This window comes from Nyctereutes procyonoides, unplaced genomic scaffold (assembly GCF_905146905.1).
Source record: "Nyctereutes procyonoides isolate TBG_1078 unplaced genomic scaffold, NYPRO_anot_genome, whole genome shotgun sequence".
Lineage (NCBI taxonomy): Eukaryota > Metazoa > Chordata > Mammalia > Carnivora > Canidae > Nyctereutes > Nyctereutes procyonoides.
The window spans coordinates 76,267,811-76,819,859 of NW_026575146.1; the positions used below are offsets into that span (position 1 = coordinate 76,267,811).

Sequence of the window (552,049 nt, forward strand, 5' to 3'; positions counted from 1 at the left end):
GCTCGGGTAAAAATGGACGCGGCGCCGCGCGGGTTCCCGAGGCCGTGCGCGCCCCCTCGCCAGAACCGGGCGCCGGGGGCGCGCGCCTGAGTCACCTCCCGCCCGCCCGCCCCCCTGCGCGGCGAGGAGCGCGGCCCGCCGGCCGCGGACGCCTCGCATCCGCTCGAGCCTCCCGGGTTCCGCTCGCCCGGGGCGCAGAACATTCCAGGGACGTCGGGACGCGTCCACCGGGGCTCGGCGGCCGCGGGCGGGCTGTGGGCAGGGGCGCCGCGCCCCCTGGTGGCCGCCGCGGGGATCGCAGGCAGGAAGGGGGCCTGGGGCCACCTGCCCGCGGACCCTCTTCACTAACCACGACACTGAGGCCGGAGAGGGGCCTTGCAGCATGAATTGCGAGGTACGATCCCTCTGCTTCAGCCTGGAAGCCTCTGCCAATGGGGAAGCTTACTGCCTCGCAGAAGTGACGTTTATCTCGTGTTCAAGGAATATTTATCAAGGGCCGCCTGTGTGCCAGGCACTGGGGGCAGGTGACCGGGGCAGAGCGGTGAACAAGATAGGGATTCCCGGGATCCCTGGGTGGCGCAGCGGTTTGGTGCCTGCCTTTGGCCCAGGGCGCGATCCTGGGGACCCGGGATCAAATCCCACATCAGGCTCCCGGTGCATGGAGCCTGCTTCTCCCTCTGCCTGTGTCTCTGCCTCTCTCTCTCTCTCTGTGACTATCATAAATAAATAAATTAAAAAAAAAAAAACAAGATAGGGATTCCCGATTCCTGCCCTCCTGAGGCTACGTTCTTTTTTAAAAAAAATATTTTATTAAAAAAATTTTATTTATTTATTCACGAGAGACACACACAGAGAGAGGAGCAGAGACACAGGCAGGAGGAGAAGCAGGCTCCATGCAGGGAGCCCGATGCGGGACTCTACCCGCGGGGTGGGATCACGCCCTGAGCAGGCCTCTCATGGGACTGACGTTCTAATGGGGAGGCAGAAAGTAAATAAGATGCTTTCAGATTGTGATTAAGTGCTATAAGGAAAGTAAAATGCGATGATTTGTTAAAATAAAGGGGGACGGGGCACCTGGCTGGCTTGACCTGGGAGTAGTGAGTTTGAGGCCCATGCTGGGTGTAGAGATCACTTGAATGAATGAATGAATGAATGAATGAATGAATGAGGATATTTTGGCAAGAGGAGTCAGGAAATGCTTTTCTCTGAGAAGGTGAGCTGACTGCAATCTGATGAGAAGAGGCATCTAAAACAGCCTTGTGTTTTAATCCAAACTCTCTTCCCATTTCACAGATCTGGTGACAGAAGCCTGGAAAGAAACCATTTGGGCACTGAGCTTGCAGGAGGTAGATTGCATGAGCTTCCAGTGTGTGCTTGTTCAATTTTAGGTCACATCCTGTGCCTGGGAGCTCATGACCTCCCAGCATACAGATTCTGTTCATCCTCAGCAGTGGCAGTATTGATTACTATTTTATTTATTTTTAAAAATATTTTATTTGTTTATTCGTGAGAGACACAGAGAGAGAGGCAGAGACACAGGCAGAGGGAGAAGCAGGCTCCATGCAGGAGCCTAATGCGGGACCTGATCCCATGACCCAGGGATCATGACCTGAAATGAAGGTAAATGCTCTCAACCACTGAGACACCCAGGTATCCCATTATTATAATTTTTAAATTAAAATTAAAATTAAAATTAATTAATTAATTTAATTTTAAAATTTAAAATTTTATTTATTTATTCATGAGAGACACAGAGACAGAGGCAGAAAGAAGTATTTTAAAAATAATAGCTGCAGAGGCACCTGGTTGGCTCCCTGCATGGAGTGTGTGACTCTTGATCTCAGGATATAAGTTCGAGCCCCATATTGGGAGTAGAGATTACTTAAAATCTTAAAAAAAAAAAAAAGGTGCCATTTATTCACCACTTAGCTATTTTTCACAGAAAAGTCTGCTAAATGCATCACCTGCATTATTTCTCTGAATCCTCTCTCTAGACCTAGGAGATAAGGTACTATTCCCATGCCTCGTTAACAAATGAGGAAGCTGTTTCCCCGCCTACCATTTCTCTGAGCCTTATGGACATCTGTAGCTTTGCCAGCCTTCTGCATTCTCCTTGTCCTTTGGGAAACCACCCCTGCCCAAATTTCAGTTCACCTGTATATCTCACCCCACTCTTCCTTTCCCGGGAAGGGAACATGATCTAGGATCAGCCAATCAGAGCATTCCAGTTCTGCCTTCTGATGAAAGTGCTTGTTTCAAGGGTGGACATGTGGCCCAATCCAGTTTGTGAGTGATGGAACCACAGGGCAGGAGACCTTTCTTCCCTTTGGGGTCACTAAGAGGGTGGGATGTAAGCTCTAAGCTGCTGGGGCCATCTTTACTACCTCAAGGAAAGTCCTCTGGAGGAGAAAAAAAAATCAGAGAAAAATGGAACCTAGAGATTGGATAGTGACTTCATGTCATATTTGAGCTCCTGGATCAAGCTGTGACTGAAGGTGGTATTACCCTTGACCTTACTTACTATTATTATTATTATTATTATTATTATTATTATTTTAAAGATTTTATTTATTTATCCATGAGGGACACACAGAGAGAGGCAGAGACACAGGCAGAGACAAAAGCTCTGTCCCTCCCTGTAGGGAGCCTGATGCAGGATTCGATCCCAGGACCTGAGCCCAAGGTAGATGCTCATCCACTGAGTCACCCAGGTATCCCATTATTATAATTTTTTTAACATGAGACAATACATTTCCCTAAATGTGTTTGCACTTGAAGCTGAGAGACTTCTAATTAATTCCCTTTCCAAGCCCCTTCTAGGAACTGGTCCTGACACTTGCCCTGTCCCTAGTCCTTGGGAATGGATCTCTGTACTTCCTGGAGCCCACGTTCATCATACACTTCCCCCTGTGGAGGCATGGACTGCTTGTGTGCATCTGGGCTCTTCCACTGATCAGGCTCTCCTGTGGGGCTCTGGGCTTACCCATCTCCATGTCCCCAGGTGTAGACAGACATGAGAACCTGGGGGCCAAGGCTGCTGTGCTGAGCAGGGCCACTTCCCACAGTCATGGTTGCCTGATGTGAGATTACCCTGCTGCACCCTCCACCTCCCACTGTCAGGATTTCAGCCCTGTCTGAACTCTGACAGCCTCCTGGTCTCAGCCTGGCCAACTCTTCTGCCCTTTAGACTCAACTGTCTGGGCAGCTCTTGGATGTTGCCTCCTGGATGTCCCACAAGATTTCACCCTGACCTCAATATCTTCCTTCCTGTGCCTCCTCCTCCAGGGTCCCCAGCTCAGGCATAGGCCCACCACTGACCCTGTCTCCTGGATCAGAGGCCTGGCCTCATCATGGATGCCTTCTTTCTCTTTCCCCCCATAGCTTGTCCCTCCTCTTCATTCTATTTTTTAAAGATTTCATATGTTCTTTTTTTTAAAAAAAAAATGTATTTATTTATTTATTTATTTATTTATTTATTTATTTATTTTTTATTATTGAGAGAGAAAACAGAGCGAGCATGAGAGGGGGTGAGAGGCAGAGCCAGAGGGAGAAGCAGACTCCCCGCTGAGCAGGGAGCCTGATGTGAGGCTCCATCCCAGGACTCTGAGATCATGACCTGAGCCAATCAAGAATCGGATGCTTAACCAACTGAGCCACCCAGGCGCCCCAAGATTTCATATGTTCTGGCTCTTCCCCCTTCCAACTTGATCCCCTATCCCCACTTCATCCTGCCCTCCACTCCTCTGTTTTCCTGCCCCAGTACTACCTACCTCCCATCCAGAAGGATCTGGCAAAAACACAGACTTGCTCCTGTCAGGTCTTTCTCCTGCTCAGAGCCTGCTATGGCTCCCCAGTGCTCCAGTCCTATGACCTACGAGACCCTCTGTGCCCTGAATGCTGCTGCTTCTTCAACCTCATCTCTTGCCCCCTGCTTTGCCCCAGCACACTTTAATTTTGCCCTCAAATCATACCTGAACCCCCTTGCCTTTTCCTGATCATATTGTGCTCTGGCATGCTACCTGAACTTGAACTTTGGTTCCTTCTGCCAGGATACTTTCCCCATGCTTCTCCACCTAGTGAATATTTCTCCATCCTTCAAGGCCCATCTCAGCCATCCCCTCTGCTCAGAACCTAGCATGGAATCCCTCTACCTAAACTCCCACTTCCCCCCCTCCCTGCCTAAGAAACCTGGTCAGTGTAGATTATTTTCTGCTAGGCAGTGTGCTGGGCACTTTGCACATTCTACCTCATGGAGTTCCCCCCAATAACCCTCGGGGCCAGGAACCAACATTCCCAGTTTCTGGATGAAGGCATTGAGCCCCAGTGAGAACAAGTGACTTACCGAAAGAATCACAGCCAGGAAAGGGACAGAGTCTGTAGTTGACCTCTGGACCTTGAGGCAGCCTGGCTTGTCCAGTTATGTCGAGCATGTATCTCAGTTTTTTAAGTTTTTGTTTTATAGCATTCTCCGTAGAGGCACACACTTACATGAATGAAAAATAAACTCTAGGGATGCTTGGGTGGCTCAGTGGGTTAGCATCTGCCTTCGGCTGGTCATGATCCCAGGGTCCTGGGATCCAGCCCCGCATCAGGCTCTCTGCTCAGCTAGGAGCCTGCTTCACCCTCCCCCTCCCTCTCTCTAAAATAATAAGTAAGTAAATAAACAAGTCTTTTATTTTTTTTAAATATTTATTTATTCATTCATGATAGAGAGAGAGAGAGAGAGAGGCAGAGACAGAGGGAGAAGCAGGCTCCATGCCAGGAGCCCGATGCGGGACTTGACCCCGGGACTCCAGGATCGCACCCTGGGCCAAAGGCAGGCGCCAAACCGCTGAGCCATCCAGGGATCCCCATAAATAAGTCTTAAAAAAATAAACTCTATATATAGAGTGACCATAAAATCCTATATGTGGTACTGTGGCCTCTCAATCTGGGCATGGTGGTGGAAAGGATTTTAGAAATTCCTTTAGGGGGCACATTTTGACCTGAGTATCAGTCACTCTACTTGACTTTGCTTCTGGGATGGATTGTTGTAACACATGGGAAGAAATCTCAAGGTTCAGTGGCCCCAGAACAAATGGCACCCCAACACCCAATGTCCTCCCGGATGGAGAACATGCTAATGGCAAATTCCGTGGACCAGAGCTGCCCATGATAAATACGATGCAAGCCACCTGTGTAAGTTTAAATGTTCTAGTAGCCACCCTAGAAAAAGTAAAAAGAAACAGGTGAAAATAATGTTGTTCATGTATATTATTTAAGCGGAGAGCTGCAAAATATTATATCACCATGTGCTCAATATCATCAGCATATTTTTAAGTTTATCTTTTTTTAGTAGTCCCTACATCCAGCACGGATCCTGAACTCTTAACCCTGAGATCAAGAGTCACATGTTCTTCTGAATGAGCTACCCAGGCATCCTTCAAAACCAGCAACTTTTGGGACACCTGGGTGGCTCAGTGGTTAAGCGTCTGCCTCTGGCTCAGGGTGTGATTCCTGAGTCCGGGGATGGAGTCCTGCATCAGGCTTCCTGCAGGGAGCCTGCTTCTCCCTTTGCCTGTGTCTCTGCCTCTCTGTGCGTCTCTCAAAATATATTTATTTAATTCATGAGAGACACAGAGAGAGAGGCAGAGACACAGACAAAGGGAGAAGTAGGATCCCCATGAGGAGTCCTATGTGGAACTTGATCCCTGGACTTCGGAATCACACCCTGAGCCAGAGGCTCAACCGCTGAGCCATCCAGGCGTTCCAAATCAGCAATTATTTTTTTAAATTAATTATTTATTTATTTATGATAGTCACAGAGAGAGAGAGAGAGAGGCAGAGACACAGGCAGAGGGAGAAGCAGGCTCCATGCACCGGGAGCCCAATGTGGGACTCGATCCCTGGTCTCCAGGATCGTGCCCCGGGCCAAAGGCAGGCGCCAAACCGCTGCGCCACCCAGGGATCCCCCAAATCAGCAATTTTTAATGAAATATTTTACATTTCTTTTTCTGGCTGCCCTGTCTTTTGGACCAACCATGTTTCAAGCACTCAAGAACGCCATGCAGCCAGTGGCTGCCCTATCTGACAGCATAGCTGGACAATTTTCTGAGCACAGATCTAGGAGTGTGGTTTCCTCAAAGTTCAGATTTTTTTTTTTAAGATTTATTTATTTATCTCAGAGAGAGAGAGAGAGAGAGAGAGAGAGAACATCAGGGGGAGGGACAGAGGGAAAGGGAGAGAATCTGAAGCAGACTCTGCATTGAACTTGGAGCCCCATGTGGGGCTCGATCCCAAGACCCTGAGATCATGACCTGAGCTGAAATCAAGAGCCAGCCACTTAACCAGCTGAGCTCACCAGGAGTCCCCTCAAAGTCCAGATTTTTTACATGTGACAGTTTATCTTAGGTTACAGTCAAGCCCCCAGACTCTGCACCCAGACTGCAGGGTTCCAGTATTAGCTCTGTAACTTGCAACCTGTAATTGCAACCTCCTGGCACCTCAGTCTATTCTTCTATAAAAGGACCTCAAAGGGATTTCGTGGGGATTAAGTGAGTTAATAGATCTTAAACGTTTAGACCAGGGCCTGGCATAATTAAGTGCTGTGTGAATGTTGCTTTTTACTATTGTTTGCTGCTTTTGTGTAAGAGAAGGTCCCTTGACCCCACATTAACAGTTGAAGAAGGGGGGGGGCCTGGGTGGCTTAGTCGGTTAAGCGTTCAACTCTTGGTTTTGGCTCAGGTCATGATCTCAGGGTCCTGAAATCTAGCCTGCTCTTAGCACATAGTCTGCTTGTCCTTCTTCCTCTGTTCCTCCCTCCCCCCCCTTTCTGTCTGTCTCTTTCTCTCTCATTCAAATAAATAAAATCTTTAAAACAGTTGAAGAAAAGCTCCCTTCAAGACTTCCCATCCTCTGGTGACACCCGGGTGGCTCAGTGGTTGAACGTCTGTCTGCCTTCTGCTCAGGGTGTGATCCTGGGGTTATGGGATAGAGTCCCACATTGGGCTCCCTGCATGGAGCCTGCTTCTCCCTCTGCCTGTCTCTCTCTCTCTCTTTGTCTCTCATGAATAAATAAATTAATTTAAAACATTAAAAGACTTCCCATCCTTGGAGTTGAGGATGTCCAGGAGTAAGTAGGCAGCACACACACAGCCTCTAACAGTGATATTCAGGTCACTTGGGTTCTCAAGGGAGGGTCTCCACCATTCCATGCTGGAATAGGCATGTGCAATCACGAAGTTTTGGACACCTCCCAGTCTAACTGCCACGTATTCATTTCCCTGTTATGGGTTTTCCCGTTTAATCTGTGTCATGGGTTGAATGATGTACCCCTCCCCACCCAAGATATGTCCACCTGAGCCCTGTGGAGGTGAGCTGATTTGGACAAACGGTCTTTGCAGATGTAATTAAGGGGAGGATCTTGAGGTGAGATCATTTTGGATTATCCAAGCAGCCCCTAAACCCAGCGGCAAAGTGTCTTTAGAAGAGAAAGGCAGAGGGCGATGGGACTCGCTCGGTAGAGGAGAATCTTTGTGAAGAGGAACACAGAGACTGGAGTGATCCGGCCACAAGCCCAAGAGTGCCTGGAGCCACCAGAAGCTGCAAGGGTCAAGGAAGGATCTCCCCAGAATCTTCAGGGGCATAGGGGGTGGGGACTGTGGCCCTGCTGCCAGACACCTGGATTTAGGATTTCTGGCCTCCAGAACAAGTGAGAGAATAAACTGTTGCTTTAAGCCTCCAAGTTAAAAAAACAAAAAACAAAAAACAAAAAAACAAACAAAAATAAGCCTCCAAGTTTGTGGTACTTTGTTAGGCAGCCACAGGAAATGAACATGATCTATTTGGGGGCCTGTCTCCTCCACTCTGAAGGCAGAGTTTCTGTGGCTTTCAGATACCATCTTTTCCAACCCTCCATCACCAGAGGAAACTGAGTCTAGGCAAGGGGGTGGAGCCAGAACCAGACCACAAGTCTCCGGCTCCTCATCCAAAATTCAGAGATGCCTGTGGAAATTTGCAGAGTATTTTGCCTGTTGAAAAAAATATGCTTATTGAGTTTTCTTTTAAGGCAGTGGTTGAGAACACAAGCTTTGATTGTAATCCAAATTTGACTGCTTCCTTGCTGTGTGGCCTTGGGCAAGAGACTACCTTCTCTGTGCCTCACTTTCTCCCTCTGTAGAATGGAGATAATGAGATGAGTCATATTCGAGTGTTGTAATGTGCAGTGCATGATAATCGATCAACTTTGCCATTTGTCACAGTCCTGGAAGTCTTTGCAAATGCGTATAAGACAAGAAAAATAAACGAGATGTAAAGATCAGAAGGCAAGAGAGAAAACTGCCATTTGGATCATTTTATTTTATTTTATTTTTTAAAGATTCTTTATTCATTTATTCATGAGAGACACAGAGAGAAAGAGAGAGGCAGAGACACAGGCAGAGAGAGAAGCAGGCTCCACGCAGGAAGCCTGACGTGGGACTCAATCCCAGGGCCTCCAGGATCTCGCCCCAGGTTGAAGGCGGTGCTAAACTGCTGTGCCACCTGAGCTGCCCCATGTGGATCATTTTCAAGGAAAAACTTAAAGAATCAACAAACTATTTTAGTATGAGAATTTGGCCAGTTTGCCTGTTAGAAGGCCAACCACCAAATATTTGTGTGAGCATCCAACTCTTGGTTTTGACTCAGGTCATGGTCTCAGGGTGCTGGGATCGAGTCCCATGGCTGCTGTCCCTTTCCCTCTGCTCTTACCCCCACCCACACTCTCTGTCTCTCAAATAAATAATAATAATAAAAATCTGAGAGTCACCAGTGTACATGCAGTTGGTATTTTTCTAGTTTGCTAACTCCTTATTTTTATTATAATTTCTAGCTGATTACTGCTACTAGACATTGTTGGTTAAAGACCTGCAACTATTGGGGCACCTGGCTGGCTCAGACAGAAGAATATGTGACTCTTGATCTTGGGTCTGAGCCCCACCCTGGGAGAGCTTACTTAAAAATATTTTTTTTAAAAAAAAGGTCTCCAGGGATCCCTGGGTGGCGCAGCGGTTTGGCACCTGCCTTTGGCCCAGGGCGCGATCCTGGAGACCCGGGATTGAATCCCACATTGGGCTCCCGGTGCATGGAGCCTGCTTCTCCCTCTGCCTGTGTCTCTGCCTCTCTCTCTCTCTCTCTCTCTGTGACTATCATAAATAAATAAAAATTAAAAAAAAACTCTTAAAAAAAAAGGTCTCCAACTATCTTTGTATTTTTAATAATAGATAAAATTCCGTTCACACAAATATTTGGTGGTTGGCCTTCTAACAGGCAAACTGGCCAAATTCTCATACTAAAATAGTTTTAGCTTTTAATCTTTTTTTTTTTTTTTTTTTAGATTTTATTTATTCATTTGGCAAAGAGAGAAGAAGCAGGAGGAGCAGCAGGCAGAGGAAGGGGGAGAAGCAGATTCCCCACTGAGCAGGAAGCCTGATGAGGGGCTGGATCCCAGGACCCCGGGATCCTGATCTCAGCCGAAGGCAGACACTTAAATGACTGGGCCATGGAGGCACCCCAGATTTTAATCTTGAACCTGGAACTCCCTTCTATCTATTTGACATTTCCCCCTAGGATGTCTTAGAGGTTTCAACAACCTGAGGAGGCTCAGCCGGAATTGTCAACTTTCTTCCCCAGTCTGCAAATGTGGTTCGTGTTACTGCCCTCAAACCTAAGCTTTGCCCTTGACTTTCCATCACCCCAGTCCAGGTTACCATCTGACAATGGCAGTCCCTTTTTCACGGGCCTTCCTGCTTCCATCTTTGCTCCCCTATAGTTCATTCTCCACTCAAAATAACATCTAAAATACTTACTATATAGCCTTCAAGGAATCTGGTCCCTTAATTGCTCTGCCTTATTTCTTGCCACTCTCCCCTTTGCTCCCTGTGCTCCAGATACATGAGCCTTCTTAAAACTCACCTACTGGGACACCTGGGTGGCTCAGCAGTTGAGCACCTGCCTTTGACCCAGGGCCTGATTCCAGGGTCCCTGGAACGAGTCCCACATCCCCCTGTGGGGAGCCTGCTTCTCTGTCTGCCTGTGTCTCTGCCCTTCTCTCTCTGTGTCTCTCATGAATAAATAAATAAAATCTTAGAAAAAAATAAAAAATAAACTCACCTAGCAATTACCTATCAGCCTTTGCATAACCAGCCTTTGCATAAGCTGCTTCGCCACCTTGAAAGCTCTCCCTCCCTTCACCTAGCCAATTCCCAATCATCATTCCATTCTCTTCTTTTATGTATATATGTATGTATTTAAGTAGGCTTGAACTCACAACCCCAAGATCAAGAGTTACATGCTCTACTGACTGAGTCAGCCAGGTGTCCCTTTAGGTCTCTTCTTAAATGCTACTTTGACAGAGAAACCTCTCCTGTCCTCAGTGGAAATGATGTATAAAGGACAAGAATGTCCTTTATATAATACTTACCAAGTATACATGATTATTAGTTCAGTGATTTGTAAACTTTTGGTCTCAGGACCCCTTATGCTCTTAAAAATTATTGAGGACTCCAAAGAGTTGGGCTTTTTTTTTCTTGCAAAGAGGTTTTTTAAATATGGATTATATCTATCAATATTTACTGCATTATAAATTAAAACTAATTTTTAAAAATTATTTATTCATGAGAGAGGCAGAGACAGGCAGAGGGAGAAGCAGGCCCCCTGTAGGGAGCCTGATGTGGGACCCAATCCCAGGATCCCAGGATCACAACCTGAGCTGAAGGCAGATGCTCAACCACTGAGCCACCCAGGCACCCAAAACTGAGAAATTTAAAACACATTTGATTCATTAAAAAATAAACAATTTCAGGCAGCCCAGGTGGCTTAGTGGTTTAGTACCACCTTCAGCCCAGGGCCTGATGCTGGAGACCTTGGATCGAGTCCCATGTCAGGCTCCCCGCATGGAGCCTACTTCTCCCTCTGCCTGTGTCTTTCCCTCTCTCTCTCTCTCTCTCTGTGTGTCTTTCATGAATAAATAAAATCTTTAAAAAAATTTCATGTTAACATAAAATCATATATATATTTTGAAATATTTATTTATTTATTATTTATGATAGACCTAGACAGAGAGAGAGGCAGAGACACAGGAGGAGGGAGAAGCAGGCTCCATGCCAGGAGCCCGACGCGGGACTCGATCCCGGGATTCCAGGATCACACCCTGGGCCAAAGGCAGGCGCCAAACCATTGAGCCACCCAGGGATCCCCAAAATCATATATTTTTTGATTAAAAATAGCCATATATCCCCAAACCAGAAAAATTTAATGAGAAAAGGGTCATCATTTTATAATTTTTGCAGATCACTTTAATGTCTGGCTCGCTGGAAGATAGTTATGTGTTGTCCTCACACCTGCTTCTGTGTCTAGTGTATTGTGATATTATACAGGCTGCACCTTGCACACATGAGACAGTGAACGTGAAAAAGGCAAGTAAGTGTCTTTATATTATTATAAACATTTTAACCTCTTGAACTCCTTGAAAGAGTACTGGGGAATGGGCCAGGGTTCCATGGACTGCACTTTGAGCATCATTCGTTAGCTTCGGGTTTGACAGAGCCCAGAGACAGTATGCTGGGAAACTGAACATCTTTGGGGACCAGGGGCCTGGTTCAAGAGACAGCTTTGACTACAAGCAATATGAGCTTATATTCTTTGAGCTGAGATACTGTCTGAGCTCAGATATTCTCTGAGCTGTGGTTTCTTCATCTCTAACGTGGGGATAGTAATCATTAAAATAGTAAAAGCACCTCTCCCTGCTAAGGTTATAGTGAGACCCGGGGGAGATGACTCTCCGACTCATGCCTGGCTTGTAGCATATAATAAACACTTGCTATTATAATTTGGGGAACGTCATTTTATTTTATTGCCAACATTTTTTATTCATGTAGTTAATTTCTCCAGAGGCCTGTCTTGTGCTGGGCAGTGCTAGGGACATAGTGATGACTGACACGGGCCTGGCCCTGCCTTTGTGGTGCTCCAAGTCCTGTGGGTCACAGAGTTGTCATTTGGGAGGGACTGCCTTTAGCACTGGGTCCCTGAGGGACACAAGTTCTTATAAATGGGGAAATAGGGAAAGGCATGCTAGGCAGTGGGAAGAGCATGCAAGGAGCCCTGGAGAGATGGACAGCTCTGGTCTGGTGACTGGCCAGGTTATTGTTTCTCTGTCCACAAGATGATTTGGTCCTGTCGCTGGTGGGAAATAGGTGTGTGTGTGTGTGTGTGTGTGTGTGTGTGTGTGTGTGTGTGCATATTCTAGTTCTTAAATCTTCCTTCCTTCCCAACCTCTCTTTTTATATAAAGTTAGTTCCTGGAAGGGCACCTGGCTGGCTCAGTGACTGGTAGAGCAGGCGACTCTGGATTGCAGGGTTATGGGCTCAAGCCCCGAGTCAGGTGTAGCACTTATGTGAAAGAAGGAAAGAAGAAAGAAAAGAAAGAAAGAAAGAAAGAAAGAAAGAAAGAAAGAAAAGAAAAAGAAAGAGACAAAAGAGAGAAAAGAGAGAAAAGAGAAAAAAGAAAAAGAAAGGAAGGAAAGAAAGGAAAGGAAGGAAGGAAGAAAAAGAAGAGGAAAGAAAAAAAGGAAAGAGGAAGGAAGGAAAGAAAGGAAGGAAGAAAGGAAAGAGAAAGAAAAGGAAAGAAAGAAAGAAAGAAAGAAAGAAAGAAAGAAAGAAAGAAAGAAAGAAAGAAAGAAAGAAAGAAAGAAAGAAAGATCGTTCCTCGATGATTCTGGGCCCTTCGGCGGAAGTCCCACCTCTGATCTAACCTCAGTGTCTCGCGCTGCAGATCCTCACTTCTGCTGCATATCCATCCCCAGCGACGGGTGGAGACTTGGGACGGCCGGACAGAAGAGGTGCCCGGGATGGCGCGGGGTCGGGGCCGGGCGCCTCCACTGTCCCCCCATCCGGGGGCCGCCGCTCGGGGCCGGGTGAGTCAGTCCCCGGCGGCTCCCGCGTCATGCAGGCCGCTCGGCTCCGCGCTATTTCGGGCTCCGGGCGCTATAAATAGAGGCTCTCGGAGCCGAGCCGCCCCCCTCCGCTCCGGCCCCCCTGCGTCCCCAGCCCCGCCGCGATCGCCGGGCCGCGCGTCACTGCGGCTAAGTTTAGAGGCGGGTGGGAACGCCGGCCTGGTCACTGCGCCCCTCGGCCGCACCCCGCTTCCAGGGCCTTCGGATGGCGCCTCCGTGCCCCCCGCCCAGGGTTCCTCCGGCGGAATCGGGGGCGGGGGTGCCCGTAGTCTCCATCCCCACTCCAATGCCTCGGAGGCGCCCAGGAACCTCGACGTTAGGGTTAGGGGACGCTGTGGGAGTGGAGCTGGGGCCAGATTCTCGGGGAGTCCCCCCCCCCGGGAACTCGAATTGCAGTTGGAATTTAAACTTGGAGCGTTTGGAAGGAGGACGACGCGGAGTCGCAGTGAGGACAGGTGGAACGTTCCAACTCGCAACTCTGGGAGCCGGGAAGCTTCCAATCCAGGATCTGAAAGTTCTATTGGGGAATCGAGGAGAAATCAAAATGGGGGGGGGGCGCACCTGGGTGGCTCGGGGCATGATCCCGGGGTCCTGGCATCGAGTCCCACATGAGGCCCCCCCACAGAGCGTGCTTCTCCCTCTGCCTCTGTCTCTACCTCTCTCTCAATGTGTCTCATGAATAAATAATAAAATAAAATAAAATAAAATAAAATAAAATTAAATTAAATTAAATTAAATTAAATTAAATTAAAAAGGAAAATCAAAACTTGGAAATGATGTAGAACCGAGGGCAACGTGTCCCGGCGGCAACTACCCCTGACAGGCTCCCCATTACGTTAACCGCAGGTGGCAGGGCCTTCGCTGCACTTCCTGCCACGAAGAAACGAGAGGGAGGTAGCGAAGGGGCTCCCTGCGCAGGGTCCTCTGTGTGTGTGTTGGGGGGTGTTTTGGGGGAATCCTAGCGGAGCAGGTCTCCGCGCCCCGGCACCCCAAATCCTCTTGTGGGGCGCCATCGCCCCCTGGCGGAAAAGGCTTGAGTTGCAGGTTTGTTTGGCAATTCCATTCTCCACAGGGAGAAACTAAGCCCACCCAGGTTGGCCTCCTTCTAGAATAAACTCTCTCGCCCTTGGATTCAGGAACACATTGGCATGGTCCTTCTCTGTGTCACTGAGGCCTCAGTTCCCTCGCATGTCAAGTGACCTATGAATGCCTAAGGGGAAGATTATTGTGAGGCTAACTTAGCTCAGAGTAAGTGCTCTATCTATTTTGATGGTACTCTATGTGGCGGCGGTAATATTTTTATTATTTATAGAGCTCCTCATCCTGTGACAGTGTGACCTTCCCTCCTGTATCACCTGCTTCAGGGCACCGTGCTTTATCTTCTTCATAGCAATGTGGCCCGCTGAAACTCTCTTATTTGTATGCTGCTTTTTCTTTTTTCTAAAAGATGTTATTTGAGGGGCACCTGGGTGGCTCAGTGGTTGAGCATCTGCTTTAGGCTCAGGTCGTAATCCCGGGGTCCTGAGATGGAGTTCTGCATTGGGCTCCCCACAGGGAGCCTGCCTCTCCTCTGTCTATGTTTCTGCCTCTCTCCCTATGTCTCTCATAAACAAATAAATAAATAAATAAATAAATAAATAAATAAATAAATAAAATCTTTAAAAAATTATTTATTGGGACGCCTGGGTGGCTTAGCGGTGGAGCATCTGCCTTTGGCTCAGGTCGTGGTCCCGGGGTCCTGGGATGGAGTCCTGTATCGGGTTCCCTGCATGGAGCCTGCTTCTCCCTCTACCTTTGTCTATGCCTCTCTCGCTCTCTCCCTGTCTCTCATGAATAAATAAATAAAATCTTTTAAAAATTATTTATTTGAGAGAGAGAGAGAGCTCACAAGCAGGGGAAGCGGCAGGCAGAGGGAGAGGGAGAAGCTGACTCCTCACTGAGCAGGGAACCAGATGCAGAACCTGATCTCAGGACTCTGAGACCTGAGCTGAAGGCAGACACTTAATGAACTGAGCCACCCAGGTGCCCTTGTGTGCTTCTTTCTCATGGTGTGTCTCCTCCATGAGACCACCAGCTCCACAGGGCAGGGACTTGGGCTGATTTGGTCACAGCTATGTCCCCAGTGCCTGGCACATAGTAGGTGCTCCATATATAGTTATTTAAGGAATGAGTGAACCATCCATCTCTTTTTTTTAAATTTTTTTAAATTTTATTTATGATAGTCACACACACACACAGAGGCAGAGACATAGGCAGAGGGAGAGGGAGAAGCAGGCTCCAAGCACCGGGAGCCCGACGTGGGACTCGATCCCGGGTCGACAGGATCGCGCCCTGGGCCAAAGGCAGGCGCCAAACCGCTGCGCCACCCAGGGATCCCGAACCATCCATCTCAATACAGTTCTCTGTGGTCCTACTGAGTCCTCAGTAGTTACAGATGGGGAAACTGAGACTCCCAGCAGTGCAGTTGCTTGCTGTAGCACTCGGCCTCTGTTCTCTGTTCATTCACACAATACAAAGTTTGGTAGCCTATTCTGGTTGCCAAGCGCTTAGGGGTGGAGGGTGGGGAGTGGGAGGTGGGGGGGGAAAGGGGGACAGCATAAGAAGGCCCACTGTGATACAACAGTGGTCCAAATAGCTCCAGCCCCTGCTGGCCAGGACTTGGTTATGGTTATTTATTTATTTATTCATTTAATATTTTATTAATTTATTCATAAGAGACACACACACAGAGGCAGAGACATAGGCAGAGGGAGAAGCAGGCTCCCCGCGGGGAGCCCCATGTGGGACTCGATCCCAGGACTCCGGGATCACGACCTGAGCCAGGGCAGAAGCTCAACCACTGAGCCACCCAAGTGCCCTGCCCATCTTATTTATTTTTAAAGTTTATTTCATTTATTTTTAAGTAACTTCTGCACCCAACACGGGGTTCAAATTCACCACCCCAAGATCAAGAGTCACACACTCTACCAATTGACCCTCCCAGGTGCCCCAAGGAGATTCCAATTGTGAGGATGAAACGAAGGCATTTTGAGATGAGCAAGACTCAGAACATGATTAGCCAGGATGCTCTCTGAAAGAATTAGAAGTGAATAGACTCTGTAGCAAGTAGTCAAATGAATCTAGAAGGAAGAAGTTTATAAAAAGTAACAGAATTGTGGGTTAACTCCTGTCCTCCAAAAAAGATACGTTGGAGTCCTAACCATGGTACTTCAAATTGTGACCTTATTTGGAAATAAGGTCTTTACAGAGATAATCAAATTAAAATGAGGTCATTAGCATGGGCCCCAATCCAATATGACTGGTGTCTTTATTAAACAGGGGAGTTTAGACACAGAGATAGACACACACAGAGAAAAGACCACCACACAGGGAGAAGGTGGTCCTCTATAAGTCAAGAAACTCCTGACACTACCAGCAGCTAAGAGAGGGGCCCGCAACAGATCCTTCCCTTGTGCATTCGGAGGGAACACAGCCCTGTCAACACCTTGGCTTTGGACCTCTAGCCTCTAGAACCATGAGACAATTCATTTTTGGGACCTAAGTCACCCAGGTTTGGGTACTTTGTTTTTGTTTTAAAGATTTTCTTTATTCATGAGAGACACAGAGAGAGGCAGAGACATAGTAGAGGGAGAAGCAGGCTCCCTGCAAGGAGCCCCATGTGGGACTTGATCCCAGCATCCTGGGATCCGTACCTGAGCCAAAGGCAGACACTCAACCAATGAGCCACTCAGGTGTCCCTGGGTACTTTGTTATAGCTCTCCTAGAAGACTAGTACAAAAATGTATTTATGAATCAGTTGTGCAAATAAAAATTATTTACAAAAAACTTTTAATAGTAGGCTCCTAACAAAAGCTGGAATCATTGGAGAGATAAAGGCAATCCGTATATTCATGTATATGAAAAAGATGTTAGGGTGCCTGGGTGGCTCAATCGGTTAAGTGTCTGCTTTCAGCTCAGCTCATGACCAGGGTCCTGGGATCCAGTCCTGCATTGGGCTCCCTGCTAGGTGGAGAGCCTGCTTCTCCCTCTCCCTCTGCTGTTCCCCCTGCTTGTGCTCTCTCTCTCTCTCTCTCTCTCTCTCTCTCTCCCCCTGTATGTCAAATAAATAAATAAAATCTTAAAAATAGAAATCAAACTTCTTTTAATTAACCCATCAATTCATTGAAACTCCAATATCAATCTCAGTAGGATTCTTAATGGAAGTGGAAAAACAGCTGCTAAAATCCATCTAGAAGAGAAAAGGTTGGAAGAATGGTAAAGGCAGATTTGAAACTGAACAGAGAGGAGACTTGCCTGCTGTGATCACAAAACATATCCAAATAAAATCTTTGAACAGGGCAACATGAAAAAAAAAAAACCAGTGTAGCATGGAGGCAAGGAACAGATATAGAGATTAATAAAACTTAATAGAGGGGCCCCATGGCTCAGCTCATGGTCCTGGGTTCCTGGGATGGAGTCAGACAGGGAGCCTGCTTCTCCCTGTGCCCATGTCCCTGCTTCTCTCTCTGGGTCTCTCATGAATAAATAAATAAAATCTAAAAAAACAAAACCAAAACCCCCACTTTAATAGAAATGTCAGAAATAGATGCCTGTATATGAGAATTTGGTTCATCAAAACTAGGGAAAAGATTGATTTTTAAAATAAATGGTTTGAGGACAATTGGCTACATTCATCATAAATTCCTGCCATAGTGCAGTTTCAAAAATAAGTCTTGTATAGATTAAAGACAAACAAAATCCAGAGTCGGAAAGTACTAAAAGTAATTACAGGATATATTTATGACCTTGGGGTACTGCAGGACTCAAATAATACACCAAAAGCCAAAGTCAGGATGAACAGACTGATAAGTGGTGTGAATAAACACTAAGAATTTCTCTGTGACATAAATAGTTAAAGTACAAAGTACAGACTAGGAGGGAACACTGGAAATACACACAACTAAGAATTAGAATCGGAATCCGTAAAGTATCCTTGCAAATAAATACTAACAAAAAAAAAAAAAAAGAAAGAAAAAGAAAAAAAAAGGCATACAACCCCATTTAAAAAACTGGGCAAAGGATATGAGCAAGCCATCCACAGAAGACAAACTACCTAAGACCAATAAACTAAAAAAAAGATGTTCTCTCTCCTTAGTAACCAGAGAGCCGCAAGTTAGAACAGTGTGATACTGTTCTTTCAGGAAATGACTAATACTAACTCATCGACCAGGTCTCTGCTCAGATGTCCCTTCCTCCAGGAAGCCCTTCCCTACCCTGGGGCTGGGCTGGGCGGCCTCTCCCCTCTCCCCGGCCATCGTGGGGTCTCCCATTCCAGCCTTGCCCTCTCCGGGTGGTCACTGTTGGGGAACCAGTCTGTCTCTCCCACTGGACCACTGGACGGGGACCCCTCCAGGAGGACAGGAGGGCGCTATGGTTGTCAATCAACGGTCACCGCTGAGTCGCCAGCACTGCCCCGCACAGGGCGGGGAACAGAGGCGGCGCTGGGGGAATGCGTGTGGAATGCAAGAATGAATGAATGCGGACGCCGAGGCCAAGCCAATGGCAGAGCTGGGATGCCAACCCGAGCCTGGGCTTAGAGGAGGAACCCGATTTGATCTCCTTCCACCCCTCCCACACTCCCCACCCCCACACTGAGTCCTGTCCAGAGGTCGAGCACAAGGAGGTGCTTAATAAGGACATCCAGGGACGCCTGGGTGATTCAGTGGTTGAACGTCTGCCTTGGGCTCAGGTCTTGATCCCAGGGTCCTGGGTTCGAGTCCCGCTTCAAACTCCCCGCAGGGAGCCTGCTTCTCTCTGCCTATGTCTTTGCCTCTCTCTGGCTCTCATGAGTAAATTAAAGAAAAATCTTAAAAAAAAAAAAAAAAGAGCATCCAAATGGAACTTCTTGACAACCAGAGACGACCAGGGGGTAGGTCCGCGGCTCTCTCCCACCCAAACCGCCGCAGTCCTCCAGGACCATAGAGAGCGGCGCGGGGACCGCCCCTCTCGAAGCTCTACCCGTCTGGGGAACGAGGAGGGCGGGATCGAGGGCTAGAGAGGCCGGAAGTGCGGCGAGCCCGGGGACGCGCTGGCCGCGTCGGCGGTGGGTCGCCTCGCTGTCTCTCCGGTCTTCCGCTCCCGGCTCGGGGGCAAGGAGGTGAGTTCTCCCGGCGCTCCGACGGCGGGGCTGGGTCGTGAGGGGCGGACGGGCGGGGGGCGGGAGGGGAGGCGACTGGCACCCGCAGAAGCCAATCAGTTGTCGCAGGGTCTGAGAGATGGACGAGATGGGGCGAGCGGAGGGTATCAGGTGCGAGCCTGGAGGCGGGGCGGAGGGGACGGAGGCTGGACTGGGCAAACCCAAGGCGGGGAACCGTGAGGGCGGGGTGGATAGGACGTGGGGTGCTTGAGGGGCGGCGCTAATGAAAAGTCTGGACGGTAAGGGGCGGGGCGAGCTGGAGGTGGCGGCTCCTTGTGGGCGGGGCCTTAAAAATCTGGGGCACCGGCTCTTTGCAACTTGATGCTCTGTGGAGCCCTGGGGTTTTGAGGGCGGGATGGCAGTGAGTGGGGGTTCCTGCGGGGAGGATGGGAAGGCAGACACTGGTGTCTCACTCGCTCCCGCCGCCATGTCTTCATCTTCAGGCCCCAGAAGAACCCTGGGATGGACGGAGACGCAGTGCGGCCCCCCGCCGAGCCACCCACGAGGAAGAAATTCTTCATACCACTGGGCGAGGATGAGGCCCCTCCTGTAGGGGTAGGACGAGGAGATGGGGAGAACGCTGGGAGGTAGGGGGTGATTGAGAAGAAGGGTCCGGTCCGGTGGCCGCCGTGTGGGTTAGGAAATGTGGCCTGGGTCACCTTGGGAAAACACCTTTGCTCTCCGCAAGTCTGTTTCCCTGTCTGTCACATGTCATGGTGATTCCAAGAGGGGGCTCCGGCAAGCAGCCTATGGCCTTGGCATGTGTTTTCTGTGGCCAGCACCCTGCCTTGCAAAGCATGAATTTGTTGCTGACATTGGAGAATTGGAAGGCTTTGCAATTAAAAAAAAAAAAAAGTCTGCCTTTTGACATCTTTTGGTAAATTGAAGGATCTGACCACACTGTGATCGCATTCCCACAGGAAAACAATTGGCTGGTGTTGAGTACTGGCTGCTCCCTATGGGCTAGGAAGGACAACAGAGTGGGCTAATAAAGATATAGGGGATGATGGAAGAGAGGGACTGCTTCTCTGAGGAGGTGACATCTTGGCAGTGAGGTGAAAGAGCGAGCTATGTGAGGACATCTAGAGGCAGAGGGGGCAGCCAGTGCAAAGGCCCAGGGTCAGAGAGAGCCTGACAATGTTGAGGGCAAGCAAGAAGGACAACGGGCCTGGAAGAGAGAAAGCAAAAGGAAAGAGGTAGGAGGTGAGACCCCTGAGGCAAGGGGGCAGGGACTCTTTTAGAGTTTTGTGGGCTACAGTGACAGCTTTGGCTTTTGCTCTGAGATGGGAGCCGCCAAGGTTCTGAACAGAGGGATGTGAAATGACAGTGAACAGACTGTGGGGAGTAAGGGTGTAGGCAGGGAGATGGTGAGGAGGTGACTATGGTGGTCCAAGGGAGAGAAGATGGTGGCCAGGACCAGTGCAGAGGCTGGGGAGTGGGGAGAAGCGGCTCAGACTTAGATTTTGACACTCCCCTCCCCTGCACAGGTCAAGCCCTTATTCAAATCCACCCGGAGCCTGCCCACTGTGGAGACCTCGGTTCAGGCAGCCCCTCAGACCTATGCAGAGTATGCCATCTCGGGACCTCCAGGACTGGCTGGAGCTCCACACCCCACCGGGCCAGAACCCCTGACAGGAGAGACCCCCAATCAGGCCTCCAAACCAGGGGCAAAATCCAACAGCATCATTGTGAGCCCCCGCCAGGTGAGGAGGGGATGGAGAAGTGGGGCTTTGAGCTTTCTGGTTGGGAATAGGGGTTCTGGGGGGGGCATTCTGGAGGACGGTGGAAGGAAGTCTGAACTATGGCTGTTGTGCTCTGAGCTGTGCCCCTCTTGCATTATCCATTCAAGTATCCTGTGTACCTTGAGATTGCCCCATATCCTATTATTTTGTTATAACAAAAATACCATAGGCTGGTAGTTTATTTTATTATTTATTTATTTTTAAAAATATTTTATTTATTTATTCATGAGAGGCACAGAGAAAGAGGGGCAGGGACACAGGCAGAAGGAGAAGTAGGCTCCCTGCGGGGGACTCATGTGGGACTCGATGCCTGGACCCCAGGATCATGACCTGAGCTGAAGGCAGATGTTCAACCACTGAGCCACCCAGGCGCCCACATAGATTGGATAGTTTAAACAGCATATATTTATTTCTCATGGTTTTGGAACCTAGGAAGTCCAGGATCAAGGCACTGGCAGATTCAATGTCCAGAAAGGACCCACCTCCTGGTTCATAGACTGCTGAACCTTCATAGAAGAACTATTCGTAGTTCTCACTGTGTCCTCACTCGGCAGAAAGGGTGAAGGAGCTCTCTGGGGTCCCTTTTATGAGGGCACTAATCCCATTAATGGGGGCTCCACCCTCATGACCTAATTGCCTCTCTTTCACCACCTAATACCATTACATTGGGGATTAGGATTTCAACATGTGAATTTTGGGGGCACACGAATGTTTAGCCTGTAACATCCTGTCTTGTCTTTTTGGGGGATGTGACCATGTTAGTGCAGCTAAAATTCCTGTCCCTGGGTTTGTTCATTCATTCAAAAACGGTTTCTTGAACACAGGTTTGAATTCAAATCCTGCTCTGGCATGCAGTAGCTGTGTGATCTTGAGCAAGTGACTTAACTTATCTGTGCCTTTATTTATTTATTTTAAAGATTTTATTTATTTATTCATGAGAGACACAGAGAGAGAGAGAGAGGCAGAGACACAGGCAGAGGGAGAAGCAGGCTCTATGCAGGGAGCCTGATGTGGGGCTCGATCCCGGGTCTCCAGGATCACGCCCTGGGCTGAAGGCGGCGCTAAACCGCTGAGCCACTGGGGCTGCCCTATCTGTGCCTTTATTATTACTATTTTTAAAGATTTCATTTATTTATTCATGAGAGACACATAGAGATGCAGAGAATAGGCACAGGGAGAAGCAGGCTCCCCATGGGGAGCCCGACGTGGGGTTCGACCCCAGGACCCCAGGATCACGCCCTGAGCTGAAGGCAGACACCCAACCATTGAGCCACCCAGGGGTCCCTCATCTGTGCCTTTAAAACAAGGTTTTGTTCACTTGTAGTCCGCAAATATGTTCAAAAGTTGTCCGGTGCTGTTCTAGGCTCTGGGGATAGAGCAATTGGAAAGGCAGCAGGTGAGGTCTCTGCCATTGGTGGAGCTGCCATTCCGGAGAAAAGCAACTACTTACAGAGATAATAGTAGGACTCAAGAATGTGAAAAGAAGCTCAATATTATCAGCTACCAGGGAAATGCAAATCAAGATCACGATGAGATGCCAGTTTACACCCTCTAGGTTGGGTGTAATCAAAAGGCCAAAGGACGATCTCAAGGCTGTGGAGGAATTGGAACCCTCAAAGGCTGCTGGTGGGAATGTACAGTGGTGAGACACTTTGGAAAACAGTCTGGCAGTTCCTCAAACATTTAATATAGAGTTACCTGGGTGCCTGGCTGGCTCAGTCGATGGAGCATGCAGCTCTTGATCTTAGGGCTGTAGGTTCGAGCCCCATGTTAGTTGTAATTACTTTAAAAAATACAATTCTTGGGGATCCCTGGGTGGTTCAGCGGTTTAGCGCCTGCCTTCAGCCCAGGGCGTGATCCTGGCTGGAGTCCCGGGATGGAGTCCCACATCAGGCTCCCTATATGGAGCCTGCTTCTCCCTCTGCCTGTGTCTCTGCCTCTCTTTCTGTGTGTGTCTCTCATGAATAAATAAATAAAATCTTAAAAAAAAATACAATTCTTTAAAAAGATTTTATTTATTTATTTGAGAGAGAGAGCAAGCATGGAGAGGGGCAGAGGGAGAGGGAGCACCTCAAGCAGGCTCCCCGCTGAGCATGGAGCGCAGCTTGTGGCTTGATCCCAAGACCCTGAGATCATGACCTGAGCCAAAACAAAGAGTCAGATCTTTTTATTTATTTATTTATTTATTTATTTATTCATTCATTCATTCATTCATTCATTCATTCATTCATTCATTGAGAGAGAGAGACAGGCAGAGACACAGACAGAGGGAGAAGCAGGCTCCATGCAGGGAGTACGACATGGGACTCGATCCCAGGTCTCCAGGATCACAGCCCGGGCTGCAGGCGGTGCTAAACCGCTGCACCACCGGGGCTGCCCAAGAGTCAGATCTTTAACCCACTGAGCCACCCAGGTGCCCCCCAAAGATAAAATTTTAAAAAATAAAAAATAAACATAAGCGTTGCCGTATGACCCAGCAAGTCTATGTCTAGGTATATGTGCAGGAGAGATGAAGACATACATCCATACAAAATCCTGTGCACGGACTGTCCCAGCAGCTTTGTTCACATTAGTTAAGAAGTGCAAGCAACTCAAATGTCTATTGCCTTTCACTCAGCACGAGGTAGCGTGTGCCCATGCTTCCTTCCTTCCCATTGCTGGCCGAATAGTATTTGTTGTATGCAGGTGCCATGCTGTGGTCTCCATCCAACCACTGATGGGCTAGGCATTGGATTGTTTGTACTTGTTGGTTATTCTAAAGATGCTGGCGTGAACATTTGTGTTTGGGCTTTTTGTAGACATGGGTTTTGAGTTCTGGGTATTTATGCAGGTGTGGACTTAATGGGTCGTGGGGTGACTATTGAGTTTTTGCAGGAGCTCCCAAACCATTTTCTTTTTTTTAATTTTTTAAGGTTTCATGTATTTGTCTGAGAGAGAGAGAACACAAAGGGGGGAGTGGCAGAGAGAGGGAGAAGCAGATTCCCCACTGAGTAGAGAGCCTGACGCGGAGCTCAACCCCAGGACCCTGGAATCATGACCTGAGCCAAAGGCACACACTTAACTCACTGAGCCACCCAGGTGCCCCTCCCAAACCATTTTCTAGATGCAGCATCATTTTACATTCCTACCAGCAGCTTGCGGAGGTTCCATTTCCGCCAGATGTCCTTGTCTGCCTTTTTAATTTCAGCCATTCTAGTGGGTGTCAAGTGGACAAAGCAATCCTTTAAAAATGAAAATAGGATCCTGTCTCAGGATCCTGGGATTGAGCCCCAGGTCAGGCTCCCTCACTCAGTGGAGAGTCTACTTCTCTCTCTCTCTCTCTTCTTTAAGATTTTATTTATTTATTAATAGAGACACACACACAGAGAGAGAGAGAGAGAGAGAGAGAGAGAGGCAGAGACACAGGCAGAGGGAGAAGCAGGCTCCACACAGGAAGCCCGACGTGGGACTCGATCCTGGGTCTCCAGGATCATATCCTAGGCTGAAGGCGGCGCTAAACTGCTGAGCCACCCAGGCTGCCCATACTTCTCCCTCTCCCTCTGCCCCCCACTCATGGCCCCTCTTTCTCTCTCTCAAATAAATAAAATTTTTTTTTAAATTTACTTATTCATGAGAGACACAGAGAGAGACAGAGACCTAGGCAGAGGGAGAAGCAGGCTCCTTGCAGGGAACCTGATGCAGGACTTGATCCTAGGACCCTAGGATCACAACCTGAGCCAAAGGCTGCCACTCAACCACTGAACCACCCAGGAGCCCTAAATAAAATATTTTAGAAAATAAAATAAAATGAAATAAAACAGGATCCTGCTCCTCCTTTCTTCAAGGCCCTTTTCTGGCTCCCAGGTGCCTCACTTCAGGCACCTGACTGGCCCCATGGCCTGTGGGACTTGGGACTTCTGCAGACCCTGCTCACCCCAGCTGCTCTGCCCCACCCACACCCTACCTCACATAATAATTACTTACTCATCCGTGATGTGATTTTCTTTAGTGTCGTGTCCCCTGCAAGGCAGGGATCTTTGTATCTTGGTCCCTGCCATGTCCACAGCACCACGACACCCAGTGGGCACTCAATAAATACTGATGCGATGGATTAGAGCCTGGCTTGCTCAGAGAATTTTGGTCTTAGGCTATGTTTATTTTTTATTTTATTTTTTTTAAAGATTTTATTTATTTATTTATTCGAGAGAGAGAGAGAGAGAGAGAGGCAGATACACAGGCAGAGGGAGAAGCAGGCTCAATGCAGGGAGCCTGATGTGGACTTGATCCTGGAACTCCAGGATCACGCCCTGGGCTGAAGGCAGGCGCTAAACCGCTAGGCCACCCAGGGATCCCCTTGAGCTATGTTTATTTATTTTTTATTTTTTATTTTTTTTGAGCTATGTTTAGAGTGGAGTGAGAGGCAGGAGACTGCTCAGCTGCAGGGCATACCTGACCTGTGTTTAGGGGTCGCAGGGCACATGGGGCTTCCGTGGGACACTGGGAACCACAGCAGGGTTGAGAGCAGGCAAAGGGCAGGTTTGTGCTTTAGGAAGATCCCTATGGCTACTGTCTAGAGGCCAGGGGCAGGGGCTGTGGCAGTGGATGGGGAGGCATTGATGGGGATGCTTAGGAGTTAGATCTTCCTCCTGGAGAAGGAGGGGGAGACGGATGTGTCCATGGCCAGAGTGTGGGGTCTCTGGATGGTGGGGCTGTCCCTGAAGTGGGGCCCGGAGGAGGACAAGTGTGATGGCTGATGCTGAAGGCACTCGGGATGCAACAAGGCAGGCATCCTGGAGGAAGTTCCCGTAACCCCAGGACACACACATGGGGCGAGCGGAGAGGGCTGAGCTGGAGAGGGAGACTCAGGGACCCTTTAGTTAAGGCCCAGGGCCAGGGGGAGGAGCCTAGATCAGAGCCAGAGCACCAAGGACATTTCAGGCTGAGGAGGTGGGCTTTGCCGGGAGACACCCTGGGATGGCAGTGATCCCAGGGCCATCGTGGTTAATCGCCTCAGCTCTTCCTCCCTCCCCAGAGGGGCAACCCTGTGCTGAAGTTTGTGCGGAACGTGCCCTGGGAATTTGGTGACGTGCTTCCCGACTATGTGCTGGGCCAGAGCACCTGTGCCCTGTTCCTCAGGTGAGCTCTGAGGGACTGCCCCACCATCCAGGACAGCCTGGGAGTGCATGCTTCTGTATTTTGGACTATTCAGTGGGAGACCTTTGGGTGTGGCCCTGTCGGCTCTAGGCCTAGGTGGGACCTAGTATGGGAGGAAGGGGTCTTAGTCTGGAGGTGCCCAGAGCAATGAGAGGTGCAGGCCCAGACTCCAGGTCTGAGGGAGGAGGGACTGGGGGCCTGGACTCCTGGGTCTGAGGGATGAGGGGGCTGGAGGCCTGGACTCCTAGGTCTGAGGGAGGAGGGGCTGGGGACCTGGGCTCCTCAATCTGGAGGAGGATACTCAGTCTAAGGGAGGAGAGGGTCGGGTCCCCCATGTCCTAGGCATCCAGGACAAGTTGATGAGAGCCAAGATTCCTGTAACCTCTATCCCAGTTAAGCATGCTCCTCCATTCCCTGGGGCTCCTCTCCAGACAGCTAGGGGGAAGTGAAACTTCTTTTTTTGTTTGTTTGTTTTTTTGGAAGTGAAACTTGTAAGTTTCTATCTTCCCTGCAAGGTATGAGAGCTGGCAGCTCCTGGGCAGAGATGTCCCTGAGTTCCCTGGGTGGAGAAGCCACCCCATCCCCTCCCTGCCAGTGGCCTTTGAGGTCAGAGCAGATATTCCCTGGGATGGCCTGCCTCCCAAGACCCAGTGTCCCCCGTCCATACTCTCTAGGGTCTAGTCTGTCCTCTAAGCATAAAGCTCAGGTCTCTTCCCTTCTGCAGTGAAGAGGGGTCCCTCCCTCCAAGGAGCCAGAGCCAGAGCCAGGCAGCCCTGACTGCCAATCCCCCATGCCCTTTCCTTGATGGGAGACCGGGGCAAGTCACTTCTCTGAGCCCCAGGTCCCTATGTTGCCGGTGCCCTCTGCATCCAGTGAGAGTGAAGAAGGGTTCTCGGGGTCTCAGGGAGACCAAGACCTCCCAGCTCCTCCCTGTCTTCCATTCCCCAGCCTCCGCTACCACAATCTCCACCCGGACTACATCCACAAGCGGCTGCAGAGCCTGGGGAAGAGTTTTGCGCTGCGGGTCCTGCTGGTCCAGGTGGACGTGGTAAGCAGCAGTTGTTTCCCCACCAGCCTCATTGGCCCCATCTGTGAAATGGGGCACATTGGCCCTCCCAGCAGCCAAGTGGACTGTTGAATCCTGAGGGAAAGTACAAGGTGAAACCTTAGTGAGAACCATTTCTCATATCTGAGATGGACACCCTGTGTTGGTAAAGGGGTAGAAGGGTAAAATTATCTGGCTCCTCCTTCTCCGTCCCATTTCAGCCGATCCCAGTCCTCTGTCACCTAAATGTATCTTGAACCTGTGTCATCCTCTCTGTCCACACAGCCTGGCCTGCCTGGGCCCCTGCTCCAGCCTCTCTCCTTGTCTCCTGGCCTCCAGCCTCAACTCCTCCCATCCTTACAGCAGCCAGAGGGTTTCCCTAAAGCACAGATCTGATGTCCAGATCCCTCCATGGCTCCCCAGTGCCCTCTGTGGTTCGTGAGGCCCTGTGTGACCCCCTCGCTTTCCACTCTCTACGTTCATTTCTAAGCTTCCGTGTGGTTACCCCTTCACATTCTCTATCACCTGCTGTGTGAATTGCAACTCCTCAAGCCCTCTATCCCCTCCCATCCTTTCCACAAGCTGTTCCCTATGTCTGAAATTCCCTTTTTGCTCTCCTTTGCTTCCTTCCCTCCTCCTCATCTTCCTTCAGGTCTCAGTTCAGATGTCCCCTCCTCCAGGAAGCTCTCCCTGATTCTCTAGGCAGCTCAGATGCTCCTGCTCTCCTATCCCAGTCCTGGCTCATCACTGTATGGGGACAGTCTTATTCACCAGATCAGACTGTGAGCCCCAGAGGGCAGAGCCTGGACTGTCCCCACGGGTGGGCACCCAGTCAGAGCTTATGGAGTGTCAGTAGAGTGGGAGGCTCTTGGCATCCTAACCTACTATGTTTTCAAGACTATAATTCCTTGCTTTCGACCAGATTGCTCATTCTGCTTTTCTGTTCTACCCAGAAAGATCCTCAGCAACCCCTCAAGGAGCTGGCTAAGATGTGCATCCTGGCCGACTGCACCCTGGTCCTTGCCTGGAGGTGAGACCGAGGCTCCCCGCCCAGGTCAGGCTCTCTCTGAGCATCATTCCAATGCTTTGCCCACCCCCAGGCCTTCTCCAGCCGTGAATTTCCTGTACGACCCTGGTCTAGGCACTGCCCCTCCCTGGGCCTCAATTTCTTCATCTTTAAAATAGGGTCTTAATATCTTAGAGCGCTGTAGTCACAAAAGCAGGTGATATAGATCAAATTGCCGGGACCATACTAGGCACTTATGAGTTAGACATTAAGTCTGTCTGAATAATTAATTCCACATCTAGGTTTCTAAAGACTATTTAGATTGGCTAATTTCCTTTTTTTTTTTTTTAAGAATTTATTTATTGGGATCCCTGTGTGGTGCAGCGGTTTGGCGCCTGCCTTTGGCCCAGGGCGCGATCCTGGAGACCCGGGATCGAATCCCATGTCGGGCTCCCGGTGCATGGAGCCTGCTCCTCCCTCTGCCTGTGTCTCTGCCTCTCTCTCTCTCTGTGACTATCATAAATAAAAAAAAAAAAAAAAAAAAATTAAAAAAAAAAAAGAATTTATTTATTTATTTATTAGAGAACATGAGTAGGGGGAAGGGCAGAGGGTGAAGCAGGTTCCCCACTGAGCAGGGAGTCCTGAAGTAGGACTCCATCCCAGGACCCTGGAATCATGACCTGAGCTCAAGGCAGATGCTTAACCACTGAGCCACCCAGGCGTCCCTAGGAAAAGTCTTCTAAAGCAATACCCAAAACCCCAGAGCCATAAAGGAAAAGACTGGCTAATTTGAGGATATTAAATTTTAAAACTTCTGGGTGGTTAGAGATACTGTAAACAAAGTTAAAAGACAAGTGACCAATTATGAAAAACTACTTGTGTGTCGGTGTATATATATACATGTGTGTGTGTATGTGTCTCTATATAAATATATATTTATGTATTTAAAATATATATTTATGTATTTTATATATAATGTATATATTTAAAATATATTTATATATTTATTAAATATATATTTATATATAGAGAGACACGTATACACAGACAGCATTTCTATTTTAAATGTGTATGTATAAATTATATTTATACAGTGTGCAAATACATTTAAATATTAATACTTATATGCATATACTTAAATATAGTTATATATTTATGTATGTAAAAAACTTCCCACAAGTCAATAAGAGCCCAAATAAGAGGTTGCCAAGACACATGAAAAAAAATATCAACCTTATAGTTTATCAAGGAAAAAGTAAATATTATTTATTTATTTAAAAAATTTTTTTAAGGATTTTATTTACTTGAGAAAGAGCACGAGTGGGGTGGAGCAGAGGGAGAAGGAAGAAGGAGCAGACTCTCTACTTAGTGGGGAGCCTGAAATGGGGCTCAATCCCAGGACCCCAGGATCATGACCTGAGCCACCAAGGCACCCCCAAAAAAGTATGTTTTAAAAAATGAGGTGTCCAGGGATGCCTGGGTGGCTCAGCAGTTGAATGTTTGCCTTTGGCTCAGGGAGTGATACTGTATTCCCGGGATGGAGTCCTACATTGGGCTCCTTGCATGGAGCCTGCTTTTCCTCCCTCTGCCTATGTCTCTGCCTCTCTCTGTGTCTCTCATGAATAAAAAAATAAAATCTTAAAAAAAAAATGAGGTGTCCATTTTTCACCCTTAAATTTGGTGAAAACTTCTCAGATGGATAGTATGAAACGGGCACTTGCATGTTTGGTTGGTGGGAGACTTGATTGGCTATTAAAACAAAATAGACATCCGTCTTCAACGCAGACCAGGATTAGCTACACCAGGATTAGCTCTGCTTGTGTGCAGATGTGCATCCACGATGACGTGGGCCATCTCTGCAGCATTGGCGGGTGAAAGCCAGAGTTATAGAACCAAACAGCATCATATTTTTATATATAGACAGAAGGAGGGAAAAGGAGCTGCGTTTATGAACAGACATGTATGTGGATACACTAGAAAGGGTTAGAGTCACCAGGTCCTGGACAGTGTTGACCTCTGGGGAGGGTGTGAGGAGTCGGCAGTGATAGGAAGGGGACTTTCTCTCTCTCTCTCTTTTTAAGATTTTATTTATTTATTCATGAGAGACACACAGAGGGAGAGGGAGAGACATAGGTGGAGGGAGAAGCAGGCTCCCTGCGGGGAGCCGAATGCTGGATTCGATCCCAGGACCTCAGGATTACAACCTGAGCCAAAGGCAGATGCTTAGCCACTGAGCCACCCAGGCGTCCCTCTTGTGTTGCTTTTACTACTGGTACAAAACATACTTCTGACCACTAGATGTGTTGAGCTTTTTCCCACACCAAGCTGTTCTCTGCAACATCAGCCCGGTGTGCTAGCATCTAATGCAGTTCTGACACTGTCTCCGTGGAGATGGAGTCAGGTCACTCCGGTGAAGGGCTCAGTCCAAGACTGCCCCCCACTTCACCAGCCCAGCTTGTACTTCTGACCAGCCCACTTCCAGTGGCCCCCTCCTTGGGTTTAGTTTACTAGAGCAGCTCACAGAACTCGGAAGCTCGTAAGGGGTATGATAAAAGGTCAGAATCAACAACAAGATGGCAAGAGACATAGGAAGAGAGGTCTGGGAGGGTCCTGAGTGCAGGAGCTCCTGTTCTTGTGGAATGGGGGTATGTGCCCTTCCCTCATGATCATGTGTTTGCCCATCTGGAAACTCTGAACACCCTGATATCAGAATTTTATGGCACGATCAACTGTTAACACCATTTCCAGTCCCTAAATGGGTGGGGCTGGAACCTCCCAGCTTCTAATAGTTTCTGGTGACCAGAGCCAACCTCTGGAACCGGAGCTCCCCCTCCCGGAACCAACTCAGAATCTCCTCACAATAGAACAAAGACACAGGGCACCTGGGTAGCTCCATTGGTTAAGCATCTGCCTTCAGCTCAGGTGGTGATCCTGGGGTCCTGGGATTGAGTCCCATGTTGGGCTCCTTGCTCAGCAGAAAGTCTGCTTCTCCCTCTTCCCCTCCCCTGCCTCATTCTTTCTCTCTATCTCTCTCTCTCAAATAAATAAAATCTTAAAAAAAAAAAAAAGAACAAAGACGTTCCTGGTGCTCTTATCACTGAGGAATTTACAAGGGTCTCCAGGAACTCTGTGCCGAGAACCAGGGGCAGAGACCATAGAAATTTCCTCTTACCTCCCAGAAGCCTTTTCAGATTGGCTTCTCTCACTTGGCAATATGCTTTTAAGGTTCCTCCATGCCTTCTCATGCTTTGGTAGGTCACTTTTTATTGCTGAATAATATCCCATTGTCTGGATGCACATTCTTTCCCAACTGTGTAACATTCCATTGTGCAGCTAGGCTGGGTCACAACCTTGAACTCACGATTCTGAGAGATTAAGAGTTGAATACTCAACTGACTGAGCCAGATGGGCACACCAGTGTTAGTTGTATATTAAAACAAAAGTCGGGATGCCTGAGTGGCTCAGCGGTTTGGTACCTGCCTTTGGCCCAGGGCATGATCCTGGAGTCCCAGGATCGAGTCCCACATCAGGCTCCCTGCATGGAACCTGCTTCTCCATCTGCCTGTGTCTCTGCCTCTCTGTCTCTCGTGAATAAATAAATAAAATCATAAATAAATAAATAAATGAATAAATAAATAAACAAAAGCAAGCGTAAGCATTACGCTATTTTGTGGGAAGTCACGCCATGTAAAGTTAAGAGCCCAACTTGGTGACTGTGCTATTTCTTCTCCTGGCTAGCTGTGTGATTTTAGGCAAATGAGTCCACCCCACTAATCTCTGCTTCCCCCTCTGTATAATGGTTTGAAAATAATAAGTGCCTTAAAGGATTGCTCAGAGGAGGAGGGGTTCTGGAAGCTTCTGAGCCTAATGAGTTAGAACAGTGCCTGGCATGCAGCTAGACCCCCACAAGGGGAATGTTTCCTGTGGCTTAACATCCAAATCATGGAATGTTTTGCAACCGTTAAAAGAGGTCAAGCTCCTTCTGCTGACATGGAAAGCCATCTGCTTATATCTCAGAGTGCAAAAACGAAAGCAAATTCTAGAACTGGACACAGCGTGCTAACTTGGGGGGCTCTTGAACAAATTATTAAGAACCATAACAATAATCCTGCTGCAGTAAAAAGCTACAAAGCCCATTTAATGGGGAAAAAACAATTAGAAAAATGAATGTTTCTTTCAAGAATATAAACCATTGCTTAATCAAAAAAAAAAAAATTGCTAATGGGGCGCCTGGGTGGCTCCATTGGTTAAGCATCTGCCTTCAGCTCAGGTCATGATCCTGGGGCCCTGAGATCAAGCCCCACATCTGGCTCCCTGCTCAGCTAGAAGCCTGCTTTTCCCTCTCTTTTTTTTTTTAAAAAAGATGCCCCTACTCATGCTTGCTCTCTCTCAAGTAAATAAATAAAATCTTTAGAAAATTGTTTATTAGCTAGGATCTGAAGGCCAAGAAGATACTCAACCTGAATCCTTTATTTACTTCGACTTAACTCCTCACAAGTTCCCCAAACAAAAAAAGGCTTGTACTTCTGACCAGCCCACTTCCAGTGGCCCCCTCCTGGGGTTTAGTTTACTAGAGCAGCTCACAGCTCACAAAAAAAGGCCAGCTTTTTCCCAGTGCCGATGAAATTCTTGAGTTACTTTCTTCTGCACACAGACCCTTTTTAAGATTTGGCTGTGTCACCTACCTTTGAAGCAGTTCATTACATGTCAGAAAAACCAGTGCCTGACGTGAAAATTAATGGCAATTATTAGATCCCGTTTGCCGCTATAAAGGATTCAGCAGTCAGCTCACCCACAGCCTTTCTCTTGAAGGTGTGCTCTATTAAAAACCTTCAGTGGGAACGGAGTGCCTCCTGAGTTTGTCTTCCGTGGCTGGGAAGAGAATAACTGTTTTTGGTTTTTCTCTCTTTCAAACTCCACATACCCACTTCCCTTCCAGAATAGCTCATGTTTCTTAAACAGGTCTCTGAGTGTCAGGTGTGGCTCTGAGCGCTTGGAGCTGGCACTGGTGTAATTGTCACAATCCTACCATCCGCTCCACTTTACAGATGCGGAGGCTGAGGTCCCGAGAGAGAGAGAAAATCATGGGCCCGGGGTCACTCGGGTGTGAAGGGGGAACCTGAACCCAATGGCTCAGGCTCCCAAGCTCTGCCCCTTAGCCAGCAAAGATGCGCCTGGTTGGGGTTATTGCCAGGGAGGCATTTAGGGCAGGAGAGATCATTTTTCTTCACATTAGAGTTAGCATCATGATCTGAATCTAAAACATAACCCCCTCACCCTGGCTGACCCGAATGTTCTCACCCCAGCCCCGAGGAGGCCGGGCGGTACCTGGAGACTTACAAAGCCTATGAGCAGAAGCCGGCCGACCTCCTGATGGAGAAGCTGGAGCAGGACTTCGTCTCCCGGGTGAGGCCCCCGCATCTCCCTGCCTTGGCCTCCCCCCAGCTCCTTCCTGGTGCCTGAATCCTCCTCTCTTCTCCCCAATCCCTCCCTCCTTTCTCACCCAAAGGGCAGCTAGAGGGATCTTCCTAAGCACAAAGTTGGTTCTGCCCTCCCTCTCTCAAAACCCTCCCATGGCTCCCCAGTACCTGCAGGGAAAGCCGGGCTGCTCACCACTCTATAGGGCCCTGCCTCTTCTGCCCAGCAGCCCTGTTCACCCCTGGCTTTGTAATCTCTGTCACTTCTCCCAGACCTGGCCCACTCCTCTAAGTATGTGCCCTTCTGTTCCCCCTACCGAATTATCTGCCTAATTCCATCTTTCACATCTCAGCTCTGAGACCTCTTTGTCCAGGAAGCCCTCCCTGACAAGTGCCCCTGTTGGGGTCCCCCATCCCAGCCCTGCCCATGTGGGTCACCACTGTCAGGAGCTGATCTGTCCTCCACACTGGACTGGGAGCCCCAGGAGGGCTGGGCTGGGGCTGGCTCCGTTTCTGCTGTGTCCTCAGAACTATGCAGCACTCAGGGATACTCAGGGAGTACTGGCTGAATGAAGTGTGTAACCTGGGCTCCAACCACTAAGTAACGGTGGACGTCCACCACCACCCCTGAGGTGGGTGCTCCTAGGGCCCCCATTAGCCTGAAAAGAGGCCCAGAGAGGTCAATTCCATTATCTCATAGGGAGTAAGTAGTGGGCCCTGGTTTTAGACTCAGATCTGCCTCCAGAGCCTATGGGCTTCCCCTGGGCAGCACCAGCTCAAGAGAAATGGTATTTATCTTATGTGATCGACACCCTCTCACCTAGTTGGGGACCACTCTGAGAACTTTTATTTTTTAAGATATTTATTTATTCATGAGACACACACACACACACACAGAGGCAGAGACACAGGGAGAGGAAGAAGCAGGCTCCATGAAAGGAGCCTGATGTGGAACTTTAGTATATGTGCCGTCGAAGCGAGCACCCAACGTGGAACTTGATCCCGGGTCTCCAGGATCATGCCTTGGGCCAAAGGCAGGCGCTAAACCGCTGAGCTACCCAGGGACCCAAACTTTTATTTTTTAAAGATTTATTTGAGCACATGCACGCTTATATGAGAAGGAGAGAGAAAAGAGAATGAGCATGAGGAAGAGAAGCAGACTCCTTGCTGAGCAGGGAGCCCTACGTGAAGCTCATGTAAAGCTCAATCCTAGGACCCTGCACCCATGACCTGAGCCAAAGGCAGACGCTTAACCGACTGAGCCATCCAGGTGCCCAAACTGAAGTTTAAAAAAAAAAAAAAAGGCATTTATTGAATGCGTTCTGGGCAGTCTGGGGACACATTGGGGACCAGTGCTACCACAGGGGTTGTTTGTCTTGCAGTTATTTCTTCTCGTGATGCATCTCTGCTTCCTTCTCCCCTTCCAGGTGACTGAATGCCTGACCACTGTGAAGTCAGTCAATAAAACAGACAGCCAGACCCTCCTGACAACTTTTGGGGTAAGCCCTCGTCCCAATGGGCATTTTGACCCCCTTGCCCTTTCAATTAACTCCCCCTCCCCTCATCCTTCCTGGTTCCTCTGCACTCCCACAGGACCTCACTTCCTTTCAGGGATGTCTTAGATCCCTGGTCAGCTGGGCATGCTAGTTTTGTGCTCCCCATCTCTGACCCCTCACTCCCATCTTCCTCAGTCTCTGGAACAGCTCATGGCTGCATCGAGGGAAGATCTGGCTTTGTGTCCAGGCCTGGGGCCCCAGAAGGTAAGAGCTATGGGGATGGGCCTGCTGGGTTGGGGACAGGAGGGAGCTCCAAATAAATGGGACCTCGGATCCCAAAACTCTGAGGTTTTGGAAGGCCCACAGTGCTTCTCCTACAGATGGGGAAGACTGAGGCCCAGAGAAGGTGGGGACCAGCCCAAACTCACACAGCCAGTCTGGGATGGAATCAAGATCTGGCTCTTTCTCTCCTAGCCCCCAGAGCCCCCTCTGAGCTGAGAGAGAAAGAACCCAAGTCCACCCCAGATGTAGAAAACAAATGGCTCATTTAATGACTGGTTCCATTTCTCTCTTGCTCTCATCCAGGCCCGGAGGCTGTTTGATGTCCTACACGAGCCCTTCTTGAAAGTGCCCTGATGACCCCAGCTGTGAAGGAGGAGGCCCTAAGTGTAACAATAAAGCATTTTTCCTGGCCCAGGCTACTGCTGGCGTGCTGGGGCAGTCACTGGGAGGGGGGTTGGTCCTCTGCTCTTGCACTCTGCTGGCCCAGGCGGTCACCTCCAGCTTTCCTTAATTGCGGCCGTTTCCCTGGAAGAGTCTACACAGGACCCTGCTGTAGCTTTTTCCGCTTTTTTTCCCGTCCTGTGGGAGCCACCTCCACAGACCCCAGATCCAGCGATGGCTCCAGCGTCTTCTCCTGGGTTGTGATCTCAGGGACCCTACTTCCCCAGTCCTGCTTCTTCCTCTTCCTGGTGGATGCAGGATCTGCCCTGGCCTCAGGCTCACCCTCAGCTGGCACCTCCAGCTCCACCACCCAGCCCTCCTGTGGGCCAGCCGTCTCAGCCCTTGGCTCTATTGCTTTCTGCCCCCGTTCTTTCCTCTTCTTTTTGGTGGGTGCTGGAGCCATGTGAGGCTCAGGGTCACCTGGCGACTTAGGCTCCATCGGAGGCTCCATCACCTCTGCCCCCAGCTCCAACATCTCCACTGTCGTGTTTTGCCATTTTTCTTTCTTCTTCCTCTTTTTGGTGGGCACTAAAGCTGCCTCAGCCTGAAGCCCAGCTTCCTGTAGTGGCTCAGGCTCCATCATCTCACCCAGGGGCTCCAGAAGTCCCATCTCAGGCTCTGCAGCCTCAGTCCCTGGCTCCATCATTACTTTGTATCCCTTTTCTTTCTTCTTTTTCTTCTTCTTTGAGGAAGGCAGTGGGATGGCTTCCTCCTCTGGCTCCACCTTCAGCTGCAGCAGAGACTCACCTGGTATCCCTTCCCCTGACTCTCTCCCTTCTGTCCCCTTCTGCCTCTTCCTCTTCCGGGTAGGGGACAGGATTGGCTCTTCCAGGGGCTCTGTTTTAACCATGAGTTCCAGCTCCACTGTCTTTTCTTCGGGCTCTGGTGTCTGCTCTTCTGTTTTGACCATTTCTGCCTCTTTGGGCTTCTTTTTCCTCTTCTTGGCGGGAGACGGGAATGGTGCTACCAGGGGTTCCGACATCTCAGGGGGGGCTTCTGCTGCTGCTGGCTTCAAAACCTCTAGTTCTTTCGGCTCCTGCTTTTTTTTCTTCTTCCCCACCTCCGTATCTGGGGACCCCAAGACTGTGTTCACCTCCAGGGCCCCAAGCCCATTCACTGCCTCCTGGGCAACTGAGGCCCCTGGCATATGCATCTTCTTCTTCCTCTTCCTTGAGGCTGGTGAATTCAGTGTCAAGACTGATCCAGGCCCTGTTACTGGTAGGTTACCTCCAAAGGCACAGAACCGAGGCCTCAGGCCAGGGGGGATTTGTGGAGGGGGGCTTGCTGGAATGGGCTGCAGCAAGGTCCCTGATGAGGGTTCTGGGGGACTATCAAAGATCCTTAGGCTGCCCTGGGGGGCTGGGGCACAGGTGAGTCCCCCTGCTGCCTCCTCGGAGGGAGCCAGCAGGATTGCTTCTTCAGCCTGGGGGCCACTGCTTTTGAGGACCCGGTAGCGGCGCCGCTTGCCTGCCAACTTGCCCTTCACAATCTGGGAGCCTGAAAGAGGCACTAGCCGCCCATTGAGGCTGGAAGGAGAAAGGGGAAGGCAGAGTTTCATCAGTTTCTTGTGGTGAAAGGGAGGAAAGGAGCTGAGAAACGACATTTAAAAAAAAAAGATTTTACTTATTCATTTGAGAGAGGGAGAGGGAGAAGCCGACTCCTGCTGAGATGGAGGAGCCGAGGTGGGGCTCCATCCCAGGATCCCAGGATCATGCCCTGGGCCAAAGTCAGATGCTTAACCACTGAGCCACGCAGGCATCCCAGAAAAGGCCTTCTAAACTTCCCGCCAAGTTCAGCCACCGGAGTGAGGGGTAGTATTCCCAGGAGGTGGCCTGGGACCACTCACCAGTCTGGGACAAAGTCCACAGGAGCCTGGATAAGCCACAGTTCCGTATCTGGGTCCTTTAACGCCTCCAAAGAGAAACGAGTGGGTTCTGATGCTGGGGACGTCGCGGTAAAGTTGGAGGGACAGGAGAAGGGAGCAGCACCTGCAGAAGAGGAAACGGGGGTCTGCTGACACTGCCCCGCGGCTCCAATCCTCCGGGGCGCCTATCGGCCCCTGGGTCCCAGCCCCCTGAGCGCCTCGATCCCCTCACCCGGTCTGTTCGCTCCTGCCTGTCTCCCAGAGGCACTCCAGTCTCCGCCGAGCCAACTGCTGGGGGCGCCCTTCGTACTTCCCCTAACCTGTACCCGCCGTCGGTCCGAAGTCCCTTCCTCGGGGGGAGATACTCTCTCCGCGAGTCCCGTCTCCGAGATGTCCCTTTTTCCGTCCCAACCCACCACCCGGGGGCCCCTTTCTCCTCCCCGGAGCCAACTCCTGCACCCCGTCGGCCCGCCCCGATGCAACTCACCGCCGACCGGGGTCCCCGCCATCCCGGGACGCGTGCCTCCCTCAGCCCCAGTCGCCAGAGCCACTCGAGCCGCGCCGCAGACCACGTGAAACCAGGGGGCGGGGCCTCGCCCGGGAGCGCCCATGTGGTGCAGGAGCGCGGGGGTGTCCCTCGGAGCCCGCGCGCTCTGCGAGCACAACTGGGGGAATCTCCGTTTGTGCCGAGCAGACAGCCGAGGAAGAAGTCTTTCTCCGAAAACCTGCTCCCCAGAGCAACTGACTGGCTGCTGGGCGGGAGTCAGAGCCTCACCGGGTCCCGGCGGGCGTCCCCCCAGTCTCAGCCATCATTGGCTCCACCGTCGCCTTAAAGGGGCAGCCACATTGGTAGCTCCTAACTCTTAAAGAGACAGGAAGCTCGATTGGTCTGAGATTCTTAAAGGGACAGGTAAGAGTCGAGGTAGGCAGGGCCGTGCTTTCAGTGTTACAATCCCTTCTTGGGCGGCCTGGATGCCTGGGAAATTCGGAACTTGAGTGGGACAGGTGGGAAAACGGAGAAACTGGGTCGTTCCTCCGGAGGGCGTGAAATACCAGCTAGGGGCGGGGCTTGTGAACTCCTTGGGAGCGGGAAACGCAGAGGGAGGAGCCTGTGGGCCACGGGGCGGGCTAGACACGCGTGGGGCGGAGCGGGCTATGGGGCGGGGTTTGTGGACCGAGGGAGACCGATAGACGCCCCCGAGGACTTAGTCTAGTGCGTGGGGGACTTTTCCGAAGGCTTTGAGGATGGGAGAGGGAGTGGAAAGTTCAATCAGTGCCCTTTCTTCCCGGGGGGGAGGGGACTAGGGGGGGCGCGTGTAAACAGCGGCACGTGGATGCAGACTTGGGGGTCGCGTCCACGCCCCTTTCCACGGAGACCGCACAGCTCGCGGCGGCGGGCGGAGCCGGGGGACGGCAGCTAGACAGGGTGACCCGACTGCATTCCTGGCGCGTGTGTCAGCGCCACTGCCCGCCTCCTCTGCCGTGATTTCGGATCCTGTTCGAGAATCGGGGCGTCCCCTTTTCCCAGGGTGTGAGCAGCTCCCCAGAGCGGAAGGACGGTCGGGGGAAGGGGACGCGTTCCCTCCGCCGGGGATCACCGGGCAGTCCCCCCAGCGTGGGCGAGACTCCAGGGCGCCGCCCCTGCGGGCACGGAACTACAATTCCCAGGCGACTGGAGGAAGGGAGACGCCCGACGTCCGTCGCGGAAGCTGCTGGGGATTGTAGTCCCAGCCTACAACTCGGGACTCGGTAGCTGGGAAAATCTGTAAAGATCCAACCATCCTTTTCACCGACGGGGAGATCGAGGCTCGGAGACTCGAGCGAATACTGATTTAGCGAGGCTCTCTTCTCGCCTTACGGGCGAGGCATGTGAGTCCCTTCCCAACCTCTAACCTTTTTACTCCTTTGGTGGCGTCCAAATCTTTCTAGAAGGGGGAAACGAAGCCTGGAGGGGTCGGGCAGGGACTCGGGAGTCTGTCTCCCGCTGTCATGGCGAGATTAAAGTCTGGATTCTATCTACGGAGTCAGGTCGCCCTCGGCTTCCGGACCTCGCCTTTTCTGTCTGTGAAATGGACTCTGAGTGATTCCCAGTGGGAACGTCCCAGGCTGCGTACTGCCCCTCCAGGACTACAAGTCCCAAGGTGCTCGAGGCGACCCCTACTCCCCCTCCCCGCTGGGACCCGCCTCCCTCCTGCCGGAGTCACGTCGTCTAACCTGTTCCCGGCGCCTGCCCCGCCCCGTCCTCGGCTCCCCGCAGCCGGAGCCTGAGCCGGAGGAAGTCCCCCCGGTGCCAGGATCTGCCCCGGATCCGTGAGTTCCACCCGCCCCCCTGGGGTCCAGCGGCTCTGGAGGAGGCCGACATCTCGTCCCTGGGAGGACTGGGAAGGGACTGGGACGCCAGTCCCAGGGCGGAATTGGGGGTGCGCAGATGAGTTCTTATCTTCGGAGGAAAGAACTCAGATTTACTAGGCAAAAGGAAAGGGGACTCCGATGCCTGCGTTCTTGGGATGGAGGGCTCGGACCCGTGGTCCCGGGGACACGCTGGAGCTGGGACTCCTGGGTCCCACCAATTGGGCGCTCCCAGAAGCCCGAGTCTTTGAGTAGAATGGGGGTATCGGATCCCTGAGTCCCGGGCAGAAATGACAAGACTCGGGCTGGTGGGTCTCTGGAAAGGGTGTGCCGCCCTCCAGCTGTCTTCTCCACTGAGCCTCTATCTCGAGGCAGAATTAGGCGTGGGATGGGGATAGTGGAATTAGGGTCCCTGAGATGCAGCAGGACGAGCCCCCGGGGTCCCTCTGGAGGCTGGGTTCCGGCGCTCCCTACACTTTCCGGCCCTGGGGTGAGGGCCGGCGGCAGGGGTGTGTGTGGGGGGACCGGGGCAACTCTCCAACCTGTGTGCGCCTGCGAGATCCCCAACATATCATTAACCCGGGCGTCAGACCTGCCTAACCAGAGGAGGGACCGCCACCCCAGGGCGCCCCCTAGTGGGGGCGGGGGCGTCCCATTACCCGGTGGAGGTGGGAAATATTTGGGGTTTGCACAGGGGGTTCTAGAACCCAGGGCAGAATTCCAGAAGGTGGGATTGGATTCTGGGAGGCTTGCATGGCTGGGTGCTACACAGCCACCACGCAGAGAGGAGCATGGGGGTAAACGGAGGCTAAGAGGTCACACAGGTAGAGTTGATTAGAGTTTGGCTCCTATCTTCTGTGACCCTCTCAGATAGCAGAGTTGTTAAGAGTTTGGCTTCCACTTCCTTCTGCAGCTGTCAGGGGACGGGATTCCATCCATTCCCACCAGATTTTCTGACTAACCTTCTCCCTTCTAGGGCTCCTTGCCCTGACCCTGAGGTGAGAAATGTCACCTCCACCCCCATCTGTCTGACCTGAGGTAGTGTGGGAGATAAGCGAGGGATAGAGGCTAAATCTGGAGGTGTGTGTCTGTCCTTGAAGCTGGGGGAGGGCAGGGACCAGCACCTCCCTCTGTCTCCCCTTCTCTCCACCCCCCTGTGTCATGTGAGGGGATGGAACAGGGCCGTGGAGGAGGCAAAGGGTTCTGATGAGAGAGGGAAGAACTTCCTAGTGTCTGGGCTTGAAGGGCATTCGGTGATAGCCTGAGATGAAATTAAAAATAATAACCAGCGTGGCTGCCAAGACAGAGCTCACAGCGGGCCGGGCTCAGCGCTGGTAGGTAGATGGGGTGGTTCCCACTGTCTACAGAGGTCTACACCCTACACCTACACCCTGGGCTTTTGCCACCTTCTCTCTGGAATCTTCCAAGGCACCCCATGCCCCTCTGCCTGAATTTTTGGGGATGACCACTAGCCAGAGCTCACTAATGTACAGGAAGAACTTAGGGCTTAGGAAGTTGAGACTCCAGAGGTCAAAACCCATGGCTTTTAGACTCTCAGAAAGAGCTGAAAGGGCTCTTGGGGTGGAGGGGTGGGGATAACTCCGGGTCTTGAGCCCTCGCTGTGTCAGATCCTATGTTATCTTAATGAACAGCCGGGGAAGGTCCGTAATTAAGAATCCAGTATGTGTGAACTTTATTTGGTGCCCCACATCGTTCCCAACACTGGACAGAAATTATGTCACTCAAACCTCACACCCTTTGGAGATGAAGGTATTAATTTCCCCTTTATACACACGAGGAAACTGAGGCATGGAGAAGCTATATAACTAGCCCAGGGTAGAGACTTAGACAGGGGAAGGCCCTAGCCTGTTGCACAGTCCTCGGCAGAGGGGAAAACCAAGTCCCAGAAAGGGTGGGGTCTCTTCCAGAGTCAGTCTGTCGGGACAGAAATGTAGGATTCTAACCAGGGTATTCCCAGCCTAGCCTGGCGCTCTGTCCCAGTTCCCACTGAGGATGATTCCTCCAGGAAGCCCCCCGGGATCCTTAACCCCCAAGAAAGTGCTTGGCCTGGCCGCGTGCACGAGTCCCGGGGAACGAGCGTTAGGGGTGGAGGGAAAGGGGAGGAATGGGAGCTGGGGTTAGAGGGTACCTAGTGGTGGACTAGAGCCCTCCGGAGGGGGAGCGGGGAGCTGGAAGTGGACGGCAGGGGCCTGGGAACGGAGGGCGCGGCCCGCGCCGTCCTGGTGCCCCGCCCGGTCCCCGCTCCCCGCTCCCCTGCCGCGGGAGGTGAGGCACCTGCCCGGGCCCGCAGCGCATTCCCAGGGTCTGAGCTCAGGCGCTGTCCGCCCGCCCCACTGGGGTCGGGCCGTGACCCGGAGCGCCCCCTGGTGGCCCCGACAACCCCTCTGCCCGCACCGGCCCTGGGAGGGCCCCACGCCCAGCCTTGGCATTTCCTTAGAGCCAGAGGATGTCAGCATGGAATAGGAGAGGCTTAGAAATTTGGGAATCCTGAAATCCTCCCAAAGAACATCTCGTTGCCAGGATGCTGGCACTGGAGGCTGCATAGAATTGTTCGTTATTATATTTTAACAGAGTTCCTTGTGGATCTGAGGTTCTTTTTTTTTTTTTTAAGATTTTATTTATTTAAGAGAGAGAGAGAGCGAGTGAGCAAGAGAGAGAGAGAGAGCACAGGAGCAGGGGCAAAGGGAGAAGCAGATCAGGACCCCAGGATCATGACCTGAGCCAAAGGTGGCCATGTAACCAACTGAGCCACCCTGTACCTCTATTGGTCCTTTTTTTTTTCTTTTTTTTTTCTATTGGTCCTTATATCTGAGGTTTTAAGAGCCCCAAGTTCTGATTCCTGTAGTCTCTACTTTCTCAGGCCTGAATTCTCAGAACCTTAATTCTTCTTGCATCTCCCAGCCAGTTGGATTTTCACTATAGTCCTCCTAGTGAACTGCTATATATCTTCATTTTACAGATCAAGAGGCACTCTTGTCTGGGTCATAGTGGTGCCACCAGATGTGAACCCTGGAAGTCTATCTCCTTACTTGTGATCTTACCTGCTCCACTACCCATGCATTCAACTAGACTTGTAGGACAGCGGAGCCTGGGATAGATAGAAAAACATGGTGCAAGAAGATGGAGAAATCTAAACTAACAAAACTGGAGAATTCTAGAATGTTCCAAAGATAGACTCTAGAACTTAGAACTTTTGGACAAGAGACTCTCAAGCTGAGAGTTTTAGGCTTTGTAAAGTTTTAATTACACCCTCAAGGTCCTTACAATTTCAGAATCTAGGCCTCTAGATTCTGAGAGATTGAAGAGGCCTCTTAGAATAGCTGATTTGCCTCCTCCTTTCATTGTTGGGGAAACTGAGGCCCTAGGAGTGGATGGGACTTGTTGCCCAAGGTCACATGCTCCCAGTACACCCAAATGAACCACCAGCCCCAACAGGTTCTGTTCTGAGGCTTCCCAGACAGAGGCCAGAATCAGCATGCCCCAGCCCGCCCTGCTGCCCACGCCTGCACCTCCAAAGCTAAGCAGTTGGTGCAGCCTGGGGAGGTGCAAAGCCACCTGGGCGTGGTGGCTACCATGGGGATGGGGATGGTGCTGGCTTGACCGGTTCCTTGTGGCCTGGCTCCTTCCCACTGAGCCAGTGACCACAGCGGCCCAGCTGCCCCTAGCTACTTCCCTCCTCTTCCTGTTAACACTGGGTCCCATGAATAAGGTCGGCTCTGGGGAGAGGAAGCTGAGTGGTCCCTGCCTTCTGGGATTCTTCCAATCTGGTGGAGGCGACCCAGACTAACAAGTTAGATTCAGGTGTGAAACCTAGTACTGCTGACTCCTTACAGGGTGATCTTGAACAAACAGTTCTGAGCCTCACGTTTTTGCCTGCCACTGTGATTTTGGCCACCAAATGGAATGTTGGGTGCAAGCACTCAGCACAATTCTAGGAGACAGTGGCCACTCAGTTAATAGTCATTATTTGATTTCATTATGGCCTCAAGCAACTATCACAGGTACACGGTAGGCGGCACAATTATTATTTTTAAAAATATCCCTAGCATAAAAAACAAATGATATCCCTAGGATCTAACACACTGTCTCCTGGTCCGTACTAGGCACTCAGTAATTGATAGTTATTTTGCATCCTTTGTTCCCCAAAATGCCTGGCACACAGTAGGTAATCAGTGGAAAATTGCCAAAAGAGTGATTTAAGTCTTATTAGGACTGATCTAGAAAGATGAGCAAGGAGCCACGTAAAGAGAAGGAATTGTCCAGGGCCATGTAGGAGGATTTGAAGGAGTTGGCATTTCCCGGCCCGGGAAGTGGAGGGGCATAGCGCTTCCAGTGGAAGGAACCAGGAAAGTAAAGGCTCGGTCTCTGGTTCCCAGCGGGCGGGGTCTGAGAAGGTCCCCCCACCCATGCCCCCGCAGGCGCCCCGCTTCGGCCGGCACCATGGACAGCGAGGCATTCCAGAGCACCCGGGACCTTCTGGACCTGAACTTCCAGTGTGAGCTGGGGTAGGGGGCGGGGCTTGCCCCCGAGGGGCCCTCCAGGGTAGAGGCGGGGCGCTGCCTGGAGGCCCCCCGCCGTCCTCACCGCTACTCCCCTCCTGCCCAGCTCTGGCCATGAAGCACATGGACCTGAAGCAGATGGAGCTGGACACGGCGGCGGCCAAGGTGGACGAACTGACCAAACAGTTGGAGTCGCTGTGGTCAGACTCGCCGACGCCTCCGGGCTCGCAGGCTGGAGCCCCTACGAGGGTGAGCCCACTCGCCTTGGGCCCCACCTTGGCCCCCAGAGCCAGCTTCTTTCTGCCTGACGTTCTGTCCCGTAGGGTTATAGGCGCCGTGAGCTATTTAAAGGGCACTTGAAAGAGGGAGCCAGTGACCACAGCCAGTGGTCTACATGGAAATCTAACAGGACCCTCGGAAGAAAAAAGACTTTTTCTAAGAGGCAGAAAGGCGCTGTATGGGCCAGCCTCAGCCCTGATTTCAGGGCTCTCTCACCAGGACCCGTCACCAGGGCTCCCCGAGCCGCCTGAATCTCCAGCCCCGGTCCCAACCCCCCAGGTTAATTTTCAAAGACCTCTTTTGATCTACTCACCCCTCTACTAAAGTCTCCTTTGACGCTTCAATGTCCCGGCCTCCCCACAGGTGTCCCGGTACAGCTCCAGCCCTGTCCCCGAGCCCTTCAGCAGCCGCGGGTCTCCCCGGAAGGCGGCCACCGACGGTGCAGACACCTCGTTCGGACGCTCCGAGAGCGCGCCGGCTTTGCACCCCTACAGCCCGCTGTCCCCAAAAGGCCGGCCCTCGTCACCGCGCACCCCGCTCTACCTGCAGCCCGACGCCTACAGCAGCCTGGAGCGCGCGCCCTCGCCCCGGCCCCGCGCCTTCGATGGCGCAGGGAGCCCCCTCGGCCGTGCGCCCTCCCCGCGGCCCGGGCCCGGCCCGCTCCGCCAGCAGGGTCCCCCCACGCCCTTCGACTTCCTGGGCCGCGCCGGTTCCCCGCGCGGCAGCCCCCTGGCCGAGGGGCCCCAGGCCTTTTTCCCCGAGCGCGGGCCCTCGCCACGCCCCCAGACCTCCGCCTACGACGCGCCCGTGGCCTTCGGGGGCCCCCTACTGGGCGCGGGCGGCAGCGCTTTCGCCCCGCCCCTGCGCGCTCAAGGTGAACGCGGGGGCCTAATTTTGGGGAGGGGTGGGAGGGAACCGGCCTGGGACCAGCGTCCCCCTATATCCCGATCTGCCACCTCCCCCCAGACGACTTAACGCTGCGCCGGCGGCCCCCCAAAGCCTGGAATGAGTCTGACCTGGACGTGGCGTACGAGAAGAAACCTTCGCACACGGCGAGCTACGAACGTGAGCGCTGGGAGGCCAGAGGAGTGGGGGAGCCGGAGAGGCAGCCCCCAGACCCTAATGATTCCCGCCTTGCAGGCCTGGACGTCTTCTCGCGGCCTGCTTCGCCAGGCCTGCAGCTGCTACCCTGGAGAGAGAGCAGCCTGGATGGGCTGGGGGCCACCAGCAAGGTGAGGGGCGGCTGGGGAGGGGGCCAGTGGAGTGCCGTCAGGACCATCTCCTGCTCCCGGCTCACCCCCAGTCTCCATCCACCCCAAGCTCTTCTTTCTGTACCTCTCCCTGGATTGCCGCCCTCTCCCTGACTCTCTTTCCCGCATTCCCTCTGGCTTCCTTCACCTTCTCTCCCTTCTGACCCTTGTCCTTACCTCCTTCCTCCTTCCTCCTTACCCCTCCTCCTTTATCATGCCCTCCCCCTCACTTCCTCCCACCTGAACCCTTTTTATTCTCTTTCTCTTTGTCCCCCAGGACAACCTCACCAGCGCCACTCTGCCCCGCAACTACAAGGTCTCTCCTCTGGCCAACGACAGGCGTTCTGATGTGGGCAGCTACCGCAGATCCCTGGGCTCCACGGGGCCATCAGGCACTTTGCCCCGCAGCTGGCAGCCCGTTAGCCGCATCCCCATGCCCCCTTCCAGCCCCCAGCCCCGGGGTGCCCCGCGCCAGCGCCCCCTTCCCCTCAGCATGATATTCAAGCTGCAGAATGCCTTCTGGGAGCACGGAGCCAGCAGGGCCATGCTCCCTGGCTCCCCCATCTTCTCCCGAGCACCCCCACCTAAGCTGCCTCCCCAGCCCCAGGCACCTCCCCAGCCCCAGGCACCCCCCCAGCCCCAGGCACCCCCCCAGCCCCAGCTTCCACCACAGCCCCAACCACAGCCCCAGCCTCAACCGCCTGCCCCAGCCCCCCAGTCTCCCCCACAGACTTGGCCCCCTGTGAGCGAAGGTGAGTCAGCAGTGGGGGGCCCTGAGGGCTGGTTAGAGGGAGGACAAATGGCTGGGGACCAGAACAGCTGGGTGAGCCAGCACAGCCAGACACCTGTTCAGACACTGTCCCTACAGAGAGCTGGGCTAGAGGAGCTTGGGAATTTGCTTAGGAGCTAGGGATAGCATGGTGGTTAAGCACGGACCCTGGAATCAGACTGCCTAGCTCCATGCTGTGTGACCTTGGGCAAGTCACTTAACCTCTCTGGACCTCAATATTCTTGAGTGTAAAAAATCTAATACCACCTTATTGAAATATGGTATTAGATTATTTAATCCATATAAAGTCATTAAAATAGGGCCTGATGCATAGGAAGATCTCAGTAGCTCTTATATGAATTAGAATAGTTATTAATATGTTTATGTGCATAAAACTAGCACAAGGCAAATAAGATGCCGACTCCAGGTCTTGGAAGTTGTGGACTTAGAGAAGGGAATCTTGGGGTTCTCACAGGGACCCATTCTCTGGTGAACTTCTTGTTCCTTCTAGGTCCCCCCAAACCTCCCCCTGAGCTGGAGCCGGAGCCAGAGCTGGAGGGGCTGCTGACACCGGTGCTGGAGGCTGGTGATGCAGATGAAGGCGCTGTGACTCGGCCCCTCAGCCCCACAAGGCTGCAGCCAGCACTGCCACCCGAGGCACAGTCGGTGCCCGAGCTGGAGGAGGTGGCACGGGTGCTGGCAGAGATACCGCGGCCCCTCAAACGCAGGGGCTCCATGGAGCAGAGCCCAGCCGTAGCCCTGCCCCCCACCCACAAGAAGCAATACCAGCAGATCATCAGCCGCCTCTTCCATCGTCACAGTGGGCCTGGGGGGCCTGAGCCCGAACTGTCCTCCATCAGTGAAGGATCTGAGGCTAGGGCAGGGCCCCCTGCTCCTGCCCCACCAGCTCCCATACCACCCCCGGCCCTGCCCCAGATCAGCCCACCAGAGCAGCTGCAGAGCATGGTGAGTAATACACAAGGACAGCCGGGTATAGTAGTTAGGGGATGGAAGTGCCCCTTCCCTTTTAGGACCGAACCTGGAAATTGCACACATCACATCTTCCATTTGGTCAGGAACCCAGCTGCAAGGGAGACTGGAAAATGTAGTCTTAAGGGGTTGCCTGTGTTCTAAAGACAGGGGAAGTGTCTATGGAGAGGCATTCAGAAGTCTTGGCAACACAGAGACTTTCTCTGCTGCCCCCAAGGGTATCCGATCTTCAGGAATCTTTGAGTATTACAACATGGAAATGAGTGTGTCAGTGGGTTTATTCCAGGACCCGAAAAACCTGCCTGAATCAAGACAGTCACCATTTATCTCCCCAGCTGCTGCATGGTCTCTTTTGTCTACATTCTCTGGGGATCTGTGCTTTCTCCTCTGACCTCAGCAAGCCGGTGCTATGGCTAGAAATGGCCCGTCTAGCTATTGCTAGACTTGCGAGAGCAAGTCTCCGGTCTCTGAGGCTGTGGGTGTTGTGATTAAGGGTACCAGCTGCAGGACAGCCCTGGTGGCCCAGCAGTTTAGCGCCACCTTCAGCCTGGGGCGTGATCCTGGAGACCTGGGATCAAGTCCCACATCGAGCTCCCTGTGTGGAGCCTGCTTCTCCCTCTGCCTGTGTCTCTGCCTCTTTCTCTCTCTGTGTCTCTCATGAATAAATAAATAATCTTTTTTTTTTAAAGGGTTCCAGCTGCAGAGCTAGGCTGCCTGGTTCAAATTCCAGGTCCATAGGACTTATTAGCTATGCAGCCTTGCCCAAGATATCTTGCCTCTCTGGGCCCCAGTTTCTTCATCTGTAAAATGGGGATGAGAACAACCATAGGGTTGCTATGAGCATTACGTATATGAATATAGTGCTTAGAACAGTGCCTGGCACCTTTTAACCACTGTGATTATTGTTAGCATTTGACCTGGGGATGGTCTCCTGCTAAACTTGCTCCAGTCCCTGCATCTTGGCTTAGGGTGGGTGGTGTCACATGGAACAGTCCTGTTCTCTCCAAATAGATGGACAGAGAGAGGGGAACGATGCCCAAAGAAGAAGAAGGGACTGGGTAGACACCCTAATATACCTATTTCCAAACCCTCCTAATAGGAGAATGGAGCCAGGAGATGTTGAGATTCAGGATCTTGAAACCAAGAACAGAAGAATGAAAATCACCTTATAAAATCACAAAGTCCTGGCCATAAAGAAACTTGAAAACTCACAGAATTCAAGAATTAAATCCTGTTATCAGTCTCAGAACAGTGAAGCTTCAGAATCCTAGAGCGCAGAAGGTTCAAAGAACAGGATCTTAGAATTTAAAAGTCAGTAACACAGACCCTGATTATTAACTGATTTGTGAAGTCACCAAAACTGAAAATTAAAGACTCATCTCATTTGAGTCAGAAAAATCACAGATTAGTGCACTAATATGTTATAGAATTTTATTTTATTTTTTAAAAATATTTTACTTATTTATTCATGAGAGACACAGAGAGAGAGGCAGAAACACAGACAGAGGGAGAAGCAGGCTCCATGCAGGGAGCCCGACATGGAACTTAATCCCGGGTCTCCAGGATCACACCCTGGGCTGCAGGGAGCACTAAACCGCTGCACCACCAGGGCTGCCCCAAAATGATTTTATTCTTTTGAGTAATCTCTCCACACCCATCATGGAGCTCGAACTCACAGCCCCAAGATCAAGAGTCTCATGCTGTGCCAACTGAGCCAGCTAGGTACCCCCGGAATTATATTGTAAATGAACATTTTTCACTAGAAAATACACAAACACCATAGTAACTAGGAAGACATAGATGAAAAAATGAAGAGGCCAAATTCACAGCATTCAGAACCATGATTAACATTTTGAGTATCTCCTTTCAATCTGTTGGAATGAAATTCTAACCATAAAATGTTAAGGTTCCCAATCATAAAATCTTGGGAATACAATGTCTTGGGTCTTCAGCAATTTGACGTGGCATAACTTAGCATTTCTGGACTCACAACATATTGGAGATTTGAAATAGCTGAACCTCAGAGAATTTTGAAATCAGTGGCTCTTGGGATCTCCAAATTCCAGGATCTTTAAGTCATAGACATCAAAGGCCAGAATCACAAATCCGACATGCTCAGAAGAAATGAATCTTGTAGGAGGACCCATGAACATCAAAAATAAGAAAGTACGGGGAATGTTAGGCTAAATATTCTCATCCCAAACATCTGGAATTAACACTGGGCAACATTTTGTTGGGTGTGCTTCATAGCATTTTTTCTTTCAAAGATTTTATTTAGTCATGAGAGACACACACAGAAGGGCAGAGACATAGGCAGAGGGAGAAGCAGGCTCCCTTTGGGGAGCCTGATGTGTGGCTCCATCCCAGGACCCTTGGATCATGACCCCAGCCAAAGGCAGATGCTCAATCACTGAGCCACCCAGGGGCCCCAGCATTTATGTTTTATAAAAGAAATCTGGCTTCCACCATCATAAACTCATTGGTCTGCCAGCTTCCTTTCAGGTGTCAGGGCCCAAGATCCTATGATCACCCAATTCTCTATTGTAGGGAACAATAGCTGTGGAGCTGAGGCATCCCCTTCCCTAAGCCCCTCTGGACTCAGGCTCTGTACCTCCTTGCGTTCCAGCCCCAGCCCCACTTCTGGCTAGTTGGATGACCTGGGGCGGCTACTGCGGAGTCCCTGAACCTCTGTTTTCCTCTCCAAGTAATGGGTATATTAACAGTCTCCCTAAATCACTGAAGCCCCCCTCCACCGCCCTGTCCCCCAGGAGATGCGCTCGGTGCTGCGGAAGGCGGGCTCCCCCCGCAAGGTCCGTCGCGCGCGCCTCAACCCGCTTGTGCTCTTGCTGGACGCGGCGCTGACCGGGGAGCTGGACGTGGTGCAGCAGGCGGTGAAGGAGGTGAGTGCTGCAAAGTGCAGGGCAGGCGGGGCCGGGGTGGGGGGTGATGCGAGGTGACCCCTGCCGCGGGGACTGAGCCTCCGCGTCCCCGCCCCGCCCCTCCCAGATGAACGACCCGAGCCAGCCCAACGAGGAGGGCATCACCGCCCTGCACAACGCCATCTGCGGCGCCAACTACCCCATCGTGGACTTCCTCATCGCGGCCGGCGCCAATGTCAACTCCCCCGACAGCCACGGCTGGTGAGCCCTGCCCTGACCCGCGCGGGGTGCAGTGCGGGCGCGGGTGCGGGCGGGACAGCGCTGCCGGGGGGCCGGGGCACCCGCTGGCGACCGCGCGGCCACTCACGCACGCCTCCACGCCCAGGACACCGTTGCACTGCGCGGCATCGTGCAACGACACGGCCATCTGCACGGCGCTGGTGCAGCACGGCGCGGCAATCTTCGCCACCACGCTCAGTGACGGAGCCACCGCCATCGAGAAGTGCGACCCCTACCGCGAGGGTTACGCTGACTGCGCCACTTACCTGGCAGGTGCGAGGCAGCTCAGGGGCGCCTCTGCGGTAGGGAGGAGGTCTTGGGGACTGGGCCGCCCAGCTGGCAGCTGGGGGGGGGAGGGGGGCTGACTGCCAGTCGCAGGAGAGAAGATGTGAGGGCTGTCCCAATCAAGAGGCAGGATTACAGAGGAAGGGTGGAGGGATGAACCACCTCCCGTGTGGGGGGGACCGGGCCTCACATCTGGCAGGTGCAAGCGGGGTGTGTGGGGTGAGCAGACTGCCAACCTGAGGGGTGGTGGGGAGACATGGGCAGTGTGCCGTGCAGACTGGAAACCCCTGGGGAGAAGAGTGGTTTTGGAGATTGCACTGTTTACCTGCTTTCTCGCCTTTGGGCATGGGGAATTGTACGTTCCAACTATACCATTGACGTGGTGTTGGGCAGCACAGGTGGGCTGTGCTACCTGTGGGAGACACAGTGCCACACAGCTGGCGGGTAAGCAGGCCACCCCCTTGGGGCTTGGGGTCTCTTCCACTTGCAGGGAGACACGAGGCTTCCCTTAGGAGGAGGGTCATATCACCTAACCAGGTGATTGGAGGAAGTAGGTAGCCTGGACCATGGGAGTGTGCAGAGCGTCTATATTGCACACCTGGAGTGGGTGGCCAGATTGTATCATAGGGTGACGTTAGGAACATCCCACAGAAAAAAAAAGGAACATCCCACAGCTGGAGCAAGTCAGGCTCCAGGACCTGGGGGTGGGATAATGTTTCCGAGAGGTGAGCCTGGATGGCCACAGGACAGCCTAATGGCAGACACTGGCCGAGAGCCTTGGGGCTTGTGGGTGAACAGGGGTAGACAGGGACTGCACCACTGGCGCCAAATAGGCTGTAGGCTTTGGGGAGCAGCGTTGGGCCAGTGCACATTTGTACAGGTAGGCGGAGCCTATGAGACATGGGTGGGGATCACACCGTTCTGCTTGCCTCGGACATGGAGAGTTCTGTGAGGGTGAAGTAGAGGTTGGGCATCACACCTGGCAGGGCAGGCAGGGACCCTGGAACCTGGTGGACTGCCCCACTAGAGAGAGGGAGCATGGTGGACTGTACCATTCAGAAGGGGGACTAAATTCTTGACGGAGATTTTACCACTTATGGGGTAGGGCCGGGGGTGGGGTTCGAGCAGTTGCGCTCTACCCTCCAGAGAAGTTATTACATCCTCTTTGGAGATTTCTGTCTCTTGGGGAGGGGGAAGCAATGTGGACTCACCATCTGGGAAAGGGGGAGATGGGCTGTGCCATCGGAAAGAGGGGTTGAGGGCAGCCCCAGGTGGCCCAGCCGTTTAGCGCAGCCTTTAGCGCAGCCTTCAGCCCGGGGTGTGATCCTGGAGACTCAGGATCGAGTCCCACGTCAGGCTCCCTGCATGGAACCTGCTTTTCCCTCTGTCTGTCTGTCTCTGTCATGAATAAATAAATAAAATCTTAAAAAAAAAAAAAAGGAAAGGGGTTGAGGCTATGGAAACTATAGCTTGCTGAGGAGTGAGGGGTGCAGTGCGCAGATGATTGCATCTCTGGGAGTGACACAGGGACTTACTTGATGATGTTCCAAGAGGGGATGGGGGCCAGTGACCCTGCCTCTGGGGGTTGGAGGCCCAGTCTGCTGCACCCTGAGCATTCTCAAATTTTCGAGACTGCCAGTCCTGGCAGCTGACTCCAGCTTAGGCAGACAGGGGTGCACAACTTTGCAGGTGGCTCATCCCTCAGCTGTGGAGGTGGTTTGCCAAATCCCAGGGCATGTCCCTGTCCTCAGCATGTCTTGTGAACCTGAGTGTTGAACCCCACCCCCACCCTTCCACCCAGTGCTCATAATCCCTGCCCTTTTATGTTTCAGATGTGGAGCAGAGCATGGGGCTGATGCACAATGGGGTGGTGTATGCCCTTTGGGACTACAGTGCGGAGTTCGGGGATGAGCTGTCCTTCCGTGAGGGCGAGTCGGTCACAGTGCTGCGGAGGGATGGACCAGAGGAGACGGACTGGTGGTGGGCTGGGCTGCATGGCCAGGAGGGCTACGTACCTCGTAACTACTTCGGGGTGAGCCCAGAAGAGATACTGTCCCGGCCTCCTGTGGCTATTTGGGGGAAAGAGTGATTCTGGGAAAAAGAGGGGCAAGAGGGACAGCCCTTTCATTATATTGGGGACAAGGTAGGTCAGAAGAATCCATTCAAGTTTGTGGGGAGATGAGGAAAATTAATTTTTTTTTAATTTTTTTTATTGGAGTTCAATTTTGCCCATCACCCAGGCACTCCAACCTCCTGCCTACCTCCCTTTCCACTACCCCTTGTTCGTTGGAAAATTAATTCTAATAATGAGGGAGGTAGGGAGAAGCAGGTGTTGCTTTCATGGCAATATGGAAGACCCAGGAAGTTCCATCTCATCAACTGGGCTGCTGACTCTGTCTCCATCTGGTGCTTGGTGGTGACACGGCCCCCGGGGATTCTAGAAGTCTGTTAGGAAGGGAGAAGAGGATGGAGACAGCCCATCTGTTTGGGGGTGGATTAGGTGACTCCATTAAATTTGGGGGTGGGATGAGGGAGTGAGCATTCCTCATGTCTAAAGATCCTGTCTTCCTCAGCTCTTCCCCAGGGTGAAGACTCAGAGGAATAAGGTCTAGCTGCACAGAAGGACATTTTCAAGGGAGGCAGGATAGAGCCATCCTGCCTTTGCTTCAGACCTCTTCATCAGTAACTGCTGCCTCTCCTTGGGCTCCTAGTCCGACAGGGCTGGGGTCCTCACCTCCAGCTCTCTGCTTCCCTTGAAGCCCAGGGGAAAAGGAGAACCCCAGCCTTAAATTTAGAAACTGCCTTAGCCATGGGAGATCGCCTTGGGGTTGGGAATCATTGGAGGCAAGAGACCCCACCACCAGCACCAGCACCAGCACCACCACCACCTCCATTTGCCAGATCAGATCCCGTCCAAAGTGCCTCCCACTCCTACTGCCAACCCCCCTCACCCCCTCAAAACAAGCCAATGCACCATTCCTAGTGGAGCCTGGGATGAATCACCTCCACTGGATTTCCCTGGGAGTCACCTCTGCCCCCATCTCTCCAGGGCTGGGTGAGATACACTGGCCTCTACCAGGACCTCTGTCCCACCTCTCTCCAGTCAAGGGCTTTCACACAGTGCTGGTTTTATAACCAAATGGGGGACATTTTTCCTTATAAATAAAGGTAGTTTGCACAGAAATTGACTTCCCTGTCTTTGGATCCCCATCTGACTTAATAAGTGCTCATCATTATTACTACATTTGGCAAACCAGTCTTTTTTTTTAATACATATATAAAGATTTTATTTATTTATTCATGAAAGACACAGAGAGGCAGAGACACAGGCAGAGGGAGAAGCAGGCTCCCCTCGGGGAGCCTGATATGGGACTCGATCCTAGGACCCCTGGATCACTACCTGAGCCGAAGGGAGATGATCAGCCCCTGGAACCACCAGATAGCCCCACCTTCTGGGCTTCGTTATTCAGTCCAATCTCTCACAACAGAGGTGTGTCGGTTTCCTATTATTGTCATAACAAATTACCACGAATATAGTAGCTTAAATAACACAGATTTATTATAATTTGGGGGGTCAGAAGACTGAAATGGGGACCCCAGGAAGCGATCAAGCCAATTTAGGCTGCTCACCTTGGCCTCAGAGCGGCCGCTGCCATGACCAACCGTGGCAGGGCATCTAACAGCTGCTGCAGGCCTACAGGTGGGCTGCTGAGAAGGTGTCCGAGGCCTACAAGCCAAAGAACTTGAGGCTAAAGCAGGTGGAAGGAGCAGCTGAGGCTAAAATTGAATAGTACTGCCTGCAAAGAGAGAAGGACTTCAAGGCCAAGGAAACTCTAGCTCTGAAGTCCCTTGGCAGCTGCAGCCTCGAACTGGAGAAGGCGACACAGGAGAAGATGACCATCCTCCAGACTTACTTCCATCCCTTCCAACAGGGACGAAATCCTGGATAACTTCTTGGCCTTTGTCTGTGACATCCGGCCAGAAATCCATGAAAACTACTGCATAAATAGGGAAGGAAGGAGCAGCTCTGCATGTGGATTGGCATTTTACTCATTTTTAAAGGTTTTATTTATTTATTTTAGAGAAGAGGTGGGGAGAGTGCAAGCAGGGGGAGGAGCAGAGGGAGAGGGAGAAGTAGACTCTGCACTGAGCAGGGAGTCCCATGTGGGGCTGGATCCCAGGACCCTGAGATCATGACCTGAGCCGAAGGCAGATGCTTAACCCATTGAACCACCCAGGCGCCCCTTTTTCTAGTTTCTAGAGGCTGCATTTCTACCAAAGGTCTATTTATGATGATTTAGGTATTCTCTGAAATGATCCAGATTTTCTCTACCTTGCTCCTCACTACCTTCTGAGCCCCCACCAGCAGAATTAATATCCATACTTTACTAACAGTCTGTTCCAGGCAATCTAGGCTTTTTTCCATCATTTTCTCAACATTCTTCCAGCCTCTGCCCATTGCCCAGTTCCAAATCCACTTCCGTGTGTTTAAGTATTGGTTACAGCGACACCCCACTTCCAGGAGCAAAGTCTGTATTGGTTTCCCATTCCTGCTGTAACCAATTCTCACAAACTTTGAGGCTTAAACAATAGAAATATATTATGTTACAGTCTGGAAGTCAGGCATCTGAAATGAGTCTCATGGAGCTAAAATCAATGGGTCAGGACTGCTGAGTTCCTTTCTAGAGTTTCCTTCTAGACACTAAGGAAGAAGCTCTCTCTTTGCCTTCTCCAGCTACTAGAAGTTGCCTGCATTCCTTGGCTCAGACTCCTCCCTCCATCCTGGTGCATGGAGCCTGCTTCTCCCTCTGCCTATGTCTCTCTCTCTCTCTCTCTTTGTGTCTCTCATGAATAATAATAATAAAAAAGACATCTTTCTTCCCCGTCTCCCCGCTTGAGCAAAGTAATCATGGATAGGCTGGGGGAGCCCAGAGAAAGTGCCTGGCCTAGACTGCGGGGGGGGGGGGGGGGGGTCAGAGAGGGCTTCCTGGAGGAGGGATATCTGAGACCTGGAGGAGGAGGGAGGGCAGGATAAGGTGGGGGAGATGGCACAGGACACCATCAGAGACAAGTATAAAGCAGGAGAGTGAGCAGCAGGATGGGGCTGGTTACTGCATGGGGGGCACAAAGAGTGGGAAAGCATTACCATGATTTACTCCCAATGATCTAAAGTCATGCTGTGCAGGTTCTCTGTTTTATTCTCCTTGGACGTGATACTGCAAGGAGCATTAGTATATGTGTAGCTTTGGTTCAGGCTCAGGGTCATGTCAACAAGCTCATGAACTGGCTTGACCCCGGTCCCCACCATCAGCACCACTCTGAATCCTACTGGCTCCCTAAGACCTATTTTTAGAGACTTTGTCTAACTTTGGAAGTATGCTATCATTCGTATGACTGTAGAACAAATGTCATTTGTTGATATAAGCACCAGTTATTCCCATCCCACGCCTATTCCAGCCCTGCTCACTGTGGGTCGTCACCATCGGTCTGTTCTGTCTCCTCCACTGGACTATGTGCCCCAGGAGGACAGGGCTGAGGCTGTCTTGGTCACTGCTGGGTGCCTTTTGCCCTCGCAGCTCAGAATGTACACAAGGTAGGGGCTCAGGTAATATAGGATGGGTGAATGAATTAACAAATGAAAGAGCAGATTTTTTATTTAAAGATTTTATTTATTTATTCATGAGAAAAAGAGAGAGAGAGAGAGAGAGAGAGAGAGAGAGAGAGAGAGAGAATGAGAGAGAGGCAGAGACATAGGGAGAAGGAGAAGCGGGCTCCATGCAGGGAGCCTGATGTGGGACTCCATCCCAGGACCGCAGGTTCATGACCTGAGCCAAAGACAGATGCTCAACCACTGAGGCACCCAGGAGTCCCAAGAGAAGATTTTGAAGGAAGTCACAACCTTGGGTGGCCCACTCCCTCCAGCCTTGTGTCTCTCTTGCTGAACCCTGTAGTCATGTTAATGAAGCTCCTTCTCTAATCTCAGCTCATCGGAGAATTCAAATTCAAGCCTCATTCTCCTTCTCTGCCCAGACCAGCTCCAGAAACTATCACGGCAGAGACACAGACACACAGATACCGGAATAAAATGGGCTCGGAGCAACTCACCTCACCTGAGACCGCTTTTTCATCTCTGAAGTGGGGGTAATAAAATCACGTGATTTATAGGACCACCACGAGGATTCAATGACATAATTCTCTCCACTACCCTAGCCTGAGCCACTGACTGGTTCTGTTTGTCTTACTCCTTCTGGTTCATGTGACACGAGGAACCCCCAGTGACTTAGGGGTTCAGAATGCAAATTTGGCCATTCCCCCTTCCACCCCCACCCCTCGCTTATTTTGCCCTTTCAACAGATATTTGTTGATGCTCCATTGTGTGACAGGCACAGCAGCAAGGACCGCAGATGCAGGAGTGAGTAAAATGGAAAAAACCCCTGTCCTTATGGAGCTGACCTTCTAAACAAAATAAATAAGTCAGGGGCACCTGGGTGGCTCAGTTGGTTAAGCATCTGCCTTTGGCTCAGGTCATGATCCCAGGGTCCTGGGGATTGAGCCCCACATGGGGCTCCCTGTTCAGCGGGGTGTCTGCTTCTCCCACTTGTATTCTCTGTCAAATGAATAAATAAAATCTTTTTTAAAAGTCAGATATTTGGTATGTCAGATGCTTAGATGGGCTCTGAAGAAAAACAAAGCAGGCAAAGGAACTGCAGTGGGTAGCGTATGAGTCCGTGTGTGTGTGGGAGGGGTTGAATTTAATTTGGTGCCACTAAGGAGGTGACATTGGAGGCAGAACCTGAAGGATATGAGGAGGTCCACCCATGTGGATGTCAGGGGAAAGAGCATTCCAGGCGGATGATGTAGCAGGTGCAAATGCCTAAAGTAGGATGTGCCTGGAGTGTTCTGGAAACAGCACAGAGGATGATGGGACCGAAATAGAATGAGCTAAGCAAGAGAGGAGGGGATCACAGAGGTAAGGTGGGCTGATGCGGGGTGAGGAGGGGGTATACTGGTTAGGATTCTGAAGGTGAATCCTAAGAATCTTTGGATCTTTGGCCTGGCCCTATCGCTCTCTCCCTCCAGCTTCATCCTTCAATTATACAGGCTTCCCTTCAGCGCTTGGACACATCAGCTTTCTTCTAGCGGCAGAGCTTTTGTATACAATGTTCCCTCTGGCTGGGACACCCTTGCCCTTTCTCGCATCTATCTCCTTTGGTTGGTTGTTTCCTTCTCATACTTTCTATGTCTACTCAAGCCTCATTTCCTCAAGGAAGGCTTTTCTGACCACTCCACCCACCCTCCTTTGGTTGACAGCATGTTTCCCATACATAGCCCTTATGGTTTTCAGAATTTTCCCTTCAAAGTACTTGTCATACTTGTAACCATATATTTACTTGTATGTTTAATGTCCGTTCTTTGAGGACATGAGCAGGGGCTGTCTACCGCCTAGTACAGTAGAGATCCCATATCTATTTGTTGAACAATCACATAAAAGCTACTAGCTACTGAATGCTAAGGATGCGCTAAACCCAATTTTAACTGCTTTATGCAGGTTAATTTAAGCATCACCTACAAGGTAATCTTTTTTTAAGATTATTTATTTATTTATTCATAGAGACACACACACAGAGGCAGAGACACAGGCAGAGGGAGAAGCAGGGACCATGCAGAGAGCCTGACGTGGGACTCGATCCAGGGTCTCCAGGATCACACCCTGGGCTGCAGGCAGCGCTAAACCGCTGCGCCACCGGGGCTGCCCCTGTAGGTAATCTTTTTAAAAAATATTTTTTACTTTTTTTTTTGTAACGTAAGGTCTGTGCCCAATGTGGGGCTTGAACTCATTCATGACTCTGAGATCAAAAGTCCCCTACTTTACCGACTGACCTAGCCAGGTGCCCTCATGTTATAGATAATCTACTCATCCTACTTTGTGGATGACAAGTTAATTTGACCAAGGTCACACAGCTGGTAGACACTGGGGCCAGGATTTGGACCCAGGCATCCTGGTTCCAGAGCCCACACCTTAGCCACCAAGCGACAGTGCCTTTGCATGACTGCCTGATAAGGACAGTGTCTGTCTGGCAAACCATGGGCGTTCACCAAATAGGAGGACTTATTTATCCCAGAGAAGTCTAGGACACGTCAGGCATTTTACAGGTGCACGTTAGTCTGGTGCGATGAAGCCATTCCTAACTCGTGGGCTCCGTAAATGTCCTCAATTTCCTTGTCGGTTTTTTTTTAAATTTTTATTTATTTATGATAGTCACAGAGAGAGAGAGAGAGAGGCAGAGGGAGAAGCAGGCTCCATGCACCGGGAGCCCGATGTGGGATTCGATCCCGGGTCTCCAGGATCGCGCCCTGGGCCAAAGGCAGGCGCCAAACCGCTGCGCCACCCAGGGATCCCTCCTTGTCGGTTCTTTTAGAGGATCCGCTGCCAGGTGATCTGGGCAGACGCCCGAAGACCAAATCCTAATGAATGGGATCGATGATCTCGGTTCTCTTCCTTCAAGTGTTGCTCTGGGTACTCTGCGATCCTCAGCGACGCCTCCGCACCTCCTCTCCCGGGAGCCCCCCCCCGCATTGCTGTGCGCATGCGCATGAGCCCGCCCCAGTAGAGTGACAGGCAGGATCAGCCAATGGAGTCGTGAGAAAGGTGGAGCGGCACCTCGAGGACGCCCCACGGGTCCTGCTTTCTGAATATTTATGAGGGAGGCGGGTCGACGCCGCTTCTCGCAGCGGCCGGCGCCATGAAGTGAGGGGGGTCTGGGGTTCGCCCCTCGCGAGCCGGCTGGTGGGGGTCGGGCGGGGGGCAGGCTAAGAAGTTGGGGAGGCCCAGGCGGCGCTGCCGGGGTCCCGGCGGGGCGAGGGGGTGCTGGGGGAGTGGGGTGGGGATCGCCGCGGGGACCCGTGGGGCGGTAACGGGCACGGTCAGCGAGGTGATGCCGGAGGGACCCGAGGCTCCTAGGGAACTGGGGGACGCCCGGGTGGTGGTGGGGGGGGCCGGCGCCCGCAGGTGACGCCTCCGGGCCCCACGGCAGGGGAGCGTGGCGGCTGGGGAGGGGCTGCGGGACGGGGCGCTGACCCGGCCGCCCCCGCCGCCAGGCTCAACGTGGACGGGCTGCTGGTCTACTTCCCTTACGACTACATCTACCCGGAGCAGTTCTCCTACATGCTGGAGCTCAAGCGCACGCTGGACGCCAAGGTGGGGGGCCCGGCCCGCCGCTGCCCAGCTGGCAGCCGGCGTCTCGGTCTTGGGCACGTGCGGTCCTTGGGAAGCCGGCGCTCCCAGACCTCCGGTTACCTAAAAGGATAGTTCGTGATAGCAGCACCTGACGTTTATCAAAGGCTGCGCCGCCTGGGAGCCGGCTGTCTGGGTTGGAATCCTCGACCCACAGCTGTGTGCCCTTGGGTGAAGCCCTTCGTCTCCCTGTTTCACAGTTTTCACCTCTGTAAAACGGGCTTAGTATGATTGCCTACTCTCGGAGGTTACGGTGAAGGTTATGTGGGTTAATTTCAGTAACTTAACCCGGGATGATTTTGACACCCCCCCCGCCCCCCGCAGAGACCGTGCCTTGGTTGTCATATTATTGGAGTGGAATGCTAGTGGCATCCCGTAGTTAGAGACCATGGACGCTGCTAAACATCCTGCAGTGCGCAGTTCAGCCCCCCACAACCGGGTATTATCTGGCCCCCAAAGGTAGAGCCTAGGTTAAGAAAGCTGGATGGAAGACTCTTAGAAGTGGTGCCAGGCACAGAGTAAGTGCTGTGGAAATATTTGCTAAGTTAAAAAAAATGGATTGCTACAAATCAGTTATTTTGCCAAATATTCAACCCTTAGTTTCTCATTAGTCCTTAGTCATGATCTGAAGAAGTACTTATGAGCCCAGTTTTATTTATTTTTTTAGTTTTAACTTTTTTTTTAAAAAAGATTTTATTTAATCATGAGAGACAGAGATCTCTGAGAGAGAGGCACAGGCAGAGGGAGAAGCAGGCTCCATGCAGGGAACCTGATGTGGGACTGGATCCTGGGTCTCCAGTGTCATGCCCTGGGCTGAAGGTGGCGCTAAACCGCTGAGCCACCAGGGCTGCCCTAAAGTTTTTTTTTTTTAAACATTTTAATTATTTGAGAGAGAGAGGAGCGAGCACACACACAAGCACGGGGGAGGGCAGAGGGAGAGGGAGAAGCAGGCTCCCCACTGAGCAGGGAGCTTGATGAGGGGCTGTATCCCAGGACCCTGGGATCATGACCTGAGCTGAAGTCAGATGCTTAACTGACTTAGCAACCCAGGTGCCCCTAAAGTTTGTTTTTAAAGTAATCTCTACACCTGACATGGGGCTCGAACTTGAAATCCTGAGATCAAGAGTCACATGCTCTTCTGACTGAGCCAGCTAGGAATCCCTCGGCCCATTTTAGAGGTGAGGTGAGGCACTTGCCTAAGACCACTCAACAATGAGGTGGCAAAAGTGGGTTTCAAACCCATTGCCCCTAGGGCCTAGCTTTTTACCTGCTGTTGTCTCTATATGTCAAGGTGGTGGCATTCTGGGAGTGGTCCCCAGAGTTTGTATCCCTGAAGATCTGTCTCTCTCAACACTTAGGGTCATGGAGTCCTGGAGATGCCCTCAGGCACTGGGAAGACAGTGTCCCTGTTGGCACTGATCATGGCATACCAGAGGGTAAGTGCCCCCTGGGCCCAGGGAGGGAAGCAGAGGGAAGGGGCCCCAACAGGGGCTGAGCTCATTGTCACTGGCAGGCATATCCACTGGAAGTGACTAAACTCATCTACTGCTCAAGAACTGTGCCTGAGATTGAGAAGGTGAGCCAGGGCCATCCTGGGGCTCCGCCACTCCCACAGGACTTGCTGGACCCCCGGTGGCTGCCCTCATAGCTTTCAGGGGGTGTTGGGAAAGCTGGGGAAGGACCAGGCTGGGCAGGGTCTTATGCTGGAGTCCCCCTCCATCCTTGACTGGAACAGGTCATCGAAGAGCTGCGAAAGTTGCTCAACTTCTATGAGAAGCAGGAGGGTGAGAAGCTGCCATTTTTGGGGCTTGCTCTGAGCTCCCGGAAGAACCTGTGTATTCATCCTGAGGTGCGTGCGCATTTCTCATTTCTCCCCTTGCCCTAAGCCTCCATCCAACCAGAGTCCTAAATCCCCAAGACCAGATCTCTCAGACAGTCACAGACTTCTCACACGTCAAATTCTGACTCCTGATGAGGTGGCCCAAACAAACACACCTTTTCCCCAGCCTTAGAGAAGTTAAAAAGGCAGTTCTTGGAGTCTTGCACTCCAGCTTATTTGGCTTTGAAACTTAATAGTTGTGTATTCTTAGGTGATTTTTATAGTGGAGCTTCAGTCTTCCTGTCTGTAAATGGGGATAATTTCCTGCTTTATACAGTTGATAAGACTGGACAAGAGGAGAGAGGGTGGGTGAGATGGGCAAAGGGGGTCAAAATGTACAAACTTCCAGTTATAAAACAAATTGGTATGGGATGTATTGTACAGCATGGTGACTATAGTTAATACTCTATTGTATATCTGAAAGTCACTAAAAAAGTAGGTCTTAAAAATTCTCATCATACGCAGATGCCTGTATGGCTCAGTAAGTTAATCATATGACTTTTTTTTTTTTAAAGATTTTATTTATTTATTCATAAGAGACACAGAGAGAGAGAGGCAGAAACATAGGCAGAGGGAGAAGCAGTCTCCATGCAGGAAACCCGATATAGGACTTGACCCCAGGACCCGGGGATCACTCTTGATTTCAGCTCGAGTCATGATCTCAGGGGTCTTGGGATTGAGCCCCACGTTGGGCTCTATGCTCAGCAGGGAGTCTGCTTCAGGATTCCGTCTCTTCCTCTGCCCTCCTTCCTACTTGTGCTCTCTGTCTTCGTCTCTCTCTCTAAAAATAAAAAGTAAAAAGAGTTCTCATCATAAGAAATTGTGGGGTGGGGGATCCCTGGGTGGCGCAGCGGTTTGGCGCCTGCCTTTGGCCCAGGGCCCGATCCTGGAGACCCGGGATCGAATCCCACATCAGGCTCCTGGTGCATGGAGCCTGCTTCTCCCTCTGCCTGTGTCTCTGCCTCTCTCTCTCTCTCTCTGTGTGACTATCATAAATAAATAAAAATTAAAAAAAAATTAAAAAAAAAAAAAAAGAAATTGTGGGGTGCCTGGCAGGTTCATTTGGTAGAGCATGCGATGCTTCATCTCCAGGTCATGAGTTCAAGCCCCGTGTTGGGTGTAGAGCTTACTTCAAAAAAGAAAAAAGAGGAAAAAAATTGTAACTCTGTGGTGATGGATACTAACTAGACTTAACTGTGGTGGTCATTTTGCAATATTTACGAGTACCGAATCATTCTGTTGTACATCTGCAACTAATACAGTGTTTTATATCCATTTATATCTCGATAAGTAAAAAGATTGGGTGAGAAAATGCACGTATAGCCCTAAGCATGTACAAAATAGTAAAACAACATTAGAAATTATCGTGATACTAATATATATAATAACATATGACACATAGAATATTGGTATTAAATTATGTTACAAAACTGCGGTAACTCACGGAAGATATATTCTATAACATGAATTGTAAGAATATGAGAAACGGTGGATGTGATGGGTGATAATTATAGTAGCACAGGCCTTGGCAGGTGATGAAAAGGGAAGGGAGAGGGAGGGTCAGCAGCCTCAGAGCCTGCCCCTTGGTGACGGCAAAGGTTTTGTTGTGAGAAAGGACAGTCCTGGGCCGTGAGAGTGTCACCCATAGAACCTCGGAGGGGGCAGGGCAGGGCAGGGGCTCTCAAACCATTCCATAGAACCTCCTCTGATTCTTAGATTTGCCAAGGTTCTGGGTGTTTTAGCATTTAGAAGGATGAAGCAGTTATCCTTAATCTACATGCTAAACATTCTTTAAGGCTTGATTTTTTTTTTTTTTAATCTGGCAAAATTGACCTATAATGTTAGTTTCAGGTGTATAGTGTAATGATTCAGTATTTGTATATATTGCAAAATGATCACGGTAAGTCTAGTTAATATCTGTCACTTAACATAGTTACAAAAGTTGTTTTTCTTATAAGGAGAACTTTTAAGATCTCCCTTAAGAACTTACAAATGAAAAAAAAAAAAAAGAACTTACAAATGTGCATTGTGGTATTATGAACTATATAGCTCCCATGCTGTTTGTTGCATTACATCCCTAGGACTTAATTATTTTATAACTGGAAGTTTGTACTTTTTGATCCCCTTCACCCTTACCCCCGACCTCTGACAACCACCAATTTGTTTTCTGTATTATTTTTTTAAGATTTTATTTTATTTTTTAATTTTTAAATTTTATTTTATTATTTAATTATTCATGAGAGAACAAGAGAGGCAGAGACACAGGCACAGGAAGAAGCAGGCTCCATGCAGGGAGCCTGACGTGGGACTCGATCCCAGGTCTCCAGGATCCTGCGCTGGGCTGAAGGCGGTGTTAAACTGCTAAGCCACCCAGGCTGCCTTAAGAGTTTATTTTTTAGTAATTTCTACACCCAACATGGGGCTCCAACTCACAACTCCAAGATCAGTGTAAGAGTCCAACAGTTGCACTGCTCTTACACTCCCGGGGTCTAAGTTCCCAAGTGTCTTAACTGTTTAATAATGAAACAAGTTGAGGTTTCAGTTTCCCCCAAAATTCCTGATTCTTATCCCAGACGGAACAGGACAGCCCCCCTCTTCCATCTAGCTGGCAGGTATAGAAACCTAGGTATAGGGATCCCTGGGTGGCGCAGCGGTTTGGCGCCTGCCTTTGGCCCAGGGTGCGATCCTGGAGACCCGAGATCGAATCCCACGTCGGGCTCCCGGTGCATGGAGCCTGCTTCTCCCTCTGCCTGTGTCTCTGCCTCTCTCTCTCTCTCTCTCTCTCTCTCTCTGTGACTATCATAAATAAAGTTAAAAAAAAAATTAAAAAAAAAAAAAAAGAAACCTAGGTACAAGGAATGGTTCTTATGACCCCCCCCCCAATCCTGGTCCCCGCCCCAGGTGATGCCCTTGCGCTTTGGGAAAGATGTCGACGGGAAATGCCACAGCCTCACGGCTTCATACGTGCGGGCGCAGTACCAGCAGGACTCCAGCCTGCCCCACTGCCGCTTCTACGAGGTGCCTGCCAACTGGGTTCAGGGAGGGAAGGGCAAGACGGTGGCAACGGCCTACCTCCCTGACCCCCAGGTACCCTCTCGCCCCCAGGAATTTGATGTCCATGGGCGCCAGGTGCCCCTCCCTGCTGGGATCTACAACCTGGATGACCTGAAGGCCCTGGGGCAGCGCCAGGGCTGGTGCCCGTACTTCCTTGCCCGTTACTCGGTGAGAAGGCTGGTGGGGGCCGGGCAGAGGGGCAGGCGTGTGGGTTACGGCCTGCCTTCCTGCCTGCCTGCCTGCCTGCCTGTGTGTCCCTCTGTCTCTGTCCATTAGCTTATATCTCTGCCTTGCCTGTGTCTGTCTCGCCTTGCCTCTCTGGGCCCACGAGGGGGTGACATGGTGGGGTGCGGGCAGCGGGCGGCAGGGCAGGGTGCTGTTAGGTAGGCTGGGCTAACCCTGCCCTCCTCCACCCCCTAGATCCTGCACGCCAATGTGGTGGTTTACAGCTACCACTACCTCTTGGACCCCAAGATTGCAGAGCTGGTGTCTAAGGAGCTGGCCCGGAAGGCTGTCGTGGTGTTCGATGAGGCCCACAACATTGGTGAGGCAGGAAGGCAGGCCACAGGATGACGCTGGCTCCTCGGGCTGCTGCTCCGCTGCTCCAGCTGCCTGACTGAGCTCGGCCTTCTCCCCTCTCTGCTCCAGACAATGTCTGCATCGACTCGATGAGTGTCAACATCACTCGCCGGACCCTTGACCGCTGCCAGGGCAACCTGGAGACCTTACAGAAGACGGTGCTCAGGTGGGCTCAGCGGGGCTGCATGACCTGGTGCCTGCCCCTGCCCCCTGGCCCCACACCTCTCCTGGGGCCCTGTGTTTTTCCTGACTTACCCCCGGGGACCAGCCCTGTTCTAGTGACCACCTCTGCCCCCAAATATCCCCCACTCTTCCCACACCCAACTCCCCCCTCCCCCACCACAGGATCAAGGAGACAGATGAGCAGCGTCTGCGGGAGGAGTACCGACGCCTGGTAGAGGGGCTGCGGGAGGCCAGTGCTGCCCGGGAGACCGATGCCCACCTGGCCAACCCCGTGCTTCCTGACGAGGTGCTACAGGGTAAGCTGCTGCTTCCTCCTGCCACCCGCTCCCTGTCCCGCTCCCCCCTCCACCCCATGGTGGCTGATCCCCTCTTCCCACAGAGGCGGTCCCTGGCTCCATTCGCACGGCTGAACACTTCCTGGGTTTCCTACGGCGGCTGCTGGAATACGTCAAGTGGCGGCTGCGGGTACAGCACGTGGTGCAGGAGAGCCCCCCTGCCTTCCTCAGCGGCCTGGCCCAGCGTGTGTGCATCCAGCGCAAGCCCCTCAGGTGTGGCCCCATGGCAGCTGGGGGTGTTGGGTCCCTGTGGGGGGTGGAGCAGACCCCAGGCCCTCTGTGCCCGGGGCCACCAGGTTGCCAGTGTGGGATGTGGAAGGATCCCGTGGCTTCCTCAGAGAGCTTACCTGAGGAGCACTTGGTGGAGGGGCTACTGACCAACAGGGGCCCCTCGGACTACTAACAGAGGGTCCCCCAGGGGTCCTGTAAGAGCTCAGGTATTACAATGGCAGGGGAGGGGGCGGCCCAGAGGGGGGCTCTTGTCAAGACCCAGCAGGGTGGGAGCTGAGGGCTGAGAAATGCTCTGGATCCCCTGGACCCCTGTCTCTTCCTACCAGTGCTTCTCATGTCCCCCAGAAGCCTGTGGGCAGGAACACCCCAGCAGGCAGGTGGGGGGTGGGTTGGTCTCCCCAGCACAGAAAAGGCAGAGCATGGACCTGGCAGTGGGGTTCGGCCTTCTGTCCTGTTCCTCTGCTGTTTGGGAGAAGTCCTGGGTCTTCTCTGAACCTCAGCTTCCTCCTCTGTTGAATGGATAGGGCGTTACCACCTTTCCTCTCTGGTTTCTGTGGTGGTTAAATGAGAAAGCAGTGATAGAAGTAACCCCCTCATGTCTTGGGCACCGATGATGAGCCAAGTGCTAGACGTTCCGTAGCTTGTGGAATCTCTGTGCAGCGTCCCTGGCTGTGGATGAGGACAGTGTGGCCCAGAGACGGGAAGCCATCACCCAGGGTGACATGGCACCTCGTGGGGTAGTTGTCTGAAGCCAGGCCTCTAGGGCTCTCCGAAGCCCCTGGCTGCCCTGCATCTTGGGGTGGGACGGCCCTCGGGGTGGCTTCATCTGTCCCTCTTCATGAGAGACTCGCGAGGGCAAGGATGGGATCTTAGTCATGTTCCCTGAGCACCTGCTCTGTGCTGGGGCCTCTGCTCTGTGACCAAGACCATGTTGGACTCTGCTCTCCTGGGGCTCAGAGCCCACTGGGGAGACAGACCTGTCCCAGATTAGGACGACCTCGAGTGGTACGGCGGGGATGGGGGAGCCCCCAGGAGGTGCCTGATCCAGCCAGGATGTGGCCACAGAGAAGGTGGACTTGAAGCAGTGATGTCCAGAGTCTGGTTCTAAAACTCTGACCCTCTGCCTGGCTCTGAAACCAGGCGCTCCTGTTCTAGGACCTGCCCTCCTTGAAGGGTGACAGCCTCAAGACTGACTGTCAGTGTTTGTGACTGGGTGACCTTGTGTGTGTGTATCCATGAGGGTGTGTGGGATTGTACCCTGTGAATGTGTGGGTCTCTGAATGTATGTGTCACTAGGGTGGCCGAGTGTGACTGACACAGTGGGAGGGGTCCTGGGCGTGAGTGTATGTGTGGCCATGCAGGATTCAGGTTGTGACTGGGATTCTGGATGTAGCTGTGGGTCTCCTCTTTGAACCAAGAGCCTGCGTGAGATTGTGTGACCACGTGGGACATGTTTCCATGTGACTCAATGTATGGTCACTGCTCCGTATGCACCATCATCTGACCGTGGCTCTGTAGGACATGCAGCTGTATGGTGAGGAGACATTGGTGACTGAAACGGCTCCAGTCTCTCCTCATGGAGCACCCAGTCACCTGGGGAGGTGTGTGTGGCCGCGCGCTGACAGTGGGTAGAGAGGGACTGACCTGACCTCACATGGCTTCCGCCCCAGATTCTGTGCCGAACGCCTCCGCTCCCTCTTGCACACCCTGGAGATTGCCGATCTTGCGGACTTCTCTCCCCTCACCCTCCTCGCTAACTTCGCCACCCTTGTCAGCACCTATGCCAAGGGTAAGCTCATCTCCTGCCTCTGCCAGGCCCCCTGGCAGCTGGAATCAGGATCCCAGCAGAGTCCAGGGGGTTGGGACTGGGACCTTCAGGACTTCGTAGGGCTGGGCTCAGGAGTTTGGGTTTTGTTTCGAGTACAGTGAGGTTCCACAGATAGTCCTTGAACTAGTGAAGCCTTGTGCTCAGATGTATATTTTCAGAGGCTCCCTCTGGCTGCAGAATGGAGTAGGATGGGGGACGAGGCCAGACAAGCTCTGTGGGGTCACTTACACTGTAGGGTATTGTGGTAAGGAGTTGGCCCTTCTACTTTTGGCAAGTGGGAAGCCATGGAAGGTTCCAAGCAAGGGAAGAGCAGAGGCAGGGACCTGAGGCAGGATGGGAGGATGAGAGGGGCTGGAGAGAGATGTGGGACCTGGTACCTGGGATTAGGGGGCAGGAAGGCATGGCAGGGAGGGGACAAGGAGCTGAGTATAGCACTCAGGTGCCAGGGAGAGGGGACCAGAGACTTTACTGGTCAGCACTACATCCCCTTTCTTAGCATTAATCTGGCTGAGGGCTCAGTCTGATCCCCGGGGATTACTACTCTATCCCGGAAACCAGGTCAGGCTTCCTGATACCCTGTACCCAGCCTAGAGGATAGAGAGGCTGTCCCCCAAACCAGCATCCATCAGCAGCAAGTCCCACTAGAAGCTTCCTTCCATGTCCATCCCCCTGTCCTTCCCCATCTTCCTTCTGGGGCTGGCTTTCTCCTCTTCTGCCCACTTCCCTGTCCACCAACACCTCACATTCTTCTGCCTGGAATGTCTATCCCGATATTCCTTAGCCCCCAACTACCTCCTACCCATCCTTCAGTTCTTGGCTCGTTAAAGATGCTCCCTTCTCCAGGAGGTCCTCCCTGACCCCCTAGGGTGTGTCTCTTCCTCTTGGCTCTCCTGTTCCGCTCTGTCTACTCTGAGTGGTCACTCTCTGTGGACAGGACTATGAGCCCTGAGAGGGCAGGGCCAGAGATGTCATGGTTCCCACTGTGTCCCCAGTACAGGGCCAGGCACAGAGGATTTTTTTTTTAAGATTTTATTTATTCATGAGAGACAGAGAGAGGCAGAGACACCAGCAGAGGAAGAAGCTCAGAGGGACTCGATCCCGGAACTCCAGGATCACACCCTGAGCCAAGGTCCGACGCTCAGTCACTGAGCCACTCAAGCATCCCAACTTTTTTTTTTTTTAATTAAGTAAAATTGAATATGTGAATTCATTCATTTGCCTATTTTTAAGAAAGATTTTATTTTTATTTATTCATGAGAGACACAGAGCGGCAGGGACACAGGCAGAGAAGCAGGCTCCCTGTAAGGAGCATAGTGTGGGACTGGATCCTGAGACCCCAGGATCAAGACCTGAGCCGAAGGCAGATGCTCAACCACTGAGCCACCCAGGCATCCCCACCTATTTTTTCTTTTTTTTTTTCCAACAAATGGGCCCTGCCCAGCACTGAGGAAGTGGCAGGAACCAAGAGAAACCCCATGCCTGATCTCCTGGCAGTTATACTGTAGAGAAGAAGATAAGTAACAAAGACTCAAATAAGAAAGATAATTCCAGAAAGGGATACTTTTTCACAAGAAAAATTTTGCCATGTTGGAGCATGCCTGCAGTGGCCAGGATGGCCAGGGAAGCCCTGAGGTGCTGACATTTGAGCTGAGTTCCAAATGACCAAATGGAACCAGCTGCCTTGGGAAGCTTTTCAGGCTGTGAGGCCAGCAAGTACAAAGGCCCTGGGGTGGAGTGAGCCTGGTGGTTTTTGAAACTTAGGAGGCCTGTGAGCTAGGAGGAATGGGTCAGCGTGGTTGGGACTCTCAGGTAATTTTGGACTCCGGAAGGAGTATGGGGAGCTGTGCAGGGCTTCTGAGCAGGGCAGGGATGTGACCTGAATCAAAATTTCACAGGGTCCCTCTGCTTCTGGGAGGGGAGCAGGGGCAAGAGCTGGATGCCCAGTGAGGTGACTGCAATGGTCCAGGCTAGAGGTGATAGTGGGGGAGGGAGTGGGGACAGTGGTCAGATTGCAGATAGGCTTTGGAGGCAGAGCTTGACCCATGGCTTAGATACCATGATCATGGAAGGCTCCAGGCTTTGGCTTGAGTGGTGGTGTGGGTTCTTGCAGCCTTGAGAGTGTCTGAGGAGTAAACCTTTAGTGCTCTCTGCTCATGATGCTCCCTGAGTGGATGTCAGCCCTGGGAGAAGCGGGCAGGTTGGGGTGTACTTTGGACTCCCAAAGACTGGGTTTTAAGCTTGAGCAACTGGTGGTTGGCCCCAATCACTAATGGGGGGAAGAGGTAATAGCCAGGTGGGCTTGGCTATGACCGGTGACCTGGAATCTCACCCGGTTGTAGGTTTCACCATCATCATCGAGCCCTTTGATGACAGGACCCCCACCATTGCCAACCCCATCCTGCACTTCAGGTGAGACCCAACCGCAGTGTGAGGCTGTGAACAGACCACGGGGGCCCAAGCATGGTCCTCACCACCCTCCTCTGCTTCCTATAGCTGCATGGATGCTTCACTGGCCATCAAACCTGTGTTTGAGCGTTTCCAGTCTGTCATCATCACATCTGGGGTGAGGACCCTTATCTGCCCTAAACTCCCAGTCCTCTACTACGGGGATCCTGGATTCTGCCCGGTCCTGCTAAGATCCCTCCTGCTGTCCCTGCTATAGACGCTGTCCCCACTGGACATCTACCCCAAGATTCTGGACTTCCACCCTGTCACCATGGCAACCTTCACCATGACGCTGGCCCGGGTCTGCCTCTGCCCCATGGTGCGTGGGAGAGGGTGGATGCTGGGCCAGGGGAGATAGGCCAGCTCTCCTCCCCCTGTTCCCTCTCAGGCTGCTCAGGCAGGAGAGTATTAGCCTGAGGGCATAGACTCTGATTCAGACAGATCTGGGCTTGATGCTACTGCTTTCTGTGCGTCTGACTCCCCAAGCCTCAGTTTCTAACCTGTAACGTGGGGATGCATCCTCCCTGACCTCCCAGGGAGGTTGAGGCGATAGTGAGATAGTGGATACAAGATGCTTATGTGGCCCAGGGCCTGGCACTGGTCGGCCCTCAGTCAGCATCTTGGTTAATGGTGGGCTTTGCCTGGTTCATTATCTGGTCATGACCTTGATGATGACCCTTCTCTGCCTCAGGCTTCTTTGTAAAACAGGCATCGTAACATGAGCCCTTAATTCCTTATCTGAATCCCTTGGGCCAGATGTGTTTTAGAATTGAGAATTTTCCATATTTTAAAGACAAACCACATGCTGTACAGTATGTGACATCCCCAGCAGGGTCTCGGCAGCTCCCTCCAGTGAAAGTTTTATTTCAGCAGGAACATGTTTTGAAACGTCAAACAGGGAGGTAAGTCAGGACTCTGAATAGACTCAGGTCAGGGCAGATTTTGCCACTAAAGGAGTTTGCACCAAACTTAAATATCTGGAGTTCCTTGGGTCTTGGAATTGCCCTTCAGGGGTTGTGGACTGGTGATGGCCACATTCTGCATCATGGTTTTGTGCAGTTGCTGGGGGGAAGGGGAGGTGCACCTGTGGCTGGCGGTTGGTGAGGTTGTGGTGGGACCCTTTCTTCTGGAACTGCGTGGCTGGGAGGCTGAGGCCAGTAACATGTATTTGCTGGTTAGCAACACAGACAGACTTGGGTTCAGTGTCGGCTCTGCCCTTGATTTGCCATGTGACCTTGGGCAGGCAGGCAGCTCACATCTGGGCCTGAGGTCATCCACCCGTGCAGTGCAGATAACAAGGGAGCTGAGGGTTCACTCAATGACGTTGTGTCTATAAAAAGCTCAGCCCGGCACCAGCAGGCAGCTAACACATCAGAATGGTGCTGTTTGCTTATTGTTTGCTTATTGTGACGTCTGTTGCTCTCTGCAGATCATTGGTCGTGGCAATGACCAGGTGGCCATTAGCTCCAAATTTGAGACCCGGGAAGATATTGGTATGCTGCTCATGGTGGTTTGTGTGGCTCCTGAGAGGGGAGGTGTATCAGTGGGCTAAGTCATGCTGCAGTAACAAACATCCCCAAATTACAGTGGCTTGACACAGAGGTTACTTTTTGCTCACAGTATGTGACACTGTGGACTGGTGGGGGCCTGCCCCGTGGCTTCTCACTCCAGGAACCCTTACCACGTCCCCTAAATTGTGACGGCAAGGATCCTGGTAATGGTGCTGGGCCTCAAGAGGGTTTACCCAGAAGTGACACATAGCCACTTCATGCATTTCATTGGCTAGGGCGAGTCACATGGCCACACCTAACTTCAGGGGTGGAGGGGGGAGGGGTGCAGTTCTCTCGGGCCAGAAAGAGAAGTGGAAAGTGTGAACAACCCTACGGGTGGCCTCTGTGGGATTTCTAGGAACTCCAAGTTCAAGACAGGGCATTAGTTAAGAAAGCTCTGACGAGGGAGGAGTAGGGAGCAGGACCCAGGCACACTCTGACCCCTACCTCCCCACCCCTAGCGGTGATCCGGAACTATGGGAACCTCCTGCTGGAGATGTCTGCTGTTGTCCCTGATGGCATCGTGGCCTTCTTCACCAGCTACCAGTACATGGAGAGCACCGTGGCTTCCTGGTATGAGCAGGTAAGCCCAGCCACCCGCTCTCCAGGAAGGCCCCACTCTCCTCTGTTCTTGGCTCTGTTCCTCTGTGTGTTGGCTTTGTCTTGTGTTTTAAGTGGTAACGTGGATCTAAAACATCTGAACTGTTCAAAGAATAAACGGCATCATACCCTGGTCCCCCCCTTCCTCCCACATCCTGGTTAAAAACTTAAGAGCCCCTGTGGGACAGTGCAGGGGTGAGGTCATAGAGCATTCTGGAAATGGGGCTCACCACAGCCAGGCCCTGGGTGGCTGCAAGGATGGGAGTGTGGAGGGGCCTGCCGTGACATGTCTGCTTCTAGGGCACCACGGCCCAGCTCTTGGGTGGGTGAAAGCAGGTGCTTGTTAAGGGTGAGAGGAGAGAACTTGGCTAATCACTAGAAAGCACTCGCCCCCCTGAATGGTACAGGTGACCCATCGCTGTGGGGGTGTGTTTCTGCACCATCTGTCCCAGCGTCTGTCCTTGATCAGTGTCGCATGGCTAGTGTGGGGTCACTGAAATCTCTGGGCAGCCGTGGCCTGGCCTCCATCAGCCCCTCCACTAACCACCAGCTGGAGGGGTGGAGTGTCCCAGTTGGCCATCTTGAGCGCTCTGCCTGCCCCACTTATCTGAAAGATGGGGGGCAGGGGTGGGTTCTTGCCTGGATTGCAGAGCTTCCCGCAAGGAGTGAGGCCAGCCTCAGCCTATACCACCTCCCCCCTCCCTCCTCGAGTTTCTACTGGCCTGCCAAGGCCTGGGAAGACAAGTAGTCTGTAGCATGGGAATCGGAGCAGAGTTGACTTTAGCCAGGATGCCTGTACCAACCCCCAGCCTGACCTGCCTGCTGTCTGTCCTTCCCTAGGGCATTCTTGAAAACATCCAGAGGAATAAGCTGCTCTTCATTGAGACCCAAGATGGGGCTGAGACCAGCGTTGCCCTGGAGAAGTACCAGGAGGTGGGTGGGGGTGTGGGAGGGTGCCCCAGGAGACTGTGTGCAGAGGGCCCGAAGGAGGCAGTTCTGAGCATGTGTCTCCTGTCTCGGCCTCCCCTCCCCAGGCCTGTGAGAATGGCCGTGGAGCCATCCTGCTGTCAGTGGCCCGAGGCAAAGTGTCCGAGGGAATTGACTTTGGTGAGTGGACAGGCTCTCCCCTTCCAGGTGCCTGCCTGGAGCTCTAGCTGTTTGTTCACATGGGACCCCCCCTTCCACACACAGCCTGGGCACACAGGGACCTCCCCTCCCCTCCTCTCCAACCCTGGGCACCCAGCTGGGCCCTCGAAGCATGCCCATGCTTTTCCCCACTCGAACAGCACAACCTTCTGGGCCCTGCAAGGTTGGCCCCTCCAGTGTACCACACTGGTAACCCTGCTCCCCTTCCTGTGCTCCCTCCCCCAGTGCACCACTACGGGCGGGCTGTCATCATGTTCGGTGTCCCCTATGTCTACACCCAGAGCCGTATTCTTAAGGTGAGCAGCACGTGCAGTTGCTAAGGATGTTTGGGCCTCTTGGGCCCTCCTGGGACTTGGGTGGAGGAGGCAGGGGGACCACTCTGGCTTCTCTGGGCAGGCACGGCTGGAGTACCTACGCGACCAGTTCCAGATCCGAGAAAATGACTTCCTCACCTTCGATGCCATGCGCCACGCAGCCCAGTGTGTGGGTCGTGCCATTCGGGGCAAGACGGACTATGGCCTCATGGTCTTTGCTGATAAGGTGTGTGCATAGGGGCCTCTGCCTGCCAGGCTCTTCCTGGGCCACGCCCACCCCCACCCCCACGGTCCTGATGTTTCCCTCTCTTCCTTGCCCTCTTGCTGAAAGCGGTTTGCCCGGGCAGACAAGCGTGGGAAACTGCCTCGCTGGATCCAGGAGCACCTCACTGATGCCAACCTCAACCTGACTGTTGACGAGGGAGTCCAGGTTGCCAAGTACTTCCTGAGGCAGATGGCTCAGCCATTCCACCGGGTGAGCTGACGTGGCCTGTGCTCACTTCCTTCACCTTCCCAGGCTCAGCTCCTCCTTCAGGAAGGCCCCAACCCTAGCCTGCCCTCAACAGAGGGGTGTGTGTATGTGTGCCCACACGCCAGGTCTGGGGACATGGGGTTGGGGCACAGCCAGTCCTCCTCGAACTTGGAAACTGGTTGGCTGCTTACAGGGATAGGCTGTTCCCCCTTAGATGGGCGTTTCTAGATTCCAGCGTCCTGCCCATGCCTCTGTGCAGGCCTCCTCCTGTCAAGGCTCTCAGGTCTTGTACCCCTGTGTCCCACTGGGGCCTGCGGGGAATCGCTACAGCCGTCTGGCCCTCTCTCCCCTCCAGGAGGACCAGCTGGGCCTGTCCCTGCTTAGCCTGGAGCAGCTGGAATCAGAAGAGACGCTGCGGAGGATAGAGCAGATTGCTCAGCAGCTGTAGCTCCAGGTGGGGACAGGGCCATAAAAGTGTTTGTGGTGACTCCGGAGTCTTACCTGGCCCTGGGTCCCAGCGGCTTGGAGGTGTCCTCGGGTCCTTACAGGAAAGCTGAGGCAGACATTTCTGGCTTCCAAGTCTATAGCCTTTAATCGCAGGGAAGCCCCGTACAGAGGGTGCCCCCCCAGGAGGTGTGGGGGCAACTCGGAGAGACAGAAGGCCGCCCCCTCCCCCCCCTTTCTGAGAAGCAGCAGCCACACTGTCCTGTCAGCTTCAGCGGGGGCCCAGGTCCTGGGTGCTGGCGCTGAGGGTCCGTGCGGCCTCGCTCAGGTGCTGATGGGGGAACTGTGGACACGGCAGGGGATCGGCAAGGGGCAGGATACAGCTGTGCTTCAGTCGCCACGAGGGCCTACCCCCTAGCATCCTTGCTGCTGGCTCGTCCCTCCCGTCTCTATCCCAGCTAGAACCTGTCCGTTCTGACCCTACCCACCTCTCCCTTGCGTCTGGGCCTTCCAGCATGGCCTCCTACTCCATCCTTGCCCCAGGTGCCCCGTCCCCTCTCACCTGGGTCCCAGCAGCCTTTGGACCATCTGTGTTCAGCATGTTGAGCGACATGGCTCTCTTCATCCTGTAAGGAGAGGGTGGGAGGATGAGTCTGAATGTCTGCCTCACACTTTGGGGAGGACTTCCCTGACACTGGCTTTGACTGTGTGGCAGAGGAGATGGGAACCCTGGAAGGTTCTGGAATAGGACAGGGAGCGGGGTGGGTTGCAGAAGCTCCAGCCCTCGGGGCTCTTTGCTGCCCCACTTGAACACTCACCCGGCTGCCCCTGCCACCCCCTCGCCTCGGAGACGGGAGACCAGCTTCTCACTTCCACGCCTTAGGGACTCACGGATCTTGGAGAAGGAGCTGCTCCGACGGAGGGTCTGGGGAGGGCGCCAGGGACACCGATCAGTCCCCCCTTCTCATCTGGTCCCCACCCCAGGAGCCAAAGCGAAGCCCCTCCTCCATCCTCACCTGTTCTGCATCACCAGTTGTGCCCACGTTGGGGGCTCCTAGGAACAGAGAGGGGACAGTGCAATGGAGACACTGAGAATGTCACCTGAGGGGGGAGGGGGGAGAGGCCGGGGGCTCACCCAGAGGAGCAGGCAGGTCCTCCCGGCTCAGGATCTCTTTGTACAGCTCTTCTGCTTGCTGGTACTTGTTCTGTTTTAGGTAGGCCGAGGCCTGCGGGGAGGGTGGGTGATCAAGGCTCAGATCTGGAGCTCCCCAGGCATATCCTCTCCCTCTCCCCCCTCATGACCTAGGGCAGGTGATTGGTTCCTGCTCCACCTTGGGCTAGTGATACCACCGTTGTGCCTCAGTTTCCTCATTTGCAAAATGGGGTGACAGGAGCATCTACCTCCTAGTGTCCTTTAAGAAATGGACAGTACAGGGAAAGTATTAAGAAAGGGGGTCCAGAGCTCAATAAATATGAGACGGTCATCTGGCCCCACCAACTTGTGTGTTTCCTGATTTTTCTATGTCCTAGCTGTGCTGAGCAAGCTCACCAGTTGGGGCCCAGCTCAGAGGCCAGGTCTTCGGGGACTCTTGCACCGGGAGCTCAGCAGAGGGCTCCAGGGTATCCCACCCATGAGCCAGTGGGTGCCTCTCCAGGGGAGCCCCTGGCAGTCGGCCCCAGGGCCCTCACCAGGTTGTTCTTGGTCTTGGCCACGTTTGGGTCATGGGGCCCTCCCAGGGCCTCATAAATGCTCAGGGCTCGGGCATAGTGCTGCTCCACCTCCTCGAACTTGCCCTGGTTCTGGCACAGCAAGGCCAGGTTGTTGAGCTGCTTGGCCACGTCCGGGTGGTCAGTGCCCAGAACCTAGGGGTGGGGGCATTGGTGAGCCACAGGATGCCTGTAGCCATAACAGGGGTCATGAGTTAAGGTTCATAGGATCAGTGGGGAGAGTTACATGAGGTTGCAAGCCAGAGGGTGGAAGTGACACAAACGGGATTAATTGGGTCAAGATCAGGCTGGTCACATGGGATTAGAAGGTTAGGACTGGGTTGGGGGACATAGGAGGTGACTTCTACAAAGGATCAGAGTCAAGATCGGGGAAGTTCACAGAAGGTCAAGGGTAGTGGGTTGTGAGATTGGATCATCGAGGCTCAAACTGCGGCCTCACGGTATCAGATGGGAAAGACATAGTAGGATCAGGGTTACAACCCGGGAGCCAGTGAATTGAGCGCATCAGGATCAGGTGGGAGGGGCCGGTGGCCTAGGGACTCCGTGGGGGCTGGGCAGGAGGCAGGACCTTCTCGCGGATCTCCAGGGCGCGCTGGCACAGGGGCTCTGCCTCCCGGTACCGCCCGCGCTTCCCGTAGAGCACAGCCAGGTTGTTGAGGGTGGCGGCCACCTGCAGGGTCGGGGAGGCAGGTCAGGGGTGGTAGGCTCCGCCACACGGCCCTCACTCCTGGGCCCCCACTCACCGCAGGGTGCTCAGGGCCCAGCGTCTGCTCCCGGATCTGCAGGGCGTCATGGAGAAGGTCTGTGGCCTCTTTGTACTTGTTCTGGTCCCTGTGATGTGGCCCAGGGATGGAGGAGGGTCAGCCATGCTGGGGCAGCACCTGCCGGGCCAAGCCTGGGTGGCAGGCACCCTTCCATGGTCGCTTGTGGGTCTCCCCACACTTTCCAAGTCTGGCACAGGGTCCCTTTGCTGTCAAGCCTCCAGCCCCCACAGGTCTCTTGCCTATGGTTGTCTGACTCCTTGCTTGGATCACAGTGGCTTCTCCAGATCCCTGTCGACACCCCCTGCTACCACCAATCCAGGTGCCCCATGCTGGCAGAATGGGACGCCAGCTCCCCTGCCCCCAGCAATGGGTCCGTGGCCGGCCGCAGCCCTCACCGGTACACCAGCGCCAGGATGTTGAGCATGGTGGCCACATCGGGGTGGCAGTGGCCCGAGCTCCGTTCCAGGTCCTCTAAGGCCTGGCGGCACAGTGGCACAGCAACCTCGTAGCGGCCCTGCCCTGCGTACTGGATCACAAGGTTGTGCAGGGTCCGAAGGCGGGCTGGGATCTCATAGCCACCCTGCTGAGCCGCTGCCGCCCCCGCTGCCTCAGGGCCTGTGAGTGGCAGATGGACATCAGGTCACTGCCAGCCTCCTACCCTTCCCATCCCAAAATAGGGAACATATTCCAGGGCTATAGCTGCCTCACTGGCCCATTGGCCCCTGGGATGATGGGGCCCCGCACTGACCTTGGAGATTGGTTCATGGGATGTGAACGCGGGGTCCGCCTGGCGGGTGCAGCTGTGGCACACCTGGTTTCACAGCTTCCAGCCTCGGGTGTCATGCGCCCTGGCCCGGCCCCTTGCCTCATGCTCCTGCCACCCTGCCCTGACATCCACCTTGGGTCTCCGTCCCTCCCCAGCCTCAGCCTCTTATCCTCCGTGGCCGAGTGGCCCAACAATTGCGTGCTCCCCCACACCCACCTTTCCTCTCTTCCTCCTCGCTGGAGAACAGGGGGGTCAGGCTGTCTCGTCGAGGAGGGGATTCAGGCCGCTGCAGAGGGCAGGAAAGTGGGGAGTCAAAGAGGGCTGGGAGTTTGCTTTAGAGACCAGGGTCCTGGATCTCCGAGTTTGAGGGGGGTTTCTGAGGGCTTGGGGAAGATCTGGGGATTTTGTGGAAGCTGGGAGGGCTTCTGTGGAAATTTTACTGAGTCTGGGGGTTGTGGAACCCTGTTGAGGGTCTAGGGCTTCTTTGGAGGGTCTAGGGCACTGGGGGCTCCATGGAGTGGTACAGGTCTGTGGGGGATCTAAGGAGGATGGGGGCCCCCAGTGCTTCAGGCCCCCTGGCTTGCCCAGCCCTGCAGCACCTGGCTCTCGGCAGGGGGGTCATACTGGCGCAGCTGCCCCAGGAACTCCAGGTGGCTCTTCTCCTCCTCCAGTTGGGCCACGGCCTCCTCGCTGGCCCGGAGGCGCCGCTGCGTCTCCTCCAGCTCCTCCCGCAGCCACGAGTTCTCCTGGGCCAGCCGCCGGGCCTGTGCTCGCAGCCGCTGCTTCTCCGCCTCCAGGGAGCCCACGTGCGCGGACAGGGCCAGCAGCACCTGCAGGGGGCCAGGGATCAGGGTCCCAGTCCCTCTCCTACCAGGCAGACCCTGGCCCAACCCAGGGCCTCATGTCATGCCAGAGCACCCCAACTCTAGGCCCTTCCAAGTGACTCTGAGGATGTGCAGGAACTCCCAGGGGCACACCCAAACCCCACCCAGGGACCCTTCTGATTTCATTCAGGCACACAAATCACGTGTAGGGCCACTTCATATCCTACCCATGTGACCCCAACATCTCCCTAGAATCTACAGTTCTATAGATGGATGCCATTGGTTCAGGGGCTCCTGTCACACAAAAGGACCCCCTAATGCCACCCAGGGATCCCATTTCCAGCCTAGAACCCCTCCCCCCCCAGGCCTGGCTCCCCTAGGCCTCCCCTGCTCCAGGCTCATCACCCCCTACATACTCGCCTCCCTCATCCCGGGCCTCCTCCCAGCTATCCATGGCTGGATAGCTGCCCCCCTCATACCTGGGCCTCGCCCAGTCCCAGCTCGATGGCCTCCAGCGCGTGGCTCACCACCTGCTGCTTTTCTTCCAGCAGTTCCAAGCCAGCCACCAGGCCCTGTCCTGCCAGGGCCTCCGCCAGGTGCCTGGCCAGGCCATGGTGCTCTGCTCGCAGGGCCTCCAACCCCTGCACCACTTGTCGCGTCTGCCGCACCAGCTCCTCGGGGCTCAGACGCTCCGGGCCCAGCCCCACACTTCCAGGGGCTGCCACCTGCACGGACATTGCTGTTCCTGGGGTGGGTGGCAGGGATTGGGGGGTCAGGGCCAGGCAAGCGGGCCCATCAGCCTCTACACCATTCCAGCCAGTAGAACCCTGCCCGACTATCTGTCCGGCCAGCCCGGCCAGCCCTCTGTCTCCGCACCCTCCTCACTCCGGCCGGCTCCCTGTCCCGCACCCATCCCAGCCAGCTGGCAACTGGAAACATTCTAGTCTAGCTTTGCCTGTCCTCAGCCATGGGCCCTGCCCTGAGGGCCACTCAAAACCTGGGGGCAACCAGTGGTCTCGTGGCCTCTCACCTGCCCTCAGCTCACCTGGCCAGCCCTGTCTACCCCAAAGGCCCCAGACACCTGGCCCCAGGACTCCCCGTGTGACCTGGACTGGAGGCACCCGCCTCTGCTGGGTGTGTGGGGCGGGGCATGTGGAGGCGGCCTCTCCGTGAGCTCATTCTTAGGGTGTTTTTGTTGGGAACCAGTCGGACCACTGGGGCTGGAGAGGTGGGGCCGGAGGAGAGGGCCAAGGGGCTGGGGCACTGGAAGCAGAGGAGCCCTCTAGATTTAGAGGATGGGGGGGTGCCTGTGTGTCAGCTCCCAGGGCCTGATGGATCCCAAGAGAACAGGGACTCCACCCTCCACTGCAGACAGGCTCCGCCAGCCCAAGGCATGTTGGGACACACGTGTGACAGGCACGGCCCGTGGATGTCACACTAGCCCTGTGACAGCTCAGAGTCTGAGGCCTAGATGCTAATGGGTGGGGGTCTCATGTGTGGCACTTTATGTGGTTGTATGTAGGTGACAAAGTCAATGACACAGCTGCTGGAGCCTCTGTATTCACACACAAGCACACTCACTCCCCTCCCAGAAACAGACCCCAACACACGCACACCCTCCCTTCTTAAATACACAATGCGACACACACGTTCTCCTCCTCTCAGAAACTGAATACATGCTCTTTCTTCTTTCAAATGCAGTGCAATATACGTACTTTCTCAGAAACACACCTGCTCGTACACACACACACTCCCCTCTACAAGAAGACGGCTCAACATGCACACACTCCTTTCTTAAAAACATAATATAGGGATCCCTGGGTGGCGCAGCGGTTTGGCGCCTGCCTTTGGCCCAGGGCGTGATTCTGGAGACCCCGGATCGAATCCCATGTCAGGCTCCCGGTGCATGGAGCCTGCTTCTCCCTCTGCCTATGTCTCTGCCTCTTTCTCTCTCTCTGTGTGACTATCATAAAATAAATAAAAATTTAAAAAATATATATATACATTTTCTCTGAAGCAAGACATACAGGACACTCTCTTTCTCCTCTAAAAAATAAAAATACAATCCTACACATCCACATTTTCCTTTCAAAAAACCTAATCCAGGGGTGCCTGGGTGGCTCAGTTAAGCGCCTGCCTTCAGTTCAGGTATGATCCAGGGGTTCCAGAACTGGGCCCCACAATAGGCTTCTCCCTCTCCCTCTGCTCTTCCCCTGGCTCGTTCTCTCTCAAATAAAATCTTAAAAAAAAATAATGCAACACACTTACTCAGGCTCGTGAACGCACACCCACATACTCTTTCAGAAACAACACATGTATGCTCTCCCCTCTTGGAAATACAATCCCACACACTGATGTATTTTCCTCTTGGGAAAAAAAGCCAACACACACAGAAACTCTGTCCCCTCTCACTAGTGAAAAGATAACCAAATCTCAAATCACACACATTCAGGCTATCTCTTTGCAGTTACCCCCATGACACACCTTTCCCGCACTTATAAGGTCCTGCAAGCAGCTAGCTCTCCATTACAAGCCCATCACCTTCTCCATGCGCGTGCACACACACACACTCTCTTGGGATTCACTGTGGACCTATCATCTCCTTCCCCACTTCCCCCAACACCTTGCCGGGCCAGCCAGAGATTCACGCACCTGCACGCAGCATACACACAGATACACAGACCTTCAAACATGGACATACAGACAATTCCTGAACTCAGATTCAGTTGTGGAGACACACAGAGGTGTTTGCATAGACCCTCTCGGGCATATGCCTCACTCAAGCCACCAGGGCGCCGTAAGCAGCCTAGTGGTTTGGGTACCTACTTACCTGCTCACGACCATCATACACCAAGACACACAGGAAGGCAGGCACATAATAAACGGATTTTCTACACTGCAGGCTCTCCCCTGCCATCAATCTCTACGTATACGTGTGTGCAGACACCAGTCTCTCTCACTATAATGTGTATATGTGTGTACATGTCTCACCATACTCCGTGTCACACACAAGCCCCACAAAGTTACGATCACACGTTCATGGAGTCATTCAGACAGCTCCATTATTCCCATGATTTTTGCCCACACTCAGTCCCGTGAACAACAAACTCCCTTTCACACACGTACAACCGCACAGCTGACAGTGTTAATCACAGGCACACCCTCCCCGTCCATGCGGGTCCCACATCGCCCACCTCCCTGCGGCTCCCCGCGCCTTAACAGGCAGAAAGACCGCCCCAGCCACGCAAGCTCTGAGTCACGCACCTAATCCTATAAACAGAGCAACTCCCTCCCCTACACACGGCCCCCACCCCCATCATTAGACGCACAGAGGTCCGCCCACGTGTTGCATCTGAGACGGCTCCACGTCGTTCCCACAGTCCCTGGGCGCCCGCACACGGTTACACGGACCGTCCCTCTCCCTTCCTCGCCCGCACCCACCGCCGGAGCCCGTCGCGCACACACCTGAGCTTCGTACACCATCACACACACCTGAGCCTCGCACACCGCCTCTCATACGCCCCATCTCCACGCCGGCACCTGCAGGCCAGCCCCCTAAACCGCACACTTTACCGCGGCCGGCCTGGCCCAGCCCGCGCACCCCGGCTTCCCCGGCCCCGCCGTCACAAGGGCCCCCGCCCTCCCTCCCCCCAGGCCCCGCCCCGTCTTCGCTCCTGTTTACCTGCGCGCCGGGGAGGGGGCGCGGCCCCAGCTGGGCCTCGGGACCCGGGAGGGGGAGCCCCAGGGCGGGACAGGAGGGCCCAGGGGGCCCAGGAGCCCCAAGGCCCGTCCCCGTCGCCAGGCCAGCGGGCCCCAGGGTGCGCGGGGCCCAGCCCTCACCCTCCGCCCCCATCCTCGCGGTCCCCGGGACTCCCCCGCCCAGCACTCGAGGGGCCCACCTGGGCGCCGGCGGCTCCGGGACCCGCTCCGCCGAGATGCGCCGGGCCGCGTCCCGCACACCGCGCACGCCCGGCGGCTCCTAGCTGCGCCCTGGGTCTCGGGCCGCGGGCGGCTCCTCCGAGGGGCGGGGCGGGCGGAAGCCCCGCCCCCCGCAGGTGAGCCCGCCCCGCCCCCGCCAGCTCCCGCGGAGCCCAGCCCGCCCGCCGCGGGGGGAAGCGCCAGCGCAGCAGCGGACCCGCGAAGCCCACCGCGTGCCTGTCGGGCCCGTCGAATCTGAGCACGAGCCCAGCGCGCTGGAGGCTGCAAAGCCGGGATGCAGCGAGCTCGACCCTTGGAAACTTGGGATCCCAGGCCGAGGGCTTTCTAGCAGCGCCCGCCGCCCGGCCTTGCCTTCGGCTGTGCCCGCTGCTTGGGCCCTCTATTCCCACAGAGGCCATTCGTTAGTCTGGTAGCTTCACAAAGGCCGCTTCCTCCGAGAGGCCTTCCCTACTGCCCTTTCTTTTTTATTATTTTTTTTATTGGAGTTCAATTTGCCAGCATATAGCATAACACTCAGTGCTCATCCCATCAAGTGCCCCCCTCAGTGCCCGTCACCCAGTCACCCCCACCCCCCACCTCCCCTTCCACTACCCCTTGTTCGTTTTCCAGAGTTAGGAGTCTCTCATGTTCTGTCTCCCTCTCTGATATTTCCCACTCATTTTTTCTCCTTTCCCCTTTATGCCCTTTCACTATTTTTTATATTCCCCAAATGAATAAGACCATATAATGTTTGTCCTTCTCCGATTGACTTACTTCACTCAGCATAATACCGTCCAGTTCCATCCACGTTGAAGCAAATGGTGGGTATTTGTCGTTTCTAATGGCTGAGTAATATTCCATTGTATGCATAAACCACATCTTCTTTATCCATTCATCTTTCGATGGACACCGAGGCTCCTTCTACAGTGTGGCTATTGTGGACATTGCTGCTAGAAACATTGGGGTGCAGGTGTTCCGGCATTTCACTGCATCTGTATCTTTGGGGTAAATCCCCAGCAGTGCAATTGCTGGGTCGTAGGGCAGGTCTATTTTTAACTCTTTGAGGAACCTCCACACAGTTTTCCAGAGTGGCTGCACCAGTTCACATTCCCACCAACAGTGTAAGAGGGTTCCCTTTTCTCCGCATCCTCGCCAACATTTGCTGTTTTCTGTCTTGCTAATTTTCCCCATTCTCACTGGTGTGAGGTGGTATCTCATTGTGGTTTTGATTTGTATTTCCCTGATGGCACATGATGCGGAGCATTTTCTCATGTGCGTGTTGGCCATGTCTATGTCTTCCTCTGTGAGATTTCTGTTCATGTTTTTTGCCCATTTCATTTTTGGATTGTTTCTTTGCTGTTGAGTTTAATAAGTTCTTATAGATCTTGGATACTAGCCCTTTATCTGATACGTCATTTGCAAATATCTTCTCCCATTCTGTAGGTTGTCTTTGAGTTTTGTTGACTGTATCCTTTGCTGTGCAAAAGCTTCTTATCTTGATGAAGTCCCAATAGTTCATTTTTGCTTTTGTTTCTCTTGCCTTCATGAATGTATCTTGCAAGAAGTTACTGTGGCCGAGTTCAAAAAGGTGTTGCCTGTGTTCTCCTCTAGGATTTTGATGGAATCTTGTCTCACATTTAGATCTTTCATCCATTTTGAGTTTATCTTTGTGTATGGTGCAAGAGAGTGGCCTAGTTTCATTCTTCTGCATGTGGATGTCCAATTTTCCCAGCACCACTTATTGAAGGGACTGTCTTTTTTCCAGTGGATAGTCTTTCCTCCTTTGTTGAATATTAGTTGCCCTTTCTAATGACCATGTCTCACCAAAACACTACTCCATTTCCCTGCTTCATCTTCTTTTTTAAGGATTTAGTTATTTGACAGACAGAGAGAGCACAAGCAGGGGAGCGTCAGGCAGAGGGAGAGGGAGAGGGAGAGGGAGAAGCAGGCTCCCCACTTAGCAGGGAGCCAGACTTGATACCAGGACCCTGAGATCACGATTTGAGCCAAAGGCAGACGCTTAACCAGCTGAGTCACACAGGTGTCCCTCCCCTGCCTGATGTTTACAAAACTTCTCAGGACTTAAGATTATTTTATGTAACTTGGTCATACGATATTTCATTCCATAATATATTAGTGAGGTAATTGTAAGGACTAGAAATTGGGCTCTGGGTTCGAAGTTGATTTCAGCATTTACTGGTAGTGAAGGCCTTGGGCAAGAAACTTAACCTCTGTGTGTGTCAATTGTCTGAATCTGTGAAATGGGGATAAAGTCTGCGAAGACTGAATGAGTTAATGTATGGACAGGGCTCTGGATGGTCAGCACTGCATCACTAGCGCGAATAGAGTCCGGTGCAAAGTGCCTGCTCACTGAGTAGTTGAATGAATCAAGTCTTAGAAACTTAAATCGGCCAAAGCTGGGCGCACAGGAATCTCAGATCGTAGAAGTTGGTTCAACGCCAAGCTTTTCCAAACCCCTGCAGTACCTCGACCGCTCCCTACAGGATGCTTCCAGCAGAGGGCGCTGCTGGTCCGTGATCCCGGCCTCAGGCTGCCGCGCAGACCCGCCCCTTCCCTCAGAGCCAAGGCCCACCTGCCCTCTGCTCCCGCGTTCTCTGAGCTCCAGTGCAGCTGTTCCCTCCTCCAGGAAGCCCTCTCCGCCCCCACAGGGGCCTGGCAGCCGCCTGGGCTCCCCCACGTTTCAGCCCTGCCCACTCTGGGTCATCGATGTCTTGAGGACAGGTCTGTCTCCCACGTTGGCATGTAAGTCCCAGGAGGGGACTGTCTCAGGCACCACTGTGTCCCCAGTGCTCCCCAGCACAGGCTGAACACAGAGAAGGCACTTGGGCGAATAGCTGTTGATTGAGTAATAGCAAATAGAACTCAAGCTCCTGCTCTAACATCCCCGGGGGGGTTCTAGGGAACAGGGTAGAAGGAGGCAGACAAACCCTACCCTCCTCCCCACACTGGGCTGGCCTCAGGGTGCTGGGCACCAGTTCTGGATCTGCCACGTGCTAACAAAGAGGCAGGGCAGGGGCACATCCCAGCTCCACTGCGTGCTGGCTGCGTGACCCTGAGCCAGGAATGAACTTCTCTGGGCCTCAGGCTCCTGGTCTGTAGAATGGGACTCACAGGTAACCTACTTTGTGAGGCTGTTGTGGGGATTAGTGAGTAATCCCTGTAAAAGGCTCAGAACAGAGTAGCACGTGGTTAACACTGTGGGGGAGGCAGTTAGATAGAGCCTGGCAGGTCTGAGTTCAAATTCTGATCCTGCCATTTCCTTTCCATGTAACCTGGGGCAAGCAATGTTTCTGAGCACCTATATCCTCCTCTATAAACCCTGAATGATCATGCTCCCCACATAGCATAGCAGTTGGGATTAAATAGGATCAAGGCTGAAAGGAGAAAGTGTCAACTGAGGTGACTGTTTCTTTCAGGTGGCCCCGTGCCAAGCATTTTTGCACAACACCAACGAGGGCTGGGGTTTCTGAGTTCTTACCCAGGGTGGGCCCGAGGCCAAATCTTGTAAATTAGCTCTGTGAATGTACACCAACCTGATAGGGTAGGTGCCGCGATTATCCCCATTCTACAGGTGAAGAAGATGAGGCACAGAGAGGCCAAATGACTTGTCCAAGATCACACAGCCAAGGATTAGCAGAGCCCCTGAATCCAGACAGCCACCCCCCCTTAGGTAGGCATCTCTAGCCCTATCTAGAGATGAGGAAGTCGAAGCTCAGAGAGGGGAAATCCATTGCTCAATATTATGGCCAAGAAGGCACTTAATGGAACCCCCATCCTATTACTGAAGGCCACAGTTTGCCATGACAGGAAAATGGATAGATGGGTTAGGAGCTTTTCTCTTTTCACCCCCTGGCCAGTTTTTATTTGTGTTTATTATTTCTTTAAGATTTTATTTTTAGGGATGCCTGGGTGGCTCAGCGGTTTAGAGCCTGCCTTTGGTTGGGGATGTGATTCTGGAGTCCTGGGATCGAGTCCCACACTGGGCTCCCTGCACGGAACCTGCTTCTCCCTCTGCCTGTGTCTCTGCCTCTCTCTCTCTCTCTCTCTCTCTCTCTCTGTGTGTGTGTGTGTGTCTCTCGTGAATAAAAAAAAAATATTTAAAAAAAATTTAAGTAACCTCTACAGCCAGTGCAGGGCTCGAACTTACAACCCTGAGATCAAGAGTTGCATGCTCTACCGACAGAGCCAGCGGGCGCCTGTTTTGGCCATAGTTTTTAAAAAGTTCACCACTTTCTTTTTAATTTAAAAAGTTAAGCACTGGGATCCCTGGGTGGCTCAACGGTTTAGTGCCTGCCTTCAGCCCATGGCATGATCCTGGAGTCCCTGGACCGAGTCCCACATCAGGTTTCCTGCATGGAGCCTGCCTCTCCCTCTGGCTGTGTCTCTGTCTCTCTGTCTCCCTGTGTCTCTCATGAATAAATAAATTAAAAAAAAAAGTTAAGCACTGTCAGAGAGTTTTACAGAGAGTAAAAGACTGAAAAGTAGATCTTTGTCTCTTCTTGATCCCCAGACCCCTTTCCCAGAAGCAAACATAACTGCCAGTTTCTAATATCCTTCCAGAAATATTTCATGGATATGAATTGTATGTGCCTGTATGAGAGTGAGTGCCCATTTTAGAAAAAAGCACAAAAAGACCCTTACCTGAGGAGGTAGGCTTGAATGATGGCCTCGATGTTGGGTGTGGTCATGTGACTTGCTTTGGCCAATGGCAGAGTGACTGTCACGCCAGGCCTGAGCTTAGACCTTCAGGGGCTGTTTCCTTTTGTGACTGACATAGGCAGGAGAAAGGTTTCCCTTGTGGGGCTGCCCCTCTTCAGCCTACACCCCACAATGTTGAAAAATACACTGAGGCATATTACATATTTTAATAATTTATTTGAGCAAAAATCTATTTGAGGGCAGCCCCGTTGGCTCAGCGGTTTAAGCACCACCTTCAGTCCAGGGATCGAGTCCCACATCAGGCTCCCTGCATGGAGCTTGCTTCTCCCTCTGCCTGTGTCTCTGCCTCTCTCTCTCTCTGTGTGTCTCCCATGAATAAATAAATAAAACCTTAAAAAAAAAAGTTTAAAAAAATCTATTTGAATGAGGCAGCAACCAACCTAGCAGATAGAAAGGAGGTTGTGTGTGGGGGGGTGCTGTTCAAAATGAAAAAGACCTTTTAGGGGCACCTTGGGTGGCTCAGTAGTTCAGTGTCTGCCTTTGACTTAGGTCATGATCCTGGAGTCCTGGGATCGAGTCCTGCACTGGGCTTCCTGCATGGAGCCTGCTTCTCCCTCTGCATGTGTCCCTACCTCTCTCTCTGTGTCTCTCGTGAATAAATAAATCAAATCTTAAAAAAAAAAAGACCTTTGAGGTGGAAGGGAGCAGGAGCAAGGAATTTAAACTATGCAAAAAAGTGGGCTAATTATTGCAAGTTTCTTTTTCCTTTAGGGGGTGACCGGGGTCTATCAAGCAGACGACCTAAATTGTGCTGATTAGGTGATTCCTGACTGAGTGGTTTAAGATTCCACTTCTGGGAGAGCCGAAACAGTCACAAGTCCCAGTTTGGTGACATGGGGCTTAGCATAAGTAACTCTGTCTTGGGCAGTGTCATCTTGTTTTTAACAGTATGGGGCAGAGCTTCCCAGCTGAGCCTGGCCCAGATCAGCCCACTCTGAGCCAACCCCACAACTGTTTTAAAGCTACTGCCTTTTGGGTGGATGTGTTTCACAGCATTTTTGTAGCAAGAGGTATATATTTTCCCCATAGATCTTGGTACTATGGTCTGCATGTATGTGTTCCCTCTAAATTCATATGTTGAAATCCTAACCTCTAAAACTGTTGGTATTATTCTGTGGGTCCTTCAGGGGGTGATTAGGTCATGAGGGTGGAACCCTCATGAGTAGGATTAATGCTCTTAGAGACCCCAGGCACCTGGGTGGCTCAGTCGGTCAAGCGTCTGACTCTTGGTTTTGGCTCAGGTCATGATCTCAGGCTTGTGAGAGGGAGCTCCACATCAGGCTCCCTACTCATTGGAGGTGGAGGGGGCTACTTGGGATCCTCTTCCTTCCCTCTCTTTCAAATAAAAATAAATAAATCTTTTAAAAATATCTTTTAAAAAAAGGCTCTATAGAGCTCCCTCATCCCTCCTTCCACATGAGGATACAAGAAGTCTGTGTTCTAGAAGAAGGACCTTCACTCCACCAGGCTGGCACCCTGATCTCAGACTTCCAGGCTCCAGAACTATGGCAAAAATTTCTGTTATTTATAAGCCCTCCAGTCTGTATTATAGCAGCCTGAATGGACTAAGACACTTGGCAATTGTTCCAAAGCAGTACCTTATTCTTTTTTAAAAAAACATTTTATTTATTTATTTATAGTGTGAGTGGGTGGAGGAGCACAGAGAGAGAGAAAGAATCTCACGCAGACTTCGTGTTGAGTGCAGAGCCCAACATGGGGCTCCATCACTCGACCCTGAGATCCTGACTCAGGCTGAAATCAAGAGTCTAATGCTTAACCGATGAGCCACCCAGGTGCCCCAAGGGACTAAAATATTAAGAAATGTGACCATCCATACACTCCAAATATAATATTTTCAAAATAAAGGATAAATTTGAAGTAAGAGAATGCAAAAACCAGTATTAATAGATTAAGATGTAGCTAAAGCAACACCTAGAGGAAAATGTATAGTTATGTTGATAAAGATTGATTTGGAGGGAGTGGAGTGGGGCGGGAGGGGAGTCATGAAAGACTATTTTATTTGCCTGTCTTCCCAGCAGCATCACCACCATTGGGGACTGGGGATCCAGTTGATTACAGGGCTACAATGGGCTTGCCTTTGGGGAAAGAGGAGGGGATGGGTCTTTAACTCTGGTTCTCCAGTTCTGGGGCTGGCTTTGATTTATAACTTGTCTTCCCTGAACCAGTTGGCATCATGGACTGCCAGGATTGGCAGAAGAATTTGGGAGTTGAATGAGGAAAGCATTCGGGGGTGATGGGCCATGGTGGAGGGATGCCTCCCAGAGTTTCTGCCCCTAGAGCAGCCTCATCCCTGGGTGAGGAGAGATGGAGGATAAAAGGGAGGGTTTGGGAGCAACGTTGCTCTGTAACACCAGGGCCTGGGGGTGAAAGGAAAAGAACACGGACTCTGAAATTTTAGAATACTGGCTGTCAACTTGGGCAACTCCTTCCTTTTTTGAGCCTCAGCTTCCATCTTCTATAAAATGGGGCTTCAGCTCAGGGAGGTGGGATTGGGGAGGGATGAGAAATACAAACTCAGGGATTAACTACCTGGTCCACTTTGGTTCTGTAATCTCCCAGCTGTGTGACTCTGGGCAAGTGACTTGACCTCACCGGGCTTCACTTTTCTGACTTGTAAAATTTGCACCTCATAGGACTGCTGGGGAATTACACCGTTAAATACACATAAAGTGCTTGGGCCCTGAAACCAGATGGACGAGGTGATAAAGAGGGCATGGGGAAGTAGGTTCAAATTACCAGGGCCTGAAGACCCACCTGCAAAGGGACTCTTGGGTGACAATATGACTTTGTTGAGAGGCCTGTAAATTATCTTCACCGAAGCCAGAAAACCCACTCTTGGCAGCCCTGTGCCAATTTGATTCCCAGCTCTGCCCCTTTCCTGGCTGTGTGACCTTGGGTAAGTCATTTTACCTTTTTTTAAAATTTTTTTTTAAATTTATTTATGATAGTCACACAGAATGAGAGAGAGAGGCAGAGACATAGGCAGAGGGAGAAGCAGGCTCCATGCACCGGGAGCCCGACGTGGGATTCGATCCTGGGTCTCCAGGATCGCGCCCTGGGCCAAAGGCAGGCGCCAAACCGCTGTGCCACCCAGGGATCCCTCATTTTACCTTTTTGAGCTTTATTGTTGGGAATGTTAAATGAGTTGATATATGCAAAGCACTTAGCATACTACTTGATATTTGGGACTGTTCCATAATAGTGGTTAGGGTGGGGACTGTGGAGTGGCCACTCAACATCCATGCTAACCTCTCTCTGGCATGTTCAACTTTCCAAATGGAGCATGGTTCTGGGGGTGAGAGATGTTCCTAGTGGCTCAGCCCAGAGTGTGCTCCTTCAATCCTTTCAATTATTTTGAAAGACCCTAATATCTGGGGTGAGGCCCTTTCTGCATAAACTGGGGAGAATAGTTTCCAATCGACTGAAAAGGTTACTATTATTTCCTTAGTCAACAAATACTCATTTATCCTGAGGGCGCTGGGAAGCCACGATGGGTTCTAAGCAAGGGTAGTCAGAAGGCAGGGATGAGGTGGGAGGGGACAGACTGGGGCTGACCAGGGGGAGGCTAGGGTAGAAGGGAATGCGGAGAGGTCTGGAGCTAGGGTAGGAGGAAGGATGGATGGGCCTTGGAGACTGGCAGGCTTTGGAGGGTTGGGGGTTGGGGTAAAGATACACCATGGGGGTCTTGGCTCCCCAAAGCCAACTATTTCTATGAGACTCAAAGAAGATAAAGGAGGGATCCCTGGGTGGAGCGGCGGTTTGGCGCCTGCCTTTGGCCCAGGGCGTGATTCTGGAGACCCCGGATCGAGTCCCACGACGGGCTCCCGGTGCATGGAGCCTGCTTCTCCCTCTGCCTGTGTCTCTGCCTCTCTCTCTCTCTGTGTGTGACTATCATAAAATAAATTTTAAAAATTAAAAAAAAAAAAGAAGATAAAGGAATAGAGCTCATGACCGAAGTGTTGGGGGGGGGGTGTCCCTCAGCCAGGTCACATGACTAGAATGTTGCTGCAAAGGATTCTGGGAAACTGAGTTTCTGACCTTTTTGGCTTCTCTAAAGGAGGCTGTTATAGGGTGGGAAACTCCCCAAACACAGAAAGGGCTGTATGGCCAAATGGAATGTCAAAAATCCCAGTAAGTGGCTACTAGGGCTCCAGGGTGGGGGTGGGGGCTGGGCTGGATCCTATGTGTGCATGTGATGTGGCTGGATCGTGTCTCTCTCCTGCTCACAGCCCTCAGGGGCTCCCATCCATCCGCGGTGGGGTGGAAACTCCTCCATGGCCCCTAGGGTCCTACAGGTCTGCTTCTATCTCTCATCTTCTTCTTTCCACTCTCCCCTCTGGCCCATCTGCTCCAGTCCTCTGGCCTCTTCCCTGTCTTTCAGATATGCCAAGCCACTCCTACCTCAGGGCCTTCGCACCTGCTGTTCCCCTTCCAGATCCTCACATGGCTGGCTCTCACCTCTCCCTCAGGTTTCTGCTCAGATGTCACTTCCCCCTAGAGGCCTGACCTGACCTCCCCTGCTGTGCCATCACTCTGACCCCTTACTCTCTTTGATTTCCTGTCAAAGCCCTGTTGTCCCTGCCATGACAGCATATACTTACTTGTTCATGCTCACTACAATGTCACCTCCATGAGACCAACGGTTTTGTTTTCTGCTGTGTCCCCCATAAGTGCTTAATAAATAATTGTTGGGGCACCTGCATGGCTCAGTCAGTTAAGCCTCTGCCTTTGGCTCAGGTCGTGAGTCCAGGGTCCTGGGATGGAGCCCAGGGCTCCCTGCCCACTGGGAAGTCTGCTTCTCCCTCCCCTCGACCCCTCCTCCTGAACATCATGCTCTCTCTCTAATAAATAAAATCTTTTAAAAAAATTGTTGACATGATACATGCCTTCCTATTCTAGTCTGGTTCCTTTTAGTTCTCTGGGCCTGGAACAAGAACTTTGTCACTCTGACCTTGGTGGGAAGGGACAGTGGGTGGAGAGATCAGGGGCTAGACCCCAAGGCAAAGTTTTCTAAGCGCCCCCTCCCCACCAGGAATCTGGGGAAAAGACAAAGAGGGGCCCCTTTCCCTAGATCAGACCCCTCCGGCCTAGGAAGAAACCTGGGAGACCCGGGAGGAGGGAGGAACCCTGGAGGGCAAGGGAAGGTGTCTTTTGGTTGTAATCCGGGGGGCTCCCTGGACTTGCGCTGCAGTCGGGAAGGACTGCGCTCCCCAACCCTGGAGGTTCCCCAGGGCGGGGAGCTCCTGCTCCCGGGGATCTGCAGGCGCGTGAGTCCGGGGTGCCCAGCCCCCTTCCCCTGCGGGCTGTCGGTGGCTGCCCTTGTAAGGAGGCGAGCCCGGGACACCCGACACGCGGTTATAATTAACCCAGACACGTGGCGATCCCACCCCCCCAACACCTGTCCCTGCCTCCCCCCAGCCCCAGCGCCTCGGGTCTAGGTCTCTGCAAAGGCGACATCGAAGCGCCCTCTAAAAATAAGCTCCTCTCCGGGATGAGTCCCTCTCTGTCCCCTCCGCCGCTGAAGCGTCCCAGGGTCAGCGGCAGGGACTGGAGTTTGAATCTTCTCAGCTCAGGCAAGACTCAGTTTCCCTCCCACTCACTCACCAAGAGGAAAGTGCGTCCAAACATGGATTTCTGGGGTCAGGCAGTTCTGCCTTCAGACCTGGGCCTTGGCCAAGGGTTTCCCATAGTTGGGTGACAACAGGCAAGTGTCTGGAATACCAGATACCTGGCTCTCGTGGGACTGTTGCAAGGTTTCCCCAGGGGCCCCCGGCTCAAGACCTAACTTTTACCCAGGTCAAGGCCACTGGGGGCTGAGGAGAGGCCGGGCCATAGGAGGGGCTGGAGGGCCAGGGGAGGGTGGCTTCTACGTGCCTGGGACGTCCCCTGGCATGGTCTCGTGTCCTGGGCAGGGGGCCAGCTGTCCTTGCCAGCCCGACTCAGCACTTGGTCGGGGAATCAGCTTGATGGGGGGTGGGCGGGGATCTGGGCTCAGCCCCTGGGGCGGCCCATACAAGGCCCGATAGGGCTGGGCGCAAGGCGTGCCTGGGTTCAGGGTGGGCACCGTGCCCGGGCAGTGAGCTGGGAGGCTCAGCTGCCTGCCCTCCAGCTCCTTTCCCTGGGGGCAGTCCCTCCCAGCCAATAGCACAGCCCGGCCCCCCTATATAAGGCCTGGGCTGCGGGCCCTTCCTTTGGGTCAGTGTCACCTCCAGGATACAGACAGCCCCTTTCTGCACAGCCCAGCCAGGTACTGATGCGGGTGGGAATCAGGGTGGGGTCCAGACCGGGCCAAAGTGTGGGGGGGTGCATGGCACCAGCAGCCGATCTGGTCTCAGGAGCCTACCCCATATCCTCCTATACAGAGGAGGGTCAGTGTGTGGGAAGGTTGACCCCGTGTCTGGGAGTTCCCTCCACCTGTGAGCCCCCCTGCCTCCCACAGGGTCTGTGGCACAGGGTCACGGGAAGGGATCTTGGAGACAAAAGGAGTCCTGACAGCTGCCAGCTGTCCCCCCTGCAAGGGGCTACAGGCTGGGCCCGTGTTCATGATGGTTTGTCACCAGAACTGGGCGCCACAAGCCGTGGGAGGTGTCTGTATGTCAACTGTCGTGGTTTGCAAGAGCAAGCACTGTGGGTTAATTGCACTTGCAATTCTGTGGGTCCCTGTTGCGTCCCACAATGGTGTGACCTTGTGTCTGACTTTCTGTAGCTCCTGCACGGGTGCCTGTATGCTGGGTGTGTCCCTGAGCTTGGAGGGATGTGTGTGTGACTCTGTTTACTGTGTGATCTGGGGGTTATGGGGATGTGTGTGTGGGTGTGTGTGGCTCTGGGGCTCCCCCCCCTTGCCTCAATGCCCTCTGCTAACGTGTTCCTCGCAGGGTGGGGTGGGACACCCTGAAGTGGGGGGCGGTTCTGGGCTGGAAGCCCTGGAGCCCCGAGGCCTGGATGCATGTCCTCCTGGCCACCCTGGCCCACCTGTCTCCGGCCTGCTGACTTGGTGCAAGTGGAGCCCCTGGAATGTGGGGGGGTTGGTGGGGGAGGAGCAGTCTGCCAGATTCTATAAATAATCCCCAACCCTGGATAGTAGCTCCAAGGATCTTTCGTGAATTCCATCCGCCCCTGGCCTGATGCCTCAGCCTTCAGCTCGCCTGGTCCCGATTCCCTTCTCACCGTCCTACCTGCTTCCCATCCCTGGGGCCGCGGAGTGAGCTCCCACGCTGACCACCACCACCTCCTTCCTGGGTCCAGTAACGACAGCCACCCCTCTACGGAGCAGGCCCCAACTCCATGTGAGGGCACGTGCTCAGCCGGCCACGTGCCCGAGCCAGAAGAATCTTCTTGGCAACCCCTTAGGCCAGGCTCAGTTCACAGGCGACAGAGGCTCAGAGAGGCTGAGCACCTGGCTTGGGGTCACACAGCAGGGGAAATGGCAGAGGCAGGATTTGAACCCAGCTCTGCTGACTTCAGCTGCTGGGCTTTTCTTCTCAACTGAGCCCTGCAGGAGAGCGGTCAGCAAACAGAGGTGGGGACGGCCACGCAGCCTTCCCTTCCACCCTCCCCCTTATCCCTTGACCGAGCACCCGGGACCCTTCGTGGAGAGAGTGTCCCTTCCCTGCTTGCACATATGTTCCCAGCAACACCCTCCACCTTCTCCCCAGCTCCTTACCCAGACTTTTAAAGTAATAGCAACAAAAATTATAATAATAGCTAAGCAAAATACAGCTTATCGTGTGCCAGCACTATTCCAAGCGCTTTACATACATGAACTCCTTGAAGCCCCCCCAGAGATGAGGGTTACTATGACCCCCTTTGTAATATGAGTAATCTGAGGCACAGAGAGGTTAAGCAAGGTGCCCAAGGTCACACAGCTTACTGTATGTGACAGAGCTGGAATTCAAACCCAGGCTATCTGATTCCAGAATCTACACTCTTATCCATGCCAATATTACTGCTCCATCCCAAAGGCTTCCCCCTTCATCTTTCAGCTGGAGAAGCTGTCCCTAGCAAGGTGACTCGTCTGGGGTCACCCATCAGGGTGTAGCAGAGCTGGGATGTTAACCACAGAGTCCTGATGCATCCTGTCAGGACACAGGGGCTCAGAGAGGGGCCCATTCTTGTTCCAAGTCACACAGCACATGAGTCAGGACTGGCCATCAGGGCAGTGGCTCAGCGGTTTAGTGCTGCCTTCGGCCCAGGGCCTGATCCTGGAGTCCCGGGATCGAGTCCCATGTCGGGTTCCCTGCATGGAGCTTGCTTCTCTCTCTGCCTGTGCCTCTGCCTCTCTCTCTCTCTCTCTCTCTCTCTCTCTCTCTCTCTCTGTCTCTCATGAATAAATAAATAAAATCTTCTAAAAAATATTAAAAAAAAAAGGACTGGCCATCAGGTCTTTCTGACCCCAACGCCTTGTCCTTGCTGGTCTCTGCTGGATGCGGGATAACCTTCTTCACCCCCCACCCTACTCCCCAGGCCCCCCCACGCCGCCACCATGCCGTTCGGTAACACCCACAACAAGTTCAAGCTGAACTATAAGCCTGAGGAGGAGTACCCTGACCTCACCAAGCACAACAACCATATGGCCAAAGCGCTGACCCCTGAAATCTATAAGAAGCTGCGGGACAAAGAGACCCCATCCGGCTTTACTCTGGACGATGTCATCCAGACAGGTGTGGACAACCCAGGTAAGCCTCCTTGGTGGAGCACGGACAGGGGCTTGGATGGGCGGGCGGGGCTGCCTGCCGGGGACTCTGTTTCCCCATCTGTGAAGATGAGGATCTTTCAAGCCTCTTAGGATCTGTGGGAGCTGAGAATCTAATATATTTCGAAAATTTTTCAGGGAAGAAAGAGTCTGTGATCTGGGGGCTCTCAAATAGTAATATTTTTAGGACCTTGTAACTGACCCCCCGAGACTCTTTCTCCTTTGCCCAGATGCCACCTCCCCATCCTCACAACCCTCAGTCTCTGCAGCTCCGACTCAGGTCTCGAATAAACCCCTGCTGACCACACATGCACACACACACGTACTCACACATGTGTGCACGTGCACATACAGTTTCTATAGGATCAAGGAGCCTGGGTCTTCCTTGCTGGGCACAAGCGCCTCTGACCTTACCCCAAACCCCCAGGTCACCCTTTCATCATGACCGTGGGCTGTGTGGCCGGTGACGAGGAGTCCTACCAGGTGTTCAAGGATCTCTTCGACCCCATCATCCAGGACCGGCACGGGGGTTACAAACCCACCGACAAGCACAAGACTGACCTCAACCATGAGAACCTCAAGGTCAGCTGCCCGCAGGGGAGGGGAGGGATGGAGAAGAGAGGGAGGATGACGGAGGTGGGAAGGGATGCTCCAAGAGGCAGAGATGGAGGGCAGGAGGGACAGAGAGGCATGCAGGACAGACAGGGAGACCAGGACACAGAGGGGGAGACTCAGATGGGAAGAGAGACAGGGAAGAGATGAAGAGAAACCAGACCCGGGACAAAAATGGGATAAGAGATGTATGGAGGAAAGGGGCAGATGAGAGGCTGGGAGAAACAGGGAGGGGAGAGGCCGAGAAGGGAGAGGCCGAGCTAGTGTGGCGGTGGGAGAAGCCAGTGGGCAAGAAGGAGCCGAAGGAAGTAGCAGAGTCAGAACTGTGAGCCCTGGGTGGGGGGGCCAGGGAGGACATGAGCTTGCAGTGGAGGGGCGGCTTGGGGGGGCCGTGCCCAGTCCTGACCCCCCTCCTGCCCTCCAGGGTGGAGACGACCTGGACCCCAACTATGTGCTCAGCAGCCGCGTCCGCACGGGCCGTAGCATCAAGGGCTACACACTGCCCCCCCACTGCTCCCGGGGCGAGCGCCGGGCAGTGGAGAAACTCTCCATAGAAGGTGAGAACCCCACCCTGCCCACCACTGGGTAAATCGTGGGTGCTTGATGAGTGACAGCTGACATTACCCCTGCTGGAAGTCTGGGGGCGCTGTCAAGGCACCCTGAGCAGATCCATGCAGACATTCAATTGCACCAGGGTCCTGACCTCCATCCATCCATCCATCCATCCATCCATCCATCCATCCATCCAAGCAGCCAGCCAGCTAGCCAACATTTACGGTTGTCATGGTCCTGAGTAGGGGGCCGGGGCTCCCATGATGAATAAGATGGACAAGGTCACTTTTTTCACAGAGTGGTCAGCCTGGTGGGGAGATAAGAGGAAACACAGAAACCAACAAAAGAATGATTAATTCCAAAATGCCATGTAGCCGAGAAACAAGGGTGCATCATAGAATGACTGGGGGGGAGCTCCCTGAGAAAGGAGGAGTTGATTGACAAAAAGGAGCCTGAAGATTTCCAGGCAGGTGGAGCAGCAAGCGCAAAGGTCCTGAGGTGGGGAAGTGTGTTGGAGGAAGAGCAAGGAGACCAGTTGTGGCCAGAGCTGAGTGGACCAGGGGAGGAGATGCAGTCAGAGGAGTATGGGTGGCCTGCTTGTGCAGAGCCTTGTGGGCCATCAGGGGGGCTTTGGCTTTGACTCTGAACAGATGGAAGCCATGGGAGGATGGTGATCGGAGTAAGTTCAGACTTACATGGGCAGTTTCCTGGCTGTTGAGTAGGGAACAGACTGTGGGCAAAGGTAGGAGCAGAGAGGCTGTAAGGGGCAACCACAATGGTGCAGGCGTGGGGTGAGGGATAGGCAAAGGGATGGAGAGAACGAGCGGTTTGGGAGGTAGGATCATCAGGACTCACAAGCATGTTTGTTCTAGTAAATGTCTAACAACCAGCTCTTAAGAAGAAAAAAAAAGCCCCAGTTTGTAGCGACTGCCAGTTTCCATGGTATAAATTCTCCTGCCACAGCCAATTTTAAACTATGAACATGATATCATAGAGAGATGGGAAAAGATACACATCATTACATACTATTCCAACCAAAGGGATGGAGATGAAAAAAGCTTCAAGAACATAGATAATAAAGATGTAGTAAAATAATTAGGAAGTGATAATTTTGGATATTTATAACCTGTGGCAGTTTTGACTTTATGTTTTATTTTTATTTATTTATTTTTGAGAGAGAGAAAGAGAAAGAGAGATAGAGAAAATGGACAGAGGAAGAGAGAGAATCTTTTTTTTTTTAAAGACTTTATTTATTAATGAGACACAGATTGAGAGAGAGAGAGAGGCAGAGACACAGGCAGAGGAAGAAGCAGGCTCCATGCAGGGAGCCCAACGTGGGACTCGATCCCTGGTCTACAGGATCACACCCTGGGCCGAAGGCGGCACCAAACCGCTAAGCCACCCAGGCTGCCTTTTTTTTTTTTTTTTTTTTTTTTTTTGGAGAGAGAGAATCTTAAACAGGCTTCACTCCCAGTGCGAACCTGACTTGGGGGCTTGATCTCACAACTCTGAGATCAACCTGAGCTGAAATCAAGAGTTGGATGCTTAACCAACTGAGTCACCCAGGCACCCCTTATTACCTGTGTTTATAAAATAATTTATTTTATTGTAAGTTTATATAATTTTTTAAAGTAGGCTCCATGCCCAACATTGGGAGTCACATGCTCTACTGACTGAGCCAGCCAAGCGGCCCCAGATAAATTATTTTTATTGTACTTTATTTTTTAAGATTTTATTTATTTATTCATGAGAGACACAGAGAGAAAGGCACAGACACAGGCAGAGGGAGAAGCAGGCTCCCTGCGGGGAGCCCGATGCAGAACTCGATCCCAGGACCCTGGGATCATGACCTAAGCCAAAGGCAGATGCTCAACCACTGAGCTACCTAGGTGCCCCAATAAATTATCTTTAAAAATATAGTATATAATATGTGATACATAACATTATATACTACACTATATTAAGATGTATAACATGTATATAAATACATATTGTATATTGTGCATATATACATAGTAAACATTTATTCTACATATGGATATATGATATATGCTACATACTAGAAATGCTATTTTATAATAGTTTTTCCTGTTGGCTCCCCAAAATCCTAAGATTTTGATTGTCTGTCTTCCAGCCAGTCGGAGGGGCTCCAGCACACTGCTGGTCATAGGTGGAGAGGATGTGAAGGTCAGGGAAAGGGCAAATCCATGTTTCCTGGCTGAGCACATGGCTTGGCTGCTCCCAAAGCCTGGGAGAGGTCGCAAATTTGGGTTTCATCCTAGTGTTCAGGAGCCATTAGGGCATCCACGGGAGCATGCCCCAGGCTTGTGTGGGCAGCAGGTTGGGGTCCCCAGGCCTCCACACCCAGGTTGTGGTGGGGCAGGTTGCTGACCACTGCCTTATATGGCCCCTCAGCCCTCAACAGCCTGACAGGCGAGTTCAAGGGGAAATACTACCCTCTGAAGAGCATGACCGAGCAGGAGCAGCAGCAGCTCATCGACGATCACTTCCTGTTCGACAAGCCCGTGTCCCCACTGCTGCTGGCCTCAGGCATGGCCCGAGACTGGCCCGACGCCCGTGGCATCTGGTGAGGTCCCCACCCCACTACCCTCCCTGTTCCTCCACCAAAGCCAACGCCATAAAAACAATCATGTTTCCAGATGCCCTAGAAAAATGACCTCACCTTCCACCCCTTGTGACCTTGGGCACAATATTTAACATTTCTCTGTCCTGGTTTCCCTATCTGTAAAATGGAGAGCACAGTAATTGAAAATAGTGTCTGGTATATAGTAAGTGCCCAACATCTTGGCTATTAGTTTTATCTTTTATTGTTGCTAGTTAGGTTTCTATGAACCTTTGAATCTCTGATTCCAATAGTCAAAGATTTTCAACGGTTTTTCAAAACTTAGGTTTCAGATGATTTGGAGAGTGTGAGTTCTAAGATATACAGATGGGATGATTCTAAGTTTCCAAGATTTTGAGTATTTTTAGGTTCTCGGATTCCACTAGTTCCAGATTCTGTGATTCCATGGTTTCAGACCTTTCCACATCTTAATGGTTTATGGTTCTAGGATTCTGTTTCTGAGATGTCGCAAGGTGATGGGAAGATTGGTCTTGAGACTGGATGTAGGGTTTCCAAGACTTATCAATTCTGATTCCCAGCTTCTGTTTTTCAAAGATTCTGAGATTCTAATAGTCTGTAATGTAATGCTATCCAAAAATCTAGGACCCTGAGAGTCCTTGATCCTAAGATTGGCGATTTCTCAGATCCTGTGCCCTTAGGGTCTCCAGGGGTAGAGTTTCTGAGATTTTGAGGTGCCCATGCCACCACCTCGCTCTCCTCAGGCCCGCTGCCCCCTAGCGGTGGGTGTGTTTGCGAGAGGCCAGGAATGGGGTTGCCACGCGGAGCTGATGGGTGGCCTCTTCCTGCGCCCCACCCTAGGCACAATGACAACAAGACCTTCCTGGTGTGGGTGAATGAGGAGGACCACCTCCGAGTCATCTCCATGCAGAAGGGGGGCAACATGAAGGAGGTCTTCCGCCGCTTCTGCGTGGGGCTGCAGAAGGTGGGTAGCGGGCCCCTCGGGGCCGGCCCCTGACTCCCCCTGAACGCCCCGCCCCCCGGGGCAACCCGGCTCCACCCTCCACCCAAGCCCCGCCCCCAAGATGACCTCAAGCCCCGCCCCGCCAGCATCCCGCGGCGCCCGGGTGGTCCCCGCCGTCCAGGCCGTCCCTTCAGAAGCTCATCCCGGGCGGTTTTGCAGCCCCGCCGTCTCGGAATTCCCCCCACTATCCACGTCCTCACGTCGTGTCGCTCCTAATCCCGTCGGGTTGCGGGAGTATTTGGGGACCCCCGCTGGCGCTGACCCCAGGTCCTCTCCTCTTACCTCAGATTGAGGAGATCTTCAAGAAGGCCGGACACCCCTTCATGTGGAACGAGCACCTGGGCTACGTGCTCACCTGCCCATCCAACCTGGGCACCGGGCTGCGTGGAGGTGTGCACGTCAAGCTGGCGCACCTGAGCAAGCACCCCAAGTTCGAGGAGATCCTCACCCGTCTGCGCCTGCAGAAACGGGGCACAGGTGCGGCTCTGCATCCGCGCACCGCTGCGTCGGGGCGGGGGGGGGGGGCGGGGGGGGCGGGCCCTTTGCGGCGGCGGAAGGGGAGGCGGAGCATCCACGCGAGTTCTGGGGTGGACGCGGGCTAGTCCTCTGTGAGCCTCAGTTTCTTCCTCTGTAAATGGGTGTCAGCACGCTTTCTCTCATAGGACTCGATAGGATATCATGGCTATATGATATATATTGTGTCTGTCCCCTGCCCCTAGGGACCTCGGTCTCCCATCTGTAAAGGAGAGGATGGTCAGGATTCAACCCCAGGCAGCCTGGCCCCAGAGCTCACTCACAGCCACCACGCTGTATTTTCATGTTGAATGGTTGAGGTGTGAGGTACCTAAATTAGCCTGAGATGTGAACCTATGAATAGCCATTTAGGAGACTCTGAATGCCGTAACCTGTCACACCGTAGGCACTCAGTGCGTGCGGCCGTCTCAGCTGGCACGGGGGCAGCATCCTGGGCCCTGCTTCCGCATCTCTGCTCCCTCCTCATGCCCCTGCCCCCTGCTCCTGCAGGTGGTGTGGACACAGCTGCTGTGGGCTCAGTGTTCGACGTATCCAACGCCGATCGACTGGGCTCATCCGAAGTAGAACAGGTGCAGCTGGTGGTGGACGGTGTGAAGCTCATGGTGGAGATGGAGAAGAAGCTGGAAAAAGGCCAGTCCATCGACGACATGATCCCCGCCCAGAAATAGGCGTCCAGCCCGCCCGCCGCCGCCTGCTGGAGCCCCAGCCAATGGGAGGACTCGGCCCCTCAGAGGCCCGCCCCTTTCCCCGCAGCTCCGCCCACAGGGGGGGTGGGCCACCTGGGGGCTCTTTCCATCCCTCTCGGAATTCCAGGTCCAACCAGAGTTCCGACCAATGGGCTTCGGCCTCTGAGTTCTGTTTGGCCAATGTAAAACCTCCCTCACACCTTCCTCTCCTTTCCCCGGAGCTCCGGCCACCACCAGGAGCTCGGGGTCGCGGAGAGCTCTCCAACACATCTGGAGCTCATGCTTTTTCTACACCCAAAGCAACAAATAAAAGCAATGGTGGCCCTAGCTCTTGTGCGACAGTTACTGAGCAAGAGGAGGAGGGACGTTTGCCCTCAGCTGCTGTGTGACCTCGAAGTGGCTTGCCCTCCCTGGCAAAGTTTAGTGTCCAGTCTAATGCAAAACTTCTAAGGTTCTAGAGGAATCCGAGACCCAGGGACGTGTGGCCCCTTCCAACCTCAGCTCCTAATCACGCATGCTCAGATCTCAAGCACAGGGTCCGCACGATGGGGAAACGTAAGCCAAACAAAATGCCTGAGACGTGAACTTGGCCCGCGGGTCTCCAGTTTGATACCTACCGTGCATCTCATCATATACACTTCGTTGTATTTTTCACTGGCCTCCTGTGTGATCTCACTTCATCCCTCTACAGCTGTTACCACTCCTCTAAATTTCCCCTTCTGTGCTCAAGAACCTCCCATAGTTTCCCTCACCTCCTAGAAGGCACTCCTATTATTTGCGATTCTTCAAGATCAGACTCAGATGTGCACTATTCACTGAAGGCTCATCTTTCCCGTTCTTTCCCCGTTATTCTTCTATACACTCCTGCTCCTTACACCCTGCAATTCCCACCTTAACATCTTTGCCCATGCTCTTTCCTCCTTCGGACTAGGGCTTGGCTCACAGCATCCCCATGACATCTTGAGAGATCTACTTTTTGGGGAGTCCCAGGAAGGGGGGGTGGGGCGGTGGGAGGGGCAGGTAATAGAAATCAGGAGACATCTGAACACGTTCCGGGTTTTGGACACATCAGTCACCTCTACTCGACCCAATATGCTGAGGCCTCCATCAGCAACGGCAGCGTGGTGGCCTCAAAAACAGACAAAAGTTTCAGAAGGAAATGTGAGGCAGAGTAAGTGGAAGACAGAGCCCCAGGGACCTGGAAGAGGGACTTTTTCAAACCTGAAGTCACACCGCGAAAGGGCTCTTAGAAATCAAGAAATGTACTCTGTTGTAGAGGGGGAAACAGGCCAGGGGATGTCCCTGAGAGTTCCTAGAGATTAATGGAACAGGAAGGCTACAAGAGAAAGACAAGACCTGTCGGATGTCATGGTGTCCTTTACAATACGGTTCCTAAATGAAGATCCCATCACCAGCCCTCGCTCCACCTCCTACCCCGCCTCTGAGGCCACACCGGCAAGCACGCCAGTGGGACCTCTGAGCCTAACCTGCAGTGCAGGCACCTGCAGCGACCGTGCCTGTCCTGCTTATCTTTACTCATCAGGCGTAAGTGCACCCCTTCTCTCCCCACCTTCTATCCATTTGACCTCCTCCCTACTCTCCTGACCAGTCTCCTTCCCTCCCTTTGCAGCATAAACCTGTCCCTGCCTCACAACCTCGCCAGGACTCCCCGGTGTCCTTGGAAGAAAGCCCGGGCCCCTCTCCATGTCCTTCAGGCTCCTGCCAACATCTCCAGCCTCTTCTCTCCCAGTGACTCCACTCACTGCAAATTATATGCCATTTGCTGTACTGTCGTTCCCCTGCCTCTCGGCCATTGTACAAGCTGTTCCATCTGCCTAGAACACCAACCCCCTCCCCGCCGTGTTTAGCTCTCCCAGGTGCAGCTGGGCTGTTCCTCTTCCAGGAAGCCCTCCCTGGCTGGGACAGACACCCCCTTGGCCTATCCCCAGCCTCTGCCCTGCCTCCCTCCCACCCCAGCCTGATCACTGATGCAGCTGCCTCCTCCACTGGACTGAGCCTCACGAGGGCAGGGCTGGGGCTGCCTTGGTCACTACATCCCCAGCACAGGGCTGGGCACACAGGAACACCCCCCCCCCCCCGGGCAAGGATTGAAATTTCCAGACGGAGTTGGTTGTTTCCCACTCCCCAACCTCCGAATCAATAAACACTTTTCAGCAGATCCCTGTTCTGGCCTCTCATAAGACAGGAATGCAGTTCTGCCCCAAACCCTGAATTTTTCAACACTGACCACTCAGTCTCTACCACCCTTCATTTCTCACTCGACTTTCCTATGAAGTCCCAAGAACAGAAGACAAGGATTGACCCTACCATGCCCCAAGTGGGCAACTGAGGCACAGCAGACTAAGCCTCCTCCACACATACAACCCTCCATGGCTCTTAAGTGCCCTTGGATGAAGCCCAGCTTGCTTTGACCTCCGAGGCCCTGTGTGTACAAGCCCCGCCCTCTACTGCTCAGCTTTATTGAGCTTCTATTCCCTTCCTCTGGCTAAGGACCCTTGGCTTTCCTCTTCCCTCTAAGCCCAGCTCTAGGTAGGGAGCTGGTGGCTCCAGAGCAACACTGACTGGTTCGGGGACAGTCATGTGTTCTCTGGGCCAATAAGAGTCCATCTTGGGACTTTTGCCAAAAGTTCGCAATGAGGAACTTACTGGGGTGGGAATTAGGCAAAGGGACGATAGGTTGCAACTGCTGGGGTCATTTCTGCCATCAGGGAGCGCCAGGTGAAACTCTGGGGTGAAACTATTAAACTGCTAAATTCACACTAAAAAAAGCCAAGAGGAGATGGCCGGCTACCCAGATTCAGCCTTACCTGAAGTCAGGCACCGCCACACTATTAAGGAACATAAGCCAAATAACCTTTTTGCTTAAGTGTAGATGGATTATTAGTCCTAATACAGCATTTCTCTTGCTAATTCTCCACCAGCCCCCACACTGCACCCACATCGAAATTACCCACAGTTTTCTGAAGGTCTGTCATGCACTCTGACTTCCAGGCTTTTGCCCAGGGCATACCCAACACACGGTCAACTCCTACTCATCCTTCAAAGCCCAACTCCAGCATCATTTCCCCAACTCCCCTCCTGTTCTCTTCTGGACTCCCCAGTGCAACAGTCTCTCCAGTGTTTTGTGTCAGAACCCACATCCCCCACAGACAGGGGCTCCTTGTGTCTCCGTGTCCAGCACCGGGCCTGGCATGGAGTAGGCACAGGTCAATGACTGTTTATTGAATAAATGTACTACTGGTGTAAGAAGTGGCTTAGAGTCCGCTATAACATGTGGGTGGGCATGTGAGTGAATGAATGGGGGACCGATATAGGAACTGGGGGCCTCGTGGATGAGGCCGAGTTCTGTCCTGCCCTCCACCATCATCATCCTTGACCCTCACACCCCCACTAGGCCCATTCTGCAGCTGAGAAAATTGAGGCTCAGAAAGGAGGAACCACTGGCCCAAAGTCACACACTGCCTCCTCCTCGTCTCACTCGCAGGTGAGGGCAGGGAAGGAACAGCCTGGGGTCAGCGTGGGGGAGGGGGACTCTCCTAAGTTTATTGGGCGACAGGCTGCAGGTGAGGGGGCTGACAGGAGGGGGGCGGGTGTAATAACTTAAAAACCGGAGGTGACAGCGGCAGCTCCTCGTGAGATCTCTGCAGAGGGGAGGGGGTGGGGGTATTTACAAGGTTTGTACAAAGTGCCCCGCGCCAGCCTGGGGCAGGAAGGGGGGGGTTCCAGCGTGAGGGGAGGGGTGGGGAGGGGAAGGAATCTGCCTCTCTGACCCCCCCCAATTCCAGCCCCCCCCTCCATTCTCCAGTCTTTAGGCTCAGCAACCTTTCCTACCCCTGCCCAAGGCCTAATTCTTGAGCTGCTTGGGGTGGGGGGATGGGGCGGGATGGAAGAGGTTCCTCAGTTTCCCTTTCTGCCCCTGCCCAGCCCCCAAAGTCTTTTCGGGTGCCCCTCCCCGCAGGGGGAGGGGGGACAGGACCAGCTGGAGGCTCCAGGAAGGTGCCAGCTCCCCCTGCTCAGCCCCCTCCCGCTTCTCCCATGCCGGGCGGCCCATGGAGATTGGGCCCCTGGGCGGACCATCTCTGTCCCCACATCGAATTCGCGGGAACCGAGGTGATGACAGAGGGGAGACTCCCCTCCCTGACCCCTCTCCCCCGGGTGGCAGAGGTGAAGGGGACGAGGGGGAGGAAGGGGAGGGGACCCGGGCCGTGGTGGCTCAGAGCTCGAGGTCGTTGGAGATGCGGGTGACGAGGGTGCGGAAGGCCAGGGCGGTGCCGGCCACGCGGCGGAACAGAACTCCCCGCAGACCGGGCCGGGGCAGCTGGCAGACCTCCACTTCGAAGTGGGACAGGGGCTCGGGCCCGCCCGCACCCCCGTGCAGGCAGGCCAGCAGGAACGGCTGTGGCTGGCGGCAGCGGCAGCGGGCGGCCGCGGTGGCCTGGCGCAGGGCCGCCATCAGGGCCTCGGGCGGGCGCGAGCTGGTCAGCTTCACACTCCAGGGGAATCGGAGTAGCCGGGGGGCGGTTTCCGTTTGATCCCAAGGTAGATGGCAACTGGGGCGAGAACACGGTAGCGGTCAAAGGCGGCGGGCGGGGGAGCGGAGAGAACGGTGCCCCGCGGCTCCCACCCGGGACGGACTCCTCGCCGCCCTCTCTCACCGCAGGGACAGCGACAGGCTCAGCTGTACACACCGACCGCCAGCTGGAGCCTCCATCTCCCAGTGCCCCCCGGTCTCTAAATCCCTGGAAGGGAGTGGAGGCGACGCAAGCAACCTCCTCCTATCGCCTCCTCCCATGGGGCAGCTGGAAATTTCTGGGGGTTTTTTGATTATTGCAATATCTTGGGATGGGGGTGCTGCTGGGCACGCTCAGGGAGGACACAGGTTCTGCGGTGTGTGAGAGGGCCCCGCACAACAAACGAATGTCCGGCCTGAAGGGCCGAGGGTGCTCCTCTTGGGAAGCATTGCACACCTTGTGCTCCTGGCTGAGGCTGGGGGGACTAAGCCTCAGCCCCAAGCTGAGCACGAGACTGTTCTGGCCAGTGAGAGCATTCCGCCCCCCCCCCCCCCCGCCTGCTGTGATTGGTTCAAAGAGGAGTGCTTGACCGGGTCCTACCAATCAGAGTATGCCACCCTTCTGGCCACAGGCGTTGGTTGAGGGGTGGACATGTGACTCAGTTCCAGCCAATGAGAGTCAGTCCTGGGACCTTTGGAACTGGTGGGGAGGTCCTTTATTTGCATAGGGAGCTTTACAGGGGGTGGTGTGGAACTGAAGCAGGTTGTGGAGGGGCAGGGCCGCCTGCTTTTGTAAAGCATGTTAAGGGAATCCCACGGCGCCCCCTGGTTTTTGTCCTGACTGTGGCTGTTTCTGCACGACAGACTATGGTGGAGCCAAAACGGCAAGACAGAGATTACCTGGCCCTCGAAGCCTCAACTATTTATCATCTGGGGCTGTACAGGTAACCTGTGCCTGAGCTGTTGGCAACAGTGGTGCTTCGTTGGATGATGGGGGGAGGTGTGTGGTCATACGTGGAAGAGGCTGGACGTTGGGATGGTCAAGGGACGGTGTTCACAGATTGGGGGGTGAGGCACGAGAGGAACACGCAGAGGGGTGCCTGGGGGGCTCAGTGGTTGAGCATCTGACTTTGGCTCAGGGCATGATCCCGGGGTCCTGGGATCAAGTCCCACATTGGGCTCCCTCTCTACCTCTTGCTTTGTGTCTCTCATGAATAAATAAAATACAGCCTTAAAAAATAAATAAAGAGAAGCGGGCAGAGGAAGGAGGGTCCGAGGGTGAGTTCAAAAAGCTGGCTTGGAGGATGAGGCTTAGGTCTCATCTGAAGGTATGGGGGTGGTGGATGGGGTGGTGTGGACACAAGTGGGGTCTGAGGCACGCAAAGGGGTAGGCACATGCACTCACCTTGTGACCTCAGGTCCCCCGATTCTCTCAGGTTCGTCTGTGACCCTAAAGGGGGGAAGGGGGGCAGGGTGTCTGATTTGCACCTCCGGCATCCCCTCCCCCAACCCACTGCCTCCAGGACTCTGGGCAGCCCCTGCCTCAGCCCTGGTCCCGGTCCCTCCCTGCTGGCTGGAGCTGGGCTGGGAGTCAGGATTCGAACTCCCTCTCCATGCCCAGCATGGGAACCCATTCTGAAAGGGTTAGTGGAGGTCAGAGGAGAGATACTGAAGAATTTGGAAGGCGAAAGAGAAAGGGGGTGGGCAGAGACACGCACCTACATATAGAAGGACACGGACACACACACGCACCCCTCCTTCGGGCTTTGCTCAAATGGCACCTCCTTAGTGAGGCCTGCTCCATTTAAAACTGTACCTCCCTTCCCTGCTCTATTTTTCTTCTCTGTACACTGTCTGGATCTCCGAGGAGAATATCGGCTCTCCCTGGGCTGGGATTTTACACATTCTGTTCACTCCATTCCAGGGTTTTTTTTCTTTTTCTTTTTCTTTTTTTTTTATGATAGGCACACAGTGAGAGAGAGAGAGGCAGAGACATAGGCAGAGGGAGAAGCAGGCTCCATGCATCGGGAGCCCGATGTGGGACTCGATCCCGGGTCTCCAGGATCGTGCCCTGGGCCAAAGGCAGGCGCCAAACCGCTGCGCCACCCAGGGATCCCTATTCCAGGGTTTAAGAGAGTGCCAGGCACACAATAGGGGCTCGGTGAATAAACAAAAATCATTGTCCAAGGCAACATTCTAAGCTCAGTCCATAGATCATCTCATTTAGTCCACATGACAACCCTAGGAGGAAGGCACTGTTATTGCTATCTCCATCTTACAGAAGAGGAAGGCGAGGCCCAGAGAGGTTGAGTGACTTGCCCAAGGTCACTCAGCAGAGCTGGGGTCTGAATCTCAAAGGTCTGGCTCTCGAGGCCAGACTACTGCTTATTAACAGCACATGGACAGCCAGACCCCACAACCAGTCCTCCTCCCGCACGCACACGTTCCCCCCCCCCACCCCCCTACACTCAGGTCGGACATGCAGACAGGGAGGCAGAGCCAGGGACAGCAGAGGCTGGACGGGACTTACTGATCTTGGATCCCTGGGGCAGAGAGGCGCCCGAAACACAGCGGTTAGAGTTCTGCCGTTTAGAGGGATCGAGGGTAACCCTGTAGTGTGAGGGGGGAGGTGAGGGGTGACGGAGGAGGAGGAGATAGAGGAGGAGGAAATGATGTGGGGGTACAGGAGGCAGAGCAGAGCAGAAGACAGGTTAGGCCCCATTGCCCCCCACCCCACCCCTGCCCCCCACATCCCATGGGGCTCACCTTCTGGTCAGTTTGGAGGTCAGCTTGGTGAAGAGGTTGGTGGTGGGGCGGGGCCGCCCAGTGGGCAGGGGGGTGGCCTCGTGGGCTAGCGTGGGAGAGGCAGGGGGCCCATTCTGCACACCCCCGCCTCCCCCGCCCCCTGCCCTCCGGTCCCGGACCTGGCCACCGTGGAAGGTGCTGCGGATGGTGGAACCGCGTGCCAGGCGGCTCCGCTCCCCCGATGGGGGAGCCAGGCTGTGACTAGAGGGAGAGGCGGGGGGCACCCGTGGGGTACCCGAGCTGTGGGAAGAAAGGGACAAGTCAGAGTGGGGCCTTGAGGCTGGCCAAGGCCTCAGGTCCTCTGATTCTTTACTGTCTTGAGATCACATTAAAAAACCTAGTTCTCAGAGACAAGGCTGCCACGTACAGCTGGGCAGGCTGTGTACTATACAACCCTAGCTATTTTACTGACTCTTCTTTCTTCCTAAGTCGGCTGTCCTTAAACTGTCCTTTCTTCAAACCCTACATACCCCAAATGTATCCTAATTCTCCTCTCTCTGAACTCAGCAGTTGAATCGGTTCAGATACATTTTTTGATGAATCTCTTGCCATTTGCCATCCAAACCCCAGGAACCAAAGCAACTTTGCAAATACTTTGCTATCTGAACTTTCATTATTCAAACTTGGGACAGGAATAGATGTGAACATCAAAGGGACTTCTACTCATTACAATGATTTTTTGACAGGTAAGAAAAGACTCTCTTCCTAATTGTCTCAAGGTGTTGCGTGGGCAGTGGTGGCTCCTGCGTCCCAGGACCCTCCTCCAGACCCTCCCAGTCCTGACAGGAGGGGCCAGAGCTACAATTCCTATCCTTCGGAGGACTCCAGGACCAGCCTGGATCTCAAAGAGGGAACCCTGACGGCGGCAGATGCCACTACCTCTCCCTTGGAATCTGTCCTCCTCGTTTTACTTTTAGTAACCAAACTTCTGAGCCTATGAGCAGTGCACATGGCCACCTGGCCAGAGACTACATTTCCCAGCTCCCTTGCCGTGAAGGCAGGTCACATGACTATTCTCTGGCCAATGGGATACAAACAGAAGTATTTTGTCCCATTTCTGGGTCAGGCCTCTAAAAAGAATGCAGCTTGCACTCCATTCTTTCCATCCTTCTTGCTGGTTGAGAAATGGTGGCAGCTGGTGCAGTGGCCTCGGTGCCAGAGCTGGAGCTTCAGGTTGAGTTTGGCAGACTCAATCTGGGTCTTTGGAGGACCCTGCCTGCCTGCCTACCTCTGGAAGGCTCTATCGGAGAGGACTACACCTCCTTCTCACTTAAGCCACTGTACCTTGGTTTCTTTTTGGTCTACAATCTAACTAATACACTGTCTCTCGACCAGAGCTGGAAGGCTGTGCATTATAGTGTTTACAAATACGCTGGAATCAGTCTGGAATCTCTGCTCCTTGATTTACCAGCTGTGTGGCCCTGCACAAGTTACCTAACCTCTCTGTGCCTCATTTCCTTAGCTGTAAAATGGAGGTACCAGGATCTACCTCACAGAGTTGTTAGGGGCATTCAGCCAGCGAACTAAGGCCTGGCATACAGTTCCTGCTTGATGAATACTCACTACTGTTTTTATTTAATGACCGTGAAATAAGCACTCACTCATCGAATGCCTTCTATGTCATGGACCTCGTGCCAGGTACAGGACGCACCTGATATCCACCGGATCCCTCTAACAGGGCCTAGAGGCAGAGAACATCAGCCCCATCTTACAGAGGAGGAAACAGAGGCTCAGAGACTTGCCAAAGGTCATCCTGCTAGCAGAGTGCAGAGGCAAGATTTGACCTCAGAACTTAGTAGCCACAGAAGCACTGCTCTCAACCACTCCATATCCTGTCCCCACCCAACAGTAACCCGTGTTGATCAAGTGTTCCCTAGACCCCACCAGGACTCCTAGTGGGTGTGAGTGTCATTATCTTGAAGCCTGCCCCACTCCTGAACTTGAATCATGATGTGAACTAATTCATCCCCTGTGCCTTTTTTCTAAGTAGGCGCCACACCCAACGACCCAACGTGGCGCTTGAACCCACGACCCTGAGATCAAGAGTCACATGCTCTACCTTTGGAGCCAGCCGGGCACCCCTAATTCATCCCCCTTTTATGCTCCAGCCAGTCTGCACTGGTTTCCCTCCCCTGCCAGCTGAGACCGAACAGACTCAGGAAAGCTAGTTTGAAAACCAGCCAGCAAGAGGATGTTGAAGCTGTGACATTCTGGGGCTTCTCTCAAGTTCTAAAAATTGATCATTCAAAAAAAAAAAAAAATCAACTCAGTTTCCCAAGGCTCGTAGGCGGAGAACAGGGCAGACTGCTTTCTTGGGGCCGATGACTAATTAATTAAGAGGGGAAGATTATCACGGGGTCGGCAGTGGTGGGATGGGTAGGAGATGGGTAGATTCAGCCAAGGGAAGGGCAGACGCACACTCCCCATTCCCCATGGTGCCCCCCTCCCCACAACAGTTATCATCTTCTATAAAGGAGGGCCCCCCTCCCCTACACCCCACTCCCCACTACTGCCCCCTCTCCGTACCTATTCTCTTTGCCATTTGGCAACAGGGACGGGCGCTCAGCCCCAGGGCGTTCTGTGCAAACGTAGGTGTTTCTGCGGGTCATCATGCTGGGAGGGAGGTTGTTCTGTGGAGACACGGCCAGGAGGGAGTGAGGGGGTGAAGGGACACCCCTTAACTCCCCACTTATCCTCCCTGGCCTCCCTCATTATAATCGAGGCAGGGGCCAAGGCTGAGTAGGTGATGGTTTACTCCAGGAGAAAAGGGAAGGTAACGAGGCATCCGGGCAGCACAGGCTAAGAGTCATGGGGCTGAGACAGGGGTGCTGAGGAAGAACGGGTCAAGGGCGGTGCCTGGGGGGGGCAGCCTCACCCACTCCTCTCCCAGCTCTGTCCCACCTGGGTACAGTCCAGCCACGTCAAGCTTTTCGCAGCATACTTATTCATGGCACACTTGGTGTCTCCTCCTGGCCTTTGCACGCCCGGCCCCCCTACTTGGATATTCCTCCCACCTTTCCCCTTGACTCCCACCTATGTATCTTTCATAATATATCTGGCTGAGTCAGCTGCCTTCTTGGGGTCCCCACCTGCCACCTTGATCACTCTGTATTGTCAATACCTGTCCCCCTTTATCCGTCCCTACCCTGCCCTGGACTGCGAGCTCTCTCAGGTCAGGGAGCGCAGGTGGATGCTGCCTCCCCGAATGTGCTGGAAGTGATCCCTCATTTCCTATCCTCTGGGAGTTTCTCTAAGGTTGGTGTTATTCCTTCCTTCAGTGTTTGGCACAATTCCACTTAGAGTCAGGAATTTTCTTTCTGGGAAAGTTTTAAGCTATGGATTCCAGTTCTTGAACAAGAATATAAGACTGTTCGGATTTTGTTTTTTCTTGAGCCACTTGTGATTTGAAAGACATCTGTCCATTTCATCTAAGAGGTCACACTTATTGGCATAAGGTGGTTCTGATACCTTCCGTCTTTTTGCATTGGGACAGAGTTTTCCTTTTCATCTCCAATATTAGTAATTCGTGGGGCCTAGTGATTGTTTTACTCTTCCTAAGAACTGGATTGCAGCTTTGGTGGGTTTCTCTAGCGTATAGCTGCTTGTTCCCTTATTGACTTCTGTTATTTCCTTCCTTTTACTTTTTTTTTTGGGGGGGGGGGGCTTATATGCTGTTCTTTTTTTTTTTTTTTTTTTTTTACGATTTTATTTATTTATGAGAGACACATAGAGAGAGGCAGAGACATAGGCAGAGGGAGAAGCAGGTTCCCTGAGGGGAGTCTGATGTGGGACTTGAAACCAGAGCCCCAGCATCACGACCTGAGCCAAAGGCAGACGCTCAACCGCTGAGCCACACAGGTGCACCTTTTTTCTATCTTTTTAGGTATGGGTTTAATTTAACAGCAACCAGAGCCTTCATATATTGAGGGCTTACTGAGCTGGACACTGTGGGAGGTTAGTTTATGTCTTATGAGAGCCTGACAACAATCCAAGTCCCCTAATGCACCCATTTCACAGGGTGGAGGACAGGCTCAGGAAGGGGGTCACACACCTTGCCAATGCAACTTAAGCTCTGGCCTGTGTGGCCTCAGAGGACTGACCGCTTGCTTATGACCTGCCTCCACTCTTGTCTCTGATGGGGAGGCCGCTTTCCTTCCTCAACCTACTGTTCTGAGGAGCTGCAGAACAGGAGGGTCAAGTACTACATTCCCCAGACTCCTCTGCAGCTCAGGATCCATGTATGAACGGGTTCTGCCCACCCTTGCATTCCGGAAGATCTGGAAGGTGGCAATGGGGTGGCAGTCACCTTCCTGTCCCCTTTGCCTTCTGCTTACATGGGCAAGGTCATGAGGTGAGGCTCTGGCTCAGAAAGACCCCAGTCCCTCTTTTTAGACTTCCTGGCATCGTGGGCCCTTCTGTTAGAGAACAATGTTTCTGAGCCTTGAATTACAGTCATGACCACGTGTTCTGGAATTCAACCGTGCTAGGGTCCGCCCCAGCGGTGGCAGTTCCCTTGGCGGGTCAGTTCTGCCATGCTGATGTGTCATTCCTGTGGGGTTGAACTCACTGCTTGCTGCACCAAGCCCTTCCTTCAACTTTGTAAGTACTTCCTTCCCTGTATGAAATCCCTCCTGCCTAAAGCAAGTGGAATGCTTCTTTCTGACACTGAATGCTAATTTATACACTAGCATCCAGCGCAGGCTCGGGCCAGAGAGAGCACTCAGATGTCTAAGGGATGAACGAATGAACAAAGAGAACAAGGAGTGCTGTGTGGTGGTCTGGGGAACAGGACGGGGAACAGCAGGGTCTGCAGTATGTGAGCCAGGCGGGCAGACCCCCAGCCCTGGCCACTCACAGGGGTGCTCGTGCTGTCCTTCCGCCGCTCTGGGATCTCTGCCTTGTTGGGGTTGTGGGCGCTGCTGACCATGGGGCTGGAGGGGGGCAGCCCCCGGCTCCCGCTTCCGGCAGCACTGCAGCTCGCCTTCCGGCCTGGCAGTCGCTCCTCCTTCAGCTCCGCGTCCCCGGTGCTGGTTGGGCTGCGCTTGGGGTGTAGGGGTGCGGGGGATGGGCCACCTGGTGGAGGGAGGGGACAGTTAGGGCTCGCGTCACCTGGAAGAGCCAGAGCCTACTCTGAGTGATCCTGAGAACCTCAGAATTCCTCACATAGGCTGCAAGCTCCAGTGTGATCCATACTGACCCTATCTGTCCAAATGACAAATGTGCACCCTGACCCCCAACTCCATGTAAATGACATGATGCATGAGCAGGTTATTCACTGCATTGGCTTTTTTTTTTTTTTTAAGATTTTATTTATTGGGTGGGTGGGGGGGAGCATGAACAGGAGGAGGGGCAGAGGGAGAGGGAGAACCAGACTCCACGCTGAGTGTGTAGCTCAACATGGGACCCGATCCCAGGACCCCAGGATCATGACCTAAGCCAAAGTCGGACACTTAACTGACTGAGCCACCTAGGCACTCCTCGTCATGATTTGTTTTTAAGGCCAAAAGACTGAGAGCAGCCTAGGTACCCCTTAGGAGAGGAATGGCTAAATGAAATTAAGCTATTTCTATACGATGAAATACTCTACAGCTATGAGGAGGAAGCTGCTTATGTATCTTATGATCTTTAAGACTGCAGAGCAGAAAAGGCAGGGCCTGTAGTCTAAGGCATGCTGTCATTTGTAGAAGGGGAAATGTGTAGATCTCTACATTTCTATTTATCTACTTGCTTATGCGTGAACATCTTAAAAGGCTCTCATTTGTCTTAAAAGGTGAGAATATGGGCAGCCCAGGGCCTGATTCTGGAGAACTGGGATCGAGTCCCACGTCGGGCTCCCTGCGTGGAGCCTGCTTCTCCCTCTACCTGTGTCTCTGCCTCTCTTTCTCTCTGTGTCTCTCATGAATAAATAAATAAAATCTTTTATTTAAAGATCTAAAAAAGAGAATATTACCTTATGGTATGTGAATATGTTAGTATTGTATTTATGTATCTTTATGTCTCTCTTTTTTTTTAACTTTTTTTTTGGAGGGGAGGCAGGGCAGAGGGAAAGAGAGAATCTCAAGCAGACTCCTCACTGAGCATGGAGCCCAAGGCAGGGCTCAATCTCATGATCTGAGCTGCAATCAAGAATCGGATGCTCGGGCAGCCGGGGTGGCTCAGTGGTTTAGAGCCGTCTTCAGCCCAGGGCCTGATCCTTGAGACCCAGGATCAAGTCCCATGTCAGGCTCCCTGCAGGGAGCCTGCTTCTCCCTCTGCCAGTGTCTCTGCCAATCTCTCTCTCTCTCTCTCTCTGGTCTCTCATGAATAAATAAAATCTTTAAAAAAATAAAATCAGGCGTTATATTAAAGTATATTAAAAAAAAAGAATCAGATGCTCAAGGGATGCCTGGGTGGCTCAGTGGTTGAATGTCTGCCTGTAGCTCAGGTCATGATCCCGGGGTCCTGGGATCAAGTCCCGCATCAGGCTCCCTGCATGGATCCTGCTTCTCCCTCTGCCAATGACTCTGCCTCTCTGTGTCCCTCATGAATAAATACATAAAATCTAAAAAAAAAAAAAAACCCCAAAACCAAATCTGGTACCTTGGAACATCTTAGGAAATTGTAGTTCTAGAGCCAGTGGGTTTAAATGCATTCATGGGGCTGAACTGCCCTTTGAACTGTCGAAACTTCTACCTATTAAGTCCCCAGGAACCTCAATGCTCCAAGGTCCCAGAAGCACAACAAGTTTTGCAGTGACGGACACAGGGCACCCATCGACAATCCCCTGAGAACCTTTGGAACCCAGAAGGTTTCCACGTGGGTGTTAAGATTACCATGCTAGAACCAGAGGATGTTAGAGTCATAAGTTTCTTAGTGACTTTCTGTGCCAATCTGGCTATTTTATAGGTGGAAAAAGGAAATCCAGGGAAGGGGAATGGCTTGACCATCCAGATCCCACACTTCCTGCTCAGGACAGAGGCTTGAGTTTCCCCAACACCCCCCTCCCCATGCTAGTGCCTGTCCCAGAGTTAAGCATTGTGAAGCAGGGCTGTAAAGTCAGGGAGAGTTGGAGACCACGCTGGCAGTTCCTCCCACTGCTAAACACAGCGTTACCAAGTGACCCGGTCCATTCCTAGGTACCTGCCCAAGAGAAACGAACACGTGCGGCCATATGGAACGTTGTACTCGAACGTTCACAGCGCATGATCCACAATCGCCAAAAGGTGAAATCAACGCAACGTCCATCAGTTGATGAATGGAAAAATCAAATGTGATAGACCCACGGAATGGAATATTACTGGGCCATTAAAAGGGACGAAGTGCTCGTTCATGCTTAAACGTGGATGAAAATGTTATCCTGAGTGAAAGAAGCCAGACGCAGAAGGCCACAGCTTGTATGATTGCTCTTACACGAAATGTCCAGAATAGGGGAATCTGTAGAGATAGGGAATAGACTGGAGGTTGTCAGGGGCTGGGGTGGTGGTGGATGGGGATTTGGAGGTCGATGGCTATCTAGGGCTTGTGGAGTTTCTTCCTGGGGTGATGAAAATGTGCTAAACTGTGTTGTGGTAATGGCTGCACAACTCTGAAAATACTAATACCATTGAATCGTCCACTTTGCATGGGTGAATTATACGGTATATGAGTTATATCTCAAAAGAGCTACTGCAAGAATAGGTGGGAGGGTTCACCTTTGAGGAGGGTGTGGGTGAGAGACCTCTTGGAAGTTTCCATGCCTCATCTGTGGTGGTGGTGATGGGGTCTGTTTTCTGTGGGTGATGAGATCTCTTTCAGTTACAGAATGTGGGGTACAACTAGGTGTCTGCCCAGCCCCTTTCCACTAGGAAGGGCCTCTCAACATTTCAGTGTGGAGGAGAGCCAGAGGGCAGGCTCTCAGCAGCCACTTTGTGCAACGTGTCCTGATCACAGTGGCTTAATCCCAAGTGGACCCTGATGTGAGTGCTCTATCCCTGATAAGTGGACCAAAGGGATTCCAGCTATCATTTGGGCTGGTCTCTAACACAGAGAGATTGGGAAAAAGATAACGTGAAATAAGTAAGAGAAAGGGAAAACCAGGGGAATAGAGAGGAAGCAAGAAACAGCATCTGCTCTGGCTGCTCTTCCAGTTTCTAATCCCTTCCTGATCCTGTGTGTTCCCACCTCCCCTATAATGTCTCTGCATCTTTATGCAAAATTCCTCCCTTCTCTGCAGCTGGCTCGAGCAGAGGTTTCCATTGCCTGCCAGCCAGACAACCCCAATGTAAGGTAGGTCTGAAGCCTCGGGGCCCAGGATGGCGTGTGAAGGCATGTGGGGGCCATACTCACAGAAGTCGCTATGCCTGCGCTGGCGGTGGTAGGTGGAGGAGGAACTCCGCTGTCCTTTGCTGTGGCTGGTGCCTTTGCTGGAGCCTGTTCCATTGGTGGTGTCGCTGGGCGCCCGCACCCGTGCCAGGGCCAGCCCCGGGGTGCCCCGGTCCCCACCCTCCTGCAGGAGGATGACAGATGAGGAGGCTCAGCCTCCATCCCCTCTGCCCCAGAAGTCCCTCCACCCCGGGCATCGCGCATCCCAAATGCCCCTGGCGCCTTCTGACCTCAGTCTTCCTGCCCAGCAGGAGGTAGGTGGCGGTCACTTCGTTGTACTTCTGGCTGGTCAAGGCCTCTTTGATTTCTTCCCGCGTGTAGCCCATACCCACCATCACCTCTGGGAGAGGGGGATGGAGAGGAGGTTCAATCTCCCCAGACCCTTCCCTTCCACTCGTTTCTGTGTCACATAGCAATGCCTGTTCTTTGGCCTCTTTAGTATCCATTCCTCTTTTCTACCAGCAGCACCCTGATTTCTTTGCAAGATCTCTTTCCAGCTCAGATCACCTGGCTGACTCCTGCCCACACTGAGCCCCACAGGCAGGTATATAACCCAGGTCTGATCAAATAGAGTATTCCATCCCCAAGGCCACACTGATTGGTTCAGGGGTAGCCAATGGGCACCAGCCTAGAGCTTCTATCGGAACATTTAGGGAAGTGGCTCCTCTTCTTGTTGGGGTGTCCAGGCCACTAGGATATGCAGTTGCCAGCGTGTTCCTGTGGCCAGAGCTGCCTGGGAGAGAAGCCACCACTAAGATTCCCAACGACTGTCTCTGAGCACCTGAATCCAGCTGTGCCTGAAGCCCACATACCCTGGCCTTTATAGTTATGTGAATGAATCAGTGATGACTGTGAGATTATAACCATATAAAATTGCTGACATTAACAAGTTTTCGCCTAGTTTCAAATGGCCCAGCCTATTATTATTATTGGCATAAGCCCGAACAGCTTGGATTTTCTCTTATGTACAACCACGACAGTCCCAATTAATGCAGCCAGCTCTAATGGTGGCCTTGGAGGGTTACTGGATAGTTCCTAAGGGGCTCTTTCAGGGCTAATGCTTTGGGGAGCAAAGAGTTCAAGGGTTCCAGGCTGGAGGATCTGGGACCAAAGGGTTGGTGGGTGAGGCACATGTCCACATGGGGATTTGCCCCAAACGTGTGCTTTACCAATGACTTAGGCCTAAACACTTCTGGACATGATCTATGATTTCCTTTTGTGTCTTAATTGTCAAAACACTTTACATAGATTAACTCATTTAATATATTCACAACCCTATGATAGGTTCTACGATCATCCCGTTTTACGGATGAGGAAATATAAGCACTGAGAGGAAAAGCCACTTGCCCAGGGTCACACAGCTAGAAAAGTGGCAGCACAAGGATGAGAGCCTAGACTTCTCCGCTGTCCCTAATTGCCTCGCAAATTTCTCTCATGCGCTGACCAGAGGGGCAGGTGCTGGGAAACTCCTATAACCCCTGGCTCGGTGGCACTGAGCAGCTAGGGCACCTGCTCTCCCTGACCCTCACCAATTCGCTTGGTGTCCCCGAAATCCTCTTCGGGCTCCGTGTATGGCTTCAGCTCCTCACCCTCATAGCCAATGTTGATCCATTTGTCTTTCATGATTTGCTGCAGGGATTGGGGGGCAGGATCAGGAAGGGGGAAGACAGGTGTCAGAAGCAATTAAGGAAAATAAGGCCCATGTAGGGCCGCCTGCCCTGCCCCCCACTTCCAAGACCTAACCCCCCAGAATCGAGGGCTTCCTGAGAGCTGGCGCCTCCTCACCCATACCCCTAGTGCCCCTGCCGGAGCCTCCCGATGTCACCTCCCTCCTCCGCATCATCTGGGTCCCCAGCACCCTGTAATCAGCCTAGGAGCTCATTAGCTAATTACTAGCATGGCGGGGAGTGGGCGAAGCTGTTTGGGGGTGGCGCTGAGACGGGCCGAGGAGCCTTTTCCCTGGGGCTGCCTGGCTTCCCTCCCCCTCCCAGCTGGGATCATAAGCAGATGGGACACAGGAGAGGAAAAATGAGGGCAAGAAGGCTGCAATGTAGGGGTGTGGGGCTGGGGCTTACCTCGAGAGTACAGCGTTTAGCTGGGTTCAGCACCAAAAATCTCCGCAGGATGCTCTCACAGTCTGTTGACATGTAGAAAGGGACCCGGTACTTCCCTCTGAGGACTCGCTCCCGCAGCTCCTGGGGGATGGGGTTACTGGAGGCGGGGTCCACCCCACTTCCCCACCCATCACAGATACACACACACACACACACACACACACACACACACACACACACACACACGCTCATCTTTCTCCCAATCCCTTCACAGAAGCAAACAGGTGGCAAAACCCCACCCCTCCCTCCTGACCGCAATTCCCCATCTGTAGAATGGGAGCCCTATATGCACCTTCATTCAGAGGAAATCTCTCAGGGGAAGCGACTTCTACAAGGCCCGGTCAGAGGCAAGTCAGCATCCGGGGTCTCAGTCTCCTCCTCTGTACCCAGCGCTCACAGCACCCACTTCACAGGCCGGGGTGTAAGTAAGTTAAAGTCAAGTGCCCAGCACATGTGTGGCCCAGAGTAAGTGCTACTTCAGTATTAGGTTTATGGAGGGGGAAGAGCGGGGTGTGTGGGGGATCCTGCCCACCCGGCTCCCCCCTCCCCTAGGCATCCCTGAGACCCTGGCAGTCTCAAAGAATGAGAACTGATTTACATGCAGACTTTTTTTTTTTTTTTTTTTTTGTAAAAGGCCTTTTATGAGGTGTCCTGCCAAGACAGAGAAAATAAATTCCACTCGCCATGGCATGGTGGACCAGAGAGAGCCCCTCCACCCTCAGGAAATGGAGGGGGACAGGTGATGTGGGTGCGGGGGAGTCTCCAGGTGAAGCTCTGCTCTGCGTGGGGACTGGGGACTGGCCTGGGAGCTCCCTTCCCAGCATTCTCCTAAAAGGGCTAGAAGAGGCATGTGCCCGGGAGCCTCCTGGGTCCACAGAGCAGCCCAACCCGAAGGGTCGTGAATATTTAATTATAATGAGTATCACTTTCGGAGCAGAGCACTCACCCAGGGCCCAGGCAGTGTTCTGAGTCTTTATGCAAGGTACATCTGTGCTCACAACAGAGCTGTGATGCAGGCTATGATGTCCATCTTTCAACAAGGAAACTGAGGCCCAGAGAGGGTAAGTCACCTGTGCTAGGGGCGTGCAGCCAGAAAAATGGCAGGGCCGGGGCTGAAACGCAGGCAGTCCGGCTCCGGAGCCTGTGCTGTATAACCACCGCACCACCCTGCCTCTGTCACCAGGGAGTGAGAAGCAGCCACTAGGCCATCGACACCTCCACCAGTGCGGCTCCCGAGTGTAACGGCCTGGCCAGATGCCGGGTCCCGGAGGTGGGCTTTAGACACCCAGTTTGGCTCTAAGTGGATGCTCTTAATGGCCCCATCTTACAGGTGGGGAAACTGGTCCAGAAAGAGGGTATGTGCCCAGGCACTTACAAGGAAATGACAGAGAGGCGACCTGCCCCCAGCTGCCTGTCTTCCTTTGCCCAGAAAGGTTTTGGGGGCCCTGGTGGTGAAGCCAGGAGAGCAGGTGACAAGGGCCTGGGGCAAGTGAGACGCCGGTGTGGCCCTCTGAAAAGGTCTCTTGGCTTCATGCTTGGGGCTCAGAGAGATTATTCAGTGATAGCGAGCACTTAGCACACCCCACCTCAGCTACAAGGCCGCTCAGCTGAGGCCTCTGCATAGAAGGGGTTCCCCCTCCTAATATTGAAGTAGCACTTACTCTGGACTCTAGGGACAGAGGGACATCGTGGGTGCCACTAACCCCCACAGGAACAGTAACGATGTGCTGGGACAGGCTGATAGGGCCAGAGTGTCCCCACACTAGTGACCAGAGCATCTCCTAAAAGGCCCCACCACGGATCGTTCGTTCTCGTCCTGTGACCCTTCTATAGGTGATGTTTCCCGATAAAAAGGTCAAAGAGGAGAACCCCATGGGACCCTGCCACTCAGTGCACACTTCCCACCCGTTCCGTGTCCCCACCCCACCCCCACCCCCAGCACTGGCCAGTATCTGACATGATACACATTTTGCTTATCTATTTTGTTTTCGGCCCAGCTCTGCTCTTTCCCGGGAGGGCAGGGATTTTTCCGTTTGAAGTGCCGCCCCATGCAAAAGGTTTTCAGTAGGTTCACCGAGTTCTGTAGACCTCACCGGTCAGTTCTAGAACATTTTCACCCCCCTCCCTCTCTGAAGAAAGCCTGTTCTCCAACTGCCCCCAGCCTGTGGCAACCACTCATCTGCTTCCCATCTCTCTGGATTTGCTTGTTCTGGACATTTCATAGAAATGGAATCACACAATGGGTGGCCTTTTGTGATTGGCTTTTCCCACTTAGCGTGTTCTCGGGGGTCAACTCAACCCATGGGCTGGCATGTTGGAAGGCAGAGATTTTTGTCTCTTTTGTTCATACTGTATCTGCAAAACCTAGAACAGAACCTGACACCCCCCTGCGCCTGATGGCAGGTAATAAATATTTACTGATTGAATGAGGGAGTGAGCTGGGATTTGAACCCAAGCCTGGGCTGCAAACCCTGGGTACTGGACCCCAACACAGCCCGATCCACTTGGGCTGGCCATGCGACTGACCATGGGGACCTGAGTCCTGCCTCCTCCCCGCCCCCACCCGTCTTGCTATATGACCTCAGGCCAGCCCCATCCCTCTGGCCCTCTACAAAGCAGGTGTAGGGAGAGAGGTTGGGGGCCCCGATTGCAGGGGGGTACAGAGAGACTCTCTCTGGGAGATGAAGAGCTCCGTGCCAGCCCCACCCAGCACCTTGAGGTTGTGCCCATCGAAGGGCAGGGAGCCGCTGACGAGGGTGTACAGGATGACGCCGAGGCTCCAGATGTCCACCTCTGGCCCATCATATTTCTTGCCCTGGAACAGCTCTGGCGCAGCATACGGGGGGCTCCCACAGAACGTGTCCAACTTCGAGCCCAGAGTAAACTCGTTGCTGAAGCCAAAGTCAGCGATCTTGATGTTGGCCTCGGCATCCAGCAACAGGTTCTCGGCCTGGGAGAGGGTAGGAGGTGGGTGTGTGTGGTGGACAGGAACACAGGCTCTGGAGCTGCCCCCCCCATGGACCTATACTGACTGTGGCCTGGTCCGCCACTCCCTATGCGACCTTGGGCAGTGACTTTTTCTGTCTGGGCCTCGGTTTTCTCATCCATGGACGGAGGATAATCATAGCTTCTACCTCATGAGGCCATTTGAGAATTAAGTGAATCCTAAAAGGCCTAGAACAATCTTTCGCTATCCAGCAAGGACTATATAACATTGGCCATTATTATGCCATGTGGTCTGCAGAGCTGGGGGTTCTCAGGCAATCTCCTGGCCCTTTCTTGAACCTCTGTTTTCTGAGCAGGAAAAGAAAACATGAGCACTGGCTGCTCAAGACTCATAAAAATGAAAAAAAAAAAAGTCATATTTTTAAACATTTTTATAAACGCCATTTCATGAGCGAGGAAACTGAGCCTTAGGGAGACCACCTCATGCCCACAGCAAGAAAGTGGCCCAGCCAGACTCCAAAGGAGGCCTGGCCTCGGGATGCCTGGGTGGCTAAGTGGTTGAGCATCTGCCTTTGGTTCAGGATGTGATCCTGGGGTCCTGGGATTGAGTCCTGCATTGGGCTCCCTGCAGGGAGCCTGGCTCTTCCTCTGCCTGTGTCTCTGCCCCTCTCTCTCTCTCTCTCTCTCTCTCTCTGTGTGTGTGTGTGTGTAAAATCTTAAAAAAAAGAAAAAAGGTGGGGGGGCCTGGCCTCCTCATGGCTGGAGCGTGGGAGTCTCCAGCTTCCTGCCTCTTGCAGATCTGGGTATACATACCCACTTTTCAAAGTACTGTCCACGTCTGGCCTGTCCCAGCCATTGCCTCTCCGCAGCCAGGCCACTGGCACCTACAGCTTCCTCACAGTCTCCTTACCTCCTGGTTGATTTGGATACCATCCCTCCCACCTACAACCCAACGGGGCAGAGAACCAACAAAGACACATGTTTCAGAGAGAGTTTCCCCCAACCTCAGTGTAATGGCATCTCACTCTTGCTCAGGAGTGACACTTCCCTTCCTGGTGTTTGAGGCTCCACAGTCCAGCCTGGGCTGGCCCCCTCTGGGTGCCCTAAACCAGATCCCCTAAACTCCTTCCAGCCACTTCCAGGACCCTCCACCAGGGGGCGTGCCTCCTCCAGGTGAGGGCAGACTCCCAAACCCCAAGGGGCTTTCTCAGAGGGTGGGTATAGACAAGGCAGAGAGTCTAGAAACTTCTACAGCAATTTGACAGTCGATTTTTATGGCTTTTCTGAATCTAATAATAATAGTTTTTAAAAATCGGTCTTGCGTTTTGGATATCTTTTCTGTTGTTGTTCACTTCATCTTTACCGTACTTCACAAAAGTGTGTATCACAGTGGCCTGGGAATTGAAAATATTAAACCTGGTCCTTCACTCTAGATAACCTTCTTAAAAAAAAAAAGACGACTTGATTGAGCAGGACAAGGGTTTCTCTCTCCGGTCTGGGACAAGAAGCCCTGAGACAGGTGGTTCTCTCCGGGTGGGGGGTGTGGAGCAGGGGTCCAGGCTGGCTGGCGCTTGCTTCAGGGGCTCTCTTTCTCTCTCTCAAAAATCCTTCCTTCTCAAGTTCAGAGATGCCTGTGATTCTAAGGCCCAGAGGTCATGCAACCCTGCAGCTCTAAAACCTTAGTTCTTGAAGGTTCCTGAGAGATGCCAAGGCTCCAGAGGCTCTGAGAGTGGGTGAGCCCTTTATGGTGTCCTGTGTCCTTGCTCAGCACACACGTACTCGTGTGGGATGTCCTGGGACATTTTGTTTCTTTCTTTCAATTCTCCCCTCCTTCCCCCACCTCCCTACCTGCTCCCCCATCTGCTGGCCTTCCTTGGCCACCAGAGCTTGGGAAAGAGTCAAGGGGCCCTGAATGCTGAGGGAGGAGGATGGGAAGGAAAGAAGGGGAATGTGGAGGCCCTAGGGGATCCCCAGGGCTGCTGGAGGTGGGACTGGGGACAAGTGTGGGTGGGTGGTCTGTGGGCTGAAGTCGGGGGGCTCACCTTCAGATCCCTGTGCACGATGTTTTTCTGGTGACAGTAGTGCACAGCCGATACAATCTGGAGGGGAGAGAAGAGAAGCTCAGTCACCTGTGGCCCCAAAGCCCTTGGCCTCTCTCAGACCCCAGGAACCTACTCACAATAGAACCCCAGAGCCCCAGAGCCCCAGGCCTCCCCTAGGCACAGGCCGAGATGCTGGGGCCTGATGCTCTGATTCCATGACAGCGGAGACCCTCACAGACACACATGTACACTCAGACACCTGGACACCCTCAGACATCTGCACACCCTCCCAGCAGGGGCACCAGAACCAGAACATCACAACTAGTCCCCTCCTGACTTGCACATCTGGAAACATGCATAAGGACACCACGCAGCTATAGACAGACACTCGGCCCCCACACACCCAGTACGGCCAACCAGGGCGTCTGGACAGTCCCGGACCAGCCCCCCGGCTCAAATCCCTTCACCCAGCAGACCTTCACGGCTCTTAGCATGCCCCCCGTACCCACACACCTGGGCACCCACACACCTGCATACCCTTTTCCCAACAAACATACATGCCCACACCTGGAGCTCCTCACACATACACTGGGGCTGCCATATGCTTTTTTTTTTTTTTAAGATTTTATTTATGTATTTATTTGAGAGAGAGAGACGACGAGCAGGGAGAGAGGGAAAAGCAGACTCCTCGGAGCTCAATCCCAGGACCTCGAGATCATGATCTGAGCTGTAGGCAGATGCTCAACCACTGAGCCACCCAGGTGCCCCTGCCATATGCACATCTACACTGCACATCTGTATCTGGGCACCCACATACCTATTTCCCACACGCCTCATCCGCACTGCTGTACTCACACGCTCCAGTACCCTGGCCCCCACGCGCCCGAGCTCCACTCCTACACATGGGCCCGCCCTTGCACCCACCTGTCCGGACACCCTCACACCTGCATCAGGGCAGCCTCTCACACCTGGGCATCTGCATGCTCACGGACACCCAGCTCTCCATCTTCACTCCCACCCAGACTTAAGCCCCCAGGTCACTGGACAGCACAGACCCTCCCCTCCCCTGAGCGCCCAGGCCCTCCTCCCACCCGGGGATGGACGTGCCGCCCCCAGCCCTGCCCCCCCTCACCTGTCGGAACTTGGCTCGAGCTTCCTTCTCCTTCATGCGGCCGTGGGACACGAGGTAGTCAAACACTTCTCCTGCAGGGTAGATGCCAAGTGGGATGAGCAAAGGGTGTGGGGGGCGCAGGGGGCAGGGCAGGGAGGGAAGCCTCACCAGCACTTGCGTATTCCATCACCAGGTACAGCGTCTTCTCCGTCTCGATCACTTCGAAGAGCTTCACTGCAAGGATCCGGGGAGAGCAGGGTTATGTGGGGAAAAGACCCCCCCCCCAGCTCCACCCACATTCTAACTCTGCGTGTGCTGACCAGAACACCCCTTATTCCAGATTGTTCAATGGCTCCCTACGGATGGCAAGATTTTTCAAAATCCTCAGCCCTACATCACCACCTTTCCTACTTTCTCTCTCACAAGAAAGTCGGCTCTGTGAGGCTGAGATTTGAGTCTGCTTTCTTCCCTGCTTATGCCAGAGGCCAGATGTCCCCAGCATCTGGCATAAAGCGGCCACTCAATAAACACTTCCCGAGTGAACAAACACACGGATGGATAAATGCTGTGGCCACATCCAGGCCAGGTTAAATCCAGCTTCTCTACATAAAGATCCCCGTCTCCCCCCTGCCTCATAACAATGACAGTGCTTGCTCCTGATGACAGTCATCAGACCAGCTGCCCCCCACCTTAGCTCTAAATGGAGGGTTTCGAATGCTCGATCTTAGCCAACCCCCAAGATGACCTTGAAGTAGGCCCTCTTATCAGCCTCACTCCAGAGGAGGAAACAGAGGCTCAGAGAGGTTAAGTGACTTCCCCAAGGTCACACAGCCAGTGAGCAGTGATATACAGCTAAGAGAAAACAGGTCTTTCTAACTGTTAAAGCTGCCGGTTCTTCTATCCCCCAGCTCTCTCCTCTGCTGAGTGCCCCATTTGGTAGTCTCTGAGCCCACACTCTTCCTCTCCTCACCGATGTTGGGGTGGTTTAGGCCCTTCATGATGCGGACTTCTCGGAACAGCTGGGCATGGCCAGAAAAGAAGAAAGAGAAAGATGGGGGTGGGCGGTTTCAGTGACCCTCTTCCCAACCTTGGCCCCACCTTGCTCCCTCTCCCGAAGCCTCACTTTCTGCAGGCTGCTGGGGTTCAGCTGGGTTTTGTCAATGATCTTGATGGCGACCTGGAGGTAGAAGGAAGGCATAAAAGATCAAGGTGCCAAGGGCTTGAGTTGGGGAAGGGTCCCCAACCCAGATTGCCCCCCTCACAGAAAGTCCTCCATCAGGGCCTCAGGACCTTTGCATATACTGTTCCCACTGTGTTCAGTGCTCGCTGACTTCTATAGGGAAATATCCCTTATCCTGCAGCGTGGCCTGGGTGGGACTGCTCCAAAGGCCTGTGTGAATGTGTGGGACAGTGACTGAGACCTTTCAGGGGGGCCTCTCTGTGAGAGCCCTCAGACCATTCGCCCAGCACATCTCCTTTGTTTTGAACATGTGAACTGTGAAACAATAAATAATAACCATAGCTAACATTTCCCGAGGAGTCACCCACCTGGCCTCAGTCTGGGTGCTTTACAAGGGAGAACTCTTTCAATCCTCACAATAGTGCTAGTATTATCCCCATTTTACAAACTGGGAAACTGAGGCACAGAGCTGTTAAGTCAGTTGGCCAGGGTTCCATGGCTAGTAAGTTCCTGGGCTGGGATTTTAACGTATGTAGCCTGATCAAGTTTACCTCTTGAATACTTAAGAAAATAGAATTTATTGATTATATTTAATTTTTTAAAATTTTAAAAAAGATTTTATTTATTAAAAAAATATTTCATTTATTCATGAGAGACACAGAGAACGAGGCAGAGACACAGGCAGAAGGAGAAGCAGGCTCCCTGTGGGGAGCCCGATGTGGGACTTGGACTCGAACCCAGGACCCCGGGACCATGACCTGAGCCGAGGGCACATGCTCAATCACTGAACCCCCCAGGTGTCCCAATTTTTTTTTAAGTAATTTCTACAGCCAACGTGGGGCTCGAACTTCAGACCCCAAGATCAAGAGCCACATGCTCTTCCAATTGAGCCAGCCGCCCCTAGTTTTAAAAGAGCTGTGAGGCAGTCACCATGCGGGAACAATCAGAAAGTTCATGAACTCTCCTTTCTGTTTGTCTTGCGGCGTGGTTTAAGTTTTTATTTTGAATCGCACTTTGGGGCAGAGCCGCAGAAATTTTTCAGTAATGAGGGGCTGTTTAAAGTCTTGACTCAGCCCTAGGTCTACAGCTTTCCCAGAGGTTTTGGGGGCCACCCCCAGATTCCCTGGATTACAGAATCCTTCACTTGGGAGGCCCTGTTTCCTTAGAAGCTGGTCCTCTAGGAAGCCCCTGGAATCATGTTCAAGTTCCACACAAAGGGAATGACACGTTCTTCGTGCAGGAGAGGGTCTGTTAGCGTTCCTCATATCCTCGCGAACAGGTTTTTAATTTTGTCAAGCATTTTTTACGCCAGTATTGAGACGATCATATGGTTTCTCTCCTTGAATCTGTGAATGTGCTGAAGTACATGAATAAATTGTCAATTTGAAAAGAACTGTGCATTCCTGGGATGAACCCAGCTTTGTCATCACACGGCTTTCTTTCACTGATGTGCTGGGTCTCTTTACTAATATCTTGCTTCAGATTTTTGTACCTATGTTCCCATGTATGACCGGCCCATAATTGCATTCGTATCTAGTTTTGACATATTGGTCATCGTCCAGCTAGCATTTAAAATCAGCTGGGCAGTGGAACCCTCTTTCCTTAGTCTCTGGAAGTACTGGCATAAAATTGGAACGTTTGGTGGAATACGCCCATAAAACCATAGGGGCCTGGTGTCTTTTGTCTGTCTGGGGTAATGGCGCGTGGGCAGGAGAGAGTTCATCCAAGGCAAGAGAAATCGCTCCAGCCACAGCCTCTAAAATTAAAGGGGAACAGAGTAGCCATACCCTCCCCCCAGGTGGGAGTGAGAGGCTTCCTATCTAGGTTACAAGGTCTGTGTGGGCGCCTCTGCTATAATGTTGCCATCCTCCGAACACATGCCCACTCTGGGAGGGGAGGCGGGGAGAATGGGACTGTGGGTAGCTGAGAACTCCAGGGAGATGGTGCTGTCATCTCATGAAGATTGCTGCAAGATCGGATGGAACCAAAATCCACCCCTGCAACAGGCAGGTGGTCCAGGTTTAGACACAAAAGCTGCGTGAATTCTTAGAAATACAACACATGGCTCTGCCTGTGACCTGAGAGTTCCCGACAATTCCGGGGACAATGAGAAATACTTGACGAGCCCTGGCCACTCATGTGCCATCATCCCTGTTTGAAGGTGGGGAAAGTTTACTCCAGAGTGGATGTTCTTTACCACCACTTTACACTCCTACATCATTTTTTTTTTTTAAAGCTCTAGGCCCAACGTGGGGCTTGAACTCAAGACCCGGAGATCATGTTCTACCGACGGGGCCAGCCAAGCACTCCACCCACGTCGTTTTTATTACACAGCCTTTACCACGGGCCAAGTCTTGGGCAAATACGGACCTCATCTACATTTAATTCCCATGGTAGTCCGTCCAATTCTACTTGGATTGTTCTGGACAAACCTGAGATGTCCTGACCTGTCCCGGGGAGAGTCAGGGACTTACCTGAGGTCACAAAGCAAAGCGATGGCCAAGTCTGACCTCGCCCCACCTCCCACCACCTCGGCGCTGGCACTGGGATGGCAGGACTGGGCCCTGCGCCCCGCCCATCTCCCCACTCACCTCGCGGCCTGTGAGGATGTGCCGGGCCAGCTTGACTTTGGCGAAGTTGCCCTTCCCGATGGTTCTCAGCAGGCGGTAGTTGCCCACGTGGGGCTGCTCCTCCGGACAGGAGGCGATGGAGTTCCGGCAGCGGGCACCCAGGGAGCGGCTGGACCAGGATGGCCCTTTGTCTGAGGAGCGGCCACTGCCCAAGGTGCCATGCTGGACGGGGGAGACGGAGCGTGAGCGGTGGCCAGCACCCGTCCCATCCCGCCCTCGAGGTGGCTCCCATGGGTGGGTGGTCCACTCCAGCCGCGGCCACCAGCCCCTTCACGGTCCTTCTCAAACCCAGGCCAGAGAGAAGCAAGCTGCTTTCGGGGGTCCCCCCATTCCTTTCTACAAAAAGATGCCTCCAAGAACAAAAAACGCTGGGGACCCCCCCAACTGGGCAGCATCCAGGGTCCCAGACATCAGGCCTCCTCCTCGCACCTCCCAGTACCCCCAGCAGTTGGTCTACCCCCCAACCTCCTTTTCCATGTGCTGGGACCACAGCATTTTACTCTAAATGCTGCAGCCCTCACTTCCAATCCGTGTCCTCGATCTGGGTTCAAGCCCCAGGTCTCTCTCAGGGCTCCCGGCATCCCGGGTCACCCATCACCTCCCCGTCTGGGCGGCCCAATTACCCTCTGAACCCCAAAAGCAGCATCTCATTCCCAGCTTACTGCCTCTAACATTGCCCCCCAATTCTTACTGCCCCAAATTCGACTTCACACACTGTAACCAAGACTCTTTCATTTTGCCCGGACCTTCTGGCCCCACACCGCTACCTTCCTCCTGTGGAAAACACTGCTGCCTCCCCCGTGGCCCCCCACCACCCTGCGAACCGCTGTGGCTCCCACGCCAGCGCTCCCATCTGTCCCTGATGTTCTGTTCCTGCCGTCCTGTCCCTCCTGGGCCTCTCTCCCCCGCAGGTCACTGCCTGCTCCAGGCTGCCCTGTCCTGATTGTGAGCCCTAGGGACTGTGCCTCCCTTTCAGCGCTGAGGCCCAGGGTGCAGGCGACAGAGGGGAGCCACAGGTCCCAGCCAAGGTGGCTCTGTGCTGCACCCCTGCCTGTGCCCTTCCCAGGGCGGGGGTGGGAAGCAGGAGGGCGAGAGGAGCTGAGGAGGAGGAGGAAGGCCAGGTAGGCAACAGGGAATCTGCACGGCTACTTAGCATGGATGAATCGATCCGGTCATCATTCCCATCTTAAGGTAAGGAAACTGAGGCCCAGAGCTGGGCAAAGTTTACACCAGAGTTGCTGTCCTTCACCCTCACCATATCACACTGACTCACACTCCTACGTGTTTGCATTACGCTGCTTGTACTACGGGCCAAGGCCTGGGCTAGTAAGCGCCTCATCTGCATTTAATTCCCACGGGAGCCCACGGAGGGCGGTGCCTACATCCTCATACTCCAGAGGAGAAACTGAGGTTTGGACAGGGAAAGGGGACCCTGTCAAGGTCACATGGTTCACCCACAAGACACAGAAGGACCACCGGCACCACGGAAGCCCTGACCACATGCCGGCTGCCTACTGTGCCCTCCCCTGAGGCCTCCCTCGTGGGTCCCAGTTACTATCCACATTCTCCAGACAGGGGCCCCTGAGGCTGAGGCAGGGTGAGTGCCTCGGCCAAGGTCACAGGGCAAAGAAGCAGTGCCAGGGATTGATCAGGCCTGCTGGATCCTGAGTGCTGAGCTCTTTCCCACATCCCACTGGGCTGCTCCCAGTCCCAGGTCTCCTCCCAGGGGAGGGAGGGTGGGAAGGGAGGTGGAGATCCCAGCTGATAAGGCCCCTGATCTTCACAGAGATAAGGCCTTGGAGAAGAATCCCCATCAGGTGGCACCAGGGGAGCAGACTGGGGATGGGCTGGCACCCCACCGAGAGCGGCCTGCCTGTGGGATCCCTGCAAAGGGCGCTAGGGCAGTGGGTGACAGAGCCCCCCAGAGCCGGGGGTGGGAGCTAAAATTGGCCAGCACCACCAGCTGGCCCGGCTCCCTCCTGCCCGCCCGGCTGGCGCCCCAACACCCGGGCCTGTTGCTAGGGAACTTCCAGAGAGGCCAGGGCGGTGGCCCCCACCCTCCCAATCCGGGGTGGGGGAGCATGACCCCACATGGCTGTCGTCCTGGTAACCGGGTGGCAGGGGAGGAGCCTGCGACCTCCAATTCCAGAGGGAGAGGTGAGTCCCAGCCAGAACCCACAAACAGGATTTACACACTAGTTGTGAGGAGAGTAGATAAGAGGAGAGGAGGGGAATAGTCCTCCTCGAATGCCCACCAGGTGAGAATCTGGACCACAAAAGGGGAGGGAGTGCTCGGATGAGCCCCATTTTACAGATGCGGAAACCGAGGCTCATGGAGGTGACGTCACCTGCCTGAGGTCACGCAGCTAGGGAGGGATAGAAACTGGATTTGAACCCATGCTTGTCTGAATAATCAAAGCAATAATAATAGCGCGGCTACTTGTGCACCTTACTCACATAATCTCCTTGGCTCCTTAAAACATGCCTAACAGGGAGGTGCTACCATCAACCCCATTTCGAGATAAACTGAGGCTCGGAGCAGGGAGGGGATCTGCAAGCTCCCTCAACAACCGATGATGACAGCCCCAGGTGGAGAATGCACGGGCCAGGCCGTCTGACTCATATCTATAGTCACAATAGCAGCCGACATGTGCGGAGCCCGTCCTAGGTACCAGGCTTCACCCGTGTCATCTCGAGTAATCCTCAGAGGGACTCAAGTGATCGTCCCCATTTTTCAGAGCAGGAAACTGAGGCTTAGAAAGGGAAGAACTGGTAGTCTGAGGACACAATGCAAACTGGCTGGCAGAGAGAACCAGCATTTGAACCGGGGCCCGTGGGCTCCCTGGCACTTCCTGAGTGATTTGGGGGAAGGGTGGGTATCTCATTGGAGACTCCAAATCAGAGTCTGGTCTATAGTCTGTGGGCTGCGGCGGCGGTGGGGATCTCTGTGAGGGAGGGTCTTGCAGGATGAAGGGATGGAGCTGAGGCTCTCTGGTGGGGATGTGGACTGAGGGTGGCTGGCGGGGGGGGGGGTGTCCAGGGACTTGGCAGGGGCTGAAGGGGAAAGGGACAGTGACCCCACCTAGGGAGGAGGCTGGCACTGGTTGGTGGGAGGCTCTTTAGAAGGGTTGAGAGTAATCAGAAACTGGGGAGATGGGGAGGGAGGTGTCTCTTAGGCTTGTTCTGGGCTGTGGTATAGGGACAGGGGGCCTGGGAATAGTGGGAAGGATTAAAGCCATGGGGCAGTGGAACTCAGACACCAAGGAAACTCCTAGAAGATAAAGAAAGGGGTTTCTAGGAGTTTCTAGTCTTTGGAAGTGGAGAAAGGTCCAGGAGAAGGGGCTTTTTGGCCAAGGGGCAGCCCAGAAGAATAAAGCCTGAGCCTTGTGGAGGTCAAAAGGACCTAGAAACTTGGGGAGGAGGTTTCCTGCAGACAGATCCCAAGAGAAGAGGGTTTACAACCAGGGCAAGACCACAGGCTTCGAGTGCAGGAGTCTTCTAAAGAAGGATTTGGGGCCCAGCCTTGTGAGTTGGGAGAGGCCTCCAAAGCTGAGGAGGGGGCTTCCCTGGGAGGCCAGACCCCCTGCAAGGAAGGAGGAGGCCCTGGGACAGAACAGATGGGGGCCTGGAGATTAGGGGAAGAGGTGGTGCCCTGGGAGGTAACTCCTGGCCTAGGAGGTGATCAAGGGGTTGGGGACTTCGGGAGGGGGCTTGCCTGAACCTGAGCAGTTGATACAGGGAGGATGAGGCCTGGAGTCAGACTAGTCCATAGTCCAGGGCCTAGAAATCCCAGACTAGGCTAGGAGCCTGGACGCTGGAGGCCAAGGCTGCTTGGGAGAAGAGCCCAGGGAGGGTCTGGGGTGCACAAGGAGGGGGGGACCTGGGGTGCTGGGAATCCAGGGACAGGGCTGCTTGGAAGACAGAGACCAGGCCTGGGAGTGGAGAGACCTTGAACAAGCCAGAAAGGGCCCTGGGCCCAGGAAAAGGTGGAAACCGGCTTCCTGTGAGGGGGTGCCCACAGGATCCGGGAGGATCCAGAGGGGCGGAGGGCTGAGAATAAGAGGGGGGCTCCTGGGGAGCCCGGCACCCACATCCAGATGGGGAAGGCCGGCGCCAGAGGCGGGACTGGGCCAGGCCTTCCTGGGAGAGGGCCAGGGCCGGGCCTCCGGGTCAGGAGCCCTGCAAATCCGGGAGGGGGCGAGTTGTCGGATGCGGGCGGCCAGGAGGGGAAGGGGCTTTAGAACACGCCGGGGAAGGGAGGGGCTCCTGGAAGGCAGAGGAGGGGGCTTCCTGGAGGGAAGGGACCCGAGCGGAAGCGGTCTGCAGAGGGACAGGAGAGGGGTCCCGAGAGAGGGGCGCCCCCAGGGGTCGGGCTGGGCCGGAGTGGGGGAGGGTCGACAGGCCTGGAGTCCGGGCGGGGGTCGGGAGGTGGCCAGCGGGGCCGGGCACGGCGAACCAAGGTAGGGGCGCGCGCGGCGAGGGGCACGCCAGGCGAGGGGCTCGGCGGCTGAACCCGACCGGCTCCCCAAGGGGCCGGGCCCCACTCACCGTGTCCGAGTTCCGATCGTTGCCCGGGGCCAGCGCCGTCCGCGAAGACATTTTCTCCGGGTCCCGGGGGACTGGGCGGCCGGGTGGGGGGGGCGGGGGTCCCGGGGTCCCCTCTCTTCCCCTCCCCCCCCGCTGGCCTGGGGACGCGAGCTCAAAAGCTGGGCGCCGTGCACACCGGGGTTCGCGCCGCGGGAGAGGGGGCAGGGCGGGGAAGGGAAGGGGACGCCGAGGGTCCTAGTGGCCCCGTGCAGCGGGGGCCCGGGGCGCCATGGGGGCGGCGGGCGGGCGGGCGGGCGGGGGCCGGGGAGGGGGCGCGGAGCCGGCCGGGGCGGCGGCGGAGGGAGGCGGTGGAGGGGCCGGGGAGGAAGGGACGTCAGGGGGAGGGGCGGGCAGGGCGGGGCCGCCGAGACCCCGCCCCCTGCCGCCGGCCCTTAAAGGCGCAGGCCCGGGCTAGCCGGGGGCTCTGGGGGCGGAGGCAGGTCCGGGCGCGTCGGTGCCGAGCGAGTTCGCACAGGAGAGAAGCGACTCACCGGAAGAGAAGGGGAGAGGAGCCCCGGGGCAGAGCGCCAGAGACGCAGGGAAAGATCCTGAGAGACGCAGAGATAGAGAGACAAAGAGACCCCAGGAGAGAGGGACAGAGGTAGGCAGAAACCCAGACACACAAAGAGATGTAAAGGGAGCCAAGAGATCGGAGCGACAGTGAGAGAGAGAGAGAAAGAAGGAAAGAAAGAAGAAAGAGGGAGAAAAGGCAGGGAGAGAGCCGCACACAAAGAGACCGGGATTCAGAGAGAACAGAGACACAGCGAGCGACGAAGACCCAGAGACCCGCACACGGGGACGGAGGGAGAAGCAAAAAGAGACAAAGAGATCCAGAGACTCGGGGACCTGGGATGAGAATGGGGACAGAGGCCGGGAAGCCCCCAGGACGCGAACCAGGTGGCCGGCGCTGTCCACCTGCTCCCTCCCAGCGCGTCCTCTCTCCGGCCCAGGGGCCCAGGAAGTTCTGCGGAGCGAAGGGCTCAGGGTCCCGGGGGCATAGTGGGCTAAGCACAGCCTCTGCCCCAGGCTGAGCACCGTCTCCAGCACGGCTGCCTCCCACCTCCCAGAAAACTCCAGAGCCCGGGGTTGTGGCTGCTGCTCCTCTCCTGCGCACCCCAGCTGGGGTCTGAGGACTCTCCCTATGGCTCTGGGACTCAGGGGGGACCTCAGTTTCCCAATCTATAAAGCGAGGGGGAGGATCTACATGTTGCCTTCCCTGGCAGGGCTGCAGCAGGTGCCAAAGAGCCCTGTGTAAGTATTCACCTGCAGGGGCGCAGCTGCTGTCTGGATGGGCAAACTGAAACCGGAGAGGGCACGCTTGGCTCAGGTCATCCAGCCCTGTGGGCACCACCCATGCCCTCCAGACCGGGGTGGGATGAGAGAAAGAGGGGCATTGCAGAGCCCTGGCCCCAGAATCTGGCCCTTGGGCGGGGTCCATGCCCAGCCCCTGTCTATCTGACCATCTTCTCGCCTCAGTTTCTCTTTCTAAAGTAGGGGTGTGGTGCTAACAGCAGCGTGTTGGAGTCAGCTCGAGTGAGCTGATTGTTAAAGTCTCAGGAATTTTGGAACTGGTTGTTAAACAGGCATTATAAAAAATTAAATTATGCAAACACATAATTAAATAAATTCTGTTTAAAACAAAGGTAATAAATACTCATCACAGCCTAATTATTTTTACTACATTTTACTATTATCTGTGATCCTAAGGTTATTTACACCTTAATGACACAACTGTATAATGTGCTTCTGTGCGTCTCTCACCCCCCAAGTCCCTCGGCCCCTGAAACGCTTTCAGTGACATCACGGTGGCTTGGCATCACTGAATTCAAGCTTGAATCAGCCAGTGCAGGAATATTTATTTACACCATGGAAATTGGCAAACGCCACAAATCCAGCAACCCCCCCCCCCCCCCGCCCCAGAGCTGGTTGTTAAACATTTATCAGCATGTCATTGGCTGATACTATCAGCTACAGAGACTCACAGAGGCTTCCTTTGTGCCAGGCTCTGAGCACTTTATCCTTTCTGCCACCCTGTGAGGCTGGACCATCATCATTAGCCCCACTTACACAGGAGGAAACAGAGAGCCAGAGAATTTAAAAAAATAAAATAAAATAAAAAGTCACATGCTGAAGGTCACATGGCTGGTGAGTGGTGGGACTGGGATTTGAAACCAAGTGCCTCCAAATTCTGGAACTTGGGCTCTTAACCGCTGTGGCTTCCTGTCCCCGAAAAATAATAGCAACCTCAGTCAGCAGTTAAGTTAATGAGGCAATAAACGTAAATGCTTCGCCTGTGAACAGATTAGAACTTCATAAGTGGATGACATTACTATTATTACTCAGCAGATGGGGCCCAAGGCGTCTCAGGGACGGTGGGATGCAGAGAAGGAGGACTTCAGGCTGGTGTTCTAAAGTTTTGAGATCCCAAGGGCTCTGCAGGATGAGGGGTGGGGTCTTGGGGATGGGTTGGGGGAGCTGAGTCACTCCTTCCCAGGCTTAGCACGGAGGGCTGCACTTCTCCCAGACACCACTCGGGGGCAGCAGATCACCTCCCTACAACACACCTGCCCACCACACCTCAGGCCCCACCCTGGCTCCGCTGACCCCAATACTGTGCCCACCCCACTTCCCAGATGCAGGGACTGAGGTTAAATGAGGCTACAAAACGATGAACCTTAAAATTAGTATGCTTAGCAAAAGTAGCCTGACACAAAAGACCACTTACGGTTTGATTCCTTTTATATGGGATGTCCCCGAATAGAGAAATCCACGGAGCTGGGAACACAGGGTACTGGGAAAAGGCTGCTAACGGGTTACAGGTTTCTTTTTGAGGTGATGAAAATGTTCTGGAATTAGATAGTGGTGACAGTTGCTGCATCTTGCGAATATACTTAAAACCACTGAATCCTGCATCTTAAAAGGGTGAATTTTAGGGGTGCCTGGGTGGCTCAGTCAGTTAAGCAACCCACTCTTGATTTCAGCTCAGGTCATGATGTCAGGGTTGTAAGACTGAGCCTTGCGTGGGGCTCCGTGCTGGGTGTGGAGTCATCTGCTTAAGATCTCTGTCTGCCCCCCCCACCCACCACACACACAAGGGTGAATTTTAAGGCATATGAATTATAACTCAATAAAAAATTAAATTAAAAAAAGAAGGGGAGATCTGATAGCTGTGACAGCCCACACCAGGTCAACTGGTTCCAGCCAGGGGCAACTTGCTTGCTGCCTTCAGATTACCATGGGTCCACGCTGACCTGGCCACACTGACCTGGCAAGGACAAAGCCTTCCCCTCCCTTCTTGGCCACTCAACCACCCATTGTCTGGCAAATCCAACCCTTGATCTGAGGCCTTCAGACCTTGGAATCTTAACCCCTGACCCACTTCTCCCAGCCTAAGTATCTATAGGGCCCTTACTGGGAGTGGGGGAGAAGCAGTGATCCCTGAACCCAGCCCTGACCCTAATCCCACACCAACCCCAACTTGTCTAGGCAAGTGATCCCTTGTCCCAGGCCTAACACCTGTGCCTGAGCCCCTGAAAGCCCACCTAAACCTAAAACTCAGCCTTAAAAATAACCCTAATCCTGCATCTAACCCCGCCCAACTCCTAACCCATTCCTAGCCCCCACTTCACCCATCATATACATCCCCAACTTCCAATCTTTAGCTCTAATGTATCCCCATGTGCACATTTGGTTAATAAATCTTTACTGAGCATCTACTATGTGCCAGGCACACATCTAGGAATATAAAGATAAACAAGGTGACCAAAATCGGCTTTGACTTCACATTCCAGTGGGAGACTCAGAAACTCTACAAGGGAGACAGAAATCTTATCATTCAAATTGAGGAAGGTGATATAAAGGAATTGACAAATCAGAGCCAGTCCCTGGAGGAGAGAGGGGGTGGGGGTGGGGGAAGAGAGCTTCTGCTGCTCAGGGAAGGTCTCCTTTGAGGAACGGATGCTGGAGCTGAGGCCAGGGCAGTGTCGAAGAGGGGGCCATGCGAGGACCTGGGGACGGGGCTTTTAGGCACCACAATTCCAAAGCCATGACCAGTGTCACCCCCTTTTGGCCTCTAATTCCAGCTTCTGGGCCAGCAGAACCCCCATCCATGTCATTACTCCAGAGCGAGGACCCCAAAGGAGAGCTCTGGGCCCGTATCCAGCGCTGCGTGTCTCCCCAGGGTGCCCAGGATGGTGTTGTCACCTTGGAAGGCGTGAAGAGCAGGCAGGAGGGGGGGCCGATTCCGGGTGGGGGTGAGGGTGGGGGCCCGACTCTGTGGCCTTGGCCTTCCCAGCCCAACACCAGCTTGGCCTAAAAGGGCAGACAGATAAAGAGTCCTTCCGGCCCCTGGCCCCAGAGAGGGAGGGGTTTCCTGACAGGAAATTGACCTCCTCTAACCCCCCCTACCCCCCCCCAAGTTCCAAGCTCTCAGCAGTTCTGGCCCAAGTGTCCTCAGGGCAGGACAGCAGCGCAGGGACAGAGGCAAGGAGGCATTGACTAGGAGGTGAGTGCCCCCGAGGAGGGGGCGGGATCCACATGCCCCAGGCCTGGGCTCCCCCTGGATCCCGGCTGAACCAGAGGTGGTGAGAACACATGCCCTGAGGCCAGGAGAGGCTGGGGGGCAGGCAAAGAGAGAACGTGGGACCCCGACCTCAGGAGGGTGCCAGCGGGAGGGCAGGAGGAGCTGGAAGTAGGAGGGGGGTTGGTGCGGGGGGGGGGGACAATTTGGGGGCCCTGGGGATCCAGAGAAGCTTTGAAGACCGCAGGGAGAGCTTGGACCATCAAAGGAGAAGAGACATGAACCACGGTTGTGTCCGATGCCTTCTGAGTTCAGGTGGGAGGATGGCCCAGAGAGGGATGGGTGCTTTGCTCCTTCCCCAAGAGATGGGGGCTTGGAGATGGGAAAGAAGACAGGGCTGGGATGGAGACGGAGCTGGAGATGGGGCTCAGAAGGAAGGTGTGCGTGAGCTTGAAACAGGCTGGGCTGGTGACAAGACTGGGGGCGAGGTCTGGATTGGGGTTGCATGGTCCGGGTCCAGCGTGGACACAGTTTGTAAGGGCTGCTTTCTGATACAGATTTGGGGACTGGAGGTACTGACTTCTGCAAACAGGGTCAGGCTGTTCCTCCATGGAGGGTTCAGGACTTTAGGGAAAGGCTGGCAATGAAGGGGGGGGGGGGAGGGGGAGGAGCCGGAGCCCAGAGAGGAAAGCTGGTGGCCAAGACATCCTGTGGGAGGTCGGGAGGCTGGGGGCTCCAGGGATGCCTCGGAAGTGAGTCAGGGGGCCGGGCACTGGGGGCAGTTGAGGAGGCTGGAAGGGGCAGGATGTTGGAGCCAGTTTGCAGAGGCGGCTGTTGGAGCCAGGAAGGGGAAAGACAGAGGGGGCCAGTTTTCAGAAGATGTTGCAATGGGGTCTGGGGATGTTGGGAATGGCTTGGGGGTGGGTTATGGGATCCAGTTTAGGGATGGATGTGGGAGCCAATGGGGATTGGCAAATCCAGTTGGGGTACTGTTGACATCCCATTAGAGGGGAAGTTGAACCCCCTGTTTTGAGGGAGAGGTGCAGTTTTTTTGGGGGGGAGGTGATGGAGGCAGTTCTGGGGGACGGGATGAAGCATGGAGAAGCCTGTTTGGAAAATGAAAGATGGAGAATTAGAAGGTGATGTGTGTTTGTGTGTGTGTGTGTGTGTGTGCATGGGGGGGCCAGTATTGATTGCCCACAACCATGGGGGCTCCAGGCAAGGGTTGCCATGGAGACTGCCTCCCTGGGGGACAGGGGACCATGAAGACCCGGGGAGGGACTTGAAGAACAGGAGCTGAGGTCCAGAGGCTGAAGTCAGGGAGGAAAGAAGGGGGTCTCCACCATGAATGGAGATGCTCATGCCCACGGCCCAGTCACCCCAGGGCTCTGTGAGCATCGGCCTCCTTCCAGATGCTCCACACCCCCGCACAGCTACCCCTTTACCTGCTCGGGACCTGTCCCAGGTCCAAACAACCTAGCAACAGGAGAACGTGTGAACGTCTGACAGATGGCAGAGTTTTGCCACAGCCACACAGTGGAATAGTATGCAACGCTTAAGAAAAATCAACCAGGGCCACGGAGATAGGTGTGGAAACATCTCACAAGTATGTGAGCCAAAAAACAACCAGCAAACAGCAAGTTGCAGGATACGCAGGGCACGGTAGCATTTTTAGGGAGTTTGAAGCCACGTAAAACAATACAGGATTCCTGGCTGCAAGTCTGTTTTGGCAGAGTAAATGTCTGCGTGGATGGGGAGATACACGTGCCGGATGCTGCAGGATGCTGCATTCCTCGGGGGAAGGCTAGAGCAAGCAGGGCCAGGGGGACAGTCGGGGTGGGGTAGGGTGGGTGCGTCTGTAATGCCGGATTCTTTTTTTTTTTTAATATTTTATTTATTTATTCCTGAGAGACCCACACGCAGAGAGGCAGAGACACAGGCAGAGGGAGACGCAGGCTCACTGCAGGGAGCCCGATGTGGGACTTGATCCCAGGACCCCAGGATCATGCCCTGGGCAGAAGGCAGACACTAAACCCTTGAGCCACCCAGGTTCCCCTATAATGCTTGATTCTTAAACAAACAAAGAAACAAACCTGAACCAAGTGGAGCGAATGTTTGCATTAGATGCTAAGATTGGAGGCACAAGGGGTGTTTGTTTTCTAAATTTTTTTGAATTTCTGAATATTTGAACTATTTCATCATTTTAAAAAGCACCCTTCCATGGTTCCCCAGTGTCCTCAGGAAAAAGCCCAAGTCCCTCCTCGTGGCCCTGCGAGGCCTTGCATGGCCTGCTCTTTACTGACCTCTCCAGCTTGACTCCTCCTCACCCACGAGGAATGAGGTCCTTCCCTCCTTCGTTTCCTGTTTAGCACCCATTCATTTCCTGAGCGCCTGCCCTGGGAGCTGGGGACACTGCAGTGACTGTAACAGCCTGACCCTGTCCTCTCAGGGCTTCACAGTCCAGTGGGAGGGCACAGACTCATCCCCAGACAGTGACAAGTCAGAGTGGGCAGGGTTGGGATGGGGGAAATTCTGAGGGGGGCAACTTGACCCAGCCTGGGCATCAGGGAGGGCTTCCGGGAGGAGGGGGATTTGGGACTGGGTCCTAAAGCATGAGTGGAGCAGGGGAACAGGTTTCCCTGTAGAAGGATCAACAAATGCTACACGCAGAGGAGCCTGCAGTGAGAAGCACAGCTGGCAGGTGAAGGCAATCGAATTTTGTCCCCAGGGCACTGGGGACCCATGTAAGGTTAAAAGAAAGAAAGGAGCAGGTCTGTGCTTTAAGGAGGCCCTCAAAAGTGGGTTGGGATGTGTGTGGGGGGGCAAGAGGAGCCCAGAGACCCAGGAGGAAGTGAGGAAGCTGGAGGGCTCTTGGATTGGGGCAGGGGGCCATGGAAAGGGAGGAGATGAGGGATTTAGGAGGTAGGATGAGCAGAATTTGGGAGACTTCAAGCCCCAAGAGGGCAAGAACAGATCTGCCTTGGCCACCGCTGTGTCCCCAGTGCCTGCACCGGGCAAATACCTAGTAAGGTTTTGTGTTGTTTTGTTTTTGGAGGGCAGGGAGGGTAGTAAAATATACATAACATAAAATTCACTTTATGAGCCACTTTAAAGCATACAATTCAGTGGCATCTGGTACATTCGCAAGGCTGTCAACCATCACCACTATGTAGTTCCAGAACATTTTCATTCCCAAAAGGAAACCCGTCCCCACTCCCTGGTCACCCCTCATCTCCTTTCTGTCTCTATGGATTTATCCTGTTCTGGACATTTCCCAGGAAGGTTTTGCTCAAGGAATGAACAGGGTGGGGTGGAGGTGACAGGTGTGTGGACTGGAGAGGGGAGATGAGGCAGGTGCCCAGGTGTGTGCCTGGCTGACCGGGTACACGGTGGGGCCCGAGTCCCCACACAGCCTCTGGCCTTCGCTGGCTGTGCCAGCTTGGGAAGGACACTTCCCCTCTGTCAGCTTGCTTCCTTGTGGAGTACGAGGGTCTACAAAGATGATGAACCCTCCAGGCAGGTGTAAGGCATGAAAAGGGTCTGAATGGCAATGCTTGGGGGGAAAAGAACCCCAGCCCCAGAATCGACAGGTCTGGGTGTGAATGCCAGCGTCGTCCCTGAATCACTGGGGGACCTTGGGCAACATCTGCAAAATGGACATAATATAGCCCTAACCTCATGGGATCCGTGAGTGCCTAGACCAGGGCCTGGCACGCAGGGGCATTATCGTCGATCATCAACACCACTACTGCTGTCGACCCCACTGATGGTCCCTTATGTTCTCCCCAGGTCCCGCCTGCCAAAATGCCCATCCTGAAGAGTCTAGGGGTGGCCGACTCTAAGGTGCCCCGGGCAGGGACCCTGCCCCTGAGGTCCTCCCGAAACCCCTTTGAGGAAGTTCCAGGACTGGAAGAAGAGGAGGTTGGGGAACTGGGGACCCTGCCCAATGGAACGTCTTGTCGCCGCCGCCGGGCCACTCTGGAGAAGCTGGCTGGCCTGTCCCCCTTCCGGTTGGGCTGGACCCCTGGCCGGCGGGTAGGCAGCCCCGGAGAAGGGCCACCTCGCTCTTTCCTGGGCCGCATGCTGACACCAGGAATACGCAGGAGCTCTGCAGATTTTGGCCTCCTGGCCAGGCTTCAGGGGACCCGAGCCCAGGGCGACGAGGAGGCGGCCGGGGAGGCTGCCCGGAGACTGGCCTTCCTGAGACTGGGACGCGGGCCCAAGCCCCACCGTGCATCACTGGCTGAGAGGGTGGTGCCTGCAGGCGAGGCGGCCCCTGAGCCCCCGCCCAAGGTCCCTGAGCCCCCAAAGATGAAGGAGCCTCTGTCAGGTGAGTCAGGAGCCCCTGCCCAGCCCCGGCCTCCTCCTGTGACCCCATCTCTGCACACTTCTCCAACCTTTGTCTGTCCACATCCCGCTGCCCCCTGCAGTCCTCACTTCTATCACCCAGCCCGGCTCCAGCTCCAGCTCCACACCCACCCCCAATCCATCCCCCCTCCACCCACCACCGTGTCCTGTGATAAGTGAATCACTAACTTTGGTCCCAATCCCCAATTCCCTCCCTACCTCCAATTTTTTTTCCTATTTTATTTATTTATTTATTATTTATTTCCAAATTTAACCCTCCTTCCCTCCCTCCCTTCAAATTCAACCACTATCCCATCTCCTTTCAAAGTATCCACATCCAACCTTGACCTTCTGCCTCCCCCTAACCCCCAGACCCCGCCTGCTTCCCATCCCCAGCCCCAATACTGGCCCCAGATTGCAAAGACCACCTCTACCTCCTCCTTCATCCCAATCTCTCCCCTTTCCATCCCACTCTGGACCCCAACCCTAACTCCATCCCACTCCCAAACCGCCAGCCTCTACCCACTGTCCAAACTTCATCTCAAACTCACCACCGTGGCCAGTGCCTACCTTCTACCTGCATCTACTGACTGTGTCCCCCACGGCCTGTGTTCTTCGGTTCCCTTGGATGCGGTAGTAATCGAACCCCACAAACCAGGCGGCTTAAACTATAGACACCTATCCTCTCCGTGCTGGAGGCTAGAAGTCTGAAACCAAGGTGTCGGCAGGGCCACGCATCCTTGGAAACTCAGAGGGGAATCCTTCCTCATTTCTTCCTGCACCTGATGCTTTGCCAGCCATCCTCGGAGTTCCCTGGCTCCTGGCCACCTCACTCCTGTTGTCGCCACGCGGTCTCCTCGCTGTGACTTCACATTATCTTCCCTCTGTGTGAATGTCTGTGTCCAAGTCTTCCCTTTGTATAACACCAGTCATGGGACACCTGGGTGGCTCAGTGGTTGAGCATCTATCTGCCTTCAGCTCAGGTGGTGATCCTGGGGTCCTGGGATCAAGTTCTGCATCAGGCTCCCTGCAGGGAGCCTGCTTTTCTCCCCCTGCCTATGTCTCTGCCCCCCCGCCCCGTGTGTCTCTCATGAATAAATAAATAAAATTTAAAAAAAAAACACCAGCCATAGTGGATTAGAACCTACCCTATGACCTCATTGTAACTTGATTACCTCTGCAAGGACCCTGTCTCCAGATAAGATCCCATTCTGAGGTTGTGGGGGTAGGACCTCACACATCTTTTTTCTTGGTGGGGGGGGTGGGGGGGCACAAATCAACTTAAGACACCCCTCCACCTGTATATTCACCCCAAACTACTCCAAGCCCCAGTGTGATGCCTTTGTGGTTTGTACCTCAAACTAATTTCAACTCCATCAGCCATCTCCACCTTGGGACACATACACATGCTTATCCCCAACCCATTTCTCTGTCTAAAGGCAATTTTTGGGCAGCCCCAGTGGCCCAGCGGTTTAGCGCCACCTTCAGCCGGGAGTGTGATCCTGGAGACCCAGGACCCTGTGTGTGTGTGTGTGTGTGTGTGTGTGTGTGTGTGTGTGTGTCTCTCTCTCTGTATCTGTCATGAATAAATCAAATCTTAAAAAAATAATAATAATAAAGGCAATTTTTAACCAGCTCTGTGCCCAATGTTGGGACAACCGCCTGCCAGACCCTCAACCACTGAGCCACCCAGGTGTCCCTGCCCCCTTCACTCTTTTTTTTTTTTTTTAAGATTTTATTTATTGATTGATGAGAGACCAAGAGAGAGGCAGAGACACAGGCAGAGGGAGAAGCAGGCTCCGTGCAGGGAGCCTGATGCAGGACTTGATCCCAGGACCCCGGGATCACAACCTGAGCCAAAGGCAGACACCCAACCACTGAGCCACCCAGGTGTCCCTTCCCCCTTCGTTCTTAATCCCATCTCCACTTGGACCCTGAGTCTGCGTCTGAACCCCCATTCCCAACCTCCACCCACGTTCCCAGCCCCAACTCATGTCCACATTGCATCTTCAAATTCACATCCATCTCCACCTGTTTTCCATCCTCAGTTGTCACTTAATTCCACTTCCACCCTCATCTCCGCACCCCACAAAATGCAGATGTCCTTCTCAACTCCTTCCCTGTCCCCTCTACAGATGTCACCCCAAACTCATCTTCACCCCTTCCAGCGGTCCCCAACCCTGGCTCCATCCCCCTTCTCACTGCTAGCCACCCCCCCCCCCATACTGCCTCAGTGGTGTGGACTTCAGGAAAGCCTCTTCTGAGCATCCTCTACATCCTGGCCAGAGGCTATTTCAGCACCAGCTCCCTAGGGACTGGGAGGGCACTTTGGCGAGGTGAGGAGGGGGTGACTGGAGCCCCCGCCTTCTGGAAACGGATGGGCAGAAATAGCGCTGGCCAGGAAACAGTTTTTCTGCCAGGGAGGAAGTGGAGGGGGGTGGAGGTGTCGGGGTAACCCTGGGCCACCAGGACCCTCCCTTTGCCTTCACTCACAGCAACCCCATGGGGCTGTGTCTTGGGGAGTCTGAACTCAGAGTGCCAGATCACCCCCCAGAAGACCCCATCTCTGGTCTGGCTAGCCTCTCCCCACCTCCAAGCCTCCACCTTGCCCCCTGATCCACTGCTTCTCTCCACCCTCTCCCCCTACCTGGCTCAGGCTGGCTTTCCCCCAGCCCTCCCATTGCCGGGATCCCTTTCTGTAGCTCTGATGGACTTTTCCTGTCCTCACCCCCCAAATATCCTGACCCCTTTCCATATCATAACCCATTCCCCAATACCTTCTGTCCTCCCCTGTGCCCTGACCCTCTCCCTCTGCCTCAACCCCTTACCCCCATTTCCCTTGACTTCTCCCCATCCTCCCCCCCTCTCCCCATCATCTTGCTAGTCTCCTAATGATGCTCTTGTCCTTTGACTAGCTTCCCTTATCCCGACACCTATCCCACTGCCTACCACCCTCGCCATCCCTAACCTTCTCCTGTCCCCTCCCTCAGGTCCTGGCCCTCTCGCTCCCCTCCTGAGCGCCCCTTCTCTCCCCCGCACCCCCCTCCCCTCTCCTACCCCTCTCTGGCCTTCCTGTCTCCCACCCTCGTCACCCTCCACCCCTGGGTCCCCCCTCCCTCCTCCCTCCCTCCCTCACCCGACCCTTCTCTCCGCCCGATCCCATGGAGCGTTCCCGACTCCTTCCTGGGCCCGTCACCTCCCCCTTCCCATCCTCCCGGCCAGCCACCCCCCACCCTACTCTCACGCCACCGGTTTGCCTCCCCCTGACCTCCCGCTCTGCCCCCACAGTGCTGGAGATCCTGAGCCTGATCCAGCAGCGCGAGCTCGCCCGAGCCGACGAGCACATCTTGGAGTTGGAGGCCGAGGAGCTGGCGTCGTCGGGGGGCGGCGCGCCCGGGCCTCCCGCGGCCGAGGGCGCGGGCGGCGGCCGCCGGGCGCGGGACGTGGCGCTGCTCTACGAGGCCCTGCAGCGCGAGCTGTGGGCGCTGGTGCGCGAGACGCTGGCGGGCCCCGGGCCGGGCGCGGGCGCCGGGGCGGGCGCCGTGGCGCAGCTGGGCCAGGTGCTGCTGCAGGAGGAGGCGGCCGACGGGCGCCGGGGGCCCGGGGCCGCCCGCAAGCTGCGCGTCCGCTGGGCCGAGGCGGTGGGGCGCGCGGCGCGGGAACGCCTGGAGGCGGCGGCGCCCGGGGCGCCCGGGGGCCTGGCGGGGCAGCTGGAGGCGCTGCGGGCGCGGCTGCTGGAGGATATGGGCGTGGTGCGGGGCCGCCTGGCGCCCGCCTACCCCGCCGGCCTGGGCGCCTTCGGCGTCTACCTGCGCGGCTACCACGGCGCGCTGGCCGAGTGGCTCGGGGCCGCCGCCCGCCGGAGGCTGCCGCTGGGCGACCGCTACGCGCTGCTGCATTGGCACAACCAGGTGTACCCCAGGTGAGGCGGGGCCGGCTGCCCCCGGGTCGCGCAGAACCCCGCCACCCACGCGCACGCTCCGCACCCAAGCCCGCGCTCCCGCACCTCTTCAGATGCTAAGTAAGGACCCTGGACCGTTGACCCTTCCGGTCCTCCTCGGTCCTCAGCACTGGGGACACTGAACGCTCTCCCCCTGCCCGTGCTAGAACCTTAGCCACGTCGGTCCTTCCAGTGTCAAAACCTCAGCACCTTCCAGTCTGAGAACCCAAGGACCTCAGCATCGTCAACACTTCCACCCTTGGACGCGTGGCACTGCCCACCCTTCCAGTCCCAGAATCACTAGTGATCTCTCCAGATCGCGAACCTTTCCATGGTGGAAAGGTTCTATGACGCCCCTAGAACCTTAGCACCGTGGACCTTTCCAGTCCTAGAACTTCAGCACCGTTCCACTCCTGCATCCGTAACACGCGGATCCTTCCATTCCTCAGCACTGTGACATTCACAATCTGAGCATCTGAGCGCTCTCCACGCTCCCCGCTCTCCACCCGTTTGTGCTAGAGCTTTAGCAACATCAGTCCTCCCAGTTCTAAAACCTGAGCACCCCCAGCCCGAGGACCTCAGCATCTCAACACTTCCACCCTTGGAATCACAGCGCTGCTCACCCTTCCTAGAATCTAAGCATCGTTGATCTTCTTGTTCTAGAAGTCTTGCCTTGTTATCTTTTCATTCTTAAAATCTTGGCACCACTGACCCTTCCGAGCCTAGAACCTTCACATCATTGACAAACTCCCGGAATCTTAGCAACCTGACCATTGACCCCTGCAATCCTAGAACCTTAACACCTCCCACTCTTCCAGACTTAGAACCTGTTAGCACCAAAGGCCCTTCCAGTTCTAAAATCTCAGCACCATTGACCATTTCAGCCCTAGAAGGTCAGTGCTGTGGATCCCTCCAGGCCTAGAACCGTAATATCATTGACACTTATACTGTTAGAATCTCAGTACTGTTCATCCTTCTGGTCCTAGAGTTTAGCACTGCTGATCATTCCCATCCTAGAATCTTGGTACCATTGACTCTTCCAGTCCTAGAACCTTAATACCACTGATTCTTAAATACTAAAACCTTAGTACCATCATCCCTAAAATCTTGGCATAATTGACCCTCAGAATTCTAGAACCCTTACACTGCTTTCCTTAGATCCTAGGACATTAGCACTGTTGATTCTTCCAATCTTAGAACTTAAGCATCAACACTTTCAATCCTAGAGCCTTAGTACTGATGAGATTTCAAATCCTAAGCCTTAGCCTTAGCCCCTTTAGAGCCTAGAACTTTGATACTTTGGATCTTTCCAGTGTTGGGACTGTAAGACTCTTGGTCCCTTGAATTCTAAGTTTATAATCTTAGCATTTAGAACCTCAGCACCATTGATGGTTCCAGTCCTAACATCTCCAAACTCTTGAGGCTTTGGATCCTTTGGATCCATTCCTGTGGCCAGGGGATGGACTATGATTAGCCATGACTGAGTCACCTATGCACTCCAGGGAAAAGGGAGCTGACCACACCCAAACACATGTTGGCCAGCGAGAGGAGTGGGTGGTTCCTCAAACAAAATCATCATGGTGTCACTTAGAAGAACGGGAAACAAACAGGTAGTGACATCGGACCTCCTAGATTCCCTTTGGGGATACGTGTTAAGGACACTCTCACACCACCTATGAGAGATGGAGGCAGGACAGGGAGTCTGGAAAGCTTCCTGGAATAGCAGGACAGGAGTAGGAAGATGGTGCTTGTGGCTGAGAAGATGCCATGAGCAAAACCTTGGGATGCGTGTGGGTGGGGCGGGGGATGGGGGGGTGATGGTATCACCCAGGCCAGGTGTGCAAGACTGTAGCATCAGGGAGTGAGGGCTGGACTGGCGAAGCCTCCAAGGCCAGGTGAGGTGGTAGGGACGAGATGTGGAGGCGGAAGGGAGCTTCCATCTGATGAAGCTGATCTTGGGTGAGATCTTGCATGCCAGACCATCAAGCCTGGACTTGACCCCTGCAAGTCTTGCCCGGACACCATTCATCAGGGAGCTGACTCAGAGAACTGGAGCCAGGGGCTCGACAATTCCAGAGACTTCCTTTGAGGGATGAGCAAAGCTGGCCTCTAGAGAGGAAGGGAGTGGCCCAGGGTCAGAAACACACTGGGTGTAAAGAGGTAGGGGTGGGAGGGGGTTCAGCTGCCCAGATCCCTTTCTCACAGACCTCCTTGTCTCTCGCCCCCCTTCCCAGAGAGGTCCTAGGGCTGGTGGACCTGGTAGCCCTGGAGAATGGAGAGCTCGGGCCCCTGCTGTCTCCTGGCACCCTGCGGGGCTTGGAGGATGAATGTGTCACAGACGTTAAGGTACTGGGGGTGTGGGAGCCGAGGCACTCTGCAGGGAGAGAGTGGTCATGCTGGGCTTGGGGGCCTCCCCTCTCTCCCTTCTGCTACTTTCATTCCCCTTTTCCCTCTGTGGGGACTTCTGAGCTCAGCCCAAAAGACACAGAAATGTCAGCCCATATTGATCACTCTGTCTTAGGTTCAGTGTTGTTACCCAAGCACCCAGCCAGGCAGAGGGGGACCATCAGTAAAGGTTCGAGACATTCCCATACTTCCAATCATGGAGCAAGAGTCAGTCACAGAAGCTCAGCTCATAGTCCCAGAGATTCGGCATCAAAGCCATCTCTGCACATAAGCGAGGCAGAAACTCAGCATGGTTAGTAACTGGCCAGGCACAGGCACCAGTCAGCAGAGTGGCCCGGCCTTGAACACCCAGCCTGGCCATGGGGCTGCTTCCCACCCGAATGCCAGCCCTGCCTCGGCTGCTGAAATTACAATCTTTGTAACCTAAGAGCCCAGAATCTTAGACTCCCAACACACCTAGAGTCTCAGATTCATTGAAGGGAACACTGGACCAGAGGGTCAGAGATGCGTAAACCTTAGAATCCCAGACCCTTGGCATTCTGGAATCACAGAATCTGACTCTCTTGAGCAAATTGTTTTGCAGAATCTGGGGAGCGGAGCCTTAGGACCGTCAAATAATGAGAGACAAGACCCTCAAACTCTCTGGCTATCAAAGGGAGGAAGCTTAAAACTACAGACTCTTAATATCAAGCTGCAAATCATGGACTTAGGGATGCAAGAGGCTGGGGAGGTTTTCTGGTCCAGCTTCTCTCCTCAGGGTAACCTTGAGAAGCTTAGGGGTAGAACCCAGACCTGCTTGAGGCTAAGGTGTGGGGACCATGGTGGGGGGAAGAGGGAGAGGCTCCTGGGCGCCCCTGACTCCTGCCTTTCCCCCCACCTTCCCACTCCAGGCTCAGACACGAGCAGCCCTCCTTCGAGTGCTGCAGGAGAATGAGGAGCACTGGGCGAGGACGGAGGACCGGCCCAGCAGCCTGGCACAGGACGTGTGTGAGGTAGGGGGTAGCGGGAGGAGAGTCAGCAGAACAGTGCCCCGGGGAGGGGAAAGCAGGACCTCCCCCCTTCTCACCTCTTCTCCTCTCCGTGGACCACGCAGCTGCTAGAAGAGCATACAGAGCGAGCACCCCGCATCAGCCAGGAGTTTGGGGAGCGGATGGCCCACTGCTGCCTGGGGGGGCTAGCAGAATTCCTGCAGAGGTAATGGAGGGTTGGGGCAGGGGTGCAGGGCTGGGGTGGAGGCATCAGTACCCAGGATCCAACAGAGAGAGGAGGGATGATAGGAAACCGAGGATGGATGGGCAGGGGCGTCTCGTCGGTGAGGATCACAGGCTTTGCGGGGCTGAGTGCCCAGCAGGAGACCCCCCTCCAGCTGCCGCCCCATCTGTCATACACCCTCCCTTTCTCCTGTCCCCAGCTTCCAGCAGCGGGTGGAGCGATTCCATGAGAATCCAGGAGTTCGGGAGCTGCTACCTGACACCTACATCAGCAGGACCATCTCCCTGGTCAACTGTGGGCCCCCCCTGAGGTGAGAGCACCCCGTGTGTGGGGGACAGGGCCAGTCGCCATGACCAGCTGAACTGGGATGCCCAGATCCCGGGTGGGGAATCACAGAGCTGGTCCAGAGCGAAAGGCACATGGGGCCTTGGAAGCAGAAAACCCTGGGAGTCCTAGAAAGAACCTCAGCATCACAGAGCGCTAGAATTACTGAGTGATCGGAACACTGGAGGGTTGTAATTATAGAAACCTTAGAAGCCAGATTCAAACACTCTAGGAATTACAGATTTTTTTTGCCTTTTTATCTTCCTTTCCTTTTTTTTATTAAGTAATTTTTAATGCATTTACATGGTTCAAAATTCGAGATACAATGGGGCATGCAGTGAAAAGTCTCCCTCCAACATGCTCCCCACCTTCCTTATTGCTAGAGCCTGCCATATCTCTGCTGGGGCGTTTGATATATTTACCCGTAAATATGTGTAAATAAGTTTATGTGTGTATATGCATACTTCATGCATATGCATATCTTGTGCATATTCATATGCATATTTCATATGCACATTCCATACAGATACAAGTAAATATATTTCACTGTGTGCATACATATTATTCTTTTTCCTTAAAAAAAAAACCCACAAGTGGTAAGAATGTTGGACACACTTTTGTGCCTTTCCCCTTAACAGCTTGGAGATCTTTCTGTCAGCACGTGGTGTTCCCACACTCCCTTGTAAGATCTGAACTGTTCCCACACTCCCTTGTCCACAGGGTAGGATTTTAGAATTATAGGTGTTTTGAATCACATTCCATGGAGTTTCCACGTCCCACCCCCCCCCAGCCTCCCAGGCATCCCTTGATATTTCTTAGCCCCCAGACTCTCCCCAGAACTCCTGACTTTTACCAGCTCCCCATCTGACCCATCACCCCTGTGCTTACAAAATAGAGTCCATCTAAGGAGGGAGCGAGGTCCAGGCAATTGAGCTGAATATTGGGGCTCCTTCACTTTGGGCTCCTCTGATCCCCACAGGGCTCTGGCAGAGCGCCTGGCCCGGGTGGGCCCTCCGGAAAGTGAGCCGGCCCGGGAAGCAGCAGCCAGCGCTCTGGACCGTGTGACCCGGCTCTGCCACCGAGTCCTGGCTGACCTGCTATTCCAGGAGCTGCAGGTGAGTGAGGCGGGGTGTGTGTGTGTGTGTGTGTGTGTGTGTGTGTGTGTGTGTGTGTGAAGTGTGTGAAGGGGGCAGCCGGGACTGGGGAGTACCCTGCCAACCGGCAGGTCCTTTCAGCCCAGGACTCAGTGTTCTTCGGGAAGCAGGCAAGGGTGGGGGTAATAGCCTGTTTGGGTCATTTGGGGGGGCAAAGGGGGGTGCAGGAAGGAAGACAGGGGAGGATATGGTCAAGGGGAAGATGGAGAACCAAGGGGCCTTGAGGATTGGGTGGAGCCCCTCCCCACTGAGGCCCCCCAAATCCCTGCCCAGCCTCTCCTAGATCCCTGCACCCTGTTGACCTCTGGGCTCCTGTGGGAGCCCAGAGGGGACTGGGGTCAGAAGAGGTGGATGAGAGTATGTGGGGAGAGTGGTGGGAGTACCTGTGAGTGAGCCAGAGGGGTGCATATCCCTGGTTGTAATGCAGGCTCATTCATGTCGTCCAACCCAGCTCACTCAGGGCAAGAGCCAAAGCCCTTGTGGCGGATGGATGGAGGCCCTGGATGATCTGACCCTCCCCTCTCTGACCTCGCCTCCCCCCACCTGCCTCCTCCCGCCATACCAGCCCCCTTGATCTTCCTTAAACTCACCACACACAGTTCAGTACCTTTGCACCTGCTGTTCCCTTTGTTTGGACCACTCTCCCCACCTCCAGTAGCCACATCGCTATCCCCTCACCTCTTACAAGTCTTGACTCTGATGTCACCTTCTAGGTGAGACCTCCTCAGGCTGCCCTATTTAAAACAGAATCCCCAAGAGGAGACTCCCTTCCCCTTCCCCATTCCCTGCTATGTTTTCCTCCAAGTACTTACAGCCACCTGCTGTCCTACGGCCTTTGCTTCAACCCCCCCCCCCATCCAGCTCCATCCACTGGAATGTGAGCTTCTCAAGGCAAGGTTTGTCGGAATGTTTCTAAAATAACTTTTTATTATGGAAAATTTCAAACGTACACAAAAGTAAGCAGAATGACAGAATGACCTCCTGGTGGACCAGCTCCAGCAAATATCAACTCCTGGCCAATTTTGTTTCACCTTTCCCCCACCCCCTGAGCCCTCCCCATCCCTGACATCCTGTCATCATCCATCAACACTTCAGCCTGCATCTCCAAAAGATAAGAAAGCCTTTGTAAGTGAACATAACCACAGTGCCTTTTCATACCGAACAAAGGGAGCGATAATTCCTTAATATCAGCAAATATCAGACCGGTAATCAGATCCCCATCCCCACCCCGACCTGTTTAGGATTATCAAATGTTTGAAGTTTTGTTCGTCTCATTCTGCTCTGTGTCCCCGAGCATCCCCAAGTGTCCCCAGCCACCCACCCCTGGCTGAGCCACAGGAAGAGTGTTTGTTGAATGACTACATGGATAGGTGTGTGCATGAAAGTGAGTCGGAGGTTATGGGGGTGCCGAGAAGGGGATGCAGTCTTCATTCCAGGCCTGGCTGCACTTTTTCCAAATAGGGGGACCTGGGCAAGTTACTTGTCCTCTCGGGGTGTCTGTTTGCTCATCTGGAAAATGAGCACAGGAATTCCAGGCTTCTCGGGTGGCTGTGAGGAAGCAATGGGATCGTGTGGCTGTACAGTGCTTAGCTCCATCTCAGCCCACGGGTACTGGCTGAAATCTTCCTAAAAACAGAGAGTTTATAGAAACAGTGACATGCCTGGAGCCAGGTGCTGCAGGGAGAGCATCAGCTCATTTAATTCACACCCACTTTTCAACAAAAGGCCCTATTCGGGGAGATTCAGACACCTGGGCTAGCAGGCTACTGTAGGAATGAGAGCAGGACAGGGGTGCGGGGTAGAGAGAGATAGGACCTGCTTCAGACCCCACTGGTCGCCTACCCCGGGTACCTCACATTCACCCCCTCACTGCCCCAGATCCATTTCAGGGACAGACCCAGTGCCCTTCCCACCTCTTGGATCACATCCAGGTGCCTCCCTCCCCCACCCCCACAGAAATCCTAGGAATTCTACTCCTAGGGCTCTGCTTTCCCCCTCCTCACCCCTCTTACCCACTTCTTTCCCCTTTTCTCCTCCTTCTGGTCCCTCCTCCCCATTTCTACCTCTGCCTGGCCCCTCCCATCAAGATCTCGGTAAAGTATAAGCCTGACCCTCTCCGTCTGTCTTGAAGTTATTAATAATTTTGAATAAGGGCATTCTGTTTTCGTGTTGCACCGGGCCCCACAAATTATTGTATAGATGGTCTTGTCAGCCACTTGGACCCTCTTTCTGACCCTCTGACAGGCAAACCCATCCGAGCAGCCTTCACCCTGGCTCTTCCCGCAGATTGAGCCACTCTCTTCTTCGTCCCTAGCCCTGCTAGCCACACCATCCTTCCACCCCAGCTCTGGTGCCCCTCCTCCAGGAAGCCCTCCTGGACTCTCTGTGCTGACCCAGGCAACTCCTCTGGGCTTCCTAAAACTCCCGGGTTCCCTCCTCCCAGCCCCCACCACTCTGGGTCCATCCGTGGGGAATGGTCTGTCTCCCTCCCTGGACTGTGCGCCCCAGGAGGGCACAGCTCTGCACTGGTTCAGCTCTCCTCTGCTGAACTGGTAAGTGGAGAAAGAGGGTGGAAGGTAGGAGAGCTACAACCATCCCCCCCATGCTGTCCCCCCCAGCCCTACTTCAACAAGTTGATGCGCAGGAAGTGGCTGAACAGCCCGGAGGCCCTGGATGGCATCGTGGGCACGCTGGGCGCTCAGGCCCTGGCGCTGCGCAGGATGCAGGATGAGCCCTACCAGGTGCGCGGGCTGGTCGCGGGCGGGAGAGCGCGGGGAGCGGGGGCGCTCTGCAGGGGGAGACCCCTTCCAGGTGCGGGGCGCTCTCTCAGGGCGAGATAGGCGGCGCTCTGCGTGGGGTCTGCGGGGAGGCAGATCGGCGGGTACAGGGGTGTAGAGTGGGGCGCATACAGGGTCTGGGGGGCCTCTGGGAGGTGGAACTCCCCACCCAGTGGGGAGAGGACTGGGGTGGGGCAGCCTTTGGGGGCCGGCAGGGGAGGTCGGCGAGCTTATTAGGGGGCAGAGGAGGGGATCATCCGGCAGGACAGAGGTCACCCACCCGTTGGGAGTCGGGAGGGCTACTGGGGGGGGCGCTGGGGGCGACTAAGAGGCCTGGCGCCCTGTGGGCGGGGTAGGGGGTTCCGATGGGGGTGCCGGGAGTGGGAGCGGGGAGAGGGTCGCCGGCGGCTCACTGGCCCTCGCGTCTCCCCCGGTCCCCAGGCGCTGGTGGCCGAGCTGCACCGGCGGGCGCTGGTGGAGTACGTGCGGCCCCTGCTCCGCGGGCGCCTGCGCTGCCGCTCGGCACGGACCCGCGGCCGCGTGGCAGGGAGGCTCCGGGAGGACGCGGCGCAGCTGCAGCGGCTGTTCCGGCGGCTGGTCAGTGCGGCCCGGGGGCGGGGGGCTCCCGAGAACCCCTGGACCCGATAGCGGGGGGGCGGGGCATTAGCGTCGGGCCTTCTCCCGACTTTCAGTCAACAGGGACACTTCGATCCTGGCCTCCCTCCGCGCGTAAAAATCGGCTTGCTTGCGGGCCGAGCTCGCCTCCCGGCGCAAACCGGATTCGTGCTCCCTACACCCGGCGGTGGGGATTCATTGGATCCGTTCAGTCCTGTGAAGTGCTTAGGACCCTACCCGGCGCCCAGCGAGCGCTCCGTAAGCAGGAGCCGTTCTCCTGAGCACAGAGAGGAGCCAAACGCAACGGAAACCCAAGAATTTAAAACGACCAACTTTTATTTCTACCCAATCGTAATCCTCAGGACAGGAAGGGCTTCGCTCGGCCGCGAAGTTTCCAGGATTTTCTAGTCTGCAGTACTTGGAATTGCGGGGGTGGGGTGGGGGCGGCCAAGGGTGTCTCATTTTATTGAGAACGCAGGGAGACCTGTCGTCCAAGCAATCCAGTGTCCCCGGAGGGTTACATTTTGCAAACGAGGACTAGGTTTTGAAGGGTGTCCCCGAGCCCCCAAATTATCCGCAAAACTGAGTATAGATAAATTTCGATTGTTTTTTTTTTTTTTCCTTCAAGTTTCCAAAGCTTCCAGGTCCTTCCCAAACCCTCTGATCCCAGTCTGTCCTCTGCCCGGCTTCACAGAGAAAACCGAGGCCCAGAGGGGTGTGGTGTAGGAGGAGGGGGACCTGGGGCCCGAGTGTGAGATGGGGCCTTCCCCTGCAGGAGTCCCAGGCTTCGTGGCTGGACGCCGTGGTGCCCCATCTGGCCGAAGTCCTGCAGCTGGAAGACACGCCCAGCATCCAGGTGGAGGTGGGGGTGCTGGTGCGGGACTACCCAGACATCAGGTGAGCGCCCCCCGCCCCGCTCCGGCCCCTCGCTGCCCGCGCCGCCTGCGCCACCAGGCCGAGGACTCCCGGCCTTGGCATCCGTCCCGGCGTTTCCTGCTCTTGGGCGAGGGAGGGAGGCGGCGAGCGTGTCTGACGGCCGTTTCCTGCTGGAACCAGGGCATTATTAATACGATTTCCCTCCTTCTCCTGCCGCCGCCGCCGCCACCAGGGCTCGCAAACAAACAGGCAGTCACAGGAAGCCCAGGGCAGGGGGGCGCGGGGCCGCCGGCGGCAGGAAGGGCCGGCCCAGCCCGGGAGCCGCGGGGGACACGGGGACACGCACGGGCACACGGGCGCACACGCACTGGGACAGCTGCAGGCGCCGCTCAGATCCTGGCGGACCATTTCCTTTGTGTGGGACCCTCTGCGGGCGCTCCCGTGGGGATCACGGCACTCTTTTCGTAGGATTATTGGGGGATTTTGCATCGTGCGTCACAGCAGCATTACCCTCCTCATCCACGGTGACAGGCGTACCAATACCAAGGCCTGTGTATTGAGTGCTTATGTCAGACCTGAGAAAGCATGTTATCCACCCACACTCTATAAGTAAGCCCTATAATGAAAGTTATTTTAGAAAATTATATGCAGGTAAAAGGCAGTGCTGTTCTAAATGCTTAGCATCATCTGAGGCAGGCAGGAATTAAGTAGATTACCCTAAATGTCACAGCTAGCAAGTGGCAAAGCTGGGACTTGAACCCGGGCAGCAGGCTGCCTCTAAAGCTGGTGCACTTGATTACCCCCGCCACCCCCACCCCACCCCACCCCACCCCACCCCTGGGGGAAATGCGGATGGTGGTGGCAGTCCTGCAGCACTCTGCATACTCAGACTGAGGCACCAGTAGGGTTTATAAGCTCCAGGGTTGAGGATTTGGGACTGAGGGTGAGGATTCTGGAACCATTCCAGGATGGACAGTTCTGACTCTGAGATGTGGGACACTTTGTCCTTGGGAAGGCACAAAGCCCTGGGGTGCATGGGGGGTGGGAGTCCCAGCATCCCTCCTGGATTGGGGTTTCTGATTTGGGATCTGCCCTTGAATGTGAAGCTCAGTTTGAAAAGCTCTCAAGCTTTTGGAGTGGTTCCAAAGCCAACTTTGGGGCTGGGTCTTGGAGCTTGTGTGAGCTGGAAGGTTCCTAAGTCACATTTTTGGATGAGCAAACATTGGAGCCGTGGTGATTCCAAACCTGGGGTGTGGGGAAGTGAAGACTCTGAGCTGCTGTTGAAGGAAGCAGTGAAGGCCACAGGGCTGTGTTTGAAATGAAAGTTCTGGAAATGACTGTTAGGTTCAGGATCTTGAGACCCGAGAGCTGTTGCTGAGATGCCTCTCTTGGATTTAAGGGCAAGGTTTGTAAAATAGAGTTAGTTTTGGGACAAATTTCTGGTTGAGGTGAAGCCCCCCGCCCCACCCCCCATTAATTTTAGTTCTGGAGTGGAACTTTGGCTGAGCAGGGTTCTGGGAATGGTGTGTGTGTTGGGGTGGGGGGGGTGAAGTGAGTCTTCCAAGGGGATGAAGGTTCTCTCATGGGTGGGCTCTGGATTGAGAGATCTTGAGTTAGTTTTGGATATGGGGCAGTGGAACTACAGTGGTGGAGAGGCTTCTAGACCTTGCCTCGGAGGTGAGGGGTGAGGTGAGGGTTCAGATGGGAGTGCAGGTGAGCCCTCCTGGGCAGCCTCTGAGGGACAGTGGGGACTGTTGGAGGTGCAAGTGAAGAAAAAGTTAGGGTTGCAGCTGATTCCAGAGCCTATGCAGGTATGAGGGGACCAGAAGGAAGTCCAGGGGCTTCCTTTTGAGCTGAGCTGGGGCTGAAGATTGAAGGTTAATCGGGAGCTAAGACCAGGGTGAAAAGGAAGACTCCTGTGCTGGGTGTGGAGGTGAGGGTTCTGGAATCAGTCACGAGTGGAAGGGTTTGGAAATGGTTGGCAGAGGGTTCCAGAGGGCGTGCTGGTCGGAGGAGGGTTTGGGAGGACTAGAAATGGGGAGGGCTTGGGAGAGGGGAGGGCTGGGGGTTGCGGGTCTGGGGAAGGGACCTCGGAGCAGGGCATAGAGGCTCCAGAGCCAAGGCAGGTTGTGGGAAGGATGGGGAACAGGGGGGGTTCACAGATGGGCTGCTGCGTCTGGCCCGGAGAAGCCCATGCACCTGTCCCTTCTCTCCCCAGGCGGAAGCACGTGGCGGCCCTCCTCGACATCCGTGGCCTGCACAACACAGCCGCCCGCCAGGAGATCCTGGCCGTGGCCCGGGACCTGGAACTGTCCGAGGGGGGAGCCCTGCCACCCCCTCGGGACCGCGCCTTCTTCTCCGACATCTCCGTGCCCCGCCCACCCTTCTGCCTCGGCCTCCCTCCCTTCCCGGGCCGCCTTCCCCTCGGCCGGCTGGCCAGGCCTGGTTTGGCCTGTCTGCCCCGGCTTCGGCCTCCGTCCCCATCGCGGCCCCCCAGCCAACGCTGAGACTCTAGCAGCCCTCCACCTCACGGCCCCCCATCTTTGCTGCTGACAAACCATCCTCCTGTATGGCCCCTTCTTGATTCCCTGCCTGGGACCGCAGATCCTCCTATTCCCCTCCCCTGCCCCCGGGATGGAAAGATCCTTGGTCTTCTGGGCCACCCCTACACTCCTGTGGCAAAGAGAAACAGGCCGGAGGGAGCAAGGACTTTCCCAAGGCCACGAAGCTCATTCCCAGCACCAGCTCCCGGCCCGGTGTGTGGTGGGTGGCGTTCTGGAAGGCTCTACAGAAGTATCCCAGGCTCCCCTCCCTTCCCCCTCACCTCAAGGTCTGGCCCCAGTCCAACGTATTAAGGAATGTACGATACTTAGAATAAAGAGGTTTCTATTTAACACAAGGAAGGGCTGAGTCCCCAGTGTGTGGGGGAGGAAGGACCAGGGGCAGGGCCCAGGGCCAAGGGCTTCTCACACGCCCCAAGGCTGGGCTGGGGTCCAACTCCTGGGCAGGGCAGTGGGAGGCTGAGGGAGGCCCTGCAGGCCAGCAGGAGGCAAGCCATCCCACTTACCCTGAGTCCCCAGGCCGCAGGACTCCAGGGCAGGCCCTTGGCCATTCTCAGCCAAATGTGCCTCTCTTCGCTTCTGAGTCTGGTGGCTCCACCTTGGCACCCCCCCCCCCCATCCATCCTTAGCGGGAAGCTGTGTCAAGAGAGGAAGGAGGTTGGGGGCAGGGCCGGCGGCATCCAGGGCGCCCTCCTGGGTTGATGCAGGAAAATCTCAGGGTGGGAAACATTCTAGCCTCTCACCCCCAGCCCCACCGGATCCTGGTCCCCACGGAGACCTTGAGGTCACCTCCTTGCTGACCCCTGCCTCTCCGGCCTGGTTGGACAGCCTATGATGGATATTTCCTGGTGTGTGTGTTTCTCTGAGAATTGGAAAGGAGGAGGCAGCCAGGGGTCAGCTTTGGGGCTGGGGATGGAACCTCACCCATGTGTGAACTCAGGAAGGTGGGGACTCAGGACTCTTGGAGCCTTGGGGCTGTGTGACATTGGGCAGGAAGCTGCCCCTCTCTGGGGAACTGCGTAACCTCTCTTTGCCCGGGACAAGGTGAGATGTCCAGAGGACATACCCTCCTCACTTCCACTCCTAAGAGGACGCTTTCGGTGTCCCTTATGTATGAGACAGGGGTTGAGGAGTTAACGACAGGTTGTGGTGTGTGGGCAGTTCGTGAAGGACGTGTGAGCCTCAGCGTGGCAGTGTTCTTTCCAGATTTGGGTCCCCCATTTGAAACAGCTTTACGGAAATAGGATTTGCATGCCAGACAGTTCAATCCTTGAAAGGTTCGATTCAGTCACCCTTGGTATATTCGCCGAGTTGTGCAACCAGCACCACAGTCAATTTTAGAACTGTCATCACCCCCAAAAGAAACCCTGTACCTCTTAGCTGTCTCTCCCCCTCAGGTCCTGCTGATGGCTAGTCTTTGTAGATTTGCCTATTTTGGACATTTCATTTAAATGGGATCACAGATAGGATGCCTGGGTGCCTCAGTGGTTTAGCGCCTGCCTTTGGCTCAGGGTGTGATCCCAGAATCCTGGGATCCAGTCCCGCATTGGGCTCCCTGCATGGAGCCCGCTTCTCCCTCTGCCTGTGTCTCTGCCTCACTGTGTGTGTCTCATGAATAAATAAGTAAAATCTTTAAAATAAATAAATGGGATCACAGAATATGTGGTGTGTGTGTGTGTGTGTGTGTGTGTGTGTGTGTGTGTAACACTTAACATGAGATCTGCCTTCCTAACACATTTTTAAAAAAAGATTTTATGTGGGGCAGCCCTGGTGGCTCAGCGGTTTAGCACCGCCTTTGGCCCAGGGCCTGATCCTGGAGACCCAAGATCGAGTCCCACGTTGGGCTCCCTGCATGGAGCCTGCTTCTCCCTCTGCCTGAGTCTCTCATGAATAAATAAATAAAATCCTTAAAAAAAAAGATTTTATGTATCTCCAGGATCACGCCCTGAGCTGAAGGCAGATGCTCAACTGCTGAGCCACCCAGGCGACCCTATGCTATTTTTTTTTTAAGATCTTATTTATTTATTCATTCTCACTAAGCAGGGAGCCTGATGCAGGACTCAATCCCAGGACCATGGGATCATGACCTGGGCCCAAGGCAGACACTCAACCACTGAGCCACCCTGGCATCCCTTAAAACATTAAAAAAAAAAGTTTTATTTATTTCATTAATCTCAACACCCCATGTGGGGCTCAAACTCACAGCCCCACGATCAAGAGTCACGTGCTCCTCCGACTGAGTCAGTCTAAGTGTATAATACAGCATCGTTAGCTCCAGACACATCATCCTACCGCAGATCTCTGGAGCTCACCCAGCCTGCTGACCAACTTTATCTCCAATAAACACCTCCCCGTAGCTGCCCCCGCCCCCCGTCCTGGGATCGCCATCCTATCCTGCTTCTGTGAGTTTTTTTTTTGTTATTTTGTTTTGTTTTGTTTTGTTTTGTTTTTTGCTTCTGTGAGTTTTTTAGAGAGCTCAGAGAAGTGGAATCGTGCAGTCTGTCCTACTGTGACTGGTGGGTTTCACTTAGCATAACGTCTTCCAGGTCCATCCATATGGTCACAGACGGTTAGGATTTCCTTTTCTGAAGCCTGAATATTATTCCATTGCGTGGCTAGACCATGTTTTCTTTATCCGTTCATCTGTGGATGGACGTGGGGGCTCTTGCAGTAGTTTGGCTATTTGTGAATAAACATGCGGTCTTTAATGTCTCTCTTCTTTCACTTGGCACAGATATGTTCCAGGTTCAGCCACATTGTGGCTTGTGTCAGTATGTCCTTCCTTTTTTTACTGTTGAATAGTATTGCAGGTGCATGTGTGCACCACATTCTATTTACCTGTGTATCAGCTGAGGGATGTTTACGTTGTTTCTACTCTTTGGTTGTTATGGTATGCCACTTTTTTCTAGGTAGCAAACAGCTTTTTGGTTCCCTGAGCAGCTCTGACCTTACTCTGAGCCTCAGTTTCCATTTTTGTAAAATGGGGGGGGGGAAGGTCTTAATGGCTGCATTAATTCAGTGTCTACTGCATGCCAAGTCCCATGCTCCGGAGGATTCACTCATGCCCCTTCTCAACAAACATGCAGGTTTGGAAACAGAGGGGGAAGAATGTGGTCAGAGTCATCACCCAGCCAGTATACCCCAGCCTTGGACAACAGCCACTCCTCTGAGCAAGGTAGCTGGGAGGGCACAGCAAGGCAGTCCCTGGTGAGGCATTTGGGCCAGGTCCAGACTCATGGAAAGTGCTAGGAAATACTAGCTGTTTGGACTCAGAAGGAGGTATATTCAGTTCTGATTCCACCCGTTTCTGGCTGTGGCACTGGGAAAGCACTGTAGCTATTTATTGGTAGGTGCTCCTTGGCGGGCGCCTGGGTGGCTCAGTTGATTAAGCGTCCAACTTTTGATTTCAGCTCAGGTCATAAACTCAGAGTCATGAGATCGAGTTGGGCATTGAGCCCCGTGTTGGGCTCTGTGCTGGGTGTGAAGCCTGCTTAACATTCTCTCTCAGGATGCCTGGGTGGCTCCATGGTTGAATGTCTGCCTTCAGCCTAGGCGTGATCCCCAGGTCCAGGGATCGAGTCCCGCATGGGGCTCCCTGCAGGGAGTCGGCTTCTCTCTTTGCCTATGTCTTTGCGTCTTTCTCTGTCTCTTATGAATAAATAAATAAAATCTTTAAAAAATCCTCTCTCTCAGGGCACCTGCATGGCTCAATCAATTGAGCATCTGCTTTCATTCCAGGTCATAATCCCAGGGTCCTGGGATGGAGCTCTGGGTCGGGCTCTCTGCTCAGCGGGGAGCCTGCTTCTCCCTCTCTCTCTGCCTGCAGCCTCCCCCTGCTTGTGCTGTCAAATTAATTAATTAATTAATTTTAAAAATCTTAAAAAAATTCCTTCTCTCCCTTTCCCCCTCCCTCTCCCTTCCCCATCTCCAAAAGAGAGAGAGAGAGAGAGAGAGAGAGAGAGAGAGAAAGAGAAAGAGAAAGAGAAAGAGAAAGAGAAAGAAAGAAAAAAGGAGAAGCTCCTTGAGTGTGGCCCAAATGTACAGCATCCCATGGCATTATCCTCTGGCTCTGGGAGAAGGAACTATTTATCTCAGGCAGAAAGCAGACTCAGAAGGTTAGGAACCAGCTAGGGGAGAGTATGTTAGAGGCAGTGGCTGAGATTTGAACTCCACACAGGTAGATTTCAAGAGCTCTTAGCCACTATCCATGAGGCTCCTTGTATGCCAGGCCAAGCATGTGCCTAACTGTGCCTGCACCTTGCTTCCTGGAACCAGGTCACCCTCTCCCACTACTCCCAGGAGATGGATCTTGTCACTGTCCCTGATGTACTCATGAGATTCCCAATCCCTGACAGTCACTCTATCTGGTCACACAGCCAGGAAGTGGCCAAGCAGCCTTGTCACTGGAGATAAAAAGAGGAGCTAGACAGGGAGAAGAGTCTTCATATGGGCCATGGTCACATGAAAATCCCTTCTAGTCCTGGTTTGGTGAGAGTTTTGGGGGGGAATGGGAGATAAAATGTGCTTGATGCTTTTTCTGTTTCTTGAATTGTAATCCAATTATTTTTTCTTTATTCTGTGGGATAGATTACTTGGATTAATTTTTTGACTGTTAATAGATCAGATGGACTTTGCCTAAATTAAAAACTTTTGGGTAGCCCTGATGGCACGGTGGTTTAGCGCCGCCTGCAGCCTGGGGCGTAATCCTGGAGACCCAGGATCGAGTCCCATGTCAGGCTTCCTAGAGGGGACCTGCTTCTCCCTCTGCCTGTGTCTCTGCCTCTCTCTCTGTGTGTGTCTCTATGAATAAATAAACAAAATCTTAAAAAAAACACTTTTGTGGATCAAAGGATACTATCAAGAGAATAATAAGACACCCCATAGAATGGAAGAAAATATTCGCAAATGATTCATGTGAGAGGGGGAGTCATATCCAGAATATAAAAAGAACTCCTTGGGGCGCCTGAGTGGCTCAATCAGTTAGGCACTTGACTCTTTTTTTTTTTAAAATAAATTAATTTTTATTGGTGTTCAATTAGGCACTTGACTCTTGATCTCCACTCGGGTCTTGATCTCAAGACTGTGAGTTCAAACCCTGCACTGGGCTCCACACTGGGCTTGGAGTCTACATACATACATACACACACACACACACACACTCCTATTATTCAAAAACAAAATAACTGACAACCTGATTAAAAAATGGTCAAGGGACTTTAAAAGATATTTCTTTTTTAAAAGATTTTATTTATTTATTCATGAGACACACACACACAGAGAAAGAGAGAAAGGCAGAGACACAGGCAGAGGGAGAAGTGGGCTCCATGCAGGGAGCCAGACATGGGACTTGATCCCGAGTCTCCAGGATCATACCCTGGGCCGAAGGCAGCGCTAAACCGCTGAGCCACTCAGGCTGCCCAACTTTAAAAGATATTTCTCCAAAAAAAGTGTATTTGTTCTAGCAAAGCAATCTGTTTAAACCAACAAACAAAAAGACATTCTTCCAAGGAAGACATATAAATAGCCAATAAGCCCATAAAAAAAAGCTCATCAGGGGAATGCAAATCAAAAGCACAATGATATAACCACTTCACTTCCATTAGGATGGCTATTAATTAAGAACAAAAAAAGGAATATCACAAGTGTCAGTAAGGATGTGGAGAAATCGGAACTCATGTGCATTGCGGTGGGAATTCAAAATGGTGCAGCCACTATGGAAATCAGTATGGGAGTTCCTTGTGAGGTTAAACATAGAATTACCAAGAGATCCAGCATTTTCACTTCTAGCTATGTGCTCCCAAAGAATTAAGGGGCTCAAACAGTACTCGTACACCAATGTTCATAGCAACATTATTCACAATGGACAAAAAGGTGGAAGCAGTCCAGGTATCCACTGACAGATGAATGGGTAACCAAAATGTGGTACATCCATACAATGGTATATTATTCGGCCTTCAAAAGGAAGAAAATTATGATACATGCCACAAAACGAATGAACTTTAAAGACATAATGCTAAGTGAAATAAGCCAGACACAAAAGGACAAATACTGTATGATTCCCTTTAGATGTGGTATATAGAATAGTCAAATTGAAAGAGAAAAAAGGATAGTGCTTTTCAGGATCTGAGGGTAGGAAGAAATGGGGAGTTGGTGTTTAACGAGCACAGAGTTTCCGTTTGTACTCACAAAAAAGTTCTGGGGTTGGATGGTGGTGAAGGTTGCACAGCAATATGAATGTATTTAATGCTCATGAAATGTGCATTAAAAATGGTTAGGACGGTCCATTTGTGTTCTATTTTACCACAATTTTTAAAAATTTAAAAGCTTTGGGGATCCCTGGATGGCTCAGTGGTTTAGCGCCTGCCTTTGGCCCAGGGCGCGATCCTGGAGTCCCGGGATTGAGTCCCACGTTGGGCTCCCGGCATGGAGCCTGCTTCTCCCTCCTCCTGTGTCTCTGCCTCTCTCTCTCTCTGTCTATGATAAATAAATAAATAAATCTTTTAAAAAAATTTAAAAGCTTTAAGAAACTGAAGGCAAAAAAGACTTTTCTTGACATTCCAAAGCTTAAAGAATTTATCACCAGCAGACCCGCAAAACAGGAAATGTTACAGAAAGCCCTTCAAGCAGAAGGAAAAAGATACCAGATGGAAATCTGGATCTACATGAAGGAATGAGAAACACTAGAAATGGTAACTATTTAGTAACCACCAGAAATGGTGGGTAAGTACACAAGCTGGGTTATTATTATTATTATTATTGTTATTATTATTATTCAAATCTCTTTAAAAGGCAATTGATTGTGTAAGCAAAATTAATTACAATGTTGTGGAGTATATAAAATATGTAACAGTAAAATGCATGACAACAGCACAAATGTCAGAAGGGGAGACATGCAAAGGTCCTGTTGCAAGGTTCTTAGGCCATATGTGAGTGTTAGTAGGTCACTGCACATAGTCTGTGATAGGTTAATGCTATAACATAAACTAAGCAAACACTAAAAGAACGGGAAAAGAGAGCTAGAGCTAATAAACCTAAAAGAAGATAAATTAGAATCATAAAGAATACTCAGTCCAAAAGAAAGGTGGAAAGGAGAACAAATACTTCATAAGATATATTTTTAAAAATCAAGATGACAGATTTATACCTTACCAAACCAATAATCACATTGAACCTAAATTATGGAAACACCCAATTACAAGACAGATATTGCCAAGCTGGACTATCTGTTTTGAACTGTATGCTGCCTATAGGAAGTACATTCTAAATATAAAGATTACATATAAAAATTAACTCAAAATTATATATTTGAATGTTTATATTAGAAAAGAAGAAGGGTTTAGGGGTGCCTGGGTGATTCACTTAGTTAAGCATCTGCCTTTGGCTCAGGTCATGATCCCAGTATCGGGGGATTGAACCCTGCATTGGACTCCCTGCTCAACAGGGAGTCTGATTCTCTCTTTCTCCCTCTGCCCCTCTCTCGACTCATGCCTGCTCACACATGCTCTCTCCCAAATAAATAAATAAATTCTTAAAAAAAATAAAATAAGGGGGGATCCCTGGGCAGCTCAGTGGTTGAGCGCCTGCCTTCGGCCCAGGGCATGATCCTGGAGTCCCGGGATCGAGTCCCACGTCAGGCTCCCTGCATGGAGCCTGCTTCTCCCTGTGCCTCTCCCCCCCCACCCCGCCCCGCCCTGTCTCTCATAAATAAATAAATAAATAATCTTTAAAAAAATAAGAAAAGAAAAGAAAAGAAAAAAGGTTTAAAATCAATGATCTAAGCTTCCACTTATGTAAGAAGCTAGGAAAAGAAGAGTAAATTAAACCTAAAATAAATAGAAGGAAAGAATAAAGAATGGATCCCAATGATATAGGAGACTGACCAAAAACAAGGAAACTCAGTTTTTTTTTGTTGTTTTTTGTTTGTTTTTTAATTTTTTTTAAATTTTTATTTATTTATGATAGTCACACAGAGAGAGAGAGAGAGGCAGAGACACAGGCAGAGGGAGAAGCAGGCTCCATGCACCGGGAGCCCGACGTGGGACTCAATCCCGGATCTCCAGGATCGCGCCCTGGGCCAAAGGCAGGCGCTAAACCGCTGCGCCACCCAGGGATCCCCGGAAACTCAGTTTTTAAAAAAAGTTGGTTCTTTGAAAAAAGTAAACAAAATTAATAGATTTCTCATTAGATCAAATCAAGAAAATAATGATAAAATTTTCTAAATTCAAAGATGGAAGAAAGGACATCACTGCATTTCCCAAAGAAATTAAAAGAATTGAAAAAGAATAGTATGAACAATATTATGCCAATAATATGACAAGTTAGTTGAAGTGGACAAATTCCTTGAAAAACGCAAAGTACCAAAATTGACACAGAAGAAATAGGATATCTCAATAACATTAGAACTATTAAAGAAATCAATTAATAGTTAAAAACCTTTCCACAAAGAAGGTATGAGAGCCAAAAAGCTTCACAGTTGAATCCTACCAAACATTTCAGTAAGATGTAATGTCAATTTTACATAAACTCTTTCAGAACAGAGGAGGAGAGAGTGCTTACCAATTCATTTTATGTGGTCAACATTATCTTGAAATCAAAATCAGACAAAAACATTACAATAAAAGAAAAGTAGAACCCATGTCCCCCATGAATAAAGATATGAAAATCCTTAACAAAATATTAACAAATCTACCACAGCAACATATAAAAAGGAGGAACACTTCATGACCATTGGGGTTTATTCCAGACTGCAAAGTGGATTTAACCATCATAAAACTATCAATGAAATTAGCCACATTAATAAAAATTTTGGAGAGAAACCACATCATCTCAATAAATGACAACAATGTGACAACAATGTGACATCATAAAACTATCAATGAAATTAGCCACATTAATAGAATTTTGGAGAGAAACCACATCATCTCAATAAATGACAACAATGTGACATTCAACACACATTCACAGTAAAAATTCCTAGAAAACTAGAAATACAGTGAAATCTCCTTAACTTAACAAAGGTATCTACAAGAGCTACACTAATATTTTGCTTACTGGTGAAAGACTGAACACTCTCCCTCTAGGATCAGGAATAGGATAAGGATGTCTGCTGTCACACTTTTATTAAATATTGTAATAGAGATCCTGGCCAGGGCAATAAGGCAGGAAAAAGGAAATAAAAGGTAACAGATAGGAAAAGAGGAAGTAAAATTCCATTTGTGGTGATATGATTATGTAGTTAGAAAATCCTAAGTATTCTAGCAAAAAAATAATAAAGTACTGGCACTAATAAATTATTTTAACAAGGTTGCAAGATACAAGGTAAATGCAGGAAATTAATTGTATTTTTAGATACTACTAACAATTGTTAAATAACATTTAAAATTATCATTTATAACAGTGTCACAAAACATAAAATACTTACATGTAAAGATAACAAAATACATGTAGGATGTGGGCACTGAAAACTATAAAACATTAATGAAAGAATTTAATGAAAACCTAAATAAATGGACAGCTAGATTATATTCATGAATTGGAAGCTCATATTGTTGTCAATTCTCCTAAAATCTATCTATAGATTCAATGCAACCCCAATAAAAATCCCAGCTATCTTTTTTTTTTTTGGTAGAAATTGACAAATGTAGAAATTCTCAAATTCACATGAAAACACAAAGGACCATGAATGGTTAAGACAACTTCAAAAAACAACAAAGTTGCAAAGCTAACACTATCTGATTTCGAGGTTTATTTTGCAACTGCAATAATCAAACAGTGTGTTATTGCTAAAAAGACAGAAAAAAAATAGATCAGATACAGAATAAAGGGCCTAGAAATGAACCCAAACAAAAGCCCAGAATCTTCTTAGGGAAAACTATAAACTGATTCTAAATTTTTTATATAAATTCAAGGACTTAAAATATTAGAGATGGAGCATCTGTCTGGCTCAGTCAGTAGAGCATGTGACTCATGATCTCAGGGTTGTAGGTTTGGGCCCCATGCTGGGTGTAGAGATTACTTTAAAAAAATAAATAAATAGGGGTACCTGGATGGCTCAGTTGGTTAAGTCTTTGCCTTCAGCTCAGGTCATGATCCCAGGGTCCTGGGATCAAGCCCCACATTAGGCTCCCACATCTGCTCAATGGGGAGTCTGGCTCTCCCTCTCCCTCTGCCCTTCCTCCTGCTTGTGCTTGATTTCTCATAGATAGATAGATAGATAGATAGATAGATAGATAGATAGATAGATAGATAGATAAAATATTTTTAAAAAATCAGAGATGGAGAGCTTTACTACTTGATTTCAAGACTTCCTATAAAGTTACAGTATTCAAGATGGTATTGGTGTAAGGATATATATATCACACAAACAGAATAAAGAGCCCAACATAAACCCAAAGTTGATTTTCTAAATATATGTCAGTATAATTGACAGGAGGTAAAGATAGTCTTTTAAATAAATGGTGCTGAAACAACTGGATATGTACATGAACAAAGCTGAACCTGGCTCACACAGCATACAGTAATTAACTCAAATGAATCATAGACCTAAGTATAAAGGCCAAGACCATAAAAATTCTAGAAGAAAACACTGGGGAAAATCTTTATGAACTTGGGGTAGGCAAAGATAATTTTATTTTATTTATTCATTTTTAAATATTTTAGTTAATTAATTCATTAATTAATTATATTCATGAGAGACTCAGAGAAAGGCAGAGACATAGGCAGAGGGAGAAGCAGGCTTCCTGCAGGGAGCCTGATGGGGGACTCAACCCCAGGACCCTGGGATCACGCCCTGAGCTGAAGGCAGATGCTCTACCACTGAGCCACCCGGGCTCCCCTAAGATTTTATCTTAAAACAAGATAGGCAAAGATATTTTAGACAGCACACTAAAATCACTAGCCACAAAAGAAAAAAGAGGAGGGGACGCCTGGCTGGCTCAGCCAGAACAGTCTGTGACTCTTGATCTTGAGGTCATGGTTTCAAGCATTGTGTTAGATGTAGAGATTACTAAAAAATATAAACTTAAAAAAAAAGAAAAACAAAGATAAGTGGAATTTCATCAAAGTTAAAAACTTCTGGGGGTGCCTGGATAGTTAAGTCAGTTAAGTGGCTGCCTTCAGCTCAGGTCATAATCCCAGGGTTCTGGGATGGAGCTCTATGTTGGGCTCCCTGCTCAGCGAGGAATCTGCCTCTCCCTCTCCCTCTGCCCCTCCCCCCACTTCTGTGTTTTCTCTCTGTCTCAAATAAATAAAATCTTTTTGTTTAGTTTTTTTTTTTTTTTTTTTTTTTTATGATAGACATACAGAGAGAGAGAGACAAGCAGAGACACAGGCAGAGGGAGAAGCAGGCTCCATGTACCGGGAGCCCGATGTGGGATTCGATCCCGGGTCTCCAGGATCGCGCCCTGGGCCAAAGGCAGGCGCCAAACCGCTGCGCCACCCAGGGATCCCAAATCTTTTTGTTTAAAGATTATTTATTTATTTACTCATGAGAGACACAGAGAGAGAGAGAGAGAGAGAGAGAGAAAGAGAGAGAGAGAGGCAGAGACACAGGCAGAGGGAAAAGCAGGCTCCATGCAGGAAGTTGGACGTGGGACTCGATCCCAGGTCTCCAGGATGAGGCCCTGGGCCGAAGGCGGTGCTAAACCTCTGAGCCACCCGGGCTGCCCCTCAAATAAATAAAATCTTTTTATTTTTATTTTTTTAAAGATTTTTATTTATTCATAAGAGACACAGAGAAAGAGAGAGAGGCAGATACACAGGCAGAGGGAGAAGCAGGCTCCGTGCAGTGAGCCCGATGTGGGACTGGATTCCTGGACTCCAGGATCATGTCCTGAGCCGAAGGCAGGCGCTAAATCGCTGGGCCAACCAGGGATCCCCAAATAAAATCTTTTTTAAAAATTTAAAAATCAGTTCTTTAAAAGGCATAATTAAGGAAATGATCATCTAAGCCAGAACCTGGTAGGAAATATTTGCAATATGTATTTCTGCCAGAGAAGCTGAATCCAGAATACATAAATTATCTGTACACTTCCATAATAAAAATATTTTTAAAATTTATTTATTTAAGTAGTCTCTGCACCCAAGGTGGGGCTTGAACTCATGACTTTGAGATCAAGAGTTGCATGTTCCACCAACTAAACCAGCCAGGAGCTCCAATAATAAAAAGATTTAAAAAATCTAACCTTCAAGTGAGCAAAAGTGTTAACACTTCCAAAAAGAAAATATACGAAAGGCCAACAGACACACAAAGATATTCAACATCTATAATCATCAGAGAAATTCAAATTAATACCACAAAGTGATATCGCTACACATCTTCTAGGAAGGCTAAAATTTTATGAGACTGACAACACTAGACATTGGCAAAAAATGTTGAGTACCTGGAACACTCACATATTGTTAAAAGAATATAAAATTGTGCCTCGCTTTGGAAAACAAGTTGACAGTTTGTTTTCAGGTTGAACATATTTTTACCTGATGACTGAAAAATTCCTCTTGGGTATTTACCCAAGAAAAATGAAAAAGCATATGTTTACAAGGAACTTTACACAAATGTTCATGGAAGATTTACTCATAATATCAAAAGAACTGGAAATAATCCAAATGTTCATTAATAGGTAATCAGAAACAAATCACAGTATAGTCATACAATGGATACCACTCATCAATAAAAAGGAATAGGCTACATCCAGATAACAACACTGGTGAATTCAAAACCATCAAAGAAAGAAGCCAAACCCCAAAAGGGTACAAACAATACCATTTCATTTAGATGAAATTCTAGTCCATGCAAAGCTAATAAATCATAACATAAACCAGATCTATGATCGCCTGGAGGAGTTAATTCATGAGAGACATAGAGAGAGAGAGAGAGAGAGAGAGAGAGGCAGAGACACAGGCAGAGGGAGAAGCAGGCTCCATGCCGGGAGCCTGATGTGGGACTCGATCCCAGGACTCCAGGATCATGCCTTGAGCCAAAGGCAGGCACTGAACCACTGAGCCACCCAGGGATCCGCTTCCTGTTCAGCTGGCCTTCTTCCTTTGTCTCGACTTCACATGGCCATCGTAATAAGGACACTAGTCATAATGGATTAGAGGTGCACCTTATTTCAGTATGACCTCATCTTAACTTAATACATCCACAACACTATTTCCCAATAAGGTCTCATTCTGAGATCCTGGGAATTAAACTTCAACATGTCTGGAGGGTTTTTTGGCGGGAGGCACAATTCAATCCATAACAGATGCCAAAAGACAATGGAATAATGTGCTTAAAGCACCAAAAGGAAAAAGAAATTGTTACCCTAGAATTCTATGTCAGTAGTAACAGCCTTAGAAATGAAAGTAAACAAAGGGGAAAATAGATAAACTGGACTTCATTAAAATTAAAAAGATTTGTGCTTCAAAGCATAGCATAAAGAAAGTGAAAAGAACACACAGATTAAAAGAAAATATTTGCAAATCATAGATCTGATGAGAGACTTGTATTTACAATATATAAAGAGCTCTTAAAATTCAATAATAAAAAGAGGATCCAATTTTAAAATGGGCAAAGGATCTGAGTAGATGTTTCTCAAAAAAGATATGCAAGTGTCCAATAGGCCCATGATGAGGCACTCAAAATCATTAGTCACTGGAAAAATGCAAGTCAATACCACAATGAGATATCATCTCAATCCCCTAGAATGGCTAGAATTAAAAGGACAGATAGTAACAAGTGTTGGTAAGGATGTAGAGAATTCTGAGTCATGCAGATGAGCCACCCAGGAGTTCTGAATTCAGAGAAACTAGAGATAATAAATTATTGTTCTTGATTTAAGCCTATAATTTTGGGGTGATTTGTTACACAGTGATAGATAATTAATAGTAATCTCAAACAACATATCCCTAAATGTATTAAATGTAAATGAAAACTAGCACTCCAAGGAAAGGAAAACATTGCCAAACTGGATGAAAAACAAGATCTTAATACATATTTTTTAGATTTTTAAAAAATATTTTGTTTATTCATGAGAGACACAGAAAGGCAGAGACATAAGCAGAGGGAGAAGCAGGCTCTCTGAGGGGAGCCTGATGCAGGACTCAACTCCAGGACTGAGATCATGACCTGAGCCAAGGCAGACCACTGAGCCACCCAAGCATCCTTTTTTTTTTTTAAGATTTTATTTTTAAGTAATATCTATAGTAAGAAAGTTCAATATTTTGAATTACTAGTTACACCCAACATGGGGCTCAAACTCACAACCCTGAGATCAAGAGCTGCACGCTTCACTGACTGAGCCAGCCAGGCACCTTTATTCTTTTTACCTTAAATATAAAATCACAGACAGATTTAGAGTAAAAGAAAGGGAAAATAAGTACAATGCAAATACTAAGTAGAAGAAAGAAAGCTGGTGTGGCCATATTAATATCAGACAAAGTAGACTTTAGATAAAAGTATTAGGAGTTAGGAGGGACATTTCATAATTTAAAATGATTAGGAACATATAATAATCTTAAACCTGCATGCATCAAATAATGTACCTTAAAAGCATAAAGCAAAAGTTGACAGAACTAAAAGGAGAAGTAGACAAATTCCCAATCATAGTTGGATATTTTAACATGCTTCATGTAGTAACTGATAGGACGGTCCAAAAAAATCAGAAAAAATATAGGTTTGAATTATGCAGTTAATCAACTTGAACTAATTGACACATACAGAACACTACATCCAACAACTGCAAAATACACTTTCTTTTTTTTTAAGATTTATTTATTTATGATAGACAGAGAGAGAGAGAGAGAGAGAGAGAGAGAGAGAGAGGCAGAGTCACAGGAGGAGGGAGAAGCAGGCTCCATGCGGGGAGCCCGACTTGGGACTCAATCCCGGGACTCCAGGATCGTGCCCTGGGCCAAAGGCAGGCGCTAAACCGCTGAGCCACCCAGGGATCCCCTACACTTTCTTTTTTCAAGTAAATGGAGCCCTTTAAGGCAGTTTCTGTTTTGCAGTTTCACAAGTGAGGAACTTGGAAGTCACCACTCCCTCTTAACACCAAATAAAAAGCTGAACAGACTAAAAAGTCGACCACTCTGCTAGAATCCTTAAGAGAATTGAGGACATAGGGCAAACCACTGCCCCCATGACTGGAGAGACTGACGGGCAAATACAGAGAATAACTTATCAGGGCAGACTCCTGAGCAGAACCCAGTGCTGGGGAAACCAGTGCTGGGGCAGGAAAAACAGAACAGTAATTGATGGGTTGCTGGAGGCTCAGAGTGGACTATTCTGAGAGTTAAAAAATCCAGGAGGGATCCAGTCACTGGAGAACCCCATAATTTTATTTTTTGGTTGATTGATTGATTGACTGATTGATTGACTTATGAGAGACACACAGAGAGAGGCAGAGACACAGGCAAAGGGAGAAGCAGGCTTACTGCGGGGAGCCTCATGCAGACCTCGATTCCAGACCCTGGGATCACTACCTGAGCCAAAGGCAGACACTTAACCGCTGAGCCACCCAGGCATCCCAAACCCCACAATTTTAAGAGATTTACCTCCAGGAGCTCAAGCCAAGTTCCCAGAGTAAATATTAGAGAAAAATCCACTTGTGCTTCTGGCAGGAAGAGGAGAAAAAGGACCATTTTTGAAATTCAGCAGAGCACTCTGTTCTTAATGAGGCTCACCCTGAGGAGAAACTAGTTAAGGAGAGCCTAACCCACCTGGGGGGAGGGAAAAACCCAACTCCGGCCCATCCCAGCTGTCCACCCTGACTTAAGAGGAAGAAAAAAAAGTAAAAACACTTGTGAAGTTCACAGTCTAGTGATGCAGCCTCGCTAATCACAGGACTAGAAGGCTTCTTCTCCCCACAACACCTCAGACATTTCTTTTTGGATTTTTTTCTTAGGATTTCCATCTTTCTGCTGACATTGCCCATCTGTTCTTGCATTCTGTCTACTTATCTATTACAGCCCTTAGCATATGAATCATAGTTGTTTCAAATTCCTGGTCTGATAATTCCAACATCCCTGCCATGTCTCACAGAGCATCATGCTTCTGATGCTCACTCTGTCTCTTCAAATTGTATTTTTTGCCTTTTGGTAAATGCCTTGTCAGTTCTTGATAGCCCCGTGTTGGGTGTAGAGATTACTTAAAAATAATCTTAGAAAAATAAAATAGAGGGGTGCCTGAGTGGCTCAGTTGGTTGGGTGTCCAACACTTTTTTTTTTAAAGATTTTATTTACTTATTCATGAGAGACACAGAGATAGAAGCAGAGACACTGCAAGGAGGAGAAGCAGGCTCCTTGCAGGGAGCCTGATGTGGGACTTGATTCTGGGACCCCAGGATCATGCCCTGAGCTGAAGGCAGATGCTCAACTGCTGAGCCACCCAGGCGTCCCGGTGTCTGACTCTTGATTTCAGCTCAGGTCATGATCTCAGGGTCTTCGGATTGAGCCCTGCATTGGGCTCCACACTCAGCGGGGTGTCTGGTGGGGATTCTCTCTCTCCCTCTCCATCTGCCCCTACCATCCCTAAGATGAATAAATAAACCTTTGGAAAAATAAAATAAAAATTTCAAGGGATGAAAATTATATTTCATGTATAAGAATTTCATATATAAGAATATATTCTTCAATCACTTTTAAATTTTTATTTTAATTCCAGTATGTTAGCATACAGTGTTATATTAATTTCAGATGTACAATATAGTGATTCAACAATTCTATACATTGCTCAGTGCTCATCACGAGAAGTGTACTCTTAATCCCCTTCCTATTTCACACATCCTCCCACCCACCTCCCCTCTGGTAATCTTCAGTTTTTTCTCTATAGAGGAGTCTGTTTTTTGGTTTCTCTCCTCCCCTTTGTTCCTTTATTTTGTTTCTTAAATTCCACACATGAGTAAGATCATATGGTATTTGTCTTTCTCTGGCTGACTTATTTTGCTTAGCATAATACTCTCTAGATCTCTGTTCATGTTGCTGCAAATGGCAAGATTTCATTATTTTTATGGCTGGAAAAAATATATATCATGTCTTCTTTTTCCATTCATCTATCAATGGACACGAGCTGCTTCCATATCTTGGCTATTGTAAATAATCCTACAATAAGCACAGAGGTGCATGTATCCCTTCAAGTTAGTGTTTTCATGTTCTTTGTGTAAATACCCAGTAGTGTGATTACTGGATCATAGGGTAGTTCTTTTTTTAATTTTTTGAAGGCCCTCCATAGTGTCTTTTACAGTGGCTAAAGCAATTTGCGTTCCCACCAACAGTGCAAGAAGGTTCATTTTTTCTCCATATCCTTGCCAACACTTGTTCACCAGTCGCTTTTGAATTAAGTCAGAGCACTGCAGGGGTGCTTGGGTGGCTCAGCCAGTTAAGTAACTGCCTTTGGTTCAGGTCATGATCCTGCGATCCTGGGATTGAGCCCCACATCAGGCTCCCTACTCAGCAGGGTATCTCCTTCTCCCTCTCCCTCTGTCCCCTCTCCCCTGCTCAGGTTCTCCCTCTCTCTCTCAAACAAACAAACAAACAAACAAATAAATGAAATCTTTAAAATAAATAAATAAATCTGAGCACTACAATACTTACATAACTAAAATATCTCCACGTTTGGATATTAAGCAGCATACTTCTAAATAGCTCATGAGTCAAAGAAGAAATAAAAAATCATTTTTAAATGAGTGAAGGTAACATGCAACATAGCAAAACTTCTAGATATCGTAAACATTATGTTTAGAGGGAAATCATCTTTAATGTGTGCATTCGAAAAGTAAAATTTAAAAATCCAATATCTAAGGAGGTAGATAAAGAACAACAAAAACAAAGTAGAATATAAAGTAATATAGATAGGAGCAGAAATCAGTGAAATAGAAAACATACAATATAAAATCAGCAAGGCAAAGTCATTTATTTAAAAGGTTAGGGAAAAAAATAAAAATAAAAAATAAAAGGTTAGGGCACCTGGCTGACTTAGTTGGTGAAGTGTGGGATTCTTGACCTCAAAGTTGTGAGTTCAAGCCCTGTGCGGGGTGTAGAAATTAACGTTTAAGAAAAAAATCTTTAAAATGAATAAATAAAAGGTTAATATACTCAATAAATCCCTATTAGGGGCAATGAAGAAGAAAAAGAGAAAAAACAGATTATCAATATCAAGAATCAAAATGAGGGGGCACCTGGGTGGCTCAGTGGTTGAGTGTCTGCCTTTGGCTCAGGTCTCGATCCCAGGGTCCTAGGATCAGGTCCTGCATCAGGCTTCCTGGGGGGAGCCTGCTTCTCCCTCTGCCTACATCTCTACCTCTCTGTGTGTCTCTCATGAATAAATAAAATCTAAAAAATAAAAAAAGAATCAAAATGAGACATCATTAAAGATCCTACAAGCATGGGAAAAGTAATAAAGATGATATTAGGAACCACTTCATGTCAATGCATTTGAAAATTCAGATGAAGTGGATAAATTCTTTGACAAGTAAAACTTAACCACAACTGACCCAAGGAGAAATAGGAAATCTGAATTGTCCTATATCTATTAAGGAAATTTAACCCCAAATTAACTTCCCCACACAAATCCAGGCCCGGATGGTCTCACTGGTGAAATCTTCCAGACACTTAACCAACAACCAATCTCACAGAAGCTCTTCCAGGGAATCGAGAAAACAAGTCACACTTCTCTGGTGATTTTGTGCTGTGTCAACGGGGCTGAGCTGCGCCTACTTTTCTCAGAATCCCTTTCTCCCTTATGGTTCAAGGTTAGATCAGACTACAGAGAAAACCACATGAAAACTCAAAGGAAGACATGAAGCTTGGTCACTGGTCCTGGGTGGTTGATTCTATTCAGACATGGCTAGACACAAATATGGCTGTGCCAGTGGGCTCCAGCTCACTCTTGCTCTCCATTGCAGTGAGAGAGACGGACAGATGGACAGACAAAAGCACAGGCTTTGTGACCTGTTTCCCTCACACTCTGTTCATCTCAACTTTCTGCCCTGCTAACCAACAGTAATCCCAGGCCCGCCATTGGATGCAGAGGCAACAGCCTTCCAGATACTTCCTCACACCGGTTGTCCTTTGAGATCCTACTCTGGCAGTTGGATATACCAGCTTCCCAGATTTTCCTGAAAGCTCTGACTTGTCCACCTGCACCAGTGCTTCAAGAGGGTTGGTTGGTGATTTTCCACCTCTCCCTCAACTCCCCTTTCTAGACCTTTTCCCACCATCATCCACAATTGCATAAGATCTCAGTCCAATAATAAAACCCCAATTCCACAAAATTCACAGTGTTTTTCAACTTCAAAACAGTTCTGCTTCAAAGATCTTCATGTCACGGAGCACAAAGGAACGATGAGAAGTGGTACAGATTAAAGGAGACTAAAGAAACGGGACAACTAGATGTAATGTGTGATCCTGGATTGAAACCTGGACAGGAAAAATGAGACTAAAAAAGACATTTTTGTGACACTTGGAAATTTTTTTTTACACTTGGAAGTTTTTTATTATAGACTGTGTACTAAAAATAGTGTCTTGGGACCTGGTTGGCTCAGTTGGTGGAGCCTGTGACTCTTGATCTCCGGGTTGCAGGTTTGAGCCCCATGTTGGATGTAGAGATTATTTAAAAAATAAAATCTTAGGGGCACCTGGGTGGCTTAGTGGGTTAAGCGCCTGCCTTCAACTCAGGTCAGGGCCCAGAGTCCTGGTATTGAGCCCCACATCAAGATCCCTGTTCAGTGGGGAGTCTGCTTCTCCCTCTCCCTCTGCCTCCCACTTGTGTTTGTTCTCTCCCTCAAATTAAAAAAAAATTTTTTTAAAATAACATCTTAAAAAAAAAACAGTTCATGTCCATGATAAATTCCCAAAATCCCATCACTGTCTTGTTGTCTTTAGGATAATGTCTTTGTGGGATGCCTGGGTGGCTCAGTGATTGATCATCTGCCTTCGGCTCAGAGCACGATCCCAGGGTCCTGGGATTGAGTACCGCATGGGGCTCCCGTGTGGAGTCTGCTTCTCCCTCTACCTATGATTCTGTCTCTCTCTCTCTCTGTCTCTCATGAATAAATAAATTAAATCTTTAAAAAAAAGGATAATGTCTTTGTTCTTAGGAATTACTCACTAAACCATTTAGAGGTAAAGGCTTATGATGTTTAAAATTACTTTCAAATGAGCCATTCATCATCATCATCATCATCATCATCAGATAGGTATGGAGAGAGATAAAAGCAAGTTAAGCAAATATTAATGAGCAGTGAATCTAGATGAATAGTACATGGATACTATTCTTCAAAATAAAAAGTTAAAAATAGCCCCACCTGTTCCAGAGATGCTGGGTCTCCTTTCTGTTCTTCAAAGGTACCCAGCTCGACTGCACTCTCATCCCCATCGCTGGATAGGTGGGTCTTCGTGGTATGTTCCTAAAGGGGCATTGCCAAGTGGGAGAGAAAATGCATATGTTGTTTTGTTAGTTAGCTACTGTCGAATTTGTCCCAGGAGGGTTATCATTTGGCATGCTCCATCAGCAATGCATGAGAGTGTGTTTTGCAGCTTATGAGTTTTTGCTAGTTTTATAAGGGAGAAAGGCTACTTCAGAGGAGTTTCAATTGGCATTGTTCTTATTATGAGCAAAGTTGACCATCTTTCCATATAGTTAAGGACTATTCATACCTGTTTTTCTGTGAACTGTCTGTTCATTTATTTATTTTTTATTGTATTTATTTATTCAAGAGAGACACAGAGAGAAAGGCAGAGACACAGGTAGAGGGAGAAGCAGGCTCCCTGCAGGGAACCTGATGTGGGACTTGATCCCGGGACCCCAGGATCATGACCTGAGCCAAAGGCAGATGCTCAACCACTTAGCCACCCAGGTGCCCCTCATCTGTTCATTTCTTTTGCACATTTGTAAACATTGGGTTTGGGGTTTTTTTCTTATATATTAGGGAAATAAACATTATATGTGATGTAAGTTGTAAATATTCTCTCTGAGATTGTCATGTTTTTACTTTGCTTATGGGATTATTTTAACCAATTTCTAAATCTGCTTAAGTAGTTTTGTTTATAAATTTGATTTCATTGTCCCTGAATTTCTCTCAGCATTTTATTATGAAGATTTTTCAACATACAGGAAAGCAAAAGAAGTGTACAGTGAACACCCACGTGTCTGCCACTTAGATTCTAACACTTTACCATTTTTGTCTTATCATATTTCCATCTACTCTATGCATCCCTCTATCCATCCTTTAGTTCATCTAACTTTTCAGTGCATTTCAAAGTAAAGTTGCAGCCATAGATACACTTGGTTGGGGGGGAGTCTCTATTTGAAAAATTATTTTTATCGAGATATAATTCATATACTATAAGATTCACTCTTTAATGGGTACAATTCTCCAGTTTTCAAAATATTCACAAAGTTTTGCAACCATCACCACTACAATCTTAGATCTATATATAATTTCGTTTTCTCTCCAAATGCCTATCTGGTTGTCTGAACACCATATGTTAAAAAGCTCCATCTTTCGTCAGAGGCTGAGATGTCCCAGTTGTCACTAAATGCCCAGATGTTTGGGGGTCTAGTTCTGTTCCATCGGCCCGCTTGTCCCTCTATGTCCACGTGTGGGATTTCTTCGCTAACAACAGCCCTGGCCCTGGATGGGGAAGGGGGGACAGGTGGCCACACCTCTCCAAGGCCTATTATCAAAGACCTTTGCGTTATATGAGCTCGTCATACCCAGCTGAAAACTTTACTCCCAGCGACAGAGAAACCAACGGGGCAGGAGGAGGGGCAGCAAGAAACCCCAGGAAAGCTGGGTACCAGGGATCTGGAACACCTCACCCTTGGGTCCCGCTTCTCCAATCCTCTCTCCCCAGCCCGGAGCTGGGCCAGGGAATGTGCAGCTCTCTGCCCACGGCTGCCCACGAAGGCATCTGTGTACAGTGTGGCTGAGGCACCCAGAGGCTTGGGGTAAAGCCAAGGGTGTCCAAAATCTTGCCGAGCACTCTTCGGAATTCACCGCGAGCAGCCCTTATTGCGCGTGTCTGCCCATATTTGTGTCGGCCGTAAAGGGCTCACTGTCTGCAGCAGGGGGGTAAAGAAAAGCACTCTGGTCCCCACCAGCCCAAGCTCTGCAGAGCCTCAGAATCCCAGAGTCCTATCCGCCCCACGCTCGACCCGCAGGTCTCTCAGGTCTCCAAGCTCCCCGGGCCACGCCCCGAGTGGGCGTGTTCCACAGAGGCCACGCCCCCGCGAGAACCCACTCCTTGCGGGCTCGGCATCCCTCAAGGCCTCCTGTGTCACCGCCGGGCCCCCGCCCTCCAGCCTCCAAGTTCCCTAAGCTCCTCCCCCTGCCGGTGCCCCTCCCCCTCGGAGCTGCCCACTCTGGCTCGGCTCCCGCATGATGACCCCCTGAGAGGATCGCTCTGCGCCCACTGAGGCGGAGAAGCTTCTCGTAGAGGCCTGCCGAGGAAGGAGCCAGCGGGCCCCAGGACCGAGACGGTTCCCTGTGCAAACTCCTCCAGCCGACTTCTGCCCGGCGCTGTCCTGGACCCTAGAACACCGCAAGGCTCCAGAAAGCCCCCAGACTCAGGACCCCAGTCCTCACCTTGACGCCTGAATGTTTGCTTGTTCTAAGCCCTACCCCTGTCCCCATACACCCGCTCTCCGTTCTAGTTGGGCCGGACTCAGGACTTGACCTAGAGCCTCCTGTTTCTCTTTTAAAACAAAACACCTGGGGTAGCCCGGGTGGCTCAGTCCAGGGCGTGATCCTGGAGGCCCCGGGATCGAGTCCCACGTCAGGCTCCCTGCGTGGGCCTGCTTCTCCCTCTGCCTGTGTCTCTGCCTCTCTCTCTCTCTCTGTCTCTCATGAATAAATAAATAAAATCTTTAAAAAAAAAACTGCCCTTATTCACTGGACTGTACCCCAGATGTCCGTCTGACCTATTAGTAGCTCCAGATGCAGGTGGCACTTTAAACACACGCGCGCGCGCGCACACACACACACACACACATACACGTGCGACTTTGCACCATAACTTCCAATGCGAGAACAAAGGGCTATATCAGCACGGCAGGACGGCTCTTGGCCCGGTCTGCCGGGTCTGAGTACATTGCTAATATAATAGGGGTTCCTGTCAGTCATTGAAGACACGTCGGTGATGATTCTTTGCCCCTGGAAGAGGAAGCCTCAGGAAGGCCTCAGGAACGCAGTCACCGCCAACGAGGTCGAGAGGATCCGGGTGGTGCTCGCACCTCCACCCCGTAGCCCCGCCCTACTGTTGAGTCAGAGGAACCGAGAAGAGCTGGAAGGCGGATGGGACAGCTGGGGAAAAGAAAAGGCCTAGAGGGTGGGTGGAGGGGGACCCGGAGTGGAAGAGAAAGAGACTGCCTCTTACCTGGTGACCATGTGGGGCAAGTCATGAGCAGAGAAGAGCCGGGAGCACCGCATCTTTCCCTTTCCAATCCGCTACCTGCCTCTCCTCCTCAAGTCCACCCCCATCTCTCTACCCGCTCCCCATTCCCGGAATCTCCTCCCCATCAGGCCCAGCGCTAGGGGATGCTGCCTGGGGACTCTGCAAAGTGGCCAGAGCTACGCTGTCCTTAAACACCATCTTTTCCAGCCTGGTTTCACCTGGACCACCAACACCGTGTTGAGTTTATATTATCCAAAAGTTTCTAGGGAAGAAGATAGAACCATTCAGCCCATCCCTTCACTGGCCTTGCCACACACCCCCTTTTTTTGATCTCTTAGCTTACTTTTCTTTGAGCATTGAAATAATTCTTCTTCTTCTTCTTCTTCTTCTTCTTCTTCTTCTTCTTCTTCTTCTTCTTCTTCTTCTTCTAAGTAGCAGCTGCTACAATTTAAAATGCACACACCCTTTGACCCATCAAAAACTCCAGTTCTGGAAATTTATTGCTTTCCAAGATACACGTGCGGGAAATGAATATGTCCAAAGATGTTGGCTGCAACACTATTCCTGGTTACACATAACAGGAAACATCCTGAATGTTCATCAATGGAGAAATAAGTACAGTGTAGGCAGTGGATGGATCACTGTGCAGCCTGGACAAAGGGTAGGCGGGTTGTTTATTCTGCTTAGAACCATCCTCAAGATAAACGCATACTGGTAAAAAGCATTTGCAGAACAGCAAGATGCCTGCCCTCCAGACTTATATATATATAAAATACACACAATGTATATTATACCTATATACATATATGTATATGTGTTATTCATATATATATGTACACACATAACACAGGTCATACATAATACATATACATAAGCCATGCCATGTGTATATAATATGTAACATGTAATATATACTATTAAATATATTTTTAAGTTTATATATGTCATGTTATATGTATATGTATGTCTAACATATGTATATATAATATATAACATGTAATATGTACTATTATATATTATATACATATATACTATATACTATTACATATTATCTATTTATATATATATGTATATATATACTTATATGTGAATAGAGAAAAAAAACTACCAAATTTTTAATTGAGGGTCACTTTTGGGGAATGAGATAGAGAAAGAAGGGAGATTTCACCTTCATTCCATAAAATTCTCTTTCTGGATTTTTTGATGTATAAACTTTTTATAAAAGTGTACCATACACACACCAAAGTGCACAAATCTTTAACATAAAAAATGAGCACAAATCATTAACTTCTACCTATACAAAGAAATAAGGTAGTGAGTTTCTCAGATTTTTCCCCTCTTGCAGTCATCCCCCCATGCCTCCTCTATGGTTCACTGCTGTTGTGACCTCTAACGTGCTCTGGAATAGTTTTGTCCAGTTCTGAACTTCATATAAGTGGACTCACGTAGTATGTACACTTTAATCTCTGGTTTCCTCCATTAAACATAATGTTTCTAAAATTCATCATGTTGGGTCTAGCAGTTCATTCCTGTTCATTGCTGTAACTTTCCGTTGCATGAATACAGAAGACTTTATTTAGCTAACCAACTATTGATTAACATTTAAGTTGTATCCAGTTTGGGGTTGTCACAAATAATTTATCTAGGAGCATTTTTGTATGTGTCTTTTGGAGCCCAGGTGAACTCACATACAACCACGAGTGAAATGGAGAGATCATAGAGTATGCATATCTCCAGTCTTAGGAGGTACTGCGAGTTTCCCCAATCATCCAAATTTATATGCCCACTAGCAAAAGCTTAAGGATTCCAATTGTTCCACATCCCTGACTGCACTTGGTACCATCAATAATTTTAGAGTGAACCATTTTAGTAGCTGTGTAGTTGAATCTTACTCTGGTTATAATTTTAGTTTCCTCAGTAAGAATAAGGTTGAGAGGCACCTGGGTGGCTCAGTTGGTTAGGTGTCTGACTCTTGATTTCAGCTCAGATCATAGTCTAGGGATGGTGAGATTAAGCCATGCATTGGGCTCTGCACTAGGTGTGGAACCTCCTTGGGATTCTCACTCCTCTTCTGCTGCCCTTCTCCCCACTTTCTCTCTTCCTCTCTATAAAAAGTGAAGCAAAACAAAACAAAACAACAAACAAAAAAATAAACTTTGTCAAATTTTAATTTGTTATTAAGCCTTCTTAGGACCTTCCTACATGTTTATTTTTTAAAAAATGTATTTATGAGAGAGAGGGGGAGAGGGGGAGAGAGAGAGAGGCAAAGACACCAGCAGAGGGAGAAGCAGGCCCCCCTCAAGGAGCCTGATATGGGAGTCGATCCTGGACCCCAGGATCACACCCTGAGCCAAAGGCAGATGCTCAACCACTGAGCCACCCAGGCATCCCCTACATGTTTAATATATCCAGCAATACCCTCATTTTTCTTTAGTTATTTGTGTCTTTTCTCCCTCTGATCTTGATCAGTCTTATAGGATTTTGTTAGTTTTTCAGCACACATTTTTGAATTTCTAAATCCTCTCTTTTGCAAGTTGGTGTGCTATTGCATGAATCCCTGCTCTCTTTATTATTTCCACCCTTATGTTTTGCTTGAAGTTCTTCTAACTTCCTGAGATGAGTACTTAAACAATTGATTTTCCAAATTGGGTGTCTCCAAATTTTTAAATAATGTATTTCTAGCTTAACTTCACTATGGAAAGAGAACAAACTATCATTTGGAGCCTCTGAAAATTGTTGAAAATTGTTTTATGACTGAGTAAAGGGTCAATTTAGTGAAATATTCCATACACTCAAGAACACAATTCAAAATCCGTATTTGCTGTGTGTTCTTAAGCTTTATAACTTTGGTTTTAAGTATTTTACTAGAGCATGCCTGATGTGGTTTTTTTATACTGCTGGTGAGAGGGGAGTCAAAGTGATTCTGGAATTTGGCTTGATATCTATGGTTGAGATTACATAATATGTAGCCATTATATTTTTAACCTTACTTCATCCCCATTTGCTCTTTTTTTTCCTCTGGGGCTGTAGTTACCCACATGTTGGGGATTTTCACAATACCTCACACATATTTTCTTTCTTTCATTTTTTAAAGATTTTATTTATTTATTCATGAGAGACACACAGAGAGAGGCAGAGACACAGGCAGAGGGAGAAGCGGGCTACATGGAGGGAGCCCAATGTGGGACTCAATCCTGGGACTCTGGGATCACGCACCGAGCTGAAGGCAGGCGCTAAACCGCTGAACCACCCAGGCGTCCCTTGCACGAAACTCTGATTTTATTTATTTATTCATGAGAGACACAGAGCGAGAGAGAGAGAGGCAGAGACACAGGCAGAGGGAGAAGCAGGCTCCATATAGGGAGCCCAACACGGGACTTGATCCCGGGACTCCAGGATCACAACCTGGGCGGAAGGCGGCACTAAACCGCTGAGCCACCCGGTCTGCCCCTACTTAGTAAATTCTTAGTTGTTGTTTATAATATGTTAAATATATTCATCATAGTTATTTTAAAATCTATGCCAAGCAGAGCATAACACAAAATGGCAAAGTAGACAGTGTGAAGGATCAATTCTTTCAGGAAAGCAACCACTGAGTGAGAAAGAACAATTGGAATAAACTCTTTGGGAGCTCTGGAACCTGACTGGACATTAATAACAATCAGAAGAGTACTTCCTGTAGAGGCTGATAATCTTTCATAAGTGAGTGGTATGGGCAGACAAGCCACCATCCCCCCTTCCTTAGCCCCACTGTGGTTGTGGGAATAGCATCCTGAATTCCTGAAGTGACTGGCTAGGGAGGGCAGTAAGGACCTTGTCCTCTAACAATTTGATGTTGTGCATTTTGGTTAGTTTGGTAATATCCTGAGGGATGGGTATGGACACTTGCCTTGGGTTTGGCTATCTTAGAAGCAGAATCTTCCCCTGGCAGTATCTATCATAACATCTCAAAAGACAAATAAGACAGTACCTCTCCCCATTTTTGGAGACAGATACTTAAGGAAATTTTTATCAGGTCACTGGATGACACAGAGATAATAGAACAGAAATGTCAGTGACCACACACAACAAGGAATACATGCTTGGCAAAAATAGTTTGGAAAAATCACAAATAGCTCCAACCTCAATAAGCAAAAATCAGCAATCTTTGAGGAGTGGAAAAGTTAGATTTCAAGAATTAACACATAATATTCAGAGTGTCCAGTTTTTAACAACAAAAAAATCATAAAACATACAAAGAAAGAAGTATGGCCTATTAATAACAAAAAAGAAACCATGCCTATTTCACAGAAACCATCCCTGAGGAAACCCAGACACTGGAACTGCTACTTAAACACATATCAACCATCTTAAATATGCTCCATGAGCTAAAGAAAACCATAGACAAAGAACTAATGTAAGTCAGGAAAATGATATATGAACAGAATGAGACTAGCAATAAAGAGGGAGCAATTATAAAAAGGAAACAAATTTTGTAGCCGGAAAGTTCAATAATTAAAATGAAAAAAAATCACAAAGGGGATTTCAACAGCACATTTTGGTAGTTGAGGGGGAAAAGTCAGTATTCTTGAAGATAAGACATTTGAAAGTATCCAGCCTGGGGCACCTGGGTGGCTTAATGGTTGAGCATCTGCCTCTGGCTCAGGTCATGATCCCAGGGTCGTGGGATCAAGTCCCACTTTGGGCTCCCCGTAAGGAGCCTGCTTCTCCCTCTGTCTATGTCTCTGTCTCTCATGCACAAATAAATAAAATCTTTTAAAAAAAGAAATGCTAAAGGGAGTCTCTCAGGCTGAAATGAAACAAGCAAACAAAGTAGAAAATAAAGCTGTAAGGGGTGCCTGTGAGGCTCAGTCTGTTAAGTGACTGACTCTTGATTTTGGCTCAGGTCATGATCTCAGGGTTATGAGGTAGAGCCTCCCTCATGTTGGGCTCCATACTGGCCATGGAGCCTACTTGAGACTGAGCTGTCTCCTTCTGTACTTCCTACCCCACAGGAGGAGGAGGAGGAGAAGGAGGAGGAGGAGGAGGAGGAGGAGGAGGAGGAGGAGGAAGGAGGAAGGAGGGAAGGAGAGAGAGAGAGAGAGAGAGAGAGAGAGATGTAAGAAAAAATAAAGAAACACACTAAGATAACTACATAGGTGGGGATGCCTGGGAGGCTCAGCCAATTAAACATCAACTCTTGATTTCAGCTCAGGTCATGATCTCAGGGTCATGAGAACGAGCCCTGCATCAGGCTCTGCGCTGGGTGTGGAATCTGCTTAAGATTCTCTCTCCCTCTTTCTCTGCCTCTCTCCCTACTCACTCTCTTGATACCTAAATAAATAAATAAAATGTAATCTCTACAATAATAATAAACACAAGAAAAGCCCACAACTAACTTTATACTCAATGATGAAATACTGAAAGCATTTTATGCTTTTGCCATTTCTATTTAACATAGTGCTGGAAATTTTAGCCAGACCAATTAGGCAAGAAAAAGAAATCAGGGGGATCTAACTTGAAAAGGAAGAAATAAAATGATCTCTATTTGTAGATGTTAAGATCTTACATGTAGAAAATCTTAGAGCCCACAAAAATGTGAGAATAAACATATCCACAAAATAAATCAACCCTCCCTCCAAAATCAGTTGCATTTCTGTACGCTAGCAATGAACAATCCAAAACGGAAGCTATGAAACAGTTACATTTATGGTAGCATCAAAAAGAATAAATATACTTAGAAATTAACCAAGGAGGAAAGATTTATATATTGAAAACTACAAAACATTACTGAAAGATACAGTAGTCCCCCTTTCATCTGTGGAAGATCCATTTCAAGGTGCCCAGCAGATGCCTGAAACCACAGATAGTACTGAAACATGTATGTTTCATGTTTTCTCCTATACATACATACATACATACATACCTATGACAAAGTGCAATTTATACATTAAGCACAGTAATAGATTAACAATAATAACAAAATAGAATAATCATAACAATATACTATAATAAAAATTATGTGAATGGGGTCTCTGTCTTAAAATACCGTATTGAACCATACTCATCCTTCTTTTTCTTGTGATGATGTGAGATAAAAATGCTAGATGATGAGATGAAGTGAGGGGAAGACCACAGTTGGCTGCAGGTCACTGAAACCAAAGAAAGCAAACCTGGGTAAGGGGGGACTATTGTATTAGAAAATAATCAGAAAAACAGCCCGTAAACATGCGTTGGAAGGCTTAATATTGCTAAGGTATTAGTACTACACAAAGCTATCTATAGACTCAATGCAATCTCTATCAAAATCCTAACAGCATTTTTGGCAGAAATGGAAAAACTCACCCTAAAATTCATGTGGAATCTCATGGAACTCGAATAGCAAAACTTAACCTAGCATCACCCATTTCCACTTCTGGGTTTGTGCCCCAAAGAACGAAAAGCAGGGAACGAACAGCTGTTTGTATAGCAACGAGCACAGCAGCAACTTCATTCTAGCCAAGAGGTGGAAGCAACCCGAGTGTCCATCAATGGATGAATGAATAAACAAAACCTGGAGCATACATACAACAGAATATTATCCAGCGTTTAAAAAAGAGGAAATTGGGGGATCCCTGGGTGGCTCAGCGGTTTGGCACCTGCCTTTGGCCCAGGGCACGATCCTGGAGTCCCAGGATCGAGTCCCACGTTGTGCTCCCGGCATGGAGCCTGCTTCTCCCTCCTCCTGTGTCTCTGCCTCTCTCTCTCTCTCTCTCTCTCTCTCTCTCTCCCTCTGCGTGTCTATCATAAATAAATAAATAAATAAATAAATCTTAAAAAAAAAGAAAAAATGAAAAGGAGGAAATTGTGGCACATGCTACAACACAGATGGATTTAGAAAATATGCTAAATGGAATAAGCCAGGCACAAAAGGACAAATACTCTATGATTCCACTTTTTAAAAAAGATTTTATTTTTTCATGAAAGACACACAGAGAGAGGCAGAGACACAGGCAGAGGGAGAAGCGGGCTCCCTGCTGGGAGCGGACCCTGGGATCACGACCTGAGCCAAAGGCGGAGGCTCAACCACTGAGCCACCCAAGCAGGCCTATATGATTCCACTTCTACGACGTACCTAGAGCAGTCAAATGCATAGAGACAGGAAGGGGAATGGTGGTTTCTAGAAGCTGGGAGTAGGGAGGAATGGGGAGTTTTTGTTGAATGTGTACAGAATTTCAGTATGGGACACTGAGAAAGTTCTGGGGATGGATGTTGGCGATGGTTTCACAGCAATGTAAACGTGCATGTTGCCACTGAACCGTATACTTACGTATAGTTCAAATGGCAAATTTGATGTTGCCTACATTTAGCACGGAGCCTGGCACAGGGCTTGACCCTCAGATCATGACCTGAGTCGAAATCAAGAGTCAGACGCTTAACCAACTTAGCCACCCAGGTGCCCCAGCATGTGACTCTTGATCTCAGGGTTGTGAGTTCAAGCCCCACATTGGCATGGAGCCTACTTTAAAATAAAAAATAGGGACGCCTGAGTGGCTCAGTGGTTGAGCGTCTGCCTCCGGCTCAGGGCGTGATCCCGGGATAGGATCCGGGATCGAGTCCTACATCAGGCTCCTTGCAGAGAGCCTGCTTCTCCATCTGCCTATGTCTCTGACTCTCTCTCTGTGTCTCTCATGAATAAATAAATAAAATTTAAAAAAATAAAGAAAAGAAGTTCCCATATTCGGATGGGTGAAATTGAAAACATTATGCTAAGTGAAATGAGCCAGACATAAAAAGAAAAATGCTCTATGATTCCACCTGTACGAGGCACCTAGAATCAGCAAGTTCATAGACACATAAGATAGAACACAGGCAACCAGGGGTCGGGAGTAGGGAAGAAGGGGGTTATTGCTTAATAGGTTCAGAGATTTTGTTTGTGATGAGAAAGTTCTGGAAATAGTGGTTCTGGGTAACACTGTGAGTGTACTTAATGCCATTGAGCTGTACACTTTAAAATAGTTAACATGGTAATTTTTATGTTATATATATTTTATCACAATTTTTAAAGTATCTATGCTAATATTTCCATTATCTTGGTCACATGTGGACCTGTTTACATTAATCTATTAGTTCTTTTGTTTTCACTCATGATTTTTCTGAGTGATGAATGTTTAGTATTAAAAAAAGTATTGCTAATTTGAGGCTCTGGACTATATCATTTTCCTCTAAAGATGATAGGGTGTTTTTGTGGGGTTTTTGCCGCCTGCATGCATTTGGCTTCTTCCAGGCAGCTATACTAGGGGGCGCTAAAACATCATTATCACCATAATCCTCACAGGGATGGTGATCTTTGAAAACTGACTTCAGTGCCTAGTTTATTTGGCTTTACCCTAACTCAGAGATTAGAGTTCTTCCGGGTCCTAACCAAAGCCTTGGGTATTTTCCAAAGCTTTGAACTACATTATTTGTTGCAGCACCAACAGTATGTTGAAAGCTCTGGTTGGCTTCTTAAACTCTCAGCCACCTTGAAGGCAAATGTTGCTCCAAATATCAGATCTGCCTTTCTTGGATTCTTTCCTCCCTCAAATCTTGGTGCTGCTTTTCTTCATTGCCTTTGTAGTTCTGCGATGTCTTCAGACATTTTCTTTTTTAAGTTTATTTATTTATAGTAAGTAATCTCTACACCCAAAGTAGGACTGGAACTCATGATCCCAAGATCAAAAGTCACACGCTCTACCAACTGAGCCAGCCTGGTGCCCCCAGACAGTTATTATTATTATTTTTTTAATTAATTAATTTATTTGGCACAGAGAGAGCACAAGGAGGGGGAGTGGCAGGCAGAGGGAAAAGGAGAAGCAGGCTCCCTGCTTATCGATGTGGAGCTTTATGGGGTCTCATGCTGGGATCATGACCTGAACCAAAGGGAGACACTCAACAGACTGAACCACCCAAGTGCCCCTAGACAGTTATTTAAAAAATATTTTATAGGGGCATTTGGGTGGCATAGTCGGTTGCGCAGCCGACTTATTTTCAGCTCAGAGTGTGATCTCAGGGTCCTGGGATCAAGCCCTGAGTCTGGCTCTGTGCACAGTGCAGAGTCTGCTTGAGATTCTCTCTCCCTCCCCGCCCCCCCGCACTTGTGCTCTCTAAAATAAAATCTTTAAAAAATGAAATATTTTATCCAGCTTTCCTAATTGTTCTCATCTGCATAGTTAGTCTCAAACAACAATTTCCTCTAATTCCAGAAGGAGAATACACAGCTAGATTCTTTCCAAATTTTATAAAGTGAGCATATGCATTATTTTTGCAATAATATTTAAAATTAAAAATTTTAAAACTATGTCGATCTTCTGTTTTATCTATGTCTGATAAAAAAACATCCAACACTTGCAGAGCATCCAACTTAGGTTTATGTGGATTATTTCATTCCATTGTTATAACAGCAAAAATATTTATCCCCATTTTATAGCTATTTGAAACTAGCTAAGAGAAATGAAGTCAAAACACCTAAGTCATGTAACTGTTAGAAAACAAGGGCTGAAAAATCTCCACCCATACATCCTAGATCAGGAGGCTACTGGAGGATATGCTCCAACAAAATGAGACCATAAAACAAAAAAGTGCTGTGATATTTCATATGACACATGAAAACAGGGGCTTCCTAGGAAGAAGAGAAAGGGAGGAACAGGATTTGCAGCACAGGGTAACCAGTCCAGACAGAAGCAGGACAGATGGCACCTGGCTGGCTCAGTCAGAAGAATGTGCAACTCTTGATCTTGAGGTTGTGAGTTCAAGCTCCATGTTAGGCATAGGGATTAAAAATAAATAAACTTTTGGGGTGCCTGTGTGGCTCAGTTGGTTAAGCATCTGACTCTTGATTTCAGTTCAGGTCATGATTTCAGGGCTATTGAGTTGAGCCCCATGACAGGCTTGCAGCTCAGCATGAAATCTGCTTGGGATTCTCTCTTCCTCTTCCTCTGCCTCTTGCCCTGCTCCCTCTCACCCACTCTCAAATAAATAAAATCTTTATAAATAAATAAATAAATAAATAAATAAAATAACTTCTCTAGTGCAACTATATGATTCGATTTACGATAAAATTATATTTTATTTTTAATTTTTTTATATTTTATTTTTTAAAGATTTTTTTAAATTTATTTATTCATGAGAGACACACACAGAGAGAGGCAGAGACACAGGCAGAGGGAGAAGCAGGCTCCATGCAGGGAGCCCAATGTGGGACTCCATCCCAGGACTCCAGGATCACGCCCTGGGCCAAAGGCAGGCTCTAAACCACTGAGCCACCCAGGCGTCCCTAAAATTATATTTTTTAAGAAAGATGAAATTCCTTGAACTTTATTATATGTTGAAGTACCAGGAAGTAGCCAGCAACCCAAGCAGAAGAAAAATGAAGGCAATGACTAACTCCAGGCAGAATGAAAAGTTGTGAAGGAAAGGAAAAGATCATCATAGTCCAAGACATGACTTGGCCGTGGACAGTGTTTTCATATGCACATGTAGTGATTCTGTGGCCTCATCTATGAAATACAATGGGGGATGGGAAGCTTGGGAGGGTGTGTGTTTGTGGTGTAGGCACAGGTGTCTGTGAATAGGAAATAATTCTCATCTTCCATCGTGGGTAATTATTAGTAGTGTCTAAAACTGACAAATCAAGATGAATACTACAGACATATTAGTTAAAAGTATGAGTCATATTTTTTTTAAAAGTTGAAAGTGGTAACTTCTACATTGTGGTTCTCAACCAGGTGTGATTTTGCTCCCCAGGGGATATTTGGAAACATGTGAAGACATTTTTGGTTATCACAGCTGGAGGATGTGTGCTACTCACATCTAGTGGGCAGGAGCCAGGGATCCTACAATGCATAGACAGCCCCAGAACAGGGCATCATTGGCCCCAAATGTCACTAGAGCAGACGTTGAGAAATCCTGCTCTAGGGAACAGGAAATGAGAAAGCGGAATGCTGTTTTTTTTTTTTTAATGCTGTTTTCATTTACAACCCTTGGAATTATTTGACTCTATAATTTTTATTAAACACAACAACAACAACAACAAAATAGGGGTGCCTGGCTGGCTCAGTCGATATGGGTATATGTGTATGGATGATTAAGAGAAAAAAGCCATGACCTCAAGAATGATCCCAAATAAAAATCTAGAAAGCCACACACTCCAAATGTCAGGTTCTGGTTTTCCCATGGGGGTCATCTCCCCTTAGAGTTAGCACCAAGGAATATAAAAGGTTAGAATCAGACTCAGCTTGAGCAGTTGTACAGGTTGGGCACTGCAGAAAGGCGCTCCATGGAAAGGGACTTCCTTCGCGTCCTGGGCATCACACATTAGTAGCTTTTTAAAACAATTTTCCAGCGGAAGGAATAGAATGTCTTGTTCCAACAAAGCTAGTGGGCTGCGTGGGTTTTCCAACTGAGGGCACCAGAGTGAGCAAGAGGGGCTGGGCGTTGGCTTTGGCGGCCTCCCGCTGGAGCAGTTTTGCAAGCCCGGGCATACTGCGTGTCACATCTTTCACTGAACAAGAGGGGACAAATAGTTTGTGTCACTCCAACAGCCTCAGGCAGATCAGGTGGGGGCAGAAGGAAAGCGACCACAAGAGGGCTCCGGGTCAGGGTGACAAGGAGGCCGTGAAGGGCAGGGTCCCTCACAATGGGCCTGGAGACATACCCCAGGTCTCCGATCTTCAGGTCCTTCAGACCTGCCTCAGTGGCCCCATAGGTCCCTAAGCCCTGGATGAAGTCGGCCCAGGGGACTGGTCCTGCCATGGAGCTGCAGTGGGAAGGGGGCAGTGGGGGGCAGGCCCTTCGCTGGAATCCAGTCCCACCCCAGCGTCCATCCCACTCCATTCCCTGCCCAATTCCAGCCCCCCCACCGCAAAATCCTTCCGTGGCGGGGATGACGGCGCCAGTCTCCTCTCCACCGCCGTAGCCACGCCCCTGGCCACGTCCCCGTCCCCCCCCCCCCCCCCAGCCAACTTTCCCAGGCCCTCTGGCTCTCGCACCTGCCTCCTCTGCCCTGTGCTCCAACTTGCTGAAGCTTCCTACTGATGAGGCCCCTGTGCAGACCGCATTCATTCATTTATTCACTAATTCCACAAACACACCGTGGGGACTGCGTGTTGCCCAGGGTGGTAGCTGCTGTGGATGCGGAGGGAGCAAAAGAGGCGAGCGAACGCCTGCCCTGGTGGCGCATGCGTTCTGGCGAAGAGTATTCCAGGAAGACGCAACAGCAAGCGCAAAGGCCCTGGTACCAAGGCTGGCAGTTTACAGAACAGCGTGGAGTCCCAGCATGCCCTGGGCCAGGCTGCTGTTTGTGTAACAGCTCAGCCAGGTGGGCAAGGAACCGGGTCATGGGGCCTCGAAGGCCCCCAGGAAAAGCTTTGACATTTATTCCCAGTAATACACGAATCCAATAGTGTTCATTTCTTCCTTCCTTCATATATATATATATATTTTAAATATTTTATTTTTTTATTCATGAGAGACAGAGGGGGAGAGAGAGAGAGAGAGAGAGAGAGAGAGAGAGAGAGGCGCAGAGACACAGGCAGAGGGAGAAGCAGGCTCCCTGCAAGGAGCCCGGTGTGGGACTCGATCCCGGGACTCCAGGATCACGCCCTGAGCCAGTCAGACGCTCAACCACTGAGCCACCCAGGTGTCCCGTTCATCCATATATTTATTCCAAATGCACCTGCTCTTTGCTGAGTGGTGCTGGGAACACAGGGGGCCCACAGCAGACTCAGCCTCTTCTCCCCTTCACCCACCACCGAGGGGCCGGAGGGCTCTTTCCAAAGCACAAATATGCCTCTGTGTCTCCTCTTCAGAACCTGCCTTGATTCCCCAGGACCCTTGGGACAAAACCATGTTTCTTACTCTGGCCCTGAGGGGCCTGGCTCCCGCCTGAGTCCTCCTGGGCCCCTCCGGGCCTCTCCTAGAGCAGAGGGCTCATCTAGCCTCGAAAGCAGCCCTGAACTTTCCTGCCTCTGGGCATTTGCTCATAGGGCACCTTCAACACATACTCAGATCCCTTCGACCTAATGGCTGGGGTGACAGATTACACGGGACTGAGGATCCATCAGCTTTGGCAGGAGGCTGGATGCAAACATCTCAACAGCTCCGTGCGTTTGAGGGGTCGATGCTGTGTGATAGTGTGAAGGGCATTCATTAATTCAACCCACTTGCCCAGCATCTCTGTGCCTGGCCCTGCGCGGGGTGGCAGTGGCTGCCCCGCCCTCACCGGGCTCGGTGTGCAAGGGTGGGACAGACACCCTTTGTCTGGGTCCCTGCGCTCACCTTGGCTGCTGGTGGGGGGCCTGATCCTACACCACCAATCACAAGAGTTTGGCCAACGCGTCCAGCAGAAAAACTTGACCTACGGATGTCCTGCTCGGGCAGGGTCATAGCCAAAGCCCTGGGTCATAGCCAAAACCCTTACAATGGCCTCCCACGTGACCTGGTTCCTCATATCCCGTTTACAAATTCTATTTTCTCCCCCACTGTTCTCAGTGTTTATTATTATTATTAGAGTAAATATACACAACATTAAAATTTGCCATTTTAACTCTTCTTAGGTGTACGATTAAGCGATGTTAATATAGTCACCGTATTATGTAACCACCACTGTTCAGCTCCAGAAATATTCCATCATCCCAAACAGAAACTCTGGACCCAATTCAACCATAATTCCCCATTCTTTCCCCCCACCCCCAGCCCCTGATAACCCCTACTTTCTCTCAGGAATTTGTGGATTCCAGATGCCTCATGTAAGAAAAAAAAATCACACATATCTGTCCTTTAATGTCTGGCTTATTCACTTAGCATGTTTCCATTTGTTCTTCTTGCAATGTCGCACCAGACCTTTATTCCCTTTTAAGGCTGTATATGATCTCCTCGTGTGGCTCCACCACACTGGGTCTCTCCATTCTTCTGTTGCTGGATGTTGGGTTGTTTTCACCTTCTGGTCGCTGTGACTAATGCTACGATGAACATGTGTGCAGGTCTTTGTTTGAGCCCCTGCTTTCAATTCCTCCTAGAAGTAGAGTTGCTGGACCGTGTGGTAGTTTTATATTTAACTCTTTTGAGGAACTCCCATGCTGTTCTCCACGGCGGCTGCACCATTGTACGTACTCACCACAATGCACCAGGGTGCAATTTCTCCACAACCTTGCCAACATTTGTTATCTTCTTCTTCTTTTTTAAGATTTTATTTGTTTATTCATGAGAGACACACAGAGAGAGAGGCAGAGACATAGAGGGAGAAGCAGGGTCCCCATGGGGAGCCTGATGAGGGACTTGATCACAAAGCCCTGGGATCACAACCTGAATCGAAGGCAGATGCTCAAATGCTGAGCCACCTAGGTGCCCCCATTTGTTATCTTCTGGTGGTGTTTTTCACAATAGCCATCCCAGTGGGTGTGAAGTGGTATTCCACTGTGTTGTTTTTTTTTAAGATTTTATTTTTAAGTAATCTCTCCATCCAATGCAGGGCTCAAACTCAGGACCTCAGGATTAAGAGTCATGTGCTCCACTGACTGAGCCAGCTAGGTGCCCCTCCCATTGTGCTTTTGTTTTGTTTTAAAGATTTTATTTATTTATTCATGAGAGACACACACAGAGAGAGGCAAAGACACAGGGAGAGGAGAAGCAGACTCCCTGCAAGGAGCCTGATGTGAGACTTGATCCCAGATCCCAGGATCACACCCTGAGACAAAGGCAGATGCCCAACCGCTGAGCCACCCAGGTGTCCCTCCCATTGTGCTTTTAATTTGCATTTCCCTAATGCCTAGCTTTTCATGGGCTTAGTGGCCATTTGTGTATCTTTTTTGGAGAAATGTTTATTCAGGTCTTTTGCCTATATTTGAATTGGATTTGTGTGAGTTCAGTTCTTTGGGTAGAGCGACTCTTGTAACTTTTGTTGGAGTGCTCTTGCTCCTTGTTCTTTGCTGTTGAGTTGTAGGAGTTCTTTATATATTCTGGATACTAATCCCTTACCATATATATGATTTGTAAATACTTTCTTCCATTCTGTGGGTTGCCTTTTCACTCTGTTCATAGTGTCCTTTGATGCACAAAAGTTTTTAATTTTTTAAAGACCAATTTATCTATTTTTTTTTTTTTGCCTGTGCTTTTGGTGTCCTATCTGTGAAAACCTTGCAAAATCCAACGTCCTGAAGTTCTCCCTTGACTTTTTTTCTAGTCGTTTTTTTTTTAAAAACTATGATTAAAAAAAAACAAAAACAAAAACTATGATTTTTCTCCCATCTTCACAATTCATCTAAGAATCGTGTGGTTTTAGCTCTCACATTAGGCAAATTCCCCTTCTCTGTCCTCCATGCGCCCCTTTATCTCCAATGCCCTATCCCTGAGGCCCTGCCCCTAATCCCTGCCTCCTCCAAATCTGGCCTCACCTCTGCAGCAAATTCCTTCTATCCCTAAACCTCCTCTGACTTACAGAAAATCCCTCCTACACCCAGCTGCTAGCATGAACGCTCCTTTCCCCATGAGAATTCCAGAAAGTACTCTGGCCTGATGTCTGGACCCAGGGGACACAGGTTAGATCCACAAGTACAGACACAAACGAAGATAATTTGGCAGAGGCTCGGGGGAACATGGCCCTGGCCACCCGAGGACTCCTCCTGCTTCCCCAGGGCTCTGTGGCTCCTTAATCAAAACCCATCAGCTTCAGGCCTTCCCCTGCCATGCACTTCCTGGGTGCATCCTGGACCCACCTGCTGAAATAGCTTCTAGCCCCTGGACAGCAGGAGCCCTTTCAAACTACAGAGCCCCGGGGGATCCCTGGGTGGCGCAGCAGTTTGGCGCCTGCCTTTGGCCCAGGGCGCGATCCTGGAGACCCGGATCAAATCCCACATCGGGCTCCCGGTGCATGGAGCCTGCTTCTCCCTCTGCCTGTGTCTCTGCCTCTCTCTCTCTCTGTGTGTGTGTGTGACTATCATAAATAAATAAAAAAATTAAAAAAAAAACTACAGAGCCCCTTCCCTCCCACTTTCAGAAGATGCCACCTAATTTACAGAGAAGTTGGAGACACTATGGTCATTTGTAACGTGCTGTTAGGGAGCCTGGCTTTTCAGGGGTGTCCTTTCCACCCAAGATTATTATTTTTTAAAGATTCTATTTATTTATTTATTCATTACAGAGAGAGACAGGCAGACACAGGCAGAGGGAGAAGCAGGCTCCCTGCGGGGAGCCTGATGTGGAACTTGATCCTCGGTCTCCAGAATTATGCCCTGGGCCGAAGGCAGGCACTAAACCACTGAGCTACTCAGGGATCCCCGACCCCACCCAAGATTATACTGTAGCTATATGCCAAGGCCTCCTGGAGAAAAAGCCCCACTCTGGGGAAGCAGGTGGCCGGAACCTCCAGCCCTCCTCCAGATGACCAGGAAGTGACACAGGTGGACACACTATTCAAGGCGCCACAGGACTGATCCTAGAGGCCTTCCCCCACCACAGGTGAACCTGGCCTGGAGTTCAGGTTGTGCACTCCGAGGTCGATGCCCCCTTTGCCTTTGTGGATGTGTTATATCAGGCTTCGCAAAACCACTGCTTCGCACCCAGAAGCCCCAGAACACAGCCATCTTTTCATTTCCACTTTAATTGGAAAATTTCTCCCTGTTAGAAAGAGGCAAATCCCAACTAGTGTGGTTGGCGGGGCTGGACAATCTCTCAGCGCTCTTACAGAAACTGCTTTTCGATTCTTTGAAAACAGCTTGCAGGGGAGCAAGAGGGAAAAGGAATGAAAATCAATGGTCCTTGCCTGGCACATAGAGTCTTTAGAAAAACAGAAGTTGACCCTGGGAGTAACTCAAAGTCCACCCGTTTCTCTTGCCAACCGCAGAGCTTCACCTGCTTGTGTCAAGACAACTGTGGACACTGCAAGAAGCCAAGGCCAACGGGCGCCTGGGTGGCTCAGTGGTTGAGCGTCTGCCTTCGGCTAAGGGCGGGATCCTGGGGAGCCTGCTTCTCCCTCTGCCTGTGTCTCTGCCTCTTTCTCTGTGTCTCTCATGAATGAATAAATAAATAAATCTTAAAAAAAAAAGAATCTTCCTTGGGCTCAGGTCACGATCTCCGATCTCCGGGTCCTGGGATTGATCCCCTCATCGGGCTCCCTGCTTCTCCCTCTCCCTCTGTCCACTCCCCCTGCCTGTGCTCTCTGTCAAATAAATGGATAAAATCTTAAAAAAAAAAAAAAGGTCCCAATTAGTCTTTGGGCCTCATATACAAACAGAGTCGAATTACTATTAAGTGCAGAACCCAGATGCATTGCCTGGAAAAGGAATAAAGCTTTCCCAAGGGGGACCATCTCCTTCCTCCTCTCTCCCCCTCCCTCCCTCCCCTCCTTCTCTCTCCCCCACAACAGGTGCAGAATAAGGAATTGAACCCATAAGACTCTATTATAGCAGGATGTCCTGATCTTTACTTCTTCACCCTGCGATACTCCAATCTCACCCATGAAAAAGGAGAGGAAGCTTGATCCAGAAAAGAATCAAATCTACCAGTTTGTACCAAACCGAAGAGCCAGGAACTCACGAGGTTCTGGCGGCCCTTTGGGCACCCCCCTAGCCTCCACTGTCATCCAGCCTGGCCCGCAGGAGGGACCCCTGCTCGGCTCTCTTCCCAGTGCCTCCCCACTCCCCACTCGAGATTTCTCTTTGCCTCATGTTCAGAGGGAGACGCTGAACAAGCCTTGCATACCTCGGGGGTGCTCTGAGTGTCCCCAATTCCTTAAAGCTGCCTTAATTATATACACATTACATACACATTCTTGAAAGATTTTATTTATTTATTTTAGAGCTAGAGAGGGAGAAAGGGAATGGGGAAGGAGCAGAGGGAGAAGGACAAATGGTCTCTGTGCTTAGCTCCCCATGCAGGGCTCAATCCCATCACCCTGAGATCGTGACCTGACCTGAAGTCAAGAATCGGGCACTGGACAGGATGAGCACTGGGTAATATGCTGTATGTTGGCAAATTGAACTCCAATAAAAAAAAAAACTTTTTTTAATTAAAGAAAAAAAGAATCGGATCCTCAACCGACTGAGTCACCCGGGTGCCTCTCTTGTTTGATGTATAGATGACCTCGTACTCTGTAATTAGACCAAGCAGGGGGACTTACAGACTCCCTTGTCCCCCTCAAGGCACTAACTGAACGAGGCCATCATGCCTCCAGACCTAACTTCTGTGGGTGCAAAGTGCTGTCACCTGCTGAGGACCTGAGATGCCTCTGCCCACTGGAAAACTCAAAACCGGACCCCAACACCTCAAATCATTTCTGTCTGTCCTTCCCCAGCTAAAACTGCGCTTTGTAATCTCCAGGGGCAGCTGGCTACTGCCGCCCACGGATGGCTATTTCTGCTGCTCCTGCCAAACCTCTACATGCCCTCCTCCCAGATGCTCGTCCAAGCCCATTTCCTGGCCTTTGGGGGGCAGGGACCTCCTTTGAAGTTGAAAATGAGCCATCGTCCACAGCCCCCACTCTCAGCCTCCCTAACTGTGACAAACCTCTTCACCTACGCTACCAGGAGGATGGAGAAAGTGCAGTGGGCTTCTAGGATGAGCTTCTGTCCCCCACGTGAGTCCTGGGGCCCATGGCATCAGGCACACCCCGGACCTGCCAGCACATCCAAACAACAAAGCCCAAAGCCGGGGCTCTCCCAGTAGAGCCCTCTCACCTCTACGATCCCGAGACAGCATCTGTCCCCTTAGAGGTTCCTGGGACATGGCACCCTCTCCTCTGCTGGCAGACCTCCTGTGAGCAGCCTCCTGACCCACCCCTCCAGCATCTTTCGGGGCTGTGACACTGACACCTGCGCTCTCCTGTCCCTCCCTGCTGGGGAGTCCCTGCTCTGTCCACCAGCTGATTGCCTTGCCAGCACACTTTGCAAATGGTCTCTGAGCCACCAGGGGACCGCCTAGCTGCCCTGCAGACAACCCAGACTTGCTTCTTCCTTTTTTTTTTTTTAAGATTTTATTTATTTATTCATGAGAGACAGAGAGAGGCAGAGACACAGGCAGAGGGAGAAGCAGGCTCCATGGAGGGAGCCTGATGTGGGACTTGATCCCAGAACCCCAGATCACACCCTGAGCCGAAGGCAGACACTCAACCACTGAGCCACCCAGGCGTCCCCCAGACTTGCCCCTACCTGTGACAGCTCCTGTGGATGAAGCACGGGAAGCAAACACTCTCCCCACCAAGGCGCCCAGCTCAGAGATCCTCCTAGAGCTTCCACAGCAGCAGAGGAGAAAACGGCCACCAGCACACCAATTCCGGATCCACTTTTAGAACCTGCCGGGCTGCTGACACATCTAGAAATCCCGCAAGTTCTTAACCTCTGCTGGGACTCCTGCTGCCCCTGGGAATAGCCATGCTGGCTACTCACTTCCCTGCTAAAACTGCTACTGTCCCCCCGGGAGGCCGTACCAAGGACACTGACACTGTATCTCTAAGGAAGGACAGAGCTGACAAGGCTCCTAACCACACGGCCCAAAAGGGGTCCCTTGTCCACCCTATGGATAAACCTGCCTTTGTCCCTGACCGATATTAACAACGAGTCAGGCAAATGCCACACAATCTGACCGAGTGGACACCAAAGGCTACTAAGCAATTAGGGGGAGGATTATGCATCAGCCCCCACGGCCCCCCTTCTTTTGACCTTTTGGCTTGTGCTTATCTCCCATCAGATGGAACCTGTGTACAGACGGGGGTGGAGGGGATGGCAAAGGAGCTACAGGATAATTGGTTCTGCGGTAATTTTTTTTTTAAGATTTTATTTATTCATTCATGAGAGAGAGAGAGAGAGAGAGAGAGGCAGAGACACAGGCAGAGGGACAAGCAGGCTCCATGCAGGGAGCCTGATGTGGGATTCGATCTCCACGGTCTCCAGATCTCCACAATCTCCAGGTCTCCAGGATCACGCCCTGGGCCGAAGGCGGCGCTAACCCACTGAGCCACCCGGGCTGCCCTGGTTCTGCTGTAATTTCTGCCCAAGTTCTTTCCCAACGCATCTTTTGTGAACCTCACTGAACTTCTGGGGGAGAACAGCAGACGCAGGTAACCCTGCAGGGCCCACAGGGATGGAGGATCCACAAATGGGTCTCACAGACTTACCTCTGGCTTTAGGCTTCTCCCCCATTTGCTCGTTGTCTGTGTGCTTAGTGAACGAACTGGATGCTCTCCAACAGGACACATTAACACTCTGACAGGCTTCTTTCTTTCTTCCAGTTTCTCCAAGGTTAAATTTGGGGAAGGGATCCAGCAGCCCAGACTAGTTCATCACATTATCCTCGGGTAACCTATGCAGTTTTCGACTGTGTCCTTAAATACGGTTGACCCTAACCTGCTCTGACTCTGCATGAAGCCACTTATGACTGGGTTCCCTGGCTTCAACCAGAGCTCGCCTCCAGTTCATTTCTATGCTGGGGGTTTCCTGGACTGTTATGCAAGGGTAAATCCAAATCCCAGTTGAACTGGTGGTTGTGAAGTCCCCGAGGAAACATTTTCTCCATGCAGAGCCGAAGCTGAGATGGGCAAGTTTCATAGGTGTGCCTCGAAAGTATCAATTTGCCTTTTTTCTATCACATTCTCTCATTGGAGGTGTAGCTCTTTGAGGGACCGACTTTTATGCAGGGGCCTCTGCTTCCCTCCAAACTGCCGGGCCCAAGGCCTGGCAGTTGTTCATTTCCAAGGCCTTGTGTCTCTGGTATGGGCAAATATTGTCAGGGCCACCAGTTCGAAGCTACCTCTGCAATATGGGCCCGGGAGATTTCCCTTGCTCCCTTCTGAGTTCCTCTGTACATTTAAAGGATGTTTGTTTATTTTACTTTTAAAAAGGTTTTATTTATTGGGGTACCTGGTGGTTGAGTGTCTGCCTTGGCTTGGGTCACGGTCCTGGGGTCCTGGGATCAAGTCCCGCATTGGGCTTCCCCCAGGGAGACTGTTTCTCCCTCTGCCTATGTCTCTGCTGCTCTCTGTGTGTCTCTCATGAATAAATAATTTTTTTAAATCTAAAAAAAAAGATTTTACTTGAGAGAGCATGAGCGGGGGGGCGGGGGGTGGAGGGGCAGAGAAAAAGGGAAGAGCAGATTCCCCACTGAGCAGGGAGCTGACCAGGGGCTGGATCCCAGGACCCTGAGATCATGACCTAAGCCAAAGGTAGACGCTTAACTGACTGAGCCACCAGGACACCCCAGTTTATTTTTAAACTGGCATTTCTGGGTATTTTTCCAGAGGCATCCACACTGCAGAAACATCAGTCCCAGAATCTCCTTCACAAAAGACACATTCATTGGCACCATTGTCTGCTTACTGGTTGTTGGATAGAGGCCGGCCGAGTCCTTCCTTACCTGGTTTAAAAGCCCAGCTTTGTCTGGCCTCTGCTGGTGACAACACTCACCCACCTCCACCCCCTCCCCCCAGCGCTACTGCTATCTCCAGTAGAGGATGTCACCTTTTTCTGCTAAATAGGTTATGCTCCCTTCTGACTCTGGGCCTTTGCATACACTGTTCCCCCCCGCCTGCAACTCTTCTCCACTCATTACAGTTTCACCCATTTACAGCTTCAGGGCTCAGCTCAAACTCATGCATCACTTCCACGGGGTGGCCATGTGACCTCCCCCCATCTGCCCAGACAAGGTCAGAGAGATCTCGGTTATACCTTCACAAAACTGTACTCTTCACGGCCCTAATTACAGTGTCAGAAAAACTACAGCTAATATATAAATTGATATTAAAACTATCCATTTATTTAGGAGAAAATTTTATTAATGTCTGTCTCCCCCAGTGGGCTGGGAGCAACGTGAGGGCCTGGGCTGGATGTTGTAGCCTCAATGCCCAGCACAGGGCAGGCGCTGAACAGGTGCTCAGTAACTATGTGAATTAACAATATGTAAGTAAATGCAGAACCAGGGCAAAAAACAAAGGGTCCCGATTACCCGGCGACAGCTTCACCTTCAACAGGCCAGGCATGAAAGATCTCTTGGGACTCCCATTCTCAGAGAAATAAATCATCAACGAACCTATCCCATAGCAGTAAATGTTCTGAGTCTTAATGAGATGGGTACAGCGCACTCTTCTTCACTTCTCTATCCCAGGAGGCTCGGATCTCAGCTTCAGGTTGGGATTATAAAGTGGGGGAGGTGGATAAATATGAACGGGACTGAGGGGCCAGGGCTGGGGGCAGGAGAGAGAGCAGAGTCTGCTAAGCCCAGGCCCTGAGCCAAGCCAGAAACCCAGGTCCCTGTAGCCTCCAGGGGCCAACACAGGGAATAAAACACCAAGTGTGTGGTGTTTTATTATCTGCAAATCGGTGTCACAATGCACCTAAAGTACTGGGGCAAGACTGCATTAGGCCCTAAGTGCCAGAAGAGTGCCCCTGTCAGCCTGGACAGTCAGGAGAAGACCCATGTTATATCTAGAGCTTGGACACAAAAGCCACCTTGGTTTGGAAGGTGGGGAGGACATGACCACTTGGTCCAGAAGTTCTGGAGGAGATGCCATCTTCAGCCTGGAAAATTGGGAAGACCCCCTTGGGCCGGGTGGGTGGGGCAAGGGGGAGATCTTGGGCCTGATGAAGGAAACCATGGGCAGGTGGGGGGAGGGAGTCTGTGAAGCTCAGGATGAGGTAGGTAGTACAAGCAGAATGGGGAAGGCAAAAGAAGCAAGACTAATCCTAAGGGTACAGCTGGACTCAGGACATGAGATCAACCCCAGGGGCTGGAGCTAAGCCCCAAGGATTGGAAGCTGGGAGACAGCAGAGCAAGGACCAGGAGATGGAACCAGGGCCCAGCCTATGGGGACGAAGTTCCAGAAGTGGGGCTAGGACCAAAGGCAGAGCCAGGGGAGTGAAGGAAGATGCCATGGAATCTGGGCCAGATTCCGAGGCGCCTATGGGAAGAAGCAAACCAGCCCTTGTGAGCAGAAACCAAACTCAAGAAAGGCAGAGCACAAGGAAACGTGAAGCAACGCGAGAGCCCGGCATGGAGAAAGATGAGGGAGCTACTGGTTACCAGGGCCTGGAGCCAAACCAGGGAGCGGAGGACAGGGCCAGGGGGAGGAGCCAGATGCTGGAGACAGGGCGGGGCTTGCGCCGTCACCACGCTCCCCAACACTGCGCTTTCCTGCAGGTGACGCACGTCCAGAGGGTGACAGCAAGACGCGCGGGGAGCTGCACAGGGGACAGGGCCGGGTCGCAGAGGCCTCAGGACTCCCCCCAGGGCGCAGAGTCAGGCCGGGGAGGGGGAGCCGGCTAGGCCCGCGGTCCCGGGTCTTGCTCAGGTTCGGTCCCCGGCACGCCGCGGATGTCGGGCAGCAGGCGGCAGCCGGCCACGATGTCCAGGCGCTCCGCCAGCGCGCAGAGGTCCCCCCGCGCCAGGCGCACGCTGTGGGCCGCCGCCAACCCCGCCGCCTGAGCGGCCGCAAGCCTCCCGGCCAGGGCGGCCACATCGCGGCCCGCGCGGCGGTACACGCCGCTCACCGCGGCCGCCACGTCGTGGTCCAGCCGCGCCTGGCTCTCGGCCAGCCGGAGCTGCAGCAGCGAGCGCGCGGGGGCCGGCGCCGGGGCCTCCTCCGAGCCCCAGGCCTCCCCGGCCGTTTCCCGCTGCACCACCAGCGGAGGCAGGTCCCCCGGCGCGGCGGTCGCCTCCGGCTCCGAGTCCGAGTCGGTTTCCGCGGCCTCCCCGGCCACCCGCAGCCCCGTGGGGCGGCCGCGCGTCGGGCCCGAGGGGCCCAGGTACAGCTCCTCCTCCGACGAGGACGCAGAGAGCTCCGAGTCCGTCTCGGCCGCCTCCCCCGGCACCACGGTCTCGGGCCTCCGCGGCGGCCTCCGCCGACGACCCTGGGACGCCATGCCGCCGAACTAGGGAGAAGAGAGGCGCCCGGCGGTGGTTAAGAGGCGCGGGTGCTGGAACCCCAAGCCCTGCACTGACTAGGTTAGCGATTTGGGGCCATCTGCTGCCCGCGCCTGGGCCTCAGTTCCCTCTTCTGTAAACGGGCTCGTCGGCCCTGCTGCCAGAGATAATGGAAGCCACTGGACCCCACCCTCTTTGGGGAAACTGAGGACCGGGTGGATGAAAGCCCCGTGGCCCGCGTCCCCGAATCCCAAACCCAGCTCTTTCCGATTTTGCCTCCTAGCAGAGGCCACACCCTCCCCTCCGTCCTCCAAGCCTCTGTCAGATCCGGAAGTACACGGGCTCCTGAGCTGCCCAGGGGCCAGTGCCAGGGTCACAGAGAGGGTGACAGCCCAGCTGGACTCCCGGGAGGGTGCACTAGCGCGGACGCGGGGGAGCGCTGTCACCGGAGACCGTACCTGGCTTACCGAAGCTCGGAGCCTGCAGGATCCGCTACGCAGCCGGAGCGCGCCGTCTTTCCCGAGGGAGGAGGGTGACAGCCCCAACCAATCGGGGCGCACGTAGGGCGGGCATGGCGGCCACACACGTGGGCCGCTCGGCTACCTACCAGGAAAGCTAGCCCTCAAAACCAGCTGTGTGCAGGGGCGAGGAGGGCGGGGGCGTGAGCAATCACGTGAGCGGAGGCCTGGCCAATAGGAAAGCGGCTGGGCTGGCGCTTCCGGATTGCGCTGCGTGGAGAGTGGACGAATAGAAATTTTTAAAAACGGGGTTTGTCTCCCGTGACCAGTGATCCGGCCAATGGGAAGGCTCGACAACCCGGAAACAGCGAGGAGGCGAAGGGGAAGGGCGGAGACGCTGTCACGTGTGGCCAATGAAAACAGGCCCTCCCCCTGGGTCTCCCGGGTTCACGCGCGCACCATGTGAGCCCGGGAGGCGGGGCTTAGTGTGAAACACCAATGGGGGCGGGCTCGCACCAAGTGCGGGAGGCGGGGCCTGCCCAGCCGGGCCAATGAGAGCACGGAGCGCTAGCCGGTCGTTGGGCGCGAGGCCGGCGCATGGCGGACGCGGCGCTATTCGAGTTTCTGCACACCGAGATGGTGGCGGAGCTGTGGGCGCACCACTCCGACCCTGGCCCTGGGGTGAGCGCCGGGACCCGGGGGGAGGAGGCGCGGGCCGCGGCGGGAAGGCCGGGGCGTGGCCCTGGGGAGCGCCGAGGGCGGGTCGACGGCCCGGGTCGAGCCGCGACCCCGCCCCTGCCCTCGCGGGGCGCTGGCTCCGTGGGCATCGCAGCAGGGCCGGCCTCGCGGGTCCCTGCTACAGGTGAGCGAGGCAGCTCCGGCTAAAGCCTAGCTCAAGGCCTAGCACGGAGTCAGCAGGTAGTAATTATGGTAATTACTGTCCATTGGATGTGTACCAAGGACTTAACTGCCCGGGTTGGATCCACGCCTGCTCCACTATGTAGGTGGGAGAGCCAGTGACTCAATCCCCTGTGTGCCTCAGTTTCCTCCTTAGTAAAGTGGGTATTATAACAGCGCCTCAGTCTCAGAGAGGGGCATTTACTCATGCAATAGACACTTATGAGGCACCTATTGTATTCAGGTACTGTTTCCCTGTCCTTGGGAAACTTAGTAGGGGAGTCAAACAAACAAGAATATGCCACTAGCTAGTGAGAAGTCCGATCAAGAAAACTTCCATAGAGGGGCGCCTGGGTAGCTCAATTGGTTAAGCATCTGCCTTTGGCTCAGATCATGATCTCAGGGTCCTGGGATGGAGCCTCAGGTAGGGCTTTATGCTAGTGGGGAGCCTGCTTCTCCCTATGCCTCTGTGCCCTTTCCCCTGCTCATGCTCTCTCTCTTTCTCTCTCAAATAAATAAAATCTTAAGAAAACGAAAAGAAATTCCATAGAATCATGAAAAGAATAGGGATGGAGTGGTTGATGGTGGAGGAAAGCCCTTCTGAGGAACAGACTGTAGGAATTTAGCCATGCGGTGAAGGCAAGAGGAGTGAAGGGGGCATCCCAGAAGAAGGAACAGCAGGTGCAAAGCCCTGAGGTAGGAGCATGCTTGGCATTTTGGAAGTTGGTTCTTAGGAAGAACAAATGAGCTCGAACTTTAAAGCACTTGGTGTGATGTCAAGCACCTAATCCACCCCCAGAACATGGAAGCTCTTGTAAAATCTGTTACCAAGAAGAAAGGGTAGGGGGGAGTTAGGTGTTTGATGACTGAGTGCCGTGATCAAGTTTTTTTCATAATTATTAATCACTTCAATCATCATCCTCATCAATATGCAAGATTTTTTACTGGCTTAAGTTTTCTGGTTTAGGAGCTGGGGAGGAGGATGTTGCTTCTCATCTCAACATAGTTTCTTTCAAGTTCATTCATTCCACAAACTTCATCTCAAAGCTACCAAGTGTCAGGCTCTGTGGCAGGCTCTGGGAGTTCCTCAGTGAACTGTATAAAACTCCTGGTCCTGGGGCAGCCCCGGTGGCGCAGTGGTTTAATGCCGCCTGCAGCCCAGGGTGTGATCCTAGAGACCCTGGATCGAGTCCCATGTCAGGCTCTCTGCATGGTGCCTGCTTCTCCCTCTGCCTGTGTCTCTGCCTCTCACTTTTTGTGTGTGTCTCTCATGAATTTAAAAAATAAAAAAACTCCTAGCCCTCCTGGAGCTTAGGTTGTCATCGAGGGACACAAAGAAGCTAAATGAATCAAGTATAGTGTGGTAAGGAAATGCTATGAGAAAGATGAAGGGATGGGGATGGGGAGTGTGCATGGGCCTGTGTGTTGGAGAGGGGGTTGCAGAGTCTCCGTACCCCATCCAGCCTGGCTTTCAAGCCACAATCCCCAGTGTCCCTGACATCAGCCTTTCCTCCCAGCCAGGCCCTGCTCATTCTTTCTGATCATGGGTGCCACCTCTCCTCACCCCTGCCCTACAGTCCAGGCCCCTCTCTGCCCCTGTACCAGCCCCTGTACCCTCATCTCTCAGCTCATTTCACCTGTTGTATCTTCAATGCATTCCCATCTATTAATCCTTTGGACCTTGGCTCAAATGCCTCTTCCTTGGGGAAGCCTTCCCCAAGCCCCCAGTTCAAGTCAGGTGTCCTTGTGACGTTCTTGCAGCCCCTTCCCATTTGTCCTTAGTAGTCCTATCACACTCAAGTATACATCTGAATTCTAGGCTCCTATGAGCCTTTGATTCATGTCTGCCCTCTGCCACCCCACCCCCGACTGCACTCCATGGCCAGGTCTACACTGATCACCACACAGTAGGTCCTTGGCCTGGGTTTGTTCAAGTGGACTCAGTCCCCCTGCTGTGGAGGGCTGGGGTGGGGACTGAGATTTGTAATAATAGGAGCGCCCTACCACAAATGAATGTTTCCAGTGCCCGCTCATGGGCTTCACACTCCTGATTTCATTTGATCCTCCTACCGACCCACAGAGGTCAGCACAATCCTCCCCGCTTTGTAGGCTTTGGAACCTGAGAAACAGAGGCTTTGATGCACAGGAGTGCTTGCCCTCAAGTGGCAGAGTCAGGAATATAACTAGGCCTCCCGCCTCCAAACCTGCGCTGTAAACGCTGGCCCGCATTTCCCGGTGAGCCTTCCCTGGCACGCTCCGGGAGGATTTTAATGGGTTTCTGTGGTCAAGCAAGTGTGGGAAATGCTGGGTTACTCAGCCGTGCTCACCTCGGGCTTTCAAAACACACAAATGTGCCTGGGACCCCGCTGCCACTGGGATTCCGTGCTGAGTCCTGAGTGCTTTCCGGGTACAGCCGGGGCTGAGGTCTGCAGCGGTTCCCCCACCGCCCTTCCACCTGGGAGCCCCATTTTCAGGGCTGTATCAAGAGAACTGCTGTTTGGGGCGCCTCGGTGGCTTAGTCAGTTAAGTGTCTGCCTTGGGCTCAGGTCATGGTCCCAGGGTCCAGGGATCAAGCCCCATTTTGGGCTCCCTACTCAGTGGGGAGTCTGCTTCTCCATCTCCCTCTGCCCAACCCCACTTTTGCTCGCTCTCTCAAATAAAATTAAAAAAAGAGAGAGAGAGAGGAGAGAAAGAGAGAGAGAACTGTTATTTGCTCAACCCTGTCTCTTCCACTCCCACTCTTCCCTCCTCCTTCTTCCTCTTTCTGTTCTTTCTCTTCGGCCCAACAAGTGTCCCATATGAACCAGATGCGGGCCTCCTGCTGGGGACTTACCGTGTCCCCAGCACAGTATTGTGTTGGATTTAGTCCTCAGAACAGCCTTGTAAGGTAGACGCTATTACCCCATTTTACAGAGAAGGGGCTGAGGCACCAGAGGTGGGGCTTTCCCTGGGCTGCAGGTGGCAAGAATCAGAGGGGAAATAAGGACTCAGGCATCAGGCTCCAAGGCTTGTCTGTGGCTTCAGGTCTGCCCCTCCCCCCAGCCACCACCTTCCTTGAGCCCAGGGACAGTGGGTGGCTCGTTCATCTGTCCCCAGAGCACACATGCCCAGGAGTTTGGGGGATTTCCGTATCCTGCCTGGCACGTTGGTTATCTGTGGCTGTTGAATGGATCCTTCTGGAAGGGTTACAGGTGGAGTGGAAGACTAACCCGAGGAGCCGAGGAGCCACGAGTTCAAAGGGCCTTTGTTACCAGAGCAGGAAAAACCCGGGGAGGAGGTGCCTGTGGTTTCTCCACCTCAGCAGCTTTGAAGATAAGGAAAGCCTGGGGGCAAAGGAGTTAATTCCTCTGCACACCAGTAAGCGTGGGTCTCACCTACTGTCACCTACTACTGTGAGCCCTGGCAGGGGGCCCAGGAGCAGCCCTGCTGGGCCAGACCTTCCTCCACCCCGGCCCAGCCCAGCGAGCACCCGTGCCAGCCCAGGCACCTGGGGTGGGTGCAGCAGCTGTCAGATGGAGCCCCGGCCCTCAGCCAGCGCCTGGGAAACCCACCGACCGGTTCCTGGCAGAGTGGACCCCCTGGGGACATAGCCCTGCAGGGGACACAGTGCCCTTGAGGCCAGGGAGCTAGTGGTGGGAGCAAGGGCTCTGTCCTGAGAGTGGTGGGAGCCATATAAGGTTTACACTGAGGTGCACGGGCTTCAGCTCTACTTTTTAGAAAGGTCTCCCAGGCCACGTGAATGAGCCTGAACCAACCTGAGGGAGGTTGGTGGCTATAGGGGCCCAGAGCACAGGCAGGTGCTCAGCCCTGGGGGAATTAGGACTGGGGGGCCTTTGGGAGTATTGGGGGGCGGGGAGAAGGCGGGATCTGGGGTGTCTAGGACCGCCTGGGTGGATGTGGGCAGTGAGTCCTGGGCCACAGGGTGGGAGGCGTGCTGGCTTTTCCCGCTTGCTCATTCTTACTCATGGGTTCACTCTCCGCACTCTTGGATCTTCTGGGGCCATGCACCTGGGGGAAGCCAGAATGTTCCCTCTCCCCGTGCTCCTCTTAAGGGAGGAGCCCGAGCAGCTGGCCCCTGGGCCCCCCTCCAGAACCTGCACAGATCACGGAGGGGCAGGGCTGCAGAAGAGACGAGAAGGAGCCTGGCACAGGCCCCCCTCCCACCAGCTCCCCAGCTTTAGTCCAGGATATTCTCTGGGAGTCCAGGGCTCAGGACGTGCGGGCTTGTGGGGTGGCTCAGTTTGCTTATTTTCCTGTCATCCTCCTTGGGGCTCGGTGTCCCTTCTCTTTTCAAACACTTGAACCTTCCTGTTGCTGAGCACCCTCCTCTCTTTTCGTCTCTTTGATTCTTCTTCCACATTGTTCCAGCGCGTCCTTGGCCCTAGAATGCTGGACTTTCTGGGTCCCTTCCGTGTGTCTTATACCTTTCCTGCCATTTGTTCCTACCTCGTGGCTTTTCCTTGACAGGAAATGTCTGTCCTTGACAGCTATGTCTGTCTGTCGGCTCCCTTGTTAACAGAGGTTATTGGTGCTACCGTACTTTCCATTTCCCAGGGCTCCCCTCCAGTTGCCCCTTCCTCCTGGCTCCCATGCTGTTGGGGGGACACTAGGAGAGCCTTCTCGAAGGGGTTCTCCTCTGTTTCTGCACGATCTTGTTTCTTCTCCGTGGGCTGTTGTGCAAACTCATTTGAGGTTGGGGGTGAGGGTGGCCAAGAACCCAGAAGCGCCCTGGCCCTGGGATGGGCCCAGAGGATGAGCGGCCCGCCCTGCGTTTCATAGGAATGATAAACCTCTAATCCCTGAAGAGCTTCTGCAGGGACTGGGGGAGGCAGGTGGTGATGGAACAGGGGAAGCTTCTGGTCCCTTCCTCCTCCACCCTCTTTTCACTTGCTCATCCTTGACCCCTCCCTTGCACTGCCTCTCTCCCTGCCCTTTCCTGTTGGTCCTACACCCCATATCCCCCCGCCCCCGAATCTTTCCAGTTCAGCACCATGTCATTGGCCCCTAGTTGAGTACAGCGGGGCGGGTGGTGACAGCAGCTGGGCAGGACCCATTGCCCAGTGCCCGTCATGCCACCGCTATGAGGTGGGGCCTGCTGTCAGCCCCCTTTCACACATGAAACAGGCCCAGATAGCTTGCCCAAGGTCAGTAAGCAGCGGAGCCAGGCCTTGAACGCCGGCAGTCTGAAGCTCACTGAAGGGACACCTTTCCAGAACCCCCTCCATCCCCATCTTGGAGCTCCCGGCCTGGCTGAAGACCCTGCAGACTCCTGGGCTGTCCCCTCTCAGGGCCACTATCCTGGCTGTGACCAGGCCTTGGGGTGCCACCCCACTCCCTTCCGGGCTTCACTCTGCTTCCTTCAGACTTGGCCCCAGAGGAGCTCTCACAGTCCTGCTTTTCCCCTGTGGGGCCCCCACCTGGGCTGGAGCCCGCTTCAGTTCCTATGGGCTCCCCGCTCCCTCGGGGCAGGGACTGTCATGCCCTCTCCCACTGTGTCCCCCTCAGTCTGGTCTGCAGGAGTCCCCTCCCCCACCTCTCACCACCCTCCCCCATCCTTGTGGCCTGAGCTGCACCCCCCAGGGCTCTTCCTGCTTCCTTGCCTTTGCACCAACCCTCTGCTGGGAGTTCCCTACCCCGCCCTCCTCTGAGAAGCACCCCGGGACCCCTTCTGGGGGAACTGGCTCTGCCCTGCTCTGTGCTGCCCGGCTCCCCTGGCATAGGGGTTGCCCATCACCTGGGCACCTGTCACCCCACCAGGCACAACGGCCGGCTCATAGAGGCCACCAGGACATGTTTGTGGAATGAATGAGAGAGTCCCCCTTATGCCTCGGGAAGTCCTCAGGGACACAGATGTGCTTGGTCACAGCAGAGCCCGGCCCTGCCTCTTTGAGGTGCTCCCCTCTGGGAGGATGGCCACCCGGCCACCACCCGGCAGAGAGGGCTAGCTGAGGCCATTCTTGGTGCTGAGATAAGTCAGCCCATGGAAGAGAGCTGCTCTTCTCTGGGGCTTTCCCTCCACCAGGGGCTGGTCACCCAGGTTGACCGACAGGCGGTGTGTGACAGGGACAGTAACACTTACTGAGCTCAGCGGGGAGTGCTTGGCCTGCATTTCATCCTTTTAAGGACCCTGGTGAGGGAGGCAGCGCTGCGAACATGGTCCTCTCTGTACCCGAGAGTAGCTGGGGGCACAGGGCAGTCAGCTCCTGCCTGGTCCCCCAGTGGGGTTGCTCAGCCTCTGGGCCGTGTCCCCTGCACTGGTGTCACACCTGAGCCCATCTGTGCACACCTTGGTCACCAGAGGTCGGGCCTGAGGAAAGCAGAGACGTGCTTATGGGGTTCCAAAGAGCTGGCCAGTGTTGGCCAGCAGGAAGTTGTGTCGTCACCGGGTCCAGGTCCTGCAGGAGGAGCACAGGAATGCGGGCAAGGGCCTAGGAGCCCGGCGGCCTGGCAGAGAAGAGGGCCAACTTGCTCAGGGGCCTGGGTGACCTCTACTCGGGCCTCCCTACTCCCAGGCACATCCCCCTCCCTGCCCCCCGAGGTGGGCCACAGCCGTGGCCACCCCACTGAGGCCTGGACAGCCATAGGTGTCGGTCTGGCCTCCCACCCACCCACCCTGGCCGCTTAGGCTTGGGAACTAGATCCGCCCAGGTCAGAAAGAAGCCCTGTGGCTGCGGGTACCTGATACCTCGCTCTTCCAAGTGCCAGCTTCCAGAACCTACCTTACAGGGTTGTTAAAATTAAACAAGAGGTTTGTACAAAGCACCTGGCACACCGTGCAAGCTCGAATCCTGACTGCCCGCTTTGTTCAGTTAAGGGCCTCCCGTGTGCCGAGGCCAGTGTTGGCTGTGAGGGTCAGCCTGGGTCCCCACTCCACAGACTGGCCTGGGCTGGGATCTCGGACCTAACCTGGGGGGGCGGGGCAGGGAACAGTGAGTGAGCCCAGAGGCCCCTCTTCTGGACGATGGAAGCTGTCCCAGGGGTGGGGCAGAGGGTGGGGGGTGGACAGCTGGGTCCCCAACGTCTGTTGAAGCCTGCTGAGGAGGCCAGGACATCCTCCTGAATGGGGTCTAGGCAGAGAAATCCTCCCCAGCGTTGGGGAGGCCGTGGTGGCCTGTCTGACCCGGAGAGAAGATGGGAAGTTACTCCCAAGGGAGTGTGGTGGCCGGAGGAAGGGTGGGAAGGACTCCGGCCGGTGACTCCTGCCTCCTTCCCAGGGCGCTGCACCTGCCTCCCACCTCGGCCCTGCCACATTTTCTCTGAGGAGAGCGGCACCTCCCTGCATACACTGTCCTGGTATTTCCGATGTCCCCAGCCTGGGCCTCCAGCACTCAGGGTCCTCAGGCCACCCCAAGGAAATCCGTGCAAGCCGACTCCCCTCGGGGCACACCATCAGCACGTGCAGACACGTGGACAGACACCAAGTACAGCCCACCTGCTGCCCCCTCCTACTGCGGGACCTTGCCTCTGCTCTCGGGAATGCCACACTTGGCTGCTACTGCCTTCCCCGAGCACCCGAGGGAGCATCTCCCTCCCGTGTGTCCCTCCCAGGGGTCTTGGCTGATGTTTCAAGGCATAATGATTACAGTTGATTTTTATAGCTTCCTGCTGGCCAGGCCAGGAGGGTGGGCCCCACGCCCTGCGGCTCCCTTGCTGCTGCCACACGAGCCCCGTGGCAAGTCACCAGGAGTCCCTGGGGTGATCAGAGTGCTACCTACCCACAGTGTTGTAAGGACGCACATTGGAAATGCCCGAGCTGAGTGATAGGTGTTCTCAGGAAAGAGCTGACAAGCAGGTCTGAAGCTGAGCCTGGGGCGTACCCCCACCTCTCGTGAAGCAAGGGGGGCTGGTCTCAAGAGCCTATGGCATCCGCAGAGGCATGTTGAGGGACTTGAAGACATCGTGTGGCGGGGGACAAAGCCAGCCTGCCAGTCAGAAGGCCTGGACCTGTCCCCGAAGGCCCTCCCTCCTGGCTCCCCTCACCCCTGAGCTGGCAGGGATGGGCACACTGGTCTTATTAACCCAGGTGGTTCCCAGGTGGAGGTGGCCGAGGGCCCCTGAGCCTCTCTTCCCTGACCTTTTAGGGACAGAAGATGAGCCTGTCTGTGCTGGAGGGCATGGGCTTCCGTGTGGGCCAGGCCCTGGGCGAGAGGTGAGAGCTGGCGCTTCCTGCCTTTCCCCTGCCCCTGCTGGCTACAGGCAGGCAGGACCTGAGGTCGGTCCCCCTCCTGGGCGTGCCTGGACGGGGAGGGTTGTGTTGCTCCGTAGAGGAACCCAGCCTGGCTTCCTCCCTCTTCCTCACCCTGGGCTCCCCATCCCGGCCCTCCTGGCCCCACAGCATCAGCCTGGCCCAAGCGCCTGTCACTGCCACCACCCGCCCCCCCCCCCAGGCTGCCCCAGGAGACCCTGGCCTTCAGAGAGGAGCTGGACGTCCTCAAGTTCCTCTGCAAAGACTTGTGGGTTGCCGTGTTCCAGAAGCAGATGGACAGCCTCCGCACCAATCACCAGGTGTGTAGCGCCGCCCGGGGCCCGAATCCCGACTCCAGCCAGAGGCGGAAACCAAGAGGATAGGGAGGCTGGAGGGGAGCCCTTCCAGAGGGAGGTTGCCCAAGCTGATAGGCGGGAGGCAAGCTTCACCACTGGCAACACGGCCCCTCTCCCGGCCTCTGCCCAATTCTCCAAGGGAGGCCAGGAGGCTGCAACTGGGGTGGAGGGGTGGGGGGTGGGCAGGGTGTCACAGCTATTTCTAGAATTTCCACAAGCCTCCTGAGATGGGGCCTCAGGGTAGGCAGTAGGCTCTCCCATGGTTAGCAGCATCTCTCCTGGGCCTGACAGCTGGCCCGAGCTCCAGTTCGGTGCCCACTCTGCTCCAGGCCCTGGTGGGCTGCTCCACTGTTTACTCCAGAAGCCACGCAGCTAGGGGGGCAGGGCCAACATGCCTCGTGGGGGACCCCTGGCCTGGGCTGGGAAGCCCCTGAGCCCTTCTGTAGCCCTGAAGGATGGGGCCATGATGACAGGGGTTTTGAGGTCTTTCCAGGCCTCAGCTCAGCGGGGCAGGGGGCAACGGCTCCCAGCCTTCCCTCCCCCACCACAAGTGCACAGGTGCCACCCCAGCACCCCCCGACCCCAGGCTCTTCTCTGTTCCCAGGGGACCTACGTCCTGCAGGACAACAGCTTCCCCCTCCTCATCCGGATGGCTGCGGGTCTGCAGTATCTGGAGGAAGCCCCCAAGGTATGGAGGGGCTTGGACTGGATCTCCCCCTGTGTCCTCAGCCCCCGCCCCGAGCTGGGGGGCTAGCCCAGGACCCGGGGGGGTGGGACTTGCCCCCACTGTGGAACCCAAAGCCCAGCATGGCCGCTGTCCTGGGTGCTGGCCTCCCCACTTCCCTGGGTGACGTGTGCCCCTCCACCCACCCCTAGTTCCTGGCCTTCACCTGCGGCCTCCTGCGAGGTGCCCTCAGCACCCTGGGCATCAAGAGCCTGGTCACCGCCTCCGTGGCATCCTTGCCCACCTGTGAGTCATGGGGGAGGGGGCCCTTCCCGTCCCTTGTGTGGTAGGGCTCTGGAGGTCTCCTGTCCCTGCTGCCAAGGCTTTGGGACCTGCGGGACCCCACTGGCAGATGGGGAGTTTGAGGCCCAGAGAGCTTAAGTCCCGTGCCCAGGCTATGTGGCTGGAGCAACCTGGCTATGCTGCTGGACCTGTGCTGTCCCCCAAGCCTGCTTCCCTAGGTTGTGCCAGCTGGGAGCAGAGAACCATGGATGGGACGAGGAGCTGGTCTAGTGGTGGCGAACATGATTCCGGGTGGACGTAATAGTAGTCAGCCTGCTTGATGCTCTAATGGGGGGCCCTAAAGGGCAGCCAGGGCCTATGGATTGCAGCCTACCCTCTGCTGCCCCCAACCCCAGGGCTCTTCCCTCTGCTGGTGCCCCAGGCCTCCTCATGGTGGGGACCTGAGGCCAGGTAGGCAGGACCCGAGAAACACATGCCACAGAAGCCTGTGCTAGGCCTCTCCTCAGCACCCTGCATGCTTGACCTTCATGCTCCTAGTCACCCACATAGCTCTAGGATGCAGGCCAGGTGGGCGGGGAGCAGCACCCCCTTGGACCACCCCTTGGTCCCGCCCCAGGCCAGCCAGGCCACTGGTACAGGGCAGGGATGAGTGTCTCTGAGCATCTCTGAGCTGTTCAGGTGCTTTCTGCCTCGGGCCTCAGATCCCCCAGCCTCAAGCTAAAGCCAGCCCTTCTCTTCCAGGTAAGTTCCAGGTGGTGATTCAGAAAACCTGAGGAGCCCCAGGCCCCCACCCCAGGCTGAGCCTCACAGCCACCGCTGGCCCAGGGACCTTGGAGCGCTGCCAGAGGGCTGGTAGTGGGTGATAAACAAGCAGGGGAGGGGGGCAAGGGTCCAACCACTCCAGGGCATCACGTGTTCAACAAGTGGGTGTCACAGGGAGGTGGGGGTGTCCTAGGAATGAGGTGGCCCAAGTTGGGGCCAGTGTGAAGGGATCCCCGCATCAGACTCCTCACCTTGCGTGGTAGATGCCCAATAAAGGTTCTGTATGTGGAGCCAGATTTAAAGTGGAAGGAGGAGGGGGTCACTCTGAGCGCTGAGGGGGAGGGAGCATCTGTGAAGCAATGCCTGTCACAGGTCCTGGGCGGGGAGCAGAGCCCCCTGTGTGGCTCTCCATCCCTCACTCCCTGCCCTTACAGGCCCCTTCCATCACGGCTGGCCGGCCCAGGGCCTGCCGCCTCTGCCCTGCCACCTGGTCCGGGGCGGGGGGGGGGGGGGGGGGAGCAGAGGGGCCGGCACTGGCAACCCTGTCCGCGTCAACAAGTCTGGGGCTGTCCTCCACCCAGTGGGGCACGCACAATGGACCTCTTCCTGGGGAGCAGAGTGGGGGCCACCTAGAGTGTGGGCAGGGGCAGGCCTGGAGCTGCCAGGACCTTGGATGGGCAGAGAGGGGGAAACGGACCAGACACCCTCATTCGGCCCCCAACACACACACTCGAGGTAGCCGGCAGATGGAGGTCATACCCAGAACAACAGGCCAGCGGACCTGGCCCTGGGCGCTGCGGCTCCCTGCCCCCCTTACATTCATGGCACCTGAGGGTCCCACACACCTGGACTCTGCCCAGGCCCTGCTGCCTGCTGTGGGTAAGTACCCCCGCTTCAGAACTGTGAACTGAGGCTGGGGTGAGACCCAAACAAGAGCAGAAAGATCAGTGGGTGGAGGCCCCTCTGGCTCTAGAGTCCTGTGAAGACACCCCATGTGGCCCTTGCATCGGCCTGCCCATCCCCAGCCCAGAAAGCTGCGCTCCGCATTTGCTGGCCTTTGCACATACCGTTCCCTGCCCAGGCTGCCCTGCCCTGTGCCCCACTCCCAGGCTGCCGCCCCCTCCTCGGCCTCCTGCAGCCACCTGGCCACCACCCCCTCAGAGCAGTTATGCACTGTCTGCGCCCGCAGCCCGGGAGCACCCCTAGACAGCTGCTTCCTGCCTTGTGGTGGTCACTTATGTTCCGACACACATCTTGGGTCCTTTTGGATCCTTCTGCTGGGAGCTGGCTCTGCCCCGCACAGAGCCTGGCAGATGTTTCCCAGAAAGAATTGGTTATTCAACCAATCTGTGTGTGCAGGTGGGCAGGGATGGCAGAGGATTGGCCCCACCTGCCCTCAAGAAGCTCCTGGGCACATCCTGGAGGTTCCCCCGCACCCTTGCCCCCCTCTCAGACATACTAGCCCTGCCCCCCTGTTGGCTGGATGGCTGTGGGGTGGGGGTGGTGGGTAGAGTCCCCAGCTGGTAGAGGACAGGGAGGAAGCCTCCCAGGAAAAGCAGCTTGAAGGCCTGGGGGGGAGAGACAGGACTGGCCCCCACGGATGGAAGGAGGCCTGGCTCTGGCTACAGGGGGCAGTTTGGTCACCCAGGTGGGACCCCTGGAGGGGTGTCGCCCAGGACCAGATGGGTTCCTTCTCTCTTGTCCCGGGCACTGTTCCGTAGTCACCTCCCCCAGCCCCACCAGATCACCCGTCTCCCCGGGCAGTGTCTGTCAGCCCCGTGGCGCCCGCAGCTGAAGGGACACGGGTCTGGACAGCAGGGACCCCCCCCGTGCTCCCCACTCTTCCTGAGCCCTGGCCCTGCTCTCACCTCTCAGAGAATGTCCACAAGGAGCCTTGCACCCATCAGCGAGCCTGCGGCACAGCCCGCTGCTTTCAGGAGCCCCACTCTGCTTCCGTGAGACCCGGGGCAAGGAACCTCCTCTCTGGGCCTCGGTTTCCTCAGCTGTGACGTGGGCGTCACGGCAGCCCCGCTCGGGTGTGGTGAGGAAGGGGGTTAACAGCGGGAAAAGTGCGAACGCGGTGCGCGCCTGGGCAGCCTCCGTCTGCGGGTCGCTCCGCTATGAGGCATCTGGGCAGCCGGCGCCCCGCGGAGGCCAGCTGCTGTCCTGAGTGCCCCGCTCTGCCCAGTGGACTCCTGACAACCACGCGACGTTGGTCGTGCCGGGCCTACTCAGCAATGAGGAAGCCGAGGCTCAGAGAGGTGAAGTCACCTGTCCAAGGTCACACAGCTGGGCCCTGGAGGAACTGGCATCTGAGCCCAGGACTGCGTCTCCTCCCGGCCCCGGACTCAGTCCCTGCGCCAGCTTCCTCGCCTGGTCCCACGGACCGGACCGGGGCAGGCAGGGTCTGCAGAGCCCCCCGCAGGTGGAGCCCCCGGCGGGCACCGTGGCCTGCCCCCTCCCTCCCTTATGTGGGGTACCGGGCGCGGGTGGGGGAGCACCCCCAGTCCTCGAGAGCAGAGAGCAGCCCCGGGCAGGGCGGGGCGGCGCTCTGGGGAAGGGGCGGGGACAGGGCGGGCAAACCGGTCGGGCGGCTGGCACCCAGCTCGGGGCCTGTTTCCATGGGGCCTGAGCACAGCAGCTCAGCAGGGCAGGGAGCCGGGCTGGAGGCCGCCACAGGTAGGTACGGGGGACCCCAGGCGAGGGGCGGGCGGGCAGGGGCCAGGCGGCGGGGCCCCCACCCCACTGAGCCGCGACAACCCCCTTCCCTCTGCCCCTGGGCCCCACCTGCCTCCCCACACACGCATCCTTCCTTCCCTTCTGGCTTTCGGCTCCCCACATTTTAGACCTGTGCACCCCATCTCGCCCCGAGTTGCTGAGCCTCTTCCCAAATTGGGCCAGCCTGATTGAATGTGCTCCCCCAGAATTCCCCTCCCCACCCTCGCCCTCCTTCAGGCCCTAGATGTCTCAGTTGTCCCTCGGGTGGCGGTGGCCCGGGGCTCCCAGCTCTCTCCGCGCTGGTGACCTGTCCCTTCACACAGCGCCAGCCGGCGCCTCCCAACATGCCATGGTCCCCTGCAGTTTCTCAGCACCCCCTGGGGCTACCATGTCTCCCCAGCCCATGTCTGCCCGGCACCCCCATTGTCCTGGCTTCTTGGGAACTCCCAGGGGCTCCCAAACACCCAATCACCAACCTTGGAAATCTCACGCACCCCAAATTAGCCCCTAGCGTTCCCCCCCCAACCACTCTCCTTTCTCCCCCATCCAGCTGTCCTTCTCCCCACCTGACCACTCCTCCTCTGAAGAGCACCTCCACCCCACCTGGTGACCCAGAGCCCCAACATCAGGGACGGGGGTCTCTCGCCTGCCCCAAGTCGCATCCCGGGGGGGGGCCTCTTCCCACTGGCACCTAACGGAGCCGGCGCTGAGCCCCCCTCCGCCTCCCCTGGAGCAGGCCCCCCGCCTCCCGCCGCCACCATGCACAAACACTACACCGTCCGCTTCGCCAGGGGCGCCCTGCCCCTTCAGACCCCTGCTGAGCGCTACTTCTTGGATCCGGAGTTGGGGCACCAAAAAGGTAGGGGTTCGGTTTGGGGGGGTACTAGCAGGGAGCGTGGTCTGGGAGTGGGGGGCTGCTGAGTGTTGGATGGTTGAGCAGGAGAACCTTGGGCCCCAGGGGGGAGGAGTTACTGGGCCTCCCCACAGAGGCTTCTACATAAAAGGGTTGTGGGGGGGCGGGCACAGGTCCCGGGGAGCCCAAGATGGGGATGTCAGCAGGGGAGGGGCCCACCCGGCCTATCCCTCCCCCCAGCATGGGTATAACTCCCCCCACCCCAAATCGCCAGGCCTGTGAAGACAACACCCCTGACCTACGCCCAGCCCGGGGGTGGGGAGGGATCAATGTGGTGGGAGAGCAGCTCCCCCCTCCACTGAGTGTGTATGAAGGGGGGACAGCTTCCAGGGGGTTGGTGGCCACAGGTCCTCCTGCTGTGGGGCTGGGAATGGGAACAGTTACTTCCCACGGGGCCCAGCCTTCCAGGGCAGCCCCTTTCCCACCAGCCTTCCCCTTGCCCACCCCCTTCTTAGTCCTCACCCCGTCCCCTCTCCGTGGTCCCCTCTCATCACTCCAGGCTCCTCTGGACCAAGCAGGCGGGTTCCTCTCTGCCCCCCACCAGCCCCAGGGACTCCAAAAGGCACTGTCCCCACTCTAGCCCCTCGGCCAACTCAAGCCAGGGCCTCTGTACCTCTTCTTCCCCTGGATGGAAGAGCACAGAGACTGCCCCCCACCCGCTCTGCCCACACCCCCTCTTCACTTTCTCTGACCTCTCCCGGACCTCCGCGGAGGGACCAGCCCCAGCCTCCACTTGAAGACTCGACCTGGTGGTTCCTGCCAATGCCCCCCAGGGGTCAGGGACCCAGGCCCAGTCGCCCCCACTTCCTTCCTTCCAGGGTGCTGTTACCAGTGGTGCCATGACCCAGCGGCCCTTCAAGCCCACGGGCCCTATCGGCTGCCCCCACAGGTGTGCTGGCAGCTGGCCTACCACAGCCACCGGGGGGGTGTCAGCGGCTGCCGCCGGGGCCCCCAGCCCCCCATCTTGCAGCAGCAGCAGCAGCCCCAGCCCCCACCTCCCAACCCCCTGCGGCAGCGACTCTGCTCCGTCCCAGGGGCCCGGAAGGGGCCACGTGCAACGGCTGCTGCCCCCATGCAACCGGCCGCCGCCCCCCAGCCGCCCCCCGAGCCCACCATCTCACCCGCCGCGGCTCCTGCCATGGCCAGCAGCGGCCCAGGCCTGGCCTCCACAGCCCGCGCCCTCCTGGAGCCCGGCAGGCCCAGTGCCGCCCGCCCCCTGCCTGCCCCCGCAGCCTGCGGCTCCTTCACCTACAGCTCCGGTGCTCACCCAGCCTTCCTGCGGGCTCTGTCCCTGCTGCGTCCTCCCTCGGGGGCTCCTGGCCCCTCGGCCTGCCCTCCTCCCTGCTCCCCTGGTCCCTGCCTGGGAGGGGGCGGTCCCTGACCCTGGGCCCTCAGGCAGCTGCTTCTGCTTCACCTGGCGGGATCCAAGCTTCCAGGCCAGGCCTGGCCCTGGTGCCTCATCCTGGGCTAGCGGGGGGTCTGGGCCCTGGCTGTCTCCCTCTGCTGACAGCCTTGCTCTGCTTTTTCTCTCCCTGGCCCTCCCCACCACCCCTGGGCCCAGCCCACGGGGCCAGAGAGAACGTGGGGCAGGGGGGTGACAGGTACCAGCTTGCTGGGCAGCTCTGGTGCTGGGTGGGGGGGGGACAGGTCAAAGGTGCTGCTGCAGCAAAAGGTAGGGAGTGGCCTGGGGGCTGGAGAGAACAGGCGGCAAGGGGAGGGATCCCTTCACTCACTTACTCGTTCATCCATCCATCCACCCACCCTCCGACTAGGTATGGGATGCCTGCAGTGGGTGCCCAGCAGAGGAGCGGAGGGTGGGGGCTGCAGGGGTAGGAGGGCAGAGACTGCTGTCCTCACAAAGCTCACGGTCTACAGGCGGTGGGAGGAAGGTGGGTACAGGAACCAGATAAGTAAGGCAAGTTGAAGTGTGTCACCCCGTGATAATCACATTGGGCAAAAACAAGGCAGAGGAGGCGAAGGAGCATCGGGTTTGCAAATGAAGGTCATCAGGTGAGGTGCCACTAGGGCAACATCTGAGTGAAGATGGGCGTGGGGGGGGGCAGGTCTCTTGCGTAAGTGGCAGCAGGATCAGCAAAAGCAAACTGTGAGGTGGCCTGTTCCAGGGACAGTGAGGAGGAGGTTGGTGTGTGGGGAGGGCTAGATGGGGGGGGGGAGCCTTGTGGCTGTGCAGCTGACCCCCACCCTTCTGGTGCCCCAGCTCCAGTCCAAGAAGTAGCACTCAGTGGGGTTCCGGGGGGCTGGACGCCCTCAGCCGAGTGACACTGTGATTCTTGTGCATGGTGCCAGCAATTGAACTTGAATCTGTTCCCTAAAGGGCTGTTCCAGACCATGGCATCGACCCAGGGCCCACCCCTGCCTTGCCCCCTTGGCATCCATGCTACCCTGGTGTCTCTGCACCCCCTCTTCAGAGGGGGATACTGAGCCTCTCAATGGTCATGCAGAAAAGGTGGCGGGGCTGGGACCAAGACCCGGGTCTGCCTGGGCTTGGGGCAGGGTGAGAGGCTGTGGGCATGGGGTCCTGGAGGGGGATGGAGGTCAGGGTGAGGGATGGACAGGAAGCCAGGAGGAGCCTCTGATCGTCGGGGCCCTTCCATGCTGCAGCCAGGCTAGCAGAGCAGGTAGGAACTGATACGAGAAACTTCAGGAACATGTAAAGAGGTGTCTTAGGCATCTGAGGGCGAGTCCCTAGAAAGGTTCATAGGATTTTTTTGGGGACACTATGAGCTGGTGGCTGAGCCTAGTGACCTAGGGCCTGTCAATCCCTTGGGCCTCTGTGCTGGGGTTCGGTGGGGAGTCTAACCTCTGCGCCTTTCCCTGGTGGATCTGGGGTCAGCTCCTCCTGTGGTGCTCAGAGGGGCACATCGGGGAAGGGGGTTACCTACTGCTCCAGAAATCTCCATCTGCGGGTCTGACCTGAGTCATCTTGGAGAGTTGGGGAGTAGGATGCTGAGCTGAGGGAGGAGCTGAGGGTGGGCTCTCCTGAGGGCAGATGGGGAGGAAGGTGGTGCTTGGCCAGCCTCACTGACTCAGTTTCCCCTCCCCTTCCCCAACCCCGGCCTCCAGATATCCTGACAGAAGATGATGTCTACTGCAGCTGCCTGGCCAAGACCCTCTGCCACGTGCCTGTCCCGGTGACCGTGGGTTTCTATGCCCCCTTTGGCTGCCGCCTGCACATGATGCTGGACAAGATCACTGGTGAGGCTCTGTGTGTTCTGGGGTGGGGAGCAGGGGAAACGAGCCTCTGGTCCAGCCTCAGGCTCCCTCAAGACCCCCTTGCTCCTGAGGCCAGATGCCTATAAGTCAGCATTAACCAGGTCTCCCCTGACGCCCACAGCCTCTGCCCCTGGGTCCCTGCCCATTTCCTCTCTGGCCTCCTGGCCAACAGTCTCATCCCCTCCCCTTCCAGATCCACTCCAAGGAATCTTTTTAAGATGCAACTCTAGTGGGGTGCCTGGGTGGTTCAGCCAGTTAAGTGTCCAACTCTTGATTTCAGCTCAGGTCATGATCTTGGGGTCGTGGGATGCAGCCCTGCATTGGGCTCCGAGCTCAGCAGAGTGTGTGCTTGGGATTCTCTCTCCTTCTCCCTCTGCTCCTCCCCTCGCCCCCTGCCCTGCTCTCTCTCTCTCTCTCTCTCTCAAATAAATAAATAAATAAATAAATAAATAAATAAATAAATAAATAAATAATCTTAAAAATAAAAAAGGTACAGGTCTAGCCCTGTTGTTCCCGTTGAAAAGCCTTCCATGGCTTCCCAGCACTCTAGGGAGAAAGCCCAGGTTCCTCACTGGCTCCTGCAAAGTCCCTCCTGTGCCCCCCAGACCCATCGCTTCTCAGCACTGGCCCAGGGCCTGGCACCCACAAGACCCCCGAACAGGTAGAGGTTACCCGATCCCATGGGCTGAAACGTGGCCAGGATCCACAGCAGCTTGAACTTGGTTTAGACCCTGCTCAGACCCCAGCCCTAACTGGTCAGAGGGGCTGGAGGTGACTCACCTGGGTGAGCCCAGCCCTGGCGAGCACCTGCTAAACAGGCCTGCATCTGCCCCTGTGTTGCCATAAAGCAATAAACAGGGTCCTGGGAGGAGAAAACATCCGGTTATAAGGAAAAAGGAAACAGCATTCTGGAGCTCCTAGTCTGTGCTATGCTGGTACATTCCCATTCATTCATTCACTGACCTCAATAGCAGAGGGACCCTGCCCCCACCCCTCGTGATCCATCCTTCAGACATTCCCCCAGCCCTTCCTTGGTGCCCAGGAGACACAGGATGACCAAGACGACCGGTGCCCTGCCCTTCCTGGCCTCACAGGCCAGAGCAGGAGATGGACTTGTCCCCAAGGAGTGACGACTCAACAGTGGGTAGTGTTGGGGTGAGGTGAGCCCAGGAGGCACAGGACCCAGCCTGGGGTTCAGGGAGGGCTTCCTGGAGGAGGAGGAGGAGCATTAAACCAGGAGAATCAGACGAAGGCTGTACTCTGCTGCCCTGCGTTTCGCTTCCTCCGCCCCTCGCATGCAATCTTCCATTCCTTGGCGCCTTCCCTCGGGAGCTCTGCTTCTGCCCCCACTCCCACCCCGGCCGCACTCAGGCCTCTTCCAGTCCAAGGCGGGCTCCAGGCCTGCGCTTCCGCACCTGCTTCATTCAGCCCCTCCGTCCCCGGCTCTGGGCCCCGCCCCCCGCCGCTCACGCCCCCCCCCACCCCCCCGCAGCGCTGATGCAGCAGGAGGCGGCGCAGCGCGAGGCCGAGGAGCTGCGGCGCGTGCAGTGGCAGCCGCGGCCCGTGAGCGGCTGGGGCTTCCCGCGGCTGCTGTGGTACCTGGTGTTCCTGCAGCCGGTCATCACCGAGGTGCACCTGCGGCGCAAGAACGTCAAGTTCCTCTTCATCCGCTTCAGCGCCTGGCAGTACGCGGGCACGGACAAGCTGTGGGCCGGCCTGGTGACCACGCTGTGCGAGGGCATCCGCCACCAGTACGGCGCGCTGCCCTTCAGCGTGTACTCGGTGCTGGGCAACAAGCCGGCCACGACGCCGGGCTTCTGCCAGCGCGAGTGGCACTGCCGGCGCCGCGTGTGCCTGGCGCTGCTGGCGCTGCTGGCGGCGCTCGGCCTGGGCGTGGGGCTGCTGTACCTGTCGGTGGGCGCCCGCGCGCCGGGCCACGGCGCGGCCAGCGGCAGCCTGCTGCGGGTGTTCGGCGGCGCGGCCACCACGCTGTCGGGCTCGGGGCTGCTCATGGCCGTGTACTCGGTGGGCAAGCACCTGTTCGTGAGCCAGCGCAAGAAGATCGAGCGGCTGGTGTCGCGCGAGAAGTTCGGCAGCCAGCTGGGCTTCATGTGCGAGGTGAAGAAGGAGGTGGAGCTGCTCACCGACTTCCTGTGCTTCCTGGAGATCTACCAGCGGCGCCGGCTGCGCGTCGTGCTCGAGGTCACCGGGCTGGACACGTGCTACCCGGAGCGCGTGGTGGGCGTGCTCAACGCCATCAACACGCTGCTGTCCGACAGCCACGCGCCCTTCATCTTCATCCTCGTGGTGGACCCCAGCATCCTGGCCGCGTGCCTCGAGAGCGCCGGCTCCATGAAGGGCACGGCCGACAACGGCTACCTCTTCCTCAACCGCACCGTCACGCTGCCCTTCTCCGTGCCCATCATGGGCCGCCGCACCAAGCTGCAGTTCCTGCAGGACGCCGTGCTGAGCCGCGACGACCTGCTCTACCGCGAGATGACGCGCAAGCTGCGGCCCGGCAGTGGCGGTAGCGGCGGCGGCGGCGGCGGGGGCGGCGGGGGCGGCGGCGAGGACGCGCAGCTCCTGGCGGTGGAGACGCGGGTGGGCACCGAGCGCGCGCAGAGCCGCATAGACGCCGAAGCGGCGCGCCGCATCCAGGAGGCGCTCCTCTGCCTGCACGACGAGCGTGACTGCCTCTATGAGTACGTGCCCGACAACGTGGTGTCCATGCGGCGCATCGTCAACACCGTGCCCATCACCGTGCGCCTGCTGCAGCAGCAGGACGGGGACTGCGCGGGCCCCACGCCGCGCCAGGCCGTGGCCTGGGTCGTGCTCGCCAACCAGTGGCCGTGCCGCCTCAGCTGGGTGCTGCAGTGCCTGGAGGACCGACAGCAGGCGGGGGGCGCGCCCGAGGCCCGCGCGCGCCTCTGGGACGTGTTTTGCGACAACAGCCGCGAGCTGCACTCCATGACCAAGGCGTTGCAGAACGTGCTGGACTTGGACGGCGACCCGGAGCTTTTCGAGCGCTTCCTGGGCTCCGACTTCCCCTTCACGGTGGCCGAGGCGCAGAGCCTGCTGCGCTGCACCGTCAACCTGGACCACTCCATCCGCCGCCGCATGGGCCTCATCCGCGCGGTCAGCGCGCTCAAGCCGCCCAGCCCGCCCAAGTCCCCGGCCCACGACCCCCCCCACGCCACAAACGGAGCCGGCCATGTCCCCGGGACGGTCCGGTCAGGTCAGGGTGCCGAGCATGTCCGTGGGCACGCCAGCGAAGCCCACCCGCCCCGGGACTGGGCGCAGGGGGGCAAGCCGAGACCCCTGGCCTGAGAGAACCCTTACCGCCCAGGTGGGCCTTGAATGAGTACCCGGAGCAGCAGGAGGCAAGGCTCCTCCCTCCGCCCAGACAAGGGTGTAAGGGGTTGGACTGAGCCCAAGGCCCAGGGTCCACGTCCACAATGAGGCCTGTGGTGGCCACACACCACAGGTGAATCCGTGAGCCAGAGAGGGCCGTTGGCAGTAGCAGCGTACAGTGCCAATGTCAGAGCTGGCACCAGAGGACCGGTGAAGAGCCCCGGGTTCAAGTGCAATAAACGGAGATGTGAAAGCCCCCGTTGGTCTTCATGTCCTGGTCTCCCTGGCTCAGCAAGCCCTGGGAACTAGGCCTACCCTATCCTGCCAAGCCTCGTCACCCCCAGGGAGCCTTGGGCAGCTTCAGCTGACAGCCTCCTTGCTGGCATCCCTGGTGGCAGGAGGGGTTGCGGGGGTGGTGGGTGAGGCCACTGAAGTAGGAGAGGACGGATGTGCCAGGCTGACTCAGGCCGCAGAGAGCACCTAGGCCTCAGGGGATCCAGGTCCGTGTCCCCACCCCCAATGCAGGCAGGGCAGGAGCTGGCATTTCCAAGGGCGGTGTCCCCAGTGACCTCAGCAGGTTGCTCCACTCGAGGGGTGGCTCTGCCCTGGTGTAATGAATTCATTATGCCTGGCTGGCTGGTACCTTTGCCAGCTGGGGCGGGCAGTGCTGCCTCTCTGGAACCAGAACTGTCTAGGGTGTACCTACAGGTCACTCCAGGGGAAACTGGTGAGCCCTTGATGAGACCTGGGAGGTTGGGGAGCAGAGATGCGGCACCCGCAGGACATACAGAATTGGAGTCAGTCAGGGCACCGTGTGTGTGTGTGTGTGTTTCTTAAACACATTGCTCTCCAGTTTCCCCTTCCACCAGTATGACACAGACCTAGGAGGGCACGTGTCACTCCTCTGGGCACCTTCTGAGTTCTCATTGGTCAAGTAGCCACCACTGCGGCCTGTGTTGTGCTTGGTCCAGTCCAGCTGGGGAGATGTCAACACTTAACCTATCCTGTGTGACAAGAGCTCAAGGGTGTAACTTCTAAGCGAAGGCCCTAGGGCTGATGGGACACCCAGAGGGAGCCAAGAGCTCTGGGAAGGCCCTGTGGCCTGGTAGGGGTACTGACCTCACACTCCTTAGCCCCAAGGTTGGGGCACAGCACCCCAACTCCACTGGCCAATGATTGCTTCAAAGTGGACATGGGGCAGAGCGCCGGCCTGTGACGTGCTGGAGATGCTAGCTCAGTCCCATGGCTAAGCTGGTGGGATACACCTGCACCTGCTGGGAGACGTTCTCCAACAGCAGCGGGGAGCCTGCCCAAGAGTAAAGCTCCCCCCACCCAGAGATGCATGGGTCCTCAGGACACCATTAGGTCAGTGTCCGTACGTGCGGTATTGGAGCCAGTAGGTCCCTTCCCTTTTGCCTCCCTTCAGCCAGTTGGGCTTGGGCTTCTATTTCTCACCCCCTGCGGTCCAGGCTGACACAAACTGGCGGCAGGAGTAGGGGCTCACTAACCTGTATGCTGGCTGCAGGGTGGGAGCAGGAGGGTGGACCCCAGACCCTGGGAAGAAGCCATAGTTCCTGCTAAGTCGTGTCAAGCAGTGGTCAGACGGTGGTCTGTGTCTCTGGGACTATGACAAAGTCTGAATCCGACAAAATTATTGTTGGGGGATTAGGAAAACCAAAACGGAATGTCACTGAGTGGCCAGGCGCATAGCTGTGATGGCTCACTGTCCACTGGCACTCGTCCCCTCTCCACAGTCCATGCAGACAGCTGACAGCTCGCACCTCGGTGAGGCCACGAGGCTAGTTCTCACGAAAAGGGAATGCGAGCCATGTGCATCCCCTTCCCGTCGTGCCAACAGAGAAGCAGGTCTGGCCTGTCCGGTCTTGTGCCCCCACCCGCCTGTTGGATGCTGGGGATCCCCGGGCCCTAAGGAGAGAGGCCTGGCTCTGCCAGTCACTCTGGAGCTCAGCTGTCCGCTACCTAAGCCTCCCCACGCATGGAAATAAACACCTCCTGTGTGGCAGCACTGAGATCTTTAAGACCAGGTGCAGCATCGAGCCCAGTGATAAAATGGATTCAGTGTGTCTCCACGCCAGCTCCAGGGACGGCTGGGTGGCCGAGGGGATTTCCCCCTGCAATGGAGACTGATGTGGGATCCAGGTGGAAAATCCGGAGCACCGCACAGTTAGCCTATTCGTGCCCTGGGGCTGCTCGGACACAGTCCCACCACCTGGCGGCTTAGGGCAGAAATGTAGTCTCCCTGCCTCGGAGGCTCAAAGTCTGAAAATGTGTCCACGGAGCCTGCGCCCTCGGAACTGCAGAGCATCTGGGGCCGCTGGGGGCAAAAGCTGGTTCCTACTCCCCGAGCCGTGTGTGCGCAGCTCATCTCCATCACCAGAGAGCCTAGGCCTGAAGCTGGAAGATATTTTGGGGATTGTTTCCCTCTGGAGAAATGGGACTGTAAACTGGATGGTGGGTACGATGTAAGAGTGTGGACGAGGCAAAAAAAAAGGGTGAGGGAGGGCACAGGGCTGGGAGTGTTGTGGGAGGTGTAGCTTTTGCCTGCGCAGGCACCCAGTTTTCCTCTGGGGGGCCGCTGTCTTGCCGCTGCCCTCCCTGCTGCTCCCTGTGCCCACAACTCCCACAAGGGTGTCCCCCACCCCCCTACCGGCACAAGCAGAGAACAGGCGAGTGTGGTGAACCCAGCTCTGGTTTATTAGAAAAGGTGTGAACAGAGTTGCACCGACAGGAGTAGCCCCTCCCCCGCCCTGTCTCCCCTCCCCCGTACCCCACACCCACGCAGCCCCCCGGGTTGTAGTGCCTCTCAGGGCGCAGCCTCAAGGGGCCAGGGCAGCCGGGTCTCTAGAACCCTGGCTGCTCCCCGCCCCAGCTCCCTGATAGATTTATTGCACTTAAGAAAAAGAAAGCTCTGATGCTCTGCTCCCAGCTCCCACCCCCCTCCCCCAGCCCTGGCCCTCACCCCAGCCTGGGGCTGCTCTACCAATTTCCACCACCACCACTCACCGCCCCTCCCTCATCAGGCCTCCTCCCCCATCCCATCCCGGGGACACACGGGCAGCCATCCCACCACCACCCAGGACTCCTGCCCTCTGTAGGGCAAGCCCGGCCAAACAGGCCATCTGGAAAAGGTGTCCAGCCTCGGGGATGTCCCCGGAGACCTCTCCTCCCATCCCCCCAGCCCAGAGCCTTAGAGTGCTGGACACAGAAATAGTGCTTAAGTCAGGGCAGGGAGGGCAGTCCCTGCAGCTCCTGCACTCTGTGTAGTGTTGCTGTGGGGGGCAGAGGTCCCCAGAAAGGCCCCCCCACACCCCTGGTGGCCCAGGCCTCAGGAAGGCTGGGGGGTGAGGGTGAGCAGATTCTCATGGCTCTGGCCTCAGCTCATCGAAGACTGACCGGAAAAAAGGAACTTGAGGAGAAGAGATTGGGGGAGGGCCTGTCAGAGCCAGGGGCTCTACTGCAGGCCCCGTAGCCCCCCTCCTCCCTTGCCCCTGCCTCACCTAAAGTGTCACAGTGTCTCCTGCCCAGATTCCTGACTGGCTTCTAGAAGCAGCTCCTCGAGCTCCTTCTCGTTCTTGGAGCAGCTCAGTTCTGCAAGGAGAGAAGGGGCAAGCAACCTCCATTCAGGCGGGTGGGGACTGGGGGTGGGGGCAGGGGCAGGCCATCACCACCACCCCTGCCCATGTCTGACCCTCAGGGTGGCACAGGGCACATGTACCACTGAGACTGTCAGACTCTAGTCAACACATATTGCCTGCTCCATCCCAGGGAAAGCTCCCAGGGATCCCAGGGAAGCAAGCTGGGGGCCAGGGATCAAGTCCTACTCGTTTCTACTCCCCCACAGGCCATTCTAAAGAGGACACCGAAGCCCACCAAGGGCCAGGGGCCTGCCTGCCTAGGGTCACACACCATACCCAGGGCCCTCTGTCACCCTCCCCGGAGTTCCACTCACCATGTTCCAGGCCACAGCTGCTCGCCTTGGCCTCAGGCCCCGGGGGTGGCTCTGGGGGCAGTGCGAGGGCAAACTCAGGCTTTAGGCCATTGGGCAGCGGTGGCCCTGACTGAGGCTCCCACACCTCCGGGTCCTGGGTGCTGACGGCCTCAGCTGGTGGTAGGGCAGGTGAGGGGGGTGGGGAGGATAAAGCTGGGGGGGAGGGAGGACGAGCAGGAGCAGGGGGAGAGGGAGGGGCAGGGGGGACCAGGGGCTCCACCCTCTCGGGCGGGCTCTCCACCCGAGTCACCACAAACACTTTGTGGCCCCGGCCCGGGCTGGACACAGAAATTCGCTGCTCGGCGGGGGAGGAGGGGCTGCCTGGGGGACTCCTGTCCCCAGGGCCCAGGGAGTCCGAGGGGGGCACCAGGGCGGGGCAGGGGGCCTCGGCCCTCTCCCTGTCCTCCTCCTCCCCGTCGTCCTCCTCCTCCTCGGAGTCTGAGTCTGAGTCTGAGTCCGGCCTGGCGCTGGGGCCCGAGGCCCCATTCTCCTGGGCCCTGGTGGCGGGCTCGTCCCCGGGCTCCTCGTCGGGCTGGGGCTCGGTGACGGTGATCTCAGGCATGGAGGCGGAGAGCTGCAGCCGCTGCTCCTTCTCCTCCTGCTCACGCGCCAGCATAAAGTTTTGCTTGCAGCCATTCTGGATCTCTGCGAGCAGCGCCTTCTGCGTCTCGATGAAGCTCTTCACCTGCAGGCGGAGCGGGCCTGGCTAGGGCTCCAGCCGGCCTGACCCTCCGTGGATTCTGCTGTTGCCCCGGGGCCGCCCGCCCTCCCCCTGCCAGAGGCCTCAGGGAAGAGCCCGCTCAGCTCACCGCCTCCTTCTTGGGCTCACGGTCGAGGTCGAGGCGCAGCAGTGAGTGGTTCACCTTGAGGGCCAAGGACAGTGCCATGAGCCCGCCTGTCTTGATCTCGTTCTCCCGAAGGTCCAGTCTCAGGAGGCGGGGGCTCTCGGCGATGAACTCTGCCACCGCCACCGCGCCTGGGAGGGGGACCGCAGGGGCTGGCCACGGGCTAGCCGCCCACCAAGCCCGCCTGCACCGCTCCCTCAGCCCGGCCCCATGCCCTACCCTCGCACGTGAGCTTGGTGGAGGTGAGGCCGAGGCGCAGCACGCTGCGGTTGCTGATGAGGCCGTTCTTGAGGTTCCGCACGCCCTCGTTGCCGATGGGGTTGTGGCCCAGGTTCAGCGTCTCCAGGCTCTGTGTGTGCGGCTGGAGGGGGCGGCGCGTGAGAGTGAGGAAAGGCTCAGAAGACCGATCAGGAAAAAGGCAACACCGCATGCTCCCTCTTGGGCAGCGCCGCCTGGACAGTCCTGCTCGAGGCCAGATCCTTCTTGTCTGCAGAAGTCACCTGCCCTGTCTTCTCCCCAGCCCAGGCCCTGCCCCTGCCTCATCCCGAGGGCTCAGGGTGCACACCTGGCCGTTGGTAATTCTTAACTTGGACACGAGTCTTTGTGTCCTGTGGGTTTGCTTTAAATACCGTGTATTTATGTAAGAAGACTGAAAACTTACTGAAGGCTTCCAAAACATTAACTTTCTACACAAAACCTTTTGTCAAACACTGTACTAGGCTATCACTGCAGATGCAAAAAGACAAGGGAAACGTTGAGAGGCCACTTTTCTGAGGGCAGGGAGGCTGCGGAAGCTGAGGGAGAGAGCAAACAGCACTGAAAAGCTGTTTTCCCGTCCCTGAAGTGCAGGCTGGGCAAGCCTGGGGGACACAGGTGGGTGCCCCCTCCCCTCTCCTGGGCCCGACTCACCAGCGTCATGCCCAGGAAGGCCATGCCTGTGTGTGTGAGCTGGTTGTTCCACAGCACCAGGGTCTCCAGCCCCTTCTTCTGCTCCTTGAGGCCCTCACAGATGTAGGCCAGACCTGCAGGAGACCCATGGGCAAAACCCATCTGTGGTCCAAGTGCTTCTCCAGGGGACAGCAGCGTGAGGGTCACAGCGCCCCCATAAGAGCACAGAATGTTCCAGGGCTTGGCCCTCACGTCGGCCTGCCTGGGCCCAGCACACATGGCTCCCTGGGGCCAGGGCCAGAGCCGATTCCTCTCCTATCTGCCTCAGATTTCTGCTTGAAAGTCACCCAGGTGGAACACACCCCTAGCCGCTCAGCCACCACTGCTGCTTTAGTTTTCTCCAGAGCATATCTCACCATCTGACAGACCTGATGTTCTAGTAATTTATGTTGGCAGGATCTCTCCTCAGGACAGAGATCTCTGTCTCAACAGGCCCAGCGCATGCTAGGTGCTCAGTAAACGTGGTGTCTGGGCCCGGCCATCCTGGGGGAAGAGACTGGCCTCGATGCCCTAGGCTGTTCCCCCAGCCCTCTCTTCACACCGAGGCCAGTGAACCAACAGTAAACCAGGAGGAAATGGGAGTTCCCAGCACTAGCTACTTCCTCCCTTCCTATTTACCCTCTAGCTCACCACGGCTGTCCCCCCCAAATATCCACCATCTAGGCTCTCTCTCATCTCAGGGACTTTGCACTTGCTATTTGCACTGCCTGAATTCTTTTCCCAGGCTTATTTATTTATTTTTTAAGATTTATTTATTTATTTAAGAAAGCAAGCAAGCAGGGTAGGGCAGGGGAGAGGGAAAGAGAATCTTAAGCAGATTCTGTGCTGAGCACAGAGCCTGACAGCTCAATCTCATGACTCTGAGATCACAACCTGAGCCCAAACTGAGTTGGATGCTTAACCAACTGTGCCACCCAGGCACCCCTTCCCAGGCTTTTAAAAGGGCTGGTTCCATTCTCGCCCTCCACATTGCCACCCAGAGGTCACCTCCCCACACCACATTATATAGCCTCTGACTGACCCTTTATTCCAACCACCTTGTTTCCCTTCAGGATACTTTTTCCAGATGGTAATTATTTTAATTATCTGTTCAATATTTCACTTCATCCTGCTGGTCTTCACTAAGCTGTCCTCTCCTCCAGGACACCCTCCCTGGGCTCCCACAGCCCAGCCCTGCCCTGTCTTCCCTACTGGACCCACGAGGGCAGGGCTGGGATGGTCTTGGCCACCACTGTGTCTCTGGCACCATGGGGCAACTGGCTGGACACACAGTGGGCGCCTGGTGGCTGGAGTGGGGTGTGGGTGGGCAGACCTCTCACACACCTGAGTCCAGCACGTGGTTGTTACGGAGGTCCAGGATCTGCAGGGAAGAGTTGAACTTGAGCAGGTTGCCCAGCTGGGCCGAGTCCTGCAGGCCGTTGAGCTTGTTGTCGGCCAAGTACAGCTCCCGCAGATTCACGTTCATCTTCAGTGCAGTGGCTGGGGGAGTAGCGGGGAGAGTGCTATGACTGGCCACGCCCCCAGCAGGAAGCATGGTGCAGCTCAGCCTCCCCCAGCCCTGGGGCTCACCAAGCAGCATGAGGGGTCGCCCCGACAGGCTGGCATTTTCCAGATGCAGCACCGCCAGGCTGCTGCGGATGCGCAGGGCACGGGCAACGAAGGGTGCTGAGTGGTCCAGCAGGGGTGTGTTTCGGGCATCCAGGTACTGCAGGCAACTTGTCTGGTGGGGCAGGGGTAAGGCTGGGACAGGCTGGCCCCAGCCCTCCCGGTCCCAAGGGATCACCCACCCCATGTTCCAGGGGAACAGCCAAGCCAGGTGGTCCTGCAGCCAAGGTAACCGTGCCTGTGAGCGATGGCCCAGCCTGGGGATCTACAGGTGAGCAGGTGGGGCCTGTGACAGCTGACCCCCCGACTCCTGTGTGGCAGATGCCCCACACATGAGTGGAGGGGGCAACCACAGCCACCTCCCAGGGGCAGGTTACGGGCAAGTGAAGGAAAGGTGCTTGAAGGGAGAAAAGGAGCCAGGTTGGCCTGAGGCAGGGCATCCTTTGGCACTGTTTTCCCATTCTGGAAGCTCGAGACCAACACTCCACAACAGCCCATACTCAAGGGCTAAGGGAAATAGGGCCTAAGGGATAAGTGTCCTGGGAAAGCACCCAGACCCCTTTGCGCCCAAGCCCCTTCTACCCAGGGGAGAGGCACAGGCAAGGGGCACCCACCTTGCGCATCATGTGGGCAGCAGCCTGCCAGCCCCGGGTGCCAATGTGCTTGTTGAAGGAGATGTTGAGGTGGGTGGCTGACTCGTAGTATTCAATCATGTCGAAGAGGGCCGAGGCACCCTGGGGGCAGAGACAACAGGGTTTCGACTCAGGCTGAGGTAGGCCCAGGAGGCCAGGAGATGGGGGCCAAGCAACTAAGGGGGGGGGCACTGGTGCTGCCCCAGCACCTCTGGGTTCCAGGAACCAAACTTCGCCCTTCCTACTGGAGTCAATCTGCTTTCCCTTACCAGCTACCCCACCCCTAAAAGGAGGCGGACTGACAGGCCCCCCACGTGCCTGGGCCTCAGTTCTCCAGTACCCCACCCCTTGGGCCTCCTGGTGGTCTGAGTCTGGGGAGGTAAGGACACTTGGGCCTAAATGGGGAGGCTGCATTCTGCATGTTCCTCAAACCCTCCTCTGTAAGTGTTGTGATCCCCAGCGGGGTTCGGGGGTTCCTGAAGGGGTTTTCAGTGGTCACACACACCCACCTCCACTAAGGCCCAGATCCCCAAACTCCCTGCCTCTCAGGTGGGTCTATGAGACCCCTTTTCTGGGCCCTGCCCCAGAGGCCCAATATCCCCCACATGCACTCTGGTCACACTGGCTGTCTCCTCATCTTGTCCTTCAGGTGGTCCTGTCCAGCCTCCATCAAAGGGGGCTCTTCTTCCTGCCCTCCTCCCCTAAACCTCAAAGGAGCCAGGGAGCTTGGGGAACAGGTAAGGTTGGTGGCACGGGCTGCTCACATCTTCATCCAGGTTCGTCTGCTCCAGATCCACGACCCTGAATTGCAGCCTCTTGAAGACCTCTTCCAGAGCTTCACAGGTCTTGTAGTCGAGCTTCTCACCTGGGATGAGACGGGGTGCCGGGCATGTCTGAGTGCACCTCAGCACATGCTCTCGTGCTTGTGGGGCTGGGTGGACACATGGGCTCCAGGCTGAGGGAGGGAGGGCTCACTGCACCCGCCTCACCAGAGGGAAGGCACCCCCATCCCTCAGGACCCCCCCTGCCCCTGGCTAACTCCTCTTTATGGCAGGACTTGCCAGCCCAGACCCACTTGAGAGAGGTTCTGGCCCTACCCACTCCCCAAGAGTCCCAGCCTCTGTCCAGACACACACCTTTTAGGTCCAGACAGTCGATGCGGTGTCCGAGGTCTGTGAACTCCTGAGAAAAACAAAGTAGTTGGTGATAAAGGCAGGAAGCTTCAGAAGGCTCAGAAGACAGGCTGTACCTCAACAGTGGAGCCAGTGGGGCTCTGATCTGGCTCCATTTCTAAGGCAAGGCAGTGTTCTGGGGTAGGGGTGGCATGCACGGCGGCCTCACAGAGAAGGGCCATCCTGTACTCACAGGGCCTGGGCCAGGCAGGGGCACAAGCCCTCTGCTGCATCTGAATGAAGTGAGGGAGTGGCATTCCAGGCGCAAGGAGAAGCTAGCACAAAGGCTGTGAAGCAGGTGCTAAGGTGGGGAAGGCTGGCAGGCCTGGGGGGGTGAAGGCCTAGCATGAGGCATGAGGCCCCATACAGCGAGCACTCAATGAAGAGGACTACGAGGCCCCATACAGTGAGCACTCAGTGAAGAGGACTAAAGGCACCGGTCAGACATCTGCCCGGGCCTCCTGGGCTATGAGCCCAGCCCTACCCCCACTGGGTGCCAGGTTCTGTTCTCTGGAGCCGGTGCTGTGACAAAGCCATGTATAGACAAAAGACTATGGGCGAGCCTTGCCTAAGCTCACTTGCTTGTGAGGGACAGGCTCCATCTGATCCAGTTGGTGGGCTCCATGGCCCACACTCTTGGCTACCACAGAGTGGCCTGGCCGTCTTTCCCTGAAGCTGCCAACAGGCCCTCTGGAAACTTCCCCACAGAACCCAGGTTAACCCCAGTGTGCAGAGTTGGGGGGCGAGCATGACTGCTCACTGCAATGCTGTCTGAGGGAGCGACAACCCTGGAAATAAGCAACCTTGGAACATTCTGGAATGACCCCTCCAGAGGGAAGGCACTAGGCAGCCCATAGGAAGGGCAGCGTAGGACAGAGCCAGAGGGGGAACATGCCATGGGCACAGTAGCAACCTGATCACATCAGGAGAAATTGCCCTCGTGTCTGTGTACCTCTGGATAGTGAGCTGCCCTCTTACAAACACACAGGCAAGGCCAGAGGATGCAAACCCCAAGTGGTCAACAGTGGGACTCCCAGGAAATGGGGCTTGAGGAAAAAGTGAGACGTGGCTTTTGCTTTTTATGCCTATGGTATTTTAATTAAAAAAAAATAGAGTATATAGAACATATAGAGACTATAAAGAATAAATGTGCATATGGCTTCTCCCTTAAAGGAAAAGAATTTCTTTGGGGAGTGACAGTTGAAATTCTTACTTTATATAACTGTGCTATTTAAATATTCATGAAAAGCCTGATTACTTTTACAACTGAACAGAGGATTTTTTTTTAAAGATTATTTATTTATTCATGAGAGACAGCGGGGGGGGGGGGTGGGACAGGCAGAGACCCAGGCAGAGGGAGAAAAGCAGGCTCCATGCAGGGAGCCTGATGTGGGACTCGATCCCGGGACTCCAGGATCATGCCCTGGGCCGAAGGCAGGCAGGCGCCAAACCGCTGAGCCACCCAGGGATCCCATGAACAAGGATTTTCAATGATGTATTTACATGGTCCCTGGGCTAGGAGGCCAAGTGAGGCAGCATGCTCTGTGCATCTTTTCCTGCTCAGGGTAGACATCAGAGGCCCAGAGGCTGTCAGGTCGGGGGGCGCAGAGGGAGCAAAGCTTCACCCCAGACTGCCCTGCCCGCCAACGCGCCCCCGCCCCCCGACCCTGCCCAACTCTGAGCCCACCTCACCCCTGACTGGGTACCTGGAGCTGCCGGAGGAGCTTGGGGATCTGTCTGCAGTTCAGCTTCTGGCAGGCTTGCTTGTAGGCACCAATGACCTCATCTACGGTCACGTTTTGGGCTGCAGACACAGAGGACCCAGGCCTGTGACTCTCCACAGCCCAGGCCCACTTCACCCCCTCCCAGTCCCAGGCATCTGCCAGGTACCACCTGCCCTGCCCCCTACCCGCACCCCCACCTGCACCAAACCTCTGCAAAGGAACAGGCCCTTCCAGTGACCCATTGAGTTCCACCCTCCCTTCAAGGCCTTTTGCTGCAACTGCTGCCTACAGAGGTGCCCCCAAACAAGTCAGCCCTTCCCTCCACACTTCCCCACAGCTCCTCGAGCAGCTTCACACGAATATCACTGATATCACACAATTTTTTTTCTTGTCAGTCGCCTCCCCTACTAGATGGTGAGGGCAGGGCTGGGTCTCTTGGTCACTATCTTGTCCCAACACTGGCCAGCCCAGGCCAGGCCCAGAGCAGGTGTTCAATTTGTGGGTTTTTGTCTGGATGAGAGAATGAATCTGTACTTGGATGCTATGAGGAAGCTGAGCTCAGAGAGGTGAAGCACCTTGCCCCAGGTCACACAGTCAGTACATGGTAGGGCCTGGGACTGAACTCTGTTCTTAACTGTGATGCACATGGCCTCTCACTCCCCACTCTTGAAGCCTCCTCAATGGCAAAACATTCCCCGACAGCTACTCGGTGCTGGGTCTCCAGCCTCGGGGACACAGCAGCAGTCGGAGGAGCCCGGGTAACAGAGCAGCACAGCACAGTGCTGGCCTGGGGCCTGTCACCTCGCTCCAGGCAACGCTGGCCTTTCTGTGTGCACCGACTTGCCTTCTCTGGATATTCCATAAAAACGGAGAGGAACAGAGTATGTGGCCTTATGCCGCTAGCTTCTTTCACGAGGAGGCTGAGTTTCAGCCTCTTTACTATGCTGCACAGTAAATGCCTGATGTACACATCTTGTCTCTCTGTTCACTGAATAAGACACTTGTACTGTTTTCAGCCCATGCCTGTGAAATACTGGATTCTAGATTCTGCCCCAGGGCAACCAGGAGAACAGGAAGGAAAGCCCCCGAGGAGTGGGGTGGGGGGGGGCAGAGTCAGGATCTGATGGAGAAAGGGCTCGGGGTCAGCAGAATAGAACGGGCATGGGGCAGGCATGGGGGTGACAGGGCGGGCAAGGAACAAAGCAGGAAAAGGGCCTCCTGGAGGAGGATCCTCTCAGCCTGCCCTCACCCTGCTGCCATCCTGGCCTGGCCCTTGGGAGCCAGCGGGAGCCCCACTCGGAGCTTCCAGGTCAGCATGGACTCTTCCCTCCAGCTGCTGCTCTGGCCAGGGGCCGTGCCCCACTGATCGCATCAAGCACTACTGTTTTCTAGGGGAGGAAGGCTGCCTCCTCGAGAGACAGTGTTTAGCAAACCCTGCAACTTCATCAACAGAAATGACAGGTGCTTCCACATTGCGCAATGGTGACTGCAGATTTTGAATGCTTACTGTTACTCTGAAAATGCCAGTGGTCAGATCTGCTGCTCTATCCTCATCTCTCATGTGCCAGTGAGGAAGAACACAAACACTGGGTTGCAATTTAAAAAAAATTTTTTTAGCTAACTGTACTCTAATTGATATCCTTTGTAATTCTATTTTATTTTTTGCCTTTAAAAATCATCATTTCAGGGGCACCTGGGAGGTGCAGTTGGTTAAGCATCCAACTCTTGGTTTCAGCTAGTGATCTCAGGGTCATAAGATCAAGCCCCGCGTCTGGCTCCACGCTCAGTGCGGAGTCTGCTTGGGAATCTCTCTCCCTCTGTCTCTCCCTAAGAAATAAATCAATCTTTAAAAATAAATAAATAAAATCTTAAAAAGATATTGTCACTCCAAGGGGCACCTGGCTGACTCAGCTGGTAGAGCAAGCAACTCTTTTTTTTTTTAATTTTTATTTATTTATGATAGTCAGAGAGAGAGAGAGAGAGAGAGAGAGAGGCAGAGACACAGGCAGAGGGAGAAGCAGGCTCCATGCACCGGGAGCCCGACATGGGATTCGATCCTGGGTCTCCAGGATCGCGCCCTGGGCCAAAGGCAGGCGCCAAACCGCTGCGCCACCCAGGGATCCCGAGCAAGCAACTCTTTTTTTTTTTTTAAATCTTTTTTTTTAAGATTTTGTTTATTTATTCAGAGAGACACACACAGAGAGAGAGAGAGAGGCAGAGACACAGGCAGAGGGAGAAGCAGGCGCCATGCAGGGAGCCCGACGTGGGACTCGATCCAGGGTCTCCAGGATCACGCCCTGGGCTGCAGGCGGCGCTAAACCGCTGCGCCACCGGGGCTGCCAGCGAGCAAGCAACTCTTGATCTCAGCGTGGTGAGTTCAAGCCCCATGTTGAACACAGAGCTTACTTAAAAGAAAAATTAAAACCATCAATCTGAGAAGGGGTACACAGGCTTTATTACATGCTCCCCTGGATAAACTCACTTCAAGAAAGGTCCCTAGACCAAGGGTGTGTTGGGCTGGTCACATCAGATGAGAATGAAGGCAGGACTGGGCACACTGGAGGTCAACATTAGCAGTTCTCAGCATCCTAGAGAGCCTATAGGAAGTAAGAATCCTAAGCAAGCTTTCAAGCTGCAATCAATTCTTTAGGGGTTCAACGGACATCCCTTCTTCCAGGAGCTCTCCCTCACTGTCCAGGCTCCCAAATTCACCTGAGACCCACCGTCCCAGCCTTGCCCTCTGGGTGGGTCTTTGTTCTGAGGAGTCTCCTGGTAAGCTTGAAGCCAAGGGTCTCTAACCTGGCCAGCTCCACACCAGCCACAGCTGCCATCTGGCCACCCCTTCATCTAGGCATCTGTGGGGTTTGCAAGCAGCACAGCCTCACACAAGGTAACGGCCAGAGCTCACAGAGGTGGCATCCGCCCAGTCATTTACAGGAGGGGAAACAGAGCAGGGGCCAGGGGGAGTGGACATATTCCCAGAAGCCAGAGAACCCCCAAGGCCCGGAGTGATTTAGCGACCCCTGGTGACAGGAATAACAACTGCAGCTTGTCACTCTGATTAACTGACACACTTTGGAGAGGGGATAGCACTGGGGTATTACTATAGGCACAAGAGCAGGGATGGGGAGTAGTGGGGAGGTGGGGGTGGGCTTAGTCAGTCCATGGCAGCCTGAGGGCACCCCCACCCCACCTCGATTAGCCCAACAGCACCACCAGCATGGCCCAAGGCCTGGCGCAGCACCAGCAGGGAGACTGGAGAGCGTCAGGTGGCTCAGGTGGCTGTCAGGTGGCTCAGGTGGCTCGGGAGTGACTGCTGAGAAATCATTACGTATGCAGGCTTCACACATAACAAGGAACTACCACATTGCTTGGAAATGAGATGAAAGGTATCCAAGTAAAACAAAAATGAACCAATTTAAGAAAGAGCGGCAAGGAAACGGCAGTACAGGTGGTCCAGAGAAACACCGTGTGGCATTCAGACAGCACTCACACTGTGCCAGGCACCATGCCAGGCTCTTCATAAGCTAGCAGAACCCCAGGCCTGGCCCCTCCACACATCTGTTCATTTGTGATGCTGTGGCCAAATGGTCAAGGGGAGAACACAGTGAAGGTTTGAGGTCTGTGGACTGAGAGAGACAAAGCCCAGTGTGGGGACTCCAGCCTGGGCTCATCTGCACATACCCCCATCCCCAGGGCTTCCACAGCCTTAAGGAACCCACACAGACGTAACTACCGCCCCCTGCAGCACAAAGGCGGGGTGCTAGTCAATGAGCAGCTCACCCAGCTGGCCTGTAGCAGCTGCCAGGCCCACCCTAGAGGCTATTGAGGCCCTGAGGTGCTGGACCTGGGGGAGTCACTGGGGGCTGGTGGGTGTGGCAGGGCGGCAGAGTGAAGGCGCAGCTGCTGTCTGAAGTGACCAGGGCCTGAATCCTTGTTGCCAGGGTGCTTAGGATTGGATCCTGACTCCTAAAAACTCTGACGTTGAGCAAAGCAATTTCACCTGTCCCTCAATTGCCTTATCCTTAAAATTGGGTGAGGGTGACTAACTCCTTGGCTACCTATGAAGATTGAATTAATATGACTTCCTCCCTCAGACTAGCGCTTAGCACACTCATGAGTGCACACGAACCACCACCCATCACGGCCATGTTTTCTACCCCCAGAAGAGGCGTGCAAACACCTGTCCATGGTTGGCGAGGCCGGGTGGACACGGGTGTGTGGGAACTGGAGGACATTCATGCGTGTGTGCATGCACGTGTCTCAGGTCAGGGCTCAAATGTGTTCCTTCAACCTCCAAGTCTGATGACCTTAAGGTCCCACTCAAGCTCAGTCCTTGACCTGGTAAGGCTGTGATCAACCATCGTGACTACCTCCTCCCCTCTGAAACGGACATCTGCGGGGGTCTCCGGATATGAGGATGCTAAGTAGCTGCTTGGTGCCAGGTCTGACTGGGCAGGAGGCACAAGTGGAGAAAGAGGATGCGGATGATGGGCACCACTTCCCAATATGGGGAACTCACACTGTGGGAGGCACTATGCCGAGTACTTTCTAGGCACAGGTTCTCTTAGCCAGCTCGGAGATCCAAGGCTGGCAGAGTTATGACTCCATTTTCTAATAAGGGGAGGCCAGCTTAGAGAGGGCAAGTCATTTGTGCAAGGTCCCAGAGCCAGGAGTGGAGGGACTGGAACACACAGCCAGGTCTGCATTGGTCTGACAGTGGAGCATGGTTTCTAGTACTACTTTGGCCCAAGGAGGAAGGGACCAGGGGCAGAGGCAGGCTGTGGGGACCCCCAGACTCTGGGTGGGGCAAAGAATGAGCTCTGGGGAGGGATGCTGCTGCATAGCAGTGGGTGGGCAGGATATCCTGCAGGGATGAGACTCTGCAGTGTGCCCCAGCAGCTCATGCCAGTGGCCCAGGAAGAGGCTGTGGGGCACAGAGAGCCTGCCTCCCCCTCCCAGCACTATGGCTCTCACAAAGGGAAGGGGGGAAATCCGATGCCGGGCATCAGGTGACAGGCAGAGGGACATCTGTCTCTGGTCCCTGGCTCTTGCCTGCACACAGGTGTAGAGCCCCCCATGAGATGCAAGAACAGGCTGGGCACCAGTGGACGGCAATGACTCAGGCCATCCCTGCCAGCTGGAAGCTGGTGGGAGAGATAAGACATAGTCATCCAAGTGGTAGTCAAAAACTAGGAAGCTACAGTGTAGGGGGAGAGGGAAGTAGGGGAGAGGGGAGTAGGGGCCCAGGTTTCACTACTGGGGCTTCACACAGACAAGACAGATACAAAGATGGCAGTGTGTGATCCCTGGGTGGCTCAGCAGTTTAGCGCCTGCCTTCGGCCCAGGGCGTGATCCTGGAGTCCCAGGATTGAGTCCCGTATCGGGCTCCTTGCATGGAGCCTGCTTCTCTCTCTGCCTCTCTCTTTCTCTGTGTCTCTCATGAATAAATAAATAATTTTTTTTTTTAAAAAGATGGCAGTGAGCAGCAGCCCCTGGGAGGGGCAGGTATAACAGGGTGGGAGCAGGCCCAGCAGGACCCAGGGCACCAGGAGGTAGTGTCTGAGAGGGGAGAGGTGGGAAGTGAGGACTCTGCCCTCTGTATGAGACAGGAGCCACCAGAGCTGGGCAGAGGGCAGTGACAGGAGGTACTCCAGGTCTGGGGAGGATGCTATTCTGTAGGAATGAGGTCTCTCAGAGACCTGGTGGGGAGTCCACTGCATCCCCTAACAAGGTGTCTGTCAGGATGGGTATGCCAGAGGACACAGTGAGGTTTAAGAGCATGGGGCAGCCCAGAGCCAGGGGCCTGAGTTCTAGTCCCCTTCCTAATCCCCCCCATTAGCTAACAGCACATACCCTGACCTCCCAGGGCCTGTCTGCAGCATCAGCGGAGCCCACCGTGGAAGGCTGCCTGCCATGCTCCTCCTACCCCATGAGGGAGGGGCACAATCATATCCATCCACTTGACAGACAGGAAAGCAAGAATCTCGTGGCCCCAGCAGGACAGCATCTCTGTGCAGGACCCAGGAACCCAGGAACCGGACTTTTGGGGCTCTTTCCTGCACGACTCCCCAGGCTTTGGTGCTCCCACAACTTGACATCTATAGAACATCAGGCCGCTTGGGCTCATGCCTTCGTGGCAGAAGGCTAGCTCAGAGGGAACTAGGCTGGTGTTCAAGGCACAGGGAGGCCCTACCAACAACCCACAGCAGCACTGTGGGTGCGGAAAGACAGACCCTTTGTCAGACACACAACCCATCCTCACAGGGAGTGTGGCCTTGGCCTCCAAGCCTGCCAAAGTGCCCAATGGCCTACCTTCCCCGACCACCCTCCCGGCACCAACCCAGGCCCCTAGTGGGACCATCCATGTATCTCCACTCCCCACTGTCTTCCCCAAAGGGTCCAGGAGTGGCCGGTGGCTGGTCCACAGTCCCTGCCACCGTGACTGGCTGAGGCTGAGCTTTATAGAACCAGTCGCAGCCAGTCACAGGGCCTGTGCTGGAACTGTCAAGAGGGAGCCCTCCTCTGCAGGGGTGGCCCTGAGGCTGTTTCTCACTTCTGGAGCTGCTGGTGGCCGTCCTGGCACCCACCAGGAGAGGGCCTCCTAAGCCAACTCAGAGGAAAGGTAAGCTCAGATGTCTTGAGACCCTGGACCCAGCCAGGCCTAAAGCACGACTATTCAAGACTCCCCAGGTCCATGCCAACAGATTCTCCCTGTTTCCTTCAGCCCTCCAGAGTTCGGCTTCTAACCTGGGAGGATTCCAACCTGGGTGCCACCTTGCCTTTCATTCAGCAAATATCTCCCAAGGCCCACCACACACCAAGCTCTGTGCTGAAGTGGGAAGATGCGGATGGCTCTGATCTGGCCCCCACCCTCTGGGGGGCTCTTGCTGGGGGATGGGGGCAGGTATGCCCTAGGAGGACGACGCAAACACCCCAGAGTGAGCTAAGACACCTTAATGAGCAGGGAGCTAGTTCAGAGGCCCCTTTTAAGCCTTGTCCATGGCCCTTTCCTTCCCCCTGGGCACGGTACTCTAGCCACACCAACTCTTCTCTTCCTGAAGGCTCAGTGTTTTCATACCGTCCCTCCCCTCTTGCAGGTCAACTCTCCAGTGCAGATGTCACCTCCTCCAGCAAGCCCTCCCTGACCCGCAGGCTGAGGAGAAGGCCCTCCCTAGAGCCTTCTCTAGGCTCCCCCATCTCAGGCGCATTCTGAGTTGTCACCATCTGGAAAGAGGCCTGGGGGAGTGTGGTCCAGGCTGTGCCTCCAACACTGCCCTGTGTGGGGGTCAGGCACAGAGAAGGTACCAAGACAGTGGTTGGGAGTGACAGATGGGAAGAGCTCATGCCTGGCTGCTGTCCTAGGTTTCAAAGTGGATAGGGTGCTCTGAGCAGGGGGGGCCCACCTGTTCTGTGGGGAGAGACTACTGTGGAGGCCTGGACAAGGGCCTCGTGAACCAGGAAGCTGGAGGGAAGGGAGGGTGCCAGGGCCTAGGCCCTGCCAGCAACTACTCATTTTGTGACAGAGCGCTCCTCGCACAGAAGGGCAGGCCTGGCTCCTTCCTTCAGCCGCTTCCCCACCAGGCGCTCTGCCAGATGCTGTGCTGAGCTGTTCATCCTCGTCATAATCCTGCAGCACGGAGAGCTCCAGCCCACCACCCACCACACTGAGGACAAGGCCTCTCGTGATGCTACACGCTCTCCTAAGGTCACAAAGCAGGGAAGAGGCAGACGGATGGTCAAAGGTAGTACTGTACCTGTCCTACCTGGGTGCCCTGAGGTCCTTAGGCTCTCAGCTTCCGGCTGGACTGACGAGGTCGGGGGCCTAGAAATGCAGCCTGCTCTAATATCACAACAGGGAGGCTGCCAGAAGGACTGGTCTTTCCCTTCAGGGTTGCCGGGATCTGGAGAGCCAGTAGTGGCCCTTAGCAGAGCCACCCACCCTCTGGGGCTCCTCATGGTGCCTGTGGAGACCGGAGTGGCTGCAGTGGCTGGGCATGAGATGCACAGGTGCAGGGCCAGCCTGGTGTGCTCTCGTCCCCAGGACAGTCCTCCCCTCCCGCCCATAAACAGCTACTGATCACCCCTGGCCCTGTCCCAGAGCCTGCCCACATGGTCAGGGAGACAATGCCGGAAGCAATCACAGAGCAGGGAGGTTGGGCAGACTGGGATGTACTGGAAACAAACATCTAGAAAAGTCTCAGAGAGAAGGACCTGAAGAATGAGACAGCAAAGAAAGGCATCCTGAGCAGAGGGAACTTTGTGAACAGGTACTGGCATGAAGACTGTGCAACACATCTTGGCAGTGAGTCACATGATCAAGAGGGCCTAGGGTGTGTGAAAGGAGGTGGGGGGCACCCATGGAGCGTCTCAGTCATCAAGCATGGGATAGGGGTGTCATCCTAGAGGTGTGGGTGGCAAAGCCTACACACAGAAGAGGCAGGAGAGCAGAACTGGCCCCATAGTCAAGTCCTCACTGAATCTTTGTCAGTGACAGAGCCATTTGCTCACAAGGCCTCAGGACCTTTGCACCTGCTGCCCAGAGTGCCCTTCCACCTTGTATCTCCATGGCTCTCTCCTTCCCTACCTGCCTTAGGGTCTCTGCTCTAAAGTCATCTCCTCAGAGGCCTTCCCTGACCACCTTATGTAAACAGTCCCCTTTGTCACTGTTCATCCCTATATCTTGCTTCATTCTCTGTGTGGCACTTCTTATGGCCTCAAGCTCTATCTCCATTTGTTTGCTTATGCAACAATGAGGAGAAAGGTTTTGTTGCTTTGTTCACTTTAGTATCTCCAGAAGGGTATGCACTGGGGACACTACACATATCCTGCTGGAACAAATGAAAGAGGGTCGGGGGACGATCGGGTCTCTTGAGTCAGGAGGACAGGTGTCTGAGTTCCCAGTTCCACCCAGGTTAGCCGGATCAACTCAGGGAAGGCTCCCTCTCTCTTAGGCACTCCACATACATGTGGTGAGGATGTAGTGTTCATGAGGTGAGGAGCTCATGGATGGGCATACTCAGCCGAGGGCCGATCAGGGCAAATGCCCATCAAGCACCTTCATCAGGCATCTAGTCCTTTCCTGCACTCCTGAAATACCACACACATCCCTCCCACAGCCTGGGCTGTCCCAAAGGAGGGGCAGGAGGGGCAGAGCAACGAATGCAAAGTCTCCTGAGATCTGACACAGGGAGGAGACAGAGGGCAACTCCAAAGCTTTCTGGGCCCCACCATGTCTGCAGACAAAGAGCTGTGTGCCAGTCCCCTCAGGGCCAGGCATCTTACGCTGCCCACGTGCAGAGCTTCCTTGTTCCCACCTCCATGGCCCCACTCATGCCCCTCTGGGCACACAGGCAGTCTGAGGAGCCTCTCTGGTGCTGTGAGGAGCCATCATCTTGCTATTGCCAGACTGATTTATAAACCTGATCTCGTTTATGCCTCCCAATAGCTCTGGGAAGCCTTCCGAAAGAGGTCTGGGGGTGGGAAGTGACAGGCCCAAGGACACTTTTCCAGCTAAAAGCAAAGGGAAGGTCTGGCCCTCATTGGCTGGTCTCCACCTCTGCCTTCCTGACCACCAGGCTGGCCTGTCAGGTGGGGGGCCCTTGGCTGTGGGCAATTACCTACTTCTCCATGCCAGCCACTAGGACGGCCTCTTTCAGTCTGTTCCGCAAAGCAGAAAACTGAGTCTTAAAATTCTTGAACATTCAGTGATCTCAAAACAAGGGAAGATACAAATGAAGGGAAAAAAGTACATCAACACCATTTTTTGCCTCCCAGATAGGCCAACACCCACACGCAGGACAGCATGTACTGGTGACACTGGGAAGCAGGCATGCCCTCAAGTGGCTGGTCAGTGTGCCAATCGGAGCAAGCCCTTCCATAGGCAATCTGGCAATACCAGTCAGAACTCCAAAATCGAAATGCAGATACCCTTTGATCCAGCCGTTCCACCTTGGAGATGCAGCCTACAGATACACTGGCAAAGGTGCAAAGTTATATGGCTATCAGGTGATTCACTGCAGCACCATCTGTGCCTGCAGAACGAGACCTGACAGCACTACCCATCACCAGGGGAGCAGGTGATATAGGCCCAGTCCACTCAGGCACCAGAACTCTCTGCGGCCATACAGAACGAGGACACTTGCTCTGAACCAACAGGGAACAAGAGCCAAGATACATTCAGTGAAACAAAGCTAGGTGCAGAACAGTGTGCTTGTGAATGCTACCTTTTATGAAATAAGAGAAAATAAAACTCTGTGCTCATTGTTAAAGAACAAACTAACACAGGGGCGCCTGGCTGGCTCAGTCAGTGGAGCATGAGACTCTTGATCTCGGAGTTGTGAGTTAAAGCCCCATGTTGGATACAGTGGTTACTTAAAAAATCAAAAACAAAAACAAAACTAACACACAGATGGAGGAGCAAGTGAAGCAGTTCAGGAATCGGGGAATGAAGGCACTCTGCTCCTTCACCAGGCCTCCTGGCTGCCCCTGAAGCTTCAATAAAAAGTTAAATGCGCCCCTGCCCATATCAGTTACAAGCTCTGACACTCTGGGCTTTGAAGCCACTGCCCCTGGGGGATGACCCCCTATCCTGCCAGGCTGGGAGCTCCCTCCAGGACCCATAGATCAGCACACTAGAGGGGACTCTGGGGGACAGCCACTGGGTACAAGGAGGTCTGGACATAGAGGGGGGCGAGGACATTGCTCAGACAGAGGGAAGGAGAGCAGCTGCCTCTGCCACTGGGCAGAGGGCCAGGTCAGGCTTTTAGCGGCTCCACCTATTTGGAAAAAACTCTGCCTGTGACTCCCCAGGATACACAATGGCACACTGGTCATGAGCACTTCTTCCCATTCAAGCTTCCTCCATCCTCATCAGCCTTTTGGTAACTCAGAGGGAGCAGGGGAGAACACAGGTCACGCTTCAGCTCAGAACAGCGCCTTCCCCAGCAGAGTGCACCCTTCCACTGACACATGCTCCCCGAGTCTAGGGACACCAAGAGTCCCTGTACTAAATGCCTGCGAAAGAATGAATGTGAGGACCCGCTCTGTGGGCAAAGTCTCCCTTCCCTTCTCCCCAGGACCCCTAGATGGAAGGCAGGACACCCCCAAATGCACTGGATGGGAGATGGCCTCAGCTTGTGGGTGAGAAGTATTCTTCCCTGCCCCCTCCTGGGAGGGAAGTGGTGGAAAAGTCTCCCTGCTGCCTGCCCTGCTGGGAACCTGCATATAGCAGGCCAGTGTGGGGGCGGGGGTGGGAGTGGGGCGGAGGCAGGCTGGGCTGGGCTTGTACAAGCAGCCAGAAAGGGGAAGGGCTGTGGGAGCACCTGCCCACTCCGGTGAAGGGCACAGATGGCAGATGCCATGGGCCTGCCCCACTCCACCCCCTCCCATCCTGACCTTCCAAGCTACTTGGCCCAACTGAATGAAGATCCTGTTACAGAAACACGTGAGATGAGAGGATGCCTACAGCTTTCCTAGTCTCCTGGGGCAGAGGAAGGAGACAGATCACAAGACTTACCTCAGGCCCCCTACAGAGTCTCACACACAGCAGGAGCTTAATATGGCCAGTGGTGTTCTTAGATGAAGTGGGAGGTCAAGGCCCCAGTGCCAGGGTCCCCAGGAGCACCAGACACACTAAACACCCACATCCCAGCTGTAGGACAGGCAACTTTTACTTCTAAATTATGATCACAGACTATAGCCAACACTTATGTAGCATTTTGCATAGGTTACTTCCTTTACTGCTTTCAACAACCCCAGGGGTAGATTATCCCTATTTTTCAAATGGGAAGCTGAGGCAGGAGAAAACTAAGAAGGCTGCCCATGCTCACAGAGCCAACAAATGGAAGAGGGAGGATTCAAGCCCAACAGTCTGGCTCCACAGTCCTTGCTCTTAACACTTCTGGCCACCTTTCTGATCACAACCACCGGGTGGGGTGTAGTTACCCCTCCTGCACCCTTTCCGGAAGAGAAAACCGAGGCTCAGGAGGGGGAGGCTGGCCAAAGACACACAGCTAGGACAGACAGAACCATGGGGCAGGCCTGCCTTCAAGTTCAATTTATCAGGCAGGGGGAAGGAGGTGACCCAGCCCCACGGAACAGTAGTGCAGGTTAATGCTCTTACACAGGCCAAGTACCGGCCCAGCGGCCTCACTCCTATTCTCAGTCCCAGCTCTTGGCTCATATTTCCTTCTACCCGCTTCTGTCAGTCTTTATAGCCCTGCTGGCTGTTGGCCACCTGGTTTCTCACCTCCACTTCTACACAGTGAACCTGTGAGGGCCAGGTTTGTCTTGGGCACTACTGTGTCCCCAGCACAGGACTGGGCACAGAACTCTACTGGCTGGCTGGTTGGCAGAACCACCAAGAAAACACATCCAATCCCATGGTGAGCAGAGACTAATGACATCCACAGGACGCAAGTGCCCAAGGCTCCCCACTAACCAAGGGCATTCTGCTGGGATGTGGGGGGGGAGGGGCAGGGTCCTCGGTGGTCTCCAGGAGCCCCCAGCTGGAAGAGGCTCCCCAAGGGGATGTGTACATCTGGGGACACTGGTGATTTTCCACCTCACAAGCGGAATCCACCTTCTCATCACATAGGAACAGTATGGCCTGGTGGTTGAGGGCATAGCCTTCAGAGTCTAGTCATACTGGAGTGTCTGCAGGGCCCAGGCACCCTTCTCTAAGATCCTCCCTCTACCCACACAAGGGTGAGATGGGCCCTCTCAGGCCCCACGAGACAGGAAGGATGTGGATTTTTGCTAAGGCTGCATGAACTGCCTGGGGCAGGCACCTGGACTGATCAGTCCCATCCCAGCCACTCAGAAGGCCAGGCTTCTTTGGCTCATAACCAGGTAAGAAGAGAAACAAATCAGAAGTGCATGCGGCCCAGACAGCTAGTACCAGTCCTGGTTCCTGTGGGCTTTCAGAACCCCGGGGAATGGCAGAGGACCCCATGTCCTCCCAAAGAACACTCACATTTACCTCATGCAGCTCCAAGTGAATTCTGGTCTGACAACTTAAACAGACCTCCAACTGTCACAGGAGAGGGCCCTAATCTCCTTATCGCTGAGTCTTCTCATCTAGAAAATGGAGCCAAGACACATACCCACAGAGGCTTCTAGAAGCAGCCACTGAGATCACTTGTGTAAAACGTCTGGCATGGGGTTGGCTACTACTTGTAAACAGTGGCCGCTGTCATCACTGGGCCAGGCTCCGACACCTCGGCAACAGCTCAGAGTGGGTGCCGGAGGAGCAAAGGGCAAACAAGGCGATAGCTCCAGCCCGAGGCTCATGGAGCACGTGTCCCCAACTAGCTGCCACCACCTGTCCCCTGCCACCAGGCTCAGAAATACTGGTAACATGCTCCCATTGGCCTGTAGGCAAATATTTACCCAGGGTTGGGCTCCAGAGGGTGCTAAAGTGAAGACTTATGGACAAGTGAGCACCAACAGACTGGCAAGAAAGCAGATTCAGGACAGAGGTGGAGGAGGAACGTGACCTGGGCTAAGTGGTGCTGGTGGTGCTCTGCAAACACCACATAATGATTCCTGCTTTTAGTGATCTTCAAGCCCACAGTGATCCTGCCCAGTCCCAAAAGTCCTCTGGGACTGAACGAATCTTGCCTTGTCCACTTTGTATAAGGCCTCACATGGCCCTCTTGAAGAGAACACCCACATCCACTAACTCCCAGAGGGCTGGGTGGAGTTCACACTCTCAAGGCACCTCTGCCCCAGCTCAGCACACTGGCAGAGATGCCAGCAGTTGGCAGGGATTCGACTCTAAGCTGCCAAGGGCGAAGGCTGTATGCCCTCTATCTGTCATAGAGCCGAGCACAGATCCAAGCATCTTGTGTACTCAAACATCTAGAGACATGCTGGGCTTTGGGCCAAACGGGCCTGGGACTCAGGTCCACCTCCAACAAGTACTGGAACCTGGACTCTATTTCTTCCTTTTTTTTTTTTTTTTTTAATTTTTAAGTAAGCTCTACGCCCAACATGGGGCTCAAACTCATGACCCTGAGATCAACCAACTGGGCCAGCCAGGTGCCCCACCATTTCTTCCTCTTAATCCCACCTGCCTCGAGGGTGAGTGTCTCAGCAGGAACTCCACATATCCGTCACTGAACACCTGCTCTGGTCCCCACTGTGTGTGGAGTGATGCTGGACACAGCATCCAAAACAGCTCTTATCCCTGTCCACACAGGACTTCCAGCCTAGTAGGGAACAGAGACCCATCTCCAGACGGTGATGATCCAGAGTGGGTAGGGTTAGGGAGCCCAGAAGAGCACCTGACCCCGTCTAGGGATCAGAGAGGGCTTCCTGGAGGAAGAGCTACCCAATACCACTGGTCATGCAAGTGCAGGGAGAGAGTATCCATCACCACTGCACTCCAGAACACAAACACAACTGCCTCTGGCACATGGCTGGTGCTCCAAAAGACAGGTGGGAAAGAGAGGCAGGGAGAACAAGTAGTCAAGTAACAGAGGGAAGAGCCAGGAAAGTTTGCCATGACATGTAAAGCTACATGGCTCCACCAACTACAACCAGCAATCCCACTCCTAAGTCTATGCCCCAGACAAATTCTTGCTGACACCCCAGGTGTCATGTACCAGAAAGTTCACAGTTTGTAATACTGAAAAGCAGAAACAGCCCAAATGTCCACCAACAGCACAACGGACAATCTAAGGCATAGTCATACAGTAGACTGGGAAACAACGTGGAGAGGAAAAGCAAGACCCAGGAATTCACTCACGACACAAAGTCATTTTATAAAACTTAAAAACAAAACTAAGCACCGTACCTTTTAGCATGTGCATGCGCGCGCGCGCACACACACACACACACTTAAAAAAGGGATGCCCAGCTGGCACAGTCATCAGAGGAGCAGGAGCATTGACTTCTTTTTTTTTTAAGATTTTATTTATTTATTCACAGAGACAGAGAGAGAAAGAGAGGCAGAGACACAGGCAGAGGGAAAAGCAGGCATCATACAGAGAGCCTGACGTGGGACTCGATCCAGGGTCTCCAGGATCACACCCTGGGCTGCAGGCGGCGCTAAACCGCTGTGCCACTGGGGCTGCCCGGAGCATGGACTTCTGATCTTGGGATTGTGAGTTCAAGATCATTTGGTATATGTTTTTTTTTTAATTTTTTTAATTTATTCATGAGAGACACAGAGAGAGAGAGAGGCAGAGAGAGACACAGGCAGAGGGAGAAGCAGGCTCCACGCAGGGAGCCTGACGTGGGCCTTGATCCCGGCACTCCAGGATCACGCCCTAGGTCGAAGCAGGCACTAAACTGCTGAGCCACCCAGGAATCCTGAGATCATTTGGTATAGATATCTATACACACACTGGGTATAGATATTATTTTAAAATAAAATCTTTAAAAAACAAAAACAAAGAACAAGGCCAAAAGGCATGACAGTCAGGAATACTCAGACATTTAGAATAGTAGTCTCGGAGCTCTGTGCTCCACCCGCCCACCTAGAAGTAGAGGTGAGTTAATGGCAATGTTCTCATCCCTAAATTGTGAGGTAGGCTCATGGGTCCTCATTACGTTACACTTTAACACTTACGTGTATGTTACACATATAGTTCAAATGCCCAAAAAAGAATTTAATAACAATAATTTAAAAAGCCGAGGGAGAAGAGTGTAGCAGCAGAGGGAAGAGCGCGTGCAAAAACTCTGTGGAGACAGAGCTGATGGTGCCTCTAGGGAATTGAGGGTCATCGTCAGGGTCAAATGAACCAAAGAGGCAAGGAACCCAGCACAGGGCTGGGAGCACCAATGTGCCTGAAAAAGGTATGCAAGTCTGTCAATGACTCACAGCTTCTCATCACTGTCACCCATTGAAATCCCAGGTAGGCCATGGGCCAAGCTTGGAGAGGGGGACCTCTGAGAAAGCCGGTGCCCACCAGAGGACAACCAGCCCTGCCAGAACCAAGTGGGCTATTTCAGGCTGCCTGCCTCAGGCTTCCGGTCAGGGGCACCAGATGGCCAGCTAGACTTGGAGGCATTGGGGGAATTTTAGTTTAGAATTAAAATCAAGTTACTGTGAGCTGTTTACTGGCCCATCAAAGTCTCCAGGGATGGAAACTGGGTGCCTGGAACTTCTCATTGCCCAATCGGAGTTACTCCACGTACAGAAGGTGAGCAACACCGCTAACCACTTATCCTCCATGAGGTCTGTTTAGTAACTAAAGGATGTATATATTCCTTAATTTTCTACCAAATGATCTAGGCTGGGCAGATGACACAGAACAAAACATTCTGATCCCTGGCCCAGGGAGTAATTGTTAGGAAGATAGACAAATACACATAAAATTAAAAACAGCAAGCTATTAGAAAAAAGCACTGTTACAGGAAAACCAGGAACCGTGCAAACTTAGGAAAAACCTGTAAGAGAAAAAAGAACATGTATGCTGAAACCTAAAAGATGAGTAAGAGTCAGAAATTCATTCCTTCAAATATTCCTCTCAGGCCTATTCTGGGCTAAGCCCTGTTCTAGATGGCAGGTCTGCCGCTTACACTGGAGCAGAGCAGGGCAAAAAAAACAGTGAGCAGATGTAAACAAACAAACAGTAGCACATAAAATGAGGAAACCTTCCTAGGCAGAGGCCCGGCATGTGGGTGCTGGAGCAAAATCCAGGGATCCAGAGGGGCAGCGGGAGATTAGGCAGGAGCCGTGAGCAGGGCCAAGAATGTTATTTCTACAGGGATTGGGGAACTACTCAGCGGTGATGATATATGATAAACAGGACCCTCACCCACAGGGTACTGACAACATGGTGGCCCTGGCCACAGGAGGAGCTAGAGTTTGGGTTTCTGGGACTTGCTGAGCCCCTGCAGCTGTAGTAGACTGGATGTATCCAGGGACCAAGACAGGGCTGCTCTGGCTTCCATTACCTTCTGCAAAGGAGTACGACCTCAGGAAGCCACTGAGGGCTCTATATTATAAAATGAGGGGTCCTACCGGCTCCACTAGGTCCCTTAGTCTGGTGTTCAGAAAACAGTGGCTGCAGTCATGTTTACAGGGATCCTCTTTATAATCTACTGTAGCCCAGGCCTGATCATCACTAAAGCACCCTCCTCATACACTGCACTGCTACAAGGACCCAGGCTAACACTGTCTCATCTGCTCTGGGACCTGGCCCACTAGAGCTCCTCGCCCTGGAGCTGCTCCAGCTGGGATGGACGCCCAGATTGAGGGAAAGAGCAAGGGAAAGAAAAGATTCTTTTCAAGCAGGAAAGAGGGGCACCCGGTTGGCTCAGTCGGAACATGTGACTCTTGATTTTAGGGTTGTGAGTTTGAGCCCTGCGTTGGGTGTAGAGATTATGTGAAAATAAAATCTTTAAAGAAACAGAAAAAAAAGAAAGAAAGAAGAAAAGAAAAGAAAGAAAGAAAGAAAGAAGAAAGAAAGAAGAAAGAAAGAAAGAGAGAGAGAGAGAGAGAGAGAGAGAAGGAAAGAGGCATCCTGCTCTGCTCCCCACCCTTTCTGGCAAGGCCAATGATATATGAGGAAAAATATACATCAGTACAATAAAATTCCAAAGAGCCAGTATTTTCAATAGGGAAGGAATCCTTACAAAAGGTCCCAAAACAAAAATGGGCAAAGAGCATGAAGAAGGAACTCCCAAAGAATGTAACATGTAACAAATAGGTTAACTACCAAAGGAATGCTCATTAAAACAAGACACCAGGAACCCCTGGGTGGCTCAATGGTTGAGCGTCTGCCTTTGGCTCAGGGCATGATCCCGGAGACCTGGCATTGAGTCCCTCATCGGGGTCCCTGCATGGAGCCTGTTTCTCCTCCCTCTGCCTGTGTCTCTGGCCTGTCTCTCTCTCTGTGTGTGTGTCTCTCATGCATAAATAAAATCTTTAACAACAACAACAACAAAACAAGACCCCACTGGGGTGCCTGGGTGGCCCAGTCAAGCATCCAACTCCTGATTTTGGCTTAGTTGTGATCTCAGGATCATGAGATCAACCCCTGCATCGGGCTCCATGCTCTGGATTCTCTCTCCCTCTGCTCCTGCCCGCCCCCCCTCATGTTCTCTTGCTCTCTAAAAACAAAACAAAACAAAAAAACGCTCTCTAAAAACAAACAAAACAAAAAAAAAAAAACACAAGACACCATCTTGGCATCAAGATACCCAAATACAAATTATCATTCATTCATTCATTCAAAATAGAAATTCAACACATAAAACCAAGTCTCACAGTCTTAGGTGGGCAAAGCTGGTATCTCATCTAAGGTTTCAGAGGTTCCTACCCTCTGACCTGGTAAAACCACCTTCTAAGAATTTCTTCTGAGAAAGCTTCCTGTAATGAACATAAAGATTTATGGATGAGGATGAACATCACTGCATTATTTATGCTACTGAAAATGGGAAAGGACCCAAAGGCTCAACAATGTGGAAATGGCTACAAGTAATTACAATGGCCCAATGATGTATTTTAATCATGCTTTTTTAAAAATGAGAAAATGAAGTGAGAAAAGGATATTCAAACGTATACAGAGTATCCTCCCAGTTTTATTTTTATCTATCTGTGGCAGTGCTTCTACCCATAGAAAAGAGATGGGAAGGAAATGCTCTGGCATTTAATGTTGAAAACATTCCAGGTGGTGCAAATGATTTCCCCGATAACAGTTTTGCATCTAGAATATATATAGAACTCTTACAACTCAGTAATAAAAAGACAAACAATCCAATTTTAAAATGGGCAAAGGATCTGAACAGACATTTCACCAAAGAATATACACAAGTGCCTGATAAGCACGTGGAAAGATGTTCAACATCACGAGCCATCAGGGAAATGCAAATCAAAACCACAATGAGATACCACTTCACACCCTCTAGGGTGGCTAGAATCAAAAGGACAGACACTGGGGCGCCTGGCTGGCTCAGTCAGTGGAGCATGGGACTCTTGATCACTTCTGAAACTCAGGGTTGTGAGTCTGAGCTCCATGCTGGGAGGAAGAGTGTACTTAAAAAAAAAAAGAAGCAGACAGACATTAACCAAGATGTGGAGGAATCGGAACCCTTTGTGCACTGTGGAATATTAAGTGTGGCAGCTGCTCAAATGGTTAAAGGGAGTCACTGTGTGACCTAGCAATTTCATTCCTGGAGAAATGAAAATATATGTGCACACAAAGACTTATACCTGAACATCCACAACAGCATTATTATTTATCATAGCCAGAAAGTGGGAACAACCTAAATGTACACACACAGAAGAGAAATAAAACGTGATACAGCCATACAGTGGCACATTCTTCAGCAATGATGAATGATGAGGTTCTGACACCACAATGTGGGTGAGCTCTGAAAACATCATGCTAAGTGAAAAAAGCCAGACACAAAAGGCTGCGTAGTGCATGATTCCATTCGTATGACATGTCCGGAATCTAAACAGACAGCAGATCAGGAGTTGCCTGAGTTGGGGAGGGTGATGGCTAAGGGGTGCAGGGTTTCTGTGGGGGCAGGGTGTGAAATGTTCTAAAATCGACTGTGATGATAGACCTATAACTCAGAAAAACTGAAAGCCAACGAACTATACATTTCAACTGAATGAAATACGTGTGAATTACATCTCAAACGAACTCTTAAAAAAATTCCAGATGGTGAAATTAACAAGTGATTTTTAAATTTTCTTCATTAGACTTTCCAAGTTTTTGATTTTTGTTTTTACAATGGACATGCCCACTTTTACAGTCAGGGGATCAAGGTAGCGATCTTTTCCTTAATGACAAGCATCATTAGCCTCCAGAGTGAACGTACATCCCTCTCCCACACTCCCCTTACCAGCTCCATGATAGGAGAGGAAAAAACAAAGCCCCTGGCAGACAACAAGTTCATGGGGCTCCATGTTGGGCTAGAGATGAAGTCTCCATCTTCCCAGAGCAAAATGCTTTCTACAAATAACAACTTCATACAGCCATTGCAGGAACCCAGGTGCACAAGGCAAGTCTCCCTGACTGCCCCCAGGATGGGTCACTCTGCCCCTCAAAGCTACAGAGGTGGCTGAGGAGAGTTGTAGGAGTCCTGTCCTGAGTCCCAGGTCACTTCTCTCTGGTTTGCTGCCTCATCTATAAAACAAGAAGGCTACCCCTCCACCTCTGATAATCTTTATTCTGCAGATGGGGAAGGGGCCTGCACTAGCCCTGGATTCTCCTGGCTGGGTGGTTAGTGAGCACAGGCATTTGGATCCAAGAGCTGGTGGTGGCACAGTAAGTCAGAGGCCTGCCTTTGGATGTCTGCTCTACCCCTGGTCTCACTGGTTAGGATGTCCTCCCCCAGGACCATATAGAGTCAGGCCGCTGTTGGACATAAGAGCTCTAAGCAGGGCTCCAAAGAGGGTATTATCCTCTTTGGGTTCTGCCCATACCCACAGTCCCCCAACTCCATCCTAATGTTATGACATTTCCTGAGCATCTGCTCTGTGCTTGAGACAGCCTGGTCCTGCCAGAGCTCACAGGCCACTGGGGGAAACATCATCACCAGACAGGGACAACCCAGAGTGGGTAGGTAGGGCTGGGACGGGAAGCCCAGAAAAACTCAGCACTGCAGATCCGGAGAGCTGAGTCCAGGCTCAGCAAGGAAGGAGACTGCCCAGGGAACACAGCACTTCCTGGTATTCTGATCAAAGTGGGGAGAGCTGGATCCGGAAGCTAGGACCCCACCCAGGGAAAGAAGGGAGTTACAGAACAAGGAGTGAGATGGAGGAAGGAGGGAAAGGATCGAAGCCTGAACTGGTGGCTGCATGCCATTGACATCCTCCGCCTCCTCCTTGTTGTTGGGGAGACAGGGAATCAGGTCACCTGCCACAAAGGTGGAAAGGCAGGTCAGCTACCAGAATCTGGGCTCTCTCAACTCCATGCCATGATGGAGAGAAGGTCCTAGGACCTATCTGGTTCCCTAAATAGTGGGAGTGATCTATGCAGAGCGATGGAAAAACACACACAGTGAGAAAGGACTTCGGATACCATCTTGTTACACAGACAAGTCAGAGAAGTCAGTACCTTGGCCTACAACACACAAGCCAACAGCAAACTCAGCTTCACCGGCATTCTACCAGGCTGGCTGGCTTTGGGGTCTGCCAGATGTGGCAGACTTGGTGCCCTCCTCTTTTCACACTTCCTTTTCTGGATCTGGGCTACATGAGGGCAGGCCTGTCTAGTACCCAAGACGCCCCCACCCTTCGCATATTGCTTCCTTCTCCACCTGCCGTATAAGCTACTGCTCAGAGCCGGGCACAGTGCCACGTGGTGTGGGCACTGGGGGATACGGTGGCACCAATCCAAACCCACCCTGCTTCATGATGCTTACAGTCTAGGGGGCAACAGAGAATATCTGCAGGCCTATGGATAAACAGATCATTGACCACCTGACGGGATTCAGAGAGCCAGGAAGACAAACTGGAGCGTGACAGCAAGGCCAGAATTCCAGGGCAGGATGTGGGAAGTTCCTCAAATGTTCTAGGAACTGAAAGAAAGCTACCCCACTTGAACCCAGGGAGGACATAAGAGTGCTCACCATCGGGGTCAGTGAGCATGGTAGGGGCCGGGCTTCCTAAGCTGGTGCCAGGACTCTGGACTGGGGGTTGCAGGTCACAGAGCATGATCTGACGTGAGAGAGGAATAAAGGGCTGCTCTCCTGAACATGCAGGGGAAGCATGAGAGAGCCGGGGCAGCCGACAGGACCCCTCCACTCAGTGCTCCGCAGGCACAGTGTGTGTCAGTGAGGAATGAATACATGGGAGTGTGAACAAGTGATCCCTTGACAGACATCTTCCTTCCCTGGCTCTCTTCATGGCCCCCAATGACTGGGTTTCGAGGGCTCCAAGGCCCCTGGACTGGGGTATTCATTAGCAGACCCACTTGGCCTGAGTCTCCAAGATGCCCGGGAGTGTTAAGCGGTGTGTCTCCTCCAGGGACCCAGAAGGACAAGATTCAGTCCCTCGTGGGGCACCTGAGCTTGGGGGCAGGGAGATGGACCCAAACAAACAGCAACAGCATGGGGCATCATGGGAACCTGGGCGAGTACAGCACTCTGGGGACCGAGGAGGGCCTTGCCAAGGAGGTGACGTCTGAGCCAGCTGGGGAAGGATGAGCAGGAGCCGGTCAGAAAAGGTAGTGGACTGCAAGAGGCGCACTGAGCAGAGGTAATTTTTGTTTCTGGGTCAGGAGGTTCAGAGCCATGGACTCCACTCCATGGTTACGAAGGGGTCCTCAGAGGCTTCTGGGAAACAGCAGAGGATAAGAACCATTCCCTCTGATTTGAACATGGCTCCCTCCACCCCCCGAGCCTTGGCTTTTGCCTTCTGACTATTGGAAGATGAAATACGTAGATGAACATGAAGAGCTTAGACTGGGTAAGGGTTCCCTGAAAGTGGGCTATGATTGTCACCACCGACACCATCATTCAGGGCCATGAACCCTCCACAGGGTCCCTTCCCTGGAGATTGCCTTCATCTCCTGGCCGCCTCTCCAAACGGCCCTGTTGCTTTGAGGGAGTTTAGCTGTGAAGGTGCTTTGCTTTGCAGAAAGGGGAAGGCTGCACAAAATGCTAGCAGCTCTGCCACAACATGGCTGATGACGGTTGGCAGGAGACTAAGAGTGGAGAGATGCAGAGGAGGGTGTGAAGGTGCCACACGAGTCTGACCCCAGTGGGTTCCAAGAGCAGCTCGCCCACCGGCCAGGGAGGACAGCCCAGTTGGGATACAACAAGACCCTCCCTTGAGCATCAGACTGCAAGGCTCTGGACCCAGGCTTCTGCCGGAAAGGAAGAGGGCGTCAGGCAAGTCATATGAGCCAAGTGGCTGTCAGCAGACACTTCCAAACCACCACCCCCACCTGAGGCAACAGTTCTGCACCAACTGCAGAGTAAGGAAGGGGCTGAGAATAACCTGAGAGCACCTAATGTGTACCTCCATCCACCACCAATCCATCCGATGTGAGGGCCTGCAGAGTGCCAGGCATCACAAAGGTTCTGGGGATAGTGAGGGGAGCCAAACTGAGATGGGCCCTGCCTTTGTGAACTGTGGTCCAAACGGGGGGAAATATAACCAGAGCACAATGGTGTCTGTAATTTCTTTGGGTGCCTAGCCTCTGAATGCCTTCTGGAACTGGGGGCCCCTCCACCACTCCAACACTAACTCCAGCCACAGAGGGCTGCCCCAAATCTCTTCCAGCTGCTGGAGGTGCCACAGGCTCCTTAAGGCAGGTAGCATCCAGGGTCAGGATGGGCAGTGCCTGCCTGCCTGCCTGCCCAGCTGCGAGCAGTGACATCCAGGACCCCAGGCGTTCTCATCAGATCTGCTCAATCCCGGGGTGCACTGCTGGCCTCAAAGGCCCTAGGCCTTGCTCTTTTCCCGGGGAATCTGAAAGCTTTGGAACAGACTTGTCTGCCAAAATGGCTTCACAAATGGGGACACGGTGGCACAGGGATGTTTTGCAGGACGTGCCCACATTCATACAGCTGAACCACACCCAGGCCTATGCCCTCTTGCGTGGGGAAGTGGGGCTGTCATCCTGCTTTTAGAGACAAGGGAGCCGGAGCAGGCACGCAGCAGGGGCCTGACCTCACTCAACTTCACCAAATCCTTACTGAGAGTCTCTAATAGCTAGTCACTGTTCAGTCGCTTTCCAAGTCCAGAACAATCTAATCCTCAATCCCTATACAAATGGGGACACTGATGCAAAGAATCCGAGTGATTCACCTAGGGACAGAGCTGGACTGGCTCCAAAGCCCGAGCCCTGTGATGCCTCTCGTGTTGCTACCATTTCACCTTTTGAGAATTGAAGCCCACTAAGAGCTCCATGGTCTCTTGCTGGAGGCTCTGGGGCCAGATGTGTTCTGGATGCAGAATTTCCTGGATTTTAGAAGAGGAATAGGATAGCTCTATTATGCTAAGACCCCAGCAGGGTCTGAGACACACTTTAGAGCTTTCTGGATCTGGGAAATGTGGGATCTAAAGGGACTGTGCAGGTGAAGTCACTTCCTGAGGCCACACGGGGGAGGTGGTACAGGCATCTGAATGCATAGCTTACAAGCAGCTGCCCACCATCCCACCTGAGGGCAGAATGAACTGACTGGGGAGAGAGGAAGTGGGTTCAGAGATCCAAGAGAATGGTCTGGGGAAAACTCACCTTAGAATTGTTACGGGAATACTGGCAACAGCAAAGCCTTCAGAAGGCAGAGAAAGTTCAGATAAAGCTGACAGTAAATCCATGAAGTCAAATGTCAGCTATTGCCCCAAGAGCGCCATCTCCCTGGTCTCTCAGCCTCAGTCTCACCCCCTTCACACCACCCAGAAAGTTCTGTTAAAAGTACCAGGCATGGGGTGCGTGGGTGGCTCAGTCAGTTAAGCGTCCGACTCTCGATTTCAGGTCATGGGATCCACATCTCTGTGCTCAGGGCGGGGGGAGTCTGTGATTCTCTCCCTCTCCCTCTGCCCCTCCCCGCCTCATGTACACACACTTTCTCTCTAAAATAGATAGATAAATCTTTAAGATAAATAAAATAAAAATACTAGGTATACCCCTCCTTAAAACCCTCTGCTGGCTCCCCGAGGCTAACACAGCCTATGAGGTCCCAGCTTGGTGGTCTCTTTCCTGCCTTGTCCACCTCACCTCTGACCTTCCCGCTTCCACCTCCAGGAAGACTGGCTTTTTTGCCCCACTTCTCAAATGTGCCTGGCTCACTCTCTGCCTCCAAGCATTGGTATGCATTGGCACCTGCTCCTCAGCTGGCTGGCTCCTGTGATTTCTAGGCCTCAAATGGCCGTTACTCCAGGAAACCACCTTTGCCTGCTTGCCTGCCCAAGTACACCTGTGAGCTCTTCCTAATCAGAGTCCTGGACACCCTGGTCTGATCAGAAGTGTGTACTGTGTGTCTCTCTTACTAGATCATGACCTCCAGGGAGGCGAGGGCTAGGCGTGTCTCACTCCCTGCCCCCTAACACCTAGCATGCCTGTGCCGTGTTAAATAAATGGTTGTCTGGGGGCTAACTGAGGCACACGTCCAGCCAGGAGGTACTGAGCACACACCAAGTACCAGACACTGTGCAACACAGGAAGAACTTGGGCCAAGGGTCAGAATGAGGACCTAGTGCTGAGGACACGGGAGAAACGTGGACCTCCCAGGGCTCTGGAGTTGCCCAAGCTCCATCCTGAGCTGTCAACTGGGCTGGGCCCTCTACTCGGTAGGTTTCTCATCCTGGCCACAGCTGGAAGCATCATCCCCATTTCATAAAGGGTTACGGATTACACATGAAGAAACTGTACAGGCTGCAGAACTAAATGCAGCAACTTGCTGAAGGTCATGTCACCAGGACACAGGGGTAAGAGTACAGGACTCCCTGTTTCGTGTTTTTTTTTTTTTTAAGGTTTATTTACTTATTCATGAGAGACACTGAGAGAGACAGGCAGAGACACACACAGGCAGAGGGAGAAGCAGGCTCCCAATAGGGAGCCCAATGCAGGACTCAATCCCGGATCCCAGGATCACGCCGAGACAGCCGCCCTACCACTGAGCCACCCAGACGTCCCTGAGGACTGCCTGCTTTGAATAGCAGCTTAACCATCAGCTGGCTCTGGGACCTCTCAGGGAAGTCACATCACTTCTCTGTGCCTCAATTACCTCATCTGCAAATTGGGAGAACAGCGCCTATTTCCTGGGGTGGCTGTGAGCTTTAACTGAGACCATACATTTAGTTAGCCCCATGGCAGGGGGGGCACGTGGTAGGCAGTGAGTAGTGACCATTAAGGCTATCCAGAGAGCAGAGATTTCAACCTGGGTCCCTCTATGCGCTACTGTGGCAGGCTGCGTTCCCAGCTCAAATTTCTGCAGTTACCTCAAGTCAGATGTTCGGATTTGCTCCAAACAAGTCTATGAGGTCAACCCCAGCCACCTCTGAACCGAGGGCAGGAAGGCAGTCTTGGAATTGAGTACTGAATAGGCTGAGCAATGAGTGGAAGGATGGCCAAACCTGGCTGTTGAAATCACCTGGGAAGCCTTCTAGAAACAGATTCCGGGAATCCCTGGTGGCTCAGTGATTTAGTGCCTGCCTTCGGTCCAGAGCATGATCCTGGGGACCCGGGATCGAGTCCCACATCGGGCTCCCTGCATAGAGCCTGCTTCTCCCTCTGCCTGTGTCTCTGCCTCTCTCTATGTCTATCACAAATAAATAAACAAACAAACAAATAAATAAATAAATCTTAAAAAAAAAAAGAAAGAAAGAAAGAAACACAGATTCCTGGCCCCCATTTCCAGAGGGCTGCCTTGGTCATAGCCAGTCCAGCCTGGGCCATCTGGCAGTTCTTAATGTTTGGAGCACAAGACTAAGGAGAGCCCCAGGTGCCCTGCTCCCAGAAACACACCCATATGCACTTCCATTGAGTCACTCAAGAACTACTTACTGCCTCCTGCTGCTGCTAAGTTTGTGTGTTCTGCAGGCTCGCGATGGACCTCAAAGCCAGCTTGCAGATCTCTGAGGAAGAGCCCCTGGCACAGCCTAGATTAACTCTTCCAAAAGCTTTCTCCCAAACACCACCACAGGTTATTAGGTGTGAGGATAACCTCATTCCTCTGACTTCCATCCAGTGCCTGGGCCCTCTTGTGTACCAGGCTGAGGTCACAGAGGTGACTCGTACACAGTCTTTGCCCTTGAGGAGGGAAACAATGGGAACACAAATAAAGAGTTGGAGGTGGAAAGAAGGAGGGTGGCTTGTCTGAGTTTACATGTACAAAGAGCCCGGCCTTGGCACAGCGGCACCCCCAGCACAGTGCCCAAGAGCACAGAGGGCTGGGTGATAGGGTCTATACTACAGGTGGGACTAAGGCTCAGAGAGGAGGTGTAACTTGTCCAAAGTCATCAGAAGGTATCCATAGAGGCTAATGCTTTGGGCCTATAATCTGAGTACCCTATCCACCTCTCTCAGGAGGGTGGGTCAAGACATGATGATTAGTTTTAGCTCAGAGAGGTTGGGCAACTTGCCTATGGTCACCTAGCTTGTAACAGATGGAACCAGGCCTGGAGCCTGAGGTCTTTGCCATGCCCGGTCAGGGACAGGGCAGCAGGGTTCTGATGGGGGAGATGCTGGGGGGAAAGATGACCAGCATACAACAGAGACAGGAAGCTGGCAAGGCCTGGCGACGACAGGAAAAATGAGGGAGACATCTGATGAGCATTCACTATGGACTCTGTTATCTTACTTAATCCTCACGATCACCCTATGAGGAGGTACTATTGTCAGCTGCATTTTACAGACAGAAAAATCGCGGGCAGGGAGAACAATTGGCCAAAGTCACAAGGCAAATCACCCAGTCACACGGCAGATTACGTGCCAACGCCGGCAGTAGGATGTGCGGCTGGGTCCAGATGGAAATCTGGGCAAAAGCATCAACAGCAGCCCCTTACGATCCCATCCTCTACTCTCTTACACCACCACCACTTTGAGCTAAGTCTTTTTTTTTTTTAAGTTTATTTACTTATTTTAACCTATACATCCAATGTGGGGCTTAAATTTATGACCCTCAGATTAAGACTCAAATGCTCCACCAACTGAGCCAAATAGGCACCCCCTGAGCTGAATCTTTTGAGCTGAGTCTTTTAATGGCGGGCCTCCTTCTACCAATGACAGGTGCATTTCTACCTGTCAAACCAGTTTCAAGGACTAAATCTACAGCACAGGTTTCAATAAGAACCAACAGTAAAGTATTTGCATCCTCTTTGATCCTCATTTGAGAACACCATAGCCACTGCCCATTCCAACCCCCAAACTCAGATGGTCAGAGGTGGCCTCATCTTTGGGCCCTCCTGACTCTGCAGACATGTCACAGGAGGAGTTTCTGGTGGGCAAAACTCCCCCACCCCCCACTGCAGGACTGACTCTCATGGGCCAGAGGCCAGGGAGTAGGAAATGAGTCACTGGCAGGACTGGAGGGAGGGGAGACAAGCCTCCCACACCATGGTCAGTGTCACATGCTCTCCAACACCTGCCTTGCAGAGCCCACTTCTCCTCCCCGCACAGTGTTCATGGGACTGGGAAGATGAGCTGAGCCTTGGGTCATTCCTGCAGTTTGGTCTAGAAGGGTCCCAGACAGAATTCCCTCAGGAGAGGTGGGACGGTGGGGCCCAGTGCAGCCAGCCAGCCCCTCCTCCATCAGTGGTGCCCGCTTCCACCTCCGGGGAGAGTAGAGCCCACAGGTGGCCAGTCTGGCAGCTCTGAAGCAGCCTCTTCCACTCACAATTTCCACCCCGCCTCCTCCTCAAGCTTCACTTCCCATCCACGCACAACTGGCTTGCGGTGGAGGCCCTGCCCCACCAAGTTCATCCCATCTGCTCAGACGTCCTGGGTGGTCAGCAGGGCAGGGATCACTACTCCACAGACGAGGAAACAAACAAGCTCAGCAAGAACAAGCGCCTTGCTGGAGGCCACACTGCTGCCAGGCCTGGCCTGGAAGCACACTCTGGCTACACAGGCCCCAGGCATGGCCTGGTGTCACCTCCTCACACATACCCACCAGTGCTCATTCAACCACGGTCACTGCATGTCCTCTGAGAGGCTGAGGAAGTGGAAACGAGGACGAACAGCATCTGCTCTCCCATTTCAGTGGGGGAGAGCGACCACTAGCATGATAACAAGTACGTAAGGTAACAGCAGATGGCCACCAGTGCCCCAAGGAAAATAAGCAGGACCTCTGAGGTTGGGGTGGGGGTGGGGGAAGCAGGGACACTATGTAAGATGGGAGCTAGGCAAGGCCCCTACGAGCACTGGGCTAGGTTGAGCCTCCATAGGCCTGAGACCACCCCCACGACTCCAGATAGTCTCACCTGCAGGGATCCCCAACAAGTGACCTCTGGCAGGGCCTGATGAGACTCTCGCCCTCATGCAGACACTCCCCAGAGTCTCTCACCCAGCTGAGCCACCACTCCACTCCAGTCTGGGCCTGGCCCTCCTCCACCCCAGCCAGAGGCTCTATCAGGGCCTGACCCAGCTCTCCTCCCTGAATGGTCACCCTGTGCTGGGGCCCCGGATTCCTCTAGTTCGGGGATGCCCCTGTACCCTCTGGCTGAGGCAACTTCTCTATCTCCATGATGGAAGAACAGCTTCTGAATGACCTCTCTCCCAAATCAGACCCGCCAACTCTCCCCTCACTCTTGACCATGGGGTCACATGACCACAGCAGGTCCCAGAATGACTCTTTCATCACCCTTGCCACTATGTCCACAGCTCAAATGACACCCCCTGTGCTTTCCCATGGCTTAAAGACCCAGTCCAACATAACTCCCGCCCCACTGCTAGGACCAAGAGAGTCCTCCTGCAGCCCCCCGTGAAGAGCCTTTGGCCTCCCAACTAGGTAACCTCCTTGGCCCGGCTTTCTGTACCAAATTTCCTCTTCTACAGCCATGCAAGACTCCACCTTCCCTGGTCCCAGGTCAAGCAGCAACTCACTGTCTTCTAGGCACGGAGACTAACCACCTGCTCCTCAGCACTGACAAGCCTTCCAATCTCCTGTACTGCAAATCCCACTGTCAAAACTCACCAATGTCACCCATGACCACTTCCCTGCTTAGGGACCATGAACCCCCAACTCCTTCACTTCCAGGCTGAGCCCTCAACTCCCTCTCCCCACCCCATAAGACAGACCAACTCTGCCAGTCCATAAACTGCTTTCTTAACTTCTCAGTGTTATCACCTCCCTACCCCAGACCCACTGGCTCCTCTGGAGTGTGAGTCCTGACCAGTCCCTGCTGTCCCCTCTTTAAACTTCCAGAAATGAGAGACTCGCCCAGCCTGTAAGTTGTTACTACCTCCCCCTACCCAGGGAAGACCAATCAGCAACCATTCTCTCAGCTCCGCCCAGCCAGACTCCAAGTGACCCCTCTTTCTTGAGGTTCTTCTCTCAAACTCCTTCACTGCCTGGGTAACAGCAGCTGCTATTTCTGTGGCAGAATTTACAAAGACTATTTTATTTAATCTTCACAACTACCCCGCGGTAGAAATTAGCACCTCCATTTGCAGATAGAGAAACAGGAGGCTCAGAGAGGAAAAACAGCTTACTCAAAATCAAACAGCTGGTTACACACAGCTGTTCCTCTTCTGGGAACCTGCACACCAGAAACTTGCCCCCAGCCCCACCCCGCACCAACTCTCCCCCTGCCCCCACCATGACCCTCCAGCCCACACACTGCTCATCTTCCCTTCCCCTTGCCCCAGGCCCACAAACTGACCACCATCTCTGGCCCTCTCCTGGAAGCACAGGAAGCAAAACAACCAGGCTTCAAGCACATGAACCGACCCCTCTAGACTGGTTTCTAAAATGACCAGTATCATTCAACATCACCCCTAAAATGACCAACAATAACTGTGACTTCATGAAAGCTCATCCTGGCCAATCACATTTCATACACAACCAAATTTAGTCCTCTCTTAGAGCCTTGGCAGGGGTATTATTACCCACTTCACAGTCAGGAAAACTGAGACTCTGAAGAGTTAGATAACGAAGCCTGAGGTCATGAAGTGGGTAAATGGGAGTCAGGATTTGAACTGGAACCTCTGCTCTCCACCACCTCCTCTGCCTATCCAGATCTTTCGCCCTTCCCACTCTCAACTCCCTGGACTGGGTACCATGCTATAGCCAGGGCACCATCAGACTCTTCCCCTCCCCAGCCCAAGTCCTCTAAGCCAAAAGGGACCCCTACCCTTAGGCCGAGAGCCCAAGACTTGGCTGGCTCCCGATGCCAACATGTTAAATTGTCTAACAGTAACTCGCCAAACTGGCATTTACAGCAGGCTACCTATGTGCTCAGCTTCCAATAACCATGTTTCCTACTCTCACATAAAACCCACAATTCCTCCACTGCTCAGACTAGCAACAGTGCCTCCTCTTTCCTGGGGCCAAATGACCAACTTTTCTGACCCCTCTCTTCTTGGGCTCCACCCTGGCAAAACAGACATCTCCAGCAGAGAAACAGACTCAACGCTGCCACTCATCCACGGAGCAACTTTCCAACTCTAGCCCTACAGGTAAAATACACACACTCCTCCAGCTGCCCTTTCAGTTCAACACGAACCTGACCTTCAGGGGACCTATAATCTGCAGACTTGCTCCCTCTCCCAACACCTCAAGCCAGCAAACTTCTTCAGGCACGCACCTTCTAAGGACCAACAACTCTAATTCCCCAACTTTTTCTTGGGAATAAAAAAAAAATTTTTTTAAAAGATTCCCTTCCACAGCCAGGCCCGAAAGTTCCTCTGCTCCTTAATGACTGATAATGTTTTGCTTCCCTTTTTGGGGGAAGAAAAGGAGGCATGCAGTGACTTTTCTTCTTAACGTCAAGAACTAACACCTCCTTCAACTTATCCACCTCCAAAGTGACCATCAACTCTGCTCCTTGTCTGGGAATTTGTTAACTTTGATTCCCCTTTCCTAACCCCAGGATTTACCAACTTCTCCACAGCCACAGTCCACGTTGGTTTATTCCTCTTCTTCCTTTCAGCCAAAAAAGTGAGCAACATGACTACCCCTTGTCCCGAAGTTTCCAGACCAGCAACTTAACCTCTTTCCATCCCTATGGGCCCATCAAACGCCACCTGCCTTTTCCACGCCAATGCTGACCCACTCTTCCTCCCCTGACTGCTCTTTATCCTTCTTCGGGGGGGAGGAGGGGGGGAGGACGGAGACTTTGAACTCGAAGACTACCGCCCTGCCAATCTCCAAGCCTCCAAACTTTCTTTAATTGCTTATTGTTCTAATTCCTAGAAAGACCACCTTCAGCGTCAGTGCGGGGGGGGGGGGGCCACAGACCGGCTACTTTTCACCTTCCCAACCCAATAGCCACCCCGACTCTTCCAGAGCTACTTTGCAGCTCTAAACCGACGAGTCTTCTTAAATCATTAGTGCAACTTATTAAGCACCACCTCCGTGCCGGGCGCTGCGCTCACTCCTGGTCCGCCACGAGCCCGCCCCCGCGCCCCGGCGGTAGCTACCGTGTCTCCAGGGGTCTTTGGGTTCCACCGCTCCGGACACGATATCCTCGTCGGAGGGGAACGTGACGCGCTTGGCCGCAGCCTTGAGGCGCCCGTCGGCGGGGGACGATGCGGGGCTGGGAGACCGGGCCTCGGCGGGGGCCTCCTCGGCGTCGCCGTCCGCGCCCGGCCCGGGCGGCGCCTCCTGCGGCGGGATCTCCATCGCCGCCGCCGCCGCCGCCTCCTCACGGGGGCCCCGGGGACATGTCCCGGGCCCCGGGCTTGTCTCTCCGGGCCCGCCCGCCGTCCCGGGGCATGGGCTCCGCCGCCGCTTCAGGCGCCGCCTCCGTTCGCTGTCCTGGTCGTCGTAGTCGTCGCCGCCGGGAGCTCGAGCGCGCCTCCCCCGAGCCTCGCGCGCGCCTGCTCGTCCGCAGCCGCACTTTCGTTAAGAGGCGGTGAGCCCGTTGCGGACTAAGAAAAGCAGAAAATCAATTGAAACGATTTGCAGGTAGAGTCGTCTCGCGGGTTGTTGAAACCGGTAACAAGAGGAAGAAAGAGCCACGGGAAAAAGAAACGTGAGCAGCGAATCTGCAGAGCCGGAACTGCAGAACGCGAGGGGCGGGGCGAGGTGGACGCCGTCTCCCGGAGCAGCGCGCAAGCGCGAACCTGAGCCGCCCCCCCCCGCCCCCCCCGCCCGCCCGCCTCCATCTAGATAACGTTCAGACTCGCACACATTCGTCACGAGCTCGGGCAGCGGAGAGGGGAATGGAGTTGATAAAAATAAAAAACATCTGCTTGGCGGGGCTCGGCCAACTGATCTGGAGAGATGCAAAAGGAGAGAGCTTGAAAGGAAAGGCGATAGGAGGCATACTGAATATATGAGTACAGATGATGGATGCTGGCAGAAGGATCCTCTGCCTGGAGACGAAGCCTGTGCCTCTTTACTACTTACTCTCTAGCCCTCCATTTGTAGGTAGCAATTTCATCAATAGTTCTCTGTATTCGTTGCGTGAAATACAATTTAAATGAAAAGAATAAAATAAATATGAGCCCATGAGGAGTATCATACCCCTTACTAAAAAAAAAAAAAAAAGTACTGGAAGAGGGAAGAAATCCCCAAACCAAGAGACGAATCTGCCAACCAAAATAATTGGGCGACGGAGCAGGTAAATCCCCAAGCCCGGAGCGAATCCGCACGAGCTGTAACCGCACCCCCACCCCCACCGCCGCTCAATTTAATCGCTTAATATTCGCCTGCGCACTTTCGCCAGGCTTTCCTAGCACCTCCAGCAGTTGGGGGGGCGGGGCTAAAATTAAGAGGGCGGGAGGATTCGGGGAGGAGCGAGCGACGTCGTTGCCAAGGCAACCCGAGAGCTAGGCCCGGGGCTCGCTGGAGGCGGCGTCGCGGGAGCGGAGGCCCTCCGCCCGCCCGGTTCCACGTCTCCGGCCGCCGCGCTTTCGCGACTGCAGACGAACAAAGCAAATCTCACCTACGCTTGAAGGGATCTTGAACGAACGTTCTAAAGTTGATGGGGCTACAAAGCGAACCTGCTGAAAGACAACCAGTGATGGGGATAAGTGAAGCGAATCATACGGACGGCCAAGCGGCTGGAGCGCAGTGGAGAGGGTGAAGCGTCACCCCAGCCCCCGGTCCTCGGCCTGTCCTCGGCGGCGCTGCCACACAGGCTCCGGCTCCGAGCCCTTCCGGGGTCGGCGGAGAAGCGAACCGGCCGTCCCTAGAGTGAGGGCCACAGCACCCTAGGGACGGGCTACAACCCCTCGCTGGGAACATTCCCACCACCACCACCCCCGAGAAAGAAATCACGTCCAAAGGTCCCAAACCCGGCATTCAAGTAGCTCCAGCCATTCCGGGACCAAGCCAATCTCCACCTTTACCCGAGCTCCTCCCAGCCCCTTGATGTGTCCTCTTCTTGGCCCAGATCCACCGGATTCAGCCCCTGCCCAGCCACCCTTCCACTTCCTAAATCTGGCTCCATCCTTGTGTGCTACAATTTAAAAAACAACAACAAAGAACAAGACGCGAATTTTCCTGGGAAAGTCGGTTCTTTAGTAGGAGGACAGTATCCTTCAGGATGGCTGAACTCTGCAACTTCAAAAAACAATTTTCCATTCTGCAATCTGCTTTTATTACCTACCCCCAGCCCCAGTCTTCAGGAACAGCCATGAGGCCCTATTTCAGAGTTTAGAGTTCTGTGAGGTAGAGCTTTCATTTCAACAGGCTCTAAAATCCTGAGGTTGCAGTGGAATTTTACTGACGAGACCCTGGAGGTCCCAAGAAGCCTGAGTTGCTGGAGCTCGGCTCAAAATTCCAAGGGAATTAGTTCCAAACTCTATGGGGCCCACCAACGTGTGAAGGGCTGGGACCCTGTGGCTAGGCCCACAGCAGAAAGGTGAACCTAGTAACATCCTTACGGCTTGAAGGTGTACGCAATAATGTCACTACACCGCAGCAGCGCCTCGGCCTGCACACCTATCGGCGTCTGCAGCTGCGACACGTAGAAGTTGGCCACGTCCAGGTCTGTGGCTCCGAAGTGGGCAGTCACGTGCACGCCCTCGTGCAATGTGAAGCTCACCTGGTGACCCACCATGGCCAGCAGGCTGCGGAGGTAGCGTTCCCGAAGTGCGGCTCGCGCCTGCTGTTCCTGGGATTCCCGAGATTCTTGAACTACTGGAGCCCCCAGGGTTTGGGGAACCTCTGGCTTCGGGGGGGCCCTGCGTCCATCTGGGGCAAAGCCTCGGCTCAAGCCATCAGGACCCCGGGGGAGCCGGAGCACAGACACAGGAATGGCCAGTGGAGTCTGCATTCTTCTGGCTGTTGGGTGAAGAAGAGCAAGAGGTTGTTACAGTGGGAGTGTGGGACTACAAATGAGAGGGAGGCAGGGAGCAAAGGTGTGTCTGTCCGTCCTCAACTCAATTTGTCCAAAACCCAGTTCCAGATTCTCCTTCTAAACTCTATGCCCTCCCTCCACCAGGAACCCCTCCCCTGGGAACTGCTACCACCATTCACAAGGTCCATGAGAGCAGAAACTTTCTTTTTATTTTATTTTATTTTGAGCAAAAACTTTTTTTTTTTTGAAGATTTTATTTATTTATTCATGACAGAGAGAGAGAGAGAGAGAGAGAGAGAGGCACAGGCAGAGGGAGAAGCAGGCTCCACTCAGGGAGCCCGACGTGGGACTCGATCCTGGGACTCCAGGATCAGGCCCTGAGCCAAAGCCATATGCTCAACCACTGAACCACCCAGGCGTCCCAAGCAGAAACTTTCGACTGCTTTTATCAGTGTTTTATACCCAGTCCCTGGCAATAAATATTTGCTGAAAGAGAGAACTCCTGCCTCCTCTCCTCTCTCACAGCCCATCTAACCCATAGGGAGAGGCTCTCTTCCAAATAAATTCCCAGTCACACAGAAGCCAGCTTAAAAGGGCTTCCAGAGGCCAACTCTGGAATGATGTAAACATTAAAACAATGATAGTTACATGGGGGCACCTGGCTGGCTCAGTCAGTAGAACATAGGGCTGTTGATCTCCGGGGTTGTAAGTTCGAGCCCCACCTGGGGTATAGGGATTACTTAAAAATAGAATCTTAAAAAATAAACAAATAAAAAGATAGGTACAATTATAACCCACTGAATAAAATAGAAATCCATGAGTCCATGCTAATTATAAATAAATAAAAGAATACATAAGGAACTAAAATCCAATGGATACTAAAATTTGTGGATGAGTGTTGGATGAGGTCTAGTGTATGCACAGTCTTAAAGTACTTCCCCACAAAATATTTGTCATAAGGAGTAAACAGTAACTTTCTAAGGGAGGAACCCAGTGGATACTACCTTAACTCAGGCATCAAAGCCATCATGTGCAGGGGTAGGACAAATGGACCCCATGTGCCTCCTGAGCTAGAGAAAAGCTAGAGAAAAGCAAATTTTATGAAAAAAATCATACAGAAGGGAAAATACATTTACAGTGTTGTACTGTATTTATTGAAAAAAAATCCATGTATACGTGGACTGATGCAGTTCAAACCGGTGTTGTTCAAGGATCAACTCCTGTTGATGTATTCTGAGCCTAATGCTTCTCTCTCTCCACTGCCCACATCCTGGTCTAGCCACCATCACTTCCTGCTTGGACTACTGAAGCCAGGTCCTCCCTGGGCCCCTGGCTTCCACTTTCACTGTCCCCTTACCCCCAAGTCTTTCCCCACACACACAGCCAGAGGCACCTGCTTAATACCCAATACCTGCCATCTACCACCCGAGTCAGGTTGCATCCTTCCTCCACTAGGAGCCCTCTCCTGGCTCCCACCTCACCCTGAGTCAAAGCTAAAGTCAATGGCCCTGTGTGCTCCGTACCCTGCCAGCACCCTCTCTAACCCAGCCTCACCTGCCTCTTTGCCACCGAAATCCCTCTCAGACCCTTGCACCTTGACACTCCCTCTGCTTTTACCACCTGTCTGCCTCCTTGGAGCAGGCTATCTTCAAGTCCTCCTGTACATCCCATCCAGCCCCTCTTAGCTTCATCTCTCTTCACAGCACACAGAACTCTTCTGACATGCTATATATCATTCTGCTTATGGCCTTTGTCCCTTGCTAGAGACCGGCCTCCCTGTGGGCAGCGGCCTGGCTTTTTGCCTCCTGCTGTATCTCCAGCTCCTGGAACACTGTGTGGTGGTGGCACAGACACCAGGCCCCTTAAATATTGTTCCTGCTTGAATGAATGGAGGGGAGACTGAGCTCCCAGACCAGCTTAGCAAGAGACACTTTCCTTGGGTCAGCCTGGGTGGCTCAGTGGTTAAGTGTCTGCCTTCAGCCCAGGTCGTGGTCCCAGGGTTCTGGGATCAAGTCCCTATCAGGTTCCCCACAGGAAGCCTGCTTCTTCCTCTGCCTATGTCTTTGCCTCTCTCGGTGTTTATCAGGAATGAATGAATGAATGAAGAATGAATGAATGAAGAATGAATGAATGAAGAAGAATGAATGAAGAGAGTTTCCTCTTCCGTTGTAGGGAGAAATGGTACTGATGACCACCTCAGCGTGTTACCAGGATTTAACAGGCTCATGTGGGACATGGTAGCCTCTCTAGAAAAGTTTAGGTATGGGGGATCCCTAGGTGGCTCAGCGGTTTCGCGCCTGCCTTTGGCCCAGGGCGTGATCCTGGAGTCCCGGGATCGAGTCCCACGTCGGGCTCCCAGCATGGAGCCTGCTTCTCCCTCTCCTCTGCCTGTGCCTCTGCTTCTCTCTCTCTCTCTCTCTCTCTCTCTAGGTCTATCATAAATAAATAAAAATAAATTAAAAAAAAAACACTTGAAATTCCACGTGTTAGGTATAGTCTTTCACTTGAAGCTGTTGTTCCTTTGTAAAACATACTTTAAAAAAAAAAAAAAAAGGGCAGCCCCGGTGGCGCAGCGGTTTAGCGCCGCCTGCAGCCCGGGATGTGATCCTGGAGACCCGGGATCGAGTCCCATATCGGGCTTCCTGCGTGGAGCCTGCTTCTCCCTCTGCCTGTGTCTCTGCCTCTCTCCTTGCTCTCTCTAAATGAATGAATGGATAAATCTTAAAAAAAAAAATTAAAAAAAAATAAATAAAAAGAAAGAAAAATTTAGGTAAGATTGTTTCCCCATCTGTAAAATAGGGATGGTAAGAGGACCCACTGCATGGGGTTGTCCTGGGGACTAAATGCCCTAACAATCATATGGTGTTTAATGTGGGGACACATTAAGGGCCAATGTTGTGATGTTGGTTGCATATAGGGAAGTGCCAGTTCTATGAGCAAGCTTGGGGGGTGTCTAAGTTTCAGGTAGCTGCACCCCTCTCTATGGCTTAGTCCTCTTTGTGGTAATTACTGGGGCACCTGGGTGGCTCAGTGGTTGAGCATCTGCCTTGGGCTCAGGTCGTGATCCTGGGATCCAGGGATCAAGTCCCACATCTGGCTCCCCACAGGGAGCCTGCTTCTCCCTCTGCCTATGTCTCTGCCTCTCTCTGTGTGTCTCTCATGAATAAATAAATAAAATCTTTTAAAAACTAAAAATAAAATAAAGTGATTACTGAAACAATTGACAAATTTTAGGCACCCAGTGTCCCATCCCTGGGCCGCTCACGGTATGGAGGAGATGGAGATGATCTTTTTCCTTGTTACCCTCTTCCTGTCTCTACAGCCAACTGTGAGCTCCTTGCAAGAAAGGACCCTGCAGAGAAATGGGCCAAGGCTGTAGATAAGGGTCTCTCAACCTCAGCATGGTTGATATTTGGGGCAGGATCACTCTTTGTCATGTTGTGGGTGGCTGTCAGGTGCAGAGGTGTAGGATTTTAGCAGCAGCCCAGGTCTCTACCCACTAGATGCCAGTAGTATCCCCAACGCCTACTCCAAGCTGTGACCACCAAAACTGTCTCCCATTGGTGAATAGTATGGTATGAGAGTTATATCTCATAAAGCCTTTTTTTAAAAAAAGTTGTTTGGGGTTTTTTGTTGTTGTTGCTGTTTAAGTAATCTCTATATCCAGCATGGGGCTTGAAATTATAACCCTGAGATCAAGAGTTAGTTCCATGCTGTACCGACTGAGCCAACCAGATCCCCCTAAAGCCTTTTCTAAAAAAGTTCTCCATATATTGGGGTACCTGGCTGGCTCAGTCAGTAGTATGTAACTATCTTTTTTTTTTTTTTAAGATTTTATTTATTTATTCATAAGAGACCCAGAGAGAGAGGCAGAGACACAGGCAGAGGGAGAAGCAGGCTCCATGTAGGGAGCCCGATGTGGGACTCGATCCTGGGACTCCAGGATCACGCACCGAGCTGAAGGCAGGCGCTAAACCGCTGAACCACCCAGGCGTCCCTTGCACGAAACTCTTGATCTCAGGGTTGTAAATTCCAGCCCCACATTGGGGGTAGAGATTACATAAAATTAAATTAAATTAAATTACAATGAAATGAGGGCAGCCCTGGTGGCTCACCGGTTCAGCGCTGCCTTCAGCCAGGGTGTGATCCTGGAGACCCGGATTGAGTCCCACATTGGGCTTCCTGCATGGAGCCTGCTTCTCCCTCTGCCTGTGTCTCTGCCTCTCTCTTTCTCTGTGTCTCTCATGAATAAATAAAATCTTTAAAAAAATTAAATGAAATCAAATAAGTAGATAAAGGGGCACAGCTTATGTTTGCTTTACCCCAATAATTTTTTTTTAAAAAGGGGTACCTGGGTGGCTCAGTAGTTGAGCATCTGCCTTTGGCTCAGGTCGTGATCTCGAGGTCCTGGGATCTATGTCTCTGCCTTTCTCTGTGTCTTTCATGAATAAATAAATAAAATATTTTTAAAAATTTTAAGAAGGGATCCCTGGGTGGCTCAGCGGCTTAGCGCCTGCCTTCGGCCCAGGGCATAATCCTGGAGTCCTGGGATCAAGTCCTGTGTCGGGCTCCCTGCATGGAGCCTGTTTCTCCCTCTGCCTGTGTCTCTGCCTCTCTCTGTGTCTTTCATGAATAAATAAATAAAATCTTTAAAAAAAAAAAAAAGTTTAAAAATTTAAGAAAAAATTTAGTGGATACATTCTTAGAAATGATATCTACCGGGATCCCTGGGTGGCGCAGCGGTTTGGCGCCTGCCTTTGGCCCAGGGCGCAATCCTGGAGACCCAGGATCGAATCCCACATCGGGCTCCCGGTGCATGGAGCCTGCTTCTCCCTCTGTCTATGTCTCTGCGCCTCTCCTCTCTCTCTCTCTGTGACTATCATAAATAAATAAAAATTAAAAAAAAAAAAGAAATGATATCTACCAAAAAAAAAAAAAGTTCTTCATATTTTGCCAAAGGTCCCCAGCAGGGACAAAATAAAAATGTCTATAGTTGAGAACCATAGGCGCTTAACCACTGCGCCACCCAGGGATCCCCGAGCAGGGGCCTTTTAGCTGCTCCCCTTGTTATGGCTTTTACAGTCTGTACTATTCAAAGTAACTTTTTTTTCAAAGATTTTATTTTGGGGGAGTCCCTGGGTGGCTCAGCGGTTAAGCGCCTGCCTTTGGGCCAGGGCATGATCCTGGAATCCCGGGATCAAGTCCCACATTAGGGTCCCTGCATGGAGCCTGCTTCTCCCTCTGGCTATGTCTCTGCCTCCCTCTCTCTGTATCTCTCATGAATAAATAAAATATTTAAAAAAAAAAGATTTTATTTTATTTTATTGACGTCATCTCTACCCCAACATGGGGCTCAAACCCACAACCCTGAGATCAAGAGTCACATACTCTAACAATCGAGGCAGCTGGCGCCCCCTCAGAGTAATCTTTTTAAATTCTGATTTCAAAAAGAAAGGGGCATATTATAATGCTTCCATGTCCCTGGAAAAGTTGTGAACTTCCCAGGGCATCTTGCTGGCTCAGTTGGTAGAGCATGCGTCTCTTGATAGGGTGGTCTTTGGAGCTTACTTAAAATAAAACCTAAAAAACAAAAAAAACTAAAGTGAAAATGAAAATGTTAGATTCCCTCTCAGGAATCTGAACTTCCTCTCCCCATCCTTACCCACTCCCCAAACTTTCTGTCTCAGCCCAGACCTTTCTCAGGGTCTAAGCTGCCAAGCCCTACAGATCAGACCCCTCCCCGCACCACTAGTGGCCCAAATTGAATCCTTACTAGAAGTCAGCAAATTTTCTCTTGTAAAGGGCCCAACAGTAAATATTTTATGCTTTGGGCTACAGAGTCTGTCACAACTACAAGCAGGCAGCCAGAGACAGATATGAAAGCAATGAATACGGCTGTTCCCCCTTAGAACCGTACTTACTGGGGCACTGCAATTTGAATTTTGTATAATTTCAGGCACACACGAAAACTCTTAAAGTTTTTCCAAGCACTTAAAAATGTAAAACCCGGGCACCTGAATATCTCAGTGGTTTAGCACCTACCTTAGGCTCAGGGCATGATCCCAGGGTCCCAGGATGGAGTCACACATCAGGCTCCCCAGAGGGAGCCTGCTTCTCCCTCTGCCTGTGTCTCTACCTTTCTCTGTGTGTCTCTCATAAATAAATAAGGTCTTCCAAAAAAAAAAAAAAAAGTAAAACCCATGCTTGGCTGGTGGGCCATACAAGCCCGGGAGGCAGGCCAGAGCTTACCCCACGGCAGAGCAGGTGAAGATGTGGATTCAGGAAGGCAGGTGGTTCTTATTCCCTCCAGACTCACAAGGGATCTGGGCAGGTCACTGCGACTCTACAAGCAGCCTCCCTGCTTAGGTTCCTCATCTGTGAAATGGAAATTAAAAAATAACAAAAATAAAAAGACCTCCTAGGATTTCACAGTGTCCTGGACTCCTCTCCGCTTTCTTTCTTTTTTCTTTTACTTTTTTTTTTTTAGATTTTATTTATTTATTCATGAGAGACACACACAGAGAGAGAGAGAGAGAGAGAGAGAGAGAGAGGCAGAGGGAGAAGCAGGCTCCCTGCAGGGAACCCAACGACGTGGGAACCCGGCATGAGACTTGATCCCTGGTCCCCAGGATCATGCTCCCAGCTGACGGCGGTGCTAAACGAGCCACCCAGGCTGCCCTCCTCCCCACTTTCTTTGCCACCCACATTCCATCCGTCAAAAAGGCCCATGAGCTCCACCTTCAAAATTGTACCCAGAATCCAGCAACTCCTCACCCCCCCCCGCCCCCATCCCACTCTGTCTCCTCCTCCTGTCACCTGCCACCTGGTCTACACCAGTCTCCTCCCCACAGGGCCCCCAGCTGCCACCTTCACCCTACAGCCTGCTCCCCACGCAGACTCGGCCGTCAGGGTTCCTCTTAGAAATAAGTCCGAAAAAAAAAAAAAAAAAGAACTAAGTCCAAGCACACCCCTCCTCTGCTCGGAGCTCTCCCATGGCTCCCACATCACCAAAAGCAAAAAGCCTAAGCCCTCACAACAGCCACAAGACCCTATCAGCTCTCTGACCTCATATCTTGCCCCTCCACCCTTTGCTCGATGCTGTTTGTCCTTGAACATGTCAAGCACATTCTTTCCTGGAACCCTCTTCCGGATGGGAGACCGATCGATTTCTGCATACATGGCTCACCCTCCCTCAGTTCACTCCGGTCCCTGCCCAAACATCCCCCTTTACAGGGAGGAAGACAGTAGCCCCTTCAGCCTGAATTATCTTGTCTCCATGGCACTATTGCCTCCTGAAGATATGCATTCGTTTACCTACATGATGTCCGTTCTGCCACAGAACACACGACATTGAGAGAAAGGACACATCCAATTATTTCCCAACTCCACCCCCAGCCCCACCCAGGGCCTGGCAAACAGGGGGAGCTCAGTAAATATTTGCTGAAGGTATGAAAAGATTCACCCCTTCACATTATCCGAGGGCCTGTTCCATGCCCAGCACACCTGCGGCGGTGCTGGGGTCACAGCTGTTGAGTGAAACAACCTGGCCTTGCTGTCACAGTTCAGTGGGTGACACAGACTTGTCTCCAGACAATGCTGACCCAGGGTGGGCAGGGCTGGAATGAACTACGAGGCTAGGGGCCTCAGGTGCCCGAGGGGCTGCCTGGCCTGACCTGGCCTGGGGGCAAGAGATAGCTGGCCAGCAAGGGTGTTGTACTTGAGCACAGGCCCAAAAGGAAGGAGGAACAGAGTCATGTAGAGATCTGAGGGGGAAAGCATTCCAGCCAGCGGGAACAGCAAATGCAAAGGCCACAGAAGCCTGTGACTTTGAAGCAAAGCAAGGAGGCCAGCCAATGTGGAGGAGGGGGGAGCAGGGCAGATTGTGCAGGGAGAGGCTTTGATGCCAAGACCTGGCTCTCTACTCTGAGTGACACAGGACCCAGGGGATGGGTTCTGAGCAGAAGAGGGATAGCCCATCCCTCGTGGCTTCGAATTTCACATGATCCTCCTGCCTGTGTACGGAGACAGGAGACAGCGGACTGTGAGAGACAAGGGAGAAGCAGGGAGCCCAGGCAGGAAGCCACTGCGGTGGCCCAGGCAGGCAGAGGAGGGTGCCTGGGACAGGGCGGGGACTGCGCAGGTGGGGAAAAGTGATCAGACGAGGGTTTGTTGAAGGTCAAAAGCCCTCACTATTTGCTGATGGACTGAGGGGAGAACCAAGGCAGACTCTCCGGGTTTTCCCTGACGGGGAAGACCACAGTAAACGGGATTTATGGGATATATACATGTTTCTTTTTTTCTTTTTTTTTTTACATTTTTACTTTATTTATTTTTAAAAGATTTTATTTATTTATTCATGAGAGACACACGGAGACAGGCAGAGACACAGGCAGAGGGAGAAGCAGGCTCCATGCAGGGAGCCCGATATGGGACTCGATCCCGGAATTCCAGGATCATGCCCTGGGCTGAAAGCAGGCACTCAACCACTGAGCCACCCAGGGATCCCTACATTTTTATTTAAATTCCAGTTAGTTAATACACACTGCTATATTAGTTTAGTGGGTACAATATACATTTTCTTTATTTGACCACTACCACTGTAAATGGGATTAAAGGATATACACATTTTCTAATTTACCTGGCCACTGCAATCCAACCTTACTAAGAGTCATCGGCCCCCAGGGTTTTCACCCAACCTAGGTTAACACTTGAGTGATTTAAGAGAAACACCCTAGTCTCTAGGGCTAGTACTGAACAAAGAAACGGTCACAAATTATGTTAAATCCCTGGATGAAACAAAAGTAAGGGTGGACCAGTGTACAGACTTGCTTTCTCTGTTAGGGGAAACCAAACAGGGACGGGTCCTGCCATGTGATTCCCAATCCCCATTTTCTGGAGGAGGAAACTAGAACTGAGAAATGGCAAATCACTTACTGGGTGCAAGCTGTCTGGGTAGTATGAAAAGGGAGCAAACCCAGGTTGGCCTGACAACAGATCCAGGCCATCACCCCTGCCCTCAGCAGGAAAGATTTGTTCCCCCGCCAGCACTGGAGGGCCACCAGAGCTTTTGGAACCAAGGTGTGATCTGATAAAGAATGGATATAGGAAAGGTCACCTAGGGTGTGCCCAAGAAGGCAAAAGCAGGCGTTATCCATGCTCCCTGGTGACCAGGCTTCAGAATCCTTTATCCTTTCAGTCTCCAGGCCAAGGATTTCCCTCAAGAGGATTTCAGAAAAATGTCCAGGCCCATCCCTCACTACTTGAAAAGCTAATCAAGGGGCACCTGGGTGGCTCAGTGGTTGAGCATCTGCCTTTGGCTCAGGTGGTGCTCCTGGGGTCCTGGGATGAAGTCCCACACTGGGTTCCTCGCAAAGAGCCTGCTTCTCCCTCTGCCTGTGTCTCTGCCTCTGTGTGTGTGTCTCATGAATAAATAAATAAAATCTTGGGATCCCTGGGTGGCGCAGCGGTTTGGCGCCTGCCTTTGGCTCAGGGCGCGATCCTGGAGACCCGGGATCGAATCCCACGTCGGGCTCCCGGTGCATGGAGCCTGCTTCTCCCTCTTCCTGTGTCTCTGCCTCTCTCTCTCTGGTCTGTGACTATCGTAAATTTAAAAAAAAAAAAAAAAAAAAAAAAATTAAAAAAAAAATCTTAAAAAAAAAAAGTTAATCGAATACTTAAGACTCCAGAGCTCATCACTTGGGTCATGAGCAAGGGCAGGAGATTTGCAGACCTCCCTTATAGCGGCCTCAGTGCGGACTTCCAAGAAAATGGCAATGATCAGTTCAGGGGACAAACATCTGCCAGGGGAGGGAACTAGATGAGTTGCCAGGTTAACAGAGCTCGGCGAATTAACCAAAGTGCTGACCGGTCGCCCCCCCCCACACACACACACCCCGGAACCCCCAGCCCCGCGTCCTTCCCCTCCCGTCTGCCCCCGCCCCCCGCCGGTCAGTTCCTCTCCACTCCGCCCTGGCCACCCACAGGCTGGCCTTTTCTTATACTAAGTAGGTCCTCCGGGCCCCCAGGCGTCCGTGGCCCCCGCGCCGCCTGGGCTGGGGGTCCTGGCGGCTCAGCCCCGCGCGCGACGCCGTCCCGCCAGAGCGGGAAGCCGGGGCGGCGGCCGCGATCCTCGCCCCCGAGCGCCGGGAGGCGCGGGAAGGTCCCCGCCCCGAGTCCCGGGGCGGCCGCGCGGGGCCCCGAACGCGCCCGCGGCCCCGGGAGAGGGAGAGCACCGCGCGGTGCTCGCGCCCCGCCGCCGACACCCCGACACTCACCGCGGTCCGCGACGGCCGCGCTCCCACTTCCGCCGGCGCCCCGGCTGCAGGGCCCGGGCGGGCCGCGAGCCGCCCAGCCTGCGTTCCGCCCGCCCCGCCGCCGCCGCCGCCCCACGTGGTGCCGGGCGGGCTCCCGCGCTCCGAGGCCCGCGCGGCCCCGCGCCCACCCGCCTGCCACCTGGCCCGTCGCCTCCGTCCGCACCGCCGGCCTGCGAGGTGGGGCCGGCCGGGATGCCCGCCTTAGGGAAGAAGAAACAGGTTCAGAACCCGGAGGACGTCCTCCGCGCGCTGAGCTAAGGACGGAGCTTCGGGGGTTTGCGCCCCCTCCCCCTCCACGTGCATGCCCTTGCCCTTCACCTGCGCCCGGGACCCCCGCTCCCCGCCTTGGAAACCCGCGCCCGCCGCGCAGCACACGGAGGGAAGAGAGGCTCGCAGAGGGCCGGGGCTGGGGGCTGGACCGCGGCGGCCGCTCTGCCTCGCAGTCCTCCCTGCAGCCCCGTTTCACAAAGGGGGAAACAGACCTTGAAGGATGCAATGTCTGGCCTCCAGTGCTTTGGAACGTGGGTCTTCGGGGCTCGGATTAGAATTCCTTCCTTCCACACTTTTTCAGTACGATAGAGGCTTGGTGGGCCCTCCACTTCCCACCAGAGCCCCCCAGGCCTTGTGCCTGGCACACAGGCCCTCTGCGGCCTCTATTGAGAGCCTGTGCATAGCAGAAGGCTCAATACACATTTGTTTTTTGGTTGTTGTTTTTTTAAATATTTTTTTATTTTTCATGGGAGAGGCAGAGGGAGAAGCAGGCTCCCTGGACGAAGCCTGATGGAGGACTGGATCCCAAGACCCGAGATCACGACTCGAGCCGAAGGCAGATGCTCAACCACTGAGCCACCCAGGTGCCCTACACATTTGTTAACTGAACTATGAACAAGGAGAATCTCTGTGAACGAGGCCAACCTTACCTCCTGCCCTCTTAGGACCTACATCATTAAGGAGGGCCGGGAGGGGCACATAGAGGGTATACATGAGCAAATACCTCAGCCAGATCCTTCAAGGCTTGCGATGAGTGATAAAATAAAAGGAATAAAATAAGGGTAACAAGTGGCACAGTTGGTTGGGCGCTCAGGGCACCTGGGTGGCTCAGTGGTTGAGCGTCTGTCTTCTGCTTAGGTCATGATCCCAGGATCCTGGGATGAGTCCCGCTTCAGGCTCTCCTCTGCCTATGTCTCTGCCTCTCTCTGTGTGTCTCTCACGAATAAATAAACTTAAAAGAAAAAATTGGGTGGTCAAAGGAGGTGGCTGTGAAGAAGCCCCCTTTGATGGTAGATGGGGAAGCTGAGAGCCAGGAAAGAATTGAGGACAGATGGAGGTCATGGTGCAAGGCCTTCAGCAGGGTGGGGCTACATTAGATACAGTGGTCAGTGCTCTCGGGAGGATAATTGAGCTCAGCTCTGAATAACAATATGAGGAACCCTCTGGCCTGGAGCAGTACTCTGGAGAGATTAGCATGTGAAGTTCACTGGGAGCTGGGCTGGGGACGCTGGGGAGGACAGACCAGGGGGCTTGTGTCCGGTGGGGGTGGAGAGGGGAGAGAGGACAGTCAACAAATAGGTCTATGTTATGATGTGGCCAGTGCCAGGAAGAAAAAAAAAAAAAAAAACTTGTAAGGGTTGGAGGGTGGGGCAGGGTGTCGATGCCACTTCAAACAGTGATCAGAACTGAGCTGCTTTGCGGAGGGAAGTTCAAGGAGGCCCCCGTGGAGGGAGGTGACACAGTTGCCTGTTTGCTTTTAATGGTGATTCCAGGTTTTGGAGCAGAGCAGATGGATCTATAGGATCTCAACCCTCCTGGCCTTAAACTATCCCTCAAGGCTCTGGTCTCAGAAAACTGAAGATTTTAAAGTGGGCAAAAGACCCTCTTGGGTCTGATCTCATTTTCTCACAAAACTCAATCACCCATGCCCTCCCCCCTTCCTTGTTATTCTTGAACACACAAGGCTAGCTGGTCCCCTCACCTCCCTCAAGTCTCAATTCCACCATGTTCTACCCTGGAGAAAAGTGAGCCTCCCCACTCGACCCCAGTAACCCTTTATAATCCCTCCTTGATTTATTTAGCCCCATTGCAACTTGTCATCCTGGAAGGCACTCCAAGTTTTGCAGTTACTTCTTTGAGCCTGTCTCCCTCAGAAATAAACTGTGTTAGGCCAGGGATTCTTTTCTTTAAAGATTTTATTTATTCATGAGAGACACACAGAGAGAGGCAGAGACATAGGCAGAGGGAGAAGCAGCTCCCTGCAGGGTCCTGATGCAGGGCTGGATCCCAAAACCCCAAGATCATGACCTGAGCTGAAGGCAGATGCTCAACCATTGAGCCACTCAGGTGCCTCTTATTTTCTGTCTTGTTCACAGCTATATCCCCAGTGCTTAGAGCAGAACCCAGTGCACAGTAAATGCTCAAAAAATGTTTGTCCACTGGATTTTTATTGTAATGCATTTAATGGAACAGTCCCGATTACTCATAGGCGCCCAGGGAGAAACGTGGCCCTTACTGTTCTGTCTCTCTAGCCGGGAGTGTGCGTGGGCACCGTGCGCCTTAGTTGCACCGGCCCCTAAAACGGAATCAGAAGTAGCAGTTTGTGTGCGTGGTAGTGAGACCTGGGCGTCATTAAGATTTGGTCCCTAAGAAAATGCGGTGGGCTCGGCTTTGATCAAGCCGGGCTGCCGCCGGGGGCCCCTGCGGGGCCGCCCCAGCCTCTCCCGTCAGGCCCCGCCCCCGGGGGCGGAGCCACGGGCCGGGCCAGCACGTGTAAGAGTTCGCCGCGGGTCGCCGCAGTCACTCACCTGAGCGCCACGGTCTGAGAGCGCACGGCCCTCGCGTCCTCCGCCCGCCAGCCCGCCCGGCCCGCGACCCATGTCCCGCCGCAAGGCCGGCTGCACGCCCCGCCGAGTCGACCCCGCGCCCGCCTCCAGCACCGACGACGAGATGGAGATGCCGGACCTCGTCATCGAAGTGAAGCCCGAGCCAGACGCGCGGCCCCTGCAGGCCGCGGGGCTGGGGCTCTTCTCCCCGAAGGAAGTGCCCGCGCCCGCGCCGCGCCGGGGCGGTTCGACGGCGAAGCCCGCCACTCCCCCGGGCCCGAGCCCGTGCCCGCCGGGAGCCCTCTCCACGCCCTCGGCGCGCGGAACCAGTGGGCGCTGTGGACGCCACTGATCGGCAACCCTCGCGGTGAGCGCCCCCTGCCCCTGCCCCGCCTCCCTCCCGCTTCACTTGGGGCGGGGGCGCCCTCCTCCAGGCTCCGACCCCCGACCCCCTACCCCGGCCCGGCCTTATTTCTCCTGCCTGGTCCCGGCCTCCAGCCCCCATTCTGACCTTTGGGTTTTCCCTCACCGTCGGCACCCCCAGCCCCCATCCTGGCCCCACCCCACGCTTACCACCCGCTTCCTCCCAGCAGACCGCCAGCCCTGGACGGACAAACACCCAGATCTGTTGACCTGCGGCCGTTGCCTGCAGACCTTTCCGTTGGAGGCCATCACTGCTTTCATGGACCACAAGAAGTTGGACTGTCAGCTTTTTAGAGGCCCCAGCCCCTGCCAGGGCTCAGGTGAGTCAAGCCGGGATGCAGTCCCCCTCTCAAGTTCAAGGGCCCGGCTTCCTGTGGGAGAAGGGGCTGAGCTGGACAGGCGGGGCAGTGAACACTACTTCCCCTTTCTCGCTCCCCTTCGGGTGCAGCCTAGGCGTGGCCAGGGCCTGCCCTGTCCTAGGGCTGGGACTAGTGGTGAGCGGGGTGGGTGGGGGTGGAGGCTGGGCATGGAGGAGGGCCGCCCACAGGGTGTGGCCAGCCCCTGAAGCCTGGTCTGGGGATTTGCCACACACACACACCCCCAATCTGGTTTCACTTCTCCTTCCCCATGGCCAGAAATAACTGGCCAGGTGGCTGGACCAGTGTGGCAGTAGGGGGACCTCTGGGGAGGGCAGCAGCCTGGGGGAGGGGAAGCTGAGGACAACTGGAAGCGGCATGCTGCCCCCTCCCACCTCTTGATTGCTTCTGATTGAGGAGCTAGTGCATTCGCTCAGAGCCCCGGAAGGGGCTTCTGGCTTTCCTCTCTGATGGAATCTCCCAGCCCTGCATGCTGGGAAGCCCCTGGTTTGGGCCAGGTCCTGGGTGTCTGGACACCTGGGTTCCTTCCCTTGGGAGGGAATGAGCCCTTAACTTGGTGCTAGACTCGTGGTGAGCTTTTGGTCATCACAGGCTGAGGCTCCTCCAAACCTATAAATTTCCATCCCCTGGCCCATGTGCTCCCAGGATTTTTGGGAAATGGAATTCTATTTAGGCCTGGGCTGGGGGTGGTTGGGGGGGGGGGTCTGTAGTGGGGCAGGGGGAGGGGCTGAGAATCAGCTGTAGACTTGAAGCCAGCAGGTGGTCTGGTGGCCTGGGGAGGGGCCTTGATGGAATCACTGGAACACTCCCAGGTGCTTGGACTTGGAGCCCTGTGGGCACCTCAACCACGTGAGCTCAGCTCCTGTTTATTGAGGGCGCACAGGCAACCCTAGAAAGGACAGGATCTTTGGGGGCCCCATATTCTAACACATGAGAAACCTGAGGACCAGAGAAGAGTGTTTCTCACCCAAGGTCACACAGCTAGGGAACGGGAGAGGTCAGGCCAGGCTGACACCCACCAGCTCCCATCTGTGCTCCTGCCCCTGGTGTTGGATCAGGAAAGCCTCCTCCTTCCCAGACTGGCTAGAATTTGAAAAGTAAAGGCAAATGCTTTACTGGGAGTACTTGGAAGGTCTAAAAACATCCAGTTTGTGGGGGGTTTTTAATTTGAGGTCTGTGCAGGGGGACCTACCTTTACTGACCCACCCCGACCTCTGGGTGGCTGCTAGGGCTTCTCCCCACTTGTTGGGCCTTGGCCCCCTCTTCTACAAAGTAGGTAACAGGAGACCCTGCGTGGGACCCATGAACTTGGGAGCCTTGCACAGAAACCCGCTCAGTAATCAAGCCAGCAATCTTTCCTGAAAACCTGTCTTGCCCTCTCTGGGTCTGTGGGCTGAACCCCCAACTCCACCTTTCCAAGCTTGTGACCTGGGGGAAACATCTCGGCCTGTTTTCCCATCTGGAAGAAAATGAGAGGTTTTATTTCTCGCTTAGGTGAAAAGTGGAATGAGTGGCGGGGTGATGGCTGGTGCCCAGCATGGGGAGATTGGTCCAGTCTCCAGTAAGGCCGTCCTAACCCCCTCCACTCCCCATCTCTGCTAGAAAATAGCACTCCTCTGTCCCCCCACTCTGCTTTCACTTTCTTGAAGATTTTCCAACACAGAAAGGATCCCCAGATAGTCCCCATCCACTCCACAGGTTTTTCTCACTAGTCTGTCCACTCACTTCTGAACCTCAGCTTCTGAAGACCGGGAATGCATTCTCAGCCCCTGGAACAGGGCCGTTCTTGCAGCAGGCAGCCAACTGGCAGGTGCGAGTGGGACTTCTGCTTTCATGCATCTCCCTAACAGCCAGCCCTTCTCTTTGCAGAGCGCAAGGACCCCAAGGCCCTGAGCTGCTTCCGCTGTGGGAGGCAGTTCACGGGGGCCTGGAAACTGCTGCGCCATGCCCAGTGGGACCACGGACTGTCCATCTACCAGACGGAAGCTGAGGCCCCAGAGGCCCCACTACTGGGCCTGGCCGAGGTGGCTGCTGCTGTGTCGGCCGTGGTGGGGCCTGAAGCAGAGGCCCAGGGCCCCCGAATGAGCATTGTTTCCAGGCGGAGCCCCACCTGCCCTGTGTGCACAAAGACCCTTAGCTCCTTCAGTAACCTCAAGGTGCACATGCGCTCACACACCGGCGAGCGGCCCTATGCCTGTGACCAGTGTCCCTATACCTGTACCCAGAGCAGCAAGCTCAACCGCCACAAGAAGACCCACCGGCAGCCCCAGTCCCAGAGCCCCTGCAGGGCTGAAGCCAGTCAGGAACAGGCCTCTGCCACTGCCCCTCCTGAGCCAGCTGCTCATGCTGCAGCCCCAGCCAGCACCCTCCCATGTGGTAGAGGCGGGGAGGGTGCCGGGGCTGCTGCCACTGCAGGCGTCCAGGAACCGGGGGCTCCCGGCGGTGGGGCTCAAGTAGGCCCTGGTGGGGCCAGCTGGGGACCTAACACCAAGGAAGAGAGAACTGAACCTGCCAAGAGCGAGCTGTCCCCAAAGAAGATGCCAAAGCCGGTGGGCAAGAGCCGCGGGCCTGGGGGCAGCTGTGAGTTCTGTGGGAAGCACTTTACCAACAGCAGCAACCTGACGGTGCACCGGCGCTCCCACACGGGCGAGCGGCCCTACTCCTGCGAGCTCTGCTCCTATGCCTGTGCCCAGAGCAGCAAGCTCAATCGCCACCGCCGCATGCATGGCCTGGGGCCTGGCAGCCCCCGCTTCGAGTGTCCCCATTGCTGTGTGCCCTTCGGCCTGCGGGCCACCCTGGACAAACACCTGCGGCAGAAGCACCCCGAGGTGGGTGGGGAGGCCTGAGCCTTGGGCACACCCTCCCTGCCGCTCCTGGTACCACTGGGGCTGCCGCTCATTCATCTCCTTGTCCTTTCTCTGCTGCAAGTAAATCTGCCCGCCTAGCTACACGCGTGTTTGGACTCTGGCTTTCTTGGGGTATCTGAGGTGGGGCGGGTGGACGGCTGGACGGACCGGTTTGGGGTGAGGGGCAAGGCCGGCCCCCAGTGCCCCAGGCACGGCAAGACTGGCACAGAAAGCTGTGCTCCCGGTTCCCAGTGTGGGCGAGGCCGGGGCAGGGGCCGAGGCGAGGGCGGGGAGAAGCCTGGACCTGTCACCAGAGGCCCCTGGGCAGAGTCCTGGGCCATCCTCCACATGCTAGGTGCTGGGCCCTTCCCCACCACGCGGCCCCTGCCCTCACTGAGCTGCAGCAGGAACCCTGCTAACCAACAAGGAGCTGCCACCAAGACACCTACGGATGGGCAGGACTTGCCACATAGGCTACTACCACTGGCTCCTGTCCCTGAAGCCAACCAGCTACCCCCCCAGCTGCCATTGGTGGCTGGCCAACACTGACCACACAGATGACTCGGAGGCCAGCTAAAGGGAATTAAATAACGAGTGATTTTATTTAATTGGAGATAAAACCAGCAGCATCACAGCCTGAGCCCTCACCCCACCCCCATCCTCCTGCCCCCCCACGCTTCTGCCTAATGTCGGTAATGGGGACTTCGAGATCGGGACCTTGAGCGCCTGGAGAGAGAAATGGGGGACCCCCCATGAGGGCTAGGTAGAAGCAGCCATGCTGTGCATGCACATGCACGTGCACACACATACACCAACACATTCGTGACCACGGGCATTGGTGATGGGCGAGCAAGCTGCAGAGGGAGGGATGTTAACCAGGGATGAGACCAGCCTGTGCGACTGGAGGGGAACACAGTGGAGATGGAAGAACCAGGGCAGGGACAAGGTCATCTTCAGGGAACTGGGCTGGCTTACCTTCGGGAAGAACTGTATTCTCGACCTGGAAAGAAAAGAGAACAAAGCAAATAAATGCCCAGGGGCCAGGCTCTGGGGTGGGACTTCTGGGGCTGCCTCTAGCTGAGGCAACTCCTGTGCTTCCAGCCAGTCCCCTCAGCCCGCACCGATGCGTGGCAATGAGCACTGCTTCGAATACCCACAGTTCCCTTGTGACTAAAGCAAGTGTGTGGGTCATGAGAGTCTTAACTGATTGGGAGGTAGGCAACGTGGAAAACATGCCAGGGATCTTTGTAGCCTGATTATGAATGACCGTGGGGATACTCACTGTAGCGGGGGGAGGGTGAGCGGCTCTGCCGGCTGTACTGGCGTTCCCATTCTTCTCTCTCCTTCTCTCTGCGTTCCCGCTCCCTGCAGGGGGAAAGGCAGGCATCAGCATGTGGCAACATAAAACTTGGCATGGACGGGTTGCTTGCCCAGAGCAGGTGTTTCCAACATCCCAGTCTAAGTTGCAGAGTAAACCCAGGGGCAGGTAGTACCCCTATCCTTGCTAGGAAATGAGAGCAAGCACTGGGCTCAGGGATACAGGCTGGGCAGAGCCAGGACTGGAATCTCAGCCTCGCTTCGTAAGGCCTGCTGAACAAACATAATGGATCAAGCTGGAAAGTTCGATCTTTTTCCCCGTCACACTCAGGTGCTCTCAAAACACAGGGACGCGCACACTAAGTACTTCATCAGCTTTTGTCAGAATGCCTGGCGCTCACGACCCCAAGGGCTGTATTTATTGGGCCCCTTCTGCTCGACTGACCCTGATCTGACTAAATTCACCCAACAAGCCTGTGAGGTGGAACAAACTATTCCATCCCTGTTTAGCTGGTAAGCAGACTGAAGTCCAGACAAAAAGGCCCACAGCTGGTGGACAGCAGAGGCAGGACCAGAACTCAGATCTGACCAACCATGATGCTGAGTCCTGGAGCAATGATGGAAGCAGGCAGCATCCTCAGAGGCCCAACACACGATGGGAGGCAATTAGCAAAAATGGTGACAAATACAACCAGCAGGCTTCTGACATGCTAGGCACCATGCTGGAAGCCCTACAGAGGAAGGAGTCTCAGCTCAGGGGAAGAAGTTGCCTTCCTGAGGACTCAAAACAAGCAACCGGTGACATGGCCAGGCCACTCATGGATTCCCTTCCTTGTCAGCACTGAGCACTCAGGCCCCCAGTTCTGCCCACTGGTCCTGAAGGGGCCCACGATATCCGAGCCCTCATTCCTGAGCTGCCCTGTGAGGTTGTCACCAAGGTCCATCCTGGGTGCAGAGCACAAAGTGAGGCCTAAGAGTACCAGTGCCCACCCCGGGGGCCGTGGTCACAGAGAGGCAGAGCTGGGACCAGATTCCACGTCCACCTGATCCAGGATGTAGGCCTGTCTGCTCTGGAGGGAAAAGCTGAGAAACAGAAGGGCAGAAGAGAGGAGCCCATCTCCCTGCGCTAGGAAGAACTTGCCACGGGGCTGGCTTGCTGAACACCACCTCTGTTCAGGCGGCTGAGCACACAGCAGGATCCCAGCAGACGGGCCTGCCCTCTCGTCCACTCTGGGGAGACCTCAACAGTAAGTGAGGAAACAAAATGGTGTGAGCCAGAAAGGGGTCAGCACTCCAAAGGAAACACAGCAGGCTTAGAGGACAGCATTCTGGGGTGCTACTCTAGACAGGACAGCCAGGGAAGGTCCTCAATGAGTGAAGCCAGGAAGGAGAAGAGCAGAGGCCCCGAGCACCTGGGGCACCAGCTGGGAGGGGCCACAGCAGCTGGAGTGGGCAAGTGGAGGACAGAGGCCCAGACAGACACTTGGACTTTCTCCCACCCTGAGGGCAGAGCAAGCAGCGAAGTTCTAGCTATGAGCCAAGTGATGGGCAACGGTGGGCAACCCGGAAATGATGGGCTGTGGCCCAGACACGGGAGCATGATGGTCTTACTTCATGCGGATCTTGCGGGCCATGGCTCGAAGCTCGTCTTCCCGCTCCTGTGGCAGAGATGGCTGTGAGGGTGGGCCGGCTGGCACCCCACCCCGCCCCCACCCCTCACTCCCACCCTTACCTGGCGCTCATGTTCCTGCTGAATCATCTTCTCCTGGGCTGCCTTCTTATCCGCCTTGACTGTGGTGAAGGAGATGTGGTGGCTGAGGGGTACCCTCGTAAGCTCCCCCTCCCTCTCCCAGATGCCAAAACTGAACCGAGAGAAGCCAGACGGCCACGGCCCTGAGCATGGTGGCAGCGGAACAGCACGCACACCAGCTTCTCCCCAGAATGCCACCTCATTGATGCCTGTCCAGGAGAAGGCAGGGCCGAGGCCAGGCTGGAAGGCTGAGGAGTGGGGAAGACCAGAGGTAGGGGCGGGACGTACACTGCCTGTTCAGTGCTTTCTGCATCCTCAGCTTTAGCTTCTCCTGTGGCGTCAGCTTGGGCTGGGGAAGGGGGAGAAGAAGTGGGAGAGGGGGTGGGTGTCCGGAGCTCCCACAACCCACCTCATCAAGAGCCTGGGACTTGCAGGGGCACAATGGGACGAGGGACCAGCCGCAGACGCCTACCACAAGGGGCTGGGAGGCCTGGGGGCAGATGGAGCCCCGGTGGATGGTGAGGAGGGGAGGGGGACACGGACCTCCCGGAGCAGAGCATTCCCAGCTCGCTTCAACCTCAGGGCTGGATCTCCCGGCCCCCCTCGGGTCCCCCCTGCAGGCCCACCGGGCCCAGCTCTCGGGCACTGCTGCTGGCGGGAATTAGACGGGCGAGTTCCAAATTCTTACTGACTTTGGCAGCTCCTGTCTCTTTACCAGCGGCAGGTTCGGTCCTGGGAGGAAGAAAAGGACAGCTGCCACCTCGGCTTTGCCCTCAGACCAGATAGCCAAGGCCCTGGGGCCCACACACCCCTAGGGAGGGACTGTGGCCCTCCTGGATCCCTCAGGACAGGGCTGTGTCCCCTGAACCTTCATCCAAGACAAGGCTATGACTACTCAGAACCCCATGACAGAGCTACATCCCTCTCCAACCTCCTGTGGCAGGACCAAGCTCTCTTCAAAATGGGAACAGTGGAGCTCGCCACCCTTCCCGAGGCTCACCACTTTCTTCACCCCCGCCCTGCCCCTACTCACTTTTTCAGCTTCTCGCCCACGGCAGGGGACGCCGCCGGCCTGGTCAGCTTCTCCCTCGGGGGTGATGGCGAGTGGCTCTGGCTGCGGCTGCGGCTACGGCTCTGGCTGCGGCTGCGGCTTGGACTGGGACTGCGGCTGCGGCTCGGGCTGCGACTGCGAGACGGGCTAAGGGACCAGCTGCTGCGGCTGCGGCTACTGCTGTGGTGCCGGGGACCCCGGCCACCCCGCCTGTACCGGTCCCCGGAGCGGGAGCGGCTCCTGGGGGTATGGCAGGGCAGATGGGGGGCTATTAGGAGCCAGGGACGCCCTCCGCACACCCTGTCCTGGCTCTGAAGTTATAACCTTCTGGCTAGGCCCTACAGTAGGTCCAGGTGTAATCACCAGCTCCTCCCATCAGCTGTTCCCTGGCCTCACTCCGTGTCTACACAGAGACCACCCTCCAGATACAACCACCCTGAGACGGCTCCTTGCTTCTCACTCTTGGGACATGCACTCACCTCTTCCCCCGGGAGGTGACCTCTGGGATAGCAGGACCTGGTTACCCAGCAGTTCCCCTTTATACACTGTGACCGGGTCTGGGCACCTAGGCACTGTGGCCTCGTCCACACCCTTAGTACCTTCTCACCTTGCTGGGGTCCAGTGGGGACCACCCCCTAGCCCACTCTCCCCACCTATCTACAGCACAGATCCACAAGACCCAGTCTGGAGACATGCAGCGCCATCCTTTCTCTGTTCTGGATCCGGGGAGCTCCTCAGCAAGGGCTCACCCTCAGGCTAGCATTCAAGATGTGGCCATGGCCCCTCCCTTCCCTAGCCTTTCTCCTATGGCTGCGCTGGGTCAGGCTACAGGCAATGACCTGGAAGTCAACTCTAGGCCACGCACTGCTTCTGCTGGAGATGTCCAAGTTTTTACAAACTCAAATTTGTTGGCAATGTTGAGAAAATAAACTACCCTTTCAAAATCCAGACCCTCAACTTCTCTTGAAAGAACAGAAGATAAGGCGACTCCAGGCCTGCCACTGCACAGCTGACGCCCTGACTGGAATGGGACACGTGTACCCCAGTTCACCCGGGGCCCACCTGGCCCATTTATTTTACCTGCCAGCCCCTGTAGGTAGCTGACACTTGAGACACATGCCACAACACAGGTGACAATGTTGGTGACGGCAGCACTCGCCCAACACTAGGCCCTGTACTGAGCATTCACACGCGTTACTTATCACACCTTCACGATGACTCAACGGAGAGGACACTATCCTTACTTTACAGATGAAGAAAATGAAGCCCCAGAAATTTATGAGCAGGGCCAGAATTTAAAGCCAGACAGCCGCTCCCCAACCCAATCTCACCCACTGAGCCATGGCATGGGCGGCCCTGATCTCACCAAGTAAGAGTCCAGAAAGGGCATTCCACTCCCTAGATGCCTTGTTTCCTACCTCATCCCAGCTCTAAAGGCCAGCCAGGTCCCCACTGCAAACTACAGGACACTCGGGAGTGTCCATACAAGTCTCTATACCCCTGCCTGGGAATTCCCCACAGGAAGACCAGCTCAGTCTCCCACCACCCTGACCCTCACACGGTCCTGAGAATGTGGCCATGCTCTAAGCCACGTCACCATACGTGGAGAACAGAGGGCACACCTCCCCTGCAAACCAAGGGCTTCCTCACAGAGACCAGAGCAGTGGCCTGGTCCCCTCCCTCAAAGCTGGTCTCGCTCACACAGGGCTGTGCCTGCCCCCAAGTCCCCTGCCCCCCACACACATCAGCACCACATACCTGCTTCTGCGCCGAGGCCCGTAACCACCTCGCCGGGCCGGCGAGCGGGAGTACCGGTGTCCATCTCGGGAGCCCCCACCTGAGTGCCGCCGGCCGCGGCTACGGGACCGGGAATAGCGCCGGGAGCGGGACCGAGAGCGGGACCAGGACCGGGAGCGTGAGCGTGCATGGCGGCCAGAACGGTAGTAACCCCCGCCACGGCGGGAGCGGGAGCTGGAGCGAGAGCTGGAGCGGGAGCTGGAGGTCCTCGAAGCAGAAGAAGAGGAGGAGGAGGAGGAGGAGGAGCGGCGGCTGCAGGCGGGGCACGGAGGGCCGGTCAGCACGGGCCTGGGCCGTGGCCCCCCACTGCCCCGGGTCCCCCCCATGGTGGCCGGGGCGTAGAGCGGGCAGCGTGAGCGTTACCGACCGGGCGCTGGCATTACGTCCCGGTGCGGGGCCGCCGGGCTGGGGGGGTGCGGGGGGCTTCCCTGTGGTGGCCCCTGACGCGGCTGCCGCTGCTGCCGCTGCGGCCGCCTCCTCATCGCTGCCCCCAAAACTGGTGATGAACGTGATTTTCTCCTCACGGCCTGGGGTCGGGGAGCGGGAGCGGGAGCGGGACTCAGAGCTGGATTCTGAGGGTGACCTGCAGGGCAAGGAGGAGGGACTCAACTGCCAGGCTCCTGGGGAGCTCACTGGCTAACCACATACAGTACAGTCCCCAAAACGAGGACACAGTAGCACCAAGCACGACTAGGCACCCAGCATGAATGGACAGAACTACAGGGCAGAAAGAAACCCAGCCATGCAAGGGTTTGACTCAACCACAGAGCCTCCTCAAAATAAGAAAGTGAGTGATGGCAAACTGTACTGGTTTTATGCAACTGTTAAAAAAGGGTGAACATATCTACAGATTTAACCTGGAAAGATCACTTCAACCCAGATGTCAATCAAGCAAGTTCTATAAGGTTAAGTGTGGTACAATTCCATTGTTATAAAAGAAAAGTACCCATGTTCCTAGATTGGGTGCTTACCTGGACCTGACCCTGTACCCAAACATACCTGCCTCATCTCACCTATCCTCCCAAGAGCCCAGAGCAGCAGGTCCCTCACACTGCACTCTGAAAAGTGTGCCCGGGTCAGACTGCCATCTGTACACCCTCAAGGCCTCTGCCCCCACCACTCCCACATCCCGGAGACAAGCGTGTGTCAGGGTGGGCCCTTCTGTGCAACATTTCTCACTGCTTGTTTCCAGGAGTTTAGATCAAAGAAACTTATGATTTCTGCATCAGGCCTTTCTATCATGCTTGGTCATTTTTAACATATGACTACATCATGTTTAGATCAGGAAATTAAAGATTCACGTTTAAAGAAAAAAAAATTGGGAAAGCAAAATAATATTCTGGAAGCCAGAAAAATAATTCAGACCCGCAGATGACACCAGGCGCTAAGACCCACCCCCCACCCACCCAAACACACTGCCCGGTCTATGATCACAGAACAGCCTACAGGTTGCCCCCTACCACCCCTTCTCCCCAGCATTGTCCCTCCATCAAGTTTGCTGGCTGCCCCTCCTTGGGCCCTGGGAACTCACCGCTTATAAGGGTCGTAGGTGGGGCTGTCTCGGCGGGCATAGCTACGGAGAGAAGAGCGGGACAGGACAAGTAGGGGCTTGGGATCTGAGTAGGCATGGAATTCGGCCCACTCCCCCAGTCAAGGCACCCAAGGCCAGGTACCAGGCACAGTGAGGAGGGGGCTGCTGGCCAGATCTTACGCCCTGCCTTGATCCCTCTGCCCACCCCAACTCAGATCTGTCTGAAGCCTGAAGCCTGGCCACACCCCACAAACAACGTTCTGGGCCCTCCCAACCCCAAGCAACAGGGACTCCAGCAGCTTTGGTCCTGCCTGAGCTCCGGACCCCAGACAAGCATCCCTCCTGCTACTCCAAGGCCCTGGTTCTGCAGCCCGGGTCCCGGCTCATTAACAAGGACGATGGTAAAACTAGAACAGCCACAGTGACTTAGATGCTCCCTATGTCCTGAGTGCTTTACTTCCGTGAACTCAGCTGTTCTTCATAACTCTCACATGGCTGCTGGGATCATTCACCTCAGAACTCAGCAAACTGAGGCCCAGAACAGTACAGTCACTCACCCAGCATCACACAGGCCCTGTGGCCCTGAATCCCCACCTTTACGCACTACACTGCGCCTGTACAGCAGGGAGGATGATGGCAGCAATCAGTGGGGCTTTTCCAGACCCCACATCAAGCCTGGAGCCCACAAAAGACTGCTTCAGTTAAGCGCCACAGCTATCCTCAGGTATTCTCCTTAACCAGAGATGGTGCAGCAAAAAGAGGTGTGGGTTTGCACTGGGCCTCCAGGACTAAGAGGCAGCAGCAGGCTTATCTGGAAGCCCCTCAACCTAGACCGCCTCATCCCAACCTGCCCCAGACCTTAAAGTGGGCACTGGTGCTCCCCCAACCCTGGGAGGTGATGGTGCCCCCTTTCCAAAGGAGGCAGCTGAAATTCAAGAGAAGTCACTTGCCTCAAATCTGACAAGGACACCACCCAGGAGGAAAAGCACATAGGAGTTCAGGGACAGACCTGTTTCCCTTGACTCTGCTCTCAACTCTTTAGCTACCCCACACCCTTTCCCACTGGTGCCTGTGATGCCTGGCAAGAGTCCCAAGTCCAGCAGGTGAGGGGAGTGGCTGGCAGGGCAGGGTGTCTACATGCCCCTTGAGGCCTTTCCTCCCCTAAACCTTCCCCAATTACTGCCCTACTAGGAAGAATCTGTTCACAAGCCCAAGCCTGCCCCCAAAGGGGGCCCCTTAATGAGCCCAAGCTCCCTGCCCCTGAGCCCTGAATGAGGCTGGCAGGGCAGAGGCACAGGGGAGGGACCTAGCCTACCTGGGTGGGCTGATCTTGCGACCCCGGAGTCGCTTTTCCCGGAACTCCCTCCGCTGGCGACGGGAACGACGGCCCTGGAGAGTTGGGGGGGGGGGCACTGTGTTAATGAGGGATGCACCCTCCCTGAGGCAACCCCCACCCCCCCACCCTGGCCCAGCTCTCACCGAGTACATGGCCTTTTCTTCCTCAAGGGCCTTGGCGTGCTTGATCGCCTCTGCCTCTTCCTTGTCTTTCCGGAGCATCCTGCAAGGGGAGGGGGGTCACAGTGGAGAAGGGGTGGCCATAGGCAGAACTGTTGCAGGAAGTGAGGAATCCCACACCATCCTGGGGTCTCAATCATTCAGCACGATTACTGAGCACCTACTGCACGCAGATGTTCTTTTATGTACTGGGGATTCACTATTGAAAACAAACAAAAATCTTGGCCCTTGCAGGCTTACGTTCTAGGGAGAAAACAGTGACCAAGGTAATGGGACGAGTAGTATATTAAACAGTAAGAAGTTAGATGGGAAGATTGACTGCAGAAGGAGGAAGGAAGTGCCAGGGAACATGTAAAAGCTGCTACAGCTTTCAAGAGGGAGGTCAGGGAAGCCACATGGAGAAAAATGACAACTGAGGAGAAACCACAGGGAATAAGTCGCAAAGCCAACACTGCAGTGACCTGAAGTCTGGTGGAGCCTTAGAGGCTACACAGGGGTGGAGTGTGTGGGTAAGAGGAGGAGAGGACCAGACAGGTAAGGTCTTGTGGCCGTGGTGAGGACTCTGGGTGCCCGAGGAATGGGGCAGTCATGGAGGGTTCTGAGCAGAGGGTGCCATGTTCAGATGGGATCATTCGGATTCAGACCCAATACTCTGTTAACTGAGGCCATTCTCTGTGAGACCTGCATGCACATCAGCAACTGTAAGGGAGTGAACCAGTGACTGAAGCCTCCTCTCCACCAGAGGGTGCTGTCCACCAGGCCCGGGAACCCGGGGAACTTTTAGGGGTCAGAGGGCTGCAGGTCACACGGAGTTGGGTGCAGCTTCAGTTTCCACACAGGCAAAGCCTGGTCAAAGTACCATCCCATATGCTCCGGAGCCTGTGCGTGTGAAGCCCCCCCCCCCATGGGGCTAGGCCTACCAGCACCGAGGAATAAAGCAGCTGTGAGCAACAGGGGTGAGGATGGACACTGGGCCAGAGTGGAGGAGCACCGGCCAGCAGGCCTCACCTGACAAAGTCACCATCGGCCATGCCATAGGTCGTGGCCTGCTTGTTGAGATCTGCCACCTGCTCCTGGTTCAGTTCGTCCACATCCACCTCCACGTCTGCACCAAGAGAAAGGCTGTCAGGGGCCAAAGCCAAACGAGAAAACCGGGGATGAGGGGGCAGTGCCCCGAGAGATGGGGGCATGAGGGGATGCCCACCACACTGGAGGCCTCTGCAGGGAGGGAACGAGTCAGCTCATCTCGGCGTCCCCAGGCTGGCACAGGGTTGGCCGGAGGTGAGCACAACCAACGGCAAGGGGCGTTAGGTGGGGGTGGGGAGGAGATGCAATGAGGACCCAAATGAGCACTGAGATGGACGATCGAGACCAGTGGACTGAGCAATGTACCATGTGTCGATGGGGACGGTTGATGGGGGGGTGAAGATTTGGGTGAGTCAGAAGTGTTTAGGAGCTAGATACACTCTGAGAAGGGGATGGATGCCTCATATACGTGTGATAAGCAGCAGCTGGCTGAGCGGATGAGGTTAGACAACTGGAGCTACCAGTATTTGCGGGGAGCAGTGAATGGCAGGGTCGGGGTGAGGGGAGGTGAGGGATGGCTCTGGACTGAATGAACACATGTTCTCCAGAGGAGAGACAAAAAGAGGGAGACAGAGAGGCTGACCCAAGTAGAAAAGAATGGAAACAGAACCTAGGTGGGGACAATGTCATAGAAGTAGTATCCTAAAATGAGAAAGGAGAAATACAGAGAGGGAGGCTGACACAGAGGAGCACATGAGTAAGACATGGAGGACGGCAGAGACTGGAGTGCCCTGGAGCAGGGACGGGAGAAATGGGGCTCGTAAGTGCGGGGTGTCCCACAGAGGGTGAGGAACGAGACACGAAAACGATGCCCAGGGACTGCGGGGTGGGAGAGGGCAGAGAGGGGACCCCACCGATGTCGGGGATGACCTCATCTTCGTCCGAGTTGCTCTCCTCCTCTGCTGGTGACTCCTCCTCCTCTGGCTTCTCCGCCACCTTCTCTACTTCAGCCACGGTACTGTCCTCATAGGTGTAGCCAATGGAAGCTTTCTTCTCTGCCAGCCTGGGACGGGGGAGCCCATGAGCCAGGAGAGCCACGGGCAGGGTCCAGCCCAGATCCCAAGCCATGAGGGCACACTGACTCCCCAAGCTCTGGCCTCCCAAGGGTGTCCTTGCCTCCAGGCCCTCACATACACAGTCCCTCAGCCTAGAACCTTCTGCACCTGCCTCCTACTAGCCCTTCCCTCTTCCCCTAAGCTCCAGCTCCAAGGCCTCCAGGGAGTCATTCCCTAGGCTGGATCATGCACCATCCTGAGCTCCTCAGCCCCACCCTTGTTGGGTCATGACTACTGGGGGTCAGGGAGGTCCCAGCGGGCAGGCTCCCTTCTGTCTTCTAAGCACTTGCTGTTAGCAGACTCGAGGGCAGGACCCAGAGTTATCTTGGGTAACAACGTGACCCAGCTCTGCCCGTAACAGGGGAGCAGCCTCAAGCGTGTCTGTTGCTGAATTAATTTAGTCAATAGTCCCAAGCACCCTTTGAGTGCCAGCCTCATCCTGAAAGTGGGATCATGGGTAAGGATCAGTCATTGAGAAGCTTCCAAGGCATCTGTGGAAACTCCAGATGGAAGAAAGGAGTCAGGCTCCTGGACTGCTATGGGACAGGTGGGCCAAGAGCTGCCCCAGGAGGAAGACAGGGCTACCCCGGCAGAGGGCACAAAGACAGAAGGGAGACTGCCCACCAGCTGCTGCAGGTAAGGCCCCAACTCCCCCCACAGCTTGTTCCTTGAGGGACATGGCCTTGAGAAGCCCCCCTCTGAAGTGACACTGGCTGCTGCTGAACACACACAGGGCAGGCACAGAACCACCTACGAGCTCCATTCACTGCAGGAAGAGAGGACTCCTCCTAGCCCTTGTGGCAGGGGAGCACAACAAAAGTCAGAGAGGGAGTCCTCAAAGGCAGGACTCACACCCACGCCTGGGTCGACACAGGCCACCACTTCCTCCTCTAAGTGTTTACTGAGTGCTTACTGTGTACCAACACTGGCCTTGACTCTGAGAAAACCGAGGTGGATGAGCTAGATGAGGCCGTGCCCTGGTGGGGCTCACAGTCCTCCTGCCTCCCCCACTGCCACCATGCCACCAGACCCCAACTCACTTCTTCTTCTCATCCTCACTGGGTCTCTGGAGGCCTCCGTACAGCTCGTCAATGTAGATCTGGTACAGGCACTGCTCCTCTGAGACTGAAGCAGAGTACGAGACAGAAGGGTCAGAGTGGGGGTGAGGGACACAAGAATGCAGAAGGAAGGAAGACGAGTGCAACCCAAGTTAAGCCAGGGGCAGAGTTGCTGGAGTGCAGATAATCAAACTGTGTGGGGAGGACACAGCAACTGCAGGACTCGCCATGAGACCATAAAGGGGCTTAACTTCTCTCTGCCTGGTTTCCTTTTCTGTAAAGCAGCTGCCCTGGCAGAGTGAGCACTTGGCACTGGGGCAATGCTCCTATTATCCCTCCAAGGGAGGCCTTTGGTTGGACCCCTCAAAACTACAAACTTCTGACCACTGGATGTCACTGGGACTTCATGGGCCACTCCACCATGTGCCTCTCTGTGGCTCAGTTTCAATTACATGTGTTTGGAGCCATCTGAGCTCTTGTTTACCCACAACACCTAACTTGGGGAGCTCGGCATTGTGTCAGAGCCTTCTCTGATCTTCCCTGCAATTGAACACATGGCCCTGACGGGCTGCGGGATCCTGGGCAAGTCCCCTTCCCTCTGTGGGTCTCAGCTTTTCTATTTGTAAAGTCAAGGTGGAGGGCTGAGCGAACCCAGAGATGACAGAGCACGGTCCCTTGCCCCAGCAGCCCCACCCCCACCCCCATGTCCTTCCTGGTTCCCAATCATGGTATACAAAGCCTGGGAGAGGGCCTTGCTGGCCTGTCTCACACAAGCTGCCTCACTCTCCTTGCTCCAGCCATACAGGTTGCCTGCCCCCATCCACCCGAAAGATCCCAGCCAACCTCTCCTCACCAGAGTTCCTCTCCACCCTTCTCCAACCCTAGCCTCTGTCAAGCACCTCAGAGAAGAGCGCACTGTCTGTTTATAACCCCACCTTTGTTTGCAATCACCACCCACTTTGGGGACACTGTGGTTGCTCCCCCCCACCACTAGACCCTGACCCCAGAGGAGCACCTGCCACACCACAGGTGCTCAGGAATTATAGCAATGCACGAATGCAGAGTCAGACCAAAGGAAGGGAAACTCTGGCTCCATCACCAAGAACCCCCTGGTCTTGGGTGAAAGCAAAAGCAGCAACAGTATCAATGATGATAAATTTCCCTGATTCTAACACCTCACTGATTGCTAGAACTTTGGCAATCTTTGGTTTTAGAGATGCTAGAACACCCATCTTAGAAACAATGAAATTAGAGAATAGCAAATCCACAGTGAGGGCTGACTGAACCAGGCTCAGTGCCAGGGCTTCATGTACCCCTCACCGGGCTCTTACAACCACCTTGGGGGAAAGAAACCATCATCACCACCCTTCTCTGGGAGGAGACTGAGACTGGCCAGGCTAAGGGCCTCATGTGGCCTGTCCTCCTTCTAACTCAACAGGGAAACCCTAAGAGGGGAAGTCTCAGTCCATCTCAGGAGGGGAGCTAAGGCTCAGAGCTAACCATCAGAAGGAAGCAGTGGTTAAGGGCACGGTGAGAATCCCAGCTTTTTGGACAGTGTTCCCACCAACTCCTGAGCCTCAACGTCCTCGCCTGTAAAATGGATGCCACTGCTAGATGGTTGTGCAGATGTGATGAGACAGAATGCAGACAAAAAGATCCAAGTTTGTCAGAGTCCAAACCTCCCCGGGCAAGCCCAGAATGGGGAAAACCCTGAGCCTCCGTTTTATTTGTGAAGCAGCATGGTGATGGCTCAGAGGAACGATACCAATATACACAAAGGATTGGCAGATTGTCAAACTTTGTGTAAATATTCTTAGAAAATTCTTGAAAGAAATTTCCTCTTCAAAAGTTACATTCCGACCCAAACAAGCTGGCAGAAACACACAGAGGGATATGATGCGTTCTTGCTATTTTCTCAAATTTTTTAGGACAAAGATCATAAAGGCAGAGGGTGTGGGATATGGAAGTGACCTTGGCAGGACTATCTTGCTCAGGAGACATTGCCTGTACTGGGTCCAAAGACAGAGGCCTCAGAAGAAAGAGCTGGGAGCAAACCCCAGGTCCTGCAGTTGAAAGCACTGGAGTGAAAGTGGTCTTCCTGTGTCCACGGCCTCCCTACCCACCCGCCATGCCCCAGCTCACTCACTGCCGGCAAAGTCGTTCTGCACCAGGCCTCGGTAGCGCTCGTAGTTACATTTCCGCTCGTCTGACTCCTGTTCTGGGGAGCTTTGGGGGAGGTCAAGGCCTTGAGATCAGAGGAAGAGGGTAGGCCACACCCCAAGCCAGCAGGAGCAGGGGATGAGGAGTCTGGTTCAGTCTGGGAAGCTCCCCACTGGCATACCTCCTCCTTCCCAGGAAAGTGACAGGCAGGCAAGGGCTTGGGAAAGAGTGGGGAGTAAGGCTCAGACTCTCTGCCAGGCAAGCGTCAGGGGGGCAGCTTACATGGTGGTGAGCAGCGGCGGGGTGTAGTCGGGGATGTGATCAAGGTGGGCACGGACATCGAAGCGGTCAATCATGTTGTTGGTGTCCCCCTGCCAGGGCATCCTGAAATGGGGAGCAACGAGTTTAGGGTCCCCAGGGCCCACGCCCATTCCCTGTCACCTCAGCTCTCAGTGATATTCCAGGGCCCCACCCTCAACCCCCACTTCTTAGTCTCTTATGTCCCTCATCCCCCTGAATCCACATTCAAGCTCCTGGCCTCAAGAGGGGCCTGAATGGGATCCTGGGAACTGGGGCCCTATTTCTCAGAACCAAGCACAAGTGGAAAACTCAAACCAGATTCTAGAGGCCACTTGCTAAGCCCCTGTCGTCTTGAAACATCCCCTGTGGCAACCTACTTCCCGTTTCATCTGAGCCCGTGGCCATGGCCCCACCCATTCCCAAGACCTCCAATCCTCAGATACAGACCCTACCTCCTGCCCTTCAAAGTCAGTCTTACATGTTAACAGGGCTCTCGGCAGCCAGGGCGACTGCAGAATCCAGGTGCACCTTGCAAGCTCGGCCATGCACCTGCAGGAACTGGGCTGGGTCCTTCTTCTGCAGGGGGAGAGAGGATGGAGGTCACCACGGCACTGCACTCCCTGCCACCCCCTTGCATCCAAGCTTGGTCATGAGCCCACCTCTGATGTCAAGTGGTCCATGCTGCAGAGGCAATCTGACCTGCACAGGGATGGCAGCACTAATGGGGCCACCTAACCCCTAGGGACAGAGGGTCCTGAGATGGTGGAGAAAGGCTCTGAGCTCTGGCCCAGCTTAATGTAAAGTTGGTATCAAGACACCCCCTGCCCCTGCCAAAATATGATTCTCCAACTCTTCACCTGCCCCCTACCTCCACTCATTCAGACCCAGGCGTGAGCACACTGGCCTGGACCAGCCTCAAAAATACCAGGACCAGGGATCCCTGGGTGGCGCAGCGGTTTGGCGCCTGCCTTTGGCCCAGGGCGCGATCCTGGAGACCCGGGATCGAATCCCACATCGGGCTCCCGGTGCATGGAGCTTGCTTCTCCCTCTGCCTGTGTCTCTGCCTCTCTCTTTCTCTCTCTGTGACTATCATAAATAAAATAAAATAAAAAAAATACCAGGACCACACAAGCACATGCAAAAATGATCAGCGGCACTACTCATCAGAGAAATGCCAATGAGAACCACAAGACACTGTTTCACACTCACCAGGACAGCTAAAATGGGAAGGAGGACAGACGTTAACAATACCAACAAGAATGTGGAGAAATTAAGTCCTTCAGCAGTTAAAGAAAGAACCGCCATACAACCCAGCAATTCCACTCCAAAGGACGTATGTACCCACCAAGGACTGAGTACTTGTACCGACATTAAAGCAGCACGATCCACAACGGCCAAAAGACAGAAGCAATCACATGTCCATCAACAGATGGCCGATAAACAAACCATGGCCTATTTTGACAATGGAAAAATTGTCCATAAAAAAGAATGAAGAACCAACACATGCTACAACATGGATGAATCTCGAAAACAGGACGCTAAGCGAAAGACGCCGGTCACAAGAGGCCACATGTTGTAGGATTCCGTTACTGTAAAACATCCAGAATAGGCAAATCCACAGGACAGGAAGTGGATGAGTGGCTACCCAAGGCTGGGAAGTTGGGGGACTGACTGCTAATGGGTATGGGGTCCATCCAGGCTGTGCTGATGAATATACTGAAATCCACAGAACTGTACGGCTGGTGAGCTGTATCTCAATACAGCCGTTAGGAAGGCACCGACGTAGAGGAGAACATTCCCTGAGTCTGTGCCCCTCAAGCCTGAGACATTATGTGGGGGTCACGATTCCAAGTCATCGTGAGTCAGGAAAGGATAAACCTTGCACCACTGAGCTCCCCAAGAGCGGGGCCCTGGCTGGGATCCTGCTGCGTGCCACATCGGAGGAACCCGCAAGAGCCACGAGAAGGGCTACTAGGGCTACCCACTGAGGGCTGGCCAAGCCCCCAGCAACACCTCCCCAGGGCCCAACCCCTCTTGCCACAACTGTCTGGCCAGCATGTATGTCCTCTCTCCCAGACCACTTGGCAGCCTCTTTTTGGGTTCCCTGCTGCCAGCTAGCCCTCTGAAGTCCATTTCTCACATGGCCTGGCCTGGGGGTGGGGGGGTGGGGGCGGGCAGCATTCTGTTAAGACCTAGCAGCCACATCCCTCTCTGATTTCTCTCCCCCAGCTCTACTCCAGGCACATCAGCCTCTATGCCATTCCTTGACCACTCCCCTGAGGACCTCTGTGCTCGCTCTTCCCTTGGCCTGCAAAGCTCTGGCAGGTGGCTGCCTCGCTTATTTCAGATCTCTTTCCAGAAGCCTTCTTCATCAACTCTTCAGTAGTTTCCTGCACAAGCCCATACTTATTCTCCATCTCCTTAACCCCACCTGTTCTCTTCACAACACCTGCCACCACCTGGTTTTACATTTTGCATTCATTCATCACTCAGCTCCCACACTAGAGCATATCTTCCACAAGGCAGGGATCACTGCTTTGTCCACCACGGTCTCCCCAGGGCCCAGAGCAGGGCCCTTCCCACAGGGGGCGCTCGGACCACTGACCGAAGCCAAGAGACAATGAAACCTGACAGATGAGGAGACTGAGCCCCTTCAGGAAAAACCCACCCGCATCAGGTTCCCCAAAACCTGCACTGCTCACTGCCTCTTCCTCCTCCCACCTGCCACCACAAAGAGCTAAGGAGGTCAGTCACTGATGACAATGGTTAACGCTGGGCTACTGTCCATCCCGTACTTACCACTCCCAGGCTGTTGCCACTCAGCAGAGGTGGGATATGCCCAAGACCACAGAGTCCAGCAGGAGTGGTGCTGGGGGAATCCAACCGCTTGTCCCACACCTCACTTCCCTACCTCAATGCCTCATCTCAGGCCCCACAGCTCCCTGGCCCCGTGACGGTCCCTGGCCAAGACCCCCTCTCACCCCTGAGGCTGCTCCTGGCCAAATGCCCAGGTCCCACAGCCATCATGGGACACTGCAATACGGACACTGACTGGTACAGGGAAGCCACTAGCTGTGCCAGCACCACAGAAAGGAAAATGCATTAGGCGGGGAGTAAAAATCTCAGTCCAGGGCCTGGCTCTGCCAGGAGATTCTGGAAAAGCCAATGAACTGCCCTAAAGACCAGGCCCTGAACTGTTTTATATATATTTCCTTACTCAAACTTCTCAACCATGGGACAAAGGTTACTGACCTTCCAGACAAGGAAATCAAGGGGCGTGGCCCATTGGCTTGAAATCATGCCAGCAACAGAGCTAGGAGTAGAAACCAAATGGGCCTGACCCCCAAATCCACTCTTTTTTTTAAGTAATTTTTCTTATTCTGGTAAAAGGCTTGTAACAGGGCAGCCCCAGTGGTGCAGCGGTTTAGCGCCGCCTGCAGCCCGGGGTGTGATCCTGGAGACCCAGGATTGAGTCCCACGTCGGGCTTCCTGCATGGAGCTTGCTTCTCCCTCTGCCTCTGTCTCTCTGCCTCTCTCTGGATAAATAAATAAATCTTAAAAAAAAAAAAAAAAAAAAAAGGCTTGTAACAGAAAACCTACCACTTTAACCGCCATTACGTATATGCTGTTATGTATATGGTACGGTAGCATTGAGTTCCGTGTACCCTGCAGTGCAAGGACTCTCTAGTACTTCTTCATCTTGCAAAAGTGAAACTCTAGAGCCAGTGAAGGACTCCCCCCACCCAGCAACTACCTTTCTATTTCCTGTTTCTAGGGGTTCTAAGGGACTGACTACTTCAGATACTTTGTTTACATGGGATCCTGCACCTTTTTTTGGTTTGTTTGTTTGTTTTTTTTTTTTTTTGGTGACTGGCTGATTTCACTAGGACAAAATGTTTCCGCGGTTCTTCCATGTGGCAACATGTGACGGGATACCTCTTCCTGAGGCTGGACAGTATCCCACTGAACGGACATACCACATCACATTTGCTTTATCCCTTCACCAGTCGACTGACAGGCTGTTTCCACATCTAGGCTATTGTGACTAATACTGCAAAGAACACGGGGTGTACAAATACCTCTGTGAGATCTAAAATCTCTCCTTAACCTTTGAACTGTTCTGCCTCCAGCATCAGATGGAGTCAGAGGAGCTCATGGACTCTTTCATTCATTCATTCAACTGATAAGCAGGCACCCACTACGTGCTAGGGCCCCATTCTAGGGCCACGGCAGTGACCAACACAGCCCCAGCCCCACCTTCACAGCTCACAGGCCAGTGTTGGGGACAGACCCATCCCACACTGTGACGACCTAGAGTGGGCCGCACTGGGATGGGAGAGCCCAGGGGAATGCCTGATTTAGGCTGGGAAGCAGCAGGGATGAAGGGCAGTGGGTCAGCCTGGGGTTCTCTTGAGGAGGAAATGCTTGAACTGAGAACTGTTTATTTCCCATTTTCTTATCAACAGAGAATTCTGTTTCTTTATCCAAACCACTGATTAAAGAAGAAAGCTGACAAGGACAAGCGCCATGACAGAACCAGGGTCAGCTGCGAGAGAGAAGCCACCAAGGACAAACCAGGAACAGAGAAACCAGCCTTGTGTGGACACAACCCATTCAGCCTGCCACCAACTACCCCGGCTTCTTCAACACTTGCCCACAGCCTCCTCTCAGCCCAAGAATAATATGAGACCCACGTGAGCAGCCCCATCCCCTCCTCAAAACAGCCCTCAGCCACTGCCCACAGCTTGACAGCTCTGTTCTGAATGCTGATCACGTTTGCGTACGGGGACAATGGCGGCTTGTACAGACCCACACCACAAGCACCCCACAGACACTGTTCTTGTTCTGGAAGTTCTTCCCCGTCATCCAGTGAGAGGGACCGATAATCACCACTGTCCCAAGGCGGGGGAGGGAAGAAAGCTCAGGGAGCTCCCCAGCTAACCAGACAAGAGCCTGAAGTCCCTGGCCTTTCAGAGTGACCCAACTCCAGCCCTCTTTCCTCTACACCATGTCAATTCCAGCTCTACCTGGTAGTAAGAACTTCAGTAACAAAAGAGCTAGCATTTTACCGCGCAAGTCACCCTGGGCAGGTCTCCACTGAGGTCGATGTGCCCCATCTCAGTGAACAGCCCCGTGAGGGAAGCACTCATCCCCCACCATTCGTGGCAGACTATCAGCTGGCAACCAACATCTATTCCCCCTCCTTCAACAGTAACAGACTCCTGATATGTCTGGCACAAGGCCACGCAGTATAAAGCCTATGCCTCTAAGACTCCCCTGCACCTGTATGGGAACCTGCGACTTCTTTCTGGCCAGTTAGACGAGTGGAAGTGTTGTGTGCAAATACCTAGAAACTTTCTTAAAGACTGGTGTGAGCATTTTTGCCTCTTTTCCCTCTCTCGTCTTCCCTGCTGAATGGAATGCAGGCACAATAGCTAGAGCTTAAGCAGCCCTCTTAGACCTTCAGACAACACAAGTAAGAGAATCTATGTTCAGCTGAACAACAAAATGGTCCCTGAGCAAGCTATTTCTGGGCTTTCAGGGGAAAAGGAAATGAACTTCTATCTTCATAGCCAAACCTGATACATCATTTCACATGCAAAAAAGGAAAACTAGCTCAGGAAGACAGTCACTTTGCCCAAAGTCACACTGGACTTAGGTCTAAGGACCTAAACATTTTAGTATTTTGCCTCCAGGATGTGTCACCTGGGAGAAGGTGCTTCACCTTTCAGAGCTTCTATCTCTCCAGCAGAAAGCCCAGGTGAAATGCTAAGAGAGGTCAAGGTTCAGAGACTCTGGATTAGAATGCCAGCTGTGCCCTCTTGCTATGTGACTGTAGATCATGACTCTCTGAGCCTCAGTTCACCCATCTGTAAAATGGACACAAGAACCCTGTCCAAGGCTGCAGTGAGGATCTGATGAAGCATGAACCACACGTCAAGCACTTTGCACATAATGGTTAACACATAAACGCTTTAACAACACCAGCCGCTTTTATCAGCAACATCTTTAATACAGGGATCAATCCCAACTCTTGGGGCCACGCAAAGGACTAGAAAGAACGCACCAAAGTAGTGGGCACTGGGTCTGGCACACCATGAACCCTTATTATAGCTCATAACAGCCATTTCTTCCTAAGCACTGTGCTCCCAGCCCACACTGGGGCCTCAACTGGGACCAGTACAGACCTGGGCCCTGCCCTCACCATCATGTTACAGTTTTTCCACCACCACCAGAGAGGGGCTCTCCTTCAGCCTAGTGGTTCCCTCCTGGGTGACAGAAGGCAAGCGAGGAGTTCTCAGAGATTCCTCCCCTATGCTAATAGCAGCCTCTGTTTCATTGGTGACTCTCGAGATTCAAAGAAACTATGCATCTAAAGCTCTTCTCGCGGAGCCGGGTGCCCAAAAGGAGCAATTAAAATGGTAACTGCTATGAGCAGGTTTACTCATTTACTCTTTCAAACCATATTGCTGGCCCCAACCTTAGGATGCAAAGGTGACCTGGATACTACTCCCCAGTCTTACAGAGCTAGGTATGTGTGTGTTAAATTCCAAGGAGGGGGGCACCTGGGTGGCTCAGATGGTTAAGAGTCTGCCTTCAGCTCAGGTCATGATCTCCAGGTCCTAGGATAGAGCCCCACATTAGGCTCCCTGCTCGGCAGGGAGTCTGCTTCTGTTTTTTTTTCTCTCCCTCTGACCCTACTCATGTGTGCTATCTCTCCCTCTTTCTCTGTATTTCTCTGTATCAAATGAATAAATAATATATTTAAAAATAAATAAACTTTAAAGGGGGAGAACAGAGATCTGTAATGGCATTATAGGGGACACCTGACTATGGAGGCTGAAGGAAGACTTCCTTGAGGATTGAGATCCAACAGATGAGCAGTTGTTACCCAGGTATGGGAAGAGCACATGCAAAGGCCCTGTGGCTGTATAATTCTGAAAAATAAACTGATATTCTTTATACATCTTCTGTGTTAGAGAAATTGACCCTAGATGATGAAGAGGTCAGATGGGTTGAGTAAAGAAACGAGGCAGAAAGCAGGGTGACATGAGTCTGGGGCAGTGGGGGAAGGGTGTGTAATGCAAAAATCCAGACTGTAAAGAGGCTCGAAGGCTGCCTGGGCTTTCTCTTGAGGGCACTATGGAGCCATGGAGGAGTTCAGAGAAAGAGAAGTACAGTGTTAGCCTTGTGCTTTAGAAAGACCTCTCTAGCCTTGCTGAAGATGATTAATTGGAGGGGGCAGGAATCAAGACCAGAAGACCAGGTTAAGAAACTAAAGCAGTGATCCAATAGTGAACGGGAACATCTATATTAATATCATCTAACAGGAGAATTGAACGTAGTACCCAAGTGCCATTTCAAGCTGGGGTCTCAATGGCAAGTAGGAGTTTAAATAGGTAAAGGGAGTACAATGCCCAGTGGTGAGAGATATGGGAAAAAAGGTCAGTGGAGCTACCCAAGGATGAAGCTAAGAGGCTAATAGAGGTCAGACCATAGGGTCTTTTAGGTCACAGGATGGAGTGTGGTCTTCTCTCTAAAAGCAAATGAAGCATCAAACAGGAGAAGTGATCAGATTTACTTAAATGAATATTGATGGCATTCCTACAGGGTGCCCACCCAAACCTCAGGAACAGTTGAGCTTTTCTGGGCACTGCAAATACAGCAGTAAGACAATATTCAGAAGGTGCTCAGTCTTGTATCTGGACCGTTCTGAGTGTTACAAAAACTTCCTCCTTCCTGCTAACACCAGCTCTCTACTCTGAGGTCACACTAAACAACACAGTATACTAACCAAGAGAACATCTCTGGTTTTTACCAGTTATTATGCTCAAGAAATTAACATTCTCCTGAGGAAATTGGGCTCTTTTGTCATATTTTGGTGTATCTTCAAGTGCAAACCTTACCGGGATGAGCAGGACCCCCGGAAAGTCCCACCCCAGATCAAGGTCAAGTACTCACAATCTTTTCATAGTACTCCCGCCGCCGCTCTGCCCTCTTCTTGTAGTCAACCATCATGCCTCGAAGCTTCCGCTCATGCTTCCGAGCCTCGTGCCACATCGTGGTGAGGCCAAGCTTGGGGCCTCAACCTGGGGAATGACAGGGGGAGTGTGAGATGGGCTGTTAAAAACTATATGGACAGGGATGCCTGGGTGGCTCAGCGGTTGAGCGTCTGCCTTCGGCTCAGGGTGTGATCCCGGAGTCCAGTGATCAATTCCACAGGCTCCCGCGTGGAGCCTGCTTCTCCCTCTGCCTCTCTCCGTGTCTCTCATGAATAAATAAATAAAGTCTTAAAAAAAAAAAAAAAACACCATATGGGCAGAATCAAAGTCACCTAACAAAGCTGGTGATGAGACTGATCCTAAACACCAGCTTCAGGGAAGCAAAATGAGGCTGCAGAACTGTGTGCAAGAGACTGAAGCATATTCCTGACGACTCTGATCCAGGACCTTGGGCGTTCTGAAACCCCCCCAACCCCAGGAGATTCTGGAGGGAGCATCCCGGGAAAGGAGTATCCTGGGTTCAGGGCACTAGAATCACTGGTGAAAGGTTTTGGAATGTTAGGACTGAATGTCTGAAGTAAGGTCTGGAGGTGGACCCTAAGCAGGTGGGGCTTTAGTTCTAAGGAGAGAGAAGAGCTGAAATGGGGCTACCCGTGGGGGTTAGGGAGGTAAGGGATGAACGCAGGCGAAGAAGAGAAGAAAGACTTTAATGGCAAAAGAGTAGCGGTATGGGGCGCAGGTGGGGGATTTGGGTGGGGGGTGGCGGGGATGGAGGGCAGGTGAAGGGCGTGGACGGAAGACGACAACGCTTGGAGGAGGGAGGGGAACATAGAGGAGTGCTGTAAATAAAGATCAGAGGGGGACTGAGGTCTACAGACGGAATCCGAAAGGCGGGGGCGGGGGATGCTGAAAAACGGAGTGGAGACAGGGAGGCGGAGCTGGCAGACAGGAGGGGGTGGGCTGCGCTCAGGGGCAAGGCTTGTAGACAGGGGCGGAGCCCGAGGCTCTGGACTGGGCTCGGGGACCGCGTCCGGGCCTCGCGGATCAGGGTAAGGTTTTTGACAGGGGGGTGGGGCCTGTGGTAGGCGGCGGGGTCGTATGCGGCGAGCTTGGGCCCACCGCGGGGACAGGGGCGCGGCCTGAGGCGCGGCAGGCCGGAGGGGGTGCGGGGCCGGCGGCCCTCGGGGCTGGGGCCGAGCAGAGGCTCACAGCAGCCCGGGGAAAGGCCGAGACTGGGGCGAAGCTGGGCTGACGCCCCCCCGAAAGCCAGAAGGTCGGGGCCCACTGCTTGCACTCACCGGCTCGTCGCCGCCTCCCACTGCTGCGCTCGCGCGCGGCCCGCACCGGAAACGGAAGTGGGAGGCCGCACGAAAGGGAGGGGCGGAACGTGGAGAAGCGCGCTTCCGCTGACGCGAAGGGGCGGGCCCCGGGCGCGAGGGGGCGGGGTCTGGACGCGAGGGGCGGGGTCTTGGAGGATGCTGCCGAGAAAGGCGGAGCAGAGGAGATCCCCGCGGGTTCGTGCGGGAGCGCCCTGGGGTCTCCCCAGCGGAGAAGACAGCAGACTCCCAAGGCTCAAAAACTCATCTTTATTGGGAAGACTCACAACAAACAATCTTTATCCCCCACCTTCAAGCTCGGGGGAGGAGAGCTGAGGATCTGCACCTTTCTCCCATTATGTACACTCCAGAATCCACCTGGAGAAGGCGCCCCCACTCGTGGGGGCTGAGGCAACTTTACAAGCTGGTGCATGGGAGCCAAGCCCCTTTTCCTCTCCGGACTCGGTTTTCTCATTTGTAAAATGGGCTCAGGGGAAACCGGTGCTACGGAGCTTCTCACCAGCGCCAAAGATGTCCCATTAAGAAGGATGAGGAGGTCGGAAGACTGACCACTTGGGGGCCCACGGGTATGGAGGTGCGGGACATCCTCGTTGGGTTTGCACGGCCCCTTCCACCTCCAGTCCTCCCCACCCAGCGCCTCTCCTCCAGCACCTCAGGGCTACGTGGCCTCGGGCCCCGGGGACAGGAGGCCTCCCCCAAAGCCCACCTCACGGTACTGGTTGGGGAACATGTTGCTGCCCACAAGGCTGGCAGTGCCCCCGTCCCCGGGGCCTGGGGCCTGATATGAGTCCAGCGTCATTGGCTCAGGGCCGGAAGGCTCTCCAACAGCGGGCCCTGAAGCCCCATTGCCCGTGACAGCGCTGGCGAGTGGCGGCGCGGGGGGCAGCATGTCCAGCATGGTGAAAAGTGTGGGGGCCGTGCTGTCATCATAGGCAAAGCTGTCGTCCAGAAGGTCCGGCCCACCGGGGGGCTCCAGGCCGGGTAGGGACACGGTGCCAGGGAAGAAGTCTGTGTCCGGCAGCAGGGCTGACGGTGGGAGGAACGGGCCTGCACAGATGAGAGGGAAGGAAAATAGGGTGGCTTTAGCATCAACTTCTGGCCATGCCCAAACTCCAGTGACCTAACAGAGCTAAATGCATGATCACCGTGGCCTCCTTTAATCCCAAGGAGAACCCTGGGGTAGGCATTATCACCATTCGCACTTAATAAGCAAATTGAGGTCAAGAGCGCCTGGGTAGCTCAGTGGTTGAACATCTGCCTTCTGCTCAGGTCTTGATCCCAGGGTCCAGGGATCGAGTCCCACATCAGGCTCCCTGCATGGAGCCTGCTTCTCCCTCTGCCTCTCTCTCTCTGCTTCTCTATGTCTCTCATGAATAAATAAATAAAATCTTAAAAAAAAAAAAAAAGCAAACAGGCAAAATAATTCAGTCACACATAGCTTGTAAGTTGTAAAACCAGGGTTCAAACCATGCTTCTGCAGGGCTGGGGAGTTTTTCCAAAAAATAGGGATGTTGAAGAGGCTCTAAAGTGCCCCCCTCACCCAAGTTATAGAGACCACCCAAAAAGTGAAAACCCCACACATGGAAGACCTAAATGAGAAGTCACCAGTTCCCAAATTGGAAGGTAAAATTGTATGTCATTATAAAGGAGAGTCTCTTTCTGAGACATATACCTGTATAAACCTGACCAGCAAAGGCAAATTATGCTTATCTCAGAAAGACTCAGGGCTGCTGGGACTGTATTTCCCAGCCTCCCTTACAGCTAAATGTCATCATGTGACTTAAGTTCTCCTGGCTGGACTATGGGTGTGATGGCTGGAGCCTTGACAGCCATATTGGACCATGAGATGGAAAATGAGTTGAAAATGGCAGGAGCTTGGTTGGGTCTCTGATGATCCTACAGCCTCCACACCATCCCAGGACTATCTACCACTGTTTATCTGAGAAGAGAAATATAGCCTGTTGAAGCCCCTGTTAATTTGGGTTTTGTTGTGAATACAGCTAAACATGATCATAACAAACGCATTCCTGGCATTCCTGCCCAGCAAGTTCCTAAGATCTCCTGAGCACCAGCTATGCTAACTATCTGTGCGATATGACCTGACTAGATTCTAAAAAGGACCCTAAGAGGTAAGATTTCCATCTGACAGATGAGATCCAAAGAAGTCACATGGCTAAATTCAGGCTTCAGAATCCAAACTCAGTCTGATTCCAGAGGCCATGCTCCTAACCATTATACTATCATGCCAGAGCAGCTTTGCCCCATGGATGAGAGAGGAGGGCTTTAGGCATTGGGAAACGGGTGCTGGAGGACGTAGATGAACAGCAGTGGCTAAAGAGGAGACGCTTTGGGACTTAGGGATTGAAGACTGGTGAAGTGGGCTAGGATTGGCGGTTGCTATAGGTAGAGCTCTGGGCATTAGTTACCAGGTGCAGTGGGTAGGGGGAACAACAGGTGATACTTGAAACCTCCACAGTGGGACTGGTTGGAGTGATCCAGGCTCAGCAGACTCTGAGTGGCTGGCTGTTGGTGGCTGGCTGGGAGCTGGGTGCCCTGGGGTAGCTGGGGTATTAGGGGACAGCATTCTTAGAGCTAGTGGTCAGCGGCTGGGGAGGCATCTGATGGCAGCCAGATAAGGCTGCAGTTCATGGGAAGCAGAGGCTGGCATATGAGTTGAGATGAAAGCAGGGGTAGAACAGGCCAAAGGGTGTTTGGGCTAGAGACAGGCTCTGAATTAAGGCTGGTTGGCTCTGACAACCCCTCCCATTTATCTACCATTTACCCCTGCTATCTGTTCCACATAATATTTTATCACTAATCTACCTGTATAAATGCCCAGGTTCAAGTCCCTGCTCCACCGCAGATGCAGTATGTGACCTTGGCTAAGAGACTTCAGCTTCCTGGGCCTCAGTTTCTTTATCAGTAAAATGAGGGGGGAAGTGATGTGATGGTATAGATTCAATGAGTAAACATACACAAAGCACTTATGTACCCATTATATAGTGTCTATAAAAAGAAATGCATTAAAATCTAAAAGGCCAGGCAGCCAGGGTGGCTCAGCAGTTTGGTGCCATCTTCAGCCCAGGGCCTAATCCTGGAGACCTGGGATCGAATCCCACGTCAGGCTCCCTGCATGGAGCCTGCATCTCCCTCTGCCTGTGTTTCTGCCTCTCTCTCTGTGTCTCTCATGAATAATAAAATAAAATCTTAAAAAAAAATCTAAAAGGCCAATGAGGGAGGTGTATGGTGAAACTTTTCAGAGGAGTCTCTGAGGCCCTGAGAGGTGGAGCAACTTGGTGAGGGTCACACAGCAAGTGAATGGCCCAGCAGACATCAGAGCCTCCTCCAAATGGTGTCCAGAACTGTACTTTCTACTTCAGGTTGCTGCCTGAGACGTGAGTTCCTGGCCTTGTGGGACCTCTTGGGGGAGGGGGGTTGCTGAAGAGGCCAGAAGCAGGGCTGCAGCTCACCCTCATCCCACTTCAGAGAGCAGGGGCTCTCCCTAAATGGGGAACCATGACCCACCTGAGCTGGAGTTGGGCAGGAAGTGATCCAGGAAGGCTGGCTTTTTCCTCCGTCGTTTGCTCTCGATGCCATGCGGGTCTGAAGGAAGGCAGAGATGAGGACCCCTGGACCCTCACAGCCCCTCCTCCCCAGGCTAGGGCTTAGCCATCCCCTCCCAGGATGTGGAAAGGGGCAGAGGGGACACACCAGAGCTGTTCAGCTCTCCGAGGACATCAGGCATCCCCCGTTTCCGCTTCTTGTCCACGCCATAGCTGTCTGTTCAGGAGATACCAGGGGCAACATTATCCATCAATAATAATAATTAAGAATTAATTATAGAGACCATTTAGGAAGTCATTGAGCTGCTCTAGTTCTTGACCAACTAATGCAAATAGATGTCCACATCTCAATCAGAATGAAACCCAAATTCACTTCAAGCCACACTGGCCTCTTTGTTGTTCCTGGAACATCCCAGGCACAATCCTGCCTCAGGACCTTTGCACTTGCTATTCTAGCTATTTGAAACACTATTTTCCAACTCCCACCACTTCCCTGGACAACTGCCTAGTCATCCCCATGTCCTCAACTAAGTCATCCCCTCCTCCAGGAAGCCCTTCCTAATTCCCAAGCCTGGACCAGATGCCCACTCTGAGCAATCTGAGTCCCCTGAGCAAATCTATCCCCACAATAGGACTGTGAGACTTATGAGAGCAGGGCTGGGGCTATCTTGGTCACTGCTGTGTCCTCAGCACCACTCAGTACAGGGCCAGGCATGAGGAGGCAAGCTGAGGGGAGAAATAATCAAATATTCCCCAAATGCCATCAGCTATGTACTGTTACTTCCATTTTACACAGAAGACAGGGTCAGAGAGAGAGGCCAAGGTCACACAACCAGTAAGAGGTAGAGCCAGGAACTGAACCCAGCCTGCGCAGTCAAGAGCCTGCATTTTACTTCTGCCTCTTCCCTTGTCCCCTCTAGGCCAGACACCTGGTCTCTGGGCAATGGGTCACCCTGGGTTGCCGTGGTTACCATGGTCCCGAGGCAGGTACGTGAAGGGCAGAGGCTCGCTGCAGACCCCGTCAGTAAGCCGCTGCAAGAAGACATTCACGGTCACAGGCTCAACGATTTCCAGGTCCTCATAGGGTGGTGTCTTGAAAACAATGGCAATCTGGCGGTGCACATCGGCCTGGGAGAAGTCAGCCCGGCCTTCCCAGGAGGCCCTGCTAAACACCACCGATATATCCTCTGGCGGGAAAGTGGGGACGTCAGCTGAGCCAGGACACTGGCCCACCGGGCCCCCAACTCATTCAGCCTTCCCCCAAATCAACGTTGATATTCTTTTAAAAATATGTGTGTGTGTGTGTGTGTGTATATGTTAAGTTTTATTACATCCATTTTTTTTATTACATCCATTTGATTTAAATGAGCTTCACACCCAACATGGGGCTTGAACTCACAACTCTGAGCTCAAGATTCCCATACTCTACCAACTGAACCAGCCAGGTGCCCCCAATATTGATTTTCTTAAGAATAAAATTAATTATAGAGGCACCTGAGGGGCTCAGTTGGTTGAGCGTCCAACTCTTGGTTTCGGCTCAGGTCATGATCTCAGGTTTGTGAGACTGAGCCCCATATTGGGCTCTGTGCTCAGTGAGGAGTCTGCCTAAGATTCTCTCCCTCTGTCCCTCCCCTGCTCATACATACTCTCTTTCTCTCTCAAATAAATAAATCTGGGACGCCTGGGTAGCTCAATAGTTGAGTGTCTGTCTATGGCTTAGAGTGTGGTCCTAGAGTCCCGGGATCAAGTCCCACATTGAGATCCCTCGAGGAACCTGCTTCTCCCTCTGCCTATATTTCTGCCTCTCTCTGTGTAGCTCATGAATACATAAATAGAATCTTAAAAAAAAATAAATCTTAAGAAAAAAGAATAAAACTAATCATAGCAGCAGTTAACCTGTTGAGCACCTAACTGTGTGCCAGCCACTAAGTGTTTTACATATTTTTAATATATTATCTTATTTAATCCTTTTAGCAACATGAGAGACAATTAATATCGCCACCATGTCAAAAGTCCCCCTAGACCACCATCAGATTCAGTGATTCATTAAGGGGACTTACAGGACTCAGCCTATAATTGTACTCATGCATGATTTATTACTGCAAAAAGATACCTAGCATCCTCAGTAAAGGGAAAAGATGCCTGGAGTGAAGTCCAGAGAAAACCAGTCACAAGTTTCCAGGAGTATTTTCCCAGTGGAGACAGAGAACACGTTAATCCCTTCCCCACCCCATTAACAAACTGTGACAACACATGTGAAATGCTGTCTATCAGGGAAGCTCACTGGAGATTCAGTACACAGGGTTTTTATTGGGGGCTGGTTACATAGGCACCCTCTGCCTGGCCTATATCAAAATTGCAGACTCCCAGAAGCAAAGCAGGTGTTCAGCACAAACCACCTTGTTCATATAGTTAAAGCACAGTGAGCCCCTCTCATCATCCAAGCTCCCAATAACCAGCCAAGCATCAACCTTGCACACAGGCCTTTCAAAGGATAACAGTCTGAGACCTGCTATGTTAACTCTTTTACATACCCCCTTTAAATATGGGGAAACTGAGGCTTCAAAGGGTAAAGAGACTTACCCAAGGTCACACAGCTGGTAGCAGGATAGTCAGGATCCAGTATGCTATACTGCCCATTATTTCTTTTTCTTATCTTATTGCATTGCCTCTTTTCACACTAATTCCATCTACTGAGGCTTTATATATGTCTAGACACACACAGATTGCCTCTAAGTCACACAGCAATCTTATGGGAAAAAAAAGTACCTTGAGGAAACCCATTATATAGAGGAAGCAAAGGCACAGAAAGGTGAAGTCACTTGTCCAAGGTCACAAAGCCAACAAGTGGTAGAGGCAAGATGGGAATCCAAGTGGGCTAGAGCTCTTCACCACCATCTCCCAAGGGCTTGGGGAAGTTACCTGATATCTCTGGGCCTAGTTTCCTCACCTAAGCAGAAGCAAAATCAGAGTACCTACTTCACATGGTTGCTTGGAGGATTAGTTGAATCACTCCAAGTAAAGGTGCTCAGTCCATGTTAAGTATGATTACTTTTTTAAAAAAATTTTATTTATTTGACAGAGAGAGAGAGAGAGTACAAGCAGGGGGAGCTGCAAGCAGAGGGAGAGGGAAAAGCAAGCTCCCTGCTGAGCAAAGAGTCTGATGTAGGGCTTAACCCCAGGGCCCTTGGATCATGACCTGAGCCAAAGGCAGGTGCTTAACCAACTGAGCTACCCAGGTACCCCAGGTATGATTACTTTTATTAGCATTACACAAAGTACCTAGCTTCAGGCCTGGCACTCAGAAATTCTCAGTAAATGCTAACTCTTTATAGTGTAGTTCTTGGGTAATTGAGAGCCTGTCTCAACCTAACACCAACTCATTTGAGGGATAAGGAAGCAGAAGCTCAGGGTAGTGAAGCCACCAGTCTGAGACTGGCCAGTGAACGAATGATAGAACAGGACTGACATCTGCCTCTAGTTATTTGCACACACCTGGATCAGTTTCCCTGCTCTGGCCCCAACTCCCAGGACCCTAACAATCTCTGTGGCATTCCTCAGATCTTGGCTCAAATATCACTTCCTCTGGGAAGCCTTCCAAGGTGGCCAGACCATGTCTGGTCTTCTTGTTGTTTTAGTGCTCTCACCCAGTTCTAATGCTTTGTCTTCTTCCTTCTCAGCATAACTCACAAATGTAATTTGTGTTTCTTTCCCTAACCTCCCCACCACCACCACTGAACTGGCAGCCCTGTGAGAGCAAAGCTGGGGCCTGTGTCTGTCACTGCTGTGTCCCAGCACCGCCTAGCACTAGGGCCCAGCACAAAAGAGCCACTCAATCTCCATTTGCTCATTCACTCAAAATTTTATAAGAACCTCCCTGACCTGGGCATATATCCAAAAGAACTGAAAACAGGAGATCAAACAAAAACTTACACACAAATGTTCAAACATTAATAGCAACATTTCATAATAACCAAAAGGTGGAAACAACCCAAATGTCCACCAATTTATGAATGGATAAACAAATTATATATCCATACAATAGAATATAATCCTGGGGATCCCTGGGTGGCTCAGTGGTTTAGCTCCTGCCTTCGGCTCAGGGAGTGATCCTGGAGTCCCTGGATCGAGTCCCACATTGGGCTTCCTGCATGGAGCCTGCTTCTCCCTCGGCCTGTGTCTCTGCCTCTCTCTCTTTCTGTGTCTCTCATGAATAAATAAATAAAATCTTAAAAAAAAGAAATAGAAGATGTATATTTCTAAAAAAAAAAATAGAATATAATCCCACCATGAAAAGGAAGGAAGCACTGATACATACTATCCCATGGATGAATCTGAAAACATTAAGCTAAGTGAAGGATGCCAGATACATAAGGCCACATATCATAGGATTCCATTTAAATTTAAAGTCCAGAAAGGGCAAATCCACAGACAGAAACAGATTAGTCGTTAGAGGAGGGAAGCATAGGGAGTGACTGCTTATATGAAATGGGAAGTGAAGTTTCTTTCTGGGGTGATGAAAATGTTCTGGAACTAGGTAGTGGTGATGGCACAACATTGTTAATGTTCTAAATGCCACTGAATTATACACTTTAAATGCTTTTTTAAAAATGTTTTTTTAAAGGGACACCTGGATGGCTCAGTGGCTGAGCATCTGCCTTTGGCCCAGGGTGTGATCCTGGAGTCCTGGGATTGAGTCCCACATTGGGCTCCCTGCATGGAGCCTGCTTCTCCCTCTGCCTATGTCTCTGCCTCTCTCTGTGTCTCTCATGAATAAATGAATAAAATCTTTTTTTTGAATTTTTTTGAATAAAATCTTTAAAATAAATACAAAAAAATTAAATTAAAAAAATTTTTAAGATTTTATTTATTCATTCATGAGAGACAGAGAGAGAGAGAGAGAGAGAGAGAGAGAGAGAGAGAGAGAGGCAGAGACAGGCAGAAGAAGCAGACTCCATGCAGGGAGCCCGATGCGGGACTCCATCCTGGGACCCCAGGATCACGCCCTGGGCTGAAGGCAGGCACTAAACCGCTAAGCCACCCAAGGATCCCATAAAAATGTTTTTTAAAGAATGGAATTTGTAGCTTAAAAAAAAAGAGCAAGTAAAGATTTTTTTTTCCTGAGAACTTCATGGGTGCTTGACCATGGAATGGGTAGTTCTGGGAACAAAGTTGCTCACCAGGACAGCCCTGACCTATATAACCCAATGGGGGAGACAGACGTTAGCTATATAAACACAGAGCATGAGAAAGGATCGTTAGAGATCCCTGAGGCTGTGACATGTTCTCCCACTATGCTCCCCTCTTGCCCCATTGACTTTACTGTTTCTCTAACAATGACACCTGCTCCTACCCCAGGGCCTTGGTACTTGCTGTTCCTCTGCTGACTCTTCCCCAGAGAGTCACATGGAGAGTCATGGCTCCAATGGTATCTCCTTGGCCCCACTTAGTAAAATTCTGCCCACAACCCCTCCAGCCATTCCTCCTTATCCCCTTTCTCAGAATTATTTTTCTCTTTTCTCCATCTTCCTGAGGTTTTTCAACTCTCTTTATATTTTATTTTTCCTCCCAGAAGAATGATTATGAGCACAGGCCACATAGATTCAAATGCTGTGTCTACCTGCCTAGCTGTGTGACCTTGTACAAGTTACTTAACCTTTCTGTGCCTTACTTTCCTCATCTATGAAAGGGAGGTAATAATTGGATCTACCTCGTAGAACTATTAGGCAATCAGATGATCTAATGAGTGAGGTGTAGAAAGTGCTTATAACAGAGCTTGGCATATAATAAGAACATTTATATCCTTGGTGGTGATGTTATTTATAATAGAGTCAGGATAAAAAATGCAAAGGATACAGAAAATATATATACAGTAAGAGCCAAGGCTCTCTCCAGCCAGGCAGTGCAGGATGCACCTGTTGTTTTGTTGTTGCTGTTGTTTTTTAAGTAGGCTATATGCCCAGCATGGAGCCCAACACGGGGCTTGAACTCACAACCCTGAAATGAAGACCTGAGCTAAGGGGACACCTGGGTGGCTCAGTGGTTGAGTATCTGCCTTCAGCTCAGGTCATGAACCCGGAGTCCTGGAATCGAGTCCCACATCAGGCTCCCCGCAGGGAGCCTGCTTCTCCCTTTGCCTATGTCTCTGCCTCTCTGTGTGTCTCTCCTGAATAAATAAATAAAATCTTACAAAAAAAAAAAGAAAAAACCTGAGCTGAGATCAAGAGTCTATTCCTTCACTGACCGAGCCACCTGGGCACCCACATCTGTTTTTTCAAAACCCTATTTGCAGAAGGGACATCTGAATAGACATGAAGTGGAGGAGATACTTTTCCCATTCTCCATTTTCTTCATCTGTAGCCTTTACCTAGCTGCCATAAAGCATTTACCTATGCAAACTCCATAAGAGCCCCCACCCCCCCCCAGCACCACCATCAGCTCATGCTGCCTGGCACCCAGCATGGGCCAGCACACACAGCTCTCCATCTTTGTACATGAATGAGTGAGTAAGCAGCTCCATAAGTGAATAAACCAATCGACTGTTGTAGTCTGACTCCACAGCCGGGGTTCTGGATCCTTCCACTGCAAAGTCCCAGTTAACCAGCTCTGCCTCCCGCTCCCGCCTGTTTAGGCTTCTGGAGTCCCAGGGCAAGCTGCCCAATGCCACTTTGCCCACTCGCCAGCATACACAAGCGCTGTCCCAGATCCCTCACCTTTCTGCACCTTGTCACACAGCAGGTAGAGCTCCTCCCCACCCGTGCATGGCCCACTCTCCTTGTTGATTCTGCAAATCCGCAGCTCTGACGTGTTTGTGGACTCTGGGAAAGGGCAAGAGGAGAGGTATGTAAGAAAAGTCGAGAATTCAGCCATCAAATCCTCAGCAGGGACCCCATGGGTGCCCACCCCATGCCATGCAGAGATGGGAAATGGAGAAGCCAGGGGCGCCCAGTCCTCCCAGGACCTGTGGTCCAGGAAGAAAAAGAAGATGCTCAGACAGAGGGGTCTGTGGACAGTCAAAAGTCCTCCATGCTGAGACCCAGTGAGTGTCCCACCCAAACTGAGACCCAGCGACAGTCAGACCTCAGAGGGGACTGGGTGGAGTCAGGAGTCAACACCATTCTTAGATGTGGATTAATCCATAGTGGACACCCAAGGCTTTGCCTATCTAGCAGTCCTGGCCCTTCTTCTGTTGAGCCCTCAATTTTCCTTCTAGGAAACACTCCCCCCTCATTTCAGTCATGGGATTGGGTAGGGCTGAACCTACTCCCTAGTTCAGCAGTGACCTTGTGCCTCAAACATGGCCAATTAGAACACAGACTCCCTCTGGCCATAGCTAACTGGTCAGAGAGAAGCACATGGCCAAAATCAGGCCAATAAGAGAGAGACCTGAGACTCCAACCAAAAATATTGGGTAAAAGAAGCAATCTTTAGGTACCAGGGAGAGGTTCTAAGGTGGTAGGATATAAGCCTAGAGCTGCATACAGCCATTTGGCCCCCACCATGGGAGGGTTGTGCCAAAAATGACTCGAACTTGAAGTATAACTGAGAGATGGAAACAGAGAGATCCCTAATGACATCACTGAGCACCTGGAAACAGCCAGACCTGAAGCACTTAACTACCTCTGGACATTTTTAGTTAACGGAACAAACAAATTATTCTTTTTCTCCTTCAGCCCATTTTTTTTTCCTTCAGCCCATTTGAGTTGGAATTCTATCACTTGCACCCATAAAAGCCCTGGATGGATGAATTTCCCTCCCCATTTTGATGCTTGTGGCAGTCACTATAGGCTGCTAAAACCTAACAGCCCTTCCAATCTCCTCTTCTATGCATATATCCCTCTGTCGATGATGGAAACCCGAAATAATTGCTTTCCCAGACCCCCTTGCAACTAGCAGCCACCATGAGACCAAGTTCTAGCCAATGAGACATAAGCAGAGGTCTACCAGGGGGGTTCTGGGGAATATATTATTTTCTGTATGAAAAAGAAAAGTATTACTACTCATGCTGCCTCTTCTCTAGAATTGTCTGGTATAGTGGTACAGGTTGTGCACTCTACAATACAAGGAGGCCTCATTTCCATAGGCTACCTAATACATGCTGGCCACTGGAATTGGGCAGTGTACAGCCTCCACACCATACAGGGTGACACTACCCATCATGCCTTGAACACAGACATGGTACCTGGAACTGTGGGAACCAGCTCACAATCAAGGGAATCACAGAGCTGAACCAGTTGCCATGATATTGCTGAGCAGTTGAATCAACACGAACAGACTTAGCAATGAGACAAATCAAAATAAAGAACTCCCTGTTTGTTCATGCTATTGTACATGGGCTTTCCAGTACCTGTGGCCAATAGCAATCCTAAGACACACAGCACCCTAGACTCACTTTTGTCATAGACAGGCTCAGAAAGCACAGGGTCCATCCGGCGCATCTGTCCCTGCTGGTCCCTATATGAGGCCTGGAAGCAAATCCTCACGACATTCATGTCCACCTCTTGATGATTCTTCAGGGACCCAGCTGTAGGAGAGATATGGAAAGGCTGAGGGTGGGGGCAGGAGACACTGATGGGGAGGTAGGAGAGAGGGAAGGGATGGGGCTGAGGGGATAGTAGATCTGGAGAAGGTGAGGGGATGGGGTAGCAGATAGGGCAGGGGTTTCAGGAGGACAATACAGCTCGGCTAGGTTCAGGGACTCACCATTGTAAGGGTCGATGCCCAGCTGAATCTTCCGCTCAATGGCAGCCTCAATCTCCTTCTTCCTCACACACTGGATGCCCAGATTGTTAAAGCTGAATGGGGACAGGGGAAAATAGGTGAAGGGAGGTACTCTGGAAGAGGCAGGTCTAGTCCTAAACCACAAGAGGACTCTGGCAGATGCTGCCTTGGGTCTCATGGTCTCAGGGGCCCCAGCATTAGGAGGGGCCTGCTGTTTAAACCTCAGGAATGATGGGGATTCTTGAGAGCACCTGGGAGTGCATTTTATCTTTACCACATGAAAACACTGGCCAACCTCATTTATAATAATAAAATTGCAAATTAAACATCAATGTGATGCCAATTTTTTTAAAAAGCTCATCAACACAGAAGGATCAAAATGTTTGATGATAGTCTCCACTGGTAAAGTTGTAAAGAATCAGGCACTCTCACCCATGATGGGTGGAAACCACAAATTGCTCCAGCAATTACATATCAAATGACAATATGGCAATATTCATTCATTCATTCCACAAATATTTCCTGAGCCCCTACTGTATGCCAGGCACCATACTAGGCAGGACTGGGGGGCACAGCAAGAAACAAAAGGGACAAAATCCCTGTTCTAATGGATCTTACATCTTTGCTATATTTATAAATCATTTGATTTATAAATTTTATAAATCACTGGAAGTATACATATCTTAGAGCTAGCAAGTTCATTTCTAGGAATTTATCCTAGAGAAGAAATGATAGATACATAAAGTTATGCATTACAGCACAGCTAGTAATAGGGCCACAGGATATTAGAACCACCACGAGGGCCCATTACTAGGGGGCTTGTCCAATTAATGGTGTACAGCTGTACATTGGAATACTATGCAGCCAAGAAAAATGATAAGGCAGCTCTAAATGCTTACAGGAATGATCTCCAAGATGTACTAGAATGTAAAAACGAGGCACAAATGTCTGCTACCCTTTGTAAGGGGAGAAAAAAATATATATGCATAGCATTTTTTATTTGCCTCCAGGAAGGGACACTGACAGCTGCACGACCAAAGATGGAAGGAAGGAAATGTATTTTTCACTGCACAGTCTTTCTGAACCTTTTAATTTTTTATCTATCAAGAATGTATAAGTTACCAAGCAAAAGAAAGAATGATCTTGCAGTTAAGTCAGGTCTGGAGTCACATCCCTGCTCTGCCATTGGCTATCTGTGCTCCTTTACTCCCCTCTGTCTCAGTTTCCACCTCAACAAAGTGGGGATAAATATAACAGTGTGTGAAGGTGGGTACAGCAGGGGGCCAGACCTAGGCATGCCCCTCCACCACCCCCAGGCCTGGGTCTCCCCATCTAGGAAATGCAGTGGGGAGAATCTAGCCAAGCAGTCTCTTGCCCTAAGACTTCCCCAGGCGATCTTCAGCTCCTCCGTATCTCCATGACCTGGGGTAAAGGGTTGGGGGTCAGGGGTCAAGTACCTGTGCCGGGGGCTGACATGAGGCCGGAGCCTCACCCTGCAGACGCCGTCGGTGCAGTCTTTCCCCACGAGGCTGTGGGGGTGGACTCGGTGAGGCCAGTCCTTCCACACCAGGCAGGCGGTCACCTCCACCTCCCGAAGCCCTCCACAATCCCGGAGCTGCAGGGAGACAGGTGCATTTTTGGGGTCCCATGGCAGACACCTGCACCCATCCAAACTCCCTGGGACCTCCTTTGACAGCTCCCCAACCTTCTCCCCCGGGATGATGGAATGGGGTTTGCTTAAGACCCCTCTGAGATCCTAAACCAGAGGCTTGGGATCCCTGGGTGGCGCAGAGGTTTGGCGCCTGCCTTTGGCCCAGGGCGCGATCCTGGAGACCCGGGATCGAATCCCACGTCGGGCTTCTGGTGCATTGAGCCTGCTTCCCCCTCTGCCTGTGTCTCTGCCTCTCTCTCTCTCTCTCTGTGACTATCGCAAATAAATAAAAACCGCTGTGCCACCCAGGGATCCCATATTCTTTCCATTTTTATGTAATTAAAAAATGTTTCATCTAGGATGCCTGGGTGGCTCACTGGTTGAGCGTCTGCCTTGGCTCAGGTCATGATCCCAGGGTCCTGGGACCGAGTCCCACATCAGGCTCCCTACATGGAGCCTGCTTCTCCCTCTGCCTGTGTCTCTGCCTTTCTCTCTGTGTCTCTCTCAAATAAATAGTCTTTTTTAAAAAATGTTTCATCCAAACTCATCAAAATGTATGCATTAAATATGTGCAATTTTGTATATGTAACGTATACCTCAGTAAGCCTTTAAGACTACAAAAAAAAAGATGAAAAGTTTTGTTCAAATTTGGGGAAAATTTTGGGATCCCTGGGTGGCGCAGCGGTTTGGCGCCTGCCTTTGGCCCAGGGCGCGATCCTGGAGACCCAGGATCGAATCCCATGTTGGGCTCCCGGTGCATGGAGCCTGCTTCTCCCTCTGCCTATGTCTCTGCCTCTCTCTCTCTCTCTCTCTGTGTGTGTAACTATCCTTTGTCTCTGCCTCTGTGTGTGTGTGTGTGTGTGTAACTATCATAAATAAATTAAAAAAAACAAATTTGGGGAAAATTTGGAGCCTGAATTTAAAAAACTATGAGACAGGGACACCTGGATGGTGTAGTGAGTTAAGCCTCTGACTCTGGGTTTCACCTCACGTCGAGATCCTAGGGTCATGGGATGGAGCTCTACTTCACTCCCCACTCAGCTCCAAGTCCGCTAAAGTTTCTCTTTCCCTCTCTCTTTCTAAAATAAATAAATCTTTTTTTAATCTTTACTTTTTTATTTTTTAAAAGATTTTATTCATTTATTCATGAAAGACACAGAGAAAGAGGCAGACACACAGGCAGAGGGAGAAGCAGGCTCCCTGCGGGGAGAGCCCGATGTGGGACTTGATTCCCGGACTCTGGGATCACACCCTGAGTTAAAGGCAGATGGCTCAACCGCTGAGCCACCCAGGCGTCCCTAAAATAAATAAATCTTTTAGAAAGATAAAAATAAAAATAAAAAGCATGAGATATCCATTATTTCAGATTTCCAGGTTCTCTTTAAAGAAAAAGGAAGCAGGGTGCCTGGGTGGCTCAGTCGGTTAAGCATCTGCCTTGGGCTCAGGTCATGATCCCAGGGTCCTGAGATTCAGTCCCATATCTGGCTCTCTGCTTGGCAGCGAACCTACTTCTCCCTCTCCCTCTCCCTCTGCCTGCCACTCTGTGTACTTGTGGTCTCTCTGTGTCAAATGAGTGAATAGAATCTTTAAAAATAAAAATAAAAATAAATAAAGAAAAAGGAAGTTAAGACACCTGGGGCTGGAATTGGGGCTCAACAGCCACATGCAGCAGCAGATAGAAACCAGACCTTTAGATGGGGCCCAGACCCACTTGGCTTTCCTGGCTCACCCACAGGGCCCTGCTGGCACCAAAGATCCTATAAACCCTGCTCTGAACTTCTAAAGCCCTTGCCTACCTATTAAAAACAATAAATAGGTAGGTAGGTAGGTAGGTAGGTAGGTAGTAGGTAAGTAGGTAAGTAGATAGATAGATAGATAGATAGATAGATAGATAGATAGATAGATAGATAGATAAAATGAGTGCATCTCTTTGGGGTAGTACCGCCCTCTAGGGGGCATTTGGAATATGGGGGTGGTTGATGTGGGTTGACACATAGGGACCCACAGCCTACAGTAGGCAGGACCTGGAATCAGAGATGCCACACAGCCTGCAATACCAGGGATGGTCCCACACAAGTCTTACAAGACTTTTGATCATCCTGCCAACATTCACACTGGGGACAAACCTGTTTAAAATGATCAAAGCCAAGTGCTCACTTCGGCAGCACATATACTAAAATGATCAGAGCCAAGAACCTAGATGTTTAACACACATAGTCCTTTCCCCATAATTTAAAAATACACTGAATTTTCAAGGACTGTGGCCAACCTATTAATTGAAGGAAGGCTGATTTTGTTTAGACTGAGGGTTGTTTGCCACTTTGGAAGATCCCATCACCAACTGCAACCCTGTCCATACGGCATTTAATTCACCAAATCCACACGGCTGGGTCAGGATGCCAATAGGGGCCCCTGCATTAATGAAGTCACAAGCAACTGCCACCTTTATTATGAGTCCTTAGGGCTGTGCCTGAGCATTTACACACTGAAATAAAGATTATTATGCTGTATTATTTTCCTTTTATTTTCTCCTTCATATTAAAGTTAGGGCATTATGGATTTGGGGGATGATTATGAGTAGAGGGATGTAATATTGTATATAAATTTCAGTGAGCCAGATAGGGTTGAAGGTATTCATTTAATCAGCTCTGCACTGTAATATTAGGAGATTCAGAAAAGCTCACAGTCAACAGTCTCAGGATTCATGAGAACTGCAGGGATGAAAGCTTCTCATCTGTAAGATATCACACAATGCCTTGGAATAAGTCAGACCTGGTACCAAATCCAGTCTCTGTCACTGGCCATCTGCATGATAAACCTCTCTACTCTGTCTTTATCTGTAGAATGGGTATTACTAAGTACCTGGTGCATAGGAGCACTTAGTAATTACTACAGTAAACTTGTTGTGTCCCTGAGGATGTAACTTCCTCTCTCTGAGCCTCAGTTTTCTGCTCTGAATGATGGGAATGAATATCCTGAATCCAGGGAGGCCTGGGTGACTCAGCAGTTGAATGTCTGCCTTTGGCTCAGGGTGTGATCCAGGGTCCTAGGATTGAGTCCTGCATTAGGCTCCCCATGGAGAGCCTGCTTCTCCCTCTGCCTATGTCTCTACCTCTCTTCTGTGTCTCTCATGAATAAATTAATTAAATCTTTTTTTTAAATCCTGAATCCAGATTCAGAGCCAGGTCATTTCCTATTGTTGGATATTTACTGTTCTAACTGTTTGTTTTTTTTTTCTTTAGTTTTTATTTATTTATGATAGTCTGAGAGAGGGAGAGAGGTAGAGAGAGGCAGAGAGAGAAGCAGGCTCGATGCACCGGGAGCCCGACGTGGGATTCGATCCCGGGTCTCCAGAATCACGCCCCGGGCCAAAGGCAGGCGCCAAACCGCTGCGCCACCCAGGGATCCCTGTTCTAACTGTTTGAAACCAAAACCAACAGCGAGCCAGAGAAATTGCCTGGAAAGATGCAGAAATAACCTGTTGGGGAAAACACAGCCTCTAAGTATCACCCCACAGATAAGATACTCATTACAAAGGAAAGCTGTACCTTTACAACAAAGAGACCTGCTGGACACTAGCTCTTATGGGCCAAAGTGCATCCACCTGCAATTTATATGTTGAAGCCCTAAACCTCAGTACCTCAGAATATGATTGTATTTGGAGACAGTCTTTAAAGAGGTGATTGAAGGGTGCCTCAGTGGCTCAGTGGTTGAGCATCTGCCTTTGGCTTAGGTCATGATCCCGGGGTCCAGGGATGAATTCTACATCAGGCTCTTCGTAGGGGGCCTGCTTCTCCCTCTGCCTATGTCTCTGCCTCTCTCTGTGTCTCTCATGAATAAATAAAATAAAATCTTTTAAAAATATTTTTTAAAAAATAAAGAGGTGATTGAATTAATGAGGCCATTAGGATGGGCTCTGTTCCAATATGCCCTGTGTCCTTATAAGAAGAGGTAATTTGGACATGCAAGGAGACACCAGACAAGTGAGGGCACAGCAACAACAAGGCTGTCTGCAAGCCAAGGAGACCTCAGAGGAAATAAAATCTGTTGGCATCCTGGCCTTGGACTTCTAGCTTCTAGAGCTGTAAGACAATACATTTCTGTTGTCCAAGCCACCCAGTCTGTGGTAGGCAGTTATGGCAGCCCAAGCAGACTAACATACCACCTTAACCACAGGATGTAACTCGACATCATAGAGTAGGACAAACGGCCACCCCATGTCTCCTGATGTGAGACACCAAGAAGGCCACACTATCACCACTGGGGTGTTCCCCGAGACACACAATCTGATCTCACCAAGAAACAGTCATCAAACAGAATGCAGGACGTTCGACAATTTCTCATATCCTCCGCCCGTGTCCACATGTCCAAACACATGTCAAAAGTCAGAAACTAACACAGGTCAAAAGACACTAAAGATACCCATCTTCTTTTGTCCGGGCTACTACAAGATACCATGAACCAGATGGCATGTAAGTAACAGCCATTTATTTCTCACAGTTCTGGAGTTTGGAAGTTGAGATGAAGGTGCCAGCGTGGCGGGGCTCTGGTGAAGGCTGCCTTCCTGCTGTGTCGTCCTCGCCCTGGGGAAGGGGCTCAAGAGCTCTCTGGAGTCTTTTTTATAAAATCATCCATCCCAGTCATGAGAGCTCTGCCCTTATAACCTCAGTGCTTTCAAAGGGCCCTACTTTCTGATGCTATCACCCTGGGGGCGAGGATTACAACGTATGAATTTTAGGGGAACACACACATTCAGGCCATAGCAAGACCTGCCAACTAAATGCAGCATAGGATCCTGGACTGAATATTAAATAAGTAAACAAGAAGAATAGCTCTCAAGAGTACTAGGGGAGTGGGGGGAGCATACCTGGCTGGTTCAATCTGTGGAACATGCGACTCTCAATCTTGGGGTTGTGAGTTCAAGCCCCATGCTGGGTGTACAGATTACTTAAAAATAAAATGTTTAAAGAAAAAAAAGGGGAACGCCTAGGTGGCTCAGTGATTGAGCATCTGCCTTTGGCTCAGGTCATGATCCTGGGGTGTTGAGATCGAGTCCCACATCAGGCTCCCTGCAGGGAGCCTGCTTCTCCCTCTGCCTGTGTCTCTGCTTCCCTCTCTGTGTCTCTCATGAATAAATAAATAAAATCTTTTTAAAAAAAGAATATTTGGGGGATAATTAGAATATAAACTTAATATCTGATAATATCCTTGGAGGAATATTAAGTTTCTAGAGTGTGGTGATGGGTAATAGGATTATATTGCTCCTACATTGTAGGAAAACATCCTTGTTCTTGAGGGACATACATCAAAATGTTCTGGGTGAGGAATCATCATATCTCCAACCGACTTTCAAATCTCCCTCTATAAATGTCTATATAAAGGGAGAGAAAGACCGAAAGTAAATAGGCAACAGGCATGTTCACTGCACTATTCCTATCTATTGTGTGTTTTAAATTTTTCAAAAGAAAAAGATGGAACATAAAGTTGAAAAAAAAAACCTGTCAACTGGAAAACTAAATGAAATCCTTAAAGATGAATAAGGGGCTACAAAATGTATCACAGTTGCCCCATTCCTGAAAATCCAGTGATGGAATATACATTTCAAAGCAAACCATTCTTTTGACCAGGATGTTCTACCCTGAGTGCTGCTTTGGTCACAATGTCTGGAGCCAAATCAAATAACAACTACCTTGTTGCATACAGGGAGCCTCACTGCTGGTGCTGGGCCACTTTCCTGGTTTCCTCATAGTATCCTGTGGGAGCAGGAACTCCAGCCTCATTTTACAGATGACAAAACTGAGGCCAGCAGAAGCACTGGACCAGCATCAACTATTCACACAGCTGGTTAATACTAAAACCCATGTCTTTCTGACTCTAACATCCATCTTTATAAGCAGTATGTTGACTGCTTCCTGCAGGAAGAATGGGGTTGTTCTGCTTCGGACCATGAGGGTAGGGAGGTCAGGGAAGGCTTCCCAGAGGTGGGCTGAGGCCTCATGGATGAATACAAGATGACCAGGCTGCATGATGAAATACACTCCAGGTAGGAGGAACAGCATAAGCAAAGGCCCAGTGGCTGGTGGGTGGTGAGTGAGGAGGGGCTGGGTGAGAACTGGCAGCAGGAGTCAGAGAGGGAGAGCCTTAGAGGTGCAAGGAAGAGCTTCCTCCTGGGCTTCCTCCTGAGGGCACTAGACAGCCAAGAGAGGATTCTGAGCAGGGGAGAAGAGCTGATGTGTAACTTAACAGGGCCCCTCCAGCCACCTTGTGGAGGAGAAATTTAGAGGACCCTGGGAGCTGATGACCAGGGAGGAGGCCAGACGCCAGCCAGGGAGCAGCTTGGGCCAGAACCTGGGGCTAGTGGAATCACTGGTACACAATTCAGACTCAATACACACTTCGGCAAAGATCCAGAAGCACATAAAGGCTCTGTATTGGGGAGGCGTAAGGAAGCAGGCCTCTCAGACACCAGCTAGGAGAAACAGTCATGGGTACAACGCTCGCAGAGGACAATTTGGCAATATCTATCAAATTACCTTTGACCAGCAATTCCACTTCCAGAAGTTATTTGTGTGACATGAAGGAAATAATAGATGAACAGAGTCGTTCTCTACAGTTTTGCTCAAAGTAGGAGATGGCAAACAACATAAATACCCACCAATAGAGGACCTACACAGTGAATGAGCACCCACCCATGCAACGCCATTCAATGGTAGAGAATGGGACAGCTTTAGACAGGCTAAGGTTAGCTGAGCTCCAAGATACATTCTCTCTCTCTCTCTCTCTTTTTTTTTTTTAAGTTTTAAATTTTAGGTTTTTGTTTGTTTTTAGTTAAGTTTTTCTTTAGTTTTAGGGTTTTGTTGTTGTTGTTGTTGTTGTTTTTAGTTTAATCTTGGGAGGGACACCTGGGTTGCTCAGCGGTTGAGCATCTGCCTTTGGCTCAGGTCATGATCTCGGGGTCCCAGGATTGAGTCCCACATTGGGCTCCCTGTATGGATCCTGCTTCTCCCTCTGTCTATATCTCTGCCTCTCTCTCTGTGTCTCTCATAAATGAATAAATAAAATCTTTAAAAAAATCTTAAGTCATCTCTACACCAAATGTGGGGCTCAGACTCACAACTTTGAGATCAAGACTTGCATGTTCTACAGACTGAGGTCAGGTGCCCCTTCAAGATACATGCTTAAAAGCAGCCCAGGTGGCTCAGCGGTTTAGCACCGCCTTCGGCCTGGGGTGTGATCCTGGAGACCCGGGTTCATGTCCCAAATTGGGCTCCCTGCATGGATCCTGCTTCTCCCTCTCCCTCTGCCTGTGCCTCTGCCTCTCTCTGTGTGTCTCTCATGATTAAATAAATAAAATCTTTAAAAAAAAGATACATTCTTAGGCAAAAAAGACCACTGTGCAGAACAGTATGTACATTATACTCCTCTCTATGTACAAAGGGGGGGTTGTACATACACATGTACATATTTGCCTGTATAATCATAAACTACTCCCAGAAAGATACACGAAATATTGATAAGAATGGTCGCCTCTGGGGGCAACTGGCTGGCACAGTCGGTTGAACATATGACTCTTGGTTTTGGCTCAGGTCCTCTCAGGGTGATGAGATCAAGCCCCACATTGGGCTCTGTACTCAATGGGGAGTTTGCCCCTCACACCCCTCACTCTGTGCACACGCACACATTATCTCCCTCAAATAAATAAATAAATCTTACCTTATCCCTTCAGTTCTCCCCCAACCAAAAAAGGTCATGACTTTTATTTATGTTTTTCCTTCCAGAGCTTCTATATGCACATACCAGCAAGTACAAATATAGAACCTTATTTTTCCCTCTTTTCAACACAAAATGTATAATCCCCTACGAAGGGTTCTGTGCCTCAATATTTTTTTGGCTTATTAACATATCTTGGAGATGGTTCCACATCGGTACCTAGGGGATGGCTTCATTTTAAAATCTTTCTGTGTGAACCGTATGTGTTTATATTTATCGGCACACACACACACACATACACACACACAAATACGTGTCATGGCTGCGTAGGATTCCAATGTGTAGATAGACGTTCACCAGTGTCTTGCTGATGAACTCTGCAGTTTCCAATTCTTTACACAACAAGGCTTCAAGGGATAACCTTGCACATCCCTCTTTCCGCCCAGAGGCTGGCATATCTTTATCCTCAATTTCCTAGAAGCGGAATGGCTAGGCCTGTAAGTCATGATGATAAGAATCCTAACACCAGCAATACCAGCAGATCGACTCTCCTGAGCACATACATGTTAGAGGCCCTTGGCTCATGTAATGAACTCATCCACACTTCCCAGTAATAATAATAATGTATATAATATTATATATTGTATATAATAATATATATAATAATGTATATATTATTATTATCCCATTTTGTAGAAAAGGAAACTGAGGCACAGAGGGACTGAATAACCAGCCCAAGGCTGCGTAGCTAGTAAATGGCAGAACAGGGATTCAAACCTGGCCACTCTAATGATTAGGGCCTCCCTTGTGGGCCTGGAGGCAATGAGAATTTTGATCAATACGGCCAACTGCCCGGAAGGAGGCCTTTCTTGGCATGTCCTTTAGAATGCGGGGCCAGGGGTTAGTAGTATCCGCTCCAACAACAGCAACGGCAGTAATAATAACCACCATAAAACACGATAAACGCAAGCGCACGAATGAATCTCGGGCGCGGTGAAGTGCGAGACCCCCGCCCCGGGCCCCACCTCGATGGCGGGCAGCGTCTTGCTTGCCTCCGTGCTGCTCTCCCCCAGGATGCTGCCGGCCGAGCGGCCCTCGCACTCGTAGCGGAAGCGCATGCCGCGCTGCTTGGGCTGCTCGGTGATGACCAGGTGCGGCCGCGGCCCTGGGCCCGGGGCCTGGGGCATGACCCGGCCCAGGTGGCAGCCCCAGGGCGGCGGCGTGGCCGGGGGCGGGGGCGCCGGGGGGCCCAGGGTGACGGTGCTCAGGGAGGCCGCCCCGCGGGACACGAGGCGCGGCAGCCCTTCGCCCGGGCCCAGCTGCGCCCCCTCCAGGCCGAAGCCATTCTCCTTGATGTACTCGTCGATGATCTCTGTGGGGAGAAGCAGAAATTTGGGGTGACGCTGATTATAGAAGGAAAGGCCTGATGACCAGCCCGCCCACCTGTGCCGCCGGCCTTGCCCCCTCCATTCATTTCTTCAAGACATTTACCTTGTGGGCCGAGCCTGGGTGGGGGGGAGGGGGACAGGCGGCTCGCTCTGAACCCTCAAAAAGCCCCTTCCCTCCTTGCAAACAGCTCCCGGGTTCTTGAAGCCAGAAACCTGGGGGTGGGCCTCGTTTCTCCTTCTGCACCCTCATGTCCACTCCCCTCCCTAACAGCACCTGAATTCATGTCTCCATCGCCTCTCACCTGGATAAAGGTAGGGCCAGGTAACAGGTGTCCCTGCCTCCATCTCGCCCCTTTTAATAATAAGAATAGCTTGTGGGAGCAGTTCTCACCTCAGAAAGCAGCACCACCATCCACCAAGTGCTCAAGCTGGAAGCCTGCACATCTTTGTTAATTGCTCACGATTCCACATCTGTTCCCCATCCTTGAACTTCTGCCTCTTTCCTCGAATACAGATTTACACTCCCACCACTTCTCCCCACACCCTTGCCTCCATCCTGGTCCACCCTGACCGTCCCCCCTCTGAACCACTGCTCCTGTTCCCCCACAAGCAGCCAGAGGTAGCTTATGTCACACCCTGTCCCCACTCTGCTCAGAGGCCTCCCATGGCTCCCATCTCCCTTAAGGGTCAAAGACAACATCTTTCCCATATAACACCCCCCTCAAACTATTCAGTCAGAAAACAAACAAACAAACACAAGCCCACACCCCCGAGCCCTTCCTCGGAGCCTTGCATGTACTGGCCCCTGTTGTCCTGGGCCTTCCACCTCCCACCACTGCCACCCCCCTCCCTCCACTCCAGTCTCTTTTCTGTTGCTCCCAGCAAGCCTCGTCCTCTTTGGGGTGTTGTGCTTGCTCGCCATCTGCCTATTCCATGCTTCCCTCCATTCAGTACACACTGGCTCCCCATCCTTCCAGTCTCAGCTCAAATGTCACCTCTCCTTGTCCTACTGTCTCTCCCACTAAAGTGTCAGCTCCAGGAGGGTAGGGGCCTTGTTTGGTTCATGGCTGAATACCCGGTGTCTAGAACAGTGCCTGGCACACGGTGGGTGCTCAGTACAGTTCACCAAAAGAATTAAGGATGCTCATAGTAATAGTAACACTAAACGCAGCTGATGTGAGGAATCTTTTCTAAGTATCAAGTAGGGCTATTACTTTGGGAATGTGATGGTTAAAAATCCCCAAGAAGGGCATCTGGGTGGCTCAGTAGTTAAGGGTTTGCCTTTGGCTCAAGTTGTGATCCTAGGGTCCTGGGATCCAGTCCTGTATCAGGCTCCCTGCAAGGAGCCTGCTTCTCCCTCTGCCTGTATCTCTGCCTCTCTCTGTGTGTCTCTCATGAGTAAATAAATAAAACACTTTAAGAAAATAAAATAATAAAATTCTCCAATAGTCCCGGAAGTCACACTGTGACCCTCCCCCCTGCCCAACAGCAAGGAAGGCCCAGATCCCACACTGTGAGCACTTGGGACTCCTCGGCCTCCCCCCCAAAGCCTGCCCTGTGATACTTACCTAATTCATCTGTGGAAGGAAGAGAAAGAGAAAGAGAAAGGTGAGGTCCAGAAACTAGTCAAGGCTTTCATCTTTTAAGACAGATTCCCCAACCCCATCCCTGCCTGGAACCCTCCCCCTTTCCCCTTTCCTCCATTCTGGGAAACTGGGCTCTGACTCCCTGGGGTGCTAAACTCCAGCCCCTATCTCACTCTTTTGGGCTACCCTCCCTTCAGCTCCCAATATTGGGGTCCCAGGATTAGGGTACCCTCAACTGCCTTCTAAAAAATATTTAGACCAGGAATTACAAAGTATCACTGGGGATCCACGAAAGCCAAGGGTCTTATCACTAGGAAAAAATTATACTTCCCATATTCTAAAATGTGGGAGTGTTCTCTCCCTAAAGCCCATCATAGGACCCAAGGGGTCACTGGCTGGTATCTGAAGATCCAAAGAAGCTAATCCTTCACCTTCAAGCAATCGGCTGCTCTGCATCCCAGGCCCAGTCTCTTAGCTGTGCTCACCCACCACCCCAGATTTGCCCCCTGAGGGTGCTCATAACAGTAATGCTGGGGAAGCCCCCTCATCACCTCCTCAGGAAAGGTCAGTCCTAAAAGGGGTCATGGAGGAATCGAAACAAACCTCCCGTCATTCCATAGACAGGACGAGGGGAAGGCCAGAGTGAGTAAGCAAGCCTGGGGTCACACAGCAAGGTAGGGCAGGCCAGGGCCAGCGGCCTGTGCCAGTTGCTGGCCACTGTCTGATCAACACCAGCCTGCGCCACTGCCAGACCTGTCCTCCTCCTCTACTCTCAGGGAGTGGCTCCTGGCTGCCAGACCTTTGCTCCTCGGAAAGCAGTTTTCCTGCTCCCCTTATCTCGTGTGATCTGTGAAGTCATCAGGGTAGGGAAGATACCCCCACTTGGCAGCTGGGGACACTGAGGCTGGGAGAGAAGAAAGGGACAGGCTATGGATCCCTGGCAGGGCCAAACTCCAGGCACTTCAACTTAGGCATCTGTGCTGGATAATGACGTGGGGGGACCCAGAGATGATTCGACTTTGGACCCTTGAGGAGCTCCCAGGCTGCATGGGGGAACCAAGACCAAAGCCCAGGCAGCAGTGGTCCAAGCTTTGGACTGCCTTGGTTCAAGTCCTGGCTCTGCAACTTGCTAACTGGAGATACCTGAGCCTATCACTTAACCCCTTTGTGCCTTGGTTTCTCCATCTGTAGAATGGACACAGGAATCATGCTTCATTGGGCTGCTGTAAAAATTAAATGAGCAAATACGTGGGAAGCACCTAGAACTGCCACAATAGTAGGCATTGCATAAATGCAGCTGCTGGGGATCCCTGGGTGGTGCAGCGGTTTGGCGCCTGCCTTTGGCCCAGGGCGCGATCCTGGAGACCCGGGATCGAATCCCACATCAGGCTCCCGGTGCATGGAGCCTGCTTCTCTCTCTGCCTATGTCTCTGCCTCTCTCTCTCTCTCTCTCTCTCTGTGACTATCATAAATAAAAAATAAAAAAATTAAAAAAAATGCAGCTGCTGCTCTTGGATAAAGTGTTGGGTGATCTTATTTTATGGACTTGGGTAACCAACCCACTTTCCCTCTCTAGACATCAGTTCCCCTGTCTATAAAAGGAAGAGGTTGGCAGACCTGCTTTTAGAGAATGGAGTGTAGGATCACACAGATGTTGGTTAGAATCCTCCCTGTCACTCACTGACTGTGTAGCCTTGGGCAAGTCTCTCAACCTCTCTGAGTCCTTCCCTATAAAATGAGGTCAGAGCTCTTTACTCAGGTGTGAACATGAAGATTCAGAATTACACAGGTAATTGCTTACTACTGTGCCTGACCACCCTAGCCCTTCCATAAAGCTTAGCTATAGCATTATTATATAAAAATCCCCTTTTGGGGGCACCTGGGTGGCTCAGTTGGTTGAGTCGCCAACTCTTGATTTTGGCTCAGATCATGATTCTGAGGTCCTGGGATAGAGCCCACATCGGCTCCATGCTCAGTGGGGAGTCTGCTAGAGGATTCTCTCTCTCCTCTCCCTCTGCCCTTCCCTCTGTGCACTCTCTGACTCTCAAATAAATAAATAAATCTGAAAAAAAAATCCTCTTTCAGCCAACAAACATTGGGAACTTCTCCTTATTTAGGGCTCAACACAAATAACACTCCATCCCACCCCAAACTCCCACCATCCACGGACAGCCAGGATGGGCTGCATCGGAACAGAAAACTAGCTGTCTCTCCTGCCTCAGGGCCTTAGCACAGTCTGCTCTCTGCTGAAATGCTCTTCCTCCAGTTCTTTGCATGGCTTCCTCCTCCTCCTTCAGGTCCTTGCTCAAATGTCACCTATTAGATAGGTCTTCCCTGACCACTTTATCGAAAATAGCCTCCTGGTCCCTAAGATAGCTCCAGTCGCTCGTGGTTATGTGCCTTTGTTTTATCATTTTCACAGCACTGATTAGAATTTGACAGGACTTTATGTTAAGTGACTCTTACCTGTCTCCTCCTGTAAACTGTGAGAACCTCAGAATAGGGGACACATCTATACACATGTATAGTGTATAGATGGGGCCCAGTATGTGTCTAGCCCATCAGAACGAGGGAGAGGGAATGAGCCCGTCAGAATGAATGCCTTGTCACAGCATTAGTTCTCCCATTCTTGCCCTGTTGTTAGGTATCAATGACCCCAAGACTTCTACAGAGGCTTTATCATGTTTTATAATCCACATTTAATTTATCGCATACGTGCCTGCCTCCACATCTAGGTAGGGAACCCATGAGGGCACAGTCAGGGCTGCCTCAGTCACGGCTGAGTCCCCAGCACTGCCCAGCACAGGACGAGGTACAGAACAGGCACTCAATAAATATTTATTGAAGAGATGACATCACAAATTACCCTCAACTGAAACCAAAGATCTTGGGCCAGAAAAAAACCTCAGCCTTGTTCCTGCCCAGAACTAGTGCTTGGGCAGTACCTGTCTCCAACGCCATGCCCCACCTTGCACCATTGTCCAAACTCTCAGACCTGTTAGAGAATCCACAGAGCCTCCTCCACCACAGCCTCTACCTCTAGACAGAGGCCCAGCCCCAGTCCACCGGGGCCACCGAGTCTTCACAGTAACAGGACTCAGTCCCTGCCCTCCAAATCCCAGCAGATTTAGAAGAGAGAGAGGATGTTGTCATTTAGCCATGATTCTGCAATTTCTTGGGCAGCACTGAATTTTGGACGGCAGTGGCTGAGGGACCTTCCAGACTAGTGGTTCTCAGCATCTTTTGGGAACTTGCTAAAAATGAGAACTCTTTGGGCCGATCCTAGACCTACTGAATCAGAAACTCTAAAGGGAGGCCTCAACAATCTACTTTAACAAGCTCCCTGGGTGACTCCGATGCACACAAAGGTCTAAGAACCACTGTTACAGGCTGTCTGATAATAGCGATGATAATAATAAAACCAGCTAACAACAGTTAACACTTACTGTGACTTTACTGTGTGCCAGACACTGCTTTGAAAGCCTGCCTGTATTGAATCCTCTCAATCCTCTGGCAAAGGGAGGCACTGATACTATGTCCATCGTACAGATGAGGAATACTGAGGCCCAGAGAGAGGAAGTGATGTGCAGGCATTCACACAGTGAGGGGGTGGTGGCACCGGCATGTCATTATTACCCTCTGCACTACCGTGGCCAAGCTCCCAAGAGGACTCCTCTTAGAGGGTGCTACGTGGTTAGTGTTACCTGTCCAGCTCCTAACCCCCCGGGAGGTAGGGACCCCTGGGCCCCCGTCTCAACCAGCGGGGACCAGCACAGGCGGTTAGAGGGCAGCTGAGGCGGACCTGCGCGACACCCCACACAGGGGCGTGCCCAAAGCCGCCTCCACAGGACCCTCCCCCCCCACCCGAGCGCGCGGGTGGGCCGGAACTGTGGAGGGCTGCTCACCCGTGGTCCTGGAAACGGCGAGCGAGGAGAGGTCCGTGGACCCTGCGGGGAGGGAGGCATGTCTCAGGAGGGGACGGAGACGCCGCGGGAGGGCCGGACCCCGCGCCTTCGGGTCGGGCCCCCTCACCCTGAACGCCCGCAGGGTCTGGCCTTGCTTCCCTGCCCCAACTCATCCTCCCCACCCTGCGTCACACCCAGGGTCGGGTCTGGAGGAGCCCTTCTCGGCTTCACTTAGGAAAGCCCGCGCCCGTCCTTTCTCCCAGGGTCGACCCTACCCCTTCACTTTTTCAGCGTCAGGCCGTCTCCTTCTCCCCCAGACCCTGCCACTTGGCTCCTGAACCAAGCCCCCGCCCCTCTTTCTTCTCAGAGTCAGGCCCCGCCCTTCTTTTTTCGGAACAAGCCCTCCCCCTTTTCCCTGCCAGAGTCAGGCCCCTCCCCCTTACTCGGAGTCGCCCCTCGCTTCCTTCTTGGAGTTAGGCTCCGCCCCCATCTCGCTCTCAGAGTCAGGCCCCGCCCCCCTCGGTGAGCCAGGACCCTCAGCTCCGACTCCGAGTCTGGCCACGCCCACACCCCCGCAGGAGCGGCTCCCACTCCGCCCCCTCGGAGTCAGGCCCCGCCCCTCCTTCTCGGAGTCGGGCCCCGCCTCCCCCTTTGCCTCAGGGTCAGGCCCCGCCCCCTTCTCACTCTGTAGTGGGACGCCTCCCTCTTACCTTGGGCTGGACCCCGTCACTATCCTCTGCCTCCTTCCTTCCCTCTAATACAGTTTCCCTGGGACCCTCAGCCTCGCCCCCCCAAACCCCTAGGCTCCTGTAGGAACCCGCAGACTACTCCGGGACCCCCCGAGCCCCCGCATCTCCAGTCCCTCCCCAGACTCCTCTCCTGAACCCGAGTCCCGCTTACCCAAGGCCCCCAGCTCCGGCGCAGCGGACGGTCTGGCGACGCGGCGGCTCGGCATGGCGCGACCAGTGGGGACGGACGGCCCGGAGGCCCGCGCAGATCAAAACACACGCCGGCAGGCCGGGCGGCCAGGAGGCACGGTCCCGAGGACGATCGCGGGTCGGACGAGCGGCGCAGGGGCTGGGGCCGCAGGCCGGGCTGGACGCGCGGCGCCCGGGGCTGCGGGGGGCGCCGGGCCGGGCCGGGCGGGCGGCGGGCGGGGGCGGGGCGGCGGAATTCCCCGGCGCCGCCGGCCTGCGCGCCCATTGGCCCGCACCCCGTCATGACGTCACGCTAGGGGAACGGGAAAACCCCCACGCGTCACGTGGTTGCGGGGGTGGGGCCGGCCGGGAAGAGGAGGCCGGGCGCACGCGAGGGGCTGGACCCGCGCTGCTGCCCATTGCTCTGGCGGAGACAACTGAGGCTTGCTTAGGGCCACTCACGTCCTACCCATGGAGCAAGTCTGGAAATTGAGACCCGCCCCCCCCAGGTCCACCAGCGGTAGCTGAACCTGCTGTTCTCTGGCTGTAAGGGAAGCTGCGGATCAGGAGGTTGTCAGGGCTCCGCTGCCATTGGTAGTAATGATCTTTAGGAAAACCAGTCTCCCTATGCTTCAGTTTCTTTAACTGTAAATTGGGATTGGAGATACTTAAAAGTTTATGGCTAGAATACCAGTTTTAGGATTTGTCTGTTTTGTTCCTTGCTCTAACCCTAGAGCTTGGAACAGCCCTTGGAGCACGGTAGATGTCCAATGTTTGAGTGAATGGATGTTTTATTCCTGCCCCACTGCCGCACGTAATTTCCTAATAGCCCAGAAGACTTTCAGCTCGAGGGTTCCATAACTCAGTGTGCCAGTGTTAACGATGGAGCCCCCAGTATACATGCTGAGCGGTAGGCAGGGCCCCTGAGCAAAGGGCTCTCACCAGGGCGCCTCACAGATGCCTCCCAGTTTGCACCTGTGTCAAATTAGGATTATTGCAGAGAGGAGGAGATTGAGGTGCAAAGCAGGGCAGCCCTTTGGTGAGGTCACATTCCTAGGCCTTCACTATCCCTGAGAATGACTAGTTGACCATCAGGTCCTAACTTGGATACCCAGCACTCTCAGATCACAGAGCCAAGGTTTGGCATCCTGTGTCTGCAGCTGTAAAAATTCCACCTCTTTTCTCCATGACCCACACGGATGTATTGATTCATTCAACATACACTCATTGAGCACCTGCTGTGTGCCAGGGTCCGCACTGGGCATCAGGTCACAGCACTCACCATATCAGGCCTGGTGCCTGCTTGTAGGAAGCAGAATCATGTGCAGCAGCAGTCTCAAAGTGTGGCCCTCGGCCCTTCAGGTGATGCGGATAGCTCAAGCTTAAGCTGGAGAGCTACTGCCGGAGAGTGAAATATCAAGCAAACTTTTTCCACAAAAAGCGGTCAAAGGCAGCATGGAAACAGAGCATGGCCGTGTTCCAATAAAACATTATTTTGTGGACAATGAAATCTGGATTTTGTATAATTTTCATGTGAAGTGAAATCTTACTCTTGAGATTCTTTTTTTCAACCACTTAAACATGTAAAAATCACACAAATACTAGAAAAAGCGGGATTTGGCCTGCAGGCTCTAGTCTGCATTCAACAAGAGTATTGCAAGAGAAGTTATGATGGGAGGGTCCAGAATCAGGCTGTCTGGGTTCAAATCGTAGGTCTCCTACTTACCAGCCGTCTGACCTCAGGCAACTGACTTCATCTCTCAGAGCCTCGGTTTCCTCATCTGTAAAATGGGTCTTATGATAGTTGTGAGGATTAAGATACTAAAAATAGTTGACACTTGCATATAGCTCTTGCATGTGCTGGGCCCTGTTCCAAAACCAGGGAACCCAACAAAAGCCCCTGCCATCACATGGAACTGAAATCCAAGGCAGAGGAGACAGGTGGAAAAAGAGACACAAATATTTATATGTCTGGTGGTGATGGTGGCATTACAGAATAAAGCAGGATATATGGATTGGGTTTGGAGGGCACTGTTTGGGTGAGGATGTTCAGGGAAGGCCTGAGATGAAATGGAGCAGAGTTGAAATGATGAAAGATCTATGTGGCTATCCAGGGAAGTGTGCAAGGCACAGGGAACAGCAAGTGCAAAGACCCCGGGGTAGGAACACATATGGCATGTTCAGGGAACAAGAAGGCTGGGGTGACCACTAGAGAAGAATTGGACAGGATGGGAAAAAGCTGGCCTGTAAGGTGATAGGGGACATTGAGTTACATATGTTTAATAGATGAAGCAAACTACAAACAACCCTGAGACATGAGTTTGGCTCATGATAAGGAACATCGAATTGTGGCTCCTGCAACATGACCAGGAGCCCACCTGATGTCCTCTTGTCCCTTGCAAACGTTGGGCCTCACAACTGTATTAGGTGAATAGCTAGGATAGGTAAGAAGTCCTCAGCACTCAGGGCTTCTGCTTGGCTCCGAGCCCCTTGAGGGCAGGCCTGGGGCTTTCTTGGTCTCTGCTATGTTATACTATATGTTGGCAAATAGAACTCCAATAAAAAAATACACAAAAAATAATAAACAAAAACAAAAAAATAAAAATAAACAGAAGCCCCCCAGCTCAGGGCAATGTGCAGGGGAGGGGCTCAGGAAAAATTCGTGGATTTATTGCATGTCAGTTTCCCTCCCAGTGTGTTAATGCAAGCCCCATCAAGGTCCCCACTTCTGATGTGTCTGGGTCTGCGAAAGTCAGGAGCGCACAAACATATGCTCAGCAAACATTCCTGGAGCACAAACCAGTGAGCAAGACAGCGCTGGCTCTGTCTTCACAAGGCTTGGTCCAGTGAATAACCTGTCTCCAGGCAGTGATGACCCATAGTGGGTGTGAGAGCTAGGAACTGGAAGTCCCAGATCAGGGGTGTGAGAGCCCAGGGAACTGGAGGCCCCAGATCAGGTGGCCAGGGAGGACTTCCTGGAGGAAGAGACATTGGAACTGCAATGTGGAGGATGCACAGGGTAAGACAGAAGTTGTGTGTCTAAGGGCATGTCCCAGGGAAGGGAAAAGCAGGGTCTATAGCCAGAAGGTAAGAGATCATGGCAAGTTAAAGCAGGGAAGATGCATCAGGCTGTGGGGGTCAAGTCCCATCCCCTCAAGGTCTCGCTCATTAGGTAGGGGCCTGGGCTCTTCTCCCAAGGGTAACAGGAACCATCGGAGATTCTGAGCACAGACCAGTAGGGTCAGGTTTGCGCTTTAGAAAACCCCCTGGCTGCTGAGCGAAAGGGAGGGGGACAGGACAGGAAAACAGGGAACAAACAGCCTGGACCAGGTAGCCTCAGGGGAAGTGAAGAGGTGACTCCTGAGTAAATGGGGGGGGGGGGTTGTTTACAGCTGATGGGCCTTGCCAAAATCTTGGGCGTGTGCCTGTAGGGGGGAGGCCAGTGAGTCCAGGTGGCCTGAGAGCCTCATTGGTTTCCAGAGTTTTGAGACAAAAGCCCTGCAGGGGAGCCCAGGCTTTCTCCCAGGGCACTGGCAACTATGAAATGAGATAGGGCAGGAGAGGGAGTGGAGCAGGTCCGTGGCTGTCCGAGAAGAGGAGCCTGCTGTCCCATATGTGTACACAGGGGGCTCTGAGGGTGCCAACATCTCCTGGGACCTCATGGATTCCCTGCCTGGCTCTGCAGGGCAGGGTGGCAGGTGGAGCCTGGTGTGGTCCTCAGCCCTGGGGCTTCCTCTCCCTACAGTTTCAATGAGGCCACCTCCCAAAACAGTAAACCTGGAAATGTAGGGTCCCAGCCCCTCGGAGCACAGGGACACCCAGAGACCCATGCCCTTGTCTATAAAGGTGGGTCAACAGTCCTAGAACCCAAGTACTTGGGGAGACACACGTTCTAAGATCTTGGCTGGGTCCTCAGGGCAGGCAACCCTGAGGATGCTGTCACTCAACAGCTACACAGCACTACAGCCAGGCATACCACTCTGAGCAAGGATTCACCCCCATACCCCTACCACAACCCTAGTCGGAGAGCTCATAGGCCCAGAGAAGTGAGGTGGTGTGTCCAGGGTGTGGGGACCGTTAAACAAGTTAGTCTGATGGGAACTTCTAAGGACAGTGGGCAGGACTCAGGAGGCAGGCCTGTGCTGCTGCCCTGCCTGGCAGCGTGAGGCCAGGAGACAGCCAGTGGGCACAGTCGAAGCAGCCTTGTGGTAAGAACACAGGTACAATATAGTCACAGCAAACAGCTTCCCATCTGTGAAATGGGGACAGTTACAGAAGCCCCTCGGAGGGCTGCTAGGAGGGGGAGAAAGTGGAGGAAGAGGCCTGTCTGTGAGACCCACTTGACTGTGTCCTGCAACGTGCGGGTCTTTCTCACAGACCCATGAGAGCCACCCGCACCCCAGTAAAGCTACCCTCCAGGTGGTGGAGGAAGGCAGGCACAAGGGGGGGATTGCTGAGTTTAAGTTAAACACCCATATGAATTTATTAAATCCAGACTGTGTTAAAGGGTGGTGGTTTGGGAGGAGGGGCGTGGCTGGGGGACAAGGGACAAGATGATGGATGGCTGGGGGCATCCCACAGAGGGGCCCCAGCCGCTCCCCCGCCTGGCCCCCCACCCCGGCAGCGCCACATCGGCTTCACCATGATTCCCAATAGTGCTGGGCTGGCAGGGCGAGATGGCTAGAAACACAGAGGAACATATGGACAGACGGCGCCTCCACAAACAATGTGCCCTGGCCTGCCCCGGCCCCCACAACACATACTGGGCTCTGCCCCAACGGGGGGCCTCCTGCCGCCCTGGCCCCATCTGTCCAGGGAAAGAGCGACAGGAAGGGGAGGCAAGGGGGCCGGGGCAGCAGGGGTGGTGGTCACCAGGTGCCGGAGCGGAAGAGGAGGACCAGGGGCGGCTAATCCCTTTTCTTGTCCTCTGCTGGCTTTGGAGGGGCTTCCTGGGGCTCGGTGGCAGAGCTGGCCCCCTGGGTGGGCTTGGCAGGCAGGGGTGTGGAGGCCTCCTCCCTGGCGGCTGCGGCTGTGGTTGTGGCAGGGACTGGGGCGGGTGGGGGTGGGAGGGCCCCTGCTGCTGTTGGGGCCTCGGCCACAGGGGCGGCTGCTGTCGGGGCCTCGCCACTCATGCCAAACTCATTCACCCGCGTGGGGTCGACGCGATAGATCCACCGTTGGTAGAGGTAGATGAAGAAGACCACATCTGGGGGTGGGGGAGGGGGGCAGTGTAAGGGGAACAGGCCCATCTGGCACCCCTAGACTGAGCCCGTAGGCCAGCGCCGTGGCACCTCCCTCGGGCCAAGACCCTCGCTGTATCTGGCTGTGGCAGCAGCCTCCTGCCCAGCCTCCCTCCCGGCCACTGGACCTCACCGTCCCGCAGGCAGCCGATCCGGTACATGACAGGCATCTTGATGACAAAGGCAAACAGGTCATCGATGAAGGTGTTGAGGGCCTTGTAAGTGAGCATGCGCCAGGGCAGGTGGGCCACAGACTTGAGCTTGTAGTTGATGAAGAGCTGGGGGGTCATGGTGATGAAGCCTGCAGTGATGACAGAAGGACCCCCATGAGCAGAGGAAGGGGTGCCCTGACCCTTGACCTGACAGCACTTCTGCTCTCTCCTCACTCTTCTCCAGCCACTCTGGTCCCCTCGCTGCTCCCCCCACCCCACCCCGCCCCTAGGCATCTTTCAGTGCTCAGTTTACACACCATCTCCTGAGAGAGGTCCCCCCAACCCCCTTAACTTCAGCCCCTCATGGCACTTGCCATGTGCCGTGACTCGTCTATCTGCTTATTTACTCGGAAGGGGCCCCTGAGGACCAGGACTGAACCACACTGAGCACGGGCCTCCTGGAAGTCCTCTCTGACCCCAAGACTGGACCAGGCACCCCTTTGAGGGTCCTGACAGGCCACCTCCACCCACCCTGGGTTGTCCCTGTCTGGGGGTGAGTCTCTCCCACACTGGACCACGAGCATCAGGAGGGCAGGGCCAGGCTGATTGGACCGCTGCTGGTGCCCTACATGGCCCAGCACGGGACCCAGGAACATGTGCTGAGTCTGCCCCAAGTAGGGGTGCCGAGCATGGCAGGGGCCTGCTCACCAAAGGTCAGTAGGAAGCCATATAGCATGCTGAGCACCCAGGAGTACCAGCCCTTGTGCTCCAGGTACAGGAGGCTGTAGACAGCGTAGCAGCCCAGGAGCGGGAAAAGGATCCATGACAGGTACCGGAACGCCATCTGTAGGGCACAGGGTGGGGCTGGCACCCAGCTGCTTGGGCCCCACCTGGCACCCCTGCTCCCCACCCTCACCCCCCCCACACCTGGTCTGGCAGGCCAGGCCAGGGGAATTTCCAGGTGGCCCTGGGAAAGCCGGGCTTGGAGAGGAAGCATACGTGGCAGGCGCGGAACCCTGGAGGGTGTGACACAGGCCATAAAGAACGGATGGGCCCCTCGTCAGCAGGCAGAGGGCCTGGACCCCACCCGCTGCCCATCTCCTGCTCCCGGAGAGCATGGGTGCTTGGAGAGCCTCCCAGGGGCCCACTTGGGGGACACTCACATCATCATACACTTTGGTCGAGGACTCGATGTACGTGGACTTGTCTTTGAAGGTCGGGCGGGGGAAGAGCCCCGCCACCTTCTGCTCCCGGTCCAGCTGCAGACAGGGAGGGAGGCCGTGGTTGGCTGCCACACTGGCTCCCACCCCCAGGCCAGCTCTGGCCCCTGCCCTTCCTCACTGTTCCCAGTTCCCCTGCCCCACGTGTGACCCAAGAAATCCCCTGGTGCAAAAATCCCCTTGGTCCTGGGAGCGCAACAGGCATTAGGAAACCCCCAGGGGCCAGCTCCAGGGGCCGGCTGGGGCAGACAACCCCCATCCCAACCCGGGCAGCACCTAGGTCCGCACAGTGGCCTGGCCTTACCCGGACATCCATGACCTTGGTGATCTTCCAGAGGTCGATGAGGACCCCGATGAAGACGCTGACCTGGACCACGAAATTTGTCTCGTTGTCCAGGATATAGAGAAGGACCACGAAAGACTGAAAGACGCCGAAGAAGACAGAGCGCACAGACAGGCCCTCCAGAGACTGCCGGCTGTTCCAGAACTGGATATCTGCACAAAGGTGGGGGATACTGAGAGACTGTAGAGTCCCTCCTGCAGCTCCCACTGGCTCTGCATCGGTGTGCAAGGCTACCCACAACCCATCCTCCTCATACCCTTCACCCTACCCCAATGTGCCACAGTGGCGTTGGGTCTGCCAAGGCAGAGGGGTGCCTACACCCTCCCATCCCACGAAGAGTCTCTGCCTCATGGGCACCACGCAGAGCAGCAGAAAGGCAGGACCGCCCGCCCTGTGGGGCACAGGGTGGCAATGATGGTGACAGTGATCACTGCCATGTCCTGGTGCTCACCACACACCAGGTGCTAGGGCTGGTCAGGGAAGCCCCACTCCTCAGGCCATACAGCCTACCCTGGACGGGAGCCAGGTCTACATGACACCAGACCTATGCTGTCCACCTGGTGCCATGCTGCCTCCCCTGGGCAGGAGGCTCTGCGACATGCACTTCGAGACCAGCTCCTTCAGCCCACCACCCTGAAACCCTGAAGGACCTCAGACACGTGCAGACAAGGGCCTGGCTCTGGTCCCCAACCAGAGCTCCTTCCAAGTGTCCCTGATGGACCCCTACCCACCGGGCCAGGCAGCCCCTCTTTGCACCCTGGTCTCTCATGGGCCAAAGTGGGTAATAGCACTAACGCCTGCAGCCACAGGAAGTGACCCACCACGTTACCTGCCCACAGAAGTGAAGCCAGGCTCAGGGTCACACAGAGTTGCCTCTGCATTGGTGGTGAGGCTCTGCACCCACCTGGATTCCTATTCCAGAGCTCTGGCACACTCAGCAGGCTTGTCCCACCCCCCATCAGACCATTAGGGCCTGAGAAGACCCGAGGGGGACACTCATAAAACGCCCCCCAACCCAGTCCTGACTGCGAAGAACGTATCAGGAGATGGACTTCCACTGGAGGCGGATAGATCTGAGTCCTGCCTCAGACCAGGGAGACAACAAGCAGGGAGTGTAAAGGAGCTCACGGCCCATGTCCCACCTTGGTCACTGTGGGTGAGTGACCAGACCCTCTGTACCCTCCTTTCTTGTGAGGAAGAGGGACAGTAGACGCCCCAGTTGGAAGCGAGCAGGAAGTCTGTGAGCCTGAATGTGGCCAGGTACCGTGAGCGCTCCGGACAGCACAGCTAGGGACCTCCCTCCCTACTGGTGGTGGTTGCCACCACCTACTATCCAATTTAGATGTTATTAACTCCTATAAGGTAACACTCAATCGTGGCAGCGTTGTCTTAATAATACCCGTTAGCACTGCTGCTTGCACAAGCTGTAGAGCAGCCAGCCTCCCTCAGACGGTGGCCTCTCTAGGGAAGAAAGGAAGGAGTGGCTCACACAGCCTAGGGGATGAAAGTGGGTGTTGGATCCCCCGCCTGGGTCCAAATCCTGGCTCTGTCACTTGAGAGCTGCGTGACTGTGGGCAAGTTACTTAACCTCCCTGAGCCTCCACTTCCTCACCTATAAGCACGGAGGTAATGATAGGCTTCCTCATGGGGCTGGAGCTGTGGGGACTCAATAAGCTAATCAATGAGGGTGCTAACAACAGTGCCTGGCACTTGGCCAGCACCCCCTCAAACGCTGGCCATCAGCACTGCTGGCCTTTGGAACTAGGGGCCTTCTGGCGACAGGGCTGTCGCCTTCCCACTCAGGTAGGCCCCATCCACTCAGCCTCAGGGGGCCTCCCCCAACAAAAAGCCTGCTGTGCAGGGCAGCAGGAGCAGTTCTGGGGCTTCCCTGATTCCAGCCTGGAGTTCCCCGGCCCTGCTTCCTGGTGGTACCATCCCGGCCTCTGCCGAAGCAGCAGGCCAGCTTCTTCCCCAGCACCACACCCGCTGGACGGGAGTTTCTGGGCTGGGAGTTTTGGGGCCATTACCCTCCCCAGCTCCTCGGGTCTCTGGAGAGCAGAGCTGAGACATCCCATGTAGAGGGAGAACCTATGGGGAAGGAGGGAAATAGGGAAGGGATAGGCCCTACCCCTGCCACACCCCCTCCTATCCCCAGCTCCCCATAACCTCCCATAGGCCCCAGGGTCCCACCCTACCGTTCTTGAAGGCCAGGAACTCAAAGACACTGTGGACGATGGACACGATGATGGTGAGCGCCAGCAGGTAGGGGTTGGTCTCTAGGAGTGCAACCTGGGGGTGGGGGTGGGGGCAAGTCCTGTAAGCACGGCTGTGCCCTTGCCCAGTGGGGACCACGGCAGCACCTTTATCAGCCGGCCCTGCTCTCCTTCCCCTGGACCCCAGAGGACCTGAGCCCTGGGGGGTGCCCCAGGGAAGGAGAGAGTACGTCGGCCAACAGGAGAGTCAGGATGCACAGATGGGTGGGGGGTAGAGGGACAGCAATGGGGCGAGAAGCAGGGTGACTGAGACAGATGAAGGGACAGTTTGGGGTGAGGACTGGAAACTCAACACTGAAGACAAGCCCAGGGAGGCACAGCCAAGTCTCCAGGTCATGAACGCAGGCCAAAAGAAAGGTGGAAACAAAGGCAGATTTCCAAGGATGCAGTGAGAGGAAGCAGAGACACAGTCGGAGCCCAGGGTCAGGGAGCCAGGCTGTCACAGGGGCCAGGGTGTAGGTCCAGACCCGAAAAGGCCTGGCTGAGCCGACAGAAAAACTGTGACAGGATAACAAGGAGGCCCACAGAAGCCTCGGAGCAGGACCCCCAGAGCCAGCCAGGGCCTGCTGCAGGGATGGGGCCCGGGAGGTTGTGAAACTGGGTAGGGAGCTGGGGCTGGAGGTCCCCAAGCTGCTAGTGGGCCCACTTCCCCTTCCCCTCCTGCAGTCCAAGAACGTGGTGGAAAACCCCCATCCTGCCTCACCTTCACCGAGTCCTGCTCCTCGTCTGACTGCTCATATAGTTCGTCACCCAGGAAGTTCCAGGGCGACTTGGTGCTCTGGGCGGCGTAGAGCTGCCAGCGCCAGAGCGAGAGTGGGCAGAAGGAGACGCGGAGCGGCAGGCTGGCCAGGCTCTCATTGATGGGGTAGTAGTCTTTCTGCAGGTTCCAGTAGTCATTGAAGTAGATGATGGGGTAGTAGTCACCACTCACAGCATCAAACTTCACATCTGCGGGCATGTGGGGCAGGGTCACTGCTCAGCCTGGGCTGCGGGCCGCCGGCACCCCAGAGGGTGGGGAGATCCCTTGGGCCTCCAATAACAAAGGTGGCAGATTCAGATGCCTAAAGGGACCTCTGACAGAGACCAGGGAATGGGGTACACTTCTCGGCTACACGAGGAGCTGGACAGGGTAGAAAGGGCTGGGCAGGCCTCACCTGAAGGGGACATCTGTGGCTCAGCCCCAACCCACAGCTGCCTGCGATTACCATATATCAGGGTTTTATAAAAGAAGTCAGAAATCTGGGTTTTTAAGCGATGCCATCCTGACTTCCAAAGTTGGCCACAACTCATGGGTTGATGACACTTGCCAGAAGACTGGTTTGGGCACACAGGTGGTCAGTGCTGGGATCACCAGGAGGTATAGGAAGGAAACAGGAGTGCTGGGGGAGGCAGGGACGGAGCCTGAGTGGTCAGATCCCAGTCAGATCTCTCAGGGAGCTGGGGCCCGGGAGACAAGGAAAACAGCTGGGGCTGGGGCTCAAGGGGGCTGGGGGCTCACACTGGTCCAGAGGAGGAGGCACACTGCCCTTCACCCACGGCGTGTGGTCGTCCACAATATTGATGGTGATGTTGGGGTGCCAGTGGGAGATGACCTCCACGGGACCATAGTCCTCGGCCCTCTGAGGGAAGATGGGGTGAGATGGGGTTGGAGAGGTAGGCCTCGGAGGCACCTGCCTGCTTCCTTCTGAGGGCTTCCGTGACATTTGAGACAGCAGAAGAGCAACTACCATAGTGACCACTGGCCAAGGGCTTACCCCAGATGACCCCCCATGCCAGCCTTTACAGAGTCTTCCCTCCTCCTGATTCACTGCCCTGGATCCCCCCTCCCCAGCCACCTAACAGAGCAGGAAACTGAGGCATGAGGGTGTGGTTGGGGTCATAATGCCAGGCTGCAAAGCCTGGCCTCATAACAACATGGATGTGAGGCCCACTCTCAGCCTCCACACTTGGGGATCATCCTCCTATCCCTCCTTTGCCTCCCGCCCCCGTCCCTCTCTTCCTTGTGGAGAAAGGAAAGCTCTTGGTGCTCACCACTGGTTAAACACCCCAGCCTGCCAGAGAATATTCCTGCTAGAGTCACATTATCAGCTGTTGACTCTGTGTCAGGCTGAGCCTGGATTCTGGGGCCTGGCTGCCTGGGTGTGAATCCTGGGGCAAGTCTCCTTGTCTACAAATGGGAATAGTGACAGGATCCTCTCGACAGGATCCTCTGATGCGGAGCATCTAAGTGCGTGCGTGTGTGGTGTGCAGAGCGCCTGCTCCATAGGGGCTGGCTACTACACCCTTGCCTGGAATCCTCCCCATCCTGACAGGTAGCTCTGATTCCTCACCCGGTTTCCAGAGAGGAAACAGAGGCTCAGAGAGGTGAGGCAGCCTCACCAAGCCGCTACAGTGGCTCACTGGTAGTGCCAGAGGGGAGTTCAGGGGGCTGGGAAGGGCCCAGACACTCCCTCAAGGGCTGACAGCTCCGCTCATGTTCACCTTGATCATTTCTGGATCGGCTTCTGTCTCTCCTGTCAACAGGTTCTTGGTTTTCTGAAATCGCCGCCGCTTGTATTTGTTGATCACTGTTGGGTAGTGGGGAGAGGGTGGACATGAGACCTGCTGGCACCAAACACCAGACCTCTGCCCGCCAACAGCCACTCGCTGGTCTCCTAGCTGCACTCTTGACCCCACAACGGGTTACACGGGAGCCAGAAAGCCTGAACTGCCTTCTCAAACCTAATCCTGTCTACCTCCCCATCTTTGCAGTGACACCAACATCTGCCAAACCACCCCAGGCAAAAACTTGGGAGTCTTCCTTCTCCAGAAATTGCTCCATTCATCCTGTCAGCAGTTCCAGGGATGCCCCTCCGGCTCGAGCCTTGCATCCAACCACTCCTCCCACCTCTCCGGGACCCCACACCAGGCCAGCCACAAATGTCCCCCTCCTGATGGCCACAGTCCTCACTGGACTCCTGGTGGCCGCTCTTGCCCCCGTGACGTTCTCTCCACGAGGCAACAGCAATTCTTTTAAACCGAGTATCTGCTCATGTCCTGCTGCTCCAGAAGCCCAGAAGGCTCCCAACCCCTGAGCAGGGCTCTTGCAACACTCACCACGACCCCACTGACCTCCTGCCTTTGTGTACCTCACTCCTCTCTCCCCAAATCTGCCAACGCTGGGCCTTTGGAGGTGCTGCACCATCTCCCTGATATGCATCCACCGTGGCAGGAACCTTCCTGGTTGGCTCCTTCATAGCCTTCCAGTCTCTGCTGAAATGCTCCTCTTCTACCAGCTTCCCTGCCCACCCCACTCCAGGAGCCTGTCCTGCCGTCTTCCTCACCGTTTCTATCACCCCCACCACTTTTTATCCCGGCCCCAAGTTCGCCTGCCCATTGGTTGGTGTGTCTGCTGTCCACCTCCTCTAGACTGAGAATCCCAGGACTGACAACTAGTAGAACACACGAACATTGATGGGCAGGCTGCGGACAATTCTGGAGAAGGCCTGAGCCACCAATGTGAGAAATATTTTGGGGCTGTGAATCCCCAGTCTGGAGTGGACCACACTTCCTCTTTTGGAGACCAGGTAAGCTACAGGCTCCCTGTCGCCCTGCCCAGAAGACTGCCAAGACTTGCCAGAAAAAAGAGGCTGGTGCTTGCTTATACCCCATTGCCCCTCACCCACCCCAGCCTGGTACTTTTTAGGTCTTCTTTATGCTAAGACAAACCACAGCCTGCCCCTCTTGTGACTTCTCCATCCTGCCCCTGTGGAAGGGAGAGATGGGGAAATGGGAAAGAGAGCTGGCCAAGAGCAGGGGCTCTGGGGTCACATCCTGGCTCTATCTCCCCAAGGGACACTGATGAGAGCTACATCACTTCCCTAGGCTTCAGTCCCTCCTCTGGAGAATGGGGTTCAAAGTGCCACCTCTTCTTGGCAGGACCACTGTGAAGTAGCTCTGCTCTCCAGAGCACAGCCAGATAGAATCCCTGACCATCACACTTCCACAAACCACAGGGCCCAGATCCCTCCCACCCACTCAGAACCAGGGCTCAGGGCTTTTGGAGTCTATGGATGAGCTCAAGCTCAAAAATGCTTCTGGGAATTGGCTTTTGGTTTCCATCCAGGACCTGCTGCTCTTCCTGTTAACATGAACGGCACCCCCAGCTTCTATCATGGTAGTTATTTGAGTCCTTGCCCCGAGGTCCAGGGAGAACAGGCAATACCCGAGGGTGGGCATCCTAGAGGAAAGCTTCCAGGGGGACGTGCTCTGCTGCTGTTCCACACTTGGGAGAGGCTGTCCAGGAAAGGGAGTGGCTGTGCCCAGCCCAACCCCAGGAGGAGAGAGGCTTTGGCTCAGGTGGAGAACCTTCTACAACTTGGTGGCATTCAGACTGGATTATAACATGGGATGGACCTGGCTTCTGTGGGGGAGAAGAGTCCCCTTTTCTTGGAGTTACAGCTTCTAGAACTGCACCAGCCAGTCCAGTCCCTGGGCACGTGAGGCTATGGACACTGACAATGTGGCTGGTCTGAACCAAGATCTATTGTGAGTGCAAAATACACACTGGACTTGAAAACCTAACGCAAAGAAGAATATAAAATATCTCGCTATTTTTTTTTACATGGATCACATGTTGAAATTACAACACGTTGACTTCAATAAAATTATCGCTAACACTGACGTGACCACTAGGAAGCATAAAGGACTTTGGTGGCTAGTGCTATATCTATGGGACTGTGCTGCTCTAGGCAGTGACTAGAGCCTTTCGGGGAGAGAGGGGGCTTCTCTGATCCCACACTCTCATTCTTCCCTCTGGACTTGGTGTGTGGCCAGCTCTGAGGCCCTTCAAGTCCCTGCTCCAAGGGGTCCCAGCTGTGAGACTGGGGAGGGAGGTCTGGAGGATCCTACTGGGCTTTTCAGGTCCACGGGCTGCAGATTTTGTCGACCACCCCAACATGTGTCACACTGACCATGGACATGACCTTAACCCACGCATTGATACAGATCACGTTCACCAAAGGCAGAACCACAGAAAAGAATGCTGGTGTTGATCAGGGGCAACTGGGATGAGGGAGCAACCGCTCTCCTGGGTCACGTTCAAGGTAACCTCTGAGGCTTCAGCCACGTTTAACCCGGACCCCTGATAAAGCTCACGGACCCCAACTGTGGAGACTACCCTGGCCAGCCCCACTCCCTTTGCTTGCCTCTGCCTGCACCAGATCCTGCTGACAGAAGCCAGCCGGGCAGAACATCCCACGGATCACATTCCACAGACACACTCACAGAGCAGAGCTCAGCACGCATGAAGGGACTTTTCCAAATCGGTCGTGGAGGCTCAGACAGGGTCGCCAACTCTTTGTGTGGCCCACTACGGGCAATGATGAAAATATCATCATCCTTTGGGATATTTTTGTCCCCCCAAAAGTTAGGAAAGGCCTAACCCACACAAGTAGAAGCATACCTATTATTGCCCTGCACAGAAACAGCCAAGGGATCTGAACTAAATCTCCAGGCACGATGAAATAAAAGTGAGGTGGGCACACGAGAATCGCGAGAAGAGCGTGGGATTCTTTCTGAGGGAGTTTCTAGATCTGCTGAAACTCAAATATGGCGAGAGATTCCCAGGGCTGCCAATCGGGAGACAGCAGACTCAAGGACAAAGACACCAAGAGGGAGCAAAAGGCCACAGCCACGATTAACCTCATACAAAACGAGAAGTTGGACAGGAAGGGGAAAAAAAACTATGTTCACCATGTGGCTCCAATGCAAATAAAGCCATATACTCAAAAGCACCTAAACACTGATTATTAATCTCAAAATCTTAGTCCTGTGTTGGGCCTTTCTCTTCCAGAGTAGGAAGTCCAGAGAAAATGACCCAAACAGAAAAACCAAGAAACTGCAGTATCGCCTGGTTTAGGGGAGCTTCGAGAAACAGCTACAGGAGCTTGAAGGCAGCTAGCTGGCTGTGGGGAGTGGGAACAGGGAGCAAGAGAGAGGTGAGCAGGAGCCTGAGGACTTGCACGGTCTTGTTAGATGACTTGAATTCTGAACCACGTGTGTGCAAGAAGAGATGAAATTGAAGACGACGCTCCAGGTGGAGAAAACCCCTGGTCGCTACTGGGCCATGTCAGAAGTCCAAGTGGCTCGCCCTGACCCCGGGCTTCTCGGGGTCACTCACCGTCCCTGGGGTTTGTTCTCGCAGTTGGGATTCTACTGGTTGGCAGCCAATGAGAGCTGGGTGGCCAGCCAGAATGAGAATGGGGTACCTCATCCGGCTGCGTGGCCCTCACAGCACACTCACATAGGATCCTCCACACAGGCGGCTGGGGAGCCAGGCACCTCCCCATAAAATCCCCCAAAGGGTAGCACATTTGTGCAGCACCCGTTTGCATGCAAGGGGGTAACACAGATGTACTCACAGACATCATAGTGGATGAAGCAAAGGCCAGAGGTCCTCCTGCCCCCCACCCCCCCTCCCACCCCCCACAACCTCACTCCTTCTGTTGTTAGTTCACAGATTGTTCTCAAGCATTTCCTTTGACCAGGCGGGGCAGTGTGCACAAGCCGGCCCCGCCCTTCTATAAACACTGTCCCCTGCCTTTCAAAAGTCCCTTTCTCTGCCTGCTCTTTGACTCTGCTCCTATCTGCTCACAGGTGTCCACAGAGGCAGAGGTTGGGGGTGGGGGGTGCTCGATCCCAGCCTCCCTGGGCCTGGGCTGCCTGCCTACCCTCGGGGACCTGGCACTGGGGGTCGACCACACAGCGGGAGTGCTTACTCCGTGACATGTGGACTGTGGCGAGCCGGCGGTAGAGGGCCTTCTGCCGGGGGTCTGGGTGGAAGCCACTCTTGGTGAAGTAGACGTGGATGTAGATGGAGCCATTCTGTTGGACACTCTGCAAGGCAAGCCAATAGGGAAAAAAAGGACATGCCGAACTCCCTCGTGGCACCTGGCCCAGGAGCTTCACCACCCCCAGGTTCCCATTACCGAGTGCTTGGGTGGGCAGAGGGGCTGACGGTTGGAGAGCAGACAGCTCACATCAGAGCTGCTCAGATACGAGTCCCAGCTACAGCACATCTGGGCTGTGGGACCCCCAGGCTCCGCCTCGCTGGGCCTCAGGTCTGCCCTCACCATGCAGATAACCAGCACTGAACGCACAGCAGTGGAAAGATTATCTGAAGGCACCCAGCACTGCCACTTGGGCACACAGGAGGAGCTCAGTAACGCCAGCAGTTCTAACCCAGTCAACAGTAAAACAATGAGCCCCAGACCCTGCTCCGGGCACCGCAAACGGTAAGCACTGAATCCAGGGGGTTCTCAGTTGTCTAGCTAACCACATAAACCTTATGCTTTCCGTGCTATTACAGCTCCCATCTTTCAGATGCCGCAGCTGGGCCTCACATGGAGAGATTGTGTAACATGTGGTGAATAAGTGGATCTGAACCCAGTCTGTGGGCTCCTGTGCAGCTCTGCCTCGTACCATCTGTGTCCTCCGCGCTGCCTGTGCCTGTCTGTCACCTCCTGTCTCCCCAGGATGGGAACTACTCTCACTCCCACCTGTTACAGACGAGGAAACCCAAGAGGGCGGCCACTTGCCTGAGGCCCTGGGTTGGGGGGATGGCCAATGTGAGGCCTCTGTCTGAGCTCGAGACACAACAGATTGCCTCAGTCACACCGTGTCCCCCTCACTTCCCTGCCTTTTAAACCCACCTTTGCGTTAATCATATTTTATGTATTTTTACTGTTTTAACATCTTCAGGTGGGGAGGGTCCTTAGCTGGTTAGGGAGAGACTGCCCCTTCCAGGGCTACTCATTCCTAAAGACAACTCACCTACCTTTGAACACACCTTTCATATGCAAACTGGCCAATCTCAAGCCCACACTCTACCCGCTCCCTTGATCTAACTCATATACTCAGCTTCCCTAAATCACCCAGGACAGGGTACATCGGGTACACGCAGTTGGAGACCACCCCTTTAACCCACAGCCCACCAACATCCCAAGGAGCCAATCCTAAGATGTTTCCCCTGCCTGCCTTTCTTCTCCAGTGGAAACCCCAGGGAAAGCTCCAGCTGGGCTCTGCTACCCCAACAAGCTCCTTTGCTCCTGACCAAACTTGGGGTTTCCCCTGTGGCCCTGTGTGGGAAATACAAACAGTAAATTAAAATCAGGCACAACTGGGCCACCTCCCACCCCAAAGCTGGGAAGGAGGCTTAGATTGGCATGCTTGGGAATGGCTCTCACCATCCAACTTGCCACATCCCCCACCCCCAGCCTTCCTGGGATGGCGTCTCAGGGAGGGTTCTGGGGGCTGGGCTGGAAATCTTGGTGGAGCTGGCCCCTGCACAGTTATCCCACCTGCCTCATAAAGATGGTGCCCAGACTGCTTCCAGGCACACAGAGCAGACAAGCCCTTTCCCCACCAGGGGCTGAGGAGAAGACAGGCTGGGGAGAAATGAATGAGAAGGGAGCCCAAAGAAATATCAACACCCACTGATTCACTGATTCATCATATTCACTAATGTGTGTATGGGCTGATGTATTGGCCTCATGCTGGGCAGAGCTGGGCACACAGCGGTGACTACACCAGCCCCGGGACTGACAACCCATTGTGCACAGGCTTGGATGCAGAAGCCCAGAGATGGCCCACTGCCCAAGCCTGAGTGTCAAGGAAGGCTTCCTGGAGGAGGCAGGATTTGAGCCTGGGGCTGTGAGAGTCCAAAGACAGATAGCCTGAATTCCAATCTCTCACAATGTCTGAACTTGTAGGTCCCCCAAGCTCTCTGTACCTCTGTTTCCTTATCAGTCAGTCAAATGGAAAGGATAGCTGCCACTTCATGGGTAGGCTCCCACCAGTCAGCCTAGCTTGGTGCCCTATGCATAGTAAGTGCTTCATCAGTATTAACTACTACTACAAACCCAGCCGCCTGACATCCCCCGAAGGTTGGTTATTAATTTTTCCTGGGTTTAAAGCACAGGTTTACACAACCCTGGAGATAGCTGGAAGGATCCAAGGCCAATTCCAACCCTATTCACACCTTTCAGATGGGGAAGCCAAGGCCCAGAGACCTCCAGGGCCTCCCTATGGTCATAGGGCATGTGAACCACAGGCAGCACCGGGCTGGGAGCCCCAACTCAGGTTTGCAGGGCTGGGAGTTGGTTCAAGGAAAGGCCTCTCAGTGTGAGAAGTGCATCCCTGGAGCCAGAAGCCAGGAGTTAAACCCACCTGCGGAATGTCCAGCTCAGCGAAGTGTTCGTAGCAGCCATCTGAGTTCTCGCCACTGGTCCAGTCACCATATACGAGGTCATGCTGCTCCCAGAAGAGTGCTGATGTGGCATTGAAGTCTGTAAAGTGCTCATGCTCTGAGATGTACACGTGCAGGTTCTGCGAGGAGAGGGGAGGGTAGAGCTCAGGGCTGCTGCAGACAGCCTCTGAAGGACAATGGATAAAGAGCAGCCTGAGAGCCGTGGCAGTGGTCGGCACGCTCATGTGAATGATTTCATGGAGGGAGCGGACACAGGGCTAGTAAAGAATACCTGCCGGTGGAATAAATTTTCTCCTTTCTCAAACCCTCTGCATCTGTCCTGGTCTGAGTCTGTTATGTCCATGAGGGAAAAAAAAAAAAGCAAAAAAACAAGAAACAAACCCACAACTGAAGAAGGGCTGGCCTGCCAATTGGAATTTGGGGCCGGCCTGATGGGCTCAGGCAGTAGGGCATGCAACTAAGGGAGTTCAACTCCCATGTTTTTACTTTAAAAAAAAAAAAAAAAGTTAGAATTTGGGGTCAGAAGGGATCAAGTCTCAAGTCTCCTTGAATTATCTGACCCCTTCCTGTAGAAAGAGCTTCCTTCAGAGCTCTACAGGCTCATGGCTAGAGCACAGTGGAGAGCTGTGGAGAGCTGCGAGAGGGTGAGCAGACTCCTGCAAACACAGGGCAAATGGAGAAGCCGGGCCTCAGAGAGTGCCCTCCCTTCTCCAGTCCCCGTGGCCATCTCTGAACAGAGCCCTTAAGGCCCAATGACAGAGCAGCTCCAAGCAGTGGTGACCACCCGCTACCCTGGAATTCTACGCAATCGGGGTTCCCAGAGCTGCGGAGAAGTGAAAGGTGGGAGAAGTCTCCATTACTGGGGTCTGGGCCCTTCTTGCAGGGGTTCCCGAACGCCGAGCCTCAGCCCCTTGGGACCCCATGGGACACAAACACCTCCCTCTTCTCACTCTCGGCAGCTGCCTCTGCTCAGCTCCCCGCTCTCTCTCCCCAACCTCATCCCTTCCCGTCCCTGCACACCTCCTTTTGCAATTTTTTTTCTTCTCCCTTTGCAACTTTTAAGGCCTGAACATACTTTTGAAATACATTACATCAGGACCCTGTTAAAACAGTTTTTATTTTTTTATTATTATTATTTTTTTTACTGGTGCCCCACCCCGCACCCCCACCCCTATCTCACTCACATCCCAGGGCTGGGCACTTAAAACAGTTTATAAACAAGGAGGGAAATCTCTGATGCCCCTCTTCCCCCACAAAACCCAAATAATTTACTTTTTCCTTATGGGTGTTGTTTAAGTGATACAGGCTCCATCGGCTGAGAATGGAGCTGGAGTCCCTCAAGTCCAGACCTGTGGCCAGCTGATGGCAATGAAGGACCTGTCTGTCCTGACTGCCTATGTCACTCCCTCACAGCCTCCCCTACACGGCTGTCTCCCGAGTCTGGCCTCTATGCTGGCAGTTACCATTAAAGTGTCTTTGGGGAACAGGTTGCGGCTGGCGACGCGCGGGGCTCCTCCGGGGCCTGCCTGGTCCTGTGGGGCCGGCCCTCGGCGGAACCAGCTGCTGACGACCCAGATGATGAAGATCCTGAGGAGGCAAGCAGGGCACACAGTGAATCCCAAGCCTTTCCTTCCCGATGTGGGCCCACCCAACCTCCTTCTGATAGCACGTGTGGGGCATGACCCAGTGCTGCTGACCAAGTAGGGAGGGCCCCTAAGCAGGCAGTCACTGGTGTGGGAAGACCAGAGGCCCCCAGAGGCCATGTCCGGGGTGCTGCCCCCATTTCCATGTAGACAACCCCGCCCCGTGAGGCCTCCAAAAACCCCTAGTGGCCACAGGGCTGCAGGGCATGGGCCTTCTAACCTGGGACGCAGGAAACCTGATATCCCAGGCCCCTGGAATCTCAAAGTCAAAGAATCTGGAATCTCAGCATTTTAGAGGCACAGCACCTTTGAAAGCAACATTTTATTTATTTTTTAAAGGATTTTATTTATTTATTCATGAGACACAGAAAGGGGCAGAGACACAGGCAGAGGGAGAAGCAGGCTCCCTGCAGGGAGCCCGACGTGGGACTCAATCCTGGTATTCCAGGATCATGCCCTGAGCCAAAGGCAGACACGCTTAACCACTGAGCCACCCAGGCATCCTTGAGAGCAACATTTTAGAACTTCCAATCAATTGAACACTTGAGAAGCAGGCAGGAAGTAAAGGATTAGTCCCAATTTGTAGCAATATTGGCCTAGGCTATTCAGACCAGCACTGTGGTTGGAAACAACTTGGAAAAACTTAGTAAAAATGAATATACTAAGAACATATCAATACTAGTTTTAGGGCAGCCCAGGTGGCTCAGCGGTTTAGCACCGCTTTCAGCTCAGGGTGTGATCCTGAAGACCCGGGATAGAGTCCCACGTCAGGCTCCCTGCATGGAGCCTACTTCTCCCTCTGCCTGCGTCTCTGCCTCTGTCTTTCTCTGTGTCTCTCATGAATAAATAAATAAAATCTTAAAAAAAAATAAAATCTTAAAACAAAAACATACCCACCCAAATACCCTCCAAACCGTGCATCTGCACCTTTACACTGATATAAAAACAGAAAAAGATATGAAATGATACACATCAGACTTTCAAACGGATTTCCTGGTTTGAGGGAGAAGGTGTACAGGTAAGCAAAAACAATAAACTGCAAAACACAATACTGCCTTAAAAAATTCTGAAAAAAAAAAAAAAACCCAGGAGTGCCTGGCTGGCTCAGTGGGTGGAGTATGTGATTCTTGATCTCGGGCTCCTGAGTTCAGGCTCCACACTGGGCATAGAGCTTACTTAAAAAAACAACAACAAACAAAACCCAGCATTTATATGAGTCAACATGTAAAAGGATCATATGGTAATGATGAATGATGGTTATCCTTCAGTGGTTTTTACTTTCTTCTTTAGGCTTTTCTTTTTTAACTTCTTTCTTGCTTTTTAATGAACAAAAGAAAAGCCCCCAAACAAAACTGTAGCAGGTTGCTAGATGTTTCCCAAGATCCATCTTCCCCTTTTTTCTCAAAAGGAAAACTAAATTTTAGCTGGACCCCTTGGCTACCCAGAATAAAGACAGTAATTCCAGCCTCACTAGGAGTGGACACAGGGTGACGTCTTGGCCAATAAAATGTAAACACTGTGTATTGTGCTGGGCTTTGGATGTGTCCTTAAAGAGACACAGGATGCCTCCTTGATTTCTTCTTCCCTCCTAGAATGCAGATGCGATGGCTGGATCTTCAGCAGCCATCCTAGGCTATGCAGATAAGGGGCAAAATGTAGTGACAGTGGAACAAAATGCAGGAAGGAATCTGGGTTGCAGAAGACTGTAGAATTCTGGTCTAAGTCCAGAATAGCACATGAGAAAAATCAAAAACTTCTATTATGTTAATTCAGGTCTCTCAGACACATGCTACTGTGTAATTATTAAATGAGACAAGTATTTACTAATTACAGATATGAAAAGCAACATAGCAGAGATTAAATGCTCAGCCTCTAAGCTGCAATACCTGGATCTGAAGCCCAGCTCTGACTCTCACCACCTGTGTAACCACAGGCAAGACTCTTAACCTCTTACCCTCTCCAGACCTGTTTTCTCAACAGTTAGAATAGGGATGATGACACTACCTACCTCATAGGGTTGTTTATAATCATCAAATGCATGGATATATATCTGTATCTAAGTGCATACACATATGCACCCATGATAAATATACATTATCTAGAATGGTATACACTCAGTAAGTACTTTAGAAGTGTTAGCTATTATTAGTTTCATCATAGGAAAAAGGCAAACTCTTTGGAATGGAAAAACACTACAAGGGAATTCTAGTGTAGGTGGGCCCCAAACCACACTGCAGGGCAGGATCAGGCACAGGGACTTGTCTCTGCCTGTAGGAGCTATGGAACCCTGAGGTCTGGGGTCTCAGGGGTCATGGGCCAGCTGAGCCATCTGCTGCCTCCTCAAGATGTCCCCGACGCACATGGCTGAGGAAGGTCTGGAACTGGTAATCTCGGGGGACCCCTCCACCTCCCAAGAGAGGCTCCCATTTGAGTAAATATGCCAAGGGAGAGTGCGGGAGCAAGGACGCCCATTGGCAGCTCTGCCCTAGCTCAGTGTGGCCTGCAGGAGTCCCACCCACTCTGGGCTGCTGGGTCCCTGGGTATGAAACGAGGCTGAGTTGACTAGACATATTTTAGGATTCCAGATCCCTGGTCCCCTGAATAATACCTATGTGTACCTGTACACACACAGCTCTGTGGATCCTCTCAGAGGGCACATGGCCACACCCCTCCATCCACACACCCCAGGCCAGGAAGCCCTAGCCTATGGACAGGCCTAGGGGGGACTGGCCCTCACCTGATACTTTTCTACCTCCTGCACTAATAAGCAAATAAAGGAGACATTCAATCTTCTCTCCCACCCCACCTAGGGACCCTATGTTCACGGGCTCAGAAAAATGTTAAACAGATGAAAAGACATAATGAAAACCCTCCCACCCAGTAATCATCCCATCCGGCACACCAGGTAACCACTGGTAAAATGCAAAGAGGTGTTGAGAACCAGATTCCACCCCCTCTCCTCAGAAAAAGGCCATTCTCACACCATCTATCTGAAGCTTTGGAGAGTTCACAGGCCCCTGAGAACCAACCCCAAACCCCACTTCCAGAATGCCAGATGGGATGGTTTCCAGGCACCCAGTCAGGCTGATGTTTGGTGCTGTCTGGTTCTAAGGAAGGAAATGAGCCTAAGCTGGGACTCTATGAAAAATGTCTATTTGAAGGAAGTGCCCTTATGTACTGATGCGGAAAGATTTCTAAGATATATTGTTAATGAAAAAAAAAATCAAGGTGCAGAACTGTGCAAAGTAGGCTGCTCTTATGTAAAAGTGAAGGGAAAGATAAAAATAATCTTTATCCAGAGCTGCTTGGAGCAAGAGAAAAAGAAACTAAGGTAAGAAAATTCCAAGTCTTTCCTGGACACGGTGGGGAAGGGCAGGGAAGAAAGGAACAGAGGAGTGAGGGAACAGAGGCTCCATAGGGAAGAGTCTGGGCAGAACAGCAAGGAATCTCTTTCCTACACAGCTTCTCTCCACATCCTGGGTGACACTGTTGGAGGACATCAGGCAGGTGGGCCTGTCCCACACCAAAATATGACTGCTGACTGCTTCTGGGATTGTGGGCTTTTTCCCCCCCAGTTGTTTCTCTTTGTATGTTCTAAGGTTTTTTTTAACATTTAACAACAAAAGTGACCCTGGCCAACTCTGAGTGGGTGCCAGCTCCTGCTCCCCCAAGATGAAACAAACCTCATGGCATCCTTTCGTGACCTGTGAACTAACTGGCAGGATTCTGAACTCTGAGGTGGAAACTCAGGCACAAGAGAGATGATTGGCCAACCAAGACACACAGCTCTTCCAGTTTGGACAAGCAGGCTGTTTGGGGTTTTTCTTCAGGTTAAACAACCGTCCATGAGCATCTTTATACAATCTCCCTGAAGGCAAACTGCAGGTGTGTGCTTACAGGATGGCCACCAATCCATCACACTTCTTTGTGACTTTCTTCTTTCTACACATCTATATTCTTTGAATTTACTTTCTACAATAAGTGTGTATTACTTATAAATTTAGAAACAAAACAAGTAAGACAAACTGGAAGAGACAAGTAGTTGACCCATCAAAACCATCCTCTTCTTCCTCAGTAACAACATTCCTGATTTCAGCAGGGTGCTTAGTTTCCCAGAACAAAGAGCACATTTCCCAGGCTCCCTTGTAGCAGGCCATAGCGCGTTAGGACATACTAGTAAGGGGATGACTGTTTTAAATAACTCTGCAGCATGAGGACATGGAGAAAAAGGGACGCTCCCTCCTGTACCACAAGGGGTAGTACAAATGGGTGCAGTCACTCTGGAAAACAGGATGGAGGTTCCTCAGAAAGTTAAAAATAGAGCCACAGCAATTGCACTGCTATGTATTTATCCAAAGAATACAAGAATAGTGATTCAAGGGGATACATACACCCCGATGTTTTTAGCAGCATTATTTACAACAGCGCAATTTTGGAAGCAGCCCAAGCATCCATCGACTGATGGATGGATAAAGATGTGGTATATATACACAATGGAATATTACTAAGCCATAAAAAAAGATGAAAGATTGGCATTTGCCATGACATGGATGGAGCTAGAGTCCAATGCTAAGCGAAATAAGTCAGAGAACAAATACCATACGCTTTCACTCACATGTGGAATTTAAATAAGAAAACAAATGAGGAAAGAAAAAAAAAAAGAGATGGAGAAAGAGATAAGCCAAGAAACAGACTTTACTACGGGGAGCAAACTGCTGGTCAGCAGAGGGGAGGTGGGTGCAGGGAAGGAGGGAACAGGTGATGTGGATGAAAGAGTGCACTTGTGACAAGCACCAGGTGATGTATGAAGCATTGATTCACTACATTGTACACCTGAAACTCTTATAGATGAACTAATTGGAATTTAAATGAGACTTTAATAAACAAAAAACTCTGCCATGGAATTCCTTATAGCTGATAAAGAGAAAAAGCACCTGCTTAAATGCATAGCCTGTCTCTTGAATATTTCACTAAAATACGTCTCTGGAAAGATAAAGAAATGTCCATTTGGCATATGGCAAAAAAAAAAAGGCCCAGAACAGTGAAGGGAACTGTCAGCAGGTCTAGGCTGGCAGGGCAGAAGTTAGCCTCCGGTATACAGCCCTGCTCCACCTGGCATCTCCCCAAGGCCTCACTTAGAGGCCAGGATTCCGGAAGGCAGGCCCTGTGCTCCCACTGCCCAGCAATGGCCATTTGAATGCACACATACAAAGATCACCACAAGCCAGGCACAAACAGACAGCCTGTATGACTCCACTTATTATGAGGTAAGTAGAGCAGTCAAGTTCATAGAGATGGAAAGTAGAATCGTGGGTGCCAAGGGCTGGGAGGAAGGCAAATGGGGCCTAAGTGGCTTAATGGACATAGAGTTTCAGTTTGGGAACATAATAAAGTTCTGGAGATGGATGGTAGTGATGGTTGCACAACTATGCGCTTTAAAATAGGTTTTAAAATGGAAGATTTTATGTAATGTATATGTTATGCCTAAACTGTTGATGTGTGTCCCAGTCCCTCCCCACAATTCATATGCTGAAGTCCTAACCCTGAGTACTTCAGTGACTGTATTTGGAGATACAGCCTTTAAAGAGGTGATTAAAGCTAAGTGAGGCCACTAGGGTAGGCTGGTGTTCTTATAAAAGATTAGGACACGGACACACACAGTGGGAAGACCATGTAAGGACACAGGAAGATGGCCATCTACAAGCCAAGAACAGAGGCCTCAGAAGAAACCAGACATAACTGATGCCTGGATCTCACTTGTAGACTCCAGAACTGTAAGAAAATAAATTTCTGGTTGCTTAAACCCCCCAGTCTAAGCTACTTGTTACAGCATCCCTAGCAATTTAATAATGTACATTTTAGGGGCACTTGGCTGGCTGAGTTGGTAAAGCATGGGATTCCTTTTTTTTTTTTTTTAAGAAATTTTTTTCTTTTTTTAAAAATTTGATAGAGACAGAAAAAGGGGGAGGGAACACGCATGCATGTACAAACAAGGGGAGCTGCAGGCAGAGAGAGATGCAAGCTCCCCACAGAGCAGGGAATTCAAGTGCCAGGACCTCAGGATCACAACCTGAGCTGAAGGTAGATGCTCAACCGACTGAGCCACCCAGTAGCCTAAAAAAATAAAATCTTAACACACAAAACAAAAAACCCACAACCGTATATTTTACCACCACCACAACAAAAAAAACTCTGTTGTATTGAAAAAAGATCTCTACCAATAGGGTGATGGTCATCCCCAATGACTTTTTCTTCTTTATGGTTTCCTTACTTGAATTTTTTTCAATGAACAAAACCCACCATTATCTGCTCACCTGAACAGCACGCCTTTGATGACCTGCCAGGCGTTGGGTGCTGGCTGGGGTGGTGGGTTCTGGGGCTGGGTCTCCGCCGGCGGGTCCCTCCCAATGCTGCCATTGCTGGTCACCTGCAGGAAAAAGAGACTAGAGTAAGGAGGGAGGGTGCCACCTGAGGTGGGGCTGTCTTAGGCACCACTCATGCCAAGGCCCAGCACAGGGCTAAGGACAAAGCCCTGTCCAATATTTGGAGAACAGATGAATAAAATCACCCAGGAAGGGTGGTGGACCTTATTCCTTCAAGTGAAAAACACTACCCCAAAACCTACTCTGTGCTAGTGACACAGAGGTGACCAAGACAGCCCTGTGTTACCCCCCTTGGGACCACAGTCCAGTGGGGGAGCCAAACAGTTCCCAGACAGGGATGATCCAGAATGGACAGGGCGGGGATATATGATCCCATAGGGGGCATCTGGTCCAGCCTGGAGGTCAGAAAGGGCTCCCTGGAGGAAGGAACCACTGGCACTGAGGCCTACAATATAATAAGGGGACAATGCAGAGGAGGCAGTAAGAGAAGCAGGAAGTACAGAAAGGAAGGGGAGAGACAGTATGATGGTGAGCACTGTCCACATTGCTCCCTGAAGCCAGGGCCCAGGATGCAAGGTGGCTCCTAAGGACAATGCACAAGGGTGACCAGTACCAGATTCTGTAAGGCTTGGGTTGGTCTGAAAGGTCCTTCCCTGGGCATACAGCAACTAAGGTCTCCTCTGTGGCCAGCCCTGCGCAGGGCCTGTCCCTCCAGGGGCTCCTAATCCAGCAGGAGACAGACACAGAAAAACACAGCCAGAGCGTGAGCCACAACAGAGGAACGCAGCACACGCTGCCATGTGAGGCCCTAACTATGAACAATTCCATTCAGCAGCCGGGCAAGTGGAGGCTCGGGGGGGCTAACCTACTCATCTGGGTGACTCAGGGGGGTGGGCAGGTCAGGGAGGTCAGGCAGGGCTTCCCAGAAGAATCTTCACTCAGAAACAGAAGCTCAGCAGCAGGGCAGCTCATGATGTCAGGAAGGGCCTGAGATGGGGAAGTTCTTCCCACCCTCTCCTTGCACCTGCTGGTTCCTGGATCCTCTCCTCTTCCTCCTCCCAGTTCTGTCCCCTCACCACTCAGCCTTCAAGAGGCAGGACCAGGACTTCATGGTCACCATTGGGCAGAAGCACTGCCCAGCAGAGAGCAGGGGCTCAGGAAACACCTGTGAAATCAACATGTGCTCCCTGAAGGGCTTGCCCCCAGCACCCAGGGCCCCCAAACTCACTCCCCTCCAGGGCCCAGGCCCTGCCCCAGCCACAGCCCCAAGCCCACCCCTCTCTGGCATTTGTCATCTCCTGTCCCCTTCACCAGCAAGAGCTTGTCCCTGTATCCTCCACTGTGCAAGATGCCACCATGGTAAAAGGGGGGGGTCAAAAAGGAGGGGGGGTTCTGGGGTTCTGCAGTTCCTGGCTGTGAGATCTTAGACGCATCACTTCTCTCTGGCCCAGAGGCCAAGTCGTGAAAATACCAGTATGTTATAGACAGAAAACATTCCCTTTGTGTGTTGAAAAATATATACTTCCTGAGTACCTACTGTACACCGGGGCCTGTGCTAGGCAGTGGCCAGACAGCTCTGGGCCCTGCCTTCCTGGAGCTCAGGGTCTAGAGGGAAACACACCGATGGAACAGTCAAGGGCATCATTCAAACTGGTAAGTGGGAAAAGTGGCTCTGGAGGAAAGAAGCAGGGGCCAATGATGGCTACTGGGTTGGGGACAGGGAGCCACTCTGGATTAGGCAGTCAGAGGCCTGCCTGAGAAGCTATTTTTGACATTTGGGTAAAGGGCACGCCGGGGGCAGGACAGGTTCAGGGAAAGGGTTGGCAGGCAAGGTCGGAGACAGGCACAGGGCCCCCTTATTCAGGGCTGGCTTTGCTCCTGGGAGCACTGGGGGCCAAGTGAGGGTTTCCAGCAGCTCTGAGCTGATTCTGAGTCAAAAAACAGAAGCTGAGGCCAGGCCAAGATTTGCACCCATGTCTGGTTGACCCCCGGGTCCATTCTCCAACCTGCACTGGTGGACAATCTGGATGGAAACCCTCCCACAGAAACGTTAATGGAAACTGCAGTGAGAAGCCACTTCACTAAGCTGGCCACAATCAAAATGATGGATAAACACAAGTGTTGGTGAGGGTGTGCAAAAGCTTGACCGGTTGTATACAAATGATGGGGAAATGGAGCCACGGCTTTGAAAAACACAGCAGGGAATTAAAAAGTGAAATGTTTGGGGCTCCTGGAGTGATTCAGTTGTTGAGTGCCTGCTTTTGGCTGAGGTCATGATCTCAGGGTTTCTAGGATGGAGCCCCACGTCAGGCTCCCTGCTCAGTAGGGAGTCTGCTTGTCTCTCTCTCTCTCTCTCTCTCTCTCTGCCCCTCCCCTCACTTGTACTCTGTTTCTCTCTCAAATAAATTAAAAAAATCTTTAAAATAAATTTTTAAATAAAATAAATAAAAATAAAAAGTGAAAAATGTGCATCTGCCATACAAACCAGCAGCCCCACTCCTAGTTCTCTACCCAAGAAAAAGAACATATGGACATACGAAAGCTTATGAGCAAATGTTCACAGAGGCATTATTTGTAATAGCCAGAAACAACCCAAATGCCCCTGGATGAATGAATGTGGTGTATCTACACAGTGGAATGCCACCCAGTAATAAGGAGCCCTGCTGGGGGCAAAGGGGCTGCAAAAGGGAACTGGAATGTTCTAAGGGAATGGTGACCAGATGGTGGTGATAGCTGTACTTTGCAAATGCACGAAAAGTCCCTGAAGTCCATACTGACGACAGTGAATGTTGTATTATCTATCATACTTCAAAAGAAAGTTTGGAATAAAGGCAAAATCTTCATGTTGGCTTCAAAGTCTGGGCCTGATATGATCCCCCGACCCCTGCCTCTCTACCCTCACCCCTCTCCCCTCATTCACTTGGTTCAGCCACAAGGCCCCCCCACTGTTCCTTCATATTGTTGGGCACCTGTTGCCTCAGGGCCTTTGCACTTGCCATTCCCTTTATCTGAGAGGCTTCCCTGCCCCACCACCTTAAACCTGCATGCCTCCCTCCCTCATCTCCTTCAAGTCTTCATTCAAATGTCACCTCCTCAGGGGCCCCTGGGTGGTGCATCGGTTAAGTGACTGACTCTTGGTTTTGGCTCAGATTATAATCTCAAGGTTGTGGGATTGAGCCCCACATCAGGCTCTGTGCTGAGTACAGGGTGTGCTAGTTTTTCTCTTCCTCTCTCTGCCTCACCCCACTCTAGCTCCCTCTAATCAATCAATCAATCAATCAATCTTTAAAAAAAAAAAAAAGTCGGAGTGTCTTGGTGGCTCAGCTGGTTAAGTGTCTGCCTTCATCTCAGGTCATCATCCCAGGGTCTTGGGACTGAGTCCCGCATCAGGCTCCCTGCTCCACACGGAGCCTGCTTTCCCCTCTCCCTCTGCCTGCTGCTCCCCCTACTTGTGCTTTCTCTGTCAGATAAGTAAACAAAATCTTTAAAAAACAAATAAAAGTCACCTCCTCAGAGAGGCCTTCCCAGACTACCCTTGTTTAAACTTTAACCCTCTTACCCACCTCTCACTTCCGATCCCCTTCCCAGACTTTACTGTCCATAGCACTTATCACTATCTGACCTGCTACATATATTTATCTTATTAACGGTTGTCCTGTCCATTCTTCTATCCTCACCTACCAGCACTTAAATAGAACATGAGCTCCAAGAGTGCAGGGACTCTGTTCTGTTCATAGCAGTAGCCCCCAGCATTAGCCTGGGGCCTCGCATGGAGTGGGGACTCAGTATACATCAGCTGAAGGAATGAAGGGCAGGGTTGTAGGCCCTGTGTCTGAGCTCCTGGCTGGAGAAGCAGGATGGTAGGAGCATGAGACTGCTGAGGGTCCACCCACTCTGTGCTAGGCCCCCACAGGCCTGGGTCGGTGGCGGGGGGATGGTGGGTATGGTGGCTATGGATATAGTAGTGACTAAGACACAGTTCTTCCTCTGGAACCCACATGTCCAATCTCACACACAATCTACAGAACCACTGGCTGAGGGGTCCAGAAACAGCTGAGACTATGAGGCTGGGCTGGGAGTGTGAAGATTGGCTTTCCAGGGTATCTTCACTGACTGCCTTGATCCACTGTGGGAATTCCATCCCAGACCAGCCTCTGCCTCAAAATCTGTTCATTCCACAAACACTGGGCACCTGCTCTGTGCCTGGTCCCAAGCTGGGCAGTGTAGGGGACAGTGTTGATCAAGACAGTCCTGGTTCTGCCCTCCAAGGGCTCCCTGTGCAGGGGAAGAGACAGGCAGACAGTAGAACCCAGAGTGGCCATGGCTGGGACAAGAGAGCCCAGGAGGCCGTGGGAACCCTGACCTAGTCTGAGAGGGTCAGAGAGGGCTTCCTAGGGGAGGGAACATCTGAGACGTACAGAGCTAGTAAGGATCAACCAGGTATAGAAGGGAGGAGCGTGTGCAAAGGCAGTGAGGAAAAAGCAAGGCACACTGCTGGAAATAAAGGAGCTTCACAGTGCTGGACACTCCTCTCATCCAGCGGTTCTCAAGCAAGGGTGATTTTGCTCTCCCCCCACCCCAGGGGACACTTAGCAACGTTTGGGACACTTTTCATTGCCACAACTGTAAAGGAGTATGTGTGCTACTGACATCTAGTGTGTAGAGGCCAGGGGTGCTGCTAAACATCCTACAATGCATGGAACAGCCCTCCACGACCAAGACTTAACCAATCCAAAATGTTAATAATGCTGAGGCTGAGAAATCTTTGTCTAGTCGCAAGAAAATTCAGATCACTCAAGGTCTTGATCTACTAAAGAATTTGTACTTTACCCTGAAGGCAAAGGAGTAAATCTTGAAAGATTTTTTTTAAATTTTTATTTATTTATGATAGTCACACAGAGAGAGAGAGAGGCAGAGACACAGGCAGAGGGAGAAGCAGGCTCCATGCACCGGGAGCCCGATGTGGGACTCAATCCCGGGTCTCCAGGATCACGCCCTGGGCCAAAGGCAGGCGCCAAACCGCTGCGCCACCCAGGGATCCCAATCTTGCAAGATTTTAAGCAGAGATGGGACTAGAGAAAATCGGGGGTCCTGGAAGCCTGGCAATCGGGGCAACCTGAACCCTAGTCTCTCTGATCCATTCCCCCCACCCAGTAATCGAAAGAAACTCAGGAAAGAAAAGACCTTCCTTCGGCAAGACTGGGAAACGCCTGATGGCAAGGACTGAGTCTTCACTCTAGAGCTAATTCAACAAGTATCTCCTGATGCCGCCCCCAGGCCAGGCCCTGGTTACAGATGCTGAACCAGGCATGCTGGGCTCTATCACACAGATCAAATCCTGGTGTCCTCCCCAGGTGATATTATTTGCGCCTCCTCTGGGCACCTTCAGTCGCTGACACAGACTTATGTCACCACCCTAGTCACTGAAGATTATAATTCTCTACGTGTCAATCTTCTCTTCCACTCCACTGATGGCAGGGACATGGCTGGAACCATCTTTGTGACCCATCACGTGGCTGGCCATCCTGTGGAACCCCTCCACTTACCACTGGAGAAATGAAAGCCCAAACAAGACAAGGAACTTGCCCAAGGTCACACAGAAAGTCAGCTTCATCCTTCCCTCTTAACCTGCACTCTTCTCCCCTGTGCTGCCTCCCACATGTCAGTGACATCCCAGTGGGTGGGTCGACAGCACCTTGCTGTCACTCCATCCATTCCCTAAAAGCCTGAAGGATGGATGCCTCAACTATTATGTTCTGCAGCTTTGGTTTAGTTGAGGCAGCAGTGCATCAGAAGTCGCTGGCACCTGGACCAAATTCCCCGATGGATTAGTTTGTGCTGAAAGCACACCCACCGCAGTTCTGACTACCCTGGCTCGGCAATGTCTGGGAACTTCTACATGGAGAAGATCCCAAACCGAACCTGGGTGACCTTCTGCAAGCGCTTCAGGCTCATTCTTCCTGGGATTCCCGTCTGTAAAGTGGGTCTGTCGGCCTCCACAGCCCGGACCCTCACCCACGATGATTACCTGACTTCCCCAGAGCTAAAAAAACTCCCAGTGAATCCACTGTTGCCCGCATCCCGGGCACTGCAAGGGAGACCCTAAACGCCAGTCCACTTTAGGAACGGTCTTGGAGCCTGGAATCGCAGAGCCGAGAAGCAGGGCGCTTGGGTGTTAAGTCTGCGCCCCTCCGCGCCACTGTCTCCCGGCTCGAGCAGAGCCTGGTGACCGCCCAGCGCGAGCGTGCAGGGGACCCGGCGTGCAACAGGGCCCCCGCTCCCCGCACTGTCCGGCCTCCAGGACTGCCCGGCCCCGCCTGGGCCCGGTACTCAAGGTCCCTCTGGGTAAGGAGCCCCCAGTGCACGGGTTTCCGCGAAAAGGGGCAGGACACGCCCCGTGGGAGGCCCCCCGGGTGGGGAAGAACCCCTCAGGCCCCTCTCGGCCTCCGTACCTGACCGGAGCCGCCTCCCCCGGCCGCAACCACGGCGCTGCCGGCCCCGTCCGCCTCCTGCGCCGCCGCCATCTTCCCGCTCCGGGTCCCCGCCCCCGCCGCCAGCCCCGCCCCGTCCCCGACGGCGCCAGGGCGTTCGCGCGAGATTTGACATTTCGCCCGACTCGCCAGCTACTGTATCCGGCCAGAGAGCTTAAGCCACGCCTCTCGGGAAGAGTCGTTTCCGGCTATGAAAGAACCAGTCGGGCCACCATACTCCGCCTCGTCTCTGCTGCGCGCTTGTGTTCACCTAAGAGACCTTCTCCGTGTTTTGAGCTCCCAGAGTTTGTCGTAAGCGTATGAGTTTCCCACAGGCTCCAATCCTTTGGCTTTCTCGAGCAAATCCGTCTCTGCCATTTATGTGAGCCTCGTAGGCCATCCTGGCGGCTTCGCCGATTCTTCGAGTCCTTTCCGTTTTCGTGTTTCTTGAGCTTCCACGGCCACCGTAACGCCGGACGTTCAGCTCGAAGCGCGCCCCTGCTGCGTAACAGGAACCTCCCCGGCCGCGGTACCGAGACTCGGGGGGCGGGCTTCCGGCCGAGGCCCTCGCCTTCAGACGCCTCTTCTAGAGCAACCCTTTCCTCCAAGTCCCCTTGGAATTTTTCTGAGCGTTCGGTTCTCGCAGCCGCCACTCCTTCGAACTGGACCCCGCCAGCCCCTCCTCAAGCCTTCAGACCACGTCGCGTAGCCCGCACGCGCGTTCCGGAGTGGTCTTTGCTTCCTCGCAAATGTCGCACGTCTGGACTCGGCTTCGGGGGCTCTGAGCGCTCATACTTTCTCTTAGCTCTCTTTGTGCAGTCCCGAGCCCGGACGCGTGTGGAGAGACCCCCTGGCCTGGGGAGGGTGGGATGGAGGATCAGAAAAGAAGCCGTCAGCGGCCGTGAAGCCTCCTCTGTGAGTTGAGTGGAGGTGTGACCGGGGTTTCAACCTGGTTGTGCTACTGACCTCTTAAATGATCCCGGACAAGGGACCTATCTCTTGGGGCCTGTTTGTTCCTCTTTTATAAACGAAGCATTTCCCTCCGGCTTGTTCCCTGCCGGATTTTTTGGAAGGACTGAGTGAGATGGATCACGAATGTGAAGCACCTACCCGCCCACCCCCACCTCACTCCTCGGAAGTGATCTGTATCTTTGCACTGTTGTTACGGACCTTGCAGATTACCTAAAAGGGAGAGCAGGCTTTGCCTTGGGATTCATTGTTTCTCCTTTTACTATCTACTTCCTCCGCTCTCCTCTTGGTCCCAGCTCAATAATAGTATCCTCTCCTCCTGAAAACCCTCCTGGCCCCCCCCCCCCCGGGCTGTGCAAGCACCGCCTCCGGGCTTCCCGGTTCCCTGGGCTCCCCAACTCCACCCCGGCCCACTTTATATCAGCATTGTCAGGGGCGGGTGTGGTATGTTTTGCCCTGGGCGCGGAAGCCCGGGGCTGTCACGCTCACTGCCCTGCCCTCCAGCACTGCCCCAGGGGATGGTTGCTAAGTGAAACGTGAAACTCTGAATGCGGAAGGTTGATGACACCTCTGAGGACCAGCGCAGGTCAAGAAGGAACCTTAGAGAAAGTGTTGCCCAGTCCACTTCACTCACAAATAAGAATAGGAAAAACAAGTCTGAAATTGTATGTCCAGGGAGTGCCCGAGTGGCTCAGTGGGTTAAACATCTGCCTCTGCCTTCAGCTCAGGTCATGATCCCAGGGATTTGGGATTGAGCCCCTGGTTGGGGAGCCTGCTTCTCCCTCGCCCCCCCCCCACTTTTGCGCGCTCTCTCTCTCTCTCAAAATTTTGAGGGCAGCCCGGGTGGCTCAGCGGTTTGGTGCCTGCCTTCAGCCCAGGGCGTGATCCTGGAGACCCAGGATCAAGTCCAACATTGGGCTCCATGTATGGAGCCTGCTTCCCTCTCTGTGTCTCTGCCTCTTTCTCATCTCTCATGAATAAATAAGATCTTTAAAAAAAAAATTTTTTTTGAAATTGTAGGCCCAGTTTTTTTTTTTTTAATTTTTATTTTTTTTATTTTATTTATTTTATGATAGGCACACAGTGAGAGAGAGAGAGGCAGAGACACAGGCAGAGGGAGAAGCAGGCTCCATGCACCAGGAGCCTGATGTGGGATTCGATCCCGGGTCTCCAGGATCGCGCCCTGGGCCAAAGGCAGGCGCCAAACCGCTGCGCCACCCAGGGATCCCCTAGGCCCAGTTTTTAAGTCTAGGGATAAAATGAACATAATGACTGAAGTCCACCAGACAAGAGGCATATTGAAATTTGCAGGCCTCTTTTTAAAAAGTATGAAATTACATACTCAAGCTTAAACAGAAGACTGCAGAAAGCTCAGGCAGGTGAGGGGCTTTATTTATTTTTAAGATTTTATGTATTTATTCATGAGAGAGACAGAGGCGGCTCCTTGCAGGGAGCATGACATGGGACTCAATCCTGGGTCCCTAGGATCAGGCCCTGGGCTGAAGGCGGCGCCAGACCACTGAGGCACAGGGGCTGCCCCAGGTGAGGGGCTTTAAAACGTAATCTCCAGCTTCACTGTAACCCCATCTCTGCTTTCAACACTAGATGTAAAATGCCCCGGTGTGCCCTCCTCTCCCATAAACTGCAGAGTTCTGATCTGTTGGAGCACGAAAGTCTCTGCTAGACTATGACCTTAGGACTCCTGCAAAACACTCCCCCATATCTGTTGAGTGACCAAATAAATTCTTCCATTTGTGCTGCTAGTTGAATCACAGCCCAGAGCCTCTCTGCCCTCCACTAGGGGACGCCCAACACCAACCAGAGGCTGTGATTGCAGCCTCTCAGGGAGAAAAGGACTGGAGCCCTAAACTTTTGGGTCCCGAGGTAAAAGGCTTGAGGTCTAGACTCCTGAGTCTGAGGGAGAAGAAGTCTGGGGTCCCAGACTCCTGAGTTCTGGGGGAAGAGGAGTCTAGGGGCCTGAATGCTGGGGTCTTAGAGGCAGTGGGACTGGGGTGGAGGCCTGAGAAAGGGAGGAGGAATCTGGGAAGGGCACCAGGATTGGTTGGAAACAGAACTGGCCTGGGCAGTGGTTTGGTTTGGCTTGAGTCCGTGGGAAACAAGTGGACAGAGCAGGGATTGTTCCTCTGGGGTCCCCCCTCCTCATCACCCCCTGGGTTTGGCAGCCTCAGCTCTTCCCAGGCTCCGGAGACTTGGGGGCATTTCCCACAACCTCCCCCAAGGTCCCTGTTTTCTATTAGACTCAGAGCTCCCCATCCTCAAGACCTGGGAAAGCTGCCCCAAGAACGCTGAGAGGCTGGCTGGAAGTTAATGCCAAGCAGATTAGAAGAAACACAGGCCCTGCATCCTCAGGGGCCAACAGCCCCACCCCTAGGACTTGGGGGTCCAGACCACCCTCTGCTCCCTCAGGACCCAGAAGTCCAGGTCCCCAGCCATCTACCCAGGGACCCCAGCACTGTCCTCTCTGACTGTATCACCTCTGTTCTTACTTGCTCATCCTGTGCTTTTTTTTTTTAAGATTTATTTATTTATTTATTTATTTATTTATTTATTTATTTATTTATTTATTTATTTATGATAGACTGAGAGAGAGAGAGAGAGGCAGAGACACAGGAGGGGAAGCAGGCTCCATGCCTGGAGCCTGATGTGGTACTCGATCCCGGGACTCCAGGATCACGCCCTGGGCCAAGGGCAGGCACCAAACCGCTGAGCCACCCAGGGATCCCCTCATCCTGTGCTTTTTGCCTGCAATTCCCCACTGCCCAGATACCATTTCCCAACCACTAATCGCCCATCGTAGACCTGGGGACCAAGAGAGTGGGCCCCCACTTTCCAGCAACAAAAGCCTCAACCACACTGCTCTGTGATGCATCCTCTGTGGACAGCCCAGCCAGGTTTTCTAGGGGACCCTCCCCCAGCCTAGGGGACTGTACCCAGGCCTTCAGCTCTACACTTCTTCTTTTCGTTATTGCACAAATTGCTGCCTGAAGTCATCTCCTCCCTTGGTCGGCTTGCTCATCCTCAGCCTCACCCCCCCCCCTTCCCCCAGCCCCTCTGTTTGTGACCTCAGGACAGAATAGAGCTCCCGATTCCTGAATGGGAGCTCAGAAGATGTTACTACTATTGCTAATAAGGAGAGAACAGCTAACAAAACAGAGCACAAAGCCATAGTCACTAAAACTTGTGGAATTGGGCCAGGGCCCGATCAATAGCTTTTTGAGGGGGCACAGAAACAAAATTCTCTGTCTTTCCCTTGCAGTGTCCCCTGGGCCTAGTAGGGTCTCAATAAATACATGTTGGACAAGTGTATAGGCATTATCACAGGGCACAGCTTTTGCAGATCCATCCCCTTGGGTCCCAGAGAACCTGGACACTGATTTTTTTTATGCTCCATAGTGACTCTGGGCACCAACGTCCCCTCTATCACAGGACTATGGGACACCTCACTGTGATGCATGTTCAAAGTATCTATCCAGGGCCTGGATACTGCCAGAGGCCACTGGAAGCTAGCTGTGTTCCTGGTTTGTCATTTTACATATGAGAAAGGCCAACCTCGGTGAAGGACAATCTTTAATTTTGTTGTTATGATTCTCAACTGTTATTATTCGCCTCTTTTATTCCCACTGACCAAGTTAGGGCTACACGCATCCAATGAGCACTGTTGGATGGACAGCTCCATCCCCTGAGATCTTAGAAAGGCAACCACATGAAAGAAAAGAAATGGCTTTTTAAATGTATTTATTTATAAGAAGACAGACTAGCACTGGGAGCAAGATGCTGACAGGTGCTGAGAAGTGGGGGGTTGGTCAGAGGAGCCAAGGGGTTGTGGGGTCTGGACTCTCCCCTCCCCCACGATTGGGGCTCAGCTGTTACGAGTCTCCCTTCAGCATAGAAAGTAGCTGGTCAGTGAAAATCCCTGCGTAAGTGCTCACAGCTGCTGTGCTTTTGCTGTATATGTCCCTGGAGAAAAAGGACAGAAGCTCTGAGTGGGGGGGAGGCTGGGAGGACCCCAAGTCTGAGGGAGGAACAGGCTGGGGGCCCAGAGTCATGTGTCCTGTGGGGAAAAGGTAGATGGAACCCAAACTCTTGGATCCCAAGGGAGGACAGGGCTGGGATCTCAGAATCCAGGGTTCAGACAGGACCGGGGGGCCGGAACTCCTGATTCCCAGTGGCAGTGGGTTGATACCTGATTTTCTTTTTCTTTTTTTTTTCTAAAGATTTTATTTGTTTATTCATGAGAGACACAGAGAGAGAGAGAGGCAGAGACATAGGCAGAGCGAGAAACCGGCTCCCCGAGGGGAGCCCAGTGCAGGACTCAATCCCAGGACCCCGGGATCACGACCTGAGCCAAAGGCAGATGCTCAACCATTGAGCCACCCAGGTGCCCTGATACCTGATTTTCTCATCCATGGTAGTTGGGTATGCCTTCTTGTACAGGTCCTCGGCAGCTGATCTGGCTGTGCCCCAGTAACTGTAGAGTGATTCCTGCATCTGGGTGAGCAGGGCGGAGCTGGTGGTTTCATCTTGCTGGGGCTCGTGGGCCCCCTGGACCTCTGCAGGGGTAGAATGCGTTAGGAGAGCTGAGGAGCATGTGGCAGGGGACAATGAAGCAAGAACGGAGGGGGACAGGGGTAGGGCCAGGTAAGAACTGGGCTGGGAAGATGCTGGGGGCTCATCTCATCCCCCTCACAGACCCTCCTCCCCGGCCGACCACACTCACCAAATCCCAATACCAGGAGGACAAGCAACAGAACCAGGAGGTATCGGGTACCCATGGCTTCGGAAGACCTGGACCACTGAGAAAGCTGTAGGGCAGGGCCACTGGTGACATCTATCCTGCTCTGCTCCCCCCGGCCCCCACCCTGTCCTGTCCTGTCTACCACCCCCCAAACTCAAGAGGAGGGTGCTGGGCTTCCCTCTCCCCCCACTTCCCTGCTGATCCAGTTACTGATGCACTGGCTTGGGCCTCATTGTCTAACATTTTATGATTCTACTCCGGATTTTAAAAGCTTAGTTCTAGGGGCACCTGGCTGGCTCAGTGATTGAGCATCTGCCTTTGGCTCAGGTCGTGATCCCGGGGTCCTGGGATCGAGTTCCGCATTGGGCTTCCCTAAGGGAGTCTGCTTCTCCCTCTGCCTATGTCTCTGCCTCTCTCTCTGTGTCTCTTATGAATAAATTAAAAAAAAAAAAGACCTTAGTTCTAATACCCATTCATTCTCTCAAGAAGCATTTCTTGCATAGAACTGTGTACCGATCCCAGTTCTGGGCGCAGCTGTGAACGCAGGCAGCAGCCCTACCCTTACAGAGCCCACGTGAGAGAGAAATACAATCAACTATATTACATGAGGAAAATCTGCAGCGTGTCACTGGGGAATAAGTACTCTGGCGGGGGGGAGGGCGTGTCTCATAGCCTGGGAAAGCCTTGGCAGAGGGTGACACTTCTAATAGGACCCAGTCGGTACAGGGATGCATCCCCACAGACTCAGGGACAACCCGCAGAGGGAAGAGCATGGGATGAGTGCATTTCGGATGCCCCGAGTTCTGTTCTGCATTCATTCTGTCTTCACCCCAACCCTGTGACAGAGGTCCTCAGGCCCTACTGTCACCTGTAATTTGGAGATGAGGCTGAGATCCCACCCCAAGGGACGTCGGCACGGGGAAACAGTCTAGGATTCTAAATTCCTCCCATTCCAGTGGAGGAACCTAAAGGGACTCTTGCAGTTTCAGACTTCATCATCTTTGCCCCCTCCCCGCTGCCCCTTCCCCGTTTCCACTGGGGACCCTCTCTTACCTGACTCTGGCAGGCTGTCCTCACCAGCTCCACATGGGCAGAGAAAGGCTTTATAACTCTTGAGATCCACCTCCCCATCCACAGCTACCACCCCCACCTTGTCCCCTAGTCCAAAGTCCTAGCCAACAGGACCGCTGAGGGGGTGGTGCGGGGCAGAGAGGGCAGGGACTGTCCCCAAGGTCAAGCCACATAGAGCCCCTACTCTGAAAATTTGCTCCTGAGAGGGCCAAGCTGGGCAGGGACTGTGAAGGGCAGGGACTGGCCCTGAGAGGGCCAGGCTGGGCAGGGACTGTGGGGGGTCCTGGGCACCCAGCAGGAAGGGGTCTGGGGTTTCCCTCACGTGGGTAGCAAAGGTCTGAGTGAGGGGTCATTGGGAGAACCTGCTGACCCCACCTGCTCCCCCGCCTTCACCCTCCCATCCCAAACTCAGTTGCCTGATGTCTCCTTCCCGCCACCAGCCTGTAGTGGTGGGTCCCAGGGGGCAGGGGGTCATCCCCCTGACTCCTTCCTCTCAAGGTCCCCCATCATCCCTCCCTTGCCAGGTGTCGCTTCTTCAATTCATTAACTGCTAGGGGTGGCCACATTGGAAGGGATTGGGACAGGGACACAGGGAAGCATTTCTTTATTGTGGTGGCTGCAGAAACTTTAATCCTAATCACTGTCCCCACAGAAGAGCCGGGGGCACAGGCTGTGGGCCTGGTTCACAAGGCTGTCTTTGGAGCTGCGGAGCCAGGCCCGGGTACGGAGAGTCAGGTCCTTCAAGTGGTCATCGTAGTAGGTCTGCACAAAGCCCTGGAAGGCCTCCGGTCCCCTGTAGAAGAGGGGACAGAAGAGTTGAGACCCCAGCTATCTATAAGGCTTCTGTCCCTTTCATCAGTCCCTCCACCCTCAGACTTGGGAGTGACTGTTCTCAACTCTTACCCTCTGCTCTTCTCAGACCCAGCCTTATCCCACTCAGAACCCAAGAGTTCAAGCCCTGCCCCCCTCCCTCTGACCCAGGGGTCCAGGCCCTCAGCCCCCTCCTCCCTCAGACCCAGTCCAAGTCCCCAGGGTCCTCCTCTCTCAGACCCAGGGGTCCAGGTCCCCAGCCCCCTCCTCCCTCAGACCCAGGGGTCCAGGCCCCCAGCCCCCTCCTCCCTCAGACCCAGGGGTCCAGGTCCCCAGCCCCCTCTTCCCTCAGACCCAGGGATCCAGGCCTCCAGCTTCCTCCTCCCTCAGACCCAAGGGTCCAGGCCCCCAGGCTCCTCCTCCTCAGACGCAGGGGTCCACCCCCCAGCACTGCTGCACACACTCACCAGAACCATTGCCACTTCTCTCTGGTCCTGGTCACCACCGCCTTCACCTTGTTGGGCACCAGGCTCCAAGGACTACTCACCAGCCTCGGCGGGGGGCTCGGAGATTCTGTGGGCGCTGCTTGCTGGCGTGCTAGGTGGGACCAGAGGGCAACATGGGTGGGCTGGGACCTGAGAATCCTTCCTCCTCCCTTTCCCTCCATGCTCACCATTGCCGTCGCTCCCAGGGGCCGAGGGCAACTGCCTGACACCATCCCTGCTGGCCTTCACCTCGTATGTCCCTTTGACCACTTGTCCCCCCCTTTCCATCATCAGTCAATTTCTTGTAACCTTCCATGCCCACGGCCCCTCCTGTCACTCCTCAGTTTCCCCCCTCAGTTTGTGACCCCACCTCCTTGCCCCCACCCCCCTCCTGATGCCTCCTTCTCTACCTGATCTCACTGCCTCCCCACCTTCCCCTGTGACTCCCCCCAGACCCACCTCCACAGGTGGGGAGGGTGCAGGAAGACTTTCTACCCCTCGGGATGGAGGTTGGCAGGGCTGTGCTGGTCATTCCTCCCAGGGGCTGGGGGTACCACTTCCAATCGCACTTCATCTCCTCGTTCCCACATGCCTGTCCAGCACTCACACTCACGCACCTGGGCAGAGCCTCACCCACAGATCCCTGGCTTCATACAGGCACATATGTGTTCATGCATGTACAGAAGCACATGTGTGCCCTGCAGTGTGCCTTACCCAGTGACCAAACCTCTTCTATACTCAGTTTTCCCTTCTGTAGAATGGGTTGGTAATAGGCCTTGCACCAGGAATACTGTGAGAACCCAGAGTTAACACGCCTGAGGCACTAGCGATGGCACCCTGCACCGTGTAAGTGTTAAAACTTGAAATGCCCGTGCAGAATTCACACAGGCTCACAACCCAGCACATACAGCCCCCCTCAGTGTCCACACACTCAAATCTTCTGCAGTGCCCCCAAATCTTTCTGCATGAAACTCCCATAAAGACACGAGTGCACACACACATATACGTGTATGTTCACAGACACACGTTTGCCACGATGTCATATTCTTGTATGAATCCACACACGAACACACCTACACGACCACTGTCATTCTTGCCAACTCCCACATTACCCGCCTCCCACGGGGCCACCGCTGACACGTTCTCGCAGGAACATGCACACATTGGTGTACGACAATATACACAAACTCCACACCCGCATGTGTGCAAACTCACGCACCACACAGACGGTCACACTCACGGCCCACAGCACCGCAGGGGCCCCACACCCGCCCGTCCACTCCCCCTCACCCACAACACAGGCCAGGACCAGAATGCAGAGGCAGAGGGAGGGCAGGGCCTGGGGCCTGAGTCCAGGAGGCAGCATCTCTGGGGGCTCTCCTTCCTTCCTCCTTTCCTCCGCGTTCAGCTCTCCTGGCTGGGGGAGGGGGGCAGATGGCTCAGAGCAGGGCCCTCCCCTGGCGGCCTCCCCACGCCCCTTGGCAGGGACTTCAGAGAGAGGGACCCAGGTAACAGTGACAAGCAAAGACCTTGCCCGCCCCTGCTGGCCTCCCTCCTTCCTCCCCTCCCAGCACTCTGGCCCAACAGAAGACAGAAGCTCTCTGGCCCTCCTACAATGACAGGTGTTCAGATCCTGCCTCCACTTCGCCTGCTGGCTCCTCTTTCTAACCTCAGTTCCCTTCTCTGGCAAATGGGCCTACAATCCATACTTCAGCAGGACTTTAATGGAATGAAACCACACAGGAAAACATCTTAACAAGCACCCTGGTAATGGTGGTGCTCGCAGATCGTGACTGTTTCTGTTTTTTAAATATATGTATTTTTTAAATTTTTATTTATATATTCACAAGAGACACAGAGAGAGAGGCAGATACATAGGCAGAGGGAGGGAGAGGCAGGCTACCTGCTAAGCAGAGACCCCAACACAGGACTCAATCCCAGGACCCTGAGATCATGACTTGACCCGAAGGCAGATACTTAACCAACTGAGCTACCCAGGTGCCCCGATTATGGCTGCTTTTGGTTATTTTCTTTCTAAGATCCCTTGGGCACTGGACTACAGGCCAGACACCCTCGCACCATGTGACCTGGGCAATTACCACTCCTTCCCTGGGCCTCAATGTTCTCTTCTGTAAGATAGGGATGCTCATAAGCGCCTGCCTCCCAGAATGTCATGCACCATGTGATTTCACCCATGTGAAAGCTGGGTGAGGCTCCATGAGAGAAAATTCCAGGTGCACCTAGTAGGAAGTTGTCACTATCAGGCTCAGGCCCAACACTAGACAGAAAGAAAATGAGCCTTTTTCTCCTGGAGGACCCAGCCTAGAGCCAGAGCACACATCTTGGACAGTGGACCATGGACTGGATTCCTTAGTCTAGGGTTGCCAGATAAAATACAGGATTCCCATTTGAATTCAGACAAATAATAAGTTTTTTTTAAAAGATTTTCTTTATTTGTTCATGAGAGACACAAAATGAGAGAGAGGCACAGACTCAGGGAGAAGCAGGCTCTGTGCACAGAGCCCGACGTGGGACTCGATCCCCAGTCTCCAGGACTAGGCTCTGGGCCAAAGGTGGTGCTAAACCGCTGAGCCATCCAGGCTGCCCAAGTTTTTCTTTTAGTATAACTATGTACCATGCACTATTTGGGAAGTATCCTAAAAATTATTTGTTATTCATCTGAAATTCAAACCCGATCAGGATCCTGTATTTTTATGTGGTGAATCTGACAACCCCACTTTGCTGGCCATAGCCTGAGCAACTTATACAGTAGTTCCCCCACCTTTTAAATTTATTTATTTATTTGAGGGGGGTTGCAGGCATGAGCCGGGGAAGGGACAGAGGGAGAGGGAGAAACAGACTCCCTGCTGAGCAGGGAGCCCTAACGTGAGGCTAGACCCCAGGGCCCTGAGATCACGATCTGAGCCAAAGGCAGACGCTTAACCAAGTGAGCCACCCTGGCGCCCCTAGTATCCCCTGTTTATCCACAGTTTCAGTTACCCAAGGTCAACCAAGGCTTGGAAGCAGATAATCTGACAATATGCCAGCAGGCTGGTCATCACTAAATACTATGTCACAGTGCCTATGTCATTCCCCTCACAGAAGCATTTTATCATCTCACATCATCACACAAAAAAGGGTGAGTACAGTTCAACAAGATATTTAGGGGCAGAGGGGCGCCTCAGTGGCTCAGTCAGTTAAGCCTTTGGCTCTGCCTTCGGCTCAGGTCCTAATCCCAGGGTCCTGGGATCAAGCCCCACCAAGGTTCCCTGCTTGGTGAGGAATCTGCTTCTCCCTCTCCTTCAGCTTCTGCTTCTGCCCTTGCTTGTGCTCTTGCTCTCTCTCTCAAACAAATAAAATCTTAAAAAAAAAAAAAAAGATATTTAGGGAGAGAGAGAGAGACCACACTCACATAACTTTTATTATAGGATATTATTATAATTGTACTAGTTTAGTATCATTCGTTGTTTTTATTAGTATTATATTTTTTCTTTTCTTTTTTAAAAGATTTTATTTATTTATGAGAGACACGGGAGAGAGGCAAAGACATAGGCAGAGGGAGAAACAGGCTCCCTATGGGGAGCCCAATGGGGGACTCATCCAAGTACCTTGGGATCACGACCTGAGCCAAAGGCAGATGCTCAACCACTGAGCCACCCAGATGCCCCCTTTTCTTTCTTTCTTTCTTTCTTTCTTTCTTTCTTTCTTTCTTTCTTTCTTTCTTCTTCTTTCTTTCTTTCTTCTTTCATCTTTCTTTCTTTCTTTTTCTTTTTTTAAGATTTATTTATTTATTCAGGAGAGACACAGAGAGACAGAAAGAGAGGCAGAGATACAGGCAGAGGGAGAAGCAGGCCCCTTGCAAGAACCCAATGCAGGACTCGATCCGGATCCTGGGATCACGACCTGAGCCAAAGGCAGCCACCCAACTGCTGAGCCACCCAGGCATCCCCCTCTTTTATTTTTTAATTTAAATTCAGTTTGCCAACATACAATATAACACCCAATACTCAACACATCAAGTGCCCTCCTTAGTGCCTAGTTACCCCATTCCCCCCAACCCCTCCCCTAGTCATTGTTGTTAATTTCTTACTGTGTCGAATTTATAAGTTAAACTTTATCATCAGTATATAGGGAGAGGAAAACACAGTAGATCCAAATCTGTGGTTTCAGCCATCCGCTGAGGGTCTTGGAACGCATCTCCCATTGATAAGGGGCGGCTACTGGTTTGGTGCTAACCCAGAGGCTTCCAGCAGAATGCTGCCCACTCCAGGGGCCCCAGTGTGGGCTCCCACACACAGTAGGTGCACAACAAATGTGCCCTGCAGGGCCAGGCTAGCAATAATTGGTAAAATAAAACCTCCTGGAGCTTCTCTTTTGGATGGCGAGAAGTTCCGGAAATGGATGGTGGTGATGGTTGCACAATTTGTGAATATACCTAATGTCACTGAAGTGCACCCCTAAAATGGCTAATGTGGTAGATTTTATGTTATGTGTTTGACCAAAAGAGAAAAGAAAAAAGAGACACCTGGGTGGCTCAGTGGTTGAGTGTCTTGCCTTTGGCTCAGGTTGTAATCACAGGGTCTCTGGATCGAGTCCTGCATTGGGTTCCCCACAGGGAGCCTGCTTCTCCCTCTGCCTATGTCTCTGCTCTCTGTGTCTCTCATGAATAAATAAATAAAATATTTTTTAAATAAAAAAGAAAGAAAAGAAAATCCTGCCATATATGGTGGGCAGGCATGAGATGGGGTTCAGAACCTGACTGTACATCTGCCCTACTGTGTGACCTGGTGCAAATTGCTTAACCTCTCTGGGCCTATTTCTTCATCCATGACTGGGAGTCAGGGACTACCTACCCTGGAGAGTAGAGGAGACTATTTATGTAAATTGCCAGTGCCAGATACAGCGCAGAGGTGCTCGGTCAAGGTCAGAGGCTATTTATTAAGCTTGTGTTTTCTGGCGCTATGAAGTGGGGCATCTTTATCATTCCCATTTACAGATGAGAAAACTGAGGCTTGGGGGTAGAAGTGAGGCCACTTAGCTAACGGCTCCTCAACCAGCAGGTGGTGAATTTGAACTCGGCTCTCTCACATCTCACTAAGCCAGGACAACCCCGGCGGCTCCTCCCCACCTGAGTCCTAGAGATCAAGAGGGAGGTTAAATCAGACCCGCAGTGGGGTGGGCCTGGGAGAGGTCTCTGACCCCTGCTCTGGCTCCAAGGTCAGTGTAGGCTGTTTACTGTTTGCTGCTTGCAATGTTTGCCCATCTCGGGGACAGGAACAGGCTAAAGGTCATTCAGGGTGGACCTCAGAATCAGCTCAATAACAACTGGGAGCAAGGTGATGAGAGGGAGAGAAAGAGGTCACAAGAGGGAGGGGGGAGTGGGAGCAGTGGGAACAGTGGGAGCAGTGGGCCCTGAGAACGGAGAGCATGTGTCTGGAGGCAGAGAGCATCTCTGAGCCTGCAGCTTTGTGTCAGAGAGACCACCAGGCACCCAAATCCCTCTCCCCCTGCCCAGACCCCTTCCCCTCACTCCTGAATCCCAGAACCCACCTCCCCGCCAGCACTCCTGGTGCTCATCTCCTTCCTCTGCAGCCCTGGCTTATGTCAGGGAAATCTGGGGCCAAAGAGAGGTGGAAATGTCCCCCCCTTGATCTCTACTTTCTGCCTTCTGTCTGAGAGTTCTGCTTTCCTTTGTTGTTAAAAACAGAGATATTGGGGCGCCTGGGTGGATCAGTTGGTTAAGCCCGTCTGACTCTTGATCTCAGACTATTGAATTTGAGCTGCCCTCCAGCGTGGAGCCTACTTAAAACAACAGAGATATTCACATACCATAAAATTTATCCTTTTTTTCTTTAAGATTTTATTTATTTATCTGACAGGGAGAGGGAAAGAGAGTACAAGCTGGGGGTAGCAGGTGGAGGTGGAGGGAAAAGCAGATTCCTCACTGTGGGGCTCGATCCTAGGACCCCGGGATCATAACCTGAGCCAAAGGCAGATGCTTAACCAACAGAGCCACCCAGGTGCCCAGAATTCATCTTTTTAAAGCATACAATTTGGGGCACCTGGGTGGCTCTGTTGGTTAAGCATCTGCCTTTGGCTCAGGTTATGATCCCGGAATCCTGGAATCAAGTCCCGCATTGGGGTCCCTGCAGGGAGCCTGCTTCTCTCTGTGTGTGTCTCTCGTGAATAAATAAAATCTTTAAAAAAAAAAAACCCAATTGTATGCTTTGTATGCTTTATTTTCTTTTAAGATTTTGTTTATTCATGAGAGACAGAATGAGAGAGAGAGAGAGAGAGAGTGGGGGGCAGAGACACAGGCAGAAGGAGAAACAGGCTCCCTGCAGGGACCCTGATGTGGGACTCAAACCCAGGACTCTGGGATGACGTGGGCCACAGGCAGATGCTCAAAACGCTGAGCCACCCAGGCATCCCTAATTCAATGGTTTTTTAGCGTATTTGCAAAGTTGTGTAACCATCACCACCATCTAATTCCAGAACATTTTCACCACCCTGAAAAGGAACCCCCATACCCATTAGCCCATTGGGGTCACTCCCATTACCTTCTTCCCCCGGCCCAGTAGGGCCACCACTGATCAACTTTCTGTTCTATGGATTTCTCTATTCTGGACGTCATGTGATTGGAATCGTACACTGCACGGCCTTCTGTGGTTGGCTTCTTTCACTGAGCATCGAGTTTTTGGGTTCATCCGTGTTGTGGCGTGTGTCAGTGCTTCCTTTTTATGGCAGAGTAATATTCACTGGGTGGGCATCCATATACACACACTATGTGGCTTTATCTGTTCATCAGCTGTTGGGCATTTGAGTTGTTTCCACTTTTTGGTTGTCAGGAACAATACTGCCACAAGCATGCGTGCACACGTTTTGGTGTGAACCTGTGTGCAGTTCTTTGGGTAAGATGCCTAGTAATGGAGTTGCTGGATCACATGGTAGCTCTGTTGAACAATTTGAGGAGCTACTAAACTGTTTTCCAAAGGGGCTCCGTTCATTTGTTGCTTTTTTAAAAAAGATTTTATTTTTTTATTCATGAGAGAGACAGAGGCAGAGGGAGATGCAGGCTCCACACAAGGAGCTGGATGTGGGACTCGATCCTGGGACCCCAGGATCACACCCTGAGCTGAAGGCAGACTCTCAGCCACTGAGCCACCCACCCAGGCATCCCTCATTCATTCATTCATTCATTATTTATTTATTTATAAAATATTTATTTATTTATTTGTGATAGAGAGAGAGGTAGAGACACAGGCAGAGGGAGAAGCAGGCTCCATGCCAGGAACCCGACGCAGGACTCGATCCTGGGACCCCAGGACCTCGCTCTGGGCCAAAGGCAGGTGCCAAACCACTGAGCCACCCAGGGATCCCCTCCTCATTCGTTTTTATATTCAGTTTTTCATTTGGGTGGTTGTTGATGACCATTTCATGGGGACAAATTTGTGTTGCTTGTCATGCACTCCCCTACTTCTCTTTGATGACTTCTGAATTGTCTTTTGGGTTTCAGGTGCCATGTCCCCTCCTGCAGGGAGCCCTCCCTGACCAGCTACGCTGAGTCTGGTGCCCACTGGAGTCCCCCATCCCTGCCCTGCCCGCTGTGTGGAGTCTGTGCCATGGGTGGGGCTGTCTGAATATGCCACCTCCACTCCCTGAGTGTGAACATTTCTACTTGGATGTCTGGAGTTCTCCAAATGTTTTTGTTCCTGGTGCGATCAGGGCACTTTGCTCTCTGAGGTCTCTCTTTTTTAAAAAATATTTTATTTATTTATTCATGATAGACAGAGAGAGAGAGAAAGGCAGAGACACAGGCAGAGGGAGAAGCAGGCTCCATGCCGGGAGCCCGACACAGAACTCAATCCCAGGACTCCAGGATCACACCCTGGGCCAAAGGCAGGCGCTGAACTACTGAGCCACCCAGGGATCCCTGCTCTCTGAGGACTTGAAGGTATGTTTGTAAACCTGAGAAGAACAAACGTATTGGCTCTAAATATAAAGTGTAAAAAGAGCCTCAGGGGCTCAGTGGTTGAGCATCTGCCTTTGGCTCAGGTCCTGATCCTGGGGTCCTGGGATCAAATCCTGCTTTGGGCTCCCCATAGGGAGCCTGCTTCTCCCTCTGCCTATGTCTCTGCCTCTCTCTCTCTCTCTCTGAATAAATAAATACAGTGTAAAAAGAAAATCTTAGAATGAGTGAGTTCATGAGTGGATAATGAATGGGAACCACGCATGTATATGTAAGCTGGTCCGTGGAATACAAATGTTCATTCACTGATTCAGTAAGTATTGCCTGAGCGCTCACTGTGTGCTAGGCACTGTTCTGGGCACTTGGGGCCACTGCAGGAGACAAGACAGCATCCATGAACTTGAGGTCCCAGCAGCAGGAGACAGTGAACAAGTAAGCAAATAGACATATATTAGAGGGTAGCAAATACTGGGAAGAAAGGTAGATGAGGGGCACCCCCGGTAGCACAGCGGTTTAGCGCCGCCTGCAGCCCGGGGTCTGATCCTGGAGACCCAGGATCGAGTCCTGCGTCAGGCTCCCTGCATGGAGCCCGCTTCTCCCTCTGCCTGTATTTCTGCCTCTCAGTCTCTCTCTCTCTCTCTCTGAATAAATAAATTAAAAAAAAACTTATTAAAAAAAAAGAAAAGAAAGGTAGTTGAGGAGATGGGAGAGTGATGGGAGAGCAGTATGAGGGGAGCACAACGGGGAGGTGAGTGTTAAACAGAGACCCAAAGGAGGTGAGGGACGAGCAGGGCAGATATCTGGACATCTGCAGGAAGGACATTCCAAATGCAAAGGCCCTGGGGTAGAAGCCTGCCCAGTGTGTCAGAGGAGCCTGAGGAGTTGCAGGTGAGGGAGGGGGAGAGGCACAGGGCAGGAAGCACAGGGGTGACCAGGCCAGGTAGTGTGGAGCTGGAGACTTGAGTTGGTGGACTCTGATACAATCTTTGGGTTTTCCTCTGAGGGTAGAGGGAGAGTTGTGAGCAGAGGAAGGGTGTGACGTGACTTGTGTTCTAACAGGATCCCTCTGGCTGCCAAGTGGGAAGGGAGCGTAGCAGCTTGGAGGGCAGATTGGCTGGGGCGGGGGGCACTGAGTACACACACTTATATTTATCTATTTCCCACCTTTGTTCTCTACCCTCGTTCCTCAGATGTGCTTGGAGTTGTCCTCAGACAGGAAAGAACTCAAACCCACAAGGTGCAAGGTTCCATGTGTGTATGTTCTTTTTTTCTTTTCTAAGATTTTATTTATTTATTTATTTGAGAGAGAGGGAGAGAGAGCATGAGCAGGGGAGGAGGGGCAGAGGGAGAGGAAGAAGCAGACTTTCTGCTGAGCAGGGAACCCCACACTGGGCTCGATCCCAGGACCCGGGTATCATGACCTGAGCCAAAGGCAGACTGAGCCTCCCAGGCGCCCCTATGTGCCTGTGTTCTAATTTTACAACAATGGCACCACCCTGTGCGTCTTTTCCTGTTTCTTTCTTTCTTTTTTGTTTATTTTTTTAAGACTTTATTTATTTATTCATGGGAGACACAGAGAGAGAGAGAGAGAGGCAGAGACATAAGCAGAGGGAGAAGCAGGCTCCATACAGGGAACCCGACGTGGGACTCGATCCCAGGACCCCAGGATCACATCCTGAGCAGAAGGCAGGGGCTCAACTACTGAGCCAGCCTGGTGTCCCTGTTTCTTTCTTTTAAATATTATTTAATTAGGGGATCCCTGGGTGGCTCCCTCTGCCTCTGTGTGTGTGTGTGTGTGTGTCATGAATAAATAAAAATCTTTTTTAAAAAATATTATTTATTTATTTATTTGACAGAGGGAGAGGAAGAAGCAGACTCCTTGCTGAGCAGGAAGCCCAGTGTGATGTGGCACTTATCCCAGGACCCCAGGATCATGCCCCGAGCCAAAGGCAGACACTTGACCAACTGAGCCACCCAGGTGCCCCTCTCCTGTTTCTTTTTCACTCAAGGCTACATTAGATCTCTCCAAGTTGTTGCATGAACATCTAGCTCATTTTTCTGCAGTTGCATGGAGTTGCACATTTTCTTTTTTTTATTCCCCTAGCGATCGATTGCTAGGTTGCTTGCAGCTTCCATCCCCACAAATAACACCGCAATGAGCAGCCTTGTCCGTGTTCCCATATGCTTTTCTGGCTCCCGCACCGGGATTCGGGATTGCTGGGGTGGACACGGGGCAAACTGCCAGGTTGCTCTTCATTGTAGAGATCCAGTCAGTCCACTCTCCTGGGGAGGGTGTGCTGCTTCTCAGGTACCCAAGTCCTCACCAGCCCCTGGTATTTTCCAGTCAATCTTCTTGCTGCCAGGTGATGGGAAGCAGGCTGGTGTCTTTTGGTTGTTTTCGTCTTATTTTTAAAATTTTTATTTATTTATTCATAAGACACACACACACACAGAGAGAGAGAGAGAGAGGCAGAGACATAGGCAGAGGAAGAAGCAGGCTCCCTGCGGGGAACCCAATGCAAGACTCGATCCCAGGACCCTAGGATCACGACCTGAGCCGAAAGCAGATGCTCAACCGCTGGGCCACCCAGGTTCCCTGGTTGTTTTCATCTTACTGCCCCTGAGTTTAAGCCTCTCTTCCAAAGCGAAGGGCATGCTCCATGAACTGTCCATCTTCTCTGCCTCTGCGCCTCTCCAACCTGAGAGCTGTCCAGAGGGGTTGGGAAGAGTGCTTGAAAAATAAATTGGCCCCCAAATGCTGGAAATATGGCCAAGATGACTAATTGATTAAATCTGTACAGACTATACCTTTTTGCCAACTAGCCACCTGCAAGATGACTGCTTGTTTGAATTTTATCTGATGAGCATTTTAATATGCTGGGGATGATGCAGGCGAGGCCCTGGGCCAGGCTCTGTGTGTGTGTGTGTGTGGTTGCAGCAGGCTTGTCTGGCAGGGTGTCCCAGGAACCAGGAAAGCAGAGTGAGGAGGTGGCCCTTGAACCACCCCCACCCCCACCCGCCCAGCCTCCATTCAAATCCCAGCCCTACCCATTTTTGGCTGCATAACATCACCTAAGTGACTTTAGACTTCTATGTCTCAGTTTCTTCCTCTGTAAAATAGGGGCAGAGACAGCACCCACCTACGGGGAGTTTTGTGAAAAGGTAATGTTTAGGGTTTTTGTTTGTTTGTTTGTTTGTTTCGGATTGTGAATAATTATTCCACCAAGTATTACTGAGCGCCTACACCATGCCCAGTCCTGTGTGGGACTATGCCTGGAGACAGTGGTGATGACGGACGTCCTGGCCCAGTCCTCCTAGGCTCACAATCCAGTAGGAAAGACAGACCCATTACGAGGCAGTGATGACCCAGCCTGAGGTCTAAGGAGGGCTTCCTGGAGGAGGGGCATCATCCATTTTAAGTATAATAAAGACCTACTGTTCATGGTGATGAACCAACCCGGTCCCTTATCTTGGGCAGCCCAGTCGGGGAAGAATATAGCAGAGAAACAGCTCTCCCCCTCCTGACAAGTTACTTCACTTCTGTGGGCCCCCATGCCCTTGTGGAATTAACAGGGCCCCTGCTCCCGAGGTTCTTGTGAGGATTTTTTTGAGACCATGAAGTTCAAAGTCCTTGGCACAGGTCAAGTAGACAATCTTCAATACATTTGAATCCTTGCCTCCTCAAAAGATGCAGCTCCCCCACCCCCAAAGCAAAAGACCACTCAGATTTCTCTATAGGATTTTTATTGGAGATTGGGGGTAGACATGAACATCATGAAGTCCTTGGCAAGGAGCCACGGGATGGGAAATTTCAGAGCCCCCTCCTGGGGCACACAGGCCAGATTAGAGGGGCGGCTCTCCTGGTGTTCAGGAGAAGGCAGTTTTGAGATGCTCCTTCACTTTGTTGAAAGCCTCAGAAAACCAGTTTCTGCAGGGAGAGATGGGGGAGGAGTCACTGAGTTTGGTGTTTCAGGGCAGGTCAGAGGGCCCAAATCCTGCCTCCTACCTGCCTCCCCCATCTTCCCTTTTCCCTTCCCCCAAGGAAAGAGCATGATTCCCACATATGTGGAATTGGGAGGAGCCCTGGGCTGGATTTCCCAGATGGGCCAGAGCCCTTTGAAGTCAGAACACTCCACCCTGGGCACAACTTTCAAGGCTTGCTATCTCTTGCTACCAAGCCTGCTCTTGGCACGCTGTCCCCTAGTTATTCAGGGGCACTCTTCAGCCTTCTTGTTTTTTGCCCAGGCTGTGTCCCTGGCCTGGATTATGTTCATATCTTCCTGGCTCAGGGCCTTTGCACTCACCCTCCACAGGAACATTCTTCCCATGTTTCTAGGCCTGGCTGGATTTTCCTAATCACTCAGATCTCTCTCTCTCTCTCTCATTCTCTCTCTCTCTCTTTTAAAGTAAGACAGCCAGGCTTCATGTAGGTTTGAACTCACCACCCCGAGATCAAGACTGGAACTGAGATCAAGAGTCTGAAGCTTAACCTACTGAGCCACCCAGGCGCCCTGAAGCAATAACACTTTAAATTGAGATATGAAAAGGGGTGTCGGGCTGGCTCAGGAGGTATTATATACAACTCTTGATCTCAGGGTCATGAGTTCAAGCCCCACGCTGGTTGTCTACATCCACCCTGTTTATTGTCTTCTCAGTATTTAGCCCCGTCTGGGCTGACCTCCTGGAAATTCACTGGTTTACAATCTGTTCCCTGTGGGCTGGGACTTTATCTCATTCATCACTATTATTCCCCACACTGGAACAATCCTGGACACTTAGCAGATGCCCAATAAATACTTGTTCATGAATGAATGGTCCTCTACTCTAAGTGGCCAAATGGAGTCACTGTTGGTTAAAAAGCATACTGAGCATTTACAATGGTCAGGCACTATGCAAATCCCCTAGTTTACTTCTCCTCAGAACCATCCATGTAACAGAGGAGGAAGAAGGCTCATCCAGATCTATTCTGGAATCACACAAAGAGAACTGAATCTTTGCTAGCCTCTGGACCTGGGGTGACTCGACACCCAAGCTCGGCCTTTTACCACCACACAGGACCACTTCTACACTGTGGCCTAGGTAGGAGTCAGGAACCTGTCCCCCACATCTGGGCACCCTGTGATCCAGCCATGACCACAGGGAAGCTGTCAGCCTCTCCAGGTCTCAGTTTCCCCAATCTGTTAATGATATACCCCAGCCGTCCCAAACCCTGAGAAGGTTCCTAACCGGGTCTTTGCAGGAATGTCGCTCTTCTTGATGCTCTCAATGGCTGCCCGGGCCTTGTCTTCCAGGGTGTTACCAAACTCCTTCAGCTTATCCGGGATGCGCTCGAAAGCGCTGGAGATTTCTCCAGCCGCCTGGGCGGGGGCTGGACCTGCCCAGAGACGGGCAGGGGTACAAAAATGTCAGTATTGGGAAGCCTCAGGCTGAGATTCTGGGGACGGGAAAGGAGATCTTTGAATGATTCTTGGAGGTCATGGCGTTAGGCTGGGAAGGGGAGGGGGGAAGATGGGCTAAGGCGACCAGATGGAGCTCAAGCTGCCGGGAATTAGCTTACTGTCAGGCCTCCCTCCTCCCCCTCCCCTTTCCAGGTTGTAAAAGCAGGACAGCCAATCCTGGAGGGGCAAGTCAATACATCATCTGTTGCTAGGGCTTCCTGAGGTAGACTTGCCACCTGCCGGCCCGCCCCTTAGAGCACCCTCACCCACCTTGCCCGGTTGGGGGTGGGGTGATTGGTGAGAGATAGGAAAACCAGGGCACAGAAGGGGCCCCAGAGCTCTCAAGCGTCCTCCAAGCTTGGACCCCAGGCACGTAGGCAGCTTCAAGCTTCCAAATCTCAAACCCCCAGATTCTTCTATCCCACTTTTACCTTCTAAAACCATCGACAGAACCACCACCAAAACCGGGAGCGACAGAATGAGCCTCATGGCCGGGCCGGAGGGACTCTCTGGAAGCAGAAGCAGGGGTGGGAGCGATCAGTGACACCCCTCCTCCCTCCCCAGAGTTCCCTCCACCCCTTTTCTAGTGTTCTTGGAGGGGCAGCCCTCCCGGGGCATCAGGCATCGAGCACCAACCTGGAGCGGTCTCGGAAAGCGCAGGTGGGAGGTCCTGGCCTGGCCCAGGCCTTTATCGGGCTGGGGTGGAGGCGGGGCAGGTTAATCCCTCCCCTTAAGCCTCCGGGCCACTGGCCTCCCCCCACTCCCGTGCCCACCCACCATTTCCTCTTCCCCGCCTGGCTGGTGGGGGTGCGGGGGTCAGGTGGGCCTGGGCACATCCCTTGTCCCTTAAACTACTTGCTGTTCAGCACCTGCACCTCTAAATCTCCCTGTTGGTGGATCTCAGCCTGCCATAGTCCCTTCCCTACACGTGAGGGGTGGGGGCGTGTTTCTCCTGCTGAACTCAAGGGTCTCTCTGTCACCAAGCATCTCTGTAATTCGCTGGAACTCTCCAGGCCTCCTCTTCCATCCCCTTTCTCTTCTTAGCAAGCCTCTTCAGCGCAAGCAACTCCCAACTCCTGACTCCAGGGTCACCCAGTCTACCCCCACATTCCTAGACCCTGGCCACTTCCAGTCTCACTTGCAGACCAGCCCTCAAGCCCCCCACCTCCCTGCATCGGGGAGCATCCCAGACCTCCACGATTGTGCTCTGAGGTCTTCATTCCACAGCCCCCTCCCCTGCCCCATGCACATCGATCTTTGGGGCAGGAGTCTTTGCAACCTGTCTCAACTGCAAAACCCCAGCTGCAAGGATCCCAGGGTGTGCGCGCCTCCATCCATTCCACCAGGCCCCTCCTAGCCCTCTGTTCTCCCACTCTGCGAGCTTCCGGGCCCCCTGGTAAACAGTGCATCTGCCCTTGCCCCTTCGGGCCCCTCCTGGCACCAAGCTCTCCCCCCCTCCCCTGTCTCTCCTCCCACCACATCCGTCCCTCAGGGCTGGAGTCCAATGCTTCCCCTCTTCCTCTGGCTGCCTTTGACCGCCAGTGATCCCTGGCAGCTGTGGGGAGGGCGGCCCTGGCCTCAGACTTGAGGTTGGCTGGCCTTGTGCCCCCACAACCACGTGTCAGCCTGGGGGTGGTGGTGGGAGGGGACGGTTATGAAAGGGACGCACAGACATGACCCTGGCAGGATTGCAACAACCCCTTGGCTGGCTCAGTGCATCCAGACCCTGTCAGCCCTCCAGCTGCCTTCCCAGACATCTGCTTCCCCTGCGAGCCTAGCATTCCCCAGACATCCACCCAGAGGTCTCTTCTCCTTCCTTCCCCACCCCACTGGAATAGAAGAATGACTTGGCTTTTCCAGTCTTCTCCTCCTTATGCTAGCTACAGGGGTTTCCATTTACAGATGGGGAAACCGAGGCACAGCTAAGAACATTCAATGGCTCAGCACCATTGGGGTGAATGGAGGGGTGGCTCTCTGTCCCCTTTCTGGACTTCAGGCTGCCCCTCTGAATCTCTGAGGGGGATCAGCTTCTGCCCCACAGCACCCCCTGCCAGGCTCTGTTCCCCAAAATTCCTTCTTCAGCCCTGGTGCCATCTCTAGACCTGACTGCTGTCTTCATCCATGGGAACCCAAGATTCAGCTCTTCAAGGGGGAGACACGGTTGATCCCAGCCTGTGCATTGACAGTTGTGGCTCAGAGGGCTTGGCCCCAGCTCCAGGGCATACAGTGAATCAGCAGCACACTTGGCTGGGACTAGTCCCCCTGCCTCTAAGCCCACTGGCCCTTTGCTCACCAAGCCTAGGGTGAGTCATCTGGGGGGGTGGGGAGGACAGCCTGCCCCCAGAAGGGCACTCAGGGCAGCTGGTGAAAGCTCAGAGTTCAGAGTGTGCAGGAGCCACGTGGAAGAGTGCAGCTGGGCCTAGGAGTTACAAGCTCAAGCCCTGGCCTGTCCTCTGGGCCCGGGAACCCTGCTCCCCTCCTCTGGGAATTGAGGGGGTGGGAGTGAATGCCAGCGGGTGGCCCCAGGCTCCCTGCTTCAGTCTGCACCACTCTGAAGGTCAGCTCCCAGCTGTCTCCCAGACCTGGACCCCAGTTCTTCATGGGGGCGGGGCAGCCCCTCCTGGGGGTGTTGTGGGGGAAGGGCAGCTTCCTCCTCTCCAGCCAGGACCCAGCACCCAGTAGGCTTCTTGAGAGAGACCAGAGGTCAGCAACCCAACTGGAGGGTAGAGGAGAGGATGAGGGCAGGGGGCAGGGAAGATCAGATGAAGAGATCTGCGGATCCAGAGGGAACTGGAGAGGCAGAGAGGGCCCAAGTGCAACAGAATGGTGGAGAGGACCAACCCAGAGGGCAGGAGAAGAGAAACAAGAAACAAGCAGGACCAGAAGGTGTGTGTGTGGGGGAAACAGGAGGAGAAAGAGATAAAAGATAGAGGTGGAGGAAAACAGGAAGCAAGAAAAATGAAGCCTCTCTCACCCAGAGCAGGCGGGAGGCCAGGAGGCAGAATCAGATAAGGCCGGGGAATGCCAAGAAGGGCTTAACCTGGGAGGCCTGGGTGGTTCAGTCCACTAAGCACCCATGCCTTGGGCAGCTCTGGTCATAATCCCAGGGCCCTGGGATCGAGCCCTGCATCTGGCTCTCTGCTCAGTGGGGAGCCTGTTTCTCCCTCTGCTGTGCGCTCTTTCAAATAAATAAAATCTTTTTTAGGGACGCCTGGGTGGCTCAGCGGTAGCATCTTGCTTTCATCTTGGGGCATGATCCCGGGGTCCTGGGATGAGTTCTGTATCAGGCTCCCCACAGGGAGCCTTCTTCTCCCTCTGCCTATGTCTCTGCCTCTCTCTGTGTGTCTCTCATGAATAAATAAATAAAATATTTAAAAAAAATAAAAATTAAAAGGGGGGACTTAATCATAATTGCAGTGGTGTCAGGTCTTTGGGGTCACAACTCCATGAAGCCAGTATCCTGAAGCTGAGCAAGCTCAGGCTGAGAGGTTGCTTCCCCCATCCCTCCGCCCACCACCTCCCCAGCCATAGTCAGGGGCAACTGCAGGATTCACCCCAGGGGTGGATCTGTTCCAGAACCTTGTCTCAGAGCCAGAAGGGACAGGGAGGTAGGGAAGAGAGAGATTGAGTACTGCTGAGCAGAGACAGAGCAAGAAGGGAGACTCTGAAAGGAACAGAGGGAGGGATCAGAAGGGACCAAAAACCAGACACACAAGCAGAGGGGACAGGACAGAGTGGTGTGGCCAGTGTGGGGAAGAAAAGAGAAACTGAGGCAGAGCCGGGAGTAATCACACACAGAAGTCCAGCAGCTGCTGTGGAGCTTGGTGAATCTTTATTAAGCTAGGGCCCTTTCAGGAGGACAGCTGGGGGCAGGGGCAGGCCTCCTGGAGGCCGGTGGGAGCAGGCAGGGGGCAAGGGAAGGAGTTGGGGGGGGCAGCAGGTGGCATGCGGGGGGCTCATGGTTCCTCCACAGGTTTAGGGGTGGGGATGGTGGCCACGGCCGCCTGCACCTTCTCCACCAGCCCGTCCCACTGGCGCTGCATGTCTTCCAGCAGGGGCTCGAACCAGCTCTTGAGGCGCGCCTGGAAGGCCTCGGCCTTTTGGCGTATCTGGTCGGCCTGCTCCTCCATCTTCACCCGCACCTCCTGTATCTGCTCGCGCATCTCCTCCAGGTGGCCGCGGGCCCGGCTGCTCACCTCCTCCAGCTGCCCGCGCAGCTGCTGGCCCAGGGCGTCGGCCCGCTCGAGCAGCGGCTGGGTGGCCAGGGCGCCCACCTTGGCGTTGCGCTCGCGGGCCTGCTCCAGCAGCGGCCAGAGGCGCTCGCGGATGCTGCTCACGCTGCGCTCGGCACCCTCGCGCACGCCGGCCTTGTAGACGGCCAGGCGCCTCTGCAGGTCCTCGGCGTCCCGCAGCACCCGCTTGCGCAGCTTGCGCATGTGGGAGGCGAAGCGCGCCCGCAGCTCCTCGCTGCTCTGGCCCAGCATGGCCTGCAGCTCGCCACGGTACTGCGTCAGGCGGTTGCACACGTCCTCCAGGTCCGAGCGCAGCCGGGCCTGCGCCGCCTGCAGCTCCTTGGCCACGCGGGCCTGCGTCTCCGAGGTCATGGGGCCCAGCTGCTCGTCCAGCTCCGCCTTGTAGGCCTTCACCTCCTTCATGGTCTCATCCATCAGCGTCCTGGGGTCCGAGAGGGCGGGAGCATGTGTGTGCAGAGCTCGGGGGTGGGAGCGGGGAGAAACAGGGAGAAAACCCGTGGTGCGGGAGGGCATGGTGGGGGCAGGGACGGCCAGACACGGGGATGAAAGGGAAGGGTGCGAGGGATTGATCTAGCCTGATGGAGGGGTGGCCAGGGGCAGGAGGAGCTGAGAGAGTCAGAGGGGTCCATAAAGCCAGGAGCTTGAGATGGAAAGAGGGATCGAGACATGGGCAGAGATGCCCAGACTGGCAGACGCTCCAGGAGGAACTGCCCAGCAGGAGTGTCAGGGGGCACTCACGTCAGTTCCTGGGTGACCTGGGTGTTGAGCACGCCCTCTTGCACCTGGTCAGACAGCGTCTGCACCCAGCGCAGGTAATCCCAGAAGCGGGCCAGCGCCGCCTCCCAGGGCTGGCCAGTCTGCCACCCGGCCTCTGGCTCCAGCTCCTGCTGGACCTTCGGCTCCAGCTCGCGCTCCAGCTCCGGCTCCGGCTGCACATCGGCCCAGCATCCTGCACAGAGCAAGTTCACGGCGGTCAGCCTCCCGGCCCGCTCCAGGCACACAGTGCCTCGGATACAGCAGGTGCTCCACATATGCTCCCGCGCTTGTTTTAGAGCACTGGATGTCAGGGAGCCGGTGGGGGGATGCCCCGTTCACCTGACAGGCACATGTGGAGCATCCGTGTCTGCTCCGTGCAGGGCCGTGTTGCCGTGAGGAATAAACCTAATCACAGCAGACACGAATCTAAGGCTCGCTACCTGCCTGACAACAATGCATTAGGAACTGTCGTTAACTCCCGGTTTAAGGATGGGGAAACTGAGGCCCAGAGAGAGTAAAACAACTGCTCAGAGCCAGTGGATGGGAGGCCGCAGACCTGGGCCTCCCCTCAAGGGGAAGACAGATCAGCTGAAGGAGGGACCCAGGGATGAGAGAAGGGCCCACCCCTGGGTGCAGGTGAGGATGCGAGGAAGGGGCAGGGAACCTGAGCAAGCCCCGCCCACCTACCTGCCAGGAGCGTGACCACCAGCGCAGCCCACAGAACCTTCATCTTCCAGCCTGCGATTGGTCAGTACGAGTGAGGGAGAAATGTCAATCTGGGCAGCCAGTGGGGACCCCTCCCACCCGGAGCCCCGCCCCACCCGCTCTCGGCCCTCCGAGTCTTGCCCGCGCCCCCAAGTCTGCATCGGGCATCGGGCGGAATCCAATCACAAACATTTACCGAGCGGTCCCTCCGTTGTTGATTTAACTCCCTCATTGTCTCCTCCTATCTCCCCATCACCAGGTCGGCCTCCGCCGCCCAAATTCCATCCCCCTCTCCCAGGGGTTCAAATTCCACTCACCCTTCCCCAAGTGGCATGAGAGCCCCGACTGTGGCTTCTAAGTTCCAACCTCGCATTCCTCGTTCTCCCTTCACATTCTAAGCCCCAGCTTCACATCTAAACGTCATGTTCCACCCATGAGCTAACTTAATTCTCATTGACAAGTCCTCCGGTGAGCGCTCTGGCCACCTCGCGCCGCCCCGGGGCCTCCAAGTCCTGGAGATCTGAGGGGTCACCCGGGAAGCGCTCAAGGAACGGCAGAGACAATTCGTGGCCTGGCTCATCCGGTTCTTCGAGAGGTCCAGCTGCTCCCCCCGCCCCACCTTCCAGCCAGGACGGGATGCTCTTGCGGCCCACTCCTCCTCCTAGGTCCGACCCCTGCGTGCATCCTCTTCCCCGGCTGCTGCCTCTGCCCCGGTCCTCGCGTCTGACAGTCACCTCGCCCCAGCCCGTCGCTCCCGGGAGCCCTGAGCTGGTCTCTGTGCCCTCAACTCGGTTTCTCACCGGCTCCCGGGGATCCTCCTCCTTCGCCTCCGCTCGGGCTGAGTAGGACTCAGGGATACCAGACTCGTCCAATTATAATGTTCCCCCTGCCCCGCCCACTCCTCCCCGGCCGCGAGCTGGGCCGGCCCCCAGTCACGAGGTGGGCTGTTCTCCCCCACCCCTTCCCACACCCGGCAGGGGGAAGGAGGGGGGTGGTTGGAGGCCCTGTGATGCCCCTCCACCCCACCCCGGCCCCCACGAAGGGAGGTGACATCTCAGTAACTCAGGCCCCCTCCTCCGCTCGGAGGGGCTAGGCACGCCAGGGAAGGAGCTGTGGCAGACCCCGGCGCCCCTTCGCGCCCCTTCTTTTCTCTGGATGGATGAATCAAATTTGGAAGAGGGGGCTGGGGGCTGAAATCCTGGGGCAGAGGTGAAGAGAAGCCTGGGGTTTTGGATTCCTGGGTTCCAAGGGGAGGTGGCTGGGGGTGCTGCCTAGATGCCTGGGACTCAGGGAGAGCAGGACCAGAGGCCCAGACCCAGATAGGATGGGGGGGCACTGTGTAAACCTGGGTTTTAATCCTAGCTTCCCCTTTGTCTGTGACCTGGGGCACAGGTGAGCACCTCTCTGAGTCCCGCTTCACATTTACAAAATGCAGACCCAGCCCTCCTCCCTAGGAGGAACATTGTAGGTCCCGTCGCGCCCCCGCAGGATGCCCTCCGCGGGGCTATGGAGCCCTCCGGCTGCCGGGTTAGGACTGCGGACTCTGGGGCGAAACCGGGTTCCTGCCAGCTGCATGACCTTGGGCAAGCGATCGAGCTTCTCTCACCACCCTACTCCTTGCTCCACAAAACCAGGAAAATGGTCCCACTTACACCACCGTTCGGTGATGCAAGCTGCTGAGTGCACGAAATCCTGAGAACTGTTCCTGGGGCAGACGGGGCCAGCTGCTCTGATTGGCCACGTCGGACCGTCACCTCGCTAGCAGCCCGCTTGGAGTCCTGGCTGTTCCCCAGAGAAGCCCAGGTTGAGGTGGGTGAGGCCACATGGGAAAGTAGGGCCGAGCTTCATGCCTGCTGCCTCAAGGGTGCGTAACACTGGGTGCCATGGGGTCCATGGAGGCCCAAAGACTGGTCCCAGGACAGCAGCCAGGCCTGGGCCTGTTTGCTTTGGTCTCAAAGGGCGCCGGCAGGAAATGAGCAGGGGTGGCTTCCCTGGGTGATGAGGGGTCATCTCTGCTCAATGGCCTCCCTCTCCAAAGCCCATTATGTGTGTGGTTTCAGTTCCGGTCTGGAGAGGTCAGGGGTGTGTTTACTGGAACCCGAGGTGGGCACAAGCCACACCTCTATGTCCTCCCCATCTCCCGGGCCAAGGAGGCATCTGGAGCCAGCCTGGAGTCAGACTCCAGCAACCCCCCCCCCCCCCCCCGCACCAGGCCCAGAAGCCCTTTGCCCCCTGAGTAGCTAATGGATTCTGAAGTCTTTCCAGGTGCTGGAATCCTTCAGAAGATTCTGAAAGCTCCAACCCTCCAGTCATGAAGAGGGGACGAAGAGGTCCCCCGCACATCAGCTCCCCCCCCACCCCCAGCCATCAGTCCACTGCTTCAGGCAGCAGCCACTGGGGCGGGGCCAGGCTGGGGTGAGCGACCACAGACCCGGCCCTGCCGGTGAGGGAAGGCCTGTGATGTCCCAGCAGAAGTCACAAGTCACGGGGAGGATGTGTGATCTCTGGCCAGGCCGACTCCCTGGCGGTTAGGAAGCCTTCCGGGCTCAGCCCCGCAGCGCCCCCTCCTGGCCACCGAGAGGTCGGCCTGGACGGGCTGGCAAGAGGGGCTACAGATAGCAAATCAGACGCCTCCTGGTTCCTTTTTTTTTTCCACGTGTATTTTTTGTTGTTTTTTTTTTTTTTCTGTAAAATGTCCCGGTTCTTCCATAACTTATAAACATGATTTATACTGAGGGCTGGGTGGGAAGGAGGGCGCGGGCTGACTGACCAGGGACGGGGAAGCTCCTCTTCTTGTGGACCCCTCAGGGCCAGGCCCAGGGCCCTTTGGGGGGAGACGGGGATGCCCCAACACCTCCCTGAGGTTGTCTGGCCACCTCTGCCCCTGGTGCTCAGAATCTGGCATGCCCCTCGATTCTGGAATCCCTGCTGGGACTCCAGGCCCACTGGGCAACCCTGCCCCTAGTGCTCCGAATCCTGAAGCGCCTGTGGTTCCAGAATCCCCCCCTCAGCTGCTGGGGTGATGGGTCCCCTCCTTTCCACTGCCCCCCTGGCCCCCAAGGAGGGAGGGAAGGGAGGGGGAGGAGGGCTCAGGTCTCCCCTCCACGGCAGGGGGACGGGGAGGTGGGATCTGGAGGAGGAAGGGTGGAAGGCGGGGGCCAGGAGGGGCTCAGCCGATGGTGAGGCCAAAGCCACATTGGAACTTATTCTTCCGGTGATTCAGGAAAGCCCCGAGGGCCAATGTCAGGGGCAGGGGCGGGAGCTTCTTCTCCAGAGTGGCACCCACAATCCAGTTGCTGTCCACGGACCCTGCAGGTAAACAGCTACGTTGAGACCCAGCTTCCCGCCCTGTCCCTGTGGAGTCACACTCCAGGCTACCTCAGACACCAGCAACCAGACTGCCGGCTTCTAGACGACAGTACTGTTCCTACTACCTGGAAACCTCTTCCTGAACCTCGGGGTTTTGGGCCCTGGGAGCCAACCAGCTCAGTTGTCCTCTCCGCCCCTCCCCTGCCCCAGCTTAATGACCCCTCCCCTGCCAGAAGCCCCCTCCCACACCATGGGCCCCCCCCATCCCAATCCCATCCACACCAGGTCTTCACTCTCTGGGAATGGGTGGCACACCCCCAGCTGTGAGCCTTTTGAGGACAGAGCCCGGCAGCTACTTTATTCCCAACACCCCGGCACGAAGGTTGGGCACAGAGCAGGTGCTCAGTAGCTGCTGAAGGAAGACCGAAACCTTCCCTCGGGTTGTGCGCCAGAACCCTCCTGGTGTGCGAGTGTGGGGGGACCGTCCCCACACCAAAGAAAGGGCCGATCATCACTCATCTCATGGGAGCAGAGGAACAGCAGAGCTGGAACCCACACCCAGCCTCCGACACCAGGCTGAGTGCAGAGAGGGGTCAAGAGGCAGGCACAGGAGGTCGGCTTCAGAGGCAAACAAGTCCTAGGCCTCATCGCCGCCTGGAGAAGCCCTGCCTGAAGCCTGGACGCCAACCTGAGAACCACTGAGATCTGAGAAGAAAGACTCCAGACTTAACATAAGGACCTGAGTTGGCCCAGAAAGAGGCTCTGGATTGGGCGGTGACGGCACTCACCAGGCAGAGCCTGGCCCCTCCTGTCCGATGAGCAGGATGGCCCAGATGCGCTCCAAGTTGCCTCCCACTTATCAGAAAGGAGGAGCAAGAGGGGGTGGGGAGCAGGCGTGGTGGGTGCCTCCAGACCCAGGGCCAGGCATCTGGCTTCTTAACGAGCGTCTCCAGGGAACTTGGAGGCCCACTGAAGTGCGCACAAGCCACCCCCACCAACTCTTTTGGCCGACTTGTCTGCAAGTAGGGAAACTGAGGCCCGTACCTTTGAAGAGGAGGTTGGCCTTGGGCAGGTCCAGCTGGTACCCGAAGGAGACGCTGGTGTCCTGCATCCTCGTGCTAGCTTCGAACTCCACGCCTACCTGCAGCTGAAGGGGCCAGGGCAACATGCACGGGTCAGCTTCCCGGCCGGAGCCCCCGGCCACACCGGCCCCCCGCCGCCCATGCCTGCAGAGCGTGCCCTTGCAGCTGCTCCCCGGCCCAGCGCACCTGCTCACTGGCTTTGTGGTAGTATGTCGCGTGCATGCCCGCCTGGCCCAATGTCACCGTCGCCAACCAGTTGTTCACTGTAAGACAGCAGGGTGGCATTAGGTGCGTGTGGAAGCCAGGTCCCTCTCCTCCCTCAGACCTGGAACCCTGGGCCCAGCCCCGCACCCTGCCCTCAGGCCCCGGGCTCACATGTGTATTTCCCAGCTAGAGACATGACGGTGCCTTCCTCCCCAGGCCGTCGGTGGTAGACAAGCTCTCCACCCAGGGCCAGACACGGCGTGATGCTCTGGAGGTAGTGGGCCACGAGGATTCCTGTGGGTGAGACAGGGCGAGGGGGGCGTCAGGGAAGGGGTCACCTTGGCTTGGTGGTTGGTTTCTGTCAGGCCAGACTCCTGCTCCAGGCAGCCTTCCAGGTTTGCCCCTGCTGGAGGCTCAAGGCCTGCCCCCGAGGCCTCCAGCACTGGCTCCTTGCTCAACAGTTCAGAGGAGTGAGGTCAGCCTCCCGGGCCGTGAGGCAGCCATTCATTTGCCACTGTTTAGAGTCCACGGAGGCTAAGGGAGTGATTCACTGACCTGCAGTCACAAGACATGTCAGGGGCAGAAATCTGGGCTTCTTCTGCCTCTCAAGGGTTCTGAACCCCTTTGCTGCTGGGAGAGGCAGGAGGGTAGGGCTGGTAGGAGCACGCCTCTGGGGGCCAGACAGCCTGGGTTCAAATCCTAGCCCTGCCACTTGCCGGGGGAGTAATAGCGGGCCACTGGTGTCACTTCTCTGGGAACAGGACTACCTCTTGAAGTTGTACTAAAGTCTCAAGGAGTAAATGAGGCGCAGTGCAGTGTCCAGTGCTGGACTGGTCACGCTGAGGTTGCCATCTGGCTCCCCCCCTGCCCTTTGGCAGTGGGGACAGCCCTGAGCCCCCTGGGAGTGGCTAACAAGCAACTGTCCACTGCTGGGTTGGATTTCGGGAGCCCAAGGGCTGACGCATTCATGCCTGTCTTTGGAGCCTAGGCAAGCAGACACAGAACAGGGTGGGATGCGGGGAGAAGAGTCTGGAGACACAGAGTGATGGTGAAGGAGAAAATAGGACATCTACATGGAGAAACGGAAACAGAATCAGAAAGGGAGGGGGAGAGGGATGGAAGACTCCCAGGGGAGACTAAGCAGATGCAGTTGGGCTGGGAGGTCACGACCCAGCAAGGAAGAGGATTGGAGGTAGGGGGAAGGCAGGGACAGAGGGACATGGGGAGAGCCAGGAAGGTAGGACAGGGACAGGACAGAACAGGGATGAGCACAGGGTCAGGGACCTGTCCCATTTGTGAGCACAGCCGGTGAGGGCCGCCAGCGGGGCTGGGGAGGCTTACGGCCTTGGCTCTGGTGCAGGGTCTTCTGTGGAGGGTGTGGTCAGGGGTAGGCTGAGCGGGGCCCTTTGGGCTCATGTGGGCCACAGTGTGCATCCCTTCCCCACTAGGGCAGGAGACTTGGGATCAGCCCCCACTGCCAGTGCACTCCTGGCTGGGCTTGCCCTCATGCAATGAGGAGGAAACTGTGGCCCCAGAGGGAAAACTAAGGGTGGTCAGAGAGGCTGGCACTTCAACTCAGAGTCTCTGGTCTCTCAGCTCTGGCACCTATGTGGACTCAGGGCTGGGGGACCCCTGAACTTGCCTCCCATCTCCTCGCCTACCTTGCCCTCTCCAACTAATTATACTTGCAGCACAGAGGGATCTAATTCATGCACACACCTAACCTTGTTCTCTTGCTCAGAACTTGTCATGGCTCTAGTGCCCAGGAGACTCAGCAGCAGGGTCCTGCATGGCTGGGCCCCAGCTTCAAAACTGAGCCCCTCCCTCTTCCCAAGACACAGCCACTACCGTCCCTGCAGGCAGCATGAATACGTGGAGCACGCTCTTCCCCGTGCACATCCTCCCCTGCTTAGTCTTCCCAACTATACATTTGCCCCTAAAGTGTTTCCTGGATTGGGGTACTTTTCTCTAGCACACCCTGTGACTGGAGCCAGGGTCACCATGGGATCGAGGCCCTCACCCTGCCCCAGGCTCCCTGCTTTTACCTTCCCCGCCCCTGCAGTTGGAGGGTGGTGGATATAAAAGCCACTGGGAGTCTGAGGACTAGGATCAGAACATGCTCTCTGCCACTGGTCTTTCTTGTTCCCCATGGAACCTGGCTTGTTCGCCCCATCCTTCCTGCTCGCAGATCCTCACTCCTCCTTGTACCTGTATCTCTGGAACCCAGTCTGTCCTTCCTACCTTGTGTCCAGACCTAGTTCCCCAAAGGCACAGGGGCAGGACCTCTGTCAGGACCAGGGGTGCCCAAGTGGGGGCCATCCTGCAGCGTCTAGAGCAGCCGGGAAGTGGGAAGAGAGTGGGGTCTGTGAGCAGAGAGGTGGCCTTGAGCAACTGGCAGAGCCAGGCAACCTGGTTAAGTTGTACCTCCAGGTCCACCTCCCAAACCTGCTGGGTGGGTAGCAGGAGACAAAGATGGGGCAGCAGGAAGGTTTGGGCCCACTCACTCCCCCTGGCCTTTCCCCTGCTTGTCTGGGCCCCACACCAGGAGTCCTTGGCCCCAGCCAGATGGGATAACTTTCTGCTGTTCATGTGCTGTGCCCCACGGGCCTTAGGAGTGCCCTCCTCACCCTCCTTTGACCAGACACCAGTTTTTGAGAAGCTGTCCCCGTCGCTCTAGGCGAAGTTATGTGTGTGTGTGTAGTAGGGCAGCGGTAGTTATAAGCTCTCCTGGCAGTCTGAACTTTTCCCGGGTAGGATTTTTCACGTTGTAGAAGTCACCCCATGATCATTTGTTTAAAAGCAAATATCCCGGGGCGCTTGGGTGGCTCAGTTGGTTAAGCACCTGCCTTCAGCTCACCTCATGATGCCAGGGTTGGGGGATCCAATCCCATGTCGGGCTCCCTGCTCCACGGGGAGTCTGCTTCTCCCTCGCCCTTTGTCCCTGCCCCGGCTTATGCTCTCTCATTCTTGCTCGCGAATAAATAAAATTTAAGGAAAACAAATAAATAAAAGCAAAAGTGCCCCCCTGCACTGGGCTGGGAGCCCCGTGATAGGATGGTGCTGTCACTGCTTGCATCCTGGCACTGCCCTGCTGAGGGCCAGGCATATGCGAGGCTTTCCTGGGCTCCAGGGAAGAAGCCGAGGCCACAGGGAGGGCATGGAGAAGGAATACAGGCCCTCGCATTAGACCACAATTTAAATCCCAGCTTCTCGGTTTCCTGGCAGTGAGCCCCCAGGCCCCTGCTCTCACCCCTGGGCCTCTATTTTCCTCACCTGTGAAACAAGGGGTCAGAGGAACAGTGACATCCCCCTGCCTGCTGCAGGACAACACGCAGCCCCAACACAGACAGAAGCCCAACTGTGCACCTGGCCTCTTCCTCCCTAAATCATTCACCCAGAGGTGATTACCATTTTGGTGCCCTTATGACAGACGACGTCACAACTGTTACTAGATGGGATGAAAAGAACTAAGAGACGAAGGGTGTCCCACGGCCTTGGGCTCCAGGGCAGAGGGACCCAGAAGCCAGCGCCAGGAAGCACAGGACGATGCCAGTGAGAGCACACAGGGGGTGTGCCTGGCACCACAGAGGAGCACCTGGGTTCTGGACGTCGACCCGCTATGTGTCCTTGGGAAGCGCTTCCCCTTTCCAGCTCTCAGGATAGTGGCAGTACCACACGGGACATGCCGCTACTGCCACTTGCTCCCTGTTCAGTATTTTCTGAGTGTTTACTCTGTTCCTGGCACAGTTCCAGGCACACAGTGGCAAGGGAGATGAGCAGGTTCCTGCGCTGAGAGGGCTGCCACCCTAGTGGGCAAGGCGGCTGATCAGAACAAGGAGATCCAGGGCACCTGGGTGGCTCAGTGGTTGAGTGTCTGCCTTTGGCCCAAGGCATGATCCTGGGGTCCCGGGATCGAGTCCCACGTCGGGCTGCCTGTATGGAGCCTGCTTCTCCCTCTGCCTGTGTCTCTGCCTCTCTTTCTCTCTCTGGGTCTCTCATGAATAAATAAATAAATCTTAAAAAAAAAAAAAAAAAGCCCAGAGAGAACTTTAAGCAATGGAGATAGCATGTGAAAGGGTCATAGGGTAGAAAGAATGTGGCAGCTCCAAAAAGTCTCAGCAAAGCTCCTGTGGCCCAGCTAGAGGGAGCACATGAACAGAGCCAGGTGATGATGTCAAGAGGTCAGCAGGGGACACATTTCTTCTTCCGAGGTCCCTCTATCCCCTGGACTTGGCGGGATGGCCCTCCCCTCTCTCCTGCTGGGGTGGCCCCTGCCCTTCCTTGGGGAGCTCGGGCACCACCTCCTCTGAGGAGGCTCTCTGGCCCCCCAGCAGGCAGAACCGAGGGCTCTCCCCGGGATTCTGGCTTCCTGCCTTCACAAAGCCACTCGATGTCTAAGAGCCAGTGACTCTCCAAGACCAAGCAAATGGCAGAGCGACAGATACAAATGTTGGAATCCACACTCCCATCCTTCTGGTAGTTCAAGCCCAAACCTATGGAGTCATCCCGACTCTTCTCGCTCACCTCCCACACCCAAGGCCAACTCCGTGGGCTCCACTTTCAAAGTACATCAGGCCTGACCATTCCTTACCTCTCCACTGCCCCTAGGGGAGAGCCCCTCATAGGCTGCTCTCCATGGGGCAGCATGGCGGGTCCCATTAGAAGCTACATCAGCTCCTGTCCCTCTTGTGCTTACAAACCTTTGGTGTGGCCCCTGACTCATTCAGAGTGAAGACTAAAGTTTTACTACAAAGCCTCAGCTGACTTGGCCCCTTGCCCTTCTGACTTCTAGCTCTCTCTACCCACCCCTTATAGCCCCCCCCCCACCTCCTGGCGTGGCAGTAAAGCATCCTCCTGCCTCAGGGCCTTTGCACTTGCTGTTGCCAAGGGCCCAAGAGCTCTTTCCCCACAGATCTGCATGGCACCTTCCCTCAAGTCCTTAATCTTTAATCAAAGATCACCTAGGTAAAAAGGTTTTCTCCAAGGACCCCACCCACCTTTCCAAAGGTGCTAATCTTTCCAACCCCCTCCCCATCACCTGACATTTTTTTTCTTTTTGTGCTGCTTTCCTTGTGTCTAAGTCCTCTAGAATGGAAGATCCCAGAGGACAAACCTAATCCTCCTTTGCTTGCCACACCTTATCTTCAGGGCCTGGAATGTAGGCAATACACACCCAAGACACTCCTGATGAATGGTCAATTAGAGAAATTGAAGACAATACCCAGTAGACCAAAAAAAAAAAAAAAAAAAGGGAAGCAAGAACAGACCAGACACACACGAGTTATGCGGTTGTTGCCCACACCCACCCAGACAGGAACTTTCCTTGTCAGCTTCTGTCTCAGATTCAGACTACCTGCCCCCACCCAACCATCGCTGCCTCCCGAATTGCACATGGACCCACCCACCCTGGGATCTCTGCCTCAAAACCACCCCAGAGCCCCACCAAGTAATAAGAGCAGCCCACATCTCTCTGGGACCCGTTATGTGCCCCATGCCACTTGAAGTGTTTCACACGAAAGAACTTAAATAACCTCTTCAACCGCCCTGTGAGGTAGCCCAATGATAACAGAGGAGAAAAGAGGCCCACGGGGGGTGAAGGAACTTGCCTACAGTTGCAGTGTAGCCAGTGGCAGAGCTGGGGGTTTGAACCTACTTGCTTGCGCCTGATGCTACATTGCCAGATGTTTCAAAAATCACTCCTGGCCCCTGACTATTTCTAGACAGTGGAAAAGGAGATTCAGAGGAAGGAATGGATTTGCCAGGAAAGCTGGGACTGAGATTTGACTGCCCTCCAAGCCCTGTGCCTCTTACCTGAACCCACCAGGACATCTGGGTTCCCCAGGGTGACGGCTGCTGTGAAGTCAGAACCCCGGTACTCCCCATCCACCTGCCAGTTCACGAACTTCGACTGCTGGGTCTGTAGGGCGAAGGGACAGTGTAGAGGATAGTCGAGTGCTCAGGGAGGTTCGGGGAATAGCTGACTTGGCTTCCACTCACCTGGATGGCCATCTTGGACCGGAGGCCAGGGCCCAGCTGGTGAATGACCTGAGCATTGAGGCTGCCACTGTTGTCCATGTCACCCACCAGCACAGGGAATGCCTGTGGTGCAGAGGGCAAGGTCAGAGGTCAAGCATTATGGAAATACATGCATGGTGAGCCTATGTGAGAACCCTAGCGTCAGAAAACCTCAGATTGAGGTCCCCTCCTCCAGGACGTCCTCCCTGACCACCCAGGCTGAGTTAGGTGCCCCTCTGGGCTGCACCCATCCCCCACCCCTGGCATTTCAGTCCTGCCTACCTCGGACTGTCACTCTCTGGGGACAGGTCTGTTCTCTTTTACTACTAGACTGTGAATTCTTTGGCCATTTCAGTCACTGCTCTGTCCCCAGCACCATCCAGCACAGGGCTGGGCACAGAATGCAGTACAATGAAGATATGCTGAATAAATGAATTTACTGAATGGCAAGCTGATAGAAGCAGAGACCTAATTCAGGCCCTCACCTCCACCTGCATCTTGCCCAGCCTCCTACCAGGCCTCTAGTTTCACCCCCATTCCTTCAACTCTGCCTCCGCATGGCTGCCTGAGGGACAGCCCTAAAGCTTAAAACCTGACCATGTCTTTCCCAGTCCAAATATTTCCGTGGCTCTCCACTGCCCCCTAGAGCAAGTTCAAATGCCTTGTTTGGCATTCAAGGCCCTGCATGATCTCCAGTTCAGCCCTGCCTACTCTGGGTCCTCACAATCTGGTGACCCCAAGCCAGCACAGGGCTGGCCGAGGGCAGGGCCAAATGGGATGAAGGAGGGACCATATTCCAAAGCACCTTGGAGAGGCAGCCCCTCCACCTGCCAAGACCCTCTGAGCTCCCTGGGCAGCTCAGGCCTCCTACTGACAGAGCCTTCTTTGCAGGATACTTGGCTACATGCTGGTTAGAAAAAAAATACAATGAAAAGACAGAAGGAACCTCACCTCTGTAGGACTCAGCTGCTTTGTTCCCACATACGTGACCCCGAAGTGGTAGTTGGACTCCCCAACTGTGCTGAGGGCTACTGTGTGGTTCACCTGGGAGAACATGGAAGGCCGCAGGGATAAGCCCGTAGGCCACCCCCTCCCCAATAAACCCAGCCGAACCTACCCCCAGCAAAGCTCCCTTCCAGCCTGGGATGGGGATACTTGCCAGTCTGGCTTCTCCACCATGGAGAAAAAGACGAGCGGCTCTGGGTTAGGGCAGGGGATGGGGACTGGGAGGTTCGGCCTGACTACTTAGACGCCCAGAGAAAAGACAAGCTGGAGATGCGACTACGTACCCAGTCCTTCACTCCTGCCTGGATGTTAAGGGTGGAGGGGCGTCCCCGGGTTCTGGGTCCCTAAACACTTCCACTGGGACCCAATGAGCAGTCAGCCTGGCACTGTGTCTCTGAGTCTTTTCAGGTGCCAAGGAGCCTAGCCCTTTAGGGGGGAGTGAGGGGGTTGCATGTGTAGGTGCAGGGCGATGGTTGGGATGACCTCAGGGGAGTAAGGGCACCAGGAAGGCTCACCTGGAAATGGTTACTCAACCCTTTGTTGACTGTGAGCTTGACACCTTCCATCTGAATGGGAAATAGCTCTGAAGAAGAGACTCGCTGTCACCCTCCACACACATACACACACCCCTACGCAAACACACCGACTCTCATCCCTTCCTTCCCTACCATCCCAGCTCTCCCACCCACAAGCACAGCATCACAAAAGTACCCCAACCAATAAAGAGCCAGTCTAACCAAATCAGGGGCCAGGACCAGGCCTTTCTTTGCCTGCACCCAAATCCCAGTGCCACTGCTTACTACCCATGTGACCCAAGGCAAGTCACTTTAACTCTCTGTGTCAAGCTTGTCACCTGTAAGTGTAAGCTCACCACGTGGAGACATTGCAGGGATTTAATGAATTAACTAACGTACACTGAATGCCAGTCAGTCAGCGCCACTTTTGCTATCATAACTAGTCCAAGCCCAGTTCCAGAAGACTTGGGTTCCACCCCCACTGGACCCTTGTTGACACTGTGACCTTGGGCCTCAGTTTCCTTCCCCATCACGTAAGAAGGCTGGCCTGACGGAACCCCGGGGCTCCTTGAGCTCCCTAAGCCTTTTCTCCACCGCTCTGGCATTCCGTCCCGAGGTTCCACCATTTGATCCCATCGTTCTATGCCCCAAGTCCAATGTTCCACCATTCGATCCTAACGTCAACTCCTAACGCTCTGTTAAATGTTTCCAATGGTCGGTGCCAATTCCCAAGGTCCTCGGAGCGCCCCCCCTCCCCCCGAGATCCGGGCCCTCACACCCCCGCCGGGTCCGTCGCCCCTCACCCTTGCACTTCCGGTGGCACTCCTCGAACGTGCCCGGGTTGGGCAGGCAGCCGCAGGCCCCATCGTCCGCGGTCCCTGCGGCGCTGCCGGCGGCAGCACCGGGGGTCCGTTCCGAACCTCGACCCGCACCGGCCCCAGCGCCCAGACCGCCCCCGAGCGGCGGCAGCGTGAAGCCGGGAGGAGAGGGCGGAGGCGGCGGCAGTCCCACGAGGGCGGGCGCAGGCGGCGGCGGCGGCCCTGCGGGCGGCGAGCTAGCGGCCAAGACGTTCCCCATGGTCGCCTGCAAGGGGAAAGGTCAGAGGGCGAAGGTCAGGGCCCGTGCGCTCCGGGTCCAGTCCCAGCCAAACCCCGCTCTGCTCCGGGCCCCGGTTCTCACTGGCGGCGGCGCCTGCACCCGGCCTGGGCTCCGCTCCCACCCCGTGCGCCACGCGCAACCGAACCCGCTGCCGCCGCCGCCAGCACCGTCGCCCCGCCCCACCTAGCCTATTGGTTCAGCTTGCCCTGGGATCCGCCCACCAGCTTCAAGGCCTGGCCGTGCAATTGGAGTCAGGGCTGGGAGTCCCACCCACCTCTTTGGGACGTCCTTTTCTATTGGCTCCCACTCACAGGCAGGTCAAGGCACACACCCCCGCCTCCCCCATTGGCCCGCGGAGACCGCATCTATTGGCTCGCAACGCCGCGGGTTCCGGTGTTCGGCTGCCATTGGTCTGCGCTGCGTACTTTGAAACGCCCACTGACTCACCGCCTCCGCCCCTTTCCAGAGGGCGCCCCTTCTTTCGACTCCGCCCCGCGGCGAAATTGCCACTGTAACTGGCCGGCTTTGGCCCTCGAAGCATCCTGATTGGCTCTGGTGGGTACAGGAGGCCGATCCTGGTGACGTAATCGGTCTGGTACGTTCATTGGCTAACGTGCCAGGGTCGAGGGACACGGGTAAAGGTGCGTTGCGCGGCAGAGGCTGCTAGGCAGCAAGGTCAGGCCTCTAGTCCCACCAGGCACCGCGGCAGCGGGCAGCCCCGGAGTCCAGAGCCGGCGACCGAAAACCGGAAGTGCCGGCCCTTCCCACAGTGCCTCGGGAGAATCCTAACCGGTTATGTGAACCCAGTCAGGCTGCTTCTTACCCACAATGCCCCTTAGGTGTTTAACGCGACAGTTGCCGTAGACCCACCCCTTTTGTTACCCATCGTGCCTTCTGTTCCCCGCCCCCACTTGCGTCACTGCGGCTTCTATCTTTGGCCCATTCATTGCCGTCCCATTACCCAGCATGCCTCTGCCCCATTCATTTCGGCTTCATTTCCTGCACTACCTTTAGCCGGTTTCTGCCTGTTCGCTTCCATCATCCTTCTAGCGCTTCTTTAATTAGCCGTCGCGTTCTTGGGTCCACTACCCATCATGCCTGCCGGCCGTATTCCTCTATTATCCCTCTGCCTTTGGCTCATTCATTCAGTTCCATTACCCACAATGCCCCGAGCTCCTATTATTCGCAATTTTGCTTTTGGTCTCTCCTTACTTGCCATTTATCCTTTAAACCGGAGTCCTGGAGCCTGAATTACTGCCATTTCGGTCTCTGTTCCGTTTATTTCCGTCCATTACCCATTAGACTGTCGTTCCTTGTCATTAACCACCGTGCCCTGGACTCCTTCCCCTTTCCTTCCATTATCCATCATTGTTTTTGGTTTATGAATTTTTTATTCATTATCCCCTCACTTAATTTAAAAAAAATATTTTTGGCCCTTTTGCTTTTTTTTTTTTTGCCTGTAACCCACCTTGGCTTCTAGCCTGCCGATTTCCTACAGCTCCAGGCGCCCGATTGGTCTCCCATCGTGTCCCCACCCCCACCCCCTTCACATCCCACAGAAGACACAAGTTGACATCCGGTCAAAGTATAAACTCAGTTTTTTTTTTGTAGGAAATGCTATATTACAAAAGAGTATTGTGTCCCCAGCCTCCAACTCCCCTCTCCCCCTGCGAGATGTTTGTGTTGCATCCCACTGGGCAGGAGTAAAAGGACTCAGTAGTCTTCAAAGTAACAGCAAATTCTTCCTCCAGGGCTGGGGCCGGCAAGGCATACTGCATGAGGCTTACCCCATCTCATCCTGGGCTAGGGCTTAATTCCCTGTAGACAGGAATTGGGGTAGTGGGGGCTCAGGGAAGGGTCTGGACCCTGAGACTCCTGCCTGCAGGAGGGAGAAGATGGGGAAGCTCTGCCTCAGGCTGGGGTATCCCTTCCCTCTTGCCTTTGGGGAACAGAGTGAGGAGGGGGCTCTGCTGCCTGGAGGGCTCAGGTCTGAGCAGCAGGGTACCCCCAACACCTACCCCAGCAGAACTATTGAGATTTTACTGCCTGAGGACAACTTGGAGGTTTGGGGTGTTTGGGGGGATTTGGGGGGAGTCCGGAGATGACGGCACATGAGAGGTATGATCTAAAGATCACAGATCTTTAGGAATCCTTGGATCAGATGTTGTGCAGGAACATACTCCACCCTCACGTGAGATATGGTTATCAGGTTTCTGTTGTCATGGCTGGTTTCTCTGGGTCAGAGATCATGGATTAGAGGTCATAGTGGAGTCACCAAGGTAGAAGTCACAGATGACACACACTTTGTTTTTTTTTTGTCTGTTAACTGACGGTGGCCTGGCCAGAGGTCAGGGGGCACTAGATCCCTGGCAGAGAGTTGAAGGATCAAAAAGTGGGAGCTGAGAGGCCAGAGCCATCGCAGCTCACACATACATGGCTCGGGACATGACAAAGCCTTTGCTCTGGTAGGAATCAGAGGGGCTGGAGTAGGACAGGGCATCATAGATGGGGCTGATCTTATCTATATAGTCTTCCTCCTCCTCCTCATCTTCCAAGTCTAGGGAAACCCTTTCCATAGCAGGTGGCCCCGGAGACACCAGGATGGGGGGTCCAAGGCCTGTGGCACCCAGGAGCAGAGGCCCTGACCGCTCTTCCAGGGTGGGCAACTCATGATATCGAGGCATATCCTAGGGACAGGAAAGGAAAAAGAGCCCAAGGTCATCTCCTGTGCACGATACAGAATCCCAGTCTGCCCCCTTGATCCCCACATCTTGATCATCTCCTTATGCCAACCAGACCTGACCTCATCCCTTGTTGGCCTGGGTGGAAATTACACGAGCAATCATACGCCTTGTCCCCAACTCTAAGCCCAGAGCCTGCCAGTCCTAGGCCTCTCCTTTGTCTTTTGATCCCTGACCACAAGCCTTTCTCCATCAACCTCTGGCTTCAATCTTGACTTCCAACTACTTAACCTTAAGCCCTAAAGAGCTCCATGAACCTTGATTTGTCTTAACTTCAATATCTGACCCCTGACATCCAATAGACCACCGAGGGGAATGACAGTCGGTTTTGTCTCAGCTCCAGGCAGGGTATCTGGCAGATGTAGATGTTCAACCCATCTTCACTAAGTGACTTTAAACTCTAACCATATGTCCTTAGACTTTCTCAACCACGATCTCCCCCTACTGAATCCTAAATACATCTCGATGTTCTCCCCTCTGATCAGAGATACAGCGCTGACCTGGAGTTGTGACCTTTAGGGTTTGATCTTTTATGTCTAGAGCTGATCCCTGACCCTTAAACCCAAACGCCAAACCCACCCCTACCCTCCCCTGAGCTCCCACCTGCTCAGCACACGGGATGCCAGCATCAAAGTAGGGGGTCTTGAGTGGGCTGTGCTCTGAGGCCCCAAGAGTGAAGAGCTGAGAGGGCTACAGGGAAGGAAGAGGCAGGTCAGGACCCTCTCACAGTTGGCCTCTCCCCGAGAGTCCCCCCTCCTAGCCCCAGCCTCAGTGGGGAAAGGTGGGTGTGTAGGTGGGGGCAGCCCGGGCTCCAGGGGAAGTGCTTACCATCTCTGGCTCCTCCAGCTTCGCCTTGGGGGCTGGTGGCTTGTATGAGGGAGGCCCCTCCAGACTGTTGGGTAGGAGGTAGGTCAAGTGGAGGCTCAGACTGGAGAAGCCCTCCTAGCCCAGGACCACTGCACATGCTCTTCCTTCTGCCTGATTTCCCTTTCCACTGCCCCCCCCACCCCCAGCCATGCCCCCTTGCACAACTAACTCCTATTCATCCCATGAATTTCTCTTCCAGGAAGCCTCCCTGATTCTCCAGGAGGTTTAGGGATTCCTGATATCTGCTTATATCTAACTGTTCTTCCCTCTCAGACCCTTACTGAGTTTATATTTGAAACATTATTTCTGGGCAGCCCGGGTAGCTCAGCGGTTTAGCGTCGCCTTCAGCCCAGGGCCTGATCCTGGAGACCCGGGATTGAGTCCCACGTCAGGCTCCCTGCATGGAGCCTGCTTCTCCCTCTGCCTGTGTCTCTGCCTCTCTCTGCCTCTCTCTCTCATGAATAAATAAAATCTTTAAAAAAAAAAAAGAAACATTATTTCTGATATCAGTTCAATAACTATCACACATGGTGAGCAATGTGAGGGGGAAAAATGAGATCTGTGTCCTCAACAGTGTTTTCAGGACTCACTACGTGGGAGTCAGCAAGTATTTGTTTAAAAAATGAACAAGGGGTGGGCATCTGGGTGGTGCAGTTGGTTGAGCGTCTGACTCTTGGTTTTGGCTCCGCAGTGATCTCGGGATCATGGGATTGAGCCTCATGTGGGGCTCCACGCTCAGTGTGGAGTCTGCTTGGGAATTTCTCTCTCCCTTTGCCACTCCCACTAGTGTGCACGCGCTCTCTCTCTCTCTCTCTCTCAAATAAATAAATAAATCTTCATTAAAAAAAATAGAATGAATAAAGGAAATGCTTTCCTGGCCTCCAAACTATGTTAAAATTCTCTTGTTATACATACCCACAGACCAGAGCATCCCGTGTACATCATGATCAGTGTTTGCTATGCCTCCAATCACCAGCTCAGATGTTGCGTCTCCCAGGAAGCCCCACTTGACCCTCCAGGCCTCCTCTGCTCTCACAGCTACATCAGCTTTTCTAGCCCATCCTTGGCCAACTGGACTGCCATTATCTAGGGATGGGTCTAAATCCTCCAGACTGTGAGCCCCAGGAGGGCAGGGCCAGGGCCATCTCAGGCACCACTGGCTCTCAGCACTGGGCTGGGCATAGGAGAATGACAGCAAGTTGTTGGTTTAAATTGATTAGATGTGGGATGCCTAGGTGGCTCAGCAGTTGGGCATGTGCCTTGGGCTCAGGGCGTGATCCCGGGTCGACGGATCGAGTCCCGCATCGGGCTCCCTGTGGGGAGCCTGCTTCTCCATCTTTCTGTGTCTCTGCCTCTCTCTTTCTGTGTCTCTCATGAATAAATAAATAAATAAATAAATAAATAAATCTTTAAAAAATATTTTTAAAAAAATAAAAAATAAATAAATTGACTAGATGTTTAAGACAGTGGGTCAGAAAGTTCCTTGTGCATCAGAATAACTCAGTGAGCTTATTAGAATTACAGATTCCAAGCATGTCTTTTTATTTTTTTTTAAGATTTTATTTATTTTCTCATGAGAGACACAGAGAGAGAAAGAGGCAGAGGGAGAAGCAGGCTCCATGCAGGGAGCCTGACATGGGATTAGATCCTGGGTCTCCAGGATCACACCCTGGACTGAAGGCGGCGCTAAACCATTGAGCCACCTGGACTGCCCCCAAGCATGTCTTGTAAAAGTTCTGATTCAGTAGGTTTGGTATAGGCTCAGGAATCTGCATTTTTAACAAATGTCCCTACCTACCCATGCCCCCTCCACACACACACACACATACACACACACACACGTTGCCAAAATGCTCACTTGATGGATGAATTTCAGCAAGTGATTTCAGCTCTCTGAACCTGTTTCCTCTTTGATGAAATGGGTATCATTAAATCTTTCTATGATGTATTTATGTGTACAAACACTTTAAAAATGTTTGTCTCGTCATTGTATTCCTAACATCTAGTGCCTGGCCATAAATGGCTCTTTCTTTCTTTCTTTCTTTCTTTCTTTCTTTCTTTCTTTCTTTCTTTCTTTCTTTCTTTTAAAGATTTTATTTATTCATTTGAGATAGAGAGAGCACGAGTCAGAGGAGAGGCAGAGGGAGAGGGAGAGGGAGAAGCAGACCCCTCACTGAGAAGGGAGCCAGATCCAGGGCTGCATCCTAGAAGCCCAGAGATCACAACCTGAACCTAAAGCAGAAGCTCAACCATTTGAGCCACCAGGGCGCCCTCTTAGTATTTTCTAAATACTCCTTGAATCAATGAATGGATGGCTTCATCAAGGTCATAAATGTAAAATGCATTTCAACAAGCCTGGCATTGAACAAGTGCTCTACACAGATAAGTCTGGCTAGTGCCCACCCCCCCCCTTCTTTCTCATGTGAGATTTTAGCTGGATATGTGGCTGCCCAGACTAAAGACTACATTTCCCAGCTTTCCCTGTAGTTGGTGCACCATGTGACCAGGTTCTGGCCAATGTGGAGTAAAGGAAAGTGATGGGTTCCCTTTCAGGGCAGCTCACTGCCCTATATTTGTCTCTCCCCATGGCAGGAATGGGGGCTTTGAGACCACAATGGATGTATCTGGTGGTCAGGGAAGTAGACAGTGCTAGAAGAGTGGGGAGCCATCTTGGAATTTGAGAGAAGTGAAAGTTGAGCAACAAGGTAGCAGGAGCCTGGGCTCTGATGGCTTCACAGAGCATCACTATCATACCGCACTTTACAGGAGACAGAAATAAACTCTCCTCTCCACCCCATTTAAGTCATAGTTATTTAGGGTCGGGCCCCTCCCCCCCGTTTCTCCCACCCCTTAAGCTCCCCGATTCTGGGACTCCTCCTCCACCCACTCCTCGGGACCCATCACTCACTCATCCTCCTCCTCTGCCCCCTGAAGCCTCTGCTCTTTCCGCTGCTGCCGACAGATGAGGATCCCTGTGGCGACCACAGCGGTAGCAATGATGGCAGCGATGATGCCTCCAATGATGCCACCTGTGGCTCCCGCTCCTGCTGTGTTGGGGGTCTCTGCAAGAAGAGGGACAGTGTAAGGGGGTCTCCAGGAGGAAGCTCCTTACCCAGGTGCCCTCCTTCCTAAGCCATCTCCCACCTGCCTACCTCCTCTCCCTAGTCCTTACTGAGCATTTGTTTGGTGCCGGTGGTTAACGAAACATACAGAAGTCCCCAGTGCCATGGAACACCTGTCCTAGCCAGGCAAGGAGAACAGCAGCACAGATGTGAGTACAATAGCTAATGTACCAGGTGGCAGTAGGGATAGAGGGTTAAAACAGCGTGGGGAGGGTAGTAAGGAAATGAGCCCCAAGGGTCATCAGAGAGAGACTTACTATGACGTGACATTTGAGCAAAGACCTGAAGAAGCTGTAGGGGGTGAGCCATGAGGAAATGAGAGCATTCCAGGCAGAGGGAACAGCCAGTGCAAAAGCCCTGAGGAGGAAGCCTTGTGTTACTTTGAAGGAACAGCAAGGAGACCATGTGGCCAGAGAAGAAGGGAAAACAGGGGTGGGGAGATGGGGAGGGGAGGGAGATGACAGGGCGGAGCTAAGAGGCACAGAAACGTGGATATTCTGGAATCGGGATCAGAACCCTTCATGCATTACAGGGAATGGAGTCATCCTGGGCAGAGGATGTAGCTCATCCAACCTAACAGGAAAAGGAATTGAGAGAAGCTACACCCCCCTGGGCCTCTCAGTTGTAGCCCTTCTCACTCCCTGAGGTCACCTGTCTACTTGCCAATTTCCACACTACACTGCGAGCTTCAAGGGGCAGGGTCTGGCACATGGTCGCTGTTTGCCAGATGTGGAGGGGGGCGCCCAGTGTGGGTGCTCAAGGACCTACCCTATGCCAGACTGTCAAAATTCCACCCCCCCACCCCCCGCCTGCTGGTGCTTCCTTCCCATTTTGGGGAGGAGGGATGGGGGACCCAAGGGGGTGACAAGACAATAAACAACCAGAGGAAACTACACGTGTGCAAAAGCCCCACCCACAGGTTCCACCCTCCGTCGGCCCCATTGCTTATATGGGGAGATAGAGTTGCCCAGAGGAATAATGTCTGCGTCCCTGGTTTCCAGAACTTCCTGCTCCACAGCCTGGCATCCTCGGGAAGGCTCCAGGGTTGGGGGAATAACAGTAGCTGCTGCTGACTCCGTCCACACCTAGCCATCCTGAAAGTACTGTTATTCTTGTTTTTGTTGACTGCACGCCCAGAGGGGGACGGGGCTACATCTGTCTGAGTCACCTCCAAGTCCCTGGCAGAGTAAGTGGAAGTCGATAACGGTGGGAAATGCACTCCCCAAGCCTCACCTGGCTGCTCAGGGGGGGCATTCGGGGCACACCCTCTCGGTGCCCTGCAGCAGCTGCTGGAGCAGAGGCAACTCCACCTGCGTCTTAGAGAGGTGGCCACGGTGGGCTCAGGACAGCAGAGGTGACTGGCACGGAACCCTGCCCCTCCCACCCTCCCATCCTACCCCCCCTCCACCTTATTCCTGGGCCTGGGTTTCGGAGATTTTCTAATTGGTAGGGGCCAGGGAGGGACGCCTGGGTGGCTCAGCGGTTTAGCCCCTGCCTTTAGCCCAGGGCATGTTCCTGGAGTCCCCAGATCGGGTCCACATCAGGCTTCCTGCAGGGAGCCTCTTCTCCCTCTGCCTGTGTCTCTGCCTCTCTCTGTGTGTCTGAGTAAATAAATAAAATCTTAAAAAAAATAGTAGAGGCCAGGGAGGAGGGGGATACAGAGCTGCAGCCCCTCCCTTTGCATCACTGAAAACCCCCTTGGGACCAGGGCAAGGAAAGAGGAAGGAGACTGAGAAAGGCCACTGCCCACTGTCATCCAGGTGAGACTTTTCTGGTTCCTTAATACCTCCACCCGCTCTGTATCTTCAGCCCCCACCCCCTCACCCCCCCCCCCCCCCCCGGAGAACACAGAGGGTGGCCTCCCTCCCTCCCTCCCAAGATCCTCAGCAACCTCAGAAGGTCAAGTTTGAGCTTCGCCCCCTCCCCAAAAGGGCCCAGGAGTTCAGGTTCTCTGTTCCATTTTGGGGAGCTCTGTGCTCTCACCAGTCTGGCTATTCCACATGGAAAGGTAACCTCGGTCCCCCTGCCCCCCAAGTCCAAGCTTCCCAGCCTCTAAGCCCAGAAGCCAACCACCCACCTCCTGGGGGCACTGGCCTCAGGGGTCTCAGGCATGCAGTATGTCCTTGAATGATCCAAGTAGTCAGATCCCCCTACCTACCCCCCCACAGCCCCAGCCTCCCAAGTCTAGCCCCCATCAGGCTCCCACCCCCTGGGACCTAGCAGTCCCTGTCCCGCCCCCCAGTGAGGGGGTCTGATGTATTACAAGACACCCCCGATGTTTTCCTCCAAGGCGTTTATTAACTCCTGAGTGTCATGGGGTTGGGGCAGGCCAGAGCCAAAAACCAGTTCTCTGGGGGGTCCTCTCCGGGTCCCCATTACCAAGCTCCCCTGGAGCCTCCCCTTCCCCATGCAGCCCTGGAGACAGAAGTCCAGTGTGTGTGATTCCAGCTCCCTCCCAATTCCAGGGAAGTGGGAGGTAGCATTTGAGCTCCAGTGTCGTCCAGAAAAACGAGTCCAACCAGTCTGGAACCCTTGGCTGGCGTGGCTGGCTCTGTTTCTGTCTCTGTCTATCTCGGGGTCACACATAAATCGCCCGCCGTGAAATGAGGGAGCCATCCAGCTGGGACTCCATGTCGTCCTCGAGAGCCTTGGGTGGAGGCAACATGAGACCTTCCTCTGCCTTCTCCTCCTCTTCCTCTTCATCTTCCTCATCCTTGCCGTCTGGCTTCAGGGGACCAGGGGCGGTTGGTGTCCAGAAGACTGGGCCCCCATTCCCAAACACCTGAGTTTTTGGATCGTAGGATCCTCCTCCACTGTTGTCTCCTCCTCCTCCTCCTCCTCCTCCTCCTCCTCCTCCTCCTCCTCCAGGGCTCTTCCTTTTCCTCCTCACCCTCAGCAAGATGAAGGCCAAGGACCCCCCAGCAAGAAGCAGCAGCACCAGCAGTGTCCCCCCCACGGCCCCCCACACCACTGGACCCACGTCTCGGGGAGAGGCCCGGGGTGTGTCTGAGGAGAGAGAAGGAGGGGTGAGAGAAAGGGAGACACGAGGTCAAGAGGACACATCCGGGGGGATACATAGGACACAACAGGGGTAGTGATGGGAAAACAGGGGAGGTGACTCTGGGCAGAAGGTAGAGGAGGGGGAGGGGAGGGAGAACCCATTTGCTCTGTGCTACACACTGGGCACTTTGTATGGGGCTCAGGGGGTGTTGGCGTTGCCAACTGGTGGCCCCCAGATGTGCTTCCTTAGACCTGCACGGGGTTTTTCAAAAATCAAACTTGCTAACAATTCAAAAGCCAGGCGATTTCACCAAAAAAAAAAAAACCAAAACCAAAAACAAAAAAACAAAACCAAAACCCCCCACAACAACAAACACAAAACAAAAAGCCCACAAAACCCACCCAGACTTCTTTAAGGGAAAAAGAAACTCGGATTAGGCAACACCAATCTCTCATCTCCCACCTGGCGATGGGCAGTAGCCGGGTGTAGGCTGGCTGCTTGGGGCGGAACAGGGTTCCACACCTGGTCACCTGGTCACTTGCCAGGACCCTGAAGGCATCTGAGTTTGTGACCCACTCGGGATGTGCCGGGCGGTGGTGGTGGGGGGGGTGGATCTTCACAAAAGCTCTGAGGTTAGAGTCATGGATGGAGTCTTGCCCAGGAAGAGGCAGCTGGATTTGGGCTTAAGATTGTCAGATTCCAAAGTGCTCCAGGCTTGAGAGAAGGGGGGAAGGGTGATGGGGGAGGAAGGTATCCTCCTCCTGCCTTGGGAGTGGCTGGGAGCACCTGGGCCAGGTGAGGTGGCCTGCCTCCCCTGTCTGGGCCATGTCCCCAGCATGGAAAATGGGGCTCCTGAAGCCCATTGCCCGACCTCTGCTAATGCTCCTGGCAGTGGCCCAGCAGCTGGGAGGGGAGGGGTCTGGGGGAGATGGAGAAGGAAGTCAGGGGGTGCTAAGGATGCAAGGGGCTGGAGAGATGAAGGAGGGGGAGCAGTCTGGGCCCCATACCAGGACTAGACATCGATGCAGGTGGAACCTGGAACCGTTTTATACATGCCCTTCCCCACCCCTGCATGCGAGCCCTGATGGGGAGAAGGGGATCCATTTACACCTAAACCCTTCCTCCCCACACCCTGTATTTGGGAGGGACTCCTGAGGACACCTGCTTCTCCAGGCGCTTCTTTTAAGCGTTTTTTTGCAAATAGAGCCACGACCCATGGGCTCTCAAATCAATTTAGTGATTCACAAGGAGCAGTAAAAATAAAAAAATTAAAAAATAAAGAACAGAAAAAGCATCTCAAGGATGAAGGGTAAGTGCTATTTTGTGGAACATTTTTTTTTTTTTCTGGAATATACATCTATGTCCATACACCTGGTTAGGGGCGTGAAAAACAGCTTTCTTACTGGGAATCCCAGCAAGAACATCTGGGAACCTGTTGCAGCACATGTCGGAATGTTTATCTGTGTTTCTGGAGGTGGTTATTTTAGAGACGGTGGGTGTGTTCAGGAGCCTGTGGGTGAAAAGTTCTCCAGTCTCCCTGAGGCGATGTCTAGCCTGTGGCACCATCTGTACACCTATGGTTTGCACTAATGTGAACCTCAAACCACTGGTGTATGACTGCATGTCTGGGCTATGTCTTGGGTGCATGTGGGAACGTGACGTGTCTCAGAGACCCCTGGGACGTGACTCAAGACATGTGAGTCTTGTGTCTGGGGGAGGCTCTGCGGGGGCATCCACCTCCCTCACTGGGTGTCTAGGGTCCTCAGAGCACAGGCCCCCTTCTCTTGGTGTCCCTCTGGAGGTGTGTGCCTTTGCCTAGATGTGACTCTGTGGCTACCTTTGGGGGAGTTTGGGAGGAGGGGGCCTTTTCAGTGAGCTGAGTCTCTCAATCAGGGGTGTGACCCTGTGTGCACTACTCCCCTCTGCCCCCCACCACACCCCAATTCCTGACACTGAATATGTATCTTACAGGGCGAATATTGATGGAGGGCTTAACTTTGAAGCTGGTGTGTTCCTCTCCGGAGGGGGAAGGTTTCCGGAGGGGGGATATCCCTGGGATTTCTGTGTGTTTTAAGGGGTTTTAGGGGGTGTCCATGGTTTTACGGTCATGTGTTCCCCGATGAACCTCAGGTATGACGGCATCTGTGTTCTGCGGGCTCCACCCATTGCAGGTGCCTCCTGACCAAGCATGGACGGGGAGACGAGTTTGCTGGGTGTGTATCTGGGGTAGAGGTTCAGGGGATGTATTTCCAGTTGGGCGTCCTGCTGGGGTGGGTGGAGCTGACCATCCTCTGGGTGTGTCTTCGAGGGCAGGGACTGTGTCTCTGTTCACCATTGTATCCCTAACATCGAGGACAGAGTGCTTGGCAAAGAGGAACCCTTGACAAATATTTGTCAGATGACGATATGTTGAAAGAAACTGGGTTTCTGGAGAGTTTCGGAGGGTGTGCACCTCTGAGAATGTCCTTGAGTAATTCTTTCTCAGCATCTGTGCGTGAGTTGATGGTTTCTGCGTGTGGCAGCGTTGGTGTCTGGGGTCTCCCCGCTGTCGGCCTGTCTGCATGCTGGTGTCTCCCTCCAGAGGTGTGTGTTTGGCACCTGAGTGTGTCAGCCTTGCTGAGGGCAGGCCAACTGTCTCTCTGGACAGGTGTCACCTGGCTTTGTCCAGCATGTGTCCCTGCCCTCTTGGGGGCCGTGTCTTGGTGACAGTGGGTCTGAGTGCATGGGTTGTTAGGGGTGAGTTTCTTTCTTTTTTTTTTTTTAGGGGTGAGTTTCTGTTTTGATTTCAATGCCATCTCAAAGCACAGAATATGTCTCTGCAGATGTGGGTCACGCTGGCTGTGACATGGAAGGGACTCTGTCTCCTGCTTTGGGGTCCACGTGTCTGTGAATCGGGGCACATGGCCTTGTAATATTCCTTGCCTCCCTCTAAGTGCATGGGTGTACAGTTGTGGGATTTCGACCCCATTTCCATCAGCCGGTGCCACAGGCCTAGTTTTTTTCCTCTTCTGTCTTGGGGCCTATTTGGGTTTGAGTTCCTATCAGGGAGACTCAGAGAACTTTCGGCCCATCAACACCTTAGCCGCCATTTCCAAAATACCCCTCTAAGAACACAAATGTGTTCCAACACACACTAAAAACAATTTCCTAACGTTACTTGACCAGCACTCACTGTAAGAAATCAGTATGCAAATGTGTTTTGTGTCTGTCTAGCTGCCTGATAGGTCTCTCCAACTGGAGCCTGGGGCACTGTCCCTGGGTCTCTTCCTGGACACCCTTTCCAGGCCTCTAGTTTCTAGAAAGCCCTCAGCAGAGGCCTCATCCTCCTGGTTCTTCTGCCCAGGCCTACCCTGTCATCCCAATCCAGATCCCACAGGAGGCAGGAGAGAAAAACCACGCTGACCTCCTTTCTCATTGGAGAGGCGGGTCTGAACCCCTCCCCAGGCCGGCGGCACAGCCTCCCCCAACACAGCCCCAGAACCCAGAAGGGAGGAACGCTTGGGGAGCTGACCCAATCTCCAAGACCCACTCACCTCGAACGAGGACCACCTGCTCGGCACGCCCCGTGCCCACAGCGTTGGTGACTGTGCAGATGAATGTGGTGTTGACCAGTCTGTCCACCGAGTGGATGATCAGCTGGGGGCCCTGGGCGACTGCTGAAGCTGGGAAGACCCCTGCTGTCCTGGAAGGGGGAGGGTCCATGGGGGGGACGCATCAGGGTCCATAGGGGACACAGGCCTGGTCATTCATGACACAGCCATCACAGTCCAAGCTCCAGGGACATAAAACTTAATGCTCAAGACCTTATATTGCTAGCTCTTTCCTTCTGGAGGACTCATGGATTCGGGTCCCTGCTGCAACTCCCTCAGACCCGGGGGTCCAGGCCCCCAGCCCCTCCTCCCTCAGAACCAAGGGTCCCGGCCCCCAGCCCCTCCTCCTTCAGACCCAGGAGTCCAGGCCTCCAGCCCCCCCTCCCTCAGACCCAGAAGTCCAGGCCCCCAGCCCCTCCTCCCTCAGAACCAAGGGTACCAGCCCTCAGCACCTCCTTCCTCAGACCCAGGTGTCCAGGTCCCCAGCCCCTCCTCCCTCAGACCCAGGTCTCCAGCCCCCAGCCCCCTCCTTCCTCAGACCTGGGAGTCCAGGTCCACCCAGGACTCACGTGCTCCAGTCATAGCCTGTGGGCTCTGGTTTGCTGCGGACGTCGCAGCTCAGTGTGGCCTCACTGCGGCCAAGGTACCAGTTGTCATCATAGCCAGAGATGGAGACCTCAGGAGGGTCTGGGGGAAATGGGGGAACTAGCTTAGAGACAGGGAGAGTCCCAGAAGGGATGATACATCAGCAGAGACATGAGAATCCTAAAGAAATGAGGTGGGTTGACAGGAAGCAGACCCATGGAACCTGGCAGAAATCAGTTCGAGCTACTTCTGCAGGGGTGAGCACAGACACTGTCCAGGCATGCTGCCTGGATCATTTTGAGGAGGTTATTGTTCAATGCAGGCAGTGTCTGAGGGAGCCGCAGAGGGAATTGGTTTAACCAAAGGCACTGCCTGGGGAGCTAGTGTAGAAAATGCTGAGTTGGGGGCTAGGCTGTGTTTGGACAGGGTGAAGAAGAGCTGGTCAAGTTACTCTCTGGCAGGGTCCACAGGGAGAGCGGCGGGGGAGCCTCTTGGGGTGATACTGGGGGTGTCGATATAGGCAGTCTTCGGGTGTTTGCCAATTTCCTTGCTGTAAATACTCCCCAATGGTCGATTTCAAGCTGTCAATGTCACTTCGCTGAATGTGGGATCGGGACAAGATGTCTAAAATTGGCCCTTGCAAACCCATCCCAGCTCACCACCGCCTGGCAGGAAGGAGGGAGCCTAGCAAAGCCAGCGTAGGCAATGAGAGGGCAGGGTGTAGATGCTGCCCAGGGAAGCCAGTATAGACAATAGGCAGGAAGGCGGTGCAGAATTTGGCTAATGCAGACAACGCGTAAGCATAGTGTATACAGTGCCCTAGAGAAGCCAGTGTAGACAACACTGGGGATGCGGTCGCATCCTGATACACTCACAGCGCACGGAGAGGGTAACAGGCAGTAGGATGGGCTCCTCAAAGCTCTCGTGCTCCACTTTGCAGGTGACCTTGACCCCATCTACTCGGCTCAAGGGCACCAAGGTGAATCGGCTGGTGACGGTGACCGTGCCAGGCACAGGCCCTGATATCTGGCTCTCTTTGCCCTCCCCGTCCAGGGGCGAGACCCAGGAGATTCGGGCGGGAGGGCGGCCCCCCTCGGAGACGCAGCGAGCCACGGGCACAGGGTCCAGGCTGAGCGTGACCTCCTGTGTTTCGGCGTGATTCTGGGGCTGTGCTGGGGAGAGCAACAGAAGGGGTGCGTCACTCCTCACCTGTGACCCTTCGACGGACACCTCACCCATGGAAGTGAGCAGTTAAAGCCCCGACAGTCCGAGCTCAGATCCCATTCTGCTTCTTAGCAGCTGTATGGCTTTGGACAAGCCATTTCTCGGCTCAGTTTCCCCTTTTATAAAGTGGGGAGAATTAAAATGCCCACCCCCGAGGGTTTGTCAGGCAGATTAAACAAATTGGTATATAAAGCCCTTTGGACGGGGCCTGGCACTCCCTGTGGCTAAGTGGGTGCCATGATATTATTTTGTCCCGCTCTATCAGAAAAGTAGAAACAGTGTCCAAAAGCCTGGAAGAGGCTGAGATTTTTTTTTTTTCCAAAAAGTCAAAGCAGAATAATGTGGTTCAAAGGTCCAGCTCAGAAGGCCTTCCACTTCTTTCCTGTAATCACCACTAGATTGTGGTGCCGGAAGTGGGATAAAGGTTGTGGAGATTCCCAAAGCTGGAAATTTTTTGCCCTTTTCACCCATCTTCCTGGAAAACATGGAAAGACATTGGGTGGGAAACAATAGTAAAATGTCCAGGAGGAATAATCTGCAGTTATAGCTGGACTGTGTCCGGTTCTGTCTCAAAGCTCTGGCTGCCTTGGGGACCTCTCTGGGTTTCTCCTGAGCTCATCATGTTCCTCCCCACATCCTCTCTGGTCACCTGGCCATCTGTCCTCTGATGGCTCCAGGCACCCGCCCCATGCCCCCTTGGGCCCCTGCTCCCACCCACTGCAAGATCTTGGTGACCATGTGCCTGGAATGCTCTGGCCCCCCTTCTCCTTGGCTTGCTCTTTCTCCTCCTCCAGATCCGGGCTTCACTTCCACAAGGGAACTTCCCTGACATCTGGCTCTCCGTTTAGGGGCATTCATATCGCCTGCTCCTCCATGAAAGCTAAGGTTTGGCTGTTCTGTGTTCCTGCCCCAGGAGTTCCCTGGTGTGAAACAGGTGCTTTCTGCATACCTTTGTGAGGGGTAGTGCAGTGAAGATCTGCTCTGAATTATGCAAAACAACTGTGGTCTCAGGCTCCTTTAAAAAAAAAGGAAGCCTTTTACCTTAGAAAAAGGAGACTTTCACTGGAGCTGAGAGAAGGAAAATTGTGTCCAGAGTGATGTGGCTTCTGGGTCATTGCTGGGGGAAGCTGGGACCCCAGGCAAATGCCCAAGATTTAACAAGAAATAGCATCATCCAGGAAAAAAAAAAAAAGCCCTTCCTAAGTCTTCCCCATTGTGTCAAGCGGCTATGCTGGTCACCCACCCTCCTGCTGGAGCCAGGCGGTTTTACCCCACACGGTCCTCCCCATCCCCACTGCGTCTGCCTTCGATGAAGTCCAGCTGCCTCGCCTCTCGCCCAGGAGGCCCATGCAATCTGGCCCTGTTGGTTTTTCTGTCCCTTTGAGGGCCACTCAAGCCCTGGCCACCAGCCTCCTTTCCTTTCCTGGAACATGACAAGCTCGCTCCCGCATCCTGACTTTTCCATATGCTGTTCACCCATTCCTCTGCTTGAGGGCATATGTCCGAGGGTGACTCCTTATACTTCAGGACTTGACTAAGAGGCTTTCTCTGACCAGTCTGTCTAAAGGGGACCCCTGGGTCCCTTACTCTCAGTATCACAACATCCTGGTGTTCCCTTTGTTTACTAATTTGATTATTCCCTGGCATTACCTCTAACGTATTTCCAAAATCCTACCCTTTCTTGCTACCCCAATCGCCTCCCCTTGCTCTAGTTGCCATGACCTCCCACCCTGTAGTCCCTGGGCTTCCACCCTTGTCCCCAACATGCAGCCAGAAGGAGCCTGTGAAAACCAAAGCCAGATCACACCTGTCCTCCGCTCAGAACTTCCTAGAGTTCTTGTTCTTTCAGGGCAAAAGCCAAAGTCTTCATGTGGTCCATGAGGTTGCCTGTGACCTGTGTCCCCCATCATCTTCTTGACCTTGTCTCCTCCTACTTTCCCTTTATTCACAAGCCTCTGGCCACACTGACTTCCTTGCTCTTCCTCAAATGCACCCTGCCTCAGGGCCTTGGCATTTGCTGTTCCCTCTACCTAGAATTCTCTTCCCTTAGATAGCCCTACAGGGCTCCCTCATCTCCTTCTAGTTTTTGTTCGGATTTCACCAGGCCTCCCTGCTCCCCAAAACTGTAACCTGCCTCCCTCCGGCATCCATAGCACCTATAACCACCTGACCCACTCCTATTTTTCTTACTGATGCTATTTGTGCTCCGGCACCCCTTTATTGAAGGGTAAGCCCCAGTAGGGCAGGGAGCTCTGTCTTACTCACTGCTTTATTCCTAGAGCCTAGAAGAATGCCTGGCACATAGAAGGTGCTCAATATCAATTTTTGAATGTCTTGCGCCCTGTCGTAGCCTCCACGTGCAGAACAGTATCAGCCATGCAGTAGGTGCTTCACGGATATTTGCTAATTGACTGAAGACCACAGGGAAAGTCAATACTACAGCTGAAGCAGAGAGAGAAACAGATCCACAAGGGGGATTTTCCCTCATCGCGCCTCTCCCACCCTGCCCTGCTCACCTATGGCTCTGAGCCAGGTCACCCCCCGACTGGTGCCACTGGGGAAGGTGGCAAACTCGCACGTATAGTTGCCCTCATCCTCCACTGTCAGTCCCTGGAGGGCCAGGGTGGCATCTCGCAGCTCCATCTCTGTGCCCTGCCTGGTCCCGGTGCTCTGCCCAGCGGTGACAAAGGACAGCCGTTCTTTGCCAGGCTGTGGGCTGCGGAAGCTGGGACCATACGAAGGGTGGAAGGCGGCCACACTCCTGCTGGCTCCGGTTGCATCCACGTGCAGCCACGTCACCTGTGAGACTCGGACTTCAGGTCCTGTAGGCAGCAGGTGGCATGGCAGCTGCACGGTGCCCCCCAGGTAGCCCCGCACCTCGGATGGGACTCGAACTTGCACATCCTGGGCTCCTGGAGAGAAAGGAGAGAGAGAGATAGGTAGGTGGGGGAAGGACCCGGACACCTCCAGGCCAGGCGGGGCCCGAAATGCCACACAGAAGCCTTCAGGAGGTCCCAATTCCAAAAAGGCCATCCAGAAAACATATTTTGAGGAAAACTAGGGATACAGAAGCCTGGACTAGATTATGTGCAATTTTGGAATTTTCATTACTATTCTTAAGCATGGTGATTAAATTGTAGCCATGCAGCATTCCTGTTTCTTAGAAGATACAGGGTTGAAGGGTCATGTTTGCAACTCCCAGATGGGTCAGCAAAACCAAGACAAGCTATAGAGAAAGCCATGAAGACAATGTGACAAAATGTAGCCCACTGTCAAGTCTAGCGGGAGGAGGGGAGGGAGGCTCCTGAGCTGGTCTTCCAACTGACCCCTATCTCTATGTTTGAAAATTTCCATTGTAAAATGTTTAAAGAGGGGCACCTGGGTGGCTCAATGGCTGAGCATATCTGCCTTTGGCTCGGTCGCGGGGATCCTGCTTCTCCCTCTGCTTATGTCTCTGTGTGTCTCATGAATAAATAAATAAATAAAATCTTAAACATAAAATGAAGAAAAAAAAGAATCTCCTTCAAAAATAAATCAATAGGGATCCCTGGGTGGCGCAGCGGTTTGGCGCCTGCCTTTGGCCCGGGGCGCGATCCTGGAGACCCGGGATCGAGTCCCACGTCGGGCTCCCGGTGCATGGAGCCTGCTTCTCCCTCTGCCTGTGTCTCTGCCTCTCTCTCTCTCTCTCTCTCTCTCTCTCTCTCTCTCTCTGTGACTATCATAAATGAATAAAAATTAAAAAAAAATAATAAATCAATAAAAAAAAGCCTCTCGCAAAATAAATTCTTAAATTTTTAAAGGACAACCTTCACTTTTTTCTGCATTGAATTATATATACTTTCTCTCACCTTTCTAGAAAACCTATAGCCCTCTTGGCCCATCTTTTTTTTTTTTTAAAAAAAAAAGATTTTATTTACGTATTCGTGAGAGACACAGAGAGGCAGAGACATGGGCAGAGGGAGAAGCAGGCTTCCCACGGGGAGCCCAATGTGGGACTTGATCCAAGGACCCTGGGATCATGACCTGAGCTGAAGGCAGACGTTCAACCACTGAGCCACCCAGGTACCCCCCCCCCCTTTTAAGCTTTATTTACCTGACAGAGAGAGAACATGAGTAGCAGGAGAGGGAAAAGCTCCCCACTGAGCAGGGAGCCCGATGTGGGGCTCGATCCCAGCATCCTGGGATCACCATTGGAACCGAAGGCAGACGCCCAATGAACTGAGTCAGCCAGGGGGCCCCTAGACTTTTCATATAAATGGAATCATATACCATGTGGCCTCTGTGACTTGCTTCCTTCACTTAGCATCATGTTTTCAAGGTTTAGCCGAATTATAGCATGTGTCAGTGCTTTGTTCTTTTTTATGGCCAAATAATATTCCACTGTCTGGATGCAACATGTTCCATTGATCTGCTCATCAGTTGGGACACTGGGGTTGTTCCCATTCTTTCTCACTTATCTGTTGTTTTCTCACCTTGTTTAAAAGAACATGATTTTGTTTATTTATGAGAGAAAGAGAGAGAGCATGTGAGAGCAAGTGGAAGGGCAGAGGGCAAGGGAGAGAGGCAGAGAATCTCAAGCAGACTCCACACTGAGCACAGAGGCTGACACAGGGCTGGATCCCACAACCCTGAGATCAGGACCTGAGCCAAAACCAAGAGTTGGACGCTTAACTGACTGAGCCACCCAGGCGCCCCTTCTTTTCTCACTTTTTTTTTTTTTAAGATTTTATTTATTCATGAGATACACAGAAAGAGACAGAGACACAGACAGAGGGAAAAGCAGGCTCCCTATAGGGAGCATCATGTGGGACTCGATCCCAGGACCCCAGGATCACAACCTGAGCCAAAGGCAGACGCTCAGGACCCCAGGATCACAACCTGAGCCAAAGGCAGACGCTCAACCACTGAGCCATCCACGTACCCCTCTCACTTTTAATAAAAACCAGAATAAAGGGGAATATCACTCTGTTGTGCAAGGCAGGACGGCCTGGTGATTGAGGGTAGGTTGCCTGGGTTCAAATCCTGGCTCTGCCACGCTCTGCCTGTGTGACTTTGGGCAAGTCATTTCACCTCTCTGTGCCTTGGTTTCCTCAGCTGTAAAATGAGGATAATCATAGGGCCTACCTCCTAGGGGTTGTTATAAAGATTGAAGAATATTTGTGGAACACTTAGCACAGGGCCACAGGAAACAGGAAATGTTTGTCAAATAAACACGGGCCAGGTAAGTAATTACAAGTGGCCCTTGACACTCAGCCTTGAGGCAAGGCCAAGGACACAAGACCTGTCTCAGGAGAGGCAATGGCTGCCCTGCCGTCTTCAACCAAGAAGGGGGGTGGGAAGCATGTGCAGCCACTGGCCTCAAACAGAAACCCAGGCAATGTAAACAAGAGACCCTAATGAGAGAGTCCCCCTGGAAGAAGGTAGTCCCACAAGCAGGGCCAGTCCCTGGAAAGAGGCCAACTGTCAAGACCACTGTGTAATAAAAGGGTGCCTGAGTGGCTCAGCAGTTGAGCATCTGCCTTCTGCTCAGGGCATGATCCTGGAATCCCACAGTCCTGGGATCAAGTCCCACATCGGGCTCCCTGCAAGAAGCCTTCCTCTCCCTCTGCCTGTGTCTCTGCCTCTCTCTCTCTGTCTTTCACAAATAAATAAATAAAATCTTAAAAAAGAAAAAAAAAGACCACTGCATAATAGATATATCATCTCATGGAATCTGCACGTGTGTCCCCAAATAGTCCAAGAGCAACATTTTGGGAAAGGGGCATTCCCCCTTTGAACAGGCCACACTAGAGTGGGGGACCCCTAAGCAGGCTGCCCAGGGGTTTCCTGCTGGCTCAGTCCCTTTCCAGGGGGGCGACCATATTTCTGAGCCTAAATTCCTCCATCTGTAAAATGAGGATGTTCAAGCTACCCTCCCACAGGGTCCCCTGTGATGATCCCAGGCAACGATCTGTTTCCATCGGTGCTCTGCAGGGCCTGGCACGGGTGAGTCAAACAGAGGTCGTCAGCCGCCCGCCGTAGGCCAAGTCTGGCTTCACTTGTATTTACTTTTGGCCCACACAGCATTGTTTCAAACATGAACTAGAATCATCTACTAGCGGGCCAAAGGGTCTGGTGATTAAATGTCAAAATCCAGACAAAAATCAGGATATGGGGCTCCTGGGGGGTGGGGTGGGGGGAGGCGGGTCACTACTTGGGCAGAGCCAGAGGAAAGGCTGCCTCTTCCTTCGGGTGCCAGCACCCCTCACCCACCTGGCCTCCAAAGGCACTGAGTGTGGGACAAGGGCTCCCAAAAGCTCTGCCCCATTCTAGCTGGGTGAGGAGGGACAGGCACTCTGTCAGGAAAAACCATCCGACCTCGGGAGCTGAGAGAGAGCCAAGGAGGCTGGGGCCAAGGAGTTAGGCCCTCTCCTTCGAGGTGAGAGGGAGCCACTGAGTGCAGGGCAGGAGGCTGACCCCTTGAGGGGGCCTTAGAACTGGAAGGGATTTAGTGTTGGGGGCCAGGAGCTGGGGACGAACTGGAATTGGCTCCCATCCCATGCAAGTCCATGCAATAGCAACTCAGCACAGAGGTGCTGGGGGCTAGAGAGTCAGCCCCCGGGGACGAGGTGCCAGTCTTGTTCCCTGTTGTATCCCCACAGCCTCCGCCAGGGCCTGGCATGAGTAGGCGCTCAATAAATACCACCAAGTGGGTGCACCTGGGTGGCTCATCAGTTTAAACATCCAACTTGATTTTGGCTCAGGTCATGATTTTAGAGTCATGAGGCTGAGCCCCAGGTGGGCTCAGCCCTAAACCCTCAGCAAGGAAATGGCTTGCGATTTTTCCCTCTGCCCCTTCCGCTGCTCATGCATGTGCTCTCTCTGCCCCCATCTCAGATAAATAAATAAATCTTAAAAAAAAAAAATCACCACCAAATTAACATCTGGTTCTGTGCTGGGTATGGGTGCTGCAGGAGTGACAGGACAAGGCAGGTGCTTGTTCTTCAAGAGTTGACAGTGTGGTGGGGAGACAAATGTCGCACCAATTGGCATCATCAAGGATGCCAGGAAGACTGAAGGGAATGGGGTGTGGGGGAAGAACCCAGAACCGAGGCCTGACCCTACAGAGGCAGGCTGGGAGGGCTCCCTGAAGGAGACTTAATTCCTTTTCAAGGGAAACTGAGCTCAGGTCCAGAGAACCCCACCCCCACCCCCACCCTTGGGTCCCATCTGGGACTCAGATTTCTCATTCTAAGGGAGTCCTTATGATCGCACGTTGCCTGTATCTTCTGAGGGAGGTTGTCCTCCCGGATCTAGGGTAGTGTCTCAGCACTGCCCACTTCGGAGGATTAAAAAAACTCTTAGCTTCTTGTGGGGTAGGCTCCTCAGGCAGACCTTCCATCCCCAACATTCTGTCCCAGAGGGCCCCGCGCCCCTCCCCCTGCTCCCCATCTCCTCTGCAGAGCACTTCTCATCTTCACCCTGGATTTTCACAACTCCCTAGAGCTTCACCGGCATGGAGATTCTTTGCCCAGTTAGGCTCACAAGCTATGTCCTCAGTGTCTACAACAGACACTGGCTCCTAGTGGATGCTCAATATTCGCTGAATGAATGAGGTTCTAAAATCCTCTGGCTTGGGGCGCCTGCGTGGTTTAGTCGGTCAAGCATCTGCCTTTGGCTCAAGTCATGATCCTGGGGTCCTGGGATGGAGCCCAATGTCAGGCTCTCTGCTCAGCAGGGAACCTGCTTCTCCCCCTCCCTCTGCCTGCAGCTCACCCTGCTTGTGCTCTCTCTCTCAAAAATAAAATAAATCTTCAAAAAAAAAAAAAAAGGGTAGGATGATTTAAAAAAACAAATTCTATGGCTTAAAGATCCATAGCATCCAGGGGCTCCCCTCACTCAGGAAAGAAACTCAAACCTTTTTACTGGTCCACAAGGCCCTGCATGATCTTTGCACATCCTCCTTCTGACCTCACCTCCCACCCTGTCCCCTGGGTTCACCCTGCTTCAGCCACACCAGCCCCCCCACTACTCCTCAAACATGTCAGGCAAGCTCCACCTCAGGGCCTTTGCACCTGTTGTTCCCTCACCCTAAAATGCTTTACCCCACTTGTCCCCACAGCTCCCCCCTCACTTCCTTCAGGTCTTTGCTCAGCTGAGCACCATAATGATGATCACAAAACCCCCCCTGGCCCTGCTTCATTTTTCTCAAGGCACCTGACATGTCTTCTCCACGAGAACATCAGGGCCCAGGGCTAGAGGTCTTTGTTCACTAATGTAGCTCCGGAGCTGAGAATGGTGCCTGGCACACAGTAGGAGCTCCATAAATATGATGAATGAATGAATGAATGAGATGAAGGTGGGGTATCAGTGGTGTGCCAGATTACACAGGCTGAGGCTAAATTATGAGTTTGGGCTTTTTCCTGAGGTCACTGGGAAGCAGGGAGAGTTACACCCAAGAACAGGGTTGGGTGTGTGCTGCTGCTTCCTCTTCTACCCAGGTACCTCGAGGTGTGTGTTTCTCAAAGAGCCCTTAGAATGGGATGGGGCAGGGACACGGGGGTTGGGACTAGGAGGGAGGATGAGCCAGATTGGAACAAAGTTCAGAAGGTTGGAAGGAGGGACGTCTGGGTGGGTCAGTGGTTAAGTGTCTGCCTTTGGCTCAGGGTATGATCCTGGGGTCCCGGGATCGAGTCCCACATCGGGCTCCCTGCGTGGAGTCGGCTTCTTCCTCTGCCTATGTTTCTGCCTCTCTCTTTCTCTCTCTCTCTCTGTGTCTCTCATGAATAAATAAAAAAAAGTGGGAAGGTTGGGGCACAAGGCTGACAGGCTATGGGAGTTAGGGGCACAGGGGTGGGCCAATGCCGAGATGTTCTAGGTGCTAGGTGTAGGGAATTGAAGTCAGGAGGATGGCTGGCCTGGAATTAGAATCCTAGTGACCAGCATGCTGCTGGGCGGGTGCCGGTGCCCTGACCTTGGCTGGGACGTAGCTGGCATCGCAGTGGGGGAGAGCATGGCCCTGTGAACATGGACCTCCCTCCGCTTCCCTCATCAGCAAGCCAGACTGGCGACAGCTTCAATGAGGAATCAGCTGGGTCCCCAGACACGTTTCCTCTCCCTGTGGCCTGGGCCTGCAGGCTTTCTGGTAGCAGAGTGGGGGCAGCCCCCAGGTACTGTGCGAGCCCAGGAGGAAACTGTGAGGGACAGACACAGAGCCTGAGACCCTGAGATCTGCAGAAGGATTGATCAAGGCACAGAGTGTGCATAGGGACTTACGGCATCCCGGAGGAGTAGGGGGCTGGGGGCTTGGGCTCCTGCCTGGCTGGCTCCCCAGGGCTTGGCTCACCTCCTCCTGACCCATAAACACTGTGACTTGCCCTGTAGGGCGCGGCAGGACTCCAGCAGGCCCTTGAAGGCCAGCGTGCTCTGGGCACTGGCTTCAGCTGCTGCCTCAGCCACCTTGCTAATTAATTAATTGCATTAATCACAGTGCCCACCCCCACAGCGGACATCCGGGAGCCGGTTTTGGTTGGGGGGGGGTGTTGAGCAGCAGCAGCAGCCAGGATATGGGGCTCTCTGGCTGTGCCCAGGATTTCTGCACCTACCTCCCTGCCTCCACATCATCTCTCAGTGGTTATCACTCCCTCCCAGGCTAAGATTTCCCTGCCTTTCTGCAGGGGCTCAACAACCCTGAAGACCTCCCCTGTGGGGTCTATTATTTCTGGGGGTGAATCTCTAGGACTGCTCTTCCTGGCTGAGCCCCTCAGACAGAAAGAAGCACCTCTGCCCAGTCAACATGTACCCCAAAATGTTTCTGGCCACGAGACTCTGGCCACAGGCTCTTGTAGGTCATGGCTTTGATCTCTTGTGTCTCTCTCTGCATCTGGTTCCTGGGCCCTAAATCTGTCCCTACTTGTCTGACTCCTGGGGTCTCTGGTCTCTCTGTGTCTCTCATATTCTCTCCAACAGGTTTACTGAGACATGATTTCCATACCACCCAATCTGCCCGTTCAAGGCAGAGTTCAGCGGTGTTAGTATATTCATACGCTACATATTCAGTGGCAGTATGTTCACAGGCTGGGGTCTCCGTCACACTGCAGCCCATCTCAACATTTTCACCAGCCCAAGAAGATCGCCCACATCCTTAGCTGTTCTCGTATCCTCTTTCCTCATTGTCTGACACCTGAGAGCCCAGGCTTTCTGGTCTGGGTCTCCTCATCTCCGGAATCCAGCTCCCTGCATGGACTCCTGGGGTCTCTAATCTCTTGAGGTTTCCGGGGGTACATCTCTCAGGGTCTCTGACCCCGGTACCTCCCTACTTCCTAGGTCTCCCCATCTCTGCCCATCTCTTCACTCTCTAACACCCTTTCCCTGTGCCCGGGCCATCTCGCTGGGTCTCTCTCCTCCTCCCCCTCCTGCTCTATTTCTCAGCATCGTTGGGACATTAAAAATGTAACAGCATCCCTGGTGGGGCGGAGGAGCTGGTCCGCATGCCTGACTCCCTGTCCCTCCTATGTCCACCACTCCCTGTGGCCCCCACACACCGCTGGCCTTGAGGCTCACCTGTGCCTTGACCTCCCTGGGTCATGGCATCTCCATCACTGATGGCTGGGATCCCCAGCAGGTCACCAAACCTCTAGGTCTCTCTCCTTAGGCTGTTCTGCCCTGATCCTGGTGTCTCTGTCCAGCTCCCTCCCCCTACTCTGCCTTTCTCTATCCCACCCCTGTGGGCTGTGTAATTCCGTCGTCTCCCCATCTCCCGTTCCATTCTCCTGTTTGTCTCTGACCTCATCCCTAAATTTGTTTCAGATGCATGCTCCATCGGCTTCTGTCCCCATCTCTGTATCTCTATCCTCTCCGCGCATTCCCTTCCCCCCACCCTCCCCCCTGCCTGTGAGCAGACCCACCCCCACTTTGCTGTCCAGTCCCCCTGCTCTAACAAGAAGAGACAGCAGGCCCGCCATCCCCTCTCCTCCCATCCCCCTCCACTACTGTGGGGCCGCAGGGCTGACAAGGATAAGCAGTGAAAGCTGGGGAGGACCCAGCTGGAGGCCCAGGTGGTGCCCCCTCCATCCACAGAGGCCAAGGAGGGGGAAGGCAGAGGAGCTAGAGACAGGTAAAGAGAGAAGGATGGAAAGGAAAGCGGGGAAGAGCTCTGTGAGAGCCGAGAGAGCCAGAGGAGCAGAGAGAGAGGTGAGAAATGAAGAGGGGAGAGACAGAGAGAGAGAGAGAGAGAGAGAGGAAGGGAGGGAGGCAGAGAGAAAAGCAGGGAGTGTAGGCTCAAGGAAGAGAGGTCAGGAAGGGGGAAGGCCCCCCTCCCCCAGGTGCTAAGAGCTTTCACATGGGATCAGCAGGACCTCTGAATCCTCTCAATGGCCCTGCAGGGAAGGGGTTACTATCTCGGTTTTTTTTTTTTTTTTTTTTTAAAGGAGGAAATGGAGGCTCCGAGGCACCCGGTGGAGCAGAGCCAAGAAAGGCTCTGAAGTCTGCAGTCCGGCTTCCTGGGGACTGGCTGTGGACCCTGGGAAAGAGGCTTGCCCTTTTGAAGCCTCTGTGTCACCATCTGAAAAATGGGAACAGGAACAGGATGGGTCTCCCAGGGAGATCTACAATCCCCGCACGAGATCTTGCATCCACGTCAAAGCCTGGCTCAAGGTCAGGTGGGTTCTCAGCATTCCTCCAGAAGTGGCAGGTTCTGACCTCATCTCCCTATCTCTGACACCAAGGGAAAGGCAGCTCTGGATGAAGGCTGGGATACAACTCAGACATGCTGGGGAAAATGAAGTCAAGGGGTAACCAGAGTTCCCCCCAGGCCCCCTCCCCCCACGCTCCCAGGCCCCCGCCGACACTTTCTGGGCAAACCCTTGGGAAACTCCAATATCCAGAGTTGGGAATAAACAGCCCGGTCACCTGCAAGGGGCGGGGCCGGAGCCTCCCTTACCTGTTTCCTCCCAGCCCCTCCCTCCCCTGAGAGCTGCGCCCTCCCTCAAGGGGTCTGAGGAGAACGGGAGGGGGTTGGTGGGCTGAGTAGAGGAAGAAGCCGGGGATTAGGGCGGTGGCTCCGCGCGTCCACCCCCTCCCTCCGCCCCTCCCCGCGGCGGCTCCGAAGGTTAGGTCGCGACCAGAGGAAAGACAAGGTCCCGAAACCCGGAGTCCGCAACCGGGAGCCTGGAGAGCGCCCGCCCCTCCCGCCGGGGTTCAGCTAAAGCGAAACCGGTAAACTTCCCCAGGGACGTCCCAGCCAGTGGCTCACAGGGCAAGGGAAGGGTCCCAGCCTGCGGCACCCGGCCTTTCTTTCCGCCTGGGACACCCCTGACCGAGCTCCAGCTTCCACATAGAGCCTGTGGCCCTTGATTACGTCTAGTAGCCAGGAACGGGGTCCCCCGCCCACATTTATATCTTGATTTCAGGAGACATTTCAATGCTCACAATTAAATCCGACGTCCACCGGAGAGAGCCTCTTTCACCACCGGCCCCCCGACTTTACCCGGGACCCAGGAGACAGAGGCCCCCGCTCACAATCTGGAACCGAGTTTGAGCCCTGCCTGCCCCCCCAATCTGACCAGGACCCTAGCCTTCATTCCGCCTGGGACACAGAAGACAGAGCCCCCCAGGTCCTAATTTCTCCGGGGCCAAGGAGCCAGGCCCCAGCCCCTTGTTTTCTGGGTCCCAAGAGTCAGAGCCTTCAGCTCCCCGAGGCCCAGGGTTGGAGTCCTCAGGCCCTTCCCCAGGTCGCCCTCCAAGGGACCCAAAGTCCGAGCTCCCGGCCCCCTTCTAGAGGACCTGGGCACCTGGCCCCCTGCCCTCAATTCTCGCAAGGCCGGAGACGCCCAGCCCTGGGAGAAGGAAGATGGGGATGGTCCGGCCTCCACGCCGCGACCCTCCCGCTGGGGGAGGGCGGGCAGGAATTCCCCACATGCCTGAGGGGGTAAGCGGAGACTACACCCCAGATCCGGCTGACAGCGTGCTGCGAGGTGGGGAGGGGTCGCGAGCCTGGGATTTAACCCTTCGGGTGTTAGAATCTGAGGAAGGGGGAGGGGGCGGCGAGAAGTCCGGCGTAGGCTGGGGAGTTGAAATAAAGGAGGGTGATGGGGGGCGAGGCTTGCAGAGAAACCGGTCGGAGTCGGTAGGGGCCAGCCTGGAAGAGGGCTCGAGAGAGGGGGCCCGTGAACTGGGAGTGGAGCGGGGAAGACGCTCGGAAGGTGGGAGGGGGTGGGGTCCGCGCGGGGGTGGGCGGCTGCCCGACCGGTTTCTCACCGGTTTCCCGGAGCAGCAGCAGCAGCAGCAGCAGCGGCGGCAAGAGCGGCAGCGTCGGCGACGATCTCGACGGCGGGAGGGCTGCGGCCCGGGCCATGGGGGGGCCCCGGGAGGGACTGGGCCCGGGCGGGGGCCTGCGGGCCACTCCGTGAGCGCCGATCGCTGGGCGGTCGAGCAGGTGCCTGAGGGGCTCCGGCTCCCGGCCGCTTCCCGCCCGCTCTACTCTCGCGGCTCTCTGCTCTCGGGGCCGGGCTCTCCCCGCTCGGCGCCCCCGGCCCCAGGCTTCTCTCCGGCAGCTCGGACTCGGTGACGTCACAGGACCCACCCCTTCCCTCCCCCCCGCCCCCCGCGGAGCCGACCTTGGGCTTCGGCCCCACTGGCTCACGCCTGTCCCGCCCCCTCTGAGATTCCACGCTGGACCTCCCCAGATTCTACTCCCGCCCCGTCCCGCGCTCTGCCCCCGCCCCCTCCCAGGGTGCTACACCTGCCGCTCCCCGGGATTCGACGTCGCCCCTCCCCTAGAATCCTATCTCCGCCTCTCCCGGCGCTCCAGCCCCGCCCCTCGGCCCTCCGGGCGGCCTCCCGCGCCCCGCCCCCCGTCCCTGGCTGGCTCCGCGCCGTTCCGCCACGCCCTCCCCGGGGCTCCCGGGGTCTCCGCCCCTGAGGCCCCGCCCCCTGAGGCCCCGCCCCCGCTCTCCCCGCCGCGGTCCAGCCTCTTCCCAGGAACTCCGTGCCGCCCGGTCTCGGCCCCGCGCGAAGTTCTAGCCCCGCCCCTTCATCATTAGCTGAGGCCTCGTCGTCACACCTTCGTGAGGCACGTGGGTGCCCCTAGGCCCGCCCCTCCTGGAGCCCCGCCGCCAGGCTGAGACCACCTACCCCCACCCCGATCCCCGCCACGAGGCTTTCCTGGTTCCCGCCCCCCGGCCCAGGGCCTGTGTCACATCTGGGTGCTCTCGGCTAATCCTGCCTCATTCCAACCTCTGCCTCGGACTCGGGGCGTCGCTGCCTCGTTCCGGCCCAGATGTCTCTGTCTCTCTCATGATCTCTGATCTTCTTCGTCCCTTTATTCCTCTATCTCTGGATCCTTCAGTCCTCACGTCTCGGTGTCGCGTTGTGTTTCTGCTCTCTTTGTCTTTCTCCCACCGTCCCGATGTCACTTGGTTCTCGCGTCTCCTTCCATCCCTTTGACTCTGTGTCTGTCTCTCTGAGTGTCTCTGTCGATGTCTCTGTTCTCTGTGCTTCTCCCGCTCCCCGCCTCCCGGGTCCTCTCCGGCATCTGGTCCGCACCTGTTTTTGTCCGCGGCCTCCCGCTAGGGGGCGCCACAGACCGGCCCCCGCGCTCCGCGGGCCCTGCCGGGCTGGGCTAGGGTCCGGCCTCTGGACTCCGACGGTCCCTCCCCTTGTCCTTGTCCCACTTCTCCTATCTTCCCAGCCTCCTCGCGTCTTTGTGTCTCTAGTTCTGACTCGGCCCCTTTGTCTCTCCCCGGCGGCGCCTGCTCCTCCCCACCCCCACCTACCTCTTCACATTCCTAGGGCTGACGGGGGGGAGCTGGTGAGGCCGCCCAGTGTGTTGGGGTGAGGGCGGGAAGCGGGCGGCTGGGGGGGGGCGGGGGATGCCACTGAGCGCCTGAGGTCCCTCCGTTCCAGTTCCTCCAGGGCGAGGGTGCCGATCCACCCGCGACAGACGCCTGAGAGGGTCTCGCCCCAGCCAGAGGACCGCCCTCCCCCATGGCCCTCCCTTCCCACTCACCGCACACCTGAGCTTTCCTCCCCAAAGGGCAAGGTCTCAGGTGGTAGGGATTCTTACTGGCCTGCCTTCAAGTCTTGGTAATAATACTATTAATAAATATATTTATTTATTGTGTGCCGGGTACACATTTAAAGGCACTCTAAGTATTTGTGATCAATACCTATAGTAAGATCAATACCCATAAGTATTGATCTCAAATACTTATACCCACCCAGGACCCTATAAGAGAACTGAGGCTCAGAGAGATGGAGTGACTTGGCCCAACAGAGTCACAAAATGGCAAATCTGGGACCAATGTATCTTAGTTTATTCCTCACAGGAATCCAATGGGGGAGGGGCACCTGAGTGGCTCAGTCACTTAAATGTCTGCCTCGTCGTGGGCTCAAGCCCCGCATCAGGCTCCCTGCTCAACCAGGGAGTCTGCTTTTCCCTCTCCCTATGCTGCACCGCCTGCTTGTGCTCTCTCTCCTTCAAATAAACAAACAAACAAATAAAATCTTTTAAAAAAATAAAAAAGAATCCAATGGAGGAGACATTATGATCCCTTTTCAATGCTGAAAAGTACATTGAGGGTCATTTGCCCCAGGCTACCCAGCAAGAAGGTAGCAAGCAGCGATTTGAACCCAGGCAATCCGAGCTCTTACCCTTTCTACCCTACATTTCTTCCAGATAATGTGTTTTCAGGCTTCCCACAAGCCTGGTATTAGCCCAGTTGGGCAAATAGGTGCATAATAAATGTGATCTCTTTGTTCTTTCCCCAGCCTGGGGCCAGACTGGATGGCCAGCATGTCTGGGTTTCAGTGCTGCTTTGCTACTAATTTGCTTTGTAAAATCGTTGCCTCCAGCCTCCCTCCCCGCCACACACATACACCCCTTTCTCCCCTGAGCAGAATGCCCAGTCCCCAGGGAGATTTCTTCTAGGAAGGCCCCCTAGCACCTGCTCTTTTCTGGGCCCTGTTGGTGAGTGAGCTCAGCCTCCCTGGCTATTTTTCGTGGAGGCCACGAAAGAAGCCCTGGGAGGGTAAGCCGGAGTTTAACGCCCCCTTCACATGAAGAAAGGGACATGCATATGGCTGTGCACTGCCATGTTTGTTGACAAATGCCTGGGTGGGTCTCATGCCTGAGAAGCCGGCTTTCATTGTAGACAAGCCCCAAGGCACTTCACTGAAGAGCCATAACCACCGGGAGGAACAGGCACAAGGCCAAAGTCTTCCTGACGGTGCTTTGGAGTTGGTGCCAAGTATTTACCTGCCTGGCAACCTATAACCTCTTTTCCTTCTTCCAGCAGGGCCCTCATCCCACCCCACCACCAAATTTCCCTGCACAGAATCCCCTACTGAGAGTCCTTATGGTGGGAGTGAGCCTGTCCCTGTCCTGGCCAGTCAGAGTATTTGATCCCCCCCAACCACCACCAGGATTGGTTCAGGGATGGGGGTGGGACCCATTCCAGTCCAATGGGAATTAGCTCTGGGACTCCAGACTCCCTCTTGATTAAATAGGAAAGGGATACACTCTTTTTTTTTTTTTTTTAAATTTAAGATTTTATTTATCTATTCATGAGAGACACAGAGAGAGAGGCAGAGATACAGGCAGAGGGAGAAGTAGGCTCCCCACGGGGACCCCGATATGGGACTTGATCCCAGGATCCCAGGATCCTGACCTGAGCCAAAGGCAGATGCTCCACCACTGAGCCACCCAGGCACCCCAAGATTTTATTTTTTGATTAAACTCTACACCCAACCTATCACCTTGAGATCAAGGGTCACATGCTGTGCTGAATGAGCCAGCCAGGGACCCAGGGATACACTCTTTTAATGGGGGTTGGTTGCTAAGCTGGTAGGGCGGAAATCTGGCACGAGGGTGACACTTGAGAAAAGAGTGCTTGGAGGACAGCAGAGCTGTGAAATGGAAGAGGAGAGCTTTTTTTTTTTTTTTTTTTTTTTTTAAGATTTTATTTATTTATTCATGAGACACACACAGAGGGAGACATGCAGGGAGCCTGACAGGAGGACTCAATCCTGGATCTCCGGGATCAGGCCCTGGGCTGAAGGCAGTGCTAAACCTCTGAGCCACCTGGGCTGCCCTGACAAGAGCTTTCTAATGAGACTATTTGAACTCCTGGATCCAGCTGTGCCTGAAAGTAGTCATCCTAATTATATGAGTGAATAATTTTCCTTTTCACTTACACAAATTTTTTTACTCTCCCTTCCCCCACCCCCGCTTTTTTCTTTTTCTTTCTTTCTTTTTCTTTTTTCTTTTCTTTTCTTTTTTTTTTTTTTTTTTTTTTTTTTTTTTTTTTTTGGTCATTTGCAACCAAAGTCATGGAATCTATAAGAGTCCAGAAGAGGCACAGATTCTTGTAAAGTTCCAGGGCAGGGAAAGGAGAGTGAAAACTTTTCAGAATCCTTCAAGATGTCCAGGCTTGGAAGGACAGGTGAGCTTTGTGACAATGGGGTAGGACATTCTGGGAATAGTAAAGTCATGAAGGCATCAGGCAGGGGCATGTGTGAGGGGGGAGCAGTGGGTTGTGAGTGAGGGGGCAACACTGTAGGTCCCAAATGGCAGGTGAAGTGTGGCTCATGCTCTTGAGAGCAACAGGGAGCCACAGAAGGTTGATAAACAAGGGTAGTTTACTCCAAACTTGCTTTTACTTCTTGGGGCCCCAGAAGTGGGGGCTCCCCCATTCCCATTCCCCCAGACCCTAGGCCAAGGTAGGAGGGGTCAGATTGAGAGCACAGGCTACCATCTGTATGCAAATTGCCTGGGATGCCATGCAGAAGAGGGACCTTAAGCAAATGCATGCCCTCCTGGGAGGCAGGCCAGGACCCTCCGCTCATTAACTTGGGGACCAGGTGATGAGCATAGAGAACCCCTTCCTCCCCGGGGTCCCCCTCCATCTCCTCCCCCAGCCATCTGTTCACTCCCCCTCTAGCTCCCCAGAATCCCCCCTCGCTGATGTCTGTTCTTACAGTGGTATCTCTCTTCACCTGATCCCTTCCCTGGACCAAGGGACCCTATTTTGCTTTTCTCTCTGTCCCTCCATTTCCTTGGATGATGATACTACTAATAATAAACATGTACTTGTACTAAAAACATACTCTGTGCCAGGCTTTGTATAAACACTTTCCATGGTTATCTTATCAAATTCTCTCAACGGCTCTCTTGTGTCTGCTGTATTTTTAAAAAAAGGATAGTCACTTCTGCCGTACAGAAAACAAGAAAGCCACACACATGAACAGATAGAAGAAACAAAGAATGAGTTTTTAAGAAGTGACCCACGGGGCCTGGTAGACATATTAAGAATGAGGGACACCTGGGTGCTCAGTGGTTGAGTGTCTGCCTGTGGCTCAGGTCATGGTCCCGGGGTCCCGGGATCGAGTCCCACATGGGGCTCCCCGCAGGGAGCCTGCCTCTCCCTCTGCCTCTCTCTGTGTCTCTTAAAAAAGATTTTATTTATTTATTCATGAGAGATATATAGAGAGAGGCAGAGAGAGAGAGAGAGGCAGAGACACAGGCAGAGGGAGAAGCAGGCTCCCTGCAGGGAGCCTGACATGGGACTCGATCCTAGGACTCCAGGATCATGCCCTGGGCTGAAGGCGGCACTAAACCGCTGAGCTACAGGGGCTGCCCCCTAAATAAAAATCTTAAAACAAAAAGGATGTATTAAGAATGATTTAAACATAGGTGGGAAGGATGAAAGGAACGAGTAAGCCCCATGTGTCCCTGTGTTGGCGAGGGGGCTCCCTGCTGGGGACTCCAGCTCTGTTCCTGGAGTCCTGTGCCCAAGCCATGTAGGTAAAAGCCATGGCTGCCAAGCACGTTTTCAGACCTATAGTGTGGCCAGGAGCATTTGCTCTCACGTGGGTCTGGCACCTTGAGGGTTCAAAAGCCACTGGTTCACCCTCCTCTGTGGGCATCAGAGCCACACCATGCTAAGACAGGACTCGGGAGCCATGTGTACCCCAAAACTCAGGTGGTGGGGACCTTGATCACTTGACCTAGGTGTGCTAACCCCTCCAACTCTTTTCTCTGGCTTCTCTCATGTGTTTTAAACCAATTCAATGGGGGCGCCTGGGTGGCTCAGTCCCTTGAGCATCAGCCTTCAGCTCAGGCCATGATCCCAGCATCCTGGGACCCAGCCTGCATCATGGGGCTCCCTGCTCAGCGGGGAGCCTGCTTCTCCCTCTCCCTGCCACTCCCCCTGCTTGTGCTCTCTCTTTATATCAAATAAATAGATAAAACCTTAAAATAAAAAAAATAATTCAATAAAGAGTGGGATTTGAGTATCTTTTTTTATTTTTATTTTTGAGTATCTTAATTAGTCCGGTGAACTCTTCTGCTCCAGGGACCCTGGGCATGCTGCCTAGTCCCCCTACCAGGCAGCTCCTATAGCAGCTCGCCACTTTCCGGGGGGTAACAGATCCCACTTTGTCCATTTTGTGGATGAGCACACCGAGGACAGAGAAGCAGAGTCACTTGCCAGAGACCCGAGGTCTGAGCAGAGACCTCCAGGTGCACGTGTGCCTTACGCAGCCCTTCGCTGCCCAAGAGTGGTTGGGCTCAGGGAGGTGGCCAGCATCTGGCCAAGGTCACACATGCCTCCCCTCCCACCACCTTCCCCCTGCTTCTCAGCTGCTTTCAACCTTTTTTCTTTCCCTTGCTGACTGTAACGATCTTTGAGTCCCAGTTGTTTCTCGATCTTTGAGTCCCAGTTGTGTTTCTCGATCTTTGAGTCCCAGTTGTGTTTCTCTTTGTCCCAATTTCTCTGTCCCTGCCTCACTCTCCCCAAATCTGTATCTGACTCTAGGGCTCTCCCACCTCTGAGCTTCTGCAGTCCATCCCCCATCTCCCCATCTTTTCATCCCTCTCTCAAGTCACTCATCCTTGACCTCAGTAAGTCTCTCTAACTGGCCTCACTGTTTCTACTGTCTCGCCTTTCCACCCCGGAAACCCTTTTGCGGGTTCCTCCAAGCCACCCCTCCTTCCCTAGGGAATCGTCAGTGGCAGGCTCCATGCCTTTCTCAGAGCGAGCGGCTCCATCCCTAATTCCATCCACTCTGCAGCTCACAGAAAGCTTTCCTTCTGGCCTGCAGCTTCAATTCCCTCTTGGGCTCTGCAAGAGAGGCTGAGAATTTTACTTAAGGGAACAGCACCCCCACCCCCACCCCAGCACGCACTGGTTCTCACCACCCTCTGGACCTTGGCACCTCTCTCTTCCACCCTTGGCCAGCTGAGTCTCTCTCTGCTCTCTCTTATTTATTTCTCTATGACATCAGACTTCTCCCAGGTCTTGCAGGGGGGGATGGGAGCATCACCTGCACCCCCTTCTCTCATCCTCCGGAGGAGGCTCTGGCCACAGCATGGTGTGATGTGACAGACAGCTTTTATTCTAGACTCCAGTGTCCACAGATGATGGGGTGGAGGTGGGGGCAGGGATGAGGATCCAGTGTCAGACTATGCAATAGGACGTCAGGTGGGGCAGGGGACCAGCAATGCAGGCAGGAGGTAAAAAATCGCCCTGGCCCGTGGACCCTCAGAGCCTTGGAGCCTCGGAGCCTCGTCCTGTCCAGGGCCAGGCCCTGGGCTTGGGTCCAGGAGCTATTCTGGGGCCTGAGAGTCACATTCCCTGGAGGAAGGTCCCCTCCTACCCACCCTCCCTCCCTCCCTCCCTCCCCACAGCAGTGGCTGCTCTAGGTCCCTGCCCAAGCCTGCAGAGGAAGGAAGGGAAGGGAGGGCCCAGAGGGAAGAGGGAAGGTGGGGGCGGCAGCTGTGTGAACAGGGCTGGTTATCTGATGCTGATTCTTTGATGTCAGGTCCAGTAGAGCCTCTTGGAGGTCCTCAGGCTCAGCACTGGGAGAAGATGGAGAGGTCAGTCTGTGGCTGTGCCCCCAGAGGCTGTCCCGCCCCCACCCCCCAGTCCCACCACCATGGGGTGACAGGGCCCTTACCCACCTCATCTCCAAAGCCCCCGCTGCCATGCCTGGCTCCTCCAGAGGCACCTCCCATGAGAAGGCCCGTCTGCTCAGGCCGCTCTGACCCTGAGTGGCTCAGCTCTGGCTCCCCAGCTGGCCTAGGGAGGGGAAGCAGTATGTTGAAGGAAGTCATGCCTGGGGAAGGGACTGGGGATGGGGTGGTTTGGGATGAGGATGGCCTTGAGGGATGTGGTGGGAGTGGTGATGGCATGGGGTGAGGGATGGGTGGGTTGGATGCTGTGGGAGTTGGAGATGGGGACTTAGTTGGGGGTCAGCTCCAGGGATAGTGGGTGGAGGAGGGGAGGGTGGCCACGTGATCAGGCTCGGAGAGATTAGATGGAGACAACGGGACTGGAGTTGGGAATGGGAATGAGATGGGGATGGAGGGGTCCTGGGGATGGGGTTGCAGTTGAGGGAGACACCGGGGTTCAGGATGAGCTTAGGGGTGTGTTTGGGATTGGTGTTGAGGATAGAGATATGGTCAGGGTTGGAGAGGTTAGATGCAGACAGGTCTGAGGCAGGCTATAAACTGGAGTTGGGGTTGGGGACGAGGATGAGATTGAGGTTACAGAGGAGACTGGAACTGCAGATGGGGTGCAGATGGGCCTGGGGATGGGGTCTGGGGATGGTTAAGGGCTGGGTCGGGTGGTTGGGGATGAGGGTGGCTATGGATCAGGTTTGAGGTTGGAGATGGGACTGCATTTCATTCAGCGATGGGGTTGGGGCTGGGATGTATTTGGGTTTGGGGCTGAGGATGGGATGCAGTCGGGGTTGGGCTTGGGGCTGGGGATGTGTCTGGGTTTGGGGTTGGGGACAGGAAGCAGTTGGGGTTGGTCATGGGCTGGGCTTAGGGTTGAGGTTGGGGGTGAAGTCAGAGTTGGGGGTAGGGGTGGAGGGACGTATGGAGGTCAATTTCAAGGTTGTAGGCCACTCACGGAGTCCCCTTCTCCCCCCGCCGGCAGCAGCCAGGGCGACCCTTGCGTCTCATGCAATAGAAGGCAGCAACCACGAGGAGCAGGAGGCCCACGCTGACGGCCACGGCCATGACAGCCACTCCGGCCTGGGCGGTCTGGGGGGTCACTGCAGGGACAGGATGGAGGAGGAGGGGTCAGCCAAAAGCGCCCCATCTGCTCCACACCAGGCTCCTCTCCCAGCCCTGCAGCTCCTCACCAGAGCCGAAGTGGAAGACGTGCTGCTTCTTCCCGTGGGGGTTGGAGGCCTCGCAGGAAACACCGTCTCGGCTCAGGGCACTGGTCACTTTCAGGGTCAGGGAGCTGCTCACCCAGCCCTGTCCTTGGAGGGCTGGCTCTGCTGGCTGTGGAGGCTTGGGTTAGCCCCCGCCCATGGGATCACGGGCTGGGGTGAGGGCTGAGGTGAAGGCACCCAGTCTCCCAGGAGGCGGAGGGGCACAATTCTCAGATCAGTGAGGGGGCAGGGTCCCCCAAGGGGCTTTGGGGAGGGGGCTGGGTCCCACAGGGCTCAGGGTGGAGAGGACTGTCCCTTACACTGCCGCCCAATTGGCTCCAACTGAGTTTGGGCTCCGGGTAACCGCGGGCAGAGCAGACCAGCCTGACTTCTTCTCCTTCCATCCAGCTGCCCTCTGTCTTGGGCTGAGTCTCTTCTGCCCTCAATTGAGGTGGCCCTGAAGGTGGTGGGGAAGGAAGAGGAGGAGGTACATCGGAGAAGGGGAAGAAGGGGGAGGGAAAGAGGAATAGCAGGCGGAGGGGCCAGCCATTTGTCCTGGCACCCCACCCCACTGTCCCCATCCAGACCTGCCCCAGCCCGAACCTTGGACCAGCAGCCTGAAGCTCTGGGTGCGGCTGAGGAGGGGGACGGTGGGCATGGAGGCCTCACAGATGTAGGTGCCCGCGGAGTCGAAGGTGATGGAACTCAGCGAGAGTGTGGGGCCGGTCCCCAGCAGGACGGAGTCCTGGCAGGGAGAGGAGGGCGAGGCGGGGTGGGTGTGAGGGTGGGGTGGAGGGAAGGGAGCCAGTTCCAGGGGCTGGGGACCCCTTTTCTTCTCACCTTGGTCCAGCGCAGGGCAGGGGTGGGCAGACCTTGCACGGAGCAGTTCACGGCTGTGCTGTTGCCCAGGTGTAAGGAAAGCTCCTCCCCGGTGCTGAGCTCGAGGGGGTCCAGGTCTGGAGAGGGGTACAGACTGTCACCTTCCCCGGACCCTCACCCATGTGGTTAGGGGCTCTCCAGGGCTGTTGGGGTGCAGACGTGAATGCACAACTGTAAGCAGAGCATGTCAGTGTTCCTCCTCGTTCTCCCCGCCCCCAAGAACTTTCCACGCTCCCATCCCAGCCAAGTCTTGAGCCCAAATCTAACTCAAAACACATAGCCCACTCAACCATGTTCCTCCAGGGCGGCTGTCTGGGCCCACAGGTCCCGGGAGGGGTGAGGTGTTCCTTCACTGACTTACCACCCAAACCCCACTACCCAGCCTTTCATCCAGCTTTGTCTGCTCTGCCTCCGAACCAGACCGTCCCACTTCTCTCCGTCTCTGACCTCTAGGACCAACTGTCTTGACCCCTGCAGCCACCTCCCCACTGGTCTCCCTGCTGGCCAAGGTTCTCGACCCCTCCAGTCTATCCCCCCGCCCCACCTCCGAGCTGCCAAAGGGATCTTTTCAAAACATTCCCTGGTCAGTTCTGCCCTTGTGCAAAATCTCACAGGGGTTCCCTAATACCCTTGGCCCAGAGGCCAGAGTCCTTGACGGAGCCTAGAGGATCCTGTCTGGTCTGACCTCTGCCTACCTCCTCAACCTCCTCAACCTCACCTCTCATCCCCCCACCTTTTATCCTGAGCTCCAGCTACCCTACTCTCTTGCCGTGTTTCTCCAGTATGCCATGCTGGGTTCTGCCTCAGGGCCTTTGCACTTGCTGATCCCTCTTCCTCGAAGCTCCTCTTCAGGCTCTTCATATTTCTGATTCCATTCTTTGGTGTCCTACCCAAATGGCCCCTTCTCAGAGGGGCCTCTCTGCCCCACCCCCATTGTGGACACTCATATTTCCCCTCCAGGACTAAAGGATCTATTCCCCCAGCTGTTGAGAAGGATGTCAGCTGTCAGCCCTCAGCTGTCAGCCTTCTCTGGGAACTGCCTCAGCTGCAGAGAGCCCCTCGCTCAAGGTCATGTCCCCTTTCTCAGGCAGCCCACATGCAATGACTGGTTGATGTGGGGGCATAAAGCCCAGCCCCTTGCCCCAACTGGGGATGAATAGGAGAGGCCATCCCAGCGTCTCAGTGCCCTGTCTTCTGCCTCTGCCCAATCCTACCTCCTTCCCCTTCCCAGCCTCCATAGATGATCTCAAGGCCCTTCCCCCCAAACTTCCTGCCTACAGATCTCCGAATCAGAATTGGCTTCCCGGGATGGATGAGACATCCTCCGATCTAAAATAGTCCCCGCTCTACTCGCCAATCCCGTCAGTCTGGGATAGGCCCTATACATGCTCCATCACCACTCAAAGCCTCCTGTCTCCCCTACTGGACTCTGCGAAGGTGGGGGCTGGGCCGCCTAATTCAAGATGCCTCCCCAGCACCAGCCACAGGGTCTAGCCCCAGGAGAGCAGGCAGAAGGAGTGCCAAGGAGGAACAGCCTTTGCGTGGGGCTCGGGGGCAAGCAGACTGGAAAGGTTTTCTAGAAGGCCTGGACCCTGGAGACTGGCTAAAAGTGGATGATAGAAAGCAAGGGAGTTAACCTAGGAATGAGAGGAGCTTGGCTGGGATGAGGAGAAGGTCTTGGTGGGAGAGTCAGCCAGAGGTGAAGCCAGCCAGGTAGGTCTTGAAGGCCGGGGTGGATCATGTGGCCTTTTCCCCCAGGGCGCTGGGGAGCCATGGCAGGTTCAGAGCAGGGGAGGCCAGGTTTGTGCTTTGGAATGAGCTCTCTGGCTGCCTTGTGTGGGAGACTGGAGAGGGCGGGAGCAGGCACCTGGGGGCGGAGGGGCCATCTGGACCAAGGAGGACCACAGAAATGGAGAGAAAGGGTTGGCGGCAGGGCTGCGGGGGTGAGGGCAAGGGGGCCGCTGGTGCCAGGGCCCCCCTGCCCGTTCTCCCGGGACGCTCACAGGCCACGCGCAGCTCCAGGGTTTTGGAGAGCTCCGCATCATCAGCAGCATCGTAGTCCTCCACCCTGCAGCCGTAGGTCCCGCTCTGGCCCCGCTGAACCCCCTCCAGGGTCAAGTTCCCCTCAAGATTTGTTTTCAGCACGTCCTCCTGCTTGTCCTGGGTGACCAGGGATGAGGAACCCGGCTCAGGAGCTGCCCTGGTCCCACGGGGTCAGGCTGGGCTGGGGCCACCCGGGTAGGAGTCAGGCATCTTGTAGGTCAGGGGTCACCGAGTTAGCATCGTCCTAGCTCAGAGCCCCCTTGAGTAACAGGGCAGAGGTCCTGCTAGGCCAGGGGTCACCCAGGTCAGGTATCATGCTAAGTTAGGACTCTCTCAAATCAGGGCTCAGAGGTCCCGTTAGCTCCTGGGTCACCAGTATAGTCGCCTTGCTAAGCCAGGGGCCACCCAGGTGAAAGGTCAGGAGTTGGTGGAGGCCAATGTCACAGAGGTCAGGGGCCGGGACTGCCAAAGGAACGATGGGGTGAGTCACCTGAAGGCGGAAAAATGTGTATTCCGGACTGGGGCTGCCGTCCCCCCGGCATAACAGCTGGACAGAGTCACCCTCGCGCACCCAGCCCTCGGTGGTAGACGGGCTGCCCACCCAGAACTGCACACGCTCCGTGGGATCTAAGGGAAAGCACAAGAGGGAGCAGGTCAGGGCAGACTCATGATCACGGTCAAGGGTAGGTCAGGTCAAGAGTAAAAGGCAGAGCTGGGTTAGGGGAAAGAGATCAGTGCCGCAGCAAAGGGGCAGGCTAGGGTTGGCCAAAGGACAGAGGTCCCATCTTTCACAGCTCAGATTCACACTTATTCTGAGATCAGAGGTCAGAGGTTGAGCTGTGCTGAGAGTACAGGTCAAGGGTCAGAGGTCAGCAGGGTGACTGGTCACTGTGAGATTCCAGGGCCCAATGTGGTGTGAGAGCGTGTGGAGCGTGTTTAGCGGGGAAACTCCATGGGGTTCAGAACACTGGGGGGAGGGTCAGAAGTCAGGGCGAGGCCGCCGGACAGCTTGGAGGGTCCGAGGTCGGGGCGGTGGGGACCAGCAGGGACTCACAGTGCAGGGTGAGGTGGAAGGCCGGGCTGTCCAGGCGGCCGTGCTGGCCCGTGGGCAGGTGGTAACGAACCGAGCAGTGGAAGCTGGCATCCCGGTCGGCCTTGTGGAGCCGCAGGTAGAGGGTGCTGGTGAGAGACTGCAGGCCCGAGGCCTCCCGGACGGTGCGGATGGTCATGTAGCCCTCTGGGAGACAGGGGGGAGGCGAGGCGGTCAGCCGGCAGGGCCACGGCCTGGCTGCATCCCACGCCGAGCTGCGGTCCTGCGCCGCTCACCTGTGTTCACCTCCAAGGGCACCTCCAGCGGCTGCCCGTTCCGATACCACGTGATCTGGGGGGCCGGGTTCCCATTGCGGCTGTTGCAGGTGGCGATCTGAGGTGGACACAGGTGTGGCTGTGGGCTCTGACGCAGGACCCGAAGCCCGGGCCCCCTCTTTCCTCAGGACTTCTCACTCAGATACAGCAGTCCGGGCCCCCCAGGATGCTGGAGTGCAAACCTCCCGGCCCCCTCGTCCCCACCCCCGCCCCCATGCAGGACCCTGGGATCAAGGTCCGGCCCCGAGGTACCTCCTGGGCAGAGTCATCCACCACAGACAGGATCCCTCTGTTGGGGGAGACCTCCGTGGCCTCTGGTTTCGCTGTGGGGGAGACGGGCGTCAGGAGCCCCTCTCCCGGGCTCCCCCCTGCCCTCCCCTGCCGGGGTGCCCCGCAGACACTCACCGAACATTTGGAGCCGCGTGGTGGCCTCGGCGGTGCCCGCCGCGCCCGCCCTCACCACGCACACGTAGTTCTGCTCATCACCCACCTGCGCCTCCGTCAGCACCAGGCGGCCGCGCGAGTCCAGCTGGTACGGGGGGCTGCGGCCCCGTGAGTCGAGCACCCGACCCTGCAGCTCGGAGCCCTGCAGCTCGGCCGAGGCCAGGCGGTGGCGGACCCCAGAGCGGTCTGCCTGTGGGCGGGGAGGGCCTCAGCTCCGGGCTGCCTGGCCTGCCCACCGCTGTCCCTTTGTGCCCCTCCCCTGACCACCACCTCTCTGATTGTCCCCTCCCTCTGGTCTGTGTGGCAGGGGTTTCCTCTCCCTAAGGGTCCCTCATTCTCCACCCTGCTCTGCTCCCGTCTCTCCTCTGTTCCGTCTCCCCTCCTCACGCACCCTGTCCCTTGGTCTCTTATCTCCTGGCTATGTCTATCTCTGAACGTTCTCTCTCCGAAGGGGGCCTCCTCCTTCCAGTCTCTGCTGTGCTCAGATACCCCCGGGACCTTGGAGAGTCCTTCCCCCTGGCTGGGCCTCAACTCCCCCACCTGTACAAGGGAAAGGCAGTGGGATGCAGCTCTTTGGTCCTTTGGGGCACTGATGAGGGACTGAATATTTGCAGCCCTGCGGCACCCTGACTCCCAGCTCCCTGGCCATCCTCTGGCCCCCAGCCTGAGGCACTCACCAGGAACCATTCCAGCACAAAATGGTCGTGGGTCCCCAAGGGGGTGCAGTTCAGGGCGACGGGCTCCCCCTTCATCACCTCCACCAGGGAGGGCACAGACAAGCGCACCTCAGCTTGGGCACCTGCAGGAGAGCCATTGAGCTCTCTCTGCCTCTGAGCCCCTCTTCCCCCACACCCAGGGGTCCAGACCCCCAGCCCCTCCTCCCTCAGACCCAGGGGTCCAGACCCCCAGCCCCATCCTCTCTCAAACCCAGGGGTCCAGACCCCCAGCCCCTCCTCCCTCAGACCCAGGGGTCCAGACCCCCAGCCCCATCCTCTCTCAGACCCAGGGGTCCAGACCCCCAGCCCCTCCTCCCTCAGACCCAGGGGTCCAGACCCCCAACACCTCCTCCCTCCATTTCTCCTGTCTGCATCTCTGAACTTACAAACCCATCAGCATTTCTCTCCATCTCTCTCTTCACAGAACTAAGGGCTCCTCCCCCCCTGGGCCACACAGGGCCCTCTGTCCAATCCTCCTGGGGGGTAAAACTGCACCTGTCCTTGTTCTTCCCACCAGGCCAGCCGCCCCTCCAGGGCAGTGCCAATACTGGCTCATCCCTTGGCCTCCAGCACCCTGCGCAGGGCCTGGCACAGGGCCAGAGACAGCTGTCTCTCCATCTCTGCCTGTGTGTCTCTCACTCTGGGTTTCCATCTCTGGTCCACAGTCCCTGCCTCTCCAGCAGCCTGGCACTGCCTCCATCTCTCTCAGCCCCTGGGTCCCTCGTCATGAGTCAGGGGGCTGGGGCTGGGCCTGCGGCTGAGGTAGGATGGGTGTGTGGGGGCGGTCAGGGGGGACAGGGCTGGGCAGGTTTCAGGAATGTGGGAGGGACAGGCTGGCCCAGACCTGCCCGGCCTGGCGCCAGAGCCCCCTACCCGCCCCCTGGCCCCTCAGCCTCTTTGATGGAGCAAGGAAGGGGGTGAGGTGCATTCCCTCAGAGTAGAAGAGGGGCGAGGCCCAGGATTCTGGGTCCGGAGGCATAAGAGAGCTGAGGGGGCCTGGACTCCCATCCTAGGATCCTGGCAGATACAGCTGTTCCAATAGGGGAAACCATGCTCTCTCACCCTCTGGGCTGGCATCCTGGCATCAGCGCTCACTTCTTAGAACCTCCCTTCCCTTCCCTTCCACGCCCAGCTTGACCCAGCCCTGCCCCTGGGGACCCACTATTTGCCATGCTTGTGCCAGGGGCCTGGATTCCCAGGCACCCACCTCTGGCCCAGGCGGGTCCCAGGAGAGGGGGTGTGGGGCCAGACTGGTGGCTGGGGTTCGTGTGAGCAACGGACAGGAGGACAGATGGAGAGATCTCTCTGCCCTCCGTTGCCAGCCCCTGGGCCTCCTCCCCTCCGCCACCACACAGGTGTGTGGATTTATCTGGGGCCCCAGGCAGGCGGCACTGGCACTGGCACTCGGAAACACTTTCCCCACCGCCGCTGCCTAGGGAGCTGGGTTCTTTAGAGCCTGGGCTCAGAAACCAGGTTGGGGGAACCCTCCAAAGCATGTGACTCGCTCGGTTCTAGCCACAGGGTCCCTGACCCTTGCAGAACTTGAGAACCTTTTGGGGGGGAAACCTGGGGGTTTGCGTCTCCCGTGTCTTGGGGGAAGCCACTGGAGGCCTGGACCCCCGGGTCTGAGGGAGCAGGAGCCCCGGGACCCAGATTCCGGGGGCCGAAGGCCCTCACTCCTCGGTCCCGAGGGCGGAGGGGGCTGATTCCCAGGTGCTGTCTAATCCACCGCTGTGGGATGCCCAGCCCCTTGTCTGGCTGTCCCCAGGCCCCGCATCGGGAGGGGTGTCCCCCACGCCCCGGTCTCCCTCTCCCTCGGGGTCCCCAGGTTTGGCCTCCTGGGGTCCATGGAAACCCCTTCCCCGTTCCTTTCCCGGGGTCCCCAGCACCTCCCCCCCAGCGCCCTGCCCCCTGCCCGGGCCATACCTGGGTGCGCCCCCAGCAGGAGCACGAGCACCAGGAGCCGCGGGGCCCTGCGCGCCCGGGCCCGGCCGTCCCGGGGCTCCATGTTCGCGGCGGCGGCGGCGACTGCCCGGGCTGCAGCTCGGCGGCCCCGGGGCTGGGAGCGACCAGGCCCCGCCCCTGGCAGCCCCGCCCCGCCCCGCCCTCCGGCCCCCCTGCGCCTCCCCCCAAACCCGGGCGCCCCGCCAGGACCTCCCACTGCCCGGAGTGGACCTCCCAGCGCACGGCCCGGAGCGGGGCTCCCTCTGCCCCTGAGCGGGCTGCCCGGTGCCCGCGGCGGTGGCCTGACCGACCAGTCTGACCAGTGCCCTAAGCGGGGACCTCAGCACTCCACCCTGGACCCTCTACCCCTCATTCTGCCCGGGGACCCTTAGGGCACGCACTGGCCTCTCCCAGTGTAACCGGTGGTTCTCGGCATGACCAGTGGCTTGCACTGTCCTCTCCCAGTACAACCAGTGGTGGCCAGCTTGATCGGTGGCCTGGAACAGCTTCTCCCAGTACGCCTTGTGAGGCCCTCCCCTGTAGCCAGTGCTCAGGACTGCTTTCCTGTCTGCCCAGTGGCCTGGAACCCATCATTCCAATCTCTTAAATTTAATGGTCTTCAAACCTCAGTTCGGCCCAGGACTCTGTGATGAGGGTGGGGGGGTGGGGAGCGCGGTGGGGTGCTCTTTCCTTGACTCTCCTCCCTAGAGCCCTCCCTCTCTTACCCACATCCAGGGAATCCCAGGAATGCCACCCCCCTTCCTCCCTTCCTCTCCCCTTCACACCCTCCCAACCTTGGGGGGGAGGGGAGGAGACTCAGGCTGGAGGGAGCAGGTGAGTGGGGGAGGGGAGCAGGCTAGGGCACCTGAGGGGTGTGGGTTGGAGCAGAGCCAAGAATCAGAAGGAAGGGTCACAGGTCAGATAGGTCAGATGAGGAGGGGGCTCACAGATCTGACGGCTCAGGCTTCTCACCAGCCAGGTCGGACTAGGACAAAATCCCCTGGGAGGGGGGGATATGTCACCGATTATAGGGAGTAGCTAGCCCTGGACACTGGCCAGAACAGGGGTCACTGTTGGGCTTTGCCCATCAGACACAGAAGGAAGGCTTAGATTACAGGTCAGCTTGGGAGTTATTGGTTAGACTGGTCAAGGCTACTTTATTCCTCGGTGATACAGGAAAGCAACTGTTATACTGGGAGAGGAGACCTTTTAATTTTTTTTTTTTATGATAGTCACACAGAGAGAGAGAGAGAGAGAGAGAGAGACAGAGACATAGGCAGAGGGAGAAGCAGGCTCCATGCACCGGGAGCCCGATGTGGGATTCCGACGTGGGATTTGATCCCGGGTCTCCAGGATCGCGCCCTGGGCCAAAGGCAGGCGCTAAACCGCTGCGCCACCCAGGGATCCCAAGGAGACCTTTTAGTATTAGCCCCACCATCACCTCCTCCAGGATGCCTTCCCTGCTCCCCCGGCTAGGTCAAGCGCCCCCTCTAGGGTCCCACAACCCCCTGAACTCCCCCCACCCAGTCCTGTACATTCTGGGCCATCCTATCTTGGATTAATCTGTCCCCCCACTGGACTGTGGCTCCATGCGGACAGAGCTGGCAGTGTCTCTGTTGGTCACTGCTGTGTCCCCAGCAGAAGGCCAGACACAGAGCAGGTGCTCAGGGCAGGTTTGCAGGGCTCAAGAGTCAGGAGCCCCCAGGCTCACTGGATCATCGCAGGACACGTGCTACCAACTCACTCGCGGACAAAAGTGTTCCCGGGGCAAGCTCACACGCTGCGACCCCGGACACCCACTCCCCAGCTCCTCTGGCTCCCACTCGTGCACCTACTTGGTCCAAGCCTGGGCTGGACTCTGGTAAGCACCCTCTTATCAGCCACTCCCACTTCCACTTTCCTCAAGAATCCAACCCGCCAAGGCTCCAGGCGAAGGGGAAGGACCGTATGTATGGAGCGTGTAGGAAGGAGAAGAGGCACGAATACCAGCCACAGCCCCTCGCAGACTTGCAGAAACTAGTACCGTAACGTCATCTGCCCTTGTCCCCTACAATTTATTCCACAAAACAGCCAGAGGGATCCCGTTAAAATGTGAGTCAACCCACATCACTCTTCTGCTCAGAATCCTTTCAGGGCTCCTCCCAGTAAGAGCAAAAATCCACTCCACGGTTCACGAGGTCTTCGATTTGGTCCTCATTACCTCCCCGATTCCATCTTTCTTTCTCTTCCCCCTTGCTGGCCCTGTTCTTGCCACCTTGGTCTCTTTGCTTCCTGCAATGCCAGGCATGTTCCGGCCTCAGGACCCTTGCACTTGCTCTTCCCTCTGCTGGGACATTCTTCCCCACGGAGCTCCATCCCTTACTTGCCTCAAATCTCTTCTCCAACACCACCTCATCAGTTTCCCCTGACCGTCTTACCTAAAATAGCAATTCCTGCTATCCCAGCCATTCCTATTTCCCTTATCTTACTATATTTCTCCTCTAGGACACTTATTGATGCCACATATTTATTTTTTATTGTTTGTCTTGTGTAGAACATAAGTGCTAAGAGGATGGAAACTTTGTTTTGCTTTCCACCGTATCTCCAGCGCCTACAACGGTGCTTGGTTTGAGAAGTGGCGTCAACATCTGTGTAATAAATGAATTTCCCAATCCCAGCCTTCTTGTCTCATGTGTATACACTGTCACATTTTAATTAGCGAGCCTTATTTTTCGTCTATGGCAGCCCTGCTATCTGCAGTTTCACTTTCCATGGTTTGTTACCTTCGGTCAACAGTCTGGAAGCAGATGATCCTCCTGCCAATGTATGTTTCAGAAGGACAAGAGTAGCCTAGGGTTACGTCACAATGCATGCGTCATTCCCCTCACTTCATCTTTCACATAGGCATTTATTGTCTCACATCATCGCAAGAAGGGTGAGTACAGTACAGTAAGATATTCTGAGAGGGAGACCACCTTCACATAACTCTAATTACAGGATATTGTTATAACTGTTCTATTTTGTTATTACCTATTGTTAATCTCTTACTGTACCTAACTTGTAAATTAAACGTAACCACGATGTACAGATGTCCAAGTACTAAGTCCCTAGTCAATAAATACAGTGCAGCGAGGGTTGGATACTGTCTGTGGTTTCAAGCATCCGGTGGGGGTCTTGGAACGGTCCTCTTGAGGATAAGAGGGGGGACTGTTATACCTTAAGCCCATTATTTTACAGTATGTGATGGTTGACTTTAAAACTAGTGCACGCGGGGGGATCCCTGGGTGGCACAGCGGTTTGGCGCCTGCCTTTGGCCCGGGGCGCGATCCTGGAGACCCGGGATCGAATCCCACGTCGGGCTCCCGGTGCATGGAGCCTGCTTCTCCCTCTGCCTTTGTGTCTTTGCCTCTCTCTCTCTCTCTCTGTCTCTGTGTCTCTCATGAATGAGTAAATAAAATCTTAATAAAAAATATATAAAAATAGCCTTAAAAAAAAAAAAACTAGTGCATGCTTGGGATGTTTGGGTGGTTCAGTGGTTGGGCATCTGCATTTTGCTCAGGTCGTGATCCGGGATTGAGTCCCGCAGTGGGGTCCCTGCATGGAGCCTGCTTCTCCCTCTGCCTGTGTCTCTGCCTCTTTCTTTATGAGCCTCTCAGGAATAAATAAAAATCTTTAAAAAACAAACAAACAAAACCCTGTGCATGGTTTGTGGAATACGGGATCATGACACACCAGGAGGGGAATGGCGATTCCCTAGTCATTCTAGATTCGCATCTGGACAACGTAAGTACTAAAAGTCTGCGATGTCTTGGAGGGCAGCGTGAATGCGTTCTGAGTTGGACAACAACAGTTAATCGTGCAGGAAAGGTTTAGATAAGAACTTTTTTTTATTTAAGTTTTCTATTTTTAAGTCATCTCCACACCCCATGCAGGGCTCGAACTGATGACCTCGAGGTCAAGAATCACATGCTCTTCCTACTGAGCCAAGCAGGCGCCCCTAAGTCCTGCTATACTTTGAATCAGGACCTCCTAATGCCAAAGAAGCAGGGCCTGGTTGGTCTACTCCCTTGCGAAGCTGGGACACATTCTATTTTCCAAAAATGGCTGCAACAGTATCTCTCATTCTGTATGCAATTCTGACAATCTGATCTTGACACTCCCCTGAGAAGGGGGGACCTAAGTCCTTTCCTCTTTTATATCTGTGCAGTTTTGTGACTCACGCGTAAACAAGAGAATGTGGCAGAGGCGAGGCTGCAGGACTTCCAAGATTAGGCAGAAAGGGCCACCCAGTTTCTGCCTGGGTCACTGGAAGACTCTCCATGACGCCTTCAGCCACCACCCAAGCAGTCAGGCTACCTTAGGCCACCATGCTGTGGGGAAGCCCAAACTAGAAAGTGTGGCGACCACATGGAGGGGTCTGACTCCAGAGAGATGTCTGTTCAGCCCCCCAGATGCCCTGATTGCCCAGGCACCCCGATTGCAGCCTGAGCTAGGACCACCCACCTGAGCCCGCCCCCAGATCCTGGCCCGCAGCCACCATGTTGCTGGTGTCCACCACTCAGTGTCGTGTGATTTGTTCCGGGTAACAGCTAGTGAGAGGAGCAACCATGGCCAGTTGCTGGGGTGGCAGAGGCAGTGAGGTGACAAGTGTCCATTGGTCATCGGAGTGCCAGTGTATGTATCCTCATCAGACCAGTTCTGTGGCGTGATCGGGGCTGGGCTACGTACGGTTGGAGCCCACTGCTACTGGTTCCTTTCCCTTTCACAGCTTACTTTCCTGTCCTGGTTCTCTAATCACTTCCGGGATTCTGTGAGAGACCCCAAGTCCTCTCAATGAATTCTCTTTCTGCCCCCAGAGGTGACTTCTGCTGCTTGGGACAAATCTCTGGTGTGTGCATCTATGCTCCCTTTATACCAGGATACCTTTTCCTCTTCTTTTCCAGCTCAGCTTGGATGCCTCCTCCTAGAGGCCCACCCTGACTTCCCAGGGTGGCTCAGCTGCCCACTCTGGGCTTCCATGGTCCCCTTTCTCCCATTCCCCCCAGCCCCGCCCACTCTGGGGTGTTATGATCTGTCACCCATTGACTGTGAGCCACCAGGAGGCAGTGACTGATTGCTGGTAAGTGTGCCCAGCCTCACGCAGCCCAGGGCTGGAAACAGGGCAGGGCTCAGGGGGTGCAGACTAGATCCCAACAAGATTAGTGGTGAAGTGGGGAGACACTTCTTCAGTTTAATTTGGACTGGAATTCACTCCCAGAGTGGAATGGAGGAAAGAGAGGGATAGGAACATTGGGGCAACACCAGGTGCATAACTCTTAAAGAAATTTAAGGTCCTTTTGATTAGGGACTTAGTACTTAGGTATCTGGATCGATTCCCTGAAAACTTGGGACTCTGGACTCCTGGGTCTGAGGGGAGGGGCCGGGGGATGGGGCCCTGGACTCCTGGGTCTTCCCACTTGCCCCTCCAGACCCCTGTTAATCTTGGGGGTGACCCCCATTCCCAATGTCAAGCTGCCCCCTGGTGGCCTGCACTTTCTCCACATATCAGAGGACAGCCAGGCTTGGCAATTTATTATTCACAAACCCCTTCCAGTCCCTGGGGTTCCCTTTAGCAGCACATTTAGTACCCTGAGAGGCAGAAAGAGAGGTTAGATAGAATCACAGCCAGGTTGGGCAACAGGGCAGGGCCAGGCCAGGGGAAGGAACCTGCCTGGGGCTCAGATGGAGTAGATTCACCAGCCCCCATGGCTGGGCCGTGATCATGGGCCCCACAAGGACAGCCAGAGGGGTGACTTTGCCTTTAGGAGTTTCTGCAATGGAGAGAGTTTGAAGAAGAGTTGTCCATCTCATAGGATCAGTGTTTCCCTTATGCACCCCCATCCCATCTTCCTGCATACCTGGGAGTCCTGAACCCCAGTTGCCTCTTCACTTACCCTGTGGCTCCCTCCCTGGCCTGAGGGCTAGAGGTGATTTGCCATGGGGCTAAGGCCACAGTCTTAATTCTTGGCAAAGGAATAGGGCCCTGCAGTCTGGGGAGGGCTGGAGGTACCTGGAGGGGAAGAGATTAAGAGATGTCACAGCTGAACTACAGCTATCTTTCATTTCACAGTCCCAAACAGCAGGAACACATTGGTGGCTGGGGGGAGGCGGTGGGAGAGACAATATGACAGTCTTGTCCCTGGTCCATGCTTTTTTTTCCTTAGCACCTCTGGCTTGAGTAGGAAGTTTTATTTGTCCACCCATCCCTCCATCTGTCCAACCATCCATCCATCCACCATCACCCATTCACCCACCTATCTACTCATCTACCCCTCCATCCACCCATCCCTCCATCTATCCAATCATCCATCCACCCACCGATCCATCCATCCATCCGTCCGTCTGTCCGTCCATCCATCCATCTCACAAACATTCCCTGAGCATCTACAGTGTGTCAGGCACTATTCTAGGTTCTGAAGAGGCAGCAATGAATAAAACACACAAATCTCTGTCCTCATGCAGCTGATGATCTACTAAGCAAGAGACTTACCACGAATAAACAGTGCATGGACAAGGAAATATCCAGAGAGTGAGTAATCAGTGCACAATACCATGAGTAATCAGTGCATGAGCAAGAAAATATCCCGAGAGTGTTAGATGTTCTTCAGGGAACTGAACCGGGCATGGGGAGAGTAGGGGTCAACTCAATATAAATGGCTGGGGAAGACCTCTTGGAAGGGGGTGGACTTGAACAGAAGGGCCGAATGGAAGAAGGGTGTAGGCAGAGGTCCTATGATGGGTGGCTTGTTAGAACACAGCAGGGGTCCACTGTTGCTGAAGAGGAGTTGGGGGGATGGTAAAGGTCAGAGAGGTTGGGAGGGGTCAGATTCCTCCAGGCCTTGTGGGCTGCAGAGAGTATGATGGCTTTTTCTCAGAGCCCTGGGGAGCTAATAGGGTCTTCTAAGAGGCTAGGACAGGGTGTGACCCAGGTCATACACTCTCAGTCTTGCCCACTTCATCAGAACCTGTGGGGCCCAGCCCAGGCTTATTGCTATTCTCCACATGGAGAGAGTGAGGAGGTGAGGGTCCCCAGTGGCCAGCGAGGTGCCAGGGTCCCACTGAATGAGTCTTGCTGCCTAGAGGTGGATTTCTCAGATGGAGAACAGCAGTGTAGGAGCAGCAGATGCAAACCACAACCGCACTGACACAGCCCCCTTTGCCCCGTGCCCACAGCAGCCCAACCCCTTGCCCCCGTGCGGCAGGGACTGGCATGATGCCCATTTCACAGACAAGGGAACAGAGGCCCAAGGGAGTGGAGGATGGAGTCTGGAGTCTAGAGCCAGGGGCCTGGGGGCCAGTCCTGACTCTTTCACCTTGAGCTAGTGACCTCACATCTCACTCTGCATAATAGGGATCCCAACAGGACCTACTTCACTGGGTTGTCATGACAATTAAATCAATACATTAAAAGCAGTGCCAGGCATATGGCAAGTTATACACACGTTAACTGTTCTCATATGGTGGTCGCTTTGCTGGGAAGCGGCGCCCCCAGGCTGCCTCTCTTGCAGCATGTTTTGAAGAATGAAGGGGTAGGAGTTGCCTGGGATTTGAACTGGGCTGGGTCTGGGGAGAAGAGGAAAGGGCATGCCAGGCGGAGGGCCCAGCCTGGGCAAAGGTGTGCCCATGTGGCCGGAGGTGCCCCATCGGCCTGCCGTTCTGGCTGTGTCCCCCTCATTGTCCTCAGGGAGCAGGCTGAGTGCCTCCTAATGTTTCCATTTGCTTTTGGCTGCAGGTCTGGATCTGTTTTTAGCTTCCCTGGCTGGTGTCACCACCACCCCCCTTCCTGCTGGCTCACTTGTTTGCTGCGGTCGAATAATGTTCCCGGACTTCCTGAGCTGTTTGTTTGAAGACAGCCCTGTATTGATTGAATCTAGTGTGTGCTGAGCCTGAGATGCTAAGAGAGACTGGCCCCTCCCCAGCAGGCCAGGGGCTTGGAAAATCCTGAGGTAGGAAGTGAGGGGTGTGGGGAGAAAGAAGGCTGGGGCTTGGGGCACCTGGATGGCTCAGTGGTTGAGTGTCTGCCTTTGGCTCAGGGCGTGATCCCAGGGTCATGGGATCGAGTCCCGCATTGGGCTCCCTACAAGGAGCCTGCTTCTCCCTCTGCCTGTGTCTCTGCCTCTCTCTCTGTGTCTCTCATGAACAAATAAACAAAATCTTAAAGAAGAAGAAGGAGAAGGAGAAGAAGAAAGCTGGGGCTTGCTTAGAAAATAAGCAGAGGATTTTAGGGGTTTCTAAGACCACCCCCTCCCAACCACTAGATTCTCTTGTATCACGTTTTGAGGTTTTGGCAAGTGCAGTCACCTTTCTGAGCCCTTTTCCTCTGAAAAATGAAGAGGGGAACAGCTTTGACTTTGTAGGGCTGCTGGGAAGACCCAGTTCACTGTATCCATTCAAAGCCTATCCACTGAATACCCGCGATATGTCAGGCACTGCTCTAGACTCTGGAGACATAGCAGAGAAGACAAAGTCCCAACCTCTGGGAGGGCTACAACCTGCTGACAGGGATAGAAACGGACTGTACCCTCTGCCAGGTGGTGAAAAGAACTATGGAAGTCAGCAGGGAAGAGGCTTGGAGGGAGGGGGGTTCCTTTTATCAATAAGATAGGCTGGTCAGGGAAGTCTCCCTGAGAAGGAGATGAGAAAGCAAGCCTGGAGAAAGGAGATCCAGGCAGAGGGAATAGCTCGTGCAAAGGCCCTGGGGTTAGACATGCCTGGGATGCTGGAAGGAGAGGCAGAAAGCCAGCAAGGGGGATGAGTAAGGAGGAGAATGCGAGAGTATAGAGGATCGCCTAGCGCCTTGTCATTGGGTACAGAGGGTAAGTGCTGGGCCTGGAGTCCCTGAGGGAGCCCGGGGCTGAACGAGACCTGAGCTGCCCACCTCACACCAGTATCTGACTCACCACTCTCAGCCAGTCTTTAGCTGCGGACACATTCAGCTGAGGGGGCTGTGGGGGGGCTGAGGAAGCCACCTAGGAGAGACACAGGGTGGGGAGGGGATTGTAAGCTGTCATATTCCCCCTACGTGTCCTTCTGCCTAGAGTCCCAGCACTCTCCTAGGCTTTAGAGATGGAATGGAGAGTAAGGCAAAGTCCTAACCCTGGGGAGAGTTGCAGCTGGAGGAAGTCAGAGCCCCAGACCCTTGGGGAAACAAAGGTCTAGGTCTCTAGGACCCCTAGGTCACCAGCTCCCTCCTCCCTCAGACCCAGGGGTCCAAACTCCAGTCCCCTCCTCCCTCAGACCCAGGGGTCTAGACCCCAGTCCCCTCCTCCCTCAGACCCAGGGGTCTAGACCCCAGTCCCCTCCTCGCTCAGACTCAGGGGTCCAGGCTCCAGTCCCCTTCTCCCTCAGACCCAGGAGTTCCAGTTTCAGCTCCTGCCTGGCCCTGCTTACCTGCCCCAGCTCCTCCTCTCCCTCTGCTTGGTCACTGTTCTCTCTCTGGTCCTCAGCAGCGGCCCTGGCTTCCGCTGGCCTCACTTGGATTTGATGGACACTCACAGCCTCATGGCCCTTGATCTCTGTGCGGCAGAAGGGGCAGGTCTGGCTGTCGGAGTGCTGGTGGGGGAAAGGATAGGGTCAGGGTCTCCCTGGTCTCCTCCATGTCCCTTGGGACCACAGGGCCTTCCTCCCTAACAGAGCGACGTGCTGAGGCCAGATGGAGGAAACAGAGAGAGGGAGAGGAGTTGGGAAGGGGGGGAATGAGGGGGTGCAGGATGGGAAGGGGGACACGGGAGCAGAGCGTGAGGTCAGGAGGGGCACCCAAGCAGGGAGCCCAGCAGGCGGAGCCAGGGTGTTGTGTGGGGGGAGGGGCAGGGCTCAGCTGTCCTGGGATGCTGTCACCTCGGAATGCCTGATGCACTTGCTTGGGCCTGTACTAATCGTGGTGAGCCCCACAGACATCTGCCTCACAACCACCACTGGGGCCACTGTTGGGGCTCAGCTGGTCCCTGTGGTGCTTATGATCATAGGACACACCTTAGCAGCAACTGCCAGTGAGCTCTCAAAAACAAGACTGAGGGGTGCCTGCATGGCTCAGTGGTTGGCCATGTGCCTTTGGCTCAAGATATGGTCCCGGGGCCCTGGGATTGAGTCCCTCATCAGGCTCCCCGCAGGGAGCCTGCTTCTCCCTCTGCCTGTGTCTCTGCCTCTCTCTCTGTGTCTCTCATGAATAAAAAAATAAAATCTTTAAAAAAAAACAAACCAAGATTGATTACTCACAGGTCCCGGGGGATACGTTGCATGCTGGCTCCCCACAGTGAGTCCCAAGTGGACAGAGAGAGAAGATGCATGCACCCAGGGCTCTGCCTTTATTAGGCGCTGAGTGTGGTATCTATGGATTTGCAGGTTTACTCTTCATTGGTGAATTTAAGGCATTAGGGCATGGAAAGGGAAAAGTGGGGTCACTTAAGGGGTCTGCTATCTGACTAGTTACCCTGGGTTTTCTAAAGGGGAACTTCATGAGGGGGTGGCCTGGTTCCTTATTCTGTCGTTTTGCTAGGAGCTGTGTCCTACAGCTGGCAATATGTGTATTCAAGATGAACGAATGCCTTTGGAATGCATGCCTCAGCCATCAAAAACATGTAAAAGGGGCACCTGAGTGGCTGAGCGTCTACTTTTGGCTCAGGTCATGATCCTGGAGTCCCAGGATCGAGTCCGCCATTGGGCACCTGGTGGGGAGCCTGCTTCTCCCTCTGCCTCTCTCATGAATAACTATTATCTTAAAAAAAAATAGTGTGTCAAGCACCTCCAATTACCATCAAAAAGCTTAATATCTGGCACCTACGGTACACAGGGGCAACAGCCCCAGTTTCCCAGGGACCTTTGCAGAGGGCTTTGTGGGCTTCACCATAGCCCTTGAGAAGTTACTACCATCAGCCCCCGCTTCTCCAGGGCAGGAAGTCAAGGCTCAGAGAGGGGAAGCCACCGGCCCCAGATCACCCAGCCAGGGAACAAGGAGCCCTTTCTGCTAATAATAACGCAGCTGGAGAAGGAGGAGCGGAGATGAGAAATGCAGAGCAAGATAGAGACAGAGGCACAGACATAGAGAGGTGGGCTCCCGCTCATCACTCCTGAGTGACCCCAAGCAAATCCCTGCTCTCCCTGGGCCTCACTTTCTCCATCTGATCCATGAGGCCTGTGGGAAATCCTTCCAGGACTTTTAACATAAAGGGGGCTGGGTGGGGGGGAGACTAGACAGGAAGGCAGGGCGGTCAGACCCACCTGCCAGGCGGCCAGGCAGCGGCTACAGAGCAGGTGCCCACAAGGCTTGATTTTCACGTCCTTGTTGCCCTCAGCGCAGATCTTGCAGAGCTCGAACGTGGAGTTCATGGCCCAGTATAGCTGTAGCTGTTCCTAGCAGGGGAGAAGATAGGGAGGATGGGAAGGGAGGTGTTAGCCATGGGGATACAAGTCAGGCCACAGGAAGAAAGTCCCAAACCTCTGTGCTAGCCCTGAACCCTCCTAAGTTGAGGGCCGTGTGTCCAGCGGCCTCTTCCATGTACTTTATTATGAAACTCAGTCTCTGGGGTGGTCTATACTCAGCGTTGCCAGATTTAACAACTAAAAATACAAAAAATGCCTTGTTAAATTTGATTTTTAGGTAAATAATGCATAACGTTTTAGGTCTGAGTATATCCCACATACCGTGTGGGATATACTTATACCAAAAGATTTCATTTGCCGTTCCTCTCTCACCCGTGGGGTGGCTGTGAAGACTAGGAACTGGTCCAGGGGCTATCACTGGGTAAAGTTCAAGTACATCAGCCATTCTGATCATCTCAGCAGTATCGTTTCCTGGTTTAATCCCCACAAAAACCCCTGGGGAGGAGGCACGAGGAACCGTGTTTTCCAGAGAAGGAACAGAGGCAGAGAGAGGCCAAGTGATTTACCCCGGTCACATGGCCGCCACACAGCCACAAAAACCCAAGGCCTGAGTCTGCGGGAGAGACTTCCGGAGTAGAGGCACAGTGGCGGTGGGGTGGGGCAAGAAGCAGGGATGGAGGGGTGGGAGGCACAGGCCTGGACCTCACCTCTGACACATGGATGTACTGATGGGGTTCCATCTGGTAGAGTTCAGTCAGGTCTGGATTGTGGCTCCTCCCATTTGGGTAGAGGTAGCTGGGGAAGAGAGGCAGACCGAGGGCCGTCTAGCAATCCGCACCCCAGAGGAGCAAGGACTCCCCCTGACTCTGCCATGGGCCCAGGGCCTCTGGATGAGCATTTCCCCCAGACCCATCATTGGCCTGGGGATCATCTCTCTTCTTTCTCACCACACTGGGACTTTCCAGGGCAGGGCCGTGTCCCCTCAGACCCCCCCAAAAAGGCCACATTAGACCTGAGTGTCTCAAGCTCTAGAAACACAAATCAGCTCAACAAGAACCAGGAAACTGGAATGCTTGGGTGGCTCAGTGGTTGAGTGTCTACCTTTGGCTCAGGTTGTGATCCCGGGGTCCTGGGATTAAGTCCCGCGTTAGGCTCCCCGCATGGAGCCTGCTTCTCCCTCTGCCTGTGTCTCTGTCTCTCTCTGTGTGTCTCTCATGAATAAATAAACAAAATCTTTAAAACAAAAAAAAAAGAACCAGGAAACTGACTGAGTCCCAGGCTTCACCCTCCCAGAGCACCCCCGTTCTTGAGGGTTTAGGTCCAAGTATAAGAACATCTCAGGTCACACATTGCTAGACGGACCCAATCCTGGTCTTAGACTAGCAGAATTAGAAAGACCCTTCTAGATCATCTACACTCCTCATTTTACATATAGTTACTGAGGTTCAGAGCAGGAAAGGCTGCTGCTGGAAGCCACACAGGGGTCTAGAGGGACGCAGGACCTGGGCTGTGGGTGAGCTCTGACCACCAGGCTCCAGAGCAGCCGAGAAGAAGTCTCCTAATTCTCTGGGTCACAGGTGCCCCCTGAGACCAACAGTGGGGCCACAGGTCCCCTGAGGCTGGTGGCTCTGTCTGGCCAGCCCAGTAGAGCAGGGCAAGTGCCCGTGCCTGGTTCCCAGAGCAGCTTTCCCACATACACTGTGTACCCTGGGCTGGGCAGCTCTACCTCCCTGCACTCAGTTTTCCTTTCTGTAAAATGGACATAATCATGCCAGGGGCAAAGACTGGTGGCACCCATAAAACATGTACAGTATCCTTTCCCCACACCTAAACGCCCCCAGAGGGAACTGCTGTGATCAATTTTATTATTTATTTATTTAAAAAAATATTTTATTTATTTATTCATGAGACACACAGAGAGAGGCAGAGGGAGAAGCAAGTTCCTTGCAAAGAACCCAATGCGGGACTCGATCCTGGGACCCTGGGATCACAACCCGAGTCGAAGGTTGACACAACGGCTGAGCCACCCAGGCATCCCTGCTGTGATCAACTTTAGACCTAGAAAGCCACCTCACTGAGGGGTTCAAGAGATTCACTGAGTCTCTTCTCCCCTTTCAGGGCCTTTATCTTCCCGTCTTTATAATGGTGGTGGGATATGTGTGTGAGGCAGGTGCAGGGGGTGGGGGTTCAACCAGATTGATGGTGTGTTCACACTTATTTTATCTCTAGAATCCTTTTCTCCAATGAAGTCTGACTGGGAACTCAAGACATTATGGTGGGCGAGGGTCCATGTACTGAGCCTGGCTTCAAATCCTAGCCGATGAGCTCAGCAGCTGCGTGACCCCGGCAAGTAGCTCCGTGTCTCTGGACCTCAGTCTTTCTCGGTTGTCGGATAGGGATATAATAGCATAACCAAGAGAGCTTCATTATTCTTGGATTCTGGATCTGCAAATGTTTCTACCTGCTAAAATGTCTGTGTCACCCCCAAATCAATAGTCATGGCACTTGGGTGATCATGTGCTGACTATACAGAGTGGCAAAAAATTTGAGTCACCTGATGCATTTCTGAGCGAGGTTGGAGAAGGCGACACTCTGCCTTCTGGTTTCAGCTCCTTGCTCTGTAAACAAATATCCTTATCAGTGGATTTAGTGCCACTGTTTTTTTGTACTTTAGCGCTTCTTGTTGGTGATTTCGCCATTTTAAATGACCCCCAGATAGTGCCGGGGTGCTGTCCAGCATTCCTAAGTGTAAGGCTGGGATGCATCTTATGGAGAAAACACAGTGTTAGAGGAGCTTCCTTCGGAAGTGAGTTATAGTGCTGTGGGCCGGGAGGTCACTGTGAGAGAATCGACTACATATTAAATACGGTGTCGTTCGGCAGGAAAACACATAAAGGTAACTACTGGTTACCAATAAGGCAGCAATTGGTTGACAAAAATGTGACCAGATGGGACACCTGGCTGGTGCAGTCGGTAAGGCATGTGATTCTCAATCTCGGGGGAGCGAGTTCAAATTGCATATTGGGTGTGGAGCCTACTTAAAATTTAAAAAACATAAAAGGGGGGGATCCCTGGGTGGCTCAGCGGTTTAGCGCCTGCCTTTGGCCCAGGGCGCAATCCTAGAGACCCCGGATCGAGTCCCACGTCGGGTTCCCAGCATGGTGCCTGCTTCTCCCTCTGCCTGTCTCTCTCTCTCTCTGTCTATCATAAATAAATAAATCTTTAAAAAAAAATTTAAAAAGGGGCACCTGGGTGGTTCAGTGGCTGAGCGTCTACCTTTGGCTCAGGTCATTATCCCGGGGTCCTGGGATCGAGTCCCGCATCACGCTCCCTGCAGGGAGCCTGCTTCTCCCTCTGCCTATATCCCTGCCTCTCTCATGAATAAATAAATAAAATCTTTTAAAAAGTCCACAACAGTCTAGATTCTAGAACAGGTTATGGTTATCTAGAAGGAAAAGCTTTTCAGCAGAATTCCCAGGAATGGAACCAGTGGAACCACTCCCCACAGGCGTCCCCCAGACACTTGCTAGCCCACATGGCAGCTTTCTGTGAACTAAAAAAGGCGCCCTTGGGGGGGTGGCTCAGTGGGTTAGGCTTCCGACTCTTGATTTTGGCTTAGGTCCTGATGTCAGAGTTGTGAGATCAAGGCTGGTGTCGGGCTCCAAGCTCAGCACAGAGCCTCCAGGAGCTTCTCTTTCTACCTGCGTCCCTGCCCCGCCCCTCTCTACAATAAACAAATAAAATCTTTTAAAGAGGAAGGCACCCCTTGCTCAAGACCCTCGTCTGCCACCTACTGGAACAATGTGGTACTGCAAATGTACAGCGTTTGCCGAGCAACCCGCGAGCCCCCAGAGTGATCTTGGGCAGTGCTCAACGCGCACCACCTTTCCAAGTGCGTGCTGCTGACACCCTCCCCCTGCCAGGATGGTGACTCACAAGCCTTCCTTTTGTCCGTCCAGGAGTGCTTGGAACAGGGGTTTGTTGAGAGGGATGGTCTGCAGGATGCTGCCATCTGAGCTCACGTATCCGATGGCCCAGTGACCCAGGCGAGTGCAGCTGGGACGGAAGATGTAGCTGGAGGAAGAGGTTGGTAGGATGGGGTGAGGGAGTGTCAGCCCTGGCCCATCTGAGACTTCGCAGCTCCCCATTCTGTTGGGGACCCAGGTGTCTAAGTTCCCTTAACCTTCCCACTTTTTAAGGCAATGAACATTAAGATTTCTGTCTGCCAAAAAATAAAAATTAAAAAAAAAAGATTTCTGTCTGCCACTGTAGGGGATATCCACGTTTTACCTGCTCGGCTCTCTCTCTTCCTTCACTAGGAGACTTTAGACAAGGCTGGTTCTACCTTGACCAATCAGTGCATTGTAGGACCCCTGACCATAGTGATGAAAATCAGCCCTGAGATTTTTGCTAGAAGTATCAGGAACAAGGTACCCCATTTCTACAGAGGTTGCTAAGCTGGGAGGGTGTATGGCTGGGGCTTCTAGAAATCATTTGCCACCATAAGGAATTACCATGTCTGAGAATGAAGCAAAAACAGAGGAAAGTAGACACAGGGAAGAATAGGAACCCATTCCTGACAATAGCTTGTGAGCACCTAGATCCAGCTGCACCCGAAATCCCATACCTGGTCTTTTCAATTATGAGAATTAATCCATCCCTTCTTCTTTCCCTTTAAACCATTTTGAAGTGTAAGTGGGAGAGTGCTAACACAGTTGCTGTCCTGAGGTTCTCATACCTCAGCCCTGCAAAGATTCATGAATGTGAACTATTCCCTTAACCTTTAGTGTTCCAGGTAGCTCAGCCTCTCAATCCTTAGCCCTCTGGGAGGACCCAACAGCTCAAAATTCCTGGCTTGAAATAATTTAAGGACTCAGGTGTCGGGGATCCCTGGGTGGCTCAGCAGTTTGGCGCCTGCCTTTGGCCCAGGGTGCGATCCTGGAGTCCCGGGATCGAATCCCACGTCGGCCTCCCTGCATGGAGCCTGCTTCTCCCTCTGCCTGTGTCTCTGCCTCTCTCTCTCTCTCTCTCTCTCTCTCTCTATGTCTATCATAAATAAATAAATCTTTATTTTTTTAATTTTTTTAATTTATTTATGATAGTCACACACACAGAGAGAGAGAGAGAGAGGCAGAGACTCAGGCGGAGGGAGAAGCAGGCTCCATGCACTGGGAGCCCGACGTGGGATTCGATCCCGGGTCTCCAGGATCGTGCCCTGGGCCAAAGGCAGGCGCCAAACTGCTGCGCCACCCAGGGATCCCTAAATAAATCTTTAAAAAAAAAAAAAGGACTCAGGTGTCTGGTCCCTAGTCTCCTACCCCAGCAGGTGTAGGAGGGTCATCTTAAAAGACTTTAATAGATAGTACAGTATGAATTCCGATGTATCAGAAATGGATCTTATGCTGGGGAGGGTCTTCAGGCCCCTGGTCAGACCACATATTGTTCCTTTAGCTGCTGGACTGTGAGAAGGTGCATTGCAAGAGGGTGTCAGCAGAATTGCACTTTGGATGGTGGTGCATGTTGAACACTGCTCAACATCATCAGGCTCCTGGGAGGTCCCAGAAGATGAGGCAGGATGGCAGGAGGCACTCAGCATCCTACCTCTTAGGTCTTGGCAGTCTGGGAGTCACAGGTACCTCGGTCCTTCCATTCTTACTCTCCAAAGGCTGGCTGTGCTCCCACCACAGCCCAGCCCAGGCTCCAGACCCTGGAGCCCCCAGCAGCCTCCTCCTCCTGAGGCCGGGCCCTCTTACCTGCCTGGCTTGTCTCTGCAGGCCTGCAGACGCACTTGGACCTCATCGTATGTGAGGAAGGCCATGTAGCCCGGGTGGTTGACCGCCAGGAGCTGCCAGTTCTTGAGAAGCGTTGGCCATGGCTGGAGTGGGGCAACACTTGGGTCAGGGAGGGGCTGAGGAAGCAGCCCGAAACTCCTGCCTCCCTGGGTCTCAGAACATAGCCACTCAGCTTACATCCTTGGTGAGCCTAGGAACCTTACACAGAAGACCCCAGAACCCTCCTTCCCCAGGAGCCATGAGTCTGGGATCCCAGCCTCTCTTCCCTCAGACCCAGGAGGCCATGTTCCCAACCTCTCCTTCCCCTCAGGACCCAAGATTCTGAGCTTCCAGCCTTGGCCTTCACTCACCTGAAAGAGCCTGGTGAAGATGTCAAACTCGAAGATGGACACGTGGCCACTGCAGGTGAGGTTAATGGTGGAGCGCAAGGCCAGGGCCGTGGCGCCTGATTCCACTGGGTGGCAGGTGCACAAGAGCGACTCAAACTCAGCCCAGGGCAGCATACACCTGGATGGAGGGGGGGTGGAGTATGCAGCTAAGGCCCCTGGGAACCTAGGATGGGAAGACCTCTAGGAAGGAGGCAGCTGAGGCCTGGACCCCTGGATCTGAGGGAGGAGGGGCTGGGGGCTTGGACTCCTGGGTCCCCAGGGCAGGGATAGGACGAGGGTCCAGGAGCTAAGCGGCCCTGGGGACAGGTGCTCACTCACCGGGCTCCGCAGTGCCTCCTCCAGAAGTTGTGGGCTGAGGCCTTGGTGAGCTTGTACGTGTGTCCACAGTACTCTCCCTTGGGGAAGAGCGCGCCCAGTTCCGCGTGCATGTAACTGAAGATGAGGGCCAGCTTGGCCAGCTGTCGCCTGTGGGGATGGGCTCTGAGGGCCTGGGCTGGACCTTGGGGCTCCCCCTGACACCTGAGCCCGCTGTGGGGAATATCCACAGGCACCAGGCCCCCAGACGCTGTAACATATCAGTGCAGGGCCAAAGTCGATTGACACCCTGCCACCTGTCCCCTCCATGAACCTTGATTTCCCTGCCTGTGAAGGAAAGGGAGGTGCTGCCCAATATCCGAGTCATCCTCCAGCAAACAGATCCCAGCCTCCACCTGCAGCCCACCGGGGCCCAAGGAGGAGCCCTGCGTTGTCAGAGATGGGCGCACCAGAGCTGAGGGCACTGGGAGTGGTCTGTGAGCAGGGGCTGGGCTGCTGGGAGCCTTCTTGTTTTCAGCCCCCCGGTGGGGGGACCTCTGTGCTTTCTCCTGCCAGCTGCCTCCCTAGGGTATGGGTCAGGATGTGGGGGGCAGCAAAGGGTAGCTCTGACTCTTAGCTGTGTCATTTTGGGGAGGTTCCTTTACCCCCCCTTAAGACTGTTTCCTCAACTGTGAAATGGGTACAAGTGCAGGACATGCACAGTCCCTGTCTCCCAGGGGGATCAATGCGGACTTTTCCATGTCTTATTTTTTTTAAGGTTTTATTTATTTATTTATTTGAGAGAGAGAGAGAGAGAGAGAGAGAGAAGGAACAGGAGGAGCAGCAGAGGGAGAGGGAGGAGGGGACCCCCAGTTGAGCAGGGAGTCCGAACTGGGCTCCATCCCAGGACCCTGGGTTCACGACCTGAGCTGAAGGCAAACACTCAACCACTGAGCCATGCAGGTGCTCCTTGTCCAGCCTTAGGAGCACAGAAAATGCCCAGTGTACCTGGCATACAGTCGGCACTCAGTGCATGTTAATTATTATCGTTTGTATTATTTTATATTAAGAGCCTCCTTGAGCCAGGTCTATAGGGGTCCTGGCACCTTATAGGGCTACCCCTGAGGTGCCTAAACATCTCCCCTTCCCAGAGTCGAGTACATAGCCACTACCAGCATGTGGCTGGTCCAAACGGACATGTGCTCAAAATGTGAAATACACAGCAGATTTCTGAAACTTAGTGGAAAAAATTAAAAAGAATGTGAACTATCTTATTAATTATGGCTTTATACTGATTATAAGTTGAGATGATAATATTTTACATATTGTGAGTTAAATAAAGGGAAGGTTATTAAAACTCATTGCACTTGGGGTCCCTGGGTGGCGCAGCGGTTTGGCGCCTGCCTTTGGCCCAGGGCGTGATCCTGGAGATCCGGGATCGAATCCCACATCGGGCTCCCGGTGCATGGAGCCTGCTTCTACCTCTGCCTGTGTCTCTGCCTCTCTCTCTCTCTCTCTGTGACTATCATAAATAAATAAAAAAATTAAAAAAAAAACCTCATTGCACTTGTTAAAAAAAAAAATCTTTCTTGGGTGCCTCACTGGCTCAGTCAGTGAAGCCGGTGACTCTTGATCCCGGGGGTGTGAGTTCAAGCCCCATGTTGGGTGTAGAGATTACTTAAAAATAAAATCTTAAAAAAAAATCTTTCTGTAATATGTCTACTAGAAAATAAAACTACACATGTGGGTTGCATTAGATTTTTAGTGGAGATTGTTGTTCTAGGATCTTCTTCAGAGAGTTGCTATGACACTAGTAACTCTAGAACACTCACTCAGATACTCACTAAGCCTCTATGCTTCCTAGTTTTTGGAACAGTGATTCTCAGTGGAGTTACACCACTTTTCTAAGGGGCTTCTAGAAATTAACTTGACATCGTGATTATGGTAGAGAGGCTAGATTGTGGGGGACAACCCCCCCCCAGCAAAATTTACCCACATTCCACTCCACTTTCCAATGTCCCATCAGACATCAGTGAAAGTGGAAAATCTATTTTAAATTATCTAAACCTAAAGCCCAATTTTGTTTTACAGAAGCATTTAAAAAAAGATTTTATTTATGTATTTGAGAGAGAGTGAGAGAGCACAAGTAGGGGAAAGAGGGAGAAACAGACTCCCCGCTGAGCAGGGAGCCCTACACGGGACTCGATCCCAGGACCCCAGGATCACGACCTGAGCTGAAGGCAGACAATCAACTGAACCGTCCATGCACACCTACAAAAGCATTTTTCTGTACATCTTAAATTTCTGCTGAATTTTACAGAAATTCAACTATCCTATATATGGCAGGAAGACTGGTTCAGTGATAAAGGATCCTGTCTAGGGGTGCAAGTGTCTGATTAGCAAGTTTGCCTTTCAGAATAATTTTAATTGTGTCTTGGCATTTTCATTTGGAACACAGATAATGTTATTATGAAGGGCAGCCTTTTTGTCATCCCTTATAATACATTTGGGGTACTATGGTGATTTAAAAAAAATTATGGGTAGGTAGTTAATTTAACCTTTGCATTTCATTTCTGGATGAATTTAAGGAGACACTACAAAGTATTTGCCTGAGAGGGTTGAGAGCCACCCGTCCAGACTTTGTTTTGTTCCAGGCTCTAGACCCCAATCCTCATCTGCTCTGGTCACTCAGCAGCCCCTTCCCCAGAGTTCAGAAGAGGGGGCCCTAGAGATAAGCCCCAGGACCTGAGCTAGCTGTTCCTCAGGAACCAAGACGGTGGGCTGGGTGGTGCCAGGGGACAGGGGTGCTGTGCATCCCCTTAGTCAGGCGAGACAATGGGGATGTCAGTCCATCCCTCCTCATGTAACAAGCTCGCTGGGGTGCCCACATTCCCAGATTGTGTGTCTAGGCCTCTGGGAGAGGGGGGGCAATTTGAAGCAGGGTGCTGGGTGGCTAAGAAAGAGGGGAAATGGGGAGCTGAGGGCATCTAGTCCAAAGAAAAAACTGGATTGCTCAGTTTTCCAGCTTCTCTCAGGGAGAAGGGGTTGGGACTTGGACTCCTAGGTCTGAGGGAGCAGGGGGCTAGGGGTCAGGACCCCTGGATCTGAGGGAGGAGGGGCTGGCCCCCCCCAAACTCCTGGGTCTGAGGGAGGAGGAGGGTACGGGGGACCTGGACTCTTGGGTCTGAGGGAAGAGGGGCTGGGGGCCTGGATTCCTGGGTCTGAAGGAGGAGGGGCTGGGGGCCTAGACTCCTGGGTCTGAGGGAGGAGGGGCAGGGGGCCCGGACCCCCGGGTCTGAGGGAGGAGGGGGCTGGGGGCCTGGACCCCCGGGTCTGAGGGAGGAGGGGGGCGGGGGCCTGGACCTTCAGGTCTGAGGGAGGAGGCGCTGGGGGCCTGGACCCCCGGGTCTGAGGAGGAAGGGGGGCTGGGGGCCTGGACCCCCTGGATCTGAGGGAGGAGGGGCAGGGGGCCTGGACCCCCGGGGTCTGAGGGAGGAGGGGGGCTGGGGGCCTGGATCCCTGGATCTGAGGGAGGAGGGGGGCGGGGGCCTGGACCCCCGGGTCTGAGGGAGGAGGGGGCTGGGGGCCTGGATCCCTGGGTCTGAGGAAGGAGGGGCTGGGGGCCTGGATCCCTGGGTCTGAGGGAGGAGGGGCTGGGGGCCTGGACCCCCGGGTCTGAGGGAGGAGGGGCTGGGGGCCTGGATCCCTGGGTCTGAGGAAGGAGGGGCTGGGGGCCTGGATCCCTGGGTCTGAGGAAGGAGGGGCTGGGGGCCTGGATCCCTGGGTCTGAGGAAGGAGGGGCTGGGGGCCTGGATCCCTGAGTCTGAGGGAGGAGGGGCTGGGGGCCTGGATCCCTGGGTCTGAGGAAGGAGGGGCTGGGGGCCTGGATCCCTGAGTCTGAGGGAGGAGGGGCTGGGGGCCCGGACCCCCGGGTCTGAGGGAGGAGGGGCTGGGGGCCCGGACCCCGGGGTCTGAGGGAGGAGGGGGGTGGGGGCCTGGATCCCCGGGTCTGAGGGAGGAGGGGGGCGGGGGGCCTGGACCTTCAGGTCTGAGGGAGGAGGCGCTGGGGGCCTGGACCCCCGGGTCTGAGGAGGAAGGGGGGCTGGGGGCCTGGACCCCCTGGATCTGAGGGAGGAGGGGCAGGGGGCCTGGACCCCCGGGGTCTGAGGGAGGAGGGGGGCTGGGGGCCTGGATCCCTGGATCTGAGGGAGGAGGGGGGCGGGGGCCTGGACCCCCGGGTCTGAGGGAGGAGGGGGCTGGGGGCCTGGATCCCTGGGTCTGAGGAAGGAGGGGCTGGGGGCCTGGATCCCTGGGTCTGAGGGAGGAGGGGCTGGGGGCCTGGACCCCCGGGTCTGAGGGAGGAGGGGCTGGGGGCCTGGATCCCTGGGTCTGAGGAAGGAGGGGCTGGGGGCCTGGATCCCTGGGTCTGAGGAAGGAGGGGCTGGGGGCCTGGATCCCTGGGTCTGAGGAAGGAGGGGCTGGGGGCCTGGATCCCTGAGTCTGAGGGAGGAGGGGCTGGGGGCCTGGATCCCTGGGTCTGAGGAAGGAGGGGCTGGGGGCCTGGATCCCTGAGTCTGAGGGAGGAGGGGCTGGGGGCCCGGACCCCCGGGTCTGAGGGAGGAGGGGCTGGGGGCCCGGACCCCGGGGTCTGAGGGAGGAGGGGGGTGGGGGCCTGGATCCCCGGGTCTGAGGAAGGAGGGGCTGGGGGCCCGGACTCCAGATCCCCTCTCTGTCCCGGGCGAGGGCGGCTGCTCACCTGAGTCTGGAGCCCTCCCGGAAGAGCTCGTCGTCCGCGCCCCTGTCGCCCCGGGATGGCAGCAGTGCCGCCACCTGCCTGCTCTTGGCCTCCAGGTTGTGAACGTAGACGATGAGAAAGTCCCTCGCACCCCCGGGGTCCTCGGGGCCGCCCCCCCCGGCCGCCCGCCGGGCGTGGGCCACGTCGCGCAGCAGCTGCGCGGTGCGGGGCAGCAGGTCTCGCAGCGAGGGGGGCCCGGAGGCCAGCCGGGGGTCCCCGCATTGCTCTTCCAGGCGCCGCAGCAGCCTCACCGCGCGGCGGAGCTCGCGGGCCTCTTCCCACCGCCGCCCCCGGGGGGCAGCCGCCGCGGCCATGGGGCCCTCGGGTGCCGGGGGAGGGAGGCGGGCGGCGGGCAAAGGTGCGGCCGGCCGGGCCCGGGTGGGGGCGGGGCCCCGAGCGGAAGGCGGGGGGTGGGCGGACCCTGGGGAAGCAGGGAGGGGACTGCAGGTACCCGGGTCTGCAGCGGGCGGAGGCGGGGGGCGGGGGAGGGTCTGGTACCCGGCTTCCTAGAGATGGGGTGCGCAAGTCTGATCCCCTAAAGAGGGCCGGATGGGTGGAGATAGGGGAAGACTCTTCAATGGGTGGGGATTGTAGGTAGGATACCTGGGCCGCTTCTGAGACCTTCTGGAAGCTGGGTCTCAAGGTTGCACCGGAGGAGGGTACCTGAGGCTTTTGGGGTTGGGGGTGGGGCTGGGAGCTTCTGTTTTTTAAAGTTTAAAAATTTTTTTTTTATTTATGAGAGACAGAGAGAGCGAGGCAGAGACACAGGCAGAGGAAGAAGCAGGCTTCCTGCGGGGAGCCCCATATGGGACTCGATCCTGGAACCCCAGGATCGTGCCCTGAGCCGAAGGCAGACGCTCCGCCGCTGAGCCACCCAGGGACCCAGGAGGCTGGGGGCTTTATCCACCCTGCGGGGAGGTGGGGCTGGGACAGGGCATTCCTGGGGCTTTCGGACGCAGGTTTGGATCTTTAGCCTTAGCATGGGATTAAAGGTCAAAGAGCTGCAATTTCTAGAAGTCAGCGTCGGTGGAGATAGTGCTATCTCTTTGCCCCGGACAAGGAAAGCTTAGCGCGACCAGACCAGACCCCCCTTGGTCCCCTAGTAGCAGGGCTGGGTGTCTGGGGGAGCAGGAATTTGGCAACATAATTCGTGAGTCCCCACGTGATGGGCGCCGGGGTTGTGGGAAATCGGGCTAGAGCTGAGACACCCAGATTTCCAGAGGAGGTGGGCCCCTGGGTCCCCCAGGAGATGAGGCGGGAAGATGGGGTTCAAGAATGCAGAGGTCGAGACGCCTCTGGTAGGCTCCGCGCTGCAGGAGCGTGGTTTTCGCCCCAACCTGCGCACCTGCCCAGCTCTGGCTGTGCGCTGGGCGGCCACCCGGGGGCGCCGTGGACCGCGCCCTTCCTGCGCCCCAGGCCCCCCCCCCCCAGAGGTGCGGTAAGGGGAAAGCGGTTTAGGATGAGAGCTGACCCGCTCATTCCAACACCCTTTCCTACTCAGGCCCTCATCCTCTCTTAGAACCCACGAATTCTTCACTTAGGGGATCTTCGACGTTGCATCTCAGACCGGGTCTTGCATTCGGATGGCACGGTCTGTCTTCCAGCTCCTGGCATTTCTGCCCTGTCTCAGCCTGCTTCCTTTTCCAGAAACAGGATGAAAACCCAGTGGCCTGGCAAAAAGTCAAAAATTTTGACTATGGCAAGCGTTGATGAGGAGCTGATGGAAGTGTAAATGAACAAATGAGTTGGAGAAGCCATTTGGCGGCATCCATCAGACCTTGGACAGGGCATGAGGGTTGTTGGCTGCATCATCCTGGGCTGTGGCTCCTAAGCATGTTTGCTCATGTGGGGACATTACATACATACCTGAAACGGTTTCACAGGGTAATCCTTAACCAGACTAGGTGCATGTGTTACAATAGCTTCTGTTCTATTTAATTCCATTTCATTAAAGGGAAAGTCGTGTTCGCCACCCACTAAATTGATTTCACAACCCACTAATGGATCTTGTTGGGCAGTTTGAAAATTACTGCCCTAAGAAACTCTAAGAGACAAGTTCAGAGATGTTAATTGCATTCTAGTCGGATATGGAGAAAACTGGAAACAAGGTAAGGCCATCTACCAGCAGGAGGAGGGATGCATAAATTGCGGTATACTCTCACAGAGGCCTCCCACTCAGCGTTCAAGTGAATGAACTGGATACGCATACCAATAGTGTGAGTCCTAAAAACATAATGATGAGTGTACTGGGTTGAATAGTGAGCCCTACCCCAAATTCAAGTGCGCTAGAACCCTATTTAGAAATAGAATGTGACCTTATTTAGAAGTAGGGTTTTTGCCGTTGTCACCAAGATGAGGTCATACTGTTAGGGTGGGGTGTGAACCCAACATGATCGGAAATTTGGACACAGACATAGGTATATACACAGAAAAAACCCACATGATGGAAGACACATGGAAGAAAGTCAGAGGCGGAGATTGGAGCCAAGGGATGTCAAGGATCACTGGCAAACCCCAGAAGCTAGGAAGAGGCAAAGAAGGATTCTCCTCTTGAGCCTTCAGGGAGAGCACAGCTCTTCCAGCACCATGATTTTGGGGTTCCTACTTTCCAGAAGTGGAAGGAAATAAATTTGTTGCTTTAAGCCACTCAGTTTGTGGTCTTAAGTTACAGCAGCCCTAGGAAGCTAATATAAAAAATAAAAAGCAAGTGCAGGGGTGCCTGGGTGGCTCAGTTGGTCACATTCAGCTCAGGTCTTGATCCTGGGGTCCTGGGATGGAGCCCCATGTCAAGCTCTCTGCTCAGTGGGGAGCCTGCTTCTCCCTCTCCCTCTGCCCCTCTGCCAGCTTGTGCTCTCTCTCTCTCATGAATAAATAAAATCTTTATTTTTTAAAGATTTATTTTTATTTATTTATGATAGACACACACACAGAGAGAGAGAGAGAGAGAGAGAAGCAGAGACACAGGCAGAGGGAGAAGCAGGCTCCATGCCGGGAGCCCGACGCGGGACTCGATCCCGGGTCTCCAGGATCGCGCCCCGGGCCAAAGGCAGGCGCGAAACAGCTGAGCCACCCAGGGATCCCCTAAATAAAATCTTAAAAAAAAAAAAAAAGCAAAAGCAGAAGGATTACAGGATAATGGCATTTATATCAGGGTTGAAAACCTGCAAAACCAATGCTGTAGATTATTTGGGGATGCATCTGTATGTGATAATAGTATGAAAACACGGGAGGTCGCGCTGAACATGACATGCAGGATGTGGCAAAGGGCAAGGATGGACTCTGAGAAGAGGACGTGCCGAGACATCAATGATGTCATTTATAGTTTAATTTGAAAGATCTGGATGAAATATGGCAAAGTAGCTAGAGTTCATCTAGCCCCAAAGAGGATCCAAAAGCAGTGAATGATAAGAAAAGATCTGCAGCATCGTTTTCAGTTGGATGAAAATCAAAACCACAATGAGATACCACTTCACACCTGCTAGGGTGGCTGTAGTGGAAAAGACAGATAATAAGTACTGGAACGGCTGTGGAGGAATTGGAACCTCCATACCCTGCTGGTAGGAATGTAAAACGGTGCAGCTGCTTTCGAAAACAATTTGGCAGCTCCTCAAAGTAGAGGAAATAAAGAGATTTTATCTATGGCAAAATAGAGTTACTGTATAACCCAGCAATTCCACTCCTGTGCATATATATATATTCTGGACAACTGAAAACGTGCATCTACGAAAGTGTTTGTGGAGACCACCTAAACGTCCATCAGCTGATAAATGGGTAAATTAAAAGCAGTTACCTGGACAATGGAAGGTTTTTTTTTGACCAGTAAAAGGAATGAATGCTACAAGGTAGATAAACCTCAAAAACATTATGCTAGAGGTGCCTGGGTGGCTCATTTAGTTCAGTGTTTGACTTTTGATCTCAGCTCAGATCTTTTTTTTTTTTAAGATTTTATTTATTTATTCATGAGAGACACTGGGAGAGAGGCAGAGATATAGGCAGAGGGAGAAGCAGGCTCCCTGCGGGGAGCCCCATGTAGGTGGGACTCAATCCTGGATCTCCAGGATCACGCCCTGGGCTGAAGGCAACACCAAACCGCTGAGCCACCCGGGCTGCCCGTATAATTAAATTTATATAAAGTGTTCAGAATAGGCAAATCTGTACAAATCTATATAAATCTATATAAAATATATTAGGGATCACCTGAGCTGAAGGAGGTTGGGGAGAAATACAGAGTGACTACTAAAGGATATGGGGTTTATTTTGGGGGTGAAGACATGGTTTTAAATTGGTTGTAATGGGATGCCTGGGTGGCTCAGCAGCTAACCGCCTGCCTTCAGTTCCCCACGTGATCCTGGGGTCCTGGGATTGAGTCCCACGTGGGGCTCCCCGCAGGGAGCCTGCTTCTCCCTCTGCCTGTGTCTCTGTCTCTCTCTCTGTGTGTCTCTCATGAATAAATAAGTAAAATTAAAAAAAATAAATTGGAAAAAAAATAAAATAAAAATAAATTGGTTGTAATAATTGAACAGCTCTTTGAATTTACTAAAACCATGGAACTGTACAATTTATTTATTTATTTATTTATTTATTTATTTATTTATTTTTAAAGGGATTAGCAGGGACAATATCCTTGTTTTATTTATTTATTTATTTATTAAATCTTTTTTTTAATTTTAAAAAAATTTATTTATGACAGACACAGCGAGAAAGGCAGAGACACAGGCAGAGGGAGAAGTAGGCTCCATGCAGGGAGCCCGACGTGGCACTCCATCGGGTTCTCCAGGATCACACGCCGGGCTGAAGGCGGCGCTAAACCGCTGGGCCACCGGGGCTGCCCCACTTTATATTTTTAAAGATTTTATTTATTCATTTGAGAGAGAGAGCACGAGTGGGGGCAGCGGAGGGGCAGAGAGAGGGAGAAGGAGACTCCCCACTGACCACTGAGCCTGATATGGGGTTCCATCCCAGGACTCCGGGATATTGACCTGAGCAAAAGGCAGATGCTTGACTGACTGAGGCACCCGGGGGGCCCCTGAATTGTACACTTTAATTATTTTATTTTTTATTTTTTAATTTTTTTATTAATTTGCTTTGAGGAATAGATTTTTTTTTAAAGATTTATTTATTTATTCATGAGAGACACAGAGAGAGAGAGAGAGAGAGAGAGGCAGAGATACAGGCAGAGGGAGAAGCAGGCCCCACCCAGGGAGCCCGATGTGGGATTCCATCCTGGGACCCCGGGGTCACGCCCTGGGCCAAAGGCAGGCGCTAAGCCGCTGAGCCACCCAGGGATCCCCTGAATTGTACACTTAAAATAGTTGAATTGTATGGTGTATGTATTATATCTCAATAAAGCTATTTTTTTTTAATTCTGAAAAATAAAGTGTTTTTTAAAAAGCTGAGGCCAGGGCACCTGGGTGGCTCAGTGGTTGAGTGTCAGCTTTTGGCTCAGGTCGTGATCCCGGGATCCTGGGATCGAGTCCCCCTGCGGGCTTCCCACAGGGAATAAAATCTTTAAAAAAAAATAAAAATAAAAATAAAAAATAAAAAAGTGGAGGCCAGACCCCAGTATAGCCACGAGAGGGCGCTCCAAGTACAAACTTACCTCCTCCCTTGGGAAAGTTTCTCAGGCCACGCCCCCAGATCCTGGCCACACCTCCGGGGCCCTGGCCCCGCCCCTAGGTTCCGACCGCCCTTCAGGCTGCAGCCGGCTCTTCATCCCAGCCAAGCCTCTGCGTCTGGCCACGCCCCCTGACCACGCCCCAAGGCCCGGGTCGTGCCCCGAAGCCTTGTCTGAAGCAGCAAATTCACCCTCCCAGCTCCTGAAACTCTGACCACAAATGCATGACAGATTTAGATACTCATGGAAACACAAAGCCTTAAACCTTCAACTTTTAATCCATGACTTTTTAATTTGCAATCATTTTTTCTCTTTGGAAATGATTTCATTTTATTTACTTATTTTAAATGTTTTATTTATTTATTCATGAGAGACACAGAGAGAGAGAGAGAGAGAAAGGCAGAGATACAGGCAGAGGGAGAAACCGGCTCCATGCAGGGAGCCTGATGTGGACTCGATTCAGGGCCTCCAGGATCACGCCCTGGGCCAAAGGGAGGCTCCAAACCGCTGAGCCACTCAAGAATCCCCATATTTTATTATTTTTTTAAGAGCACTGGCTCTGCCCTTTTTTAAAAAAAACAGATTTTATTTATTTATTCATGAGAGACACAGAGAGAGAAAGGCATAGACACAGGCAGAGGGAGAAGGAGGCTCCCTGTGGAGAGCCCCATGCAGGACCCCAGAATCACGACCTGAACCAAGGCAGATGCTCAACCACTGAGCCATCCAGGCGTCCCCTGAAATCATTTTAAACTTCTAGGAAAGTAGCAACGACAGGACGAAGACTTCTCTTGTGGCCTTCACCCAGATTCACCAATTGTTAACAATTGCTCCTGTGCTCTATCATTGGCTCTCTCTGCTTTTCTCCCCTCTGAAGTATTATTGGAGGGTGAGTTTCAGATATCAAGCCCCTTTGCCCCTAAACACTTATATTTCCACTCATAAGGATGTTCTCAGACACAAGTCATAAAATCAGGACATTTGACCGCCGTACAGGACTGGTGTCTAACAGTGCAGCCTAGACTCACTTTACCAGTTTTGTCTCCAAACTATCCTTCGTCGCAAAACGTTTTTTTTTCTTCCCCAGTATCCAAACCAAGGCTGTGAGTTGTATTCAGTTTACTGTCTTCGACTCTGTCCGGTATGATTGTCCTGACTTTCTCTGTGTTTTGCAAGGTTGACATTTTTGAACATGCCAGGTCAGTTCTTTTGTAAGATGTCCCCCTGGGTTTTGAGTTTATCTGATATTTCCTCATCATTAGATTTTGGTGGCAAGAATATTCCAGAAGAGATGCCGTGTCCGTCTGGGTGCATAGACCCAGACTGCGTCTCAGAAGGCACAGGATGTTGGTCATTCCATGACTGGTGACAAATTCAATCGCTTGGTTATGATGAATCCCAGAATCCTGGACCCATAAGCTCACCGAGTCAGTTTTACCCTCCCTTGGCCTCAGTTTCTCTGTTTGTAAAATGGAGGCGTGGCTTACGTGAGGGTCTGCAAACACACCTAACCAGCAGATGTGTTCTGCTTCATTGGCACGCTCTTAAATTCGTTTCTCGGGAATGGCACTGGCATCGAAGATTTAGCAGAGTTCATGCATGCACCTGGAAGAGACGTTCTCTGACTGAGTGTCTGGATTTACCCACGGTGGTGATAGTAAGTGAAACTTTGTAGCAGGGGCTGGGGCCCCCGAGAAATGCATTTGAAAATGTGACTTTTGGCTTTTGAATGTTAGGGCTGACTGTCAGAGACAAGGTGAGCAGGCTTGGTAGCAGTGGGTGAGGGGTGTGTGCTTAATTCTGTGAGGTCTGGGGGGGCTGGAGCCCCTGTATGGGGACCTCCTCCCCTCTCCTGAGTCTGCTCTTCTGCAAGGGAAGGGGGATGGTTGTGTAAGGGGGATGGGTGTGTAAGGACACGCGCCCAGTCCCAAGGTCAGGAGGCTGAGAGGGGATTTCCGTGTGTGGAGAAGCTAGATCCTTTGTTTTAGAGAAGTAACTTACCAGGGTCAGTGCTGGGTTCAGCTCTTGAACCTGGAGATAGTTTCTCTCACACAAAGAGGCTCATCACCCACCGCCTGGACTCACAAGGACGAGGAGATTCCCAGCACGCACTCTAGGATAATGGGCCAGGCCTGGCACCCATACTCTCATTAAATCCTCATCAACTCGGGGCACCCCGGGGGGCATCTGACTCTTGATTTCTGCTCAGGTCATGATCTCAGGGTCCTGGGATTGAGCCTCAGGTTGGGCCCTGTGCTCAGTGGGGAGCCTGTCTCTCCCTCTCCCTCTCCCCGCCACTCCCCCTGCTTGTGCGCTCCCTGTCAAATAAATAAATAAAATCTTAAAAAAAAATCCTCCTGACAAACTGGCATGGTGGCACCGTTATTATGCCTCCTTTCTACAGATGAGGAAACAGGCTCAGGCCTGAGATGTCATCTGATCAAGGTCACACAGCCAGGAAATGGAAAGGCAAGACTCGAACTCAGTCCTGACTCCAGACCCTGTGCTCTCAATGCCACACCTGCTTGTCATCCTTTCCAGTAGCCCACAACTCGTGCATGGGTGCATGCCTTGCGTGTCCAGTTAAAATAATAGTTGCAACCATGCACGGCTTTCCTGCATGATGAGAGGGCCCCGTGATTATGAGCATGGACTTTGGAGGCACAGACCTGGGCTTGGACGGGAGATTTCCAATCTGGCTTTCATTTTTTTCATCTGGAATATGGATGTTGTCATGGCCAGTAAATGGCTGCTAATATTTATGTTTCTTTCTTTCTTTCTTTCTTTCTTTCTTTCTTTCTTTCTTTCTTTCTTTCTTTCTTTTTTTTTTTAAGATTGTATTTATTTGAGAGAGAAAAAGCACACGCGAACTGGAGGGGGGAGGAGGCAGAGGGAGAGGAAGAAAGAAGCAGGCTCCCCGCTGAGCAGGGAGCAAATGTGGGACTTGGTCCCTGGACCCTAGGATCATGACCTGAGCCAAAGCATTGCCCAACCAACTGAGCCACTCAGATGCCCCTATGTTTGTTTGTTTGTTTGTTTCTTTTTTTTTTAAGATTTTATTTATTTATTCATGAGAAACACAGAGAGAAAGAGAGAGAGAGGCAGAGGGAGAAGCAAGCTCCATGCTGGGAGCCTGACATGGGACTCGATCCTGGGTCTCCAGGATTAGGCCCTGGGCTGAAGGCGGTGCTAAACCGCCTAACCACCAGGGCTGCCCAGCCCCTATGTTTCTATTCATACCCTCAAACGGGTCGTACAAGGTGATATGGGACTAGATGCAGCCACAAAGAATCACGGAGGCCAGAGTAGGGGGTGGGGGTGGGGGAGGCTCATTCATCCACCCATCACTTCTCAAGGGTCTGCTTCATGCCAGGCAGTGTGCTGGCTGCTGTGGGTGGGGGGCCGCAGGGTAGAAGGCCCTGTACTGCCCTCCCACGGCTGACGCTCTGTGGGAGAGACACTCATTGTGAGTGGCCTTATGTGTGTGTGTGTGTGGATCATCGCACAGGAAATTCTCACATGCAGCAGCTTGCAGGGCCGAACAGTCACCCTCCATAGTGGGAATGGTGGTTCTTCCTCCCCCCAGAATACATCCCTATCCTAATCCTTGGAACTTGCGAATGTGACCTTACTTGGAAATAAGTTCTTTGCAGATGCAATTAAGGGAAGGATCTCTTGGATTATCTACGTGGGCCCTAAATCCATTGACATACCTGTCCTTACAGGAGGCAGCAGAGGAGAGGAGAGGGCGGAGGAAGATGCAGCCCCGAGCCCAGGAACACTGGAACACGGGGAGCCCAGCAGCTGCTGGAAGGGGCAAGGCACCTTTGGAGGGAGTGTGGCCCTGCCGACTCCTTGATTTCAGACCTCTGGCCTCTAGAACTGCGAGAGGATAACTTTCTGTTGCTTTACGCCTCCTTGTTTGTGGCCATTTGTTACAGCAGCCCTTAGGAAGCAAGTGGACCTTCCAAGGTCAGGCACCTGCAAGGCTGCTGTGACCCAGAAGCAGGCTCAGAAACACCGGTACATGGTCCTAAAAACATACAAAGATGTACAGCCAGCTAAGTCAGAGACCAGGCGGATAGGTCACCCAGGGAGAGTGCACCCCGAAGCATGTGCATGCGAATGCATGTGCATATGTGTACGCACTCCCATGTGCATGCTCATACACTCGGCCATTCCTAACATTGTCTCCCAAGAAGATATTAAGGCAGTCGTCCCCAAAGATACAACATGTCATGGAGTGGTGGCAGCAGAAATGTCACAGTGGCCAAGACAGAAGAAGAACCAGAGGTTTGGGACGCCTGGGTGGCTCTGCGGTTAAGCACCTGACTTCGGGCTCCCTGCATGGGACCTGCTTATGTCTCTGCCTCTCCCTCAGTGTCTCATGAATAAATAAATAAAATCTTTTTTTTTTTAAATTTTTAAAAAGATTTTATTTATTTATTCATGAGAGACACACAGAGAGAGAGAGAGAGAGAGAAGCAGAGACACAGGCAGAGGGAGAAGCAGGCTCCACACAGAAGCCCGACATGGGACTCGATCCTGGAACTCCAGGATCATGCTCTGGGTCAAAGGCAGGCACTAAGCCACTGAGCCACCCAGGGATTCCCTTTTTTTTTTTTTTTTTTTTAAAGAAGAGCCAGAGGTTCAGGGAGGCCCCGGAGAAAAAGAAAGGAAGGAAGGAGGGAAGGAAGGAAGGAAGGAAGGAAGGAAGGAAGGAAGGAAGGAAGGAAGAAAGAAAGAAAGAAAGAAAGAAAGAAAGAAAGAAAGAAAGAAAGAAAGAAAGAAAGAAAGAAAGAAAGAAAGAAGGAAGGAAAAGAAAGACTCACCATCATTCAGAAATGCACACACACATGCCAATAGATTGGACCATGGTTGGACCAGCTTCTCCCACAAGACACCCCTTTCATCAAGGTTGGGGACAGTGGAGACCAACGTGGATTTGAGTTCCTCCTTGGGGGTGCCAGCTTGTCCTCGGTCTCCTCCACCCTACATCTATCTTCCTTTCCGGTGTTCAAATCCCTGTAACAAGTCTCTTATCCATATACCCACCCCCTAGTAATGTTGCTTCTCTGACTGAAGCATGGGGTGGGCTGAATAAAGGCTCTGAAAGATACCTATATTCTAATCCCTGCGATCTGTGGAAGTTACTTTAAATGGCAAAAGAGACTTTGCAGATGTGATGAAATTAAGGATCTTGAGATGAAGAGAGGAACTTAGATTATCTCAGTGGGTCCAGTATAATTGCAGGGTCCTTCTAAGAAGGAGGCAGGAGGTCTGGGTGGGTGGACGTGCAGATGAAGGGGCGCTTGGGTGGCTCCCTGGGTTGAGCATCCGTCATGATCTCAGGGTCACAAGATTGAGCCCCATGTCAGGCTCTGTGCTTAGCACAGAGTCTGCTTGAGATGCTCTCCCTTTGCACTTTCCTCCTGATCTCTCTTTTGCTCTATCAAATAAATTAGTAATAAAATCTTTAAAAAGGTTGGGGGGGGATGCCTGTGTGGCTTAGCAGTTGAGCATCTGCCTTCAGCTCAGGTCATGATCCTGGGGCGCTGGGATTGAGTCCCGCATTGGGCTCCCCACAGGAAGCCTGCTTCTCCCTCTGCCTATGCCTCTCTCTCATGAATAAATAAAATCTTTTTAAAAAGTGCAGATGGAAGCAAGAGGTCAAAGTGATAGAAGGGACCATGAGACAAGGAACGCAGCCTCTAGAAGCTGAAAAAGGCAAGGAGGTGGATTCTCCCCTAGAGCTTCCAGAAGGAAACAGCCCTGCTGACACTTTGACATTGGGCCAATAAAACTGATTTTGGACTTCTGACCTCTAGAACTGTAAGTGAATCAATCCGTTATTTTAAGCCACTAAATTGGTGGTGCTGTGACAGGGGTGATGGGAGATGAATACAAATGTTAAGTGTGATAAAGAAGTGACACATCCACAGAGTTAAGACCCAAACATTGTTATGTCAGGGGGGCTCTGGAATTGCTGAGTCAAACACATGGTGGACCAAGCAAGGCAGTCATACAAAGAATCACACGATGACCACAGGTTTCAATGTTGGGAACACTCACAACTGCTACACACACACAGGCCCAGAGACCATCAATCACATGACAGTCAGGTCCCACACAACTGGGACCCACAAACCTCAGAAACACACACATACAAGGGGCACCTGGGTAGCTCAGTGGTTGAGCCTCTGCCTTCGGCTCAGGTCATGATCCTGGGTTCCTGGGATCGAGTCCTGCAGGGAGCCTACTTCTCCCTCTGCCTGTCTCTCTGCCTTTCTCTGTCTCTCATGAATAAATAAATAAACACACACACACACACACACACACACACACACACACACACACACACGCAGACACCTGGGGTCACTATGGAATCTGAAATGGTGCCCCGGAAAGATGTCACACACTATGTCGTCCCCAGAAATGGTGGCACAGCGACACAACAGAATGGGCAAACTAGAAGTGCCAGGGTCACCCACACGTACCATCATTACCATCATCATGGAGTCAGCTGGGTAGGACATACAGCTGTGCACACACACAAACACACTTCCTCCAGACCTCCCATGAAAGAGGCCCTGCCAAGCCAGGGTATGGTACAAAAATAGTTTATTACAAAAGAAATCCAACCAAAATGCCTAATAATTTACATTGTTATCAGTGCCTGGCTATGGCCCATCTCCCCCTCCTCACCCAGCTGGGGGGGTGGGGGGAGGGGAGTGACTATTCCCTGGTTCCACCAGGTCTGGGGGAGGAGAAGGAATCTGGGTGGAATTCCAGACAGGGGACTGGCGCCTGAGAGTAACAGGGGTAAAAGGCCTGGGGGGCCTCCAAGTTGAGTGGAGGCAGGAGAATATCTTTGCTCAGAAGAGGGGGCTTATGGGTACATGCTTGTGCCTCTGTGCAAATCCTGGTCCTGAAGGGGGGGGGCAGAGTAAGGTCTTCACAGTTTCTAGGAGGGTTGACCCCACAGGGCAGGGAGGTCCCTCCTCATGAGTCTGAGATCTGCCCCCCCATCCCTCTCAGCTGCCTCCTGGAGCTGGCGAGGGAGGCACTGGCCGGCCAGGGGCTCGGAGGACCCCAGCGAAGGGCAGGAAGGCAGGTGGAGATGAGGGAGGAAGGAAGAAACTGGGGGGAGCCATGGGGAATCCAGGCGGGTCCTTGGGAGGAGACTGGGAGGGCGAGGAGGAGGGGGACGCAGAAAGGAGACCTGTGGGGAGAAGACAGTGGTGAGCACCAGATCTGGACACAAGGTGCTAGGCCTGCTCTGGGCGTCTGGGGGAGGGTACAGGGGCCTGGAAGGTTCCGGGGGAGGAGGGGAAGGGGCCTGGAGGGTTCCTGGGGAGGAGGGAAGGGGGCCTGGAGGGTTGAGGAGGGGAGGGGGCCTGGAGGGTTCTGGGGGGGGGGAGGGGACCGGGAGGGTTCCAGGGGGGAGGGAAGGGGGCCTGGAGGGTTGAGGAGGGGAGGGGGCCTGGAGGGTTCTGGGGGAGGAGGGAAGGGGGCCTGGAGGGTTCTGGGGGAGGAGGGGAGGGGGCCTGGAGGGTTCCAGGTGGGGAGGGAAGGGTACACAGGCCTGGAGGGTTCTGGGGGAGGGGGGACGGCCTGGAGGGCTCCGGGGGAGGAGGGGTGGGGGCCTGGACGGCTGTGGGGGGAGGCGCTGAGAAGTTGGTGGCAGGGAGCTCGGGCCTCACCGTTGGAGCTGAGGAGGCTGCTGCTCTCGGGGGAGGTGGTGGCGCTGCGTTCCGGCGAGGGCTCTGGCTGTGAAGCGGGCGCCGGCCGGGTCGCCTTCCCCCTCAGGATGTCGATGACCTGTAGGAAGATGGGGGTCACCACCGGGCGGCTCCCGCCCGCGCTGCTCGCTCTCGCGGGGGCTCTCGCGGGGGCTCTCTCGGGGCGGGCGTCGCCTGGGGTCCCGTCAGCGCCGCCAGGCCGCGGCGCCCGCTCCGCGCGCACTCACCCGGCGGCTGCGCGCCACCATGAGCGGCGTGTCGTTGTGGCAGTTCTTGAGGCCGCTGTCGGCGCCGCTGCGGACCAGCGTGCGCACCAGCGGGAGGAGCCCGCGGCCGGACGCCGAGTGCAGCGCCGAGCTGCCCGAGTACATCTGCGCGTTCACGTTGGCGCCGTGCTGCGGGCGGGAGGGTCGGGTCAGGAGGGACGGCGGGACGGGGACGGGCACGGGGACGGGGACGGGGACGGCCGCCGCGGGGGTGCACGGCAGGGGGCGGGGGCGGGGGCGGGGGCGCGGGCCGAGCGCCGGGCGGGGACTGAGGCCCGGAGCCCCCACCGAGGCCAGGACCCCGACGGGTGCAGCTCCGGGGTGGGTGACAGAAGGCTGGAAGCCAGGGCCCAGGCTGACCACCCGGGGCTGGCCGCGGCCGCTCGGCCCCGCGGTCCCGGCCCGCCGGGGTGGGGGCGCCCTCGGAGGAAGGAAAGGTCCAGAGTCGAGGCGGGCGGAAGGACAGCGCGGGAGGCAGGGTGAGCAAGGCCGTCGTCGCTGCAGGGCCTGGCTCGTTTTGGGGGCGGGGGAAGGCAAGCGAGAAGGCCCCGGACTAGAGGGCAGCCTGGGGCTGAAGTCAGAGGGTTGACCTAACGAGGCCTAGAAGGAAGGGGCCGATCTGGAAGCGCAGCCAGAGCGCGGGCCAGAGCTGGAGGGCAGGCGGCGTGCCGGGGCGGGGGGCGGGGGCGGGGGCGACCGCGGGGCTGGCGCTGGAGCAGAGAGCGGGGAGGGGCCCGCGCAGGCGCCGACCCACCTGCAGCAGCAGCTGCACCATACTAAGGCTGTTGTTTTCCACTGCGTGGATGAGCGGGGAGCGGCCGCTTTTAATGTCCTGCAGGAGGGAGGGAAGCTCTTTGAGCCTCTCCGAGCTCTGCCCAATCAGCCGGCGGCCCGTATCCCAGGCTCTTGGTCCAGCACCTCAATCCCCACCCCACCCACTCGCGGTCTCCCACGCAAGCCCCGCCCCCACGCTCCTCCCGGCCCGAGCCCCGAGCCCCGAGCTCACCACCGCGTCGATGTCAGCACCTCGCTCCAGCAAGAGCAGCACGGCTTCGGGGCACTGCATGTTCACGGCCACGTGCAGGGCGGTGAGCCCTGAGGTACAGGAATTCTCAGTTAACCTGGGGCAGGGGCGCTGGACCCCAGAAGGACCTCAGGTCTTGCCAGACAGCCCCACCGGCGCCGGGGTAGGTGCTCACCGTCGTAGTTGCGGGCCTCCAGGTCCACGGTGCCCGGGGCTGCGCTGTCCAGAAGGGCCCGCAGGCAGGTCGGGCTGCGGTGCTCACAGGCCAGGTGGGCTGCCGTCTGGCCATGGCGGTCCAGGGCCATGGGACTGGCACCCGCCATCACTAGGAGCCGCACCATAGATGGCAGTGTGGTGATCACAGCCAGGTGTAGCGGTGTCTGTGGAACAGAGACTATGAGGAACCTGCTTGGACCTGTGTCCCCAGTCTTGTCTCTGAGGATCTCCGAGTCTGGACGCCCAGCTTCTAGGACTTAGTCCTCTCTTCCATCCAATCCAAGCCCCCCAGGCTCACCTGTCGCAGGTTGTTGTAGATATCTAGCTCTCGGCCCCCATGCTGGAAGAGGTTGACAAGCCGATGTACAGCTGGCAGGTTGCCCTGCACCACCGCAATGTGGAGTGGCCTGGGGGATCACAAGCATTAGGGGTGGTCATCTCTCACCTCCACACGCTGAGTGGTGCTAACTCCCAACATGTGCTGGGGAGTTTGAAAGTATATACAGAATCCACCCACTTTTCCTGACCCTCACTCCCTCCCTCCCGGTTTAGCCACCATCACCTCCCTCCTGGACTGTTCACTCCTCACTGGCCTCCCTGCTTCCACCTCTGCCCTGCTGTCTGTCTCCCACATAGCAGCCAGAGAGACCCTTTTGCAACCTAAATCAGGTCAAGTGCCGCTTCTGCTCAGAACTCTCAGAATCAAGGCCAAACAGGCCCCATGTGATCTTGCCTCCCCTCTTCCATCCCTTTGATTTCTTCTCCATCTGCTCTCTTCACTCTGCTTGGCTTCTTTGCTGTTCCTCAAGCAAAACTAGCATGCTTGCCCCTCAGGGCCTTTGTTTTTTTTGCCCCACAGGGCCTTTGCATTGGCTGTTCCCTCTGCCTGGAACAGTGATCCCCCAGATAATCTGCACTGCGTAGTTCCCCTCATTTGGGCCTCTGCTAAAATGGTATGGCCACCTCCCCTTCCCCCCTCCCCTGCCTAATTTTCCTCTACATCATCACCCAACATTGTAGTTTATTTGTTTCCTGTCTGAATCTCCGAAGCTAGAATGTCAGCTCCACCAGGGCAGGGCATTTTGTCTGCTTTGGTCACTACCCAGTGCCTAGGACTGCAGCTGGTGCTGAGCAGGTGCTCCACAAACATGCACTGAATAAATGAATCCGTCACACTGATCCCTGGCCATCCTTGAGGCCGGTGAGCTTGTTCCCACCTCTCTCTAGGGCCCCAGGGAAGTTCTCTCCATCTGTTTCGACTGCATGTTACGCTCAGCCTCCAACCCAGAAGCATTTGTGTGGAGGAATTTTTGCCCAAAGGGGAGGTGGGACGTACTGGGATGGAATCATTGTCCTGGACACTGGCTGCACAACTCAGATTCCCTCCTTCCGGACCAAAGGACTCACTCTCCCAGCTTCTGGGAAGGTTGTCGCCTATCAGCTCTCTCCGGGAATTACCCTCTGCTGAAAAGCACTGCTTGCCTGGGTCATGAGTGGGGGCAGCTGCCATCCCGTGGCATCCAGTGACTGGTCAGTGCTGGCATAGAGGGCCTAGCCTTCTGGCCCCATCTCTAGAGGCCACAGCAGCTGCTCTATTCCCCATTGGACAGCTAAGGCCCTGCTGAGACTCCCAACAGCCCCATTTCTGCCCAGTTCTTCCTTCATCCCCACTGGCATGGATCTGGAAAATATTTCCCAATAACCAGAGCCATGCTAAGGCAGGTGAACCTTCCCATTGTGAAATGTGCTTCCAGAATCCGCATTTTAAACTAGCTCTCTTAGTGCTTCGGTGACGGGTGACGGTAGAGAGAGATCGTGCAGGAACCTCAACCCCGCCCCCCGCCGCCCCCCGCGGCTGGTGGCTTTGGGGGGCTAACCGGGCCGGGGTTGCAGCTGTTTGTGCTAGAGCAAAGTCACGTGCCCCTCCGGTTTTCTCCTTGGTACCTTACAGCCCACAATAGCGCCCACCTCCCAAGAGGAGCTTTGCAGGTGAAATGCGGAACCTGGATCCCGAATCGTGAAAGCCAAATTTAAAAGGAAAATGTTGGGGGAGGGGCGGACCTAGGCCTGGGGTGTGGAGGGGGTGGGGGTGGGCGGAGAAAGGCTCCTTTCCCTCCCTCCATCTCCCAGGAAGCCTGGCCTGGGTCCCTCTCGGGGCGGGCGGGGTTAAGTGAGGGCAGAGGGAGCGAATGATTTCAGAGAAACCGTCCAGGCCTGAGTTCCCATAAACGCGCGGGCCGCAGGGGGTGGGGCGGGGCTGGAGGAAGTGGGGACGGGAGGGGCGGCCCAGCCCTCGGACTTCCAGTAACAGGTCTGCTGGGCGGGGCTCCGCTTCCTGCTCCCGGGGGAGGGAAGCCTCCCGCCGGGGATCTACCCCGGCCACCCCCGGCACCCCCACTTCCATCCTCGCGTGGGGTGGAGCAGGAGGGAGGCCAAACAAAAAGACCAAGCTTTCCTGGGTGGGGGTGGCGGGGAGGACCCCAAGTTTTCCAGCCTAAGGGCCCCTTTGGAACTCCACCCTTCTGAGCTCTGCCTCCAGCTGGCTCCCTATCCCCCATATCCCGGCATCCACCCCCGAGATCTCTTAGGACCCGAATACGGTGCCCTAACTCTTTGCAGATACCAGCTTCCCCAGTCGCTGGACCCTGTTCCTTAACGCCTCAGGGGTCAAGGAATACAGTACCCCGACCTCTGCTCTTCTCTACCTTCCCAGTGCCCCGAGATTCTTGCTCTCTCGAGTCCCTAGAAGTCCAGGCTCCCCACGAAGCTCTGCTGCTTTGGGGACCCAGACTTAGCGTGTCCCCCTCCCCCACCCCCAGGCTAGCCAGCTGTCCATTCCGGTAAGGTCTCGGCCCCAGCGGAAAGGGGTTAAGGTTAGATTGAACGCCAGGAGGGGGAGGCTGCGAGTGAGTGACGGCTGCTGACGTGGGGGAGGCAGAGCAGCTGGGCTGCGGTCAAGTTCTGCGGGAAGGGATTTCCCCCAACAGGCAGCTGAGGCTGAAGTGTTTGCTTTGGAGGGGAGGGGGGAGAGCGGGGGAGGGCAGGGGAGGGCGGGTGGGGCGCAGCATTTGAGGCTGGTTGTGCCAATGGCCTTCTGCACCCTGCATTCGCAGGCTGCAAACAAATCACCCCTGGGGGCAGATACAAATAAAATGTATTTCACAGATGACCCCAGAGGTACCCACAGTGGGAGGGAACTAGTTTTATTCAGCCTTTTAGGTATCTCGGGCACTTTCTCCTGCTTGGACTCACAGGATGGCCCACAACCACCCCGGGAGCTCTATTAGAATACCCCATTCCCCTGCATAGAGGACCTACTGTGTGCTTGGCCCTGGTCTATGTTCTATGCGCATGGGCATCAACTGCACTGAATCCTAATTTTCATAGGTCCTGTATGAGCCCCGATTTCCAGAAAGGGAAAATCTGAGGCTCAGGGATGTGAAGTCACAAGTTGGCCAGTGATGGCCCCTTTTTCTGCAGCAATGAGCCTGTCCATTCCATCCCTACCTTTGGTTTCCAGTCCCCAAACCAATTCCCAGGTAAGCGCTTTATAGAAGAGATTTCTTGTGTGCCTCACAGACTTTTACACGCTTACAGTTCTTGTTTTTGACAGGGGAAAACTGGCCGAGAACGGTGAGAATGTGGCCAGCTGAAATTCAAACCTAGGTGGAGAAGTAATAATCGATGGTCAAGTGTGTTGAGCGCTGACTATGCACTGGGCACAGAGCTAAACCTTCCTTGCAAGGGTTCTCAGCAGCCTCAAGGACACGTTTTCAACTGCAGGTGATGATGAACTATGGAATTTGTGAAATCGGTTTAAGGGATCCTCAAATCAATCGACTGACCTCTGACCCTGAAACAATGGAAAAGTCTAGAATAGAAAATACAAAGTAGATCCCATCTATTAAGGGGGTCTCTTGTTCTGCGCAATTTTTACTTCTATGTGTGTACGTGTGCTGGGTTTAACATAAAGTATATAATAGCAATGATATTAATTAATGAGTACTTACTGAGTTCTTATAACCTACCAGGCTCAGTGCTAAGAGCTTAACACGTATAATTCATATATAACAAGTCAATCAATGAAATATCTTTCTCCTGTTTGGATTTTTAAAAAGAATTTTGGGGTATATTTGGGTACCTTTGATTATTTTATTTTTAAAAAATCATCCCCAGAATGCCTGGGTGGCTTAGTGGTTGATCGTCTGCCTTCCGCTCAGGGTGTGATCCCAGGATCGGGGATCAAGTCCCATGTCTGGCTCCTTGCATGGAGTCGGCTTCAGCCTCTGCCTTTGTCTCTGCGTCTCTCTCTCTCTGTCTCTCTGTCTCTCTCTCTCTGTCTCTCATGAATGAATGAATGAATGAATGAATGAATAAATAAATAAATAAATAGATCTATCTTAAAAAAAAAAAAAAGTCATCCCCATACCCAATGTGGGGCTTGAACTCGCGACCCTGGGATCAAGAGTTGCATGTTCTATCGACAGAGCCAGCTGGGCGCCTCTCTCATGCTTGGATTTGGATAAAAATTTTGTAGCTGCCTGCTTCAAAAACAGTCCTAGGAGGTAAGCGCTCTCAGGTTGCCCATTTTTCAGAGAGGAAGCTGAGTGCCCCTGTGTGGTGGTGGGTGAGGTGGGTGGAGGGCTGGCTCATCCATTTATGGGGGCGGGGGGCTTTACTCACGTGTCTCCGTCCTCATCTGCATGGGTGGCCACAGCGATGTCAGCCGACAAGGGATGTTCCATGGAGTACACCATGGAGTACAGGGGTGTAGGCAGGTTCAGGAGAGGGAAGAGGGAGCCCATATTCGGGGTGGGGTATATGGGAAGTAAAGGTCCTGGACAGAAGGAAGGACAAGGGTGAGGCCAAGCTCACAGACCCTCAACCCGCCCCCTACCTCCAGACCTTCGCTCCTGCTGCCCTGTTTGCTAAGGTCCCTTTTGCATTTCATACCAGGCCGGAAAGGCCCAAGACAAAGTGGCCTTTCACATCCATCTGGGGTCCAGCAGCTTCCCCCTTCACTGTCCTCTGTGAGCCCTGGTCACTGTCATTATCACTTATCTCTTCATGTGTCTGACTCCCCATCTCCTTCTAGGCAGAGTTCCTTAAGGACAGGCCTGAGCCCCATCATCACCCAGCAGGGGGACCTCAGGGCCTGTTTGCCTAGTAAATTTGTGGCTGAGGGAAGTAAGAATGGATGAAACACTGGGTGTTGGGTGACTGTGTAGAGAGTTGGGGAGAAGGGTGGGTCGGTCAGAAGGAGACGAACGATGTCAGATGCCAACCATGGCAGCAGTTGAACCCATATCCACCCATCACACAGATGGGGAAAACTGAGGCCTGGGTTCTCATCCAGGGAATGGGAAAGAGGAGGCAGTGGCAAGCCTCCTGATGCACACCCTGAGGTTTTCTAACTTGCTCTACTCTGATGGTGTGGAAGGTGCAGGAACTGGGCCAAAGTCTGGAGGCACTAGGCATGGGCTTTCTGCAGCTTTGGGGCCACTCAGGGATGGGTGATGTGGGGACAGCTGTGGTAAGGGATGCCCCTTCATTGAGATCAGGGATGGAGACAGGATGGGGAGAATGCTGTTTGGCCTCCTCTCTCAACTCCTGATCTTTGGGGGCCCCCATTCATGCACCCCCAAGTTTGCAGACCCTTGTATCTCCAGTACCGGGCCTTGGTGTCCTGCAGCTTTTTCCCTGGACACCCCTTAATTCTTCATCCTGACCCTAAATCCTTCACTCCCAGAATCCCCCGGTTCTGCCCCCCATTCCTAGAACCCTCCATTCCCAAGCCTTGACTTTGTGACCACCTGACTTTGTGACCTCCAATGAGACCTTGAGCCTGTGTGACCATACATAACTGGTGCCCAGGACCCCAGATTCTCTGTCCTGCTGGCTCCTCAGGACCCCTACTATCTGGGTCTGTTTCCTTGGATCCTTGTGATTCCAGATATTGGGGTGCTTAAACTCTGTTCTCCTGATTCCCACCAGTCCCTGAGATCATGGTTCCTGAGATTTTGATGTGCTGACACCCCCCATATCTGACTTCTTAGAACCCGAGTCACTGTTTCTCTGACTTCCTTTGACACCACATACCTGGATGCCAGGAACCCCAGTTTCTTGGGCCAAAGCACTGAGTCTTTATAATCCTCAATATCTGGGTTCTAAAGAGCTTATAACTCTGTGTTCTTGGGACTATAGGCTCTGCCCCCTTGATTCCGCAAGAATCTGTCCCTATCTGTCCTGCTGGGCACTGTCCCCTGGGTCTTCCTATCCGTGGCTTTCAGATTGGGCTCTGTCCCCCATGGCCCCCTGACACCCGGTGTCCTGGGACCCCCATATCTATGTCCGAAGGCACTGCTCCCTGAGGTTCCCATGACCGTGTCCCCGGGACCTCAGGCTCTGCTCCCTCGCAGCTCCCCAGAACCCGAGGTCCTTGGGACCTTGGATTCCGTCGCCCCTGTTTCTCAGCTCCCTGGGGAGCCCCTGTGTTTGCATCCTGATCTCTGTCGCCTGGCTCTGGTGACCCGGCGCCCTGTCTGACCCCCACCTGGCCCGGACCCGTGGGAGCCACTCACCCTGGTAGTAAAGCGCCTCTGGCCGGGCCAGTCCGTGGGGGGCCGCGGGGACCGCCGGGGAGTCGGGGCCGCCGCCCAGGGGATCCGCGCCGACTACTGGGCCCGCGGCGCCGCGGGGGGCGGCGGGTTCCGGGGAGGGCTCGCGCAGAGGGCGCTTGCGGAGCGGCAGCGCGGCGCCCGGGGGCCCGGCGGCCTTGGGCCGGGTGCGCAGGTCCACGGGCCCCTCGTCCATGGCCCCCGCGGGGCATCGGGGCATGGGGCCGCCGGAGACGGCGGCCGAGCGGGCGGCCGGAGCGCTGCTCGGCTCGGCGGCACCGGAGGGTGGCTGCGCCGGGCGCCGGGACTTCCCCTGCCGCCGGCTGAACTGAAGGGACTTTTGTCGGCCGGGGCGGTGCCGGTCGCCCGCCTCCCCGCCCCCGGCCCCCCCGGGGCCACCCGTCCGCCCCAGGGGTTTCCTGCACCCGCCGCCGCTCCCGCCGCCCCGCGGTGCTGCCCTCCGAGCGTCCCGCCCGCGCCGCGCCCCGCGCCCGCCCCCTCCCGACCCCGCGGCGCCCCCGGCGGCTGGGCCCGGGCGCCGGTGGGGGGGGCCGGGGGCGGGGTCGGGGGCCAGGGGTCCCCACCCTTGCGGCTGCGGGCCTCTCGCGGGCGCTGCCTCAGTGCTTTGCTCTTTCTGGCAACTTGTCTCTATCTCATCTCTGTATCTCTGTATCTCTGTCTCTGCGGTCTGGAGGGGTGTCTTTCTGGGTGTCTCGCTCTCTGCCTCTCTTTTCTCTGTGCCTCTCACCATCTCTCTCTGTCTCTTGGGTACGGTCTGATCTCAGCTTCTCCCACAGGGAGGGGTTCCAGGAGGCCCCGGGCTCACTAGGACGCGGGTTCGAGTCCCGACTCCCACTTCCTCGCCGGGGTGACCTTGACCAGGCACTTCCCCCCGCCGAGCCGTTTCCTCCTTTGCAGGAGGAAAAAGACGCACCCAGGTCAGGGACGGCCCTCGGCAGGCGCCCAGCAGCGCGGAGGGTAGTGCCTGCCATCCCTCTGCCTGCCCTGTCGCCGTCCCGGCCTCCTCCGTGTGTCCCAGCCGTGCGTCAGAACTTCGCTTCAGGGGATGGGGTGCACAGAGAAACGCCCAGTGGGTCTCGGCCTGAAGGGCCCCTCTACCCAGCTCGAGCTTCTGGGCGAAGAGATCGATCGGGAGAGACCCAGGGAGGGAGAGACGAGAAAGACAGCAAGGGACGTGGAGACGCGGCGTAGAGTCCGGGCTACGGGGCCGGGGTGCGGGGTGGGGTGGGGTGGGGTGCGGGGTGGGGTGGCGGTCTGGCTGCCCCTTCCCCCCCCACGTTCCCCTCCCCTCCGGGCGGGCTTGGTGGGTGGGGAACAGGCCGGGCGGGTTGGGGGCATGACTCAGAGGCCGCCCGGAGCTGGGGGGCGGGGCGGGGCGGGCCTTCCCCGAGGCCCCGCCCGCGCCCCTTCTCTCCGCCCCGGGGAGGGGCCGCCTCGGCGCGGGGCTTTCCCGGATTTCCCTTGGGGCGGGGCCGTCGCTGGGGTTGAGTCCGGGTCACTGAGTTACGGGAGGCCAAGGGGGAGGCTTTGGGGATTTAGGGGGAGGCGCGGAGGAATGGGGGCCGCACTACGGATCTGTCCAGGGGGCACACAGGCCCCCCCCGGTTCTTTTAGCGTCCCCCAGTATCTGCGACGCTGTCCCTCCATCCCCGTCTCCGGCCCCGCCCCCATCTCTTTTTGTCTCCCAATCTCTGCCTGTGTCTCTGGGCCCCTGAAAGTCGGTGTGGGGCCCCGGCCCCCCGGGAAGGGACTTTGCCCAGGACTCGGGCCCCGCCCCAAGTGGATCGTTAACCCGGGATGTGAGGAGCAGCTGTGGGCAGAGAGAGGCCTCACCCCTTCCCCCTTCTCTGCTTTCTGCCTCTCTCTCTCTCTCTGGTCCCGCCCCCCAACCTCTCCTCGGCCCAGGTAATGGGGAAACAAGGCCTGGGGCTTGCCCCCTGTGGGACCTCAGACAAGTCTTTTGTCTTGGGACTCAGTTTGGCCTTCTGGCAAATGGGGTCAGTGTCCACCCCTGCCTCCTCAAGTTGGGGGAGCTTCACCCGGGGAAGAAGTGAAGGAATTAGGTTGGAAAGTTTGGGTGCTGCTGTTCGTGTCCCCCCAGACCTCACCTGTGGGGGACTCTCAAACAGCGCAGGGTGGTATATGGAGCATCACCCCACTGCACAAAAGGGGAAGCTGAGCCTCCGGGGGGCGGGGCTTGTCAAGGTGGTGACCCTACGAGGTAGGGTTGGAAAGACACCCAAGTTCCTCCTACTCCCCCGTCTCTCTGTAGCAGGTGGAAGAATGGCTTTGGGCCTAGGCAGGACTGGCCTAGAGGGCGTTTGGAAGGGCAGAGAGAGAGAGTGAGAGTGCTGGTGGTGCTTAGTCTGAGGATGGATGAAGGATAAAAGTCTGAAGGAGGAGGCTTGGAAGGAGGAAGGCAGGTCTGAGAGAGTACATGGTCTCAGGGAACGGGAGAAGGGAGAGAGAAAGGGTCTGAGGGAGGAGGTGAGGGGTTGAGGGAGAGCATGAATGTCTGAGGGAGGAGGGTCTCAGAGAGGTGAAGGAGTTCTGAAGGAGGAGGCACTGTCTGAGAAGAACCAAGAAGAGACCAGCTCTGAGGGAGGAGCAGAATTGGGGTGGGGGGTGTTCTGAGGGAAGAGGAGCTTTGAGGGTGAAGACCTGAGGCTCTGAGGATGGACAGCATGGTCTGAGGGAGGAGGAGCAGTTTGAAGAGGGCCTCCCTGGGGCAGACGGAGGGGAGAGGCGAGGAGAGACGTGCATGGGACCAAGCAGGGACCGAGGGAAGGGAAGAGAAGGGAGGCCTGGAGTCAGCCCCGCCCTGCAGCTGTCTAATTTCCCAGAATCTTCTACTGCTCAGGAAAGTCCCAGCTCCCTCAACCACCTCCCTCCAGTGTCGGGAATGGAGGATGCGGAACCAGGATGGCTGCCCCCTCCTTTCCCCCCTGGCTCCTTGCACCCCCCGGGCGGGGAGAACTAGGGTCTCCCCTCTCTGGCCTTGAGCTCTGGAGGCCCCCTGCTGGCAGGGGCAGTCCCCGATGAGTCCCAGAAACTTCCCAGAGAGAGCCTGGAAGTCCTGCATGGTGTCTAACCACTTTCCCTCATGCAGGCCGCCCTTTGTAACTGTACTGTATCTGTATTTGGATATTTGTATCCAAATTTTTTCCTCTCTCCTACTGCTTCTTCCCTTCTTGTCCTCCCCCACATCCCTCCCTGGTGGGGCGGGGAAGGAAGGGCCAAGATTGTACCCGTTAAAGGTCCTGAGAAGGAAGAAAGTTCCAGCTAGAAGGCCGTGGGCCTGGGGCAGCTTCCTTGCTCTTGGGGCCTTTCCAGACCCTGGGCTCCCATCGGCTTCATTCCTGGGCCTTTTGCTGTTCTGATGCTTGCTCCCCACTGAGGCCTGGGTGCAAGTCCTGTCTTCTGTTTTCATGAGCTGTGTGACTTCCAACGCACTTACTTGACTGTATCCACAAAGCAGACTAAATCAAGAAACTAGTGCTTCCATCCCACAGGGCCTGGTGTGTAGGAAGTGCTGGATGCAACGTGGTTGTAATTATTATTAGTCTTATTTTAACCACAGGAACAATAATTTTTATCATTACCAATCAGTCACGAAGTCTCCACAGCTGGACCCATTTCACTGAGGAAATTAGGATCCTTCCTGATGGGCTTGGGGACCTGGGTTTGAGGCCCAGCTCTGCTGTGTCTGAGCTGTATGACCTTGGATGGGTGGCTTTCCCTCTCTGCACCTTTGTTGTGACTTTATAGGTGGGGGGAGTTAACAGCTCCTGCCTCACAGGATCGCTGAGCAGATGGAGGCCAGGGGTGCAGAAGGAATGAAGGAATGAATGCCGCCCATTCTTGTCTCCATAGTGCCTGCCTTAACTCATCAGGCCAGGCCTTCCTTGTCACCCCTCTCTATCCAGAGATGAGATAAGATGGACCCATTCACTGTGGGCTGAGCTCCCACTAGGAACTGGCCCACCTGATCCTCTTGACATCTTGTGAGGAAATCCAACCCCCCCCCCCCCTATTTTACAGAGAAAGATGCGAGCAGAGAGGAGTGAAGTCACTGCCCAGGGTCATATGGCAAGACACACACAGAGTGGAGGGAGTATCGAGACTTTCTGCCAGATCTCTGTGTCCCCTGATTGCTGCCTGCGCTGACCTGGGAGGGGCAGCCAGTCCCAGAGACGGCCGTTAGAGACCTCTCCTCTCGCAGTTAGAGACCTCTCCTCTCTAATTCCAGACCCCTCTCCCCTGGGCAGGAATGACTTAGAAGGGGAAACAGACAAAAAGGCAGAGTTGTGGTTGGAGATTTGCAGGATCTACAGTCTTTATTTTTTTGTTTTTGTTTTTTTTTTAAATTTTATTTATTCATTCATGAGAGACACAGAAAGAGGGAGGCAGAAACACAGGCAGAGGGAGAAGCAGGCTCCATGCAGGGAGCCTGACGTGGGCCTGGATCCTGGGTCTCCAGGATCACACCGTGGGCTGAAGGCGTCGCTAAACTGCTCAGCCACCCAGGTTGCCCATTTTTTTTTTTGTTTTTGTTTTTTAAAAAGATTTTATTTATTTATTTGAGAGAGAGAGAGAGTATGGGAGAGAACAAGCAGGGGGAAGCAGCAGAGGGAGAGGCTGAAGCAGAGTCCCTGCTGAGCTGGATCCCAGGACCCTTGGATCCTGGTAACGTGACCTGAGCCCAAGGCAGATGCTTAACCCACTGAGCCCCCCAGGGACCCCCAAGAGTCTGCAGCCTTTCTGCACACTGCTCTGCTGCCTCCAGGCACAGGGAGGTGGAGCTGATGGAGGGAAGGTCACAGTGCAGTAGGAAGGTATAGATTTAGATTTAAGAGAGAATCAGAGAGAGCAGGCAAATGTACAGAGAGAGGAAATCAGACCTGAGCCTGTTGCTGCTGGGCCCTGCCCAAGGTCCCACAGCTTGGGGCTGGAAGTCCACCCTGGGTCTGCAGACAGCTCTGCTCCCAGAGGCGGCCCCACCCCCACCCCCAGGAGTGAATGCAGGCCAGCTTCCTGAAGCATGGCCTGTACCTCCTGGTTCCTCCCCACCCTGGGGCCTTGGCAGCTTCTGGAACCCCTGGCACCAAGAAGGATCAGCCCATCTGGGGCCTTGGCCAAAACTTAATCTTCCCCTTTCTCCCTCTTGCTGGGTCTGCACGCACGACGCTGAGTCAGAGGATTGCAACATCTCTCCTCAGGCTTTGAGACCAGACACCCTCTGCCCCATGTGCTGCCTTGATTAGACAGAGGTGATGCGGTGGGAGACATCTGTGGATCTTGGCATCTGCCCTGGGTTGGGGGGTTTGGGGAGGTTTAGAGGGGTTCCAGGGGGGTGATGGTAGACAGCTGGTAGGCAGTGTCATGCTGGGCCTCAGTGTCCTCATCTGTACATGGGGCTCACTATCTAACTGGGTTCGAATCCCCAGCTCTGTCACTTACTAGCTGTGTGACCCTGGGCAAATGACTTACCCTCTCTGAGCCCCAGTTTCCTTGTCTATAGCATGGGGGCAAAACAGTGAATCCTCACGAGGTTGTTGTGAGGGTCACAGGAGTTAATGCACATCAGCCCAAGCTGGCAGAGAGTAAGGTCTCAATAAATGGAAGGTTTCATTTTTCCATGATGGCTATTATTAATATAGTATGGGAGGGGCTGCCACAGAGGCACGGAGCTTGGATCCTCCTTCAAGAAAAGACTTGTGGCATGGCTGCCAGGCGTGCAGATGGCTGGCCGACAGCCTCCCACAGTTGGCTCATCCAAGTTCCGCCTCAGCTTGCCAGTCGGGGACACCATCTCCTGGGCAGCCTCTGGCTGTTGACTGAGCCAGGCGAGGTTGGGGGTCTGGTCATTTCTGCCTACTGTGGGGCTCCTCTACTGGGCAGTCTTTGCTGCAGGAGCTCCCCCTGGGGCTGACTTGGTGGCCTGATGGTCCCCTCCCCCCTCCCCAATCCTGCTTTCCTCTTCCCTTCCTCACAGATTGTTCTCCCTAACTTTTTGCCCTCCTGACTCTAAGCTTCTGCTTTCTGGAGGATGGGATCCGGAGATGGTTGGACTTGGGAGTCAGACAATCTGAGCGTGAGTATCTTCTTTGCCTGGATGGCTTTGGAGAAGCATCTGATCTCTCTGAGCCTCAATTTCCCCTTCTGAGTCAGGAGAATAGTAACGTGATGGCTGAGAGGCTCCCGTGAGTCAGCAGTAAAGCCTTTGGCACACTTACCTGGCACAGATACGTCATGCTCATCCATTGGGAGGGAGACAAGTCTGGGTCTACCTTCCATGCTGCCAGTTTCTGGCTACGTGGCCTCTGGCAAGCTTATGCCCTCTGAGCCTGTTCTGTAAGGTGGGGATGGACCCCGTCCTTCCCAGGGTAGGGCCCTGGCGGAGTCAGGTGTGGAAAGCCCTGGGCAAGCTTGGCACCAAGGAAGCTCAGTAGCAGGCTGGTGTCATCTCTGTGACTGCCTTGAGGGGTTGAGCCAGGGATGGTAGGTGACCTGCAGGGCAGGCATGTCTGACACCCATGGGGCCCTGGTCTTGGGCTGACGGATGAAGGGAAGTCCCAGGGCTGGGAAACCATGGTGTCCTCCCGTAGAAGCTCCCTGATTCTAGGATACACCACAGAGGTGGGAGGGGAAGCCCTCACTCCGCGGGCAAGGGAGGAGGGAGAGTGAACAAGAAATAAGGCTGGATGGGGGAGGTGCTGTCTGCCTCCTTCATCAAACTAGAGCTCCCCAAGGGTGTGAGGAAGACCTCCACCATCAGACCAGGAGGTCCTTGAGGTGGGGACCTGTTCCCCCATCAGTGTAGGAGTTCATCGAGCCTCTGAGTTGCGTTCTTTCTCCTTCATCAGATCAGGATCTCCCTGACAAGGAGGGTGTGACACCTCTGCAGATTAGCTATCTCTAAGAGTGACTGATGCCTCTCCTATTAGACCCAGAACTCTCCCTGGGTGGGTGGTTCAGGGAATGCCTCTCGTTAGACTGGGAGTTCCCGGGAGAGGATGTGGCATGTTACCCTCATCTGTCTAGGACAGTGGTTCTCAATTGAGGGGAGACTTTTTGCCCCTTTCCAGGGGACATTCAGATGATTATTAGACTAGACTAGAGCTTCTTGAAGATAGTGGGCATGCCTCCACCATCATACTAAATTCCCTGAGAGTGACTCCTCCATCAGACTCTCTCACTGAGTCGCACAACTTGAGTCGGCCATTGTACCAGAAGCCCTGTGAGAGTGAGATTAATCTTGTCCCCAGTATTAAATATGAGGCATGAATTACCCAAGAGGTTGCCTGCCTCTTCCACCAGGTTAGTGCTTGCCTCTAGAGACTTGAGTTGGGGAAGTATCTCTTTCCCATCAACCGAGCTGCTTCCTGAGATGCCGGCAAGCCTCCCCCAGTGAACCTGGAGCACTTTCCAAACCTTTCCAAACCTTCTCCCCAGGGCAGGGCACAGAGCCCATCCAGGACGAAGGGACAGCACCCTCCCTGAAAAGCCAGCCTTTTTCCTGGAAGTCGACATCTCCCCAGCCTGAGGCCACAACCACCCCTGCGGCCACCAGGGCCTAAAAATACAGATGCAAAAGTTCCCTGGGCTCCTGGGAAAGCCAAGGTCACGCCAGGCTCTTCCTCATTTGAGCCAGGGCCACAGTGGACTCACCTCCCCTGTCCCATTGTCTCAGTAGGGGCCATCCCCGCCCTCCAACACTGTCCCAGGAGAGTGAGGACCAGGGGTCTGTGTCCCCCTCACCTCACTTTGTTGCCAGGTGGAAGCGAACCCTAGCACCGCTGCCTCTCAGCCCTGCAGCCCTGTCTGGGCGGGCTGTCTGCACATCTGAAAAGTGTGGGGCTGGCACCAGGCATTATGAGATCGTACCCCATGGAGGAACCTGGCTCTGGGCTGGCTGGTGAGAGACTGAGAGACGGGATAAATGGGGCTTCCTACGGTTATGCCCTGCAGGGGCTGCGGGGGGTGGTGGTGGGGTGGCTGTTGGCTTGTGGTGTCTGCTTTGGACATTACCCACCTCTGAACTTGTCACTTTGGCCTGTGGTTATACAGCATCACAGCACATCTGCCACTCACTTCTGGGAAAATCAAATCGCGTTGTGTGTTTCAGATCCCAAATTCTCCTCTTGTGGGTTCTCGCTGTACTCTCCTCCCTCTGGGCTCAGGAACTCTGCCCCCTGGAGAACCAAGTCATCCATGGGGGACCAGAGAGATGTGGAACTGTGGGATTAACAGCAACAACAACAGCAACAGCAACAACAACCCACATATCTTCAAATCATGAAATATAAGGTGGGGAATTGCATAAAATAATAATGTTCCATTTCACGACCTATTATAAAGGGAACAGTTAGTTATGCTCAGAAATGGCCTTTGAGCCTCTTCCAAACCCTAACACTTCCCCTTCCCTCAGAGTAACCCATATCCTTTTATGGTTTTATGGCTTTCTTTTATACCTTCAGTACCTATAAATACACACCTGAGCACTACAGTTTTGAGTTTTTAATAAAGGGATTTTACACTCAATTTTATACCTGTGAGGTGCATTCATAGTCTTGTGTCTGTGGGGGTGCCTTAGTTTTCCTGGCTGTATACTATTTTTTTTCACAATATACCACAATTTGTGAATGAGTCTCCTGTTGATGGGCGTGTGAATGATTTTGACATGTGACTCTTTTGACAACGCTCTGTGCATCTCCTGGTGCCAGTGATCACCCATTTTCCTGCAGTGCCCAAGAGTGGAGTTGTCATAGGATGGGGCAGATGATGGGTATGTGTCCCGTGGTGCAAGATACGGCCAGACAGTTTTCCCGTGTGATTGCACCAATTTTTCCTTCATCTCCAACATCTTCTGTGGGTTCTACTTGCCTTCTATCCTTGTCAGCACTAGTTCTGGCCAGACTTTTAAAATATGAGTCACCCTGCATGCATGCGCGTGTGTGTGTGTGTGTGTGTGTGTGTCTTAGAGAGAGAGAAAGCGAGAGAGCGTGCAAGAATCCCATGGTGGTTCTAATTTGTAATTCCTGGCTCAATGACAAGGTTGAGTACCTTTTCCTGTGTTCATTGTCTACTGGAATCCAAGCACAACAGAATCTTTACAACAAAAATTCTAGAACTCGAAACTCTTAAGGGTAAAAAATTCACGAGTCTCAGACTTTCTGGAAAAAGGCGTTCCAGAGTCCTGGGGCTACTTTCCTCATTCACGCAATGGGGACAATAAGGGGTCTCTAACTCACAGGGTTAGTTGGAGGATTAAATGAGTTACACACGTGCACCTACAATGGTGCCGGGCGCATGGTGAGTGGTCAGTAAGGGTGGGTTCCCCTGAGGCAGGAATCTTATCCATTTTGTTCTTTTCTGTGTTCCCAGCCCCTAAAACGGGAGGCAGGCTCAATAAATAGTCACAGAATGAATGAATATAAATCCTAGGATCAAAGGATCAGAGAAACTTGCAACTATGGAACTTGAGGTGCTAAGAACAGTGGAATTTTTTAAAAAGATTTTATTAATGAGAGACACAGAGACACAGGCAGAGGGAGAAGCAGACTCTCTGTGGGGAGCCCCATGCAGGACCCCAGAATCACGAGCTGAACCCAAGGCAGATGCTCAACCACTGAGCCACCCAGGCGTCCTGAGCAGTGGAATTTCAGAACCAAGAATGATCAGGTCAGAGAGTCTTAGGAACCAAAGAATGAGAGAAATGCATTCTTGGCAAATCTAAGACTTACTGTCTTAAAGTTTCAGAAATGAGGAAGCTCCAGTGACAAAGGCCCCCTGACTCAGGCCCGCCACTTCTCATTCCCATTGCCTCCTCTCATCCCCCTGGCACGTGTGGATGGATCCTGGGGAGCCTGCTCCCACCTGGGCATCAGCGAGAGAAAGTCCAGGCTCCTGCCACAGAGCACCCCCCTGCACCAGGCACCACCTCCCTCCCGCCTATTCTCCGGCTCTGCCCCCTCCTACACCCCTGCTTTCAATAGTGGCCTCTCCCCCCACCCTCTTGTCGCCACACACCCTTTCCGAGGCAGCCTCAAAAATACACCTTTCTCAGAGATCCAAACCAGGGCACACAGTAGGTGTTCCATAAACATACTAGAGCCTCAACTTCAGTAGCCTCTCCTCCAGGAAGCTCTCCCTGATTTCTCTCCATAGGCTGGGTCGGGTGCCCTTCTTGGGTTCCCCACCAGAGCCCCAACTGTTCTGGGGTGTCGTGTCCCTGTCTGGGGGCAGCCCAGTCTCCCCTGTGTGTGAGCCTGTGAGGGCAGGCCCAGGGGTGTGTATACCCAACAAACACTGAGACCTCAGGGAATGGGTGTGTCAGTCCCATCTGCTTCTAGAAAAAGGCTTTCTTACAATGCTCTGAATTGTGCCCCTTGATACGGTCCCCCTGGGACCCAGGGATGGCTCTACTGGCTTTTCTAGGTTGATCAAGGAGTGCCCAGTGGTTCAAAGGGACCTGGGTAAGACCCGCTAGAGCTCAGTCCAGGACCTGCCCTCCTGAGACACAGGATCCATTGTCAGCAGCGCAGGTCTGTGTCACCAGTTCCACCCTAAAGGCTCACAAAGATCTTCTGTTTTGTTTATAAATGTTCCTTGCATGTACCTGTGTACCCATGGGTGAGATCTGAGACTTCAGCATCCACCCTGAATTTGATTCCTTGTCCCCCCTCATCTCCCTCCTCCTTCACTTGAAGGAGGAGGCACAGAGAGGTTAGGGGCTTTGCCTCAGGTCACACAGCCGGGGAAGGGCAAGGGGAGACAATATTTTAAAAATCAACTTTATTGAGGTATAATTTACATATAATAAAACGCACCCATTTTAAATGTGTACATTGGATGAGTCCTGATAAAAGTTTATAGTCCTATGATCACAGCACATGCCAGATACCCAACAATTCCATTGCCAAAAACTACCCCTGTGCTCCTTTGTAGCCAAACCCTCCCTGGATTCCCAGTCTCTGGCAGCCACTAATCTGTTGTTGTTGTTGTTGTTTTAATCTCTATAGTTTTGCTTTTCTAGAATGTCCTAGGAATGGGATCATACAGTATGTAGCCTTTAAAAAATTATTACGAAATTTGCATACAGTAAAATTCACTCTTTGTGGTGGACTATTCTTTAAGTGTCGTAGCTGTGTGCATATGCATTTGTATAGTTACCACCAGAATCAAATTGCAAATTATTTCCATCACCCCCTAAAATCCCCTCATGCTAGTCTTTTGTGGTGGCACCTTTTCCCATCCCACCCCTGGCCACCCCCAGTGATTTTTCTGTCCCTATCATTTGGCCTTTTTCAGAATGTCTTATAAATGGAATAATGTTGCCTTTTGAGTCTGGCTTCTTTGACTCAGCTGAATGTATCTGAGACGGATGCATACGGTTGTGTGTGCCGGTAGCTTGCTGATTGCTGATTTTCATTGTCGCTTGGTATTTGGCTGTGTGGGTGGACCACAGTTTGCTTATTTATCCACCCGTTGAAGGACATTTGGGTTGTTTCCAGTTATTGGTGATTATGAATAAAGCAGCTATAAACATGTGCATACAGGTTTTTGTGTGACCATAGGTTTTTATTTCTCTTGTGTAAATACCCAGGAATGAAATTGCTGGGTCATATGGGAAGTGTATGTTTAACCTCAGGGGAAATTGGCAAACTGTTTTCCAAGGTGGCTGTTCTGGTTTGCACTCCCGCCAGTAGCGTGCAAGGGTGCTGGTGGCAGAGCTACGATGTGAGTCTGGGTCTGTGAGACGGATCTGAGCTCCTGGCCGTGGAGCCGCACTTCTCAATCTCTCTTTCTTCTTCTTCTTCTTTTTTTTTTTTTTTAAGATTTTATTTATTTATTCATGAGAGACACACAGAGAGAGGCAGAGACATAGGCAGAAGGAGAAGCAGGCTCCATGCAGGGAGCCCGATGTGGGACTCGATCTCAGGACCCCAGGATCACGCCCTGGGACGAAGGCAGGCGCTAAACCGCTGAGCCACCCAGGGATCCCTCTCTCTCTTTTTAAAGATGTTACTTATTTGAGAGGGAGAATGTGAGAGAGCACAAGCTGGCAGAGGGAGAGGGAGAAGAAGACTCCCTACTGAGCAGGGAGCCCAAAGCAGGGCTCGATCCCAGTAGGCTGGGATCATGATCTGAGCTGAAGGCAGATGTTTAATTGATGGAGCCACCCAGGTGCCCCCTGCCACTCTTCATAAATAATAATTGTGACAAAAGCTCTCTCCATGTGGTTACCATCCATGCAGTTGCTTGCAAAAAAAAAAAAAAAGAAAAGAAAGAAAGAAAATAAAAGAAAAGAAAAGAAAAGGAAAGGAAGGAAGGAAGGGAAGAAGGAAGAAAGAAAGAAAAAAAGAAGGCACTCCCTGGACGGGAATCTTCCAGAAGTGCTGCTGGAGAAAAAAGTGCAGGGCAGGATCAAAGTGTGTGGCATTGGCATAAACAGGCGAGGGAGGAAGAAATGGATGCACATATTTTCTTGTCTGTGCACAGTGTTTGGAATGAAACACAAGTAACTGGAAACAGCGGGGACCACAAGGGGGAGCACATCTGGGGAGGGACGGGGCCCGGGTTCACCGTGGAGAGGTGACTCCTCACTTCCATTTTGTACCTTTTGGATTTTGAAACTTGTCTTGCCTCTTCAAAATAAACACATACGATCCACTCACTGTGCCAACAGGTATTTCAGGCCCCGTTCTGCTGGCGTACAAATAGGTTTCCGGCCCCCTGGGAGACAGAGTCCAGTCCCCTAGACAGATTGTCAATAAGACAAGGAAAGTAAAGACATGTGCTATTTGCTGTGGAGAAAAATAAAGCTGGCAAGGGACTGGGGTGGGGAGTGGTTTAAAGTGTGTTTTAGGGGCACCTGGGTAGCCCAGTCGGTTGAGCCTCCGAGTATTGATTTCGGCTCAGGTTATGATCTCAGGGTTGGGAGATTGAGCCCCCCCCCCATTGAGCTCCACGCTTAGCGAGGAGTCTGCTTGAGATTCTCTCTCCTTCTCCATCTGCCTCCCACCCTCTTAAATAAAGTGTGTGTGTGTGTGTGTGTTTCAAGTTGAGTGGTTAAAGGAGGCCCCTATAAGGAGTGATATTTGGGAAAAAACATGAAGGAGGTGAGAGAAAGCATGTGGGCATCTGGGGGAAGAGTGTCCTAGACCAAGGGAACAGCATAGTCGGAGGCCCCGAGGTGAGGCGGTTCCAACGGGCTGTCTGAGAACAGCGTGGCAGGAGCAGAGTGCGCAGTGGAGGAGTGGACGTGAGCTTGGGGAGACGGGGGTTGCTGAGCAGACCGTGTGGGTCACTGCAAGGAATTCAGCTTTTGCCCAGAGGGAGGTGGGAGCCATGGAGGGTTCTGAGTAGGGAAGGAATGTGGTCTGGCTTAGGCTTTAACAGAGTCCCTCTGGCTACATGTGGGGGGGCAAGGACGGAGGCAGGGAGCCCAGGGGGCCCAGGGAGGGGATTGTAACAGTCCAGGCTACAGGGGCACCTGTAGTGAGGGTTGGCTGGGCCGGGATGGGGGGTGGGGTGGGGCAGTTCAGATGGTGAGAAGTGGCAGGACTCAGGCTGTTCGAAGGTGGCACCTTGATACATGTTCTTTCTACTGTGGTGGGAGCTGCATTGAGGGGTGCAGAGGACGAAGACAGGGAGGAAAAGCAGGCCTGCTTGGTGGCGATCAGGGAAGACATTCCTGGAGCTCTGATGTTTTCACAGAGACCTGAAGTGAGTGGGGAAGCGTTTGAAAGTAGAGAGCACAAGGATCTCTTAGAACGAAAGAAAGGGGGGACGCCTGGGTGGCTCAGTGGTTGAGCATCTTTCTGCCTTCGGCTCGGGTTGTGATCCCGGGATCCTGGGATCGGGTCCCACATTGGGCTCCCCGCAGGAAGCCTGCTTCTCCCTCTGCCTATGTCTCTGCCTTTCTTTGTGTCTCTCATAATAAATACATTTTAAAGATCTTAAAAAAAAAAAAAAAGGACAGAAAGGAGGGTAGAGGCAAACAGCGGTCAGGTGGCACAGTGCCCAGTAGCTTGTGGCCAGTATTCTGATGGGCACGGGGGAGCCATAGTGGCTCCTGTGCTGGGATTGGGGTGATTTTGGGGAAGAGCCCTCTGGCTGTGCAGGGAGAGCAGCTGTGCAGGTGGCTTGGGTTGGGAGGGCAGGTGGGTATAGAGGAAGGAAAGTCAATTCCAGAGATTTAGGAGGAAACCTTCTGGGGAAGGGGAGGGATGGAAGGGCCACTATTGGCCACTGTCCCTAGGATTTCTTTTGCATGAACTCAGGGAGTCTTCACAGTCAGCTGGAGAAATATCATACCCTATTCACAGATGGGGAAACTGACCAAGGCCACACAGTCAGCAGCTGGGGCTGGGAGATTCGAATCCTACCTCACCACCACTTGCATGGACACAGTGTCGCCAGCCCATCGCCTCCCCTCCCCAGCTCTGAGGGCTTGTCCTTCTGGGGAGTCCCCCTGCTCCCCCACCCCTTGTGGGTTAGGCCACTGCCTCTCCCTCCTCCTTCCCTTCCCTCAGCCCCAAGCCGAGCTCCAGACTTTAACCCCAGGCCACCAGGTGCCAATGATAAGGGCAGACGAGCGCAGAGGCCAGCGGGCAAAATTCCCCTACTCCTAGTGCCAGGGGAGTTACCCAGGGTGCGGGGAGGGCGGAGGGCAGGTGTGGGGAAGGAGAGCATCAGCAGCCCATGGGGCTGTGCCTCAGTTTCCCTCTCTGTAAATCAGGCACGGTTCCTTCCATGGATAGAAGGCCCCGCAGAGCTTTGCAAGGGTGGAAGAGCCTTCCCCTTTGGTCTAATCAGGAGACAAAAGTTTCCTCAGTCTGATGGGGGGTGGAAATGAGACCCAGCTGGTTGGGGGCATAAGAAGCCCTCAGCAAGTCTGATGGGGGAAGCAGAATTTCCCAAATCGGATGGAGAAGATGAATCCCAGTTCCCCGGATGAGCATGTATCTAGTCTGGGTTTCTAGTCTGTTGGGGGAGGCCAGGAGGGGCCATTCTGAGGTGTGAGATGATGAGTTTCTAATCAGATGGAGGAGACAGGTAAACCCCCAGTCGTAGGGGAGAGGTAAAAATCCTCCAGTCTGGAAGTGGAGGCGAGGTGCTGGGGTCTGAGCTTGCAGGGCGATGACAGAACGTCTTTGCAGCTCAGCTAGCTCTTTCCTTGGAGCCCCGGGGTCTGAGCGGCCTCGGCCTCCCGGGGCTTGAGATCTCACAGTTACCGGCTCCAGCTCGGGAGGCGGCTCTGCTCCCCTCACCGCGGCGGTCGGGCTGGGCTCTGGGCCTGCCGTGCGGGCGCAGACCTGGCTAGTGGGGTGCCAGCGCCACCCAGTGGTGGCTGCGGGCCAGGCTTCCCATCCAGAGCTGCAGGACCGCGGAGCCCCCCCAATCCTGCCTCCCTCGGACCTGGGTGCCAGTCTCCTCCACCCTGCAACACCCCACCTGGCGCTTCTGTGGCTTCGTCCTCCACGTGGAAGCTGGGGAAGGTCTTTCTGACTTTCTTTCTGAGTCTACCTTTCTGCCCGCCTCTGCTCACAACTTTTCCAGGGATCCGTGTGCACCGGCAGGAAGCCCACACACAGGCCACAAGGCGGGCCTCTCTTGCCTCTCCCAAACCACCTTGTGTTTCAGCGGAAACGTGAGCTGCTTGTTCTACTCAGAACTTACCTTCGGGCCTTTGCACAGGCTGTTTCTTCTGCCTGCAACACCCTTCCCTGCCTCTTTCCCAGCAGGCCTCCTACTACCCCTTCCGGTTTTGGAGTAGATGCCTCCTCCTGCAGGAGGCCCTCCCTGATGCCCCAAGTCAGGTCACTGTCCCAAGGGGCCGTTAGAGGCACTGCTATGTCCCCACAGGGCCTGACACTAACTCCTTATGCCAGGGAATGTTTATTCTAATCAATAAGTGGGAGGCTGAAGAGTTTGCCAGCGTCATCACAGGAGAGTTTAATCAGCAGAGGGACATGGTTATCGAGAAGCTCCAAGGTTCCCTCTTAATCCTGGGCCTTTGCCTGTGCTGTTCCCTCTCCTTGGAACACGGGCATCTGTTGACTCCTGCTCACCCTCTAGGTCACCTCCTCATGGAAGCCCTCCATGCGCCCTGGCTGGGTCAGGTGTCAGGTGTTCCCCTACCCAGGCTCCTGGACTCTCCTATCTCAGCCTTGACCAATGTTGGGTTGTCATCGTCTGTGACAAGTCTGTGACAAGTCTGTACCCCATCTGCATCCTGGCAGGACAGGGCCGTGTTCTGTTTACCCCTTGCCTTGTCCTCAGAGCTCAGAACAGAGCCATCCTGCTGTCAGGAGCTGGCTTTCAATCCCGATGGTCCTGTTCGTGGAGTGTCTTGGGTGGGCTCAGGCCTCCCTCGGAGCCCCAATTTTCCCATGGGAAATGTGGAAAGAATTGCTGGTTCCTCCTCCCCACAACCCCACCACCCCGCCTCCCAGGGCTGCGGTGGAGCACTGAGGAGACGAGACCCCAAAGTCCGGAGTTGACCACATGCCGGGTGACTCTGGGTGACCCACTTCCCCTTTCGAGTCCCATCTGGCTGGATAGACGGGTGGCAGGGGCTCTGTCCTGCAGGGACATTTCAGGAGGCTGGCGCGGGGCTTCCCAAGGCGGGAGGGTCAGGGCCAGGCAGAGGGAAGAGGTGTCTGCTGGGTTAGGGGAAAACCAGCCTTCCCCATCATAAAACGGATGACGGAGAGGGAAACAAACACGGCCAGCCCCACCCGGCGTCAGGGGAAGTTGGCGGAGAGAGTAAGAGGCCCCTCGAGGTGGGTGAAAACCACAGTCCGCAACTTATGCCAACTTCCCTCATGGAGTCTTGGGGTCTGGGCCGCTTCCTGGGTCACTGGCCTCTCAACGCCCCCAAACCTTCTTTCCAACCTCTACCTGCTCAGGCCCAAAGCTTGGAGGCCCCTTGACTCCTCTCTTCCCTCCACTGCGTCCTGTCCATCAGCAAACGTTGCCAGCCCCACCTTCAAAATCTATTCTATCCTCCATCTCCATGGCGTCCCTGCCTGTCCCCGACCCAGCTGCCATCACCTCCTGTCTCTACTGCTGTTAGTCACCTCCTCGCTGGGCTCCCTGCTCTTATGCCTCTTCCAGACATGTGGCCAGAGGTGTTAGAACCTGAGACAACCTGTCCAGCACCCACCACTCCCCCACCCTGTGGCTCCTGCTCAAGGGGACCGCCACACGTTCAAGCCATATTGACCTTGAATCTGCTTTCCTGCCTCCTGGGCTTTGCACATTCTGTGCCCTCTGTCTGAAATGCTTTTCCCTGTCAACTTTTTTTTTTAATTTAAGATTTTATTTATTTATTCATGAGAGATCCAGGTTTAGAGAGAGAGACAGGGAGAGAGGCAGAGACATAGGCAGAGGGAGAAGCAGGCTCCCTGCAGGGATTAAGAAGCCAAAGGCAGATGCTCAACCACTGAGCCACCCAGGTGTCCCTTCCCTGCCAACTTTCTATCCAGCTCCTCTGAGCTTCAAGGTCCCACCTTGTGGTAGGCTGAGTGACACCCTGGAGGCTCTAGAAGGCACCGGCTCTACTGACACTAAGTTAGGTGATAGACTCACTGTAGCGAACAAAAGAGAGAAAATCCCCACCTCGTGGATCACACACTTCGGTGGAGAAGAAAGTGCACAAGTGAAGAAAGAAATATAGAATATAAAGTTGGGTGTGTGTGTCATAAATGCTATGAAGGACAAAGCTATTCGACACTGGGTGTTCAGGGGGCTCTGTGAGGAGGTGACATTCGAGGAGCGACCTGAATGGAGTGACTTGGGTATCTAGGCTAAGAGCATTTTTGGCAGAAAGAAAGGCCAGTGCAAAGGCCCCAGCACAGGAGTTCTGTGGTTTGTTCAAACAATAGCCAGGAGGCCAGTGCGGCCAGAGTGGAGTGAGAGGAGAGGCGAACGATGCAGGCTGTGATCCAAAAGGGAGATGATTCCAGAAATGTGACCTTACTTCTGGGGGCCTGTTTCCTTTTCTGGGGGATGGGAGTGTTGCCACCTGTTTCTGAAGGTAGCTGTGGAAACCCAGGGAGCTCTTGCCTGTGTTTAGCAGCAAAGGTGAGACCCTTTGGCTGCCCTGGTCCTGTGCAACCCTAGGGTGCTGGGATGTCCTCTCTGGACTCTGCACTGTGTGTCAGGCTGGGCTGGAGCTGAGCAGACTCCATGCTTGGTTCCCAAAGTCTGGCCTTGGCACCCTGGTGGTGCCAGGAACCCCCACCCCACACTTCTAATCCTTCTCCTTCTTCATGTTTCCTCCCTCCCCTCCTCCCTCCTCCTCCCAACATCTCTTCCCTCCTCCTCTCTCTGCTCACCCTCCTCTCTCTCCATCCTGGATCAACATTCCAACCCAGGGGAGAAAAAACAGGGCAGGTTTCCTTCCTCTCACTGGCAGGGCTCCAGACAGTGACTGGGCCATTGTGTGTTCTGGCCTCAAGGTCATTCCCGCCCCCACCCCTGCCCTCCCCAGTGCGGAAGGGTTACTTGAGAAAAGGCATCTTAGGTGAGGGGGGAGGAATGGGGGCAGAAACAGGGCAGAGTCTGGCCCCCACCCATGGCTAGTGGAATCCAGGGACCCAAGCACCATCTGGGCTTCGTGGCTTTGTTGGGATGGTGGGGGGCTGCTCTCAACCTGCTGGGGTAGACGAGAGCCCCAGTCTCAGCCTTCAGGCCGAAACCTGTGTGATCCTGGGCTGGTTCCTGACCCCCCCTTCTGTGTGATCCTGGGCTGGTTCCTGCCCTCTCTGTGTCAATTTGTGGCCCTGCCCCTTCCTGGCTGAGTAGCCTTGGGCAAATTGCCTCCTCTGCTTCCCCCCACTTTCCTTTTTTTGGTCAAACCCTCCTCTGCATCTAGGTCCTTCAAACTTCCCAGTTGACAAAACTCACCCAGGCCATTTATGTAAAAAATTCAGTTTCCCGGTCTCTTCTCTGAGACACAGGCTTCCTGGAGCCAGGTAGGGACCTGGGATGAGTTTTTATTTTTAAGATTTTTTTTTTTAAGATTTATTCATTTATTTTGGGGGGTGGGTAGAGGAGCACAGGGAAAAAGAAACTCTAAGCAGACTCAGCGCTGAGCGAGGAGCCCCATGTGGGGCTTAATCCCAGGACCCTGAGATCACCAACTGAGCTGAAGCCAGAGTTTGACGCTTAACCACCTGCATCATCCAGGCACCCACCCCGGGTTGTGTATTAATATTGTTTATTAATTGTTAATAAACAATTAGAGGTTGGGGAAATGTGTCCCCCTTTCAAAGGGAGGCTGTGAGGAACAAGCCAGAAAATCTGTGCTAAGAGCACGTTACCCCGGAGCCAGTGATGATTAGCATCTTGATTCTAAAAGCTCACACGCATTTATTACTTTTTCTTGGAAGCCACTCTCCGTGATTACAATTTTCAAGCATGTGTGAGTATTGCATCAATCGAGAAGAACCTGTACGGTAGGATTAATTGAGTTCCCCAAGAAGAAGATATTACAGAAAAGTCATTATTTGTGACGTTTCCATCTGCCTGTTGCCAAAAGCTGACACTGACGTTCCAAAAGCATTTACCAAGAACTTCTTTCTGCACTAGATCCTTTACTTGGAGTGACTCTTTTCAACGACTCTAGGCATGGGCCCTCATTTTCTTCTCTTTTTTACAGGTAAGGAAAAGCAATGTGACCCAAGCCCCACAGCTAAACATGGCCAGCTCAGCTCTGTCTGGGCTCTGAGCCTGTGCCTTTGACCAGACTGCCCTGCTGAGGAGTGAAGGGGACTTACCCGCAGCCTTGGGAACTGCGGGACCCACAATGAGGATTTTAAGCTCTGCCTCAGTTTTCTCCTCTGCAAAATGGAGAAACTGGCAGCGACGACTCGAGGGGTTGGTTGTAGAAATTCTTTGAGGATGGGTATGCGTGCCAAGGGACAATCAATGCTCAAGATATAGGAGTTAGTCTTATTTCGTGGTTCCTGTTTTTCCTTCCTGGACTGTTAAATTTTTTAAAAAGATTTTGTTTTTTTATTCATCAGAGACACAGGGAGAGAGGCAGAGACATAGGTAGAGGGAGAAGCAGGCTCCCTGCAGGGAGCCCAATGCGGGACTCGATCCCAGGGCCCTGGGATCACAACCTGAACCAAAGACAGACGCTCAACCACTGAGCCACCCAGGTGCCCCTCTTTCCTGGACTGTTAACAGAGGATTCAGTTCAAGAGCCCAGAGATGCCTCGAAGGACAGGAGCTTTGGTTCTAGGGACATGTGAGCCTCCACCTCCTGAGGATAGGGGATCCGAATGACCTAGAAACCTGAGCTGCCTCCTCCCTGGCTCCCTCCACTGCATCCCTCTGGCTGGCCTCATTCTGCACTGCACAAAGCAACCCCCAGTTGAACACAACCACTGTCTTTTCCAAACCCTTGCTCCCGTGGCTGTAGTGATGTCCCTTTGGACTTAGATGAGAAAGGCCATTTTGTCCAGCTGGGGAAGTGGGAGTTCCAAGGTCTGACACGGCAGGGCCTGCCAGCTGCCCACCTGGGATCCATTCTTCCTCTCTTCCTTGATATCAGGACCCTGAAGTTGTTTGGGGAGGGGGTGGGCAGAGATATCCTCAGGGGAAAGACTACATGTCCCAGCCTCCCTTGTAGCTGGGGTGGCCATGTGACTAAGAATGGGCCAGTCAGGTGTAAGTGGAAGCTGTAGGCTGGGACTCTGGGGAAGTTTCCTTAAAAGGGGCACAGTCTATAACCTGTGTGGGGTTGTGTTTGCCTTTTGTCCACCCCCCCCCACTCCCCCACTTCCTGCCTGGGACACTGATGAGGCAGCTCCAGCAGCCATCTTGGACCACGAGGAGACCAGGAGAATGGAAACCCCAAGCTGAGAACGATGGCGCAGAAACCCAGAAGGGGCCGTGTCTCTAATGATACCACGGAGCCCTGATTGCGGTTCTGAACAATCTGCTTCTGGGCACTTTTCATGTGAGAGAGAAACACTCCTTTGTCCATGTAAGTTCCTCTCACCAGTTTCTCCTTCATCTTATATTGTCGTCTTCTCTCCCTGTGTTGAGTTATGTCCAATCTTTTCCTAGCCATTGAAGAGAAATCCTAACCGAGGTGCCTAGGCACCTGCCCTATATAGGTCTTGCTGACTCTTATGTGAACTTGGTGGAGGGGTAGAGCATGAGTACTATTTCCCATTTCAGGGCCTAGATGATGTTGGGTTTAAGAGTCTGGGCCCATGTCTATCTGCACTTCCTGGAAACCTCATATTGGAGACCACTGAACCAGGTAAGAAGAGCTTTCGAACTCCATGGAGCTCTCTCATCACCTCCTTCAGCCGGGCCAGAAGCAGTGGACAGAACTTCAGGCTGGCTCCTTCCTTCACTGGCCACAACTTGGTCACATGGTCACCTGTAGCTGCACAGCCCTCTGGGAAAGTGAGCACCTGACAGTTTCAGCTTCTTTCACGGGAGGCAGTGCTTGCCATCGCCAAAGAGGAAAAGTTGAGTGGCTGCTGGGGAGCTATTCACAGGTACCCCCCACTCTTTTCCCTGATGTATATGCTTATTGTGCATCTACCCAGAAACCAACCTTCTACTGCAACCAGACCAGTTTCTCTTTTATTTATTTGTTTTAAGATTTTAATTTTTTAAAAGATTTTATTCATTCATGAGAGAGAGAGAGAGAGAGAGAGAGGAGAAGCAGGCTCCATGCAGGGAGCCCAATGTGGGACTCGACCCCCGGGCTCCAGGATCACGGCCTGGATTGAAGGTGGCACTAAACCGGGGCTCCACTGGGGCTGCCCCCTATTTTATTTTAGATATTACATATGTAGATATGAGTCTTCTTTGTTTCTCATCACACTTGCAAAAAGTTTGTCTAGTCCATTTGCATTTTCAAAGAAGCAGCTTTAGGTTTTCTTGACTAACTCTATGTTTTGTTTTATATTTCATTCACTACTGCTTTTTTTTTTTAAGATTTTATTTATTCATTCATGAGAGACACAGAGAGAGAGAGAGAGGCAGAGACACAGGCAGAGGGAGAAGCAGGCTCCATGCAGGGAGCCCGATGTGGGACTTGATCCTGGGACTCGATCCTGGGACTCGATCCTGGGACTCCAGGATCATGCCCTGGGCTAAAGCCAGGTGCTAAACTGCTGAGCCACCCAGGGATCCCCCACCGCTTCTGCTTTTACCTTTGGGGTTGTGTTTGCCTTGCCTTTTTTTCTTTGGTGTATTTTGTGACTGTTTTCTAGTTTCTTGAGTGGAAAGCTTGTTTGTTTTTTTTGTTTTTGTTTTTTTCATATTCAGCCTCTTTTATTTTTAATATTCCCATTGTATTTAAGCATTTTAAGGCTATCATTTCCCTTCCAAGTGTGGCTTTGGCCATATCCGACAGGTTTCTGTATCTAGTGTGTTCACTGGCATCTGATCCTTGGTACTTTGCGTTGTAATTGCCTCTGTAGTGCAAGATTTATTTAATTTACATTTGAGATTTTTTTTCAACTGTGTATAAACTTTGGGGGAGAGAGGGCTGTAGCTTTTGACTTGATATCTACTTTCATTGTATTGCTTTTTCAAGTAATATATCACCTACCATGTGACCTTGCATTTGAAGGGTTCTGAGGCTAACAAAATGATTGAAAAAATTCTAAACTATCCTAAGCCCACCTTTTTGCTTGTATTTAAACTGAGGGTCTAGTGAATCCATGGCAAATGGTGGATCATAATCTGGATTTTATAATTCTCATTCTGTTTTTTAACCTCCCACCATCCCGTCTCAGCATGGCCATCCTCAGAAAGGGTCTTTCTTGAAAGTTTCTAGGCAATCTCCCTAGTAGGCCTTTCTATTTCTGCCCAAATGTTTCTTTCTTCTTCAAGCTGAGTCTGTGATCACCATTTCTGACCAACACTAAGAATGTGTCTCCCCTGGGACATCTTGGCTGAGTAGGGCCTGTGACAGGAGTTAGAAGACACCCTTTCTCTGGCTTCCACTCCCCCTGCTCTCCACTCCTCATCCCCACACTACCCCATTTGCATTTAGAAGATACAGGAGATATTTTTAGGGTTGTGCAGGTGATGTTTGAGAGAGACATGGGGTGAGGGCAATCCCAGGACAATGGAGGACAAAAAGGAACATCTTTGGTTAAATAGAAGGAACCCCTCACAAGAAATTTGGTCATTGCCTGTCCTGAGCAGCCTTGTTTCGGGCCCAGTGGAGTGAGGTGCAGCATAGGGGAAGACCATGTCCTCCAGAACCCAGCTCTGTTTGGTGTCCCAGGAAAGGGGAGCCTTTGGCCCACTGGGAAGCAGGACCATCAGCTATAACCTGAGGAGGGGTTATAAGGAGGAGGGGGAAGAGCCTGAGGCCCTGACACTGAGCAGTAGGGACTTGCCTCACTGTCATTTAGGCATCCCTGTGCATGCATGCACCTAAACTGAGAATAACCCCAGGTAGGAAAGGAGATGAGTGTGGCCACCAGGATATGGCAGGGTTGGCGATCATAGAAGGAGAGGCTGACACATACATGTGTTCACCAGGACATTTATGGCCTCTGTGGTTCTCCAACAACTCAGTGGAGGAGTAGGGCCCTGTCCGTTCTAACTCTAGCGTGGAAACAGGAGAGCAGCCGACCACGATCAATCCGGCATCCTCACTGGGAGCGAGTGGTCCTCCACTGAGAGGGAGGAGACGGGGAGGACGGAGGACAGTATGAAGAGCTCTTCTCTCCAGAGGTCCCCACGGTCACGGCTGTGCTGCTACTCCAGGGCTGAGGGGGGGATGGGGCAAAAGGGTGGAAAAAGCTGTCAGGGAGGTAGAGGACCAGCTCCCAGTGCCCCCACCCCTCGTGCTTCCCTGCCCACCCCCAGCCTCCCACAGCCCCACCCGCCCCACGCTCAGCCTGTGTCAGGTTCAGGTTCAGGAAGGTGGCGTTGGTCCTCATGCGGGGGAGGGAGGTTGACTGTGAGGAGAGAGACAGGGTGAAAAGGAATTCCGAGCCTTTAGGGGGGTGGCCTGCTGCCATCGCAGAGCATTCTACCTCCAGCACTGCCCCAGGACCAGCGTTTGATGAAGAGGATGTCTAGGGGGTACCTGGCAGTGATTGATTTCTGATCCTGGAAGCTTCACATCTGAGCTGGGAGACACCATCCCTGACTTAGGGCTTCCAAAAGTGTCTGGTCTGATGGTGGGAGGTGAGACTCCAGACTGGAGAATGACCTAGTTCCCAGTGTCATTCAGTGTCCTGGTCTAATGTGATGAAACCTGTCCTAGGGACATGGCCTCTTGGATCTCCAGGGATGCCCAGTCTGATGGAGGAGACCTGGTCCCTGAGTCTGAGAGCCCCCAGTCTGATAGCAGAGACCTCATCCCTGACTCTGAGAGCTCCCAGTCTGACGGAGGAGACATGATCCTTGACTCTGGGAGCTCCCAGTCTGATGGAGGAGACATGGTCCCTGACTCTGGGAGCTCCCAGTCTGATGGAGGAGACATGGTCCCTGGCTCTGGGAGCTCCCAGTCTGATGGAAGAGACATGGTCTTTAACTCTGGGAGCCCCTAATCTGATAGAAGAGACCTTATCCCTGATTCTGGGAGCTCCCAGTCTGATGGAGGAGACATGTTTCCTGCCTCTGGGAGCTCCCAGTCTGATGGAGGAGACATGGTCCCTGACTCTGGGAGCTCCCAGTCTGATGGAGGAGACATGGTCCCTGACTCTGGGAGTCCCTACTCTGATGGGCAAGCCATGGTCTTCAACATCGGGAAAATTCACAGGCTGTTGGAAGAGACATTGTTCTTGACCATTGGAAACGCCTTGTCTGAGGGCAGAGATGCAATTCCTACCATCTGGAAGCCTCTATCCTAATGGAGGATTTCACTTTATGAAAAAATTCTACCCTCTGATGGTAGAAATTCTGTTCATACTCTTACTGTAATGCAAAGAATGAGGCACAATTCCAATAGTCTAGGATCTCCCAGTCTAAAGAGGGAGGTATGATCCACTTTCATTCTATACATCTAGTCTGATGGGGGAGGTAAACTCCCATCATTAGCCCATTTTCCCAATATAGTAGCAGAGACAATATCTCCTGTGTTTTAGAGTCTACCCATCTGCAGGAAAAAGGATGCCCTACCCTCAGACTACGTCTCCTCTTTTAAAACCTTCAGTCTGGTGAACCTCTTGTATGAGAGAGAAGGCACAGAAGCCCCCTGTAGTGGCCTTCAGTCTGATGGAGGAGGCCTATCTACCCCTAGTCTAGGTCATCAGTTTGATGGAAGAGGAAAGAACTCCATTTGGAGATCCCCAAGTCGGATGGAGGAGACAAAGTCCCTTCTTTCAGTGTGATGGGTAGGCATATCCACCTCGATCTATGTTTCCCAGCCTGTGGAGGAGGCAAAGCCTCCTCTTGGAAGCCTCTATCTGAAAAGAGACCCCCTCTGCCCCCTCTGATACACTCACGGGCCACCTGCAGCTCCACTTCCAGCGTCTCTGTCTTGCCCTGCAATGTGACGGTCTTGAGCATGTAGCGGCCAGCATCCGTGAGGTTCAGCTTCTGCACCAGCAGTGAGCAGTTGGCGAAGCCCACTTCCCGGCCTGTGTGTGCGGGGCCTGCGATCCAGTTCCCTGACGGCAGTTGGCTGAGCAGCCGGTTGGGCTCGGAGGCAGGCCCGCGGTACCAGGCATAGACCAGCAGGTCCTTGGGGTAGCCCTGTACGGTCAGTGTCACGTCCTGGCCCTCCATCGGCTTGGTCGGCACAGGCACAATTGTCATGGCAACTGCTGCCGCTGAGGAAACAGTGAGGGGGCTGGGTCAGCCTGGCCTGCACTGGGTATGGCATCCCCCTCCTCCCCTCAGCTGGCTCCTCCATGCCTCCCCACAACTGGCTGGTGCTCCCCCCGTGCAAGGTGCTGGGAAGGAGACAGAGGAAGGAGCTGACTTGTGTGATAGTGGAGGTCGGTTTTGTATCCCAACAATGCCTACCAGGGAGCTGTGTCTTCCCCCTTGAGACTGGGAGACCCCAAAGGATGGGAGCCATCACTCCCCCATTAGACTAGGAATTTCCAGCCCTTGGGGGGATATTTCTCCCATTTAACTAGATGACCCTAGAGAGTCAAACCATGTCTCCTCCATCAGATTGAAAGTTCCCAGAATACAGGGACCATGTCTCCCCTATCAGATTGGGAATTCTAGAATATGGGGGGCGGGGCATTGTATCTCCCGTATGAGACTGAAAATTCTCAAAATATGGGGGCCCTGTTTCCCTTACCAGAGAGTTGAGACTTGTATACCCCAGGCTGTATCTCTTCTATCAAACCAAGAGGTCTCAGAATGTGGGGGCTATATAGTTTCTTATCAAATCGAAAGATTCCAGAGGGTGGGAGGCCATGTCTCTTCCATCAGATTTAGAATTCCAGATTATTAGGCTGGGTCTCTCCAATCAGGCTGGGGACCTCAGAGGTTAGATGGGAGCATGCCTATCTTATCAGACTGGAAATTCCTAGAAAGTGGGGGGGCTTGTACTCCCCCATCAGATTGGGAGTAACGCAGAGGTGGGAACTGTGTCTCCCCCCATCAGACTAGGAATTCTCAAAAAAAAAAAAAAAAGGACCATGTCTCCTCAAGACCACATCTCTCCCATCAGAGTACCAAATCTCCCCCAAGTGTGGACTGTCTCCTCCATCTGACTGGAAGCTCATTGAGGGCGCTTGTCATGTCTCCTCCATCACTGCTTGAAAGTCCATGGAGTGTGAGGCATTGCCTCTTCACTCTGACTGGCAGTTCCTTGAATAAGGAAGTCATGCTTCCCTATTCCAGGATCATCTCTCTAAGAGCAGAGACCATATCTCCTCCATCAGATCAGAGTCTCCCCCAGATGGGGGCAGGGTGGTTTCCTTTTCCTCTGTCTCTCCCTGGCACCTGCCACAGGGTTGCTGACAGTTTAGGAGGCCCTTGGGGGCACTGTACCCACTCCCTGCACATACCTGCACACTTCGACACCCCCCATCTTGGCCTGCACGGGCAGGACTTGGGGCAGCACCTGAGGTCATCTGGTACACCCCCCTGTCTCTTGCCAAGACCAGCTGCCCCAGGTGGGGTGGGGCAGGAGGTACACTTACCTCTGGGGATGCCATTTCTGCTTTGGGTGAAAGAGTATCCACCCTTTGGATGAGACCCAGCCTGTTAGTAGGAGGGAGGGGGAGGGAAGGAGGGCAGGACTGTTCCCACTGTCCCTGGGGGATAGTGGCCGCTTGGGAAGGAACCAAGGCAGAATTAACGAGGCCTTCATGTTCAAAGCCACCATCCCCAGGGGATGAGAAAGTGTCCCCTGAGGATCCTGATAGCTCTCAAAACACCAGCTGTGTCTATACTACCCCCAGTCCCCAGGCTGTCTAAGGACAGGGGCAAGGCAATGCCTCCCTGGCTGTGTTTTTCCACTTGCCAACAACTGGCTGTGATTTTCCGTTTGTGTATGTGTGTGTGCGCCTGTGCATGTACACACACAGTCATCTGGGCCAGATCACTGCATCGTCTAGTTGGCTGCACAGAAGATCAGCTGTCTGCGTGGAGGGGATGGGCCAAGGCCCTTGGCAGCTGTGGCGGGCTGGATTTAGAATGGGGGGGGGCGCTCACACAAAGGGACGTCTGAATGTTTTCCCGCTCTGCTCCTGCACAGTGTGGACAAGGTGGCTCCCTTCTCACGTTGTCACCACTCAGGGAAGAGTCTGATTCATTCTTTGTTTTCTGAGTGACAGGATATGGGCTGTCTCCTTCTGTCCCCCAAATGAAGAGGGGAGGACCACCGGACATGCCACTTTGTCACTTGGCCAAAGGATGGGTTGAGAATCTCTTAATTTCCAATGATCTGGTGGGCCAATGGTGCCCTAACTGTTGGAGGAGTGGCCAAACCTTCACGGTCCACCTGGGCCTCCATGGGGGAGCGGGTGGTGGTCAGGCTGGGGGCGACTCACCGGTGAGCTTGACCACCACTGAGGCAGATCCGGAAAGCAGGGTCTTGGGATTCTTAGCAATACACGTGTACGTGCCCTCCTGGGCCGCTGTCATGCTACTGATGTTGAGGTGGTCTCGCCCGTTCTTGAGGGCACGCCCGTTGAAGGCCCACACGTACTCGGGCTCTGGGCAGGACTGGGACACACACCACAGGGTGAGGGATGTATTGAAGTCAAGCTTGATGGTACAGCCTGTGCGGGCAGTAGAATCCTGGAGGATGGCCACGCGTTCTGGGCCAACTGTGGGGGCAGGAGGGAGAGAGACACGGGGCAGTAGAGGGACAGGCGAGTCCCTGGCTTCCTTTCCACCAGGCTGGGCCCCTGGGGACTTGTGGAGGGAGGAAGCTCTGGTCTTTTCTGGATCCCACACAGATCTCTAACTTGCTCTAGGATCCCGAGAATCACTTTCCCCTTTCAGGGGATCTGTTTTCTCTTCTGTAAAGAGAGGGTGTTGGGCCAGACCAAATTTCAAGATATTTTTGAAATCTATGGCCCCATAAGAAGAAGAAGAAGAAGAAGAAGAAGAAGAAGAAGAAGAAGAAGAAGAAGAAAAAGAAGAAGAAGAAGAAGAAGAAGAAGAAGAAGAAGAAGAAGAAGAAGAAAAAGAAGAAGAAGAAAAAGATGACTAGACCATCAGTTTCTCGTAAGTCACTCTAAGAGTCTAGAATTCTAGGGCTCCAAGGGTCAATGCTTCTAGTCAATGCAAGAGTCAGTGCTTCTAGGTTCTAGGATTCTAAGATTCTAGAAATCTATGTTTCTAAAATTCTAGGTTTGGGTGGCTCTAAGATTTTAGAATTCAATTCTAAGGTTCTAAGAATTTCTGCTTCTAGAGTTTCTAGGATTCTCAGAGTCTAGAATTCAGTGCTTCTTAAATCCAGCATTCCCTGGTGGTAGGATTCTAGGCTCTAAGTTTTTCTACATTAGCGGCCCTTGCGTACCTCTGTGATTTATTTGCCCCGGATTCCACACTGCATATCTGCTGCCCCTGGGAATGACTCCGTGCTTTGGTTACATTTTTAAATTTTACCTCCCCTCCCACCCACCACTCCCTTCCCGCCTCCCTTTCAAAACCAACCAGTCCTGTGTCCTTTCCTGCAGGTACTGCTTCAGACTGAAGGATTATTCCATTTCTAGGGTGGTTTTTTGTCCTTTGGCGATGGGTCAAGTGCATTTTAAGAGGGATCCCTGGCTCCTAAGCCCAGCTCATCTACTGACCCACTGTGTGCCCTCGGGTGCCCCCTCCTGGCCTCAGTTTACCCATCTATGAGATTTGGGCACTGGGTATTTCTAGTGGGGCCAGGAGGACTCACAGTACACGGTCAGGTTGATGGGCTCGCTGCGGCTCACACTGACCGGGTTCCAGACCTCACACTGGTAGGCTCCAGCCTCCTCCCTGCGGATGCCATGCCGGGTCAGCACCCGGCCATCGGGGGACTGGCCAAGGCGGATGGCGATGGGCAGGGCTTCGCCATTGAAGAACCAGCGAACCTCAGCGGGGCTGGGGCTGCTGCACATCAGGCGTAGGGTGTCTCGGCGCTCCACCAGTGCCGTGTTATTGGCCATGACCACGGGCTGGGCCAGGATCTCTGTGGGGCAAGAGACAGAGGGGGAGGGGGCCGGGCACTGCCTGCTTCCCCGGCCACCCCCCCTCCCCAGGTCGAGGGACATGGCTGGATCCTGGTGGTGTCCCTGTACCCCGCCGGAGGGGCAAAGAATGGGATAAGAGGTAATCCTGAAAGCCGTCCTGAAGGAGGTGAGCATTTTAATTTTATTGTTATTTTGTCTTTTTTTTTGGTTTTAAATTTTTACCATTTATTTATTTATTTATTTATTTATTTATTTATTTATTATTATTTTTTTTAATAGAGGGACTGGGAAGGAGGTGGGAAGGCTGGCTGTGGCAGAGGGGAGTCCGGGGCTGGGGTGTCTCACCATAGACCTGCAAGTGTCCGTAGCCCACCTCCGTCTGCAGCTGCCTGTTGAGAGTCTGCAGGATGTAGGTGCCCGAGTGGCGGGGCAGGACGCCCTGGATGTCCAGGCTGCCATCGGGGCGCACAGCCTCGCGCCCTGTGTGGGCCGGGCCAGGGGTCTCGTCGCCTGTGCTCACAATGTAGCTGGCCACCAGGTAAGTCAGGCTGAGAGTGGGTCCCGCGTACCAGTTGTAGGCAAGCAGCTCCCCCAAAAGCCCGTGGACGGCCAGCGTCACGTTGTCCCCCTCAGCTGGCTGGGCGGGCTCGGGGGTGATGGAGATCTCGGCCCCCACGCTCAGAAAAACGGCTGAGGAAAAGGAGCCAGAGGGCCCGGATGAGGCCGGCTTGACCACTGCCCCCGTTCAGTGAAGGAGGAGATGTGCTCTCCTGGCACACGTGTTCCTGGTATACAGTAAGTGCTCAATAAGTGCTGGCCAGGTGCAGGGTCTGGAGTGGGCCTGAGGATTGAATTTGTCGGGCCATGCCAAGAATCTGGCAGAAAGCCTTGCACACGAGTGCGTAGCACGTGCTCAGCCTGCAAGAACTCTGGATTGCAGGGGGCCCAGAGGGTTTTCCCGTCCTGAGAGTCACCAGACCGAGGCTTACACAATCAGGCGGGCTCATCTAGGCCCCCGCTCAGCTCTCTGCCTCTCCAGGTCTGACCACAGCAGAAAGTAGGGGTGTGATGAATTGACTCCACCCCTTTCTTTTCAACCCCGACAGATAAGCCCCAAACCTGCCTAGCTGGTCAGGGCTGCTTGGGTTGGAATTGTACGTGTGCATGTGCATGTGCGTGTGCGTGTGCATGTGCGTGTGCGTGCGTGTGCGTGTGCGTGTGTGTGTGTGTGTGTGTGTGTAGGCCTGGAATGGGTGTCCATGGCAGTTCTCAGGGAAGAAGTGCTCACATGCCTGGCCTGGTTTCTGGTACTTTCCAGACTGCTAAAGCTAGGGCTAGGGGTGAGTGCTCTGGGTGTAGCACTCGGCCCTGCTGCTACTGGCTGTGTGACCCCGGCTGCTGGCTTCCCCTCTCTGAGCCTCCGGTTTCTCGTCTATGAAGTGGAGGGTCGTGAGTGGGCCTCCTGCCTAGGGTGGTGGTGAACACACGGGCAACGTTACCAACAGCTCCCGTGGCACAGTCGGCGCTAGCCAATGTGGCTTGTTATGACCTTCAAACGACCCTGTGAGTTTAGCCCGTTTCATAGACGGGGAAATAGGTCGAGAAGGGGAAGGCACCTGCCCAAAGCCACATCCCAGGGAGAGGCCGAGCTGCTGGCTAGAGCTCACCCTGGCCAAGCTTCCATGGCTCAGTATGGCTCTGCCACACCGAGCGAGCGAGCAGGATCAGTGGCTCCTCTGCTTGAGCTCATGCCCTGATTCCAGAAATCTCTGAGGTCCACCCTACAAACCTCTCTGGGTGGCCGTCCCTGGCCAGCCCCATGCCGGGTGCCTCCTGGAGGAGCAAACGATGCCCTCCCTACACAGCATGCTGGGGTGCTGGGTCCCACCTTCCCTCTCCCGGTCCCAGGGATCCCCACCCTTCCCCCCAGTGGGCTGAGGTTGTGGGGGGCTCCATTCTCGCTCACCACTGAGGAGGAGCCAGCTGCACCCGGTCACAGCCATCTTTCGCCCCCAACTTGGCCTTGAAGACGGCGGTGGTGGCGTCCCAGTGCTCCGAGGCCCTTCCTGGTGGGGACCTGGCTCTGTCTGGCGCGGGACCTGGGAGGGTTCGGTGATTTGGAGCCGGGGGAGATCACCTGAATTTGGAGGGATCGAGTCACCGAGGATCTGGGGCCCCATTTGGGTACCAGAGCGGGTGTGGCAGGCACGGGCCAGGGGCCACGACCCGGCCAGGCCTCCTGGGGCGCTGCCTAACCTTCTTTGTGCTGAGGGCCCGGGTCTGGTACCAGGAGAAGAACCAGGTCGCCAGGGAGGAGGAGGAGGCGCGGGGGAAAGATTTTAGGGCAGTTCTTACTCGGGGCCCACGCCTCGGCCTCCCTGGCAACGTGGGGGTCACTGAGGAATAAAACCAGCGACTGTCGTTTCCTGGCTTTGGCACCGTGGGTGACCGTCAGCTGTCCTTTCAGGGGATGTCCCCCCAGGTGGGCACTGTTTGAACCCCTGCTTGCAGAGAGGGAAACTGAGGCACCGGCCACAGGCTCTGACTTGCCCAAGGTCCTGCAGGGAGAGGGAATTTGAACCCTGTTCTGTGTGCAAAGCTACACAGAGAGAAGGAGGCTGGGCAGCTACTCACTCTCTTTGGGGCTCTGCTCCCACCGGCCCCCGTATGGGGCTGAGAAACCCACATTCCCTCTTCCCTTCTCGGCCTTGACAGCCCTGTCTGTCAGGTGTGCGCGTGGAGAGTTTGGGGCCAGAGAAGAGTCCGGGTTTGACCTTGGCTCTGCACTTGGGCGACGCGGGGCTGGAGGCAGCCCCTTGCTGAGTCTCCGCGTGCTGCTCTGAAAAGCCGGGATGGTGGAGACCCTGAGAGCAGTTGGTGAGCTGCTCCGTGTCGGGCCTTTGGCCAGCAGCCGGCAGACGGGCCCCGAGGGTGAGGTCTGCTTGGTGTTACTATTATTAAAAGTGTAGGCACCGGACCTGGTCCACTGTCCCCTACCTCCATGACCCGGGGCAAGTCATGGAACCTGCTGGGCCTCAGTGTCCTCATCTGTGAAATGGGAATGATGACAGCACCCACCTTGTAGGGCTGTTTTACTCAACAAATATTGTAAGAGCATCTCCTGTCTGCTGGACAGTGTCCTGGGTGCTGGTGGATAAGATCCCTGCCCCCGTGGGGCTGACGTTCGTGGGTAAACAAATAAAATATTATGTCGGATGGATGTAAATGGGGAAAAATAAAGCCAGGAAGGGGGTTTGTGATTTTCATATGTAATTATTTAAATTTTATTTATTTATTCATGAGAGACACACAGAGAGAGGCAGAGAAAGAAGCAGGCTCCCTACGGGGATCCCCATGCGGGACTTGATCCCAGGACCCTGGGATCACTCCCTGAGCTGAGGGCAGACTGCTGAGCCACTGAGGTGTCCCCCCATTTGTGATTTTTATTTTATTTTATTTTTTAAAGATTTATTTATTTATTCATGAGAGACACACACACATACATATAGAGGCAGAGACAGAGGCAGAGGGAGAAGCAGGCTCCCCTTGAGTCGTGGGACTCGATCCGGATTTCAGGATCATGCCCTGAGCCAAAGGCAGGTGCTTGCTCAACTGCTGAGCCACCCAATTTTTAAATTGGAGCCGGAGGAGGGGATCAGGGGAGGTGTTTCAGGAAAGGTGAGGTTGGCAGAGGCCGTGGGGGATCTGGGGAAAGTGTTTTCGACAGATGTGTTATATTGATCTCTTGATGGTTCTGGGCCCTGGTCCTTCTCAGGCCCCAGCGGCCTGCATCTGGGCAAGGGCCGTACCAGTGGCTCCCCTGTCCTGGTTTGCTCTTCTTAGTTTGCATCCTGTCCTGAGCTACCCTTGCAGGGCGGGGCTCTGATGGGGGAGTGGCGGGAAGTGTGGGTGCCCTGGTGCCTCCTGTTCCCCCCACCCCACCTGCAACCTCACCTCATCCTTCTTTGTCCTGACCCAGGCCTCTCCCCTGAGCCCATTCAGGATGCCTCCCCCCAGATGTCCCCTGGGCATCTCTCACTCACCTTGTCCTAAACTGACCTTGGCATCTTCCCCCAGACCTGTTCCTCCTCTTATCAGGGATGGCGCCACCGTTCACCTGTCACTGGGACAGAGAGACCCAGGACTCTGTCCCTGACGCTTCCCCCCTTCTCTCCCCCCAGCACGCCACACCCTGTGGCACCTGCTCTTTCTCTCTCTCCCTGTCCTCCCTGCCCTGGTCCAGGCATCACCCTGCCCTCATCTGGCTTCCGCCAGGAGATCCTCCCAAGTCCATGGGCCTGATCTCACCCTCCCTCCTTCCATGGTGCTCAGAACCTGCCATGACTCCCCAGTGCCCAGCTTCTTGGCGTGGCCCACGAGGCTCTGCATGGCCTGGCCCCTGCCTACTTGCCCAGCCTCATGGACACCCCCTTCTCCTGGGAACTCTGTGCTCCAGTTATTCCGCCTCACTTATGCCCTCTCCGGCCAGCAGATCCCTGCTTTCCTCTGCTCTATTTCATTGCCTGCCTCCTCCAGGAAGCCCTTCTGGACTCTCAGGCTGGGCTAGGTACACCCTGGGATCCCCAGTCCCAGCCCCGACCACCCTGGGTCCTCCCAGTCAAAGGGTGAGCCTGTCTCCCCATCTGGGCTATGAGTCCTAGGAAGGCAGGCCCTGGGCTGTTGTGGTCACTACTGTGTCCCCATTGCTTCCCAGCACAGGGTTGGGGTTCAAACAGTACTTGTGGAAGCCGACACCAGGTGTGGATGACAGAGAGGAGTCCCCAGGGAAGCCTGGGTTTCTGGTGATTTGCTATCTGGTTGAGGATGTGAGGAGGCCGTGTCTCTGGGAGGACTGAGACACATCCAGGCTGTCATCCAGACTCCGCCGTGGCTCCCTGCCTCTGGTGGCGTCGTGCTGATGGCTCTCTGCTGTCCTTGCCTTTCTGGATCCACCTGCATCCTCCCACCTCCCTGCCTCTCCTCTGGTGCTCCTGGACATGAGCCTGGATCCTTTTTTTTTTTTTTTTTGAGCCTGGATCCTTGAGTCTTTTGAAAGTCGAAGTTTCTTGAGTGTCTGCTATATGCCAGGCCCAGAGCTGGGCAGAAAGTGGACCAGGTGATCCTGGGCAGAGGCCTGTGCCTCTCTGTGCAATGGGGGATCATGACACTGACCTCCCTGGGATTCCTCTGAGAGGGGGGCTCAGTGCCGGACCTGTCTGAGTGGGCTCTGGGTACATGGGTGCCACTGTTCCCTCACCATTCAACAGACATTTATTGAGCACCTAGTATGTGCCAGGCATTAAGCTATGGTCATTAGTAGAACAAAAATCGCTGCCTCACGGAACTGACCTTTGGTTTGGGGAGATAATCAATAGACAAATAAACACAAATGCATATAACTTTATGTCAGGTGGGGATAATGCCATGGGAAAAAAGAAAGCAGGGGGAGGGATTAGAGGTGGCTTGGGCACTGGCTTATGTCCAGCAGTGAGAAGATGTTGTAGGGGGCAACCCTGGAGTAGAGACTTAATGAGGGAGCCATGCTGAATCTGGGGGAAGAGCATTCCCCAGGACACAGCAAGTGCAAAGGTCCTGAGGCAGGAGTGTTTCAGTGAGCGGAGGGAGGGAAGAGTGGAGGGGCCAGTGAGGGAACGGGGGGGGGCAGCGATCCTGCAGGGCCTTGTGGGCCATGGGAGGACTTTGGCTTTACTCTGAGACCAGAGCCATGAGAGCACTTTGAGCAGAGAAGGAATGGGGGCTCTGGTGTTGATAGAAACTTCTGGCTTCATTGTGGGTAACAGAGGAGTGGGGAGTGAGGGTCTGTGCTGGGAGGCCCTGGGGAGGGGATTGCAATAGTCCAACTGTGTCCCATATGGTAGCCACGAGCCACTAGCTTATCCGAATTGAGATGAGCTGTGAGTAAAATGACCACACCAAATACTGAGGGCTTATTGCGAACCAAAAAAAAAAAAAAAAAAAAGAATGTAAAAATAAAAATAGATCATCTTTTTTTTTTAAGATTATTTATTTATTTATTCATGAGAGACACAGAGAGTGAGAGAGAGGCAGAGACACAGCAGAGGGAGAAGAAGGCTCCCTGCAGGAAGCCCGACGTGGGACTTGATCCCGGGTCTCCAGGATCATACCCTGGGCCGAAGGCGGCGCTAAACTGCTGAGCCACCCGGGCTGCCCTCATTTTTTATATCAATTCCATGTTGAGATGATAACATTTGGGCAGCCCGGGTGGCTCAGCGGTTAGCGTCGCCTTCAGCCCGGGGTGTGATCCTGGAGACCTAGGATCGAGTCCCGTGTCAGGCTCCTTGTATGGAGCCTGCTTCTCCCTCTGCCTGTGTCTCTGCCTCTCTCTCTCTCTGTGTCTCTATGAATAAATAAATAAAATAAAAAAACATTAAAAAAAAGAGAGAGATGATAACATTTCGCATATGTTGGGTTAAGTAAATGCATTTCACCTTTTTTTTCCCTTTTTTTGTGCTTTTCTTCATGTGAGGCCAGGATGTCTTCTGCTGCATATGTAGCTCACGTTCTTTCTGGGATGGCGCGGGCAGGAGTCGGTGGTGGCCCCACCGGGGAGCGGGGAATTGGATGGGCCTTGGATCTAGTTTCCATGGATGCTCTTATTCCTTTTGACATTGTCAGCTTTACCTGTGACGTCATCGGGTGCCCCCTCCCTCCTGGAGGATCCATTTTGCAGCCCAGAAAACTGAGGCTTGGGGCCGTTGCCTCAGGGGGTTGCAGTGGGCAAGCCTTATCTTCTCCACCCAGCAAAGGCAGGCTGGGGACAAGGTTCCCTGATCTTGTTTTGTCAGCCCTCTTATCTGGCCAGCCACGTCAATAGCTCCCTGGGGAGCCGGCCTGGGGCCCTGTCCTTCTGTCTCCAGCCTGGGATCCCGCCCACTTGGGCTTAGTCAGTATTTGTTAGATGGAAACTGGCCTGGGCCCCTGTGGCGGACCCTTGTCCCATCTTCCCTGGCAGAGACCTTGGAGCCCAGGGGCTGGCTGGAGCGGTTCCCTCGGTGAGGCCAAAGCAGGTTTCTGACCCTCCCGCCCCCCCTTATCTGTGAGGGGAGGCCTAGGTGCTGCAATATTTACTCATGGACCTGACCTCAGGGTGTGGCTTCCTGTGCCCGCCTGGCAGGCGAGGTCTGGACTCGGTCCTGGGGAGGCTGTCCTTGGGGAGAAAGGACCCCAGATGCCCTGCAGTCGCCACCCTGGGGAGAGCACCTGAGCTGCCCTGTGGGGCGGGGACGAGTGCATTGGAGGATCCCCTGCCCACCCCCCCTTCTCTCTCGCTCGCCTAGTCCACCCGGGGTTTTCCAAGTCCTTCAACCATTAGACAAATATTTATTGAGCACCAACTACCTGTCGGACCGTGCATCCCTTTCCTTGTGGGGTGTAATCCTGTTGGAGGGAGAGCAATGCTAATCGAAAAACTGATAGAGCATATCATGTCGCGGAGAGATAACTGCTATAAAAAAAATAAAGGAGGGCCAGAGGGTAGAAGTGACGGGGGTTGTTGCTCTTTTGGCTAGGGAGGTCAGGAAGGGCCCTTCTGAAGAGACATGTGAGCTGAGACCTGAAGGAGATGAAGGAGATGACGCAGGGTCTGGGGACATCTGGGGGAAGGGTGTTTGGGGCAGCAGACACAGCAAGTACAAAGGCCCTGAGGCAGGAAGGTCTTTGGTGAGTGTGAGGACAGCAAGGTGGCTGAGTGACAGAGGTGGCAGGGGGAAGAGGTAGTTACAGAGGGAGCAGGGGACCTGGGAAGTAGGACTTTGGGTTCAAGATGGCCCTTTGTAGGGGAGTGGGGTGATGGTAAGGCCCAGCTTAGGGTAAGAGAGCCAACGAGCCACAGAAGAGAAGGATCTAGGTCTGGAAGGAGGGGTTGTGGGGGGCTGAGTTGGTAAGTGTGAGAAGCTGGGCTTTTCTGGAGTTAGGGAGGATGGAGGGGAGCAGAGAGAGAAGGTCAGGTTCTCTGGGGGCCCCCAAAGGTCCAGAAGGCCCTGAGCAGGAACCTGGCTAGATGTCCTGTCTTTCTTGAGCCTCATTTTATCCAGCAGGAATATGGGAAAGGGGTAGATTTGGATTTAGAGTTATGTAAAAACAATTTAATAACCTTTTTTTAAAAAAGATTTTATTTATTTGAGAGAGAGAGCGTGGGCATGAGCATGGGGGTGGGGGGAGGCAGAGGGAGAAGCAGATGTGGGGCTTGATCCCAGGACCCTTAGATCGTGACCTGACCCAAAAGCAAATGCGCAATCACCTGAGAGCCACCCAAAAGCCACTTTTTAAAAAAAAAAAACTTTATTTTGGAAAATTTCCAAATTCCACACATTTCCCAGCTCCCTCCAATCTTGCTTCTCTTTTGCTAGCTACCCCTGACCTATAGTATTTGAAAGCAACTTCCAAGCCTCTTATCGTCTTACTCATAGATGCCTCAGCCTATATCCCTAAAAGATAGGGACTCATTAAGAAAACCACACAATGTCATATTTTTACCTAACACGTGAAAATGTTAACAAAAAACACTTCCTTAATATCTTCAAATACCTAGTCAGTATTCAGATTTCCAGTCTCATAAACATCATCTCGTTCTTAGCTTCACTGGGGCATAGTTTTCTTTCTTTTTTTTCTTCTTCTTTTATTTAGGGATTTCTTTTTTAAGTAATCTCTACACCCCACGTGGGGCTTGAACTCACGACCCCGAGATCAAGGTGGCACGCTCGACCAACTGAGCCAGCCAGGTGCCCCTGGGGCATGATTTTCATAGCACAGAGTTCATGTTCCACAGCCACCACCAGATCTCGTTTTAGAGCACCTTCGACACCCCCGAAAGTTTCCTCGTCCCAGGACCCCAAAAGGGCTCGATGTTTTTGAAATGCTGACTCCAGCAGCGGGATGCTTTCCACAAGCTAAATGTTCCATGGCACCCCAGGGAGGTTAGCAGATAAAGGAGGCCCGCAGGGCCGTCAGGGGCTACACCTCTGCAGCAGGCCCGCCAGATGGACTCTTTCAGAGGGCAGTGCCCCCTGCCTACAAAGGGGTTGAGTTCGGGAGGGAAGGGTTTTCCCCATGAATCATAATCAGTCTTGGTCATGGGCCAGCCCATTTCCTTCCCCAGACAGCCACTTCCTCGTTTGTGTGATGAGGAGCCACAGCCCTGAGAATCAAGCGGTGCTGGGGACTCAGAGGAAGGGAGTGGGGGGTCCGCAGTGAGCCTTGGGGGGACAGAGCTTGGGTGGAGAGGATGAAGGAGTCCGGGGGCTCCTAGTCCCCACCGAGGACACTGGTCTCTTCCAAATCGGGCTGCTCAACACAGTGCCTGGAGTTCCAACCTTAGCGATCTCTCTCTCTCTCCTGTGAGCGGTGCCCTCTCCAAAGGCAGACCCCTCTCTCTGCTTGGACACATGGACCCCAACACGGTCGCGGCCCTCGGTGACATTTGGTCCTTGACGGATCAGAATGAATAGGAGAGAGAGCCGGGTGTTAGGCTCTGATGCCTGTTTTCTTTTTTTAAAGATTTTATTGATTTATTCATCAGAGAGAGAGAGAGAGGCAGGCAGAGACACAGGCAGAGGGAGAAGCAGGCTCCACGCAGGGAGGCCGACGTGGGACTCAATCCCAGGTCTCCAGGATCACACCCGGGGCTGAAGGCGGCCCTAAACCACTGAGCCACCTGGGCTGCCCTCTTTTTCTTTTTTTATTCATGAGAGACACAGGCAGAGGGAGAAGCAGGCTCCCTGCAGTGAACCTGATGCAGGACTCGATCCCGGGACCCCAGGATCATGCCCTGAGCCCAAGGCAGGGGCTAAATCGCTGAGCCACCCAGGTGGCCCTGCCTCAGTTTTCTTATCTGTAAAATGGGAACGCTCAGAGCGCTGCCCCCACAGAACCGTTGTGAGGATCAGATAAATTGAGAAATGTGAAGCGCTCAGCGCAGTGGCCAGGTTACGTCGCCTCCCCCTAGACCGCCAGCTTCCTGAGAGTTGGGGCCTGTCCTTCTCTTCATGTCTCTGGAGTCCAGGCTTCATTCAACAGAGCTTGGCGTCCAGCAGCTGCTCAGTGAACGTTTGTCGACGAATGAGTGGAGGTGGTCGGGTACAGCAAGGGAGGATATGGAGATAACGAGTCTGCCCACGTGTCACTTATTCCACACACGTTCCTTGATCCCTTGCCCTGGGCCTGCCCTGCTGGGTGGTGTTGGGACCCATCTGTGACCGCGGGGTGGCCTTGGCCCAGCCCTTCCAGGGCTTACAGTCCAGTGGCGAGACAAATCTCTAGACAGTGACCACCCAGAGTGGGCAGAGCTGAGGTCGAGGAACTCAGGAGAAGGACCTGACCCAGCTTGAGGGTCAGGGGGGGCTTCCTGGAGGAGGAGGTGTCTGCGCTGAAGACCTGGAAGACCAATGGGGGTGGGGCCGGCAGGGTGGAGTGCTGTGCCTGTGGGCATGCCCAGAGCATGGGGAGCAGAGTGGGAAAGGCCTGGAAGCATTTCAGGGGATGATAGACTGCAGACCACAGGCTGGGGGTGAGCGTCAGGGGTTGCTGAGAGGGAGGCTGAGGGGCCTCCAGGAGCCAGACCTCCCAGGGATTTGCAGGCTATGATGAGAACCTGGACTTCAAGGGCACTTGGAGAGCCATGGATGGTTCCAAGCAGGGAGGAAGCACTATTGAGTTTGGGATTTAGAAAGATCCCTTGGGCTGTCTTATGGTGGGAGGATGGGAGGGGGCAGGAGACCAGGTAGGGGACTGGGGAGGTGATGGGGAGAGACATCCTGGCCCAGGGCTGGGCTGTCGAGACCCCAAGCTCAGGAGGCCTAGGAGGTAGGTTCTGGTGTTTGCCCCCCTTTGAGGGAAGGAGGCACCCAGGTTTTGGGCCTGGGCAGCTGGGTGCATCCTCTGAGCTCTCAGAAGGGTACACAAAGGGGCGGAGGCTGGGGACAGGTGCCCTGGGGTGGGGTGCAGAGGTGCTTGGAGCAGCCAGGGCGCGTCTGTTGGCTGTGTGGTCCTCTGCTGCCCCCTGCTGGCTTTGCATTGACGAGTGCTGCTTGCGAGTCTGGCAGAAAGGACGGACCCAATGAACCCAAACTCCAACCAGTGATAAAAGATGACATTTCTGGGGCGACCATGCTGCAGGGTGCACCCATGTTCACTGCCCCCCCCCTTCCCCCGGGTCTCCAGCTGCCTCCTGCCAACTCACCGAAGTGAATTTCAAGACTGACCTCTCAAGCCTGCCCTCTTCTTCCTTCCCTCCTCCCTCCCTTCTCTTTCTCAGTTTTATTGAGATATAATTCACATACCAGACAATCCACCCGTTTAAAGTGTACAAATCGGGCAGCCCCGGTGGCCCAGCGGTTTAGCACCGCCTGCAGCCCAGGGCGTGATCCTGGAGACCCGGGATTGAGTTCCATGTCGGGCTCCCTGCATGGAGCCTGCTTCTCCTGCCTGTGTCTCTGCCTCTCTCTCTCTATGAATAAATAAAAAAAAATCTTTAAAAAAAAGTGTACAAATCCAGTGTTCTTAATATGTTCATAGGGCCACACAACCATCCACATGATCGATTTTAGAACATTTCCATCACCCGGAAAAGAACCCCTGTACCCCTTAGCAGTCACTCCTAGCCCCCCATCCCTCCAGCTCCTGGCGACCACTCATCTGCTAGGAAGCAAATCCTAGATGCCTCTGTGGATTTGTCTATTCTGGACAGTTCCCTTTCATGGAATCATATAATATGTAGCTTTTTGTGTCTGGCTTCTTTTCATTCAGCATCATGTCCTCAAGGTTCATCCAGGTCGTCCCATGGCTCAGTACTTCGGTACTTTGGTCGTTATCCGAAGGCCGCATTATATTCCATTGTCTGGATACACCATGTTTTGTTTGTTCCTCTGCTGATGGATATTTGGGTTGTTTTCACTTTTGGGCTATTATGAACAGTGCCGTGAGCATCTGGGTACAAGTTTTCATGTGGACATGTTTTCACTCCTTGCAAACCTAGTCCTCTTGCATTGTGAATGCAATGCCCCTGCATCCCATCAGCAAACCAGACACCAGTGGGGGTCCCCCATTCCAGCTCCCCAGCTTTCTTGGCACCTGTTCATTCTTCTTCATAACATTACTCCCCTGGGAATTATGTTTGGTGCCATTTGTTGTCAGTTCTCTGAGGATAGGGATATCTGTTGTTGTTTTTTAAAGATTTTATTTATTTATTCATGAAAGACACACAGAGAGAGATACAGACACAGGCAGAGGGAGAAGCAGGCTCCCTGCAGGAAGCCTGTTGCAGGACTCAATCCCAGGACCCCGGGTCACGACCTGAGCCAAAGGCAGATGCTCAACCACTGAGCCACCCAGGCATCCTGGGATCTCCGCTTTGTTCTCGGCTATCTCATCAGAGCCTAGAAAAACTGCACACAGCAGGTGATCAATAAATGTTCGTTGAGCTGATGAACGAAACTTTTGACACACTCTTCTCCCTCATCCCTTACATCTAACTCAGGGCCAAATTCTGCCAATGTTTTATTCTAAATATCTCTTGGCTCTATGCATTTCTTCCACCAGCGAGGCCTGCCACCCTGGTCCAGCACCTGCTGAATGAATGAATGAGTCACTGGATGAAGATGTGGATGGGTCTTCCTAGGAAGTTCTCTCAGGAAAGCATCGTGGTGGAGAATGTGGCCTCTGGTGTGAATCCTGATGGGGTATCGATTGGGCTGTTCATACATACCGGTTTTCCCTATTCTGAATACACGGTAGCATTGCACCTGCCAGCGCTCTTGACATTAGGTTGTATCATGTACCCTCCTTTGGCCAACGAGCTGTGAGTGGGAGTGTCACTTCTGGGTGAAAGCCTTTAAAAGTCTGTGTGCTTTGCTGTGTCCCCTCCCTTTTCCGGCACAGTGACCGACTGTGAGAGCCTGGTTCCTGAATGAGGAGATGTGAAGCCGAGCTCTCCTGACTCTGGGCATGCCCTCCGCACTGAGACCACCGTGAAGCACGAGCAAGAAATAAACCACCGTCGCTATTTTAAAGCACGGAGATGGTGGGGTTGTTTGTTACTGCAGCCTAACCCAGCTCATCCTGACCCCAACACTGGCCTTTCTTTATACATGGTGTGTGACCTTGGGACAGTCACTTCCCTTCTCTGGGCCTCCATTTCTCCATCTGCAAAATGGGAATAGACAGTCCCAGCCTCCCAAGGCTATTCTGAGAATTTGAGAAGTTCAGACAAGTAAAGACACAGAGGCCCGGCTCTGTTTACTGGAGCTGTTGCTACCGTCATGCTTACGTCTGGTTTCGTAGCGGTGAAGAAGACCTCACTGGTGACCCCAGGGCTCTCCCTTTAAGGTTGTGATTTGAGGACTGTGTGACGCTATCATTTCTGCTCGCATCCCATTGGCCAGGAATTAGTCACATGGCCGCATCGAGCTGCAGGGCATCCTGGGAAATGTAGTTTTTAATGCTCAGCAGGAAATGTAGTTTTTATACACTTGGTTCAAAACCCTATTACTGAGGAAAAAGAGAGAACGGATATTGGGGTTTGACAGGGGTTGCTAGAAAAGAGGAGAGGAAGGCAGGCATGGGGTCCCCCCACATACTCTGCACCTGACAGCCAGTGCTGGGGCTGACCCTGCTGTGACCTGGTCAGCAGCAGGGGATCAGGGGCCCAGAGGATCGGGGTGTCCTGAGAGGTCTGGGGATGGAGAAATCCTTACGCGGGGAGTATTTGCATATTGAGTCAGGAAGAGACGCAACTTCCCTTCCAGCGAATTCTTTCTCATCCTCTATGTTAATTTCCCGCGGCTGCTGTAACCAACTGGCATAAATGTAGTGGTTTCAAATAATAGGAATTTATTCGCTCACAGTTCTGGAGGTCAGAAGTCTGAAATGGGTCTCACTGGGCCAAAACCAAGGAGGTGGCGGGGCTGGGTTGCTTTCTGGAGGTTCTAGGGGAGAATCTGTGTTCTTGCGATTGTGTTCAGAGTTTCTGGGCTCTGCTGGTGGCCTCTTTCTGTCTGCCACACCAGCAAGGGTCCCGGGAAATCCTTCTCCCATCACGTCCCTCTGACTCTGTGGGGCCTTGGCTTCTGGGCCCTTCCTCCATCTTCAAAGGCCTGTATCACTCCAATCTCTACCTCCTTTCTTACAGCTCCTTCTCTGACTCTCTCTCCTCCTGGGTCCCTTTCAGAAGGACCCTTGTGATTATATTTCAGGCCCAGTGAGATCGTCCAGGATCATGGATAACCATCTCAGGATCCCATCTCAGGATCCTTAACCCAGTCATACCTGCCAAGACCCTTTGGCCATGTAAGGTAACATTCACAGGGCATTAGCACATAGACAACTTTATTCAGCCTATGACATGGTCTTTTTTTCAGCTCCCAGAGCAAAAGCGACAGTCTGCTGTGCCTTACATGGGGGGCCCTGTGCCCTGCACTATCTGCTGCTCCTCATCTCCCTGAGCTCACCCTCATTCTTTCCCTTTTCCTTCCTCTGCTCCCACCACCCTGGCCTCTTTGCTGCTCCTTGAACTCCCCAGGCATACTCCTACTTCAGGGCCTTTGCACTTGCTGCTTCCTCTGCCTGGAATGCTCTCCCTCCCGATCCCTACATTCCTCTCTTTCCTCCTTTAGGACTTTGCTCATCGTCACCTTCTCTTCGAGGCCTTCTCTGACCTTCCTATTTAAAATCACAGTCCCTCCACACTCCCAACCCTCTTCTCTCTTCATTTCCCCTTCTCTTCTAATCACCATCCAGCACGCCACGCATATTAGTTACTTTGCTGACTCTCTCCTCCACCATAGCGCCCCTCTAGGAGAACAGAAGTTTTTGTCTGTTTTGTTTTCTCCCAAAGCCGCAGAGTCCAGAACTGTGCATGACACACGGTTTATTTATTGTTGAATGAGTGATTAAATTAAGGGGCGACAGATGGGGCTTACATTTGGGACCGGGGTTTTGGGTGGGGGTAGGGAAGAGAACCGCTGCCTGAGGGCCTTGGTAAGATTCAGGGTCCCAGGCAATAGGCAGAAACTGGCCACAGGTTCTGAGAGACCAGATCTCGAGAGGGACTGGATTGGCCCTGCCGGAGCAGGGAAGGGGTCCGACTGCTGTGGTAACCGGCCAGTTCTGCATCGGGGGCCACAGGCCTGGAAGGCCAGCCCTCCCTGCCATATGCCTTATTGTTTGGGGATGTGTGGCCAGGGGCTGCCTTGACCCCAGTGGAAGGAGTTCCTAGGACAACCAGGGAGCAGGAGTGGGGTGTTGTGGGCCAACAGTAGCCCAGCAAGTAGGAGCCTGTGAGGTCTGGCTTGAGGCAGGCCTGAGTCCACATTCCTC

General features: G+C 53.5%; 27 protein-coding genes, 1 long non-coding RNA gene and 1 pseudogene across 60 annotated transcripts; 10 read left to right on the forward strand and 19 right to left on the reverse strand.

The window, feature by feature from the left end:
* The first annotated feature begins 261 nt into the window (after positions 1–261).
* Positions 262–35,682, forward strand: ERCC1 (ERCC excision repair 1, endonuclease non-catalytic subunit). Of its 4 annotated transcripts, none has more exons than XM_055311265.1 (10): positions 262–394; positions 1,294–1,346; positions 19,586–19,697; positions 20,630–20,845; positions 25,896–25,999; positions 26,966–27,065; positions 28,016–28,092; positions 33,375–33,474; positions 34,913–34,984; positions 35,177–35,560. In XM_055311265.1, the coding sequence occupies exons 3-10, from the start codon at positions 19,605–19,607 to the stop codon at positions 35,453–35,455; spliced, it is 1,041 nt and encodes a 346-aa protein (XP_055167240.1). In that variant the 5' UTR covers positions 262–394; positions 1,294–1,346; positions 19,586–19,604; the 3' UTR covers positions 35,456–35,560. The 4 variants fall into 4 exon arrangements, with proteins under 4 accessions (XP_055167240.1, XP_055167242.1, XP_055167239.1 ...); XM_055311267.1 differs by lacking the exons at positions 262–394; positions 1,294–1,346 and adding exons at positions 19,021–19,103; positions 35,567–35,682 and having other exon boundaries at positions 35,177–35,245; XM_055311264.1 differs by lacking the exons at positions 262–394; positions 1,294–1,346 and adding an exon at positions 19,021–19,103.
* Positions 35,683–35,794: 112 nt separating this feature from the next.
* POLR1G (RNA polymerase I subunit G) lies at positions 35,795–38,120 on the reverse strand. The gene is made up of 3 exons (XM_055311263.1): positions 38,056–38,120; positions 37,551–37,692; positions 35,795–37,230 (listed from the first exon to the last, which is right to left on the reverse strand). The coding sequence occupies exons 1-3, from the start codon at positions 38,075–38,077 to the stop codon at positions 35,799–35,801; spliced, it is 1,596 nt and encodes a 531-aa protein (XP_055167238.1). The 5' UTR covers positions 38,078–38,120; the 3' UTR covers positions 35,795–35,798.
* Positions 38,121–38,459: 339 nt separating this feature from the next.
* On the forward strand, positions 38,460–54,356 carry PPP1R13L (protein phosphatase 1 regulatory subunit 13 like). 5 transcript variants are annotated; one of them, XM_055310980.1, is made up of 14 exons: positions 39,044–39,437; positions 39,597–39,878; positions 44,357–44,433; positions 44,544–44,686; positions 45,080–45,590; positions 45,683–45,781; positions 45,857–45,948; positions 46,244–46,718; positions 47,247–47,701; positions 50,494–50,625; positions 50,732–50,865; positions 50,990–51,156; positions 53,001–53,200; positions 53,742–54,356. In XM_055310980.1, the coding sequence occupies exons 3-14, from the start codon at positions 44,379–44,381 to the stop codon at positions 53,778–53,780; spliced, it is 2,502 nt and encodes an 833-aa protein (XP_055166955.1). In that variant the 5' UTR covers positions 39,044–39,437; positions 39,597–39,878; positions 44,357–44,378; the 3' UTR covers positions 53,781–54,356. The 5 variants fall into 5 exon arrangements, with proteins under 5 accessions (XP_055166957.1, XP_055166954.1, XP_055166955.1 ...); XM_055310982.1 differs by lacking the exons at positions 39,044–39,437; positions 39,597–39,878 and adding an exon at positions 38,460–38,478; XM_055310979.1 differs by lacking the exon at positions 39,597–39,878 and having other exon boundaries at positions 39,043–39,437.
* A 399-nt stretch (positions 54,357–54,755) lies between these two features.
* Positions 54,756–55,429, forward strand: LOC129500117 (V-type proton ATPase subunit G 1-like; annotated as a pseudogene).
* Positions 55,430–59,882: 4,453 nt separating this feature from the next.
* ERCC2 (ERCC excision repair 2, TFIIH core complex helicase subunit) lies at positions 59,883–75,507 on the forward strand. Of its 3 annotated transcripts, none has more exons than XM_055311031.1 (23): positions 59,883–59,917; positions 60,268–60,367; positions 61,762–61,839; positions 61,917–61,979; positions 62,139–62,252; positions 65,184–65,300; positions 65,388–65,504; positions 65,757–65,880; positions 65,985–66,081; positions 66,261–66,394; positions 66,478–66,646; positions 68,335–68,453; positions 70,832–70,901; positions 70,986–71,055; positions 71,155–71,256; positions 72,367–72,430; positions 72,949–73,070; positions 73,928–74,020; positions 74,122–74,194; positions 74,459–74,529; positions 74,630–74,773; positions 74,879–75,022; positions 75,375–75,507. In XM_055311031.1, exons 1-23 carry the CDS (start codon positions 59,913–59,915, stop codon positions 75,465–75,467), a joined length of 2,283 nt encoding a protein of 760 aa, XP_055167006.1. In that variant the 5' UTR covers positions 59,883–59,912; the 3' UTR covers positions 75,468–75,507. The 3 variants fall into 3 exon arrangements, with proteins under 3 accessions (XP_055167006.1, XP_055167007.1, XP_055167008.1); XM_055311033.1 differs by lacking the exon at positions 59,883–59,917 and adding an exon at positions 59,933–59,956; XM_055311032.1 differs by lacking the exon at positions 71,155–71,256.
* Positions 75,508–75,584: 77 nt separating this feature from the next.
* Positions 75,585–83,571, reverse strand: KLC3 (kinesin light chain 3). 3 transcript variants are annotated; one of them, XM_055311035.1, is made up of 13 exons: positions 83,445–83,571; positions 80,025–80,290; positions 79,321–79,551; positions 78,938–79,007; positions 78,351–78,570; positions 77,935–78,022; positions 77,760–77,861; positions 77,153–77,326; positions 76,599–76,689; positions 76,480–76,517; positions 76,282–76,388; positions 76,026–76,089; positions 75,585–75,806 (listed from the first exon to the last, which is right to left on the reverse strand). In XM_055311035.1, the coding sequence occupies exons 2-13, from the start codon at positions 80,280–80,282 to the stop codon at positions 75,735–75,737; spliced, it is 1,515 nt and encodes a 504-aa protein (XP_055167010.1). In that variant the 5' UTR covers positions 80,283–80,290; positions 83,445–83,571; the 3' UTR covers positions 75,585–75,734. The 3 variants fall into 3 exon arrangements, with proteins under 3 accessions (XP_055167010.1, XP_055167009.1, XP_055167012.1); XM_055311034.1 differs by lacking the exon at positions 83,445–83,571 and adding an exon at positions 83,011–83,078; XM_055311037.1 differs by lacking the exon at positions 83,445–83,571 and adding an exon at positions 80,591–80,761.
* A 10,762-nt stretch (positions 83,572–94,333) lies between these two features.
* CKM (creatine kinase, M-type) lies at positions 94,334–103,232 on the forward strand. The gene is made up of 8 exons (XM_055312069.1): positions 94,334–94,471; positions 96,688–96,899; positions 97,344–97,498; positions 97,953–98,085; positions 100,496–100,667; positions 101,523–101,646; positions 101,973–102,162; positions 102,709–103,232. Exons 2-8 carry the CDS (start codon positions 96,707–96,709, stop codon positions 102,885–102,887), a joined length of 1,146 nt encoding a protein of 381 aa, XP_055168044.1. The 5' UTR covers positions 94,334–94,471; positions 96,688–96,706; the 3' UTR covers positions 102,888–103,232.
* Positions 103,233–106,118: 2,886 nt separating this feature from the next.
* MARK4 (microtubule affinity regulating kinase 4) lies at positions 106,119–135,432 on the reverse strand. Of its 2 annotated transcripts, XM_055309993.1 has the most exons (18): positions 135,153–135,432; positions 130,566–130,766; positions 127,918–127,971; positions 127,765–127,813; positions 126,963–127,028; positions 126,816–126,886; positions 125,684–125,740; positions 123,409–123,645; positions 120,657–120,776; positions 120,111–120,210; positions 118,812–118,921; positions 118,546–118,705; positions 115,097–115,314; positions 112,768–112,871; positions 110,203–110,481; positions 109,967–110,046; positions 108,842–108,886; positions 107,386–107,476 (listed from the first exon to the last, which is right to left on the reverse strand). In XM_055309993.1, exons 1-18 carry the CDS (start codon positions 135,201–135,203, stop codon positions 107,412–107,414), a joined length of 2,067 nt encoding a protein of 688 aa, XP_055165968.1. In that variant the 5' UTR covers positions 135,204–135,432; the 3' UTR covers positions 107,386–107,411. The 2 variants fall into 2 exon arrangements, with proteins under 2 accessions (XP_055165967.1, XP_055165968.1); XM_055309992.1 differs by lacking the exon at positions 109,967–110,046 and having other exon boundaries at positions 106,119–107,476.
* EXOC3L2 (exocyst complex component 3 like 2) lies at positions 132,458–160,260 on the forward strand. Of its 3 annotated transcripts, none has more exons than XM_055309989.1 (12): positions 132,458–132,761; positions 143,500–144,040; positions 147,346–147,979; positions 150,232–150,343; positions 151,294–151,395; positions 151,497–151,597; positions 151,815–151,925; positions 152,919–153,054; positions 155,712–155,834; positions 156,312–156,467; positions 157,261–157,382; positions 159,580–160,260. In XM_055309989.1, the coding sequence occupies exons 1-12, from the start codon at positions 132,696–132,698 to the stop codon at positions 159,866–159,868; spliced, it is 2,493 nt and encodes an 830-aa protein (XP_055165964.1). In that variant the 5' UTR covers positions 132,458–132,695; the 3' UTR covers positions 159,869–160,260. The 3 variants fall into 3 exon arrangements, with proteins under 3 accessions (XP_055165964.1, XP_055165965.1, XP_055165966.1); XM_055309990.1 differs by lacking the exon at positions 132,458–132,761 and adding an exon at positions 139,633–139,695; XM_055309991.1 differs by lacking the exon at positions 132,458–132,761 and adding an exon at positions 139,964–140,025.
* A 44,770-nt stretch (positions 160,261–205,030) lies between these two features.
* Positions 205,031–207,792, reverse strand: BLOC1S3 (biogenesis of lysosomal organelles complex 1 subunit 3). 2 transcript variants are annotated; one of them, XM_055310578.1, is made up of 2 exons: positions 207,604–207,792; positions 205,031–207,144 (listed from the first exon to the last, which is right to left on the reverse strand). In XM_055310578.1, exon 2 carries the CDS (start codon positions 207,133–207,135, stop codon positions 206,536–206,538), a length of 600 nt encoding a protein of 199 aa, XP_055166553.1. In that variant the 5' UTR covers positions 207,136–207,144; positions 207,604–207,792; the 3' UTR covers positions 205,031–206,535. The 2 variants fall into 2 exon arrangements, with proteins under 2 accessions (XP_055166553.1, XP_055166552.1); XM_055310577.1 differs by having other exon boundaries at positions 207,595–207,788.
* Positions 207,793–208,165: 373 nt separating this feature from the next.
* TRAPPC6A (trafficking protein particle complex subunit 6A) lies at positions 208,166–219,051 on the forward strand. Of its 2 annotated transcripts, XM_055310913.1 has the most exons (7): positions 208,166–208,275; positions 215,706–215,912; positions 216,573–216,640; positions 216,879–216,996; positions 217,637–217,720; positions 217,909–218,002; positions 218,741–219,051. In XM_055310913.1, the coding sequence occupies exons 1-7, from the start codon at positions 208,192–208,194 to the stop codon at positions 218,770–218,772; spliced, it is 687 nt and encodes a 228-aa protein (XP_055166888.1). In that variant the 5' UTR covers positions 208,166–208,191; the 3' UTR covers positions 218,773–219,051. The 2 variants fall into 2 exon arrangements, with proteins under 2 accessions (XP_055166888.1, XP_055166889.1); XM_055310914.1 differs by lacking the exon at positions 215,706–215,912.
* A 2,310-nt stretch (positions 219,052–221,361) lies between these two features.
* Positions 221,362–229,233, forward strand: NKPD1 (NTPase KAP family P-loop domain containing 1). 5 transcript variants are annotated; one of them, XM_055310915.1, is made up of 6 exons: positions 221,362–221,440; positions 222,213–222,338; positions 223,211–223,651; positions 225,477–225,608; positions 226,117–226,287; positions 227,119–229,233. In XM_055310915.1, the coding sequence occupies exons 1-6, from the start codon at positions 221,383–221,385 to the stop codon at positions 228,951–228,953; spliced, it is 2,763 nt and encodes a 920-aa protein (XP_055166890.1). In that variant the 5' UTR covers positions 221,362–221,382; the 3' UTR covers positions 228,954–229,233. The 5 variants fall into 5 exon arrangements, with proteins under 5 accessions (XP_055166890.1, XP_055166891.1, XP_055166893.1 ...); XM_055310916.1 differs by having other exon boundaries at positions 222,216–222,338; XM_055310917.1 differs by having other exon boundaries at positions 221,368–221,440; positions 222,030–222,338.
* Positions 229,234–231,948: 2,715 nt separating this feature from the next.
* On the reverse strand, positions 231,949–272,470 carry PPP1R37 (protein phosphatase 1 regulatory subunit 37). The gene is made up of 13 exons (XM_055310509.1): positions 271,916–272,470; positions 239,895–239,992; positions 238,153–238,198; positions 237,781–237,881; positions 236,999–237,118; positions 236,349–236,499; positions 236,103–236,258; positions 234,741–234,853; positions 234,051–234,192; positions 233,796–233,962; positions 232,948–233,671; positions 232,496–232,586; positions 231,949–232,404 (listed from the first exon to the last, which is right to left on the reverse strand). The coding sequence occupies exons 1-12, from the start codon at positions 272,115–272,117 to the stop codon at positions 232,504–232,506; spliced, it is 2,103 nt and encodes a 700-aa protein (XP_055166484.1). The 5' UTR covers positions 272,118–272,470; the 3' UTR covers positions 231,949–232,404; positions 232,496–232,503.
* A 1,516-nt stretch (positions 272,471–273,986) lies between these two features.
* On the reverse strand, positions 273,987–288,532 carry GEMIN7 (gem nuclear organelle associated protein 7). 7 transcript variants are annotated; one of them, XM_055311636.1, is made up of 4 exons: positions 285,018–285,108; positions 280,993–281,118; positions 278,009–278,095; positions 273,987–274,727 (listed from the first exon to the last, which is right to left on the reverse strand). In XM_055311636.1, exon 4 carries the CDS (start codon positions 274,717–274,719, stop codon positions 274,324–274,326), a length of 396 nt encoding a protein of 131 aa, XP_055167611.1. In that variant the 5' UTR covers positions 274,720–274,727; positions 278,009–278,095; positions 280,993–281,118; positions 285,018–285,108; the 3' UTR covers positions 273,987–274,323. The 7 variants fall into 7 exon arrangements, 6 of the variants coding, with proteins under 6 accessions (XP_055167611.1, XP_055167610.1, XP_055167608.1 ...); XM_055311635.1 differs by lacking the exons at positions 278,009–278,095; positions 285,018–285,108 and adding an exon at positions 288,506–288,523; XM_055311633.1 differs by lacking the exon at positions 278,009–278,095 and having other exon boundaries at positions 285,018–285,107.
* ZNF296 (zinc finger protein 296) lies at positions 286,735–291,622 on the forward strand. Its single transcript, XM_055311632.1, is given in 4 exon segments — positions 286,735–288,092; positions 288,095–288,239; positions 288,466–288,615; positions 290,542–291,622. Coding segments are annotated over 4 exon segments (1,440 nt in total). The 5' UTR covers positions 286,735–287,924; the 3' UTR covers positions 291,519–291,622.
* Positions 291,623–292,092: 470 nt separating this feature from the next.
* CLASRP (CLK4 associating serine/arginine rich protein) lies at positions 292,093–315,503 on the reverse strand. Of its 2 annotated transcripts, XM_055311048.1 has the most exons (21): positions 315,440–315,503; positions 314,101–314,228; positions 306,617–306,714; positions 306,121–306,222; positions 305,825–305,904; positions 303,661–303,745; positions 302,420–302,568; positions 301,488–301,584; positions 300,444–300,522; positions 300,280–300,353; positions 298,965–299,006; positions 297,801–298,016; positions 297,395–297,685; positions 295,619–295,876; positions 295,278–295,317; positions 294,874–294,934; positions 294,568–294,626; positions 294,447–294,493; positions 292,801–292,883; positions 292,494–292,518; positions 292,093–292,244 (listed from the first exon to the last, which is right to left on the reverse strand). In XM_055311048.1, exons 2-21 carry the CDS (start codon positions 314,197–314,199, stop codon positions 292,202–292,204), a joined length of 2,028 nt encoding a protein of 675 aa, XP_055167023.1. In that variant the 5' UTR covers positions 314,200–314,228; positions 315,440–315,503; the 3' UTR covers positions 292,093–292,201. The 2 variants fall into 2 exon arrangements, 1 of the variants encoding a protein (XP_055167023.1); XR_008662559.1 differs by lacking the exons at positions 292,093–292,244; positions 292,494–292,518 and having other exon boundaries at positions 292,802–292,883; positions 295,274–295,317.
* A 204-nt stretch (positions 315,504–315,707) lies between these two features.
* On the reverse strand, positions 315,708–345,134 carry RELB (RELB proto-oncogene, NF-kB subunit). Its single transcript, XM_055311058.1, has 11 exons — positions 344,903–345,134; positions 344,003–344,044; positions 338,149–338,495; positions 329,220–329,377; positions 327,745–327,836; positions 327,434–327,565; positions 325,755–325,859; positions 320,013–320,228; positions 319,190–319,258; positions 319,004–319,081; positions 315,708–316,525 (listed from the first exon to the last, which is right to left on the reverse strand). Exons 1-11 carry the CDS (start codon positions 344,955–344,957, stop codon positions 316,137–316,139), a joined length of 1,683 nt encoding a protein of 560 aa, XP_055167033.1. The 5' UTR covers positions 344,958–345,134; the 3' UTR covers positions 315,708–316,136.
* A 4,239-nt stretch (positions 345,135–349,373) lies between these two features.
* On the reverse strand, positions 349,374–377,958 carry CLPTM1 (CLPTM1 regulator of GABA type A receptor forward trafficking). Its single transcript, XM_055311517.1, has 14 exons — positions 377,873–377,958; positions 371,352–371,464; positions 364,858–364,981; positions 363,355–363,513; positions 360,906–361,023; positions 356,629–356,714; positions 355,646–355,766; positions 354,851–355,095; positions 354,070–354,163; positions 351,836–352,026; positions 351,475–351,570; positions 351,020–351,155; positions 350,293–350,460; positions 349,374–350,125 (listed from the first exon to the last, which is right to left on the reverse strand). The coding sequence occupies exons 1-14, from the start codon at positions 377,942–377,944 to the stop codon at positions 349,827–349,829; spliced, it is 2,022 nt and encodes a 673-aa protein (XP_055167492.1). The 5' UTR covers positions 377,945–377,958; the 3' UTR covers positions 349,374–349,826.
* A 146-nt stretch (positions 377,959–378,104) lies between these two features.
* LOC129500952 (uncharacterized) lies at positions 378,105–396,600 on the forward strand. The gene is made up of 3 exons (XR_008662619.1): positions 378,105–378,805; positions 393,769–393,935; positions 395,807–396,600. It is a non-coding gene; the product is annotated as an uncharacterized LOC129500952 (long non-coding RNA).
* Positions 382,599–384,741, reverse strand: APOC2 (apolipoprotein C2). Its single transcript, XM_055311877.1, has 4 exons — positions 384,669–384,741; positions 383,598–383,682; positions 383,271–383,430; positions 382,599–382,837 (listed from the first exon to the last, which is right to left on the reverse strand). The coding sequence occupies exons 2-4, from the start codon at positions 383,650–383,652 to the stop codon at positions 382,747–382,749; spliced, it is 306 nt and encodes a 101-aa protein (XP_055167852.1). The 5' UTR covers positions 383,653–383,682; positions 384,669–384,741; the 3' UTR covers positions 382,599–382,746.
* APOC4 (apolipoprotein C4) lies at positions 385,274–387,431 on the reverse strand. The gene is made up of 3 exons (XM_055311878.1): positions 387,272–387,431; positions 385,964–386,093; positions 385,274–385,479 (listed from the first exon to the last, which is right to left on the reverse strand). The coding sequence occupies exons 1-3, from the start codon at positions 387,345–387,347 to the stop codon at positions 385,320–385,322; spliced, it is 366 nt and encodes a 121-aa protein (XP_055167853.1). The 5' UTR covers positions 387,348–387,431; the 3' UTR covers positions 385,274–385,319.
* Positions 396,601–397,677: 1,077 nt separating the features above from the next.
* APOC1 (apolipoprotein C1) lies at positions 397,678–400,100 on the reverse strand. The gene is made up of 4 exons (XM_055310802.1): positions 400,025–400,100; positions 399,820–399,897; positions 399,177–399,324; positions 397,678–397,878 (listed from the first exon to the last, which is right to left on the reverse strand). The coding sequence occupies exons 2-4, from the start codon at positions 399,875–399,877 to the stop codon at positions 397,818–397,820; spliced, it is 267 nt and encodes an 88-aa protein (XP_055166777.1). The 5' UTR covers positions 399,878–399,897; positions 400,025–400,100; the 3' UTR covers positions 397,678–397,817.
* Positions 400,101–403,198: 3,098 nt separating this feature from the next.
* APOE (apolipoprotein E) lies at positions 403,199–405,985 on the reverse strand. Of its 3 annotated transcripts, none has more exons than XM_055309454.1 (4): positions 405,903–405,985; positions 405,085–405,135; positions 404,380–404,590; positions 403,199–404,062 (listed from the first exon to the last, which is right to left on the reverse strand). In XM_055309454.1, the coding sequence occupies exons 2-4, from the start codon at positions 405,125–405,127 to the stop codon at positions 403,345–403,347; spliced, it is 972 nt and encodes a 323-aa protein (XP_055165429.1). In that variant the 5' UTR covers positions 405,128–405,135; positions 405,903–405,985; the 3' UTR covers positions 403,199–403,344. The 3 variants fall into 3 exon arrangements, with proteins under 3 accessions (XP_055165429.1, XP_055165431.1, XP_055165430.1); XM_055309456.1 differs by having other exon boundaries at positions 405,085–405,146; positions 405,903–405,947; XM_055309455.1 differs by having other exon boundaries at positions 405,837–405,923.
* A 1,755-nt stretch (positions 405,986–407,740) lies between these two features.
* TOMM40 (translocase of outer mitochondrial membrane 40) lies at positions 407,741–418,498 on the reverse strand. Its single transcript, XM_055311706.1, has 10 exons — positions 418,412–418,498; positions 418,036–418,315; positions 417,233–417,300; positions 416,664–416,756; positions 415,695–415,796; positions 415,509–415,614; positions 409,869–409,991; positions 409,680–409,756; positions 409,456–409,558; positions 407,741–408,411 (listed from the first exon to the last, which is right to left on the reverse strand). Exons 2-10 carry the CDS (start codon positions 418,307–418,309, stop codon positions 408,272–408,274), a joined length of 1,086 nt encoding a protein of 361 aa, XP_055167681.1. The 5' UTR covers positions 418,310–418,315; positions 418,412–418,498; the 3' UTR covers positions 407,741–408,271.
* Positions 418,499–419,910: 1,412 nt separating this feature from the next.
* On the reverse strand, positions 419,911–447,009 carry NECTIN2 (nectin cell adhesion molecule 2). Of its 2 annotated transcripts, XM_055310384.1 has the most exons (9): positions 446,697–447,009; positions 435,977–436,372; positions 433,112–433,408; positions 432,221–432,338; positions 431,595–431,743; positions 424,847–425,000; positions 421,900–421,963; positions 421,675–421,761; positions 419,911–421,017 (listed from the first exon to the last, which is right to left on the reverse strand). In XM_055310384.1, exons 1-9 carry the CDS (start codon positions 446,791–446,793, stop codon positions 420,754–420,756), a joined length of 1,626 nt encoding a protein of 541 aa, XP_055166359.1. In that variant the 5' UTR covers positions 446,794–447,009; the 3' UTR covers positions 419,911–420,753. The 2 variants fall into 2 exon arrangements, with proteins under 2 accessions (XP_055166359.1, XP_055166361.1); XM_055310386.1 differs by lacking the exons at positions 419,911–421,017; positions 421,675–421,761; positions 421,900–421,963; positions 424,847–425,000 and adding an exon at positions 427,337–428,066.
* Positions 447,010–454,096: 7,087 nt separating this feature from the next.
* Positions 454,097–463,107, reverse strand: BCAM (basal cell adhesion molecule (Lutheran blood group)). Its single transcript, XM_055311457.1, has 15 exons — positions 462,977–463,107; positions 461,012–461,133; positions 460,296–460,524; positions 460,143–460,213; positions 459,852–459,948; positions 459,580–459,762; positions 459,016–459,152; positions 458,486–458,642; positions 456,444–456,559; positions 456,207–456,348; positions 455,924–456,060; positions 455,589–455,733; positions 455,354–455,498; positions 454,399–454,516; positions 454,097–454,296 (listed from the first exon to the last, which is right to left on the reverse strand). Exons 1-15 carry the CDS (start codon positions 463,056–463,058, stop codon positions 454,291–454,293), a joined length of 1,887 nt encoding a protein of 628 aa, XP_055167432.1. The 5' UTR covers positions 463,059–463,107; the 3' UTR covers positions 454,097–454,290.
* Positions 463,108–468,517: 5,410 nt separating this feature from the next.
* Positions 468,518–485,979, reverse strand: CBLC (Cbl proto-oncogene C). Of its 3 annotated transcripts, XM_055311491.1 has the most exons (11): positions 485,563–485,979; positions 480,831–480,977; positions 480,474–480,630; positions 480,085–480,206; positions 478,268–478,405; positions 475,039–475,126; positions 474,230–474,361; positions 472,403–472,564; positions 471,913–471,981; positions 468,907–469,022; positions 468,518–468,783 (listed from the first exon to the last, which is right to left on the reverse strand). In XM_055311491.1, exons 1-11 carry the CDS (start codon positions 485,913–485,915, stop codon positions 468,774–468,776), a joined length of 1,494 nt encoding a protein of 497 aa, XP_055167466.1. In that variant the 5' UTR covers positions 485,916–485,979; the 3' UTR covers positions 468,518–468,773. The 3 variants fall into 3 exon arrangements, with proteins under 3 accessions (XP_055167466.1, XP_055167468.1, XP_055167467.1); XM_055311493.1 differs by lacking the exon at positions 480,831–480,977; XM_055311492.1 differs by lacking the exon at positions 478,268–478,405.
* Positions 485,980–497,819: 11,840 nt separating this feature from the next.
* BCL3 (BCL3 transcription coactivator) lies at positions 497,820–507,488 on the reverse strand. The gene is made up of 9 exons (XM_055311768.1): positions 507,045–507,488; positions 505,147–505,300; positions 500,762–500,870; positions 500,423–500,627; positions 500,230–500,318; positions 499,978–500,055; positions 499,185–499,352; positions 498,919–499,036; positions 497,820–498,437 (listed from the first exon to the last, which is right to left on the reverse strand). Exons 1-9 carry the CDS (start codon positions 507,298–507,300, stop codon positions 498,250–498,252), a joined length of 1,365 nt encoding a protein of 454 aa, XP_055167743.1. The 5' UTR covers positions 507,301–507,488; the 3' UTR covers positions 497,820–498,249.
* Positions 507,489–532,347: 24,859 nt separating this feature from the next.
* On the reverse strand, positions 532,348–538,701 carry CEACAM16 (CEA cell adhesion molecule 16, tectorial membrane component). Its single transcript, XM_055311220.1, has 5 exons — positions 538,665–538,701; positions 537,044–537,388; positions 536,422–536,697; positions 535,073–535,351; positions 532,348–532,888 (listed from the first exon to the last, which is right to left on the reverse strand). Exons 1-5 carry the CDS (start codon positions 538,699–538,701, stop codon positions 532,353–532,355), a joined length of 1,473 nt encoding a protein of 490 aa, XP_055167195.1. The 3' UTR covers positions 532,348–532,352.
* Positions 538,702–552,049: the final 13,348 nt, after the last annotated feature.

Excerpts from the sequence above, each read along its gene's own strand:
- ERCC1 (XM_055311265.1), top strand. The coding sequence starts at position 19,605 with ATGGACGGAGACGCAGTGCGGCCCCCCGCCGAGCCACCCACGAGGAAG. Across the intron at positions 19,698-20,629 it reads ATGAGGCCCCTCCTGTAGGG|GTCAAGCCCTTATTCAAATC; the intron begins GTAGGACGAGGA and ends TCCCCTGCACAG. Across the intron at positions 20,846-25,895 it reads TCATTGTGAGCCCCCGCCAG|AGGGGCAACCCTGTGCTGAA; the intron begins GTGAGGAGGGGA and ends CTCCCTCCCCAG.
- POLR1G (XM_055311263.1), bottom strand. The coding sequence starts at position 38,077 with ATGGCGGGGACCCCGGTCGGCG. Across the intron at positions 37,693-38,055 it reads GGCGGGGACCCCGGTCGGCG|GTGCTGCTCCCTTCTCCTGT; the intron begins GTGAGTTGCATC and ends CCTCTTCTGCAG. Across the intron at positions 37,231-37,550 it reads GTGGACTTTGTCCCAGACTG|CCTCAATGGGCGGCTAGTGC; the intron begins GTGAGTGGTCCC and ends TTCTCCTTCCAG.
- PPP1R13L (XM_055310979.1), top strand. Across the intron at positions 45,949-46,243 it reads GGCTGGGGGCCACCAGCAAG|GACAACCTCACCAGCGCCAC; the intron begins GTGAGGGGCGGC and ends TTTGTCCCCCAG. Across the intron at positions 50,866-50,989 it reads TCCCCCGACAGCCACGGCTG|GACACCGTTGCACTGCGCGG; the intron begins GTGAGCCCTGCC and ends CTCCACGCCCAG.
- ERCC2 (XM_055311031.1), top strand. Across the intron at positions 70,902-70,985 it reads AACCCCATCCTGCACTTCAG|CTGCATGGATGCTTCACTGG; the intron begins GTGAGACCCAAC and ends TGCTTCCTATAG. Across the intron at positions 74,774-74,878 it reads TCATGGTCTTTGCTGATAAG|CGGTTTGCCCGGGCAGACAA; the intron begins GTGTGTGCATAG and ends TCTTGCTGAAAG.
- KLC3 (XM_055311034.1), bottom strand. The coding sequence starts at position 83,071 with ATGGGGCGTATGAGAGGCGGTGTGCGAGGCTCAGGTGTGTGTGATGGT. Across the intron at positions 76,389-76,479 it reads CAACTGGTGATGCAGAACAG|ACCCTCCGTCGGAGCAGCTC; the intron begins GTGAGGATGGAG and ends CGCCCTCCCCAG. Across the intron at positions 75,807-76,025 it reads CAAAGGCTGCTGGGACCCAG|TTCCCCCATCAGCACCTGAG; the intron begins GTGAGAGGGGAC and ends CCGTGTCCACAG.
- CKM (XM_055312069.1), top strand. The coding sequence starts at position 96,707 with ATGCCGTTCGGTAACACCCACAACAAGTTCAAGCTGAACTATAAGCCT. Across the intron at positions 96,900-97,343 it reads GACAGGTGTGGACAACCCAG|GTCACCCTTTCATCATGACC; the intron begins GTAAGCCTCCTT and ends CCAAACCCCCAG. Across the intron at positions 98,086-100,495 it reads GGAGAAACTCTCCATAGAAG|CCCTCAACAGCCTGACAGGC; the intron begins GTGAGAACCCCA and ends ATGGCCCCTCAG.
- EXOC3L2 (XM_055309989.1), top strand. The coding sequence starts at position 132,696 with ATGGCTGTCGTCCTGGTAACCGGGTGGCAGGGGAGGAGCCTGCGACCT. Across the intron at positions 151,926-152,918 it reads AACTGTGGGCCCCCCCTGAG|GGCTCTGGCAGAGCGCCTGG; the intron begins GTGAGAGCACCC and ends TGATCCCCACAG. Across the intron at positions 156,468-157,260 it reads AGCGGCTGTTCCGGCGGCTG|GAGTCCCAGGCTTCGTGGCT; the intron begins GTCAGTGCGGCC and ends CTTCCCCTGCAG.
- MARK4 (XM_055309992.1), bottom strand. The coding sequence starts at position 135,203 with ATGTCTTCGCGGACGGCGCTGGCCCCGGGCAACGATCGGAACTCGGAC. Across the intron at positions 120,777-123,408 it reads TCGATGGGCACAACCTCAAG|GAGCTGCGGGAGCGAGTCCT; the intron begins GTGCTGGGTGGG and ends CCCATCCCCCAG. Across the intron at positions 112,872-115,096 it reads AGGACAGCACGAGCACCCCT|AACAACCTCCCTCCCAGCAT; the intron begins GTGAGTGGCCAG and ends GTGTCTCCACAG.
- BLOC1S3 (XM_055310578.1), bottom strand. The coding sequence starts at position 207,135 with ATGGCGTCCCAGGGTCGTCGGCGGAGGCCGCCGCGGAGGCCCGAGACC.
- TRAPPC6A (XM_055310913.1), top strand. The coding sequence starts at position 208,192 with ATGGCGGACGCGGCGCTATTCGAGTTTCTGCACACCGAGATGGTGGCG. Across the intron at positions 208,276-215,705 it reads ACTCCGACCCTGGCCCTGGG|GGCGCTGCACCTGCCTCCCA; the intron begins GTGAGCGCCGGG and ends CCTCCTTCCCAG. Across the intron at positions 218,003-218,740 it reads CGTGGCATCCTTGCCCACCT|GTAAGTTCCAGGTGGTGATT; the intron begins GTGAGTCATGGG and ends CTTCTCTTCCAG.
- NKPD1 (XM_055310915.1), top strand. The coding sequence starts at position 221,383 with ATGGGGCCTGAGCACAGCAGCTCAGCAGGGCAGGGAGCCGGGCTGGAG. Across the intron at positions 222,339-223,210 it reads GGAGTTGGGGCACCAAAAAG|GGTGCTGTTACCAGTGGTGC; the intron begins GTAGGGGTTCGG and ends CCTTCCTTCCAG. Across the intron at positions 225,609-226,116 it reads GATGCTGGACAAGATCACTG|GTACAGGTCTAGCCCTGTTG; the intron begins GTGAGGCTCTGT and ends AAAATAAAAAAG.
- PPP1R37 (XM_055310509.1), bottom strand. The coding sequence starts at position 272,117 with ATGGAGATCCCGCCGCAGGAGGCGCCGCCCGGGCCGGGCGCGGACGGC. Across the intron at positions 238,199-239,894 it reads AGCTCCTCCGGCAGCTCCAG|GAGTTCACAGACCTCGGACA; the intron begins GTACCCAGTCAG and ends TGTTTTTCTCAG. Across the intron at positions 237,119-237,780 it reads AGACGAACCTGGATGAAGAT|GGTGCCTCGGCCCTCTTCGA; the intron begins GTGAGCAGCCCG and ends CTCTGCCCCCAG.
- GEMIN7 (XM_055311639.1), bottom strand. The coding sequence starts at position 274,719 with ATGCAGACTCCACTGGCCATTCCTGTGTCTGTGCTCCGGCTCCCCCGG.
- CLASRP (XM_055311048.1), bottom strand. The coding sequence starts at position 314,199 with ATGTGGCACGAGGCTCGGAAGCATGAGCGGAAGCTTCGAGGCATGATG. Across the intron at positions 300,523-301,487 it reads GCCGATGGTGACTTTGTCAG|GATGCTCCGGAAAGACAAGG; the intron begins GTGAGGCCTGCT and ends CTCCCCTTGCAG. Across the intron at positions 298,017-298,964 it reads ACCTACGACCCTTATAAGCG|GTCACCCTCAGAATCCAGCT; the intron begins GTGAGTTCCCAG and ends CTTGCCCTGCAG.
- RELB (XM_055311058.1), bottom strand. The coding sequence starts at position 344,957 with ATGCCGAGCCGCCGCGTCGCCAGACCGTCCGCTGCGCCGGAGCTGGGG. Across the intron at positions 325,860-327,433 it reads TGAGCCTGTCTATGACAAAA|AGTCCACAAACACGTCAGAG; the intron begins GTGAGTCTAGGG and ends GCCCTTTCCCAG. Across the intron at positions 319,259-320,012 it reads GTACCTGCCTCGGGACCATG|ACAGCTATGGCGTGGACAAG; the intron begins GTAACCACGGCA and ends TCTCCTGAACAG.
- CLPTM1 (XM_055311517.1), bottom strand. The coding sequence starts at position 377,944 with ATGGCGGCGGCGCAGGAGGCGGACGGGGCCGGCAGCGCCGTGGTTGCG. Across the intron at positions 363,514-364,857 it reads TCCCCAAAGACACTTTAATG|AACCTGCACGTGTACATCTC; the intron begins GTAACTGCCAGC and ends CTCTCCTCGCAG. Across the intron at positions 350,461-351,019 it reads TGGCTTCCTACTGACCTTTG|GCTTCATCACCATGACCCCC; the intron begins GTGAGCAGGCCC and ends TCATCACTGCAG.
- APOC2 (XM_055311877.1), bottom strand. The coding sequence starts at position 383,652 with ATGGGTACCCGATACCTCCTGGTTCTGTTGCTTGTCCTCCTGGTATTG. Across the intron at positions 383,431-383,597 it reads CCTCCTGGTATTGGGATTTG|AGGTCCAGGGGGCCCACGAG; the intron begins GTGAGTGTGGTC and ends CTACCCCTGCAG. Across the intron at positions 382,838-383,270 it reads ACCATGGATGAGAAAATCAG|GGACATATACAGCAAAAGCA; the intron begins GTATCAGGGCAC and ends CTTTTTCTCCAG.
- APOC4 (XM_055311878.1), bottom strand. The coding sequence starts at position 387,347 with ATGCTGCCTCCTGGACTCAGGCCCCAGGCCCTGCCCTCCCTCTGCCTC. Across the intron at positions 386,094-387,271 it reads GGTCCTGGCCTGTGTTGTGG|CACGCCAGCAAGCAGCGCCC; the intron begins GTGAGGGGGAGT and ends GGTCCCACCTAG. Across the intron at positions 385,480-385,963 it reads GAGAAGTGGCAATGGTTCTG|GGGACCGGAGGCCTTCCAGG; the intron begins GTGAGTGTGTGC and ends CCTCTTCTACAG.
- APOC1 (XM_055310802.1), bottom strand. The coding sequence starts at position 399,877 with ATGAGGCTCATTCTGTCGCTCCCGGTTTTGGTGGTGGTTCTGTCGATG. Across the intron at positions 399,325-399,819 it reads TCTGTCGATGGTTTTAGAAG|GTCCAGCCCCCGCCCAGGCG; the intron begins GTAAAAGTGGGA and ends GTCTCTGGGCAG. Across the intron at positions 397,879-399,176 it reads GACATTCCTGCAAAGACCCG|AAACTGGTTTTCTGAGGCTT; the intron begins GTTAGGAACCTT and ends CTCTCCCTGCAG.
- APOE (XM_055309454.1), bottom strand. The coding sequence starts at position 405,127 with ATGAAGGTTCTGTGGGCTGCGCTGGTGGTCACGCTCCTGGCAG. Across the intron at positions 404,591-405,084 it reads GGTGGTCACGCTCCTGGCAG|GATGCTGGGCCGATGTGCAG; the intron begins GTAGGTGGGCGG and ends TGCTCTGTGCAG. Across the intron at positions 404,063-404,379 it reads CAGGTCACCCAGGAACTGAC|GACGCTGATGGATGAGACCA; the intron begins GTGAGTGCCCCC and ends CTCGGACCCCAG.
- TOMM40 (XM_055311706.1), bottom strand. The coding sequence starts at position 418,309 with ATGGGGAACGTCTTGGCCGCTAGCTCGCCGCCCGCAGGGCCGCCGCCG. Across the intron at positions 417,301-418,035 it reads GTGCCACCGGAAGTGCAAGG|AGCTATTTCCCATTCAGATG; the intron begins GTGAGGGGCGAC and ends TCTCTTCTTCAG. Across the intron at positions 408,412-409,455 it reads GGCCAACCTCCTCTTCAAAG|GGTCCGTGGACAGCAACTGG; the intron begins GTACGGGCCTCA and ends GTTTACCTGCAG.
- NECTIN2 (XM_055310384.1), bottom strand. The coding sequence starts at position 446,793 with ATGGCCCGGGCCGCAGCCCTCCCGCCGTCGAGATCGTCGCCGACGCTG. Across the intron at positions 421,762-421,899 it reads AGCTGGAGGAGCCAGAGATG|CCCTCTCAGCTCTTCACTCT; the intron begins GTAAGCACTTCC and ends CCTTCCCTGTAG. Across the intron at positions 421,018-421,674 it reads GCATCCCGTGTGCTGAGCAG|GATATGCCTCGATATCATGA; the intron begins GTGGGAGCTCAG and ends TCCTGTCCCTAG.
- BCAM (XM_055311457.1), bottom strand. The coding sequence starts at position 463,058 with ATGGAGCCCCGGGACGGCCGGGCCCGGGCGCGCAGGGCCCCGCGGCTC. Across the intron at positions 459,153-459,579 it reads CTTCCACCTCACCCTGCACT|ATCCCACGGAGCGTGTGCAG; the intron begins GTGAGTCCCTGC and ends GCTTTCCCTTAG. Across the intron at positions 456,061-456,206 it reads CTTCAGGCTGCTGGTCCAAG|GGCCACCTCAATTGAGGGCA; the intron begins GTTCGGGCTGGG and ends CACCACCTTCAG.
- CBLC (XM_055311491.1), bottom strand. The coding sequence starts at position 485,915 with ATGGCCGCGGCGGCTGCCCCCCGGGGGCGGCGGTGGGAAGAGGCCCGC. Across the intron at positions 478,406-480,084 it reads TGCAGAGACAAGCCAGGCAG|CTACATCTTCCGTCCCAGCT; the intron begins GTAAGAGGGCCC and ends CTCTTCCTCCAG. Across the intron at positions 475,127-478,267 it reads GACGGACAAAAGGAAGGCTT|CTACCTCTACCCAAATGGGA; the intron begins GTGAGTCACCAT and ends TCTCTTCCCCAG.
- BCL3 (XM_055311768.1), bottom strand. The coding sequence starts at position 507,300 with ATGCCCCGATGCCCCGCGGGGGCCATGGACGAGGGGCCCGTGGACCTG. Across the intron at positions 500,056-500,229 it reads GTGCTGACATCGACGCGGTG|GACATTAAAAGCGGCCGCTC; the intron begins GTGAGCTCGGGG and ends TCCCTCCTGCAG. Across the intron at positions 499,037-499,184 it reads TGGTGGCGCGCAGCCGCCGG|GTCATCGACATCCTGAGGGG; the intron begins GTGAGTGCGCGC and ends ATCTTCCTACAG.
- CEACAM16 (XM_055311220.1), bottom strand. The coding sequence starts at position 538,701 with ATGGCTGTGACCGGGTGCAGCTGGCTCCTCCTCAGTG. Across the intron at positions 537,389-538,664 it reads CAGCTGGCTCCTCCTCAGTG|CCGTTTTTCTGAGCGTGGGG; the intron begins GTGAGCGAGAAT and ends CCTTTTCCTCAG. Across the intron at positions 532,889-535,072 it reads AGTGGTGGTCAAGCTCACCG|CGGCAGCAGTTGCCATGACA; the intron begins GTGAGTCGCCCC and ends CTGTTTCCTCAG.